Source organism: Carcharhinus amblyrhynchos, chromosome 3 (assembly GCF_965287045.1).
Source record: "Carcharhinus amblyrhynchos chromosome 3, sCarAmb.v2.hapA, whole genome shotgun sequence".
In the NCBI taxonomy this organism is placed as follows: Eukaryota; Metazoa; Chordata; class Chondrichthyes; order Carcharhiniformes; family Carcharhinidae; genus Carcharhinus; species Carcharhinus amblyrhynchos.
The window spans coordinates 13,603,439-14,061,825 of record NC_137326.1 but is presented as its reverse complement, the minus strand read 5'-3'; the positions used below and the strand labels follow the sequence as shown (position 1 = coordinate 14,061,825).

The window sequence follows — 458,387 nt, the reverse complement described above, 5'->3', positions numbered from 1 at the left end:
CGCCCATACCCTATTTTCATAACACTCATAACCCCATGTATTTACCCTGCTGGGGCAACTAAGGGGCAATTTAGCACAGCCAATCAACCCAGCCTGCACATCTTTGGACCGTGGGAGGAAACCAGACCACCTGGAAGAAACCCACACAGACACAGGGAGAATGTGTGGAGTCTCGCACAATCGCCCAAGGCCGGAATTGAACCTGGGTCCCTGATGCTGTGAGGCAGCAGTGCTAACCACTGTGCCACCGCACCACTCATTACCTTCTCAAGCATTTTCCATTTCTTTTTCACATTTCCAGAATTTGCAGTTTTCCTGAAAGAAAATAATTTTGTACATTTATCAAATCCATAAGAATGATCATTTCTGACTGGAAAGTGATGTGCATGCTCCTGATTTATCTTCCCTTTCATCAGTTCTAATCGATGGGGGACATTGGCGTTGGTTTCATCGTCAAGGCAGATGGTGGGAGTTGGGAAAATTCCCTGGCTTTCCCACCAATGGGAGGATGAATTGTAAGAGGCAGGTGCAGGCTGGGGTTGGGCTAGCTGACACGGGGAAAAGGCCAGAGGTACCTATAGTGGCTGCCAGGTGCCGAGGTAGACTGTTTTAAGAAGTCCTGCCTCAGTGCTGTGGGCCTGCATCCCAATCAAAATGGAAACAGGCCCTCCAGCCTTCAAAACCCACACACATCCCATTCATGCCCCCAATGTCAAGGTATGTTCACCACCGCCCCCGCCCCCAGCCAAACACCTTCTATGGCCTCTCATCCCTCCATTCAATGTATGGCCCTCCACCCAGCCCCCCACATCCACTCATGTCCCCTTTACCAAGCTGTAGCACTTCACGTCCGTTGGCCCACTCTGCACAGTATAGGATCAATGAACTCTATAATAACAGAGATGTGTTTTAAAAAGAACATTCATTCATAACTTTCCACAATTTTAAAAGTGTAAATAGTTGAAGTAGCAACAACGTGAAACTTCTTGACCTTAAGTTAATGAGCATTGGTGCAATTGACAGCAGGGATCAGCGACCAGAGCTGTCAAGAAATATTATGGTGCATAGTGAGTGAGTCAATGGGCATAGAAGTACCACTGCTTGGCAAAGGGAATATGAAAGGTGATCAGAGATGGATGGAGGGGCATAGCTTGGCATTGGGGATATTGATCCATGGGATTGGTGGAGGGGCATACTTTGGCATGGAGAACATGAGGAGGACCTTTGGAAACTTGCATTTTAAAAGGTTCCCTCATACCAACAAAGTTCATGACATCTCTGAGGTGCTATGAACCATGACTCATTGAAAACCTGGCCTGAGTCCATCTAAGCTGCGGAGGACTGGGAGATACCTACCTCCGTAATGGACTCAGCCAGTTTGGGAATACCAGGTGCGGGCATCTGACCCAAAGCAGCCCACTCCCATAAAAATAGATCAGAAACCCCAATTCATGAAGGGAGATAAGGTGAATCGCCAATGTCTTTTCTCCAGGATAGGGGAGTCCAAAACTGGATGGCATAGGTTTAATGTGAAAGGGAAGAGATTTAAAAGGGATCTGAGGGGCAATTTCTTCACACAGAGGGTTGTGCATATATGGAATGAGCTATCAGAGGAGGCGGCAGAGGCAGGTACAATTACAACATTTAAAAGACATTTGGACAGGTACGTGGACGGGAAAAGATTTAGAGGGCTATGGACCAAATAGAGGGAATTGGGACTTGTTCAGTTTAGGAGAACTGGTCAGCATGGCCGAGTTGGGCCGAAGGGTCTGTTTACATGCTGTATATCTCTATGACTATGATTCCCATTATCTGGCCCCGTTTGGTGAAAATCTATTGCATTAACTCTGTTTTTTTCTCTCTCTCTCTCTCTCCACAGATGCTGCCAGACTACTGAGTATTTCCAGCATTTTACATCTTTAATTTATGTTGCATTAAGAACTGTGGTAACGGAGCAGACAGAGTAGAAGAGACTCTTCTGAGAAATCCAGAAAATGTGAAGTTGCGAGTACAAATTATGGCTATTAATTAGACTGTAGCAAAAAAATGAATATCAAAGGTATTTTGTTTTGAAGGATTCACGAAAAATTGCAAGCTCATCTTGCATCATCTTTTAGCTTTTCTCTTCCTCTTTTGTCTGCAATTACCGTCTTCTTTCTTCTGGTTTCTATTCTTTGTTGATCTATCATTTTCAATTTTCTTGCCTCTCTGTATTTCTTTTATTTCAAACAGGAACATGCACCACCCCCCCCCCAGCATTCTTCTCCAATTCCTTCTTCTTGTTGTCGCTGTGTTATTGTATTTCTTCTGTTTCGAAGTGAAAAGGCAGCAAAGGAGTTGAGAAAGCAGACCGCTCTTTCGTTTTGCCGGTGGGAGGTGGTTCCTGTGTATTCTGCTAACGGTGACAATAACACTGACTGTAATTCTTTCACTGGCACATTTCCTATTTAATCACTGAATCATTCTGCTATTTCCCAGCTAGGGCTGGTCCTTACCATCTGCCGGGGAGGGCAAGATGGGTTGGTGGCGGGGGGGTGGGGGTGGTAAGAAGGTGAAAATTGCAGATACAGTGAAGGCTGCTGCCATGATTGAAACTGGCACGGATAATAAAAGGAGCTGAAGGTTAACTCTTGCTATGCTGGATGCAAGGGAGATGTCTCTTTATTTAAAGAGGCTGTGCAGTCGGACGCAGATGAACTCCTAACTCGTACAGATCAAGGTTCTCTTGAAACTACGGCAGTTTGTAAGTCTTTGTTCAGACTCCAATGTTTGGACATGAAGTCAGCCATCAAATAGGTATAACGCCAAACGCTGCAAAGCTATAAACTTTATGCAGCAAAAATTGGAATCCAAGTATCTGTTGCTGTTTTTCAGCAATGTGGGCATAGATTATAAGGCCCTCGGGTATTGGTGGGGGCAGTGGCTAAAGGAGATGGATGGGATCCAGAAATACTAGTGCCAGCCATTTAATGGAAGTGCGATTGGGACTGGGAGGATAACCTGCTCTCACACTTGGGGTGGCCTTTTAGGTTTGTTAAAGTCCTTGTCAAGTGCAACTGATGATCTAAATGTCTCTGGCTCAATCCCGCATTTTAACACGAGCCCACTTGCTGGCTTTCTTTGCTACCTAATAATTGGCACTGCTTTTGGGTAGCACGGTGGCACAGTGGTTAGCACTGCTGCCTCACAGCGCCACGGACCTATGTTCAATTCCCGGTTTGGGTCACTGTCTGTGCGGAGTTTGCACATTCTCCCCGTGTCTGCATGGGTTTCCTCCAAGCGTTCCAGTTTTCTCCCTCACTCCAAAGTTGTGTAGGTTAGGTGCATTGGTCATGCTAAATTGCCCCTTAGTGTCCTGGGCTATGTAGGTTAGAGTGAATAGCGGGGTAAATATGTGAGGTTACAGCCTAGGTGGGATTGTTGTCGGTGCAGACTCGATGGGCTGAATGGCCTCCTTCTGCACTGTAGGCATTCTATGTTAAAGAATTTTGCAGGCAGCCTCCAGTTTCCCACACCCGTGTAGGCCAGTTCAGGTGCCTGATTACAGGCCGGGGTTCACTGCTCCAGGAAAGTCTAGAGGCCTACCCTGCCTGCCTGGGTGTGAGAGTATTTACGTGCTGTCCCATGAAGGGAATTTACCACCACCCACTCCGTGCCCCCCTGCTCACCCACCATGCTGACCCCCATGGCAGTGTGGTCAGGTGACTCCGTAATTTGCAAACTGCAGAGCTGGAACAGATGGTTTTCATGCAGTGGGGCCTTAGACGGTCAACTTCCTGTTGAAGCCAGACAGTCCTAGAACTACCTTGTAAGAAGTCTCACAACACCAGGTTAAAGTCTTCTTACTGTGTTTACCCCAGTCCAATGCCAGCATCTCCACATCTAGAACTACCTAGCCAGGTGCTAATGGCCACATTGATTCAGAATGAGCCGTTGTTTGCACCTCCAATGTCTGAAGAATGCTACGCAGGCTTGGTGGCACCCAGCTCAGTGGGAGATCAGAGGCATGGCACAACAAGGATTGCATTTAAAGGTTCAAAACCATGTTCTGTGACTTCCAAATATGAAAAACAGTTACCTCATTGGATTGTCCTACCCTCACTCAATGCTAATATTGAACACAGGCCACAAAAGGGTGCAAAGAGGGGATCAAAGGAGCAACCTGGTGTCCCAGCTCTCTTTACTTTTTTGCACCTTCTTCAATGGTGCCTCCAGAGAGCATCTTCAACTGGCAGCCGAGCAGCACCTTATACCTTGTGGTGAGAATCATCAGAATGACCAAACACAGTGACCCAGCCTAGTGAGACAGCTTGAAGACTGGAACCAGCCCTGGATGAGGGGGAAGCCCAGATTGACAACTGCAGATCCTGAAGCACCAGCCAATCTCAAAGACTGAGCAACAGTCTGTCCCAATCTTATGGAATGGGAATTACCAGTCTTTTCAGATAAAGAGGTCAAATACAACAAAGAGGAAATGTGGATAGGGTGTAGCAAATTCTCGGGAGCATGTGTCAAAAGTAGAAACCTAGTGTAGATTTGACACTGTTTACTTAGAGATTTAATACTGTCTACTGAAGAGTTCTGTGAAGAGATTGAATATTGTTTTTCCATGATAAAGTGTTCAGTAAAGTTGTGTTGGACCTTCACCTGACTTTTGTCCCCTTTGTCTGTCTCCCTGCATACCATTTCCAGCTTAAAATGACAGTTAAGGTTATGGAACTCCAGCTATAATTAGAGAAATGGAGCTACCGCTGGACATGGGTGTTTTGGGCACCCTGTTATGTGTACCCCTTTCAAACAGTGCTACACAATGATATTTTCTCACAAAAGGCTTTACCAGGTTTCATTGTGCAGTCTCACCACTGAGCAGCTGGCCCTCTCGCCAGAGAGAAAATGTCCGCTGAGCTGGTGGCAGGCAGCCTGTGATTGGTTACGTAAACGACTCGGTTGACCCAGCCGATCCAGTAGCTCTTCCGGATTCTTTTCCTCATTGTTCTTCCAACCGTTCTGCCTCTCTTTAGGTGTCCAGATCACCAACGTCTTGTCCTGGTACCCACATGCCAACACCATAGTTAGGAAAGCCCAACAACACCTCTACTTTCTCAGAAGACGAAGGAAATTTGGCATGTCATTTACGACTCTTACCAACTTTTATAGATGCACCACAGAAAGCATTCTTTCTGGTTGTATCACATCTTGGTATGACTCCTGCTCTGCCCAAGACGGCAAGGAACTACAAATATAGTCCAATCCATCACGCAAACCAGCCTCCCATCCATTGATTCTGCCTACACTTCCTGCTGCCTCTGCAAAACAGCCAGCATAATTAAGGACCCCATGCACCATAAATATTCTCTCTTCCACCTTCTTCCATCAGGAAAAAGATACAAAAGTCTGATCGACTCAAGAACAGCTTCTTCCCTGCTGCCATCAGACTTTTGAATGGACCTATCTTGCATTAAGTTGATCTTTCTCTACACCCTAGCTATGACTGTAACACTACATTCTGCACTCTCTTGTTTCCTTCTCTATGAATGGTACGCTTTATCTGTATAACGTGCAAGAAACAATACTTTTCACTGTATACAAATATGTGTGATAATAATAAATCAAATCAAAATCAAAATCCCAACCCTTCAACAAAGGCCACAGAAAATTCCGGCTGTTTATTCTGTTTTTCTCTCTCTCCAGCTGTTGCCTGATCTGCCAAGCATTTTCTGTTCATAATTCCAAGAATTCCGCTGCGTGGAAACACTCCCATGCTCCCCTTTTATCACTTTTACTGATAACTGGTGTTGTGACATTCATGTAGACAGGGGAGGCCCCAAGTGGTGATTCAGGGATTTGCACAGGAGTAGATTGCAGAGCGGTCACCCCGAGCTACCATCACATATGTTACTAATCACAAAGCAGTAGGTCTCTTGCAAGTACTTTTAATCAGAAATTGTGCAATGTTAGGAACAAAGCCTTGTATGTGTGTTGGGCAGCACAGGGGAGCAGATCAACAACATGAATGGAACAGCTGTGTATATTTCTTAAAAATAAGATTCAAATTTGTTCTTATATCGCAGCTCATCCCCTCCAACCAATATTGGCAAAATGTTTTTAAGTTATGAAGCATTTGGAAGCATAGAAACATAGAAACTAAGCAGGAGTAGGCCATTCAGCCCTTTGAGCTTGCTCTGCCATTCATTTTAATCAAAGTTGATCATCAAATTCAATATTCTGATTTCCCCCTTCCCCCATATCCCTTGATCCCTTTAGCCCTAAGAGCTAAACCTAATTTCTTCTTGAAATCAAACAACGTTTTGGTCTCAACTGCTTTCTGTAGTAGTAAATTCCATACATTCTCCATCTTCTGGGTGAAGAAATTTCTCCTGACTTCAGTTCTGAAAGGTTTACCCCTTATCCTCAAACAATGATCTCTAGTTCTGAACTGCCCCACCATTGGGAACATTCTTTCTGAATCTACCCTGTCTAACCCTGTTAGAATTTTATAAGTTTCTATGAGATTCCCTCTCACTTTTCTAAACTCCAGTGAATATAATCCTAACCGACTTAGTCCCTCCTCATATGACAGACCTGCCATCCCAGGAATCAGCCTGGTAAATCTTTGCTGTACTCCCTCTATAGCAAGGACATCCTTCCTCAGTTAAGGACACCAAAACCACACATTCCAGGTATGGTCTCACCAACACCCTATGCAATTGCAGCAAAACATCCCTATTCCTATATTCAAATCCTCTCGCTATGAAGGTCAACATATCATTTGCCTTCTTTACTGCCTGCTGTACCTGTGTGCTTACTTTCAGTGACTGATACACAAGGACTCCCAGGTCCTGCTGAGTGTCCACTCTCCCAATTTACATCCATTCAAGTAATAATCTGTCTTCCTCTTATTGCTATCAAAGTGGATAACCTCAAATTTATCCACATGCAGGTACCCACTCACTCAGCCTGCCCAAATCACTCTGAAGCATCTCTGCATCCTCCTCACAGCTCACTCTCCCATCTACAAATTTGGAGATAATACATTCGGTTCCCTCTTCCAAATCATTAATATATAATGTGAACATTATAATGTGAACCCCTCTACTCACAGACTGCCAATCAGAAAATGATCCATTTATGCCAATGCTTTGCTTCCAATCTGCCAACCGCTTTCTATTCATCTCAAGACATTACCTGCAGTCACATGTACTTTAGCTTTACATAGTAATCTGTTACATAAGACCTTGTCGAAAGCCTTCTGAAAGTCTGAATAAACCAAATCAACTGATTCTCCTTGGTCAACTCTACCAGTTACATCCTCAAAAAATTCCAGTGGATTCGTCAAGCATGATTTGTAAATCCATGCTGACTTTGTTTGATGATATCACTGCTTTCCAAATGCCGAGTTATGAAATCCTTGATAATCGACTCCAGCAACATCCCCAGTACCGATGTTAGGCTCACTGGTCTATAGGTCCCTGTTTTCTCACCACTTGCCTTTTTGAATAGTGACCCTCCAATCTGTAGGAACCATTCCAGAGTCCACAAATTTTTGGAAAATAACCACCAATGGATATATTATTTCCAGGGCTACTTCCTTGAGTTCTCTGGGATGAAGATTATCAGGACCTAGAGATTTATCCATCTTCAATCCCATCAACTTCCCCAAAACCATTTCTCTACTAATGCTGATTTGCTTTAGCTCCTCATTAACTCACATTTCTCCCAGCATATCTGGTACATTATTCATGGTAAGCAGGGTTTAATTAATATTAATTACATTTATATTTTGCTTGATAAATTTCACAGTTAATAACGGTAATCTTAAAAAAAAATCCACCACAGAGAAGAAGGAAGGACAATGAGGATGATGGAGAACAGCAACAGGCAATGGAGTGTCAGGAAGGGTAAGGAAATCGGGAAAGATAAGGAAATATTGGAAGCAACGAGGTTGTATCAGAAATAGGGTCAAAATATGTTAATATCACAGGACAAACCCTCTCCATTGCCTTTTGTCCAGCCCAAACCAGAAAAGACTTTCCCCTACCAGAAAAATTGGATTTTCCCCGTTTCCTGCTGATATCTGAAAATCCAGTGCGGATATTATTGAAACTCTTTGAAGTGAAGCAAGTGCATAAATATGTGATGAACATGTTGAGGAGAAATGTTTTTTTATCAGTTCACTTCATATTCAGTGTAGTTAATGGATATCTAGGAGTGGTTACATGGCAGTAATATAATCACAAACTTATGATCATTTACATATAAAATCAGAGGAGCCCAGTTGATATTAATTGGTTCAAACAGTTTCATATTCCTCCACATCTTCATCTTGCCTATCTTTTTCGCTAGACACTCTCAGGTTCATTAGCTTTGCTTCACAAATACACTTTTTGTGTTTTTTTTTTATTTTTCTTAGTATAACCTGGCACTTATGAGTAATCTATCATTTTTCACAACTTTAAAACTGATTTGAATTCACAAGGAGTTTCTTCTTCACTTGCCTTGCAATTCAATTCCCTTCATTATTCCATCCCATCTGCTTGTAAGATATTCCTCCTGCAATCTATTTTCTATACCTCAGAAAACCTTCCTCACACATTTAAGATTGCCCTACTTCACATGTTGGCAAGGTCTCTCCATCACTGACATGTCTGTGGTGCATTTGGAGATTGACAGTCAGGAACACACTTAATAAACAAACGTAACTTTATTGTGGTGGGTCACCTCTCATACTTGCTGCTTCTGTGTTTCCTCCTTTATGTACCTTGCATACATTACAGTGGCAGGGCTCTATGGTGAGTTTTAGAGTGGCACGGTGGCACAGTGGTTTGCACTGCTGCCTCACAGCAATAGAGACCTGGGTTCAATTCCAGCCTCAGGTCACTGTATGGAATTTGCATTTTCTCCCCATGTCTGAGTGGGTTTCCTCCTGATGCTCTGGTTTCCTCCCACAGTCCAAAGATGTGCGAATTAGATTGATTGGCCATGCTAAATTAACCCTAGTGTCAGGGGATTAGCAGAGTAAATATGTGGGATTACAGGAATGGGGCCTGGGTGGGATTGTGATCGGTGCAGATTCGATGGCTGAATAGTCTCCTTCTGTACTGTAGGGACTCCATGAACCAAAAGGGACAAATATATAACATTTCCTCCTTCCTTAATTTGAATGTTCCCAAGACAAGTTCACCATTGATAATAGTCAACGGGTTAGTTACTACTATAAGTTCAGGCATCCTGGAGGTTGGCACTCTCAGAACCACTGGTGTTTTTATCTTCACACTGACGTCGGTGCTGGTTGTTTTAACCACCGGCATTGACATGGGAACTGGAGATTGTCTCTGCATCTGAGCAAAGGGCAAGGCGTTGACTTCCTCATTTGTGGTATAGGGCTCACAGGAAAGGCCTGATTTGGTAAAGCTGAACCCAAATTCTCAACAGGCTCCAATCTTAGCAGATCTGTTTTTTTCAGCCAGTAATCTGTCTGCATGCCTGCTCCAGATGATTTATCTGTGGCCTGGATAGTGTAAGAGACAGGCCAACTCTGCACAAGGACTATGGAAGGACCACAATCTCCCTGGGGAGTAATTCTGAGCCAAGATTCCTCGTCCCTGGTTGAAAACTCTGTGCTTTGCATTTCTTCCATACTGTTCCACTTGTGCTTGTTGTTGTTGTTATCACACAATCCCCTTGGTTTTTGGAAGTTTTAGAAAATAAAATACAGAATGCATTCATTATGAGTAACGTAGGAGAGGTCTCAGTTGTGGCATGCGTGGTCTTCTGATAGATCAGTAAGAATTTGTTGAGGCATTGGATAAGTGAATCTTGTTCTCTGGTTGTTTTCAAGGCATGATTCATGGTTTGGATGAAGCACAGTAAAAAGTCTGACAACACCAGGTTTTAGTCCAACCGATTTATTTGATAGTAAATGCACAAGCTTTCGAGGTTTCCCTCTTCGTCAGGTGAATGCCTGATGTTGTCAACCTGGTGTTGTCAGACTTTTTACTGTGTTTACCCCAGTCCAACGCCGGCACATCCACATCATGAGTACTATCGACACCACAACATTCACCTGACGAAGAGGGAAACCTCGAAAGCTTGTGCGTTTATTATCAAATAAATCCGTTGGACTAAAACCTGGTGTTGTCAGACTTTTTACTGTGTTTACCCCAGTCCAACGCCAGCACATCCACATCTTGGATGAAGCACTCTGCTAATCCATCAGTTGCAGAGTGGTATGGCGCAAATGTAGTGTGTTGAATGTATTTCCTTTGTTGAAAGTTCTCAAATTCCTGCGAGACAAATTGAGGTCCATTGTCGCTCATAATAGCAATAACAGGAAGACAGATTATTACTTGAATGGATGTAAATTGGGAGAGTGGACACTCAGCAGGACCTGGGAGTCCTCGTGTATCAGTCACTGAAAGTAAGCACACAGGTACAGCCGGCAGTAAAGAAGGCAAATGGTATGTTGGCCTTCATAGCGAGAGGATTTTCTGGAAATTCTGGAAATTCAAGCTTCTTCCAGCTTCTCAATGGTCTTCTTAAATGAGGTGGACATCATCACAGTGATCTCTGGTAATTTGGTGTGTGTCAACAGTTACTAAGTACACGTATACCCTGAAAGGCCCTGCAAAATCCATATGTATTTGTTGCCGAGCCTCTTCAGGTCACAGCCATGGATGCAGGGATTCTAAAGGTGGCAGGTTTCTCACCTTTGCACAGGAAGAACAAGTTCAGCATCAAGTTCAGTCCACCAGAAATAATGTCTTGCAATTTCCTTCATGCATACATCTCTGCAATGGTCCTCATGTAGCTTCTCTAACACCCATTTCCTCAATGGTGGCAGAATAATCACTCTGAACCCCAATAGAAGACATCTCCATTCTCCTGAAGTAATAAGGAGTCAGGCTATGTGTTAGTCCTGAAGTCTTTCTTTGTAAAACCATGTCCATCACTTAACATAAGAACATAAGAAATAGGAGCAGGAGTAGGCCATCTAGCCCCTCGAGCCTGCCCCGCCATTCAATAAGATCATGGCTGATCTGTCGTGTCTCAGTTCCATTTTCCCACCCTCTCCCCATAACCCTTAATCCCCTTGCCTATCAAAAACCTATCAACCCGCGTCTTAAAAATATTTAGCGAGGCAGCCTCCACCACTTCAACGGGCAGAGAATTCCAGAGATTCACCACCCTTTGAGTGAAGAAGTTCCTCCTCAACTCCGTTCTAAACCACCCCCCCTTTATCTTGAGGCTGTGCTCTCTAGTCCTACTGTCCTTTCTGAGCAGGAAGAGCTCACTTCTGAGAGTTCAGGATCATTCCAGATGTGCTTTCTTATTTGCTTAGAAGTGACTGGTTTGTTGTCAATGTGTTTAAAGTAGAAAATATTCCCCTTCAAGCAGCCTGAAGAACTGATGGGTATTGGCAACTTTAAACATCCATCTACATTACACATTAAGTAGTGGTGGTATTTAATTATTTAGGTATATGCAGACAGGAGCAATGTCCATCCTACTTTCAGTGAGTGACAAAATTCCTGTGTGTGGTCCAAAATTGATAGTGAATGGACAATGGTCCACTGTCAGCAATACAAACTTTCCCCCCTATAGGAACTGATGGAATTTCTTGATAAAAGCAAATTACTGCAGATGCTGGAATCTGACAGATAGTCATCTGGACTTGAAACGTCAGCTCTTTTTTCTCTGCTGATAGATGCTGCCAGACCTGCTGAGATTTTCTAGCATTTTCTGTTTTGATGGAATTTCTTGATGCTGGAGATGATCCCCAGCGCTGCTCTTCAATCTGGATATAATTGCACTCAGCTTTGCTTAAAGTTTGAGAAGAAAAGCAATGGGTCTTTCTTTACCCGCTGGCACGATATGGGAGACCACTGCTCCTACACCATAAGGAGATGCATCACAGGCTAATTGTGTGGGTAAAGTAGGATCAAAGTGCATGAGAGTTCAGATTTAAGTGCCTCTTGTTTTGCTTGCATGAAGGCACAGTTGCATTGATTTGACCACTTTCACATCTTGTTCTGGCACAAGAGGTTTCAGAATTGTTGCCAAGTTCGGGACAAATCTTCCAGAATAATTCAACAATTCCAGGAAGGAATGTATCTGGCTAATTATCTGTGGTGCAGGTGCCTCTGTAATGGCCTTAATCTTAGAAGGATCTTTGTGAAAGCCAGGGATATCAAACACATGTCCCGTTACTCAACGGACGACTGAAACAACTCACACTCGTCCTATAGACCCTGGGACCATGATCTTCCAATCTTTGGAAAGTGGCGTCCAAGTTTCAAAGGTGATTCTCTTCATCTCTTCCAGTGACTACGATGTCATCCAGATGGCACTGGACTCCACTCAGCTTGCTTAGGATCTGATCCATTGCCATTTGAAACAATGCAGGAGCAGATGTGATACCAAACGGCAATCTTCAGTACCGGAACAAGCCTTTGTGTTTCTTAATTGTCAGGAGTTCCTGTGACTTCAGTAGGCCTGGCTCAGATCAATTCTATGGAAATTCTAGCCTCCTGCCAATCCTGCAAACAGGTCCCTGGCGTGTGGTAATGGATACTGTTCAGCGCATAAAACTAGAATTATGGAGATCTTGAAGTCCTCACAGAGCCATCTTTCATAATGATTGGAACAATAGACATGGCCCATTCGCTGATACTGACAGTTTCCAAAACTCAAGTCTTCAAAGCCACTCCAAGTAAGCCTCTACCTTCAGCATACAGTACAAGCCATGCCTTCAAACATCTTGCTTGGCTTCTGTATTTCATTTTTAATCTGAATGTAATGTCCTTCTTGCTCCATAATTCTCCATTGAAAACAACTGTGTGCTTTTTAAAATTTTTCATGAGGCCTGAATCTCCATTAGCCATCATGTGGACTTCAGTCAAATCTTCTCCAGCCCTGTCATGATGCATTGGTGCAGGGTAGTTTCCTTTCACGATGTGTAGAGGCAAATCTGCTGTTTGTTCATTGAGCTGCACGGCCACTTCAATGCAGCCTCTACAGGGAAACCATTTCTCCTGCATACCAACTATCCTTGAAGGGAATGTGTTGGAGTTTCTCATTGTAGATAGTCTCTGGCACTAGGGAGATTGTTGTCCCAGTGTCAGATTCCATCCTTGCCCTTCCCACAGTGGAGTGACCTGGTATCAAATCCCACTCACCTGATGAAGGAGCAGTGCTTCGAAAGCTAGTGCCTTTTGCTACCAAATAAACCTGTTGGACTTTAACCTGGTCTTGTGAGACTTCTTGTAGTGTGTAGTGCCAGCAAAGGCTAACACATGTAGTGATAGCTTCTCCTCTAACTGTCCCACCCACTATGGGAATTGTAACGGGCAAGGGGCAGACCATGGAAAGGTCCATTGAGCTCAGGTGGAATTTTACGGTTTTGGGATGAGCGCAGCCATAAAATCCCACCCGTGTGTCACTTTGCACTTCTCGACCCTGTTGTATAGCTTTTTATTTTTATTTATTGTTTGCTTGCCCTGAAAATGGAAAATCCCACTTGAGGTCAACGGGCCTTTCCATAGCCGCCCTTCACCTGCTCTGATTCCCATGGTGGACAGGGTGGGAAAATTCACCCCCCCATGTGCCCTTTTCCTCCCACAGTGCAACATTCCATCTCTTTAATTAGCATTCAGCAGATTCGGCTGAGCGCTGAATTCTCCCTTCTCACTGGCAGCAGTGATGAGGTGCGAACATCCGGAGAATTCCAGCCCAGATCTTTAAAAAGCTCCTGTCTCAATGTCTCATGTTCAAAGTTATCTGCTAAGAGATTGTGGTAGTGTGGCCCCTTTAAGAAGGCATTCCCTGAGGGCCATGTGATTGGGCTGGACAATATGGAGTGTTGAGCCGAGAAGCTAAGCCAATCAAGTGAAAGGGTGTGTATCCCGAATCAGGGAGAATCCTCAGTTGGAGCCAGGGAGGCAGGTTGTACAGGTTGGCATGGTGGCACAGCGGTTAGCACTGCTGCCTCACAGTGCCAGGGTCCCAGGTTCCATTCTAGCTTCAGGTTCCTGTCTGTGTGGAGTTTGCACGTTCTCCCGTGCCTGTATGGGTTTCCTCCAGATGCTCCAGTTTCCTCCCACAGTCCAAAGATGTGCAGGTTAGGTTGATTGGCTGTGCTAAATTGACCCTGGTGTCAGGGCGAATAGCAGGGTAAATATGTGCGGTTGTGGAAATAGAGCATAGAGCCAGAGCAGTTTACAGCATGGAAACGGGCCCTTCGGCCCAACTTGTCCATGCTTTTCTTTAAATCCTTAAGCTCAGGTCCTGGGTCAGATTGTGATCAGTGCAGACTTGATGGGCTGAATGGCCTCCTTCTGCTCTGTGGGGATTCTTTGGATTTTATGTCCAGTTGCAGAATTATTCTGTTTCACCCTATTACTGTAAATGCCTGTTTATACGTTGGCAATAAAGCCTTTTGTTATTTAAATCTTACCAAATCGCCCTCAATTTATTGGCGATACAGGTCATTTATTTAAAAAAACAAAATTCTCCACAGGTTCTTGGCTATGCCTGTTGAACCCTGCCAGTCTGTTAAAGTATTGTGCCATAGGCTAAAATAGGGATTAAAGATCTTAATGACCACTTTGTATTCGGCAGTTCTTCCATCAGCCCTCTGTTTTATTAAAATGTTAGCTAATTGCATAAAGGCGAACAATGACTTGATACTTGTTTGGTTTCTGAGTGAGTCCGGAAGTATTGGTCACATCGGTGACACCAGTTTCTACAGTGCTCAGCTAGGTCGAGATCCTCCACAAGGCCCAGGGGCTTGGGCAGAGTTCAGACATTCTCCATAACTCTGTGCACTTGTAGTCGGCTGTCGAGGGACTCCAGTGTCAATTAATTGCTCCGATTTTTGCTGGGACTGTTTCTCGTGTGTGCTCTGCTGGGCCAACAGCCTGGCCTCTCACACCTTTATCAACGTCAACTGGGATCCTTAATAAGTGGTTCTCAGACCCGCTGCCACTCTGTATTATTGTTAATGACTATTTACAGAGATGGGCTTTGGCAGGACTCCATTAGAACCTTCTTCCCTTAGGTTCCAGTTACATGTGATCTGACACCATCTGACATCACTGATGATGCACTGTTAGGATATTAGCTATTAACCCCTTCTATGGCAAAACTTTACTTAAAATACTTAGAAATCAATCAGGTTCTCTCTTAATTTAGTATCATTATCGTTCTAAATTTCAATGTTTGGTGTAACAAGAGAAAATGGGATTTTTCAAGTAATTTAAAAACATTTGAACAATAGAACAATCAGATTTGAACAAACCAGGAGTCAGAAAACGTGCAGATTTGGTGGATTGTTCATACTAAACTACCCCTTAGTGTCCAAAGAGGTATAGGTTAGATGGATTAATCATCGTAAATGATGGTTACAGGGATAAGGCCTGGGTTGAAGCTCTTTTGGAGAGTCAGTGCAGATTTGATGGACAGAATGGCCTCCTTCTGCACTGTAGGGACTCTATGGTTCTATGGCTAAGCCTATTCTGTACATTGAATCCCTACAGTGCAGAAGGAGGCCATTCGGCCCATTGAGTCTGCACTGACCACAGTCCCATCCAGGCCCTAGCTAGCCCCTTCACACTAAGGGGCAATTTAGCATGGCCAATCCGCCTAACCCATGCACCTTTGAACTGTGGGAGGAAACCGGAGCATCTGGAGGAAACCCACTCACATGTAGTGAATAAAATGTATGTCTTTTATGTAAGATAACATCTGTCCTACATTTTATAAATTATTGGACTTTCATTGTAAAATGATTCAGAAATTCAATATTAGAATGAATGGTAGCAAGGATTTACAGTAAATGCTATAGAGCATGCAGGAATAGATGTAAGTATTACAAGGGAAACATATTGCCTATAGTTTACTGCACTAAATTTGGATAATTTAGCTCTTAAAAAGGTTTCTACTTTGCTTGATGCAGCTCCCTCCTTACTGATGTTATTTCATATTTGTCACTATACTTTGCGCTATGGCTTTTCTGTGCCCAACAGGATACTTCTAAAGAAAAATACATCAAGAAAAATGGTTTGACGTGGTCCATTTCCATTTTGATTTTTCTATTCAAAGGACGTAATAACCTTTATTATGTTTGCAACACGATTGTTTCATTATGTTATTTTATTATGGGTATGCTTCAATTTTAACAAGTTTTGTTAAACTATCATTTCATTCTAACGTTTTATTATACATTGTTTTTGGTAAAAGGGAGCTTTCTTTATATGATATTTTAAAGAGACTTTCATTATAATGTTTCATTATAAGTTTTCATTGTTACAAGGCTTTATTCAAAATGAATTTTGATTTTAAAAAATGGTTTATTGTAAACAGTTTCATTATGAGAGCAATTTTTTTCACAACAGCATGCCGTGATAATTACCTGTGCTATGTTCCACTGCATGCCATTTTTCTTTGGCTTGATTCAAGAAAATTCCCTTTTGAATTAAGTCAGGTATTTGCCAGAGGTTGGCTCAGGTGTAAAGGCAATGACTCCTATGGAAATGAGCTTATATGCAGAAATTTGACCATAATAACTAGCACAATAAATTCACCGAAAATATGAAGGAAAGTTAATTCTGCAAAATTCATATGGGAGCATGTAAAAACCACTGTTGGAAATGTGATTAATTGGTGAAAAAATATCTAAATGCAGATATAGCATGGGGCGGCACAGTGGTTAACACTGCTCCCTCACAGCACTAGGAATCCTGGTTCAATTCCCGCCTTGAGTCTGTGCAGAGACTGCACGTTCTCCCTGTGTCTGCATGGGTTTCCTCTTGTTGCTCCAGTTTCCTCCTACAGTCCAAAAGACGTGCTGTTCAGGTGCATTAGCTGTGCTAAATTCTCCCTCTGTGCACCCGAACAGGTGTTGGAGTGTGGCAACCAGGGGATTTTCACAGTAACTTCATTGCAGTGTCAATGTAAGCCTACTTGTGACACTAACATATAGACTTCCAGCTTTAAAACATGTACCCAGCTCATTAAAGGCATCTTAATCTAAAGCATAAGTAACATAGAGTCATAGAGGTTTACAACAAGGAAACAGACCCTTCAGCTCAATTTGTCCACACCACTCTTTTTTTTGAAACCCCTGAGCTAATCCCAATTGCCCACATTTGGCCCATATCCCTCTATACCCATTGTACCCATCTAACTATCTAAATGCTTTTTAAAAGACAAAATTGTACCCGCCTCTCACCTTAAATCTATGCCCTCTAGTTTTAGACTCCCCTACTTTTGAGAAAAGATATTGACTATCTAGCAGATCTGTGTCCCCCATTATTTTATAGACTTCTATAAGATCACCCCTCTGTCTCCTACGCTCCAGAGAAAAATGTCCCAGTCTATCCAGCCTCTCCATATAACTCAATCCATCAAGTTCCTTAACATCCTAGTAAATCTTTTCTGCACTCTTTCTAGTTTAATAGTATCCTTTCTATAATAGGGTGACCAGAATTGCACACAGTATTCCAAGTGTGGCCTTACCAATGTCTTGTACAACTTCAACAAGACGTCCCAACTCCTGTATTCAATGTTCAGATCGATGAAACCAAGCATGCCGAATGCCTTCTTCACCACTCTGTCCACCTCTGACTCCACTTTCAAGGAGCTATGAACATGTATCCCTAGATCTCTTTGTTCTGTAACTCTCCCCAACGCCCTACCATTAACTGAGTAAGTCCTGCCCTGGTTCGATCTACCAAAATGCAACACCTCACATTTGTCTAAGTTAAACTCCATCTGCCATTTGTGAGCCCATTGGCCCAATTGATCAAGATCCCGTTGCTATTGGAGATAACTTTCTTCACTGTCCACTATGCCACCAATCTTAGTGTCATCTACAAACTTACTAACCATGCCTCCTATTTTCTCATCCAAATCATTAATGTAAGTGACAAATAACATTGGGCCCAACATTGATCCCTGAAGCCTCCAGCTTGAAAAACAATACTCAACAATCACCCTCTGGTTTCTGTCAAGAAGCCAATTTTGCATTCATTTAGATACTTCACCCTGGATCGGGTGAGATTTAACCTTATGCAACAACCTACCATGTGGTACCTTGTCAAAGGCCTTGCTAAAGTCCATGTAGACAACATCAACTGCACTGCCCTCATCTACTTTCTTGGTTATCCCTTCAAAAAACTCAATCAAATTTTTGAGACATGATTTTCCACTCACAAAGCCATGTTGATGATCCTTAATCAGTCCTTGCATCTCTAAATGCCTATAGATCCTATCTCTCAAGATACCTTCCAACAATTTATCCACCACAAATATGAGGCTCACTGACCTGTAGTTCCCAGGCTTTTCCCTGAAGCCCTTTTTACACAAGGCACAACATTTGTCACTCTCCAATCTTCAGGCACCTCACCCGTGACTATCGATAATTCAGATATTTTGACTAGGGGACCCATAATTTCCTCCCTAGCCACCCACAATGTTCTGGGATACACTTCATCAGGTCCCGGGGATTTATCTACCTTGATGCGCTTTATGATTTCCAGCACCCCCTTCTCTGCAATACGTACTCTCTTCAAGACATTACTATTTATTTCCCCAAGTTCCCTAACATCCAGGCTTTTCTCAACAGTAAATATTGATGAGAAATATTCATTTAGATTCTCACCCATCTCTTGTGGATCCACACATAGATGACCTCGTTGATCTTTAACAGGCCGTGCTGTTTCCCTTGTTACTCTTTTGCCCTTTACGTACTTGTAGAAGCTCTTTCGATTCTCCTTTGCCTTATCTGCCAAAACAATCTCATGTCCCCTTTTTGCCTTCCTGATCTCTTTCTTAACCCTACTCCTACATTCTCTATACTCTTCAAGGGATTCACTTGATTCCAGCTGTCTATGCATGTCATGTGCTTCTTTCTTCTTCTTGACCAGGGCCTCAATATCCTGAGACATCCAGGGCTCCCTACTTCTGCCAGCCTTGCCCTTCACTCTAAGAGGAATGTGTTTACTCTGAACCCTGGTTAACACACTTTTGAAAGCCACTTACCAGATGTCCCTTTGCCTTCCCACTTTTGAAAGTTCCTGCCTGATACCATCAAAGTTGGCCTTGCCCCAATTTAGAATTTTAACTTTTGAACCAGACCTATCATTCACCATAGCTATCTTAAAACCAGTAGAATTATTTTCACTGGTCCCAAAGTGATCCTTCACCAACACTTCTGTCACTTGCCCTTCCTTATTTCCCAAAAGGAGGTCAAGTTTTGTTCCCTCTCTAGTCAGGCCATCCACATATTGAATGAGAAATTCCTCTTGAATACACTCAACAAATTTCTCTCCATCCAACCCTCTAATACCATGGCTTCCCTAGTCAATGTTGGGGAAGTTAAAATCTCTGACTATTACCACCCTAATTTTCTTGGCGCTATCTGTAATCGCCTTACATATTTGCTCATCAATTTGGGGGCCTATAGTACAACCCTATCAAAGTGATTTCCCTCTTCTTATTTCTCAATTCTACCCATATAGACGCAGTAGCTGAACCCTCGAATATATCTCCTCTCAGCACGGCCGTGATGCTTTGCCAAATAAAAATTGCAACTCCCCCTCCTCTCTTAACTCCTGTTCTATCTTTCCTGGAGCATCTGTACCCTGGAACATTGAGCTGCCAGTCTGGCCCCTCCTTTAGCCATGTTTCAGTAATTGCTACAATACCCCAGTCCCACACACCCATCCGTGCCCTGAGTTCATCTGCCTTGCCCATGAGGCCTCTTGCATTGCATTTGCATACAAAACTGATCCATACTTATAAATGCAATCTGTTGTAAAAAATGATTCTGAGAACAGGTCCTAGAACTGAACTGAAATTAATGAATTTATAACATTGCAAGTAAATGATATTTAAACCTATATGTAGACAGAATTAGGAAATTATTTCGGAAACACATATTCTACAGTTATGGAACAAACAATTGAACAATTGGTTGTTGGTAGTGTAAAAAAAAGTAATAGTTTATTTATTGTGCAGGGAGAAGTTTTATCTAATTACAACATGTTGCAATGCCTGAGTCATTTATTTGAATTCTATCAAAATTCATCATATGCAATGTTCATTACAGTGAGTTCAGTGCAAGATGACTTCACTCTGACTCATAAGAACATAGAATCTTACAGCATTGAAAGAGGTTATTTGGCCCATAATGCCTGTGCTGAGCTACCCAATTAGTCCCACTCCCATGTTTTCTCCCCATGGCCCTGCAATTTTCTTCCCCTCACATATATATCTAATTATCTATTGAAAGTTTCCATTGAACCTGCTTCAATCTCTCAGACAGTGCATTACAGATCATAGCAACGGTTTCTCGACAATTACTCTATCAAAACCCATCCTGATTTTTAAATACCTATTTCAATGCCTTTAGGCTCGGATTTCATGGTCAGCAGTGAAGTGATGGTGTTTGCCGTTGGCGTCAAACAAAGTTGGCCAGAAAGCTCTCACGGTCTCTGTGGCATGGATTTCCCCTTTCCCCAAGACATTTTGAATCTGCCTCAACAGTTAAGCAGAGTAAGCAGGCAAATACATTGATGTATTCTCACAGACAGCAAAGCAAAAAGCAAAGCATGCTCTGATTGTCTTTCATTTTTAATTCAATTTTACAGACTGTGAGGTAAATGATGTCCAAAGATGTGCAGGTTCGGTGGATTGGCCTGGCTAAATTGCCCCTTCGTGTCAGGGAGACCAGCTAGGGTAGCTAGCTAGCCCCCTTGACACTAAGGGACAATATAGCAAGGCCTGCAGTTATGGGGATAGGGCTTGGTGGGATTGAGGTCGGTGCAGACTCGATGGGCTGAATGGTCTCCTTCTGCATTGTAGGATTCTTTGACTTTATGGGCCTGAGTTTTTCTTGATGGGCCCTCGACAGGCCTGGAAGTGGGTACCAAAGATGCTTTTGGCTGTGATTGGCCCCAGAACACAACTTCACACTGAATAGCCTCTGTGAAATGTACGCCTGGAAAGGATCAGCTCTGCCAGGGAGGATGTGAAGACAATGGGCAAGGATGCAGGCTGGTGCTTCTAATGAGCATCCTCAGAGGGGGCAGAGCTATCTCAGGAATTGCAGATCTGTAAATAATAAATGCAATGGAAAAATCATACAAAGAGTGTCTAGGCAGCACAAACACAAACTTCACTCCCCAGACACTTTTTAATACATTTTATTTCCGCCTGGACAGATAATCTTGCCCTGGACAGAGAATGAAGCTAAAATGTAAAGGCCTTCTGGCTGTTTGGCCCACCCACCAACCATAAACCATAGATAGGCCATGCAGAATTGTGTTCAATTGGTCTCTTGATGGGATAAATTGCCTGCTTGATTGTCAGTGACCGCATTTCCAATTCTTCTGCTGCATATGCCAACCAAGTGTGTAATGGCATTTTTTTGCACAATTTCACATGCTTGTGGATCGGGCACACACCCAGCCGGGCAACATAAAAACCTGGCCACAAAATTAAAGTAGAAGCTGAAATATCATAAAACAGACTTTTCAACAAAATGCTTTTTTAGAATTATAATTGAAGAATTCAACATCTTACAAATGTATAATTAATTTTCAAGGACCAGAAAAATTTCTCAGCAATAATTATCGCATTGAAATCATAGGCACCCTACAGTGCAGACAGACGCCATTTGGCCCATCAAGTCTGCACCGATCACAATCCCACCCATTCCCTACCCCCATACCCCTAGATATTTATCTGCTAACCCGTCTAACCCACACATCTCAGAAGGCTAAGGGGCAATTTTAGCATGGCCAATCAACCTAACCCACACATCTTTGGACTGCAGGAGAAAACCAGAGCACCTGGAGGAAACCCACGCAGACACAAGGAGAATGTGCAAACTCCGCACAGACAGTGACCCAAGCCAGGAATCGAATGCAGGTCCCTGGAACTGTGAAGCAGCAGTGCTAACCACTGTGCTACCGTGCCGCCCATAGTGCACTGTTATGAACCCTGGGCAAAAAGGGCGAGGGCATCTAAATTTGATGTAATGGGAAACATCAGTTTTCTGCTGGTAAGAAATTAGTTTGTTCTCCTGACTCTGTTGGTGGGTTAAAAGCGGGTCAAGTTTCCCACTGATCTATGTAGGGCGCCACACTTGCATTCCTTGCAGGCTTATGAGAAAAGGCTAGGGGTGGGGGTGGGGGTGGGGGGGAGGGGGGGGGGTGGTGGTGCCCAGGGATGGGGGGGTGGGGGAGAGTGTTTTAGAGTTCAGAATCAATGATGTTGACAGTGGATCCTTGGGGGGGAGGACTTAGGGTGCCAGTGATAGAAGGGAACCGTCATAGTTAGATGGGAAAGTAGGACGTGGTGGTAAGTTCAGCAGTGGAGTCTGCTGGGTGAAGGGCTCATCGGGTAGATCAGAAGAGGGAAATGATAGATGGCTTATATAACAGGAGTGGGGAGTGGAGCAGTGTCGGGGGGAGGAGGCAGAGAATCATAGAATCTCACAATCCATACAGGGCCATTCGGCCCATCAAGGCTTCACCGACAACAATCCTACCTAAGCCCTATCCCCATAGCCCCAAGTATTTACCCTGCTAGTCCCCCTGACACTACTGGGCAATTCTGAATGGGCAATCAGCCTAATCTGCACCTCTGATGCTTTCTCCATGGCAATGCCTTGGCCAATCAAAGTCAACTTGTCATCCGCCCAACACCCTTTTACCTTGCGGTATAAATTGTTGTGATTGTTTGAAATTTGACACTCTCATCCTGAAGTGCGCAAGATGAAAAGTTTTGTCAAGATGTTTCTCTTTTTCTAGCAACATTCAATATCACGTTTGGACATCTGGTTGAATATCCTCTTAGCCATTGCTAAAACAACATCACCACATTAAGATCTGAACCCCCAATGCACAAACCATCCTCATAATATGGAGGTTATTACAACGTTATTAAAAAGCACTTGCTGCTGTATTGTTTCTTAGTTGGCAAGGATCAATCATTATTGGGTCAATATGCAGCAACATCTTAAGTGCAACCCAAGAGACAGCCTGATTACAGTATTACCACAAGCTGTGACATTTGTCTTCAAGTGAATAGAAATGTGAATGCCTTACAATGAAATAAGTAACATTTAATCTTTCCTAGGTAGTTTTTAAATTGTTTTTCTCTGTATTGTCAGCAAAACTGGTACAGTCCAGCATCGATACATAAATGAAAGTTAACTGTGCAGTGTGCTTTTTTTAAAAGAGTGTTTAAAAGAAATGGTACAGAGGAGGAAATCTTGTACTTGCAATTGGAAGTCATTAGGGTATATAACTAGAGAGAACTATTTTTCCAAATAGTCATTGGTTTCTAATGTTGGTTTTGCAGAAGGGATTTTCTTTAATTCACACGCAAAGAAAAATATACCACAATATACGATTAACTGTCACACTTAATTAAATTGTTCCAGTATATAATATGACCAGAGCTAGAATTTCAACTATTGCCTCATTAAGACCACTTAATTCATGGCATTTCATTGTTTCATTGGATTTCCTGAACACTATAGTAGCAAATTCCATATAAAAAGGGCCATCTACCTATCCCACTGCATTAAGATTCATGAGCCAGGGCTGAAGGTGGCATTTCCATAAGACCATAAGACATAGGAGCAGAACTAGGCCACTTGGCCCATTGAGTCTGCTCCGCCATTCAATCATGGCTGATAAAGTGCAAGACCTTGTAAATAGGGAGGCTCAGGAGTGAAGTGAATAGGTAGTTAAACATGTAGCTAATGGGTACAGTATTCTATGCCATTAATTAATATAAGTTGCAAAGTAAGCAAATTATCAGACATAATTCAAAGAAAACATTTTTATGTCAATCCATTCTGAGCATTTTCTAAGCTTCTACAGGAATCAGCAGCCTGTATGTTCATGCTGCAGTCCCCAACTCTTTAATCGCCAGATTCCAGCCCATCACATAGACAGAGTTCAGAGGGATGGGAGTAGGGCGGTTATAAAAGAAGAGATCAGTGATACGTACATACAGAAAATGGATATTTGGCCTACTACAAAGAGAAGTGTTGAAGAAAAGGTTGTTGTCAAAATAAATGTTGAATCCATTACATCACATCAGCAATCACAGAAACTTTCATGGTCCTCACTGCTCCGAGAACAAAGGCAAACTGGTCCGGCATCCCAGCATGTTATCAATGTTTTCTTCATTGAGGAGTATTCTAATTTATCAATATGAAAATTGTACTAGTCTGCACACAAATAAATTCATCAGCTGAGCTACTGGACCGTGTCCTGCACTGTTGAGGAGAAACCTTATATTAGCATCTCATATTTCTTAATGATAATTATATGTGGAAAATCTTTGATTATCTGTTTGAAGGATATGAAACACCATTTCAAACATATCCATGGAGATTCCTTTTTTGTTCAAACAGAATGTGTTTATAATTTTGCTAAAAGTAATGTGCAGAGCAATTAATCCCCCTCCTCATTCCAGGATAGTATCAGTGTCTTTAAACATTATTAAACCTAACATGGATATTCTCATGTACTGGGGCGTTTGCCGTATCACATCATTTTTTCCTCCTTATCCACTTCTCAGCTCTCCCTGTATCATACTTCTAATTTCTCCCTTTGCATCAAAGCACCAATTCTTCATTGACTTTGAATTCTCTACAACCTGGGAGCCTCAGCACAAAATATTTCCTATCTGCAATGTATTCTGGTAAGATAATACCATTATAATCAGCTTTGATTCTGTCGCTGAGATACAGAATATTTCCAGATAACTTGGGCTCTTACGAATGTGTGGAAAATGTTATGATGAAGATGTAAAATCATGTAGTACAACTACAGTGTATGTCAACCACAGTGAGATTAATGTTCCAGAAAGCCAGGCGTGAGAAATAGGATTCTTCGTAATGTAGTCGCAGCTTATATGCAGTTAAAATAATCTCATGATTTTCAGAATACACTATATCAAGGAGAAAAATGGCACCCTTAAAATGCAATGCTCCAGACAAGTTTTCTCCACCATAAGGTAACTAGCAGTTCAAAACAATGTAATAAAGATTTCTTTTTCTTCATACCCTCCTTGTCAAATTTATTTCCTGCCCTCCTCTCCCAAAGGGATTGATGGCTCGCTGGGATACAGCTTCATAAGTACGGCTTACCCCCAGCTTTGTACCCAAGTGTCCATTAAGCATGTGTGGGTCATAACATTGAGTATTGGAGGGTGGGATTCTCTGATTTTGTTCATCCTGCCAGTGAGAACGGAGAATTTGGTGCTCAGCCAAAACTCCATTCACTACAGCGGGACTGGAGAATCCCAGCCGTGGGCGTGGTCAGAGAATTCCGGCCAGAATATTATTCAATAGCTGAGAGAACAAACCTGTCTCATCAACCAATGCTCGTACATGTCCAGTGGGGGTTGTTAGTGGTCAGAAGAGAAACACTGTCCAATTTCTTTCTACCTGAAACAGGGAAGTTAAAGCTAATCGTGCCATCTCTCAAGTTGACAGTTGATATCACCACAGATCATAGAATCATACAGCGCAAAAGAGACCCTTTGGCCCATTGAATTTGCATCAATACGTGAGAAATACCTGGGGGGCAGGATTTTACAGCCTCGGTCATCCCAAAACCCCTAAAATCCCATCCGAAGTCAACAGACCTTCCTGTTGTCCACCCTTGCCCACTTTGATTCCTGTGGCGGGCGAGGCGGTGAAATTCCAGTACTGAACTCCCACCTAATCCCATCTACCAGCACTTAGTCCACCACCTTGAATGTTATTATGTGCCAGGCGCTCATCCAGGTGCTTTTTAAAGAGTGTGAGGCAAACTATCTCTACCACTGTCCCAGGCAGCACATTCCAGACCATTACCACCCTCTAAGTAATAAAGGTTTATCCTCACATCCCTCCTAAACCTCTTGTCCCTCACCATGAACCTATGTCCCCTTCAGCTAAGGGAACAGCTGCTCCCTATCCATTCTGTCCACGTCCCTCATCTGGGAACAAACTAGAGATCTTCCTGGTCTGGAGCTGGGAGGACTTGCTTCAGCTACACAATAGATAAGGCTTGCTAAGCCATGTTGGGGTTGAGGGGGTGCATAAGGAAGAGAGAGAAGAAATTGAAAGGATTCATGAATTAATTATTTGATTTTACATTAGATCTAACTGGTTTCAAAATCTAAAATAAATAATGGGTAAAAGCAGCAGGCTGTGGTGTATTGGATTGACAAGCTATCTGAGAGAAGTGCTGAGTAGAGTGTCAAACTTTCCCCCACAGAGGAAAGGAAAGAGGTAGAATCAGCAGGACAACCCCTGTGAGTAGCTCTCACATATTTCCCAGTGACCCAACACACTGGTGTGTCTAGCACACCGCATCACCAAGTGGGAAGATACAGGTTTATTGTGCCAATCTGCATTTATTGCATTCATGACCTTAGCTGGGAAACTTAAAAGATGATTTCATGCTGAGGTGAGGCAATTTCTCAGAAGGGGGAGAGAATAATTGATGGAAGAGTAGTTCTAGTTTGCTTCCCAGTTCCACGGCACTGCTGACAGTGGTCTGGGAGTAGGTTGTTTGCCGTCCTATTTATTATGGGATGCTATATGAGACAAGAAGACATACACAGGAGAAAAGCGTAAATGAAAGAAAAAATGGAAAATAATTATTTTTGCCGACTGGAATATTTTACAGTATCTTATGATGTATTGTACAGTACATCGTTCTACAGTAAATATTTGGTCTCTCTTTCTCTGGAATGACAGCTTGATGGTTAAGTTACCTTTCCCTTGCAGCAGTTTGGAGATAGATTGCGATAAAATAAAATGATGGTATTCAATATAAAAGCCTGGGGCAAAACCGTACAAGCTGTTTTGCCCATGGACACATGATTGATCCAGCTCTTATTATCTAATTCATTTAGACAATAATGCATGCGAAAGTGTGTATATTGAAGATTTTAAATCAAACCTAAATTTGTTTAGGCATGAAGCAAACACAAGTGGACTCTTGTTGTACGCCCACCCTGAGTTCATTAATGCCATAAAATAATGCTGGTGTTTTTCTCTTTAATAGCATGTTAGAATGTACTTTTCATCACTAGCAGTGATTGTCTTGATTCCAAGCAGTGAGAAGCTCTTGAGTGAACACAAGTGCATTCAAAACCATACAAAAATCCCCTCACCCAGTAAAATCACCCTTTTATCTTTGCCTATAATCTAATTAAACATTAACCTATGAATGCTTATTCTGTACCAGGGAATTGAGGTACAGGTCAGCTGATTGAAGAATAAGGACATAGATCAAGCCCTTCAATCGACTGGCCTATTTTCAATCCCCACTATAATATGTACTCTTGAACATTATCCCTGTTCAACCATGCTTTTAAAGTGTGGAAGGAAATGATTTATGTTGCAGAGAAGTTGATCATGATTGCACATTTAATAGCAATGCCTGTGTCAAAACAGCCTGGTAATAGCAGTGTTGAAGGTACAACGGTAAGCTGCCTTAAAAATGTTTTGTTAATCAAGCTTGACAGGAGGGAGGTGGTGGGGTGAGGGGGGTGGGGAGAAGGTGTGGGGGGGGGTGCATGAACGATGCTTGGGGTCAGAATGGGGCTTGTCACTGATGTGGGTGAATGCTTTGTAATATTTATTCCTAAATTATAAAATTACAGATTTCCTTTTGCCCGAAGTGCGTGGACAACAAAATTACCCCAAGTACTCAAAAGGGCAAAAATAAAATATTATTCCATGGTCGGATTTACCGAGACACCCATCGGTTTACTTGTTTAATTGGTATTTCATTGATGTCATAATTTTTCGATGCAGTGACATTTTATCTTCTGAATTGTTTAATATTTTATGCAGAGCTTAGGTAAAGTTCAGAAGATATGCAATTGCAAACCGCTGTTAGTAAAGACAAAACAATCGGAGTTGTTAGTTGGGAGAAAGACAACCTCTGAGAATCAATGATTTGAAGCAATTAGAAGCCCTCTCAATAATCACATTTCCAATCTGCCTGTGCCTCACATTCCCATGTTCTTCTGCATCGTTGCTGCTGTAGTGAAGACCAAATAATAAAAATGAGCAGCTGTAAAAACTAATTGAATATATGTTAACACTTGTGTTCATCTAGGTTTGATTTAAATGTCAGAGCTGATTTAATGAAACAAATGCACTTCGCTTTATGCAAAAGCAGTCTCTCATCAGATAAAATTAACAAAAATGCACAAAAATACACATCTTACTTGTGAACACTAATTCCATATCAACACATTCTGCTCCAACAAGAAATCAGGAAAAGTACTTTGTAGAGTCTATTATGAATAGACTGATGTGTACGTTGTGCCCTCTAAATAAAGCAATAAACTGCCTTTCATTAACTCAGGGCGTTCTACAGCCAGTGAAGTTCTTTTGAAGCATAGTCACCATTGTAATGTAGGAAACACATCAGCCAATTTGCACATAGCAAACCCTTACAGATCAGCAATAGAGTCTGGCATGGTGGTACAGTGGTTAGCACTGCTGTCTCACAATGCCAAGGCCCCAGGTTCAATTCCAGTCTTGGGTCATTCTCTGTGTGGAGTTTGCACATTCTCCCCGTCTGCGTGGGTTTCCTCCTACACTCCAAAGATGCACAGGTTAGGTTGATTGGCCATGCTGAATTGCGTCTTAGTGTCAGGGGGACTAGCTAAGGCAAATGCATGGGGTTATGGGGGGATAGGGCCTGGGTGGGACTGTTGCCAGCACAGGCTCAATGGGTCCAATGGCCTCTTTCTGCACTGTAAGAATTCTATGATTTTATGATAATGACCAGATAATCTGTTTGGGTGATGTGAATTGGACATTATGGGCCAGTTGACTCACTTGCTCAATTCTTAAACGGTGCCACGGGGTTATTTACGCCTACCTTTCAGAGAAGATAGGGCCTCAGGTTAACATCTCATTTGAACCATAACACATGACAGACCAGCACTCCCTCATACTTCAATGAAGTTTCAGCAAAGACTTTTATGCTTAGTTTGCTGGAACACGACTTAAACCCGCAGTCTTCTGACTCTGACAAGTTCGCTAAGAATTGAATTATGACTGGCTGCTAGGTCAAGTATCCCATGTGTGTTATTGTTGATATTTAATGACAATGGTGCTTTTTAAACCTTTACAACCAAATCAAACTTCTAAGGGGCTGGTGCTTCCCTTTTTTGGATATACCAGAAAATAAACATCCAGTGACTTTTGAGCCGGCCTTGTTTTGCATTTGTCTTGTCAATTCAATTCTATTCATAGAACAGAAAAGAGAATGAAAAGAATTGGAAACAGATTCTGTTTCTCTCAAGTTGATTCCCAGAGGCAAATGGATCCTCTCTGCTTTGGAAATGTCATGATGTGGAGATGCCAGCGTTGGACTGGGATAAACACAGTCTCACAACACCAGGTTTAAATCCAACAGGTTTATTTGGTAGCAAAAACTACTAGCTTTCGTGGCTCTGCCCCGAAAGAGCCTTGAAAACTAGTGGCATTTGCTACCAAATAAACTTGTTGGACTTTAACCTGGTATTGTGAGACCTCTTACATGGAAATGTCACCCAGTAACTGCCTTTTAAGAGGTACACAAGGCCTACTCAGGGTGACACCTGCATCCGACTTTTCTTTCTACACTAATTTCCCATTACTATTTGTGAAGACATCTCTGATTTCACTGTCTATGCTTTACTGTAATGGCATAGCTAAAATCTGGATGTCTGGAAAAATATCTCTAAATAGTGCATGATGCAGTATGCTGCTTTAGCAATCCATATATCTTATCATCCAAGGTCTCTTTCCAGCAGCTGTGTGGACCCTAGTTGAAATAATTGACATAATATCAGGCCAATGATCAGTGAGTGCATATGAAGAGCAGAAAACTAAACTTACATTCTTATTCAACAACACTAATTGATGCGAGACATGGTGATAATGCAATACTTTGATGAAGATTATTTTTCTGGAGATAAAGTTCTGATGCCATGATCTGATTGAATGATAGACCGTGCTAATGTGTCAAAGCAAACACATTGTTAAGCTAATTGCCTTATTAAAGACAAGTGTTGTTCACTAGATCAACCTTGAAAAGAGTATAAATGGACACAGCTGAATGGGGAAATTATAAGGAGTTTGTACCTTTACTGAGTTGGATGCAGAATAAACTTGCTGAAGGTAAAAGACATGCTGCTGTATTATTCCTCCATTGTATAATAAAAATTGATAGTAATAGAGCAGGCTTGAGGGACTAAAGGGCTGCCTCCTACTCCTAACTCCTATTTTCATATATTCTTACCAAAACATTCAGAGAATGTTAGCACCATCATAGAAATCTGAGCTGAGTTTGTTATGTTAAATTGGCCCATATTAAATGGGGTCAGAATTTCAAATAAATTTTGGAGCAGCTGACAATTTTCTCATTGTATGAAATCCAAAACAAGGATCAAATTTTTTTCCACTGACTTTCTGTTTCATTTTGTGATCTTCATCCTGCCTTGCCCCGCCTAAGCAATCCCTTCTCCCCATGCATGCCCTATACTTCTTCAACACCACCTTATCATTTGTTTCTCATTGGTGACTACATATTCACCATGATGTCCTTGCCCTCTGGCACAGTGGCTAGCATCACAGCACTAGGTGCCCAGGTTCGATTTCTGGCTTGGGGCACTGTCTGTGTGGAGTTTGCATGTTCTCCCTGTGTCTGCATGGGTTTCCTCTGGGTGCTCTGGTTTCCTCCCACAGTCCAAAGATGTGCCAGTTAGATGGATTGGCTATGCTACATTGCCCCTTAGTGTCAGGGAGAATAGCTAGGGTAATGCATGGGGTTATGGGGACAGAGCCTGGGTGAGACTGCAGTTGGTGCAGACTTGATGGGCCGAATGGCCTCCTTCTGCACTGTAGGATTCTATGATTCTATTACGTTCTCCCTCCTAATATATCTATCTTGTTCCCTTCCTCTCTATCTTGAAAAATCTCCTTAAAATATTTTTGAACAATTTCCAAGGGATTAGAATATTCTTCAGAAACTTTTCATTTGTCACATTTTATTTGGTACATTTTTTTCAGGTTTTTGGGGTAGGTTATTATATATGTTAATTCATGAGATGCAAAAAAATACATCATTTAAAACATGCAAATATTTTTGGGAAATGGGTACGTCCTGTCTACTTCAGACAGTCCAGCAAAGTCAGTCAAGTTATCTAGAATGTAGCAATCCATGCATGACCAGGGGAGCCAAGTAGATCACAGAAGTGAGAGAAAGGGAGTTGCGGGAAGAGGAATGGGAACAGTAGAAAGGAGAACATTAAAGTCACCAGAAGCCTGAAAAAAAAATTGGCAGTAAAACAACCAGCAGGAGTGAGAAGGCTAACAGAAGGAAGGGAAGGAGCATTAGAATCTGCCACTAGCAGCCAGAAGGAGCAACAGATGCTTTGGCAGAAACCACAACCTAGAGCCAGCAGGTGCTGGTCAGCTCATACAATGGAGCAAGAGACTCAAAAGGTCATAATTTTGAGAACAGTGCAATTGAGATGCAGACTTCCACATAAACTAAGAATGTTATACCACAACCAGGGCAAAATAATGCAGATGCTAGAAATCTGAAATAAAATACAAAGTGCAGAAGATATTTGATAAGTGCCACATGTGGAAAATAAACGTTCATGGATTAATGAGTAACATATTGGTATGAATTGAAGACAAGCTGACTAACAAGGAACAGAGAGTTGGCATCTTTTTCTGGTGGGTAGGATGTGATGGGTGGTGTACCACAAAAATAAATTCTGGAGCCTCAACCTTTTACAATTTATATAAATTATTCGAATGAAGGGACTGAATGTATAGTTGCTAAATTTGCTGATGATGCAAAGATAGAAAGGAAAATAAATTGTGAAGAAGACATACAGAGGCTACAAAGGAATACAGGTCAGTTAAGTGAGTGGGTAAAAACCTGGCAAATGGAATACAATGTGGGTAAATGTGAAACTGCATTTTGGCAAGAAAAATAAAAAAAAAAGCTTATTATCTAAACAGTGACAGATTGCAGAGAGATCTGGATGTCCTTGTGCATGCATCACGAAAGGTTAGAATATGAGTACAGCAAGTCATTAGGGAAACGAATAGAATGTTCTTGCTTATTGAGAGGGAAATTGATTACAAAAGTGGGGAGGTTAGTTGCACAGTGCATTGGTGTCACTACATCTGAAGTACTGTACGCAGTATTGGTCTCCTTATTTTAGGAAAGATATAAATGCATTGGAAGCAGTTCAGAGAATATCCACTACACTAATACCAGAAATGGATGGGTTGTCTTATGAGGAAATGTTGGACAGGTTAGTTTTGTATCCAATGGAGTTTAGAAGAGTAAAATGCAACTTGATTGAAACCTTTAAGATCCTGAGGGGTCTTGACAGTGTGTTTTGGAGAGGATGTTTCCTCTTGTGGGGTCACTGTTTAAAAATAAAGGGTGGCTCACTTAAGATGGAGATGAGGACTTTTTTTCTCTTAAAGCATTGTGAGATTCTGGGACTCTCTTAAAAGGTGGTGGAAACAGAATCTTTGAATGTTTTTAAGACAGAACTGGATAGATTCTTAATTGACAAGTGGGTGCAAGTTTATCAGGGGTAGGCAGGAATATGGGGTTGAGGTTACAGTCAGATCAGCCATGATTTTATTGAATGGAGCTGGCTCAAGAGCCATGTGGCTTACATCTGCTTTTAATTTATATATTCATATGTTTGTACGAAACATGCATTGCCATTGACCATCAGGTCATTAGACTGAAACATCAACTTGATTTCTTTCTGTATGGATACTGCCTAGCCTGCTAAGTATTTACAGAGTTACAGTGAAAAACTGACAGCACTGCATCCTTTGCATGCACTCTGAATATTTGAGTGTCTCTTGTTGTTGCTGATGCTCTAGCTGTGATGCTGTATCTCACCTGCAGTAGAGGAAAAAAGGTGGAAACTGAGGCTAACAAATGTTGTTGTTCACATTAAGCATAAACCATTTGATGAAAAGATGTTCATTGTAGAAATGGTTTTCACACATTGTGTCTTGCCTTGGTCATGATATCTTACTGTCACCCATAATTTATCTTTCCTTTTGTCCTCCTAGCCCTCCTTTTCCTCCCCCCTTCCCCCCCCCCTCCCTCCCTCCCCCTATTCTGGGATGTTTCTGACTGAGAGACGTTAGATGAAAATGCAAGTTGTTATTTGTTATGGTGATTACTATGAACTGAAGCACACAGCATTGTAACATGTTAACTGCTAAACACATAGAAAGTAACTTTTCCTGTAAAAGGACCTTCAAGTGAAGCATCCTCAGAGGGGATTAAAATGTGGCAGCCTCATAAGTTGCGGGGGGGGGGGGGGGGGAGTGGTGGCACAGAGAGATGCAAATCTAATGTAATTGGGAAAAGAAGCAAAACCTGTCAGAGAAAAAACAATCTTCAGGCTGCGGGAGGTTAGACTGTATCTGAGTGTTACAGAGGAAGCTCAATTGAGGCATTGAAGCGGGACAAAGACAAAATATTGCAGATGCTGCAATCTGAAATAAAAACAGAAAATGCTGGAAAATCTCAGCTGATCTGATGGCATCTGTGGGGAGAGAATCTGGATGACTCTTGTCACTATGACGAAGAGTTTGTAGTGTTGGCTCTGTTCTCATTCCACAGTTGTCAAATCTGCTGAGATTTTCCAGCATTTTCTGTTTTTGAGAAAGAAGTGCTATTTGAAATGGAAGAATGTGCAAGGGGGGGTGGGGGAGAGAATGCCTCATCCAGAGAGTCAGTGAATCAGTGCAGACACGATGGGCCAAATGACCTCCTGCTGCACTGTGACATGGGGTGACACTGGGCCACAGTTGTTAGCACTGCTGCCTCACAGTGCAGGGATCTGGGTTCGATTCCTGGTTTGCGTCGCTGCCTGTATGGAGTCTGCATGTTCTCCCCATGTCTGTGTGGGTTTTCTCCCACAAGTCTGAAAAACATCTTGGTTAGGTGCAGTGGCCATGATAAATTCTCCCTCAATGTATCCAAACAGACACATGGCAGAATGTGGCGACCAGGGGATTTTCACAGTAACTTCATTGCAGTCTTAATATAAGCCTCCGCATGACACTAGTAAAATTAGCTTGAAACTCAATTCTAAAGTTGCCAGCACATTTGCCAGTATCAATGATGCCTGCTGCGCTGTGACAATTCTGAAGCTGCCAGCACGTCTTGCCAGTATCATAGAAATATGAAACATAAAAGATAGAAGCAGAAGGAAGCCATTTAGCCCTTTGAGCCTGCTCCACCATTCATTACAATCATGGTTGATCATCCAACTCAGTAGCCTAAGCCTGCTTTCTCCCTCTAACCTTTGATCCCATTCGCACCAAGTGCTATATCTAGCTGCCTCTTGAATACATTCAATGTTTTGGCATCAACTACTTCCTGTGGTAATGAATTCTACAGGCTCACCACTCTTTGGGTGAAGAGTGGTAGCAATGATGCCTGCTGCTCTATCTGAAGTGCACAACACCAGGTTAAAGTCCAACAGGTTTATTTGGTAACACAAGTCTTCAGAGAATCGCTCCTCCTCCAGATGAGTGAGGAGTTGTGTTCACAAACGGGGTACATATAGACACAAACTCAATTCACAAGATAATGGTTGGAATGCGAGTCTTTACAGGTAATCAAGTCTTAAAGGTACAGACAATGTGAGTGGCGAGAGGGTTAAGCACAGGTGAAAGAGGTGTGTATTGTCTCCAGTTCCTGGCCTCAACCCAGATCTTGGGTTCATGTCATACTATCTGTAACCCCCACAACTTGCCTGGGTTTGCAAAATCTCACTAACTGTCCTGGCTGAAGACAATACACAGCTCTAACTTGTGCTTAACCCTCTTTCCACTCACATTGTCTGTACCTTTAAGAAATGATTATCTGTAAAGACTTGCATTTCAACCATTACTTTGTAAATTGAGTTTGTGTCTATATATGCCCTGTTTGTGAATACAACTCCCACTCATCTGATGAACGGGCAGTGTTCTGAAGTCTTGCGGCTTGTGCTACTAAATAAACCTATTGGACTTTAATGAGACTTCTTACTGTGCCCACAATGCTGGCATCTCCACATCACATATTGTCTCCAGCCAGGAGACTCTGAATCCTGACTCCGACTCCGACTCCAACTCCGAAGCAGCCAGCGCATCTTGCCAGCATCAATGATGGAGGCGTCTCTAATAGTCACAGCGGCCCGGCTGGGATGTACGATTGAGGATGGGGGTGGGCGGCTGCGGGAGGAGGTGGAGTAGACCACTGGCGGGCGCCGGCTGCCATGTTGGGAGCGAGCGGAGTGGGGATGAGGAGATGTGTCCCGGAGCGGGGAGGGAAGCCTGAGAGAGAGGGAGAGGAAGGGGGACGGCGCTGAGGGCGAGGTGGGCAGGGAGGGAGCCGGAGCTGCGGGGAGGGAGGAAGGGGAGCGCCGGGGTGGATGTTGAGCGGGACTCTGCGGGAGGGCGGTGTCGGGCCCCGGGGCGGCTGAGGGTGCGAGGGCCGCCGAGCAGCCGAGAGCGGCGGCGGGGAAGACGGGGGCTGACTGATGGCGGCGCTGCTGCTGATGGGCCGCTTCCACCATCACCACCACTACCACCACCACCTCCTGCTGCTGCTGCTACTGCTGCCCGTCCTCCTGCTCCCCCTCCCCGGCCCTTTGTTCGCGTTCGGGGCGGGGAGGCCGGTGCCAGAGGCCGGCCCGGAGCTGCTGGGGCCCCGGCCGCCTCTCCTCCTCCTCCTGCTGACCCCCCGGGCCAGCGGCCGGGCACCTTGCCCCGGGGACGACCGGCCGCCGGGCGGCAGGGGACGGGGTCACGGCGGCTGGGCAGCGGCGCCCGGCCAGCGAGGCTGCAGCGGCGGGCAGACCGAGAGGGACGGCGGCCACAAGACAACTGAAAGAAAGACAGCAGCGCCGGGCGGCGCACAATGGGACGCCGGAGAGGATTCGGACAGCGAAGCCCCTCGGAACTGGGGAGCCGGGGTCTTCAGCAGCCCCCCAGCCAGGAAACTCCTGCACAGCCTGCGCCGGTGGGGTTGGAGCTGTGCCTGCTCCCGGAGCCGGGGTCAGCACATTGCGTTGTCCTGTGCCAGCCCCTTCGAGAGGCGAGGGGAAGCTGCGGCTCCCACCCCCGGGGGCTGCCAAGCTCGCCTCCCCGTCCACCAGCCTCTCCTCATCCCCTCGCTGCTGTGCCCGGGGCCGGACAATAGGAAACGGTGCGGGGGCCAGCGTCCAAGCCATCAGAGCCGGCCGGCGGGCCACGGGAGATTGTGGTGGGACTGTGCCCCGGCTCAGCTTGCCTTAAAGAGCCGGGATGTTCGGGGAGGCTGCCAGCACCTGCTGAGAGATGGAGAAGTGGAATTGGAAGTCTGTCTGAAACACCGTCCAGAGCTGCGTGTGAACAGCCTTGTGTCTCATCTCTGTGAGTGCCACGCTTTAAGCACCAATAAAACATGGTCTGAATGTTGCACAAAGCAGGGGAAGAACCTGAACCACACTTCGCTACGCCGACACACGAATCAATGTGCTAACCCATGTTTGAGTCGATGCACGATCTGTGCTTCGTTTAGAAACAGGACAGGCTGCTCTGAAGCGCGTCTCAGTGAAAGTAGATTCAGTTATCGTTTGCTAAATCCACCGGTCTGCAATCTGTGTCTAAAAGCCTGCCTGCTCCTTGTATGTGGGAAGCCGGGACCGCATTGTTTGCAGGAGGAGCTTTCAGCACCACCCGCGGTGTGGACAGCTCCCGCTACTCCCAGGCAAGCAGCTTCTGTCCACAGGCTCTGCAATCCGGACAACAGAACAAAGAGCTCCGGGCCACCCGCACCAACCCTCTGCCCCCCTCCCAGCTGCCAAGTCTGTCTCAGGCTGCGATTTTTAACAACCACCAAAGGTTGTTTGAAAACTCTGCTCTCTGGACCCCGGCCAAGCAGCCATTCAAAAAGCGACCTGCGTATCCTCTTCCAATTAAACTCCAGCAAAGCTATGCAATTTGATACCTTCAACCCCCGATTTGGCAGACGGGGGAAGAGAGCCCTCTTTCCTCTGGCGTTAACCAGGGCTGGTAGATCGGTCAATCGTCGTCCTCATTTCCCGCAGTATAATTACCAGGTTCAGGTGGCGGAGAACCAGCCTCCAGGGACCCCTGTAATCTCCATTACCGCAGTGGACCCTGACTCTGGAGAGGCTGGGAGGCTGTTTTACTCTATGGCTTCATTAATGGACAGCAGGTCCATGGATTATTTCACAATCGACATGGAAAGAGGAGTGCTTTCAACCAGTAAAGTCCTGGACAGGGAAAGCATGGACCTGCACTATTTCCGAGTCACTGCTGTCGACCATGGCATCCCCCGCCTCTCTGCTACCACCATGATTTCGATTACAGTGAGCGACACCAATGACCATGACCCAGTGTTTGAACAAACCGAATACCGGGAAACCATCCGGGAGAACGTCGAGGAGGGTTACCCCATTTTGCAGCTCCGAGCCACAGATATTGACTCTCCTTCCAATGCCAATATCAGGTATCGATTCATGAATCAGCAGGCTGCACGTGCTGTTTTCGATATCGACCCCAGATCGGGGTTAATTACCACCCGTGGATCAGTAGATCGAGAGACCATGGAGAAATATTCCCTAATTGTTGAAGCTAATGACCAAGGTAAAGACCCTGGTCCCAAAAGTGCCACAGTAAAAGTTTACATAACCGTCCTGGATGAAAATGACAATGTGCCACAGTTTAGTGAGAAACGCTACATTGTTCAGGTGAGGGAAGATATTAGGCCGCACACACAGATCCTGCGAGTTACTGCCACAGACCTGGACAAAGACAATAATGCTTTGGTCCATTATAATATAATTAGTGGGAACAGTAGGGGGCAGTTCTCCATTGATAGCATTACTGGTGCCATTGAGGTGGTGACACCTTTAGATTATGAGGTGGAGCGTGAATATGCCTTGCGTGTTCGTGCTCAAGACGCAGGGCGTCCGCCCCTGTCCAACAATACAGGAATGGTCAGTATTCAGTTGGTGGATGTCAATGACCATGTCCCTATTTTTGTGAGTACCCCATTTCAGGTATCGGTTCTTGAAAATGCCCCTCTTGGGCACTCTGTGATCCATATCCAAGCTGTGGATGCTGATTATGGTGAAAATGCCCGGCTGGAGTACAGGCTGACAGACACAGCCCAAGACACGCCTTTTGTGATCAACAGTGGAACTGGCTGGATCACTGTGAGTGCACAATTGGACCGTGAATCTGTTGAATATTATTCCTTTGGAGTAGAAGCTAGGGATCACGGTTCTCCATCTCTGTCTGCTTCAGCAAGTGTCAGTATTACAGTGTTGGATGTTAACGATAATCGACCAGAATTTACTCAGGAAGAGTACTTTATTCGCTTAAATGAAGATGCTGCAGTGGGTACTAGTGTACTGACAGTAACTGCAGTGGATCGAGATGTGAATGGAGTGGTTACATATCAGATTACAGGTGGGAATACAAGGAATCGTTTCAGTATTAGCACCCAGGGTGGCATGGGCCTCATTACACTGGCATTGCCCTTGGATTATAAGCAAGAGCGACGTTACGTCCTAACAATCACAGCTTCTGATCGCACACTTCATGATACATGCCATGTACATGTCAATATCACAGATGCAAACACACACCGGCCAGTGTTTCAAAGTGCACATTATTCAGTAAATGTCAATGAAGATCGTCCAGTGGGGAGCACTGTAGTGGTAATTAGTGCTACAGATGATGATGTTGGGGAGAATGCTAGGATTACGTACTACTTGGAGGATAACATTCCTCAGTTTCGAATTGATCCTGATTCAGGTGCTATCACCCTACAGACAGAGCTTGACTATGAAGATCAGATGACATACACCCTAGCTATCACTGCCAAAGACAATGGGATTCCACAGAAATCTGACACTACCTATGTTGAAATCATGGTTAAGGATGTCAATGACAATTCACCAGTGTTTGTAAATGTTCAATACCAGGGGTCAGTCTCTGAAGATGCACCGCCCTTTACCAGTGTCTTGCAGATATCAGCCACCGATCGCGATGCTCATGCTAATGGAAGGGTTCAGTACACCTTCCAGAATGGAGAGGATGGGGATGGGGATTTCACTATTGAACCAACATCCGGGATTGTCCGAACTGTCCGAAGGCTTGATCGTGAGAGTGTTCCCATATATGACCTCACTGCCTATGCAGTGGATAGGGGGATCCCTGTGCGTAGGACTCCAGTTCACATTCACGTCAATATTTTGGATGTTAATGATAATGCGCCCGTGTTTCCTGCTGATGAATTTGAGGTATTTGTGAAGGAAAACAGCATTGTTGGTTCGGTGGTAGGGCAGATCACAGCAACTGATCCAGATGAGGGGACAAATGCTCAGATCATGTACCAAATTGTGGAAGGCAACATTCCTGAGATCTTCCAGATGGATATCTTTTCTGGAGAACTCACAGCCCTTACTGATCTGGACTATGAAGTAAAATCCGAGTATGTAATTGTAGTGCAAGCTACCTCTGCACCTCTTGTGAGCCGAGCTACTGCGCGCATTCGTCTGATTGATCAGAACGACAATAGTCCTGTCCTGAAGAATTTCCAAATAATCTTTAACAACTATATATCCAACAAGTCAAATACCTTCCCTTCAGGAATCATTGGCAAGATCCCAGCCTACGATCCTGATGTTTCAGATCGACTGTTCTACACGTTTGAGCGAGGGAATGAGCTGAGTTTAATGAACCTCAACCAGACAAGTGGTGAACTGCGGCTGAGTCGAAAGCTTGACAATAATCGTCCCTTAGTAGCATCCATGTTGGTGACAGTCACAGGTAAGCTTGTGAAGTGTTTAATGTGATGTTTACCTGTAGGAGGATTGTCAGGTTGCTTTGTCTTGTTACCAATGACTGTGTCTGGTTGTATAATGGTTATAATATTGGATTAGAAGCCTAAAATGTCATATTCAAATTCCATTATGGCGCATAAGTCTGTGAGAGAGTTCAGAACAAAATTGTCATAAAAGATGCTGGATTAGCATAAAAACGCAACAGAGAAAGTAATCTGCCACCTCTTACCTGGTCTTGCCTGATGCAAATCTAATCCACATTGCATGGACTAATTTCTGTTTTCTGAGGTGAACTGGCAAATCACTCTGTTGTTCACTCACTACGACTCAAGAAAGCCCGCCATCTATTGAGGATAACTAGTGTTGTACAAATTCTGGGAAGTTATGAAAAAGTATCATCACCATTGAATCAGCTGATTTGTTTTCTTGCAATAAAATATATTCCTGATTTTTAAGAGAGCCACATTAGAACTTGTAACATTGTTTGCTAACGAGGTTGTAACGACAATTTTAGGTTTAGGAAAAATGTACAAAGTTCTTCTTAGTTATTATCAAACATAAAAGCAGAAAGTGCTGGAAATATTCAGCAAGGTTTGGTAACAGCGTAAAACGGAGTTAACCATTCAAGTCGATAAACATTGTTGCTGCAGATGCTGCCACACCTGCTGAGTATTTACAGCATTTTCTGTTTTTACTTCAGGTTTGAAGCATCCACGGCATTTTGCTTTCATTTGTCATAATTGTCATAAAAGTTGAAAAGTTCTGCGCTGGTCGTGATTGAAAATTTATTTTGTCTCATGGCTGATCTGGCTTTATGTACTCCTAAAATGCAGATCATTAGTTATCAGTGTTTTAAATCTTAATGCAAGTGTTTCAGGGAAGTGCAATTCAAAGCTAGTAACAAGCAGCACCTTGTAAAAAGTGTTTAAATGATGAAAGATATATTTAATAAACTGTGTTCGTGTGCATGTATTTGCTTCTTTTGACTAATGGTTGCCATACACACGGATCAACTTAAGTATATTTGCTGAACTTTTAGTCTACAGTACATTGAGAAATTTTACAGCAGTGCTTATTTTGCATGTAGACATTGACTTTGCATTTAATTCATAGCAAGTGTCTCTTGTAGTCTGCATTGAAATAGAGATTTGCATTTATAGTGAGAAGTTACGGACAGTTTGAAAAAAGTCAAATCTGACTTGTGATGTGAGTTTCTAATCTTTGTGTTCCACCTAGATTCAATATTCACTTACAGCTCAGGCCTTCTGCTAATGTCATAAACTGTTATTGACAGTAAACAGAGGGTTTATGTAGTTGCTTCCATGAGTAGCTTGTGCTTTGTTTTGGCTACACTGGTTGTCAGTTTTATTGAGAAACATTGATCAAGCACCAAGGGCCAAATTGCAAACACCACAAAGGTTTAAGAGTAGGGATGAAATTTTTTTTTCGTGATACATGGGCATCACTGGCTGGCTAGCCTTATTGCTTATACGTAATTGCCCTTGAGAAGGTGGTTGTGAGCTGTCTCCTTGAAACATTGCAGTCCACATGCTGTGAGTTGACCCACGATGCAGCTAGGAAGGGAATTCCAGAATTTTGACCCAGCGACTACGAAGGAACAGTGATATATTTCCAAGTCAGGAGGGTGAGTGCATTGGAGGGAAACTTCCAGATGGTGGTTTTCCCATGTATCTGCTGCTCTTGCACCTTCCAGATGAGGAAAATCAAGGCATATTGATAAATAACAACAAGCTTGGATTTTTAATGCCTGCATTACGGGTTGGATGAAGACTTGAAGGAACAGATGGAAATGTTCTGATTTGACATCCTTGGGAAAATGTTGGAAGAAAGTGACTGGATGATAAATCTTTAAGTGTAGGGAAGCTGTAAGAAAAAAGAAGTTGGATGGTACATTTGGTGTTTTTATGTAAGTAAAAAGAAAATTCAGTCACCTCAGTAAAATAGTGAAAGCCAAAGATGGCTGCAGTAGAAGTAGTGAAGGTGGAGCCCAGAATGATTCAAAAATTGACCATTAAACAAGCTCTTTCTTGAATCCTGTCCAGGAATGTATTTGAAATTTTAGAACCTGAAACTGTATCCCGATAAACATTGTATGATTTGACAAAATGTCATGTATGAATACAAAACCCAGACAGAAATACCTTCTGAAACAGATGAAATGTTAAACCTGTATCTAGAATCCCTGTTTGTGTTCTCCTAGTGTCCATGTGAGTTTCCTCCCATAGTCCAAAAATGTGCAGGTTAGGTGAATTGACCATGTTAAATTGCCAAAGATGTGAAGATTCAGTAGATTAGTCATGGTAAATGAGCAGAGTTACGGGGGTGGGCCTGGATAAGATGCTTTCAGAGAGTTGGCACAGACTTGATGGGCCAAATGGCCTATTTTTGCACTGCAGGGATTCTATGATTCCATAGCTAGGTATGCTAACTTGAAAAAAGGAAAAACAAATTGAATTCTGTCTGGAAAATATGAGGTAGTGCACTGGGCAGGACAAGCAAAACAAAGGGATACTCAATGATGGGAGGATATTGAGAACGATTAAGGAAGTGAGAGTGAAAATCCAAAGGCTCTTAAAGGACAGGGTGGTCGAGAAAGCATATGGAATGCTTTCCTTTATTGGATGAGGTGTTGAATATGTAATGATGGAACTGTATGAAATGCTGGTTAGGCTAGCACTGGAATTTTATGTATGATTTTGCCCACCACATTATAGGAAGGACATAATTGCTCCTGAGAGAATGCAGAGGAGACTTACAGGAATGTCACCAGGGCTTGAAAATTGCAGCTATGAGGAGAGATCGAACAGGCCACAGTTGTTTCCTTAGAACAGAGGAGGCTGAGGGTGATATGTGTACAAAACATAGGTAGAGCAGACAGAAAAGACTTGTTTCACTTAGAACTGTTAGCACTCCTGCTTCACAACACCAGGGACCAGGATTCGATTCCCAGCTTGGGTCACTGTGTGTGGAGTTTGCACGTTCTCCCCATGTTTCCTCCAAGTGCTCTGGTTTCCTCCCCCAGTCCAAAGATGTGCAGGTTAGCCTGATTGGCCATGCTAAATTGCCCTTAGTGTCAGGGAAATTAGCAGGATGGATACATGAGGTGAGGGAGATAGGGTCTGGGTGGGATTGTGGTCGGTGTAGACTCGATGGGCTGAATTGTCTCCTTCTGCACTGTAGAGATTCTATTAGCTGAGGGCTAAATTACCAGGGGTTATAGATATAAGAAGGTGATTGGTAGAAGGATTAGAGGGGACATGAGGAAAGTCATTTTCACCCAGTGGATGTTGGGCATCTGCAATTTACTGCATAAATTGGTGGTTGAGGCTGAAACATTCAACTCATTGAAAAGGTACCTGGATCTGCTTCTGATCCCCTGCAACCTGCAAGTTAATGGATCACGTGCTGAAAGTGAAATTAAAATAAGCAGCCGGTTTCTTCTTTCTTTGGCTGGCACAGACATGATGGGCTGCTTGGCCTCCCTCTGCACTTATTCTTTCTGCACTGTAACTTTCCTCTAGCTCTATGGAAAGGCATATTTTAAATATTTGAATCCTTCCTGTGCGTCAGCTCTCATCCAAAACTGTGTATGCAAGTAGGTGATCTGTTTCACCTGTTAAACAATACTGTACAAGAGAATGCACAGCTTAACTTACTGCCTTGTTCATTTCTGGTCCTTTTACTCAATTTTGTCGATTTGACACTCGTGGCGTGTATACAGAATCACAGGTGACAGCTCAATTGGAACCTTTTCTCCTGTTTGTTCTCCAAATCCCAAACTTCTATCCTAAATCCCATAGTTTTTTAATACCTTGTGCTATTCTGTCTTCTTCCAATAGGCGGTATGTAGTTGTCTGGTTTTCCACTAGCTTTTGATATTTTGTAGAAAAATTGATCATTCTTAAACAGCTGCCAGTGCACATGAGAAATGGTGACCTTGCTGCAGACAAAACATGGCTGTAACTATTGAGAATATTACTTATGGGCTGAGGTCATTGAAGTGAAAGGGGTTAATGGTAGACTGGGGCATTTTTTGATTTTTCTTTTAATCCAGTGCCAATTTCGTTGGCTACTTGGTCAGCGTGGTCAGATCCAAAGCAACAGTTTTCCTGCTTGTGTTGGCAATATGCCTTAATCATAAAATCAAAAGAGTTGACTGGGCAAGCTTAACATTTTTCATTTCACCCCAACCATTCTCAGTAATAAGTTGGCTTTGTGCTGGGGACTCAAGTGCTAAGAATTAGGTTGAAATTATCAAAGCTCGTTTCACAAACAAAAGGAATTGGGAGGCAGTTATTTGCTATTCTGGACTGCATTGTAGAAGTGAGAGGCTAGTGCCCAGTAAATCATACTAGGGTACTAACTCCAGTAGAAAAGAAAGCTGGTGTTAAGTTCATCAACCCTGTCCCCCCTCCCCCCACCCCCACCCCCACATTCCCCTCTGGTAAATTATACTAGGGTAGTCTGAAGTGAGTTTGAGGTATATGTTTATAGTTCTGAGGTGCACATTGAAGCCTCATATCCTGCAATGGCTTACTGACCCCAAATCCTTGGAGCTTTAAAGTACGTAATATTGAGCTGGGATTGTGGCCAAGCAAGTCTGTCTTTCAATCAGTAAGCTTGCTAAGGTTGATATCAATTCCAAGCAGGTGGAGCAGATAAACACTTTGCAATGCTGGTAAATAACTGCCAATGCAGTAAAACTGCATAGAGTCATAGAAGCAGAATGAAGTACACACATAGAAGATAATTGCACTCAACCACTTCTATCCGCTATCAGGATTTAATGATCAAATGTTTACTTTGGTACATTTTCCACTGATCTGCAAATAATACGGTTAATGTTATTTTAAAAAAAATTTAAAAAGTGTTTTTATTTTAAATGGTTATTTCCTTACAACAGGACATAGCTGTCCCCTTTTTGTGAGTTGTCTTCTGTGAAGACAAAAATGAAGCAGTCTTTTGAAAATGGGAGAGTCAGGCGAATACGTGATTCAAAGCGTGTGAAATAACGTAACATGCTAATCTGAATCCTTGCATGTATTGTAACGGTTGAAAATATTTTATACAAAAATATTCAAGAGCGACCAGGTATTGTACTTAGTGGGTGCAAAAACATTTCAGTCAGTAGAATACGATTAGGCAGCCATCTTGCGTGTGATCACACTGAGGTATTTGACAACCAAGATGACAACCTCAAAAATTTCCACTTGGAATTAAAACAGCATTTGGAGACCTAAAGAACTGCTATAAATATTTTAATTCAGTTACCGCGAATATTTTATAAAAAATGTTTAAAATTATAAATACAATTCACATTAGCTCTTAAAAGGTCCAATTTCTTATCCCTGGAGAGGGAGATTATTTATTCTAGGGATTTATTACCATTTAGTTAAGGGAGAAGATTCATTCCAAGGATTCATTACTGTTTAGTTCACTTGTGAATGGGCTGAGTTTGAAGGTTATTAGAGTGTCGATTCTATACATGCATCACTGCATTGATAGCATCTTGTTGGCTGTGGAGCCTTGCTCCTGTTTGGTCAACTTAATACGATTAGAATACATTTTCAGATTTTGAATTGGTGTCTGCTTAATTGGAATCACTGAACTCATTTGAATTTTCTGTTGGATTTATTTACATTCGTAAAGACCCTGGAGCCCAGCTGCTAGCTGGCTGACCTGATCTGCTCCTAAAAGATAACTCAGAGCACTAACACTGGTTCCATAGACTGCTGCAGGCTTGTGAATGTTTAGTGTTCCTAAAACCTTGCTTACGCTTTAGGGACTGGCCTGCATTTATTACACTTCTGAGCTCTGCCTGATGGCTATGGATCCATGCCCCTGTTTTGCCAGCAACAAAGAATATATACAATCTTAATGTAAATTGACAGCATTATAATTCAAAGGTCAGAATTTATCAAAACTTTTTAAGTTACAATTTGCTTTGAACTGTTTTCCAAATTTTTATCAGGTTCTCATGATGACCATTCTGTTGTGATGTGCTCTATAATTACAGGTTCACGATAAGGCTGTGCTTTCACAATGTTGCATACTCATACAAGTGCAGTTATAGAGGAAGTTAGTTCCCTCTTATGATATTTGCCTCATTTTAGGATTTCTTCAGTCAGACTTGCATGCCAAAGGACAGACGGGTAAACTTCAGCAAGGCCTTTGCTTGTATCTGATATTTTAAAACGGACAGGAAAATTGTGAGAAGATGTTTGGTGTGACTCAACATCTCAGTCATTGTTTTTGTCATTTTGTTTGTGTAAAGTGTACAGATTTTACTAGACAACTTTCCCAAATAAGCTTAGTATGGGCAAGAATAGTGGGGCAAATTAATATTATACTGATCCATGACATAGTACCTTTTAGCCCCATTTACTTATAGACAGGTGGGAGAGGCTGAGACATATGCTTACATGACTTGCATCATTACTAGTGTGTGGTCGATCAATTGGAATTGTTTTTTCTGCCACCTAAGATTCTTTCCTTTTTGTTCTAGTGCTTTGTGCTAACTTCTAAAAGCCCTTCTAAGAGGAACTGATGGTCAGTGACATATACCCTTGTAAGGTAAATGCATGGTTTTGAGATCTTGGCCACCTAGTTCATGATTGCCTGCTGTGCTGCGAGAACTTCTTGGCTTGCAGGTAGAAACACAATCATCTGAATCAAGGGATTTATTTATGCTCATTCCGAATTAGCTGTTGCTAGAAAGGGGATCTTGTCACTTAATGGTTGAGCTCGAGTTTCCAGATGCTTAATGATTCCTCGTTGATGTTTATCATTAAAACTGTATGAATTCCAGCTGCAGTCTTCTTGTGTGAAAGAGTAAAGAGAATGTATTAGGTTTTCTTTTCGGTAAACCATAACAGCCTATCACTTGATGTTGACCTACATTGATGACAGTGATCAAACTTTTTTCAGCACAGGTGAGGCTGGATATATTACAATATCTAAGCAGTAGTTTACAATGTATAATCAAGCGTTATATAATCCTATTTATGCCTTGGTAAGCGTCTGACTAACAAGTACATCCCATGCCTGAAAGCCTGGCTCATCCTCCCAAGCATCTTGGCAGCTATTCCTGTCTTCAATCTCCAGCTTAATCTCCGAGTGTCCCTTGAAGTCTTTTACATCTTCTGTTTGTTTGGACTTCTTTAAAAAAAACAATTTCTATGATACAAAATCCAAGAAACTAATGCAATTCTTTACAAATACACACGTTCACAAATAATTAAAATATATCTTTCTTATGGAATTGGCTGGCAAGCATTTTTGAACTTTTTTTTGTTGAGATTGCAATAACCATCTCCACTAGAACTATTTGATCTTCCGAGCTACAGTTTTGTTCTGCGGGCTCCTCCTTATCTGTAGGTGGAAATTATTATAAGAAGCCTGTAGTTAAAAATTGCAAAACTTTTCAGAAACCTGTTTTCCTGGTTTCCTTGTCTCAAAACAGCAGCCATTATCCTCTGCACAGAAATCACAATCGTAGCAAGATCTGAACCTTGGATTCTAGTTGGTAATGCATAAAATAGGTAGGTTGTTCTGTCAGCTTTGGTTAGGTCAGATAATTTGTAAGAGCAGAATCCCTCCTGGAAATCATAATGTGATTGATACGGATCCTGTATGTTTACACTGTCCTTTGTGTCCTTTGCGTTATTGGCAACACTCCTTTCAAGACCCACTATGCATTCACGTTGCTCCACTAAGCCCCCAGGAGTAGCTTAGTAAAACAAAAGAAAAGCTTTCTAATACATCAATTCAAAGAAATAATGGAAAATGGAAAGGCGGTGAATTCCTGACATTGAAGAGTTGTTATGTGTCATAACAGTATTTTTAACAGCACTATGACTGACGAGATTAAGGATACACTTATCAACAGCAAATCTAAAGAAAATACAGATTTCAGTTTACGTTTTCAGAAGCAGCTTGTGTCTTTTATATTTTCTCAAACAACTAAAAATACCTTTGAGATGTTCAGAACCTGCTTGTTGGCTCTTTTGAAATTGGCATTGAACCAACTAATTAGCTCTTCAGTTTTGTTTTCACGTTTACTGATTGCCTCTACAATACTGTGGTCCCAGAGCCCAATGTGCTCAGTGTTCTACCAAATTCTTTGTGTTTCCCTCACTTCGGATTTTTTTAAAAAATTTTTTTCTCTATTCTTAAAGTTATAAAGCCAATGCTCAGAGTGGACTAGGCAAATCCAAAATCCATTCCTTGTTCCAAAACCAAGTTCCAAATGCAATTGAATCCAATTCATGGTCCTTGTGTGAGAGAGAGAGAGACAAACAAGATCTGAGCTGACAAAATGAGGCATTGTATCCCATCTTGGGCTTGATCTGAAGACTATGAGGGGCATGGACAGAATGGATAGTCAGAAGCTTTTTCCCAGGATGGAAGAATCAATTACTCAGGGGCATAGATTTAAGGTGCAAGGGGCAAGGTTTAAGGAAGATGTACAAGGTAAGTTGTTTACACAGAGGATGCTGGGTGCCTGGAATTCTCTGCGGGGCTGATAGTGGAAGCAAAAACAATAGTGACTTTTAAGGGGCCTCTTGGCAATAGACATAGACATAGAAGATAGGAGCAGGAGAAGACTATTTGGTCTTCAAGAATGCTCTGCCATTTATTATGGTCATGGCTGATCATCCAACACAATAGCCTAATCCTGCATGCTTCCCATAACCTTTGATCCCGTTTGTCCCAAGTGCTGTATCCAGCTGCCTCCTGAATACATTCAATGTTTTGGCATCAACTGCTTCCTGTGGTAATGACATCAACAGGCTCACCATTCTTTGGATGAAGAAATGTCTCCTCATCTCCTCCTAAATGGTCTACCCTGAATCCTCAGACTGTGACCCCTGGTTCTGGACTCTCCATCATTGGGAGTATTCTCCCTCCATCTAGCCATGAATAGGATGACAATAGAGGGATATGGTCCTCGGGAGGGTAGGAGGTTTGAGTTCAGATGGGCAGCGTGGTCAGTGCAGGCTTGGAGGACCGGAGGGCCTGTTCCTGTGCTGTAATTTTCTTTGTTCTTTGCTTGATCTTGCCCAAAAAGCTGAGAAACCCATCTTGCACTTACCAATGTTATCCAGGAGGGTAACTAAGCTAGGTCCGCATTCCCTTCCAGTTTTTCCACATCACTTCGCTGTGGAGAGTGATGCCAGACTCAGTGCAGAAGATTATTGCCAAAGTAATTCCTCACTCATTGGAACATTGTGTGAGACATTAATGAGCTATCCTTTAATTCAGCTGCATGCACTTTGGTGCTTGGCAGCTTGTTAACCTCAACTCTTCAAAGCAGCAGTATTTAAAAACTCTACGACATGTCTCTTCCAAAGCAGTGAAAGTAGTGGGGTGCATTTCCTTATAGAACATAGAACACTACAGCACAAACAGGCCCTTTGGCCCAAACGTTGCGCTGATCACATCTATACCTACCAAGCCATAGAACTATCTAACTTCCAATGCCATTAGATCCCATATACTCATCCAGAAGTCTTTTAAAAGACCCCAGCGAGGTCGCCTCTACCACCACCGACGGCAGCCGATTCCACTCACTCACCACCCCCTGAGTGAAAAACTTTCCCCTGACATCTCCTCTGTACTTGCTTCCCAGCACAAACCTGTGTCCTCTCGTAGTGACCATTTCAGCCCTGGGAAATAGCCTCCAAGAATCCACCCTATCTATTCCTCTCAACATTTTATAAACCTCTATCAGGTCGCCTCTCAACCTTCGTCTCTGCAGGGAGAAGAGACCTAGCTCCTTCAGCCTATCTTCATAAAGCATGCCTCCCACATCCTTCCTGTAGTGAGGCGACCAGAATTGCACACAGTACTCCAAGTGGGGCCTGACAAGGGTCCTATAAAGTTGCAGCATTATCTCCCGACTCCTAAACTCAATCCCTCGATTAATGAAGGCCAGTACACCATATGCCTTCTTGACCACATCCTCCACCTGCGAGGCCGATTTAAGAGTCCTATGGACCCGGACCCCAAGATCCTTCTGCTCTTCAACCCAGCTAAGACTCCTACCCTTGATATTGTACTCCTGCATCCCGTTGGTCAAATGGACCACTCCACATTTATCCGCATTGAAGTCCATCTGCTACTTCTCCGCCCAGTCTTGCATCCTATCTATGTCATGCTGCAACTCCTGACATCCCTCCAGACTATCCACAACACCACCAACCTTCGTATCATCGGTGAACTTACTAACCCATCCCTCCACTTCCTCATCTAGGTCATTTATGAAAATGACAAACAGCAAGGGTCCTAGAACAGATCCCTGGGGCACTCCACTGGTTACCGACCTCCATACAGAAAAAGACCCATCCACAACCACTCTCTGCCTTCTGCAGACAAGCCAGTTCTGGATCCACAAGGCCAAAGCCCCTTGGATCCCATGCCCTCTCACCTTCTCAAGAAGTCTTGCATGGGGGACCTTATCAAACGCCTTGCTGATGCCCATGTAAACCACGTCCACCACTCTTCCTTCATCAATGTGTTCAGTCACATTTTCAAAGAACTCAACTAGGCTCGTAATGCACGACCTGCCCTTGACAAAACCATGTTGACTATTCCTGATCATTCTAAACTTCTAAATGCTCATAAATCTTGTCCCTCAGAATCCTCTCCATCAACTTACCAACCACTGAGGTCAGACTCACCGGTCGGTAATTTCCCAGGCTATCCCTGTTCCCTTTCTTGAAAATAGGAACCACATCCGCAATCCTCCAAAATTATCTTCTAGTTAATGGCTGTGCCTACAGTCAGTTGGGATTTTAGAATGTAAATCAGCTCCCTCATAATGGATAATCTGAAAGTAGAAGGAAAATGCAGTCACAGTTGTGTATATGGAATGGATTATTTGACTCCACCTCATCTCCATATTTCTTACAAGAGTTGGCTGGTATTGCTGTGTTAATGTCAGCACTATTCAAGATCTGATCAGTATCTGTTCCAATCTCTTTCTTTTCGCATCCCATAAAGTTTCTTGCATTACCCTTTAACTGGTTGGCTGTGATGTAAAATCTTTCACTTTGGCCAATTATCTAATTTATATTACAGAGACGCTTCATGTAGACTCTTAGCGCTTATTATTACTGCTAGGAGAACTAGGAGGGAAGTTAGGTATATGTGAAAAGGAGTAACATTAAGGCAGGGAAATTTGATCAGAGTGGACATTTTTCAGAAGAAAAGTCAATATTGGCAGTGTGAAGGACTAAAACATATTTTAAATAGTAGCTTTGATGGTTTTATGAATTGATTCATTATGTGATAAATTTGCTTTGAGGGTGAGACAGATTCAGAGAGAGGAAGTAGAAGTGGAATGACTATGTGTGCCCATGATTTGCTGAGAAGATAAGAATGTATCTTTTGCACTGGTAGCGTTTTGCAAAGGCTAAATTTGCATCTTTAAGTTCATTATTCTGGCAGTGTGCCTTCTCCAGTGCCCCAGCAAGACCTAGGCTTGCAGTGTGTTTTCATGAGCTTATCCTAATCCCAGCTGCACAATTTAAAAAATCAAATGACCCTCACAGCAGCTATTAACCTTTGCAAAGCTAGTACTTCACCCTCTGAGGCATGTACAGTATGCCATTTAGATGGCAATATTGTAATAATGACAATGGTGTATAACTTGTGGCTGCTATGAAGCGATCTTGTTCAAAGTTTTTCTTCCTGTTAATCACTAATGATATTGTAGTACATTTTGCTCAGGCTTTAGTTGTATTTCACCCCTATAACCATTGAATTTCATCTGACTGAAATGTTTAAACCAGAAAAGTAGTAGTGCAAACATGAAATCTAGCTTAATAGCATCTTTAGTGTAGTTTCTTCAAACATAAATATAGGTTTGTGTCAGTGAGAGGGACTGCACCCTCTAATTAAATTCACTCAGCCTTAAGTCATTTGACATTCAGGGTCTGGTTGAACAATCTGTGTCAAAATATATTTAACAGTTCTTTTTGAAGGAAATTGTTGTTCTGATCAGATCCTGCCCTAACGTTGTCAGAACCACTTCCCTTTTTTTGGAAGTAGCTCTTCGAACAGTGAGGAACACGATAAATTTGCTATAGTTTCTCAAGTCATTGTGCTTTCGTTTTATTATTGTAAATGCTTAGTTTTTGGAAATCTTATAATTTGATTTGATTATTAGTTTATTGTGCTAGAATTTTTGCAGCAACCATCAAAAGGCAGTGATTTCTCCCAATTAACACCTTTGATTTTGCTTTGAATGTGCTAACCGGATTGGTGTTTTATGTTAATCACTAGTGACATACTTGTGGGAATTGAGTTTTGTGTTGGTTAAAATCTTAAGAAATTATTCATAAGTGTATTAATAAAGTGCAGGGAATGGTATTTGACATTTAATCTTCTGCAATTTTAGTCAGTTTAGTGCAGTTGGTTGGACAGCTGGTTAGTGATGCAGAGCAATGCCAACAGCACGGGTTCAATTCCCATACCGGCTGAGGTTATTCATGAAGGCACTGCCTTCTCAATCTTGCCCCTCACCTGAGGTGGAGTGACCGCAGGTTAAACCACCACCAGATGGCTCTCCCTTCAAAGGAGAAAACGGCCTATGGTCATCTGGGACAGTGGTTATCTTATCTAGTAGACAGAGTGCAGCAGAGTGCAATCAAATACTTGAAATAAATTTGATGCTTTACAGCAGAGCATTTTCGGCTCAATGGATACTGCATGAAAGTATTAATTTAGTTTTTCAAGATAGGTATGGAAATTGGTTTTGATGGATTTGTATTGAGTAAATGGAGATGAAGCACTTCCTTCACAAAGAGGGAAAGAAACAATTGGGTGGTCATTCTATAGTGTGTCCTATATACCACCTTAAAGTTTTAAAGTTTTATTAGTGTCACAAGTAGGCTTATGTTAGAGGTTTTACAGCATGGAAACCCTTCAGCCCAACTTGTCTATGCTGCCCTTTTTCTTTTGAACCCCTGGGCTCATCCCAATTCCCTGCATTTATCACTGCATTGAAGTTACTGTGAAAATTCCCTAGATACGAACTCTGCCGCTTGTTCGGGTGCACTGCGGGAGAATTTAGCATGGCTAATGCACCTAACCAGCACACCTTTCAGACTAGGAGGAAATCGGAGCACCCGGAAGAAACGTGGGCAGACATATTATAGAAAGAGTGTAGAAAAGATTTATTAGGATGCTACAGGACTTGATGGTTTGAGTTATAAGGAGGGGCTGGATAGATTGGGACTTTTTTCTCTTGACCATAGAAAGCTGAGGGGTAATTTTATAGATATCTATAAAATAATGAGGGGCATAGATCAGCTCGATGGTCAATATTTTTCCCCAAAGGTCGGGGAGTCTAAAACTAGAGGGCATAGGTTTAAGGTGAGAGGGGAGAGATATGAGAGTGTCCAGAGGTGCAATTTTTTCACACAGAGAGTGATGAATGCCTGGAACAAGTTGCCAGAGGTGCGTAGTAGAGGTGGATACAATTTTGTCTTTTAAAAAGCATTTAGACAGTTACGTGGGTAAGAGGTTTAGAGGGATATGGGCCAAATGCGGGCGTTTGGATTAGCTTAGGGGTTTATAAAAATGGTGGCGTGGACAAGTGGGCAAGGGCCTGTTTCCACGCTGTAAACCTCTAACTCTATGACATGGGGAGAACGTGCAGACTCCACCAGACAGTGACCCAAACCAGGAATCAAACCTGGATCCCTGGCGCTGAGAGGAAAAAATGCTAACCATTTAGCCTAGACTGGAGAGAAAGATGCCAGCCACTTGTCAGTTATGATGATGAGTCTTGTGGCAGGTGACATGTGTCATATATTTAAGTGTTGCAGGTTACGTTAAGAGCTGATCACATGACATGACAGTGATGTCATTAGGGTATTGCCACAGGTTGCTGTTTTGCTTTCAGTTTGTATTCTGTGAGGTGTAGAGAATATCTTTTTCAATAAACCTTGTTACTTTGAATTCACACGTGCAAATCACAATCGTTTCTTTCCGTTAAAACTCACAACCCCTAATATAGGACATTACAAAGACAAAATTGGAGGCGAGGATGGGATCTTGTTTCATCGAGCACATTGAAAAAAGATCCTAAAGTAGAACACAAAATCGTTGTGGGTTCTCACACTTTGAATATTAGAAAGCTAGGGAAAAGTTTGGAGTGTCAGTGCAACAAGGCCAAATAAGAAAAAAGCTCTTTGTATCAGGCATATTTGAAAAGAATGAATGCTTTGCTGTACAGCTGAGGTCATTTGAGAAACAAAATATATCAGGTCATTGGTCTCCAGAGAGTACTGGGAAGACAAAAAATTATTGCTGAGCAGCCTTAAGTCGCTTGTGCCTGCAAGAGAAATGGCGAATCAATTAGGATCCATGGGGACTTTGAATGAAGAAAATGAAGCATGGAGTTCCTATGGAGATAGTTCTCAGTACTTTGTGCAAGCAAATAAAATTGCAAACAAGGCGCTTGCACCAGTATTTCGCAGTGCAGTAGGATGTCAAACCTTTAATTTGCTCCAGAACTTGATTAATCCAGCAAAACTAGGAGCCAAACCTTATGATGACTTAACAACAAAGAGCATTACACCAATGATCATTGCAGAATGGTTCTGGTTCCACCAAAGGAATCAAGTGAAAAGCATTGTTCAGTTTGTGGCAGCCTTTAAAAGACATGAGTGACTACTGGAGCAAGGATAGTCATGCAAGGCGTGTGGCAAAATGGGTTATGTTGCAAAAGCTTGTTGAGCTTTCCCTGAGGAGAATATTCAGAAGAAGAATCTGGGTGCCTTCAAGAAGAAGAACAAGTTGAATTGTACAAAAATAATTTTACAACATGGAAGAAAAGAATTACAACTGCGAAGAAGACAGTGTGACACACTGGAAATGTCCTTTCTAGGATTAGTAAATTATTATGGCAAATTTATTCCTAACCTAGCTGCGTTATCGAGGCCATTGTATAATTTACAGTGTGTGAAACAGTCTTGGGACTGGACAACAGAATGTGAGCAAAGCTCTGATGTTTTGGCTCATTATAATCCGAAAATGCCATTACTGTTTGCATGCGACGCTTCCCCTTATAGAGTACGGGCAACAGGTTCACATACTAGGCCTTTGGGAGACGAACAACCAAAATAGCGTTTGCTTTGTATATTTTGACTAGTGCTGAATCTAACTATGCTCAGCTAGCAAAAGAAGAATTGAATATAATAATTGGCATACAAAGGCTTAATCATTATTTATAAGGTTGTCATTTCACATTATTGACTTATTGACCATTTGGGCCATATAAAGGTACACTGTCATTAGCTGCTTACAAAAGTGTCTTATCTGCTACAATATAAACTGTTGTCAATTTAGAGTGCCATGCTAATGTTGATGCGTTATCACACTTGCATCTACCTATTGAGCAGACACCATCAACTAGCTTTGCTAATATTCTTTATTTTTCGCGAGTACATCATTTGCCTGTGACAGCTTCTCAAGTTCAAAGACGTACCAGAAATGATCCAGAGATGGGAAAGATGATGGTTGTGGTAGTGAAAGGAATGACAGCTGAAACAACTCATCCGCATCCTAATTTGAAACATTCAGCTCAAGCTTTCTTGACACAATGTTCAAGGTGGGTGTCTACTATGGGGAATCTGAGTGACAATTTCTCCAAGTCTGTGTGGAAGAGTTCTTGAACAACTGTACAAAGGATATTCTGGTATAATCCAGATAAAGGAGTGAGTATGTAGTTATTTTTGGTGACTGGGTCTGGAAGCTCAGATTGGAGACAAAGAGAAAGTATCAATCCGGTGCATGAATAAGACATATACCACCATTGTCTCCTAATACCCTTGAGAGTAGTCTAAATATTTGCATGTAAATTTTGCTTATCTGTTTGAGTGTTGTATGTTCCTAATCATAATTAATGCACACTCAAAGTGGCCAGCTGTTGTCACATGAGACTTATTAAATGTGAACAAACCATTGAAAAACATGACAAAATATTTGCAAGATTTGGTAAACCAGAACTGATTGCTAATGATAATGGTTCACAGTTTACTTCACAAGAGTTTGAGGATTATCTCAAAGTAAATGATATTCAGCATATGAAATCTGCACCTTATCATTCATCAGCTAATAGATTAGCTTAAAGATTTGTACAATTTTTGAAACATTCTTCAAAAGTTTCAAAAAAGCAAGATTTATTTATCACTTTGTGTACATAAATTTTTGGCATCTTATAGAAACGCTACCCATACGACTGCCCAAAGTTCATTTTCATTACTACTCTTAAAGAGAAAGCTGAGAACTATGATTGATTTATTATCTCCAGAAACTGCAGAGGTAGTAGAACATAAAACCTCAAGTTGCTAGATGAAAAGTGAGGGCAAAACAACTATCATTTTAACAAGGAGATCGAATGTTGGTGTGTAATTATTCCATAAGTGAGAAAGTTTAGCAAAAACAGGTTCAGTTTCTAGATGAACTAGTTTTGCAACACTACACTGACCAGTTGTTATCATCTTGAAAGGATTTCTTGGAATCTTCTCTAAAAATATCAACTTCTTTATTTGCTGGTATTGTGAATAATACTATGGAGGACCTAATTGAATCTGAGTTACCTGATTGTGTCTTCGCTACGATACTGTGTGAGAATGATTCAGAATTAGTTCCAAGAGAAGAAGCTCCAAGATATACTTTGAGGATCAAGGACACTAAATTCCAGAACGTTGTATACACTCAAAGAGAAAAAGGTGTCAGCACTGGTGAAGGGTCATCCAGACTTGAAACATTGGCTCTATTCAGCAGGTCTCACAGTATTGGCTCTATACTGTGAGACCTGCTGAGATTTTCCTCCATTTTTGTTGTGAGGAAAAGGTGTCCTCCTGATCAACTTTCTTATTGACAAGACAATGCACCATTAATCATTATGTGGTGTCTAGAGTATTATTTATTCCATGTATAACATTGTAATCATTTGTCATGATCACAGAAGTCAACGGGAAAGGGATGTTATATTTTTAAGATAATTGTGCAGTTGTTTTAAGAGCTGATCTCATGATTTAAGGGTGATGTCTTTAGCGTGTTGCCACAGGCTGCTGTTTTAGTCTATTTGTATTCTGTGTAGTGCAGAGAACATGTCTTTCAATAAACCTTGTTGTACTTTGAATCCACGTGTGCGAGCCATGTTTTGTTTTCTTTTGTTCAAACCCAGAACCCCTAATACAGGACATTATCGTATGGAAGGAAATTAAGAATATAACGTTGGTAGCAGAAAATTTGTGATACATTAGGTAGAACGCAATCCTTTTAACTTTTGGGAATTTATTTTTAAATATGACCCACCCCGGTGAAAATCTGAATCAAATTCTGAATCAGCATGTGCCAAATTTTGACCATATTTATTCACGTAGGTCGTTGCACAAGGTTAAATCTCACGGGGTCTAGAGTGAGGTACCTACATTGATACAAAATTGGCTTCTTGACAGAAACCAGAAGGTGGTTGTAGAGGATTGTCTTTCAAATTGGAGCCCTGTAACCAGTGATGTGCCTCAGGGATCAGTGCTGAGTCCACTGTTTTATCATTTATGTTAATGATTTGGATGAGAATATAAGAGGCATGGTTAGTAATTTGGCTGATGACACCAAGATTGAAGAGTGGATAATAAAGAAAGTTATCTGCGATTGCAACAGGACCTTGATCAATTGGGCCTGTGGGCTGACAAATGGCAGATGGAACTTAATTTAGATAAATGCGAGGTGATGCATTTTGGTAGATTGAACCAGGGCAGGAGTTACTCAGTTAATGGTAGGTCATTGGGGAGAGTTACAGAACCAAGAGATCTAGGGGTACATGTTCATAGCTCCTTGAAAGTGGAGTTACACGTGGACAGAGTGGTGAGGAAGGCATTCAGCATGCTTGGTTTCATTGGTCAGAACATTGAATACAGGAGTTGTGACGTCTTGTAGAAGGTGTACAAGACATTAGTAAGGCCACACTTGGAATACTGTGTGCAGTTCTGGTCACCCTATTATAGAAAGGATACTATTAAACTAGAAAGAGTGCAGAAAAGACTTACTGGGACGCTGCCAGGATTTGATGGTTTGAGCTATATGGAGAGGCTGGATAGATTGGGACTTTTTTTCTCTGGCGCATAGAAGGCTGAGAGATGATCTTATAGAGGTCTATAAGATAATGAGGGGCATAGATCAGCTAGATAATCAATATCTTTCCCAAAGATAGGGGAGTCTAAAGCTAGAGGGCATAGGTTTAAAGTGAGAGGGGAGAGATATGGAAGTGTCCAGAGGGGCAATTTTTTTCATGCAGAGAGTGATGAGTGTTTGGAGCAAACTGCTAGAGGTAGTAATAGAGACGGGTACAATTTCGTATTTTAAAAAGTGTTTAGACAGTTACATGGGTACAATGGGTATAAAGGGATATGGGCCAAATGTAGGCAATTGGGATTAGTTTAGGGGTTTAAGAAAAAGGGCGGAATGGACAAGTTGGGCCGAAGGGCCTGTTTCCATGCCGCAAACCTCTATGACTCTATGTGCTCATGCCTTTGAAATTCTGAAGTGAAACTAGTCAAATTAATTTTGAGCCAAATTCTTGCAGCTGGCATGAAAGTTTTAGAAGGTTCAGAAGTGTGTTGGTATCTGGTCACTTTTGCTCCTTTGTAGTCTGTGTTGTAAACCACTTGGCTCAATTTTCAAAATATTCTATTTTAACTAATTCAGTTTTAATTTATATGAAAAACTGAAAGATCCTATGATGTGTCTTAACTTTTACATTTAAAAATACAAGTCATAAAATCATGTATAAGAACGGTGAATATGTAATAAAGAATTTTTCACTATGTAATTCTGAAGAATTGCATGCTTCATGATTTTCACTCAAATACTTTAATAGAATTTTGATCTGGTTGTGTAGAGAGTAATTTGATTTGTTCGGAATTTATTGGAAAGAATTAAGACTTTTCTGCATCCTAATGGTGCACACTTTCAGGATTAAATCTTACATGGTACAATCAAAATATAACACGATTAATCCCGTTGAGTGGGACGTGTAAAATCCAAATAGAAGCATTCAGGGTTGCCTTATCCTCCAATTCGTCTGACTCTTGGCAAGGATGTCTTGGCTTGCAAGACAAATTCCAATTTGGGACTATTGTTCAGAAATTTCAGATCAGGTTGAAACTTGTGCAAAATGGAATCAAATAAAGTATGAATTTTAGATGACTTTCAATCACAATTTCACCCTGTTGCAGCGATGTGCTCATAACCTGCAGCTGGAAACGAGCAGAACAGAGTAAGTACCAGGTGTGCTGGTAGTGCTATAGTGAGCTATTATGATGGTTAATAAAGGGTACAGATGGACACTCCCCTGTTGACTGATTGAATTTATTTAATGGCTGTTTGAATAATTAAAACCAGTAAGGTTCCCAATTTGATCCACAGTCTGTGCTGAGTTAGCTGATCTCAACTGGGCTGCAGTTGGCCTGGTTCAGGTCGCGAGAACTTGCCAGAGTTCCTGCTCTTGATTGCTAGCCAATGATACCTGCTGTAATTGTGTGTGTGTGTATGTTTTTTTAGATAATCAACAAAGACAGAATCTGGTTCAACTAGGAAGCCACCAATGATGAAGTGGGTGGCTGACCTTTGCAGTTGAGCCTCAGTTGTGAATAATGTACCTTGGGCAGAGTAACAAAGAGCTCCTGACTTGGAAGAGACTGCAGCCTAACAAGGAGAGCAAGTAGAGAAACTCATTGTGACGAATTTTTATTTCAGCAGAATGGCTTGAATGTCGTAGTGAGGAATGGAGCCTAAAATGTGATAAGCAATAAAAGCAATTGAAAAGCCTATTCTCTGCGGGAATTACAATTGCAAATAGATTGAAGGAACCTTATGAAAACGTAGTAAGAAGAATCCCACATAATCCATTGAAGGATGCTACGTTGGACTTTGTCAGAACTAAAATAATTTAATATGACATCAGCTCGTAGTCACCAGTACAATTGCAGTAAGGTGAAATCTTTGCTGTTATGCTTTCCTGGCAAGTTGATGAGAAAGGACTGCATAATTTTGCACTGGTGGTTTATAGTGAAGGAATAATTTGAAGTCTGTGCAAGCAGGCACAGAACAAAATAACAAGTGTGTTTCAGGTTACAATTAATTCTTAATTATGTTATAACTAGGCTTTACTGCCTTTGGGAGTCTCAAGAAGGAGAATCTGAGTGTAACTATGATTGTAACTGTAAATTTGCTCCAGTGCTGTGTGATGCGCTGGAAGCTCCTTTTCAGATGTACAGATGGGGTTTCCCCTGCGCTTCCGATAAAGATGTGATGGCAAAATGAGAGCAGATCTCAGGTATTTTCCCAGGCCGCGGGTTGGATTGTCACCGAATCATGAGCTCTCCATGGTCTTTTAAAAGTAGTGAGGAGGGACCAATTTCTGACATCCCAGTTTCATTGGTAAGGGAAAGAGGGGAGGGCGTGACTCACGCATGAATGGTGGCACAGTGGTTAGCACTGCTGCCTTACAGCTCCAGGGACCCGGGTTTGATTCCTGGCTTTGGTCACTGTCTGTGTTGAGTTTGCACATTCTCCCCGTGTCCGCATGGCTTTCCTCTAGGTGTTCTGTTTCCTCCCACAGTCCAAAGATGTGCAGGTTAGGTACATTGGACATGCTAAATTATCCCTTAGTGTCCTGGGATCTGAATGTTAGAGAGATTAGCGAGATACATCTGTGGGGTTATGGGGATAGAGCCTAGATGAGAGATTGTTGTCAGTGCAGACTTGAGGAGCCAAATGGCTTCCTTCTGCACTGCAGGGTTTCTATGATTCTATGAAATCAGCAGGGCCATTTGAACTTCATGCTGAGTTGAAACAGAACCCATTTTTGCTGTAGCAAGGGTATTAACCTTCAGTATGGGAGTCACAGATTTTTAGAGTAGGTGTAAATGCTTGTGGTGGGTGGTTAAGGTCCATAAAACTTCAAGTTGTGAAGTTATTTAAATCCCCAGCCTTTTTTTAAAAAATGGCTGCCTGTGTCAGTGGAAGTTAAAATGGTCTGTTTTGGGAGTTATAATAGCTGTTTGTTGACATTTCCCTAAGGATTCACTGTCATCATTAATGCTTGGCTGCTTTCCACAACCTACCGTTATCTCAGTAGAGAATCTTAAATTGACAGTTCAAAATGGTTATGAAAGCATTAGCTGCTTTAATCTGGTGCTATGAATAGAAGTCTGTTTTTACAAGGCACGAAGTACTTAGAGGATTTAAAAGTTTTGAGTTTTCGCGAACGGGAATTTTTTTTAAATGTAGTGAAGTTTGTAATAGATATTTGGACTTTTATTTCATCTCAACATGGCACCCGAGATCTGCCCATGGCAGTTACAGGGTGAGTTGGCATGGATGTGTAAGGACAATGAGTGTTGGCTGAATGATTGTTCCCCGTGGATGGCTAGATGGAAGTAGATATTGGTGTTGGCTTTGGGTTCACCAGGTGGCTTTTAAGCCCGATCTTAATCTTGTAATATACAAATGCAAATTAGTATATTTAAACTCATGGTTTTGTTTTTATCCCTGCTTTCCTCATCTGAACTCTCTTGATATTTTTGGCAATTTTGGTGTGATTATATGCTCAGTTGATACCATTGGTAGATTTGCAGTTCAGACCACTTGTGTTATAACATCACCCCAGCTGATGTTATTCCTAGTTGCCATATTGAGAATGAATATTAAAGCTGTGGGAAAGCCCTGATCAGCAAGGACCCTCAGATGTGAACATGACTATAAGTAAAATTAGTAATAATAAGATTTTATTCTGTTAAAATATGAAATGCAAACAACAGTTTTTGGTTTGGTTGTAGCAGTTCCTTTGAGGTCTTGCAGAAAATTTGTGTAAGTGTAGAATATGTCTCATGACTGATGCCTTGTGAATTATCAAGACATAAAGACAGAAGTTTTATTTTTAATGGGCTAGATTAAGAGGCACTTTTCACTGTGCAGTGGCTCTGCTGTCAAGTCATCGTTGGAAATTAATTGTCTATTTCTGCTGGTTGGTGACTGAAAGATCGTCACTTTCCACTGAGGAAAGATTATTCAAGGAGGGGAGTGCTGACATTCTCCTGCAAAGCCTGTATCTTAATGGATGAAGTCATTCATGTTGTTTTACACAAGTATGCAGTATCATACGTATAGTTACCCAATGAGAGTGAGTTTCTGCAGCGTACGTTCTTTCATTCAATCAGTTGTGTAGTCTTACAGTCTCCATGCAACTGTCTCTTGGCAGGAAAGGTAACTGCTTTGGCCCTGTTTTCTGTATGATTTCTGGTTCTATAGATATTGCTTTCAGAATGATCCCACGCTCTGCAGATACAGCAATGAATGCTGGAAGGGGCATAGCAAAAATCTCTGGGAATCTAACTGTCAAGAAAATAGGTTTTCAGTGCTCTAAATGAGAGTTAACTGCAAACCTATCTTTGTGATTATGCATTCTTCCAGCTCACTTTGGACTGTCCCATTAATCAATAATTCTGCATTGCTAGATTTGCGAAGCCTTCTTAATAGAGTTTGAATGCTCCCACTGTTACACCTCCCACATTGTTTAATTGGCAGCTCAGTGTTTGTCTACAGGCTGCCCTTGACTGTTCTAGTCCTTTGCTGATTGAGTTCTGTGACCCTCTAAATAGAGACATGGTACTGTACTACTGCAACAGCAAAGATCTGGACTTTAGCTGAGCATTGGTTTAGATGTACATGAGTGAACTCTACTTTATAAATAATGAATGCTTATCCTCACCAGCCTGCCTGCTGCAGATTCATCCGTCCATGACAGTATCAATTGGAGTGACTATCTCACAGTCCTTGTGGAGGGAAGGACTTGTCTTCACATTGAGGACACCATCTATCATGTGTGGCACTACAACTGTGCTTAGTAAGATAGATTGCAAACAGATTTCACATCTCAAGACTGGGCACCCAGGAGGCGCTGGGAGCCATCAGGGGCAGCAGAATCATACTTTACCACAATCTGCAACGTCATGGCCTGACATATCCCCCAATTCTACCATTACCACCAAGCCAGGGGATCACCCCTGTTTAAGTGCAGGAGAGCATGCCAGCAGCAACACCAGGTATACTTAAAAATAAGGTGTCAACTGGTGAAGCTACAACACAGGATTACCTGTGTGCCAAACAGCGTGAACAGCAAGTAGTATACAGAGCTAAGCAACCACACACCCAACGGATCAGATTTAGGCTCTGCAGTCCACATTCAGGCATGAGTGGTGGTGGATTATTAAATAACTCACTGGAGGAGGAGGCTGCACAAGTATTTCCATCATCAATGATGGAGGCACCAAGCACATCTGTGCAAAAGAAAAGGTTGCAGTATTCGCAACAGTCTTCAGATAGAAGTGCTGAATGGATGATCTGTCTTAGCCTGCTTCAGAGGTCTTCAACATCACAAGATGTCAGTCTTCAGACAATTCAATTCAGTCCTTGGGGCAGCACAGTGGTTAGCACTGCTGTCTCACAGCACCAGGGTCCTGGCTTTGATCACTGCCTGTGCAGAATCTGCACGTTCTCCTCCTTGTCTGCATGGTTTCCTCTGGGTGCTCTGGTTTCCTCCCACAGTCCGAAAGACATGCTGGTTAGGTGCATTGGCATTGGCCATGTTAAATTCTCTCTGTGTACCCAACAAGTGCCAGACAGTGGCGACTAGGGGATTTTCACAATAATTTTATCGCAGTGTTAATGTAAGCCTATTTGTGACACCAATAAATAAACTTCAAAAAAAAAATCAAGAACCAGCTGAGGGCACTGGGTACTGCAAAGGCTGTGGGCTCCAACAATATTCCGGCAATAGAATTCAAAACCTGTGCTCCAGATCTGGCCGTCTCCCTAGCTAAACTGTTCCACTACAGCTACAACACTGGCGCTCAGGTATGTCCTGTGCACAAAAAGCCCTTGATCATTAGTAAAGTGATGGAAGGGGTCCTCAACAGCGCTATGAAGTGGCACTTTCTCAGCAATAACCTGCTCATGGGTGCTCCGTTTGGGTTCCGCAAGATCACTCAGCTCCTGACCTCATTACAGTCTTGGTTTAAGCCTGAACAAAACAGCTGAATGCCAAAGGTGAGGTACGCTCACCTTGGTGACTAGTGGAGTGCCCCAGGGGTCGGTGCTGGGGCCTCAGCTATTTATCATTTATATAGATGATCTGGAGGAGGGAACCGAGTGTAGGGTGTCGAAATTTGCTGATGACACCAAGATTGGTGGAACGGCAAATTGTGTGGAGGGTGTGGAGAGTCTACAGAAGGATCTAGATAGGCTGAGCGAATGGGCCAGGAAATGGCAAATGGAATTTAATGTTGGCAAGTGCGAGGTGGTCCACTTTGGTAGGAATAATGGTAGGAAGGATTATTACTTACGTGGCGAAAAACTACAGCAGGTGACGATGCAGAGGGACCTTGGGGTCCTTGTGCATGAGTCACAAAAACCCAGCTTGCAGGTGCAGCAGGTGGTCAGGAAGGCGAATGGGATGCTGGCCTTCATAGCGAGGGGGATTGAATATAAAAGTAGGGAGGTCTTGCTGCGGCTGTATAGGGCATTTGTGAGGCCGCAGCTGGAGTACTGTGTGCAGTTTTGGGTGCCGTACTTGCGCAAGGATATTTTGGCCTTGGAGGGAGTGCAGAGGAGGTTTACTAGGCTGATGCCGGAGTTGATGGGGTTGAGCTATGAGGAGAGGCTGAATAAACTAGGCTTGTACTCGTTAGAGTTTAGAAGAATGAGGGGAGATCTCATTGAGACGTATAAGATGATGAATGGGATGGATAGGATAGAGGTGGAGAGGCTCTTCCCGCTCAGAAAGGATAGTAGGACTAGGGGGCACAGCCTCAAGATAAAGGGGGGGCGGTTTAGAACGGAGTTGAGGAGGAACTTCTTCACTCAAAGGGTGGTGAATCTATGGAATTCTCTGCCTGTTGAAGTGGTGGAGGCTGCCTCGCTAAATATTTTTAAGGCGCGGGTTGATGGGTTTTTGATAAGAGAGGGGATTAAGGGTTATGGGGAGAGGGCGGGAATGTGGAACTGAGCCACGATAGATCAGCCATGATCTTATTGAATGGCGGGGCAGGCTTGAAGGGCTAGATGGCCTACTCCTGCTCCTATTTCTTATGTTACGCACGATTGCCCTTGATATCAAGGCAGCATTTGACTGAGTATGGCATCAAGGAGTCCTAGTAAAACTCGAGTCAGTGGGAATCGGGAAATTCCTCCTGGTTGGAATCTTACCTGGCAGAAAGGAAGATAGTTGTGGTGGTTGGAGGTTAATCAACTCAGCTTTAGGATGTCGGTATTGTACATGGGCCAACCATCTTCAAGCGCTTCATCAGTGGCCTTCCTCCCATTATGAAGACAGAAGTGGGGATGTTCAGTAATGACTACTATGCAATGTTCAGTATCCTTCAACCCTTCATACTGAAGCAGTATGTCCAAATGCAGCAAGGCCTGGACAACATTCAGGCTTGGGCTGACAAGTAGTAACTAACATTCGTGCCACATAAGAGCCAAACAATGACCAATTCTAACATTGCATGTTAATTGATATTCAATGGCCTTAACATTGCAGAATCCCCTCTATCAATAGCCTGGGGGTTAAAATTAACCAGAAACTGAATTGGATTAGCCATATAAATACCATGGCGACCAGAACAGATCAAAGTGTAGGAATCCTGCGGTGAGTAACTCACCACCTGACTCTCCAAAGCATGTCCACTATCTACAAGCCACAAGTCAATAGTGTAATAGGATACTCTCTACTTGCCTGGGTAAGTGCAGCTCCAACAACACTCAAGAAGCTCAACACCACCTAGGACAAAGCTTGATTGCTACCCCTTCCACAAAAGATTCACTCCCTACACCACCGATGAACAGTGGCAGCTGTGTGTATCACCTGCATTTTGATTTATTATTGTCACATGTATTAGTGTAAGTGAAAAGTGCTGTTTGTTACAAGATGCACTATAGGCACTCAACCAAGGTTACTTAGGCAGCACCTTTCAAACCCAAACCCAAAACCACTACCGTCTAGAAGGACAAAGGAGCAGATACTTTGGAACATCACCACATGAAAGCACCCCTCCAAGCTACTCACCATCCTGACTTGGAAATATATTGCTATTTTTTCACTGTTTCTGGCTCATGTTTTGGAACTTCCTCCCTATCAGCACTTTGTGTGCACCTACACGACAGTCTACAGTGGTTCAAGAAGGCAGATCATCACCACCTTCTCAAGGTCAACAAGGGGTGGGCAACAAAAATGCTGGCCAGCCAGCAATGCCCACAACCCATAAAATGAATTTTAAAAAAAGAAGCATCCGCATTTTACACACACTCATATTGTAAAATTTCCATTAATATATCTTATGTTTCGCTCTTCTTGGTTTTTTTTGTTAAAACTGAAATTGTTCAAGACATCTATCAGAGAAACTGGCAAGGATGAATTACCTAAGACAGAGAGGATGCTTTATTTTTAACAGTGGCGCATCTGTCACATTCTATTGAATGTAGTAGCTTAGCCAAGTGTTCATTATTCATGTGTGAGACTTAACAATGAATGCCAACCAGCTGTTCAATCACAGGGGTATCATGTCTAAACCCAGTCAGTCCTGCCTTGACTGAACATTCTCTGGTCCTCAATCCATAACACGCAGTACTAGACTCATGATTATCACTACAAGAATGAAAACAGAAGATGAAAATTGTTTTCTTTTCAATCCTACAATTATTAGAAAATTGAATACTTGACCGCAAGTGGTTACTTAGGTAGAGTCTATGTCATTTAAAAGTAAACTCAGTATTTGAAAAGGAAAATGTAAAAGAATAAAGGAAACGGGGATTAGAGAATATTGCACCAGTTGAAGAAGAGGACTATTACAATAGAATGTCTGCCTCTAATGTTGTGAATTCCACAATTTCTGCCATTTGACTCTGCATGATATGTAGTTCCAACATAATGCCACACCTAACAAGTAATGAGGCCATCTGTAAGCTGAACTCAGGTTATTCCATTCTTTTGGCCCTTTTGCATTTGTATGAAAGTTGAAGCAGAGGAATGTATAGATGAGTGATTCCTGTTTACAATCGATGCTGCAGCTTAACCCTGTACCTGCAGTATTAATGCACACTCAGTTTTTAAAGATTTCTTTCATATTTGACTGTGGAGGTTCTTGACTGTCTCCTCCGCCAAGCCCTTCCTTGTGTCCTGCTCTGTAGCATCTTATTAGCTGGAATTTGATGTTCTCACTGCATTTGCTCCTGATTTGGTTGTGTAAGAATATAAGAAATAGGAACAGGCATTGTCCATTCAGTCCTTAACATCATTAACAAAGATCAGTGGTGATCTTCAACCTGTATTGCACCATCCTGCACTATCCCTGAATCCTTTTTGTTTCGGAGGTGGTGGTAGGGGCTGCAGAGGTGTGGGTTGCAGATGAGTCGAAGGCACCCCTGCCAGCAATATGTTGTGGGACTCATCCCTTGCTGTTTTATTTCCAGGTTCTGCATTACACAGTGGATAAAATCACTGCTGCTGTCGGCAGCTTCGATGTTGCTTTTCCTGCCGGTTATCAGCCTTTGCCGATTTCCAGGAATATCTCACTCTCTGATACTTCATAATACACATTGCTATCTCATCACCGTAACAATTAACCCGTTATGCTGTATTAAGTTTTCAGGTCAAGAACCTTCATTGCCCCCAGGTTCCAGTGGCTTCCCAATCTCTGTCCCCTCCGAAGACTCCAGTTGTCACCTTTGCATCTCACCCAGGCCTTCGCTGTGGCCCCGTGAATTTAACTTTGCCTCTGGTGATTGGACTTAGTCTTGGGTGTAATTCTTCTTCTGTACGCTGCAGCTCTTGACGTTGTGAGTGCTGGAGAGCTGCTGGCCAAAGTGCAACTCTGTGTGATGGGTGGAAGTCCAGCCTACGGCCACCTAATGGTCATTCGAGTGTAAAGTTATTGTGGGAGTGCTAGGAGTTGACTCTTCGGGTGGCAGGGAGTGAGACTCCACCATCTGACAAATGGTGTTTAATTTAGACAAATGCGCAGTGATGCATTTTGGTAGATTGAACCAGGGCAGGACTTGCTCAGTTAATGGTAGGGTGAGAGTTACAGAACAACGAGATCTAGGGGTACATGTTCATAGCTCCTTGAAAGTGGAGTCACAGGTGGACAGAGTGGTGAAGAAGGCATTCAGCATGCTTGGTCCATCGGTTAGAACGTTGAATGCAGGAGTTGGGACGTCTTGTTGAAGTTGTACAAGACATTGTTAAGGTCACACTTGGAACACTGTGTGCATTTCTGGTCACCCTATTATAGAAAGGATACTATTAAACTAGAAAGAGTGCAGAAAAGATTTACTAGGATGCTGCTGGGACTTGATGAATTGAGTTATAAGGAGAGGCTAGATAGACTGGGACTTTTTTCTTTGGAGTGTAGAAGGCTGAGGGGTGATTCTATAGAGGTCTATAAAATAATGAGGGGCACAGATCAGTTGGATAGTCAACATCTTTTCCCAGCGGTAGGGGAGTCTGAAACTAGAGGGCATAGGTTTAAGTGAGAGGAGAGAGATACATAATTGTCCAGAGGGTCAATTTTTTTACACACAGGATGGTGAGTGTCTGGAACAAGCTGCCAGAGGTAGTAGTAGAGGCGGGTACAATTTTGTCTTTTAAAAAGCATTTAGATAGTTCTATGGGTACGATGGGTATAGAGGGATGTGGGCCTAATGCGGGCAATTGGGATTAGCTTAGAGGTTTAAAAAAAGGGGCGCAGTAGACAAGTTGGGCCGAAGGCCTGTTTCCATGCTGTTAAACCTCTATGACTCTATGTGCAAAATTGAGGCCGCTGGCTCTATTTCTCTCTCCACAGGTACTGCCAGATCTGCTGAGTATTTGCAGAATTTTCTGTTTTTATTTCTTTTTATTCCTGTGAACGAATGGCACTAGATGCTCCTTCCTCCTTGAACCATTACTGATCTGCATGACTTACTTTCTGGTTTTTTTTTCGGGTGAATCCAGAAGTAGTCCCGTACAATATACACAGGCAACTGATCTGTCACACTGTGACAACCTGTGACAAATCCTGTTGCGTTTAAGCAGCAGTTGAAAAATTTCCCCACAAGTTGTGTGAAATCAGCAAGACCAGTAATAATTGGCTGACTTTTGTCAGAAGTGGAGATTGGCTGACTCTTTCCTTCTAAGCAGCTTTTGCTTTCTTTTTCTTAATTGAGGAAAATCAGTCTTGCATGGTATGATTGCATTGTCAACACAAAGGGACAGATTCTGGATGATTCTGTCATGTGTAACAGCACAGTAGAAGTCTCACAACACCACAGTAGACAGGGGTACGGTTGATTCAATGCTGAAACTTGACCAGTACAGGCCTATTACTGGTCCAGTTATAGTGGAAGAAATGCAGTGGCACAGAGTCTGGATAGTGTGAGGCAGATCCTGTTTATGGTCCATACCTTTAATAGAGTCGCTGCAGACATCTTTCTATTTCCTTAATTCCCTGGACTTGTCCATAATTTTCCCCTCAACTTCTCAGTGACTCTTGTTACAGCAATGACTTCCTTTAGTTAAACCACCATGTTTAGGTGGAATGGAAATGAGTAATGAATTTTTTAATGTTTAAAAATAAATGGAGATTCCAAGTGCTTGTGAGTGTATGAGGATGTTTCTCTGTCAGCTGTTGTAATATTCTGCTTGGTGAGCTGAGTATGACCTGCCATCGTAAATCAACAGATATATTTTCTGACATATTTTAAGTTACTTTTTATTGTCTTTCTTGGAGGCAGCATACATCAAGATGAAAACAGGTAGGCCTTCCACATGAATCAAAAATAAATTATCAGAACATTTTGGGGCAGATCTTTCTTGCCTGCCAGTTGCTCCCTGGCCACATGAGTGTTGAGTCCTTTGGACGCTTTGATGTAACTCCCTACCTGCTTGCCTGGCTGCTATTCTGGGTTGGGCAAATTAGCACATTATAGGCATGTGCCAGATGGGATTTCCGCCTTTGATTCACTGCTTCTCCAAAACTGCGGGCAGGAAATTCTGTAAATTGTTGGGAGTAGAATGGAACCTATTTTTGGCAGCTATTTCTGAGCAGCTGAAACCATCTTCATTCACAAACTTCAGCCCTGGTTCCCTTAATTTCATTAAAAGAAAACCTGTTCAAGCTAAGTAGAATTTGCAGATCTGCCAATTGGAAGGCACAGATTCCGCAACTGCCTAGTGCCAAGTTTAAATTTCTTCACAGACATCTGTCCAGTGTTATCCCTGCAAAATGTTATGGAAGGCTTTGCAGCATCATTCTGTCTTATTTAAATGCTTTTGCTTTGTTTCACCAGAAACTTCCCATCCACAATCTATTGACCCCCTCAGGAATTCATTTATTGTAAAAACAGTGGAGTCCTAGTGTGCCATCCATTCCCTTTGAGGAGGGGGAAGGAGTTGACAGGTGATGATTTTAACCTGGGGATCACCACACCTCAGGCAAGGGGCAAGGTTGAGAAGGCGCAGGGCCTTCATGAATAACTTCATCTGTTACGGGAATTGAACCCACGCTGTTGGCATCGCTCTGCATCATGAAACAGCCACTCAGCTAATTCAGCTAACTGACGCTTGAAAAACACAGCTGAATTGTCAAAAACAGTAAAAAAGAAACCATGTGAAGTCATGCTCAATCTATGTAGTGCTCTGTCTCCATCTTGAGTACTATATTCTGTTTTGGTCTCCAAGACATTTAAATCCTTTCGGTGTGGGTGTGGTATTTCTATTTCATTTTGCAACATGTAGTTATTTTACTATTGATCAGTTAGTATTTGGAAAACCTGAAACTTGAGTCCAGTCGTAATGCATCACAAGTTGAGTGACTTAGTTGCAGTTTTATCCTATTTGATTTGATTGCAGGTAGCACCATCTTTTTTCAGTAATTGGTTTGGACAGTGATGAAATTTGAGAACTATGTTTATTCAAAAATGTCAGTCCGTGTTCTTCTGTCAGATTTAGATCAAATGCAAGAATACAGGGTTTCCACCATATAATGGCATAGCGTGAACATTTATCGACAGTCCCTTAATAATCAACATCGGTATCAATTAAGCAGAGCCAACAAGAGCATAACTGCAGTTTGTTAGATAGAGTTTGTGAGTAGAGATTTAGAGGTGTTAATCTGTTTTAAATCATCAACTCTTTTCATTCAGGATTGGGTTTTAATAAAATGTAAAACAAGCCATGAACACGATAGATGGGTAGATAGTAAATATCAACTCCATCAAGCCTGTCACGTACTGTCATGGTGAAACTCAACACCATGAATCACATTAGGCCCTCACTAGCCAGGGAACCTCTTAAAAGAGTCAAAGAAAGAAAAACTTTACGCCAATTCAGAATCTGGGAAACACTGAAGGTGATAAAAAGGTTTCAGGAGATCACAATGCCACTACACACGTTGCTAAATACCCCACATACATTTTGTGTATTGTGATGTCAGCCACATAGGAATTTGCTTTGAACGTTTGCAGTAAATCTTCCTTCTCTGCAGAAACCAGCAACTTGTTTAAAATTTTGATGAGCCATCCTATGAAGAAAATGAACCTCCTGATGCCTAATCTAGTTCAGTGCTTACATATAGGTTGCCCCTGGTTTTCAGTGATCTGTATAACAGAGCTAAACCTAAACCTTTCATTAGGGCTATCCATTATGGTTATCTTTGCTATCCATAGCTTGATGAAAGATGTCACTTTCAGCTCACTACATGGAGTCAATTAGTGGGTTAAATCTGTGTGCCAAGATCTGGTTCTCTGAATAAAAGAACTTGTATTTGCAGTGGTGCCTTATATACCTTTTGAGGTGCTATCAGGCAAGCAGAGAGTAACATTGTGAAATGAACAAATGATCATGGCATTGATTATTTGTTAGATCAATACACTGAGTTGCTTCCCAAATCTAGAAACCTTTTCATTCATCCCTCCCTCACGTACATCTCAAGGGGAGGTGGTGGTGTAGTGGTAATATCATTGGATGAGTAGTAATTGAGAGGCCCAGCCTAATGTTCAAGTCCCACCATGGTAGCCAGTGGAATTCAAATTCAATTAATAAATCGAATTAAAAGCTAGCTTAGATAATGGTGACCATAAATCTATCATAAATTGTTGTAAAACCCATCTGGTTCTTGAGGGAAGGAAAGCTGCCACCCTTTACCATTCTAACCTACAGTTGACGCCGGATCCACAGCAATCTGGTTGGGTGATAAGGGATGGGCAACAAATATTGACCGCACCTGCGATGATCACATTCCATGAAAGAATAAAGAAGAAGAAGAATCTTTAGGATTCAATAACACAGGCTTGTGGTGGCAGCCAAAATGCAAAAGTTCAAAATATTGTATGTTTTAAATGGGAAGATACATGAGGTGGCCATTATTGCAATGGAAACAGCTCTGCCGTTCGTATTTGATTACTTGACCCAATTGGTCCAGCCTTGCGCTCCTCCCTTGCCTCTTTATTTATCCCCATTAGCAGAGGTTTATATTCCACGTGTATCCTAGCATCTGTGTTTAAGCTGTCCTGAGTTCATGATTCAGCAAATCTAGACCAACACTCCAGTGAAGTATTGAGGGAGTGCTGTATTATCTATCATACTGTTGTTCAGATGTGATGTTAAACTGAAGCCACCCCATCTGGATATGGGCATTTTTTTTGCCCATCTCTAATTGTCCTTGAGAAGGTATTGGAGAGCTACCACCTTGAAGTCCCCGCAATCTATATGGTGTAGGTACACCCACAGTGCTGTAAGGAAGGGAGTCTTTCAATTTTGACCCAAAGGCAGAACCATATTGCTATTCCGTCAGGAAGGTGACTGGCAGGGTACTTGCTGGTGGTGGTGTTCCCATGCATCTGCTGCCCTGGTCCTTCTAGGTGGCAGAGGCTGTGGGTTTGGAAGGTGCTTTTGAAGGAGCCTTGGTAAGTTGCTGCAGTTCATCCTGTAGATGATGTAAGCTGCTGCCACCCAGCGTCAGTGTGGGGGCTGTGAATGTTTAAGGTAGTGGATGAGGTGCCATTCAAGCAGGCTGCTTTGAATGGTGTTCAGATTATTCATTGTTGTTGGAGTGGCACTAATCCAGGCAAGTGCATTCCATCGCATTCCTGATTTATGCCTTGTAGATGGTGGAGAGACTTTGGGGAGATAGCAAATGATATGCTCTTGCAGCCGTGGTATTTATATATGGCTGACTCGGTTCAATTTCTGATCAAATGTAACCCCAGGATTTTGATTGGGATTCGGCGATGGCAATGTCATTGAATGTCAAGGGAGATGGTTGCATTCTGTTGTTGGAAATGGTTAGTACCTGACACTCGTATGGCACAAATGTTACTTGCCATTCATTAGCCCAAGCCTGAATGTTGTCCACGTTTTATTGCATATGGACATGGACTTCAGTATCTGAGGAGCCCCAATGCTGAACATTGCACAATCATCAGCAAATATCCCCACTTTTGACCTCATGATGGAAGGAAGGTCAAAGCAGCTGAAGATGATTGGGCCTGAACACCCCTCTGAGGAAATCCTGCAATGATTTCCTGGGACTGAGATGATTGGTCTCCAACAACCACAACCATCTTCTGTTGTGCTAGGTTTGAATCCAACCTGGTTGATGAAAAAGATCCTATGGCCCCAGTTGAAGAACAACCGAATTCAATAAGCATCCAAACCAAATATTTACTCTTGAACCAAACCACCATAAAACATTATCATTATCTGATTGCTGTTTGTGGAATCCTGCTTTGCACATTGGCTGCTGTGTTGCCCTAGATTTTCAAGAACGACTGCCTTATACTGTGCTTGGGATACCTTGAAGTTGTGAAAGGCATTATGTAAAAACAAAATCTTGACTTTATTTTTCAATTTCAAGATGCTGATTGAAGTAAAACTCTTTTCTGTAGTGCTCCCTTCTTGTTGAATAGTAACTGAAAAGGAATTAGTTCATATTATGTATCATGTGCAAATAGTTTGGTTGAGGAAAAAATGTATTAAATTATCTATTTAATTTACTCTTCTAATTAGCACAATACGTTTGCTGTACAAACGTTTCTGTTCTGCAAGTAGATGTTATATGTGGCCAAGAGAAGCTGAAACAATAATCCTACTTGTTCGTGTTTTTGATTGAGTTATTTTGATCTTTTTCTTTTTTCAGATGGAATTCACAGCGTGACAGCACAGTGTGTGCTGAGAGTAATTGTCATTACAGAGGAGATGCTGTCCAACAGTATCACGGTGCGTCTGGAGAACATGTCACAGGAACGTTTCCTGTCTCCTTTGCTGAATCGCTTTGTGGAGGGTTTGGCGGAAGTCTTGTCAGCCTCCAAGGAGGACATTTTCGTTTTCAACATACAAAATGACACTGATGTTAGTGGCAGCATTCTGAACGTGAGTTTTTCTGCTCTGGTTCCAGGTGGGAGCCAGAGCCAGTTCTTCTCCTCCAAGGAGCTTCAGGAACAGCTGTATATGAGCCGGATGCTGCTAACCTCAGTTTCCATGCTAGAGGTCCTCCCATTTGATGACAACGTCTGCCTGCGGGAGCCTTGTGAAAACTACATGAAATGTATCTCAGTGTTGAAGTTTGACAGCTCTTCTGCATTCATCACTTCGGAGTCCATGCTCTTCCGGCCCATCCATCCCATCACAGGCCTCCGCTGCCGCTGCCCACCAGGGTTTACTGGAGATTACTGTGAAACGGAGATCAACCTTTGCTATTCAAATCCCTGCCAGAATTCTGGGGTGTGTAGTCGCAGAGAGGGCGGGTACACGTGTGTGTGCCGTGAGGAGTTCACAGGTTTGTAAAATTAGATTTTTTTTCCTATAGTGATGGAGTTTAATTTTTTATTTGAGTGGCATCTAACCAGATGGAGGCTTGTGTTGATTTAAAAACCGATTTACTAACAGCAGTACGAAAACAGAACATGCTGGAAAACAGCACCTGTGGAAAGAGAACAGAGCCAATGTTTTGAGTCTGGATGACTCCTCATCAGAGCATCTCTGACAAATGGTCATTCAGACTTGAAATGTTAGCTCTGTTCTCTCTCCACAGGTGCTGTTGGAATTGCTGAGATTTTCCAGCATTTTCTGTTTTATGTTTCTGATTTCAGCATCTGCAGTAACTTGCTTTTATTTACCATGCACAGTGCGCAAGTTCTAATTTCTTTGGAATGTTCCAGAACATATTCCCTTTCAAGTCACCTGGCCTTTAAAGAGGAATTGCCAGTCCTACAAAATGACAGTGGCTTCTCAGCACACAGAAAATAGATCTATAAATTGGCAGTTTCACCACTCCTTGGATTGCCATCAATGCTGCTTTATCTTGGCTGCAAGTGTACTGCCCTTGGCCAATGCATTACAATTCTGATTCTTGTGGTTTGTGGTCATTGAACCACATGAGCAAATGCAACTTCTTAACATCAGAGTGCCCTCCCACCTCTGTCTTAGTTTCTATTGCTGGTGTGTAGTTGGTACTAAATTGAAGGAGTGACTGGCTATCTTGACTGCCCCTTGAGGACCTTGTGCTCCCTAACAGTTCCGTGTATTTATATCCAGAATCATCCACTGGCTTGAGAAGTATTGTTGTCTACCCAAGTGAATAATGCTTGACCCATATCAATTGATGCACAATTAAGATTTTTATCTGTTGGTATTTGGATGTCTGTTATGTTTGAGAGCTGTAGTGGACACCAGCTCGCAGAATGATCTTAAAATAAGCATTCTCATACATCAAACATTGATGTTCCATTATATGTGATATTTCACCAGCATTCATTGGTCTTCACCAGTTTTCTTTTCAATTTAACCATTCTTATGTCAAGATGGCTTGTGTAACTTGCATATTAGTTTGATTTTAGCTTCTTAAAGGGAGAAAAAGTCAAATGCCCCACTGCATGCTTTTCTATTATTCTAATTTTATTTGTATGCAAATGTCCCTGTCCCAGACCTTATATCCTTGGATTTTAATTTATTTTTGAATTAGGTGTTTCGAGCTTCTAATGTTCTGGGCATTTGTTTTTCTGGAGCTGAAATAACTGCAATAGTATTCGCAATTTGTGTGTTTATTGAATGGCTGAATTGCCAATTCCTGCAGCATTCTTGTGATTAAATTCTTTGCTTAATTTGTATGTGTGCAAAGGAAACAAAACACCTCGGGGTCACCTCGATCTTCACCACCGCTGCCTCCTTCCTTTTATTTGGCTGGAAAGGTCTATTATAGATTGGTTCCGGATTACCTGTATTTCATAATGAGGCCTCGAGAGAAATCAACAATTCCACCTCCATCTTAGGCATTTCTTAATTAAATTCTTGGTCTGGCATAATATAGAATTTCTCTGTTGGAAGTAAGAGTTGGAGCTTAGGGCAGTTACCAAAGGAAGCAAATGACAGAGCTGCAGGAGTCATAATTAGGCATTGCCTCAGTTTGGGTACAAGCTAAAGAAGCCTAGGTGCTAGAAAAATAGAGATAGTGCTTTTTTAAAAATAATTAATTTCAGTGTCTGCCCTTTGGATCCCCTCTGTGCTAGGACTCACTCACAAGCCAGGAGGATGGATATGCCATCTGTTCCCAAATGCCTATCAGGATTTATGAGAGACATTCACTGTTTGAGCAGAGTGACATTTGGAGTTATACAAAGTCTATTCTGGGACCCTTGCTCTTCACTAATCATAAGTGGTGTAGGTGGATGGTAAATCATGTAACACTTCTTAATGATACCAAATCATGTGGGAACTTGACAAATAAGCAATTACGCAGCATTTAAAGAAAACGGGCTGTCGAATGGCACATGGATCTTGACACAGTGGTCAGCACTGCTGCTTCACAGCGCCAGAGACCCGGGTTCAATTCTGGCTTGGGTCACTGTCTGTTGGCACAATCTTTCCTTGTCTGTGTGGGTTTCCTCCAGGTGCTCCACAGTCCGAAAGATGTGTGGGTTAAGTGCATTGGCCATGTTAAATTCTCCCTCAGTGTACCCAAACAAGCGCTGAAGTGTGGCGACTTGTGGATTTTCACAGTAACTTCACTGCAGTGTTAATGCAAGCCTACTTGTGACACTAATAAACTTTGAACTTTAATGAGATAGAGGTGACGTAATGTATATGATGGGGATTAGCAGATGTGTGTGCATGTTAACGTGGCTGAATTTTTAAATGGCATTAGTTAGACAAACCCAGTCACCCAGGGATGCATCATCTGATGTTTCTCTTCACCGGGAGGGAGATTGCTAACATTGTGGATCTGACATCAGCAAAGCTATAAACTAACTATAACTGTAAATTTTGAAGAAATCAAAGCAAAGGTTACAGATGATGCTCGCTGCTCTGAGGAGACATCAGAAGGGTCACCAGATGTTAAGTACAGTATAGGTAGAGAGTTCTGATGAATTTTGTGATGGGGTTTGGTCATGGGATAAAACCAACACAGTAGGCTATATTAAGCGCCTCTCGTCAAACTGGTTTTAAACAAAATAAACTGCCAGAAATGTTCATAAAGTAATGAGTTAAAACAAAATGATAAAAAAGTGGTTGAAGCCAAGGTAAAAATTCTGAGTGGTGTTCAGTGGTTAAGCAAGACAGTCAGTGACCACAAAGAATCCTGTTTTGTTGTAGATCAGCAGCACTAAGGATGAAATTAGTGTTTTCAAGACCCAATCAAACTGATATTAAGAAACAAGCAGACCAAGTAATTGACTGGCACAACTTTCTAAACCCATTAGGTGACTGGCAAAATGGAAGTGTTGCAGATTGAGGCATCAGTGAGGAATTGCCCCAGTTGTTTTCAGACACCATCCACACCCACAATAAGGCATGGCTGACAGGAGGTGAAGGGACTGGCCAAAACATTTCAGTTGACCATCAGTCAGCTGCAAGCATACTTTTAACAGATGGCACAGCTATGTATTTTGTTCAATGTTAACCCAGAGGCTGTATAGTCAATTGTGCATTAACATCCTGGCAATGGTTATGTACCTTTTGCTGTAAGTATGGGTGGGAAGTTCCGCAAGGCCGAGCAAAGTTTGCCTTTGGTGCCATCTCACATCCCATTTATTGCTTGTCATCTTTCTCACACTGAAAATAGGAACTCTAAGCCTGACAGACCCGTAGTTTCTGTGCAGACGTAGACTGGAAGTAGGGTGCACATACACAGTTCTGCAATTTTAAGTTCTTTGGACGGAGGACTAGCCTAGCACATCAGTGCATAAAGGAAAACAGAGCAAAAAAATGAGATAGGGAGAAGTCCCAAAACATTCCCAGACTAAGGACAGGAAAAATACAGTTAATTTAAAAGTAGGAAAAGGGCTGAGGAAAGCAGTGAAGAGGACTCAGGAGAAAACCTGGTGATCAAAACTGCCTCAGGAGAAAATGCAAGGAGGCAGCAGAAGGTTGGCAACTGCGCTGTAGGCTGTTGGGCAAAGGTATCTTTTTGGAGCAGGACTGTTCTGCTCAGTGTGGCCGAAAAGCTGAAGTTCTGCATGTGAGTTGGCACTTGAGTTCATACTCTGGAATCCAGACGGACGGAATCCTAGGAGACAGGATTGAAACCCTGAAAGGTGGGCTGTTGTTAATGTCAACTCAGCTGGAGTGATATTTGGAGAGAATCTCAAGGCAAGGGAAGATGAAGACCAGAACCTCTCATGAGAGCGACAAGAGTTTTAGTGAGATTGGTTGACCCACATTCTGCTAATGTTTGAGTAGGCTGTTTAGAAGTCCTTGGTCTCTATCTTTGTCGCATCTACCATTTGTTGTGCAGTGGGGTTTGTTTCACCACAATTTTGCCTATTAAATCAAATGTACCTCACATTTACCCTGAATGTTGGAGCATAAGATAGATATTATAAATTATTTTATCTTTCTGACCTTGTTTAATGTAGTAAGTCTTTGGAGACTGAAGTTCCTTCAACAAAATCCCTTTATTTACAATTCCAACAACAGTACACTGAGAGCTAGCAGTTACCTTTGGGAGTGCCAGAGGAACTGACATTCCCACTTAAATACAAGGAAAAGACTCCCTGATTGGCCCATCAGTTGACTCCTTAATCAGGGAGTTCATATTCCTATAACCTAACCTCAACGGCCTGATTGAAGTAATTACATGTAGTAATGCGTATTTTTGTTTGTCCAAAACCTGCGGAACCTTGTGGCTTTGTTTACTGTGCAAGTCTGTCGAATCTCACACTTTGTCTACTGCAAACAAAATGTTAATGGTCCCTAACTAAATCTTACCTAAAACATGGGGGTCGGATCAAAGATCATAACAACTGTGATAACAATACCAATCATTTAGAATAATTGAGTGTTGCTCGATAATGACTGTTCAAGGACATCAATTAAAAAAGCTCTGTAGTAACAATGGAATACACTTGTATAAAAAGATTCTCAGAAGATCTTTGTTCTGAGTTCATCTGAGGTGCATTTTATATGTGTATGCTATTGCTATAACAGAACTTTTAAAATGCACTTATGTAGACAGCATTCCTGGACAACCAAGTGCGTAGATGGATAGATGACTAATGTTGTGTCAGCGTAATTGAGAAATTACATATGTGGCTAAATGAAGCCATTGGGACCTAAATCTGGTATAATCCATTGCAGACTGACGAGAGATTGTGATACCAGTATAAGATTTGACTGAAACAATAAATAGAAATCTGCTGTATTAGATTTTTCAGACCAAACAGTTTGGAAAATCTATCATTGCATTTTATTACCAAAGGGTGATACATGAAAGTGATCCAAATTAAAGTAATTGGATTTATGAAAGGAGCAAATGTGCGAGTAAAATGGCCTCTTCTCATTCTATGGTCCTTTATGTTTCTTGGTTTAAAAAAAATGTCAAAGTAACCAGGTCTCTCTTTATAATTATCTGTTGGAGGAAAGCAGTGACCTGGAATGCACGCTGGCCATGGAAAGTATCCAGTGGCTGGTAGAATCCATGGTCTGAATTTCCCCCAGGCCTGGGGAGACAGGTTAAGGGATGATGCCAGGAGCAAAGTTGCAAAATAACACATTGGGGTTGCCATCTCCCAATGATTTTTCAGGAGCTAGTGTCAACTTGGTAAAAGCTGCCCTCCAGACAGTGGCAGATGGCCAGTTAGGCCCTTTTGAGCCAATTGAGGAGACGTTGTTAGGATCCTCTGAATGGTGGACAGGCCCATCACTGAGCTTAGTGTGCAAGATAGCTGCAGGTAGCCTCCTGTTGACAGGCAGAAGTGGGGAGGGAGGCACCATTGACTCAATTCTCCTGAGCACAGATATAGTAGGATGCAAGAAGGCCACTATTGTGGAGTTCAGGCCTCTGAACTGATGGCCTGGTGTGTGACCATGCATGGTTTTTAATTGTTCCTTATGTTGAGGTGCAGCTGTATCCCTGTGACGGAGGCAGCTGCTCAGGATAGGGGAATGGTTGGTGAATAAATAAAACAAGCCTTACTGGTCCCTTGGCCTGCTGCCTCCACTGACCTTCAGGACTTCATGAGTAGTGTGGGGCCAATCTACCACTGTTAAGATCCCAATGGCATCCCCAATTTCCCCCCTGGTGGCCAGTTACTTGCCTCTAATTGACTGTAGAGTGGGGAGCTACTTCTGTTGCTTACTCACTCAGCAAGATTGTCCGGAGAAGCAGGAATGTATCAGGTGGCTGAACCAACACACTAATCTCCAAAGTTCCCTGCCTCCCCGCCTGCCTCAGAGCCGCCTCTCTCAACATTTTAAAGATGCAGCAAGGCAAACGTGATGTTTATGTAAGCAGGTAATTCCATTAACCTGTGAAGATGAATTTTAAAATTAATAAGCCTCAAGCAAGATTAGGGATTGAAAGACATTTATTTCCCTCTTGCAGAAAAGTGATTATTTGGACCAGACTCTCTCAGCAGTTGTCAATTAATGTTTTAGAAAGGTGCTTGGTAGATAATCTGGTTGGGGACAGGTCGAGATTGATGATCAAAAAAAGCCACAATGGTTTCACTGGTGCACAAGACAGAATTGCTGTTCAGGTCAATCAGCCAGTCCTGAGTAATAGGATATTAGGGATGGTGTCTATATTGGAGCTTTCCTCAATTATAGGAAACGTCTGTATTCAATTTCCAGAGGCATATTTAGGATCATGATTTCTTCCCTTTGACGGAGCAGACCGTAAAGCTGTCCTTTATTCACAGCTTTTGACTTGGTTGACTATTATTGACCATTTAGGCAGCAAGTGGACTTATGTAAAATGTTATTTGTTGTCCAGTTATTTTCAAGTAACAATTACCATTAGAATGGCAGCTTTTTTTGAGTGCGCACTTACATCACTGGTCTTTACAGAGAACAGAAATCAGTGGCAAGGGATAGAGGCTAGCCTTGTAAATACACAAAATCTAATCCCTGCTGGATAAAAAATAATTCCTTTACAAAACAAATCCTTTGAAGTGCGCTCTGTGAATTTTGACTGCAGCTGTGTTCTTTATGAAAATATATTTCTGAACTTGCAGCCCAGAGACAATCCTCCTCCTACTCTCTTTTACTGGAGTCCCATGGGGAAGCCAATCCATTTAATTCCCCACCAAAACCACAACAAACATTTCCTTAAAACCTGGCAACTTTAACAAATGCAGCACCTTTAATCATACCAAAAAGTTGGAAGCTCATTTGATTTTTATGACAGTGTTATTTCAGTGCATCTTATTCAAGCTGTGGTTTGGAGTCCAAGTAAAGCTCAGAAGTGCAGGCAAAACATGATAATTTAGTTAAATGCAGGTTCATTTCAAATGAATAATCATGTCCATTAGCAGTGATTCACTTTAAAATGAATACTGTCAACTGAATTTGTATGGAGCTGGACCTTTAATATGCCTGAATGTATTGAAAAGAGATTGGTGGGGAGTCTGGCTGTTGATAGGCATCTGTCTGTCTTTCACAAAATGTTGGCAGGTAATTTCACACTTTGGCTTTGGATCTTAAGTCTGTGTGTTATTGTGGTATCTGATAAATTGCCATTTAATATAGGTCTGTTTTTGGGGTCATTTATGATTAACTTTTCAGTATCTAAATATAAGCTCGCTGTGGAGTGTGTTGCAGTATTTTCTGCCTTATTCAATTTTCTTTGACTTCATGCCATCTGTTTGTATTGTGCTCACTCCTTGGAGTGAATGATCCGGTTAGAGTTATGCTACAGACAGTGAGACTTATCCATTCTCCTCAGCATCATAAAATCATGCAGTGCAGAGAGGTCAATTGGGCCATTGAGCCTGCACCGACAGTAACATGACCAATCCACCTAACCTGCACACCTTTGGAGTGAGAGAGGAAACCCATGCAGACATGGAGAGAACGTGCAAGTTCCAAACAGACAAGGCCGGAATCGAATTCGGGTCCCTGGTTCTGTGAGTGAGGCAGCAGTGCTAACTGCTGTGCTACCATGCCATCCTTATTGCAGTTGCAGTTTGTGTATCTATTTAGCAAGCTGTGCAGAGGACTCTAAAAAATTGAATAGGGTTGGAACAGGTGTGTTGTTTGACTGTTTTAGACGTATATGTGTACATATTCAAACTTAATGTGTTAGTGTTTAAGCTTTCAGTATCACAGTGAAATGGTTAGTGTGGTATAAATATACATTGCTCCTGTATCAGTGATTACAAATTGTTAAGATCATTGAGTTTGTGATTTATGTTCTACAGACCCCCCAGTCACACTAGCCATATGCATTTGGGCTAGAAATTGGAAATTTATCACTAATACTAAGGAAAACTGCAGCAAAATACAATTAAGTATTGTTAAACTTAAAGAATTAGTGTGTTAATGCCAAATGCATATCAATATAGATAAATGTGCTGCATTTTGGTTAGGAGGTCACGTATCCTTTGGAAAATATGAGCTTAAATAGTGTGGAGGAACAAAGGAATCTAGGGGGACAAAATCAGAAATTGTTGAAAGTAGGATTGCAAGACATAAATAAAGCACTGGAGTTCATTTCCAAAGGAATAGAGTTGAAAAGAGACATGTTAAACTTGTGTGGAACCCTGGTTAGAAAATATTTTGAAGTACTGTGTACACTTCTGGTCTCCATATCACAGGAAAGATATAGGGCACAAAAGGAAAAGCAAAAATAATTTGCAGGGATGATATCAAATTAATGTAACCATAAAGCTCTTTTTCTAGAAAAGAGGTGACTAGAAAGAGCTGTGATGAAATAGACGTAAAGATGATGTTTCCATTAGTGTAGGGAACAAATTTAGAGGCTGTAAATATCAGATAGTTATGAATTTACATGTTAAGGCATTCAGGAGTTGTATTCACGTAGAGAATGGTTATATTGTGGAAATTTGTTGTGGAAATTTGTGGAACAAATTAGCCAAACTTTGTATCTTTATATTCCCTCCCCAAGTTTGATTTTAATCATGTAAATATGTAGTGGATAAATGTATAGTGGTCCATTTTGGCAGGTCCAATGGGATGAAGGAGTATAATGTCAAGGGTAAGACTCTTAACAGTGTTGAGGAGCAGAAGGACCTTGGGGTCTGGGTCCATAGGACTCTTAAATCGGCCTCGCAGGTGGAGGATGTGGTCAAGAAGGCGTATGGTGTGCTAGCCTGTGCTAGCCTTCATTAATCAAGTTTAGGAGTCGGGAGGTAATGCTGCAACTTTATGAGACCCTTGTCAGACCCCACTTGGAGTACTGTGTGCCGTTCTGGTCGCCTCACTACAAGAAGGATGTGGAAGCTATTGAGAGGGTGCAGAGGAGATTTACAAGGATGTTAGAACATCGAACATTACAGCGCAGTACAGGCCCTTCGGCCCTCGGTGTTGCGCCGACCAGTGGAACCAATCTAATGACCCTCTAACCTAAATGATTCCAATGTTATCCATATGCCTATCCACTGACCATTTGAACGTCCTTAAAGTTGGCGAGTCCACAACTGCTGCAGGCAGGGCATTCCACGCCCTTACTACCCTCTGAGTAAAGAACCTACCTCTGACATCCGTCCTAAACCTACCACCCCTTAATTTAAAGCTATGTCCCCTCATGTTAGCCATCACCATCCGAGGAAAAAGGCTTTCACTGTCCACCCTATCCAATCCTCTGGTCATCTTGTATGCCTCAATTAGGTCACCTCGTAACCTTCTTCTTTCTAATGAAAATAACCTCAAGTCCCTCAGCCTTTCCTCATAAGACCTTCCCACCATACCAGGCAACATCCTGGTAAACCTCCTCTGCACCCTTTCCGATGCCTCCACATCTTTCTTGTAATGCAGCGACCAGAACTGTACGCAATACTCCAAGTGCGGCCGCACCAGAGTTTTGTACAGTTGTAACATGACCTCATGGCTCTGAAATTCAATCCCTCTACCAATAAAAGCTAACACACCGTAAGCCTTCCTAACAACCTTATCAACCTGGGTGCCAACTTTCAGGGAGCTATGCACAAGTACCCCGAGATCTCTCTGCTCGTCAACGCTACTAAGAATCCTTCCATTAGCCCTATATTCTGTACTCCTGTTACTCTTACCAAAGTGAATCACCTCACACTTTTCCGTATTAAACTCCATTTGCCACCTCTCGGCCCAGCTCTGCAGCTTATCTACGTCCCTCTGCAAACTGTAACATCCATCTCACTGTCTACAACTCCTCCGACTTTGGTGTCATCAGCAAATTTACTAATCCATCCTCCTACACCCTCATATAGGTAATTTATAAAAATGACAAACAGCAGTGGCCCCAAAACAGACCCTTGAGGTACACAACTTGTAACTGAACTCCAGGTTAAATATTTCCCATCAACCACCACCCTCTGTTTCCTGTCAGCCAGCCAATTCCTGATCCAAACTGCTAAATCACCCTCAATCCCATGCATCTGCATTTTCTGCAGTAGCCTACCATGGGGAACCTTATCAAACGCTTTGCTAAGATCCATATACACCCCGTCAACTGCCTTACCCTTATCTTTGGTCACCTTTTCAAAAAACTCGATAAGGTTTGTGAGGCACGACCTACCCTTCACAAAACCGTGCTGACTATCCCGAATCAATTTATTTCTCTCTAGATGATTCTAGAGTTGCCTGGGTTGGGAGGCATGCCTTATGAAGATAGGTTGCGGGAGCTAAGTCTCTTCTCCCTGGAGAGACGAAGATTGAGAGGCGACCTGATAGAGGATTGTAAAATGTTGAGAGGTGTAGATAGGGTGGATTCTCGGAGGCTATTTCCCAGGGCTGAAATGGTCACTACGAGAGGACACAGGTTTAAGATGCTGGGGAGCAGGTGCAGAGGAGATGTCAGGGGTAAGTTTTTCACTCAGAGGGTGGTGAGTGAGTGGAATCGGCTGCTGTCGGTGGTCGTAGAGGCAAACTCGCTGGGGTCTTTTAAGAGACTTCTGGATGAGTACATGGGATTTAATGGGATTGAGAGTTATAGATAGGCCTGGTAGGTATGGATATGATCGGTGCAACTTGTGGGCTGAAGGGCCTGTTTGTGCTGTAGTATTCTATGTTAAATCATGTTGTGAGAAAAGCATTGCTCCTTCCAAAATAGATGTTTTTCATGGTGTTAATGGCATTTATGGTGACTTATTTTGTTCATCACAGAATAGACCATTTTATCAAAATTGTGTAACGCTTCAATATAGAGCACAGCTCTGAGGGTTGCCCTAAATCGTGCAAATTTCAGCAACCACTCCTTATCTCACAAGCAGCAACCTTATAATTTTTCAATTAAAATGGCTGGCGAATGGACCCACAGCTATTGGGGATTGAGCATTAAGACTACACAAACTAATTCATATCAAACTTTTAGTGTCTCTCATTTGTCTGGACTGGATTGAGATTTCGATCCAAAAACAAAAGGAATACATTCTGATTTACTGCACCATTTGGTGTCTCAGCTTTTCTGCAGAGTATGTTTCTTTGTTCCTCATTGCAGTGCTTACTTTCTCAAATGATCTAATTTCTAAAATTGATTATGCAGGGTATTAGTGAGATAAAGTTGTATTTGGGAATGCATTGAATGCTACTCAGCAACAGCAGACTTTAAAATCTGGAAAAGGCACTCTTGCTGCTGGTCACCAGCTGGGCAAATCAATACTGGTGAATATAGCCAACGTTAGTGCCTCTTTAGCTGGATGCTGGCCACATGACTCTTTGTATTATTATTGTTAGAGATACTATACCTCTAGGTTTGCGGGGACAGTAGCAGTGCCCGCTACTGTTTTTAAAGATTGGACAGCTAGTGTGGTCAAATTGCTCATTGTGTTTTACATGGTTCAGTTTAGTTCAATAGAAATTCAACTGGAGAACAGTTTTAATCTCCCATAAGCATGTTTATAAGAGAGTTCAAGTCTGTGTTTCTAAGTTGAGACTGCACTGTGTTTATGATTTCAAGCCTGTTTATATGGGCATCCTTTTAATGAAATTGTTTCTTTAAAGAAATCTCCCACAGATAAAGGGAATGTTTTCCTTACTCGGGCAGTTCCCCTTTAAGGAGCCATGGGTATCAGAAAAGGAAAGTATGGCAGATGCTGAAGGGCTGAAATAAAAATGGAAAATGTTGGATAGTTTCAAATCACAGTAAATATTGAGAACTGCTCAAGGAAATACATGGCAGCACTGGGCTCTTCTGGTGGCTCGGAGTTTAAATGAACAGCTTGTTGTAAGGCTGAATCATGCAAGCTGGATTCTATGTTTGATCCCTGTTATCTAATCTTGGTCCAGCTGACTAGAATTAGGCTAATCTGTAAAAGCTTCAATTTTCCTTTATTTGTCAGTTAGCCGAGTGCCCTTGGAGCAAGGAATTGGCTCCTGCTTTCTGCTCTCTTTTGGAAAATGTGAATTGTCTGGGTGTGTATATTACAGACAAATTTATACTTGGTGCTGTTGCACCCTCAAACCAATAACCTGGCAAAACATTTATGTTTTATAAGTTTATGCTCACACAGAAAGATTGATTTGACAAAGTAACAGATGCTTTAAAAAAACATAATCTGTTCTTTTCAGAAGACTAGGAGAAAAAAATAGTCTTTGGCAAAATGTATATTTTATGCTTAATGACTTCCAGATATATAAATGTGTTTCACCCTTGGATTATGGATAACTGGGAATGGTTACACGATGAGTGGATTTTCACTACCCGAAGCAGAGAGTTTGAGTTAGGAAATTTCTTAACTCGACAGCCTACTTCATTTCAAAGGACCTCGTTAGATGTAATTTTCATTCTGGGGCAATACAGCTGGGATAGAGTTGGGCCTACGCCGACCCTGGAAGCAATACTAGTGGCCAAGGGGGGTGGGCGAGTGTCATTGTGGGCTGGTTAGAAAGCCCTCCATGCTTCTCTGGGACTTCATCCAAGTTGTTTTAAACAACGTTACTCTTCACAACCCTCACCCATCACATCCCAAACCACTTATTAACCTCGCACATTGTGTTTAGTCCTTTTAACATTAAAAATGGGATCTGTTTGAAGTAGTACTAAGTTCAAATGGACTCGCTAAGTTCAGCTTGCTTTCTTTTCTTATTTGCTGCTGGCAAAAATTGGATATGTCAGAAGCAGGGAAGGGGGTGGGGGGGACACTTATACATCCGGATCCCACCCACTACTTTTCAAGAATCATCTTGACTCTTCAGAAACCTGATCCTAGGTGTCAGTTTGTTCATTCAGCAACACTATCATTTGTGTGATAGTGATCTAGGGTAGGCTGATATTTGAGTGCAGTACTGGGGGAGTGCTACATTGTTGGTCATTTTGAATGAAATGTTAAATCTGGTGATTGTTCAAGATCCCATTGAATATTTTAAAGACGAGCAGGGAATTCTTCTGGGCGTGCTGCTCTCAACCAACAATACCAGAGCAGATTAACTGGCTGTTTATCTCACTTGCTGTTATGGAAACTTGGCTGTTTGCAAATTGGCTGCAACTTAAGTAACAACTGTGATTATGTATCAAAAGATAACCAATTGTCTATGAACTGCTCTGGAACATCCTGTGGATTTGATATGATTTCAAGTTTTTTTTTGGTCATCGCCATATTACAATGTGATTTCATGTTGCATTGAAGCTTTACGGCATAACTCTGAATTTGGTAACTTCTATTGCCAGTTCACTTCTAATGACTGTGATTGTGAAATAGGTAAGAACTGGAAGCAAATTTGGAAGTGCACTCTGCCTCCTCCACCCTGAATATCAACAGCATATTGCTGCTGTGCTAAATGTCATTCATTAACTTTCAAAAAACAGCTCTTAACATGATGGATTGTATTTGCATGTGACAGCACGGCTTCCAAGACAGCTGCGACAGACTGACAGCCTTATCAAATCGTCGACAGACCTCCATCCTTCATTCAGGATGAAGGGTCCTGGTTCTAAAGGGTTAAGGGTTTAACAGAAGAAATCTGACGATTTCAAAGGTAGAGCTTTGTTTGAAACCCTAAACATCTTTAAACTCTATAATTGTATGTCGGAGATGAGGTTGACAGGCATTAACCTGGAGCATTTGGGGCGCAGAGCGTCTCTGGAATTGTATGGAAAATGCGTGTCGAACATTGTGTTTTTCGATGAATAAAACATACATAGCCAGTTCATCCCCTGCAGTGATGGCTTCGGAGAATAAATTAATAACTGTATCAAAGAGAAGCTAACTCGGATGTTAATGAAGAGGAAACCCCCAGATTCCTTGGGGAGGAACTGAAGAAAAAGAAAAACTCTGAACAAAGCACATGGCTCTCAGCTAAAGATTAAAGAGTTTTTGGGAGGTTATAAGAGAGCCTTAAGCCCCGCCTGTGGTGATACTATATTCTGTCTGTGTCATTACAGTGGGGAACTCATCTTTGAACAGGTTGGGAGACAGATTGTATTTGCTTCTGTTATCAGATTTTATTAATGAACTGGAGAAAAAATAATCCAAGGAGATTGGTCTGAAGAATTTAAATATTCAGTATTGATTTTAAATTCTTTCATAATGAAAATATATTTTATCAGGGATTAGTGGGTATAAAAATGTAGGGATATGGGGGTAGGGCCTGGGTAGCATTGTGTTCGGTGCAGACTTGATGGGCCAAAGGGCCTGTTTCTGCACTGTAGGGTTCTATGATCTATGATCAGCATTTTCCTGCATTCTGAGCCATATGCTGCCCTTCACCTAGGAGGTCAATAACAGTCTTGGGTATTATTGCCACCCACCGCTCCATAATGAGTACACTAAGCAAGCTAGGATGGTCATCCCTATAGACATGTCTCCTTTTGAAATGAATGTTTCCAACATGGTGTTCTCTCCCCAAAAGGGAGATCAAGTGTTAAGGGTAAGCATACAGTTAATGGCAGGACCATAACAGCACTGAGGTACAGAGGGATCTTGAGCTTCAAGTCCATAACTCTGAAAGTGGCCACACGAGTAGATATGGTGGTAAAGAAGGCATATGATATGTTTGCCTTTATTGGTTGGGGCATTGAGTACAAGAGTCAGGGTGTTATGTTGCAGCTTTGTAAAACTTTGGTTAGGCTGCACTCGGAGTTGCTTTCAATTCTGGTTGCACATTATAGGCAGGATGTAGAGGCTTTGGAGAGGGTGCAGAAGAGGTTCACCAGAATGGCTGTCTGGATTAGAGGGTATGAGCTATAAGGAGAGGCGAACTAGGGTTGTTTTCCCTGGAGCGGCTGAGGGGAGACCTGATAGAAATATCTAAAATTATGAGAGGTAAAGATAGGATTGACAGTGAGAATCTTTTTCCCAGAGTTCAAATATTTAATACCAGGGGCTTCACTTAAGGTGAGAGAGGAAAAGTTCAGAGGAGATGTGAGGGACAAGTTTTTTTATACAATGTGGTAGGTGTCTGGAACGCACTGCCAGGGGGATAGTGGAGACAGTTAGGGGCATTTAAGGGGCTTTTAGATAAGTACATGAATATGCAAGGAATAGAAGGATCTGGACCAAGGGCAGGCAAAAGGGATTAGTTTAATTTTGCGTCATGTTCAGCACAACATTGTGGGCTGAAGTGTCTGTTCCTTTGCTGTACTGTTCTATCGTCTATGTGTACATACAGAATAACATAGTATTGACAATTAGAAATGAGACTGTAATTTATTTTTTATTTTTAGGCAAGGTCCCCCCATGAATCACAAAAGAAAAGTTTGTACAGTGTACCGGATATTTTGAACCCTGACATTACATCAGAACTTCTTAGTCTTCCTCCCTGCTGACTATTATTTTCACAATACACACTTTAATCTCAATAACGTGAAAACTGTGCTAATAACTGTTTAAAGTAGTGGAAATAATTGTATGAAGATTGCAAGAGGTACGAGTGTTGTCATCGCAACAGAATAGTAATCGTCCAAATCACAGGAGCGTGTAATGTAGAGAAAAATGGATGGTCAAAAACAAATAACAAGGTTTTAATTCAATTTATAAATCATCCCACCTTTCCTGAACATTAGGAACAGCATCTCAGTCTCAGAAAACAGTCTTGTTGCATAGAGCAATTCCTGAATTGTACATGTTCAGTCAGAGAATGTCTGTTTCCATGCCAACATCCACCGGCAAGCATTTAGGATTGGAATTGAGAGCTTTTTTTTTCTCTTTTGCGTATATTAATTTTGCATGTGGGTTTTTCGTCTTGTTTAAAGTAATGGAGCTATTTGTGTTCCCCACTGGCTTGACGAAGTAAAGATTTGGTTCCAGATTTGTGGCGAGGTAACAGGGCATGTTTATTTGGGGCATAGCAATTAGATTCCGGGCTGTGAGCTAACTGTGGTTTAAAAAGTAAGTCAATTTCAAATTGCATGATGTGGCGTTGCCAGTGTTGGACTGGGGTAGGCACAGTAAGTAGTCTCACAACACCAAGTTACAGTCCAGCCGGTTTATTTGGTAACACAAGCTTTCAGAGCGCTGTTCCTTCGTCCCAGGCACTCACCTGATGAAGGAGCACTGCTCCAAAAGCTCGTGCTACCAAATAAACCTGTTGGATTTTAACCTGGTATTGTGAGACTACTTAATATTTCAAATTGATATTCAGTGATTCCTGTTGGAAACATGTAGAGGTCAGCTAAGAACAGCTTCAGATAAGAAACACACCTGTTCTAGGCACATGTTTGTCTCTCTTTCTTGCCTCAACTCCATTTCCTTTGGTTCTGGAAGACTAACTGTTTTGTCATTCTGGCTCCTAACTTTCACCCTATCACAGAGCTTTCTTTTGATCTCTTCCCAACCACCCCTTTCTCAAAGCCTAGTACACCTCTTAATTTTTCCCAGTTCTCATGAAAAGTCACAGACTTGAAACATTAACTCTGTTTTGTTGTAAAACATGGGCATTCAACCTCTGACCTTTGGGTAAGCATTCTCCAAGGCGGCCTTCACGACAGCGCAGAGTCGCTGAGCAGAGACTGATAGCCAAGTTCTGCACACATGAGGACGGTCTCAACAGGGATCTTGGGTTCATGTTGCACTATCTGTAACCCCCGTGACTTGCCTGGGTTTGCAAAACCTCACTTACTGTACTGTCTGGAGACAATACACATCTCTTTAACCTGGCGGAGGTGATAGTGGATGCCTTGGTGGTTATTTTCCAAACGTCGCTGGATTCCGGGGAAGTGCCGGAAGATTTGAAAACAGCTAATGTTACGCCGTTGTTTAAGAAGGGTGCCAGGCAAAAGGCAGGGAATTATAGGCCGGTTAGTTTAACGTCTGTTGTAGGTAAAATGTTAGAATCCGTCATCGAGGAGGAAATAGCGAGGCATCTTGAGGGGAATTGCTTGATAGAGCAGACGCAGCACGGTTTCGTTAAGGGGAAGTCGTGTCTGACAAATTTACTGGAGTTCTATGAGGATGTGTCTAGGGCGGTGGATAGAGGAGAGCCGGTGGATGTGGTCTTTCTTGATTTTCAGAAGGCGTTTGACAAGGTACCTCACAAGAGGTTATTGCAGAAGGTCAGGGGACATGGAGTTGGGGTTAGGGTGTTAGCGTGGATAGAGGATTGGTTGTCAAATAGGAGGCAGAGAGTGGGGGTCAATGGGTGCTATTCAGATTGGCAGTTGGTGACTAGTGGAGTGCCCCAGGGGTCGGTGCTGGGGCCTCAGCTATTTACCATTTATATAGATGATCTGGAGGAAGGAACCGAGTGTGTGGTGTCGAAATTTGCTGATGACACCAAGATTGGTGGAACGGCAAATTGCGCGGAGGGTGTGGAGAGTCTACAGAGGATCTAGATAGGCTGGGCGAATGGGCCAGGAACTGGCAAATGGAATTTAATGTTGGCAAGTGCGAGGTGGTCCACTTTGGTAGGAATAATGGTAGGAAGGATTATTACTTACGTGGCAGCAGGCGACGGTGCAGAGGGACCTCGGGGTCCTTGTGCATGAGTCGCAAAAACCCAGCCTGCAGGTGCAGCAGGTGGTCAGGAAGGCAAATGGGATGCTGGCCTTCATAGCGAGGGGGATTGAATATAAAAGTAGGGAGGTCTTGCTGCGGCTGTATAGGGCACTGGTGAGGCCGCAGCTGGAGTACTGTGTGCAGTTTTGGGCGCCGTACTTACGCAAGGATATTTTGGCCTTGGAGGGAGTACAGAGGAGGTTTACTAGGCTGATGCCGGAGTTGAAGGGGTTGAGCTATGAGGAGAGGCTGAATAAACTAGGCTTGTACTCGTTAGAGTTTAGAAGAATGAGGGGAGATCTCATTGAGACATATAAGATGATGAATGGGATGGATAGGATAGAGGTGGAGAGACTCTTCCCGCTCAGAAAGGACAGTAGGACTAGGGGGCACAGCCTCAAGATAAAGGGGGTGCGGTTTAGAACGGAGTTGGGGAAGAACTTCTTCACTCAAAGGGTGGTGAATCTCTGGAATTCTCTGCCTGTTGAAGTGGTGGAGGCTACCTCGCTAAATATTTTTAAGACGCGGGTTGATGGGTTTTTGATAAGAGAGGGGATTAAGGGTTATGGGGAGAGGGCGGGAATGTGGAACTGAGCCACGACAGATCAGCCATGATCTTATTGAATGGCGGGGCAGGCTCGAAGGGCTAGATGGCCTACTCCTGCTCCTATTTCTTATGTTCTTATGTTCTGTGATCAGTGCTCCTTCCACTCACATTGTCGGCCACTTTAGGACTTGAACAGCAGGTTAGGTGTAAAGATTCGCATTCTAATCAGTAATCTGTCAACTGTCTGTGCTTTATATGCTCCGTCTGAGGCCACTGTCCATTCACCTGACGAAAAGGGAAACCTCGAAAGCTAGCGAGTTTACTATCAAGTAAGTCAGTTGGACTTAAACCTGGTGTTGTCAGACTTTTTACGTTGTTGCAAAACATGATACAAAATTAAACTAAGCCCTTGCCGTTGGTCCAGATCCTTCTATTCCTTGCATATACAAGGTGTCTTTCCAGTATTTTCTGTTTCATTACTTGAGATTTTCAGCATTCGCAGTATTCTGCTTTTCTGAAGAACAGTTTCAGTTTTGGCTCAGGTACTCTCCACAGTTGAACAATAGGTTTTACTTGAGGAATAAATATTTCGGTGAGCCTGAAATGGGGGATTTTTTCATGGTGGCCTGACTTTTCTTAAAAATTTAAGAATGCTTGAAAATTAAACTCGCAAAGGCAAAGTCTCTGCTTAAGGCATAACTAAAATTTATTTAAAAATATGAAAAATCATACAAGATAAACAAACACTAACCCTACAACTGTGGGAGGCTTTTGGATTGTTGAGTAGCTCTGGGTCAGTGCTATAAGACCTCTCCAAAGATCTGGAACACTGAGCCAAAGTCCAATGCAATTATATTTTTCACTATCTAGGATACACTTTCTAATTAGCTTACATTCAATTGCAATTCATATTAATATGTCAGTCCAAAACATGACAGATTACCTCAGCCAATTGCTATGTGTTACTTTACATAATGGTACTTCATTTGTCTGTCCGAAAACCAGATCTCTTCCTTCTGGCAAGGTTCATTTCCTTGTTGCTGTGAACTAAGGATGCCTCTACCCAAATACCATTCCCATAGGCATACCACCAGAACTTTCTGGGCCAAAGAAATTACCCTTTCTATGCCTTGGACAATAGACAGTTTACAGCTTGGACTCTTAATGTTTCAATAACTGTCCCGGGACTTGAAATTATATTGTATATTCTGTTGACTAATGGATTTAGCTATTGAACTGTTGAACTTCTACCATTAGCTCTGCAGCGCTTGCATTTTGACTGAGGCAAACAAACAAATTAAAAATATACTTAATATGTTAAAATGCATTAATATGCAAATATGTATATACTTAACATCAAAAATAATCTCTGATTTATTTAATTTTGTTATCGCATCCACGTATGAGCAAACTGTTAACATTATCTTGTTAGGTAAAAAATCATCCTAACCCTTTCCCTCCAAGCTATTACTAAAAACTAAAAATCTGCCTGTGGATATGCTAGTGAACTCAAAACCCCCTTCCACAGAGCCAGAAGGCAGAACCATACTTGGCATCTTTGGGGTGGGATACAAGGATGCGAAAACTGGCAAATTTGACATTACGCATGATTTGAAACCTCTTTATAACTACATGAGAACAATAGAGCTAACTGGAGTATTGTCAGGGACTTATGTCTGATTATCACATCAGAATCCCTGAGCCACTTCTTTGCAATTTAGAGAGTGTCTTGATCCACCATCCAGCAGCTGCTTGAGCTGGTTAAGTAACTGCATCAATCCAATATGCTCTTGATATCAAAACTTCTGCAGAATTTGTGGAACTAGTAAAAGGGCATTGCTATCCTAAGTCCTCAGTAATATTGCAAAGCTAGAAATTTAACTCGCCCCAGGAGAGACCATTGTAACCTTTGTAGTAAGGCTGCTTTTTTCAGCGGGACTTTCAAGGCGAATCTCCCGCATTCTATGTTTTACAGAACACCCTAGCATGAATCACACTAAAAATCAGTGGAGGGGGCCTATTCCCGCTGGAGAAGCCGGCAGCTTAGTGCTGAGTGGGCCACCACATGTGCTGATCTGTTAGTATGAGGTCGGCGCATGCACAGTACCACACGCTGCCGGCCTGTTAATTGGTGTCCAGCCCCGCGACCTCGTGCTACTGCCCCCTGACCTTCCCAGATCTCTCTGGGCCAGCCCCCTCCCCCAGCAGTCCTGATCTCCTGAATCCCCCACCCCCTTGCCCAGCCTCACTCCCTCTGTCACTGATCCCAGTGCAGAGTGGCAGTGGGACTCCCCCAAGATGCCCTCCAATCACTCCAGCAGGGTCAGGCTGCCAGCTTTTTGCTACTGGGGAGTTGTTGTAAACCTTGCTGGACTGAAACATTCCTGGCGTGATTGAGGCGGGGTTGGTTGGGTTGAAGATGCTAGTAGGCCTGGGAACTTCAGACCCGGGCCCACTAATGATATTTGAATGAAGATTAACATAATTTATTCAGCTCCACGCCGATTTCTGGCATGGAGCTGATGCTGCCGGAAATCCAGTTGCCGGAGACACATGGAGGTCAAGGCGCCCAGCAGGGAGGACTACTAAATGGCCTCCGCTTAAGTCTTCTGGCCTGCTGCGCTGCTAGAGCAATGCAGCAGGCTGAAAGAATTGCTCTGTTGGTCTTTGAAGATCTGAAGACCTGGGCCAGTGTTACTTTGAGGAATGGTGACTATAAGAATGATTTATTTTGGATGCTGAAACAGAAAAAGACTCATGTAACAAATGCTTTATTCACATGAGCTTTATTGTCTGTGACTGCTTTATTAATAGCAAAACCATTGGAAGAAAAGGGACCTAAATAATTAAACCTCTCAGCATACTGTTCTATTATACTAGATCCCACCTTATTATAATACGTCTTGACTTACCTCAAGGGGAGGTAATGGCGTAGTGGTATTCCTGTTGGACTAGTAATCCAGTGACCCAGCGTAATGCTTTGGGTATTCTGGTTCAAATCCCACCATGGCAGATGGGGAAATTTGAATTCAGTGAAAGTCTAATGACCATGAAACTATTGTTGATTGTCATAAAAACGCATCTGGTTCACTAATATGCTTTAGGGAAGGAAATCTGTCATCTTTACCTAGTCTGGTCTGTGTGACCCCCAGATCCACAGCAATGTGGTTGACTTGCTGAGATATCACTTGAATTTAATGTCGCCAGTGTGAATGTAGAAACCAGGAGAGTGGCTACGAGCAGGCTTTCTGCCTTTCCCTTGGTTGGTTTTAGATGCTTACAAACAGCCACAGTCTATTGACTGAGTTAACCATGTTAGTGAGATTTCAGCTGTGCTGTTCCCTGAAGGAGTGTCTTCGGAAATCATTCAATCCCAGCTCAAGATTTTGTGCCCACAAATGCAAAATTGCAGGCTGGGAATGTGCAAATGTTGATGATTGTTCTTCCAGCATATTCCAGGAATGGTGCAGTGAAACTTGGGTGACATCCAAGTAGTTATAACACTGGTTTATTCTGTAGGTTTGTACCTATTTACAAATGGGTTTAATCCACTCAATTATTTTACCTAGAGCTCTCAAAACCTCCATCCCACTAATGTGGATATGATTTGTGACCAGATTCAAAGTTAACCTCATTGTTCCACTGCCCTTTCCCAATAAAGCTACCTGACATAATGCACTGTTTCTGATTTCATTAAATATTAATAAGCCCCATTGTGCTTCCTCTAATACAATCTATTATAGAATAATGTTATTTAATGTCCCCTTCCTAATAGAAGAAACTAAGTATAACTTCCACTGTCTATAACAGTCACTGATGTACTATAATCTGAGGTATCATACATTATTTACAGCTTACATAGTGCAGCAGGACATGCTTTTTGAACAATAAGGTGTCATTGTGCTCAGACTCCAACTTAACGCTTCATTTATAGCGCTGTCTGTGAAAACACTCTGTACAAGATGGACCTCGCTAGAAAAATCTTAATTGACTCCCAAAGACCATGAACGAAATTTAATTCCCTGACCAGGAGATGTAGAATTGGGAGACAAGACCACGGATAGAATGCTTGTCGCTTTCCTGACTCCTGATTAAATCGGGAATTGCGGCAATTGAGACCCATAACTGGCTACTTAATGACAGCCCATTGTTCTCATCTAGCTGCTGCTTGGGTCATTGCACCTAACCAGCATGTCTGTGGGGCAGCCCTCCTGATCAGCTACCCAGTGGCCCACTGAGAACCCGCTGGCGGCCTGCTCTCCGCAACAACACCCTCACTGCCAACAGAAGGTGCCTGACTATCCTGACGAGCCCAACCAGCCTAGGTGAACTTTGAGGCCAGTTAAGCCCAAATGCTTTGCTTTCCTTGATACAATTGCTCACAGGGAATAAACGCATTAATTAATATGTTAGTACGATATTCATATTTGATGTGTTCCATTCATGTGTTTGCTGTGGTGCTTCATTTTTTTCATTCAAGTTTTAAATATCCCAGAGTTGATTATTTGAGAAATTTGGTGCTATTATTTGAGGAAGATTCTTCACTTTTTCAGAAGAGTTAAAAAGTTAGTTACATTTAAATATGACAGTCTAACTTAGTTAGCAGTGCTGTAATCCACGAGCCAAAAGGCTTTGAACTTTGAGGCCCATGCTTTGGATTCATAGGATCCTAGCATCCCTTTTTCTCTCTTATGGTAGATGTAGAACATTATTACGTTAGATGGTTAAAGCAGATAATAGGGGGTCAACATTGGGCGAGTGGAGTCTATTGCTGTGATGCCTCCTTCACATTTGCAAAGCAGACATTGAATTGTTACATGTCCCCTGGTCTGTTCTGGCTGACCAAGCTCTCACTGGAAAGTTTTTAATTTTCCATTTGTGCTTCAAATTATTAGCATCTTCTATGGTTGGATGTTTGCAGTTTCATGGAAGATCAAAGTCAGTGATTTTCCGCATCAGTTCTCAGGAGGTCATCGTTTGTTACTTCATACCAACTTCATTTAGCTTCCCAAGCTTTGTCAGATTTGAAGCTGCATTGTTGGAGGCGACATATGTAGGCTGGCACAACTTCAAGCAGTGTTGAGTCATGCTGCTGAGGTGTTCATTGATGGGCAGGTGTTCACTAAGCTTGATCCATTGGACTGACTGGAGGGCAGTATTCAGTTGGACTAAAGCCTATTGAGTATGACTATTTTTGGCCCATACCAGTGCACATTTCCTGGCTATAGAGTACACAGGAGTCATTGCTGATGCCCAATATTCCGATGCTCCCAGTTTGTGCTTGCCAGTTTCTGCAACAGTTTAATCCTTGTTGCCATCTTGGCAGCTACCTCCAAGTGGAAGATTAACTTGGGGTCTGGCTTAACTCCAGGATAGCTCAGGTGGGGCCGTGCTGCACAGTATTGTCATAGAAGGTCACTTTCAGGAGGTGTAGTTAGCATTTGTTACCAAGATGGGATTGTGTTGTTTTGGTGGATGTTTTGTTTGACCTTCTATTTCCAAAAATATTCCTTTCTGATGGTTTGGGTCTCCATTCGGGATGGACTTGATGTAGTGGGTGGCATGTCGCTCCTGTAGACATCAGTGCAAGTATTGAGCCATGTGACAATCCGTTGATGAGAAACCAGGGTGAACTAACTTTTCCCAGGTGAATGCGTAGCCACCTATTGCTGATCATCATCCATAGCCGGTTCAGGGACAGGGACGATTCTTGTGATATGTGGAGAAACAATCTGATTTAGAGTCAACCTGAGAAGCAAGAATCTTACAGGTTTGGGGTGAGAAGAAATTTTACTGGGCGTTGATGCGTGGGAAGGAATCTTTCTTGAGATGGTGTGTGGGGACCATCAAGAGCAGAACAAGAGAAGAATTGAAATCCCTGTTTTAATGGAAAACTTAAAATATGCTGGTATGTTTACTGGTATCACAATGTATATTTACTGACAGCATATAAATTAGGAATTAATCATCTGATACAAGACATGTTTCTGTTAACAACAAGTTTAAATTATCTAAGATTAAAATTTTATTCAGAGGCAATTATTTTTTGTTGTTAATGATTATTCCTGTATTTCATCCATGGGGATAAATTGATTTTTAAATTACACATTTCTTTAAGTGGAGAAATAAAAAAAATGCTGACACCATAAATTAAGTTACTATCAGCCCTTGCTTCTTATCTCGTTCTAGATTTTTATTCCAGATCTTCAACAACAATTTGCATACATGATTAACAGTTCACTTGGTTTTAGAATTCATTCTGATTTCAATTGATTCAAGTAAAGGGAAACTTCATTGAGAAAAAACAGTCAAAAGTGAGCTTCCATCAGGTTTGACCCCGTTGGAATTGGAAACTGCTGGGCTCAGTAACTGATGATGGTTAATGTTATGTACTTAGCCTCAAAGATGATCCATGCATTCCACTCCTTTCCAAAAAAATCTATTAGTGTTGCATACACCATGCCCCTTCTTAAAATTTGGAAAAGTTCCAGGTACTTGAGGTCAATTTGTTTACGGTGTTCATTCCATTCAGTTCATTTTTAATACAGTGAGGACTGGCACTGAGAGTGCTTAATGGTTATTGGCATTCCCAGGTAAGAGAGCTAAATTAATTGCCAGTCAATGCTGAATCATTTCTGAAGTTGTTCCATTGGTTAATGATAATTCAGCCCCTTCACAATTAATCTCTGTTTTGGCCAACGGACCGGATTTTCTTGGAGTTGTAAGGATTCCGGAGCCATTTAAAAATGACAAGTTGAACCTGATTTCTATATTACTATGCTCTAAGTGACATGGGACAAGGATACATGTGGCAAGTTCGCACCCTGCACTTCTGACCTGGCTGCCTCCACTGTGGGGGAAAGATAGCGCCACCCCTAATGCAATTTTCGTGCAGTCGGGCTAACCTTTTCATGACTCATGGTTCACTGCCCTCAGGTGTTGTTTGCCATAGTCTCGATTCAGAAATCTTTTGGAAAATGTGATCAAAAGACCTCAGTTCTGCTGACATGGCCCTTCCATCCCAATTCATGCCTCCCCATCCACTCCATGGCCCTTTATACCCTTCATACTAATTCATGGCTCTTCCATGCCTCTTCACCCTGTACATACTCTTTATAGAACCAAGGAACCATATAGTAACAATGACATGTGGAACAGGTTAAAAATCACCCATCATAATTTTCTTTTAAAAAATGCTTTTGCTACAACCCTATAAAAGTGTCAGTCATCCAAACCTTTAAAGTAGCAATAACAGTAGCCATAAGCAATTGCTACTTCTTTATCTTGTTCACATAAAAATTGAGCAACTGCAGAAAAAATGGCTGCAATTGTCCCATCTCGCTGTGCTAATATTTTAGTACAGTTGGCCGGGAGATTGTCACGTGGGTCGATTTGCAGGGTTCAAGTTCGTGTCCGGCGCTGGAATTCTGGTGGCGTCTGCTCTGCACCGGAAATCAGCGAGAAGGTGCAAAAAGACCTTTCAAATGGTCATTTCAATTTAATTTCAATGTGATTAGCAGGCCTGGGACTGGGGTCTGTGGGCTTGCTAGCATCTCCGCCCGCCCCCCATCCCCCTCAGTGGAGTTTACAGTAGCTCCCCACCAACAGGGAACGAGTGGCCTGATCCCGCTCGAATGAAGGGGATGCAGTTGGGGCCACCCAGAGGGTCAGGTGATGAGGAGTGTCCTGTGAGCATTGGCACCCTGGCAGTGCCAGCCTGTGACCCCAGCACTGCCCAAGGGGCACCTTGCTACTGACCACCAGACATGGGTTGGGGCCTGATTGGGGTGGGTCCTGGTGAACAATCCTTGGGGGTGGGGAGGTTCCAGCTGCCATTCTGCATAGGGACCGGCGGGGGAAGAATGGAGGCCTTCAATCAGGGCATGCTGGGGTTAGGGCGGGGGCTGGTAAGTCGGGGTTGGGTGTTGGCACTGTCAGGAGTTGGGGGGGCAATTGGTGGAGGATAGCTGGAGGGTAGCTGGGAGATTGGGGCAGGCCGGGAGTTGGGGTTGGAGTTCAGGGTGGGCTGACGGTGGGGTGTTGGAGCTGGGCTCGGGAATGGTCAGGGACCAGCAATCAGGCCGTGGGGAGATGGAGAGCCAGCATTGCAGGAGTCACGGGGCAAGCCAGCGATTGAGCTGATTTGCGAGCAATCAGCCGGCCATCAGTGCGGGGCCACTGCGCGTGTGCCAATCTTGGTGCTGACAGATCAGTGCATGCACAGTGGCCCGTTCAGCCCATTGATTTCAGCCTCCGCAGCGGGGATAGGCTCTGCCCCCACCCCTCCCCAGCTCCTTAGTTTTTAATGATATTCATGCTGGTGGCCTCTGCAGTGTATAGAGTGTGGGAGATTCTTCTCAGCATTCCCACTGAAAAAACCAACATGAATTCCTCCAGTTTTCACGTGAATTTGACACTTAGAATTTCTTTTGGAGAATCCAGCCAATAGCTTCCTGTAACAACAACAAAGCTGTCAATCAGGTAAAGTTTTCTCTTCTACCCAATTGTGTCAAAGAAGTAAAACCTTTTATGAGCGTCTGGACTCTCAGTCAAGCATATATTATGAGGCTGAGCATTTCCTGTATTAACACAGCTGAGGAGATTGACAGCTTTATGATTTTTTAATAAACTATTTTTATTTTGTGATCTCTTTTTGACAATGGCTCAACATTTCAAGTAAATGTTGGTAAAGAGATGTAAAGAGAAGGTAAAGGTAAAGAGATGTCAGGTGCTTAAAGATGCTTAAAAGTCTGGTTGATGACACTTTTATATGGTTGTAACAACAGCATTTTTTATAAATAAAATATTCAAGCAGTTCCACAATTGCCATTGTTACAATAGAATCCATTGGGTTCTGTACAAAGTTACACTGAGTGAATGGGCACGAAAGCACCAAGTTGGCATAAAGAGAGTGAGGGGTCACAGGTATGCATGAAAGCATGAATTAGCATAGAGATAGTATGGGGAGTGGATGGATATTAGAGGGTATATATGTAAACAGTTGGGACACCAGAGAGCCAGGGCAGACCTTTCAAACAGCTGGCCTCAGCACTGAGCTGCCTGTGTTCACCTTCATTCTGCTTCCAGGCGTGGTGGGCCGCAACTCCACCCTGGCACCGCCCCTACCCTTGGAGTGAAAATTAGATCTGATGGAACACTTTCTACCAAGGAGGATCTGCTGAATCAGGAAATCTTCTGATGTAAGGTAGTCAGCTCGAAAATGTGGTTTAGAATGTCATCAATAGCCACTCCATCGACTGAGTACTTGAAGGGGAAAAGAGCAGGAGAGCAGGACTAATGGCGTCACTCCTTCAAAGAGTTAATACAATGACAATATTATGCTGCAGTGTTCAATAATACATATAATGAAGTTTAAAGAAATAAATGATCAGAAATAGATGCTAATTTAATCATGATCATAGAATCCATTCAGTGCAGAAGGAGGCCACTCGGCCCATTGAGTCGGCACCAACCACAGGCCCTATCCCCATAACCCTTTTACCCTGCTATTCCCCTGACCCTAAGTGGCACTTTAGCATGACCAATCAACCTAACTCGCACATCTTTGAACCATCTTTGTTTGTGGTGTCTCTTCTTGGAGATCCTCTCCACTTGGAGCCAGTGTTGTGAAACTCCCGGTATTGTCAGACCTTTTACCATCTTTGTTTGCCAAATCTTGGTGGTCAGATTCCCTCTTTAAAGACCTGTTAGATCTCCCTTTGTGGGGTGAAACAGCCAATTAGAATCCTCTACAGATGCACTCACCTTTTGGGTATCAATATGGTTTTCTCAGGCTCATATGCAGGTATTTTATTAATTAGTCTCAGCAGTTTTGTTCCCTGTTACTGTGAGAATTTTGCAATATGTCCCAATTTTGTAACATTCTTCTTCACACAGCTGGCATATCATTCTCAAACCGCATTGTGCCACCTTTAATTGGTAATTCTTGGTAGCAAGAGACACTCATTACCAAACATAGTAATGTTCCAAATTTCCCCCCTCCTTTTAAGAGCAGGAAGCTGGCTCTGACTTAGTAGAAGAAATGATATGGATGATATGTTTTCATTGACCTTTTGTATTTTTATCCTGGTTAGGTGATCACTGCGAAGTGGATAGTCAGTCTGGGCACTGCTCTCCTGGTGTGTGTAGAAATGGTGGAACCTGCACGAACCTCCCAGCAGGTGGATTCAAGTGTAATTGCCCCTTGGGAGGATATGAGAAGCCATACTGTGAGGTGACAGCCCGATCCTTCCCACCAAAGTCGTTTGTGATGTTTCATGGCTTGAGACAAAGATTTCACATGACAATATCGCTGTCGTGAGTATTATACACTTCTTCATGCTTTTCTGGTGAGAGATTGCATTTAATTTCTGCAAAACCAAGTAATCTAAAATGCTCGAGGTGGTTTGGGGAACAATCCATTTATTAACTATTCCAGTATAATTTGTGTGCTTTAACAGACATGCTTGGTTTTCCAGGCACCCCATGGGGCCAATTCACCTCAAAGTGAGGGTGGAGTTTGTCAGAAGGGAATAATTTGGAAGTCGCAGTATGGTGCTACTCACGGAGCTTGTGTATTGTGGGAACCTGGCAGGCTTTTGCTACATAGTCAGCAATCATGTTTAAAATAACCACCTGTGGATTTAATTGAAGTGCTTATCCTTATAGGAGTCTCATCAGGACAATCGGATTGTTTATATGTTTTGCTAAATAAACAGAGAAAAAGGAAAATTCACAGAAGCTGCATTTTCATATTTACTCTGCCAGATCTTTGACTCCATGAATCACTCTTGAATACAAATTTCATAGGGGTGCGTCTGTAGTCAGTGGCCATATTATTTACTTTGGTCTGATGGCAGGAGTAGGCGAGGATTGGGCTTAACTGTCAGGAGTGGACACATTTTGCTGTTAAAGGAATAACTGAAGAAGCTGAGAGTGTTGAAGTTGGGGTTTACTGACTGAAGCATGGGCAGTGAGATTTGAAGGTTGGAATGGGCTGGAGTTGCTAACTGTAGTGGGGGGAGGGCGGTTGGTGGTTGGGGAACCATGAAATTTTTAATGGATTTGGTATAGACAAATTTATACAAGGCTCATAGAGGAGGAAAAAACCCAGAATATTTGTGCATGGATCTTATACATGAGATGCAAGGGTTGGCTGCAGTTCTAGAAAACATATACTAAAATGAATTCACCAGCAAAAGTATCTCACAGGAGGCATATGACTATTCTGTATGGTCAGTAAAACTATCTTCTGTGCCACAACAGATAAAATAAAAGTGATGGCCTTTAATCTGCTGTTGTTTGTGATAGAGTTCTATTGGAAACTATAGAACAAAAATAGATTTAACTCACATAAATGAATTGAAAGTAGATTAATATTCCTGCAGACTTATCAGGGCATCATTGTTAAAATGGATAAACTGGGGAAATTGCGGCATTGCATTGCCACCCAACAGACAAGCCAAGCTCTTTTCACAGCGCCAAGAAGTGCTTTTTGTCCTGCACCTGTCTCTTCAGTTCAGTGGCTTGAGAACTGAGCGCCAGTTAGATTTAACCGTCAGGAATAGTGATCTGTTAAACTTGTATTTAAATGAAATTAAATAAAGCACACTATTTATTTTTGTGTCATTATATTTGCCTGCTGCTTTATTATGCAAAGGTTGAGGGAAGTCTTATTAGGTGCCATTCAAATATTTTATCAGCGTTTAGCACAAAAGAAATAAAATGGGAAAGGGTTTACAAAATCAAATAAATTAAAGGTCACATCTGAATTCTCCCAGAAATGCTAAGTTAACTGATCTTCAGAGAAGAAAGAAACAGACTGCCTTTAATATTTATAAATTATAACCTCATTCCCTTTCCGTCACTTTGTTGTAATCCAACTTAATGTTTAAGTGTTTCAAGTTTCATGGATAGGGAAAATTGCATTTTTCTTCTTTTGGCATGTGTGATAAGTTGGAGAGCATAACACAAAGTATAAGTCTTGTTACTGCAACATGTATCGAATGTGACATTTTGTCCCAAAGGAACCAAAATGTCATTACTGCTATGTAGGAGCTAGCTGCTACTGGAATAAAACAAATGAGATATTTTACAAATTCACCCAAAGCAGCCACGTATTTTTGGTGTGAATATACAGTGCAAAAAAAGAGTGATCTGAAGATAGATTTATACCTCTGGTTTCCTGATACATTGAATTTCTAATAGGTGCCCGGCCAAACTGCAGGGAAGGAGGCCGAAATGATTATTAACAGAAAGAAAAGTATTACCTAGCAGTGCTAATGTAGTACCATGTTCGCAGAGTGACATTATGTGAGATGGTTAGGAACAGGTAAACAACTCAACATATTTGCTTAGGCATGGCATGGAATACTGAAGGGGTGGATGCCGAAAAATAAGACAAGAAGAGCAGAAAAATGAGTGTGGAACGGGGACAGTGGTGTAGTTGTATTGTCCCTGGGCTGGTAATGCTCTGGGGACCCGGGTTCAAATCCCACCGTGGCAGATGGTGAAATTTGAATCCAGTAAAAATCTGCAATTTAAAAAGTCCAATGATAATACAAAACCCATCTGTTTGTTCTTTTAGGGAAGGAAATCTGCTGTCTATTTGTGACTCCAGATCTGTAGTAATGCCCTCTGAAATGGCGGAACAAGTCATTCAGTTCAAGGGAATTAAGGGTGGGCAACAAATGCTGGCTCAGCCAATGACACTGTCATTGCATGAATGAATTAGAAAACTAGGTAGAAGCTGGATTTTCACCTCTGGAACTGCTCTTCTGTGAAAGGCAGTTTCAACCTGACTTCTGAATGGTCTGGATCCCAAATTGCAGAACTGCTTCCAACTTGCACTCCTCAGCAATTTCACTCAGTGATACCATTAGGTGACTGAAATAGAAAATAAGTAATGTCTTTCAGGGATCAATACTGGAATGTTAACTTCTCACCATAGATTTTAACGTTTCAAACAAAGGAATAGTGAGGTGTATATCAAGTTTACAGGTAACCCTGATTTAGGAGGTGGTTAATTGTACAGAATTAACCAGAAGAAGTTATGAGAGAAATAGATGAAGTGAATAGGAGAAAACTGTGGCAAATGAAGCTAAATGTGGGGACATGGGAGCTCACCCTCTTTTCATTTAAGAATGTCAAATCAGATTATTTTCTTAACTGTGTGAAAGTAGAAATTATGGAGTAGGAAAGGAAGCTAGGTAAGCAGTCACACGCATCACAGTTAAAAAGTGATCAAAAAGGCTGATGTAATGTTGGTCTTTATTGCAATGGGCTGGAATAGAAAGGGAAGGAGTTTTTTTTTAGTTGCATAAAGCCTTGACTCGGATCCCATTTGGATCGTGTATTCTGTATCCTGTATTTCATTAAGGATACATTGATTTTGGAAGTGAGTTTAGTGCATTTCACCAGGTTGATGCCAGGGATTTAACAAAAAGTTCAGTTTTGAGCGCAGGTTTCATAATCTGTTGTGAAAATCTGGAACTTTCTTCCCCTAAAAGATTATGGTTGCAGAGACAATTGAAATTCTCAAGACAGAGGTGGACAAATGATGGTGAGATAAGGATAAACATTAGTTAAGATTAGCTGAGATCCAAATCTTTGCCCACAGCTTTGTGTCTTGTACCATCACCTTATTCTCACCAGCCTCTGCTGTATTGAATACAAAATCTATGTTCTTTTGGAACACCTCCATGTCCTTACCTTCCATAGCGAATGTCGTTTGAAGGTGGACCCGTATGCCGGCTCCCTTTTGTCTGTTTCACCGCTTATTTGTCATTTTGCTCTCCTCTCTGGAACTCTCTAAATCCATCTATCATTGTTATACTTCGCTGCGCCTCCTCAATAACTAAAAAAGTTAATTAGTCACAAGTAAGGCTTACATTAACATTGCAATGAAGTTACTGTGAAATTTCCCCAGTCGCCATACTCCTGTGCCTGTTCGGGTCAATGTGCCTAACCAGCATGTCTTTCAGAGTGTGGGAAGAAACTGGAGGAAACCCACGCAGGCATGGAGAACATGCAAACTCCACACGGACAGTGACCCAAGACCGGAATCAAACCTGGGTCCCTGGCAGTGTGAGGCAGCAGTGCTGACCACTGTGCCACCATGCTGTCCTATTTCATTAACGTGCTTTCTGCTGTGTCTCCAGAGTCCTTTATTGTTCAAGTCTGTTTCTTCACTGAAGTGCTTTGAGGGACACTTATTATGCGAAAGACATTATATCCATACAAATTGTTATCTTTAGTTAAGTCACTCATTCCATTTATTAACTAAATATTGATAATTCTTCTCTTTTGCTGAAACATTATTTCTAATCCACTATTGCGAACAAATCTCATTGAGGTTCTGAACTACTGATATATTGGTGTTGGCCTTTATTACATTTATCATAGATCCCTACAGTGCAAGAGGAGAATATTTGGTGGATCAAGTCTGCACTGATTCTCTCACAGAGCATTTTACCCAGGCCCATTCCCTATTCCTGTAACCCCACATATATTTGGGGCAGCATGGTGACAGAGTGGTTAGCACTCTGTCTCATGGTGCCAGGGGCCCAGGTTCAATTCCTGGCATGGGTCAGTGTGTGGAATGTGCACGTTCTTCCCATGTCTGCATGGGTTTCCTCCGAGTGCTCCAGTTTCCTCCCACAGTCCAAAGACGTGCTGGTTAGGTGCATTGGCCATGCTAAATTCGCCTTCAGCATTCCAAAACAGGTGCTGGAGTGTGGCGAGTAGGGGATTTTCACCGTAACTTCATTGCAGTGTTAATGTAAACCTACTTGTGACTGATAAATAAACTTGACTTTTATTTACTCCACTGACCATTAAGATTTATTTACACATTCAGAGAAATGCACTGATCATAAATCTAATATATAAAGAGGTTCATCAGGGATTTTATAATCTGCTAAGATTTACTCCACTAACCTACAAATCTTGGGACAATAAGGAACAATTTAACATGGCCAATCAATTTGACCGACGCATCTTTGGACTTTGGGAGGAAACTGGAGTACCTGGAGGAAACCCATGCAAATACTTGGGGAGAACTTGCAGATTCCACACAGTAACCCAAGGCTGAAATTGAACGCGGGTCCCTGGTGCTGTGAAGCCATGACGTGGAGATGCCGGCGTTGGACTGGAGTAAGCACAGCAAGTATGTCGATATGCGCGATCTTCTTGGAGAGAAGATTCTTCTTGCTGTGAGGCAGCAGTGCTAACCACTGTGCATGCTGTCCCATTGAGTGATGGCTAAATCTAGTTTTACTGGCAATGAGAAGCTGTTTTGTTCCTGATTTTTTTTTAATAGGTAACATATTTTACGTGCTTTACCAGTCAGCATATTCGTGCTCTTCCTGCATTTCCCCAGTGTTAAGTCTGACAACACCAGTGTTACCACAGTTGACCCAAATTAGGTGAGTTAGTCATCAATCTGCTGGGTTTCCTGAAGCAGGGATGGTGAATGGTACTGCTAACTGCTTTCCCATTTGATGTAATAGTTTACCTTTTCAACATTCATTACTGCTCACTGGTATTTTGTAGTTTTATTGATATCATCCATGGTTTTTTAAAAAAATTGTGATAGTGTTACAATAGCTCGACAGCTGTAGAAAAGACTGAATATCTCACGACTCGGACCTTAATGGTTGGTAATGGCACAGGCATTGTAGAAATTATATTGATATGTTAATGGCAAAGTCTGAGATTTCCAAAACATGCGCCAACAACCTAGGTTTAGCAAGTGATGGGATAAACCTTTGATACACAACTAATGTTTTATGCCAGCATAGAGAGACAGATCTCCATACTTTGAATGGTATCCTGTGTCACTTTATTACAGATAATGTGAGCTAACAATTCCTGTCATGCTAGGTACCCTCGAACAAACACCTTCAGTGTTGAAGTAAAATCCAAAAAGCTATTATAAAATGAATGAATGATTCTCAAATGCTGATGCGTTGCTGCTTTGTTGTGTTTCATTGTCCGGGCATCTATCCGATTGTTTGACATGTTTTAGGTCTTGAATGGCTGCTTTTTTTGGCCAAGTGAGTTACAATGACTTATATAATGCTATTATTTACTACTAGAGAAAGGGGAAAAGAAATTTAGATGTAAATAAATCTTGTGTAATTTAGTTTGATAATTGTTAGAAATGTACTATACAAATTACACCAATGTAATCTCCACAAATTTTTGCCAGTAAATCTTAGCAGATTATAAAAACCTTGATGAATGCTCAACCTCTTTATATGTCAGATTTAAGATCAGTGCATTTCTCTGAATGTGTAAATAATTCCTAATGTAAACCTTGGGAATGTTGAATGGAACACTATCCCCTCGAGTGATATGGATTGCTATCCTCTGAGTGGGCGACTCAAAGCAAATTGCCTTGACTGATCTTTGCTAATTAAAAGAAAAAACTTTCCTCTCCCTTATAAAATGGACATTTTGAAAAAAGATCATCAACCTGAAATGGTAGCTCTGTTTCTTCTCCTACAGATGCTGCCTGACCTGCTGCATATTTCCCAGATTTTCGAGTTTTATTTTCCACATTCTCTTTAGGGCAGGAGTTCGGCAGTCATGAATTATCTTTGGTGCAACAATCACAGCATAGGGTGGAGTTCTCCTTGGAGCAAAGAAAGTTGAAGGGACATCTGATAGAGTGTACAAAATTATGACAGGTTTAGGTAAGGTAGACGAAGAAGAACTTGTTCCAATTAGCCAACGATACAAAAACGGGGGGGGACACAGATTTAAGGTTTTGGGCAAGAGATGGGGGATGAGAAGAACAACATTTTTTACACAGCAAACGATAATGACCTGGAGCATACTCCCTACAGATGATGGAATTGGAATCGATCAATGATTTTAAACAGGAAGTTGGGATGGCCACTTGAGGGAAATTGTGGGGCTACAGGGATGGAGCAAAAGAATTGGACCAACTGGATTGCTCCACAGAGAGCCAGCATGGATCTGATGGGCTAAATGGCTGTGCCAAATTACAAATTACTCAATTTACCAAAGATGCATTACTATTTTGACTTGTTGGCAAAATGTGAGATTTGCAAAATATCGGATTTTCTAAAATCAAAGAATAGGTGTTGAATTTTATTAGCCTTTCCAAATGTGGAGGATGGTGCTGTGCAGTTTCTTTATCTCCCTTTGTCCTGGTGGAAGAAGAACTGATCAGTGATTTCAAAAGAAAGTTGAAAAGGCACACACAGGAAATCCACTAGTTTGGGTGCAGGGATAGGGCAGAGGTGCTGGCATGGCCTTGATGGCCCAAATTACTTTCTTCTGCGTGGCCTTTAAATCTGTTTTGCTCGAAATGCGGTTTGCTACAGGTATAGCTGCCAGCAATCTACTTCAATCTATGAAATGAAACACTAATACAAAAGAAAAATGCTGCAGCTGGTAGAATGATAACATTCAGAATTGATGAAGGATTATCAACCTGAAACAATAACTCTCTCTCCAGATGTTGCCTGACCTGCTGTGTAATTCCAGCATTTTCAGTTTTTTTTATATTGCATGAAAGAAACATTCTTGAAATCCAGTATTTATATTATGGCGATGATAAAAGAAAGCCTGTGTTTCTTCAAATTTAAAAACTGTGAACGAAAGCAGGGAAAATTGCATGCAACACAATTACAGAATATCTCCTGGTAAAACAATAGATAATGTCATTATCTTTTGAAACACTCAAAGACCAGTGTAAACCATTTATGTGTAAAATTGAAATGCCAGGTTATACGGTAAAAAAGAAAGCAATTTGTAAAACAAATCTTGTAATTTGATAACCATAATGAGGTTTGCTTCATACAATATGTTTTTCTTTTTGTAAGAAAATAAATGCTTAAAACATATTTTCTCTTTGATTCAGACCTTCATATACATATTGTCAAATTAAGTGACAGCTCAAATAGTGCAGATATAAGGAGACATTGTGATATTGTTCACTTTGCCATGTTTGGTTGGAAAAGTGCACATTCTAATTATGTGTTACAATTACAGCAAAATCTTTCTTGATGCAACCTGGCAGGTGAAAGAAAAGGATTGCTGGTAAGCAGATTTCTGTGTGCAGAGGGTACTGTTGTGAGGGATGGCTGTAATCTTGCAGCACTTGCATCAGTCAAATGTTGAACATTTTTGCCACGGAATGTGAACACAAAGGGGAGCGGATGATATTCTACAACATCTGGCTCCCACTATCTCTCCACAGGCCGAAAGGTTAGGAGATCCGAGTAAGCATTGGCTCTCCCTCACTTGTATTCTGTTTAGGATACCAGCACCGCTTTGAAACAGCTCATTTTAAAACCCTGTGGTTGCAGTTGCTTGGGTGGGCTGGTAAGATCAGGAAAAGACATTTACAATTAAAAAGGAAGTGTGAAAAGTGGCCAGTTTTCAATCTGGCTTCCTGTGAAAGATTTGCCTGGAAATATTTTCGTTTTCCTCTGAAAATTTGGACATTTTTATGTTTAGAAAATAGTTGGTTCCATGGCAGCTAATTGTTCGAATGCGATGGCTTTGATCCAGCCTTTACAGCATGATGTGGTAGATTGAAACAAAGTGCAGGTTGAAACGACCTGGTAGTTTGAGCAATAAACCTTGACACTTTGTTAGTTCATGTCCCAATTTTGTCACCCATTCAACTCACTTACTGGGAAGATTACTGATACTTGATGGGGGGTGGGGGGCATAACTAACCATTATTCATCAGGCAGATGCTCCTTCCTGAGTAACAATTGTTGAACAATTCATTGCACCATGTCTGAACGGAATCTTTGGCAGTAGTCCCAAAGCCTTTCTATCACCTACAAAGCACACAGTGGGTGTGTGATGGAATATTTTCCATGCCTGAAAGGATGCTGCTTATCAAACTGAAGGAGTTCAACACCGTTCAGGACAAAGTAGTTTGTTTTATCTGCACTTTATACAGTAGCCTAAATGTCTATTGCTGGTGCACCATGGTACAGTAGGAATTACATGCAGGATGCACTACTGCAAATTACTTGGGCTTTTTCAGCAGCACCTCCCAAACATGTCAACTTCACCATCAACTGCAAGGATAGCAGACTGATGGACACGCCATCACCTCCATGTTCTCCTTCTTCAAAAACAACCCTGACTTGAATGTAAATAGCTAATTCCTTTATTAATGCTTGGGTTAAAATCCTGAAACTTAGTCCGCTACAGCGTTATCTGTCTCAGCTTTATCTCTCAAACTGGAGAAGTTCACGTAGAAAGTTCACCACTTCCTTCTAAGGGGCATCTGGGAATGGACAATAATTACCAGTGATATCTACATCCCAAAAATAAATAATCAGAAAGAAAGTGTCTGCATTTCTCCAACTGTTACTTGTTTGCATTCTAATGAGCAAATGTGTAATCACTTAAAATGACAGTTGTAACCTCGAGGAAAGAAAAATAGTAATTGCAGGTTGAACATGTTAATATGACATAATTGAAGCAGAGCTTTAAGGTGCCTCAGCATAGATCTATGACTCGCACCAGCTGTCTGAATGAACAACCCCCCTAGTTACATTCCCCCACCGTCTCTCTGTTACCCGGCATGTTCTTCCTTTCTGATTTCCATTTGAATGCTTCAATTGAACCTGTCTCCAAAACACTCAGGCAATGCATTCCAAACCCTTAACGGTTCACTGTGTAAAATAAGTTTCTCCTCATATCACTTTTGCTAATTACTTTGAACCTGTGCTCTCCCTTTCTCAATCTGTTCATGAGTGGGAGCAGTTTCCCTCCAACCAAATCAGTCCAGATTTTGAATATCTCTATCAAATCTCCTCTGTTTTTCTTGAAGGGAAATGGTCCTAACTTCTGCACTCTGTCATCATCATAGAATTTCCTCATCCCTGAAATCATTCTTGTGAAACTTATCTGCACCCTCTCTAATGCCTTCACATCCTTCCTGAAGTGAGACATCCAGAACTAGAGACACAATTCCAGCTGAGGCCAAACTAGTGTCTTGCACAAATTCAACATACCTTCCTTGCTCTTGTTCACTTATGTTCATGTTAATAAAATCCAGTATGTTTCATTAACTGTTTTCTGAACCTGTCTTGCCACCTTCAATGATTTATGCACATATGTACCCAGGTGCCTCTGCTTCTCCACCCCCTTTAGAGCTGAACCATTTATTTTGAATGTTTCCTCCATGTTCTGCCTACCAAAATGAATCACCTCACCCTTCTCTGCATTGAACTTCATCTGCCACCTGTCTGCCCATTCCACTAACTTGTCTATGTCCCTTTGAAATCCTGCACTATCCTCCTCACAACTCACAATCCTTTTAGGTTTTGTATCATCCACAAACTTTGAAATTGTGCCCTGTACACCAGTTGGTTAATATATATCAGGAAAAGTAAGGGTCGCAACATAATCAGTTCGAAAATTCCACTACAAACCTTCCTCTAGCAGGAGAAAACATCCATTAGCCATTACCGTCTATCTTCTGTGGTTCTTCATATCCGTGTTGCCACTTTTCGGGTAATTGCTTTGCAACTTTGTTCAGCTACGTCCTTCACACTAATTAGTGACCTGTAGATTACACTAAGCAATGTAACTGCACCTTTTTTATTCCTGAATTCTGGGTGACACTTTTTTTCCAGCGCTATAATTCTTTATCAGTACTCCTTTAAAGCACTGCTACTCCTCTCTATTTTTTTCCCTTCCAAAACACTTTCTATCCAGGAATATTTAACACCCAGTTTTGTCCTCCTTTGAGCCAGGTCTCTGTTAAAGTATGCAACAATATATCTCCATTTAATTATCTACAGTTGTAACTTACTGGTCTTGATTGCTACACTCTGTGCATTCATGTACATGCACATAACTCTGATTTAGAATGTATTACTGTCTCCTTTACTCTGACCACATCTATTAATCTATTTATTATTCCTTATTCTAGTGGTATCTATCTCGTCATGTGTTCTGTGCTCCTTATTACTTCTCTCTATTATCTTCTAGTTCTTAAACCCCTGCTGAGTTAGACTAGGGAGACCGCACATCATCCTGGATTCACATCTGCAATCACAGAAACACCTATCTATCAAGTCACTCATCACTTTTGCTCTTTTAGATTTCTTTTTGCCACCTTGAGCAGCTAAGCCACTCATGATGCCATGAGCTTAGCTCTGGCTGCACTCCTCAGGTGAACCATTAAAGCCATCAGTATTCAGAACTGAATGCTGCTTGGAGAATGGAATGCACTTAGGGGACCCCTGCTCTACTTGCCTGTTCTTTTTTGACTGTTTGGTGGTCACACCTTCACTCCCTCCCTGCATATTCTTAAGCTACCAGGTGACCACATCTATAAATGTGCTATCCACGAAACTCAACTTCATGGATGCTCTGCAGTGACACCAATCAATGCTCAAGTTCTACAACCAGGACTCAAGCTGTTGCAACGGATGATGCTTCCTGAATGGTTACCCAGGACATGGGAGACATCTTGGAGTCCCCACATAGCACAGAATGGGCACTTTTGAGATTGAAGCAGCCCTGCTGCTTCTCTCAACTGATAACCTTATGACTGCAGTGAAACCTTGCTACTAGTATTGAATCTTACTAATGTTAATAAAGTTTTACCAATACCAATAAAATTATTATAGTTAATAGACATTAGCAATGATGATAAACCCTTCCAATACTTAGTACGCCTTACTAGCTAGTGGTAATGAACTGTCTAAACTTGTAAATTGTATGAAACAGTACAATAAACTGTATGAACCAGTACAATTATAATAAATTATCTTAGTTTTGAAAGAAAAATTAGAAAAATAATCATCAGCTTCCTTGTTTCCCTGTGATATCAGATGTTGATGTTTATCAGAATCCAGTCGTTCATCAGAGGGGCCGACTGTCACATCCTTTTTCAACAGAAGGCTGCGTCGCTCTGCACACGCATTTAAACTGAAGTTTCCATCGCTCTCCACATTCTTTATAAACTGAAGTCTATTCTCTCCATGTCCTTTTTAAACTTCATGAAGAAAATGCTACATAACCCACTCCTGGCGGGAGCACGTTGTACCTAATCCTCTGAGGAGAATGTTACTTTTCTCAGATGGGTCTGTCTCCATCCAAGATAGGAGTAAGAGCTTTAACACAATAGAGAATGTTTTGTACCTTGTCAAGAAATACAGTTCTTGACAATTGAACTTCTGTACTCATTGCTAGAAAAGGGAGTCTTTTAAATTTGAGAAATTTCATAATCTGAAAGAGGACCTTGTATATTGGTATATAAACTGTACACCAACATAAACTTCCCAGCCAGAGATGGAAGTTGCTACAGGTATCTGAACTTCATTTCTAGAGAGGAGACTAGTGACTAGTGATTCTTACCTTTGGAAAGGTTACCTTTACCTGTGTGGAATGCACGATACACTAGACTGGCCCTCACTAAAATGAATCCCGTGATTATGGATGATGGATTAAGGTTCATTCATGCAGTCTTAGTTAGTTTGTCTGTTTCAGTCAATTGCTATCATTTGTGTTTAGCTGAAAGATCTTGAATTCAGTTTGCTTTATAGGTTATTGATAAACTGCCCGAATGTGAAGCCTCTGGATCTGTCTGAGTGAGACCATTAGTTCAATGTTGTGACTGTTTGTCAGTAAATGTTACAGCTTAGGGAGAGCTCCTGGCAGAATTTTAGTGATGGACCACAGTCACATGTTCCCTGGCTAAGACAGTGTGAAAGAATGTTCCACATATAGAAATATATTTCCTTACTGAGTCTAATGTCTGTACTTTCAGGTTTGCTACACAGGAAAATAATGGCCTCCTGTTCTACAATGGGCGATTTAATGAAAAACATGATTTTATTGCAGTGGAAATCATTGATGGACAGGTCCAGTTAAAGTACTCAACAGGTTTGTACAAAGCATATTTATGCATTAAAGGTTCAATTCAATTACATCGGCCCTTGATCTGGAAATAAATTCCCATTTGTTTATTGAGTCATGTCCAGTTGATTCTGTGGGATCTCATGGAATGCCATACCCCATGTGAAATTTTAGGTTAAAACTACTATTACAGTTCTTAGGAGATTTCTATTTGAATTTATAAATCATCAAATTATACCATAGCAAAGCTAGTTACCCCTAGCACATACCTGATCAATGAATATACTTTCAGTGATGCAATCCTTCCTTTTCTCCCCATTACAAAGATATCAAATTGATGAAACTAGTTTTCACTCGGTCCAGTTGTGTAGCATTTGAATGGGATACGTCAATTCCTAGTCTTTACAATTCCAGTGAACCATTATATTCAATTCTAATGGATTTATCCATTTCCCAATATATACAGCTCTTGACTCGAGCATAAATTTTAAATGTAAATAGAATCTTAATTTTAACGTACAGCTAACCTATTGTCAACCTTCATCAGATGTTTGTGACATCTTACTAGCACAGCATTATATGCCCATTTGGAGAGTTCTTTAAAGAGGCACAGATGATGCAAGTTACAGTGATTTGACACATATTTCGACACTCAGATTTGTTTTTCTGCTGAATTGTAAGAGAAGTTCAACTAGTTTTCTGACCTTTTGTGAATAGTCCAAACAGGTTCAATTTATTATTTTTGTTTACTTCCCACATTTGGAGAATGGGAAAATAGGAGGTGACAATATTCCTCACATACTGCTGATATTTTTAATAAATGTAGCAGCTCAAGAGTGAAAGATTGAAACTATTTAATTAAAAACAATCTTTGGTCTCCTTTATTGAGATATTCTTTTTTTTGCAGGGGAGTCAATGACAGTGGTAACACCTCATATTCCTGGAGGTGTCAGTGATGGGCAGTGGCACACAGTGCAGGTCCAATATTACAACAAGGTAGTAAGTTAATACCGAGTCTGTATTACTGTGGGTTCTTTTTGAATTTTGAAATTGTATACACTATTTTCTAAGCAGCTAATCTGTGGATAGAACAATGATTGTGTCTAAACCTATGTTAAGAAGTTTATAAGACAGCTTGGGCTGATTCACTGCCTAGAATTCCTCCCCTGCCTTTCTTTGAGAAGTGCTTGACAGCAGCCTGTTCTGGGTAGTGTGGCTAAGATTGGAATTCTTGTCACTATGTTATTGCATCTTACTGCTTTGCGTAATAATATGGAGAAATAAATGCAACAGAGAAAATAAAGAAAATGAAGGAAAATGTAGTGTGAAGATGCAATATTATCAATGAACCCAGTAAGGGTGCTGGTTAGAAGTAATGTTCCCAACCCATTTAAATTGTTCATTAAATGGTCTTTTTAACTTCTGTCTATTCAAATATTCTATTTTTGAATTATCTCCAGGATAAACACAGCAATTCTATCATTGTAAATTATGGCAGAGTTATATACGACCATGTGAATTAGAAGCAGGGGTAGTCCATTCGGACTCCTGTGCCTGTGCCACCATTCAGTAAGATCATGGCTGATCTGATTGTCATCTCTCACATTCCATCTACCCCCGATCACTTTTAATTCTCATGTTAGTCAAGAATCTTATCTACCTCTACCTTTAAAATATCCATTCATCCTGCCTCCATCAATCTCTGGGGAACAGAGTTCCAAAGAGTCACAATCCTCTGAGAGAAAATTTTTCTTCTCTTTTTTGTCTTAAATGGGCAACCTTATTTTTGATCTCCATCCCCTAGTTCTGGTCTCTCCCATAAGGAGAAACATCATTTTGCATCCATCCTGTCGAGTGCCCTCAGGCTGTTATGTGTTTCAATAAGATCGTATCCCAATCTTCTAAACTCCGATGGATACAGGTCCAACGTGTCCGACCTTTCCTCATAAGGTTACCCCCTCCCTCCATCCCAGGTATCAGTTGAGTGAAACTTCCCTGAACTGCTTCTATCACATTTATTTTCCTTTCTTAAATAAGGAGACCAAAACTGTACACAGTACTCTGGATGTGGTCTCACCAGCATCTGTACAATGGTGGCAAAACATTCCTATTTTAATGTTCCATTCTCCTTGCAATAAGCCACAACCTTCCATTTTGTTGCTGAATTGTGTCTCAATCAGGTTCCACCTTGAAAATTCTCCCCTCATCCCTTGTCTTTCTTCCTCGGCTTTGCGACTACAAGGTTGGCGAATACATTAGGTCAGGATCTCCTGCAGATTGAAATTGGAAATATTATTAGTTTGTTCCTTGAGAAGGCATTTCATGTTAAAGGTGCTGTGAATGTTCCACTCTTGTAACCTTTTTTGTCCTTTAACTGTTGCGGACTGGTTTCAAACACTTGGCAGTGACTGAATTAGGACAGTAATGGCCTTACTATGAACTGGAGGGGTGGGGATGGTCACACTCTATTCTGAGTCCTTGTTACCTAAATTGTGCTGCTGAATGGCTCAGTTCTTCCTGTTCCATTAAGTTGCAGGTTCCAGCCTTGTGGTTCTGTGAATGTACTGAGAAGGAGACCATGGCTGGAATTTTACTGCCACAGGAATCAGAGCGGATGAGGGATGGACAATGAAAATGTCTGTTGACCTTAGATGAGATTTTACGGTTTCTGGATGAGTGAGGCCGTAAAATCCCGCCCTGTGTCCTTACACACCAAATGGAGAGAAAAATCAGGGAACGAGGAATGTGCAGCATCACCTTGTGTACCTTTTGCAGCTAGTTCAGAATGGCAATGCTACAAGTTTAAGGGCAAACTCCATCCCTTTTTTTAAGCTGTGATTTGTCCGTGGCCCAGATGATGACAATTGGAAGCAAAATTGAGAAATTTTATAATCTTGAGGAAAATCATGACAATCCTGGAGGCCTACTGCAATGAATCTATTTAGTGGATTATTATTTTTCAGATCTCTTATCACTGTCATCCTTAATCCCTGTTTTCAGTATTGTTTGTTTGCAGCTCAGTAGAACAGATCAATTATGAGCAAGTTCGATTTTGCAAACCATAATGTAGCTTTAATAACACCCACACATTTAATATATGTCACACATTAAGCATACACATGCACACGCACACACATGCACTCACACGCATATACATGCACTCGCACATGCATACACATGCGCATGCACACGTGCATGCACGCACGTATGCATGCACACGCGCACACATTGCTGTGATAAACTCTGATTTTGTTTTTAATGAGTTGATTTGAGCGATAATTTGTGAAACATGCTGTTTCACCTATCTATAAGTGAGCAGCTCACTTGAATGAAGAGACTGTCAGAAAAAGGTCACTTGTTTTCCCACGATACAGTTGGTACTGGTCACTTGCTAATCTGAGAAACCTCTTTCTGATGTAAGGCATTTCATATATTAATGACTCTTTATTAATTACTTTGATCTCAGTGACCTGATTATATCTTGAGGGTGTTAGGCCTAGATTCTTGTAAAGTCTCAGACACTCTGGAGACATTCCATAATGATGAGCATGTCCCAGCGTTTAAGGAAATAATGACAGGGACAAAGTCCTGATGAATTGAGGCAGGTCTTTTTAACCAGCCTGCCTTGGCACTCAGCAGCACTGTGACCACCTCTGATTTGTGTCTGGGGTTGACGGACAGCCTGACTCCATTCTGCACCCAATCCCCTCAGAACAAAGATCCTACCATTCGTGGCACTATTTCCTGAGGTGAATGTGGCGACCCTGGAAATTTCCTGTCTCGTGCTGTTCAACTAGGCAGAGAAAATCCAGGAGTTAGAGTCTGCTCTTTCAAGCTATCATCAGTGCTCCCACTGGTGATCCAGCACCACATTGTGATCTATACAAGATCTCCCTCATATACATTAATGATGTCATTGCTTGTTATATATTAAAAACTTGAATTCATTTTCAGGTTTGAAAATGACATTAAGTTAGGAGGCATAGAGCATCGTATAGATGGAGGCAGGAAGTTAAAAAGAGACATACTTGAGTTAGCAAAGTTGGCAGATGCTGAGGTCAACCGTGGTGCTGCCCTAAAGCACAAATGGGGGACATTTTCCTCATGTTGGAGGAGCAAAGAATTTTACACGTTCTTGTGAACAAATCATTAGAAAGTAGTGCATTAGAATAAAAAGTAATCAAAAAAGCAGATGGAATGTTGGCCCTTTATCTCAATGGATTTAGAATTTAAGTGAGGAAATTATGCTTCAGTTGCATAGAGCTTGCTCAGATCCATCTGGCTTAGTGTCTACTGCTTTGATTACTAAACCACAGGCAAGCGATATTAGCCTTGGAGAGGATTTGGCACAGGTTCACAAGAATTATATCAGGGTTTAAAAAGTTAAACTTATGTGGACTGGTTGCCAAAATGTTGGCTTTATTCATTTGAGTTTAGAAAGTTGAGGAACAACCTACAACATAATGGAATTTAAAAGGACAGGTACAGAGTCTAGGGCAAGGAGATGTTTTCTTGGGAAACGAGACATCGAATGTTTAGCTATGAAATCTGGAAGCGCTCTTCCTCACGCAGCACGGTGGAAATCTGAAAACGGATGAATGGCCAACTGAAATTTTCAATCTTGAGATAGATTTTTATCAGGTAATGGTATCGAGAGATTGGAAATAAAGATAATGGTGCTGAAGTATAATTTGTAATTTGAGAAATCTCTTTCTGATGTAAGACATTTCATATATTAATGACTCTATTAATTACCCTGATTTCAGTGATCTGATGGTATCTTGAGGATGTTGAACCTAGATTCTTGTTAAGTCTCAGAGACTCTGGAGACATTCCATAATGATGGATCTAATTTCATAGAACAGGAGCGAGGTCATTCAGCCCTGTGAGCTTGTTTGCCATTCAGTTAGATTAGAATTGATTCCTGTCTTAACTCTGTGTACCCACCTTGGTTCTGTAATCCTTAACATCCTTGCTAACAAAAATCTGTAAATCTGTTTTGAAATTTTCCATTGCTTTCACTTCAATCGTTTCTTGACGGAGAGAAATACAAATTTCCACTAACCTTTGTGTAGATTCTTAAGGATGACAAACTATTGGCGCTCACTATCTCAAGAGTGGGCGCCTAAAGCACAGCCATTGACTCTCTAACTCCCACTGCCGTTTAACACTCATTTGAGTGTTGATTGGCCATGGACAAGACTTCTGTCTGTCCTTGGAAATAAGTTCCGCCCGTGAGAGCTGACAGCTCTTCAACCCAGCCAGGTACAGTGCTGCAGTGAACAGAAGTGGCACGGCAGTGGCCAGAAGTAGTATTGCAGTGCTCTGTCTGTGACCAAGTCCTGGGACCTTTGAAATGGTAAGTCCTGGGGGGTACCAGGGCAGGGTGTAAAGGATACCCACAAGTTCACAAGGGGGTGGTTGCAGCATCAGGGGGTAGACCAGAGAAGGAAGGGCGTATTTTGGTTGTACTTAGTTGAAATACACAGTGTGTCGCAGGGAGATTCATGCCAGTAAAGGGGGATCGAGGATGGGGTCGGGGTGTGGAGGCGAGGGTGAGGTGCCTGATCCCAGTGGAGCGGCTAGCAGCATAGTGCTGAGTGGGGTACTGCGCATGCACCGATCTGATTTGTCAGTGGGGAGATGGCGCATGCACACTGGCCCCCCCCATTACCAGCTCCCTGACCGCCGATCTTTCGATTGCTTTCCAGGCCCCCAGCTGATCATCGGCCTCCCTGACCGCCCAATGACCAGTCCCAATCACCCTCTTCACATCCTCTCCACCAATCCCTAATGCAGAGTGCACAGCGAGTCCCCTCTGGCCCTGCCCCCCTTGGCACTGCCAGCCAAGGTGTACACCTCCCATTTGTGGTGGGGGGTGGCCTTTGTGGCCTTTATCCCTACCAGCGGGGTGATCATGCCTGGTCCCTGTTGATGGGGACTAGCTTTAATCCCCACTGATGGAAACTTTTCCCGGCCTGGGAGACCTGCAGTCAGCCAGAAGCCAGTCATGAGTCCTACGACAGGTTGATGTCTCCTAGCCCGCTGCCCTTGAGCAGCATGGCAGGCTGGGCAAATCATGCCCGACACCTCTGACAGTGCTGCTCTACTTTAATATTGCACTGGAGCGTCAGCCTTGATTATTATGCTCAGGCCATGGATTGGGTCTAAAATCCAGAATCTTATGATTCACTGGCGAGTGCGTTACCAACTGAGTGACAACTGGTAAAGGAAAGTTATCGTGCTCACGGTTCTCCTCACCTGCTTCAGTTGGACATTCTGGCAGCTTTTACGTTTGTCTTGAACAGCTTATAAACAAGAGGCATTTATTCCTGGGGAGGGGAGATCTAGAATTGTCAGACATAACTTGCTTGAATTACAGCTTCTACCACCTCATTTGCAGATTGTTATCGTTGTCTTAGATGGCCAGGGCACTAAATAAACTCTTGCTCTTTTTCAAATAGGATCCCTTTCATCCACTGGGAACAAGTCAGTGGGGTTTTTTTGAATATAGAGGGTTTCATTTTAAAAGCTTGGGAATTAAGCATTTTATATGTATTGTGTTAAGCTCAGGGTGCACAGTATGTGGTACAATCTGATTTCACTCTTGCGAATGGATCGTAGAATCATCGAATGGTTACAACACAGGAGGAGCCATTCAGAACCTGTTGTGTCTGTGCTGGCCTTCTGCAAGAGTAGCTCAGCTAGCCTCATTTTGGATCAAATCAAAGCAAATTCAAATTAGATTGCTATCCAGTTTTGTACAACATGATATAGATTGCAATTTTTTTCAGATTGGGCCAGAGGCGCGCATGTATTTCTTTGCAAGAGAGTACGCTCAGCAACATAATCATGTGAATAGGGCCATTGCTGCACAGAATGATTGAGCATCTACATTAAATATCCGGGTGACTATATTAATATGAGAGATTGTTCCCTCGAGTTCTGTCAAGGTCAGAACCATCATTATGCAATAAAAACAAAGTAAACATTTGTGTCAATAGATTGAAATAAAAGCAGAAAGTGTCAGAAGTACACAGCAGTTGGAACAGAGTGAATGAGAAAGATGTGTTAATATCTCCGATGTAACCTTGAGTTCCAAATATTAATCTGCTTGTCTCTCAAACTAACCAACATGTTATTTATTTTTATTAAATCATAACATTTTACAGTGCAGGCCATTTGACCCATCCACCAACAATCTACCTACCCCCCGTCCACCATAGGAATCGGAGCGGGCGAGAGGCGGACAGTGGAAAGGTCCGTTGACCTTAGGCGGGATTTTCCAGTTTCGGGTCGAGTGAGGCATAGTGCCTATGCCAATCTTGTGAAAGAGCTATCCAATTAGTTCCACTCCCATGCTGCAATGCTCTTCCCTTCAAATATTCATCCAATGTCCTATTGGAAGTTATTTTCTGAGTCTGTTTACACTACTCTTTCAGACAGTGCATTCCGCACCATCAAAACTTGCTGCATTAAAACAAAATCTCCTTATTTCACCTTTGAGTGTTTTGCCAGTTACCTTAAAGAAGCATCCTCCAATTGCAGAACATTCTGCCAATAGCAGCAGTTTCACTTTAATTACTGTATGAAAAGTCTTTGTGATTTTGAAAACCTCTTTACATCTTCCCTTAACCTTTTTTGCTGTAAGGAGATCAATCCCAGTTTCCCTAGCCTCCCATGTAAATGAAACTTCTCACCCCAGTACCATTTTAGTCAATCCCACGTGCATCTTCTTACTAACGCCTTGATATCCTCCTTAACGTATAGTACCCAGACATGGATACACTACTCCAGCTGAGACCTAACCAGTGATTTATCAAGATTTTTGTCTCAAATTTCCTCTTATTTTTTCTCTGTATTTCTTCTGGTTGATGGTTTGACAATCATTGCACTGCAATTCACTGCGAGGCCCCTTTCTCTGCAGAGTTTGGAGCTAACTCTGCGCATTTATAGGCGGAACAAAATTAACTTAAGCAGTCCTTGAGATTGTTCAGCTATACAGTATTCTCAGCATTACAGTTTTTGATACCCACACTTGCAGCTTGAGCACAGCCTTTGTTTGGGGATTTGTCTAGGGAAGTGTGCAGATAGTGTGAAAGCTGTGCCAATATAACATTATACCAACATGAATCCCTTACCAGCAACTCAAGTCATGAGCTGGGCTAATGATTGCACCCTAGAGCAATGTTTCCATTTCCTGATATGGGAGGTTTATTAACAAGTAAGTTGCAGCAGTTCTAACGGGCTAATGTTTTCAGGCAATGACAGTCCCATCTGGTTGAAATCATTTTGTCTTTCTCGAGTTCTGAAATCAACTTATAGCTTTGTACAAGAATTTGCAGATGATTAGACAATCCATTTGCTAATTTAATTTTCACATGGCGAAAAACATGTCTCTGGTGAGGAAGGAGTTCTCTTTTGCATTCTCAGTCTATGTTGAGGTTGGACAAAGAATAGAGTAAGGGAAAGATAAAACACGGATGAAAGATGTCTACATTAAAATACAGACGCGTACGTAGGAACAGACAGAGATTAAAGGGACAGATCTCTGTGGGTTACCTGGTTTCCAGGGGTAAAACTATTTGCTTGAAAGTTCATATTTACATGTTTGTACAATTTGCAGAAAATTGAATAAGTGACCAGCTTTAACAAAAAAGTACAGAAAATGGAGAAAAAATTGACACTTTGAGGGAAATTGGTAAACAATCATAACCAGCATTAATTTAAACTCTTTAATGTATTGTGCTATATAAATCATGGTGGGAGGTGAGGTAATGTTCCTATTAATGTTTTATGAGTTGTTCAAAAATGTTTCTTTGTAATGCTACCTCTTAACATGAGAAATTGCTGTTGCTTAATTGTAATTGATTTACTACTTCTCTCAATAGAATTGAGCCGTACCCTAGTGTTTTCTGTTAATTTCTATGTATGAAATAATCTGGTAATATTTTATGAATGGTTGCCAAGTTGCAAATTAATACAGCAGCTATTCTTTTGCAACCTAATCCTTAGCCTTTATTTGATTATCTTGTGTGTATTCTTTTAGCCAAAAATTGGGTCATTAGGAGTTGCGCAAGGTCCCTCAGAGCAGAAGGTGGCGATCTTAACAGTTGATGACTGTGACACCTCCATTGCCGTCCGTTTTGGGGATGATATTGGAAACTATTCATGTGCTGCTGAGGGTGTGCAGTCCAGCTCCAAGAAGTAAGTGTGTAAAATATGCCAGCGCACATAGCTGACGTTACATATTGTCTCGTTGGTGTAAATGAGTAATTTATAATTGTGATTTATGCTGCCATTGAAAGTTCTCAGCAAGATGATTGGTCAAATGTTTTTAAACCACCAACTTCTACATTATGTCCTCTTTGAATCTGATTATATTGTTTATTTCTTGCTATGTGGCATCAAACTGTATGTGTCACTACTCCATATCCCTCAAAGAATCTGTACAGAAAACTGTCGCAGAAAAAGAATGAAATTCACAATAGGTTCATTTTGTGCTAAGATGTATTTCCTTTTGAAGTGGTCCAAGTGATTAATTTAATATTAACACTATTCTGGATCTCTCACAATGATTGCTCATGATGAGTTTGGGGATCGACTGTCCTGAAATGGTATCCTCTGGAATTCCAATGACAACCCTGATTCCTGTTGTACCAAAGCTGTGCAAGACCAAATGCTATTAATGGAAAAAACTGTCCCTTCCAGGAAGCTTAGCTGATCTTTCACTGGGGAAGAAAACAAACATCTCTCTGAAGAATCCATGATATTGCAAGTTCACTAAAATCTCTTGCATTTAAATGTATCATTCTGCAATCTAACGCCTGTTTCAGGTTGCTTGGAATTTTTCAGCACTGAGGGCAGTCGAATTCCAAGGAACAAGCTTTACTCACTATTTTTCCAGAAACTTTTCCAAAGAGGATTTTCAAATTTTGCTCTAACCTACATCAAAAAAAATCACATAATCTGCAGCAACTTTCAGGTTCCCTCAGCGAACTAAGGGCAGGTTGGAGCATGTGACCTCCTGCCCTTCAACCTCGCAACTTCTAAACAGCACTCAGGCATTTTTACCTGTCGACCAGAAAATTAAGTTTCTCACATAATGGGTTGAGGGATTTCAAGAGGTTCATCTGAGCCAGCTTTTGGATGGTTTTCATATCAACAAATGAATCCTTCAAGATAGATCAAGCTGCTTAATCCTTTTTCCAAGATAGAATTTCCATTGCCAGAGAAATTGGGTGCATTGTCTAGTGAGCCAAAAACTCTAGGCAGTGCAAAGTTCTCATTTGACTTGAAGTGGCAGTCAGCAAATCCTAATGAAGTAACAGTGTTGATTGCAGGATGAGGTTTGATAAATGTTCAACTTGTGAAATTTTCTTCCATTCCTGTCATGTTTCGTTTCTGTCTGATTTTCTGGAGCAGGACAAGCTTGTGTCCACAACTTTCACTTGCTGTGCTAACAACTCCTGGAATCTAGAAAAAGGCAAACATCGATTGTGAATAATATTTGAACAAAATAATGGATGCATTGAATCAATTACAAGGAGCCTTGTGGGGAGTGATGTAATAGTCTTTTGTTACAGTTTCCCACAAAAGACTGTGGTAGGGGTGGAAGATGGATTCTGGAATTTTTATTGCAATGACACCATTTATACGTAAAATTTAAGGCTCTTTTTAATGCATGAGCTCTCAATTGAAATTCATTGTGAAATAGACTGTGATACTGCTCACAATCAGCTGGGCACCACCCGCAAGGCACTAGTCAGGAGTGTAATGGAATATTCTCCACCTGCCCAGACGAGTGCAGCTCGAACAGCACTAAAGAAGCTTGGCACCATCCTGGATAAAGCAGCCTGCTTGATTGGCACCCTATCCGCCACCTTTAACATTCACTATCTCCACCTCTGACACACAGTGGCAATAGTATGTACCATCTACAAGATGCACTGCTGGAGCTCACCAAGCCTGTTAAGACAGCAGCTTGCACACCCATGACAACTACCACCAAGAAGGACAAGGGCAACAGACACATGAGAACACCACAACTTGGGAGTTCCTCTCCAAGCTACCAACTATTCTGACTTGGAAATAGCACTGTGGTGTATCTACAGAACGGGCACTGTAGTGGTTCAAGAAGGCAGCTCGCTACAAATTTCTCAAGGATAATTAGGGATGGGCTAAATGCTGGTCTAGCCAGCTACACCTGCAATTCCTGGGTGAATGAATAAGAATTTAAACTAATAGGGCTAAAGGCTGATTAGTCCCCTGGATCTGATGGGTTGCAACCTAGGATATTTTCAAAAGTAGCTCCAGAGATAATGAATGCACTGTTACTAATCTCTTAAATTCTGGAAAAATCCCAGAGAATTGGAAAACTGCCAATGTAATGCCTTATTGAAAAAAAGGAGGAAGACAAAGAAAAACGGGTAATTAAGGGCCAGTTAACTTGACAGCTGTCATTGGGAAAATGTTCATTATAAAGGATGTAGTAGTAGAGCATTTAGAAATACATAATATAACCAAGCTGAGTCAGCATAGCTTCATGAAGGAGAAATCATGCCTGACAAATTTATTAGAATTCTTTGAATTGATAATGAGCAGGGTAGATAAAGGGGCATCAGTGGATGTAATATACTTGGTTTTCCAAAAAGGACTCAATAAGGTATTGCACAAAAGGCTACTTATTAAGTTAAGAGCCCATGATGTTCGGGGTCGTATAGAGGACTGGTTATCTAATAGAAGTCAGTTGGGATAAGAGTGGCATTTTCAGAATGGCAACCTGTTATTAGTGGAGTGCCACAGGGATCAATGCCAGGGCCACAATTATTTACAATATGTTTTAGTGACATGGAATAGGAAAGTGAATGTACTATTGCAAAGTTTGCAGATGACACCAAAATAGGTGCGAAGGCAAGTGGTGAGGATGACACAAAGAGTCTGCAGAATGATATAGGCAGGTTAAGTGAGAGGGCAAAAACTTGACTAATGGAATATAGTGCAGGAAAGTGTGAAATTACGCACTTTAGTAGGAAGAATAAATCAGCTGCATATTATTTAAATGAAGAAAGACTGCCAACACAGGGATTTGAGAATTTTCATACGTAAGTCACAAAAAGCTAGCATACAAGTTCAACAGATAATAGGGGAGGCAAATGGAATGATAGCCTTTGTTTCAAAGCAAATGGAGCATAAAAATAGGGAAGTCTTGTTAAAACTTCAGACCGCACCTGGAATTCTGTGAATGGTGTTGGTTCCCTTATCTATGGAAGGACATACTAGCATTGGAGGCAGTCCAGAGAAGGTCCACTAGATTAATCCTGGTATGGAGGGATCTTTTTTATGAGGAGTAGTTTAGAAGAGTGAGGGGTGACCTTATTGAGGTGTAGGACTCTCAGGGGGCTTGACAGGGTAGATGCTGAAAGGTTGTTTCACCTCGTGGGGGAGTCTAGGACCAGAGGGCTTCAGCTCAGAGTAAGGGCCAAGGCAGATAAGGAGGTATTTCTTCACTCATTGGGTAGAGAATCTGTGAAGTTCTTTACTGCGGAGGGTTCTAAAGTCTGGGTCATTAAGATTGTCCAAGGCTGAGATGTACAGATTTTTAATTGGTAAGGAAGTCAAGGGTTATGGGGATAAGGCTGGAAAGTGGAGCTGAAGATTATCGGATCAGTAATGATCACATTGAATGATGGTGGAGAGTTGATGGGCTGAATGGCCTACTTTTGCATCTTATGATCTTCTGGATTCATTGGAAGCCCTCACTGATGACTGGAATGCCCAGGGATGAGCAGCCAGAAAGAGTGTGGAAAAAACAAAGGCCAAAGAGATATCAGTTGATGGAAATGAGAGCCTGCAGAGGAGAAAAATATCAGTCAGTCTTGGCCAATGCCACTCATGAATTGGCCTCTATAGCCACAACAGACGATGTTCAATACAGAAGTGACGTACACCCTGGGTGCATTCCATTCTCCCTTGAGATGGGCTGATGCCTTTTTATAGAGACTCATAAAACAGTTCTTTTTGCAAGTTGTAAATTAGTACCAAACTAGGGAAGAGGTATCTGATATGGGCCCTTTCTCACTGGGAACTAAATGGAGATTGCCTTTACTCATTTAGTCTTGCAGCCAGTTGTCAGTGTTTAATCCATACATGAATTACTTCTCAAGTAATGTATCCAATAACATTATACTTTTGCCATTTGCTAATAGGTCCCTGGATCTCACCGGTCCTTTACTACTTGGGGGTGTCCCAAACCTACCTGAGAACTTCCCAGTGGTTAACACTGAGTTTGTGGGATGTATGAAAGAACTTCACATTGACAACAAACGTATTGACATGGCAGCCTACATTGCCAATAATGGTACCTTTCCAGGTATGGAGTTATGTACTTGTAATCTGGTTGTCAGTACATTGCACATATATACTGTGTATCTCTTTCTCCTTCTCTCTCTATCCGAACCGTCTGCAAAGTCAGTATAAAAAATATGTACTTTCCCCTATAAAAAAGCTTAGCATTGCATGTCGTGACGTATGAAACTCATGTTCATGCATGACAGACATCCATCCATCTGTACTAATGATAAAACAGTAAGATATACAAAATCATGGATCAAATGATATGGACGTGATGTCGGCATATATTTCTGAGATTCTTGTAGCAGTTAAACACTGACAATTTTTATGGCTTCCAGAACAGCTCTTTCTCTCTCTCATCACACTTTTTTTTGGATATAAATATTATACTTGATACCTGAAAGAAATGGGCCTTAATTGAAATTGTTCTTTTGGCACCTAAAATGAGAGATGGAAGCTTAGGTAGTTTTACATAGCATTCAGCCACACCCCTGTCCTCCCCTAGAATAATGCCCGTCGCTAATCCCTTTCAAGTATCTATTTTTCTTTTATACATAGTATAATGAAAGAACCCATTGAATTAAAGCTATTGAGATCAAGTGCATGGAGCCAATATCAGTTTATATAAAAGAGCTGGGAGGAGTTCTATGAAACCTACTACAATTACAATACTGGAGTGTATGTCTACATCAAACAGCAAACATTAAAAAATTCTACAATGAAACTGGAAGTTTAGATGTGCTGTTAGAATAATTAATATTTAATGTCATTTGTTGTAGTGGTGATAGATTAGTAATGCAGAATGTTCAATTGTGAAGTAAAAGCGGAAAATGTTGGAAATTTTCAGCAGGTCAGACAACACCTGTGGCAATAAAAACCGAGTTAATGTTTCAGGTCAATGACCATTCATCAGATCTGGGAAAGTTAGAGTTGTAATTGGTTTCGAGTAAGGAGTGGATAGGAACAAAGCAAATGGAAGGTCATGATATGGTGGAAGCCAGGAGAGAGTCAATGATAAAAGACCACAGTAGAAGCTTGAAGAAAAGCACTTCATCTTTAGATTGAGCATTTTACACCCTCCTGAACTCAACATTGAACTGTGTATGCCCCATTTTGTTCCTTTTTTTCGCATGTCTTGGTTTTTCTCTTATTTTTGTTTTCAGGCAGTAGCCCGCCTGCTGAAGGCACATCCTTTGTTCTTTCTTTGCCTCATCACCGTTCCATTTGGCTTTCTAAGGATGGAGTGTGATTTAGAGGGGAATTTGCAGGTGATGGTATTCCCATGTGACTGCTGCTCGTACCCTTTTAAGCGGTAAAGATCATAGGTTTGGAAGGTGGCGATGAAGGAAGCTTGGCGAATTGCTGCAGTGTATCTGGTGTGCGGTATACTCTACTGCCACTGGGAGGGAGTAACTGTTTAGGGTGGTTGATGGGGTGATGTTCAGGCAGGTTGCTTAGTTCCAAATGGTGTCAAACTACTTGAGTGTGGATCTGCACTCATCCAGGCAAGTGGAAAGTTTCACACTCAGCCCTGACTTATAACTTGTAAACGATGGACTGAAACACACCTTATGGACAGGCACTGGGGGTTTGAAGGGTGTCACGATTTTGTATCCACATTTGCCCTGGGTGCAAAATCTCGTGAGATTCGAAGACGGGATTCTTGTTGACAAGATTACTTTTTCTGATTCTCCCCACCCCTCACTGGTGACATAACAGGTTCCTGTCCGGTAAGGTCGGTAACCTCATTTCAATAATTCGCAGACATCCCCGCCATACCATTCCCCCACATTTGAAATCCCCCCTCCCCCAGCTGTTGAGGTTTATAACTGCTTTTCACAAATGGGAACCAGGCCAAGGGAACCCAATCTACCTCATCTCTCCCCCTACCCCCCTCCCAATGCATAGGTAAATATACACTCCAGGTCTGGATAGTACCCATGGCACTGTTCCCCGATATTGCCCAATGACAACATGGCACGGGCACAGTACAGGGGGGTGGGGGGTGGAGCTTCATTGGGAGGGATTCCCATATTGTTTCGGTTAGGATTCCCCATGTGCATGTGGGGTGTGCCTTGTGTCCTTTGAGGGGGAGAAAGCGGGCCATCGGGATTCTTCATGCAATGGTGATTTGATTTGATTTACTATTGTCACATGTATTAATATACAGTGAAAAGTATTGTTTCTTGCACACTATACAGCCAAAGCATACCATCCATAGAGAAGGAAACAAGAGAGTGCAGAATGTAGTGTTACAGTCATAGGTAGAGTGTCGAGAAAGATCAACTTAATGCAAGGTAATTCCATTCAGAAGTCAAAAGCAGGGAAGAAGCTGTTCTTAAGTCGGTTGGTACTTGACCTCAGACTTTTGTATCTTTTTCCTGAAGGAAGAAGGTGGAAGAGAGAATGTCTGGAGTACGTGGGGCCCTTAATTATGCTGGCTACTTCGCTGGGGCAGCAGGAATTGTAGACAGAGTCAGTGGATGGGAGGCTGGTTTGTATGATGGATTGGGCTACATTTTGTAGTTTCTTGCGGTCTTGGGCGGAACAGGAGCCGTACTGAGCTGTGATGCAACCAGAAAGAATGCTTTCTATGGTGCAACTATAAAGGTTGGTGAGAGTTGTAGCTTAATGAGGGGCTCCTGTGTTATATATTGAAGATTGGGGTGCCCTTTAAAGGATTTCTCACTGCTAGTCTTTTCTGGCCTGGCAATGCCAACATGACGGTATGAACCACACTTCCAGATGTTTTCTGTACAGAATGCTAGATTATCTGGAGAGAAAACCCAGCTGTGCAGTCTGAGAGCTGCACACCAGTGTTCTCATCTCAGCCAGCACTCGGTGCAGAGGATGGAAAATTCCTGCTGGAAGTGTTATTCGCAATTCCCAGCCTCTGAGCTGCTACTCAAACCTTTTCATAAAGTCAAGGATCCCTTAAGCCTTTAGTTGTCTTTTCAACTTGTCCTAAAAATACATGAAGAGGGGGCACTTAAAACTTGGCAGTGTTTGAAGTAGAAAAGTCACCAGCAGAGACATGTGCCTATACTTTCTCAACCTCTTTATTCTTGTACCTGCTTTAAAATTATACCTGTTGTAGGTAAATAATACCTCTGAGACTGTCAGTGAGTCAAAATACAGTGCTTTCTATTTCAAAGTTCTGACGTTTATTCCAGAGCTTTGGGAGAACTGGTTCCAAACAGGGATTACCAGACTTCTCCTAGAACACAAACACAAGTGGGCATTTATACATTATGAGCTCCAGCAGTAATCACGATTCAAAGTTCCAAGTCCAGCCAGAACTCCGGGTCTTCCTTCCCTGGTCACGATTTAGCTTCAGAGTTGACCAGAGATTACTGTCCAGCTGGCAGCTGCAATCATAACACAGGCTTAATCCGGTCATGATTCAAAGCCCCTCTGCAGCAGTACTGGCATCCCTGTCTTTGAAGTTACTTGCACGGTTGCAGCTGTCCCAGCAGGAGTCTTCCTGTTGAGCTGATTTTGCGATTTGCCATCAGCAGCTGTCAAAAGCCGGTATCGTAGACTACCGTCTGTGTAACGATGTCCACCTAACACAAATAGGTAAGATTTGCAAAGTCTACAAAATAACAGCTACAGTAAACTATCTGTCTTTATAAAAACGAGTGTTGAAGTATGTAACACATGAACAACTAACTTATGTTAATGCCAGGAGCAGTATAAGTTTGAGGAGATCAGCCATGATGAAGGGTTATGTTTGTGATATATTCTAGGTACAAAATGCATTCACCCTTTCCCTACTTCAATACCATTTAACTTATATTACCCCTTCTCATTTTTCCTATCAGAATGAATCACTCCACACTTCTATGCATTGAATTTCATCTGCCAAGTGCCTGCTTTATCCAAAATAAAACACAAGAACATCCCCTCTCCTCACAAGGAGACCCCTGATAAATCCCCTCCCCCTTAACTGGTATGGGGACTCCCCCAGAAGCACAAGGGGAACCCTAACCCCAAACGATTTGGGCAACCCCTCCCAATGGACTTCCCTCAGTGTTGGGACCACTGAGCTTTTTGCGGTATATCAGAAAGTTCAGTAGTCCCAAACTGACCCTTTGGGGACACACTGCACATTTTCCTTCAGTCTGAGAAACAACAACTCTTTGCTTCTAATCTCTTAGTCAACTTTCCCTTTGATCCCATGAGTTTCAGTTTTGAAGTCCATATATGCAAAATCAACTGCATTACCCTCGCCCACCCCTCCAGTTGCTTCACCATAGAACCCAACCAAAAATAATTTAATTTGACTCGAATAGGATTTGCCTTTGACAAATCTAAGCTAGCTTTCTTTTATTATCCAAGGTGTTAATTACATTTACCTCATGTCAGTATCTCTAAAAGCTTCTACACCACCAGTGTTAGACCAACTGGCATATAATTACTAAGTTTATATCTCTCCCCCTTTTAGACCAAGGATAATTTGCAATTCTTCAGTCCTCTGACTCATAATTGAAGCAGGACTGTGAGTATTTGATCTGACTCACTAAAATTTCCACCCTTGCTTCTCTTAGCAACCTATAATACATCCCCTTTAGGCTGTTTATTTTTCTACTTTGAACACTGCCAGCTCTGAACAATATTATCACTGATTCCCAAGTACTTTCCAATTGAAACGTGATCCACTTGCGTCACTACATTCCCAGCAGAGCATTGTAACTCTGTATTCTTCCTTTTTAGACAGAAATGTACTGATCAATAAATTTCTCACGTACGCATTTAGGACATTTCTGCCATTTACACTGTTATTTCCTTAATCTATATTAAGATCATTGAAACCCTTCATTATCACTACTCTAAAATTCTTGACTCTTTTGGAATTTGCCCACAGATTTGCTTCTCTTTCTCCTTCCCACTATTTGGTGGCCTGTAGTATTTGGCCAGCAGCTTTTTTGTTGTTCCTTCACTGAACCAAACCAAATAGATTCTGTCTTTGAACCCTCAAGTATATTGTCCCTTCCTGACGTTATGACAGTATATTTGATCAATACTTCCAACTTACCCCAGCCCCACCAATTTCCCTTTCCTAGGTGTATTAGGTGCATTGCAGCCAGGGACATTAAATGCCCATTCCTCTTACTTAAGTCAAGGTGCCACTGTTGCACTATACCATAATTCCTTTGGCTACTTGTACTTGTAGTTTGCCAACCTTTTGTTTAACCATGCTCCAGGCATTTTCACAGACACACAGTAAGCCTACTTTAGTCTATCTTGCATTTCCCCTGTCTGATCTCTTTTTTTTCTGAACTACTCTTTAACTTGACATTATTTATGTCTCCCAGTTCCCTCTGTGTCGTATATCTCCTCCCTAACACTTCACTCTTCTGCTCCTAAGAGCTTTACTTAATTCTTCGACCGCCTCAGAACAACAGAAAACAGCAAAAGCTATTTTTTTAATAGCAGGTTCACAAAAACTTGCATAGTAACACAAATTCTGCATTATGTAACATTCATCACTTGATGTCCTGCAGTGACCTTTCAAGCATAAAACATTTTCAGAAATTCTTCTCAGCTTATATGATGTCCTTTGGAACAGTAACATGAATTATACAGTCAAACTGTGTAAAACGAGCGTCTAACAAAGGACATTGTGACACATGTAACTCCAGTGATGAAGGCATTAAGTGTTTGGCTGTTTTGTGGTAATTAGTTGGGGAATAATAATGCTTCACCTTTCAAACAGCTTTCTTTTTCTCAGACTTTATAAAGATCAGCGTCACCATCACCAAATTCAAAAGTCAGCTTGTAGATGTAACATCCATCACAGAAATGCTTGTGACATTCAGAATGCTGTGCAAAAATAAATGAAATGAATTAAACTTTAATCTTTTCCAATTTGAATTATCTGAATGGAAATGCTATCATAGGGATAACCAACCATTATTATCTGTATTAACATTCAACCACACACACTACTTCAAAAAGGCGATAAGCAGCACAGTTGGGAATTCACTTTCATTTCTAGCTGATCCTGATAATGGCCGTTACGCTCTCGAACACTAACCACAATGACCATTTTATGATTTTTCTAGTCTTGTATCATGCCTGCCCTTTGTGACATTTCCATTTCCTTTTTCAGAGTTATAGGCTATCTACACATATATATATGTGTATGTATATATATATATATATTTCTGACCACATTGTTTTCCAATAGCTTGTTTGTTTCAACTGCCTTCTAATTAATTTTCTAAATTAAAGGTCATTTTTAAATGTCACATATTGGTATCTGTCTTTGATGAGTGAGTACAAGAGCATAATTGAATTATTACAGAGAGAATATTGCTTTGTTAAGCGCCATGTTTTCTCAGTTATATGTATCGTATAGATACTATTGAATGATGAAACAAAGCTCATGCCCTTTTCTCTGACATTCATTAAAGTTAAAAGTTTATTTATTCATCACAAGTAAGGCTTACATTAACACTGCAGTGAAGTTACTGTGAAATTTCCCTAGTCGCCACACTCCAGCTCGTTTTTGGGTCAGTGCACCTAATCAGCATGTCTTTCAGAGGAAGCCGGAATACTCGGAGGAAACCCATGCAGATACAGGGAAAACATGCAAACTCCACACTGACGCCGACCCAAGCCAGGAATCGAACTGGGGTCACCAGCGCTGTGAAGCAGCAATACTAACCCCTGTGCTACCGTGCCACCCATATCAGGTCAATTTTAAATTCCACCACTAAAATTTTTTGTCCCCAGGCAAAAATAAATGATAGACAACTCAAAGCAGGCCCCTTTAATATAGAGGATAAACAGGAAGGAACCCTGGCCTGAGACAGTGGCCAGAATGGAGTCAATGGTGAGCAAGCAGTGGTTGCGGTGCCTCAGGTGTCCCAGTGCTTAACTGATAGAAGTCAAGACTTTCAAGAATGGCTGTTAGACAAGCAGCCTGACAACACAGCGGCAGTACAGAATCAAGAGAATTGATTGAGGGGTAGAAGTGGTTGGCACATGGTTAGCGCTGCTGCCTCACAGTGCCAGGCACCCGGGTTCAATTCCCGGCTTGGGTCACTGTCTGTTTGGAGTTGACACGTTCTCCCTGTGTCTGCATGTGTTTCCTCTGGGTGCTCCAGTTTCCTCCCACAGTCCAAAGATGTGCTTGTTAGGTGAATTGGCCGTGCTAAATGACACCTTAGTGAGAAAGTGACTAGCTCGGGTGAATACATGGGATTATGGGGATAGGGCTTGAGTGGGATTGTGGTTGGTACAGACTTGATGGGCCGAATGGCCTCCTGCGCTGTAGGGATTCTATGATTCTTAGTGTCGTACTGTCTCAGTTGTTGCTAAAAGTCAGCAAGCAGGCAAACAGAAGGGGTGGGATGGGGTTGGTAGTGATGGTGAGCAAGGAGCCTGGTCACAGATGGTAATGGGAGGGTCTCTGGCAATTGAATTCCGCATCTTTTCAGTGCTTCAATTTATATGCTATGCAGAATACACAATTAATTTGGGAAAAGTTAAAATAAATCAGAAAATGTTGGAAACGTTTTGCAGGTATCAGCATCTGAGGGAAAAGACGCTGAAATGTGGCATGTTGACTTCATCTGAGCTGAATGATGAAATGATGAAAGTTGGAAATCATTCTTAGCTTTAAATAATAAATAAACTGATGTACAGAATGTATAATGGCTCTTGCACTGATTCAGTGAAACATTGCATTCCTCGCCATGGTGCGAAAGAATTTTCAGTGTATGTGAAGAATACTTCAGAAATCATAAAGATGAAAGGATGCGATGCAGCGGTTCCATCATCTCTGGATCACATCCCAGATGTTAGAATTTGAATGCTTTGTATTTTGACATAACTTTCATGTAGTTCTGAGCTATCTCTGTAATATTGTGTCACGCTGATTTTTAAACTCTTTGTCTTTCTGATCTGTCCCACAATCTGCCTCAGGTTGCAATATGAAACAGCCGTTCTGCGATTCAAATCCGTGTAAGAACGGAGGCACCTGCATGGTTATCTGGGAGACCTTTCTCTGCGAATGCCCTCTGGGCTTTGGAAGCAAGGACTGTGGACAAGGTAAGTCACGGCTGAAAGGTTGTGGCATTGTATCGGTAAGAAAGGCATAGCCAAATAATCAGCTTTGTGATTTTTTAATTTAAACTTTTATTTTCTAACGAGTCTATTTTCAGGAACCCTAGCTAGTCACACTTGAACTGTGGGTTCCCATGTTTCAAACCAATAACATGCTGCAGACTAAAGTAATCATGTTCGTAGAAGCCACTGTTAGAGTTTAGATATATCCCTGGTGGCACAGTTCATTGAGGCATTAATGCACCGTGGAATAGAGCTGTGAGATGTGACTCATACAAACTGTAATTCCCTAACCTATTGCTGTTGCACATTTCCTGGCAGTCAGTCAGATTAGTATTGACAGGGTGCTGAAAATAGGTCATGCAGCTATCCTGCTAGTGTGACATGGGGAAGGGGTATTGAGGATCAATAGAATTTAGAGAGTTGACACCATTTAATTGGATACCGGTTGAGACTGTATATTTTGAAATACTCTAGGTGCAAAGTTTCTTTTATTGAAAACAAAGGTTGATGCATGTTTGTCAAAGGAATTGTGCAATAACATGCTTAATTCTTGCATTTTATTCAGTTTGGGGATTGTATTTACCTGCGTATTCCAATATTCCTCATACACAAAATGGTATTTAGCGGGGGGGTGGGGGGAGCTGTATTTCAGCGTTTCTCTTTGGATGTCTTTAACATAAACATACAGCTTATTATTTCCATTCCATTGTGGTTATTTTTTGCAGACACAAATATTGGAATATTTCTTGTGACTTCCAGCTCAAAAATGTATGCATCATTGTTGAAGTATTTTCTCGAAAAAAATGTAGTCTATGAAGGCTATCTTCTCAACCTTACTTCTCTTTCCAATGTATTTTTCTTTTGCAGTGATGCACCATCCCTACCATTTCCTTGGAAATAGCTTGCTGTCCTGGGATTTTAAGAATGAGGTGAAGATCTCTATTCCATGGTTCCTTGGGCTTATGTTTCGAACACGTCACACCGAGGCTATACTGGTGCAGGCTCATGCTGGACAGTACACCACCATTGTCTGTCAGGTATTATAATCAATATATGCTTCTATTATTCAACCCTCAGCTCTTTGACTTCATTTACAGTCAGCTTTGGAGAAATTGCCTACAGTGCCAATTTCTAATGACTGGGGCAGGTAGTTTACCAAAGTTTCTGTTGGCCAAATATTCTTATCTACATTTATGTTCAACCACAACCAACATTATTAGTTCTCTCTGACACACACATGCGATCATATCCACACATATACATGTACCTTTATCTATAAAACTGATACTGACCTTTATAAAATTAAAAGTTTAGTGTGAGGATCTCAACCCATTGAAATTTTCCACCTTAAATGCTGACATTTTCAGAATTATGGGAAGACAAAATAGATACAAATTAAATGAACCAGGAATGGTAAATCAGTTGGCATGTTTTTTTCTGCTTGCAGATGTACACTTCCTCTCCATGGAAAAACATTATTAGAAATGTGGGAAGCCTGCCTGTCCTCCTTTCAGGGAACTGTATATGACTTTGATACCCCTGACATGCCATGCAAGCAGACGAGTCCCTCAGATACCTGCCTTCACGCAGGGAAGATGGTTTCAAAGGTTAGGGTTCTTTGTGTGAAGGCCAATAATTGAGGATTAGCTGGCCTGACTGACATTGCTAATTAGGGTAATTTTTGAGCAGATTGCTAAACTCACTCCACTTAGAACCTTGACAGCTGTTATTGAGAGGAAACATCCTTCTCGATAATTTGGATTTGATTCAAACCCACATATCTCAAATAAATAGAAGTGTGTTCAAGCAGTTGATTCTGTAATTTTCCTGCAGATAAATGGTTTTATATTTTATTCTTGCCTGAGGCATTCCCCCTTCTCTGCTTACTGTCCTTGATGACTTTAAATATAAGCTTTACCTTAACATGAGAACATATGGGTCAGACTTTCAAGAGCCAAGGAAAATTTAAAAAGTAGGACCTCTTAAGATACTAAGCTCTAGATTGTTCTGAGTGCACAGTGCCTGGAGAATGGAAATAGAAAGATAGGAGGATCGGTGCATATGCATAAGACATGGATAAGGCATAGTGCAGTAGGGAGTGCATTAGATTCTTAGGGCTTTGGGACCAGATCAGGGCCAGAATGCCCATTCAAAAGGAACAGGTTGCATCACAGAGGACTGGGAGCAATGTTCGCCCAGGGAAGTTTACTAGCATGATTGGGAAGGGTTTAAATAAATTGGGGATTGAGCACCAGCTCATAGATGTAGAAAAGAGGAGTAAAGTACAGAGTGTTGGCTAGTACTAGAGAAGGTAGTTGTGCTATATTGGATAGGAACAGTCTACGATGGACTGAGTGGAATACAAAGACAGGTGTAGAATATGTGTACATTAATGCACAAAATATGGAGCATGTTTGATAAGCTGCAAGTGGAACTTGGTGTTCAGGAAAACTATGTAGTCACAATATCGACAGACTGGAGGGGCTGATTGTGGACAAGTCCCCAGGACCGGATGGAATGCATCCGAGGGTTCTGAAAGAAATGGCGGAGGTTATAGTGGATGCCTTGGTGGTTATTTTCCAGACGTCGCTGGATTCCGGGGAAGTGCCGGAAGATTGGAAAACGGCTAATGTTACGCCGTTGTTTAAGAAGGGTGCCAGGCAAAAGGCAGGGAATTATAGGCCGGTTAGTTTAACGTCTGTGGTAGGTAAAATGTTGGAATCCATCATTAAGGAGGAAATTGCGAGGCATCTTGAAGGGAATTGCTTGATAGGGCAGACGCAACACGGTTTCATTAAAGGGAAGTCGTGTCTGACAAATTTACTGGAGTTCTATGAGGATGTGTCTAGGGCAGTGGATAGAGGAGAGCCGGTGGATGTGGTCTTTCTGGATTTTCAGAAGGCGTTTGACAAGGTACCTCACAAGAGGTTATTGCAGAAGGTCAGGGGACATGGAGTTGGGGGTAGGGTGTTAGCGTGGATAGAGGATTGGTTGTCAAATAGGAGGCAGAGAGTGGGGGTCAATGGGTGCTATTCGGATTGGCGGTTGGTGACTAGTGGGGTGCCCCAGGGGTCGGTGCTGGGGCCTCAGCTATTTACCATTTATATAGATGATCTGGAGGAGGGAACCGAGTGTAGGGTGTCGAAATTTGCTGATGACACCAAGATTGGGGGAAAGGCAAATTGTGCGGAGGGTGTGGAGAGTCTGCAGAAGGATCTAGATAGGCTGGGCGAATGGGCCAGGAAATGGCAAATGGAATTTAATGTTGGCAAGTGTGAGGTGGTCCACTTTGGTAGGAAGAATGGTAGGAAGGACTATTACTTACGTGGCGAAAAACTGCAGCAGGCGACGGTGCAGAGGGACCTCGGGGTCCTTGTGCATGAGTCGCAAAAACCCAGCTTGCAGGTGCAGCAGGTGGTCAGGAAGGCGAATGGGATGCTGGCCTTCATAGCGAGGGGGATTGAATATAAAAGTAGGGAGGTCTTGCTGCAGCTGTATAGGGCATTGGTGAGGCCGCAGCTGGAGTACTGTGTGCAGTTTTGGGCGCCGTACTTACGCAAGGATATTTTGGCCCTGGAGGGAGTGCAAAGGAGGTTTACTAGGCTGATACCGGAGTTGAGGGGATTGAGCTATGAGGAGAGGCTGAATAAACTAGGCTTGTACTCGTTAGAGTTTAGAAGAATGAGGGGAGATCTCATTGAGACGTATAAGATGATGAATGGGATGGATAGGATAGAGGTGGAGAGACTCTTCCCGCTCAAAAAAGACAGTAGGACTAGGGGGCACAGCCTCAAGATAAAGGGGAGGCGGTTTAGAACGGAGTTGAGGAGGAACTTCTTCACTCAAAGGGTGGTGAATCTCTGGAATTCTCTGCCCGTTGAAGTGGTGGAGGCTGCCTCGCTAAATATTTTTAAGAAGCAGGTTGATGGGTTCTTGATAAGAGAGGGGATTAAGGGTTATGGGGAGAGGGCGGGAAAGTGGAACTGAGCCACGACAGATCAGCCATGATCTTATTGAATGGCGGGGCAGGCTCGAAGGGCTAGATGGCCTACTCCTGCTCCTATTTCTTATGTTCTTATGTTCTTATATCAAAAAATGTGGATAAGAAATAGTGAGTTCTGTGTACTTAATGCTCAAAGATGTGAAATATCAAAAAACATGATGAAGGAAGAAAAAGCATTGGGGTGGCTATGTCTGATTAGGAGGAAAAAAAGTGTGTTGGAAAGTGAGGATGTCCTTGTGGGAACAAGGACAGAATCCATTTGGTTAAAGTTGAGGAGCATACTACTGGGGGTAGTCTATAGACTTGCGAATGTGAGCGAGACATAGAGGAGCAAATCCTCAAGGAAATCACATATATGAAATAACAAGTGAGTGGGGGATATTATTGTATTACCCAAATGTTGATCAGGATTATATTGCAGTAAAGGAAAGGGAGTTAGAGAAATTTCTGTAAAGTGTTCAGGACAACTTTCTTGATCAGCATCATCTTGATCTGCTGCTGGGGAATAAGGTAAGCTGAATCTCCCTGGTCCCATTGGGGAATTGGGCTTCAGTATGGGATCAAAAGAAATTTCAAAGAAGAATGTGTCAGGTATGGGGGTCGACATATTCCCATTCTCCTGGTAATATGCCTGGAGACAAATCATCACTCAAAGACTACTTGCCCACCAATGGTGGGTAGTCTTTTGCGCAAGTAATTGCCCGATTATAGGCTGAGTGGGCATGCTGCCGCGATCTTCCTGATGGTGGACAATCCCCAAACCCCCACTGAAGGCCAAGTCCAGCAGGTGCCTGGAGGTGACTTGACATTGGTTGGCTTAGATGGGGTCCCATGGGGCCTCCTACAATTGCTTGTACTGGAGTTAGAGCCCAAAAGCAGGCCATGGCTGCTGCCTTTAGTTATCCTGTCCCCCTTCACAGGGGTGATCCATCAGTTCTGGTTGGAGTTATTTTTTCGAACAGGAGTTATTTGTAATTTTTTTTTGCACTGATCTAAATCTCCTCAGAGGATGCCTCAAGGTGGAGGTACCCTTTCATTTGTCCTCTTGACAGTTGCAGTGCTTACGTTTGGCGGTGGGGCTATCGTCCGATTGGCCTTGCAGCCTCAGACCCACCTTGGGGTGATCCTCCAGTGAGTGCCTGACAGGATGGGGTCAGGATTTGGAAATGATCCAACTCTCCCTTGTGTTCTAAGCACAGAAGATCTCACCCCAAGTGCCTGTGGGAGAACACTTGGGTCGGAGCAATCATCACAGCATATAGTTTAGATTAGTAATGGAGGAGGATAATTGGAGGAAGGCTAATTGCAATGGCTGAGAGGGAATCCATCCAGAGTAAAATGAAGCCAAGTTTACAAGAAAAACAGCAACTGAATAATGGATGATCATCAATGAAGAGACATCCAGATATAGGCTAGGTACATTCCAATATGAGCGAAAGGCAATGGAATCAATGCTAGAGCTCTGGATGATGAGGGAGAGAGAGAATATGATGAAACAAATGCATATCAGGTGAATTCTTCAGGTGAGAACAAGGCCAAATACCACAAATTGAGGGGGCTGGAAGAGGAAAATGAGACTTGCAAAGGGAGAGTATGAGAATGCAGGAGCAGTAACATAAAGGTAAGCTAAAAATCTTCTACTGGCATGTCAGTAGTAAGTGGATAGTAAGAGATGAGGGGGATGGTTCTCCCAAAAAAAATTTAAGTGTCGAATTTGCTTAAAAACTGGATTAAACATCGCTGGTTTTTCAGCAGGAGTTTTAAAATGAATCTCCCGCATTCTGTGCACTATAGAGTGCCACAGCATGAATCATGCTGAAAATCAGTGGGCGGGGCCTTCTTGTTGGAGAGGCTGGCGGCATAGCACTGAACGGACCACTGCGCGTGCGCTGAGATCAGTGCATGCGCAGTGGCCCCACACAGCTGGCCTCCCAGCCAGTTGGCCAGCATAGCAACCCCACCCCCCCAATCGCTGGTCCCCCGACCTCACCACAGCCGATCCCAGCACTGTCGATTTCCACCCCCCCAATCCCCACTGATCTCCCCTCGGAGGCCCCACCCCTTGGCATTGCCTGATGCCCAGTGAGCAGTGCCAAGATGTCCCCTGGGCATTGGCATTTTGCTCCTTGGAACCCAGGCTGGCACTGCAAGGTGGCAATGTCCAGGGAGCAGGCCCCCTGCCCAGTGCTCGACACTCTGGGGGGCCTCAGTTGCCCTGTTTCACTCCAGTGGGGTCTGGCTGCAAATGGGGAGGTATAGTAATCTGCGCTGGAGTGAACCACTCCTGGCGGGGATGGAGACAGTAGCGGGCCTGGAGATTTCAGTCCCGGACCCATTAATAAGATTTAAATTGTAGGGAATTGAATTATGCAGCTCCGAATGGAGCTGATGGCACCAGAAATCCAGCGCTGGAGACTCACGGAGACCATGGTGCCCAGCAGGAAACCCATGAAACAGTCTGTGCTTGAATCTCCCAGTCCGATGCGCTACAAGAGCAGCACAGAGGGTGGGAGAATTGCCCCCAAGGTAGGGGCTGTTTGAGACAAATAAGTTCATGAATATGGAGATTTCGAGCAAAACTAGAATGCTTAGTGGTTACTTTATACTGGTGCTACAATGAAAAGGGATATTGACAAAATACCTTTGGAAGCAGAAATGGTAGAAATCATAGGGTGAAAATTGATCAGCAGGATGTCCACTACTGGAAAGGCTAGCCATGTTTAAAGTGGATAATTTGCCTAGTCCACATGGCTGGCTTTTCAGGTTACTAAGAGAATTGGGGTCGGAGAAAGAGGAGGGCCTTGCCATAAGCTTCTAATCTTCCCTTGATACAGTGGAGATACCAGAGGATTGGCAAGTGGCAACTGTGACACCCATACTCAAGAAAGGATGTAAGGACAATCCTTAAAACTGCAGACCAGTCAGTGTATGTGATGGGTAGTATTTGAGAAACACTGATCAGGGAAAAATGAACAGGCACTTGGAGAAGTGTGAATCAAACAATGCCAGCACGAGATTTGTGAGAGGCAGAGCATATTTGACGAATCTGAATCTTTTGCAGAAGTGGCAGAGAAGATTGATAATGGGAAATTAGCTGTTGTTGTCTGTATGGATTTTATGAAAATCTTTGATAAAGTACCATATAAAAGACTGGTTAACAGAATTGAGGCTCGTGGAATAGGTAGTTCACTGTCAGGTTGGGTGTAAAAAATTGGCTGAAGGACAAAAGTTGTGTGTTAAATGGTTATTTTTAAGACTGAAGGATGGTATGGACTGGTGCTCCTCAAGGGTCAGTGCCAGGGCCACGGCTTTTTTCCGATATGTAAATAGCTGACTTGGATATTGCAATACAGAGGAAAATGTTGAAATTTACTGATATTATCAAACTTGGAGTTGTGACAAACAGTGAAGGCGTTACAAATTGACTATAACTGAATACAGATGGACAAGCAGAATGAGCATCCACGTTGTAGATTAAATTTAATACAGAAGTTTGAAATAAAGCATTTTGATATGAGGAATGAGAACAGGCACAGTTATAAAATCTAAAGGGTATGCAGGGACCAAAGGATCCCGGTGCATTCATCTTTGAAGATGGCATGGCAGATTGAGAGAGTTGTTAGTAAAGCGTAAGGACTTTGGCCTTCATAAGAAGAGGTTCAAAAGCAGCAAACCAATGCTGAATCTTCGTAAAGATTTGGTTAGGCCACAACTGCAGTATAGCATTCCGTTCTGGTCACTACAGTTTGAAGTGGATGTAAAGGTTTTTGTAGAGATTTACGAGAATGGTTGCAAGGGTAAAGGAATTTAACCACGTCATAAGCTGGAGAATCTGGGGTTGTTCTCCTTGGAACAAAGGAGGTTGAAGAGACATTGATAGAGGTGCACAAGACTGCTAGGTTTAGATAAGGTAGACAAGCAAAAGTTGTTCCCATTAGCAAATGGTGGAAGGATTTGGAGTCACAGATTTGAGGTTTTGGGCAAGAGATGTGGGTAGTGCGTGGAGGGGGATGTTGGGTGGGATTGAGGGGAAGGGGGGGATTGGGGTGCAGTGGGGAATATATGCAGGAACTTTTTTTACACTGAGTGATAATGACCTGGAACTTGTTTATAAGGATGGTGAGAGCTGAGATGATGAATGTTTTCAAAAATAAATTGAATAGGCACCTCAAGGAACTTCTTTGCATAACTGAGATTCTGAGATCTGTCTTCTGCAGCCCCTGAGGGATTGACATGCTTCAAAAGTGTGGTGCCCAAAATTAGATGTAGTACTACTGCTTAGGCTTTACCACTGTTTTATAAAGATTTAGCAAACTCCCATGCTACATGTGTACTGTACATCCAAAAAGCCAAGGATCCTCTATGCTTTTTTCAGACTTTAAATTGTGTCCTACATCACTAATATACACCTCACAATGGGGTAAGATTTTCTTTGTTACTATTTCTAATGAAATTGTAAACGCAACCTTTTATAATGCACTGATGAGTTTATTAGAAATAACAAGCGCAAGTACTCAGCAGAGGTAAGGTGAATTTCTTCCAAAAATCGAGTTATTAAGATCAGGAATGCAATGTTCGAAAGAGTAGTAGAAGAGTAATCAGTAGCAACTTTTGAAAGATAAATACTAGAGAGGGTGAAAGACTATGGAGCAAATGCAGGAGGCGGACTAATTGGATAACTGTTTTAAACGGCTGACGCAAGAATGTTGGGGTAATTAGACTCCTTTTATAAAGTAAAGTCCTGTAAAAATAGGTCCCTTTTTTATTTTTCTTTACTAGAATGCATCTCCATGGTGTACAGTTGCGTGGTTATGAACAGCCTGACTGGGTTTCTAGATGCTCTTTCAGACTGGATGCTGTGCTGAGATGTGGGTAGTGTATGTTCTCTGGAAGGATCAGATTATTCAGCTGGGCTGAATCGATCTTGCGATTTGTTTCAGTTAGAGCTAACAAATGAAAATTTGTGAAGATGTCTTTACGATATTGACCAAATAATGCTCTTTTGTTCAGCTGCTTTTCAGCTGGAAGCTGAAAAATAATTTACTTGTTCGAAGAGAATCAGAGCTTCCGATATCCCACAGCTTTCCTCTGCGTCTCCCAGAAGCAGTAGCAGCCACCAGCACAGTGAATTAAGCAAAAGAAAGATAATTAGGCAGTAACATGCTTACATGAGGAGAACTTTTAAACCTTTCATCTCAGAAAACAGCATCATTACGGTTATTAGGATGCCTTTGGAATGTTAATCGGCTGTTGCCTCCATTTGTCACTTATTATTGGAAATTACATCTGCAGTCAATGACACAGATCAAACTGCTTTCCACATTTCTACACATTAACCCGTGATTCTGATTGCCACAGTAGGGTATTTTCTATCCCCAGCAGCTTCAATTCCAAAGGTGATGTGATCAGCAGAAAGAGCGCTGCCACTTTTTGCCAGAAAAATATGTGCGTGTTGTTGTCATGCTTCCACCTGTCACTTTCTCAGCTCCATCCCTATGATACAGCCATTAATCCTTGTCGCCAACAACAGTTTGCATTTATATAGTGACTTTAATGTAGTAACATGTCCCGAGGTGCTACATCAGAGTATTGTCAAATAAAATTTGACATTGAGCCACAAAAGGAGATATTAAGACAAATGACCAGAAACTTGGCCGACGAGAGAATGCTTAATGAGAGCCTTGAAGGAAGAGAGAAACTGAGGGGTTTAGGGCGAGGATATCAGATCTTGGGGCCTTGGCAGCTGAAGGCATGTCTGCCAAAGGTGTAGTAATTAAAATCTGGGCTGCTCAAGAGGCTTGAGTCGGAAGATCTTGGATATTTCAGAGGGTTATGGAAGAGGGAGATTATAGAAATAGAGAGGGGCAAGATCATTGACGGATTTGAAAACAGGGGTGTGAATTTTAAAATGTTGCTGAATTTCCTGCTCCATACTTGAATGTGAACCATGTTATTTAATCACTAGTTAGACCCTGTGTTCGTGATCAGCTAAGTGACTTTGAAATTGTATTTCTCAGATGCTGCACAAACACACAAGGTCCCAAAATTGCAGGCTGGAAGTGCACAGTCCATCATATTAGGTGACAATAACTAAATGAAGTCTTTTACCCTTGCCTGAAGTGAATGTCAGGGCCGTTATTTTTGTATCCACCTACCTGAGTTCCCTCTTCAAGATTAATTTGCCCTGCGGCAGCCAGTGCTGTGGTGTGCTGTGCTGCGTCACTCGCCTTTGGGACTGTCTGCAGCAATGAAAAGGTAAGTAACTTCCCCAAATGTGAAGCCAGGATGGTTTCCACCTCCACCCCACATTTAAATACTCTCCCAGTTGCCACCACACCTGACAATTGTTATTTGCGATTTTGGGCCCCCAATCCTAACCTAACTCCATTATCTGAGGACTGCTGCAACACGCTTTCCCATCAACATTTCCCATTTGCAATAAAGTAAAAAACACAGTATCTGGGCATTTTGAGGCTGAACGTGTTGGCTTTTGACCAATTTCTGGGCCTCTAAGTATTCCATTCACTTTAATGGCCTAAATTTGCTTAAAGGAACAAGTGCACATTTCCTGGAATTGGGAGAATTTACTGTGGTCATAAAGAAGTTGTTAGAGCACAGCATCTTTCCGCACGAGTTAATGCCTTGAATCTTTTTATCGCGGAAGATAATGCATCAATTGTCGAGCCAGTTCTGTTGATGTCTTACAGCAGTAATTCAATTATGGTTTCATTGAGAGAGTTATGATTCTGTAAAGGATGATGTGATCAACAAAAAGAAGTAACACTTTTGATGACATAACTGGTCTTCAATGAAATCCAGTATCAGTCAGATACGTACTTCTGTCAAAGGTTTATTTTTGTAAGCATTGTAATAACCAGACACATTTATTGTCTGCTAGTGTTTGAAGCCTTTGGAGAAGTTATATATTGAGTTGCAGCAGTTCTGATGAAGGCTGATGTCTCAAGGTGGAGATGATGTATAAAACAAAGCTGTGGAAATATTGAGGGGTGTTGGTGTTTCCAGTGCTCGGTATCAATAGAACCATTTAATTCCTAAACAATTTAGGATGAAGTCAGATTGGCAGCTGCTTTTGAGTGGATCAAATCATTTTTAGTCACTTCCTATTTTGGAAATTTCTTTTTATTTAGTATTCTACATTTGTAAATCTCTGACCTTTTAAGCAACAAATAAATATTTTCCTGTTCACTTGATCTTTGGCTTGTGTAACCTGATTGCGTCATCAGTAAATGCTCTTACCTGGTTGCCATCTAAAGACACCCATGCATTTGCACATTTGAATGTGTCACTGTTGGTGTAGTTGTATAAATACATGTTCCCTAAAGAGTAATGAAATAGATGCTAATGATTACTTGAAAGTGATCTTTTTGTGTGTGATGTGATAGAACAAATTCTACTTGATTAGCAGAACGCAATAGTTATCCCCTTTTGGAATGATCTTGCTTTGATTGTCCTACATATTATGGAACTTGCCATTATTCTGGCAATACTTTTCCCAATCTCAATTTGGTGTAACAAACTGTTAAAGTTTAAAGTTGAAGTTTATTTATTAGTCACAAGTAAGGCTTACATTGACACTGCAGTGAAGTTCCTGTCAAATTCCCCGAGTTGCCACACTCCGGCGCCAGTTGGGTCAATGTATCTAACGAGCACGTTTTTCAGACTGTTGGAGGAAACTCACGTAAACAAGAGGAGAACATGCAAACTCCACACAGACAGTGATCCAAGCCTGGAATTGAACCCAGGTCTCTGGCACTGTGAGGCAGCAGTGCTAACAACTGTGCCACTGTGCCACCCACTTGAAAGTGGAGTCATAGGTGGACAGGATGGTGAAGAAGGCATTTAGCATGCTTGGTTTCATTAGTCAGAACATTGAATACTGAAGGTGGGACATCTTGTTGAAGTTATACAAAATATTGGTAAGGCTACACTTGGAATACTGTGCACAGTTCTGGTCATCCTATTATAGAAAGGATATTATTAAATTAGAAGGAGTGCAGAAAGATTTACCAGGATGCTACCAGGATTTGATGGTTTGAGTTATAAGGAGAGGCTGCATAGATTGGATCTTTTTTTCTCTGGAGTCTAGGAGATTTAGGGGTGATCTTATAGAAATCTATAAAATAATGAGGGGCATAGATCACCTAGATAGTCAATATCTTTTCCCAAAGGTAGGGGAGTCTAAAACCAGAGGGCATAGCTTTAAGGTGAGTGGGGAGAGATACAAAAGGGTCCAGAGGGGCATTGTTTTCCACACAGAGGGTGGTGAGTATCTAGAACAAGATAGTAGGTACTGCCAGAGGTAGTAGTAGAGGCGGGTACAATTTTATCTTTTAAAAAGGGTTCAGATAATTACAAGAGTAAAATGGCTATCAAGGGATATGGGCCAAATGTGGGCACTTGGGACTTGCTTAAAAAAAGGCACCATGGACAAGTTGGGCCGAAGGGCCTGTTTCCATGCTGTAAAGCTCTATGACTCTATGACCTCAGTAACAGGAATGGATCTGCAGTAGCTGTTTAAATAACTCAACCTGTAATATGTGGTGTTATATAGATCTTCAGTGCAATATGAACGGAATTGTGACAGCTGTTATTCACGGTGTTACCTTCATCACCAATTTGTGCTGCACTGAAACTTTCATTATGATAATTTTGCAAACTGCATCAATGGGACACATTTGGGCTCTCAACATTCGCAATTCCCCTTTGCTGGAAAATGGTAGTGTCCATTGGGAGATCAATATCACCTTGGAACTGAAACTTGCAAATTAATATGTGACTTGAATGAGATGACTTTTTGAACTAATGATTTGGGAGAACTGATTTTACATAGCATCTTCAGTAACATCACAGTAAGTATTGACGCAGTGTCTGACATTCAACCATAAATATCTAGCACTTAGTACAGTAAATTGCCTCACGGAGTCAAATTCATTTAAAAAGGTGTATTACCATTAAACTATGCCACTTTAACTGGAGTGGGGGTTGGGGGGTGTGGGTGGGTGGTGGGAGGTGTGGGGGCTGGGAACATAGCAGGGTGAAAATGTCAGTATAAATTGTAGTGGAAGAATGTTAATGCGGATTGTGGGGAGAGTTGAGTTTCAACTTTTGACTGAGTCAGAGAGGAGCAGCAGAGTGGCTCGATGATTGGGCAAGGCAGGGAACTAATCATTTTAAAAACACTTTCAATAAAACCAGTCAACAGTTGGATTTTGCAACAGCATGTACCTACACAATTCCACAGCAGCCTGTAATTCCCATGTGAAAGCTGAGAGAAAATGTTAAGAATTTGATACCAGCAGCATACCGTGACAACAGTTTGACCCTAGTGCCCATTAATTTTGCATTGCTGTTGAATACACATAAAATCCTGCTGTGTAACTTTCTCATTTGTCTTCTGCTTATGATGATCCTTATTTTGCATTGTTTTTTGTTATGTATCAACCTTATTTAATTTTCTTTTTCTTTTTCAGCCCATTTGACATGAGTGTCTTTGTACTGCCATCCATTTTAACATCACTCCGCTGTACGTAATCCTGTTGCTGTTCTTTATAATACTGATATTGTTTTATGTTTCATAATTAAGTGTTAGCGAGTGAGATGCATGTTTTATGCTTTTGGTTCTTAGAGAGTAACTGTCCCTGATTTTTGCATTTATTGATGTTGAACACTGTGAAGTAACCTGTGTTTCCCTTTGGAAGCGATTTGTGACTCCCTTTGCGTTACTATGGAAAGAGGAAATTTGGCTTGTACAGTAGCCACTTACAAAAGTAACATCTGCTGATGAGTTACAGTTGTTGAGCAAACCATGTCTTGGCCACATGGCATAGGCTCTCTTTAGGAAATAAACTGTGGATGTAGCATTCAAATGGAGAAAAAGTTGTTTCCAAGGCCAAGCATCCATGTGTCTGGCAGGAAATTGCAACAGGGTGAAAGTTGTATCCCAGCCCCATGCCCTAGACTGTGGAGGACAACTTGAAACTTAACAAGAAGTACAAAAGCGTGAAGGTAAGCTAAATCTATTATGTAAATGAAAGATCATCCATCCAAGATTATTGTAACATAAGCATACTGTGATAGTGTAGTTTAAAGTACTACTGGACAACTGGTTAGTGATGCAGAGCAATAGAGTCAAGACCGGGATTCAGTTCCTGTGCCACTGAGGTTATTCATTAAGGCCTCGCCATCTCAACTTTGCCTCTCACCTGAGCTGTGGTGATCCTCATGTTAAATCACCATAATCAGCTCTCCCCACTCAAAGCCTATGGTCACCTGGGACTAAAGCGACTTTACTTTTACCTTTACTAATTGATTCCAATCAGTGCTTACATTAATACTTGCAGAATAATTTAGATTCCAATCTTTTTAAAAAGAAAAAGACAGGTGATTCTCCATTTCTAGAGAGCAGGGTTAATATAGGAGGTGAGATATTCTCGGGTGAGACCTATTTTCATTCACGTAGTGTTAGTCTCACAGATATGCCGCATTAATGATTTACATAGCAGGGTATAAACTGGCATTCATATGTCAAAGTATAGGCAGTAAAGACAAACATTCAAGCAGTAGACGCTGACATCAATGTGCAATTATAGTAATTATTATTATTGTCTAATGCCCCATTTATTCTCTTCACAGATAAGGACTCTAGCACTCCTGCTACTAGAATCTCTCCAGAACAAAAATACAAGAACAAGAAGGAGCATTGCCCTCCCACTTTTAGCAGCATTGTGCCACTTCCCTCACAGAATAGGGAGATGAAGCCAATGCAACTGATCATGAAAGGCTATTACCCTTGGTAGTCTTCTTGTGTATTTGTGGTGCTTTTTGGAGATCCAAGCACTGTGGACTTTCCCTAATCATATGTCCAAAACTTAGCTTTTCTAAAGAGCCCCTTGAGCAAAGAGTGGTGAACCACCTGTTTGATACGACCATTTTACTTTGCAATGCAGGAAGGGCAGTACGGCAAAATTAGGAAGTTCTGAAGAGATTTTTAACAATATAAGTAGGACTGTTGAGGATGCTTTCTCCCACCTGAGATCCAAGCTGTGGCAAGTGAAGGTCTTTGTGGTGTGTGTCATAACCTCTTTCAGTTATACCTTAACCACAATCTGTGTATCGCGTGACAGATAAATTGCAACTATCAATTAAATGGTGCTTGAGTACCATAGGGGCTCATCCTCCTGTTATGCGAAGGAAAATCATGCAAGAAGTTTGTTAATTGGGTCTGATGCAGACCCTCATGGACACAAATGCAAGAATGAGTGTCTGTAGAACACATCTCTGACTCAACGACACACAACAACATCTCAAAAAGTTCTCGCTACTCATAATGGTGGTTTGGATTGCTTGGGTTGGGTCAGAGCCCCTGCCTGCCTAGAAAGAAATAAAGGTATTCACTGAATGTGGAAATAGATGAAGACTCTCAGTTTTGAGGAGAAGCAGGAGGCCCTCAATTAATCCATCTTACCCATTCATTTGCAGGCATCCTTTTCCTTTGCACACGAATGCAGCTTTTCCCACTTGACATTCTCCACGTACATCCGATTAAAAGCACACAGGGAGACTCAGGCAGCGATTTGTACAGTAACATTTCTTAGTTAAATAAATGTTGCCATTAATTAAAGCCTCATGCTGCCTATGTCAGTTTTGTAAGCATCAGAAGATAGCAGCAGGTGCTCTCCGAGTTATTGTTAAGTGCAGGATAGTAATACGCGGTCCCAGTGCTGCAGCTCAAGGGAAGATGCTATCCGTAACTGCCATCAGTATTCTTAGGCTTCCAGCTGTTCTTGTTTCTCAGGGTGAATGTTACTTGTCCTTGTTCTGCTCTTGCACTGATGCCTATGATCGTTCAAAGCTGCCTTATGTTTATGCCTCACTTTTTTTGAATGTTGCATTTACGTAATTGCCAATTTGGTAACCTTTACAAGGCATGCAGAAGATAACTGCCATAAAATTCCGGGCAGCTGAAGTGCACTTCCAGCGTGCCAGAAGCCTACTCGATTATCCACCAAATCTGGCCATAAAATTCAGTCTGCCACCACTCAGCTGTACTGTGGGTTTATCTAGAGGGATAATAGGGTGTACGTGCTGCAGATCACCCCAGCGCCCAGTCTTCAAACTCGAAGTTGAAATCTCTATTTTTGAACTGGTAGAGGTTGTAGTTATCATAACTAACCTTGGGAAAGTACACTTAACCTGCATTATTGTGAACTGATGGTCACATGCCACAATACACTGAGGGAGCAAAAGACCTTTGCGTACATCATGCCTTATCCAATGATGCCCAGTTAGCTACATGGTAAAATCAACTTTACCTTAACGTCTAAAGATACATACAAGCTGTAGAAGCCTATTATCTTTGGAATTGCAAGAGCTGCTCTGTGCCAAAGTTGATCCATGGTAAAGTAGCACATCAGTTATTTATTTTATAGCTCAGTGGATTTGATAGCAACTCTCCCTTTGATGTTCTGTGTGAACTTCTACAAGCTACCAGTCACATGGGAATTGAGGCTTCTCATTACCGCATTGACTGCAGGGAGGTCACTGTTGACTAAAGGCTGTTCGTTCAACTTTTCCAGGAATTTGATCAAGCATGTAATTACATCCCTAGACAGTACTCATCTTTAAACATACTGCTTCTCTGATAGGGACAAGTAGCACATTCTTATCTTGGTGCAGGTCAGTCTTGTATGTAGCCTTCACTGCTGTTCAGCCTTTCATCTGTGCAGCAGTCAAAGCCCATGTAGATTGCAGCTATATGTTCATTAGTGTATTTCCCCCATCACCGGTATCCACTATTCCTCTGTCCACTCCCAACCCACAACCAAATCTGAATGAATCCTTCCCCACCAGCCGCCCACCCCCATGAGGTTCCCACTGGGGTCTGCCCCTTGGCACAGATTAGCACTTCCGGGGGGCATTGCCAGGCCAGTGCTTGGCCATGTCCCTCTCACCTGAGGGCTATACTTCCTTTTGCCTCAGAGGGAGACCCCCCCCTCAGATGTTTGGGTCACATTGGAACGGTTTGGAGATTTGGCGGGGGGGTCAATATCTGATGAAGGGGTGGGTTAATAATATTAAAATGAATGGAAATATATACAAATAAGCATGAACTTGGTGACGTCTCCAGCAAGGGGTGGCGAACATCCACAGTGATGTTCTCGCCAGTGAGAACTGCGACCTCCGGATTTCAAGGCCTCTTTGGGCACCTCGCAGATGGTGAACGTAAGCTCAAGATACTGCCCCTGTTTATTTCCCTCATGTTTTTTCTGAGCGTTTGTTCAGACAATAATTTCTCGGTTTAATCATTTTGCTGTGGGTGTTAAGCCTTCCCTCTCATTTGCTATGAATGAAATAAGTTTTTCATTCGACTATCTTCTACCCGCCAATGCATTTACTGTGATTGGACATTGGGAGAATATTTTGAATTAATTGCTCCTGTCGCAGAGCTTTAAATGCTGGGAACACATGTCAGAAATTTGGCCATAATACCTGAATTTCTGATGCAAACTTCCATTGTGTGAAATCGTGTCACCTCAGGTGCTAGCATTGGAAATGAGATTGTGTCTTGTATTCCAACTGCAGAAAGATTACTAGGGATAACATCCCTTTGCAATACTATTGGCAACAAGGTGTTGCCCAGTTCACCCCGTGTCTGCATCATTCATTATAAAATGGTCTGCCTTTACATTGAGGCTTTCTTTACGGCATTAGGTATATGTTTACTTTAGCTTAATTATAAAGTTTTTAAAAGGATTGTAAGGACTATTTGCAAGCAATTGTGTTTGTCCGCTCACAGAAACCTTTTCAGCCTTTATTAAACTTTTAATTATTTGCTGCTGATGGAGACTCAAAATACTTCAAGCAGATCAGCTTTAAACACTGTTTTACTATATAAAAAAACGCTCTTGGAATTCCCTACCACTGTCAGATCTCAGGAAAGGCTTTGTTGTCATTCTTCCAATCATGACCTGGTGAACTGTTTAGTTTATCTGGATTTATCAGGCTGCACCAAAGATAACTGTTTCAAAGATCAGCAGCTATTCTGTAGCATACATTTAAAGGAAAAAGATGGCATTTTTACTTCAATACTTTAAAGAAACAAAACATTCCAGGCAGCATACATCTAAAATAAAACAGAAAATGCCAAAAATAGGCAGGACATTAGCCAAGATCATTGGAGAGAACATAATGTTTCATTTAATGTCAATGGAATTAATGCTTCAAGTTCACAGCATTTCGTCAGATTATAAAGAAGTTACAGAAGAATTATTTGTAAAGAAACAGAGTGAAAGGGAGGAGGGTATGAATATCTACAGAGAAGAGAAGTGGAATAGTCAAATGCTTATGTGGAAAATGGGAGATGGTTAAATAATTGAAGAAGTATTAACAAAAAGCAAACTAAAATAAATTTGAGATCTTGAGAATATGAATAAATTAGGCAGTTGAGCTGATCTGAAATAGAAACAAAAGCTAAGCAAAGTGGAAGCTGTAGTTAACATATGTTATTCATTATTAAATCAGTAAGTTCAGAGTACTGCAAATTTCCCAATAGGAAGGTAAGGGCCAGGAGACGGCAGCGGGATCACCAGTTTCCCAAGCACTTTTGTTTAAGAACAATCAGCTCCTTGCTGGAAATCAGCGCAGAGCTGATCATTGTATGGAAATATCATTGAAATTAACATTTCCATATGATTAGCGGGCCCAGGATGGTATCCTCTGGGCCCACCAGTGTCCCCACCGGGCAGTGCAGAGGTGGGGCCAGAAGAAATATACTGGGGCGGGGGCGATTGGTGGGGGGACCCACTGCCACTCTGCAAGTGGGATTGGTGGGAGAGAGAGGGAGGAGGGTATTCAGCACTGGCCATTGGGGCGGGAGAGAGTGGTCGGGGCTGGCCCATGGGGCCAGTGATCTGGGTGAGCAGGACAGGAGGCCACTGCGCATGCACTTATCTCCACTCTGACAGATCGCCACATGCGCAGTGGCCCACTCAGTACAAAGCTGCTGGCCTCTTGGGTGAAAATAAGCCCTGCCCCTGTTTTTCAGAGTAAATCACTGAGGCACTCAGTGACGTTCAGGTCAGTATACCCAAAACTGGGCTGGAAATACTCCTGTTTTCCCACCTAATGGCCACTTAGTTTTGTTTTGGAAGAATCCTGGCCAAGATGTCTATTCTGAAATGTGTATTGAGCTTCGTTGGAACAGTTTAGAAGGTCAAAGATGGAAAGCTCATATGGGGAAGGGAAGTTAAAGTAGCAAGCAAAGAAACATGGGAGTGTGGTTGCAGACAGATCAAAGATACTTAAAAATGCATTTGGCCTTTGAAACATTAGGAGACTGTGCTATGACCATCACACGTTCTATAGCAGGTTGGTGCATGTGCATGTAACCGCTATCCCACATGGAAAGTGTGTTTGGGACATGAAAGGAAGTGAACTTGTTTGAGACAATGTCCTGGGGGAGAAAAAGGATAGATGATATAAGTGGTGCATAAGTGAATCAGGGCGGCACAGTGGCACAATGGTTAGCACTGCTGTGTCACAGTGCCCAGGGACCCAGGTTCAATCCTGGCCTTGGCTCACTGTGTGGAGATTGCATATTCTCCCTGGATCTGCGTGGTTTTCCTCCCACACTCCAAAGAAGTGCGGATTAGGTGGATTGCCCCCTAGTGTCAGGAGGATTAGCAGGGTAAATGTATGGTGTTATGGGGATGGGGTCTGGGTGGGATTGTTGTCAGTGCAGGCTCGATGGGCCAAATGGCGGCTGCCTGCCCCATAGGGATTCTGTGATTCCATGTAATTGGTCCTTTTGAAAAAAGAAAGGGGAAGATGTGTTTCAAAGTATGATTGGAGGTCACAGCAGAAGTAAAACCTGGTGAATGTAGAGACTGAGTGGAAGGCGAAGACAAGAGCATTCCCCAGGTTGTTGGGGGATGGTGTGAGGGAAGAAGTATAGGAAATGATATGGACCCAGTGCAGGGTCTTTCACAGCAGAATTAATTCTGCAATGAGAACATTTCAGTGGTTTGTGTGGAAAATGGCCTAATTTAAGCATAGAGACTGGGAGAAAGGAAGGGAGTGCTTTCAGGAAGTGGTGGAAGAAGTCCAATTTGGTTACTGTTAGAGTGAACGGGCTTGTAATGGGCCTTTGCTGCCACAAGTACAGTTATTTGGGATCGACTTGGGACCAAACCCGTACCACCTCTTCACCTCCAGTATTATGAAGAGAGCCATCTTGAACATAAATTAGTAGGCATTACATTGAAGGTGCCAATTGGCATCAGCTGAGCTCCAGTGCCACCATCTGTTGCACGTCAGTAGAGTATTAATTGATAGTCTGTTGTCTCAACATTGACTGGCACTGAGCCATAACTAAAGAACAAGAGCCATTCTTTGGCACTGCCTGAGGAATGGTCCTACTTGCAAATCAGCATCATATATTTTCTCTCACAATGCATTCTGATTGCTGAGTGTAACAAAAATCATGGGATGGCAGTTTCACTTGGACACTTAACTGGGATTGGCACAACAGCTGGTAGTCAGAGTAAGACCACAGAAGTAGAGAATCCACTGAACATTCTTCAGAATACCTAACATCTCCAGTTGTTGCACTCATTGGACAATTGGGCAATCACTAACTCCTTGTTGACTTGAGGATTGCAAGTGTACATGTTCTAACTGTTTGCCTGATTTCTATTCTCCCCAACATATTTAAGAAGCACTGGGAACCCCAACTTTTTGACACTCATTGAGCACGGTGTGCTGATGCTGCTCTAATGAGAATGACCTTCTGTTTCAGTTGTCATGTGAGAGTTTCCTTGTGAGGATGAATTCTAACAATCCTGATTCTTAAATGTTTTCTCCAGGATTATATTTATAATTGTAAAACTACTTGGACAAAATGTTTTCAATAATATTACACTAAGAGTTCAAATTTAAACTATTATCTTCTCTAATTTAGGTGTATCTTCAACCAAATTAGCATTGTAGATGTATTCAGATAGGAGTAATGAAGGCCTTGGTTAAACTTCTTCTGGTTTTCTTGGGATAATTTCCTCATCCTTTGCTTCATTGAAATCAAAATAGAAATAATGTTTCCTATTCCGTCCTTTAATTCATGTTTAGAACTTTAACACTCTTTGCATTTATTGATTCAGCAGGTTTCTGTCACAGGTTGCCAATCAACTATTTTCAGTGCAAGACACTGGTGGAGTCCTTAGACCTCTTCAAAGGTTTCTGTCCAAAATGGTTTCTCATTCCCATCTGTAGCAACAATAATTATTTCACTCTTGAATCTCCTCAGCTGGTTCGGAATGCCTGTTTTACTCAGGGAAGCATCAAGAACTGTGACATTCTGATGTTAATCTGTAATCTTAAAATTCTGGCTAAGACAAATTAAAGCAAAAATTATCCAAGTTAGTGGCTTGGTTAACTAGCCAAAAATCAGACCAGGAGCTCCGTAAAGAAGTATTTCATTCATTTTGGAGCAAACTTGTGACCTAATCTCAAATTTAATAGGCAGGGAGGACCCTCATTTTAGCAAGTCTGTCAAACAGTGATGCAGCAAATGAACAAAGACAGATTAGCTGTCTTGTTGAGACATCCTGAAGAATTCCTATTTTGATTCCACTTAATATCTTGCAGACAACTTATTTATGTTGGATCAAAACAGAATGGCATTTCTCAGGCAGACCGTGGTTATACACACTTTTGTCATGGGAGGATCCCAGGGGGATATCTACTGTCAATACTAATCTGAAGAACATCTTAAACCAAAAATAAACCAAAAATCAACCTTCATGTTTTTGTCCAGAATGCAAATGCTTATCCCATTAAATCCATCAGCGGGCAGACGAGGTCTGTATTTTGGAAATAAAAAATAACCTATAACCTTCATGTTGTAATCCGGGATGCAACTCACGTCCAATTACACATAGGGGAATAATATTCTTGCTTGCTCTTGAACTCTTCCTTTGTATATTGCGTCTCTCTCTATTGCAGTTGGGAACAAGTTATCTCTTTCGGTTTTGCTTTGTCGCTTTCCCCCTCCTCCTCCTCCATCCACTCCCCATGGTCTACATTTGTTTCTCTGTTTGCCTATCTTCTTAGACTGTCTCTGTTTGACTGCCTCCATCTGTCTTTCTTCTCGGGCAGCCAATTTCATCAAAAGGAGCCAGAATAAATAATCTCTGTATATCTTTCTAATGCTTTTTCATTTCATTTATTTTTCTGTCTTTGGCTTTCAGTATCGTGAGGCTTGTGATATACAGCTGCAATGCTAGATGCAATAACCTGACTCAGATTTGGCCTTGACAGATGGCAAAGAAGGTTTCAGTCTGACTGTTTATTTTTTCCCCTTGTCGCTACCTCTTCAAGTATATAATTCTTCTTCTAATTCCACCTTTTTCTTGCTGTTAACTATTCACAGCTTTACTGACAGAAACGCTTGATAATTGTATTAACTAAGATTCATGTTTATTCTCTAGTTATAATTATTTTTTGTGCACTCAGTAAAATTCTGTAATCATTTGTTACTTAAGCAAAATTGTAGTATATTGCCGTGTATCGGGGGATTTCTTCTAGTTTGGATTCAGATGTAAATTAAATTTGTGTTGCATTGCGATTTGATAGCTCTTCAAGGTATTAATGTGTTTACTTTCATTGAATCTCTGCAAGAAAATTCACAATTTTAATGGATGCTTGAAATTAAAGATAATGTTTTTTAATATTGCGCAATCTTAGTATAATCTTGCTGTAAATATTGATATACGAATCTTCTAACATCTTATTCATGATTTTCCAGCAAAATATCATTTCTCTGCCATATCGTGGCCTTATCAACAGTATTACCCCTTAAAATGTCATTTTGATCTAAATGATCTTATGGTTAATTGCCTTTCCATTACTATAAGTACTTTATTACTTAATTGTGGAAATTGAGGGGTGAGCAGAGATGGTCATGACAGGCCCAGTGTAATTCATAGGATTAGTCAATGTTATATGTTACAGGTAGGTGTCGGAGTGATACAGATACCTTCTCAATTTCAGTATCATCTTGTTTCCTTTGGAACATTACTGCAAAGCTTCAAATTTGCAATTTGGATTAAAAATGATTCAATTTGTGTGACCTCCAGATTAGTGAATGTTGTGAGTGTTGTGTAACCATGTCAGCCTTTACATTAGCAATAGACAGACTGAGGGGACAGTTTTTTGGAACGTTTATATTGATCAGACTAACTTACATTTGCAAGCTTATCACACTGTCAAAAAATAGACAGAGGGTCAGGAGAAAGAAAGTAAGTTCTTTTGGAACAGTGTTGGAATAGAAAAATCAAGTCATATTGGATAGGAAAATGTGTCCGTGATAGGAGCATCAATATAGGAGAGAATGCAGAAAAAGCAGTAATGTAAATAAAGCTAAATGTTCTTACAATTATTTTGATTTGCAATTCTACTTTAATTTTATAGTTAACAATTAATTTACAATAAATTCACTTGAGATATTTGAATGGTTTTATTAAAGAATGTGGTTATTTTCACATTTTAATTTGAGCTGAAGCATTACAGAGTTTGATCCTAAGCCGATTCTCATTCCTAAAAATCTTACAGCAGATTTTTATATGGAACAAAGCATAAAAAGTTTTGCAGCCTAAAATACTCTCAAGATTCTAAGAACTCATGTCCCTATTACCCACGATATCATTGGAACCCAGAAGTACATTGCGGAATCACTGGAGCCTCTTTATCCTCATTCATGACTTGGGTATATTTCATAAATTGCTTAAAGGTTTAGTAAGGTTAAATCTTTTTCATTTGCCTGTGTAGCACGTGTCATTCCCTGGCCAGGTTGATATCAGTTCTCATTGCTAGGAGATGAAGAGATGGCTCTGTGTCAAGCTTTCACTTTTTGCCTCAACTGATTTTAAGTGGGTTAATAGAGGAATCTGGTCATTTTCCATTAAAATCTGCTTTTTTCTGTGTTGTCACATGATTATTGATAAACTAATCCATAATTTCTAATTGTCCTACACTTTCTGCTCTTGAATTGTTTTCAGTTGGACTCAGGCCACTTATCATTTGCTGTCAATCGAGGGACCAGTCGGACTGTAAGGTTACTGCTGAATAGAATGCCATTGAATGATGGGAGGTGGCATGATCTTCAACTAGAGCTACGAGATGTGAGGAATGGGCGTGATATACGATACATAGCAACCATCACTATTGATTTTGGACTTTATCAGGTCAGACTGATTTATTTGTTGCTATTGTGGAGAGTTATATCATGTTGGGGAAATTGTTTAGAAATTAAAAGCTGAGGAGGAGCCCATTCGACTCATCATTACCTGTGCTGGCTCTTAGAAAGAGCAATCATGCTTGGACCCACATCTTAAAGTTTATTTCTTAGTCACAAGTAGACTTACATTAACACTGCAATGAAGTTGCTGTGAAAATCCCTTCGTCACCACTCTGGTGAATGTTATGGTTCAGGTCAGAAACTCCAAAGTGTTTTATGGAACTTGCATGGCTCATAAGTTTTGCACCTTGAATTTGGCTAGGATAAACATGATATGTTTCTCTTCAGGTATGATTCAAATAACCCACTAAGGAGCTTTAATCAAACAAAGTTTAATTAAGACTATAGTTAACTTGTATGGAAAGAAAATTAGCAATAACTTTTATCAACTACAAACAAAAGCAAAACAACTACAATAATCTATAACCCTTAACAAATATCTCTAAGGTGTTCCAATCAAATAAAAAAATCCTTGCCATAGATAAAACCCTTCCCATAGGTTTAACATAGCAAAGACGTGACGTGATACTGGAACCAAGTCCTTTTGGGTTGGAGAAATCTCTCTGTCCTGTATGTCCTAGCAATCCTCTTGATACACCGGGAACAGTTTGAAGTCACAACAGCTTCCCAGAACACCAGCGAGACACTTGGCAAGCAACCAATAGCAGATTCTTTCCTTCAGGAAGGCAAGATGCACTGCTTTCAGCTAACTGGCAGAATTTCCAAAACCAGAGAGAGATAGAGACACTTCTTTTCAGCATGATACCCCTTCTAAAACTAAAGCTTGCAGCTCAAAACTGATAATGAAAGAGCCCCTGTCAACTGACCTGTCAATCGACCTGTCAATCATTCTTCCTCCTAACAATACAGAGTCATGAAAGTTCCCAAAGTAAAAATTAACGGCTCCTATTTAAGTCATTTAAGGAGCAATAAAAGGACTCCTCATTGACAGCTTGGCAACAATGACGTCATCTAAGGCTGTGAGCTGCAGAGAGCGTTGTTTTAAAAAAATCTCTTAAAGGTACACTAATGTCACAATATACTGAGGGAGAATTTAGCATGGCCAGTGCACCTAATCAGCATGTCTTTGGACTGTGAGAGGAAATCCACGCAGACACGGGGAGAACGTGCTGACTCTGCACAGTGACCAAAGCCGGAATCGAACCCAGGTCTCTGGCACTGAGTGGCAGCAGTGCTAAATACTGTGCCACTGTCCCACCCCTTGCTTTCTGTTTGCAACTTTAATTTCTTCATTTCTCAAGCGCTTGTTCAACTCTCTCAAATTATTGTTGAAATCAGCTATGCCACCTTATCAGGTAGAGCTTTCCAGATCCCAACAACTTTGAGTGAAAACTTCTTTCCCCTGTAAATCTGTTGCCAATGATTTTGAATCTAGTTAATGACTGTTATATTTCTGACAGCCAGATTGGTGAAGGATGAATCCAGAGCCAATCTTTACTCTTTTTTAGATTTATTCACAAACATACCCCTCACTCAACCACAGCACAGTGTCAATAAGTGTCCCTTTATATAAGAACATAAGAAATAGGAGCAGGAGTAGGCCATCTGGCCCTTCGAGCCTGCCCCGCCATTCAATAAGATCATGGCTGATCTGTCGTGGCTCAGTTCCACTTTCCCGCCCTCTCCCCATAACCCTTAATCCCCTCTCTTATCAAAAACCTATCAACCCGCTTCTTAAAAATATTTAGCGAGGCAGCCTCCACCACTTCAACGGGCAGAGAATTCCAGAGATTCACCACCCTTTGAGTGAAGAAGTTCCTCCTCAACTCCGTTCTGAACTGCCCCCCCTTTATCTTGAGGCTGTGCCCCCTAGTCCTACTGTCTTTTTTGAGCGGGAAGAGTCTTTCCACCTCTATCCTATCCATCCCATTCATCATCTTATACGTCTCAATGAGATCTCCCCTCATTCTTCTAAACTCTAATGAGTACAAGCCTAGTTTATTCAGCCTCTCCTCATATCTCAACCCCCTCAACTCCGGTATCAGCCTAGTAAACCTCCTCTGCACTCCCTCCAAGGCCAAAATATCCTTGCGCAGGTGCGGCGCCCAAAACTGCACACAGTACTCCAGCTGCGGCCTCACCAATGCCCTATACAGCTGCAGCAAGACCTCCCTACTTTTATATTCAATCCCCCTCGCTATGAAGGCCAGCATCCCATTCGCCTTCCTGACCACCTGCTGCACCTGCAGGCTGGGTTTTTGCGACTCATGCACAAGGACCCCGAGGTCCCTCTGCACCGTCGCCTGCTGCAGTTTTTCGCCACGTAAGTAATAGTCCTTCCTACCATTCTTCCTACCAAAGTGGACCACCTCACACTTGCCAACATTAAATTCCATTTGCCATTTCCTGGCCCATTCGCCCAGCCTATCTAGATCCTTCTGCAGACTCTCCACACCCTCCGCACAATTTGCCTTTCCCCCAAGTGACAACCCAATCAATGCATTCCACCTGCAACTAGTTAACCACAATTGATACACTATTAACATTGCCAGAGGAAATAATTTTTCTCTATTCTATCTAAGCTTCTCTTAGGTTACCTCGTAATCTTCTCTGTTTGAAGGAGAACAATCCTAACTTTCCCAATCCAACCTTTCCCAATCCTACCTGAACTGAACTCCCAGGTTGCAGGTAACATCCAGGTCAGCCTCTTTTATATAATTTCTGAGGCCTTTTGATTTTTCCTTATTTTCTGAGCAAAATTGTCCATGATACTCCAGCTAAGGCCTAACTAGTGATTTATTACACCCCAGCATTATCTGCTCACTATCACATTCCATTTCTCCGCTTAAATATCCAAATAACCCATATGTTTTTTAACCACATCAACTTGGCCTGCCATTGTGAAGGATGTGTGTGCATTGACATCAAGGCTTCTGTACACACTAAACATTTCAAAATTGTCTCATTGCTCATGAATTGTTTTCCCTTATTAGCCCTCCAAAAATGCACATTTAACACAACAATGAATTCCATTTGCCAAGCTCCGTCCATTCCACCATCCTATGTAATCTATCCTGAACTCTCTAACAATCTTTATTACGCCCTTATTCTTTCATGGGATACTGGCAAGGTCAACATTTATTGCCCATACCTAATTGCCCTTGAACTGAATGGCTTGCTAGGCCAATTCAGAATCAACCACATTGCGTTGGATTCAAAGTCACATGTAGGCCATGATGTGGAGTTGCTGGTATTGGACTGGAGTACACACACTAAGTAGTCTCACATTACCAGGTTAAAGTCCAACAGGTTTAATTTGGTAGCACGAGCTTTCGGAGTGCTGCTCCTTCATCAGGTGACACTCACTTGATGAAGGAGTGACACTCCAAAAGCTCATGCTACCAAATAAACCTTTTGGACTTTAACCTGGTGTTGTGAGCATACTTACATGTAGGCCAGACAGGTAAGGATGGCAGATTTCCTTCCCTAAAGGACATTAGTGAACCAACTGAGTTTTTACAACAGCTCGCAGCAGTTACATGGTTATCATTAAACTTTTGATTTCAGATTTTTATAGAATGCAGATTCCATCATCTGGTGGAATTTGAACTCAGGTCTCCAGAGTATTTTGCTGAGTCTCTGGGTTACTAGTCCCACACTATTAATGTTAATAGTGTAGTCTAGACATCACCACACTATCGCCTCCCCTAGAAAATGGATTGTTCTGTCTCATTTGCAAATTCAATTTTGCTGCTTCCTCCACTTGAGTCAAGGCCATTTATAAAAATTGCAGAGTAACGGGCCCAAATCTGACCTCTGGGGAGCACTGCTGCTAAACATCTCCCTGTCTGGAAAAAATACATTCACAACAACCCTTTGCTTTTTTGTCACATTTTTGTATTTATACTGTCACTTTCCTCTTAATTGCATGGGATTTCATCATCTTAATTAACTCTCTGTACACGGTGTCGAATATCTTTCGAAATCTTTATAAATGAAATCTACTTGACAACTTTGATTAACTTTCTCTGTTCCTTCATTAGTGAATTTGATGAAGTTAGCCATAAAGAATGAAAGAAAATCTCCAGTTTGCCTTTAACCAATTCATACTGGTCCTTCCATGCCTTTCCAAGTGAAACTTTGTTTTATCCTTAATTATGATTGCCAGCAATTTCCCCCGTTCACTGATATGAGCTGACTGGCTTGTTGCTTCCTGGTTTATTTCCCTTCCTTTTAACATTATCAACCTTCTGATCCCCAACTCTACTCCTGTATCAAGTGAAGATTGTAATAAGTGCATTTGCTTTTCCCACCGTTGCTTCTTTTAGCAATTTGGGATGTGTTGCGTCTGGATCAGGTGACTTACCAACTTTCAGTGATGTTAATGTTTCTGTTGCTTCACCTTTATTTATTACTATCCTATCCATAATTTCCCTCTTAATATAAACTTCACATCTGTTCCTTGTGTGAAGACAGATGCAACTTACTCATTTAATACTTCAGCCATTCGATCATTAACAGGTATGTAATAACTACAAAGTTCCAAGGCAAACCATCTAGTTTCTCCAGTGCTAAAACCAGGTTGAATTCTGTCTATGTCCAAATTCAAGTCAAGTGCAAGTCAACCAAACTCTGGCTCCAAGTCTAAACAAGCAATTAGCATGCAATTTTATTGTGTACACATCCACAGTGTATTTAAACAATCTATCATGAGATTAAAACAATCATTTACAATAATATTTGTGACCCTTCATCTGCCATTCATCCCTTGGGAACACAGAATGTACCCTAAAAGCTTTTTAACATCTCGTTAGCAGAACAGTTCCCTGGTTATAGCTCAGCCTTATTCATGTAACCTTAACTTTGAAAAGAGGTACTGCATAAAGAAACACTAAAATATACAAGGTGTATAGACCTCCTCACAAGCCTTCAATTTTTGTTCCTTAATCCTGGATATTTAAACAGTCTTTATTTTCCAAAATTACTCTGCAAGGAACCCATTGCAATGATTGACCCAGCCATATCAAACACGCTTGTATGGCCTTATAAGAGGTTGGCTCTGAGTGACTGTTTTAAGCCAACTGTGAAATTCTCTGTGGTTTTGATTATTTTCTTTCTTGTTGCTAGGATACAGTTGTTGTTGGCAATGAGTTACACGGACTGAAGTTGAAGCATCTTCAAGTTGGTGGGATTCTCAGAGCTGGTGAAGTGCAGAATGGATTGGATGGCTGTATCCAGGTATAGGAATTACTGTTTGTTACAGGCTGTTCAGTCTGTAAATTGTAACCACCAGAGATTTTAATCTAGTTGTGACAGACTGATGGATGCAGTACGTGCTTTTGTCGAAAATGTATGTTCTGTTACTGTCCGTATAGAGAAGGTCGGCATTATATTGATTTCAGAGTTAATTCCATTTGCTGTTCTTTGGAGAGTTGATTTCTTCAGTCAATAATGATCTGTCCCTTGGTCAAAAAAAATGACTCTTAGAATCACAGAAGGCAGAAAGATGTCTTGACTGATGGAGATTGCCAAATGTGAAAGGACACTTTCTGATGTATCTGAAAACCAGACCAAAGAATCTACTTTCAATTGCTGACTTACATTAAATGAGGTAATCTCATTCAGGGCAGCTACAATTGGGTTTAGTTTCCTTGAGCAAAGGTATGAGAAAAAAATCCAACCAACTCTCCTCCTAATTATGATCAGTAATTTCTATTTGTAAATGTATGCATGTGGAAGCTTTCAAACAGGTTTTACAACCTGCAGACTTCAGAAAGTGTCCTGTGCGTTGGTCAGAGCTGTCTTCCTGCTATTCACACTCTTTGTGCTACATGTGTTTATGAATTTCTCCGTGATATAATGATTTGGATTTATGCCTTATTCCTACTTTGGAAAAAAGAATCGCTATTTCTTTCTCTGCTGAAAACAGAGATAACAGAAAGAAGTCTCACAACTCCAGCTTAAAGTCCAACAGGTTTATTTGTAGCAAATTCCACAAGCTTTCGTAACATGCTGTTCCTTCAGCAGGTGAGTGGGAGTTCTGATCACAAACAGGGCACAAAGGATGTGAAGATGAAGCTCATCCTTTTAACCTGTGCTTAATGCTCTCTCCACTCACATTGTCTGTACCTTTAAGACTTGATTAGCTGTAAAGACTCACATTCCAATCATTATTTATGTAAATTGAGTTTGTGTCTTTGTGCCCTATTTGTGATCAGAATTTCCACCCACCTGACGAAGGAACAGCATGTTCTGAAAGTTTGTGGCATTTGCTACAAATAAACCTGCTGGACTTTAAGTTGGTGTTGTGAGACTTCTTTCTGTTTTTACCCCAGCCCAAAGCTGGCATCTCCACATCATGAAAACAGTGATATACAGGACAGTATGAACGAGATTTTCGTATCCCGCCGAAATGGAAAATCCCACCAAAAGTCAATGAGCTTTTATTGTCCAATAAATCTTCCATCCCACCTGTGACAACTCCTTGGGTGGTCGAGATTGGAAATTTTAGGCTTTTATTTTCAAAGGTGCTCGCACCTCTTTTATACTTAGCTCAGGTGGCAGTCTTTATTTGTGATCCACAAACATGGTTAGGCTGTTTGTGGCCAATGTTGCTAAGTTCAGGCCCCCTCAGACTTCCCCGCATGCATGTGCTTTCAAGTAGAAACCACAAATGGTGATCATAAGAACAGCTGCTTGACTTTTCTTTTCCCCCACTGCTTATCCAACACCACATCTGCAATTTCTAGCCCAGGGAACCCATTCCTTCCGAATGAGGTTATCTAATTCAGCATTGAAATCATCCTGACTGTGGGACCTTGCAGATTCATTTGATTCTGTTTTATACCTGTCTTCAGTAGTCTATAAGATATAACTTCGGCTCACTTGACTCTAAGTGTGTATAAATGTATGTCCTCCTATGCTTGTCCTGTTTCTTGTTGGATGCATTAATGTAACTTCACATGACATGAAAATAAATGGTATGGGTGAGTATAGATTTATATTTTTGTTCAGTCTGTATGAGGGAGATTTTGTAGCAAATGTAGATGCTGGAGGGTTCCATCTATTGATTACAGTTTTTTTTCCCTACCCTCAGGGTGTGCGTCTTGGTGACACCTCTATCGGAATTGCAATGCCAAAGCCAAGTCACACTATGAACGTGGAACTTGGCTGCACCGTCCCTGATCCATGTGACTCCTCCTCATGCCCACCCAACAGCTACTGCAGCGATGAGTGGCAGAATTACTCTTGTACCTGTGAGCCAGGTACTGTTCGCAAAAATAGCAGTAGTTCCATGTCTTTTACTGGGAAGGGAATAATCTTCTTTGCCTCATTGTCATTGCATTAGCTTATCTATGCCCAAAACCTTTTTTTAAAGAAGGATTAGTTGACAAGCTGCATAGTTCAATGCAGATGAGATTCATTTTAGTCCATTCATCCAGAAAAGCCCTCATATCTGCCCATTGCATCATCTAAGCTTGTGTTAAATGATTCCAGGGTTTCCCCTCCCCTACTCTATCCAAACCTCATTCCAAGTATCGTTCACTGTGAACTTCCAGATGCCAGTCCTGAATTTACCTTTTGTTAATTTGAACCTGCTATGTCCATGTCTTTGTTACTCTGGACTTGACTACTCCAACCCACTTGGGGCAGTCTCTCTTGCTGTACCTCTGCAAACATGAAGTCATTCAAAACTCTGCTACCTGTACCCTAATTCACATCTAGTCCACTTTCCGCTGTGCTCGCTGATCTACGTCATTTTCAAAATTATAATCTTTGTTTTAAAATTATTCCATAATCTTGTTCCTCCCTATCTCTGTGATTTCCACCAGCCTTACTATGCCCGCAGCATCTCTGCTTCCACCAGTTCCTGTGCCTGGCGCATTCCCAATTTTAATCACTCCACCATTAGAGGCTGTGTCTTCAGCTGCCAAGACCCTAAGCTCTGGAATTTCCTCCCTAAATTTCTCTATGTCTCTTTCATCCTTTAAGTTATTCCTTAAAATCTACGTCTTTGAGCAAACATTTTGTCACCTGGTCTAATATCTCCATGTCAGATTTTGTTTGTTATCACCTATGAAGTGCCTTAGGATATTTTGTTATGTTAAAAGTGCTTTACAAATACAAGTAGTTGTTTTTGAACCTCTATCCCCTTGTTCTAAGTGGTGATTTAATTTAAAGCAATGTTCCGGATTTACCTTTTTTGAGTACCTTTATTATTTTGTACATATTTTTTACGATCATTGCACAAATATCTCCAGCATGAAAACCCTAAACCTTTCTCCTGTTTTTTCCTCATATCTCAGACTAGGATAGGAGGCAACATTTTCATGGCTGTTCTCCATACTGCCCCCAGCTTTTGGATATCTCTTTGTGCCTGAACAACTGAAGCAGTGCTCAACGTACAGTCTGGCTAGAGCACTATGCAGTCTGATCACAGTTCCCTTTGCATTATGTTCTGCTAAGCTTGACACAGAAGGGCTTTGTTCACTTTGCTGTTGCCCCTCAGCTGGGTCTCTAGATTAAGAGAGAGTGAAGCTTGGGGAGGTGGGGGTTAGGACGGTTGCGTGTAGTTGCAGCTTTCCCAGATCTCCTCTCCATTCTGGAGGATGCTGCAGCCTGAAAGTGATGCTGAGATTTTATAAAAACATTCCCTGGCCCCTTTAAACAGGAGTCCTTCCTCTGGCAAAATGACCATGTCAACCTGTTCACCCACCCTCCCTAATTGGTCAAGGAGCTTGAAGGCAGGCTCTTAATTGGTGATGAAGAGCAACTGGAAAGCCGCTATTTGGGAGGTTGGGTTTGCGATCTTAAAATGATCCCACTATTGCACGTGGACGAAGGCAGTAAGATTCTGCCCCATCTTTCTATCTCAAACACATGGAGCTGAATTTCAGTACCCCTGCCTAATTAGCTAACTGACGACTGACTGAGGATAGATGCTAAAATGTCCTTTTTTCTCAAGAATCTGTGCCATGTAGAGCCATGCACTTTGAAACTGAACAGGGGAATTCAGCACCGAATTCTTCCAACAATTTTGATAATGTGAAAAGGAGCATTATATCTCACATTCTGGGTGGGGAGAGGTTGATGAGCTTAAAAGTTTTAATTTCATTGCATAGATCGCCTCTAGAAAATGGAAACAGCCAGGGCTCAAATTTACACCTGCTATGTACAATTTGTTCTGGTTGCATCTCCATGGTCACTCGTACTTGTAGACTAATCAAAACTGCTGGACGGAGAATAGACCTGCTGGGAGATATTCTTTTGAACATCACTGCACTCTCCATGCCAGAATAATTAGGTGCTAGGAAGCAGTTGGAGTTTGATCTACTGAAAAACATTTTTAGACCATAGCAACTCCAAAGAGTAGGCATAAATCAAGTATGAATTAACCTGAGATAGCTATCAAATATTGAACCTTACTAAGAGTATTTTGGAATAACCTATTAAGATCCCCCGACTGATCTTTCATGTTACATTGTGCTGCAATGATCGTTTTGCATTCACACCTCTAAGGATCTTAAGATGCAAATATTATTCACGTTCTTCCATTCACGCCAACCAACATCAAGCAGTATTGTACTGGTATGAGGTGTTAAGTGTAGTTATGTTGGTTGCATTAACAAAACAGATTCACACATCAGCATGGCTGTGGAGACATAGAAGTCGTTCGCTGCCACACGGCGTCAGTGCTGGAATATCTCTCAGCTTTTTAGAATGGGACTTACTTAACCTTGTCCAACAGATATTGCTAACTAGCCACAGTGCCACTTTAGTGCCACTTTAAGCCAAAAGCACTCATTTTACTAGAAAATGCCTTGCATACATTAGCACAATATCTGTAAGAATACTTAGGTGTATTTGCCTAAACACCTGCTGTTGTTCAGTAACCAAAGAAATAGAACACTCAGTGATCAAAACACACTTGCATATTTTGGTTTTCACCTTACAAATTTGTCAAGAGAGGCACAGAAAGATTAAAGCACACCTTGTGAATATGAGTACTGAGGTTGCATGTCCAATGTCAATTAAAAAATCAAACCTAATTAGTCACATTTGGATTTTGAATTGGACACATGACAAAATAGCAAATTATTAGTCAAAAGTGACAGAGTGCATCAATTTTGATGGGAAATGTTAAATCCAATCCTAAAAAGAGTTTGTTAGATTAAAAGCCCAGAGTTACCTTTAAGGTTAATGTATTTAAGAATGTTTCATATTTAGGTTACTATGGTGAGTCTTGTGTTGATGCCTGTCAGCTGAATCCATGTGAAAATGAATCTGTCTGCCGCCGCAAACCCAGCTCCTCGCATGGATATACATGTGATTGTGGGGAGAACCATTTCGGCCAATACTGTGAACACAGGTAAAACAAAAATGCCTCTGGATGAAGGAATGTGATATATTTCTGTTAGCGTGTGAAGTTAGAGAGGACAAAATGCTGCTGTTATGAGACAAATTTGGCTGGAAAATATGAAGGATTGCTTAAACATATGTAGGTTCCAGTAAAAGAGCATTGTAATCTCAGGGGACTGTGCCAGGTGACACTAGGTCTCCATTCCTAAGCTCACCCATGAAGAAATTCTATAGCATCTGTGGGTGAGTGCATGATATGTATTTTGTATTCATTCATAAGATGTGACAGTCACTGGCAAGGCCAGTGTTTGTTGTCCATCTTCAGAAAGTGCATGTTAACTGCATGTTAGTTGTATGTGATTGGTGGAAATTAACTTGGGATTTGCATGTTCACAATAAATAGGCAGACTGAAATATAGTTGTCAGGTTAGGAGGTGCTTGCTTGTAATGTGTAACTTGAAAATAAATACTGTATGAACATGTGCAAAGCTTGGTTCCAGTTTTATCCTTTGCTAACTGGCCTTTTTCAATATAACAGTACAGCCAGCCTGCTTAAGACAGTGGTTAAAAAAAACTGTACCAATCATTCACCCTCATTCTGCTGACCACCCCCAACCCAAATAGGACTTGCACCTGCCCAAAGTATATATTATTTTTATGATGCCCCAAACTCTGGAAGGTGATTATGGAGTTGATAATGTGCAGGTAAAACTGCACAGTATCACAAAGGAAACTCAGCACCATGTATTTTAAATAGTCAAAATGTTGTACTCAAAATAACGATGTATCCTTCCATACATGTGCATGAATCCTTGGTCTCTTGTGTTGCCCTCTTTCTCTCTTCCCCTCCACATCTCACTGTGTATATTTACATCTATTCCTATAGTCAAGTAATAGATTTTTTAATTGTAGAAATGATTTAAATTTCATCATTCACAATAGAATAGAATAGAAACAATTTTTGACTCCCATTTCAGTTTAATTTGTAAACATAAAGATCCTGAGGGGGTTTGACAGACAGGATGCTGTGGGAGAGACCAGAACCAGGGGACATGATTTAAAAATAGAGACTCTCCTGTTTCAGACAGGAGAGTTTTTTTTTCTGAGTGTCATGGGTCTGTGGAAGGCAGGGTCATTGAAGATTTTTAAGGCTATGGTAGATTCTTGGCTAACAATAGAACCAAAGTATAGGCAGGAAAGTGGCATTGAGCATGCAATGGAGGAACTAAAAGATCGACGTCTGTTCCTAATTTGTATGTTTGTATAACGTACACAATATCCTTCAATGATTCTGTGCTGAGCAGTAATTTACCTCCAGTGATCCAAAGATGTTGTCTCTGAATCATGCCCAGTTCTGTTTCTATCTCAACGGTACGCTCAAGGCTGGATTTGGAAGTTATCGCGAATCATGGGGGTGGATTGACGTGTTGCCTCGCTCACTGACGTGGTTCTGCATCAGCAACCAGAAAAATGTTAAATGAAAATGAAGAGAAATGTCAGCATATTCTTTGCACAACAGATAGTAAATGCTATCACTTTTTTCTTCTCTTTGTATTTGATCTAGAATTGACCAGCAGTGTCCCAAAGGATGGTGGGGGAACCCAACATGCGGACCCTGCAACTGTGACATCAATAAGGGATTTGACCCCGATTGTAACAAGACTAATGGCCAGTGCCACTGTAAGGTGGGTACATTCCTCTCCTCAGAGACGATGATTTTTACTTTCTTTTCCTCTTTGTTTTGTTGTCTTCCTTGAATCTGCATATTCACCTTTAGGCTTGAATGTTTCCTGTCATGGATTGCAACTGTTTTCTATTTTCAACCTACAGTCAAAAATAGTAAGAAAACAGCTCTTGTTTTTCACGAGATTCCATTATGAGTTGTAAATTTAACATAATTCTTATAATAGAAGCGCTGACGTCGCTGGATTCCGGGGAAGTGCCGGAAGATTGGAAAACGGCTAATGTTACACCGTTGTTTAAGAAGGGTGCCAGGCAAAAGGCGGGGAATTATAGGCCGGTTAGTTTAACGTCTGTGGTAGGTAAAATGTTAGAATCCGTCATTAAGGAGGAAATTGCGAGGCATCTTGAGGGGAATTGCTTGATAGGGCGGACGCAACACGGTTTCATTAAAGGGAAGTCGTGTCTGACAAATTTACTGGAGTTCTATGAGGATGTGTCTAGGGCAGTGGATAGAGGAGAGCCGGTGGATGTGGTCTTTCTGGATTTTCAGAAGGCGTTTGACAAGGTACCTCACAAGAGGTTATTGCAGAAGGTCAGGGGACATGGAGTTGGGGGTAGGGTGTTAGCGTGGATAGAGGATTGGTTGTCAAATAGGAGGCAGAGAGTGGGGGTCAATGGGTGCTATTCGGATTGGCGGTTGGTGACTAGTGGGGTGCCCCAGGGGTCGGTGCTGGGGCCTCAGCTATTTACCATTTATATAGATGATCTGGAGGAGGGAACCGAGTGCAGGGTGTCGAAATTTGCTGATGACACCAAGATTGGGGGAAAGGCAAATTGTGCGGAGGGTGTGGAGAGTCTGCAGAAGGATCTAGATAGGCTGGGCGAATGGGCCAGGAAATGGTAAATGGAATTTAATGTTGGCAAGTGTGAGGTGGTCCACTTTGGTAGGAAGAATGGTAGGAAGGACTATTACTTACGTGGCGAAAAACTGCAGCAGGCGACGGTGCAGAGGGACCTCGGGGTCCTTGTGCATGAGTCGCAAAAACCCAGCTTGCAGGTGCAGCAGGTGGTCAGGAAGGCGAATGGGATGCTGGCCTTCATAGCGAGGGGGATTGAATATAAAAGTAGGGAGGTCTTGCTGCAGCTGTATAGGGCATTGGTGAGGCCGCAGCTGGAGTACTGTGTGCAGTTTTGGGCGCCGCACCTGCGCAAGGATATTTTGGCCCTGGAGGGAGTGCAGAGGAGGTTTACTAGGCTGATACCGGAGTTGAGGGGATTGAGCTATGAGGAGAGGCTGAATAAACTAGGCTTGTACTCGTTAGAGTTTAGAAGAATGAGGGGAGATCTCATTGAGACGTATAAGATGATGAATGGGATGGATAGGATAGAGGTGGAGAGACTCTTCCCGCTCAAAAAAGACAGTAGGACTAGGGGGCACAGCCTCAAGATAAAGGGGCGGCGGTTTAGAACGGAGTTGAGGAGGAACTTCTTCACTCAAAGGGTGGTGAATCTCTGGAATTCTCTGCCCGTTGAAGTGGTGGAGGCTGCCTCGCTAAATATTTTTAAGAAGCGGGTTGATGGGTTCTTGATAAGAGAGGGGATTAAGGGTTATGGGGAGAGGGCGGGAAAGTGGAACTGAGCCACAACAGATCAGCCATGATCTTATTGAATGGCGGGGCAGGCTCGAAGGGCTAGATGGCCTACTCCTGCTCCTATTTCTTATGTTCTTATGTACCTTAAAGAACCTGCTTTGACACTCGCCTGGTACAGATAGCAGTTACCCCAGAGCCTTCCATGTTTTGAGATTCAGCTTGTGCAATCTATTGTTTGTTATAAATGCTTTAATGAATTTGTCTCAGCAATACCTTTCAAACCCATTTACAAAATCACCCACTTGTAAGGTGCATATTGCTCCGTCATAGTGAGCAACGGTATCCTCCACAGACGATTTTCTGTTATGTATAAAATACTTAATCATTCATGGGCATTGGATGTCACTGACATGATGGGCATTTATGCCCATCCCTAACTGACCTGGAGAAGGTGATGGTGAGCATTCTTCTTGTACTGCTGCACCCCTTGTGGTGTCGGTTCACCACAGTGCTGTTTGGAAGGGATCACCAGGATTTGGACCCAGCAACGGTGAAAGAACAATAACATAGTTCCAAGTCAAGACGGTGTGTGTGACTTGGAAGGGAACTGCCAGGCAATGGTACTGCAGGTTTAGTGGGTGCTTTGGACTGATCAGTGATGGGAGGAGTACATGTTTAAGATCATGTTGGGGTGCCAATCAAATGGTCTACCTTGTCCTGAATGGTGATGAACTTGAATGTTTTTGGAGCTTCACTCACCCAGGCAAGTGGAGAAAATTCACTTAAACTCCTAACTTGTGCTTTGCAGATGATAGCCAGGCTTTCTGGAGTCGGGAGTTACTCAACACGGTATTCCTAGCCCCTGATCTGCTCTTAAAGCCACTGTGTTTCCTATGGCTGGTCAATGAAAAACACTCAGAATACTGATGGTTGGGAATTTGGTGATGGTAAAGCTGTTGAAACAGTAAAAAGTCTGACAACACCAGGTTTAAATCCAACCGATTTATTTGATAGTAAGCTCACTAGCTTTTGGGTTAGCCCCTTCATCAGGTGACCTGACGAAGGGGCTAACCCGAAAGCTAGTGAGCTGACTATCAAATAAATTGGTTGGACTTAAACCTGGTGTTGTCAGACATTTTACTGTGTTTACCCCAGTCCAACGCCGGCACATCCACATCAAAGCTGTTGAAAGCCATGGGGAGGTGGTTAGATTTTTCTCTTGTTGAAGATGCCCATTAACTGGCACATGTTTAGAATGAATGTCATTTGCCATATATCAGCCCAATTCTGAATGCTATCCAGAATTTGATGCATGCAGGCTCAGACCGTTCCAGTATCTGAGGGGTTGTTGATGGTGTTGAACACTGTGAAATCATCAGCAAACATCTCCATTTCTGACCTTACAGAGGGAGGTCATTTATTGAAGTAGCTGAAGATGATTAGACCTGGAACATATCTTGGCAAACCCCTGCAGAATGTCCTGTGGCTGAAATGATTGGCTTCCAAAATCCACAGTCACCTTCCCTTGTGATAAGTGTGAGTGTAGCAAGTGAAGCGTTTTTCTCCTAATTTCCATTAACCTCAGTTTTGTTAGGGCTCCTGCATGCCATACTGGTCAAATGCTGCTTTGATATCAAGGGCAGTCACCCCTGTCTCCAGAATTCAGCACTTTTGTCCATTGTTTGGCCAAGGCTGGATTGAATTCTGGAGCCAGATGGTTCTGGCCACCTAAACTAAGCATAGTGAATGGGCCATTGCCCAGTTTGTATTGATCAATAGCACTGTCAAGGACATCTTCCATCTCTTTGCTGATGATTGAGAGTAAGCTGATGAAGCAATAATTGCCTGAATTGGATTTGTCTGGCTTTTTGAGGACAGGACATACCTGAGTAATGTTCCACATTGTTGGGCAGATGCTAGTGCTGTAGCTGTGCTAGAGTAGCTTGGCTATAGGCGAGGCTAGTTCTGGAGCCATGAGTCTTCAGTACTGTAGCTAGGATTTTGTCAGGGCCCATATCTTTGTTATATCCAATGCCATCAGCTATTTCTTGCTGAAGGCACTGGAGTGGATTGTCACATGGAGTGGATTGAATTGACTGACCTCTGGTCTGTATGATGCTGGGAACCTCATGAATAGGCTAAAATGGATTGTCCACTCGGCACTTGTGGCTGGAGATGGTTGCAAAAGCATCAGCCTTGTTTTTTTGCACTAATGTGTTTAGTTCCCCCATTACTGAGGATGGGGATATTTGTGGAGCTGCTTCCTCCAGCTAATTGCCTAATTGTCCACCACCACAAGTGGATGGAAGGACAGTAGAGCTTAGATATGGGATCACTTAACTTTATCTGTCACATGCTGCTTCCATTGTTTAGCATGCGAGTAAATCTTGTATTGGAGCTTCAAAATGCCGGCGTCAGTTTTTTAGATGTACCTGATGCAGCTCCTGGCATGTTCTTCTACACTGCCCATTGAACCAGTGTTGGTCCCCATCTTGAGAATAATAATAGAATGGGGGATATGCTGGGCTATTAGGTTACAGATTGTGTTTGAATACAATTCTGCTGCTGCTGATGAACCACAGTGCCTCGTGGATACTCAGTTTTGAGCTGCTAATCTGTTCGCTTATTTAGCACAGCACTAACACCACACAACACGATGTGTTATGTCCTTAATGTGCAGTCAGAACTTTGTCTCCACAGAATTGTGCTGTTGTCTTTTCTACCAATACTGTCATGGATAGCCTGTGACTGTTAGATCGTTAAAGCTAAAGTCAAGTTGGGTTTTTCCTCATGGGTGGTCTGTAACCACCTGCTGCAGATTCAATCTGGCAGATATGTTGCTAAGGACTTGGTCGGTAATAGCATAAAAACAGAAAATGCTGGAAATACTCATCAGGCCTGGCAGCCTCTGTGAAAATAGAAACAACATTAATGTTTCAGATTGCTGGCCCTTCATCAGAACTTTGGAGAGAGGTGATAGTGAGCAGGAAGTTTTCTTGTCCATCTGATGCTGTAAGACTTTATGGGGTTCAGAGTCAGTATTGAGGACTCCCAGTGTTGCTTCTTCCTGACTGCATATTGTGTTGTACTGCTACCTCTGGTGAGCCTGTCTTGATATTGGAATGATGGAGGAGTCCTGGACATTGGCTGTAAGTTAGAATTCTGGATCAGCTCTGCCAATTTTGGCACAAGTCCCCAGATACTAGGACTTGGGTATGCCTCCGTTATTTCCAATGCTTAGGTTGAGGACATAAGTGAATGAGATGCATTTTTAACAGCAATTAACTAGATTCACATTCATCATTACTGAGACTAACTTTTTATTCCAGATATTAATGAGTTGAATTTAAAGTCTCCAGCTGCTATGATGGGATTTGAACTCAGAATCTGGAGCATTAGTTTAAGCCTCTGGATTACTGATCCACTAACATTGCTGCTATGCTACTGTGAAAGTGTCATATGTAGCTTTCTACATATTCTGTGCACCTGAGTTGATTTTGCATGGTGTCTGGTTCCAGTACTGTACCATTTTGAAATGAATATTCTGTGTCGTCCACTGCTATTCGCAAAACACATGAAGAAAAGATCTGTAAAATATTCATTTATTTGAATTGTAAAAGGAGAGATTTGAAATTGGTTGGACAATAAAAACCCTAAAGTTGGCCATCAGCAAAATATTCATATTGTAATAGAATCCCCAATTTCTTACTTGTGATTTATGGATTGATTAGGTTCTTAATTTTCATAAGCAGTGAGTCCCACTAGTATTTTGGTCACACTAAAGGTCCCTGTTGTCAACTCGATTTAACATGAGTTTATCTTTGTTCTTCCAGGAGTTTCACTATCGTCCTGTTGGAAGCGATGCATGCCTACCTTGTGACTGCTATCCCATTGGCTCGTTTTCCAGGTCATGTGATCAAGAAACCGGCCAATGCCACTGTAGACCAGGAGTGATTGGACGTCAGTGCAACCATTGTGATAATCCCTTTGCGGAGGTCACGCACAGCGGGTGTGAAGGTGAGAAATGTTCCCTAGGTTTTTTTTTTGCTGCTTACCTGCTCTTGGAAACAAATTTAGAATTGAGTTTTACTCTTGGACAGCTGGGACGCTTAAATAACTTGTGTCATAAGTGAAATTCTAAATCTGCACTGATTTGATTTTCACAGCGCTAGCATTATGTTAAAAAAAAATCTTTAAAAAGATGTTTTATTGGCCTGGTCTCTCCCTAACATTGCTAGGGTTTCATTTTGAAATTGACGTTTCAAGCAATGGTGCTCGTCCATTGTGTATTTTTGTGTGGGCATATAAAAATAGTTACTATGAACAATGTAGTATATGCTGAACATGCTCAGACCAAGTCCCAGTGTCTGCTGTTTTAGTAGTGGCATTAACTTGTTTAGAATGAACAGCTTAATGCTTCATTTAAAGGGAAAGGATTGGGAGCAGAATAATGTTTTACTAAGCTGCTGAAGCAATTGATCTTGATGCTGGAAAGCACAGCTGTTTGCTTCTCAGTAATTCCTTCTATTGACAAAGCCTTAATCAACCTCCATTTATGTTTTTAAGAGTATAGCATGTTAATATATTGATCTGACCTGTAAACCTAAAGGGTAGTAAAATGTATTTGATAGAGAAGCCAAAGGAAGATCTTAAAAAGGAATACACTATCAGCTGCTGCAAGCTAATTGTAGAGATGATTCTCATGAAGGACAAGAGCACAGTTGGGTAAAGAACAGTGTGTATAAGGTCAGGGTAAATGTTCTGTTAGATTTGATTTGATTTAATTTGATTTATTATTGTCACATGTATTAGTATACAGAGAAAAGTATTGTTTCCTGCGTGCTAAACAGACAAAGCATACTGTACAAAGAGAAGGAAAGGAGAGAGTGCAGAATGTAGTGTTACAGTCATAGCTAGGGTGTGGGGAAAGATCAACTTAATGCAAGGTAAATCCATTCAAAAATCTGATGACAGCAGGAAAGTGTGGAAGTGTTAGTGTGGAAGCTGTGTGATCAATAGAACAAAAACAGATCACTGTGGATGCTGGAAAATGTAAAATAAACACAGTGAATGCTAGAAATGCTCTGTATGTTGGGCAGTATCTAGAGCGAGAGAACAGAGTCAACATTTCAGTTTGGCAACCTTCCATCAGATCTGGAAGAACTGAGAGAATTAGCAGTTTATAAATACAGTAGAGCTATTGGAAGGAAAGAATAAAAAGGTCCATGATAAGGCAGGAGTGATTAAATGATAAAGACGATGGTGGTACAACAGAAAAGTGGATGTTGATAGGACAATAAAGAGATGGAGGCAGTAGCACCACTGGCAGCCCTTGCTGTGTGAGAAGATGTCAGGGAAAATGGGAGGAAATGTCAGAGAAAAGCCGAGTTTATGATCTCAAGTCCTTAAACTTCGTGTTAAAATTGGGAGGCAGTAAAGTGCCTTGTTGAAAAAATTTGATGCCGTTCCTCAAACTTCCAAAGATTGAAGAATCCCATGATATAAAGGGTCCAAAGAAAAGGAAAATATTATCCCATGACTGCCAATAATATGACATTTCAGAAAAGTATACGGGTTAGGTTATGAAATATTCAGGAAATCTTTATAATTTAACGCTGCTTTCAAAATGCTGAGTCTTAACTTGTAGAAATCATGTCAAATGTGAGCCCTTTGTATTCCACTCCAGCAGGGAGTCCAAAATATATCAACCAATATTCACGATAAGGCCACTGACCTCCACAGTTCCCCCCTCATTCTTATAAAGACTCTCTATTCCATTCTCCTGCTTTATCTGTTGCTTCCATTCTGGCAATGCAACCTTCCATACAAAAATTTCTTAATATGACTTACTTTTCCCTAAACTGAGAACTCTTCTCCCCATCCCTCAACATGATAATCACAGCTCTCAACCATGTCTGTTCCCAAACTTCTGTTCTCATTCATTCATCCCCTCATTGAGAGTTTCCCTTTTCTTCGCTTTCTACCCTGGAACCTCCACATTCAGTGGAATATTTTCTACCACTTGCAGCATGATGCTATCGCCAAATGCATCTTCCCCCTCTCTTCACCTTCCACTCACTCCCGGACAATGCCCACCCCGCCACTCACTCCCTCATAATGCGCAACCCCCTACTCACTCCCTGACAGTGCTGACCCCCCCCCACTCACTCCCTGACAATGCTCACGCACCCCCCCACACCCACTTCCTGATGATGCGCACTCCTCACTCACTCCCTAACAGTGCTCACCTCTCCATTCACTCCCTGACAGTGCTCACCCTCCCACTCACTCCCTGACAGTGCTCACCTCCCCATTCACTCCCTGACAGTGCTCACCTCCCCATTCACTCCCTGACAGTGCTCACCTCCCCATTCACTCCCTGACAGTGCTCACCTCCCCATTCACTCCCTGACAGTGCTCACCTCCCCATTCACTCCCTGACAGTGCTCACCTCCCCATTCACTCCCTGACAGTGCTCACCTCCCCATTCACTCCCTGACAGTGCTCACCTCCCCATTCACTCCCTGACAGTGCTCACCTCCCCATTCACTCCCTGACAGTGCTCACCCTCCCCATTCACTCCCTGACAGTGCTCACCCTCCCCATTCACTCCCTGACAGTGCTCACCTCCCCATTCACTCCCTGACAGTGCTCACCCTCCCACTCACTCCCTGACAGTGCTCACCCTCCCACTCACTCCCTGACAGTGCTCACCCTCCCACTCACTCCCTGACAGTGCTCATTCCCTTCACTCACTCCCTGACCATGCTGACTCCCTCACTACTCACTCTGACAATGCTCATCCCCCTATTCACTCCCTGACAGTGCTCACCTCCCCATTCACTCCCTGACAGTGCTCACCTCCCCATTCACTCCCTGACAGTGCTCACCTCCCCATTCACTCCCTGACAGTGCTCACCTCCCCATTCACTCCCTGACAGTGCTCACCTCCCCATTCACTCCCTGACAGTGCTCACCCTCCCACTCACTCCCTGACAGTGCTCACCCTCCCCATTCACTCCCTGACAGTGCTCACCCTCCCCACTCACTCCCTGACAGTGCTCACCCTCCCACTCACTCCCTGACAGTGCTCACCCTCCCCATTCACTCCCTGACAGTGCTCACCCTCCCCATTCACTCCCTGACAGTGCTCACCTCCCCATTCACTCCCTGACAGTGCTCACCCTCCCCATTTACTCCCTGACAGTGCTCACCTCCCCATTCACTCCCTGACAGTGCTCACCCTCCCCATTCACTCCCTGACAGTGCTCACCTCCCCATTCACTCCCTGACAGTGCTCACCCTCCCCATTTACTCCCTGACAGTGCTCACCTCCCCACTCACTCCCTGACAGTGCTCACCCTCCCCATTCACTCCCTGACAGTGCTCACCCTCCCACTCACTCCCTGACACTGTTCGTTCCCCCCACTCACTCCCTGACCATGCTGACTCCCTCACTCACTCACTCTGACAGTGCTCACCCCCCACTTACCTCTCAATAGTGCTCACTCCCCCCTACTCACCCCTTGATAATGCTCCCCTCCCCCACTCACTCCTTGACAATGTTCATCCCCCCAACCCTGATAATTTTCATCCTCCCCACTGATTCCTTGACAATGCTCACCTCCCCCCCCCCCCAAACTTGCATCTTGATGATGCTCACCCCCCACTCATTCCCTGACAATACTCAGCAGCCCTCACTCTTTGACAATGCTCCCCCATACTCATTCCTTGTCAAGGCTCACTCCTTCCACCATCCCCAATAGAGGTCAACACCCTCATCACACAGCAGTGCTTCCCCTCTCATTCCCCAACATTGTACACCTCACCTCTTTCCCTGGCAATGCTGCATTCATCCCTCCCGCATCCCCCAGCAGTGCATGCTTCCTGATTGCTGGGCTGTTGTAGGGTGGTTGACCACTATCGGGGTGGGTCAACACTTGGGTTTGCAGGGGTGGAATGAATACTGTCAACGGGTATGGGGGTGGTGAGCACTATCGGAGGCTGAACATTGTCAGGAGAGGGAGGGTGTGAACAAGTTTGGGCACTGTTGGAGGTGGCTGATTTGCATTGGGGTTGAGCGATGTTGGAGATCCCAGTTGCTGCCATGCTTTACGCTGTTCAGTGGGCTTCACACCTGCTGTGAAAAGCTCAAAGTATAACCAGGGCAAGTATAGAGCAAACATCCCAAGTCACTACCTCCCTTTGTTGTAGGGAAGTGTGCAGCAACCTTGGCCAAGTAAAACCGACTTTTGGAAGTTTAAACTTCCTGTATAAGTTTGTGCATGTGTGCTCATTGGGACTTTCTCAGAGTCCGAAGGTGCATCAGCAATTTGAGTTGCTTGTCACTCCCCCACCGGATGTTTTATACCAACGTACGTTACGTTCTTAGAATAAATCCTCATCATAACCCTGAAACTCACATTATGTGTGTGGTCCATTATCTTTAATAGGTCCACTATGTGCAGTTATTATGTGCTATATTTGACGAGCTAGTGCTGCAACAAATCCCCATTATATCTGAAGATCAATGATTGGATCAATTGAAGAGATTCTTACAGTTTCACTGCAGCTTTTAGTGTTTTAGATGGTGCATTTACATTTATGCAGCATATTTCACTCAGGTACTTGAACCCTGTCGAGTCTTAAAATGCTGTGTAGCAAAATAAGAGGTGAAATCTAAGATTAACTGCTGTAATGTGATTATAATTTGTTCCACAATGATTGAATTGTAAATACATCACGCAGCAATAAATATTATTCTAAATTGTCACGAAGCTGCAATAAAACTTAAGGGTTGTAAAAAAAAATAGAATCTGAGCTGAATCGTGAGTCCCAGTAGTGTGAAGGCAGCATGGGCATTGAGCATTAAGCAGCCAGAGCTGGGCTAAGACCTCTGCTTCTATGAATGTTGCTGTGGAATGAGATACTGGGAGGCTTGTGAAATTTCTCTTCCCGCTTTGTGAAACAGTGAACTCTGTATCAACGGAAGTCCTGAAAATTAGCAATAGATGGTGCACAGAATAGTGGACCAGTCATCCTATCACACTATGTGGTGTTAACATTCCATTTAACGAGCTGAGAAATATTTGTATAGTGCCTTAAATGTCCCTTAACATTTTATGTGAGTTAAGCACCTTCAGTGTATGATGTGGGGCATAGAATATAGAACACTACAGCACAAACAGGCCCTTCGGCCCACGAGTTGTGCCGATCACATCAACACCTATCTATAACCCCCAATCCCATAAAACCCCATATACTCATCCAGAAGTCTTTTAAAAGACCCCAGCGAGTTCGCCTCCACCACCACTGACGGCAGCCGATTCCACTCACTCACCACCCTCTGAGTGAAAAACTTACCCCTAACATCACTTCTGTACGTTCCTCCCTGCACCTTAAATCTGTGTCCTCTCGTAGCGACCATTTCAACCCGGGGAAATAGCCTCTGAGAATCCACCCTATCCATTCCTCTCAACATTTTATAAACCTCTATCAGGTCGCCTCTCAACCTTCGTCTCTCCAGGGAAAAGAGACCCAGCTCCCTCAACCTAACTTCATAAGGCATGCCTCCCAGTCCAGGCAACATCCTTGTAAATCTCCTCTGTACCCTTTCAATAGCTTCTACGTCTTTCCTATAGTGAGGCGACCAGAACTGCGCACAGTACTCCAAATGAGGCCTGACAAGGGTCTTATAAAGTTGCAGCATTACCTCCCGACTCCTAAACTCAATCCCTCGATTAATGAAGGCCAGTAAGCCATAGATCAGCTAAATAGTCAATATCTTTTCCCAAAGGAAAGGGAGTCTAAACTAGAGCGCATAGGTTTAAGGTGAGAGGGGTGAGATACAAAAATGTCCAGAGGGACAATTTTTTCACATAGAGTCTGGTGAATGTCTGGAACAAGCTGCCAGAGGTAATAGTAGAAGCGGGTACAATTATGCCTTTTAAAAAGCATTTAGACAGTTACGTGAATAAGATGGCTGTTGAGCGATATGGGCCAAACATGGGCAATTGGGACTAGCTTAGTCATTTAAAAAAAAGGGCAGCATGGACAAATTGGGCTGAAGGGCCTGTTTCCATGCTCTAAACCTCTATGACTCTCTGTAGGGAAATCCAGAGTCAATATTCATACAGTCAGGTTCTACAGGTGTTAATGAAATAAATGACCAATGGTGTTGGTTGATGGATAAATATTAGCTGTAGTGCCGGAAACCTGTCTTTGTTCTTGTCTAAGTAGAACCATAGAACATAGAACATTACAGTGCAGAACAGGCCCTTCGGCCCACGATGTTGTGCCGACCAGTTAAAAAGCAATGACCCTCTAACCTAAACCAAACCCTTTCCATCCATAAACCTATCCACGGATCTCTTAAACGCCCCCAAACTAGGCGCATTTACAACTGCAGCAGGCAGGGCACTCCAATCCCTCACCACCCTCTGGGTAAATCCCTCAGTCTCTCCTCACAGGACCTCCCCTCCATACCAGGCAACATCCTGGTAAACCTCCTCTGCACCCTCTCCAATGCCTCCACATCCTTCCTATAATGTGGGGACCAGAACTGCACACAATACTCCAAGTGCGGCCGCACCAGAGTTTTGTACAGTTGCAACATGACGCTGCGGCTCCTAAATTCAATCCCCCTACCAATAAACACCAAGACACCGTATGCCGTCCTAACAACCCTATCTAACAACCCATGGGATCTTTTATCTGCACTTGAGAGGCAGATATGGTTTAACATCTCATTGAAAAGATGCCACTGACAGTACAGCATTCCTCCAGAGTTGCACCGAAATGCTAGCCTACATTATGCATCCAAGTATCCGGACTGGATCTTACATAGTGGGCATGGTGGCACAGCGGTTAGCACTGCTGTCTCACAGTACCAGGGACCTTGGTTCAGTTCCCAACTTAGGTGACTGTCTGTGTGGAGTGTGCACATTTTCCTTGTGTCTGCGTGGGTTTCCTCGGGTGAACAAAGATCAAAGAAAATTACAGCACAGGAACAGGCCCGATAAGCAGCAATCAAAAATCAGTAGAATGATGAGCCGTAGAACAATAACAGTAGTATACAGGCTGGAGGAAGAATTGGTCAAACTGTACAATGCTCAGGTCTAACTACACCATGAGTATTGTGTCCATTTACTGTGTCTTGTTTCCTGATCTTTAGTATAAAAGTTGAGGGTTGGAGGAAGAAATGTGAGTTTTTCTGCTTGGAAATGAGGCATTTGGGAGGTAATCTTTTAAAGTCTTTGATAGTTAAAGAATATTAAATTTACATCAATAACTTTAAACTAAATTGAGAGAAGACAGGGGGAGATGGGTTCAAATTAGGGCTGATGTTAGAAAGTACATCACACAAAGTGTTATCATAGAGGAAATGGGCATTCAAATACTGTGTTGGAAGTGGAAAACCCTGGACTTGTTTAAGAAAAAGAGTGGCTTGATGTAGTTGCATTGCTGCCAGAGCTGTGCAGGTGCAGCTGTGCTGTTATGATCTGTGACATTATTGCGAGCAACCAAGTAGGCAGCAACCAGGTGCAGAGGTACTTAATAAGCTGCCATTCAATACTTGGCGTGGACGTGGGAAGAGTCAGTCAGAATCCATGGAATCAGATTTAGTGGCACCTACAGTTTATTTTGTATTTTGGTATGTTTGATCACAGTTGGCATGTTAATTCACATGCATCTCATACCTAGCCTGGATGTTAGAGTATAAGATAGATATTGTAAATTGTTTTACCTTGGGGAAATAGTGAGAAACCAGGAAATGGCAAAGAAGTTAAATAAGTTGCATCAGTCTTCATTGTAAAAATACTAAATTATCCAGGGGCAAAAGCGGTGGGGAAAACAAATACAATGGCTATCACTAGAGAATATTTACTAGGGAAAGTAAAGGGCTAAAGGCTGATAATTCCCCTGGGCCTGATCAGTTGCAGCATAGGATATTAAAAGAAGTAGCTACAGAGAGTGGATACACAGGTAGTAATCTTCCAACACTCTTTAAATTCTGGAAAAGTCCCAGAGAATTGGTAAACTGCTAATGTAACACCCTTATTCAAAATGGGAGGTCGCAAAATTCAGGTAACTGAAGGCCAGTTAGTTTCATGTCTGTCATTGGGAAAATGTTAGACTCCATTCGGAAGGATGAAATGGTAGGGTATTCATAAATACATAATATAATCAAGCAGAGTCAGGGTGGCTTCAAGAAGGGGAAATAATGCCCAACCAATTAATTAGAATTCTCTGAAGTGATAAGGTGCAATATATAAGTAAAGGGGAACCAGTAGATGTAATATGCTTGGATTTACAAAGAGATCAATAACGTACCACACAAAATGCTACTAATTAAGACAAGAGCCCGTGGCGTTGGGGATTGTAATTAACATGGATAGAGGATTGGCTCACTGGTAGAACAGTAAGAAGTCTCACAACACCAGGTTAAAGTCCAACAGCTTTCAGAGTGTCGCTCTTCCTTCAGGTGAATGAGGAGTTGTGTTCACAAACAGGGCATATATAGACACAAACTTACAAGATAATGGTTGGAATGTGAGTCTCTACAGGTAATTAAAGGTACAGACAGTGTGGGTGGAGAGAGGGTTAAGCACAGGTTAAAGAGGTATATATTGTCTCCAGCCAGGACAGTTTGTGAGATTTTGCAAGCCCAGGTAAGTTGTGGGGGTTGCAGATAGTGTGACATGAACCCAAGATCCCAGTTGAGGCCGTCTTCACGTGTGCGGAACTTCGTTATCAGTTTCTGTTCAGCGATTCTGCGTTGTCGTGTGTCATGAAGGCCACCTTGGAGGACGTTTATCTGACAATCAGAGGCTGAATGCCCGTGACTGCTGAAGTGTTCCTCGACAGGAGGAGAACATTCCTACCTGGTGATTGTCAAGCATTGTTCATTCATCCATTGTCATAGTGTCTGCATGGTCTCCCCAGTGTACCATGCCTTGGAATATCCTTTCCTGCAGCGTATCAAGTAGACAGTGTTGGCCGAGTCGCAAGAGTATGTACTGTGTACCTGGTGGATGGTGTTCTCATGTGAGATGATGGCATCCATGTCGATGGTCGGGCACATCTTGCAGAGGTTGCTGTGGCAGGTTTGTGTAGTGTCGTGGTCACTGTTCTCCTGAAGGCTGAGTAGTTTGCTGACAAACAGACCAATGTCTGCAGCAAACTACCTGCGAGCTTGACAATCACCAGGCAAGAATGTTCTCTTCCTGTTGGGGAACACTTCAGCAGTCATGGGCATTCAGTCTCTGATCTTCGGGTAAGCGTTCTCCAAGGCAGCCTTCACGACACACGACAACAATAATCCCTCAGCAGAAACTGATAGCCAAGTTTCGCACACATGAGGACAGCCTCAACTGGGATCTTGGGTTCATGTCACACTATCTGCAGCCCCCACAACTTTCCTGGGTTTGCAAAATCTCACTAACTGTCCTGTCTGGAGACAATACACATCTCCTTAGCCTGTACTTAACCCTCTTTCCAATCACATTGTCTGTACCTTTAAGACTTGATTACTTGTAAAGACTTGCATTCCAACCATTATCTTGTAAATTGAGTTTCTGTCTATTTGTGCTCTGTTTGTGAACACAACTCCTCACTCACCTGAAGAAGGAGTGACACTTTGAAAGCTTGTGCTACCAAATAAACCTGTTAGACTTTAACCTGGTGTTGTGAGACTTCTTACTGTGCTTACCCCAGTCTAACGCTGGCATCTCCACATCATCACTGATCGAATTAGGAAAACGGTGGGCATTTTCAGGATGGCAACCCAATGCTTAATGGGAGAGGGGGGAAGCTTAGCTCACCAGGGAAGCTGGCTGCTGTGCTCTTTGAGCACCATTGCACAAGCATCCCGATCTCCCACTGTACATGGAGCTCTCTTGCCGTTCCTGCCCGCCCCATGGTCATTGGGACACCAGCTCCCCCCCGCCTCTGCCCCCGAACCAATTGCCCCCGTACTGGTTTACACCTCCACCCACCTCCCTGTCAATCATCCCAATCTGCAGAGTTTCCTTCCCTTCCTGATCACCACCTCTGTGGAGCTTCCCCACAACCTCCTCCAGCCATTGCTCCACTCCCGTTCAAACTATGCCTCATTCGGGCCCCACCCCCTTTGCACTGCCACTAGCACAGTTATGGTATTGTTCTGAATCTAACTCTAGTATGGATCTGTAATTTTATCTCTTCCAAAGTATAATTGTTATTAACATAATGATCACTTACAATTATACTTAAACTCCATTCTTGAATATAGTAAACAGGAACACTGGGTTGCCCTATAATGGCGTTTGGTGAATTTAGATAGAAGAGCGTAGGAATGTAGGTGGGAAATCATATTAAGGGCAGAAGAAAACAACTGTGAAATGAGAAAAAAAAATGCAACAGCACTGAAGAACAGCGGATGATTCACCGCTCACCCTATCCTACAACTACAACAAATGGCATCCATATACAAGCTATTTCATCATAGACTCTTGCTCATCTATTTCATCTTCTAATCAACAATGCCACACAAGTATATTAATCTCAAAGCATTCTCAGACTGGGTTAAAAAAATACTGCAAATGCTAGAAATAACTGCCAGTCAAACAGAGTCTGAAGAATAAAAATAGATGTGCATTTCAGCTAAAGCTCACAACGCAGTTAACTGGGATGTTAACTGAATGTTCACATTCACATTCTGATTAAGCTGCTGAATCCCCAGAATAGCTATCTATTCTTAAGTCTCCCCAGTGAAATAAAGTCTCTGTAGCAACAGAATGATTTTGTCCTGTGGGGTATAAACTTCAATCCTTTTCTCAATCGGCTATTTGTACTTCAATATTTCTACAAAATTAATCAACACATTATCTGCTGCTTTTTATGGCAGTCAGTTTCTTGAATCCACTATACTTTTAGTCTCCCAACTCATTTGAGACTCTGTCAATTTGACCCTGTGCTGTCTTGTTTTCTATTGAATATCAAAGCTAAAAATCCTGTTCACAGCTGCATTTTGTATGCATCGCAGCATTTTATAAAGTCCCTTTCAACTTTCTTACAGAAACCCAGTGAATCTGTCTTTATAAATCCAGAGCTATAAGCTGAGAATTGTTCTTGCAGTTCTTCTCTAAACGCTTCCAATATATCAAAGGGGGTAAAATTTTCCGGTGGTTCCACCAAAACACCAGTAGTTTTGAACTGTTGTAAACATTGCTGCACATTGCTTGTGCCTACTTTCAGCAAGGGACGCTGTTTCCAGGATGGCCTTGTGAGGATGTAACCTCCATCACCCTGAGAAAATCCTAGGTGTAGGAGGAACCTGGATTGCCCACAGCTCTACAGAGCTCAATAGAAGTTTGGAGGTCCGCACATTGAGGGTAAAAAGATGTATCAGCCTTGTAATGAAAGGATAAGTCTCTGGAGCAGGGAGGGGGAGGGGTAGTTCACAACAGAGAAACAGTCTGGATTCCCAAAGGTCGTAAGTTATTTTATCTTTTAACTTTTTTGTGACTACAACCTCCTTAAAAGGGAGAGTTGACAGCTAATTTCTGTGTTGATGTGGAAGAGTGCAGACCAACCCATCCATATGCCCATCTGCCCCCTTCAAATGTGGTGCCTTTATTTAATTCATAATCCAGCAGGGTCAAAAGGGCACAGGTGAGTGCATACTTGAACTTTGACCCCCATTTATCTTTACAATTTGGATGCACAGAATTATATACAGCACATATGGGGCCTCCCCAGGTTCCAAAAATGACATAATCAGTGGTCCTTGAGATTAATTCTTGTGTTTCATTATCTATATTGCTAATAGCTTACATTAACTAGAAACTATTAGTGAGTGATGATAATTGCACTCAAATTATTTTCCTTTTCATCTTTGCTGATGCGTGTTCCTATATTTTTTACACATTTGCTGTTTTCTACTCCCATGTGCATTACCCTGCATCTATCTACATTAAAATCCACCTCCGCTTCGTGGCTAATCTACAAAATTGGCATACGTTTCTTCTAACTGCTGCTTCCTCCAGACCCAAGAGATCCAGGATCAGGCTGTGAAATAGATTAATTGCAAATAGGGAAATGGGATAAGGGATTGTGGCCTGCACAATCCTGTCACAGAATACCTCTTTGCCAAACCTCTTCATGTGAGGGCCTAAGATATGGGCTCCAAAACTGTAGGAGGTGCGCATTAATGTCTGAAGAGATATGTTCTCTGAACCTGCTGCCAGAGGGAATTCCTTCTCTTACCCCCTCCTCCACCGATGTTCTTTTTGCACTGGATGTCATCTCTCATCCAAGCAAGAAACTTCTGTTGCAGACCAGGAGCTTAAATAACTGATTTTAAAAATGTGTGGCTCTCCTGCTGTAGTTAGTGTCAGGGTATGGAAGGCATTTTGGCTTTTTTGCAAGGTATGCCGTGGTCAGGAAATTGACTGCGTTTCTGTGCTACGGGCACCCTCTTGAGCAGTGCTGCTTACACTGCTTAGTAGAAGCTTCTGATACCTGCTATATATCTAGCAAAGACTCAATTTCCCAGTTGCCTAATGACCAGCTTGTGACTGACTTCTGGATGAGAAGCTAATTGTCACTGAGACAATGACGCATCATGAAGTAACGTCAACTTGCAGTAACAGATTCAATAATAAGTCCACAGTACTCTAGGTCACTTGATTAGCCAGCTAGTCTGGTTCTGTAATGGGATCTGGAGGGAAGGGTGTCATCTGGAGCTTGCATTCTTCTCAGCTGGCTCTAAACAACTTTGCAAACCAATGGTTTAATGAATACACTGGTGCTTGTTAGGCAAGTGGCAGAAAATGTACAAGTGCTTTCTGTGGGTAGGATCCTCTTTTCTATTAGTTAAACTCTACTTGTATTGTAGATCACTGATAAGTAATAGTAATAGTTAACAAGTACAAAATGTTAGTTTGATCCATGAGGTCATCTGAGGAAGTCTGTAGCTTATTATCTACTTGTATATGGTTTTTAAGTAAAACTATTTTTATGGTTCATTTTGTGAAATTTGCTCTGAAAAGAGCGGTTGTTACTTTAAAAGATTCTTTAGAACTGTTTGGCCTCGATGGTTCGGGCAGCGTACTATGCCTGTGGTCTGAAGGAATGAGTGGCACAGGTGGCAGAGCTAGCAAAAACAGAACTGATGAAGGGTCATCCAGACTCAAAACTTTGGCTTGGTTCTCTCTCCACAGATGTTGTAAAGACCTGCTTAGATTTTCCAGCATTTTCGGTTTTTGTTTCAGATTTCAACATCCGCAATATTTTGCCTTCATCTTAGGTGACAGAAGTAGTTTGTAGAATGGTACATGTCAACATGTTTGCTGCTCATAGCATACTATGCGATTGAAGACTCATGTACATTGGGGAAACAGCTGCAACCTGAACATCGGACTTACAGACCATCAAACCTGCTTCAAACGTAGTCAATGGGACAAGTTAATTATCATCTAACACACTCAGCTTAAGAACTATTACATCCAATGGTCCAACTCTAGATTTATCACGTCCATCTCGCACTGCCTTATAAGACATGTCAGGGAGGCCATGGAGATCTGCTAACAGCACAGAGTGCCCCAAGACAGTGGCCTTCACATTAGTGACATCTGACAACCCTTAATGTGTAGAATGGATGGCAATCAGCAGCAAGACTGTTAACATATACTAACCTGTTTCAAATACGATAGCTTGACCTATCAGCAATGACATCCCATTCATATTCCCATCTTCCACTAAATAGCACTACCTATTGCAGTCATTCCTTTAGGTGACAGACAGAATACACTGCCTAAAACACCCAAGGCCTACCAGTTCTTCTAAAGAGCTCTTTTAAAGTAACAACTGCTCTTTTCAAAGCAAATTACATGTGGTTTAGCTGTAAAAATCATAATACTCAATGTGACTGCTCTCAACATGAAAACTTGCCAGCACCTTTTATACGATTTTGCTTTTAAGCTGTACTAAATGGGGGGTCCGTAACACATGCTGCAGACACATGCTCAAACAACATTAAATATTGATTATCCAAGTGAACTGTAGAATAATTCTAACATCATCATGGACAGCAGCCCTCAGGGAGAGGACAAAACCAAGGAAATGTATTTCAGGAGCTTTTACAGATGTGAGCTGGTGATCTTGATAATGTGACAAACATAGCAGTTCTAGTTTCTCCAGTACTTATTGATTAGAGATGTCCTGGGAAAGCGGAATTTGGGGAGATGGAACACAAGGGCATGATTGACTTTGAAAGATTTTCTCTGGAGAAAGAGCTGCAAACCTCACTTGGTCTCAAATCTACGGAGAATCTAGAAGCAGGAGTAGGCCATTCAGCCCCTTCAGCCATTCAGTTAGATCATGGCTGATCTGTATGTGAACACTTGGTTCTATCTAACCCACATCTAACAAAAAATCTATCAGTCTCGGGTTTGAAGTTTTCAATTGACCTCACCCCTAGAGCCTTTTAGTAGGAGAGCTTCCGATTTCCACTACTGTTGTGTGAAGAAGTACTTCCTTTCATTATCCCCGGGTGATATAATTTTAATGTTAAGGTCATGCATTTTTGTTCTAGACTCTCCCACCAGAGGAGATAGAATAATTAGATGGAAGCTATGAAAGCCTTCCGTCATCTTAAACATCTCAATCACTTGAATCAAATATCATGGAATATTTTTTAAAGAGGGGAGGAGAAGGGTTCAAAATCTAAAGTTGTCGAACTCAACGTTGAGTCCAGAGGACTGCAATGTGCCGAACCATCTTTATCCCCAGACGCACAATTCACAGGTCTCTGGTTTCTCTGGCCCTTGTTCTTAGCTGCCTGAGCTTCTTGTCTTTCTCCCTGCATCCTTGCACACAGTCAGCCTGCAGAGGCCATGTTCATCACCAATTGTTTCCTGGTTGTCAGTGTCAGCATCTGCCAGCTTCATATCTTACCTTGTATTAAAGGTGTGAACACCCAGAAGGTTGTAACCCAGTGTTAGGGTCCCAGACCAGAACCCTAACATATATTATGAAACCAGACTGGACCCCAACAATTTTTCTATTTTGGCATTAATGTGAGGAAACGATGCTTTGCACCAGGAGTAATTTCACCAACAAATTAGGGATATTTTATCAAAACAAGCTTTTTTCACAACACAGTTTAAGCATAACTCTAACAAAAGGAAGCAGTTTAACACTTAACAGTTGAACAATCTTTAAACATGAAATGAAACAACTCCAATTTCTAACTTAAATACTATTTCAGTTCCAAATAAACAAAATTCTTCCTATAGGCTCAAAACCCACTTGAAATAGAGTTAGCAATCACAGATATACTTGCTGTAACTTGGACTAATGGTCCTGGAGCTTCCAGAGAGATCTTGTGGTGAGAGAGGGAGCAGATGTCTGTCTTTAAACAGCTCCCGTCAGAAACCTGTTTTTCTCTGCTACAAACCTAGCTCCTTCTATTAGTCACATGAGCATATGACCCTTTATACCTAAACTCACCTTCCATTCCTTTAATCAAAAAAAGTCAGAGGGCCTTACCCATTTATGAACAAAAGCCCATTAGTTTTCTGCTAAGTAAACACTACATTGCTAAAATGAATAATTATCCTGCTTTCCAGCATCTGAGCTATTGTTTTCCAGACACACTGAGTCCTTGCAAAAAAAACTTTAAAACGTTCTGCAGATCCATAAAATATATAAATAGCACAGTATCATCACAGCCAGTTGCAGGTTACTGTATCTTTGGATATGCAGCTATCATCATCTGATGAATGTGGCCAAGAGAGTACATACATTGCTAACTTAATAAGGAGTGTTATGCTAATGTAAGTTCACACCTCTGTGTTGGTGACCTTGTCTTGTGAAGGAATACCGACAATCAGACTGAGAAGTTGAAATTTTTTCACCTTTTTTCCTGCCTAGCATATATTGAGACTTCTTACTAGCATATATTGTCCAGACCTCTCTGCTGTGGAGGAGTGCACCGAAGACACAGGTTTTGTAAGCTCCAGTTTGGTGTTCTCGGCCAGGTTGATTTTGCTCCACACTCTCTTACTCAGCTTGGCCATAACAGCTACACCTTTTGCAAAGGGTGTGTTGATTTCAGCACCAAGTCACAAATTGCTGGTGATTGTCAAGCTTTAGATATGTGAAACTCCCAACAACCTCCAGCACCACAACAATATAAAAGCAAAATACTGCACCATGTTGCCCATGTCGATAGATGGTATTATGGCAACATCCTGTACCATGATATTTGCCTTCCTGAGGCCAATGGTCAAACTTTACAGATAGTGTCTGTCCAATTTCTACTGAAGGTGTTGCTCTGTATGGATCATCAGCATAAACCTCCGATGGAGACTTGACGCACCTTTATCTTGGATCTCAGGCAAGCAAGGCTGAACAGCTATCAATCAGTTCTGATATGTGAATAGGCACCCTCTATAGATGATACCTGAAAGCATATGACAAAAGCAAAATGACAAAAATGCCAGAGCACAACTCTGTTTGACCCCAGCAGCTCTCAAAGCCTTCCAGTGTTATCCCATTGTAGTTGACCTTTCCCATCATGTTGTATTGGAAAGAGGAGATCACTTTGAACAGCTTCGGCAGGCAGCCAATTTTCTGCAGCAGAAATTGAACACCTGTGCTTCTGTGCCTGGTGAGATCAATAAAGGCAATATTTGTTCACAGCAGTTCTCTGCTCACACAGCGGCTGGACTGAGAAAATCATGCCAGTAGTAGATCTTCTAGTTCTGAACCCACATTGGGATTCAGGATAGATGTGTTCAACCATGATCGGCTGTCTGACTAGGGCAACTACTTTTCCAATGATGCTCTGCAGAGATGCCTTGATAGTTGTACAGTTGCCTTCATAGAAATCATAGAAACCGTACAGTGCAAAAGGAGGCCATTTGACCTATCGTGTCTGTACCGACAACAATCCCACCCATGCCCCATCACTTTAATCCCACCTATTTACCCTGCTAATCCCTCTAATCTAAGCATCCCAGGACAATAAGGGGCAATTTAGCCTGACCAATCTAGCTAACCCGCACATCTTTGGACTGTGGGAGAAAACCCGCACCTGGAGGAAACCCGTGGAGGCGCAGAGAGAATGTGCAAACTCCACACAGAGACTAACACAAGCCGGGAATCAAATCCAGCTCCCTGGGGCTATGAGACAGCAGTTCTTATCACTGTGCCATCCTTGTTCTTGTACACTGTTGCAGTCTTTGCAACTTTGCAATGTTCAAGGTGTATCTTGATAGACACATAAGCGGGAGGCGAACAGAGGGATAGAAACCTTGTATCGGTGCAGGCTTGGTAGGCTGAAGGAGTTGTTCTGTGCTGTATTGTTCTTTGTATGTATCCTGGGGCACTGACCCCTTCTTCCAGCAGAGTCGGAGGTGCTACCTACGTGGGCTTCCAGTGTTTGACGAATTTGGACAGCATAGCATCAGCACCAGGAGTTTTGCTGATGACAAGCAAATCACTAGCTTTGCTAAGCTTTTCCACTGTGTTTACATGACAGGCAGTCCTCGATGTCAGGAACTTCATCTATGACAGTGAATACGAAGTACTGTTCCGCCCATCTCTTCAACTGTTGATTGCAGTCAGTAACAACCTCCCTTCCCTTTGCTTCCAAAGGAACTGTTTGCTGATGGACCTGTTGCCTTTTTGATCTCTTCATACACGCCCTTAGCGTTCCCTGTGTTGAAGGGCATATGGACATTCTGGCAAAGTTGTAAATGGTAACAGTGCAGCAAAGGATTCTGTTACTTCTTGTATCCAGTGTTGCAAAAGATGGCTAAAGGATATTTAAAAGATGGTTTTCAGCCATATGCCTTGGCTGCAGCTGTAGTAGAGGCCTCAGTGAAGGTCAGGAATTCTTCCAGTGTAATGCAAAAGGCACCAAGGCTGTGCTTCTGGATGCATCTTTTTTTACAGCTACCATTTAAAAATCCAGCCCAGTTCTGCTAAATCACAATATCTAGGTTATTTCATCTCAATTTAAAATACCATTTTAATGTTTTTCTATTGAAAATTAATATTATGATTAAAATAAAAGAAAATTATCAGTGCCAAATTCAGCTTTTTTTTGCCTTTAGCAGTTTCTGTAATTCAGAAACAATAAAATTCTTCCAAGTTACATCTTAATTTTCCACTAGTGGTAACACAGTGGTTAACATTGTTGTCTCACAGTGCCAGGGACCCAGGTTCAATTCCCAGCTTGTGTCTCTGTATGTTCTCCCTGTGTTTGCGTGGGTTTCCTCTGAGTTCTTCGGTTTCCTCCCACAGTCTGAAAGACATGCTGGTTACATGCATTGACTCGAACAGGTGCCAGAGAATGGTGACTAGGGGATTTTCACAGTACCTTCATTGTAGTGTTAATGTAAGCCTTTCTTGTGACCAATAAATAAACTTTAAACAACCTAATAAACAAATTCCTGGTCGATTGTACAATGACTGACTTCTAACATAAAACAGATACTGTTCTGGAAATCCTCTGAAATGGCTCAGGAAGCTACTGAGTTGAAGGGCAATTAGGGATGGGCAATAAACGCTTGCCTTGCCAGTGACACCCACATCCCATGAAAGAATGAATAAAACTAGTGGGCAGGAACTGAAGCAAGAAATCAAACGTGGGAGTTTTTGGCCTTACCAAGAAACCAAGACATCTTGCTGTAAATTCTGCTGTTTGTGCATGAGGAAAATATTTTTCATCATTATTTTTCACAGCGCTACTGAAAATTACACACTTCTCCTCACATCCCTGTAGATTTATTTAATCTGCTTGGATGCATTTTAATGAGACCATTTCAGTGAAATCTAAGTTTGCCACTGAAGGGGAGTACTGTCCGTCTCTAAGGCAGTGAAAAATTTCCACTTCCATTCTTAGACTAATGCTTAAGATTTCTGAGAGATCTTTGCATCTTCAAAATACTATTAATGTGTACAATTTTTATTCTATTAAAATGCAATTTTGCTAATCATTCGAAGGCTTTGGTGGCAATATAGGGATTGTGGGCTGTAACAAAGGGTATCATGGACTGATTTTTGGTCATTATCTGATACCTCATTACCTTACTCATTGTGAAAGACACCCATTTATATTCATTCTGGTTGACATGACTGATTCCAGGAAAACCCTGCACAAATTCAATTATTCCTGCTCTTGGAGATAATTGTGGGCTGTATGAAGTGATTTTAACTGCAGCAGCATGTAACAAATGAATTGATTTAAAGGAAAAAAAAGCGACTGTATTATTTTGCTGATTTGACATCTTCTGTTGTCTTCTTCTTCCGTAGTGATATATGATGGGTGTCCCAAATCGCTCAAGGCTGGTGTTTGGTGGCCACGAACAAAGTTTGGACTCCCAGCAGCTGTCCTGTGTCCAAAAGGTTCCCTTGGTGAGCAAATAATCTATTTTATTGTATTCTCAAAATAGATTTCTCTCTCTCCTTACAAGTTGGTGCTGTGATCTGTTCAGTCATACACTGTCAGAAAATGATCTGATTGGCTGAACAATGTGCATGCATACTTAATGGTGGATGGGCAACTTGTTATCCTCTTCAATGGAAGTGAGAATGGAGACTTCCATCACGGGTTGAACCCAAGGGCAGCAATTTTTGAAAGAGAAATGAATGGAAATATAGGTCATGCCTCTGACAACTGCAACAGGATCTGACTGGAAAGTAACAGTACACGTGTGCTTCAATAAAGAATTGAATGCTTCTGGATAAATTTAAGATCTTCTCTCTTAGTAACATCCCTCGGATTTTGTCCATACTGTATTAAGCCACCACGCTATAATAGTTGATTTATTAGTCACAAGTAAGGCTTACAATAAACTGCAATGAAGTTACTGTGAAATTCCTCTAGTCGCCACAATTTGGCGCCTGTTTGGGTCAATGCACCTACCCAGTATATCTTTCAGACTGTGGGAGGAAATGCACGCAGGTGTGGGGAGAACGTGCAAGCTCCACACAGACAGTGACCCAAGCTGGGAATCGAACTGGGTCCCTGGAGCTGTGAGGCAGCAGTGCTAACCACTGTGTCATTGTGCCGCAAATATAGTCTCTAGCTGAGCTTTCCTGTCCTAATAATGTGTAGGTTAACAGTGCCATTAAACATTTCAAGGCATATCATAGAAATATTATATAAAAACAGTGACACTGATATACATATGGAGATGTTAGATCAGGTGACAAAAAAGCTTGGTAAAGAGGTTGGTCTTAATAGTGTCGTAGAGGAGGAAAATGAGATGGAAAGGGAGAGAAATCCAGAGCTTAGGGCGTACGCAGCTCAAGATAAAAATAATGATATTTTGACCCCAGTGGCTGAATCCGAGGTGTGGTTATCCACAACTTCTACTGCTCATGCTCAAGGTACAGGAGATATCTACTTTGGGAAAGGGTTTTTAGTAATTTGGGAAGAGCTAAAGTCTAACATTCACCATTGGTGGGGTGTTTGAGCAGAAGTACTGAAGAAGGAAGAATTAGATCACTGTAGCCATCTTGGAGGATTGTGGGGATAGAGGAGATTACAGAGATGGGGAGGAATGAGGCCACAGAACAATTTGAAAACGAGGGTGAAAATTTTAAAATCGACACTTCGCTGGACCAGGGGCCAGCATGAACAGGGATTACAGGGGAACGGGACTATATATGAGTTACGACTTCAGCAGGAGAATTTTGGATCATTTCAAATTTAAAGAAGACAGAATGTGGGGCATGCTGGAATAGTCAAATCTAGAATTATCAGTAGCTGGGCTGAGGGTTTCAGGAGTGAAGTTGAAGGATGTTAGGTTGGTACAATGTACAAATTAGTGAATATCTGGCAATATTTATATCTCCGCTTCATTGTCTTTTCCTGCATTCACATGAAGATTCTTGAGAGCTACGGGGGACCTTGATCTACTGTAAACCAAACTGCAGCCTTTGAGGTGAAAATTGAACCCAAACAGCAAAATGAAAGATAGAACCAGTCAATCCAGCTGCAAAGAAAAATGGATATTTATATTTCAAAATCAGTGGCTAGCATAGAATGTGTACAACCCAGACACAGAGAATTTCACACAGCCACACAAGGTCCCCTGTCACAGTTATTTTAGGATATACTTGTGGGAATACATTCAAAAGCAATACAAGGTTTTCAAAATCAGGAAGAGAGAGTTACTGCAAACTGTTCCCAAAGGTGGAATGATTGAGAACCAGAAGACATTGATTTAAGGTGGTTGGCAAAATAATTAATGGCGACAGGAGGAAAATTGCAGCGAGTGGTTAGGATCTGGACAGCACTGTCTGAGTGCACTGGAGGTGGATACAACTGGGGCATTTAAAAGGAAATTGAATAAGCACCTGCAAAAAAAGGGTGGGTGAGTGGGACAAGCTGATTCGATCTTGCAAACAGTCGGCACAGACACAATGGACTAAATGTTCTCCTCCTGTGCTGTAACCATTCTGTGATTCCATGATATGATCTTGGGAAATTGGCAGCCTAATTTCCGCTATTTTCAATTTATATTGAGGCACTGCTGCCCAAGATGAACTTTATACCCCTTAGGATTCTCCAAATCCTAAATTCCTATTAATGAGTACAGTATCTTACAGGTAGTGGTGAGCAAAAAGCAATCTTAGTTCATTGCGGGTGACTACCACAACTGACCTCTTGCAATGCAAATTAATTATTTTGGAGCTTTAGTTTGTACTGAAGATGTTATAATTTGCTTCTGCAGTTCAGACTTCAGATTTAAGGTATTGATAGGTCAAAAGGATATAGATGAGTTAAGTGAGTGGACAAGAACATTGGTAGCTGGAACATAATGTGGGAAAACGTGTGGTTGCTCAATTCCAGAGTGGCAGATTTCTCAGGGCTGGAAGTTGCTTTGGCTGGAGGTTTGACCCAGAGCCACATTTTTCAGCCAACTGTTGGCTGCACAGGATGGCGACCTGCCCCACGAACTGCAGGCACAATTAAAGACTCCGGTGCTTGTTAGTTAGACAGGCAGGAGACCTGGGGCCTACAACAGGTTGGCAGAAAATATCTGCTCTGGAGGAGAAACCCCACCAAGAAGATCATTGGAGCTCTGCCTCTCCTTCCCATCCCATGGCGCCATCTTTGTCTCACAAAAGCTTCTCCCCTGAGCTGCTGCTGGGACAGTGCCTCCATTTTGCTGGTTGCTTCATCATGTGGTGGAGCAAGGGTCAGCCATTATCGGCAGACTGTCGATGGTACCATTTAAGTGGCCTATAATTTGGTATTCAGTGATTGAAATTGGCCGCCTGCCTCCTTGACTGTATCACCTATTGAATTGCTGTCAGTAGTCTCCTGATGGCGGTATCTCGCTGGGATGTCGAACCGACTTGACTCCCTGTGATTTTACCAGCTTTCCCTTCAAAACCACCCCCTGGGGGCCTGTAAAACTCCAGCCAACAAACAAGATGGTCCTGTTGTAAGGCAGTAATTTTATGGCCAGTCTGCAGTAATTAAAATGTTTTTGTGTACATATGGAGACAATTAACAGTAAAATCTTGTGTAAAAATTAGGACTTCATCCAGCACAATTTGGCCTGTTTAATTTGCATCCGTACTGGTTTCAAAATCAGTTTGGAAAGACCTTTGCTACGTATGACTCATTTTTATTTCCTACACACACTTGCTTATTCCCCTCTTATTCTCTTTTTCACCATCTATCTCTTAACAATTCTTTGCCTCTCTCTTCCTCCCACTTGCTTTTTGCATGTGTCCTGACATATTTGCCCGCTGTTCTTCCTCTCTGAAAATGGAAGCCTCAGTATTGGGTGGTCTTATCACCGTCTTTTACATCTTTGATTCATTTCCCCTGATTCTGTGGCATGTAAACACTTTGGTCAGAGCAAGGCCAATCCCGCCCAGTGTTAACACATCCTTGAGCTCAGTATTTCGCGCTTACTGTGTAAACAAAGAAAATTTCAAGAACAAAATGATGTTTAGAAGACATACCAATGGCAATTCCTTCTTTAACCTCTCTCAGTGCACAGTTCTGATGTGCAGCTTCCTTTCACACTTTCCTTCTGCCACCTTGACTCTTGTATTTTTTTTCCCTCTTCTCCCTTGCTTTGCAGAGATGCGGGCTGATGGTAAGTTGTTCCGCTCACAGCTGGATTGTGTCATGCTCTGCTTCGCTTGATGTGGAAGTTACTTTTATAAAATAATAGCAAAATACTGCAGATGCTGGGTCTGGTGGCATCGGCGATGAGAGAAACCAAGTCAACGGGCGGGAGCTTTCTCCCTCTCCATGCCTTGCTTCATGGCAGCGGGAGCCAGCATGCCGCTCGCTGGTGGCGGGATCTTGTGGTCCTGCCATTGTCAACAGGGTTTCCCATTGAATGCACCCCTCACCGCTGGGAAAACGCTGTGGCGGAGGCTCGCTGTTGGGATGGTAAGATTCAGGTGGCGTGAACACCAGCGAGATGTCACCGAATGTTTCGAGTCCACAAGCGGTTATTGGATAGGCACATGGAGGGGATAGCTTGATCTTGAGATTGGACATAGCTCAGCACAACATTGAGGGCCGAAGGGCCTGTACTGTTCTATGTTCTATTGTTCCACATGACTGTTCTTCAGAACTCTGTGGACTCTCTGCAAATGCTGCCAGACACACCTGCTAACTGTTTCCAGCATTTTCTGTTTTTATTTCTTATTCTGGTAGCCCCCTCTCAGATGGCTCTCTTATACTGTAACCCACCTATTTCAGGCACTGTCATTCGACACTGTGGGGAGGAGCTTGGCTGGTTGGAACCTGATCTCTTCAACTGTACCTCTCCACCATTCACACAGCTGGCAGCCACTGTAAGTACTGATTTGGAAAAACCTACGGCGGCTTTCAGAGCTTAATGTGCTTTGAACCAAAGATAATCAATTATAAATAACTTCCAGCGAAAATTTCAGCCGCAGTGCTACATAACCCCGTACTGCAAAATGTGGGCATTGTGGTAGTTAATAAGATATTAACGGTAGGATTTTTAACCAATCCCCATCAGAATATGGCAGGGATATCTTGAGGAGCTGCTGTCCATTGTCCTGTGCCACTTCCCGATTTTCTGCTGAAAGACTGTTGCTTGGGAATTAATCATTCCCAAATATGTTGGTATCCCCTCAGATAAGTTGCTAAATAATACCACTTATTTATCTGTAAATAGATGGTACAAAAGTGGGAGAGAGCTGGCTAGGTGGCAAGTCGATGGATCAGCTTGTCCCTAACGAGACAGGATTCAGTCACTGTTCCAACTGAGGCAGACTCGAGGGTCTGCATGTACACATTACGCCGTAATAAAAATTAAAGCCCTTTTCCCTGGTTTGGCAAATAACCACCAGGTGACCTGTCTTTGGACAGAGAAGTAGATGGTATTTCTTGGCTTAGATATCAAAGTTCACTAGTGACCTCTGTTGACAGACACAGGTTATGCTCCTTCCTAACTGAGGTACATTTTTAAAAAGCACTTTCATCTATCTGTAGCACTTTTTAAATCTTAAAGACTAGGATTCGCTGTCAGAAAAAATAAACAAATGTGAGGCGAGGATATGAAGAGATTTCTTTTCATGCAGAGGCTTGTTAGAAAATGCAGTGATTTACCACAAGGAGTGATTGAGTCGAATGTAGCATCTTTCAGACAACCCTGAATAGTCAGCTGAAGCAAAGGAAGAAAACAGCTTCTGGAAAGTGGGTGGAGTGTGTGATTAATTTTGGTTCATTGTAATAAGGAGCCAACACACAGAAGATTAACTGGTTTACCTTCTTTTCTATGTTGAAAGCTTCCATGATTTAATCTTTTATATGTGATTTTTAATGCAGCTACATAATGCTTGCAATGATGTACAAACAATGACAAATCGCAAAAAAACTCTCTCATCTAAGCAGCCCACATCACATTACGTGACACAGTGTGTCTGGCACAATATGTTAACCGCCACCCACCCAAAAAACTGTGAGCCCCTGGGAAAGGCAAAAAAACAATCCATAAAATCTAGACAGCTTGAGGGAAGGAATTTTAAATTCTAACCCCTCGTGATGAAAACTAGTCCAAGAAATCACTGACCCTGAATTCCTTGTAGTACCCCAGTCAGAAACAGTTCCAGCTCTCACTTGGTTTATATTTGTTGTATCTTTCTGATGATTTATAATCTGCTGCATCCTTTCTTTCCTGTGAGATATTGTTGGTTGACATGAATCATCCAGGAGCTCTGGAGGGGCAATGAGTTTAAACACTAGATGAATTTGGCATTTGACCCAACTTTGAATGGTCTACCACTATTTTCATATAGTTTACGCCACACGTACCACTGTGACTTCTTTGACGTAAGTTTACCTTTGTCCCTTTGTCTCTGGTGAAAGCTGGAAAGGCTGGAGAGGAATGAAACTGAACTAAATACCATTGAGGCAAAGAAACTGGCTCGACGTATGCGAACAGTCACAGAGGAGATGGACCAATACTTCGGAAATGATATCCACATCACATATCGCCTTCTCTTGAAGATGCTGGAATTTGAGTGCAGACAGCGTGGATTTAACCTTACAGCAACACAAGATGTACATTTTACAGAGGTAAAAAAAACTGTTAGAAACTTGATAAAATAGTGGGCACAAAGCAACCATTCATTTAAGCCTCAGTGCCAACTCCTGTTCAGGTGTAGTAAACACGAGGTAAAGGGAACAATTTACTCCCATCTGGTGCTACACAACTTTTGTGTGGCTCAGTGTCAATTCCTATATATGCACACAGCATGTAAGAGGAACAGTTTACTACCATCTGGTGTTGTGCAGATCTGACAGCAGAAGGGAATTGCCAGTAATATTTTGCTCATTGAACTGAAGACAAGATGGTGAAACAGTAAAATAGAGAAAGCAAACTTTATGGACAAGTACCAACGTTACTCAATTAGGAGTAGGATTGATATAGATAAGATAAACATTTCGACCTTCTAGACTGAGAATGTTTATGGATTCAATGAACATAATGGTGGAAAAATTAATTTCCAACATAAATGATAATTGCCGCATGAATAGAACTGACTACCTTGGCAGTGGAGTCATTGCCAGATTCATTTTTCTTTCTTCCTTTGCCTCCTGGTAAATAACATTCAGAAGGAGCACAGAGAATAACCCTTTCTGGATTTGTCCTTCCTGGCACAAGTGTCACTTTTGTTCATGGGAGTCGAAGAAGACCAACGTGATTTCCTGTGTTTGTTCCAAAGACACAGAGAGAGAATGTAAAAGCAGATTTCACTGTGGGGTCACAATGGCTCAGCCGGCTGCCAGTCATAACTGAGGCTCGTGTCCAGCTTGTTAGACTCGGAGAATTTAGAAATGGGACCCACAAAGAACATTTTCATCTTGGATTGGCTTTCTTCTTAGATTGTCTGAACATAAATAGGAGCAGTATAGACAAGGCTCACTTAAACTAGTTGCCGTTGTATAGCACTATCAAATTAACTTGCTTCTAATGGAAATACATATTTCGAAACCTTAAAAAGCGCAATGTACAGCAACAGTGCATATTCCCAATCAGCTATAAGACTTCAACATCTTGCACACCAGTGTACAAAGCTGTTGTGGCGATTTGTGCCAAAACCGTGTGATGGCTGATGAAGTGTGAACAGACATGCAGGGCTATTGTCATTATGCCTTCATTGATATTGGGGAAAGCCCATCAAATGGCCTGACTGAGGTTAGCTCCATGAAAAGAGCAAGGTGTCACACAGAGAAGCAGAATAGCGCAGCGGCTACCCACGAAGATAATTGTTGAATTCATCAAATCTGTAAGCAGAACCTTTTGCTCCTGTTACACTTCATAACAGGAGACTTGGAATTATGAAGCATCAATTACTTATTTATGAAGAGATATTTATTCCCCGTGCAACCTATTAAAACAAAGCTTATTTACAGAGAAATCCATTGTAAAAGGTCATAAATAGAGATTATACTAACCATGTCGCATATGCTTCAGGATTATTTAAATTTTATTAAATGCTGGAGATTTGTTTTTCAAATATTTGCAATTTTAATTATTAATCTGAAATAAGCATACCAAGTTTGTAATATTTCATTGATCTGTGGAATCAAATTTGGAGGAGCCCATTAATCTGGAGCTATGGCCGTAACAAGCAAGATAAATCAAATAGGCCTTAATTTGGATTACATTAGTTTAAATAAGATTTCAGACCAATTATAATTAATATTTTAATAATGAGTCAAAGGTGCACACAGGCCCTAGATTTGAATTAATGTTCGTTTTTTTTTTACAGATCTGTGCCGAAGTAAAGAAAATAAATCAAATGACTTTTTTTATACTTTTGAATTGATAGAGTATATTTTACTCCCAAGTTAAGCATGTGCAGTAGTGCAGTGCCTCACTGCAACAGACTGTGGACTAACATTTTCACAGTGTGCTAGCTATGGTAAAGCATTTTTTGTTCTCTCTCACTTAATCTAATCTATCATTCTCTCCTTGAGCTCGAGTTGATGTCAAAAGAAGGCAAATGATATGTTGGCCTTCATTGCAAGAGGTTTCGAGTACAGAAGCAGGGATATATTGTAATTATACAGGGCCTTGATGAGGCCACATGTAGAGTATTGTGTGCAATTTTGGCCTCCTTTTCTGAGGAAGAATGTTCTTGCTCTCAAGGGGATGCAGCGAAGGTTTACCAGGCTGATTCCAGGGATGGCAGGACTGATGTACGAAGAGCAATTGACTGGGTTAGGATTGTTTTCCCTGAAGTTCAGATGAATGAGGGGGGATCTCATAGAGACTTGTAAAATTCTAACAGAACTAGACAGGCTAGATGCAGGAAGCATGTTCCCGATGGTGGAGGTGTCCAGAACCAGAAGTCACAATCTGAGGATATAGGTTAGACCATTTCAGATGGAGATGAGGAGTCATTTCTTCACCTAAGGAGCGGTGAGCCTATGGAATTCATTTCCACAGCAAGTAATTGATGCCAAAACATTAAATGTGTTCAAGAGGCAGCTGGGTATAGCACTTGAGGCGAATGGGATCAAAGGTTATGAGGAGAAAGCAGAATAAGGCTATTGAGTTGGACAATCATCCATGATCATGATGAATGGCAGAGCAGGCTCGATGAGCCGAATGGCCTCTTCCTGCTCCGCCCTTCTATATTTCTGTGAATTCACTCACTCAAAATCACCCTCCTCCTCAGCTCTTCCTCTGTTTTCCAATCCAATGAGGTTTCCTGATGTCCATTTGTTCACTCAGATACCAAATATCCTGTTGCCCTCACTGTTGTTAACAGTGTATGCTACCACCCGTTCTCTGGGCAAAACTCTTTTAAATCTATCAGGCATCCCTTAAGAACTGCTGTGATAAAATCTGTCCCAAAGTAATTTGATTGGAAGTGTTTTAGAAAACACTTCTATTGTCCTAATTCTCTAGAAGCTTGTTTTGTTATCGCCTTAATATAACTGTGGTTTTGCAGACAGTGATTAGGATAAGTGTGCAACACTCAACTTAAATTTTTGTCTTAAGAAGTGCTGACTGCATTGTCAATATTGGAGTTGAGGCTATCTTACTGTAAAATTAAATCATGTCAGATTTGTTTTTTTTAAAGTTAACACACATGAATGCAAGATTCAAGCAAATAGCAAAACAGCAAGCTGTTATAAGTTGCTATAAGATATGCCAGGTTACAGCGCTGATGTACCAGCTCTTGTGTACAATTTTTAGAACCTCCTCAGAACAGGAAGTGCGGCTCTGGATCTAGAAAATGCAGAACACTGGAGTACACTTCAGCAGACAGAGCGAGGAGCAGCACATTTGATGGGACAACTTGAGGAATACATGAGGACACTGGCACAAAACATGAAGCTTACCTACCTCAATCCAGTTGCTATTGTAACCCCCAATATAAGTGAGTACCTCTTTCAAAATGTCCGAGAGTATAGTAGGAGGTTCATGATGTTCTCTTCAATTTCCATGCAAATTAGCCTATCGCTGCAGCATGTTGTGTGCTAACATGTTTTGTCACAAAGTAGTAGCTTATTGTAGTGTGTCCTACCAATGTTAAGGATTGTAGATTTTAACAAATAAAACGTAATTTGCACATATAAATTCAAACTAACACAGCAGGTTTTATTGAGATGTTTTCTGTACGTACAAGGTGCAAATTGAAAGTAAAACAGCAGCCTCTGCAAATGCTGTAATGACATCATCATCAAATCATGTGATCGTTTCTTAAAGAAACCTGCAACCCTTTTAAATATGTAACAGTTATGTTTCCCTTCCTTTAGTTGTTGAACATGAAAAAAAGTGTAAAATAAAATAAAACTTTGCCCTAAGCTAATAATGATTATTTGGTTCTTTTTATGGGCATACAGGAAGGAAAAAAATGTTGATATATCTTTGCTAATACTGAAAATTCAAAAGCTAAAGCATTGTTCTGTTTTTGCATATTTTTCACCGCTGAGAAATCTTGACTCTGCGCTCCATTAATTCTCATTTGTGGTGTTCTGTTTCAGTCCTAACTATTGATCATGTAGAGAACAGCACTAAAACAAGGAAACGTTTTCCCCGCTATCACAGTGGACTCTTCCGTGGCCAGTCTACGTGGGATGCACAGACGCACATCGTACTGCCAACATCTGTTTTATTTCCATCAAAAGTTAAAGGTAAGCAGAAAACAGCTGCAGGTGTCACAGCTAGTGTTATTCCAATGAAGTTGCTTATCAATGATTGTGGGTGGATTTTCAGAGAATGTACATCAATCAATGTTGGTAGGATTTCATAAATGAGAGATAATAATAAATGGATGGGATTTCATAAACAATGCTTGCCACTGAGACCGTGGATTTTGATGAAAGAAGTATTTGTGTGTTGTAGAACCCATGAGGACTTAAAGTTTTCTGCCTTTGCAACCTCTAGTAATGTTGTATATGCCTCTCATTTCATCCTGTGCCTGTGCAGCTGTACCCACCTCCAAAACAGAGAACTCTATCCAAGTGCGGAATGAAACTAGTAAAGTTTTACATCAACGGATTTTACCAGAGCCGGAGCCCACCATGACCATCCTGATCCTCCTCATTTATCGGACACTAGGTAGTTTATTACCCGCGCGATTCAACACAGATCGCCGTAACCTAAGGTATGGGTTCAGCATTGGAGTGTGACATGCGGTTTTCGCAGTGCTGAGGGTATTCAAGTATCATTAGTAAACAAACTATTTAATATGCTAATTTGCAGATTCCTAATGAATTTAATGAAATGTAGCTACCTAATGTTCATGATACGTTCTACAGAATCTCCACTGGCATTGCTCATGAAAAATACCGTTGTCTCTTGTCTTCAAACTTCCAGTTCTTTCTGACTTACGAGGAGAAATTTTCCCATTCAGACCGCCATGGGAATCGTAACGGGCAGACCATGCAAAGGTCCTTTGACCTCGGACAGGATTTTCCGGTTTATGGACGAGGGCAGCCAGAAAATCCTGCCCTTGGTCTGATTTGTGCTCATTACTTTTTTTGTGTTCTGCTTTCTTTCCTCCCATTTTTCTTTCTCTTGCTTTCTCAAGCTTTATAATTTGTGCTCATGTTCAACTCTTTCCTTATTTTCTATTTATGTGTCTCCTGCTGTCCCCTGTCTGTCTATGCTTTGCTCAGTTTCTCTTTTTCTTTTTTCCTCTCTTCCCATATTTCAGGTACTTTATATGCCTTTGAACTTGATCTTGTCCACCTGCCTGTTCATTCATGCGATGTATCAATGGCAAGACTGCATTTATTGCCCATCCCTAGTTATCCTAAAATATTTTTGAAATGTACTAAAAGTAAAGACCAGAATTTTCCTGAATATCGGCAAAGGCCAATAGCAGGTGGGAAAAGCAGCATTGAAGCCACTGGCACCAATGGCGGTGAAGGTGCTCCTTACAACACTGCCAGGTTGGGCATTTGGCCAGTGTCGATATGGGTGCAGCTATATATCCAATTCTGAATGTGTGTGACTTAGAGGTAATGGGGTTCCCATGCACCTTTGATCGTCAAGGTAGAGGAAACTGCGGATTTGGTAAATGCTACCGAAGAAACCTTGGCAAGTTGATACAAGACACCTTGTAGATAGAATGTATGGCGGCCATGGTGATGGCATAGATGTCTAAACTAGTGACTGAGATTCCAGGCAAATGGATTACTTTGCCCTCGATTGTTTGGGGCTTCTTGCATATTGCACCTACGTGTATATGGGCAAGTTCAACGTATTCCATCATAATCCTGCCTTGTGCCTTGAAGGCAATAGGGAGGCTTTGGCAGGCTAACGAATGCCCAACTTCTGACAAGCTGTAATAACCATGGCATCTCTATGGCTAGTTCAGTTTCTAATTAATGGTGACCACTTCCAGCATCTTGCCCCACCCTCACTACACCTCACATATATAGTGGGGACTCTGTATTACAAATGAAATTGAATACTCTGCAATCATCAGCAAAGTAAGTCTCCATTTGACTTCACAATAGAGAGAAAGTCATTGCTGTGGAGCTGAATGTTGTTGGATCTGGGACACTGCCCTGAGGAACTCCTGTAGTTTTCCTGGGGTTGAAATAACTGGCTTCCAACCATCATTGATGCTGGTTATGATTCTTGCCACTGGAGAATTTCCCCGATGCCCATTGGCACTGCTTTTTATCAGGCACCTTGATGGCGCTTAGATTCACACTCGCCTTATCTCAACAATTCAGCTCTCATATCTGTTTTTAGTCTATGTGATTTGAAGCCAGGTGGTCTTGATGGAACTCTAAATGAGCATTGATAAGAAAGTTATTGCAAGTAAATGCTGCTTGTTACTGGTATTGACCACTCTTTCCATCACTTTACTGATAGTTGAGAGAAGCTGCTAGAATGGTAATTGGCACTGATGTGAATGAGTTGTTAACCTATTTGTTAAAAGTGGTTGGGCTGTAAATATTGGTCAGAATACTCAGCAAATTACCCTGACCGCCTTCAAATAATGCCTAGGAATCTTTGACATCTACTTTAATTGATAGAAGAAACCTTTGCTTAACATCTGATCTGAAAGCTGACTCTTCTAGCAATGCAGCACTTGTTCAGTTCTGAACTGAAATGTCAGGCTGGATTGTGTGCTCAAGTGGCTAATTCAGTACTGAATTGTTCCTTGTCTTTGCTGGGAAGGTTTGGCCAACCATTGGTTTCCCGTTAATGATTACGGCTGAGGTTGTAAACCTGTTTTAAGGGATTATGATCTTTCAGTGTACCATATTTTCTTTATTTTAGAACCAGAATTTGTGCAATAATCTGAAATTGGTTGAAGCGACCTTCCAATCTCTCCCGCTCCTTTCTGTCTCAGGATTATTGAACACCTTCATTTATTTTAAAATAATTGCAGACTTCCGAAGCATCCTGTAATGAACTCTCCAATCGTGACCATCTCTATCTTCAACAACAACACCTTTGTCCATGGAACTTTGAACACACCACTGACACTGGAGTTCCGTCTACTAGAGACCGCCAATCGCAGCAAGCCTGTATGTGTCCAATGGAATCATTCCAGTCTGTAAGTACATTGAGCTATCCATGTCAGGTTGGTTTTGTGGAGCCCAAAAACCAAGTAACCATGGGTGTGTTACTAAGTAAGTTTCCTTCTATACTGTAGTGTCTGAGCTTCAGAAACTGACCTTTATCACATATTTGCCACAAGCTCAGAGCCATGTGGGAGGGATGGCAAATTGTCAATGAAGACGTCTAGAATACAGACTGTTGTTGGTCTTTAGACTCTAGAGCAGTTGCAACATAGTGTACCTGATGTCAGACGCATGATTGAAAATGCAATGAAGTGTCAAGCGTGTGCGAAAGCAGAAACCCAAAAGGTGGGGTTGATCACTCCCACTTTTATCTGTTGATCCCACAGTATTTCCAGGGTCATGGCTCTTCCTCATAATCCAAATGGAGGTAAATAAACTGGAGAAACTCTGAAAATTGCTCCTGACCACCAAGGTTTATGGGGCAAAGTTTTCAGCATATCAATTCAACATTATATTTTCATCTAGCAATACAACATAGGCTGTTCGGCTTGACTGGCTGCCTGTGACAGATGAGAATTCCATTAGTTGCACAGGTGAAGATTCAATTTTCCCCCAGGGGTTGAGCTGTCTTTTTTTATTTCTGTCTTTTTTATTTCTGTAAGAAAATATCTTGCCTTTAAACCGCACCTGCTGAATGCAAAGCCAAAATAAACAATTTTTATCTCTCTTGCTGCTGCCAACATTTCAACCTTATAGTGTTTTCTTGCCTTGTCTAATTCATCAATTTATAAGTGCGTTCGGAATTGAAAGAGTGTACTGTGCAGAATATTGTAGTCTTTCCTTCTCCATTGAGCTTCACTTCTGAATTATAATGCAGCCAGCCTGCCAAAATACAGTTAGTGCATTTCGCTTTAATACTGTTTTATTGAGATTTCCTTTCGTGTAAGAGAGAGGAATCTGTAGTCAGTAATTTGCTGGATGTTTACAGTTTAGTTACAGGGTGTAAAGTATTGCTGGCTGGGAGCACCCTCACCTATTTTGGGGACAGAGAAATGTTGCTACTCCATCTCTCCTCATGGCACATTCTAGATTGGATATTTTTGATGCTGGATTCAGTTTGGTGAGGCTGCCTTCAAAATGTGGGCACAACTGAAATAAAATATTTTTTGTTAAATAAAAAAGATATCTGTATAAGTTGCTGTCAAGGATAGCAATATGAAACTATTGCTCCTAAGCTTCTAATCTTGGTCCTTCATTATTCTTGCTGCATGGGCTATGAACAATGTAGGAAAAGGAAATACATTTTCTGGGTTTGGATGTAAAATGGAAATGTTCCAGATGATTGGAATCTGGGCAGTTCTCATATCCAAGTATGAAATTTTATCATTAACTTTTGATTGCTATGTTAATTTCATATTGTATCAATTGTGTTTGGAATCAAATAAGGATTTAAATCTACTGTTCTTTAATATCTACCCTTTGTATGCTGTGTGAGTGGGGAGGATGTGTGTACATTTATACTGCTTTGCCTATTAAAGGTAAACTAAATCAAAATTAACCATGGCAACTCATTTGCCTACAATGGCAGCAAGCCGTTCTGGAATTTGTACCCAGTCATATGAGCATTTTTATTCTAACTCTAACCATGTCCCATTGGTATGAATGTCCTGTGTCTGCATCTGTTGGATCTGACACTCCCACAATCAATCTAAATGTCATAAGGCTTTGGAGGAACATATTACGGCTCATAAAATCTGGCTCATTTTGGGGGAAAACTGAGTGAATGCTTATGATGTACAAAGGCTTTTTATGTTTTGACTACTACTATGGAACTCTGACAAACTTTCTGTGAACATAAGAAATAGGAGCAGGAGTAGGCCATCTGGCCCTTCGAGCCTGCCCCGCCATTCAATAAGATCATGGCTGATCTGTCGTGGCTCAGTTCCACATTCCCGCCCTCTCCCCATAACCCTTAATCCCCTCTCTTATCAAAAGCCCATCAAGCCGCGTCTTAAAAATATTTAGTGAGGTAGCCTCCACCACTTCAATGGGCAGAGAATTCCAGAGATTCACCACCCTTTGAGTGAAGAAGTTCTTCCTCAACTCCGTTCTAAACCGGCCCCCCTTTATCTTGGGGCTGTGCCCCCTAGTCCTACTGTCCTTTCTGAGCGGGAAGAGTCTCTCCACCTCTATCCTATCCATCCCATTCATCATCTTATACATCTCAATGAGATCTCCCCTCATTCTTCTAAACTCTAACGAGTACAAGCCTAGTTTATTCAGCCTCTCCTCATAGCTCAACCCCCTCAACTCCGGCATCAGCCTAGTAAACCTCCTCTGCACTCCCTCCAAGGCCAAAATATCCTTGCGTAAGTACGGTGCCCAAAACTGCACACAGTACTCCAGCTGCGGCCTCACCAATGCCCTATATAGCCGCAGCAAGACCTCCCTACTTTTATATTCAATCCCCCTCGCTATGAAGGCCAGCATCCCATTCGCCTTCCTGACCACCTGCTGTACCTGCAAGCTGGGTTTTTGCGACTGGCCTGTTGAACTTCTTGTGTTCCTTGGCAGTAGCTAATTAATTAATGAGCAACAGAAAATTGCAGACTACAGCTATAAATGACCCAGGACAGGAACATCAGCACTCCTGTCTCCTCCCAGACATGGTGCAGCACCTGTTGGGTCCCCAAGGTGACTCCAGGAGGAAAATCTCCCCACTAGTTTTCTCAGCAATGTTAATAGATAACCTACTCAACTTATTGACCCCTGTCATTTGTTTGGGGTTAAAGAAATATTCCAACAGCAACTTCCTCATTGTTCCTTGGAGAAGTTGTTATAGGAGAATGGAAATGAGAAAAATATCAGCCATGATTGAATGGCGGAGCAGACTCAATGGGCCGAGTGGCCTAATTCTGCTCCTATGTCATATGGTTCTTATGGTTCCTGCCACAAACTGTAAATGTATATATTTGAGAGAAGTCTAGTAATCCAATACCAATAATTCCATACATTAAAACAGCCCTGGGCATGATCTCCTCTTATACCTGCCCTCCTCCCCACTCCCTCCAGAACTAATCATGAATATGCATGGAATTTAAGTCAATCGTAAATTTACAGAATAAGTGATGCAGGCCAGATCCATTTCCAGTCATTTGTTTAATGGCATGTGGCCTGGTATCATTTGGAGGCTTAAGCCTGACACGGCTGCAAAATGTAATTATTTTCTGTTTAATAGCTCGTAGATGCCCAATGCAAAATCGATGACTGTCGAGTAGGATGGGTGGTAAATATTTTGACATCAATTGGAGAAGAGGAAGGATTAGTGTTGGCAAACTCTATTTGACCCTGGTCCAACTGTAATCAGACTCTGTAGTTTCATGATCTCTTGACCTCCAGCAGTCTATAGCTATTAAGTGCAGATGGCAAGTGCAAGTGAGGTGCAAGGCAGTAATTGAGTTAAGGGAATGTGGCAATGCCTTAAAATGCAAGGGCAAAGCAGAGCTGTTCCCTGCGATATGCAGTTACTATCTCCTATCTCTTATAGTTGTACCTTGTTCTTTAGAATACATACGAAGTAATGTTTCATTTATTTTCAGAGCACATTTCATTTGTTGCCTGTGTGTTATTTTTGTTGTGGTAAAGCAACACTCAGTGGTATGATTCATGTCATATTTTATCTTTGAAAGTAAGTGAAAAATGGTTTGCAGAATACTTTTGCCTTTTCAGATTTTTTTAGAAGTGGGAAATTCAAATCAAGGGGTGGATCTTACCCCCAATCCCCAGCAAAACAGCACCCAAAGCCCAAACAACTCAGCCCTAAATCTGGCATATTGGAATTCTGTTTGACCTTGGTTTTTGCAAAAGGTCGTTTCAGTGTCATCGCTGTGTGCGTGTGTGTGTGTGTGTGTGTGTGTGCGTGCGCGCACATGCATGTACACAAAACGGTATTTGTGCCTTGCATGCACATTTCTGGTACAGACCATGCTAGATGACATTTTGGTGGCTACTTTGATGCAGTTGTTAAGAGTGCGTGCTGCAAGTGTACAGAGAAGGGGATGCCAGTCAGTGTGTCATTCTGATTTGACTGTAGCAATGCCATTTGCAAATTCAAATCTCCAACACATGACCTGTCATAACTTCACTTAGCTGATTGAACATGCATTCAGCAGGAAGGATACCCTATCAGTGCTAGGTAAGAGAATCATCAAATACATTCAGTTTAGTTGCTGATTAATTTTGACTGCCTGCTGCTTGGTTTGTAGAAAGTGAGTTTTCTATTGTTATTTAAAAGTTGGTGAAATCTACAGGATGTAGTGCAGTATGAGGGCCTTAGTTCTTATTCTAAGGGTTTTGTTCCCAATCATAGTGCTGTAATTTCTTTCCCCATTGATCTGCAGCATGTCAGGGAGAATGAGGTGAGGCCACTCAGAGGATTACAAGCTGCGCAAGGAGGGGGAGAAACGTTCTGAGCATTAATCCAGTGCCCTTAGGGAGTGAGTTCTCTGTTTTACTAAGGCAAGGCTAATCAAAGGTACTACCTGCAGCCCATGAGCCAGGAGGAACAGCAATGCCACTCACTGGTGACCGTGGCCATGAACTTCACACCAGACTTCTTCCAGGCTGGAGCAGGTACTGTCCTAATGTTTCATAGTTCAGTGTCCACTGCTGCTTGAAGTAGGACGTTGACGCATTGTAAGCCATGAAGGAGAATACCAGTATTCTCTCTTTTCAGAGAAAAGTAGACAGAATGAGCTTGCAGCTTCAGCAGACTAGCAGGCTTCCCAGTAATAGAGGATGCCTCGACTGCACACACATTGATTCGCAGACAATGCATCTCAATGCAATGACATTCTGCAACCACAAAAGGTTCCACTCCCTGAATGAGCAGTTGGTTTTTATCCGTGCTCAGTACACCCCGCAGGTCAATGCCCAGCACCCTGGCAACAGTCACGGAGCCTTCATTCTGCATCAGTGCAATCTACCGTTAGTATTTTAGCCACAATATCAACTGATGATTCCCAAAGGGTGATAAAGGCTTTCAACTGACCATCTGGCACATGACTCTAGCGTATAACTCATGTACACGTGAGCAGCCTCCACATAGTGAGAACCATACTATCAGATGAATTGCAATCAGGCAGACCACCGGCCAGTTTAAGAAATGCTTCAGTTGCCTGGTCCACTCGCTGGTGTTTCTATTAGGTTTTGCCTTGTTCTACTACATCCTGCAGAATCTTACCATCATGTGGGCATGTCACTTGCCACCTGGTACATGTGAGCAGCAGATGAGGAGGAGAAGGAAGGGAGGAGACAGCCCCTTTCTAGCTGTGCTATCTATGGTCGACTCATCTGACTGCAATACTGGTGACCTCAACCCCAATTCCATATAAAGCAACAGTGCCTCACATTGCTTTTCTTTTCTTACTGACCATTACCGTGTCCTCTTGGTTACAATGCTGAAGTAAAACCCACTGTTAACGAAACGTCCCAGAGCAATTTTATTTAACAAACCACATATCGCATATAAAAGTCAACATCTCAGCCTTGTACATACTTTTAATGCCTATCTTCTGTGTATTTTTTGCTACCCTAGAAGCTACAGCATGCTGGTGGAAGGGATCTGACCTTTCCCAGGCAACACTGCAGATGACCATGTAGACCTGCCTTTGCACTGCCCAACTTTGACACAGGCAGCAGCAGTCTGCATTGATTGGCTGCCTTGCAAGCAATAGCAAGGATACTAACAGAGTGACTAGTGATGGGAGTAATCAGTGGCTGAACCCTGCATGCCTCTTAATGCACTGGTAGCATAGCCATGAATGAAGTCAACATTCTGAGCCTGCATGGCAGTAAGTTGCACCAGCACGACTTCAGTCATTATGTGGCTTCTGCTTGTGCTGCAGTGGAAGCTGAGACGTCAGCCGTTGGTTGGGTCCACAAGAATTCTCATGCTATGGATGGGCTCCAGTGTCAAGTTGATGTTGGAATCCTCCAGTGTCCTCAACAATGACTCCAGACTTTCTGGTAAGTCTCTCAATGCACCAAACATTTACAGGCTCTTTTCTCCTTGCTGCCCATTGGCTTTCTTAACTGAGGTTTTCGCAGCAAAGCTGATGTGTGACTTACCGTTTGGCAAGCTGACACTTGCTGACCGTTTCCACCTCCCTACCTCACTCCCCACCTCCCCCTCACCCCACTCCTCCCCCAAACCAGTCTGCCCAGTTTCTCAGCACATGCAGATCCCACCTCTAATCCAATCTCTAAAATACAGTGTCCATATCTGAGTTGCGATTGTCAGATTATGGTGCTGCATTATCATCAGTCTCTTTAACCTCCTGCACCTTACGCTGTTATTCCACTGCCTGAGCAGCTTGCATTTCTTGGGTATCTGAAAGGAGAAAGGCACTGGGGTAGAGTTATGATGAGGGGAAACTGGAGAAGCAAGAGATGCATGCGAGATGTGCAATGAAGCCAAGTGGAACATGAGAAGGATTAGGCAGGAGCATACCGTGATTCTTAATGGTTTTTGCCTCACTGATAGTGATAGCCTTAGTCACAGCCATACTGATGATTACAAACACAGTCTCCTTCGTTGCGGGGAGGAGTCCTTTGTCGTTAGTGGCTGCTGCCTTTGGTGGTGTCCTGCTTGAGAGAAGGAAGTGTGTAAGTGAGTGTAGTGCAATTGTCGCTGTCAGAAGTGTGAAATGTGCGTGTGAGACTTGATGGAGAATGTTTGGTCAATGAGAAATGGGAGATTGGTGCATTGAGCAGTGTGTAAGGCTACTGGTGCAGTTGATAGAATGTGAGATTTGACAATGCATTCACTGTGCAAGGTCAGTGAACTTCTTCTGGTACTACACCTAGGTTGTGAGACTATCATGAGCTTGCCATGGCATCCTCCTAATCAATGCTGTGCACTGTTACCAAAGACCAAAATGCTTGGACATCTGAGCGTAGAATTCCCACTGTGTTCCCCGATCTCCTATCGTGTGATTGCTGCAAGCCCCAGGGAAATGGCATGATAGACCAGTTACACTTTCTCCAGCAGTTTCACTGATTTGCCAAAGTACCAATGAAATCAGATGAGCAGTAGATGTTCCAAGTGTGCTTATTTAGTGAAAGTCACAAGATCCAATTAGAAAGTTCACACTTAATGGAAACCAGGAAGAGAAAAGGAAGCTCAACACATTGGTTTGTCAGAATGCTGTCTGTGCTGCCGACTCAAGTAGTGGGATAATTTTGCACCCACAGGACCTTGTGCTTGATTTCAGTTATGCTGTCAGATGTATAGTGAAGGTCAGGAAATCATTCCTGGGAAATGAGGGTAAAGACGGCCAGTCACTCAGGCTGCTGTCCGTCCTACCAGTTGGTTAAGGACTCACGTTGACAAAAACCTAGACTGACGACAATCTCACCACCTGGTATGTTATGGGACTTTAAAGGCAAAGGTCTAAATTTGCACGAATTTAAAACAAAACCTTTCTCTGTGAGTAAATGACTTCATTTTCAATTTTCCAGCCCTTCACTTTGCATTACCAGATGGAAGAGAAACAAAAAGGACTATTGCACTCTCTCTCTACTTAGTTCGATCTTTTAAATACCAATGTTGACAACAACCATCAAAGACTTGCCTAACTAATAGTCACATTGTCTTGCAGATCTGAACCAGCCGGCACCTGGACAGCAAAGGACTGTGACCTTGTTCACCGAAACACCACACACGTTCGATGTCAGTGTTCACAGCTTGGTATCTTTGGGGTTCTAATGGATATTTCACATCGCGAAGTAAGCATTATCAAAATGTTGAATATTAATTCAAGCCACTTTGCTCCAGCGATGTAGCATGTTCTGTCGATGTACTGATCTTCCAAGTTCTTCTTCAATGGGGCGGTAATTGTAAGAACACAAACTTCCAGCTACAGATATCAACCCCACTCTCCAGGATTTCAAAAAAAAACTGGTCTCTGACTTGGGTTTTAGGTTTTAGAAATCTATAAGGTAAATGAGAAAGCTCAGAGCAAGGAAGACATTATTAAAGATTTGCAAGTATAAATATTTTCTAAAGCTGCTGAGCCCCAGGATAAGACTTTGTAATGTTATTATCCATGATGTGGAGTTCATGTTTTAAAGATAGTGCATTTTAGATTCAGCGAGCTTGAAAGAATGATTAATGCTGCCTACTTTGCTATCAGCAGCCAGAGACTTTGATAGCATTGCCGTTTTTAAACAACATAAACACTTACCTTCAGACAAAGTTGTTATAATGGCCAAGGAATTGGAATATCTGAACCATTTGTTCATTGTAAATCGAAAGGCAGTTTCGCTTATTCTGCCTCATACCTTGGTTTGCCTGGCCACCCACAAACAATGATAAAAGTGTATATGTACGCTGCATTATAATTTGTTTATTAGTGTCACAAGTAAGCTTACATTAATACTTCAATGAAGTTAGTAAAAATCTTCTAGTGGCCACATTCCAGTGCCTGTTCAGGTACGTGAAGGGAGAATTCAGCGTGACCAATGCACCTAACCAGTACATCTTTCAGACTGTGGGAGGAAACCGGAACACCCAGAGGAAACCCACGCAGACATGGGAAGAATGTGCAGACTCCACACAGGCAGTGACCAAGCTGGGTGTCGAACCCGAGTCCCAGGCGCTGTGCCATTCTGCCGTGCGTTATCTGGAATGGTCTGAGATAGAATGGAGGAAAATAATCAGTGCCCAGTCAACCACACACTTGGGTGAAAAATAACTTTTGCTCTCCAAGTGGTGTATCTCAGTCTTAAATGCATTCAACAATGGGCAGACAATTCCAAAGTTCCAGAATTCTGAGTTAAGTAATTTCTCCTTATCCCACTTGTAAATTATCAGCCCCTTATCCCAAAACTGTTCTCCTGTGTCTTAGATTCCTCAACCAGCGGGAGCAATCTCTCAGCATCTACCCTATTAAGACCCTTTAGAATCTTGTATGTTTCAGTGAGACCATCTCTCATCCTCCTCAGCTCCAGAGAATAGAGTTCTAATTTACTAATGCCTTCATATCATTCCTAGTGAGCAAATGGACAGGATGATATGGCCTTAGTGCACACAAACAAGATAAGTCCCAAGATTTTCTAAGTGAGCCGATTTCAGTTAAGGTGTGAGCACTCTTCTATCTCATTCGAGAGATTAAATAAATTAGGAAGACTGAGTACGAAATGAGTGAGCTTCTTTGGAAAGAACAATCAAGATAACAACAGAAGGTATTTTTATAAACTGTACTACCTTATGTTCTTGCATTGGGTAAGCATCCTTTTTGTAAATGTTCCCCTGTAGCAACTGGAAGGAGACCTTGAGACCTTGGCAATTGTTACCTACTCTACTATCAGTGTGTCTCTTGTGGCCCTGCTTCTCACTTTCTTCATCCTGACCTGTCTAAATGGACTGAAATCTAACACTCGTGGTATCCATTGCAACATTGTCGCAGCCATCTTCTGCGCAGAGCTTGTCTTTCTTTTGGGAATTAATCAAACAGAAAATCAGGTAAGAAAAGAAGCCTTTAATACTAATTATTTCCCACAGCCACTGCCCTTCACCTGGCACAGTAGGAAGTCTCACAACACCAGGTTAAAGTCCAAAAAGTTTATTTGATAGTAAACCCATTAGCTTTTGAGGTTTGCCCTGTCATCAGGTGAGCCACTCACCTGACAAAGGGGCAAACCCTGAAAGCTGGTGGGTTTACTATCAAATAAACTTGTTGGACTTTAACCTGGTGTTGTGAGACTTCTTACTGTGTTTACCCCAGTTCAATGCAGGCATCTCCACATCTTCACCTGGCAAACAGAGATATTGATGCTTTGGAGTTATGTAGATGTATATGTCTCAAGCCTGTATAAAACTGCTTAGTTTCCTGTGACATTACTTGAGGACAATTTTTAAAATTGTTTTTCTTCCTGTAATTGTCAATCTGCTTTGTCTCTGATTCCCATTCTTTCTCTTTCATTCTGACATTGTCTGTGCTCCATTCTTTTTCTCTTTTCTTTCCTCTCGTACATTCTCTTGGCTACAGCCTTTTATCTCACATTTGCCCCCTTTTATTTCACATTTGGCCCCTTTTCAAAATCTCACCATCTCCTCTGTTCTTTGCATATTCCCCAGTTGCCTCCTAGACCATTTTTGTCTTTCTGAATATGTCCCTTCCTTTGTCTTTTTCTCTTTACCTTTATCACCTTGTACCAGATTTCAAAGGAAACAGTTGAAATGAAGCACGGTACTTGGATTTAGAGGAGCAGGTCAACCAGGACATGCCTGGGAAGTAGAGAAGAAACTAGTGGGAGGCTACATCAGCAGGAGAGTTGCATTAGTTCCTGAGAACTACATAAAAAATATTACACAAACCCACCAGATCTGTGGCCACACTGGACATTATGAACATCCTTTTCTGTATAAAAAAAACTAACCAGAGTGACCAAACATGTTGTTAACATCAGGAGAATTAAATAATGCTGCTATTTTACTAGCATTTAATTAGTGCCCAAATGTCATTTTTTATTACTTATTATCAGAATTTGGCAGGAACAGGAAGGTTAGTTGTGCTGAATGTTGCGTTGAATTGGATTAGGTATGAGTCAGGAAATTGTTGTTCTCGTGGTTTGGCTGTTTAGGGTGCTGCCTGTTGCTCCTCTGTCCGACTATACAGCAAGCTACCTACTAAAATTGTGCCGTGACATTTAATCTTGTCACTCGGAGGGGGCTTAGAGGATAAGGGGACATCATTAAAATTGGGTGGGAATACAGGGGTTAGGGGTGATATCCTTAGAATTGGATATGAAACGGGGGGGGTGGGGGCGGGGTGGTGATATCCTTAGGATTGGGTGTGAAGGCGAGGGGATTGAGTGCCCCTGACCTTCCCAACCCCTTGTGATTCAGTCAGCGAAGGAAAGGTCAAGGACAGGCTTCTGCCCAGAGGCCAATTAGAACCCAAGTGTAGATTGTGTTGTGAATCTGTAGAAGGATCTGGCCATTTTGCAGCTGATCCTGAACTTAAGCAGCTTCTCACTTTCCTGATCCTCAGCATGCTCCAGCTCAGCTACTCTAATCAAAAGCATCAATGTGCGAGCAAGAGTATCAGCTGTGTCCATGCTGCCATTACAGCCAATGCAGTCAGTTAACTTCAGCCAATGCCTTTGTCAACTTGAATTGCTCCGAGTGTCCACATTTAATTTTCTGTTGTGTTCACTGTGTTTTGAGAAACAAATTGGACAGCTGCTTATAATGCTAAAAATAGCCATGATTCATCTATTATAGTGTTTACCTTGTATACGGAAATTCTGATTATTCAACAGAATCAGGCTTACATTGTTCTTGTATGAAGCTCTGTTCGTTCAGCAATGCAAAACCACTTACTCTCACAGGGCCCTCCCAATGTGTATTTTAGTTCCAATATCTGCCGTAATTAATTGATTCATTCCATTCGATTGCACGCTCGTTGTTGCAGCACTGGTGTATTGTGGCTGTTAGCACAAATCACAGTAATGCTGTGATGCAAACTTCACATAATCAGGTTGGCACAGCATTGTCAGATGTTGTCTTTCAATTGGGCCACTACACTGAGATTCCAACTGTGTAGATAGATGTAAATTTGTAAAGAAAAACATTGAATTCTGTCAATGTCTTATCATTCCTTAACCAACACCAGCACAAAGCCTTTCTGGTCACTTATTGATTTGCTCTTTGTGAGAGCTAACTATACGTCAGTTGTCTTCAACATTTACCTGCATAACAGCATTTTAAAAGTAAACTCTTGTTTACTTTTGCATCAGTGGGTCCTGAAAGGATGATGAAGCCCACATTCCACAGATGAATTTTTTTGAGAATCTCTGAGTTACAGAGCAGCAACTCAGCTGAGCAATGATGGTATCACATGCTCTCCTGAGCAATATTTGAGTGTCAGCAGAGCCTCACAAGATTGAATCACTGCCTTCAACCAACTGCCAGACATTTGCTCCATGTAATTGAAACTTTTATTATAAGAAGGAACGTCAGTTTTTAGTGGAAGTTTTCCCACTGTTAAGCAGTTGGAATCTTGGGCACATAGGAAGAAACGTGATAGAAATACAACAAGCACGGGTTTGTAGTGTGCATTTATAGGTTGCTCCTCCAACTTTTACATCGATCCATTGAGTGTTTCTAAAAAAAAGCACTGCAGCTTGATTTATGTCCTACCTTCGTGAGTAATAGAAGTCCATAAAAAAGGTGGCACATCTTTATTGATTCATACAGTGCAAAGTTATCATTTTTTTTTGACCAAAATTTGACACTTTAATAGAGGATCTATATCAACTATCTGAGTTTCTTTCCAACAGTTTCTCTGCACAGTGATTGCCATCTTGCTGCACTACTTTTTCATGGCAACCTTTGCTTGGATCTTTGTGGAGGGACTTCACATCTACCGGATGCAAACTGAAGCAAGAAACATCAACTATGGTGCCATGAGATTCTACTACGCCATTGGTTGGGGAGTGCCCGCTATCATCACAGGTTTGCATTGGCAGGCTCGTATAAGTGTACACACAAACAGCTGAAAGTAGGCAGTCCAGACCAGGATAATACTATGCATAATTTTTGTGCCTATTTCTGTAAATGTAGAATGCACCACCAGCAAAAGGGAGAAATTCACTCACTTCACAAGTATTGTATCCTTGATTGGACAACTCTAGTGCTACATGTTTTGACATGATATACCCCAATAACAAGTTTTTAGATAGCCTTGCTTTATATTTATAAAGCACACTGTTGTGACGGATTGTTTTTGTAAAATGGCACAAGGACCCACTGGGAATACATAAGTTGAGAACTCCCTCCATCCCTTGACTAAATATCATCTACCAAGGTTCATGATGGAGGTTCCCAAAGTGCAGCTATCCCACTGGTTGAAATCCAGGCAATGTCTGGTCAATCCAGTGAGCTAATTACAGTGGAAAGGCTAACTCACTGAAAGCTAAACAATGCAACGCCGTGTCAGTAAGGTTGCACTCGGTTCATGAGAGAGTACAGGCTCATAGACAACCAAGATCTTTAATGGTAGGTGTTCTGGTAAAAAAAAAGCAAATGCAGTTGGGACGTCTTGTTGAAGTTGTACAAGACATTGGTAAGGCCACACTTGGAATACTGTATACAGTTCTGGTCACCCTATTATAGAAAGGATATTATTCCACTAAAAAGAGTGCAGAAAAGATTTATTAGAAAGCTACTGGGACTTGTTATAAGAAGAGATTGGATAGACTGGGAAGTTTTTCTCTGGAGCGTAGGAGGCTTAGGGGTGATCTTATAGAGATCTGTGAAATAATGAGGGGCATAGATCAGCTAGATAGTCAATATATTTTCCCAAAGGTAGGGGAGTCTAAAACTAGAGGGCAAATGTTTAAGGTGAGAGGGGAAAGATACAGAAGGGCAGTTTTTTCACACAGAGGATGGTGAGTGACTGGAACAAGCTGCCAGAGGTAATAGTAGAGGCAGGTACAATTTTGTCTTTTAAAAAACATTTAGATAGTTACATGGATAAGATGGATATAGAGGGATATGGGCCAAATGCAGACAATCGTGACTAGCTTAGGGCTGTTAGAAAAAAGGGGCAGCACGGATAAGTTGGGCCAAAGGGCCTGTTTCTATGCTGTAAACCTCTATGACTCTATAATTGTGGGAGTTATACTTCGAGTTATTGAATACAAAATGGGGTAGTGATGCAAGATTTGTATGATACATTGGTTAGCCCCACAGTTGGGAGTATTGTGTGCTGTTTTGGTACCTCATTATAAAAATATTTGAGCTGTACTGCTATGATTTTCTTGAATTGCACCAGGAATGAGAGGTTATGATTATGAAGGAAGGATTAAAACATTGGAGCTTCTTTTGCTAACAGAGAATAAAGGGAGGTTTGAGTGTTTTCAAAATTGTGAAAAGCTTCAGGCGGATCATTTTCTCCTTAAATTCTTTGCACCGGATTGTGAAATTGATCAAAGGGAGCATAGACCAAGGATTATCACCAGAAGACAGGGTGGGATTTAAGAACCCCTTTCACAAAGATGGTTGGGAGAGCATATTTGAGACAAATGCACTAACGTCATTTTTCAAAGGGATAAATATTTGAAAACTAATACTTGAAAAGACAGGAGGAAAGAAGTTTAGAACATACACCTGTTGTTGAGATAGGAGCAGCACAAACATGGTGGACTGAATGACCTTGTTAGGTGATGTAACTTCTGTGACCTTTATCCCCCAACCTTGCGACTGAATTTGCATCCTCAGGGCCAAGACTTAGACTTAGGTTAGTAACATTCATTTTAGTTTGTATTTCACAATGTGGAAATTAAATCTTGCTCAAAAGATTCAAGTAAATGTGCATTGTGTTCTCACACTTCAATTCAGTTGTTTATTTCTTGCCACCGATCTCCAAATTTCTTCTTGCAACTAATGGTTGTTGACTCGACAGTCATCATCTTTGCTCAGTGACACCCCAGTCAGTTTTATGTATGCCTGTCTTTTCACCTACCTCCTTCCTTGGGAGTACAAATAGGAAACAATGTTTCTGTGCAGTAATGCATCTCGAGGCATTGTGGAAAGCTGACAAAACTCATCAACTGGCGCAAGCAAGTTTAAGTCTTTTGGGACTTGCTCTGCGGCTTTGTTTGAGTCGAGTAGTTATGTGCTACACAGCTGCCACAATATTCTGCTTCATTGTTTTTCTCATGAAATTAAGATTGAACCAAGCACCTGAATTCTCCCACCTCATAACTGCTTGTTTTTCCAAATCATTAATGATTCATCTCTTCAATCCCCAGAGGGCAAACTGTCAAAATATTGAACTCTTTCATTACTAAAGGTAGTTTTGCCATTTTGAGTATCATTTTTCACCCGGTGATATCTTCACAGCTTTCATTGCCTTTGAACATTCGCAGAACACAAGCTCAGAGTTCAAGGCCTTTCTATAAACCAGGCTTCCCTAAATTCGGGAATCATAGACTTACTCTTTATGAATTTTTATTTTCCCATGGCAGGTTTTCGAATACCTGGATTATCTTGCTCTATCGTGAGCATCTCTAGTTTTTGAGAATCCCAGATATGGTTTGGTTTGTATTTCAAATTTTAATTACAAAGAGGGAACATTTTTCTCCTTAGTTTCTCCATTTTATAGTAATTTCTTCTCCCAAATCACCCCATTTCCCAATTGAAAGGCAGACAAATTACTCTTAAATATCCGTCTATGTATCTAATCTCTAGGAGGCACATAAGAATAATCTAGTTTGACCTTGTTTTCATTTCTCTCTCACCTCTCCATCAGGGGATTTTATGGACTTCTGCCTGTGAAAACTTGATGCTCAGTAATTTTTATTTTTTAATATCTATTGCTATTATGTTTTCCAGGACTTGCAGTTGGCCTGGACCCAGAGGGTTATGGAAATCCTGATTTCTGCTGGATCTCGGTACATGATAAGCTGATCTGGAGCTTTGCTGGACCAATTGCTGTTGTTATTTTGGTAAGTATTACTCCTTATTTATTGAAATGAGTACGTGGAGTTATGTGCCTTCCTTGACTGAGCTGGTCAAGTGCTAAGGGACATAACCGCTAGGCTGAGCCATTGATAGGTGGTGAGGGAACAAAAGGGAAAAAATACTATTTGATTCCACTCTCACCAGTTTACTAGTGTGCCTGAGAATGATAGCATTGGTTGGAGTAACTATTGCACAGTCCTTGTAGAGAAAGAGGCCGGAGTTTTACTGGCACGCCTGCTCCAATTCTGGGGGCGAGCGAGGCTCTAAGAACAGCATTCGCTGTTGGCCTCGAGCGGGATCGTACGAACCTTGGGCGGACATGCTGGTAAAATTCCAGCCAGAATCTCAGCTTCGTGCTGAGGATTCCGTCCAGTTTGTTGTGTGACTCCATTACCTTGCTGAATTGGATAGATTCAAACCAAACGTGGCAACTCAAAACTGTGTGTCCATGGCATGCACTGGGCCATCAGCAGCATTAGAATTCTATTCAGCAATAACGTGTAATCTAATGGCCCTGCATAGCCCTCACTCTACCACTAACATATAGCCAAGGGATCCATTCAGTTAGGCATGGCAGAGAGCAATAGGTGTACCTAAAAATGAGATGTCTCACAACACCAGGTTAAAGTCCAACAGGTTTATTTGGTATCACGAGCTTTCAGAGCACTGCTCCTTCATCAGGTATTATGTGTCTTTCGGAGCAGGGCTTTGAAAGCTTGTAATACCAGATAAACCTGTTGGACTTTAACCTAGTGTTGTGAGACTTCTTACTGTGCCCACCCCAGTCCAACACCTGCATCTCCACATCATAAAAATATGTTAAACTTGTGAAGCTACAACACAGGATCACTTGCATGCTAAATAGCAGAAGCAGTATGTGATACATAGATCTAAGCGACCTTTGCGGCCCTGAATGGTGATGGACAATTAATCACTAACCACAGGAGGAGACTTCACAACTATCACAACTATACCGAAAGTATCGAGTGGATGATTCATCTCCAATGCCTCTTTTAGTCCTCAATGTCACAGATGCCAGCCTTCAACGATTCGATTCACTCCACATCTTGTTAGGAAGTAGCTATGGAAAGGCTTTGGGCCTTGACATCATCCTAGCATTGCTGCTGAAAATTTGTGCTATAGACTTAGCAACACCCCAAGCCAAGCTTTTCCAGTACAGCTACAGCAGTGGCATCTATCCAAAAGCAGGTCAGTTATTATCCAGCAAATTACTGCCCATCATTCTATTCTCTATCATCAGCAAAGTGATGGAAGGTGTCGTCAACATTGCTATCAACCGGAGTTTCACAGCAATACCCAGCTCCTTGACGCTCAGCTTAGGTTATGCCAGGACCTCTCAGCTCCTGACCTTATTACAGCCTTGGTCCAAACATGGACAAGAGTATTGAATTTAAAGTTGAGAATGACTGCTCTTGACATCAAGGGCAATTGACCGAGTATGTCGTCAAGGGGCACTAGGAAAATGAAAGTCAGTGGGAATTGGGGGCAAACCCACTCCTGATTGGTATCATACCTCACAAAGAGGAAGATACCTGCAATCTCAGCCTCGCCACTGCAAATGTCCCTCAGGGCAGTGTCCTAGGCCTACCTATTTTTAGCTGCTTCATTAATGACCTTCTTTCCATTATAAGGTCGGAGGTCAGGATGTTCGCTGATGATTGCACAACATTCTTTCACTAATTCACCTTTCCTTCAATGTCACTCAGTCAAAATCCTGGAATTTCATTCCTACAGCACTTTGGGTGCACTTACACTAGATGGACTGTAGTGGCCCAAGAAGGTAGCTTTTCAAAGGCAACTAGGAATGGGCAAAAATTGCTGGCCTTGCCAAGTTTGCTCACATTCTATGAACAAGTGAAAATGAGCTACTGAGGACTGCCATATTCCATAAGGCCACGTTGTGGAGATGCTGCTGTTGGGCTGGGGTGGGCACAGTAAGAAGCATCACAACACCAGGTTAAAGTCCAACAGGTCTATTTGGAATCATGAGCTTTCAGAGTGCTGCCCCTCCATCAGGTGAGTGACCATTCATCTGATGAAGTAGCAGTGTTCCAAAAGCTCATGATTCCAGATAAACCTGTTGGACTTTAACCTGGTGTTGTGAGATTTCTTACCGTGCACATTCTGTAAGATGCTTTAGATGATCTTGCCATTGATACGATCCAAACACTAGGAAAAAAATTACCACTCAGTTTCTCTGATGAACTGAAAATGGCTTTTAAGATTCTCTGTGAATAATATTTTTTGAAAGACCTCTGCTTCTGTACATTATTTCAGAGTCTGAATGCAAGGAAAGTCTAACTCCCTCATTCCCACCCCACATTTTTTCTCCTGTTAATTTTTTGCCCTAACTCCAATGCTTTCCCCGTTGAGGTCATCATTGCCGTTTTCTACATTTCATCGAATGGATGTATGGATTCCTTTTTGACGCATGAGCTTCGTTGAAAGTTTCACTTCAGCTATTTATTGTTTTTAGATGAACATTGTGATCTCCTTGTTGGTAGCAAGAATGTCCTGTGCCCCAACGCAGAAGGAAGCCAAGAAAAGATCAATCCTGTGAGTAGTAAATTAAACACAGTAAACTAAAACGACTAACACTTGGCCATTTTAGTAGTGCTTTAAGATTTACTGTAGATGTTCCCATTGGATGGCATCAGGTCAGCACATTGGCACAGTGGTTAGCACTGCTGCCTCACAGCGCCAGGGACCTGGGTTCAATTCCCAGTTTGGGTCACTGTCTGTGTGGAATTTGCATATTCTCCCCATGTCTGTGTGGGTTTCCTCCCATAATCCAAAGATGTGCAGGTTAGGTGAATTGGCCATATTAAATTCTCCCTCAGTGTACCCCAACAGGCACTGGAGTGTGGCGACTAGGGGATTTTCACAGTAACTTCATTGCAGTGTTAATGTAAGCCAACTTATGATTAATAAACTTTAACTTTATTTTCTCAAAATGGCTTTTATTCATTTGCCTTGAATTTTCTTCCATGCTGAAGTAAGTGGGCTGTTCAAATGCACATACTCCACCCTGAGTACTTATAAATGTGCATATTACTCGTAGGTCCAAAAAAAGAATTTAGGAATTGCAGACTTCATCAGTGATGTACCTTCCAGCACCAGATAATGGTGTTACTGAAAATGATGATTTTTTTGCTGTCATTCGAAACAAAAGTATGTGGATAGCTTTGTAATAGTCCCATCCTGCAGTCACTTTCAAATTTCTTGAGCTATGTAAAGGCTTTCAATTGAGCTGAAAGGGTATAACAGCAAGAAAAGATGAGTAGATCAATGCTGATGAGATAATAGTTGTTAAGGGACGTATTTCTGGTTTGTGAATTTCATTCCAACATTTAGGGAGTAAGTTTGAATGATTAGAACAGTGATAAATACATCAGTGCTTATATTTTACTCACTCAGCACAATGAGTAACATTTTCTTAACTGGGAAAGATGATTTCAAATAGGATGAGAGACAATTCAACAAGTCTTGCCTTCAATTTAGTGAAATATAAGGAGGAGTTATGACGAAGAACAACTGGGAGAGAAAAGATCAGGAGAACAATGACAATAATGCTGATGAAATTGAAAGAAATTAGAAGTTATAATGTAGGGAAAGACTGAACCACAAATGAGAGATGATGAGAACCCTCAGGCAGACTACTTCCCTTTGTGATATCGCAAAGAGACAAGATAAAGTACCAGATCTACCTGTCCTATCTAGGAGGGAAATATTAAACAGATTACCCGAGATATGAGAATACTTTTTAATCGGGCAGATTGAGCTTTGACTGACTCCACTCTTGCAATTTAAATCATAGAGAACTTTCTATAATGTCTTGTCTTCCAGCCCTGCTTGTTACCTCTAAAGCCTTCCAAAATCTATCTCTGTACTGTTTCATGCTACCCATCTGAGGACTTGGTGTCAGATGAATGGGATGGATAGGATAGAGGTGGAGAGACTCTTCCTGCTCAAAAAAGACAGTAGGACTAGGGGGCACAGCCTCAAGATAAAGGGGGGGCGGTTTAGAACGGAGTTGAGGAGGAACTTCTTCACTCAAAGGGTGGTGAATCTCTGGAATTCTCTGCCCATTGAAGTGGTGGAGGCTGCCTCGCTAAATATTTTTAAGACGCGGGTTGATGGGTTTTTGATAAGAGAGGGGATTAAGGGTTATGGGGAGAGGCCGGGAAAGTGGAACTGAGCCACGACAGATCAGCCATGATCTTATTGAATGGCGGGGCAGGCTCGAAGGGCTAGATGGCCTACTCCTGCTCCTATTTCTTATGTTCTTATTTCCCATGAAAGCCTCACCTCCATCTCCTTCAACCTCTGCACTTCTCTATGTTGCCAGCTTCCTTGTCTGGTATTGGATCTGGGACATGCTGCAGTTTTCTCCCATTGATTGTCAAGTAGACCACTGCATTTGTCATCCACCACAATTTCCATTCCCTCTCCACCTCTCTGACCACTGCATCAAACTTCATGTTTCCGCTCTAACAACTGCCATATCCACCCTTGCTCAGTTCACCTGTTGCTGAAGTCATCATGCATGCTTTTGTTAGCTCCAGACTTAAGGCGGCACAGTGGTTAGCACTGCTACCTCACAGCTCCAAGGACCCCAGGTTTGATTCCGGCCTTGGGTTACTGTCTGTCTGGAGTTTGCACATTCTCCCTGTGCCTGTATGGGTTTCCTGTAGGTGTTCTGGTTTCCTCCCACAGTCCAAACAGGCATTGAGCAGGGAGAGTATCTGGGTAGGATGCCCTGTCAGAGAGTCAGTGTAGACCTGGTGGGTCCAGTGGCCTCTCCTGCACTGCAGGGATTCGATGATTTTTCTACTAATTATTCTACGAATTATGTCCTGGCTGACCTCTCATCTTCCGCCCTTTGTAAACTCAGCAGAAACTCTGTCATTAAAATCCTAACTCACGCCAAGACCTGCTCATCCATTACTGCTGTGTTTGCTGACCCAATCTGGCTCCCAGTCCAACAAAGCTGAGAGGCGACAGCTGTCAAGTTAGACTTGAGAGGCTTCAAGAAAACTATGCAAGCAATTTTCTACTTCCAACACAGAAATTACCTACTGAAAGTGTGCATTGAAAAGAAGATTATAGAGGACAGTGTGCCGACTATGCAACCCATTGAGCTTTCCATCTGTTCATTTTAATGGACAGAAAATTGGGTGAATTATATATTGGGTGTGCTGCTCTCCGTGGTATTCTGATATATGCCGTACTCTGCACTGGGATCACACGATCAACAAATGACCTCCTTTTTCTTGAGAATCAAAAGAAAACCAGCTTTCACAGACAGCCTCTGTGAAATTCTGTTCCTTTGCCCCTCTCCTAATCACTGTTGCATATTTATTTTTCCTTTAAAAATTAAATTATGTTTGACACGCTACAAATAGAATACACAGACGTCAGAAACAGCTCATCGGGGATTCCGACCAAGTCATTAAATAATTATCAGGCAGGAAAATACATTTTCAGCTTTCATTTCCCAATAGCTGTGACTTGAGCCTTCAACGTTGTAGTGTTGGGGGGGAGAACAATATTTCAAACGCATGGGCTGCCAAATCACTTCTTGTTCAAACCAAGTTATCTGTGTCATTCAGAGCAACAGAAGGAAGAAAATACAAAAGATTATTCAATCATATGATCACTCACTCAAAGTACAAATTTTCAGCTGTCTTCCTCTATTGATGTCATATGAGTTTTGTATTGATTTGATTATTTCTTTCATTGAGTTTAGTTCAGTGTGATTGTGTTTGTCTGCTATTCTTCCTGTATTAACTCGTAGCTTACGTTCCCGTCCTTCATCATTATTTTTGCTCATTTTCTTACATTTCTAACAACCTTTGTTCTCCTGTTGTTCTAATTTGCTAATCGATTTGTTGTGGAAGTGATGGCTTATTGGTAGAAATGGACAAACCAAGGTCTAAAAATCTCAGTAACTCACAAACGGTTTGCTGACTTTTATGTATATTTTATTATGGCCAATATCTTTCGCTGGCCTCACTGCAGTTGGAGAGTTTGAGGATGTGATCTTTGTTTCAGCAGTGCCTTGTATGTGATTTGTCTCCTTGGTCACATCTAGCTATCACACGCTGCATTGTGTCCAGAATGGCTTCTGCATACACTATGTTGACAATCCAACCAGGGAAGAGGCCATACTGGATTTGGTATTGGGGAATGAGTCAGACCAGGTGATTGATATTTTCAGTGGGGGAGCATTTTGGGTTTAGCAACCATAATTCCATGAGATTTCCGGTAGTCATGGATAAGGAAAAGAATGGCCCTCGGGTGAGGGTGCTTAATTGGGCAAAGGACAATTACATCCAGATTAGATAGTAACTGGGGAATGTGGATTGGGAGCGGCTATTTGAGGCAAATCCATCATTGATGTATGGGAGCCTTTAAAGGCCAGTTGATTAAAGTGCAGGATTCGGGAACCATGGGTGACAAGGGAAATTGTAAACTTAGTCAGAAGGAAAAAAGAAGCATACGATAGGTCTAGGCATCTAAAAACTGAAAACTCTTGAGGGCTACAGTGAAAGTAGGAAGGAACTTAAACATGGAATTAGGAGGGCTAAAAGAGACAATGAAATGTTTTCAGCAAACAGGGTCCAGGAGAATCCCAAGGCTTTTTACGCATATATTAGGAGCTAGAGGAAGAGTAGGCCTATTCAAGGTCAATGGAGGAAAGTTATGCGTGGAACCTCAGGAAGTGGTTCCTTAATGAGTACTTTGTATTGGTATTTATCAAGGAGAGGGACATGATGGATGTTGAGGTCAGGGATAGGTATGTGAACGCTCTTAAGAACGTCAGTATAAAAGGAGGAAGTGTTGAGTATCCTAAATTGCATTAAGGTAGACAAGTCCCCACGACCGGATGGATCTTAGCCCAGGTTACTGCGAGGCAAAAGGGGAAAATCCCTGGAGCCTTAACAGATAGCTTCATGCCCTCTTTGACCACAGGTGAGGTTCCAGAGGACTGGAGAATAGCCAATATTGTTCCCTTGTTTAAGAAAGGAAGCAGGGATAATCCAGCAAGTTATAGGTCGGTGAGCCTGACATCAGTGATGGGGAAGCTTTTGGAGAAAATACTGAGGGACAGGATATATGCACATTTGGAAGAAAATGGGACTAGTTAGTGACAGGCAGCATACTTTTGTATGGGGAAGGTCATGTCTCACCAACTTGATTGAGTTTTTTGAAAAGATGACAAAGATAATTAATGAGGGAAGGGCTATTAATGTACTTTATATGGACATTAGTAAGGCGTTTAACAGGGCCTCATGGCAGACTGGTACAAAAACTAAAATCACATGGGATTAAGGGTGGACTGGCTAGATGGCTTGGTTATAGAAGACAGAGAGTACGGTGGAAGGGTGTTTTTCAGATTGGAGATTTGTAGCTAGTGATGTTCTGCAGGGACCACTACTGGAGTCTCTATTGTTTGTAGTATATATAAATGACCTGGAGGAAAATGTGGGTGGTCTGAATAGTAAGTTTGCGGATGACATGAAGATTGGTGGAGCTGCTGATAGTGCTGAGGATTGTCAGAGGATACAACAGGATATAGACAGATTGGTGACTTGGGCACAGAAATGGCAAATAGTGTTTAATCAGGACAAATGCGAGGTGATGCATTTTGGAAGATCAATTTAGGTGTGAATTGTACTGTAAATAGCAGTACCCTTAGGAACATTAACATATAGACTGATCTGGCTGTGCAGGTCCACAGTTCCCTAAAAGTGGCAACACAGGTGACCAAGGTGATTAGGAAGGCATAAAGCATGCTTGCCTTCATCAGCCGGGGCATTGAGTACAAGAGTTGGCAATTCATGTCGCAGTTATATAAAACCTTGGTTAGGCCACATTTGGAGTTTTGCATGCAATTCTGGTCACTACATTATCAGAAGGACGTGAATGCTTTGCAGAGCGTGTGTAAAAGGTTCACCAGGATGTTGCCTGGTCTCAAGGGTGTTGGCTATGAGGACAGCCATAGAGGTTTATGGCATGGAAACAGTCCTTTCGGCCCAACTTGTCCATGCCGCCCTTTATTTTTAAGACCCCTAAGCCAATCCCAATTGCCCGCATTTGGCCCATATCCCTCTATACTCATCCTACCCATGCTATCTAAATGCTTTTTAAAAGATAAAATTGTACCCACCTCCACTACTACCTCTGGCAGTTTGTTCCAAACACTCACCATCCTCTGTCTGAAAAAATTGTCCCTCTGGACACTTTTGTATCTCTCCCCTCTCACCTTAAACCTATGCCCTCTAGTTTTAGACTCCCCTACCTTTGGGAAAAGATATTGACTATCTTGTCTATGCCCCTCATTATTTTATAGACTTCTATAAGATCACCCATCAGCCTCCTACACTCCAGAGAAAGAAGTCCCAGTCTATTCAGCTTCTCCTTATAACTCAATCCATCAAATCCCAGTAGCATCCTAGTAAATCTTTTCTGCACTGTTTCTAGTTTAATAATATCCTTTCTACAGTAGGGTGACCAGAATTGCACACAGTATTCCAAGTGTGCCCTTACTAATGTTTTGTACAACTTCAACAAGACATCCCAACTCCTGTATTCAGTGTTCTGACTGATGAAACCAAGCATGCCGAATGCCGCCTTCACCACTCTGTCCACCTGTGACTCCACTTTCAAGGAGCTATGAACATGTACACCTAGATCTCTTTGTTCTGTAACTTATCTTGATGCCCTACCATTAACTGAGTAAGTCCTGCCCTGGTTCAGTCTACCAAGATGCATCCCCTCACATTTGTCTACATTAAACTCCATGTGCCATTCATCAGCCCACTGGCCCAATTGATCAAGATCCCGTTGCAATTGGCGATAACTTTCCAAGGCTGAATAAACTTGAATTTTTTTCACTGGAAAGACAGAGGCTGAGGGGAGACCTGATAGAGGTCTACAAAATTATGAGGGGCTTAGACAGGATGGATAGTCAGAGGCTTTTTCCCAGGGTGGAATTACAAGGGGGCGAAGGTTCAAGGTGAAAGGCGAAAAGTTTATGGGAGATGTGTAGGGGTAGTTTTTCATGCAGAGAGTGGTGGGTGCCTGGAATGCGCTGCCAGAGGAGGTGTGGAAGCAGGTACATTAGCAACATTTAAGAAGCATCTGGATGGATCATGAATAGGGAGGAAATAGAGGGAAACGGACCAGGCTAGGGTGGAAGATTTTTCTTTTAGTTAGTGAATCATGATCAGCACAGGCTTGGACGGCCTGTGCTGTACTTTATTCCTTTATAGTCACGGTGTGCACTCAAATCTTGTTCAACCTGAGTCCATGAGAGACTGATAATCACTGATAATGAATAGATGCTGCAGCTTCACACTCTGAGCTTTCCAGCTGCCACTTTAGAATCTGTTTTTTCCTTGCTGCCGTGGACTGGGCTATAGAAACAAATAAAATAGGAGAAGTAGGCCATTCGGCCCTTTGAGCCTGCTGCACCATTCATTTTGATCATGGCTGAACATCAAATTCAATATCTTGATTCCCGCCCCCCCCCCCCATATCCCTTGATCCCTTTAGCCCCAAGAGCTGTATCTAATCCCTTCTTGAAATCACACAAAGTTTTGGCCTCAACTACTTTCTGTGGTAGTTAATTCCACACATTCACCACTCTCTGGCTGAAGAAAGTTCTCCTCACCTCAGTCCTAAAAGGTTTACTCCTTATCCTCAAACTACGACTCCTGGTTCTGGGTTCCCCCACCATCAGGAACATTCTTTCTGAATCAATCCTATGTAATCCTATCAGAATTTTATAACTTTCTCTACCTGTTGACCATCCAAAATTTTACAACAATGCATTTCTGATTATTTTAACTTGCTAATTGTAAAAACGTTTTCTGAGTCCATTGTTCTCTGTTTTCGAATGTCCAAACTATCACTCCCTGACATTTCAAACCTCAAGGCCCACACAACTCAATCTTTTCTACCCTTATCTTTCATGTGTTCTGATTTGTTCTGTTTTAATTTTATGGGTCCGTGGAGTTATTTTTAACACTTACCTCAGTAGTAGATAAATCAAGACCTGTTAGTATCAGCAATTATAAGATGTATGCAAATTAATGGTAAATGGATTTATAGTTTGATTTGGCTCATGAAAAGGCCTGATCTCCAAGACACCTACCGATTCATAGAATCCTGCAGTGCAGAAGGAGCCATTCAGCCCATCGAGTCTGCACCTACAACAATCCCACCCAGGCCCTACATATTTGCCCGCTAATCCCTCTAACCTATGCACCCTGGGACACTGAAAGGAAATTTAGCATGGCCAATCAACCTAACTCGCACATCTTTGGACTGTGAAGACTCTGTTCCTCAATACAATGAGTCTGTGACAACAGAGAGAGAGCAATGGAGATGGGGTCTGAGGAGTAATCACTTCAGAAATGCAGTGCCATTTTCATGATGGAAGATCATAAATGCCATTGCTTGGCTTTGTACAGTATAATAGCGCCACCTGGTACAAAAAAGCAGTACTACATGAACAGAAAATACTCTTTGTTTTGCAGTTCACCATTATCACCTTGTCCAAAAACCAGAGGTTCTTTCAATCCTTTATTCTGTTCCCAACAGAACACAGATTGATTTCAGCAAATTCTTGGCTTGGGCCTATCAGTTCTGCTAAAATAGTAGACAAAGAAATTTCAGGTGAACACACACACATTTGTCAGCTATTATGCAATGGCATAATTACATTATCTGTTCGTATTAATTGTTTAGTAGCTCTGAAGGTTACTGACTAATTTTTCACAGGACCAATTGAGGTCTTCTGTTGATATCCCATTATCCGCAATGAGGCTGCTTAATCAGTGAAGGTAGACTATTGTGTGATTGTGTTTATGGAGGTTATTGCTCATTCCTAATTTTCCATTTTTAAACTAGTATTGTAATTTATGTTATATAGGCCTTTTAGTTTCTTTCCTATCTTTCAAGTTAGCTGGAGTAATATAGCCACAACAGTACAGAGGCAGATCATTCTGTGCAGCATATCCATGCTGGCTTTCTGTAGTAAAAAGTCTGATAACACCAGGTTTAAGTCCAACCGATTTATTTGATAGTACACTCACTAGCTTTCGGGTTAGTCCCTTCGTCAGGTGAATGGAGAGTTCTGGCTTCAGACAGAGCATATAAAGCACAGACAGTTTAGAGATTACTGATTAGAATGCGAGTCTTTACACCTAACCTGCTGTTCAAGTCCTAAAGTGGCCGACAATGTGAGTGGAAGGAGCACTGATCACATAAGAACATAAGAACATAAGAAATAGGAGCAGGAGTAGGCCATCTGGCCCTTCGAGCCTGCCCCGCCATTCAATAAGATCATGGCTGATCTGTCGTGGCTCAGTTCCACTTTCCCACCCTCTCCCCATAACCCTTAATCCCCTCTCTTATCAAAAACCCATCAACCCGCTTCTTAAAAATATTTAGCGAGGTTACAGAGGTTAATCACAGGTTAAAGAGATGTGTATTGTCTCCAGACAGTACAGTAAGTGAGGTTTTGCAAACCCAGGCAAGTCACGGGGGTTACAGATAGTGCGACATGAACCCAAGATCCTTGTTGAGACCGTCCTCGTGTGCGGAATTTTGGATGGTCAACTTGGAAAGTTGCGCACACATGAGGACGGTCTCAACAAGGATCTTGGGTTCATGTCGCACTATCTGTAACCCCCGTGACTTGCCTGGGTTTGCAAAACCTCACTTACTGTACTGTCTGGAGACAATACACATCTCTTTAACCTGTGATCAGTGCTCCTTCCACTCACATTGTTGGCCACTTTAAGACTTGAACAGCAGGTTAGGTGTAAAGACTCACATTCTAATCAGTAATCTGTAAACTGTCTATGCTTTATATGCTCTGTCTGAGGCCAGAACTCTCCATTCACCTGACGAAGGGACTAACCTGAAAGCTAGTGAGTGTACTATCAAATAAGTCGGTTGGACTTAAACCTGGTGTTGTCAGACTTTTTGCTGTGTTCACCCCAGTCCAACGCTGGCACATCCACATGCTGGCTTTCTGTAGTCCAGTCAATCCCATTTCCCTGCTATGTGCCTGTAACCCTGCAAGCTTATTTCTCTCAAGTGCCCATCCAATTTCTTTTTGCAATCATACATCATCTCTCTCCCCTCCTGCTCCTAGGCAGCAGGTTCAAGGTCATCACCACTTGCGGCATTACAACTTTCTTTCTCACGTCAGCCCGACATTCCTTGCCCAAGACCTAAAATCTGTCTTTATTCTATCAGCTAATAAGAACAACTTTGTGTTCTTTATCTCAAAGCTCCATCAGACCTCCCCTTTGTTCTGAGGAGTCGTTTATTCAGGGAAGCAATCAGCAAATGAACCCATTTCTTTCTTTTTAAATGTACCCAAACCCTGTTGAAATGTTATTCAACAGTTTTTGTGCCTGAATATCATTAGCAGCAATTTAACATGTTCAAACCACTTGGCTGCCAACATCAAAAGTAAGGAGTGATGGAGAAGTCACTATTCCCAACAGGTTTTAAAACATTGGCCCGAATCCTCTGATTTCTGAATCATCCCTGACTTGCATGAAAATTGTCCGGGAGGTAGCAGCTTCTCATGGATAATTCCCCCACTGAACGACTCTTGGTTCCAAATTAAAATTATCTGGATAGTTGCTTGGAAAAGATTAAAACCTATCTTCCCAACTACTACCCAGGGACAGAGTCCTATTTTCCACCTGACTCCACTCTGCTACAACAGAGCTCTCTGAGCGGTGCTGTGTTCTGTATTTCTGGGGGGGGGGGGGGGTGGAAACGGGCTCAGTATGTCCAAAAGAAACGCAGAGCACCGTTAAGTTAAATGTCCGAATGGAGCCGCAATCCACCATCAGAAGATCTGGGCCATTGTAACTAACCACACGTTCAAACTTTTTTAGTCTCGGCTGTTTTTACTGGACCTTCACTCTGGTTTGACTGGTTTATTGTTGACTGATCATGCCATGATTGGCCCTCTGCCACGCCCTGCATCTTGCCTGCAGCAACAATCAGTAGAACAAATTGGGTGAAAAGAGCAATGCTGTGTAACCTACAGCAAAAACTTGGGGTTTAATCAAAGCCCACAACAACTACGTTCTGGATTTTGATAAGAGGCTTGTTAGGCAAAGTGAAATTGTGTTTTAGGAATTAATGCCTCTTTGCTATGTCTTATTTGTTTATCTTAAATCAGATTTCATTAGCTACTGCATTTCAAGCAGCTTTCCTTTGATTTTATTTTCCTCCCGAGGTCTGGCCTTGTGGTCTGGAGGACAAAGCAGAAAGATAAAAATTAAAAGAAATGCAAGCAGTAAAATCAGTGTTAATTTCTTGCAGTAAATTATTATAACCATGCGGGATACTTAAATATAATTACTGGGAGAAAAAAAGTAGGAATACGGTAAAGGAAACAAGCAGCAGTAATTTGAAGAGTAGCTGAGTATTAAGACTGAATTTTGCATCCAGAGTTTCCAAGTTAAAAACAATATTGTAAAACATATTTTACATTTACCATAATTTGTAATGTGCTGGAATTGAGCATATCTGAACTCTTAAGTTTGAATTCTATGACAGTTCACGTCTTTCCAGCCAAAATGTGTGATTTATCTTGTGTCAACTTGAGCAGTGCTCCCCCTACAAAAGCTCCTGGAAAGCTGAGTGTTCTCTGATGTCTGTCCAGGCCTTATTTTTATTTACGTGCTTAGGGCTGCCAAGAGACGTGTGAGGAACTGGGACACCGGGATTAAGCCTGGGCCCTACACAAACTTCAATCCTATCAGTTCTCTGTGAGTAAATGCAGTTCCCCCCAGGGTCCCCCCCTCCCCAACCATCCATACCCTTTTTCTCCCCCCCTCCAAAAATAACCTCTCTGTATCTTCTTCCTGTTTGTCTCCCCATATTGTCTCTTCACCAGCAGACGTCTTCCAGCCAGGAGGATGAGTCAATTTGCCGTATGTAATTTTCCACATCTATGCAGTATTCTTATCAAGAAGCACAATTCAGATGATGTGATTCATTTCCATATCTTAAAGTTAGAATGTACCGATATCTTGTGGAATTCCATCCAGTGATAATTTCTCTTCTCACCATATAAAACCTGGAGTAGCCATCTTGACTAAGCTGAGATGCATCATTGAGTGTCAGGCAACCTCACAACTGAACCTGTGAATTCCTGGTCAGGAGACATACAGCTTGTTGCTGCCTTTAACCAAACTGCACCATTCCTTTTCACTTATAACACATATAATTTTTTTAACAACTGGTTAAGTTCCCTTATGCCCCCAACAATTGCATTTTTCCAAAGGGCTTACATTTGTCGAGTTTGCTTGTCCGTTATTTAAACAGTTGGTACCTTTTCTCCTGTACTGAGCCCTTCTGTTCACCCCTCGCCAGCACCATTCTTTGTTTTAAACTTTGACAGGTATGCTGTTTCTGCCAATGTGCTGTGTTGTTCCCCTGCTCTGTCTCATACGTAGGTTATTCTCCTGTCTCTCTAGTACCACAATTCGAAGCGCCTTTATTCTGCTACTAATCGTTAGTGCCACCTGGCTTTTTGGGCTGATGGCCGTCAACAACAGCATCCTTGCTTTTCACTACCTCTACACTGTTCTCTGCTGCTTTCAGGTAACCGCTTACTCTTGCTAACAGTCTGCATGGGAGCGTGTACTAAGATGTCCTGTCAACCCATTGTTTCCCACTGGATTATTTATTGAAAACTGTTATAACATTTGCAGCTAGTGCATAGCTTTGGCTTATCTCAAATTCCATGACTTCTATGAAATGCTCATTAACATTTGTACATCTGTGTCAGTGTCTTCTATTACAGAATCAGCATTATCCACGCAGGTTTCCACAATAGGCAAATGTTGAACATGTGTTGTGCTAACATGTAAAGTATAAATTTTGTAACGTTATATTTATTTACAGTCCTGAATGATTTGCAACTCAAAGCTATACCTGTGCTATATATGGTAAGTCTTATGTCACCTGTAGTAGAAAGGAGTTGACATCCAAAAGCTGAGTGGAATCCAGTGTTATTTGCCTTGCATCAGATGAATACAACTATATAAATGCATATCTGTTTTTACAAATCATGCACTGTTCTAATATATACATATAATCCATTTGGGAGCATGGCTTTACACACACTGCGCTGTACCTGTGTCATTTGAAGTACCACTGGGTACCCACTATATCTTAGTGGGTACCTAATGGTATCTCAGGTGACCCACTAGGGTGGAATATCTATTTTTCACTTGGTTTTAATATTTAATCCTCCTGCAATTTTGTTATTAATGTTTCAGCAATCTTTATATTTTATCTCTAAGAAATATAATTTCTCTGTCTCCTCCATAGTCCACATCAAATTAATTTTACTATAAATTTCTTTTCACTTTTAGCAATCCTCTGCTTGTTTCTTACCATTGGATGGATTTTAGAATCATGTTAACTTAGGCCTCTTTAAGTTTTATCACAAATTGAACATTTGAAATTTAACTCTTCTATGTCTAATACCTCTGTTGTTTTCCCACCACCACACTTAGGGTAGTGGCATTCTAGAGAGTGAAACTCACCTTCTTTGTTGCATTTAGGACAAATAACTGTTAGCCTATCTTGTTTATGGGTTAACCTATTGTGTTTCCTAAGCTGCATAATTGAATTATAAACTCATTCACATAAGGAACAGTTATATAAATTGCTTGGATAGACAATTTTTAAAGATAACCTACTTTCCCTAAAGTTATTTTCCTTATTATTACTCTTATTAGTTAAATTGCTAAAAATTTTCAACATTCGACAGTTTGAATGTCACTCCAATTGTTTTAATATTCTCCTTTACTAAAAACCATCATAAGGGCAGAATCAAATCAATGCTACTATTAAAAATGGTTAATCCTGTAGGGTTATTGTTAAAATAGTTAAAACCAATAGAAAAAAACCCTGTTATGTCTCAGTTCCATTTGTAGCTGAAGAAAAAGTAAGCATTGGTTTCACATCAATTTTAGATCTCTCTTCAGACTCAAAAGTTGCACTATGGCTCCAAAACCGTCTACATTTTGATTAAACTGGAACAAATCCAATATCTCATCAACCACTCTCACTTTCCTCAATGGACTAATAGTATCTCCCTCAAGGGTCTGAATAGAAGCTGTTTTAAATGTCAGAGAGTCTTCAGGTTTTAGCCTCCTGTCCATTTTTAGTTATTAGCCAGCACGGGCCAATTGACTAAAACTTCATGGATCTGTAGACATTCGTTCCAAGGTCCCTTGCCTCCTCTGCACCTCTTAGCAGTCCCCCATCAATTGTATATTCCTTTGATTTACTTGATCTCCTCATTAAATAGCAAAAGTAACTACACTTCAGAATGACTTAATTGATCCTTGAAGTGCTTTGGTGAGGCCATGAAAAGCACAATACAAATGCAAGTTCTTTATCTAGCGAGATAGTCATTGGTGAAGTAATAAAAGGCTGCCATCCCACTCCTGACACATGCTGGAAATGCATGTCTGGGAATTGAACCATTCCCAGCACATGATTCTGTTCTTTATTAACTTCAATGATTAGAAGATTGAAGGCTTGTCCCAATATTCCTGTCAGGTATGCACCAGGTGGGGAGTATTGGAATCTTTATTTTCTACCTGGCTTCTATGTCTTCAAAAACCTGATTTTAAGACCATAAGAAATAGGAACAAGTGTAGGTCATATGGAGATGTTAGGGGTAAGTTTTTCACTCAAAGGGTGGTGAGTGAATGGAATCGCCTGCCGTCAGTGATGGTGGAGGTGAAGTCGCTGGGGTCTTTTAAAAGACTTCTGGATGAATATATGGGATCTAATGGGATTGGGGGTTATAGATAGGTCTATGGTTTAGTAGGTATAGAAGTGATCGGTGCAACTAGTGGGCCGAAGGGCCTGTTTGTGCTGTAGTGTTCTATGTTCTATATGGCCCCTGAAGGCTGATTCACCATTTAATAGAAGTATGACTGATTTTCTAGATCATCTCCAGTTTCCTGACCTATGATCATATCCCTCAATTCCCTTAGTATCTAAAATCTGTTTACCTCATCCTGAAATTTTGTTCTAACTTAAACATAAGAAACATAAGAAATAGGAGCAGGAGTAGGCCATCTAGCCCCTCGAGCCTGCCCCGCCATTCAATAAGATCATGGCTGACCTGTCGTGGCTCAGTTCCACCTTCCCAGTAGGGTCAGTGGGCTCTTAGCATCTACCCTGTCAGGCCATGTAGGAATTTTAAACATTTCAATGAGATCATCACATTTTTCCAAACTGCAGAATATGCTGGCCCATTCTACTGAACAATAGAATCCGTACAGTGTAGAAGGAAACTGCGCTGAAGACAATCCCACCCAGGCCCTATCCCTGTACCCCCATAAATTTACCCTACTAATCCCCTGAAACTAAGGGGCAATTTAGCATGGCTAGTCGACCTAACTCTCATATCTTTGGACTTGGGAGGAAACCAGAGCACCCAGAGGAAACCCACGCGGACACAGGGAGAAAGTGCAAATTCCACACAGACAGCTACCCAAGGTCGAAGTTGAACCCTGATCCCTGGCGCAGTGAGGCAGCCGTGCTGACTACAGTGCTACCGTGCCACCCACAGTAATGACGCATGCAAACATTTGGACATGATTTTGAGTTCTTTGCAGAACATGCCACTACTAAAAGAAAGCAGGTTATGCCTGTTTAACACTGGACTTCAATAAAGGAGCATTCCTTGAAAAAAAAAGCACAGTTAGCTTAAATTCCACAGATTGTTTCATTTATCTACCAATCTGTACAGATTTGATGTTAGTTGAGTGAGGCTGTACACCATCAAGTTTCTCCGTTCTTCTTTCAAACCTGTTCTCTCTCTACTTAAAAATGTGTCTGATCATTCCAGTTTGCTCTTTTCTTCCTGGCGTATTTGACTTCTATGTCTTCTCTCTCCATTTCCCAAGATGTGCTTTTGTGGCTAACAATTGAGCTACATATTTCTGACAAAGGCATGTAGTAAATTTGAAGCATATCTGAAATGGTTTGAAAGGACAGCTTGCAATGCCAGATTTATTCTAAGCTGACTTCAGAATGAACCCGAGTAGAAATAAATAAAAATTCGGCTGACCTTATAATTTCACAGTGCATCGCACTCATCACCAAGGCCTTGTTGTACATACTCCATGCATTTAGGATTTCAGTTTAAGCTTTAAAGGTAGTTCTGATATCAGACTGGCACCTGAATAAATGGAATTTTGTGTTTACAGTGCCTATTGCTTTCTAATCTCCTGCAGGGATTGGCTGTTCTGGTGCTGTTCTGTATACTGAGTGAAGAAGTGCAAGAAGCTTGGAAATTGACTTGCCTTGGAAAAAGAAACCAGGGTGACGATGCAACGCGAGCACCTCAACTCTCGGTAAAAAAAAACTTAACTGTTAAATAATGAGTCTATTCCAGTAAATGGAAAGAGCGTTAAACCTCTGAAGTACTTTTAATTTTTTATTGGTGCACATTGGGTGTGTCTTATTTACTTTCAGTTTGGCAGTAATTATCCTTGAGACCACATACCCCCTTCCCCATTTTCTCCCTTCTCATGTATCAATCTGTAATAAGGTGAATGTAATAAGCTGTAACAAAACCATTCTCAGTTTCACTGTTAAACCACATCTAGAAGACTGATGGCAGTGGCCCAGATTTTCCCTTCCTCCGTTTGCTGTTTCCATATACAATATTGCTGGGGAAAGTATACCACATGAGTGAGGCTTTAAACCTAAAATTAGTCTTTATTATTTCCTGTATTTGTTACACTCAAATGAAACATGATTAGCCAGAGAGATTGCACGAATGAATAAGCAATTTTCTCTTGCAAGCTAATAATATCAGTGGGTAAATAACACTCAATTAAGATGTTACAAGGTCTACACTAAAAGGGCATATGTTGTCATTCCTTCATTATTATATTTCACATCTCCACTTTTATTGCTTCTGCTAGTCAATTGGGAAATATAATGACATCATATAAATCTGACATGATGTCTCTGGGGAAACAACTCGACTGGGAGCTGACTGCAGTAATAATAAAATCCATATTCTGTGGTGCCGTTGCCTTGTGTATAAGAATACAAACACACCAGGCTTGTAGATAAGAGTAACCCTAGCATTGTTGTCAAATTGCTTGTCCAACATCCAGTTCTGGATCAGTCACAGGGCTTCCAGCAAAAATTTGAAAAGTTCAAGGTCACTTTGACTTCCGTCTTCACCCCAAGCTCCAATTTTTCTCCCCAGACCCCAATTTCCTCAGGGGTCCCAGCTGAATCAGATAGTCAGTGGCTTTGATTGCTCTGTCGTCTCGTTGACAAAAAAAATTTTGGAATGTGGTCAGCATTTATTGCCCATCCCTAATTGCCCTTGAGATGGTGGAGGTGAGCTGCCACCTTGAACTGCGCAGTCCATTTTGTGTAGGTATCCTCTCCCGCAGAAGGACTATCTGCTTCCAGCTTTGTAACATCATCTGCCACCATTAACCCATCCATTGCCAAAACCATCAGATACACCTCCATCACCTCTGGAGTCAGTTACTCCAATGCTGTTCTTCCTGGCCTCCTTCCATCCACGCTTCATGAACTAATGTTTGACCATAATCTTGTATTTCATAAATTCCACTGACTGACATTGACTCCAGTCGCTTTGGGTCAGAGTCATTAGCCTCATTGTTAATTCCTTCGATGGCCACAACCCTTCTTATTTCTGTAACCTGCTTCCCTTTGATCTCCCAAACCCAGCCCAAAACTCCGTCCTATCTCTTGTACATCATCACTTCCTCCACCCTGCCATAACCTTCAGCTGCTTGGGTCAAACTTTCTGGATTTCCCTTCCGAAACTCTGCCACCTCTTTCATGTTTCTCTCCCACTTCTTTCCCCAACCCCACCTGCTTTAAACTTATTTTTTGACCTAACCTCCCTCCCTCCAAATACCTCTGCATCCATCCTCCAAATACCTATCTATGAAATATCTCTAGCTGTTTTCTATGTTAAAGGTGCATGTGCTTATTCTATTAAGAAATAAGTATTGGATGCAGTAGAATATAATTTGAAGTATACTACTCATGTGATATAACCTGGATATGTGATATATGTCAGGGATTTATTCTCTCTCCTTGGCAACACAGAACAATATTTTGTTGATTTGACAATTGAAATGATGTTGCAAGTCACCCCTTCCCCAGTAACCAGTTCCAATTCAACCGCATGTTATTTGCGACATTGATGTAGCTGCAGGATACAAGCAAAAAGTTGCAAATTGTAAGTTGCTCTGAATTCTGGAGATAGGCATTGCAAGTGGCTGCAACTTTTAGGGAATTTTTTTGTCTCAAATATATATTTGGAAGTCATGAAGTAAGGAAGATAAGTATTTGTATTAAAATGAACCAGCTTCCTTGATTTCAGTTCTGTGGGTGTAAGTGGATTGTGTAAGCATTGGCAAGTATTGCAAGGGCAGTAATGGAGATCAGCATCACACCGAAAATGTAATTGGTTTCTATGTTTGTGTAACACTTCTGGGTGACAAGCATTTTATTCATAAAAACCAAGGGATGCCTATCCCTTAACACAGTACTCAGTGTATAAAACAGAGTGGGACTATTAGACTGAAGTTTAATAATGCAGATGGATTGTATAACAGACTTAAATTGGCATTTTACCTGAGTTTGTCACAACATTCTAAGGATTCTGGGTGTTTCATTTGTGTTCCCCTGTTTACCGGTGATTTCAATTTTTTTTATTCATTTGTGGGACATGGGCATCACTGGCTGGCCAGCATTTATTGCCCAACCCTTGTTGCCCAAGGGCAGTTGAGAGTCAACCACATTGCTGTGGGTCTGGAGTCACCTGAAGGCCAGACCAGGTAAGGATGGTAGATTTCCTTCCCTATAGGACATTAGTGAACCAAATAAGTTTTCCTGACAATCAACAGTAGTTTCATAGTCATCAGTAGATTCTTAATTCCAGATTTTTTTATGGAATTCAAATTCCACCATCTGATGTGGCAGAATTTGAGCCTGGGTCCCCAGAACATTAGCTGAGTTTATGGGTTAATAGTCTGGCGATAATACCACTAGGCTATCGCCTCCTCTTAGACACATTAAATTTCTGCCTATGAGACATTAATATGTGAATGATATTTTTCATATATTCTTAGGGCTCCCACCCGTACAATAACACATCACTGTTTGAGGAGAGTGGGCTGCATCGAATAACACTTGGAACATCAACAATCTCATCAGTAAGCACTGCTCGATCTGCACGGACCCACTCCAGCCAGCCTGGATATCTCAGGTATTCTACCAAGAACTGGCCATTAGGAAAAGCTACATCATGCTTTTACACTAGGGTACAAAGAAGCCTTTAAGTAGAATTCTATTATGGAAAGAATTAAGTGAGTAGAAATATAAATTGCACTTGTCTGACAATTTCAAAATGAAAAGAATTGTCTCCATGTTCAGATTGGCGGTACTGTGACCGTCAAGTGGAAATTGCACATTGGGTATTAGGGTACTTGTAGCTGCCACTCCTTATTTTAATAATGCCCTGGCAGAAGAAGCACAAGCAAAGGCAGCCATGTGATTGAGATATCCGAGACATAACTTCCTCACTTCCTTTATCCAGTACAACGAGAGAGCCCAGAAGAAACAAATTTTGCACCCTGCATTTAGTCCCCCTCCAGTTTCTACAGAGAGAAGCAAGCAGTAGAGTTTCAGAGGTGTGCCAGGTTGGAGATGGAGGCATCTGGCCACTGTTTGAAGTGGACCACAGTGAGAAGGTCTAAATTTGAGGGCCTTATCCATTTCCAGGAGCAGTGTCGAAGTGGGGAGTGTCATCCAAATCCTTCTTTGTTATTTTGCAATGCATTCCACCTGGTTTGGGCAACATGGTGGCACAATGGTTAGCACTGCTGCCTCAGAGCCCCAGGCATTCCTGGGGCTTCAGATCATTATGTGGAGTTTGCATGTTTTCCCTGTGTCTGTGTGGGTTTCCTCCGGGTGCTCTGGTTTCCCATCTCACTCCAAGAATGTGCAGGTTAGGTTGATTGGCCATGATAAATTGCCCCTTAGTGTCGGGGGACTAAGAGGGTAAATATATAGGGTTATGGAGATAGGACCTTGGTGGGATTGTTGTCAGTGCAGGCTCGATGGGCCAGATGGCCTCCTTTTGCACTGTAGATTTCATGATTCTATAAGTGCTTGTTTTCTCCTTAAGGAGTTAATGCCTTTTTCCAAGTACAGTTCTGCAGGTGCTCTGGTACTTCACCCTGTGGTTAGTTTGCCAAGTTGCTTCACCACGGTGTCCAATCCTGTCCTCATCCAATGGTCATGTGCTCACTTCTAGCACTAGAAAATGGATTACTTTCCCATTTTGAACCAGTGATCAAATTGTGAAGCAGAGGCACAACGTAATTTCAAGCTCCCAAAAAATATACAGATGCTAAGCTTAAGGAAAATTGTCTTTCACGGTGCCATTTTTGATTCGAATTTCAATTTTAGGTTCCAGATGTGAAAGTTCAGTTCGCCTGCCAGCCGTTTGCTGTTTCAAAAAGATATGCTAAAACTTATTTTCATTGTGCTTTCCTCAGAGAAAATTTGTTGGCACGACAGGGTTCAGCCTTGGATCAAACCTTATTGGGTCACACTGGACCCACTGACATAGACGTTGCGATGTTTCATCGACCACAAGATGCAGCCGGAGGAGGAGGTGAGGTTATTACCAAATGTCACTTACGTATCGATGGAAACTTTCAATTTATTCTCCACATTGACACTAGTTTGATTCATTGCATTCATGCCAGCTGAAAAGGAGCTATCCTATTTACTTCCACTTCCCAGTTGTTGGTCCAAAGTCTTCCGAGTTACGGGACTTCAGCTGCATTTCCAACACTTTTTTAAATGTAAAATGGCTATTAGTGAATGAGTAGCTGACTCTTTCACATCATTGGGAGTGGCATGGTGGCACAGTGGTTAGCACTGCTGCCTCACAGTGCCAGGGACCCGGGTTCGATTCACAGCTTGGGTCAGTGCCTGTGTGGAGTTTGCGCATTCTCCCTGTGTTTGCGTGGGTTTCCTCTGGGAGCTCTGGTTTCCTCCCACAGTCTGAAAGATGTGTGGGTTAGGTAGATTGGCTGTGCTAAATTGCCCCTTAGTGTCAGGGGAGCTAGCTAGGGTAAATGCATGGGGTTATGGAGATGGGGCCTGGGTGGGACTGTGTTCGGTGCAGACTTGATGGGCCACATGGCCTCCTTCTGCTCTGTAGGATTCTATGAATATATTAGTATGATGGCAAAGTAAATGATCCCTGTCAGTATTAAAATAGCAGACAAGAAATGGCGCATGAATATGTCTGTTCAGAATTCATCGCCTTATATTGCCAGCAATAATTTCTAGGTTATGGGGCTAAGGAATCTGAGGCTAATCTTGCCATTTGTGACACTTGGAATAGTCCACAACAGCATACCGCTCAGCTTACTGGTGAGCTAAAAGGAACTGTCCTGTCTAATCTTTAATCTTAAATGAATTTTATCATTCCTGTGCACAGACAATGATTCCGACACTGATAGTGATCTGTCACTGGATGAGGAGCGTAGTCTTTCTTTAGCGTCATCAGAGAGCGAGGAGAATGAACGCTATCGAGGACGGTTTCCACGGCGATTTAAGCGAGCGGCAAACAGTGAACGGCTGCTTACTGACCCCCTGCATACAACCCCTAAAGGTGAGTAGAAAATGGCAAATGGAAGTCCAATGCTTGGTTGGATTTAACACGAAAAACCCAGCCTGCAGGTGCAGCAGGTGGTCAGGAAGGCGAATGGGATGCTGGCCTTCATAGCGAGGGGGATTGAATATAAAAGTAGGGAGGTCTTGCTGCGGCTGTATAGGGCATTGGTGAGGCCGCAGCTGGAGTACTGTGTGCAGTTTTGGTCGCCGCACTTACGCAAGGATATTTTGGCCTTGGAGGGAGTGCAGAGGAGGTTTACTAGGCTGATACCGGAGTTGAGGGGGTTGAGCTATGAGGAGAGGCTGAATAAACTAGGCTTGTACTCGTTAGAGTTTAGAAGAATGAGGGGAGATCTCACTGAGACATATAAGATGATGAATGGGATGGATAGGATAGAGGTGGAGAGGCTCTTCCCGCTCAGAAAGGACAGTAGGACTAGGGGACACAGCCTCAAGATAAAGGAGGAGGGGGGCGGTTTAGAACGGAGTTGAGGAGGAACTTCTTCACTCAAAGGGTGGTGAATCTCTGGAATTCTCTGCCCGTTGAAGTGGTGGAGGCTGCCTCGCTAAATATTTTTAAGACGCGGGTTGATGGGTTTTTGATAAGCGAGGGGATTAAGGGTTATGGGGAGAGGGCGGGAATGTGGAACTGAGACACGACAGATCAGCCATGATCTTATTGAATGGCGGGGCAGGCTTGAAGGGCTAGATGGCCTACTCCTGCTCCTATTTCTTATGTTCTTATGATTAAAAGCCAAACATTCCCCTTTGATAGAGGAGATAATAGAGGACAGTTTTCCCCTGTCTCTCATGGGCATTTTTATCACCGCAATGTCCTTTAACCTCTGGGGTTTGCATTCAGATTCAGCTCCAACAGATGAAATCTATATGCTGCTTCTGTGTAAAATTGGGTGAGGAAACAACCTTTTTAACTTTGACGCTAATGTTTGAATCAATGCAACTCTTACACAAGAGCATTTTACTCTGTGTGTTGATGTCCATAAAAGTGACTTTAGTCTTGCACTGAAACTGAATTAGAAAAGCTGATTCTGAATGAAATTGGAGTGACACTTCCTTGAGTGTGTTGATTCGCACCACTTTGGTTTGACATACTGTCAAGTGTGAATCCAATGCAGCATCAAATCTGCATTACTTCCTTTGGACTTTGGGCCCTTGCAAACTGACCAACCCTCATTGCAGAGCACAAGGCTGTTCTCCTTCCGACGTCCTAAATATTTAAGTGTTTAACTGTTGGGATCAAACTATACATCAACTATATCCAGGCAGGAATACATTCTAAAACAAGGCTTGCCATTCCATCTGGGTAGCCACAATAAATCCAGGTCTTCCAGACTGAATCTCAACTGCTGTCTGTTGTCAAGGTCTGGATCTGTAGTTTATTATTAATTGTATTGTTTCACAGATAGGTTACAATCAAGTTTGGTTTCAGGAACAGATATGTCACAATGGGATTTATGGGGGATATGAATAGTTCTGCATTAACAAGAATGGAAAGGAATTTGGACAAAAGATACATACTCCAAGTATACTTATTGAAAACTTGATTAATACAGTGCTAGATAGATTATAAAAATGAGACCCAGCCCTCTTCACCTCCCCAACTGAAATCATAACCTTTAATCTCAGTTATGTCATGAATAATAGCCCCAATTAAAGTTAGCAGTGCAAGTCTGGGACAGCACTAAATTCTCCTTAAAGCATCTGCTAGGCTGCGTCTGACTAGCAGTTCAAATGATGTGGAGATGCTGGCGTTGGACTGGGGTAAACGCAGTAAGAAGTCTCACAACACCATGTTAAAGTCCAACAAGTTTATTTAATAGTAAAGCCACAAGCTTTGGGAAATGCTGTTCCTTCGTCAGGTGAGTGGAAACTCCTTCTCTGATCAGAACTTTCCACTCACCTGACGAAGGCACAGCGTTCCGAAAGCTTGTGGCTTTACTATCAGATAAACTAGCAGTCCTAATTGTGAAACATCAGTAATAGTACAGATACAGCAGTTCATGTGACCTGTGCTTAATGTGTTGCCTAGGTGTGATACAAGGAGGGAAACTGCAAAAGGAGAAACATAACCACCCCCTTAATGGAGCCTCTTTAATTTTCCATTAGCTAAATGAATTAGTGCAGAATTGGGCGGTTTCCCCCTTACTGTAAGTTCCTATCCACCCAGTTGCCTTGCTTTCAGTGCGCCCACACCACATATGGGCAGCACGGTGGCACAGTGTTTAGCACTGCTGCCTCACAGCACCAGGGACCAGGATTTGATCCCCAGCTTGTGTTACTGTTTGTGTGGATTTTTCACATTCTCCCTGTGTCTGCGTGGGTTTCCTCCCACAATCCAAAAGACGTGCTGGTTAGGTGGAGTGGCAGCGCTAAATTCTCCCTCAGTGGAAACTCAGTGGTAGGAAGAACTATTACTTACGTGGCGAAAAACTGCAGCAGGCGACGGTGCAGAGGGACCTCGGGGTCCTTGTGCATGAGTCGCAAAAACCCAGCCTGCAAGTGCAGCAGGTGGTCAGGAAGGCGAATGGGATGCTGGCCTTCATAGCGAGGGGGATTGAATATAAAAGTAGGGAGGTCTTGCTGCAGCTGTATAGGGCATTGGTGAGGCCGCAGCTGGAGTACTGTGTGCAGTTTTGGGCGCCGCACCTGCGCAAGGATATTTTGGCCCTGGAGGGAGTGCAGAGGAGGTTTACTAGGCTGATACCGGAGTTGAGGGGGTTGAGCTATGAGGAGAGGCTGAATAAACTAGGCTTGTACTCGTTAGAGTTTAGAAGAATGAGGGGAGATCTCATTGAGACGTATAAGATGATGAATGGGATGGATAGGATAGAGGTGGAAAGACTCTTCCCGCTCAAAAAAGACAGTAGGACTAGGGGGCACAGCCTCAAGATAAAGGGGGGGCGGTTCAGAACGGAGTTGAGGAGGAACTTCTTCACTCAAAGGGTGGTGAATCTCTGGAATTCTCTGCCCGTTGAAGTGGTGGAGGCTGCCTCGCTAAATATTTTTAAGAAGCGGGTTGATGGGTTTTTGATAAGAGAGGGGATTAAGGGTTATGGGGAGAGGGCGGGAAAGTGGAACTGAGCCACGACAGATCAGCCATGATCTTATTGAATGGCGGGGCAGGCTCGAAGGGCCAGATGGCCTACTCCTGCTCCTATTTCTTATGTTCTTATGTTCTTATGTTCTTAAACGAACAGGCGCCAGAGTGTGGTGACTCGGGGATTTTCATAGTAACTTCTTTGCCGTGTTAATGTAACCCTAATGTAACACTAATAAATAAACTACTTCACTGAGGTTAAAATTAGCATTGTTGCTATCTGATAGAATGTGTGGAGCAACAGTTTGCTGCTCCCTGCTTCTGCAGGAAGTAATTGCTTATTGTCATTTCTTTGGTTTCAGTAGTAGCTCAATACATTAGGTGTATAATAATGAATATAATTTTCTAAATACACATGAGCAGCTGATTAATCACTCATATCCTCCCTTTGTAAATGCTATAATCTGTTAATTGTTCATCTGAGTAGATGCATTTAGCACGTCATTATTCACTCACTAGTGTACATCGTGTTTTGAATATTTTGACACCTTCGTAAACACTCCTCTTAGCAGAATGTAAAACAGCTCTTGTAAGTAAATTATGGTAAACTGTATGAGGCCTCTTGAGACCAAAAATTACACTCTGCGAGTGTTATTGTACAAACATTTAATATGTTTGGATCAAATTCATATGTGGATATTAGTCCAGTACAGGATTCGGTTCCATGGCCTAATAGCTACCGAGACGAACTGAGCTTATGCATGAAGAATAGCTACTTGGACTAACTACTGGAACTGGTGCTGCAGTTGGAGCATTTGGTAGAGTTGGATAAATCAAAGGCAACAAAAAAAAATATAGGCTGCTGGATTACAGCCAGTTTGGCAGCATGGAAAAGCCCATTGGCTGGTGGATTCAGGCTACTCAAATCTATTTCATTTTGTTACCGTGCAACCAACAGAGAAATAACAATTCTATTGTCTGTGCTGGCTTCAAATCTTGGCTAATGCAAGATAGAGCAGGAACTTCTATACAAAGAGAATTTTAAGTATAGTTATATTAAGCTTAGCTCGTAATATCGCAATCTGAAATTATTCATAGTTTGATATAAATTATGCATTTGTGCAAGTTCCGGATCTGGTTCTGGGCAATTAAGTAGAGCAGGTGCAGTGATTTCCACTAGGAGAACGTCAGGGGAATAGTGATTCATGAAATAGTTAGGTTAAAAGTAGCAATGAAAGGAGACAAAAAAAAATCAAAGATGTAAATATGTGAGTGAGAGGTTGTTTCCCCTGGCTGGGGAATCTAGAACATGGCACAGCTTCAGTTCAAAGTGTTAAAAGTGGAATGGGAGGAATTCTCTAGCCCCACTAATTCCACAGGTCACACCACAGATGTAAATGTTTTATTCATTCACCAGAATGGCCAAATGTTTACTTTCACAATTATTAGAACCAGGATAAAAGAGGCTTTAACCAGGCTTCTTACAATAAACTCAGAATGAATATTAATATGAAACAAAACCCATTTTTGAAAGCAAGTTACAAAAACTGATTAACGCTCAACTTGTAATGCAGAAATGTAACCATAAAACTCTTTTAAATCCAAACACACACATCAAATGGTGGGAAACAGATTAATGTTGAGGACATTCTCTCATTTTGAGAAGCATATGGGTTAACGAGGCATAGCCAGCACAGATTGTGAAAGGCAAATCGTATCTGACTAACCTAATTCACTTCCCTGATGACATAGAAGATATGTTTGATGAGGGGTAGTGCAATAGATTACACACAGACTTAGGTGAGATTGGAAAAACTGGGATTGTTCACCTTAGAAGAGGTAAGGTTAAGTAGAGGTATTCAAAATAACGAGGGGTTTTGAGGCAGACAGAAGGAGGTGTGGTTGAGTAACCAGAGGTCATAGATTTAAAAATAATGGAATTTCTTCTCACAAGATTGCTAAAAGTATGGTGGAATCAGATTCTGTCAGAACTTTTAATAATTGGACATGTACTTGAAAAGAACTAGTTTGTAGGGAATGGCAAAAATTTGGAGTGTGGGACTAAATTGGAAATTTCCTCAAAAAAGTAGGCACTGGCATAATGGGCTGAATGGCATCCTTCTGAACTCTTAAACTTTGATTGTAAGTTCATAACATTCATTATCCTCATTTCCTTTCCTCCTCCTCCCCTATTTTAATAACATTTCTTCCTTTTTTAGGTATTCTATCTCACACACTCTCTGAGATTGTTAGAAAACATGGACAAGCTAATGAAGTTTCTTGGCCTCAGATTTCTGGCTTTCTACTTGTGGAGAAATCCTTTGCATTTGCTCATGTTTCTGCCAATTCCCCTCAAAATATATTCCTTTCTATGTAGATACCTTATATAGGGTGCTCATTGTGAGCAGCTGCGAAGACTATTTTGCAAATTGGAACAGCACAATGTTTGTTTGTTCATGGAGTGTAGGCATGGCAGGCAAGGCCAGATGTTGCTCATCTCTAATTGCTCTCAAAAAGATGGTTCCCAATTGTTGTCTTTAGTCCCCTGTGGTGAAAATACACCTACAGTGTTGATAGGTGGCAGTTCAGGTATATTGATCTAGTAACCCTGGAGGAACAGCAATACGTTACCAAGCCAGGGAAACTTGGAAGTGATGTTGTTCCCATGTACCCATGGCTGTTATCCTTCCTAGTAGTAAATGTCACAACTTTGGGAGATGCTACCAAAGAAACCTTGGTAAGTTGCTGCAATATAATCTTGTAAAAAGTACACCTTGTAAGCACTGTACTGATGACTGTTTAATTGATGAATGAGGCAACAATCAAATGTACTTCTTTAGTTCTTTATCCAGGATAGTGTTGGTTTAAGTATCGCTAAAGTGGCACTTACCCAGGTAAGTGGAGACTATTCTATCACACTCCCATCTTGTGCTTTGTAGATGGTGGGAAAATTTTGGAAAATCAAAAGGTAAGTCACTTTTCACAGAATACTTGGGCTCAACCTGCTTCCCTAACTACACTATTAATGTGGCTGGCCCAATTACATTTCTGGTCAGTGGTGACTCCAGGATATTAATGGTGGAGGCTTTGGAAAAGAAGTGCAGTTGAATATCATGGGGTAGTGGTTAGACTCTCTCTTGCTATAGATGGTAATTGCTATGCACTTTTGTGATGTGAATGTCTTATCAGCTAAGCCTCAGTGTTGTCCGGGTTTTGCTGCATGCGAACACAGATTGCTTGAGTATCTGAGAAGTTGTGAATGGAGCTGGGCACTGTGCAATCAAAAAGTAAGGTGATGGTAAAGATGGTTGGTCCTAGATACTCCCCTGAGTAACTCCTGCAAGAACATCTTGAGGGGGTGGGCCTGCAATAATTGGCCTCCAACAACACAACCATCTTCCTTTGAGATGCATGCGACTCCAGCCAATGCTGAATTCTCCCACGGTTCCCATTGACTTCCATTTTGCTCAGGCTCCTTGATGCTATACTCAGCCAAATGCTGCCTTGTAAAGGGCAGCCACTTTCACCTCACCAATGGAAGTGAATTCTTTTGTCCATATTTGGGTCAAGGCGATACTGAGGTCTGGAACCGCGTGGTCTTCGTGAACCAAATTGAGTATAACTGAGCAGGTTATTGCTGAGTAAGCGCTATAGCTTACAGCTTCCTTCACTTTGCGGATGATTAAGAGTACATAATTGTCCAAATTGGCTTTGTCCAACTGTTTATGGACAAGATGTAACTGGTCTTTGACAAAGGGTCGTCCGGACTTGAAATATTGGCTCTACTCTCTCTCCACAGATTTTCCAGCGTTTTCTGTTTTTGTTTCAGATTCCAGCATGCGCCGTAATTTGATTTTATTTTAATGTTCTACTTTGTTGTATAGTTGCCAGTGTTGTATTTGAACGGGAACAACTTGGTTTTGAGGTGCAGCTGGTTCGGGAGAATGAGTCTTCAGTGTTGTAACTGAGATGTCCGTACGGCCTAAAGCCTTTGCTGTGTCCAATGGACTCAGCCATTTCTTGATATCACATGGAGTAACCAATTTGGCTGAAGACAGACTTCTAGTATGAGTGAGGACCTTAGAAAGAGGCAGAGATGAATTTAGCACTTGTGGCTAATTAGGTTTGCAATGTGTTAGCCTGGAAGGGCAGCAGTATCAACCTTTGCAATAATCCAACAGGTTTGAGGTTCTTGTTTGAATGAGAATGGGGCTGCAGGGTGGATGAGCTGACTGGCCATGGCACTGTGGTACAGGAAACCATTCAACTGGGGGGAGGGGGTGTACATATGAATGTAGTGGTAGTAGGGGATGGTATGGTGAGGGGGATTGGCATTACCCTCTGCAGCAAAGAGAGTCCAAACAGCTGTGTTGCTTGCCCATTTCTTGGGTTCAAGACATCTGTTCTGGGCTGGAAAGGAACTTGCAGTGGGAAGGGGAATAGCCTGCTGTTGTGGCCCAAGTGGGAGCCAATGACATAGGTAGAACCAGAAGGAAGTTCTGCATGGCATTTGAAAAGCTAAGCACTAAATTAAACAACAAAACCTCCAATGTTATAATCCCTGGATTATTACCTGAGTTGCGTGCAGTAGGTTGGGCCTCATCAGAGCTTAGAAGAATGAGAAGTGATCTTATTGAGATAAATAGGATTCTCAGGTGGCTTGACAGGGTAGATGTTGAGAAGTCATTTCTGCTTGTGGGAGAACTTAGGATCTTGATTAATTGGGCCAGTGGGCTGATGAATGGCAAATGGAGTTTAATTTAGAGAAATGCGAGGTGGTGCATTTTAGTAGATTGAACCAGGGCAGGACTTACTCAGTTAATGGTGGGGCACTGGGGAGAGTTACAGAACAAAGAGATCTAGGGGTAAATGTTCATAGCTCCCTGAAAGTGGAGGCACAGAGGACAGAGTGGTGAAGAAGCCATTCAGTATACTTGGTTTCATTGGTCAGAACATTGAATACAGGAGTTGAGACATCTTGTTGAAGTTGTACAAGATAGTGGTAAGGCCACACTTAGAATACTGTATACAATTCTAGTCACCCTATTTTAGGAAGGATATTATTAAACTAGAAAGAGTGCAGAAAAGATTTACTAGGATGCTATTGGGACTTAATGCTTTGAGTTATAAGGAGAGACTGAGTAGACTGGGACTTTTTTCTCTGGAATATAGATGGCTATGGGGTGATTTTATAGAAGTCTACAAAATAATGAGGGGCACAAATCAGCTGGATAGTCAATATCTTTTCCTAAAGGTAGGGGAGTCTAAAACTAAAGGGCATAGATTTATGGGGAGAGATACAAAAGTGTCCAGAGGGGCATTTTTTCTCACACAGAGGGTGGTGAATGTCTGGAACAAGCTGCCAGAGATAGCAGTCGAGGCGGTTACAATTTTGTCTTTTAAAAAGCATTTAGGCAGTTACATGAGTAAGATGGTTATAGAGGGATATGGGTCAAATGCAGACAATTGGGACTTGCTTAGGGGTTTAAAAAAAAATGGACAAGTTGGGCCAAAAGGCCTGGTTCTGTGCTGTAAACCTCTGACTCCATGATTCTATGACTAGAAGGACTCAGTAAGGGGTGACCCATTTAAGAGATGAGGAGGAATCTCTTCTCTCTAAGGGTAGTGAATCTGTGGAATTCTTTACTACAGAGGGCGGTAGAGGCTGGGTCATTAAATATGTTCAAGGCTGAGATAGATGGAGTTTTAATCAATGAAGGTCTCGAGGGTTATGGGGTTGAGGCAGGAAAGTGGAGTAGAGGATTATCACATCACATCAGATCAGTCATGATATTGAATGGGAAAACAGACTCAGTGGGCTGAATGGCCTCCCCCTGCTCTTACATCTTATGGATTTATGGAGGTTCTCCAACTAGAGAGCATTTTGTGTCCTTGTTTTGTCCATCTGGTATTCAACATGGCATACTGATTCATAAACTGAGGGACGTCACTGGTTGAGTAATCAGGGAGTTTCCTTGTTCATATTTGGCCTAATGTCATTGAGACTTTCTAGTGTTTGGAGTCAGAGTTGAGGATGTCCATGTTGACTCCCTCCCCATTGTGCCACTGCCTCTGGGAGAGGCAGGAAGGGGATTAGTATTGCTGGTGGGACACAACATACCCAGGGATGCTGATGGAAACTAATGTGCTTTGTCACTTGTTCACCTATTGAATAGCATCTTACGTTTAACATAAGAACATAAGAAATAGGAGCAGGAGTAGGCCATCTAGCCCCTCGAGCCTGCCCCGCCATTCAATAAGATCATGGCTGATCTGTCGTGGCCCAGTTCCACATTCCCGCCCTCTCCCCATAACCCTTAATCCCCTTGCCTATCAAAAACCTATGAACCCGCGTCTTAAAAATATTGAGCGAGGCAGCCTCCACCACTTCAACGGGCAGAGAATTCTAGAGATTCACCACCCTCTAAGTGAAGAAGTTCCTCCTCAACTCCGTTCTAAACCGCGCCCCCTTTATCCTGAGGCTGTGCCCTCTAGTCCTACTGTCCTTTCTGAGCGGGAAGAGCCTGTCCACCTCTATCCTATCCATCCCATTCATCATCTTATACATCTCAATGGGATCTCCCCTCGTTCTTCTAAACTCTAACGAGTACAAGCCTAGTTTATTCAGCCTCTCCTCATAGTTCAACCCCCTCAACTCCGGAATCAGCCTAGTAAACCTCCTCTGCACTCCCTCCAAGGCCAAAATATCCTTGCGTAAGTGCGGCGACCAAAACTGCACACAGTACTCCAGCTGCGGCCTCACCAGTGCCCTGCACAGCTGCAGCAAGACCTCCCTACTTTTATATTCAATCCCCCTCGCTATGAAGGCCAGCATCCCATTAGCCTTCCTGACCACCTGCTGCACCTGCAGGCTGGGTTTTTGCGACTCACGCACAAGGACCCCGAGGTCCCTCTGCACCGTCGCATGCTGCAGTTTTTCGCCCCGTTAGTAATAGTCCTTCCTACCATTATTCCTACCAAAGTGGACAACCTCACATTTGCCAACATTAAATTCCATTTGCCAGTTCCTGGCCCATTCGCCCAGCCTATATAGATCCTTCTGCAGACTCTCCACACCCTCCGCACAATTTGCCGTTCCACCAATCTTGGTGTCATCAGCAAATTTCGACACCATACACTCGGTTCCCTCCTCCAGATCATCTATATAAATGGTGAATAGCTGAGGCCCCAGCACCGACCCCTGGGGCACTCCACTAGTCACCAAGTTTGTTTTGGTGTTTTGTACTCATCAGACTCTTGCCTTTTACCTTTTAAAATATGTGGGGCAAGAAAATTCTGTAATATTGTAAAATGTCCAAGTAAAAGTAATTATTCAGTTTATTGGCCTGGGATCAGTCATTTCACTGAGCAGTGTTCCATTTGATAACTCGTTAACAAATTTGTGAATTCTTAATTGGCTTCTCAAGTGAAGCTTTCTGTAGTTTGTGTCTCTGGTAGAAGATTAATTACATTTATTTATCAGACAAGTGTGTGTATGAAGAAGAGTAAGGAACCTCCTTTGGTGAATTGAAGAGTAGGGAGGATTAGGTTGAAAAATATTTCAGCAGTTTAAAGATATGCTTTATGTTGGGGTGACAATGCTGTCTTTGTCAAACTTGCAGTTTTTCAGGTTTTCTGTTTAACCCTTTATTAGACTTAAGTCGTGCTCTGAGAATACTGCAGCTAACTGCCACGAACAATACAAAAAATTATTTGCTCTGAATATAAATGATACAAATTATCATTGGTGATTGGGAAATTCCTGTCACATTACCAAATGATTGATTAAAGAGCAGAGTTTAAAGGACACATTTTATCCCTCATTTTGCAAAGTCTGGTAAAACCTGATAGAGTTAATCAGCAGCACATTGAGGTGACAGGACACTTATGATTAGTTAGTGTAACGTGTCAACACAGCTCTGACATTGAACCAGCTAACCCAACAGACCGTATCCCATACACAGATTTGACCAGAACCCCAAATGTGAAAAGATGTGCATACAAAAGACTGCAAAAGTTGTTTCAGTCTTTACTGTGCTTCTGGATGTATCTGAAATTTTTGTGAGCCCTTGCCAAGCTGCAGGTTGTGCTCGGGGGAGAAAATATATCAGACAGAAATGGATTGAACAGGTATCCAATGCGGAGGCAATGGGGCAGCACGGTGGCACAGTGGTTAGCACTGCTGCCTCACAGCGCCAGTGACCCGGGTTTGATTCCTGGTTTGGGTCACTGTCTGTGTAGAGTTTGCATGTTCTCCCTGCGTGGATTTTCTCTGGGTGCTCCGGTTTCCTCCCGCAGTCCAACGATGGGTAGGTTAGGTGGATTGGCCATGTCAAATTGCCCCTTAGGGTCCCAAGATGTGTAAATGAAAACAGAATCTGGGCAAGTTTCAGAGTGGTTCAGAGATTGGCCCCTGGTGGATGGCAGAGTACATATGTTGCTGTTCCCTGATGGAATGGATGCAAAGCAAGCCTTATTTGAGGCTGAAAGGTTGTCTTTCCACAAGACAGCATTGCCTCTTACTGTCAGAGCTGGCAGCATAGTTCAGTAATCTGCACAATTCTAGGGTGCTACTTTTTGCACCCTACGCATGCAGAGACACTGACATCCAGCAGTGTTATGCTGGTTGAGTTGATGCATCTCCCGAAGGGAAAATGAACGTTGTTGCTTCTGCCAAACACAACCACTCACTTGTTCTTTCAGTGGAAAGATGAATCATTGATTTGCAACAGTCACCAATGGTGGATCCAGAGGCATAACTATCTACATCGCCATTTAAAGAGTATTTCTCTGGGTCAGGCAATCTGCATGATATCATGGTCTGTAAATGTGGGCGTGCACCTACATTTATTACCCTGGCAAACTCACCTTTCTCAAGCAAATGGCATCACAAGGCCTCAAACAAATTCCCATCTGCACTATTGTGCCTACAGCTATTTCAGTGCGGAATAAGAAAACTGTGGAAAATTATTCCCAAAACAAGCATCAGAAAATGCAAAACTATTGCACTCAATGACAAACAATAGTGTAGGGACCAAAGCACTAATGAATATCAATGCTAAATGAGAAGAAAGAATCTTGCTGTGAGCATTGGCTTCAGCTAAATAGGCCACAGGGATTGTTGTGAGTCCATTTTACATGGACAAGCCTCCATAGAGTTGGAAAAGGCCAAAAGCCACGAAGGAATTTCATCTGCATGATGTTTGAGGATTAAACTCACCCACATCACGCAGCCTTTCCCAAAACCTGAAATTCCTTTTCCATACAAAATGTGGCATTTAGTGCCATGGACAAAAAGGTCCACTGTTTCAATTTTACATTCTCATCTCCACCGAACAGAGGCTCTGCATTCAGAGCAGATACTCCAAAAATCAGCCTGTGTGAGAGTTAATTCTTTGCTGTGATAAAATGTTTACAGAACTTGCACTTTCTTTTGTTTGACGCAGGCAGAGCCTGTAAAATGCTTCATTTTATTTTACAGATTGTGATGGCAATGATTTAATATCCTATTGGCCAGCACTGGGTGAGTGTGAAGTTCATGCCTGCTCACTGCAGAAGTGGGGCTCAGAAAGGAAGCTGGGCCTTGATTTCAACAAGGACGCCACCAACAACAACCAACCTGACATGTCCATTACAAGTGGTGATGAGAATGCATCAACACATCTGTTCAAACAAGAGCGACAGAGGAAAGGTAAACAGTCACAAAGAAAAGCTTGCAAAAAGACTCCTCAGCATTCATGTAGGATTGGTCCAATGATATTGTAAACGCGGGATCCATTAAAGGGACCAGTTGAGAAGATCCACAGGATAGCTAACTGAGAGCTCTAGGAGCTATAATGAGGAATGACTGTTAAAAATCAAGATGCAAAGTACAAAGCAATAGGAGATGCCAGAAATAGAAAAAGCTTGTCCCTGTATAATGTCTTTTGTGCACTTAGGACATTCCAAAGCATATCACCGAAGCACTTTGAAATATAGTCGATCTTATAAGGAAATTTAGCAACTAATTTGTACACAGTAAGATTCCACATATGCCAATATGATAACCAAATAATAGGTTTTACTGGTATTGCTGAATAAATATTGGACCGTGACATGCACAATAAACAGTGGCATACATTAAGGGTAACATAACGGCTCAAAAGTGTGTTTTGGATTTGAGTTAATCACTACTATAAATGCAAGTGTATGAACTGGGGAAGTTTATTTCATTTCTGTTCTGCTCATGCCAGTAGACAGGCTCACATTGAATCCCAAGGCTTGAACAGACAAACATTTTACAGGTTTATTGGACTCCTGCATATGTGAGGCTGTGATGCAGTGCAAGTTTGAATAACATCAGCCCTGGAACTGTGATAATCTTGTAACAAAGCTTTTCTTTGATGAAGTGTTCAGGGTAAATCTAGAAGTGAAAGCTCTAAGCTTTACATTAATGGTAAATGATGTTAATATAATGGACCAGAATGTTATGGTTGCTACGTTCCATGATACCAAATAACACTTTCTGATATGTAATTGTCATACTGCAAAGCAATCTCTGATATGAAAGTGTCATAATGAGCCCAGTTAATTTTTAATTAAAATATATCAAAGCAACTCAGCACCATCTTCTCAAGGGCAGTTAGGGATTGGGAATGAATGCTGCTCTCTCCAGCGACACCCATATTCCATGAATGAATATTACATGGACATCAACATTAGCAATGTTAAAAGTGTTATCTCCATGCTCAATTCTTTGATCTTCACCCTTTGAATGAGAGATTGCTATGTAAGGAATAGAGTGTCTCTTTTTTGGGCCTAATTTTTTAGCACTGAAAGTTATGATATATCTGGGTGCCATCAGCCATCTGTTTGGTGAAGAATTACAAGTGTGATTCCAGAGAGAAAATACTGGCAGACGATTTGTCTTTGAGAACAAAATGTGATCATGTTGTTTTGAATACTCTTACATTGTACGGTCCAGATTTTGTGGTCAACAATGAAGTAACGGTGCTGACTGCAAAGACAACTACCCAAAAAACATGTAGTGAGTTCTGCGACATGGATTTCACCTTTCTGACATTTATTTCTTTCTGGCCCCAGCTTTAGGGATCTTTGAGATCCAGCAGGTAGGTGCAGTAGTCAATTCTCTCAGATGGCAAACAACAAGCAGGTTTTAATTCACTTTTTACAACTATACAGAAAGTGAAATAAAGTTGGGACATACCCAGTGGATTACGGTAGATCCTGTAATATCATAAATGGTAACTTTTTTATTATAAAAAATTCAATGGAATTTTTGTCACAGCATGGCAAAATGTGACATTCCATACATATAAAATCAGTTTTTCAGTGCCAGAAAGGTTGTTCATCAATAACTGTGACATAATACAGTGAAAATCCCAGTTACATGTCATTAGCAAAATTTAAAAAGGTTTTTATATTGCAAATAATGGCATAAAGTGTGGACGTTCATATCAGTTCAGTGATTCCTAATTGATTTCCCTCTGCAAGGACTTTGCACCCTGTGGAAGAACAGGGAATTGCATGTGCGGACACCATTGCTGGAATTTTACCACCTTGTCTGCCTGAGGCCAATAGAGAATGTCATTCTGCGAGCCTCACCTGCCCTGGAATCAGGGCAGACAAGGCGGTAAAATTCCAGCGCATAAATTGCTGTCAGTTTCAATATGGTAAACTCTGATAGTTTCCTGTCATTACAACTGCAAAATCCAGGCTATGCTCTTTAGATTAGAGGTGATCAGATAGCAATCAGTAGTGAGTATCCTGAGACACTGAATTCAATTATTGGCACTCTACAGTTGCCTGACTTGCAGTTGAGGCAATTGCAAAATGGGATTAATTTAATTAGCCTGCATTATGAACTCTCACCTTGTGCATTCACTATGTTTGCATGTTTTCTCTAGGTATCCTGAAAAACAGGATGCAGTACCCATCGGCAACACTGAAGAACGAAAGCTCAACATCCATCAACAGAATGCAGATGGAATTGCCATGGTACAATACTTCAACGCTAGGTCCCAGGGTCGTTCCGGCAGCCTCCTATGGCCGTATGTACTCAGGCGCTGGAAGTCTGTCTCAACCGGCCAGCCGATATTCATCCCGTGAACAGTTGGACATGCTAGTTAGGAGGCAAATGTCCAAGGAGCAGCTGGATGCACTCTCCAGCAGGCATGCATCTCGTGAACGACTAGAAACTGTTCCCAGCCGACACGGATCCAGAGAACAGCTAGACACAATCCCAAGTAGGCATGCTTCCAGAGAACATCAGGACAGATTACCCAGTCGACATGGGTCCAGAGAACAGCTAGACTCAATACCAAGGAAGCATGGTTCCAGGGAACATCTAGATGCATTACCTGTGAGACAAATGTCCAGGGAGTTGCTAAACACAGTACCCAATAGACAAATGTCTAGAGAGCAGATGGACACTGTTCCCAGTCGGCATGCATCCAGGGAACATTTGGAGGCACTGTCAAATAGACAACCCTCCAGAGAACATCTAGATTCACTGTCTAGAAGACAACTATCTAGGGAGCAACTAGGTCTAACATCAAGTCGGCAGTCTTCACGAGAGCAACTCGACTCAATGTCTCGCAGGTACTTGTCCAGAGAGCATTTGGAGGCAGTGCCTAGCAGGCACCCTTCCAGAGAACAACTAAACACTCTTCCCAGAAGACAGCCTTCCAGAGAGCAATTAGGCTCCTTGCCTAGCCGACAGCCTTCTACAGAGCAGTTGGATATTCTGTCCTCCATTCTTGCTTCTTTTAATTCTTCTGCCCTTTCTTCTGCTCCCTCTACCACCACTCCTTCTGCCCCACAGACTACTTTCACCCCTTCTGGGGCACAGACTTCCTCAATGACATCTGCCCCATGCCCTTCAACCCCACACTCTGCAACATCACATAGCATCTCGGAGATTTCGCCAGATTCAGAGTAAGTACAGACTTGGAGTGCAAATTGTTATGACTAATGGACCAGTGTAGCAATATATATGTAATCTGAGTTGCAGGTTCAAATGCTTTTAATTGTAAACGACAATCTCAGTATACTAATGATCTGCAATGAGGGCAGTAACAACACCACAAAATTATGGAACCTCTCAGTATTTCTTTTTCCAGACTTTTAAAATCTAAGTTTGGCATTGATTAATTACTTCTTCCTAATTTACTTCTAGCCATTTAACATCAGACATTCCCTTTACTCTGGCTTTCACCTTAGTGTGAGACAGAATGATAAAGGGCTAAGGCCCGTGGTAAAACACACTGACGAGACTGAAGCCAGTAAAAGTCAGTAAAAAAAATTAAGACGTAGCCATTAGCCATGCTTGAATTTTAAAAGCCTGTTGATTGCAGAAGGGAGAGGAAGACTGAAGGATGTGAGGGTTGATTTGATTTATTATTGCCACATGTATTAACATACAGTGAAAAGTATTTTTTCTTGCACGCTATATGGACAAAACATACCATTCATAGAGAAGATAAGGAAAGAGTGCAGAATGTAGTGTTACAGTCATAGGGTGTAAGGAAAGATCAACTTAATGCGAGCTAGGTCCATTCAAAAGTCTGATGGCAGCAGGGAAGAAGCTGTTCTTGAGTTGGTTGGTATGTGACCTCAGACTTTTGTATCTTTTCCCCTCTGGAAAAAGATGGAAGAGAGAATGTCCAGGGTATGTGGGGTCCTTAATTATGCTGGCTGCTTTGCCAAGGCAGTGGAAAGTGTAGACAGAGTCAATGGATGGGAGGCTGGTTTGCGTGATGGATGGGCTACATTCACAACCTTTTGTAGGTGTTCCAAAGGTTTGAGGGTCTGCGAGACAGTACAATATGTCTTTCTTCTTCTGTAGAATTTAAATTTCATTTCATGATCTTGGATCAAATCCTACCCATGCAGAAACATAGGTTTACAATTCCAAGATCAAGAAGCTTGTTTGAGAAGGTAAGCGATAATTGAGGACAGTCAAACACTTTGAGGCATCTGAAAAGTAAGCTTTTAGTTACTTTAGATGAAGGGAGCTGGAAGGAGATTTGTGTGGAGCATAAAGAGCAGCATGGACCCGCTGAGACAAATGGATGCTTTCTTTGTTGTTAATTCTATGTAATACATGTAACCAATAATACAACATAAGGAGCGATGTATGAACAGGTCTGTGTTGAAGTATAAAGATGTGGTTCCCACGTAGAGAGTTTCTTGTTTTACCTGAGGTATTATATATCTATCAAATGTAAAAGAACTGATTAAAATTAGATCCGGCATTTTAACCCCACTTAACTGAATTGGTTATAAACATGTTGACTATTCTGTTAATAATTCTGAAAACACTACTTCTGATTACAGAAAAAAAAATCCTTGGATTTTAAGGAAATGATTCCTTAAAGTCATAAGATGGCATTTGGCATTTATGAAAAGAAAAAGATGTGCAAGGAAAGAGAAATTATGGCCAGAATTCTCTAGCTGTTCATGCCCCACTGTCAGCGAGAACAGAGACTTTGGCACTCCAGTCAAATCTCCGTTGACTGCTGCAGGACTGGAGAATCTGGCCTACGTTGGGTTGGAGAGCGAAAGAATGAATCACTAGATTGAATGCTGCCCTTTCATCTCTGGGATCTGCGTTGAATCAGCCTTTGGTTAAATTAAGTTGTATACCTCCCAAGTATAATGAGTTTTGGTATCTCAAACTTGGTTCCCACTGTGAACAAAAAGTGTGCACATTTTTAGTAGTTACACTTAAAAAGGTAAGTACCATATTTAAGCAGTATCTTTCTGCAGTTGCTATGCGTTTGGCCCCCACTATGTCTAAAAAAAAATGTTTGATGTGAATACTAAAACATTCATTTTTAACATTACTATTGCTCAAATAACTATGATTCACAACAAATTTCAAGATTGTTATGGTTCAGCTTAGAAACTCTAAAGTACTTTACAGAAACTGTCCAAATCATAAATTTTACATCTTGAATTTGGCTAGGATGAGCATATGTTTCACTTCAAGTATGATTCAGCAACCCATTAGGGAGCTCTTATCAAACAAAGTTTATTTAAGAATATCGTTAACATATACAGAACGGAAATTAGCAATAAATTTTACCAATTACAAGTGAAAGTGAAACAATCTCAATAATGTATAACCCTTAACCAATATATCTATCAGATGTTACAATCCAAACCAATATCCAATAAACAAAACCCTTTAAACAGATTTATCACTGCAGAAGCTATAGCTCACATGATACTGGAATTCAGTTCCTTGGGTTGAATGCTGATGTCAAATGATCTTGAAAACTCAGATCAGTTTGTAGTGACATCAGCTCCCCAAAACACCAAAGCACAGATTCTTTTTTTATAGCATGGCAGCAAGCATTTCTTTCGTGTAACTGGTAAAATTTTCAGAGAAAGAGACGTCTTTTCCAGCTTGCTTCTAAGACTGCTTCTAACACTGTAGCCCAAAATGAAACTGAAAGGTGAAAAACTTATGTCACCTGACTTGCCCACAATTTTTCTCTCCTCCCAAAATGGTATCACCTAAGGCTGTGATCATGATTTTAAAAAACTTAAAGGTACACTAATGTCACAAGACATTAATGTTAAAACATGTTTCCTTGGAATGAAGGTTTTTCAGTTTGGTTGTGAATCTGTTTTGGGCATGAGATCAATAATTAGCAGCCTGTTCCAAGTAATGTTATAGTGAAGTTTGAACTTTGTAGTCTTTTTTGGATTTTTCACCTGGGATTAAGCTCTGTGCACTGTTGTGGTTGTATCTAATTTCGTTATGATGAGGGTTGACTTTCAGTTTGCACTCCCAAAGTTGCATTGTTTCATGGCTGTGAAAATGAAATCAATGTATATTGTTAATTAGGGGTGTGCAATAGTTCAAAATGAGGTCTTGTGGTGCAGTGGGTAATGTTCCTGCCTCTGAGCCAGAAGGTCCAGGTTCCACCTCCATTCTAGGACCTGATGGCCAAGAAAGGTGAGTTCATAACATGGCTAAACAGATTGTGTATCAACCTATAAATCCTTTCAACACACACTGGTGGCAGGTGGTAAGAGCAGGAGATATTCTTGGACAGTCACATGATGGAAAGAATGTTGAAGCCTCTACCCATCACTATCCATAGCTCCAGGGTATGACGTGCATGGAAACATGTATGTTGCCATAACATCTCCAATTCTTTGGTGGAAACTGGTTGGCTTAACTGCCAACATGAGTCAAATTGTGCCAGCAGCATAGGGTTTGATCCCCGAACTAGCTCGGGTGGATTTGGGATCTGTCTCCTTGCCTTATCCATCATGGCGACCATGGTGTGCTGGGTCAGACCTGCCTTCGTGAGTTTTCTGCCAGAAGAAAAGGAAATAATTCAATAAAAGCCATCCAATTGGAATCCTGCTGCCTTCAATAGGATCAAACACCTCTCATTCACTTCCAGTGCCTATAATTTTAATTCATCCTATTTGATCTGATTGACATAGAATCCTAATAGGTAAATCTTGTAGTTACAGAGTATTGCTGAGCATCTATGCAAAGAAACCAGCCATTTGCCCCAGCTGCCCCACTCTGATATTTATGATCCACACAGAGCTTCCTCTTAGCCTTCACATGCAATCCAATTGCTTTACAGCTATGTAAATCTCTGTTGGATCGTATTCCCTCCGATTAAATGGGATTCAAATGAATGAAATTATATTCACTCTATTACATGGAATTCAATGTTTGAATCTCATGGCATTCTCCATATTGAATATTAAAATACAGGGTAACTATTGCATTGGTTCTTAGATTATTGGCCCTTTTTTATATTCCTATTGTATTGCATTTCAATAAACCAGTTCATTTGGATTATAAGTGTAATTCCAAAATAACAAACTCAATTTGAATGGATCATGTTACTTTCCTATCTTAGATATTTATAATAGACCACATTTCCTCTCATTCATCCTCATTCTATATGATTCTAATGGATTAATTAACTCCTATTTTCTGTAGTATTAATTCATTCTTTTGTGCAATACCAGTGCAATTCTCTAACTTTCTGTAGACTGGTAGTTCAGTCTGGGAGATGCATAGAGCAAGGCCCAATGATCACTTCTCCATGTTTCTCCTTTTGAGGAAAGCAACTGGCCTTCACTCCTCACAGTGCCATTACTGAGAAGACTAAAACTAACTTCAAGTTTAACTTTCTGTACTGACTTTCAGGAGGCTTTACCCAGTTCTACTCTCCTAACTAGTGTTTTGCAATGACATGTTTGATATAATAAACTTCAAATGTATTTCACGAGTTGGATTTTTATTTCTCATTTCTGATTCTTGGGCAAAAATGCACAGCCTGGTTCTCCAACCAAATGTCTATCTTCACTTATGATTACACTATTGCTGTTCAGTCCCACTTTACAGAATATTATTGTAGGAATTAGGAGCAAGAGTAGACAATTCAGCCCTTTGAGCTCATTCTGCCATTCTAAATGATCATAGCTGATCCCCATCTCATCCTAACTCCACTTCCCTGCCTTTTCCCCATAGCCCTTTATCCCACTTCTGATCAAATATTTATTTATCTCTTTCTTGAATCAGTTGATTGACCCTGCATCCACTGCACGCTTGGGCAGTGAGTTCCATAGATTCACAACCCTCTCTGAGAAGTGGCATTCTCCTTTTCTTTGTCTTGAACCTCCCCCCTCTTACTGTACAATTATGACCTCTTCGAGACTGTTCTAGAAGGGGGCACGTTTGATTAACATTTACTTTATCAATCCTGTTGAGTATTTTATATACCTCAATAAAATTCCCCCTCATTCTTCTGTACTCCAGCGAGTACAAGCCCAAGCCATTCAACTGCCCCTCATACTACAGCCCCTTCAAACCTGGAATCAATCTAGTGAACCTCTTCTGAACCGCTTCCAGTGCCACCATGTCCTTCCTCAGAGAGGGTGACCAAAACTGAATACAGTACTCTAAGTGTGGTCTCACTAATGCCTTATACAACAATAAAACCACTTCTCTACTTTTATACTCTAGACCCTTTGCAATAAATGCCTAGATTCCATTTGCCTTCCTTATAACATTCTGCATCTGTACATCCACTTTCTGAGACTCATTCACAAGGACACCCAGATCCCTCTGCACAGACGCCTTTTGAAACTGTGTCCCATTTAAGTAGTAATTTGTCCTTTTTTCCACAGCCAAAATGGATAACCTCGCATTTACCTGCATTAAACTCCATCTGCCAGATTCTGGCCCATTCCCCTAGCCTGTCAATATCCATTTGTAAATTCTTTATCTCCTCAAGACAGCTTGCTTTCCCATGTATTTTTGCATCATCAGCAAATTTTGCTGTGTTTACACTCTGTCCTTGCTTGTAGATCATTGATATAGATTGTAAATTGTTGTGGTCCAAGAACTGAACCCTGTGGTACCCCAGTTGTTACAGATGGCCAACTGGAGAAGGACCCATTTTATCTCATGCTTTCTATAGTCCTAGGATATTGATTCTACAAGTTAACCATCACTCACCAAAACATCTGGAGTTGAATACAATATGGTTCTATTGTAACTTTATGCATGGGGTAGCTCAGTGGTTAGCACTGCTGCCTCATAGCACGAGTGACCCAGGTTTGATTCTGGTCTTGGGTGACTGTATGGCATTTGCACGTTCTCCCTGTGGATTTCCTCTGGGAGCCCTGGTTTTCTCCCACAGTCCAAAGTGCAGGTTAGGTGGATTTTGCCACGCTTAGTTGCCCCTCAGTGTCCAAAAATGTGTAGGTTCGGTGATTCAGTAAATGCATAGGGTTACAGGGATAAGGCGAGGTTTGGGCATTGGTAAGATGCTCTTATGGAGAATCAGTGCAGACTCAATGGGCCGAATGGCCCCCTTCTGCGCTGTAGAGATTCTATGGTATCCTCAATTTAACTGCGGTCCTTCAATTAAAATTGTAAAGCTGAAAAAGAAAATATTGGGTACACAAACAATGTGTAATAAAATTAAGTCATGATCTGTTAAGTACTCTGGCATTATGTCTGAATCTGCTTTGAGTTCATTGAGCTTGGTTCAGTGTCCTGACGCAATGAAGCATATGTTATTGTTGAACATTGCTGAATTCTGACATGTACTGTTGCCCACTCTTGGGATTAAAGTGAAAATAAGTTTGTTCTGAATTTTCTTCTATTTAAACAGAATGGCGAGAGTTGACGCACAGTCTTGAGGCAATATCCCTTTGCTGTGTCTGAGGTTTGTCTCTGGATACTTAAAGGCCAAAGTGGCACGAAGACTGACTGTGACTGAGAAATGGGAGCCTAAAATCGAGGGATCAGAGGACAAAGTCAGCCACAGCCTACAGAGTCATCGGGTCAAGAGTTGAAAGGTCACAATCGCTATGGAAAATGGATACGACACAATTCTCAAAATCGTTCCTACCAGAGAGCAGAACAACTCTGAAATCGCACTGATTTGGGCACCATTGCAAGTGCCAAAAAAAACAAAGAATACTGAGCATTCCAGATTAAGAGAGTATTTAATTTTCACACCCACTTGAAAGAGATATGATCTCCTCTATAATCAGAAACTTCCATTTTACTCTGTAGAGTTTTAAGAACAGGGTAGACAGGTTAGATAAGGAAGAAAACTACTGCCATCCTCTAGTGTTCAAGCTCAAGTCTTGCAACAGCCTGTGTTTTTTTCAAATCCTCACTTATCATTGTGTTGGATTAATTACTCGTGTTATCAAATGGAAGTGGAAAATTTTAATAAGGTGATAATTGCATTCAGGACTAATTGAGAGTTTTCTTTACTCCAGTTGTATGATAAGCAACAACATGTGGTTAACTCTTTCAATGTAGCCAGGAGGGGAACTGGCAAACTGATTTGTTGAGCCTTGCAATCTCATTATTCAGGAGCAGATGATGCAATGGGTGGGTTTGGAGTTGCCCAGTTTATGCCAATCTGCACCATATGAATCATGTTGCTGAATATCCTGCAGTTGTGAGTGAATTCCCTCCTCCCAGTTGCACAAATAAACACTGTACTGCCATGCTAATGTGTGTACTCATAGATGACTGGTAAATCTGAAGTGTGTTGAGAAGATGGCACAGTTTTCCATAAGATCTCCTTGAAGAAAACATACAAATCACTCTGGTTATCAAACCTTAAAAAAAAGGAACTATTATTTTTATAAGGTGTGTTTCTAATTCTAGGTACTTTGACATGTCTGCACTATTACAGCACATATATCAGTTATGCATCCTCCATTATGACAGATAATTGGCCTAGAACTTGGCTCAGAAATAAGTTAGAGGGGCCTCTCAGCAGAAGCCGTCATTACATAGTATCTGGAGACTTTACCTACTAAATCCTTGGTAGGATTTTTTTTCCATATGCACAATACATACTAGCTAAATTTATTCATGTGAGGTGTTTCAAGGCTTATGTATGTCTCTGTGCATTCCCGCTCATATGTATTAAGCCTACGCACACCACAGCAAAGGAAGACTACTTGTGCTGAGAATCTCAGATGACTATCATCCACAAAATCCTGTTTTGGTATGCAATTCCTGTGATTCCACTGAGATGATTGCTTACCACTACTCGCCATTTGCACTGTATGCGGTTTCCACTTTCAATATCAAGTGGAACTCTGATCTGAAAGTATTCTTTCCTTTGCAGTCCTGTTTTAAGTACAGTTTTCCCAATTATTCCTTGAAATACCCTCTTCCAAACCTCTGATTCATGTTATCCTTGACGTTATATCCACAGTAAACATTTTTTTTCACCAAGACCTTTGATACGATAATGTGTTCTAACAGTTTGTAATGAATTATATGTTTTAGCTAGCCAAAAATTAGTTCAAATATGCAAAATTCAACTCATGCTGCAACATATAAAAGGATCAGACCTCCCCTGGTGGTCAATATTGTGGTATTTCAATTGACTGTTCTTATTTAAACACCAATGGAAACTCCCCAAAGTAAGAAGACTGTCCATCTAAAATTAAGTATGCTCCGCATTAACTTTCTGATGTGTTATACGTGTAAGTTAATATTATAAATACATTAACCATTCAGCAGACATGACACACTTGAGAACCTGTTGGTGTGACTAAATAGAAGCAGATCCTAAACTCATTTAAACTCATGAAATTGTTATCTGCCCCATGTGGAGTCCTCTTCCCCTGATGATAAATACCTTCTTGCACTATATTCCTCCAGGGGCAAAAACAAATGGCCATTGGGTGAGGTAAATGAAGAAGTCTGCTTTCTGTGCTTTGAATGTCTTGATTCAAATTTATATTTGTTTTTAAAATAGTTATTTCCACGGCCAGTTGTAATTGTTAGGATTAAGATAATTAAATCTTGTCTCTTACCATATCACCTTTCCACATTGGCATTGTAAAGCAGTTTGCAAAGCTACTTACAATGGGGATAGTGATCCTATAAAAGCACGGCATTGCTATGTCCAGAATTGTCCTTTTGAGCAGGGCAAACGCAGAATCCCCATCTTTGATTTACTATACGGAACTCTAATTCAATCTCTACAGCCATTCACGCCCTGCTGCAGTTACCAGAGAGGAAGGAGAATTTGGTACTTGTCCAAATTGCCGTTCACTGTAGTGGGACAGGAGAATCCCACGAGCGTGAATGGCTGGAGAATTTGCCTAATTATGGAATGGGTGATCAGTCGGACGTAAGTCAAGATATTGCACATCATCCGCCCACAGCATAGGAACACTGACCTCAGCAGCTTCTTCGAGAATTAGTTACGTATTTAACACAACTCTGCTCCCAAAATGAACAATCCTTGCTTAATAACAGAGGAAACAGCCCTATAAAAAAAAACAATGTTCCTTCATTTTAATGGTGACATTTGAAGAATGTGTCGTATGGTTTCACGCATGGCCTACTGACTCCGAATGATTTGTGAACAGAAATTCGCCAGGCAGTCCAGATGCAGCTGTAGGAGCTTCCCTAACGTTGAGTCTTTGGCTGCCTGGAAATCATTCATTTTACAGAAGAACTTTGGTTATAAACTGAGAAACTCCCCTCCTCACTGTCTCTTCATTGTTTCCTGTTGGAGACGGAAGCAGTAGAAAGTCTTGGGCGTTGTGACGCTTTAGCTTTTATTTTCTTTCAGAACACCAGTGGCCGGTGAGTGATGGTTTTCTTCCTTGCTTTTAAAAACAAACAAATGAAAGCTTCCCTTCAAACACATCCAACATCTTTGGGGTGGGGTGGTGGTGAATCAGAGAAGAAGAAAAGCAACTTTTTTATACATTTTTGTATCTTTGTAATTCAGAGATGAAATTTTTATCTTATTATTTTTTACTGATTTATGTTGTTGTGATAAAGAGCTTTTTTTCCTTAATTTATTAATGCAACAAAAATACTTGAATCCGTCTTGTGTTGCTGAAGCTTGAAAATTTGATGTGTATATTGAGTACAGCAAGGTAGAACCTGAGAAAGTTCCAGATTTTTTAATATCCATTTACAGTTCATTAAGATGAAGCATCGTTTGGTCGAGTCTGGGTGAAGGCAGCGCATTGTTCCTTCAATGCTCCAAGGACTGTGATGGCCTTTTTTTTCATCAAATAAAGGTAGCCCACCTTTGATTGTACAATTAGTACTTATTGATCAGGGAAGGGGATGGACACTGTTAATGAGAGCACCATCATCTTTCTCATTGTCAAGTGATACAACCCAGCCCAGGCTGAAAAAAGGTGGGGAAAGGTTCGGGGTGGTCCTTTGTGCAGGAACACTCTTGTTTCCACACTGAGACCTGGGTTCAAATCCAGTCGAGGGTGGATATGATGCAAGTGTCTTCTCTGACAGTTCTAATTTAATGCATCTGAATAATTTTGAACCCAGTCCCCTGTTTGGACCCCACAGCGTGGAGGTGCTCAGAATTGAAATCCAATTGTGCAATCTGTTGCAGATTACTAACAAGATGGATGGTGTAATGAAATTGAAAGCACTGTGTGGGATGTTTGTAAAAAATGTGGTTAAAGCCTACCTGTTGGAAGAGCATTGATGCTGACTTTGGATGTAAGAAGTGGGGGAAAAGAAGTCAATAAATGGATAAATACGAAGAAATGTGGTTCCTTACATGCAGTCATTTATTTCATAATTTTTTTAAAAAAGTGATACACTCCGAACATTGCAGATCTAAATGATTAGATTTAATGTCATTGTTTAAGCCTTGGTATGACATTAATTTAAAATGTTGTTGTCTAATGTCACTTGCTGCCTTTATCAACCCTTCTGCACAGCTGCGATAATGCAACCATCCGATGTCTTCCTAGGAGCAGAAAATTGCAGGTGACACCATCCATCCAGTGGCTCAAATAGTTTTGTGTTTAGTGTATCGTAAGCTACTGGAAGTGCCAATTTTCCAAATCTCTTGCTTGAGAAAAAGGCCCATAGGCTTCGACCTGACTGGTGCCATAGTGTTACAGCAGGAGGAGGAATATATGACATTACCCATCTACTACTAGAATCACAATCCTGATTCCCGCCCCTCCCCGCTTTCCCCTGACATCAGAATAAATTATTTCCCCCATCCCTGCCATTCACAGAATCCTTGCAAATTAACTGGATAAAATTGGGAAGAACTATTCTCAAGGCCAACAGTAAATTTCGCTTAATGTGCAAGTGAAAGTTGTTTGAACATTGGAGTTCAGAGCAGAAGTAAGCAATTCAGCCCTTCGAGCCTGCTCTGCCATTCAATCAGATCATGGCTGATCGCTCCTTGGCCTTAAATCCATCTCCCTCCCTCCCTGTTCCCCATATCCCTTTAATACATTTCTTAGCAGAAATATACCTATCTCCTTCTTGAAGCCACTTAACGATTCAGACTCCACCATGCTATGTGGCAGCGAGTTCCACAAATTTAACACCCTCTGCGAGAAGTAGTTTTTCATCTCAGCCTATGCCTGTGACCTCTTATTCTAGATTGTCCCACAGGGGGAATCATTTGGTTTACATTTACTTTATCAATCCCTTTAAGTATTTTATAAACCTCGATCAGATCCCCTCTCATCCTTCTAAACTCCAGTGAGTACAAGCCCAAACTCTTTAATCTCTCCTCATACGTCAACTCGTTCATCCTCAGAATCAATCGGTGAACCTCCTCTGAATTGCCACAAGTGTCACTACATCCTTCCTCAAGTAAGGAGACCAAAACCAAGCACAAAAATCCAGACCTTTACAGATTCACGTTAGTGAGATGGGTGTTGTCAGTTTTCCCTCTCCATTCCTTTCCCACCCCCTCCTACTTCCAAGATGGAGCATTTTACTATCTGGACAACATTCCAGCTGTAAGCTTGACTGATTGTCTGAAAATGGAGTAGTCATGATTGCCAACTTATTTCCATTGGAGTCTTAAAAACTGTGTAATGTCTTTATCATTGTATTAAGTTATAGTAACATTATCATTTGAAATGTACAAGAACCATATTTCTGAATTTATAAGACTAAATAAACAAAATAAAAAAAATAAAAATGTGCTTTGGTTTTAACTTTTTATTTTGATTTTTAAATTGTTCCTGTGAGCCTCGCATTCATTGTCAGTGCAATTGTTTCTAACTGATACGATTGTGTCCCGGAGAAGCTTGAACCATCCCGGATATTTCCTTTCAAGTATTGCGGGTTTTAGCATACATGGTCACATTCGGACTATTCAGATAGAAAAGCAAACTCGAAGGATGCTAACCAAATTTGACTATATATTGTATCTTCAGTGGAATGTAGGCCATCAGAGCATTGATCTCTCAGCATTTCAGTACAGGTTTGGAGTGAAAGTATGGCAATAAATTCATCAATCCCTTAAACACCTTGCTGCTGTCAACTCACTGATTCCATTTTGTTGAGCACTTGGTATCTTCAATTCCTATCCAGCAGGAATTCGATTACTTCCCCACTTGATGACCACCTTGACAGGTGAGGCAAACACAGTGCCAGGAGAAGCCAGCTTCTGATCATGTCAAAGGTCCCTTCACAAATGTGCCTCCTACCCTGTACATTTGAGGAGATAACCCAGTAATCTGCCTCCAACTCACAGAATGGTTACAGAACTGAAGCAGACCATTGGATCCTTGTTGGCTGTCTCCAACAGCAAGTAACCGAGTGGTGGCCCTGCAATTTGTTTCTATCTGGGCAATTATCCTGTCTTCATTTGAAAGCTGTGATTAAAGCTGCCATCCCCAAACACCCAGAAAGGGTCTTTCTGATGCAAACCATTCAAGCTATTCCCTCTGGTTGTTTCGTCAATTACTTGAAATGAGTGTCCTCTTGTTCACTCCCCTTCAGCCAACAAGAACAGCTATTTCCCCATATTTACTGTGTCCCGATCAGTCATGATTTTGAACACTTCTCAAATTTCCCCAGCCCCAGTTAAATCAATCTGTCCATGTAACTGAAGCCTCTTATTCCCAAAACCGATTTTCATAAATCTTTCCTAGTCCCCTCCTCACATCCTTCCTAAAGTGTGGTTCCCAGAACAGGACACAATTCTCCAGTTGAAGTTAAGTTCACCATAACTTGTGCATGAGTCGCAAAAACCCAGCTTGCAGGTGCAGCAGGTGGTCAGGAAGGTGAATGGGATGCTGGCCTTCATAGCGAGGGGGATTGAATATAAAAGTAGGGAGGTCTTGCTGCAGCTGTATAGGGCATTGGTGAGGCCGCAGCTGGAGTACTGTGTGCAGTTTTGGGCGCCGCACCTGCGCAAAGATATTTTGGCCTTGGAGGGAGTGCAGAGGAGGTTTACTAGGCTGATACCGGAGTTGAGGGGGTTGAGCTATGAGGAGAGGCTGAATAAACTGGGCTTGTACTCGTTAGAGTTTAGAAGAATGAGGGGAGATCTCATTGAGACGTATAAGATGATGAATGGGATGGATAGGATCGAGGTGGAGAGACTCTTCCCGCTCAAAAAAGACAGTAGGACTAGGGGGCACAGCCTCAAGATAAAAGGGGGGCGGTTTAGAACGGAGTTGAGGAGGAACTTCTTCACTCAAAGGGTGGTGAATCTCTGGAATTCTCTGCCCGTTGAAGTGGTGGAGGCTGCCTCGCTAAATATTTTTAAGACGTGGGTTGATGGGTTTTTGATAAGAGAGGGGATTAAGGGTTATGGGGAGAGGGCGGGAAAGTGGAACTGAGCAGCGACAGATCAGCCATGATCTTATTGAATGGCGGGGCAGGCTCGAAGGGCTAGATGGCCTACTCCTGCTCCTATTTCTTATGTTCTTATAACTTCCTTATCTCTATGCCTCAATAGAGGGCCAAGATTCAGTATACCTTATTAATGGTTTTCTCAAGCTATCCTGACACTTTTGACAATTTGTACATATTTCTCTGCTCCTGCATCCCATTTAGAATTGTATACTTTATGTTGTCTCTCCTTGTTCCCCAACACCTGTGATAGAAACGTGTAATGACACAATGAATGGCAGTGTCTCATTTGTCTTACCTAGTTGTGCAGAATGCAGCAAACTGCAATGAATAGAAGAGGATTGGAGAATAGCCAATGTTGTTTAAGAAGGTTAGCAAGGATAATCCAGGTAATTACAGACCAGTGAGCCTTACATCAGTGATAGAGATTCAAGGTTTATTCTTACTTGGAAATAAGTGGATGTATTAGTGAGAGGCAACATGGTTTTCTGAATAGGAGGTCGTGTCTCACAAACTTGATCAAGTTTTTCAAGTAAGTGATGAAGATGATTGATGAGGCTAGGGCAGTGGATGTTGTCTACATGGACTTGAATAAGGCCTTTGACAAGATCCCTCATGGCAGACTGGTGCAGAAGGTGAAGTTGCATGGGATCAGTGGTGAGTTAGCAAGGTGGATACAAAACTGGCTCGGTCAAAGAAAATAGAGGGTAGCAGTGGAAGGGTGTGTTTCTGAATGGAGGGCTGTGACGAGTGGTGTTCCTCAAGGATCAGTGCTGGGACCTTTGCTGTCTGTAATATATGTAAATGATTTGGAGGAAAATGTAACTGGATTGATTGGTAAGTTTTCAGACAACACAAAGATTGCTATCCACAAATCCACCAATGAGGACTATCAGAGGGTACAGCAGGATATAGATCAGTTGGAGACTTGGGCGGAGAGATGGCCAATGGAGTTTAATCCGGACAAATGTGAGGTAATGCATTTTGGAAGTCTAATACAGATAGGAAATATACAGTAAGTGGCAGCACCCTTAAGAGTATTGATAGGCAAAGGGATCTGGGTGCACAGATACACAGGTCACTGAATGTGGGTGGAGAAAGTAGTCAAGAAGGCATACAGCATGCTTGCTGTCAGCAGCTGGGCTGACAGTTTAAAAATTGAGTTTAAAAATTGGCAAATCATGTTGCAGCTTTATAGAACCTTAGTTAGGCCGCCCTTGTAATATACTGTTGAATTTTGGTCGCCACACTACCAGAAGGATGTGGAGGCTTTGGAGAGGATACAGAAAAGATTTACCAGGATGTTGCCTGGTGTGGAGGGCATTAGCTATGAGGAGAGATTGGAGAAACTTGGTTTGTTGTCACTGGAGCAACGGAGGTTGAAGGGAGATCTGATAGAAGTCTACAAGATTATGAGAAGCATGGATTGAGTGGATAGAAGCTTTTTCGCAGGGTGGAAGAGTCAATTACTAGGGGGCACAGGTTTAAGGTGCGAGGGGCAAAGTTTAAAGGAGGTGTATGAAGCAGGTTTTTTACACAGAGAGTAGTGGGTGCCTGGAACTCGTTGCCAGTGTGGAAGCGGATACAGTAGTGACTTTTAAGGGGTGTCTTGACATGTACATGAATAGCATGAGAATAGAGGGATATGGTTTCCGGAAGGGGAGGTGGTTTTAGTTAAGTCAGGCAGCATGGCCAGTGCAAGCTTGAAGAGCCAAAGGGCCTGTTCCTGTACTGTAATTGTCCTCTGTTCTTTTAATTTTGAGATATTGCTGTAGTGAGTACTGCAGCACTCCTTCAGAATGGCCCAATGACAATAGAGCGTTGCATATTCATCCCAAGGATCTTCTCAGTGACATTTTACACGGCTCTTGTTATATGCATTCTGTATGGGTTTCACACCAGAGCTTTGAGCCAGATGGATAGCCCTCATAGCTCAATAACAACCCTTTACTTTCTCATATTTAAAATGTGGACTGCTACATAACAAAGGCAGCATGATTGCTGCAAGATACCAAGCAAGGGCAGCACAGTGGTTAGCGCTGCTGCCTCACAACACGAGGGACACTGATTCGATTGCTGGCTTGGGCCACTTTCTGTGTGGAGTCTGTATGTTCTCCCCGTGTCTGCGTGGAATTCCTTCAGGAGCTCTGATTTCCTCCCGGAGTCTGAAAGATGTACTGGTTAGGTGGCTTAGCCTAACTAAATTCTCCCTCAGTATACCTGAACAGGTGCCGGAGTGTAGCAACGAGGGGATTTTCACAGCAACTTCATTGCAGTGTTAATGTCAGCCTACTTGCTACACTGTTGAATTAAGGCCCTGTTGTACAAGACGTAATCAGACAGCATGTCAAAGCAAGCGTTTTTATAGCTTGAAATTCTCTGTGAATAGGGTTTGGAGACACATTAGCAAAAAAGGTTTCTCAATGTATTGGACATATGGCTTTGCAAAAACAAAAACTGAGGGCATTCCCTGCAAAAGCAACTTCCATGGCTGCTCAGATTTTGGCAAGGTGTGAAAGTAATAAGGTTGTTATGCTGGGAGATTTTAACTTCCCCTATATTGGCTGGGACTTACTTAGTGCTACAAGCGTGGATGGGGCAGAGCTTGTAAGGAGCATTCAGGAGGGTTTCTTGAAACAGTATGTAGATAGTCCACTAGGGAAGGGGCCATACTGGACCTGGTATTGGGGAATAAGCCTGGCCAGGTGGTCGATGTTTCGGTAGGGGAGCAGTTCGGGAACAGTGACCACAATTCAATAAGTTTTAAGGTACTGATGGATAAAAATATGTGTAGTCCTCAAGTTAAGGTGCTAAACTGGGGGGAAAGCTAATTACGACAATATTAGGCAGGAAGTGAAGAATGTTGATTGGGGCAGACGTTTGAGGGCAAATCAACATCTGACAAGTGGGAGGCTTTCAAGTGTAAGTTGATAGGGATTCAGGACTGGCACATTCCTGTAAAGATAAAGGGTAAGTATGGCAAGTTTTGAGAACCTTGGATAATGAGAGATATTGTTAGTCAAAGAGAAAAAGGAAGCATTGTCAAAACTAGGAAGCTGGGAACATGAAGCAAGTGTGGAATACAAGGAAAGTAGAAAGAAACTTCAGCAGGGAGTAAGGAAGACTAAAAGAGGTTACAAAAAAGTCTTGGCCAGCAGGATTAATGGAAAATCCCAAGGCTTTTTAGACATATATAAAGAGCAAGAGGGTAGCCGGAGAGAGGGTTGGCCCACTCAAAGACAAGGGAGGGAATCTATGTGTGGAGCCAGAGGAAATGGGCGAAGTATTAAATGAATACTTTGCTTCAGTATTCACCAAAGAGAAGGACTTGGTGGATGATGAGTCTGGGAAAGGGTGTGTAGATAGTTTGGATCATGTTGAGATCAAAAAGGAGGAGGTATTGGGGTTTTTGAGAAACATTAAGGTAGACAAGTCCCCCAGGACCTGATGGGATATACCCCAGGATACTGAGAAAGACAAGGAAGAGAAATCTTTGTATCCTCACTGGCTACAGGGGAGGTCCCAGAGGATTGGCGCATAGCCGATGTTGTTCCTTTGTTTAAGAAGGATAGCAAGAATAATCCAGGTAATTACAGGCCGGTGAGCCTTACATCAGCGGTAGGGAAATTATTGGAGAGGATTCTTCAAGACAGGATTTATTCCCACTTGGAAATCAGTGGACGTATTCGTGGGAGACAACACAATTTTGTGAAGGGGAGGTCATGGAAGCGGTGAAGATCATTGATGAGGGTAGGGCAGTGGATATTGTCTACGTGGACTTCACAATCTGCACCAGTCTGCTATGAGGGGCCTTGTCAAAGGCCTTACTGAAGTCCAATGGAATCAGAGGTGAGTTGGCAAGGTGGATACAAAACTGGCTTGGACAAAGAAGTAAGAAGTCTCACAACACCAGGTTAAAGTCCAACCAGTTAATTTGATAGTAAACCCATAAGCTTTCATGGTTTGCCGTTTCATCAGGTGAGTGGAGAGCCCTGGTCTCAAACAGAGCATATAAAAGGCACACACAGTTTACAGAATACTGATTCGAATGTGAGTCTTTACAGCTAACCTGCTATTCAAGTCTTAAAGATGCAGACAATGTGAATGGAGGAAGCATCAGGTGCAGGCTAAAGAGATGTGTATTGTCTCCAGACAGGAGAGTAAGTGAGATTTTACAAGTTCAGGCAGGTCATGGGGGTTACAGTGTGACATGAACCCAAGATCCCGGTTAAGGCCATCCTCATGTGTGCAGAACTTGGCTATCAGTCTCTGCTCAGCGACTCTGCGCTGTCATGTGTCATGAAGGTCACCTTGGAAAACGCTTAGCCAAAGATCAGAGGCCAAATGCCCATGACCGCTGAAATGTTCGCCAACAGGAAGGGAACAGTCTTGCCTGGTGATTGCTGAGCGATGTTCATTCATCCATTGTCCTAGCGCCTGCATGGTCTCCCCAATGTACCATGCTTCGGGACATCCTTTCCTGCAGCGTATCAGGTAGACAATGTTGGCCAAGTTGCAAGAGTATGTACCTGTACCTGGTGGATGGTATTCTCACGTGAGATGATGTCATCCATGTTGATGATCCAGCATGTCTTGCAGAGGTTGCCGTGGCAGGGTTGTGTGGTGTTGTGGTCACTGTTCTCCTGAAGGCTGGGTAGTTTGCTGCGAACAATGGTCTGTTTGAGGTTGTGTGGTTGTTTGAAGGCAAGAAGTGGGGGTGTGGGGATGGCCCTGGCGAGATGTTCATCTTCATCAATGATATGTTGAAGACTCCAGAGAAGGTGTCGTAGCTTCGCTCCGGGGAAGTACTGGACAACGAAGGGTACTCTGTCCACCGTGTCCCGTATTTGCCTTCTGAGGAGGTCGGTCTTATGTTCTTAATCCTCATAAGAACAGGATATGGCGCTCAACTCATTGATCGACAGTTCTGACGCGCCACAGTGAAAAACTGCACCAACCTCCTTAATGAAATGCTGAGGAACAGAATCACAGAATGTCTCATTAGTTTTACAACAAGAAAATAATTATTAACCATGTAAAAGTTGGATTCAAATTCAATATTCCTTTCACTCCCCTCTAGAGTTAGTGAGATTGTACAAGCCCAGGCAAGTCATGGGGGTTACAGATAGTGTGACATGAACCCAAGATCCCGGTTCAGGCCCTCATACGTGCAGAATTTGGCTGTCAGTTTCTGCTCAGCGACTCTGCGTCCTGCCTGGAGACAATACACATCTCTTTAGCCTGTGCCTGATGCTATCTCCATTCACATTGTCAGCAACTTTAAGACTTGAATAGCAGGTTAGCTGTAAAGACTCGCATTCTAATCAGTATTCTGTAAATAGTGTGTGCCTTGCATATGCTCTGTTTGAGACCAGAGCTCTCCATTCACCTGACGAAGGGGCAAACCCTGAAAGCTGTGAGTTTACTATCAAATAAACTGGTTGGACTTTAATCTGGTGATGTGAGACTTCTTACTATGTTTACCCCAGTCACCGCCGGCATCTCCATATCTTCGTCAAAGAAAACAGAGGTTGGTAGTGGAAGGGACATTTCAGAATTGAGGGCTATGACAAGGGGTGTTACTTAAGGATCTGTGCTGCGATCTTTGCTGTTTGTAATATATATAAATGATTTGGAGGGAAATGTAATTAGATTGATTAGTAATTTTGCAGACGACACAGGTTGGTGGATTTGCAGATAGGGTGAGGACCATCAGAGGGTAAAACAGGATATAGACCAGTTGGAGACTTGGGCGGAAAGGTGGCAGATGGAGTTTAATCTGGACAAATGTGAGATAATGCATTTTGGAAAGTCTAATACAAATAGGAAATATATAGTAAATTTCAGAACCATTTACTGTATAATAAATGCAGTATTGATTTATCATATGCATAAATCAATATTTATGTATTGATAGGCAAAGGGATCTGGGTGCACAGATACACAGGTCACTGACAGTGGCAATGCAGGTAGAGAAGGTAGTTAAAAAGGCATACAGCATTGGCCAGGGCATTGAGTTTAAAAATTGGCAAGTCATGTTGCAGCGTTATAGAACCTTATTTAGGCCACACTTGGAATGTAGTGTTCAATTCTGGTTGCCACACTACCAGAAGAATGTGGAGGCTTTGGAGGGAGTACAGAAAAGATTTACCAGGATGTTGCCTGGTCTTCAGGGCATCAGCTGTGAGGGGAGGTTGGAGAAACTTGGTTTGTTCTCACTGGAACGACAGAGTTCGAGGGGTGACCTGATAGAAGTCTGCAAAGTTATGACAGGCATGGACAGAGTGGATAGTCAGAAGCTTCTCCCCAGGGTGGAAGAGTCAATTACTAGGGGGCAAAAGTTTAAGGTGCGAGGGGCAAAGTTTAAAGGAGGTGTACGAGGCAGATTTTTTACACAGAGGGGGACGGGTGCCTGGAACTCATTGCCGGGGGAGGTAGTGGAAGCGGATATGGTAGTGACTTTTAAGGGGCGTCTTGGCAAGTACATGAATGAATAGGATGTGAATAGAGAGATTTGGTTCCTGGAACAGTACGGGGTTTTAGCCAAGTTGGGTAGCGTGGTCGGTGCAGGCTTGGAGGGCCGAAGGGCCTGTTCCTGTGCTGTAATGTTCTTTGCTCTTTGTTTGGAGTTTGTGTTAAGATGTAGCAAAAATGCATTGTTTAACGATTACCAACTTTCACTTGTCATTCTACCCTGCCAGCAGCAGAGAAAGGTACAAAGGGTTTATAAAAACAGGGCACACTGATATTCGACCAGTTAATGTATGTGAATTGTCCGAAGTAAACACTGGATAAAAGCAAATTACTGCAAATGCTGGAATCTTTTGATTTGATTTATTATTGTTATATGTATTAACATACAGTGAAAAATATTGTATACAGACAAAGCATACCATTCATAGAGAAGGAAACAAGAGAGTGCAGAATGTAGAGTCATAACTAGGGTGTAGAGAAAGGTCAACTTAATGCAAGGTAAGTCCATTCAAAAGTCTGACAGCAGCAGGGACGAAGTCGTCAAAGCTATGAACATCATCCCGGTCACAGTAGTAGGACGTAGACAGGTAGACATAAGATGCTCCTGGTTAATCTGCTGGGATTGTACTGCAGGGATTCTATGATTCTGTGATGGAGTTCAGATGGCGCCTCTGGGGTAGATCAAGGCTTTTGGAAGGGAAAAAGGAGAATGGGGAATTTTCCTGTCCCACCTGCCACGGGAATCGTAGCGAGTAGGGGAACCATGCAAAGGTCCATTGATCTCAGGCAGGATTTTCTGGTTTTGGGGCCTAGAAAATCCTGCTCGTAGAAATGATATTGTTCGCATCAATCAGCCTATTGATCACCTCAGAACACCTTTCTCCTTTCAGGGTTTGCTTTAATATCTCCCTGTCCAGTGGAATAACACTGGGTCCAAACATCGTAACATCATAGTAACCACTGGTCTGCAGATATCAAGTGGATAGACGCTTTCTAAGTGGTATGTATGCTACTGTATGCAAATATTGTGCATTTATTTACCTTGCACTTTAAAAGCACCATCTATCAATAGATTTATCAATACAAATATGCCAAACTATTACAGTGCTAGCCAGATATATTGCATATACCTGTCCTGGTACAGTTATGGTACATGGTGAGCAGTGCCAGGGTACCCGGTGGGCAGTGTCAGGCCATGCCCCTGACTACCTAGGGCCTCCGATCCCCCCCCCGCCCCAGGGATTTAAATTATTCATACTTAAATCAGCTTTGGCCACCTGAAGCCGATCACGCTGGCAAAACACTACTGGGTAGATTGTGTTTTTTGTGCAAGACCAGTTTGCACACAGCATAAAAGCCTCATGCACTGTCTAAGATCACACCCACCTTCCAAAAAGCAGCAAACCTCATCACCACATCAAAAATCTGAACCCGCCCCCCGCATTGGTCATGAAGAAGCCATCATTGATTGCAGAAGTTACTTTGTTTTTTTCTTAATCTTTGTTGTCATTTTTATCCTTATTTGAGTTAAGAATGCGATTTCCAGCAAAGTACTAGGCTTTGGCTCGTAATACCCACTTATAATGTTCAGAACAGTATTTGGAAGCTGTTTTAAGAAACCAAAACCTGCAAGTTCCTCTCCAAGCTCCTTGCCATCCTGGCTTGGAAATGTATCACCGTTCTTTCAGTCACTGGGTCAACATCGTGGAACTCTCTCCCTAACAGCACTGTGGGTATATCTAGAACCATAGAATCCCTCATACAGAAGGAGGCCATTCAGCCAATCGAGTCTGTACTGACTCTCCACAAGAGCATCTTATCCAGGCCCACTCCAACCCCTATCCAATCACTGCAACCTTGTGCATTGACCGTGGTTAATCCACCTAACCTACACATCCAAGGACACTAAGGGGCAAGTTAACTCGGCCAATTCAGCTAACCCGTACATCTTTGAACTGTGGGAGGAAATTAGAGTACTCAGAGGAGACCCACACAGACACGGGGATAACGTACAAATTCCAAGACAGTCACCCAAGGCTGGAATTGAACCTGGGTCTCTGGAGCTGTGAGACAGCAGTGCTAACCACCGTGCCACTGCTATACACCATGGGACTGCAGCAGTTCAAAAAGGCAGCTCACCACCACCTTCCCAAGGGCAATTAGGGATGGGTAACAAAGCAAGGATAACATTCCTCAAATTAATGAAAAATAAACAAGGGCACTATTTTCTGAAGTTGCACACCTCTCAAAAGCTTTCAAAGCAGCAAGTGACATCTGGCTAAATTATGGACCACAGGTCTGTGACTTTTCATCAACTGAAATCAACAGATGGAAAAACACAGGCTGGACTCCCACAAGCTAGTGCAAAATTACGCAATGTATTGCAAAGCCACACTAGTGACTCAGCGCATCTGAAATGTTCTCCCAGCGTTAAAAGTGACTCAACCACTGAAGCAAGCCTGTGTCATCCTCAATGAATTCTTTTGAGAGCACACTTTACAATTTGTTCCACATTTAAAGAGATATGAGGTTGACTTGCATCTTTTTCCATGTCTTGTTTCTCCCAGAACAAGTTGCTTGCCTGAAACCATACCTAGCGGGGGCACCACTCCACATGAAATATAGCTGACCAGCAGACATAGGTGGATGAGAAGGACTTTCAGGTTGGTAATTGACCTGTTTGGGCTGTGGTCTGAACATACATCGCGTTGCCCTCAAGTTGTGGGTGGGACTCGACCCCAGAGCTTCTGACCCAGAGGGTGGGATATTAACTACAAGAACACCTCTTTACCTGTTCTTCCAATGGTTTTGATTGTTTTACTAGCACCAATAATCTATCTAAAAAAAGCCTTTTAGCATCACTATCAAAAACAGAGGACAGAGAAATTTGGTTCAAATGCACTGAGCATTCGTAACATAACCCAGTCATTGGCCTTATTTCCGCTGACAATAAACTAACTTGGACTTTGTAACTGCTCCTAATCTAATAGTCCAGTTGACTAATGCACTTCAGCTCCTATTAATAATTAGCTAAAATGGATTGGTGTTAATTGGGATTGGGACCGTATGAAGGACCTGTGTCATTACTGCTATCCTTTCATCCTGTAATTACAGCTGAGTTAGTGCATTATCTATACTGTAGAAAAGACTGATTATGTAGACAAGATCTCAATGTCTAAACATAGAACATGGAACATTACAGTGCAGAACAGGCCCTTCAGCCCACGATGTTGCGCCGACCAGTTAAAAAAAAATGACCCTCTAACCTAAACCAAACCCTTTCCATCCATAAACCTATCCACGGATCTCTTAAACGCCCCCAAACTAGGCTCATTTACAACTGCAGCAGGCAGGGCATTCCAATCCCTCACCACCCTCTGGGTAAAGAACCTACCCCTGACATCCATCCTATAACTACCACCCCTTAATTTAAAGCCATGCCCCCTCGTGCTAGCTTTCTCCATCCGAGGAAAAAGGCTATCACTGTTCACCCTATCCAAACCTCTAATCATCTTATATGTTTCAATAAGGTCCCCTCGCAGCCGCCTTCTTTCTAACAAAAACAACCTCAAATCCCTCAGTCTCTCCTCATAGGACCTCCCCTCCCTACCAGGCAACATCCTGGTAAACCTCCTCTGCACCCTCTCCAAAGCCTCCACATCCTTCCTATAATGTGGGGACCAGAACTGCGCACAATACTCCAAGTGCGGCCGCACCAGAGTTTTGTACAGTTGCAACATGACGCTGTGACTCCTAAATTCAATCCCCCTACCAATAAACGCCAAGACACCGTATGCCTTCCTAACAACCCTATCTACTTGATTCCTAACTTTCAGGGATCTATGTACACATACACCTAGATCCCTCTGTTCATCCACACTATTCAGAGTCCTACCGTTAGCCCTATACTCCACACATCCATTATTCCTGCCAAAGTGAATTACCTCACACTTTTCCGCATTAAACTCCATCCTCCACCTCTCGGCCCAGCTCTGCAACTTGTCCAAGTCTCCCTGTAGACTAAGACACCCTTCCTCACTATCAACCACACCTCCGACTTTGGTGTCATCAGCAAATTTACTAATCCACCCAGCTATACCCTCATCCAGATCATTTATAAAAATTACAAACAGCAGTGGCCCCAAAACAGATCCTTGAGGCACACCACTCGTAACTGAACTCCATGTCGAATACTTACCATCAACCACCACCCTCTGTCTCCTATCCGCCAGCCAATTCCTAATCCAATTTCCTAAATCACCCTCAATCCCATACATCTGCAATTTCTGCAGAAGGCTTCCATGGTGAACCTTATCAAATGCCTTACTAAAGTCCATATATACCACGTCAACTGCCTTACCCCCATCCACCTCTTTGGTCACTTTCTCAAAAAACTCAATAAGGTTAGTAAGGCACGACCTACCCTCCACAAAACCATGCTGACTATCTCTAATCATTTCATTACTCTCCAAATAACTATAAATCCTATCCCTAATAATTTTTCCTAAAACCTTGCCCACAAGTAAGACTCACCGGTCTATAATTCCCGGGGAAGTCTCTGTTCCCCTTCTTAAACAATGGGACAACATTCGCTAACCTCCAATCTTCTGGCACTATACCGGTGACCAACGACGACCTGAAGATCAGAGCCAGAGGCTCTGCAATCTCCTCCCTTGCCTCCCAGAGAATCCTAGGGTAAATCCCATCCGGCCCAGGGGACTTATCTATTTTCAAACCCTCAAGAATAACTAGCACATCCTCCTTATCAACTGCAATACTGTCCAGTTTACAACCCTGTAACCCAGTGTTCTCCACAGCTACATTTATGTCCCCCCTGCGTGAACACCGAAGAGAAATATTGGTTCAATGCCTCTCCAATCTCTTCCAGTTCCACACATAAATTCCCACTGCTGTCTCTAACTGGCCCTAATCTTGCCCTAACCAACCTTTTGTTCTTAACATATCTATAAAACGCCTTAGGATTCTCCTTAATCCTATCAGCCAAAGTCTTCTCATGTCCTCTTTTAGCCCTTCTTAACTCTCTCTTTAACTCCCTCCTAGCCAATCTAAAGCTCTCTAGTGCACTACCTGAGCCCTCAAGTCTCATCCGGACATAAGCCTCCTTTTTCTTTTTAACCAGCGAATCAACTTTCCTAGTGCACCACGGTTCCCTAGCTCGACCAATTCCCTAGCTCGACCAAGGATATAAGAATGATATACTGAGCTGCTGTCCATGCTCTTGAGCTGTATATTTATAATCTACTGTGCGCACATTAAAAGACTCTAAAATTATCCAGTTTGTTAATGTTCTGGGGACCCAGGTTCGAATCCCATCACGGCAGATGGTGGAATTTGAATTCAATAAAAAAGATCTGGAATTAAGAATCTATTGATGACCGTGAAACCATTGTCGATTGTCGGAAAAACCCATCTGGTTCACTGATGTCCTTTAGGGAAGGAAATCTGTTGTCCTTACCTGGTCTGGCCTACGTGTGACTCCAGAGCCCCAGCAATGTGGTTGACTCTCAAGTGCCCTCTGGCAACTAGGGGTGGGCAATAAATGCTGGCCAGCCAGTGACGCCCGTGTCCCATAAATGAATTAAAAAAATGATAGCGATGATACAAAGGAATCAACTAAGATGTTGACTGTTGGGGGGTGGGGGTGGGGTTGGTGTGGGGGGGTGGGTGGGAGGCGGGGCTTGGTTTCAAGATCAAGTTTCAGTTGGTTTCCTTTAACGTGTTTGCTTGGTTGGCATCGGGCTGCGAAGTGAATGGCAAACAAACGGCAATACATTGAAATGTGAGATGGATTATTGTGGTGGGCAGAATAAGGAGGTCAGGTGTTGCTCAGAAAGTAAGAAGCTAAATGAGGAAGAACAGCAGAGATGCTTGTGATTTAGACGTATAAAGATCACCAAAGGTTAAAAACATGAAGTGATAAGGTCATGAAGAGTTAATCTTTGGAAGATTCAAATATTGAAGTAGGAAAATTTAATCAAATTTGCAAAACACTTTGGTTAGGCCACAGTTGTAATTATGTGTGCAGTTCTGGCATCCATAATCTGAAAAGATAGTGAGGTGTGAAGGAGCATGCCAAAAAAGGAGCGACAAAATTTTCTTTACTGGAAAAATTCTGGTGTGAAGACTAACAGGAATTGAGGTCTTTAAAATTATAAAGTGGTTTGGTATTGTGGATGTGAAGAAAATGTTTCTGCTCAGGAGTGGATCCAAGACAAGGTGGGTGTATGAATGTGAGATAAGCACAAACTGGTCAAATACAGAATTTGGGACTGCATTCTTCACACACAGAACTGGCTTTTCCCACTTGGGTCATGATCCTGCCGTCAGCCCCAATTCTGGGCTGCGAACCCAGGATGTTGCTGGCGACCTTCCTGAAAGCAGCTAAATAAGAAGCTGCCTCCAGGAATCCACGATGTGGAGATGCCGGCCTTGGACTGGGGTAAACACAGTGAGAAGTCTCAGAGGAGAGCCGGTGGATGTGGTCTTTCTTGATTTTCAGAAGGCGTTTGACAAGGTACCTCACAAGAGGTTTTTGCATAAGGTCAGGGGGCATGGAGTTGGGGGTAGGGTGTTAGCGTGGATAGAGGACTGGTTGTCAAATAGGAGGCAGAGAGTGGGGGTCAATGGGTGCTATTCGGATTGGCGGATGGTGACTAGTGGACTGCCCCAGGGGTCGGTGCTGGGGCCTCAGCTTTTTACCATTTATATAGATGATCTGGAGGAGAGAACCGAGTGTAGGGTGTTGAAATTTGCTGATGACACCAAAATTGGTGGAAAGGCAAATTGTGCGGAGGGTGGGGAGAGTCTACAGAAGGATCTAGATAGGCTGGGCGAATGGGCCAAGAAATGGCAAATGGAATTTAATGTTGGCAAGTGTGAGGTGGTCCACTTTGGTAGGAATAATGGTAGGAAGGATTATTACTTACGTGGAGAAAAACTGCAGCAGGCGACGGTGCAGAGGGACCTTGGGGTCCTTGTGCATGAGTCGCAAAAACCCAGCTTGCAGGTGCAGCAGGTGGTCAGGAAGGCGAATGGGATGCTGGCCTTCATCGCGAGGGGGATTGAATATAAAAGTAAGGAGGTCTTGCTGCAGCTGTATAGGGCATTGGTGAGGCCGCAGCTGGAGTACTGTGTGCAGTTTTGGTCGCCGTACTTACGCAAGGATATTTTGGCCTTGGAGGGAGTGCAGAGGAGGTTTACTAGGCTGATACCGGAGTTGAGGGGGTTGAGCTATGAGGAGAGGCTGAATAAATTAGGCTTGTACTCGTTAGAGTTTAGAAGAATGAGGGGAGATCTCATTGAGACGTATAAGATGATGAATGGGATGGATAGGATAGAGGTGGAGAGACTCTTCCCGCTCAGAAAGGATAGTAGGACTAGGGGGCACAGCCTCAAGATAAAGGGGGGGTGGTTTAGAACGGAGTTGAGGAGGAACTTCTTCACTCAAAGGGTGGTGAATCTCTGGAATTCTCTGCTCGTTGAAGTGGTGGAGGCTGCCTCGCTAAATATTTTTTTAAGAAGCGGGTTGATGGGTTTTTGATAAGAGAGGGGATTAAGGGTTATGGGGAGAGGGCGGGAATGTGGAACTGAGCCACGTCAGACCAGCCATGATCTTATTGAATGGCAGGGCAGGCTCGAAGGGCTAGTTGGCCTACTCCTGCTCCTATTTCTTACGTTCTTATGTAACACCAGGTTAGAATCCGACAGATTTATTTGGTAGCACAAGCCACAAGCTTCGGAGCGCTGTCTCTTCAGGGACATGTGAGGTCATTAAGAATGGGAAGAAATTCCTGCAAATATAAACACCACATTGTCCAAATGGATCGAATTGCATTCTGCAGCAGTTGTATACAACTTAGTTGTTGAAGAAATGATCATTGCACATTTCCTGAACTGGCTGTGGTGTGATTTTAAGAAGTAGTCTTCATGGCTGGGGTGGGGTCTTGGGATTTGTCAGGAGGTGGAAGGGGGAGCGGAGAGGAGATGGGGTGGCATTTGTAAAATGTGCACAAAGTAATTATAATGGTTTAAAACCAGCATTTTCGTACAATGTGCATTAATATTCAGAGCAAAGCTGCCAGACAATATTCTGATACACTGAGTGATACAAAGTGCTTCCACTGCCAGGAAGGAAGGGAATGGCCCACAGCCCCCAATGAGCTTGTTAGGCCCATGAGTTACAGAGCAGAAGAAAGCAGCATTCAAAAAGACCTGGGAGCGAGTTTCATAAATAAAGAGAAGGGAAACAAGGCAAGTCCTTTGGGCATCTATGTGATCATAACCAAGATCTATCAAGGAGCATTCCCCCAGTTAGACAATAAACCGGCTTATTTACACATTTCAATGTTCCAAGTTTACTCCAAAGATGTGCGGGTTAGATTGATTGGCCATGGTAAATTGACACTTAGTATCGGGGGATTAGCGGCATAAATACATGGGGTTATGGGAATAGGGCCTGGGTGGGATCGTGGTCAGTGCAGCCTTGATGGACTGAATGGCCTCCTTCTGCACTGTCGGGATTCTATGATTATTATGCATGTCTAGTCTGTGATACAATGATGTTAAGATCCTGAGGCCGGAACAGGCTAACATTATAAAACAGTGTATCTGTACCTTTTATACATTTCATTCAGGGAATAGTCAAGGGTAGGTTTGTTATTGATCTAACCCTGATGTTCTATCATGACAGTCAGAATGTTCTTTCATATCAACATGACGGGGGCAGGAGAAGCACGAGGAAGGGAATTTGCCTATTACCTGGGAACAATGACTTATTGACCACCATTTGTTAATGGTAAACAGATGACTATTGTGTCACTCATTCATTCACTCTCTATTTCCATAGAGAGTATTAACTGGGGCTGCCTAATTGTCTGCAGATGGTAATTTAGGATAATTAATGACCTTGATATTCCTTTGGAATCCTGCACTATTCCTTGGAGATAAGTATGCACATGTGGCTGTGTTTTCCTGCTTTCCGTTTGAGTCCCAAGTTAGTTAGAATTAGCAATGTGGCACAGCTGATGCACAGGCCTATGGGAGGTGCCATGTCTTGCTTCATTGCAATGGTTTGTTCCATTGCTTGGGGACGAGTGCCACAGAGAGAATCTGTCAAACCCGGCATGTACGCAGTTTCAAAGTACACTGATGTTCCCATCACCAGAGTGTGATTTCTGAAAGCCTAACAACATGTTTCTCTCTGTTCTGAATTTAAATTCACTGCTGGATCATATTAGAATGAAAGGTATTGTGCATTAGCAGTAGAGACATCCAACTGGTCAGATCTATCCCCCGTAAGTGTATTAAACAATTATACAAACAGTCACAACTCAATTGACCACTTTGCTCCATTCCCACCTCTTAGTTGCTCATCCATCTCCGTGTGGATTTTCCCAACAATTATTCCAATCACTTCATCAATAACGGTCTTACTGAATCTGATTTAAATTGATCTGGATTGGATTTTTTACATTCATTCATGGGACATGGGTGTCACTGGCTGGCCAGCATTTATTGTCCATCCAGATGGGTTTTTCCGACAATCGACAATGGTTTCAGGGTCACCATTAATTCTTAATTCCAGACTTTTTAAAATTGGATTCAAATTCCGCCATCTGCCATAACGGGATTCAAATGCAGTTCCCTGACCACTAACTAAGTTTTTGGATTAATAGTCTTGCGATAATACCACTAGACCATCACCTCCACCACTGTCGCAAGATATGTATACTTTAATGCGAGGAGTGTATACTTTAATGCGAGGAGTATTCGCAATAAAGTGGATGAACTTGCAGCGTGGACCAGTACCTGGGACTTTGATGTTGTGGCCATTTCAGACACTTGGATAGAGCAGGGTCAGGAATGGATGTTGCAGTTCCCGGGGTACAAATGCTTTAGTCGGAGTAGAGAAGGAGGTAGAAGGGGGGGTGGGGTAGCATTATTGGTCAAGGACTGTATCACAGTGTCAGAGAGGAACTTTGATGAGGACTTGTCTGTTGAGGTAGTATGGGCGGAGATTAGAAATAGGAGAGGAGAGGTCACCCTGTTGGGAGTCTTTTATAGACCTCCAAAAAGTTCTAGAGAGGTTGAGGAAAGGATTGCGGAGACGATCCTTGTTAGGAGTGAAAGTAATAGGGTAATTGTTATGGGGGACTTTAACTTTACTCATGTTGATTGGAATTGCTATAGCTCTAGCTCGTTAGAGGGGTCAGTTTTTGTTCAAAGTGTGCAGGAAGGTTTTTTGACTCAGTATGTAGATAGGCCGACTAGAGGTGAGGCTATATTGGATTTGCTGCTGGGTAATGAGCCAGACCAGGTGCTAGACTTGGAAGTTGGTGTGCATTTTGGGGATAGTGACCACAATTCGATTACGTTCACCTTAGTGATGGAAAGGGATAGGCATGAACCTCGGGTCAGTAGTTTCAGCTGGGGGAAGGGTAATTATGAGGCTATTAGGAGAGAATTAGGAAGCATTGGTTGGACTAGGAGATTACAGGGACTGGGAACGTCCGAGATGTGGAGATTTTTCAAGGAGCAGCTACTGCGGGTCTGTGATAGGTATATCCCTGTCAGGCAAGGAGGATTTGGTAGGCCCAGGGAACCGTGGTGCACTAAAAAAGTTGATTCGTTGGTTAGGAAGAAAAAGGAGGCTTATGTTCGGATGAGGCTTGAGGGCTCAGGTAGTGCATTAGAAAGTTTTAGATTGGCTAGGAGGGAGTTGAAGAGGGAGTTAAGAAGGGCTAAAAGAGGACATGAGATGACTTTGGCTGATAGGATTAAGGAGAACCCTAAGGCGTTTTACAGGTATGTCAAGAACAGAAGGTTGGTTAGGGCAAGATTAGGGCCAGTTACAGACAGTAGAGGGAAGTTGTGTGTGGAACCGGAGGAGATTGGAGAGGCGTTGAACCAATATTTCTCTTTGGTGTTCACGCAAGGGGACATGAATGTAGCTGAGGAGGACACTGGGGTGCAGGGGTGTAAAATAGATAGTATTGCAGTTGATACGGGGGATGTGCTGGATATTCTAGAGGGTTTGAAAATAGATAAGTCTCCTGGTCCGGATGGGATTTACCCTAGGATTCTCTGGGAGGCAAGAGAGGTGATTGCGGAGCCTCTGGCTCTGATCTTCAGGTCGTCGTTGGTCTCTGGTATAGTACCGGAAGATTGGAGGACAGCAAATGTTGTCCCATTGTTTAAGAAGGGGAGCAGAGACTTCCCTGGGAATTATAGACCGGTGAGTCTTACTTCTGTGGTGGGTAAGGTTTTGGAAAGGATTATTAGAGACAGGATTTATAGTTATTTGGAGAGTAATGAATTGATTAGAGACAGTCAGCATGGTTTTGTAGCGGGTAGGTCGTGCCTTACTAACCTTATCGAGTTTTTTGAGAAAGTGACCAAAGAGGTGGATAGGGGTAAGGCAGTTGACGTGGTGTATATGGATTTTAGTAAGGCGTTTGATAAGGTTCACCATGGTAGTCTTCTGCAGAAAATGCAGATGTATGGGATTGGGGGTGATCTAGGTAATTGGATCAGGAATTGGCTAGCAGATAGGAGACAGAGGGTGGTGGTTGATGGTAAATATTCGTCATGGAGTTCGGTTACGAGTGGTGTGCCTCAGGGATCTGTTTTGGGGCCACTGCTGTTTGTAATTTTTATTAATGATCTGGATGAGGGTATAGTTGGGTGGATTAGTAAGTTTGCTGATGACACCAAAGTCGGAGGTGTGGTAGATTGTGAGGAAGGGTGTCATAGTTTGCAGGGTGACTTAGAAAGGCTGCAGAGCTGGGCCGCGAGGTGGCGGATGGAGTTTAATGTGGAGAAGTGTGAGGTAATTCACTTTGGTAGGAATAACAGATGTGTTGAGTATAGGGCTAACGGGAGGACTTTGAATAGTGTGGAGGAGCAGAGGGATCTAGGTGTATGTGTACATAGATCCCTGAAAGTTGGGAATCAAGTAGATAAGGTTGTTAAGAAGGCATACGGTGTCTTGGCGTTTATTGGTAGGGGGATTGAATTTAGGAGTCGCAGCGTTATGTTGCAACTGTACACAACTCTGGTGCGGCCGCACTTGGAGTATTGTGTGCAGTTCTGGTCCCCACATTACAGGAAGGATGTAGAGGCTTTGGAGAGGGTGCAGAGGAGGTTTACCAGGATGTTGCCTGGTATGGAGGGGAGATCCTATGAGGAGAGACTGAGGGATTTGGGGTTGTTTTCGCTGGAAAGAAGGCGGCTAAGAGGGGACCTTATTGAAACATATAAGATGATTAGAGGTTTAGACAGGGTGGATAGTGATAGCCTTTTTCCTAGGATGGAGAAAGCTAGCACGAGGGGGCACGGCTTTAAATTAAGGGGGGGTAGTTATAGGACTGATGTCAGGGGTAGGTTCTTTACCCAGAGGGTGGTGAGGGACTGGAATGCCCTGCCAGCTGCAGTTGTAAATGCGCCTAGTTTGGGGGCATTTAAGAGATCTGTGGATAGGTTTATGGACGAAATGGGATTGGTTTAGATTAGTGGGTTAGTGTTGTTTTTTTTTAAAAGCTGGTCGGCGCAACATCGTGGGCCGAAGGTCCTGTTCTGCGCTGTAATGTTCTATGTTCTATGTTCTATGACCTGACTCCCAGAAGCCAGTCCACTATCTGTAAGGTAGAAGTCAGGAGTGTACTGGAATAGTCTCCACTTGCTTGCATGGGTGCAGCTCCAACAACACTCAAGAAGCTTAACACCATCCAGGACAAAGCAGCCTGCTTGACTGACACCCCATCCAGAAACAGTCACTCCTGAGGTCATGAGGTCCTTCTCCTCCAGCCCATGCTTCCTGCACCAAGAATTGCAAGCAACTGATCTGAATTGTAAAATGCTCGGCCAAGTTTATTGATGAAGCAATATTTTGGCAACTACAATCATTTAGTTGTCAAAGTGTCTGGTTTTCAGCAAAGGGTTGATGCATATTATCTGTGCATCGCATGGAACTAATTTTCATTAATTTGGGGAACCTGGAAGAGAGAATTGCATGATTTTTGCTGTCTGGTTAGCTTGATTCATGAAAAGATCTATTACTCTCCCTGTCCACAGCTTGGCCACTGGAGCTGCCAGTTAAATTGGCTGCCATCCATCTGCCTGTCCTCCTTATTCCCAGCACTAGATGAAGGTTCCAGTCAGGCAACTTCTGCAAAATACACAAATCCAGTTCTCAATAATTAAAATGTGAGTGTCTATGGGAATTATCTATAAATGAACCATCTATTTGTTCAAGGTGGTGGAGGATATCAATGGAATTGTCTCACCAGTGTCATGATGTGGGGATGCTCGTGTTGGACTAGGGTAAACACAGTAAGAAGTCCCGCAACACCAGGTTAAAGTCTAACAAGTTTATTTGGTGGTAAACGCCACTAGCTTTCGGAGCGCTGTTCCTTCGTCAGGTGAGAGGAGAGCTCTGATCACAAACAGGCCATATAAAGGCACACACAGTTTACAGAATAATGATTAGAATGCGAGTCTTTACAGCTAATCTGCTATTCAAGTCTTAAAGGTGCGGACAATGTGAGTGGAGATAGCATTAAGCATAGGTTAAAGAGATGTGTATTGTCTCCGGACAGGACGCAGAGTCGCTGAGCAGAAACTGATAGCCAAGTTCCGCACACATCAAGCCTGCCTCAACCGGGATCTTACGTTCATGTCACACTATCTGTAACCCCCACGACTTGCCTGGGCTTGCAAGTCTCACTAATTGTCCTGTCTGGAGGGAAGTGAAAGGAATATTGAATTTGAATTCAACTTTTACATGGTTAATAATTATTTTCTTGCTGTTAAAACTAATTAGACATTCTGTGAATCTGTTCCTCCGTATTTCATTAAAAAAAGGAAATGTTATGGTCTTTTGAGGCAGGCTTCTATTCTGGGATCTTTCTGTCCAGTTATAACAATAACTGTGATTGGAATAGAAGGGAATTCCAGGATGTAGGCAGGCCTAGGCAGCCAAAGCACAGCTAATAATGTGGAGCGTATAAATTGGCGATGCAAAAGTAGACTAGAATTAGAGGAGCACAGATAAAGGAGGGTTGTGGAGAGTACACAGATAGGGAGGGCTGGTGCCATGGGGCGATTTAAAAAGAAGGATGACAATTTCAAAATCAAGATGTTTGACTGGGAGGCTTTGTAGATTGATTTGTGTTACGATAGGAGCATCAAAGAGTTCCAGATAGATCCATAGAATGCCCTCAGTACAGAAGGAGGCCATTCGGCCCATCGAGTCTGCACTGACTTTCCAAAAGAACATCTTGAAGTTGCAAGCAAGACCACTCCCCTGCCCCCCACCGCCAACCTGGTCCTATCCTCATAATCCTGCCCATTTACTATGGCCAATCCACCTAACCTACACAGCTTTCAGACTGTGGAGGAAACTGGAACATCCGGAGGAAACCCACGCAGACATGGGGAGAATGTGCAAACTCCACACAGACAGTGACCCAAGGCTGGAATCGAACTCAGGTACCCTGCTGCTGTGAGGCAGCAGTGCTAACCACTGTGCCACCGTACCAATGATCAGCTATTTCAAAAATACATTCACAGCTTTGTAATTGAAATGTTTAAAATAGTTATAGGATTTGATAGGGTAAAGACAAACTATTTCCAATGCTGGGGAGTCCAGAGGAACTCCTCAATTTGGAGGTAGGCTGTTCAGGGGAGGCGGCAGGAAGAACTTCCTCACACGAAAGCTGTCAAATCCAACACTGTCAGCTTAAAACAACTTGCTGAGTCTCGGGGGTTAATTGGAAATTTCCAGTCTGGCATCGATAGATGTTTGTTATGCGAGGATGTTGAGGAATATGGAACCAAGTTGATTAAATGGTAAAATGCACAATAGCTATGATCTAATTGAATCAAGGGACTAAATGCTCTTCTTAGTCCATCAGATCAAAAGTGAAAGGAGTTAATATGTTCTAATACACATGAAAAAAATACTTCAACGATTGTGCACTTTAATATATTGTGGTGCACTGCCAAATTGATAACTTTGGGCCGCACGGTGGCACAGTGATTAGCACTGCTGCCTCACAGTGCCAGGCACCCAGGTTCGATTCCTGGGCGGGGTCACAGTTTGTGCGGAATTTGCACATTCTCTCGATGTCTGCATGGGTTTCCTCCAGTTTCTTCACACAGTCTGAACTAAATTCTCCCTCAATCTACCCAAACAGCTGCCAGAGTGTGGCGACTAGGGGATTTTCACAGTAACTTCACTGCAGTGTTAATGTAAGCCTACTTGTGACAATAAAAATAAGCTTTAAAGTTTAAAACTTAAAACCATGGGTTGCCTGCATTGAACACATGTTGAATACAGAATTCCTGGTTTAGTCCTAAAACTGGTCTTTGTCACCCATTTCTCCCAGGCTTGCATAAGTTACTTGAATCACCAACTACGCATCCTTATAAACTGACAGCTCAAAGGTTAGCACTTATCTTTAATACAGGGGAATAAATTAGCCTGAAGTGCAATCCAATGTGTGTGGGAGAGAACATAAACGTTAGCGCAAGACAAACTGGAGCTAATCTCTTCCAACACAGCAAGAGGAAAGAGGCTGGTTCTAACAACTTAATTCAAGACCCCTAACCCAAGGTAGATTTCTTAATTTAATCATTTTTTTTCACCTTAATCTCAGTGGAATTCATTAGCTTCAGCTCTCACCTGGATTAACTGACAACATCTCGGAACATCGCAGACAGGACTGGAGTAAAATTGTGAAGTAATTCGCTGCGGCATTATCACATTTCTGCTTTGCAAAGGTCAGGGAATTGTAAATTATCGAGCAGGTGAAAGAAAGGGGGAAAATGGTTTTGTGGGTCAGCATTTGCTGTGGCTCAAGATTCTTCGAACAATCTCCTCAATATCTCAAAGGAGTGCACGCTACGTTTCAAACCTGTAATTCACATTTCCTTCAATGTGTCTCAGACCGAATTTCACTCTATTTTTACACTGAGGAACAATAGGGGGCGGCACGGTGGTTAGCACTGCTCCCTCATAGTGCCAGGGAGCCGGGCTCAATTCGCGGCCTGGGTCACTGTCTATACGGAGACTGCACATTCTTCCTATGTCTGCATGGGTTTCCTCCAGTTTCCTCCCACAGTACGAAAGTTGTGCTGGTTAGGTGCAATGGCCATGCTAAATTCTCCCTCAGGGTACCCAAACAGGCACCAGAGCGTGGCGACAAGGGAATTTTCACTGTAAATTCATTGCTGTGTTAATGTAAGCCTACTGGTGACACTTATAAATAAACGTTTTTTTTAATGAAGACAGACATAGGACAAATAAATTACTGTCTAAAACTACCAATTTTTCTTTGATACTCAAAATAATTCTGGGGTAAACTAGTTAAGCCACGTGTTCTTTTAACTGTGTACAATCCTGTCACTGTGTTACAGGAAAGGGGTGATCATGCTGCAGAAGGTACTTAACATACTGAGTATGCTGGCAGGAATGTAGACTTTAGCAATGAGGAAATATTGGAAAAGCCAAAGTTGTTTTCATTAGAAGAGAGGAGGCATAAATTGAGCTGCGTAAGATTAAGAGGGACCAAGATATAGTGGACAGAAAATCCCTTAACAGTAAGGCCAGGTGGAAGAAACTTAAAGAAATTGGCAGAAAGATTAAAGGGGCATTCAGAAAAGATTATGACTAGAATTCTCCTACCATTCACACTGGTGGGATTTTCCAGTCCCGTCGGTAATGCCACCTCCTGTCCCTGGGTTTCCCGCCAGCATGGGGTGACATCAATGGGAATTCCCATTGACAGCAGCAGGACCAAAGAATCCCGCTGTTGGCAATCAATGTGCACCTCCCGTCACGCTAGTGGGAGGCCGGAGAATCCCACCCAATTTTTCCCTCAAAGGATGGAGCGGGTCTGGAATTCACTGCCTGAAATAAGGCAGAAACCATCAATACACTTAAAAAGTATGTGTACTTACACTGAACCGCTCGTCCCTAAGGGGCTACAGACTAAGAACTTCGAATCCTGCCACAGCAGATGGTGGAATTTGATTTGATTTTGATTTATTATTGTCACATCTATTATGCAGTATACAGACAAAACATACCGTTCATAGAGAAGGAAATGAGACAGTGCAGAATGTAGTGTTACAGTCACAGATAGGGTGTAGAGAAAGATCAACCTAATGCAAGATAAGTCCATTCAAAAGTCTGATGGCAGCAGGGAAGAAGCTGCTCTTGAGTCAGTTGATACATGACTTCAGACTTTTGCATCTTCTTCCCAAGGAAGAAACTGGAAGACAGAATGTCCGGGGTGCATGGGGTCCTTAATTGTTCTGGTTGCTTTGCCAAGGCAACGGGAAGTGTAAACTGAATCAATGGATGGGAGGCAGATTTGCGTGATGGACTGGGCTACACTCACAACCTTTTGTAGTTCCTTGCTTGCCGTCACTCCTGTGGCAGATATGGGTCGTGCCATACCAGAGCAGGAGCCATACCTGTTCTGCCCAGGTATGGGTCCTGGGCAGAGCAGGAGCCACACCAAGATGTGATACAATCAGAAAGATTCCTCTCATTGAGTCTAAAAAGTAAGTTTGGTGTCAAATAGGACCAGGAAATTTTGAACAGTTTGATTTAACTTGAGACAATAGCCTAAATTCTCCTGTCTTGTAAGCCCCGCTACTGCTGCCAGTGGGAATGAAGAATTTGGCCAAATCTGCATCAACTGCCATGGGGCCGGAGTACCCCAACCGTGGGTGAGGTCAGGGAGTTCCAGCCAATAGCTGAAGGGCAGAATGTCATCACCATTCATGCCGAAGGGATCTTTGCATCCTGCTGCTATGAAGAGATTTATGAAGAGAGAGCGGCACGGTGGCACAGTGGTTAGCATTGCTGCCTCACAGCGCCAGGGACACAGGGTCGATTCCCGGCTTGGGTCACTGTGGAGCCTGCACATTCTCTCCGTGTCTGCATGGGTTTCCTCTGGGTGCTCTGGTTTCATTCATTCCAAAGATATGCTGATTAGTTGCTTTGGTCATGTTAAATTCTCCCTCAGTGTACCCGAACAGGCGCCGGAGTGTGGCGGCTAGGGGATTTTCACAGTAACTTCATTACAGTGTTAATGTAAGCCTACTTGTGACTAATAAATACTAAATAAGCTTTAAATTCTCTGACCTCGTGCTGGTAAGAGTGGGATGAAACGAGAAGCAAGGTGACAGAGTTTGTGGCAGTGACTCAAGGGGTTAAATGAAGTGATGGTGCTGGGAAGCTGTTCAACAACGTGGCATCAGTTTGCAGCAGGGAAGTGTCATTCCTCTAGGTCACCTGAACTGGTCTGACCAGCCACTGCGTTATGCAAAAGTTAGAAGGTGGGTCAGAGAATCAAGGGCTTGAATAACAAATGCAACCATTTTAACATGTCACTTCCTAGGAACAATAAGTTGTTAAGAATTTAAATAGCAATCATTTTTCACTCGTTAAACTGCACGCAGTTGATTCTTATCCAATTATATTTTAATTAATATTGTTTGGATTAAATCTAATTTATAAAATCTCTCAGAGGGTGAAATTGCCTTTTTGGCAGTTGCAACTGAAAACTGGCAGCTTTACACCTCTGTCTGATTCATCAAAGGCCATTTTCACTTCACTCATGTCATTTCTAATTATCAGGTCACTACATGCTGTGGTGTTTGTGTGTGTGCGAAGATTTCCCTGCTTGGTATTTCCATTGTTACTTCTACAACATACTGGGAATCTTAATAGAAATATAACAGCGACAATTTTAACTAATATATTCACTGCTGTTATGCACGGTGACCAGAAAAATCTGCACCCCCTCCCAGCCCTCCCCACCTGGGGACATAGGAGCAGGAGTAGGCCATTTAGTCAATTAGATTATGGTTAATGTGCGACTTAAGTCCATATGGTCACCTTTGCCCTCTCATCCCTTAATATATTTGGATGACAAAAATCGATCAATCTTAATTTTAAAAATTATTATTGATCCAGCATTAATTACTGTTCGTGGAAGAGAATTCCAAACTCTAACCACCCTTTATGTGTAAGGTGTGCCACTAAAAATGTCTGCCCCTACTTCTTAGACTTTGCCCCCAAGTGTTCGATACTTAGCAATATTTTGCCTCTAATCTAGCAATGTGTTTTCCTTAATATCTTGAAAATACCAATTACAACACCTTCTAAACTCCAGGCATTGTAAACCTAGCATGTGTAGCTCTCGAGGCAGCAAAGGTTTACCAGACTGATTCCCGGGATGGCGGGACTGATGTGTGAGGACAGATTGATTAGGTTAGGATTGTTTTCTCTGGAGTTCAGATGAAAGAGGGAGATCTCACAGGGACTTATAAAATCCTGGGACTAGACAGGATAGATGCAGGGAGGATATTCCTGATGGTGGGGGATTCCAGAACTAGGGGTCACAGTCTGAGATTCAGGGTAGACCATTTAGGATGCAGGTGAGGAGACATTTCTTCACCCGAAGAGTGGTTCACCTGTGGAAGTCATTACCACAGGAAATAGTTGATGCCAAAACATTGAAAGTATTCAAGAGACAGCTAGATATATGGGGCGAATGGGATCAAAGGTTATGGGGAGAATGCAGGATTAGGCTATTGAGTTGGATGATCAGCCATGATCGTGATGAACAGTGGAGCAGGCTCGAAGGACCAAATGTCCTCCTCCTGCTCCGCCCTTCTATGTTTTATGTTTCTACAAAGTAACCCTTGGAGTCCAGATATTATTCTGGCAACCCCAAGCTATATTCCCTCCAAAACCAATAAATATTTCCTAAGATATGGTGCCCAGAACTGCTCACAGTACAACAGCTGTTGCCTAATCAGAGCTTTGAATTGCTGAGGTATGACTTGTAACAGTTTGCATTTTAATCTTATAGATACTTAGAGCTGCATTCCATTAGCCTTTTTGAATAGTTTCAATATCTGTTAATTATTCATGTTCCTGGTCTCCTAAATCTCTGTGGACCTCCACTTTTTCCAGCTTTTCATCAATTAGAATATATCCTGCTTTATCCTTTATGAGGTCAAAGTGTATAATCTCACATTTGCCAACGTAGAAATCCATTTGCCATACTTTTGCTCATTTATTTAATGTATTGAAATTGCTTTGTAATTTCGTACTGCTATTTGTGTGGCTTACAATGCCACCAATGTTTGTGCCATTGGAAAATGTGGATATGTGGCATTGTATCCCATCATCCATGTCCTTATTTGATTTGATTTATTATTGTCACATGTATTAGTATACAGTGAAAAGCATTGTCTTTTGCACACTATACAGATAAGAATATACCATTCATAGAGAAGGAAAGGAGAGAGTGCAGAATGTAGAATAGCTAAAGAAAGATCAACTTAACACAAGATAGGTCCCTTTAAAAGTCTGATGGTAGCAGAGGAGAAACTGTTCTTGAGTCAGCTGGTATGTAACCTCAGACTCTTGCATCTTTTTCCAGACGGAAGAAAGTGGAAGAGAAACGTGGGGTCCTTAATTATGATGGCTGCTTTGCTGAGACAGCAGGAAGTGTAGATAGAGTCAATGGATGGGAGGCTGGTTTGCGTGATGGATTGGGCTACATTCATGATCTTTTGTAGTTCCTTACAGTCTTGGGCAGAGCAGGAGCTGCACCAAGCTGTGGTACAACTGGAAAGAATGCTTTCTATGACCTCAACACAGATCCTTGCAGGAAAGCATTAGTCATATCCTGCCATTGTACTTACCCATTTTCCACACTCTTCATCTCCTACCAATCAAACAATTTCCCAATCAGTTCAATAGTTTGCCTTCAAATCCATCAGTCTCAAATATAGCTAAATGTCCCTTTTGAAGGCCTTTATCAAGTGCCTTCTGGAAGTCCCGATAAAAAACATCCGCGACGTGCCCTGGTCCACTACATCAGTCACCTTTTCAAAAAGTTTAATTAGGTTTGTCAGAATGGCTTCTACTTTATAAATCCATGCTAGCTCTCTTTAATCAACTCAAAATTCAATGAATCTGGTCTACAATTATTGAGTTTGGTAATTTACAGATAATTGAAATCAGACTATAATCTGGCTTGAATTGTTAAACTGTTTTTCCAGGCTTCTTTCTCATTGATAAATTGAATGTAGCCTACCTCCTTCTCGATTCTAGCACATGTTGTTGCAGAAGTCTCTCTGAGACTCACTCAAGAAATTTACCACCTTCCTGCAATGTGCTACTCTGCTGGTCCCACTCTGTATGAAAGTCTGCCTTCATGACACGCTTGTCAGATTACTACTTTTATAAAATCTACTACTTTATGACTCCACCAAGGGGGTGCTTTACAGAACTCCTATTACAGTCTTAAATCTATTCCTTAATTCTACCCATAAAGTTTCCGCTGACTGTTTACTTCTCATTATATCCCCTCTTATAATGGAAGCAATTTCATCCTTCAGCTGGCTGGAGACTAGATTTGTAGGCCTCAGGTTTCACTTGGAACTGATGTTGCAAGATGGCACGCAGAGATTGAGTCAATTCTGTAAGCGATGGTACAAAATTTTCCAGCAAAGTCAGGTTAATGGATAGGTTGGAGGAACCTGCTTCTTTGGCTCTTAAAACACCAGGATAAAGTCCAACATGTTTATTTGGTAGCAACAGTCACTAGCTTTCAAAACACTGCCCCTTCATCAGGTGAGTGGGATTTCAGTTCACAAGCAGGTATAAAAAGACACAACTCAATTTACAAAATAATGTTTAGAATGTGAGTCTTTACAGGTAATCAAGTCTTAAAGGTACAGACAATGTGAGTGGAGAGAGGGTTAAGCACAGATTAAACAGATGTTTAACCCTCCGGAGATGAGGGGGTTGGACTATGAAGAGAGGCTAAATAAACTGGGTCTGTACTCGTCGGAATTTAGAAGGATGAGGAGGGATCTTATAGAGACATATAAGATAATGAATGGGATGGATAGGATAGAGGTAGAGAGATTCTTCCAGCTCAGAAAGGATAGCAGGGCTAGAGGGCACAGCCTCAAGATAAGGAGGGGGGGGTGCAGTTTAGATCAGAGTTGAGGAGGAACTTCTTCACTCAAAGGGTGGTGAATCTCTGGAATTCTCTGCCCGTTGAAGTGGTGGAGACTACCTTGCTAAATATATTTAAGTCACGGGTAGATAGGTTTTTGACAGACAAGGGAATTAAGGGTTATGGGGAGAAAGCGGGAAAGTGGAACTGATCCACTTCAGATCCGCCATGATCTTATTGAATGGCGGGGCAGGCTTGAACGGCTAGATGGCCTACTCCTGCTCCTATTTCTTATGTTATGTTCTTACGTGTATTGTCTCCAGCTGGGACAGTTAGTGAGATTTTGCAAGCCCAGGCACGTCGTGGGGAATACAGGCAGTGTGACATGAACCCACAATCCTGGTTGAGGCCATCCTCAAGTGTGTGGAACTTGGCTATCAGTCTCTGCTCAGTGACTCTGCGCTGTGGTGTGTCCTGAAGGCCGCCTTAGAGAACGCTTACCTGAAGATCAGAGGCCAAATGCCTGTGACTGCTGAAGTGTTCCCCAGAATGAAGGGAACAGCCTTGCTTGGTGATTGTCGAGCAGTGATCATTCATCTGTTGTCTCCCCAATATACCATGCCTTAGGACATCCTTTCCTGCAGCGTATCAGGTAGACAACATTGGCCGAGTTGCAAGTGTATGTACCGTGTACCTGAATGTATGTACCGAAAGCTAGTGGCTTTTGCTACCAAATAAACCTGTTGGACTTTACCCTGGTGTTGTGAGACTTCTTACTGTGTTTACTCCAGTCCAACGCCAGCATCTCCACATCTTTGTGCCTTACCAGTGGGATAGTAAGCAACAGATTAGTTGTGAAGAGCAGAGATGACTGTTCAGAAGCTTGGGTTATCTAACTTTCCTTCTCCACAATGACTTCAAAAGGGATTTCACCCAGACTTGAAAACTGACTTTGGTTTTAGGACTAATAATGTCTAAGTTATTAGTGATTGAAAGGGGTGCCATCTATGTTGGGGGTCTGGCAATGGGAAATCATTGTCTCAGCGGATCCACAGACTCTGCTAGCAAGGTTACCTTAACAAATGTAAACTATCTCCCTGCAATTTCCTTTCTAATTGGTCTGAACAGTCCCAGGTATGATGGGAGTCTGTTAATGGCTTTCTATGGTTAACAAGGTATGCCATTCCAAAAACTGAAAAAATAATTACTCTGTCCTTGAAACTCTTTGGGAATAGCCCCCAGACAGAAGGCCAACTCTGTGATCAGGTGACTTATGGCAACCATCTTAATCTTCTACATTCAGCAGAAAAAGACCAGTTTTAAAAAGAAATAAGGATAACGTTTTTAATTTCTCCATGTCACAAGAACCCAACAATCACTAAAGGTGCTTCTATGATTTTCCCTATTATTTTGTAGACCTTATAAACTGTAACGTTTAGTTCCAAGTTCTAACAATTTTCCTACCCCAGTGCTTGATGGCCAAATAAAGTACGTTCATAATGTGGCCAAAAAGATTGATTATGAAGCAGCAACTTCTTCCAATGTATGACTATGGCAGGCATAGTAAGTAGTGTCACAACACTAGGTTAAAGTCCAACAGGTTTATTTGGCAGCACGAGCTTTTGGAGTGCTGCTCCTTCATCCCATTGAAGTCCCTACCATTATTATCTAAAGTTCCAGACTACAACTCGCATGTAAAAGTGTCCATGTGGGACTTTCCGGCTGCGCTCACCCCCAGGCTGGAAATTCCAGCCTGAAGTCCATGGATCTTTGCACGGTCAGTCCCGGCCCATTATGATTCCCCTGACAGGTGGGATGGGAAAATTCTGTCCTACGTTTACACAGCAACGCAGACTTCCTGAGTGAACTATGACACAATTCTTTTTTTACTTTTCTCTTTATCTGCTGCAATCTTTTCTCTTTCATTTGTTTTTGAACTATTATTAATACTGCCTTTTCCACCTGAACTTTCCACCCTATCGTTTAAAATTGTTAGTAAACTGTTGTATGTATCCTTTCCACGAGGACTCTGATCCCAGCTTGCTTCAGGTGAAGTCATTCCAAAGATTTTCTTCCGACCTGTCCCAATCCTGGTGCTGGTGTCCCATGAATTGGATCCCAATTTCACACCTGCAGGCAGGTGTTTGCCGAGTTAACCTGCATATCCAGAAGCCAATTTCCACATGGATTGTGAAATGATCCAGAGATTCTAACCTTTGAGATTCCTGATCTTTAATTTAGCCCCTAGTTCTTGTTGCTCTCCAGACAGAATCCTGACCAACCCCACGTTGCTGTTCTCAACATGGGTCACAAGTGGAACGTTCCCCCTGTCTCTCCCATATCTTGTCAAACAGTTTTGAGATGTTTTTCACTCTGGAACCAATCAGACACTACACCACATGGACATTTAGAGTCAGCTTAAAAGCTGTTGAATGTCTCTCTTAGGATCAAATTCCCTACAACGACCCCACATTACCCTCCCTCTCCTCCTGCTGGCTTTGAACAGCTTCTTGCTCTCTGGTACATTGGTCACATTCAGGCTGTCATAGAAATGTAGAAAATAGAAACATGAGTAGGCTATTTGAGCCTGCTCTGCCATTCATTTTGATCATGGCTGATCATCAAATTCAAAATCCTAATCCTGGCTTCCCTCCACATACGAAGTTCATTTATTGGTCACAAGTAGGCTTACATTAACACTGTAGTGAAGTTACTGTGAAAATCTGTTGGTGCCACACTCCGGTGCTTGTTCAGGTACACTGAGGGAGAACTTAGCATGGCCAGTGTACCTAACCCACTCACCTTTGGAGTGTGGGAGGAACTGGAGCACCCGGAGGAAACCCACACAGACACAGGGAGAACATGCAAACTCCACACAGACAGTGGCCCAAGCCATGAATCGAACTCAGGTCCTTGGAGTTGTGAGGCAGTAGTGCTAACCACTGTGCCACCATGCTGCCTCTTGATATCCTTTGATCCCTTTAGCCCCAAGACTTATATCTAATTTAATAATCTTTTGCTTTGTCCTCTCAGGTAGCAAATTTTTTTTTCCAAAAATATACCTTATTCGTAAAAATCTCAAATAAACTATTGCAAATGTACAGGGCTTTGAGCTGCAGACAATGCAGAATCAAGACATTTTTACAGAACTGTACAAATTACACTGACTACATTTCAATACTTAAAACTATAACCATGCCTCAATATTTACAGACTTGTACTAATTACAATGATTACGTTTCAATACTTAAAACTATATACATGCCTCAATAAATTACTGTGTGCCGTTATTGCTCAGATTGGCACACAGTTACGCAGGTCGAGGGTATTCTGCAGTTCCCGGGCCCTCGGTCTGCCTCCGTTAAAAGGCCTTACAGCGTGGCCTTTCCCCATTGTGCCATTGCGGCGGCTGCCCCAAGCTTCAGCGCGTCCCTCAGCACGTAGTCCTGGACCTTGGAATGTGCCAGTCTGCAACGCTCGGTCGAGAACAGTTCTTTCAGCTGGAAGATCAGCAAGTTTCGGGCGGACCAAAGTGCGTCCTTCACCGAGTTGATGACCCGCCAGCAGCAGTTGATATTTGTCTCGATGTGCGTCCCCGGAAACAGCCCGTAGAGCACAGAGTCCTGCGTCACCGAGCTGCTCGGGACGAACCTCGACAAATACCACTGCATCTCACTCCAGACCTTCTTTGCAAAGGCACATTCCACAAGGAGGTGTGCGACCGTCTCATCAGCCCCGCAGCCACTTCGAGGGCAGCAGATAGCAAATACTGCACCTGTTAAAAAGGATCAATTTTTGCAGATCCTTAGTCCTCGTCTTACTGCATTCCCCTTATGTTGCACAATGTCACGTTAACCTGAATCTGTACCTTGCTATGACATCTGATCACAGTCTGGCGCAAACAGGGTATAGATACTGCTATCCCTGTTTTTATGACGGAGTCTCTCCAACTCCAGCTCAATGATTCTGAGCTGGAGAGATTTGAAATGGAGGCAGATCCTGTTCACTTTGGACAGTCTCGCTGCCCACAGGCTGCCACCAACTAGAATCCAGACACACAAACTGCTCTAACATAAAAGCAAAAATACTGCAGATGTTGGAACCTGAAACAAAAACAGAAAATGCTGGGAAATCTCAGCAGCTCCGACAGCATCTGTGGGGAGAAAATAGAGCCAATGTTTTGAGTCAGGAGATCCTTCCTCAGGACAGCTCTGACAAAGGGTCACCCAGACGCAAAATGTTAATGCTGTTCTCCCTCCACAGAAGCTGTCAGCCACACTAGCTGCTCTGTCAGTTTGCAGACTGTATCATTTACATCTACTTCTTAGTTTCTGAAGTCTCTGTTTCTTTTTTCTGCACATTAACTTGCACTGAAAACTAAAGCACCGTACAAAGACTTTAAGAATTTACTGCCTCAAGCTATCAAGAACCATCACAACTGTTGGAGACAAACACATTCTTCCCCCGCTGCAATAGATTCTGAATTGCACCAAATATTTGTGACGTGCTGTGTTCTGCAGTCACTTTTCTCACTACTCCAGTCACCTACAGTGAACAGAAGAAGATTTTTCTGGAAACTGCAAACAGTGGAAAACTTCCTCCTGGGTTCACGAGGTCACTCGTGTCTGATCAGACACGCTGACCGGTATTTTACTATCTCGGTCAGGTGAGGCTTGTAAAATCCAACCCGAAACAGAGAATTCCATCCTGCGAACTTCGCCCACCCTGATTCCAGGGCCGGCGAGGTGGTAAAATTCTGGCCACTGTGTGTGACACTTTGTGGTGACGTAGAGCGGTATATGGGGGGGCGACAAGCACCCCAATGCCAGTCGCCTCGATCATGCATCGACTGCCTTTGAATAATGGACACCCCTCTTTCTCTGCCACCCTCCCAACCCAGAAGCAATTCTGGGCTTCTCACGTGACGAGTGTCCTGGGCGAATAGCACCTGTGATGGGATGGGGCAATTTAAGTGGCCATCAGTTGCCAACTTAAGGGCCTCAGTTTGTGGTGTGGCTTACACAAGCCTTCTGAGGGCAGAGGAGGCCAGATGGTGAGGAACTCACTCTCTACCCTACTGTCCAATCTATTGTCTGCCCACCATCAGACCCACTTTGGAAGAAGGCACTAAATTCGGCCTACAATCACCAACAATCAATCCAAACCAGAAATAGCTCTTCTTGGCATCATAGAAAGTCACTTAGAAGAATTTTCTTTCCACCGCAGTGGATGATTTAACAAGAATGAATTTGTGCCAGGAAATAAACAATGACAGGAATGTTTGTATGAGGTAAGAGGTAAACACTGCCATTTTCATTACAGCATTTGGTTTGCTGAGTGTGCTGTTTACTTTATCTTTTGGGTTTTATTTGTCCCAGTTTTTATTCTGCTCTTTCATATCTTCTCGGTTAAGGTCAGACCAGGAAATTTCAATGATTACCACTCTGGAAGATGAAGCAGATTCCAAGCCCCGACTGCGGAAACCTGACTATCATGTGGACCGGCCGATTATGGATGAGGACTGTTTGGAGACGGTGGCAGGAAGGACTGAAAAGAACGAGGTTTCATTAAAAGATAAAGTGAAGGAAAGTCTGAGGTAAGCAGTTGGATTTTTACTGTTAAGAGCATGTCCAATTGTAGTTGGTTGAGAAAACTGAGCTGAACAATCCTTTCTGAATTAAAAGTTCCACAGAGCAGACAACTCACTACGAGTCATCACTTTGTAGACATTCCCACGACTAGGCAGCAATGGCACAGTGGTTAGCACTGCTGCCTCATAGCACCAGTGACCCAGGTTCAATTCTAGCCTCAGGTCCCTGCCTGTTTGAACGTTCTCCCTGTGTCTGTATGGGTTTCCTCCGGGTGCTCTGGTTTCCTCCCACAGTAAAAAGTCTGACAACACCAGGTTTTAGTCCAACCGATTTATTTGATAGTAACGCACAAGCTTTCGGGTTAGTCCCTTCGTCAGGTGAATGGAGAGTTCTGGCCTCAGACAGAGCATATAAAGCACAGACTGTTTACAGATTACTGATTAGAATGCGAATCTTTACACCTAACCTGCTGTTCAAGTCTTGAAGTGGCCGACAATGTGAGCGGAAGGAGCACTGATCACAGGTTAAAGAGATGTGTATTGTCTCCAGACAGTACAGTGAGTGAGGTTTTGCAAACCCAGGCAAGTGTTGGGGGTTACAGATAGTGCGACATGAACCCAAGATCCTTGTTGAGACCGTCCTCATGTGTGTGGAACTTGGCTATCAGTCTCTGCTCAGCGACTCTGCGCTGTCGTGTGCCGTGAAGGCCGCCTTGGAGAATGCTTACCCGAAGGTCAGAGGCTGAATGCCCGTGACCACTGAAGTGTTCGCCAACAGGAAGGGACTGAGCAGAGACTGATAGCCAAGTTCCACACACATGAGGGCGGTCTCAACAGGGATCTTGGGTTCATGTCGCACTATCTGTAACCCCCAACACTTGCCTGGGTTTGCAAAACCTCACTCACTGTACTGTCTGGAGACAATACACATCCCTTTAACCTGTGATCAGTGCTCCTTCCACTCACATTGTTGGCCACTTCAAGACTTGAACAGCAGGTTAGGTGTAAAGATTCGCATTCTAATCAGTAATCTGTAAACAGTCTGTGCTTTATATGCTCTGTCTGAGGCCAGAACTCTCCATTCACCTGACAAAGGGACTAACCCGAAAGCTTGTGCTTTTACTATCAAATAAATCGGTTGGACTAAAACCTGGTGTTGTCAGACTTTTTACTGTGTTTACCCTAGTCCAACGCCGGCACATCCACATCATTCCTCCCACAGTCCAAAGACGCAGGTTAGGTTGATTGGCTATGTTAAATTGCCCCTTAGTGTTAGGGGGAAAAGCAGTTGTAATGTGGGGTTATGGGGATAGGACCTATGTTAGGTTTGCAGTTGGTGCAAGCTTGATGGGCCAAATGGTCTGTAGGGATCTTGCACTGTAGGGATTCTTCTACGATTTCTTTGGCAGGTCCTTGTTTTTAAAGAAAGAGTGAATTTCACTGAATGAAATGTAGTATTTCATTCTACAACATGAATATTCCTCAGCCTCATTGAGCATAATTAAAAAGGATGAAAGACCTGCATTAATCTAGAGACTTTCACAATGCCGGGAGTTCTTAAAGCACTTTGTAACCAATGAAATACTCTTTGAAGTGTAGTTACAGTTGTAATGTAGGAAACGCAGCAGTCAATTTACACACAGCAGACTCCCACAAATGCAATGTGATCATGTCGTATATCTCAGTCATGTTGGTTGAGCATAGAAACATAGAACATTACAGCTCATTACAGGCCCTTCGGCCCTCAATGTTGTGCCGAGCTATATCCAATCCCAAGATAAAACTGTCCCACTCCCTATAATTCTGGTGTGCTCCATGTGTCTATCCAATAACCGCTTGAAAGTTCCTAAAATGTTCGACTCCACTATCACAGCAGGCAGTCTATTCCGCACCCCAACCACTCTCTGAGCGAAGAACCTATCTTGGACATCCCAGCTATATCTCCCACCGTGAACCTTACAGTTTTACCCCCGAGTAACAGCTGCATCCACCTGAGGAAATAGTCTCTGCACATCCACTCTATCAATCCCCCTCATCATCTTATAAACCTCTATTAAGTCACCTCTCATCCTCGTCCACTCTAAAGAGAAAAGCCCCAGCTCCCTCAACCTTTTCTCATAAGACCTACCCTCCAAACCAGGCAGCATCCTGGCAAATCTCCTCTGCACTCTCTCCAATGCTTTCACATTCTTCTTATAGTGAGGTGACCAGAACAGAACACAATATTCCAAATGTGGTCTCACCAATGTCCAGTATAGCTGTAGCATAACCCCATGGCTCTTAAACTCAAACCCCCTGTTAATAAACGCTAACACACTATAAGCCTTCTTGACGGCTGTATCCATTTGAGTGGCAACCTTCAGAGATCTATAGATATGAACCTCAAGATCTCTCTGTTCCTCCACATTCCTCAGAACCCTGCCGTTGACCCTGTAATCCACATTCAAGTTTGTCCTACCAAAATGAATCACCTCGCACTTGCCAGGGTTAAACTCCATCTGCCACTTTTCGGCCCAGCTCTGCATCCTATCAATGTCTCTTTGCAGCCTGCAAGAGCCCTCCTCCTCATCCACTACTCCACCAATCTTGGTGTCATCAGTAAATTTACTAATCCACCCTTCAGCCCCCTCTTCCAAGTCATTGATAAAAATTACAAATAGCAGAGGACCCAGCACTGACCCCTGTTGTACACCGCTGGTAACTGGCCTCCAGTCTAAAAATTTTCCTTCCACAACCACCCTCTGCCTTCTATGAGATAGCCAGTTATTTATCCAATCAGCCAAATTTCCTTCTATTCCACACCTCCTTATCTTCTTCATGACCCTACCATGGGGAACCTTATCAAACGCCTTACTAAAATCCATGTATTTTAGTCAACTGCTCTACCTTCGTCCACACACTTAGTTACCTCCTCAAAGAATTCAATCAAATTTGTGAGGCAAGAAATAATTTGTTGAGGAATAAATATTGTCCTAAGGGGGTCAGTTACCGTCCCTAATTGGATGGTAACCCTGGCAACCACCTCTTGATTGGCTGCCACCAGCAATATGTCGTCTTGGATCGTGTTGGCAACTAAAGCATGTTTGGTTTATAGAATCATAGAATCCTACAGTGCAGAAGGAGGCCATTCGGCCCATCAAATCTGCATCAACCACAATCCCACCCAGGCGCTATCCCTATAACCCCATGCACTTACCTTAGCCAATCCCCCTGACACTAAGGAGCAATTTAGCATGGCCAATCCACCAAACCTGCACATCTTTGGATTGTGGGAGAAAACTAGAGCACTGGAGGAAACCCACGCAAACATGGGGAGAATGTACAAACCCCCACACAGACACCCAGTGCTGGAATTGAACTCGGGTCTCTGGCACCATGAGGCAGTCATACTAACCATTGTACCATCGTGCCATGCGTAATGAGGGTTGTCAGACACATTGCTATTTAGGGAAGACAGTCAACTAAGGATCGTTCGGGTAAAGATCTCATTACACTATTATGAGAGGTTGGAATGTTACCAGTGTTCCACTCAGATTTCATCCTCATCAGCACCACAAAAACAGATTAATCAGTTATTTATCTTATTGCTCTTTGTGAAATCTTGGATGTGCATGTGATGCATGTCTATAAAACGGTGATTACACTTTAAAACACTGTCATTAGTTGGCAGCGGAGTGCTCCAGGACTTCTTGAGGAAGTGAACAGTGCTTTATAAATGGGTGTGCTTTTTTTTCTTTGAGACAGTAAAACACAAATGCTGGAAAACTGTCTGTTGTGGGAATGTACAGGAGATTGACTGATTAACTCCCTCTGCATCTCAAGCATTTCTGCTTTAATTGTAGAAAAATCCACTTCAGTTTGAGTGAATACAGTTGTGGAATCAGTCTGGACTGTATCTGAATCTGTACCTGCACAAGATCTGTGTTTGGTATTGCATGAAACCAATGAAAACAGATTACTTTTTTTAAAAAAAATCTCGCTGCTAAGTAATTATCAGAGTTGCAAGTCCAAAGTGACTGAGAAGAATGTAAAAACAATAAGCAATAGGTTAGGTTCCTGGCTCCAGCCTCAAGAATATTTCAAGTACTAAAGCTCTTTTGTGAACCAGTGATTCTTTCTTGTGATTTATGGATCAGTTTCTGAATGCAACCCTGCTGCCTTTTCAATAGGGAATGTTTGACGGGACAGGGAACTAAAAAAATAAATTATTTCCTTTTCAAAGGTTAGTTCCACTGAGGCAAACTGAGCACCATGTGAAAATATTTTGCATTCCTAAGGGTTAATGTGCCCATAATTCATCACACTGGCACAGTGGGCATGTCACTGCCTCTAATAATTCAGAGGTGCAGGCTAATGCTTGGGAGACATGGGTTCAAGTCCCATCATGGCAATTTAACTTCAAATAAAATCTGGAATTGGAAGTTAATATCAGTAATGCAGGCTGTAAAACTATCAGTGGTTGCTGTAAAAGCTCATTGGGTTCACTAAAGTTCTTTAGGGAAGGAAAGCCACAATGTTGGCCTGGTCTGAATGTTCATGTTGGTTAATCTTGCATTATAATTTTCAGTCGGTTCTATGGAATTGTTAAAAAGGATATAGTAACATTGTATTCCTTGGAGTTTGGAAGAGTGAGCATGATCTTATTCAAACATATAAATATGTTTAGATATAAACATATTTAGATAAATGCGAGGTGATGCATTTTGGTAGATTGAACCAGGGCAGGACTTGCTCAGTTCATGATAGGGCGTTGGGGAGAGTTACAGAGCAAAGAGATCTAGGGGTACAGGTTCATAGCTCCTTGAAAGTGGAATCACAGGTGGACAGAGTGGTGAAGAAGGCATTCAGCATGCTTGGTTTCATTGGTCAAGAAAATGAATACAGGAGTTGGGATGGTTGTTGAAGTTGTACAAGACATTGGTAAGGTCATACTTGTGTACAGTTCTGGTCATCCTATTATAGAAAGGATGTTATTAAACTAGAAAGAGTGCAGAAGAGATTTAATGGAATGCTACCGGGGACTTGATGGTTTGGCTTATAAGGAGAGGTTGGTAAGACTCGGACTTTTTTCTGCGCAAAGATATTTTGGCCTTGGAGGGAGTGCAGAGGAGGTTTACTAGGCTGATACCGGAGTTGAGGGGGTTGAGCTATGGGGAGAGGCTGAATAAACTGGGCTTGTACTCGTTAGAGTTTAGAAGAATGAGGGGAGATCTCATTGAGACTTATAAGATGATGAATGGGATGGATAGGATAGAGGTGGAGAGACTCTTCCCGCTCAAAAAAGACAGTAGGACTAGGGGGCACAGCCTCAAGACAAAAGGGGGGCGGTTTAGAACGGAGTTGAGGAGGAACTTCTTCACTCAAAGGGTGGTGAATCTCTGGAATTCTCTGCCCGTTGAAGTGGTGGAGGCTGCCTCGCTAAATATTTTTAAGACGCGGGTTGATGGGTTTTTGATAAGAGAGGGGATTAAGGGTTATGGGGAGAGGGCGGGAAAGTGGAACTGAGCAGCGACAGATCAGCCATGATCTTATTGAATGGCGGGGCAGGCTCGAAGGACTGGATGGCCTACTCCTGCTCCTATTTCTTATGTTCTTATGTTCTTATGTAGACCCTTATACGACACCTATTTCCAATACAACCAATGTGGACAAGTTACAAATGACAACACACATGCCTATAAAGAAAAGGAGTGAGATCGTTTTTAGCTCTGAACAAATTAAAAGGTCAAGGATATGATGGCTAATTTTAAACCAGAGGGTGCAAAGGTACTGCCTGCTATCTCCAATGGATAATATAGATGAAATTAAATAAGTGGTTATCAAAAGGTTGCCATACAAACTGATTTTTAGTGTTATAAACTTGAATGACTAATCAGATATATTTCTCACTTGGCAGCAGAGAAGTAAAATCAAATTAATAATTGATTACTCAGGTCTTTATATCTTTTCTTCCCCATTTTTGGCATTGCAGCCTCTCATTCAATCAGTTTTATCCTTGCCTTATTGAAATAAGCCAGCACTAACTTTTAACATCAAAGAACAAAGAACAAAGAAAGGTACAGCTCAGGAAGAGGCCCTTCAATCTCCAAGTTCGTGCCCATCATGATGCCCTAATAATCTACAAATAAATCCTTCTGCTCTTACTCAGTCCGTATCCCTCCATTCCCTCCCTATTCATGTACCCATCCAGATGCCTCTTAAATGTTAATGTATTGCCTCCACCGCCTCCTTTGGCAGCACGTTCCAAGCACCCACCACTCTCTGCGTGAAAAACCTCCCACGCACATCTCCCTTAAACTTTCTTCCCTCTCACCTTAAACCTGTGCCCCCTTCTCACAGTTAAATTTTCAACACATGTGCCTGAGATCATCGGGAAAAGGGTCCAGTCCAGTGAAAGATTAATTGAAAAAAAAACAAAGGCGTCGTTTATCTCGTTGTCATTTGTTGGGGATTTTTTTGGCCGGTATAGATGTCATGTTTGTCCACATAACAATAATTATTGTGCTTCACAAAGTACTTTTTAAATATATAGTTAAGAGGGGAATAAGAAGAAACAAATAGTGCAAGTGTGGAATTGTGAATTATGTCAAATAGAAAAAGATAATTTAGGGAATCCAGTGACCAAAGCACAAGACAATGATCACTGTTCTCAGCTTAAATGCTAAACCTAAATGCTAGAATTTTTCCAAAGGATTAAATTCATCTTTTACATAAGAACATATGAACTAGGAGCAGGAGTAGGCAATTTAGCCCCTTGCACTTGTTCTGCCATATAACATGATCATGGCTTTTCTCATATTAATGTTTGGTTGCATTTTCATGTCAATATCTAACATTGCAAATATTCGCAGAAACATTTAGGAAATCCTACTTGTCTGTCACAATCTTTGGCCAGTATTTGGTGCCTCGAAGCAGAATTTTTAAAGTGTTCTCCTAATTCTGTTACCATTTCATATTTTAGAATCATACAATCCCTACAGTGCAGAAGGAGGCTGTTCAGCTCATCGAGCCTGCGCTGATAACAATCCCACCCAGACTCTATCCCTATAACCCCACATATTTACACTGCCAGCCCCTCTGACATTAAGGGGCAATTTAGCATGGCCAATCAACCTAACCCACACATCTTTGGGCTGTGGGAGGAAACCAGAGCACCCGGGGGAAACCCATGCAGACACTGGGAGGACGTGCAAACTCCACAGAGACAGTGACCCGAGCCAGGAATTGGACCCAGGTTCCTAGCACTGTGAGGCAACAGTGCTAGCCAGTGGCCACTGTGCTGCCCCACTTAATTTTGTTAACAGATTGAGGGACAATGATAGGGCACATTTTTTTTAAAACTTCTGTTGTTACGTTTTATTAATGATTCTCTCAAATGGGTAGTAAAGTATTCACTTTTTCCCCCTCATCTCATTGCACACAATTGAAGATATCCCAGAGGGACAGAATGTAAATGGTAGAAATCCTTGCCAGGAACATAGACTAAACATTTTCACTCAGTCTCAGACAATACCACTTTCTAACTGACTGTTTGAACCTCCACCACAAGAGCAAGGAGTAACTTTTCCTTCATCTTTTGTTAATAATTACTGACTCAATCCTCCTCATAGAATTCCCTAAGTGATTAATGGAGGCCTCAACCTTTTGTACGTCATTCTGTATTGTGAAAGCTGCCATGCACGTGTCCTTACCTGACATCAGAATTCACCATGCAGAGAATCACCATGGAGAATTCTAACTGGTAGAGAAGTTATATAGGACTATATGTCCTATAGCTGCTTAGAATTCAATAACGATGTTAAGGAGGAAGAACACGGTTTTGAATATGCTGCCATCACTGAGGTCTCAAACAAATATCAAAGATAGAACTTCACAAGTTACTGCTCCAACAGCAAATAATCAGTAACAATGCAATGTCAACAATTCATGTTATCATGAGGTAGGAATTTATTTCAGTTGGTTTGACATTCTACACTGGTCACTCAGTAAGATGTAGAATTGACGTATTGGATCAAATGCCACTGACCGAGACATAATCTATTTCTGTTCTTAACTGTTTAGGGGTTAAATCATCTATCTGGATATCCCATTAACTTAGAACACTGCACAAGCACCCAGGGATAAATGGATCATTTTGTCACATATATTAGTATACAATGAAAAGTATTGTTTCTTGTGTGCTAAGGAAAGGCATACTGTTCATAGAGAAGGAAGCGTGACAGTGCAGAATGTAGTGTTACAGTCATATCAAGGGCGTAGAGAAAGATCAACTTAGTGTGACACAGGTGCATTTAAAAGTCTGATGGCAGCAGGGAAGAAGCTGTTCGTGAGTTAGTTGGTATGTGACGTGATTTTCAGGTTGGACAACTGTAACTAATAGACTGCCACAGGGATCACTGTGGGCTTCAACTATTTAAATCTGTATTAATGATTTGAGTGAAGAGATAGAGCTAAACTTTCTTTCAAAAGCAAAAGTGGACAGGAACTCAAATTGTGAGGAGGACACCAAGGGCTGGATTTTCATCTTAAACTCAGGAAACTCAGAACTCAGGTTGGGCCTTTTACAATATTTCCTTCATTTATAGGAACAGAGGAGTTAGAGACAGAAGTAGGCAAATTCAGCACTTCGATCCTACTCTGCCATTCAATCTGATTTGATTTGATTTATCATTGTCATGGGTATTTGTGTATAGTGAAAAGTGTTGCTTCTTGTGCGCTATACAGATAAAGCATACTGTACATAGAGAAGGAAAGGAGACAGTGCAGAACATAGTGTTACAATCATAGCTAAGGTGTATAGAAAGATCAACTTAGTGCAACGTAAGTCCATTCCAAAGTCCGATGGCAGCAGGAAGAAGCTGTACTTGAATCGGTTGGTACATGACCTCAGACTTTTGTACCTTTTTCCCAATGGAAGAAGGTGTAAGAGAAAATGTCCGGGGTGCATGGGATCCTTAATTATGCTGGCTGCTTTTCCAGGAAGTTTAGACAAAGTCAATGGATGGGAGGTTGGTTTGCGTGATGGATTGGGCTACGTTCATGTCCTTTTATAATTTCTTGATCATGGCTAATCTCACTCTGGTCTCAAATCTACCTCCCCATCTGTTCCCCACATCCCTTATCCTTTTCTTTATTAGAAATATATCTATCTCCTTCTTGAAACCATTCAATGGTTCAGACTCCACTGTGCTATGGGGCATGAGTTCCACATGTTCACCACCCTCTGCAAGAAGTAGTTCCTCCTCATCTCAGTTTTAAATCTACCGTCTCTCAACCAATACCTACGGCCTCTTGTTCTAGACTTCCTGGTGTTGGGTGGCTAAATTCTGAATGAACTCATACGCATGCATTATTTTCCCCCCAGAGAGTCAAGGGTGGGCTGGATTGGGGCCACCACCACCTGAAGCAGGCCCAAGGTGGGAATGAATGCAAGCCATGCTGGGGCAAGTATGTTAGTAGGCATGGCTCCATTCAGTTGCGCGTTAGTACTTTTTTGGGGATGACTATTAGGCCCAGTAACCCTCAGCTTTCACTCACCATCCCCCTCCGCCCCACCCACCCGTCGTGCACCCTTCATGGCCTCACATATTTCCCTTGTCCTTTCCATGCTCACATGCCCTCTATCCTTTCCTAATGCTCATTATCCCTCTCCATGCTTCCAGGCACCCCGCACCCCCCCCATACCCATTCATCCAGTAACCATTATGAATAGAACCCAAGTCCTATAATAACACTGGGAAATCTTTGAAATACTCTGAAATAAATAAATAAATCATCCATTTAAACTTCACTTGTAAAAATGCTCCTATTTTGAAGCTCATAAAACCTGTCAAACAAACACAGCCTACTCACGAAAACCTCATTCCTTCCAAGTGCTCATTAATTTGCTGACATAAGGAGCCTTTCAAATGCTTGTTCAAAATGCTTCAATCCTAATAACTGATCATAAAAATGTGAATCAAACACAGTGCACAGTCCCCTTCAATGCTGTGTAAGGGAATCTTGAAGAGCAATTTGTAGGGCTTGGAGCACAGCCAAACATTAATTTTTTAGAGTCAATTGCACAACTGAATAAACAAACCCTCCAAAGGTCAAAGCAATGGTGCTTTTAAAGTATACAGAACAGATGGGCATCTGTCCATATCTGTTTAATTTTTCAAAGGCTTTCAATCAAATAAGTCAGATATCTATTTTTTGCTACATTTCAACTAATGCTTTCACTTTAAATCAATGTAAAAATCAAAGCATGGGGTCCTGATGACACATTCATACTGGATTCTCAGGACTGCTACATGCAAAAGAGCATTTTTTCGATCGGAGAAGGTATTCATACACATCTGAATGCTGACACAATGCTGCTCAATTTAATGACCACTAAACTTTTAAGGACAGCGCCCTTTGATGAATCATTGCATTAACTTAATCTAATAATGACATCCTGGAGTTGGCAAGAACGTTTAAACTTACACATCAAATAATTTTTGAACTCCACAGTGAACTCCAACATTCATAAATTGACAGGTCAAAAATGTTTCACACTTGCCTTCAGGAATCTACTTGCCTCACCGAACAAATTCTTCATGGAATTAGGAAGCCCCATCACATTTTTGACAGAGATTTATTTATTTATGTATGTGTATGTACCTTGAGCTTGGTACTCCTTCTCAAACCAGTGGGTTCCAATCTACCATCCTTTCGATCTATCTGAACTGGGAACCGTGAATCACTCATGAACTTCTGAGGAATCAGAGCATCCTCTTTCTCTAGCCATGAGCAACTCTGAAGTATCAACACCAGACCCAGGAGCCTCTCGAGATACTAGGCTGGATTTCCATCTTAGAGGCAGATAGCAAGAGTTGGAAAATACCCTGGTTTGGTGCAACCACCTCAGGAACAAGTGCCCCGTATCTGCGTGGGTTTCCTTTGGGTATTCCAGTTTCTTCCCAAAGTCCAAAGATGTACAGGTTAGGCTGATTGGCCGTGCTAAAATGCCCTTTGGTCTCAGAGGAATTAACAGGATAAATATATGGGCTTACGGGAATGGGGATTCTGAGTGAGCTTGTTGTCAATGCAGGCTCAATGGGCCGAATGACCTCTTTCTGCACTGTAGAGATTCTATGATTCTATGAACCGAGTGATTACAAGGGGCAATCTTCAACCTGGGAGTCAAGAGGCGTAACAACACAAGAGGTTATAGAGCAGTTCAGCTGCATGCTTTGCAATGGATGAAATGTTCTTCCAATGTCTTAATATTCACCCCCAATGGGTGAAACCTCGTACTGACAGATGGATTTTGTAAAATGATTTCTGTAATTGCATTCAGTTAGGCAGAGGCCAAAAAGTCTATTGTCATGGTAACATAGTTAGACATCACTAGCTGTGCCTTACCTGTCAATACAGAGACCAGACACCACAGATACTTGGTGTACTTCAGATCTCAAGCTAGGGCATCCTCCAGAGATGACCTTGAACATGTCATACAGGCTGCTCAAGTTAATGGACACATTGAAGCCTCCAAAACATCCAAGCCCTTGTTGAATAAAGCTTTCCATGGAGCCAAATGAAGCAAACTCACTATGTATATATTGTTTTCATCCAAAACAGTCTGTAAATCTTTCTTCAATAGCTCCGAACCTCTCTGAGGACTGATTCAGTAACAATACCTCAGGAATGGCAATAATAATTCAGAAACAATGATAACACCTCAGGAACAGTAATAATACCTCAGGAATGGTGATAATACCTCAGGAATGGTGATAATAACTCAGGAATGGTGATAATACCTCAGGAATGGTGATAATAACTCAGGAACAGTGATAATAGCTTGGGAATGGTGATAATAACTCAGGAATGGTGATAATAGCTCAGGAACGATGATAATACCTCAGGAATGGTGATAATACCTTGGGAATGGTGAAAATAACTCAGGAACGATGATAATACCTCAGGAATGGTGATAATACCTTGGGAATGGTGAAAATAACTCAGGAATGGTGATAATACCTCGGGAATGGTGAAAATAACTCAGGAACAATGATAATACCTCAGGAATGGTGATAATACCTCGGGAATGGCGATAATACCTCGGGAATGGTGATAATACCTCGGGAATGGTGATAATATCTCACGAATGGTGACAATAACTCAGGAACGATGATAATACCTCAGGAATGGTGAAAATAACTCAGGAATGGTGAAAATAACTCAGGAACAATGATAATACCTCAGGAATGGTGATAATACCTCGGGAATGGCGATAATACCTCGGGAATGGTGATAATACCTCGGGAATGGTGATAATACCTCAGGAATGGTGATAATATGTCAGGAATGGTGAGAATAACTCAGGAACGATGATAATACCTCAGGAATGGTGAAAATAACTCAGGAATGGTGATAATACCTCAGCAACAGTGTTCCTGAGTTATTATCACCTCAGGAATGGTGAAAATAATTGCACAAAGGCACGTCAGACCTCCAATTTTGTACTACCTGAGCAACCACAACTACTCAGGTAGTACAAAAAAAATCAGAGGTCTCACATGCCTTTGTGCAATTAGTTACAGGAAGCATCATGATAATATCTCGGGAATGGTGATAATAATTCAGGAATGGTGATAATAACTCAGGAACAGGGATAATAGCTTGGAAATGGTGAAAATAACTCAGGAATGGTGATATTACCTCAGGAATGGTGATAATACCTCAGGAACAGTGATAATACCTCAGGAACAGTGATAATACCTCAGGAATGGTGAAAATAACTCAGGAATGGTGATAATACCTCAGGAATGGTGATAATACCTCAGGAACAGTGATAATACCTCAGGAATGGTGAAAATAACTCAGGAATGGTGATAATACCTCAGGAACAGTGATAATACCTCAGGAACAGTGATAATATCTCAGGAACGGTGATAATACCTCAGGAATGGTGATGACACTGTCACTGAATTATATGATTCCTTGCACTAAACTATATGCAAAGGGAACTCTCCTCCTGCTGCTTTTTCTGTTGCATGATATTGAAGTGAATAGATGAAATGATGAAGAGTGTGTTGATTTTACAATGCAGTCACAATAAAGCAGTTGTGTGCTCTCTCTTTGCTGTTTGGATTGCTGCAACCCACACATGGCAAACAATACAAACCTCGTCAACCTTCTCAGGAATGTAGGTCCTCACCTCGTCAAGAAAGGCTGAGGAATGGGGCCTCCCAGGGCAGAGGTTGTCTTCTCCTTGAACTGTTTTCCTCTGGTGCAGCTTCTGGCTCTGCTATTGTAAATCAGCATTGCCCAGAAGGAGTAAAACATTTTGCTTTAAAGTGCAGTGTTGATCAGTTAGGATCCTTCGACATAGCGGATTAGCTGGGTGAGTGAGTTAGGTGTATTATTTGATTTGATTTATTATTGTCACATGTGTTAACATACATTGAAAAGTATTGTTTCTTGCGCACTATACAGACAGAACATACCATTTATAGAGAAGGAAATCAGAGAGTGCAGAAGGTAGTGTTACAGTCATAGCTAGGGTGTACAGAAAGATCAACTTAATGCAAGTAAGTCCATTCAAAAGTCTGACAGCAGCAGGGAAGAAGCTGTTCTTGTGTCAGTTGGTACGTGACCTCAGACTTCTGTATCTTTTCCCTGATGGAAGAAGGTGGAAGAGAGAATGTTCGGGGTGCATGGGGTCCTTAATTATGCTGACTGCTTTGTCGAGGCACTGGGAAGTGTAGACAGAGTCAATGAATGGGAGGCTGGTTTGTGTGATGGAGTGGACTACATTCATGACCTTTTGTAATTTCTTGTGGTCTTGGCAGAGCAGAAGCCATATCAAGCTGCGATATGACCAGAAAGAATGTTTTCTATGGTGCATCCGTAAAAGTTGGTGAGAGTCCTAGCTGACATGCCAGATTTCTTTAGTCTTCTGAGAATCTAGAGGTGTTGGTGGGCTTTCTTAACTATAGTGTCAGCATGGAGGGACCACATCAGGTTGTTGATGATCTGGACACTTAAAAACTTGAAGCTCTCCACCCTTTCTACTTCGCTCCCATTGACGTAGACAGGGTCATGTTCTCCACTACGCTTCCTGAAGTCGATAACAATCTCTTTCGTTTTGTTGACATTGAGGGAGGGATCACTGTTGCCGCACCAGTTCACCAGATTCTCTGTCTCATTCCTGTACTCCATCTCGTCATTGTTTGAGATCCGACCCACTATGGTGGTGTCGTCAGCAAACGTGAAAATCGAATTGGAAGGGAATTTGGCCACACAGTTACAGGTGTATAAGGAGTAAAGTAGGAGGCTGAGAGCACAGCCTTGTGGAGCACTGGCGTTGGGGATCACTTTCAAAAATAATGAGTGGAACTCTGTATCGGAGGATTTACCGATTCATTCGCACTGCTTGAAACAGTTTGGGAATGAGTGTAAAAAACTAATCCACTCTGCATTTGCAGGAAGCACCTGCCTTTGGTAAGAAATATATACTTTTCCTATAAATAACAACTCTGAATGACAGTTAAGAATTATCTAAGTTAAAATTCTGGAGATCCAGATTTTTTGAGGGTCTAAATTTATACTTTGCTTTTAAACATATTATCAACAGGATACTTCAACAACAATAGCGCACCATGGCTGACTTTACAATCCATGCCTGTGTTTTGACTGTTCCTCTAAAAACTGTGGATCATGGTGTATAAGTCAACCTTTGAGGCTTCAAAACTCCTCTTGCAAATGTGGGCTGTCTTATACACCAAATAAGTTTAAAATGTATTTATCAGTGTCAAAAGTAGGCTTACATTAACACTGCAATGAAGTTATTGTGAATGTCCCTTAGTTGCCACACTCTGGTGCCTGCTTGGATACACTGAGGGAAAACTTAGCATGGCCAATGCACCTAACTGGCACATCTTTCCAACTGTGGGAGGAAACTGGAGCACCCAGAGGAAACCCACGCAAACACGAAGAGAACACACAAACTTTGCGCAGGGAGTGACCCAAGCCAGGAACCGAACCCGGGTCCCTGGTGCTATGTGGCAGCTGTGCCATCCTGCCGTCCTGTATAAGATGTGTTAATTCAAGCAGCAAGAAGGAATGCAGGAACTCTGAGTTCTGTCCATTGGGAAGCACTGGAAAAATGTACACTGTTCGTGCGGGAAGATGGCAAAACCAAACTCGTCTCTTTTTGGAAGGGAGAATACTTTCAATAATTGACTTGTTAAGTCCAATTTGTTGCCATAGACATTTGTGCCAAAAGTGAAGAAAATGGTCTGAATACTTTGAATGGCAAGGTCTTCCTTCCCTCCATCTGAAGAGTCAATGAGGAAACACATCGCTGATGATTCTGAATGCCCCGCAGCCTTTACACATTCATATTAGTGTTCAACGGCTGAAGGCGGGACTTCTGCCTTGCACCCAGGAGTGAGTCATAGAATCCTACACTGCAAAATGAGGTATTCAGCCCATCGAGTCTGCACTGACAACAATCCCACCCAGGTCCTAACCCCTCATACACATGCCACTAATCCTCTGACCTATGCATCTTGGGACACTAAGGGGCAATTTAGCATGCCCACTTCACCTAACCCGCACATCTTTGGAGTGTGAGAGAAAACTGGAACATCCGGAGGAAACCCATGCGGACATGGGGAGAACGTGCAAACTCCATGCAGCCAGTGACCCAAGCTGGGAATCGAACCCAGGTCCCTGGTAGTGTGAGGCAGCAGTGCCAACCGCTGTGCCACCCTGCCATCTGTGCCAAGTCCTGCCTTAGAGAGCTGCCAGCCAGATTGGCCGTGCTGCAGTGGACTGAAGAGCAAGTGCATCAATATGCTTGAGCCTATGTCCTGGGATCAGAGGATAAGGGGCTCCAGAGCAAAGAGAGGAGGGAAGGTGCAGGAGAGGCACAACAAGAGTGACTGGGGTGTTGGGAGAAAGGCCAGAAGGGGACAGCAGGCCAGCGGTCTCTGGGCCTTAAGGGGGCGACATCCATTGTCAGAAGGTGGCTTCTGATGGAGGCACTCCCATCCCCCCAACCTCATTTCCATCTGAGGTCTAGCCCTGTGCTTTTTCAGGCTTCTTCTGCACCGGTAAAATCCTCCTGCCAGCCTCAGAATTGAGGGAAATGGCCTTTAAGTGGTCAATAACTGGTCAGTTAAGGCTTGAGTTGGGGCAAGGGTTCTGTGTGAGGTCATGCCCATCCCAGTGTAAAATGACCGGATGGGAATGGGCGGAAACCTGGAGGAATTCCTGTTCCTTTAATTTCACACTCCCCAACCACCTAGAAACCCATCGGTCATGGAATTCTGGCCATTAACTGACTTTCTGCTCATCTAACTACACCCAGCAAAGCAAACAAGGAATGTACTGAATATATGTTCAATTCTGTGGCAGAATTCAAGCTTTTCCCTCATTATAATTGTTTGCTGGAGCAGGCGAGTGAAGGAGCAGAGAGACAGATAAGAAATTACCTGTTAAAAACCTGTTTAAATAAGTTTAAAGCACTTTCATAGTAAGAACTTACCTTGTAGAACTGTTTAAATCATTTAAAAGCATTTTTGCGGGCTTTTTGTATCTACCGCTTTAAGAATTCTAAGGGAGTGGATAGCAGGGAGTTGTGGGGGAGCAGGCTTTAAAACAGCGCCAGGTTTAAAAGGAGGCCTGGTGTAGACAGCGGGCAGCATCGGAGCGGGCAGCAGAGTGAGAGGGAAGCAGAGTGAGATACTAGGGCTTAGGAGCAAAAGGGCTGGGGAGAAAAAGGGCCAGGTAAGTTCGTGTTGAAATTTTCAATATTACTACAGTGAATAATGGAAGGGCATGTGATGTGTTGTTTCTGTATGATGTGGGAACTGGCGGACCCCAGGGTCCTTCCCAGTGACCATGTCTGCAGTAAGTGCAGGTTGCTGGAGGAGCTCCAGCTCAAGGTAGATGAGCTGGCCTCTGAGCTACAGACGCTGAGGCTCATCAGGGGGAGAGAGGGTGCCATTGTCAATGGGGTGCAAGTGACATCCACCCCCCCTAGACTGGCTAACTCTAAGGGTCAGGAACAAGAGGGTGTTGCTGAGAGGAGGAAGGAGGGTGGGAAGCGGAGGAAGGAGGGTGGGGAGCGGAGGAAGGAGGGTGGGGAGCGGATGCCTCAGCCTCTCAATCTGCATAACAGGTTTGAGGTTCTTGTTTCCAGTCTGGACGAGAACGAGGGAGGTGAGGTCGGTGAGCAAACTGCACACAGTACAGTGATGCAGCAGGGCATAGGCAAAGAGAGGGGGAAAAGGAACGTAGTAGTAATTGGGGATAGTGGGGTTAAGGGTATTGACACTGTCCTTTGTCACAATGACAAAGTGCACAGAAGAGTGTGTTGTCTGCCTGGTGCTCGGGTACGGGATGTCGCATCTGGGCTGCAGAGGAACCTGGAATGGGAGCGTGAGAATCCGGTCGTTGTAGTACATGTGGGTGCCAATGACGTAGGCAAAATGCAAACTGAGGATCTGGGGAGGGAGTATGAAAAGCTGGGAATGGAATTAAAAAGTACAACCGACAAGGTGGTTATCTCTGGGCTACTGCCTGAACCGAGTGCAGACGGGCGTAGGGTTGATAAGATTAAGGAAGTGAATGGGTGGCTCAGGGATTGGTGTGGGAGGAATGGGTTTGAATTTATGGGGCATTGGCATCAGTATTGGGGTAGGTGGGACCTGTTCAGGTGGGATGGGGTTGGTCTGAACCGTGCTGGGACCAGAGTCCTGGCAAATCGTGTAAATAGGACTGTAGGCAGGGCTTTAAACTAATTGGGGGGGGAGGGTGCGAGGGTAGGTGACATTACGGGGTCTAAAGTTAAGGAGAGGGTACAGGTAAGGGAAGAGGCCGAGGATGTCCCAATAATAAAGGGAGTAGGGGGCGTGAGTATGGTTGGTGGCGTTCTGGCAAATAGGGTCCAGGTGAAGGCTGGGATGAAGGCACTTTATCTGAATGCACGAAGCATTCGGAATAAAGTGGATGAGCTGGTGGCGCAGATCAGCACAAATGGATATGATCTGGTGGCCATTACAGAGACGTGGCTGCAAGGTGACAGGGACTGGGAGCTGAATGTCCAGGGGTATCAAGTGTTTAGGAAGGATAGGCAGGAGGAAAAAGCGGGGGGGGCGTAGCTCTGCTGATTAAGGATAGCATCAGGTGGTAGCAAGGGATGATATAGGAACCAAAGAGCAGAAAGTGGAATCGTTGTGGGTGGAGATTAGGAACAGCAAAGGGAGGAAGACGCTGGTGGGTGTCGTCTATAGGCCCCCGAATAATGATCTGGAGGTGGGGCGGGCTGTTAATGCACAAATAAGTGCGGCGTGCAGGAATGGGACGGCCATAATTATGGGAGATTTCAATCTACATATTGATTGGTCGACCCATGTTGGACGTGATGGGCTCGAGGAGGAGTTCTTGGAATGCTGCCGGGATAGTTTCCTTGAACAGTGTGTGTTGGAGCCGACAAGGGAGCGAGCTATCTTGGATCTGGTGTTATGTAATGAGGCGGATAGAATTAGGGACCTTGCGGTGAAGGATCCTCTTGGGGAGAGTGATCATTGTATGGTGGAGTTTCTGGTGCAGATGGAGGAGGAGAAAGTGGGTTCCCGGACATGCGTCCTTTGTTTGAACAGAGGGGAGTACGGTAGGATGAGAGAAGAATTGGCGAATGTTGACTGGGGGAGTGCGTTGGAAGGTAGGTCTGCTGAGGAGCAGTGGAGGATCTTTAAGGAGATCTTTCTTGGTGCTCAGCAGAAATTTATTCCGATGGGTAAAAAGGACCGTAGGAGGAGAGGTAATAAGCCGTGGATAACGAAGGAGGTGAAGGAAAGTGTTAAATTAAAAGTGGAGGCGTTTAGAGTAGCTAAGAGCAGTGGGCGAGAAGAGGATTGGGAAAGGTTTAAATGTCAACAGAGATTGACAAAGAAGTTGATAAAGAAGGGTAGGAGAAACTATGAAGCTGGGCTAGCGCTTAATATAAAAAAAGGATAGCAAGAGTTTTTATAAATATATAAAAAGGAAGAGGCTGGCTAGGGTGAACGTTGGTCCCTTAGAGGATGAGAAGGGGGACTTAGTGGTAGGGGATGGGGAAATGGCTGAGGTCTTGAATAACTTTTTGTTTCAGTCTTCATGGAGGAGGACGTGAATAATTTGCCGGGTGTTAGCGATGGAAAGGTGGTAGGACTGGAGGGTCTCAATGACATTATTGTTACTAGAGAGGCAGTGCTCGACAGACTGGAGGGACTGATTGTGGACAAGTCCCCAGGACCGGATGGAATGCATCCGAGGGTTCTGAAAGAAATGGCGGAGGTGATAGTGGGCGCCTTGGTGGTTATTTTCCAAACGCCGCTGGATTCCGGGGAAGTGCCGGAAGATTGGAAAACGGCTAATGTTACACCGTTGTTTAAGAAGGGTGGCAGGCAAAAGAGAGGGAATTATAGGCCGGTTAGTTTAACGTCTGTTGTAGGTAAAATGTTAGAGTCCGTCATCAAGGAGGAAATAGCGAGGCATCTTGAGGGGAATTGCTTGATAGAGCAGATGCAGCATGGTTTCATTAAGGGGAAGTCGTGTCTGACAAATTTATTGGAGTTCTATGAGGATGTGTCTAGGGCGGTGGATAGAGGAGAGCCGGTGGATGTGGTCTTTCTTGATTTTCAGAAGGCGTTTGACAAGGTACCTCACAAGAGGTTATTGCAGAAGGTAAGGGGTCATGGAGTTGGGGGTAGGGTGTTAGCGTGGAAAGAGGATTGGTTGTCAAATAGGAGGCAGGGAGTGGGGGTTAATGGGTGCTATTCGGATTGGCAGTTGGTGACTAGTGGAGTGCCCCAGGGGTCGGTGCTGGGGCCTCAGCTTTTTACCATTTATATAGATGATCTGGAAGAGGGAACCGAGTGTATGGTGTCGAAATTTGCTGATGACACCAAGATTGGTGGAACGGCAAATTGCGCGGAGGGTGTGGAGAGTCTGCAGAAGGATCTAGATAGGCTGGGCGAATGGGCCAGGAACTGGCAAATGGAATTTAATGTTGGCAAGTGCGAGGTGGTCCACTTTGGTAGGAATAATGGTAGGAAGGACTATTACTTACATGGCGAAAAACTGCAGCAGGCAACGGTGCAGAGGGACCTCGGGGTCCTTGTGCATGAGTTGCAAAAACCCAGCCTGCAGGTGCAGCAGGTGGTCAGGAAGGCGAATGGGATGCTGGCCTTCATAGCGAGGGGGATTGAATATAAAAGTAAGGAGGTCTTGCTGCAGCTGTATAGGGCATTGGTGAGGCCGCAGCTGGAGTACTGTGTGCAGTTTTGGTCGCCGCACTTACGCAAGGATATTTTGGCCTTGGAAGCAGTGCAGAGGAGGTTTACTAGGCTGATACCGGAGTTGAGGGGGTTGAGCTAAGAGGAGAGGCTGAATAAACTAGGCTTGTACTCGTTAGAGTTTAGAAGAATGAGGGGAGATCTCATTGAGACATATAAGATGATGAATGGGATGGATAGGATAGAGGTGAAGAGACTCTTCCCGCTCAGAAAGGACAGTAGGACTAGGGGGCACAGCCTCAAGATAAAAGGGGGGCGGTTTAGAACGGAGTTGAGGAGGAACTTCTTCACTCAAAGGGCGGTGCATCTCTGGAATTCTCTGCCCGTTGAAGTGGTGGAGGCTACCTCGCTAAATATTTTTAAGCCGCGGGTTGATGGGTTTTTGATAAGCGAGGGGATTAAGGGTTATGGGGAGAGGGCAGGAATATGGAACTGAGCCACGACAGATCAGCCACGATCTTATTGAATGGCGGGGCAGGCTCGAAGGGCTAGATGGCCTACTCCTGCTCCTATTTCTTATGTTCTTATGTTCTTATAATCTGGAAAAACTATGTGGGGACTCGATCTGTATTTGATTAACTTGGGGCAGCACGGTGGCACAGTGGGTTAGCACTGCTGCCTCATAGCACCAGGGACCCGGGTTCAATTCTGGCCTCGGGTCACTGTCTGTGTGGAGTTTGCACATTCTCCCAGTGTCTGTGTGGGTTTCCTCTGGGTGTTCTGGTTTCCTCCCACAGTCCAAAAATGTGTGGGTTAGGTTGATTAGCCATGATAAATTGGCCCTAGTGTCTGGGAGATTGGCAGGGTAAATATGTGGGGTTATGAGGATAGTGCTTGGGTGGGTCAGTGCAGACTCGATGGACCAAATGGCCTCCGTCTGCACTGTAGGGTTTCTATGATAATTGATGCTCATGCAACTCCATTAAAATTAATGCTCCTGCGTTGATATAATCAAAACCATGCAACTAATGTTAGAACTATTCATTTATTGATATGACACAAAGACTCTTTTCAGATATACACCCAACTCCAATCACCTTTAAAACATTGCCAGTGTCTCTGTCTCGAGTTTCGGCCAACAGCGGAACTGCTGCCTGTCACGGTGACCTAATAAAATGTACACAAACCACCCATAGCGTTTAGCCTACTGGGTGGCTTTACGGTTCATAAAGATGATAAGAAAAATGCTCATAACACAGGCAAAAAAAAGCTAACGTACATTTTATTATAAATTCTCAACGTGGTTTCAGTAAATGACGCCTATTAAACATTTTAAATCATCATTTTTATTGTAACTATAAAGCTCAGTGATGTTTCCTGGTGGTACAATTGGCTCCGTACAATCATCCTGCATTTCAGCAAAACTTCTATTAAGCTGAGATAATTTGTTAGCTGAAGAGGGTAGGGATGCGTGCTGGGTTGACTTATATGGCGTGACCTTTGGTATTTGTGTCAGTTTAATTTTATGTTGAATTCCTGTTTGACATTTGCTATAGAGGGTCAGGAACATGTTGTTCTTTGTTCTCCTGTCTTGTGATATGGAGATGCAGGGTTGGATTGGGGTAAACACAGTAAGAAGTCTCACAACACCAGGTTAAAAGTCCAACAGGTTTACTTGTTAAACGCCACTAGTTTTCAGGATTTGCCCTTTCGTCAGGTGAGTGCCCCAAAAACTAGTGGTGTTTACTACCAAATAAACCTGTTGAACTTTTAACCTGGTGTTGCGAGACTTCTTATTGTGTTTACCCCAGTCCAACGCTGCATCTCCACATCACAAGACAGGAGAACAAAGAACAACATGTTCCTGACCCTCTATAGCAAATGTCAAACAGGAATTCAATATAAAACTAAACTGACATAAATACCATAGGTCACGGCATATAAGTCAACCCAGCACGCATCCCTACCCTCTTCAGCTAACAAATTATCTCAGCTTAATAGAAGTTTTGCTGAAATGCAGGATGGTTGTAAGGGGCCAATTGTACCACCAGGAAACATCACTGAACTTTATAGTTACAATAAAAATGATGATTTAAAATGTTTAAAAGGAGTCATTTACTGAAACCACGTTGAGAATTTACAATAAAATCTATGTTAGTTTTTTTTGCCTACCTTGTGTCAGACATGCCTTCACAGAACGATAGCATCTTCATAAACCTATCAATGAGGCATCAGCTTCTTTTTGTGAGGTCACAGAAATGCATGGTCCACATCTGATTTAATACCATTGTACATAAATACTCATTTAGTGGCAATTAAATCCTTTCTGATGTTTGAAGCAGGCATAGTGGAGAACCAATGAAGATCTATCTCATTATTAACATAGACATCAACATAGAGAAGGAATGTTCCCAATAGAAAATAGGGAGGAATGTTGGTGTTAGTGAACCCAAAATATAGGAATAATAATCCATATTTCTGACATTCTCTATTCTTTTCTAACCACTGGTACAGAGCGAGCAACATCCAGATTTTGTTGGTTCAAATCCCACCATAATAAGTTGTTCAAATGAATTCAATAAATCTGGTAAACTGCTGCCAGATTGTTGTAAGTATACAACTGGGTCACTAATATCCCACAGAAAACATGCCAGAGCCCTCTGTGACTGATCAGCAGTCAGAGTCAGCAATTTTAATATCCTTTCTAGTAGATACTAACATGATAAATAGATATACTAACAACCATTATCAAGCAGATGCCAATTAGAATCTCTTGTAATGGTTTCTCTTCCCATACTTACACCACTTCCTTTGATGTCCCTCAAGGATCTATTCTTGGCCCCCCCCTCCTATTTCTTACCCATATCCTGCCTCGTGGTGACATCAACCTGAAACATGGCATTTTTTTTCACACTGGTTTTGATGACAACCAGCACTACCTCACTCTTACTTCTCTGGACTTCTCCACAATCAGTGCTGGAGGGAGTGAACATTGAATGTGGCGGATGGGGTATAGATCAAGCAGGCTGCTCTAACCTGAATGGTGTTGAATTACTTGTTGGAGCTGCACTCATCCAAGGAAGTGGGGAACATTCCATCACACTGCTGACCTGTGTGTTATGGATGGTGGACAGGCTTTGGGGAGTCAGAAGGTGAGCTCCCAACCTCTGATTTTAAAGGCATAGTATTTATATGGGTGGTCCAGTTTAGATTATGTTCAATGGTAATCCCCAGCATGTTGACAGAAAGGGGTTCAGTGATAGTAATGCCATTGAATGCCAGTGGGAGATGACTGGATTCTATCTTATTGGAAATGGTCATTGCCTGGTATTTGAGGTGGTGTGAATGCTACTTGCCATTTAACAGCCCAAGCCTGAATATTGGCCAAGTCTTGCTGCATATGGACACAGATTGCTTCAATATCTGAGGAGTCATGAATGATTGTCAGTGAACATCCCCACTTCTGAGCTGACGTTGGAGAGAAGGTCATTTATGAAGCAGCTGAAGACAGTTGGGCCTAGGACACTACCTGGAGGAACTCCTACAGCCATGTCCTGGGATTGAGATAATTGGCTGACATCTGAATATATCTGGAACTGATGCCATTTGCAATACCGAATATTGGCCCAGAGTGATAACTATTCTCTCTCTTGACAGAGATAGTTATCATTGGAGGTAGTTATCACTGCTGGGGTATATCTGGTGGGATTCTCTGGATTGCCACGTGGGTGCAAAAATTACCCACTGCCCTCAGTCAGAATTTGATGCTGCTGACCTGAAGGGTCAAACATCCAATAAATCCCAAGTTCTTCACACTGAATGGTTACTCCATTCAGCTGCACCAGAACTGTACCCTGAGAAGATGTGGAATTTCTGGGCAGAATATGCTAGACCTGTTGAAATGACCCAGAGCAACAGCATGAAGTTGGTACTTCACCGCCAGATCAGTACAAGTTTGCTTCCAAATATGAGTTTGTACAATCGATATGACAGAATACTGAGAGGGTCGGCACTTACAGAATACTGGGAGGCCTGGATACTTACAGAATACTGGGAGGCCTGGATACTTACAGAATACTGGGAGGCCTGGATACTTACAGAACACTGAGAGGCCTGGATACTTACAGAATACTGGGAGGGTCGGCACTTACAGAATACTGAGAGGCCTGGATACTTACAGAATACTGAGAGGGTCGGCACTTACAGAATACTGGGAGGCCTGGATACTTACAGAATACTGGGAGGCCTGGATACTTACAGAATACTGGGAGGCCTGGATACTTACAGAACACTGAGAGGCCTGGATACTTACAGAACACTGAGAGGCCTGGATACTTACAGAATACTGAGAGGCCTGGATACTTACAGAATACTGAGAGGCCTGGATACTTACGGAATACTGAGAGGCCTGGATACTTACAGAATACTGAGAGGCCTGGATACTTACAGAATACTGAGAGGCCTGGATACTTACAGAATACTGGGAGGCCTGGATACTTACAGAACACTGAGAGGCCTGGATACTTACAGAATACTGAGAGGCCTGGATACTTACGGAATACTGAGAGGCCTGGATACTTACAGAATACTGAGAGGCCTGGATACTTACAGAATACTGAGAGGCCTGGATACTTACAGAATACTGAGAGGCCTGGATACTTACAGAATACTGAGAGGCCTGGATACTTACAGAATACTGAGAGGCCTGGATACTTACAGAATACTGGGAGGCCTGGATACTTACAGAATACTGGGAGGCCTGGATACTTACAGAATACTGAGAGGCCTGGGTACTTACAGAATACTGGGAGGCCTGGATACTTACAGAATACTGGGAGGCCTGGATACTTACAGAATACTGAGAGGCCTGGGTACTTACAGAATACTGAGAGGCCTGGATACTTACAGAATACTGAGAGGCCTGGATACTTACAGAATACTGAGAGGCCTGGATACTTACAGAACACTGAGAGGCCTGGATACTTACAGAATACTGAGAGGCCTGGATACTTACAGAACACTGAGAGGCCTGGATACTTACAGAACACTGAGAGGCCTGGATACTTACAGAACACTGAGAGGCCTGGATACTTACAGAATACTGAGAGGCCTGGATACTTACAGAATACTGGGAGGCCTGGATACTTACAGAATACTGGGAGGCCTGGATACTTACAGAACACTGAGAGGCCTGGATACTTACAGAACACTGAGAGGCCTGGATACTTACAGAATACTGGGAGGCCTGGATACTTACAGAATACTGGGAGGCCTGGATACTTACAGAATACTGGGAGGCCTGGATACTTACAGAACACTGAGAGGCCTGGATACTTACAGAACACTGAGAGGCCTGGATACTTACAGAATACTGAGAGGCCTGGATACTTACAGAATACTGGGAGGCCTGGATACTTACAGATTACTAAGAAGCCTGGATACTTACAGAACACTGAGAGGCCTAGATAGAGTGGATTTGGGGAGGATGTTTCCACTAGTGAGAGAGTCTAGAACTTGAGGGCACAACATCGGAGTGAAGGGTTAAAACTGAGATGAGGCGGAATTTCTTCAGCCAAAGGGTGGTGATTCTGTGGAACTCATTGCCGCAGAGGACTGTGGAGGCCAGGTTATTGAGTGTCTTTAAGACAGAGCTAGATAGGTTCTTGATCAATTAGGAGATCAAGGATTACGGGGAGAAGGCAGGAGAATGGGGATGAGAACCATATCAAGCAGGATCAAATGGCAGAGCAGATTCAATGGGCTGAATGGCCTAATTCTGCTCCTACATCTTATGGTCTTATAGAGTCAATCAGCTTAAATACTAATTAAGAGAAAATGATTTATGATTAGGGGCAAGAGGTGAAATCACAAAGTTATGTCAGTATTTTACTTCCAAAATTGCAAACAAGAAAATAACTGATTTAGAAGCAAGAACAGTTGACTGTTGACATTTATTTTTAATACTGCATTGTTCAAGTTCAAGTTTTAAATGCCATGCTGAGGTAACAATCAATACACTCTGCAAAGTCATTTAGATTATTATCAACTGTATACTCCTTGACTACAGTGCAATAGTTCACTGTACCACTGAGAACAGTATAAGGGATTATTAATTAACCAAATATCAGTCTATTCATAGGCAACGCTATAACAAACTTAACATGGTTCAACTTTAAAGGCTTTCCTCGGAGGGTCACAAAGGTCTCCATGTTCAAACAGATTCATACTTAGGTCTTCAAGGGTATTTTTCAAAACTGTTTTATTTTTAACTTTATCCTTCGTTTCTATTTTTCCTTCCTGTATATCATTCCTCAAGGTAAAAGAGCAAACAATCTTCTTGTTGCAAAGTTCCTCTCAATGCCACTCTCAAAACTCTTAAAAGGAGGGCATGACAATAATGTAAACTGGTTATTTTTTCTGTTTCTTTTTCCCTCTTATGAGAGCCAATTAATTTCATTTGGCATCTTCATTGATGGTTCAGGTGAGATTTAGGGCTGATTCTGAAAAGAATGATGGATTAAGAAGGACTTACATTTATGTAACACATTTCACAACCTCAATACATCCCAAAAATCTTTACAGTCAACAAAATGCTTTATGGACCAGAATCACCATTGCAATGTTGCATCTAATGTAATGTCGATTACAGGTGGCACGGTGGCACAGTGGTTAGCATTGCTGCCTCACAGCACCAGGAACCCAGATTCAATTCCTGGCTTGGGTCACTGCTTGTGAGGAGTCTGCACATTCTCCCTGTGTCTGTGTGGGTTTCCTCCGGGTGCTCCGGTTTCCTCCCACAATCCGAAAGATGTGTTGGTTAGCTGCATTAGCCATGCTAAATTCTCTCTCAGTGTACCTGAACAGGCACCAGAGTGTGGCAACTAGGGGATTTTCACAGCAACTTCATTGCAGTGTTAACGTAAGCCTATTTGTGACACTATTAAAGAAACTTTAAACTTAAACCACGCACAAACTTGTTCTGTCATACTTCCATTATCCATCAGAGCTTAATATAAATCATCAGACTACTGTAAGTACATTATGGCAGTAATTCATTGAGTAAATAAGCAATTATTGAAGTTACTGTTAACATCCTGTATTTATGCTCCAATGGTTTCATGATTAAAATTTACAGAGGTGGTGCACAAATTGCCCTTTGCATTATTCATTCATCTTGCAATTACACTTCACATGTAGCCAATGTAATAATGGCAATGTTGCAACTTCTAACAGCTTAATTGAAACAGCAGGCAATACATAAAGATCAGGACCTGAGGCAGCTATGGACATCTATCAGTCACTGGGAACCCAAACCCAAATGACAATTTGATATGAATCAACGTAAGCAGAATTTAACTGCAACAACAGAGGAATATATTTCCACTGAAATTCCTTTCACTTATACAACTTCTTTCATTCGCACCGTTGACTTGACAATAGCTTGTCCAACGTTTCAATGGACTTTGAATTTTGAAATATTCTGATCTTGACACATGCTAATTGACAGTAATTACAAAGTCACATTATATTTACTTTATCATTTGAGGATGAGTGATATACTCCAGTCACATAATAATTACCAGCTTGACACACAGCCTGCAATCTGCTACTAGGAATAATAGCACATTAACACAGCAATTCATCACACCTTTAAGATGTGTTAATGCCTTGGGATACACGACATAGTGTAATAGTAATCTTCCTCTGTTGAAAATTTGGTGTTTTGTTTAGCTATAATGGAAAGGTGACTTGAATGGCAATAAATGGCAGCCGTCTCTTTTTTTAATTCAGTAACTTGAACAGAAATGATGCTGTTCAACAAAAGGGGACAATTTGTTCTATATTGTGCACAACAGTGATATGGGGAATTATTTAATTATGTTTGTGTAGAAATAATTGAGCTTACATGTATTGAATTACAGTAACACTGGATGTATAATTGTACGGAATGTACAGCAAACCTTTCAATTTCCAAAGCCCTTGATAATGTTGTTGCTGCCAAACCTATTGTAAAAGTTTGTTCATGTGTAAAAGACCTGAAAGTATGTGGTTGAACTGCAATGTATATTGGTAAGACCTAACTATATACATCTCCAAACATGGCCTTGAGTAGATATTATCTCCATGCTGGCTTCAGATAGACTCCCACGGTACTCAACCCCCTATCAAGTGACTCTCTACATAATTCTGCAAGTGGTGCTGTTTCTCAGCCCCACATTAACCCTTGCTATTCCAAATACCCGTATACTATGTAGTCCATGCCATCTTTCCCTGAACTCCAGATCTGCGTCCCTCTAATTAGATTTCTGCCCCTGCCCCAAATCCGAGTGCCTCTTATCAAAGTCATAACTAAACATTCCGGGTGAGATTGTCCGGCTGGGCTTGCCGCAAGACCAGAAAATTCCGCCTGGAGTCGATGGATCTTTGTCTGGTCTGCCCGCACCCACTATGATTCCCGTGGTGGGCGGGATGGGAAAATTCCACCCCACCCCTCCAGTTGACTGTGACATAGGTAAACTATTCCAACTTGTCCTTCTCAGCTTGGCTGTAGCCTATGTCACACTCTTCCTCCAACACCTCTCCACTTTTGTCCGGCTAGCCGAGTCTGCACCTGCCTTTTTCCATTCTTATCTATTGAATCAGAGTCAGAGAATCACGTGCAATGATTTCTCCTCCCATTCTCACACCATTAATCTTGGTTATTCCACCAAGAATCTATCCTTGGCCCTCTCTTATTTCCGATCTACATGCTGCCTCTTGACATCATCATCAGAAAGCCCAGCATCAGTTCCAATGTGTAGATTGGTGACACCCACCAACTTTCTCGATCCCTCCACTATCCATTATCTGACAGTTTGTCTGATAATGAGTACCGGGTGAACAGAAATTTCCTGCAACAAAATATGAGGAAGACTTGTCTCCCTTCCCTAGCCTCCGAATCCATCCCTCTCGTTGGCAACTCTCTAAGGCTGACCAAGACTCCTTCCAGTCTGTTGACGGTTTACAGTTTACAGCCCGGACGGATCCCTGCATGGATCAGCTGGCAGGGATATTTGCAGATACCTTCAACCTCTCTTTACAACAATTTGAAGTCCCTATCTACTTCAAGAAGATGACCACCATCCCAGAACCAAAGAAAAGCCAAGAAGCATGTCTTAGTCACTATTGCCTGGTGACTCTGACATCCATTATTATGAAGTGCTTTGAAAGGTTAATCGTGGCACAAATCAATTCCAGCCTCCCAGACTGCCTGGATCCACTACAGTTTGCCTACCGCCGCAACAAGTCTATAGCAGACACCATCTCCCTGGCCCTGCACTCAATCCCGGAACACCTAGACAACAAAGACACCCATGTCAGACTCCTTTTTACTGATTACAGCTCAGCCTTCAACATCATTATTCCTACAAAACTCATTTCCAAATTCCATGGCCTGGGCCTTGGCTCCTCCCTCTGCGATTGAATCCTGAACTTCCTAACCCATAGGCTACAATCAGTAAGGATAGGCAACAACACCTCCTCCACGATCATCCTCAACACTGGTGCCCCACCAGTCTGTCTTCTCAGTCCCCTACTATACTCCTTATACACTTATGATTGATTTTCAAGTTTGCTGATGACACCACTGTAGTGGATTGGATCTCAAACAATGACGAGACAGAGCACAGGAATGAGATAGAGAATCTGGTGAACTGGTGTGGTGACAATAATCTCTCTCTCAATGTCAACAAAATGAAGGAGATTATCACCGACAGCTTCAAGTTTTTAGGCGTCCAGATCACCAACAACCTGTCCTGATCCCCCTGTGCTGACAGTATAGTTAAGTGGATGGCACGGTAGCGCAGTGGTTAGCACTGCTGCTTCACAGCTCCAGGGACCTGGGTTCGATTCCTGGCTTGGGTCACTGTCTGTGTGGAGTTTGCACATTCTCCCCGTGTCTGCGTGGGTTTCCTCTGGGTACTCCAGTTTCCTCCCACAGTCCAAAGATGTACGGGTTACGTTGATTGGCTATGCTAAAATTGCCCCATAGTGTCCTGAGATGTGTAGGTTAGAAGGGTTAGTGGTGAAAATGTGTCGGGATACGGGAGTAGGGCGTGGGTGGAATTGTGGTCAGTGCAGACTCAATGGGCCAAATGGCCTCTTTCTGCACTATAGGCTTTCTATGATTCTATGAAGAAAGCCCACCGACGCCTCTACTTTCTCAGAAGACTTAGAAAATTTGGCATGTCAGCTATGACTCTCACCAGCTTTTACAGATACACCAAAAATGGCTCCTACTCTACCCAAGATTGCAAGAAACTACAAAAGGTCATGAATGTAGCCCAATCCATCATGCAAACCAGCCTCTCATCCATTGACTTTGTCTACACTTCCCAATGCCTTGGCAAAGCAGCCAGCATAATTAAGGATCCCAAGCATCCCAGACATTCTCTCTCCCATCTTCTTCCTTCAGGAAAAAGAATCAAAAGCCTGAGGTCACGTACCGACCAACTCAAGAACAGCTTCTTCCCTGCTGCTGTTAGACTTTTGAATGGATTTACTTTGCATTAAGTTGATCTTTCTCCACACCCTAGCTATGACTGTAACATTACATCCTGTACTCTCTCATTTCCTTCTCTATGAATGGTATGTTTTGTCTGCATAGCGCACAAGAAACAATACCTTTCGTTATATGTTAATACATATGAACAATAATAAATCATATCAAATCAAATCAAAATCTGGTGTCAAATTCCACCCCAAGCTGAGCTTCCGACTACATATCCATGCCATTGCTATGACTACTTATTTCCATCTCTGGCAATCACCTGACTGTGGCTCTACCTTAGTTCAAAAGCTGATGAAACCCTCATTAATGCGTTTGTCACTGACTATTCCTTTGCATTCCTGGCCAGTCTTCCATACTCTACCCTCTGTGAACTTCACTGTCCTGCCCATATAGCTGACACCAGATTTTGTTCACCATCACCTCTGTGCTCGCTGGCCTACATTGGTGCCCAGTTAGGCAATGTCACAATTCCGATCATTCTTTCCTTGGCCCTTCTCCTGCCTATGGCCTCCTTCAGCCCCATAGCTTTCCAGGTTATCCTTGCTGCTCCAATTCCTAATGATAATCATACTGCCATTAGTGCCTTCTTTTGAAAAAGCCTTAGAGTCTGGGGTTTCCTTGCTACACCTGTTTGTGTTTCTATCTCTCTTTGATCCATTCAGAACCTAAGGGGTAAGTTTTCCAGTCCCGCCCATTGCGAGAATCACTGCAGGTGGAATGGAAAATATACATAGTATCTACAGTTCAGGACCAGGCGCGGCTGGAAAATCCTGCAGTGAGTGGGATTTTCCTGCCCCGCTCACTGCAGTCAATGGACCTTTTATTGTTGTATCGGACTTTCTGTCCCACCTGTGACAATTCACGCAGCAGGCGAGATCTGAAAATCGAGGTCTTTGGTCATCTGCTGTAATATCTCATGATGTGACTTTTTGTCTGAGAATGCTCTGTGAAACACTTTGTGCTGTTTTATTATGCCAAAGATATGAGATAAGTATAAGTTGTTGCAATGAAGAGGGTATTGCTCTGTAATAAAGTGGATCTTTATCTAACATGGAGCAGTGTAGGTTGATTTAAAATGAACTTGCAATTCTGTTGTGTCTTTAACATAGGACATAGAATATGGAACACTACAGCACAAACAGGCCCTTCGGCCCAAAAATTGCACCGATCATATCCCTACCTACCAGGCCTATCTATAACCCTCAATTCCATTAAATCCCATGTACTCATCCAGAAGTCTCTAAAAAGACCCCAACGAGTTTTTCCTCTACCACCAATGACGGCAGCCTATTCCACTCACTCATCACCCTCTGAGTGAAAAACTTACCCCTGACATCTCCTCTGTACCTGCTCCCCAGCACCTTAAACCTGTGTCCTCTCACAGTGACCATTTCAGCCCTGGGAAATAGCCTCCGAGAATCCACCCTATCTATACCTTTCAACATTTTATAAACTTCTATCAGGTTGCCTTTCAACCTTTGTCTCTCCAGGGAGAAAAGACCTAGCTCCCTCAACCTATAAACTTTTATAAATTAAAAGGCAGAGTTTTTCCATTCTCTGTGCAGAGAACTGGCTGAGATGAGAAAATCAGCATGCAGCTCTCTGGCTATACGGCCCACTTTCCTCTCCAGATAGCCCAGCACTCTGGGCCGAAAAATATCTAACACACCGTCATGTTGGCAAAAGAGGCCAGAGGGAAACAGCTCCTGGAAATCTTGGGAAAGGGTGCCCCGATCTCTGATATGACAACACAGTAAAAGCAACCCCCCGACCAACCACACAGACATGAGACCCACAGACACAAAGAATCCTGCGGACATGAAGACCCCCGATGGACACAAGGACCTCCCCCCCCCCCCACTTCATAGGCACAGAGAATCCTCCCCACAGACACAGGGGACTCCCACCATGGACATGGAGGCCCCTCCATGGACACAGAGACCACCCCTCCCCCCACAGGTACACAGAACTACCCCCCCCCCACCCCGGACACAGGAGATCCCCACCATGAACATGGAGATCCCTCCATGGACATAGAGACACCCTTCCCTCACAGACACAGAGAACTGTGGACACCCACCATGGACATGGAAATCCCCCCCCACTCCATGCACACAGAAACCCATCTCACCCACAGACATAGGGGATCCCCCACCATGGACATGGGGAATCCCCCCCCCTAAAAAAATAAGGGGAAACTCCCCAATGGAGCTACCCAGAGGGGATACATGGCACTGCCCCTGGCACTGCTGCAATGCCAGGGCACTTCCTGAGCATGTCAACTCTCTCTCTCTATCTCACTCTCCCCAACACCCACCCACCCCGGCGGGTTTCCTCCACCTGGTTCCCATTTTTAAAAAGCTGATGAAAAACTCACCCACGTCATGTCGGAGAGGAGGGGGGCATTCCAAATGTGGAGGGACAATATGATGGGGAAGCCGTCTAACAATATTAACATTTATTGAAATGAGGTTCTCAACTTTCCTGGGTTGGAACCTCGTTGCACCACTGACAGGAGATGGGGTAAAGTGGAAAACCAGATCTCACCAACGAGATTTTTATTTTCCTAGTCTTATGGTATTTTGCCCCAACTTCGCTCTTTGTGTCCGTGGCAAAGGCAGGCACAGAATCACAGCAACTGTACACCATCTTTCAATAAATATTCTTCCCCTTGTCAGAACTGGCCCAGTATCTTCTAGCCTCACACCCAAGTCACGTTTGCCCACCAACCTGTGCCTGCTGACTACACCAGCTCCTGGTTCAGAAATGCCTCATATTTAATCTTCTTGCATTAGCATTCAAGCCTCTCCATGGTCTTACTGCTCTCTATCTCTGTAAACTTCTCCAGCTCTTACAATGCTCTGACATCTCTGTGAACTTCACACTTTGACTCTCTCTTTCTCTCACTATTTTCTATTGTACCAATATTCATGGCCATGGCTTCAGTTGCCCAAGCCTGAATCACTGGAATCCAATCCCTAAAAACCCTCTGCGTCTCTCTCTACCCCTCTTCCCTCCTTTAAGACACACCTTAAAATTTACCCGTTTGACCAGCTTTTGGTTAACTGCTCCTTCTGTGTCAGGTTTAGTTTGATGGCATTTCTGTAAAGCACATTGGAAGGTTTTCTCTGTTAAGGGTGCAATACCAATGCAAGTTGTTGTTGCTGTAGTGACATTCCCTCTTCCTGTTCTATAATGTGAAAAAAAGGGCTAAAATTCAACTGTTAAGACTCAAACTGGGAAGTTCACGATGCATCACAAGACTGAAAATTATCAGTTAGCAAAAATGAAAGAGTCTGTTTGAGATCTGACTGGAGATGTTTGCAGTTTGGGTGACATTAAAATCCACCCACATTACACTCTTATTTTCTAAGATAACTCCTAACCTCAGGTCTGCTACAGTTTTGCAATAAAGCTAACCTCTGCTGCTTGCAATTACAAAGCTACAAACAGCAAATTCACCAAAGTACATCTTTGAAGAGATGATTAATGAGCCAGCAAACAGAATAGATTACCATCATTCCTTCTGCATTGTGGTTGTAATTATCCTTGATTTGATATACAAACTGACTTCAATAGGGGCAATTTAAATTAATGTACAATTCAGTTAATCTCTTACAGAATCACAGAATTCACAATGCAGAAGTGGGCTATTCAGCCCATCATATCTACACAGGCTCTCTAAAGGAGCATCATGACTTAGTGCCATCTCCCTGCCTTTTCCCCACACCCCTGCACATTGTTTCTATTCAAATACTCATCTAACAGCCTCTTGAATGCCTCAATTGAAGCTGCCTCCTCCACACTTCCAGGCAGCGCATTCCAGACCCCAACCACTCGCTGTGTGAAAATTTTTTTTCTTACATCGCATTTGCTTCTTTTGCAAATAACTTTAAATCTGTGTGCCCTCTCGTTCTTGATTCTTTTTAATCGGGAATAATGTCTCTATTCTGTCCCGCCTCATGATTTTGAACAGCTTTATTGAATCTCCTCTCAACCTTTTCTCTCCAAGAAAACAGTTCCAACTTCTCCAATCTATCATTATAACTGAAGTTTCTCATCCCTGGGACTATTCTTGTGAACCTCTTCTGCACTCTCTCCAATGCATTCATATCCTTCCTATAGTGATGCTCAGAAGTGTACATAATATTCCAGCTGAGGTATAGCCAGTGTCTTATACAAGTTCAGAATAACCTCTTTGCTTTTGTACTTTATGCCCCTATTAATAAAGCCTAGGAAACTTATACTTTATTGACTGCTCTCTCCAGCTATCCTGCACCTTCAGTGATCTATGAACATATACACCCAGATCCCTCTGCTCCTGCACCCCGTAAAGCATTTTATTCCTTATTTTGTATTGTCCCTCCATGTTCTTCCTGCCAAAATGCATCACCTCACAATTCTCTGCATTGAACTTCATCTGCTACCTATCTACCCACTCCACCAACTTGCCTATGTCCTTTTAAAAGTTCTACACACTTCATAAGGCTTCCAAGCTTTGTATTATCTGCAAAATTTAAAATTGTCCCCGGTACAGGTGACATGGTGGCACAGTGGTTAGCACTGCTGCCTCACAGCTCCAAGGACCTGAGTTCGATTCTCAGCCTGGGTCACTGAGTGTGCGGAGTTTGCATGTTCTCACCGTGTCAGCGTGGATTTCCTCCAGGTGTTCTGGTTTCCTCCCGCAGTCCAAAGATGTGCTGGCTAGGTTGATTGGCTATGTTAAATTGACCCTTAGTGTCAGGGGGACGAGCAGAGTAAATAGGCCCTGGGTGGGATTGTGGTTAGTGCAGACTTGATGGGCCGAGTGGCCTCCTTCTGCACTGCAGGATTCTATGATTCTATATAAATCCAGGTCTAAATTATGATATTCCAGGAAAAGAAAGTGTCCCAATACTGACTTCTGGGAAATTCCACGAAACTTCCTCCAGCCTAAACTATTACAGATGAATTTATTATGTTTGACCGTTTTCTTTAGAAAACTTTAGAAGCTTAGAAGTGTCGTTAACAGAGGCCCCAATGGATTTTAAACAAATCTTTAGCTTAGCAGCAAATGGTTCAATGATGTCCACTTGAAGAAAAACATATCTACACTAGGTTAACATTGACTGATTGGCTTTTTTTAGATGTTCAGGCCCTAAAGCCAAGGCCCTCCTTTTCAAGTTAATCCCGATCCTCCGATGGTTGCCCAAGTATCCCTTCCGAGAATGGCTGCTGGGAGACATCTGCGCCGGATTCAGCGTTGGAGTCGTCCAGTTACCACAGAGTGAGCACTTCCTCTTTCACAAATACCACACGATGGCAATAACGTTTCTGAAAGTTTATTTATTAGTGTCACAAGTCGGCTGACATTAACACTGCAATGGAGTTACTGTGGAACTCCCCTCATTGCCACACTCTGCCGCCTGTTTGACCAATGCGTCAAACCAGCACGGCTTTCAGACAGTTGGGGGGATTCTGGAGCAATCGGAGAATGTTTAGACTCCACACGCACAGTGACCCAAGCTGGGAATCAAATCCGGGTCTCTGGCGCTGTGAGGCAGCAGTGCTAACTACTGTGCCACCCTGCCACCCAAGCGATTGCTGCATGAGCACCACTAACAGTTTAAACCAGAAGTTTTAGGACAATAAGGAGGAGTGGATTCTCACTGCAGAGTAAGCAGAACGTTAAACAAGCAGTATCACAATAGCTGACCATTACACAGTTAGCCACATATTCAGGTTCATTGAAATTGATGGACCTGAATATAGAAATGTGGAGCACAACCAGAATGATACCAACTATAACTGCGGAAAGCAAGCAGCCTATTATGTGGAGTCCATGGGGAAAGGGGGATGAATACAATAAGTCATTGCCAGACATAATACATCAATGATAATCCCCAAGGGACCTGATAAGTGGTTCTCACCATAGTCAGGCCCTCCTACTGGTAAGAGGCTCTAGGGTGGAGATACATTACAGATACAAAATGGGCAGTGGTCAGTTATTTTAGATTACCAGTAATGTAATACTTTCTAAGCATCTTAATTTACGCAAGGAAATAAAATGATCTGGTGTAAGTGTTCACTGAATTCTGTTTTGCAGGTATGGCATATGCCCTTTTGGCAGCTGTTCCTCCTGTGTTTGGACTCTATACATCCTTTTTCCCTGTTCTCGTATACTTCATATTTGGAACATCCAGGCATGTTTCAGTAGGTAAGTTCTGCAGTCTTCTTCTTTGAAGAATATCTTCCCCGCAAGGTCCTCTAATTTTACCGAGCCGGGCTACCCTCGCTTTCTTCATTAGGGAGAGTGGTCTGCAGGAGAACACCCTGTCTCAGTCTTTCCCACTTCTGAGAGTAATTCTCCTAATGGTATATTTCCTTATGGAATCCAGTTTTACAGTTGCTATATATTGGCTAATATTTGTAACTGGTTCAATATGTAACTGTTAAATATGTAACCGAGGGGCGGCAACAACCGAGTGGTATTATTGCTAGACTATTCATCCAGAAACTCAACTAATGTTCTGAGGACCCGGGTTCGAATCCTGCCATGGCAGATGGTGGAATTTGAGTTCAATTACAAAGAAGTATCAGGAATTAAGAATCTACTGATGACTATGAAACTACTGTCAATTGTCAGATTCACTAATATCCTTTAGGGAAGGAAATCTGCCAACCTTACCTGGTCTGACCTACATGTGACTCCAAAGCCACAGCAATGTGATTGATTCCATGGGCAACTAGGGATCTTGGGTTCATGTCGCACTATCTGTAACCCCCGTGACTTGCCTGGGTTTGCAAAACCTCACTTACTGTACTGTCTGGAGACAATACACATCTCTTTAAACTGTGATCAGTGCTCCTTCCACTCACATTATCAGCCACTTCAGGTCTTGAACAGCAGGTTCGGTGTAAGGATTCGCGTTCTAATCAGTAATCTCTAAACTGTCTGTGCTTTATATGCTCTGTCTGAGGCCAGAACTCTCCATTCACCTGACGAAGGGGCTAACCCGAAAGCTTGCGAGTATATTAACAAATAAATAGGTTGGACTAAAACCTGGTGTTGTCAGACTTTTTACTGTGTTTACGCCAGTCCAACGCCGGCATACCCACATCATGGGCAATAAATGCCAGTGATGCCCATGTCCCATGAATGAATTTTTTAAAAAATGTAGCCATTGGAAACATTTTATTTAGTGGTTCAAAAGAATCACCATTTTTTGAGTTTTTTTCAGAGGCCCAGTTTAATGATGTTTGCACATCTCTCAAACCCGCTCCAGGTGGGCCACCTGCTGCTGCTTCTTAAGGTCACAGAGACATAAAACGGGGTTTTCCGCACAACCTGCCAAGCATTTTGTGGCAGCAGAGGGTACTCACCACTGGCCAGCAGCAGGAGCGTCTGGTTCCATCATTGTCCACAGGGTTTCCCATTGAAAGGACCCCTTGCCGCTGTTAAACTGGGGTCATGCCGTTATATATACAATCTTCCTCAGGTACACTGCATGAAGGTTGGTTCTTTACCATTGTACACACGGCGATGCCCCAATACACTGTGAAGGATAATGCCCTGGGCAAGTTCATGCTACAGTACGGTGATGTTTCTGGTGCTTTTGATAGACAAAAGTAAAAAGAAAACTAATGGCCTATAATCTAATTTAAAATATTTTCCGTAGACCAATATTTAGATTTTGCACTATCGTTGTCCGATTCTGTTCTTCTGCAGGTTCCTTCGCTGTACTGAGTGTTATGGTGGGGACCATAACTGAGAGGATGGCCCCAGATGAGAACTTTTTGATCTATTCTCAGAATGATACAAATGCAACAGCAACAATTGACACTGAGGCACGGGATTTGATGAGAGTGAAAGCGGCAGCAATGGTTACCTTCATCTGTGGGGTCTTTCAAGTGAGTTAACTTTTTGGGGTCTATAACACATGGAGTCTATAACAGGCAGGGTCCATAACAGGTGGAGTCCTTAACAGGCAGGGTCCATAACAGGCAGAGTCCCTAACAGAGAGGATCCATAACAGGCGGAGTCCATAACAGGCAGAGTATATAACAGACAGATCCATAACAGGCGGAGTCCATAACAGGCAGAGTCCATAACAGGCAGAGTCCCTAACAGAGAGGATCCATAACAGGCAGAGTCCATAACAGGCAGAGTATATAACAGACAGATCCATAACAGGCGGAGTCCATAACAGGCAGAGTCCATAACAGACAGGGTCCTTTACAGGTGGAGTCAATAACAGACAAAGTCCATAACAGACAAAGTCCATAACAGACAGAGTCCATAACAGGTGGAATCCATAACAGAGAGGATCCATCTCAGGCAGGGTCCATAACAGGCAGGGTCCATAACAGGCAGTGTCTATAACAGGTGGAGTCCATAACAGACAGGATCCATCTCAGGCAGGGTCCATCTCAGGCAGGGTCCATAACAGGCAGGGTCCATAACAGGCAGTGTCTATAACAGGTGGAGTCCATAACTGGTTGAATCCATAACAGGCAGAGTCTGTAACAGGCAAGGTCTATAACAGATGGAGTCCATAACAGATGGAATCCATGACAAGTAGAGTCTATAACAGGCAGAATCTATAACAGGTGGAGTCCATAACAGTTGGAATCCATAACGGGCAGGGTTTATAACAGATGGAGTCCATAACAGGTGGAATCTATAACAGGTGGAGTCCAAAACAGGTGGTGTCCATAACAGACGCAGTCCATAATAGGTGGAGTCCATAACAGGTAGAGTTCAAAACAGGTGGTGTCCTTAACAGGCGGAGTCCATAACAGGCAGGGTCTATCACCGGCTGTTTGTCTTATCATAGACTTTAGCTAATCCATTCAGTATCACAAGGGATCTGGGACCATAGGTAAGATCTACAGGAAAATAAGTTACATTAAATACTTGAGCTCTTTCAGTTGCCTGTACTTACAATGGACCTGCCACACAGCTCAGAGTTATAACAGTGAAAACTGCTCATCCAGACAAGTTCACCAGTACAGATACATCCAGCTCTGTCCAAATCCGCAGGATAATTGGAGACAAGCCACAAAATGGGTCCTGGGTTGCATCATGATCATCATCCGGATGGGAACAAGGTTATTGTATCAGTAGCTTGTTTTTTTCTTCAATCCATGCAGATCCTGTTGGGAATGATAAAATTTGGATTTGTTGTCACATATCTGTCTGACCCCCTGGTCCGAGGTTACACAACTGGAGCAGCAGTCCATGTGCTGATATCACAGCTGAAGTATGTGTTTGGCATCGCTGTTCCCAGGAAGAATGGACCCCTTTCTCTAATCTATGTGAGTAGCAGGTGGCTTTGTGCTGTGTGAGATTCAAATTTATGCATCCAATTATTGTCAGATGTTACTTTGCATTCTAATCTCCAATGTTAGGGGAAAATAATAGCACATTGCATTGATAATGTTGTAAAGAATCCCAAAGTAATTTGCGGGATGGTAAGTGAACAAACGTAGAATTTGAGTCAAAGAACATTGGGACAAATGACCAAATTCTTGGTCAAACAGGAAAGGTCTCAGTTGCACCTTATAGGAGGAGAGCGATCATAGAGTCATAGAGCTTTACAACATGGAAACAGGGCCTTCGACCAAACTTGTCCATACTGCCCAGTGGAGAGGTTCAGAGAGGAAATTCCAGAGTTTTCCACCTGGATAACTGAAGACAGGTCCGGTGGGGAAAAGAAAGTGGAAGATATTCAAGAGGCAAGAGTCGGAGGATTGCTGAGTTCTGGAGAATTGGAGGAGATTACCGAGAGAGGGAGGGGTGAGACAGGGAAGGATTTGGACATGAGGAAGTGAATTATAAATTTGAGACATTGTTAATCAGCAAGCAGAGAAGTGAATGGGATAATTAGACAACAAATCAAACAAATAAAAGGAGGAAGGACAAAGGTGCTGTACAAATTGAATATATATTTGCTTGATTAGCCAAAATGCCTCAGTATGATTGTAAAGGACTTGATTTATTCAATACATACATTCTGGTCGATCTGGACATAGAATCATAGAAACCCTACAGTGCAGAAGGAGGCCATTCAGCCCATCAAGTCTGCACTGACAACAAACCCACCCAGGCCCAAACCACATAACCCCACATATTTACCCCAGTAATCCCTCTAACATACGCATCCTGGGACACTAAGGGACAATCTATCATGGCCAATGCACCTAACCCGCACATCTTTGGACTGTGGGAGGAAACCGGAGCACCTGGAGGAAACCCACGCAAACATGGGGAGGATGTGCAAACTCCACACTGGCAGTGACCCAAGCTGGGAATCGAACCTGGTTCTCTTGCACTGTGAGGTAGCACCACTGTGCCACCGTGTCACCCTAAGAAAATATGAAGAAGAAAATGTCATTCAAGCCATCAAAGTAATCACATGTTGTGTAATTACTGTTGATTGCATCTTTTAATGGTGGAACAATCTAGATGGTAATGAATTGGTCAGTAGATGCCCTATTCTGTAATTCAATGAGATTATTGCTGTAGATTTTCGATGTTCTATGTTCTAATTAACAAACATTTATTGATTTCAGGTTGAAATTATTAATTAAGCTAATAGCTTCTTGTGCAGCAAAGGTTCTACACCTTTTATATGTGAAGAAATGTTTCCTATCTTATCTCCTGAATGGCCTTGCTCCAACAAGTCTGGTTTATGTGTCAATAGCCTATAAATAACCCATTCCTGCTTTAGACTGATAAAAGCGGCAAAATTCCAAAGGGTAACTGATTGCTATTTTTGAATTCTGGAAGCATTGAAGGTTTTATGCTGGAATTCAGGGGGTGACTTTGAGGTAATTGAAGCACATATCTCACATCTATCCTGCTTGAAGAGGAGATAGGAAGGATACTTTCCTGTTGGGGTGGTTCCAAGATGAGAGATCAGGCAATGAATCAATACAAGTCTCTCCAATCATCCCATATCTAAGCTAGGCAGGCCAACAGTACAAGGCATGGTTAATATTGTGAATGATCAAACAGCCAGACTGACTCACTAATGAGATCTGGAGGGATGAATCTAGCATTAGGGCTCCTGAGTTTCCACACTCCAGTCCAAAAAAATCCTTCAGTATCATTTGGAGATGCTTAGGTTGGGTTCAAATACCATCTACAAGTAAGTAGTCTCACAGTACCAGGTTAAAGTCCAGTCGGTTTATTTGGTAGCACGAGCTTTCGGAGCGCTGCTCCTTCATCAGGTGAGTGATGGAGAGGCGCTCCGAAAGCTCGTGTTACCAGATAAGCCTATTGGACTTTAACCTGATGTTGTGAGACTACTTACTATGTATACCCCAGTCCAAAGCTGGCAACTCCACATCATGGCTATCATTTACAAGTACCTGGTAATGCTGTCAAACCTCCATAATAACCCGTAGAAGTGGAGAACAAATTATAAATACCATCATAAGTAACCATGCTTGTTTGGATTATTGTTAAAGTAAACTGTTGATCTTTTAAAAATTCAATCAGGGATGTGGGTGCCATTGGCTGGTCTGGCATTTCTAAGAACATAAGAACTAGGAGCAGGAGTAGGCCAGCTGGCCCCTCAAACCTTCTCTGCCATTCAGTAAGATCATGGCTAATCTTTGTGTGGACTCAGCTCCACTTACCTGCCTGCTCACCATAACCCTTAATTCCTTTACTGTTCAAAATTTATCTATCCTTGCCTTAAAAACATTCAATGAGGGAGGCTCAACTGCTTCACTGGTCAGGGAATTCCACAGATTCTCAACCCTTTGTGTGAAGAAGTTCCTCCTCAACTCAGTCCTAAATCTGCTTCCCCTTATTTTGAGGGCATGCCCCTTAGTTCTAGTTTTACCCGTCAGTGGAAACAACTTCCCTGCTTCCATCGTATCTATTCCGTTCATAATCTTATATGTTTCTGTGAGACCTCCCCTCATTCTTCTGAATTCCAATGAGTGTAGTCCCAGTCTACTCAGTCTCTCCTCATAAGCCAACCCTCTCAATTCCAGAATCAACCTAGCAAATTTCCTATGCACCCCCTCCAGTGCCAGTATATCCTTTCTCAAGTAAGGGGACCAAAATTGTACACAGTACTCCGGGTGTGGCCTCACCAGCACCTTATACAGCTATAAAATAATCTTGCTGTTTTTAAACTCCATCCCTCTAGCAATGAAGGACAAAATTCCACTTGCCTTCTTAATTACCTGCTGCACCTGCAAACCAAATCCTTGAGTTTCCTGCACAAGGACACCTAGGTCCCTCTGCGCAGCAGGATGCTGCAATTTTTTACTATTTAAATAATAGCCCATTCTACTGTTATTCCAACCAAAATTGATGACCTCACATTTACCAACATTGTACTCTATCTGCCAGACACTCGCCCACTCACTTAGATTATCTATATCCCTTTGCAGGCTTTCAGCATCCTCTGCACACCTTGTTCTTCCACCCATCTTAGTGTCATCTGCGAATTTTGACTTGGTCCCCAATTCCAAATCATCTATGTAAATCGTAACAATTTTAGACCCAACACTGATCCCTGAGACACACCACTAGTCACTGATCGCCAACCAGAAAAACACCCATTTGCACCCACTCCTTGCTTTCTGTAGTTAACCAATTCTCTATCCATGCTAATACATTACCCATAACACTGTGCATCTTTATCTTGTGTAGCAGTCTTTGGTGTGGCACTTTGTCAAACGCCTTCTGGAAATCCAGATTCACTACATCCGCAGGCTCCTGATTGTCCACTGCACATGTAATGTTCTCAAAGAATTCCACCAAATTAGTCAAACATGACCTGCCCTTTATGAACCCATGCTGCGTCTTACCAATGGGACAATTTATATCCAGATGTCTCGCTATTTCTTCCTTGATAATAGATTCAAGCATTTTCCCTACTACAGAAATTAAGCTAACCGGCCTATAGATACCTGCCTTTTGTCTACCTCCTTTTTTAAACAGTGGCGTCACATTTGCTGTTTTCCACTGGTCTCCTTGAATGTCCTCCATTTCAAAGGGCATTTAAGAGTCAAGCACATTGCTGTGGATCTGGAGTGACATGTAGACCAGACCAAGTTAGGATAATTTTCTTGCTTTCAGGAAGAAGTTCACATTCTGAGGGTATAGCTGGGTGGATTAGTAAATTTGCTGATGACACCAAAGTCGGAGGTGTGATTGATAGTGAGGAAGGGTGTCTTAGTCTACAAGGAGACTTGGACAAGTTGCAGAGCTGGGCCAAGAGGTGGAGGATGGAGTTTAATGCGGAAAAGTGTGAGGTAATTCACTTTGGCAGGAATAACGGATGTGTAGAGTATAGGGCTAACGGTAGGACTCTGAATAGTGTGGATGAACAGAGGGATCTAGGTGTATGTGTACATAGATCCCTGAAAGTTGGGAATCAAGTAGATAGGGTTGTTAGGAAGGCATACGGTGTCTTGGCGTTTATTGGTAGGGGGATTGAATTTAGGAGTCACAGCGTCATGTTGCAACTGTACAAAACTCTGGTGTGGCTGCACTTGGAGTATTGTGTGCAGTTCTGGTCCCCACATTATAGGAAGGATGTGGAGGCTTTGGAGAGGGTGCAGAGGAGGTTTACCAGGATGTTGCCTGGTATGGAGGGGAGGTCCTATGAGGAGAGACTGAGGGATTTGAGGTTGTTTTCGTTAGAAAGAAGGCGGCTGCGAGGGGACCTTATTGAAACATATAAGACGATTAGAGGTTTGGATAGGGTGGACAGTGATAGCCTTTTTCCTCGGATGGAGAAAGCTAGCACGAGGGGGCATAGCTTTAAATTAAGGGGTGGTAGTTATAGGACGGATGTCAGGGGTAGGTTCTTTACCCAGAGGGTGGTGAGGGATTGGAATGCCCTGCCTGCTGCAGTTGTAAATGAGCCTAGCTTGGGGGCGTTTAAGAGATCCGTGGATAGGTTTATGGATGGTAAGGGTTTGGTTTAGGTTAGAGGGTCATCAGGTGATCAAGAAGGCAAATGGCCTTTATAGCGAGAGGGATAGAATATAAAAGCAGGGAGGTCTTGCTGCAACTGTACAGGGCACTGGTGAGGCTGCAGCTGGAGTACTGTGTGCAGTTTTGGTTGCCGCACTTGCGCAAGGATACTTTGGCCTTGGAGGGAGTGCAGAGGAGGTTCACTGGGCTGATACCGGAGATGAGGGGGTTGGACTATGAAGAGAGACTAAATAGAGTAAATAGACTAAATGCTAAATAGACTAAATGTACTCGTTGGAGTTTAGAAGGATGAGGGGGGATCTTATAGAGACGTATAAGATAATAAAGGGATGGATAGGGTAGAGGCAGAGAGATTCTTCCCGCTTAGAAAGGAAAGCAGGACTAGAGGGCACAGCCTCAAGATAAGAGGGGGGCAGTTTAGATCGGAGTTGAGGAGGAACTTCTTCACTGAAAGGGTGGTGAATCTCTGGAATTCTTTGCCCGTTGAAGTGGTGGAGGCTACCTCGCTAAATATATTTAAGTCACGGGTAGATAGGTTTTTGATAGACAAGGGAATTAAGGGTTAGGGGGAGAGAGCGGGAAAGTGGAACTGATCCACTTCAGATCAGCCATGATCTTATTGAATGGCGGGGCAGACTCGAAGGGCTAGATGGCCTACTCCTGTTCCTATTTCTTATGTTCTTATGTTCTTCTGTTTTTTAACTGGTCGGTGCAACATCGTGGGCCGAAGGGCTTGTTCTGCACTGTAATGTTCTATGTTCTATGTTCTATTCAATGACAGAAAATTCCATGAATCCATGAATTATGAATCCATCATCAATTGTCGGAAAAACCCATCTAATGACTGTAATATCCTTTAGGGAAGGAAATCTGCTGTCCTTATCTGGTCTGGCTTACATGTGACTCCAGAGCCATAGCAATGCAATTGACTCTCAACTGCCCTCCAAGGGCAACTGGGGATGGACAATCAATGCTGGCCAGCCAGCAATGCCCACGTCCCACAAATGAATAAAAAAAAAACTACACGTACAGTTTCAAAGGCCCATTTACTGCCTTACTCATGTAGACATTTTTCATTTCCCTACAGATGAGAGAGGAGGAAACATTACTTAGTGAGCGAGGTCTTATGATATTGAATGTGTTGCCTGAAAGGGTGATCGAAGCAAATTCAATAACTTTCAAAAAGAAATGGGATAAACATTGAAAAACAAATAATTTGCAGAGGGTTGAGGAAAGAGCAAGGGAGTTGGGAATAACTCGATATCTCTTTTGTGAGCTGGCATAAGTATGATGGGCCAAAAGGCCTCCCACCGTGCTGTATGATTCGACTGGGAACTTTGACAGTGAGTATAGAGAGGATGTTCTAACCTGGCATCTTACTAAGCCCAACCATATGCTAATATCATTCACATATGGGTGACAAAGCATCAACAAGAGCAGATATTGATTCTCCCCTCCCAAGTTCATGGCACTGAGGTCAATTATTGGATCTCTGTTTCTCTCACTGAGAATGCTAACTCAACCCAGATCAACACTCGAGCCTGGAACCATGGGTTCTGTTGGCCTTATTTTCTTTCAACAGCTGAACCATTGGAATTGGCCCTGTTTCTGTGCTTCTATGTTGACGTTAGCTGATATAACTCCACCTGCACGAGGTGCTAATGAAGAGAAATAAGAGAAGCAACTTTGAAAAAAGTGCACTCAGTATTAACAGACTCTGATTAATTACGGTGCAACAGATGGGAGTTTTATTCTCCATTCAACCTATTTTGGTCTTGAAGAGTGGGAAACTCCATTTCTTTATCCGCCATCCATATATGAAACAAAACTGTAAATTTATTTTAAAAAATTGTTAAAATATTGGGCTTCAAGCGGGAGGATTTACTTCAGATTAAAGCACTGAGAATTTTGTTCCCTGTCAGCAGCTTGTGAACTCAAGTCCATCAGTTTGTTTAATTGGTGTATTCATATTTTTCATCTGTCCCTTACAGACTTTAATCGATGTGATCAAAGCATTGCACTTGACGAATATTGGCACTCTTGTTGTCAGTATTATTGCTATGTCCACAATGCTTGCCGTGAAGATCGTAAATGGCCGTTGCAGGGATAAGTTACCAATACCAATTCCTATTGAACTCATTGAGGTAAGTACAATAGTTTTCTCTTGGATTAATTAGGAGGATTTTCTTGGCTGTAATCCAAACCAATTTTGTCAGGACACCTGGGTTTAACACAATGGTTATCTTTCCCTCCTCCTTTTCATTTTCCCTCCCTTAAAGAAAGGAAGAACATAAGGTGCTACAGTTTTTAACGCCAATAGTATTGTTAAAAATATCAAAGTCGAATTTGAGTTTTCAGATCGTTTTTGAACTGCCTTCTTCCGTCTTTTCATTCCCTCCTTTCCTTTTCCCTCCCTACTTTCAAAACAATAGACCTCATTGTTGACAATGCAATTCAGCTAAGCTGGGCTCGTGGGAAAGAACAGACTCTTTGAGCCGAATATTCAGGCATGTTGGCACGACTTCATCAGTAGACGCAGGGAGGATTTATGACTAAGAATTGTTTAGCAGCCACATGGCTGCTGCTGTTTGCCCCCTACATGTCTCTGCACCCCACTGTGCTCCACCAATGGGGTGATTCCATGCTAAACGGTTCTAAATGGTTGCCAAGTTACTCTTGTCTGCTGTGTTGCCTTAAAAGGGGCAATCATCACAGTTGGTTTCCCAACACCGTTCCAGGTGACGGCCATTTTGTCAGAAATGGGGTTGGCATCAGTAGGATCAGCAGGGCTACTCAGTCTAATGAGGTGGATAGCCAATTAAACTTGTTGTTGGGCCTTGTTGAAGCAAGTTAAAGTAGGACAACTGGGAGCTTGTTGGCCCCCAGTTTCCTGCATCGGCAGGGGCTAGTTTAATTCCCTGGAATTGGGCATGCAGCGATGGGCCTGGCGGACAATGCTCCAGGCAGACCTACGCAGCCTGCATAGCTGCATGGGTCTGAATTTGCCCAAAGGTTTCCCTTTACAGGGATTCCACCCCCCAATATTGCAGCATAGCTACTGCCTTGATTTTCAAATATAAGATTGAAAATGTTGCCTCCATGCTGAAGCATCCTGTTGGTTACATATCCTCTACTGTAGCCTCCTGGTCCTCTCAAGCCAGAAGACCTCTGATTGACCCTTCCTGCTATAGGAGCCCACCCATCATCCTTTGTTGAAAAGGGAACTGTGCCACTGCCAAACAAGGGAAAGCCCCTGTAAAAATCCAATGAAGTAACTTTACCCTCTCCCACCCTTCCTCCCCCGCCCCCAAAGGTGAGTTGGGGACACAGAAACAATCCCAAGCTTCTACTTCCCTTCCTTGCAGGGAAATCCCATTCCTCTCAGTGAGTTAGAAATCCCTAACATTGCTAACATTCTGTTTTCCACCCAAATAGGTAATAATTGCCACGGTGATTGCGTCAAATGTTGATCTAGTCGGAAAATATGGAATACAAGTCGTGGGACATATTCCTAAAGGGTCAGTTGAGTGCGAGATATTTTCTGAACTCATTTCTTCGGCTAAATTATTTCCTCCCTGGTTAATTATTGCATCTTGCAACTCTTCAGAGAGTGGATTTGCAAATCCTGCTCCAAATGTAAGGACTGGCGCTAAAGAGAGCATTAATTAGAGAAAAGGGAGGGTGCTCTGACTGCAGCCCTTCATTGAGAACACAGATTGCATCTCATTTATACCCCATGGGCTGACATTGGTGGAGAGGACAGAGGTCCCTCAATCCTTAGGGCTGTCATTTAATTAAGGATGGCAGCCTGTCCCCAATCATAGAGCCGTTTCAGCATAGCCGTTGCCCATGATGGCCAGTTGCTGCTCCACGGAGAGGGACCCTCAATGGAGGGGCACCCCCCAAAGAGGAGTATGTACATTCGGAAAGCCAGGGCCAGACTGGAGGCCCTGGCAATTGGTGGAGCCCTTTGCTGGTGGCAGGAATAAGGTGCGGGGGCATCCATTGCCAGCAAGGAGCTCCCTCCATGGAGCATGGAGTGCATATAGTGCCTATACATGAGGGCAACCTCCCCCCCCACCCCTTTTAGCTCCCCAACACCACAACACGCCCCCTCTCCTAACCCAAGCCTACTGGGAAGCCATCAGATTTGACTGAGGGTGCCACAACTGGACATCACAGCAGACCCTCAGATTGGGCCTCTCACTTCAGTGCTCATTTTTAATTGGACAGTGTTCCTGGAGATGGCTTCTTACTTGGCCATTCCTTGATGAACCACCCAAGACGGGATTCCCACCACAACTACATTCAGGTTCCAATCTAGAAATCAGGTGAGCATCACGATCGTGACCCAACGAGGACAGTTTAGCCCACAGTCTGTTATAGAGGTCATTACCTTTTTGGATACTAAGGGAATTAAGAGATCCGCGGATAGTGCAGGACCATGGAGTTGAGGCAGAGGATCAGTCACAATGATGGGAAACATTCAAAAGACAAAATGGCCTATTCCAGTGCCTTTTTCGTCTGTTCTGTAAGTGACAACAGGTGAAACTTTGAGAAGTTATTTGACCTCAGTGCTTTCTCTTTTATTTTACAATGTGCAGCCTGCAGGCTCCAGATCCACCTGACTTCAATATGGCCTCCAGTCTCATAGGAGACGCCTTCGCTTTGGCCATTGTGGGATATGGCATTACAATATCTCTGGGCAAAATCTTTGCACTTAAGCATGGCTACCAGGTGGACAGCAATCAGGTAATACAGCATTCTTTCATACAGGTATACCATCTTGGATATTGTTGGGGGGGTGGATAGCCTTTCATGGAAAGATATTAGCAGCAGCCAGGCCTGTGGTACCACAACTGGTTGTGCTCTAGAGCAGGACCGGGCTAAGTCCAAGCGATTGATTGTAGTAGGAGACTCAATAGTCAGGGGCACACATAAGCATTTCTATTGTTGCAAATAAGACTCTGGGATGGTGAAAGTGATTATTTTAGATTTCTCTTAGTCTAGACTGAACACAGACACTGCCAGAGATAACAGTAGGAAGAGGAATGATAACTTACCCAGATGTGAATGCAGTGCAGCTGTATAGGGCATTGGTGAGGCCGCAGCTGGAGTACTGTGTGCAGTTTTGGGCGCCGCACCTGCGCAAAGATATTTTGGCCTTGGAGGGAGTGCAGAGGAGGTTTACTAGGCTGATACCGGAGTTCAGGGGGTTGAGCTATGAGGAGAGGCTGAATAAACTGGGCTTGTACTCATTAGAGTTTAGAAGAATGAGGGGAGATCTCATTGAGACGTATAAGATGATGAATGGGATGGACAGGATAGAGGTGGAAAGACTCTTCCCGCTCAAAAAAGACAGTAGGACTAGGGGGCACAGCCTCAAGATAAAAGGGGGGCGGTTTAGAACGGATTTGAGGAGGAACTTCTTCACTCAAAGGGTGGTGAATCTCTGGAATTCTCTGCCCGTTGAAGTGGTGGAGGCTGCCTTGCTAAATATTTTTAAGACGCGGGTTGATGGGTTTTTGATAGGAGAGGGGATTAAGGGTTATGGGAAGAGGGCAGGAAAGTGGAACTGAGCAGCGACAGATCAGCCATGATCTTATTGAATGGCGGGGCAGGCTCGAAGGGCTGGATGGCCTACTCCTGCTCCTATTTCTTATGTTCTTATGTTCTTATGTTCTAAGCGAAATAAAACAAGTAATTATGAATTTAAGACATATAAGTTGATACTTTAAATGCATTTCAAAGTATTTTACTGTGATTATATGTTTAGCCAATGCAAGGTACCGAAAGGCATAATGGGAAAGTTTAGTAATTTAGAGCCAGAGGCCTGGGAACCCATTAGTTAGCAAATTCATATCTGGGAGATTTTTAGGAAGGAACCTACTTTGTAACAACATGAATAGGTCGATTCACAGCCCAGACATAGAGTTGGTACGTCTCTGGACACAGGAACACATGTCTATTAAGCTTGGCAGTGAGCCAGTGGGAACTTCCACTTTGACCTTTTGCATCTACCGTATCCAGGCAACAAGGAAGTAACTTTTACCAAGGTGGGAGTAACGTCCAGCTTGTATTGGACAAATGAGAAACCATTATGCTGGAAAGTACTAAGCAATTGGCTGAAGTAGCTCACAAAGATATATATTGATGTATGGACATTAAATGATATTACTTTTAAGGTAATGTAAGGCAGAGAATCAGATTAAGCAAATGTATAACAGGTGTTATGTTGCCTCCCTGATGCCAGGGCCCTCGACGTCTCTAAGTGGGTACAGGGCATCCTGAGATGGGAGGGTAAACAGACAGATGTCGTTGTCCACATTGGCACTAATGACATAGGCAGGAAGAGGGAAGAGGTTCTACAAAGACAATTCAGGGAATTAGGTCGGGAGCTAAACAGCAGGACCTCGAGGGTAGCAATCTCAAGATTACTCCCTGTGCCACGTGCTATTGAGGCTTGAAACAGGGAGATAGTACAGTTGAACATGTGGTTAAAGAGCTGGTGTAGGAGGGAGGACTTTATATATATGGATCATTGGGATGTCTTCTGGGGAATGTGGGATCTGTGCATGAAGGACGGGCTGCACCTGAACTGGAGGGGGTGGGGAAAGTTACCTTGGCATTGGGGGCATGAGGAGGGCTTTTTGAAATCACCTTTAAAATGGTTTCCTCGTGCATATTAAACTCCCTTGAAGGACTGTGAACCTCTACTTATTAAAAACCAGGCCCAACTCCATGAAAATTGCCAAGGAGCCCTAAGATGTGCGGGTTAGGTGGATTGGCCATGCTAAATTGCCCCTTGGAGTCCCAAGATGTGTAGCTGAGATAGATTAACCAGGGGAAATGTGTGGTTACGGGTTGGGGAGGAGAATGGCCTGTGTCTCTGTCAAAGAGTTGGTGCAGTCTTGATGGGCTGAATGGCCTCCTTCTGCACTGTAGGGATTCTGTCTATCAGCCTTGGGTTAACCATCATAATGCTTTCTTTACAGGGATAGGGTAAAGGAGAGGGCCTGGGTAAGATACTCTGTCAGAGAACCGGTGCAGACACAATTGGCAGAATGGCCTCTTCTGCACTTTTTGCAGGATTTTGTGATTCTATGATTCTAAGTAGGGCATGCCTATCTCTGTAATGGGGTCAGCCTGGGAATAGGGTGAGGAATCCCAGAATTGGGACACACCTGCCATTTTTAAAGGGCTCTAAGTTATCCTGATTTGGTGAAAATTCAGCCCTTCATGTTCCTTATACAATTTGACCATCTGTGTCGAATGTCATCTTTATATCTTCAGCATTGTTACATCGCATCAATTTTTTTTCGCATCTTTTTTCCACAAAGAACATGAGTGGATGAAACTTCAGCCCTGCTAAATGACAAATCATCCTTGGCCTTCTTTGAGAAATGCAAACTTTGCATCCAAAAATCAATCAAAGTTTAATAACCCACTCTATATTTGCTTATCCATGTATCTGAAAGATTTGCTCTTGAGGGATGAATGTTTGGGGGGACTCCTCCAACCAGCCGCTGCAACTCAGTTAACTCTGTTTCTCTGGGGTTTCCATGCATTTTCTACCAAATCTACAGGCGAGTGGGATAACCCCTGTGAACATTCAACCTTACGTCTTGTTAATTAAGGACCAATTGATGTTAGTTGGCAAGTTGGACAAGTGCCAGATTGTGGCGACTAGGGGATTTTCACAGTAACTTCAGTGCAGTGTCAATGTAAGCTTACTTGTGACACTGATAAATAAACTTTAAAAAGTCTACTTCTTTCTGAAGAGGGCATCAGTCCTTACAGAGGAATTAATAGATGTTAGGCTCACATGATTATAGTGACCGAGGTAGGATTGAAGATGACATTTATAATTCGATGTTGGAAAGTTTGGAATGACAGAAGCTGTCAAATATAGGCTATAATAAACTGGCTGGTTGAACCAAATGGCATTATTCTCATTTCAAGAATTTTATGGTTTTAATCGGGTTTCAAAGAGTCCAAAGAGTGCAGATTAGGGTGATTGGCCATGCTAAATTAACCCTAGTCTCAGGGGGATTAGCAGGGTAAATATGAGGAGTCACGGGGATAGAGTCTGAGTGGGATTGTTGTCAGTGCAGTCTTGATAGGCCGAATGGCCTCCTTCTACACTGTAAGCATTCAATGATTCTGCTCAGCATAATCCTGCCTCTCAGAGCAAGCTAGTGACTGACAAATGTCAGTGTTGTGTATCTGCAAGATAAGCTGGGTATGGTTCAATAGCAATTCTTTTCTTTTTGGACGCATAATTTTATGTTGGTGTTTACATGCCTCCTAATTGACGTTGAATAACAAAATTTATTGTTATATATCCACAGCTGTGCAGCTGTTTCCAAGTTATCACTGATAATATTCATTTGCTATAGAACATTAATGAAACCACAATTAGGAAATAAATATTGTTTTAGGTCATTTATATTTATATTTCTGTGTGTTGAGTATACGCTACTGCTTTAAGTTTAAGTCTTGGCTTTAGCTTTAAGCTTAATTTATATTCCTGTAATTGTGTGTTATGCAAACTTGAATTTTGGTTTCATTTTTTAATAAAAAAGTCACCTACAAGTCTGTGGATTTGTTTGTATACCTGCACCTTAATGAGGTTTTACGACTTTCAAAGTAAGGGGGGAAAGCTATGCAATTGCCTGGCAACAAGGGACCTGCAGGGACAGAAGAAGCCAAGGTGACCCAGAAGGAAACATTGGTTCACATGGCAATGTGGAGTGGCACACAGCACGAGCCAAACTAAAGGACAGGAAGGTCGCAAAACCCGAAAGAGAGACGGAAGGAAGTCCCAAGAAGTCTATTGCATCAAAGGGAAAGAACAAAAATCTGGGAAAGAGTCCCGTTAAGAGTGAGGAGCAGAGGCTCCAAGTTAAAAGCCAGAGGTGAAGATTGCAGTCCTAGGATAATGTGGGCGTGTGAAAACCCATAAATCCAAGGAGATCCAAAAGTTGGTGACTCCTTACTATGAGCCTGTGAAGCAGTGGTATTTTACAACTGGGGATCCATGCGATTGTGTGGAAAGTGAATCTTGAATGCACCTGGTAATTCAGGGGAGAGAAACAGCAGAGGGAGAGCTTGAAACCATGGAAGTTGATCCTTGGTGAAGACATCTGAGAGAAAACATTGGTTGGGAGAAGGTTCCAAGGCATGTTCTTCGAGAGCAGAGATTGGAAACCCTTGCGTAAAAGATAGATTCCAGTGACGCCAGTTGGCACACAGAGTGACAAGCATCTGGGGGAGAATTGATGAGAGATCCATAGCATCTGTTTGGTTGGCATTTCTTACCTGGTTTCAGATCATGGGTTGTCTGACCACAGTGTGCCTCTTAGACTGTGTGTTTGCTGCGAAGATTAGAATGTAAGATAAATTTTGTAACTTGTGTTATTCTTACAAATCTAAATGTATTTGGAAAGGTATAATTGTGGGTAGAGTAGTATATTATAGTTCACATTTTCCTGTTTACTCAATGTTTTATTATGTCGTTAAAAGTTCAGCAGCAGTCTCTATGATGTAGCCATCCTCCATGTTCATAGAGCCCCACAGTTCAGAAAGAGGCCATTCAGCCCATCGAGGCTACACAAATCACAATCCCACCCAGGCCCTATCCCAATAACCCCATGCATTTACCATAGCTAGCCCCCAACACTCAGGGGCAATTTAGCATGGCCAATGCACCTAACCCGCACATCTTTGGACCGTGGGAGGAAAGCGGAGCACCTCGAGGAAACCCACACAGATATGGGGAGAATGCGCAAACTCCACATAGACAGCGACTCAAGCTGGGAATTGAACCGATCTCCCTGCGCTGTGAGGCAGCAGCACTAACCACTGTGCCACCATACCGTGTTACTAAACAATACAATAAAAGTTAGGATCTATCAAACCAGGTTCCACACTGGGATGTGACTTGTCCCGTAGTAACATCAGCTGGGATCATAACAACGCATAATTGGAAATGGATGTTTCCATTAGATTTGTATTTAATGGGGGTGAATGAGAAATGGTTTAATACACTAGTGATCTCTGCAGTAAGAGTAAACAAGGAAGCACACTGGAATTCTCTTTCATAAAATCCCTACAGTACAGAAGGAGGCCGTTTAGTCCATCAAGTCAGTATTGACCACAATCCCACCCAGGTCCTATTCTCGTGACCCCACACATTTACTCTGCAAATCTTCTGAGACTACGGTCAATTTAGCATGGCCAAGCCACCTAACCAGCATGTCTTTGGACTGCAGGTGGAAACCAGAGCATCCAGAGGAAACCCACACAGACACAGGGAGAAGGTGCAAACTCCACACAGACAGTAACCCGAGGCCAGAATTGAACTTGAGGCCCTAGCACTATGAAGCAACAGTGCTAACCATTGTGTCACCACACCACCCAAAGTTCGGCAGCACTCTCTGGGACTCTGTTCATCGGCCACTCTCCATGTTTATAGTTTCATGCAATGCAGAAGGAGACCATTCAGCCCATTGAATCTGCACCAACCACGATCCCACCCAGGCCGTATCCTCATAAACCCATGCATATATCAGATGATGGAGTGGGATGTGCTATGATCCATTTGAATTCTATACCCAAGCCTCATAGACGTTTGCCAGAAACGAATTGGATTATTATCTGAAAAGGAAGAATGTACAGGGTTATGTGAAAAAGGCGGGGGATTTCATTTCTCTTTTGGAAAAGCACTGTAGACCTGGCAGGATGAAAGACCTGCTTGGACGCTGGAACAATTCTGTAATTCTGTGAAATTGCCTGCAGCAAAAAAAATTGGCGCTGTATTGTGGAAACTATCCTGCATGTTAAAGGCAACACGCTTCACTGTGCGATCTGTTTATTGCAGGAACTGATAGCACTGGGTCTCAGCAACTTTGTGGGAGGATTTTTCCGATGCTTTACTGTGAGCTGTTCCATGTCCAGGAGCCTGGTTCAGGAAACCACAGGAGGAAACACACAGGTAAGGAAGGAGTTTTGTTGTCTAGGCCCCCATGACCCAGGTACCTCAGGTCTTATTACGTTGCCCTTTAAGAAGTATTCCCAATGCTCCTGTTGAGAAACCAAGGGAAGAAGACGAAGGCAGTGATTTATTATTTCTATCGTGGCAGCAAGCGGCTGCCAGCTTCAGTATCAGCTGCTCAAAGGTGAAAGGGTATGGAATATAGATGGGACATAGAAACTAGGAACAGGAGTAGGCCATTCAGCCCTTCAGGCTGCTGTGCCATTCAGTATAATCATGGCAGATCATCCAACTCAGTGATCTGTTCCCATTCCCCCCACCCAATATCCTTTAATCCCTTTAACCCCAAGATCTATATATAACTCCTTCTTAAAAACACACAATAACATGGCCTCAATTGCTTTTTGTGGTAGTGGATTCTACAGGCTTGCCACTCTCTGGGTGAAGAAACTTCTCCCCATCTCATCCTAGGGTTGGAATAGTGGCGCAGTGGTTAGCACTGCTGCCTCACTACACCAGGGATCTGGGTTCGGTTCCTGGCTTGGGTCACTATCTGCGTGGAGTTGCATGTTCTCCCTGTGTCTGCATGGGTTTCTTTCAAGGATGGCAGTTTCTTCCCACAGTCCAAAACTGTGCAGGTTAGCTGCACTGGCCATGCTAAATTGTCCCTTAGTATCAGGGGGAGTAGCTGGGGTAAATGCATGAGGTTATAGGGTGGGATTGTGGTAGTTGCAGACTTCATGGACCAAGGGGTTTCCTTCTGCCCTGTAGGATTTTATGATTTTAAATTACTTATCCTGTATCCTTAGACTATAACCCTGCTTCCTCCCATACCTTGACACTGTCCATCTACACTTCCTGTGCCTTGGCAAAGCAACCAGCATAATTAAGGACCCCACACACCCCAAACATTCTCTCTTCCACCTTCTTCCATTGGGAAAAAGATACAAAGGTCTGAGGTCACGTACTAACCGACTCAAGAACAGCTTCTTCCCTGCTGCCATCAGACCTTTGAATGGACCTACCTCGCATTAAGTTGATCTTTCTCTGCACCCTAGCTATGACTGTAACACTACATTCTGCATTCTCTCATTTCCTTCTCTATGAAGACATGCTCTGTGTAGCACACAAGAAACAATATTTTTCACTATATGCTAATGGATGTAACAATAATAAATCAAATCAAATCAAATGTTTCTGGACTCCCCTGCTGTCGGGAGCATCCTTCCCTCATCTACCCTGACTAGTCTTGTTGTAATTTTGTAGATCTCTATGAAATCCCCCCCTCAATCTTCTAAGCTCCAGCAAATATGATCCTAATTGACTCAATCGGTAAGGGGACAAAGGGTTATGGGGAGTGGGCAGAAAGGTGGAGACGGGGCCAAGATGAGATCAGCCATGATTATACTGAATGGCGGAGCAGGCTTCTGCTCCTAGTTCTTATGTTATATTTTGTAATGTTATGTTAATCATTTTCTGAATGTCGGTGATCTTTGTCTTGAAGGAAATCAGTGTCTTTTTGGCTGGCCATGAATGTGTTTGTTACTCAATCCTCTTCTTGATCCAATCATTCACAGTTGGCTGCTGCAGTGTCTAGCATCGTTATCCTGGTGATTATTCTGGAAGTTGGAGCTCTGTTTAGCCAACTACCTAAGGTATGTCACCTTGTTCATTCCCACTGGTGCTACATTCAATAAAGTATATAGATGTCCTCGCAGCTGTGTTGAGTGGGGGAATTTAATAATGATACTGGATATTGTCAAATTGATTATCATTGTGCTTAATGAATATTCAGTCCTGGGTGAGGAGCATATGTACACCCACACACTCACATACACATGCACACACAAATTAACCAATGACGCACCACACAAGTAGTGTTAACGTCTGTGTTTCCTACATTCAGGCTGTCTTAGCCTCAATTGTCATCGTCAATCTCAAGGGGATGTTTGAGCAAGTGACCGACATCTGCCACTTCTGGAGGACAAACAAAATTGATCTGGTAAGGGTTCAGATATAGAGTCATAGAAGTTTACAGCTTGGAAACAGACCCTTTGGCCCAACTTTGTCCATGCTGCCTTTTTTTTAACCATCAAGTTAGTCTCAATTGCCCACATTTGGCCCATAACCCTCTCTGCCCATCTTACCCATGTAACTGTCTAAAAGTTTTTTAAAAGACAAAATTGTACCCGCTTCTACTACTATCTATGGTGGCTCATTCCAGACACTCACCATCCTCTGTGTGAAAATATTGTCCGCCTGGACCATTTTCTAGGATGGCACTACTGCTTCACAGCACCAGGGACCTGATTCTGAGCTTGGGTCACTGTCTGTGTGGAGTTTGAATGTTTTCCCCTTGTCTGCGTGGGTTTCCTCTGAGTGCTCTGGTTTCCTCCCACAGTCTGAACGCAGTGCTGGTTAGGTACATTGACCCGAACAGGCACCAGACTGTGGCGACTAGGGGAATTTCACAGTAACTTCATTGCAGTGTTAATGTCAGCCTTACTTGTGACTAATAAATAAACTTTTAACATTAACTTTTTATATCTCTCTCCGCTCACCTTAAACCTATGCCCTCTAGTTTTAGACTTGCCTACTTTTGGGAAAAGATCTTGACTATCGAGCTGATCTATGCCCTTATTATCTTACAGACCTCAATAAGATCACCCCTAAGTCTCCTATGCTCCAGGGAAAACAATTTCACTGTATTCAGCCTGTCCTTATAACTCAAAACATCAAGTCCTGGTAGTACCTGAGAAAATCTGCTAAATGTAGTATCTATTCACACTGAGAGAAAATATATTCGCTGGTTATCTTTATCATGTGAGCTTTGCTGTTGCTAGTGCCACTATTTTGATGCAGTGCAGTCCCCCTTATGATTCAACAATGTCTATTAATGCTGAGGAAGCTCAGGGTGCATGAATCAATGATGCAACAGGACTAAGGGAAAGTCCTCCTAGACTGTGACTTCCAGCTCTTAGATCTTCTGCTGGAATATTGTATAATACTGGGAGTGCTATGTCCTGTCTCACCAGGTGTATCTGGCATGAAGAGATAGGTGAGGCTTACTGTAACAGGCCTTGGATTCCCAAAGATGAAAAGTTCAGTATTTTGTTTAAAGTTTTTGAAGTGAACCCTGAACAAGCCAGCTTCTTGACTCATTTCTCAGTTCTTCACAAGAGGGCGAGGATGAGAGGTAGGAGAAATCATAGAAAATCATAGAATCATAGAAACCCTACTGTGCAGAAAGAAGCCATTCGGCCCATCAAGTCTGCACTGACCACAATCCCACCCAGGCCCTACCCCCATTCCTACATATTTACCCACTGATCCCTCAACCCTACACATCTCAGGACACTAAGGGGCAATTTTAGCATGGCCAATCAACCTAACCCACATATCTTTGGACTGTGGGAGGAAACCGGAGCACCTGGAGGAAACCCACACAGACACAAGGAGAATGTGCAAACTCCACACAGACAGGTCCCTGGAGCTGTGAAGCAGCAGTGCTAACCACTGTGCTATCAGGCCACCCAAAGCTGCAGACAGATCTCCAAATGGCTAAAAACCCAAGTAAGCAAGGTTTTCTCTCTCACTTTGTGGCCTAGAGAAGGATCATTGCCGAATGGCTTGCATTCAAGCAGTTAGCAGAGACACACTCCCCTCATGGCTAATATTTCATTTGATGGAATCTGGCATGTTTCAGTTACTTGTTTTTATTCTAACTGTCATGCCTCTTGTCCATACTTAAATGATTCCATTTTGAATTTGTTTCATCCATTAAAGCCATTGGATAGAATTTTCCCATCCCACCTGCCACAGGAATTGTAGCAGGCGAATGTAGCAGGAATCGCTATTGATGGCCCTCTAAGTCAGCTAAGAGATCATGGCATTGACCATCCCTGCCATGCTTCTTCCTAACCTGTTGACCATGTTTGAGAAAGCAGGAGCCTTCACACTCACAAGACTGAGCAGGAATTCCAGTACAAGGCTCCAATACATCTGGATGCCAACCTGATTTCCAGCCCTTTTGATATACTCTTGTTGAAGGTATGGTAGGGATGAGTCATGGAGTTTTGACGTCAGCATAACTCAATAAACTGAAGGTTTGCCCCTTTTTAGCACTGCTACATCATTTACAATATTAAGCCTAATCCAAACAATAACTTCCTGGTTCAAGTTCCACTCCAGGACTCAAGCATAAGAAACGTAGGCCAACACTCAGGTGCAGTACTGCAGTGCGACCGGTACATTGTCAGAAGTATCAGCTTTCAGGTCCCATCGCCCCTCTCAAATGGATATAAAACATTTCGTGGAACAATTTAAAAGTAGAGCGAGGGGAATTATCCCTGGCGTCCTTGTCAAAATATAACAGCTTGCCTTGAGCAGTCAGAATGTTGTGCTTTCTATATCTTTCTACATCAGGGTGACACAGCGATTAGCACTGCTGCCTCACAGCACCAGGGACCTAGGTTTGATTCCCAGCTTGGGTCACTGTCTGTGTGGAGTCTGTGTTTTCTCCCCGTGTCTGCGTCGGTTTCCTGCAGGTACTCCAGTTTCCTCCCACAGTCTGACAGACATGCTGGCTAGATGCATTGGCCATGCGAAATTCTCCCTCAGTGTACCTAATCAGGTGCTGGAGTATGGCGACTTGGGGATTTTCACAGTAACTTCATTGCAGTGTTAATATACGCCTACTTGTGACACTAATAAATAAATTGTAACAATGACTATACACTTCAAAAAATACTTCATTGGCTATGAAATGCTTTGGCCTAAGGAAAGTTACCATACAAATGAAAGCATTTCTTTATTGCCTTTGTCTAATACTTTCCCTACTGCATCATAGGTTGTTTGGATCGTCACTGTCATTTTCACAGTGTTATTAGGGATGGATTTTGGATTGGCTGCCTCCATTGCATTTGCATTGCTTACCGTGATCTTCCAGACACAACTGTGAGTAATCTAGCCACATGTCCTTTCCCATGCATTGTACTTCTCTTTGTTTCATTATGGCTTTTATTAGGATGTAATAACATGTAAGGGTAAATTAAAGTAGGGCTCAGACTAATAGTAATTGTTTCCATTTATTTTCAGCCATCTCCAGCTGTATTTGGGGGGAGGCAGTGGTGTAATGGTATTCTCACTGAACTAGTAATCCAGTAGACCCAGGTTCGAATCCCATCATGGCAGATGGTGAAATTTGAATTCAATAAAAATCTGGATTTACAGTCTATGATGACCATAAAACCCGTTGTCAATTGTGGTTTAAAAAAAACCATCTGGTTCACTAATGTTCTTTAGGAAAGGAAATCTGGTACCTGGTCTGGCCTGCAAGTGACTCCAGACCCAGAGTGATGCCTTCCGAAATGACCTAACACTCAGTTCAGAGGCAATTAGGGATAGGCAGAAAAAATGCTGACCCAGTCAGCGATGCCCAAATCCCCTGAACAAATTCAAAAAACAAATTAAGAAACCCCTCTAGCAGTCAGTAATAATTCTATTAAAAGATTGAGTTAATTTTGTGTAACATCACACTCTTCTTTTGCAGAACAGTGTGAAGTGGTGAAGGAGTTTAACAGTCTGACGGGCCATAACTTTAACACTTCTTTCAAGGCAATTACTATAGGGTGGTTAGTTCTATGCAATGAGAAGGTATTATCCCCAGCCTTTGTGATGTGCTGTGGATGTCAGTCCAGCATTCAGAGCTGGAAATGTTTGAGATAGCATTCGCGCCCTATACCTTTTGACTTAGTAGTAGGAATCCAAAGGCTTGCACCTCTGACATTGCAACACTCCTCAAGCACTGCATCTAAGTGTCAACATAAATGAACTTCTTAAGTATCTGGAGTGGATTTTGAACCTACTGCCTCAGTGGTAAACCAGCCATTGAATGTGAGGTGAGATTACACCAGTAAATTATGTCAGCAATATAATAAATAACATTGCACTTAATATATCAAGGTCAACTTGGATGGAATTAGTACTTCCTTAACTATTAGCACTAGTTTTACTTACCGTGTACTTGGGCAACTTATTGTTGCCATTGTTGCTTCAAGACCTCTGCTACGATGTGTGATAGTAATTTGAGAAAATGTGGTGCTAGCCAAGCTTTGAGTCCAGAACCCACAATATACTAGCACAGTTTCAGAGAACAAAGGCAACTCAGGAAATTCTGGTGATTTCAGTAAGAGATCTGACAATCCCCAGATCCAACTGAGCTGATTAAAACAGAAGGAATATCCTTGTTATCCTATTTAGTTACTTTAACATTTTCCAAATTTGTATGTAACTTCTCACAGATCCAACTTTCTTTTTCAGACCCAAATATTCAATTCTGGGACAGGTTCCACAGACCGATATCTACAGGGACGTCAAACACTTTGATGAGGTAGTGTGAAGATCAGTATTGGCAATAACAATTTGGATGTTTGTTTGAGGGAAGAATGATTAAAAGATAGGAAGCATAAGAATTGAGGAAATGCTCACCAAAGGCAATGAGTGAGGAATCATAGAATCATATCCCTATAGTGCAGAAGGAGTCCATTTAGCCCATTGAATCTGCACCAACAACAAACCCACCCAAGCCCTATCTCCGTAACCCCACGCATTTACCCCACTAACCCCCCTGACACTAAGGGGCAATTTAGCATGGCCAATCCACCTGACCTGCACATCTTTGGACTACAGAAGGAAACTGGAGCACCCAGAGGAAATCCACGCAGACACAGGGAGAACGTGCAAACTCCACACAAGTAGTCACCCAAGGCCAGAATCGAACCCGGGTCCCTAGCACTGTGAGGCAGCAATCACTTTGCCACCATGCCGCCCATATGGAAAAATTGCAAAAGTCTGTAGCACATTAGAAAATATTTTCTGGTTCATAAATGGGGACTTAGAGCTGGAGAATTGGGTGGCACTGACAGCTTGAACAATTCTTTTCATGCTGAGGTATACAGAGTAAAGGTTACGTCTAACAGATAGGCAGAAAGTTCCTGAGAGGAGTAAAGTAAAGTTGCCATAGTCCCAGATGACTATAGACCGCTTTTCCTGGTGATGACTTAACCTGAGGATCACAACACCTCAGGTGAGGTGTATGGTTGAGAATGCAGGCCCTTTGTGTATAACCTCAGCAGGTATGGGAATTGAACCTGTACTATTGGCATCACTCACCATCTGTCCAGCCACTGAGATAAATCCTGTGCCCCACAGCCCCTTGAAAGTAGTACCAACCTTGGAGCAGTGGAAAATAGTATCAGGAATGCAGGACCATGTTTTTGGGCAGAGACATGAGGAGTTGGAATTTTGTTTCTCAGAGTAGAGAACATTCGTGGGTGATCTGTTTGAGGTGTTCAAAGGTTGATTGAACAGGTAAGGAGAAGTTGATCCCACTGGCTGGAGAATCAGTAATGAGAGGGCACAGATTTCAGATAATTGACAAAAATCCAAGTTGTCCTAATCTGGAATGCACCCACCTGAAAACGTAATAATAATTTTCCAAAGGAAATTGGATAAATACTTAAAAGGGAGGAATTTGCAGTTACAGAGTCATTGAGTCATAGAGATTTACACTATGGAAACAGGCCCTTTGGCCCAACTTATCATGCCGCCATTTTTTAAAACCCTTAAGCTAATCAATGGGGGAAAAGCAAGTGAAATGGGACTAAATGGATAGCTCCATCGAATATCCACCGCAGGAATACAACTAGATGGCACTGAATATGATGGCCAGAATTTTACCACCCCACCCGCCACAGGAAGCGGAGCAGGCGAGAGCTGCCAATGGGAAGGTCCGTTGACCTTGGGCGGGATTTTACACTTTCAGGATGAGCAAGGCTATAAAATCCTGCTCTGTAATTTTTGTGGTCTAATCCACAGGTCCGTACTATCACCCAATTTCACTGATGTTAACTTGTGCCTGTTTCAGTTTTTCAACTAAAATTAATGTTTAACTGAGTTAGTTTGGAGATATGTCGATTGGATTGTGCCATTACCTTGTGCTCAGTCGAGTCGAGACTGACAGGATACAAATTTCATACTGCCGGCTCATATCAATGATTATAGCCATGCAGCCTAGGAGGAAGCATAAGGACATAAGAACATAAGAACATAAGAAATAGGAGCAGGAGTAGGCCATCCAGCCCTTCGAGCCTGCCCCGCCATTCAATAAGATCATGGCTGCTCAGTTCCACTTTCCCGCCCTCTCCCCATAACCCTTAATCCCCTCTCCTATCAAAAACCCATCAACCCGCGTCTTAAAAATATTTAGCGAGGCAGCCTCCACCACTTCAACAGGCAGAGAATTCCAGAGATTCACCACCCTTTGAGTGAAGAAGTTCCTCCTCAACTCCGTTCTAAACCGCCCCCCTTTTATCTTGAGGCTGTGCCCCCTAGTCCTACTGTCTTTTTTGAGCGGGAAGAGTCTTTCCACCTCTATCCTATCCATCCCATTCATCATCTTATACGTCTCAATGAGATCTCCCCTCATTCTTCTAAACTCTAACGAGTACAAGCCCAGTTTATTCAGCCTCTCCTCATAGCTCAACCCCCTCAACTCCGGTATCAGCCTAGGAAACCTCCTCTGCACTCCCTCCAAGGCCAAAATATCTTTGCGCAGGTGCGGCGCCCAAAAATGCACACAGTACTCCAGTTGCGGCCTCACCAATGCCCTATACAGCTGCAGCAAGACCTCCCTACTTTTATATTCAATCCCCTTCGCTATGAAGGCCAGCATCCCATTCGCCTTCCTGACCACCTGTTGCACCTGCAAGCTGGGTTTTTGCGACTCATGCACAAGGACCCCGAGGTCCCTCTGCACCGTCGCCTGCTGCAGTTTTTTGCCCCGTAAGTAATAGTCCTTCCTACCATTCTTCCTACCAAAGTGGACCACCTCACACTTGCCAACATTAAATTCCATTTGCCATTTCCTGGCCCATTCGCCCAGCCTATCTAGATCCTTCTGCAGACTCTCCACACCCTCCGCACAATTTGCCGTTCCCCCAATCTTGGTGTCATCAGCAAATTTTGACACTCTACACTCGGTTCCCTCCTCCAGATCATCTATATAAATGGTAAAAAGCTGAGGCGCCAGCACCGACCCCTGGGGCACACAGTAACACAGTCAGCAGAGGGGCAAGGTTTGTGCATGGCTAGCATCTAGGAAGGTCTCATTCCCATTTGAGATTCAGATCAAGGGGGCATCGTTATACCAGATCCCAAGGCCACAATCGCCAGTCCCTGTTCCATCCTCCTTCGTATTCTAAGAGAAGCCAGTCTCTCACTCCAATGAGGTCCAAGTCCAGATTTCCAATTAAACAGGAAAGTTGTTTGCTTCAAAACATTCTCGGAAGGGCCCGAGTCTTTGAAAAGACAATTGAAATGGAAAGGCTTTGTGAATAGCAAAGCAACGGGGTCCTTATCATCTGACCACCTTTTAACCATGATGTGGAGATGCTGGTGTTGGACTGGGGTGGGCACAGTAAAAAGTCTCACAACATCAGGTTAAAGGCCAACAGGTTTATTTGGTAGCACGAGCCTTCAGAACATTGCCCCTTGACTCACCTGATGAAGAGGCATTGCTCCAAAAGTTTGTGTTACCAAATAAACCTGTTGGACTTTATCCTGGTGTTGCGAGACTTCTTATTGTGCCCACCTTTTAACAAACCCAGATGTTTCAGTGCCTTTTTGCATGCATGCATTCCACAGAAATGTATTACCGCTGTTCACTTAGCTCAAGTAAATGTTATTAATTGAATGTTGTGAAACAAACTGTACAGCTTAATATAAAGGAAAATTACTGTGGATGCTGGCATTAGAAATAAAAACAGAAAATGATGGAAAATCTCAATAGATCTGACAACCTCTATGAAGAGGGAATAGAGCTAATGTTCCACATGTGGATGGCCAACGGCTTCAATTCTTGGTAACCTGGTTTGGATTCCTTTTTAGGCAAAAGAAATTCCAGGAATCAAAATCTTCCAGTCATCTGCGACCGTGTACTTTGCCAATGCTGAGCTGTATGAAGAAGCGCTGAAGCAGATGGTAAGGAAATCGATTTGAAGACCCACTTTCATTCATATTGTAGTCACGGGCAGAGACAAGCTTCTGACTTCCATTAAAACCAGGACAAATCTCTATTGTAGTGCAATCTCTAGACAGACATCTGTCTGCAAACTCTCAACTAAAACAGAAGTGAGTCAAAATATGCCCACTTTGAAGTGACATTGGTTCATTGGAGAGCTTTCTGAAAATTGCAACAAGAATGATCCTTTGGGTTATTTCTTCTAAAGAAAGGCTTGCAGGACTAAGACTAAGACAAGGAGGAGTTGTGATGCAGGATGTAAATGCTGAGAAAAATGAATAAGGTTGGTGTAGTGTGGGAATGTGGCAGCACATTGGTTATGTTATTTAGTAATACAGAGGCCTGAACCAATGATCCGGAGCCATGAGGCTGTCAAAACCTGACCCGGGATCCCAGTGTTGTGCTTAAACTGCATCCCTCCCTTTAGATGTAATTGGCCCATGATTAGAAGCACCTAGCACCGCCAGGACGTTGGAGCTTCTGCCTGGCACCAGTAACAATAGCAAACAGCTGTAATGTTGGGAGCTATTTACAGCAGGCAGCATCTGGGAAAGCTAAGGCAGTGGAACAAAGCAGACAGCAGCTTTGCATGATAAGATCAGAATCAGCCTTAATGCCAGAGAAAGTTGACCCTGCAGATTTGTTTCCTAGACAATTGAGAATTTTATCTGGACCCCCATGGCGCACTCGATAGCTGCGTATTATTGTGCACAAGGCTATTTGAGCTCGCCAGAAAACAGCACTGAGGATTGCGTTTGGGAACAGACCTTTGATATTTCAAACTGTTCCTGAGGCAACAAGATCCCATGATGACGGGTGGGACTTCCCGCACACTCTGCAGCATGTTTCACAGTGGTGGAAGCAGCCTGCCACTGGCCGGTGGCAGGATCTTGTGATCCCGCTGCTGTTAATGGGATTGTCCATCGAATGCACCCCTTCACTACCTGCCGCTAGGAAACCTGCAGCGGGAGGTCTGCCACTGGTGGGACAGTAGATCCTGCTGATGGAATGAAGGTGATCTCTGGGATCATGATTTTCAAAGCCTGCCCGCCTCATATCCCATCCCTGTGACCCTTTAAAAATCCAGATCCTGAATTCAAATCTCACCACGGCAGCTGGAATGAAAGAAAGGCTATCATCGGTAATGGAGACCATGTACCTACCAGAGTGTCATTAACAACCCATCTCATCCTATAATGTTCTTTAGGCAAAAAATGTGCTAATGATTCCCTGGGCTATGTGACTCCAGATTCAAAGAAATGTGGTTGACTGCCTCTGAAATCGCTTAGCTACCTTTTAGTTGTATTATTCAAGAAGGCAGCGGTTTAAGAGCAAGTAAAGATGGGCAAAAATGCTGGCTTTACCAGCAATACAAGCGTCCTTTGAATGAAAATTTTACAGTCTGCATGCATATTATTTAATCTGGACTATGGATGCCACAAATTAGAAATTAGAAAAATTTGCATGGTTCAGACATGAGTTAATGACTCGAGCCACACCATCCTCTTACTGAGCAAATGAGTTAATTTAATCCCCTTAATGTGGTGTTTGTTATTTTAATTTGTAACAACTTTACAAAAAATGAACTTCAAAGTGCTTTCAGCGGTCACCTTGTTCATTATTGGAAACGTTTCCAAGTTAAGAAAAATAGCTGGGGAATTAATTACAGTTACAAAAGGTGGAATTTTCCCAACCAGTGCCAGTGGGTTTGATGGCGGGCATTGGGGGAGAATATGATGGTAGGTCCAGGAATCAGTGACATACCAAAGTGAATTTGGTGTCCTTATCTGAGGAAGGATGTCCTTGCTATAGAGGGAGTACAGCGAAGGTTTACCAGGCTGATTCCTGGAATGGCCGGTCTGTGATATGAGGAGAGACTAAATCAGTTAGGATTATATTCAGTGGAGTTTAGAAGAATGAGAGGGGATCTCATAGAAACTTATAAAACTTTAACAGGGGTTGATAGGGTAGATTCAGAAGAATGTCCCCAATTGTGGCCGTTGTCCAGAACTACGGGTCATAGCTTGAGGATAAGGAGTAAACCTTTTAGGATTGAGATGAGGAGAAATTTCTTCACCCAGAGGGTGGTGAATGTGTAGGATTCACTACCACAGAAAGCAGTTGAGGCCAAAACGTTGTCTGATTTCAAGAAGAAATTAGATATATCTCTTGGGGCTAAAAGGATCAAGGGGTTCTGGGGGGAAGGCAGGATCAGGATATTGAATTCGATCATCAGCCATGATCAAAATGAATGGTGGGGCAGGCACAAAGGGGCAGAATGGCTTACTCCTGCTTCTAGTTTCTGTGCGTCTAATTTATAGAGACAGTGTGTATTGCCTGAAATTTCTGATGGTAGGTGGCCACCTCACAAACTGCACCAACAGCGTGTCCAGAGATTATATTAAGAAAAAGATCTGTGCAGCAGGTTAACAATTTCTTCTGTAAATACCATACTTGCTAACTTTAACAGGTTACGGTCTGTGTTAACATCCCTTGTCAACAATGTAACTTTTTTTCCAACGATTTGCCTGCAGTCTGGTGTTAATATCGGCAAGTTAATTCTGAAAAAAAAGAAAAGAATCACAAAACTCAAGCAACAGCTGAAAAAACAGGAGAAGCGAGACAAGAAAAAAGCCAAGAAAGAGCAAAAGGTAAAGATATTCCGGGGACAAACAGATGCTTCTCTCAATTCCTCTGCGCTGCTTTTCAGATTGATTTTCTTTAAATAATGTTTAATTATCTTCTCTGCAGTGCTCCATTCTTAAATACCCATGAGAAACATACACATTTTTATTATTGTGTTCTTCATAGGTAAGATTGGTTTGTGACTGCCTCCACCCAAACTAAGAAATCACATTCACTGTTCCTCAAATGGGAACATTGCTATTATAGATCCAAAGATGTTTACTAAGCAGCTGGTAGAATCTTCTTAGAATCTTACAGCACAGGAGAAAGTGATACAGCCAATCAGTACGCCTTGTTGTCCAACAAGGGGCATACACGCGGTGGGTCGTGCGAGAGCTGCTCTTGGACGTTGCTTCGAGAGTTGCCTAGTGCTTCATGTCATTAGTGTACGCTTAACCTGGACCACCTGACGGGCAACATGACAGCTCAGTGACTATCACTGTTTGCTGTGCAGATACATGGATTTGAGCCAGTGTCTGCGGGAGTTTGCACATTCTCCCCGTGGGTTTTCTCCGGGTGCTCCGGTTTCCTCCCACACCCCAAAAACGTATCCGAAAGACCACCCCCCCGCCCCAAAAAAAATGTGCTCTTAGGCTGATTGGTGTAACAAATTGTCCCTAAATTAGTCTTCCCTCAATCTTCCCCAATAGGCGTAGACAAAGGTCATAGGTAGAGGAGGGCACTCATAATGTTAGTAAGTAATTCAGGCAATGATCCATTGTCATGGCATTAATTAGAAAGACTAATGATTCTATTGAATGAAGTCAGGTTTATTTTGTTTATTTTTTTTTTTGTTCAGCTTGTTTAGTGACACAATGGTTAGCACTGCTGCCTCACAGCACCAGGGACCCAGGTTCAATTCCGGCCTAGGGTCACTGTCTGTGTGGAGTTTGCACATTCTCCCTGTGCCTGCATGGGTTTCCCCCGGATGCTCCAGTTTTGTCCCACAGTCCAAAGATGTGCGGGTTAGGTTGATTGGCCACGCTAAATTGACCCTAATGTCAGAGGGATTAGCGGGGTAAATGTGTGGGATTACGGGAGTGGGGCCTGGATGGGATTGTGGTTGGTGCAGACTTGATGGGCCAAATGGTCTCCTCCTGCACTGTAGGGGTTCTATGATTCTATTCGAAAGATTAAAGACAAATTTGGTCATCACAAGGCAGAAAGGGTCTGTGGTTTGTGTGTATGTGGATGCAATGAAATGATCAGATATGCTGAAGCTCTTTTATCTTCCTATCACCATGTGTTATTATCCCTTTGGAATAGTGAATGTTCTATTATATGCTGCATGTTATTACAATGGTGGTAAATCCAAACAAATCTAATCTCTCTAGATGCAAAAAGGCTTGGAATCAGGAACAGATGGCCCAGCCGTCGTCATCGAGAACGTCGGCAATGACAGCTTAGAAATGGCTTCAGGCCCTGAGTCGTCACCTAAAGTCAACAAGCCAGAGGAGCTCAGTCTGGAGTCCCTTGGTCTTCAAAAACCAGATATTCACTCCCTCATTCTTGACTTTAGCCCGGTCAACTTCGTGGATAGCGTCTGCATCAAAATCTTGAGAAATGTAAGGCGGGCCTTGGCTTCATCCTATTTTGATTTTTATTGTTATCTTTGTGCTCATCAAAGTAAGAGGTGTCGGAAGGAATTATATTCTTCTTCACTCTTGCTGCCAATCGCTTCACCAAGCACTCATGCCCAGTGTAGCAAGATAAATATAGTCTAAATTTTCTACCACAGAGAAGCTAACCCCTACAGGTTAACTTCCTTTACTTTGTCTCAGTAATGTGCTTCCACCTTGTCTCACAATAGAACACCCTACTGCAACACAGTGACATTTAATTTTCTGCTCCAAGTGTCTTTGACAATATTAAAAATTAAGGTCAGATATGGTGCTGTAGAACTGAACCCAGTAGAAATTGGATTCAAGGAAATGCCACAAGTTTAGTTCATGTTAGGTGAGCACAGCTGTCGGACTGAGGAAACTTCCGTCACTGGGCCAGGTATAAACCTAAGTCTCCAATGTAACCCATGGTACTGAACACTTCCTGTCAGCATTTAGACCGTGTTGAAAGTCATCCCCACCAAGTATGTCTCACTCTGATAAGACTGACAATGGAGCAATCGGCTGCCTGGTACAGTGTCTGAATTGGCCACAAGTCAAACAAAGGGAGACTGAGAGGAGGTCAGGTGCTTTTCCAGAGGTAGGCTGGTGGACATTACACGCTGAATCATTAACTTCTTGTGTTGTTGAGCCATGTTCAAATCAGTTTGGACCTGCAATCCCCACATTCAGTCCCTGCTTGTCATGTCAAACAGCTTCTTCGCTGCTGCTTCCAGACTTTTGAATGGACCTACCTCGCATTAAGCTAATCTTTCCCTACACCCTAGCTATGACTGTAACACTCCATTCTGCACTCTCTTCTTTCCTTCTCTATGAATAGTATGCTTTTTCTGTATAGTGCATTGTTTCTGTAAGAAACAATACTTTTCACTGAATACTAACGTATGTGATACTAATAAATCAAATCAAATCAAGTGATGGATCAGCTTGTAGTTTCTTGGTGAACTGCAAAGATGCATAGGTTAGGCGGATTGGCCATGCTAAAATGCCCTTAGTGTCAGGGGGAGTAGCTAGGGTAAATGCAGGAGGATATGGGGATAAGGCTTGGGTGGGATTGTGGTCAGTGTAGGCTCGATGGGACAGATGGCCTCCTTCTGCGCTGTAGAGTTGGATGATTCTATGCATGAAGTGATGAACGAGAACCCTAATCTCTCCCATTAGGGTTTCTTTTCCAAAATCCAAGGATTGTAGAAGCTTCATAACACAAGAAAAATAAAGTTGGAGCAGGTCACAATGTAGAATCTGATCTGACAAGATCATTTTATTTTAACTATTGGATTTTGAGGAGAGAACGACTTTGTCAAATAAATTGTTTCTCAGGTAGAGTGAGATAGCTCTTTGGAACAACAAAGAGCTAAGATGACAGGATGTTGACGCGTGTCATGATTGCCCATTGAGTGAGTACAAATCTCACCTGAACTAGTATGGGAGACAATCTGAGACTCCAGTAGAAAGAGCCAAGATTTTTGAAAGATTACATTTATTTATTAGTGTCACAAATAGGCTTACATTAAAACTGCAATGAAGTTACTGTGAAAATCCCCTGGTCGCCATACTTTGGTGCCTGTTCAGACACCCTCAGGTAGAATTTAGCATGGCCAATTCACCTAACCTACACACCTTTGGACTGTGGGAGGAAACCAGAGCACCTGGAGGAAACCCACAGGGAGAACATGCAAACTCCACACAGTGACCCAAGCCAGGAATCAATCCTGGGTCCCTGGCGGTGTGAGAGCAGCAGTGCTAACCACTGTGCCGTCAGGAAAGAATATGAAAATAACTTCTAAAAAGATCTCTCCAGAAAGAAAATTTAATAAAGTACATTGACGAGGGTGCTTGATATCTAGCAGGGTTTTTTCACAGGACATGTCATACATCTGTAGTTGTGCTTCTTCTGTAAGGTGATTTTCAAGTATTAATCTTTTGGGAGCGTGTGCTTTCAACTTGTGAGGCAGACAGGTTGATTAACTGAGATCCCTCAATTCAGATATCTCTGATCCCTTAAATAAACAGAACAATTCCACAGGAATGCAGAACAGAAAGGGGCCTTTGGTTGGATAGAATGTTCACTGGTTCGTCAAAGAGCAATCGAGTTAATCTCACTCCTAGTTCTTTCCTCCTAATCCCTGCAATGATTCTTCTCTTCACTTATCCAATTTCCTTTTGAAAGCTAACTAACAGATCTGTTTCTGGCCTCCTATCAGACAGTGCCATCCAGATCCTAAACACTCATCATGTAATGTAGTTTTCCTGATGTCACCCCTGATTCTACTTTGCCAGTGATCTTAAATTGATGCCATCTGGTTATTGGCGCTTCAGCCATGGAATGAATTCCTCTTTATTTACTCTATCTAAAACCTTCATGATTTTGAGTACCTCTGTGTGGCACAGTGGTTAGCACTGCTGCCTCATAGTACCAGGGACCTGGGTTCAATTCCAGCCTTGGGTAACTATCTATGCGGAGTTTGCACATTCTCCATGGTTCTGCGTGTGTTTCCTCTGGGTGCTCCAATTTTCTCCCACTGTCCAAAGATGTGCAGGTTAGGTGGATTGGCCATGCGGAATTGTCCAAGATGCATAGATTAGAGGGATAAATATGTGGGGCTGTGGGGATAGGACCTGGAAGGGATGCTCTGTCGGAGAGTCAGTGCAAACTCGACGGACCAAATGACCTTCTTCTGCACTGTAGGGATTCTATGATTCTATTAGGAGAGGAGAGAAAAGGGAGAGTGTTCCATCTCCTGTGTGCATGGGGCGGTCTTTTATAACTTTAGCATAACTTCCTGGCCTCTACATTTTGCATCTCTGTTGACAGGATCCTGTATCCTTTACTGAGCAGTTCATAAACCTGTCTTGCAACTTTATTGCTTTTATATTCCAGATTTTCCGGGATTTTAAGGAGATTGAGGTTGATGTGTACCTATCAGGCTGTCACTGTAAGTACAAAATGGATCATTTTAAATGCTTGTTTTTCTAACACGATATTGTGGTCCTATTACTGTGTGACCTACTGCCTATAACATTACAGATAAATGTGATGATAGACAGTATGAATAAATTACCTACCCACACTGCCCGTTTGCATGTTGGCTTAGCTGGCAGGCTGAATGTGGAAAGAAGAGATGGGATAACCTAACTCTCCCATTAGGAAACTGATGAAGTCAGAATGGCGCAATGCCATTTTACAACCTTTCCAATATAACTGCACTGACTTCGCTGGAGAGTAAAATTGAGCAGGTAGTAAAAACAAGTTGCACCCAATCCCATCAGTTTCCCGATAGAACAGAAATTAACTCCACAGATTCCAGGAAAATCCTGGGTTCAATCGCTGCTAAGTTTGTGGATCTCAGCCAGCCAGCACTCGAAGCTGTCACAGTTATTATGGTTTGTAGGAGTTTACCTTTATATTGGCACGTGGGATGACAGGATCGCACCACCATGGACCTGATTTTGTGGAGTCTGTGGGAGGGCATCTAACTAAGAAGTTGCTTGCCACCACAAGTCCAAATCTCTGCAGCATGGGTGGGGGTGCCCAGACTCATGTGTAGCGGGCAGATCCAGAATGTTTTTGTTTGGGGATGCAGATCATATCTAACCTGCTCTCTCTGTAATCTGACCTCCAGCATGAGAGCAGGTTCCTTCTGGGAGAAGGTAGCAAGAATTCCCAATGTGAATTCTTTTCTGTATTCATTGATGGGACATGGGTATCACTGGCTGGCCAGCATTTATTGCCCATCCCTAGTCACCCTTGAGATGAGTGGCTTGCTAAGCCATTTCAGGTCACAGTTGAGAGTCAACCACATTGCTGTGGGTCTGTAGCAACATGTAGGCCAAACAGGGTAAGGACAGCAGATTTCCTTTCCTAAAGGACATCAGTGAACCAAATGGGTTTTTCTGACAATCAACAATGGTTTCATAGTAATCAGTCGATTTCTAATTCCAGGTTTTTTTTATTGAATTCAAGTTCCACCATCTGCCATGATGGGATTCGAACCCGGGTCCCCAGAACATGAGTTTCTGGATTAATAATCTAGCAATAATACCACTAGACCGTCACCTCCCTATTCGATATCCATTCCTGCTCAGGCCAAGCCTCCTTACAAGGATGCCTACTGAGGCCCAAAATAAATGGGGACCCAAGATCCAGTTCTTTGCCGAAGTCCTGCAGAATTGCAACAGAAGTCAACTGAATGCATGAGCAAATTTATAAGATCATAAAATATAGGAGCAGAATTAAGCCATTTGGCCCATTGAGTCTGCCCTGCCATTCAATCATGGCTGATATAATTCTCATCCCCATTCTCCTGCCTTCTCCGCGTAACTTTTGATCCCCTTTTTGATCAAGAATCTTTCTTTCTCTGTCTTAAAGACACTGAATGACCTGGTCTCCACAGCACTCTGTGGCAATGAGTTCCACAGATTCACCACCCTCTGGCAGAAGAAATTCTCCCTCATCTCAGTTTTAAAGGAGATCTGAGGTTGTGCCCTCGAGTTCTAGTCTGTCTCACTAGTGGAAACATCCTCTCCTCGTCTCCTCTATCGAGGCCTCTGTAAGTTTCAATTAGATCCCCACCTCGTCCTTCCAAACTCCAGACTCCTCAAACACTCCTCATATGACAAACATTTCATTCCTGGGATCATTCTTGCGAACCTCCTCTAGACCTCCTCCAAGGCCAATGTCATCGAATTGTATCTATACATATATGCATGTACGTAGACTCATTGCAGGGTCAACAGTTGGTCACATCTGAATTTTAATTCTTTCAGGGGCTATTATTCAACAGTTTGAACAAGGAGGATTCTTTGGAAAAAACATCAGCAAATCCCAACTTTTTACCACTGTGCACGATGCTGTCATGTACTGCATGACGAAAAATAATCCATCCACCGATCAGCCACTCTACATGGTCAGTCACCTTTGTATTTTGTCGCTATGTGGTTCTACTTTTTTGTTCATAAGGGACTCTTTTACCAGGATTTAAATACGTTTATGCTGGATAATCTTGTGTACAATGAACAAACTGTAGGCAAATCTTATAGTGAGAGGGAACCTTGTGTCCTACCCCTCACCACCAACCCCCCCCCCCCCCCACCCCCACCCCCACCCTCACAGAGTATTAAACTAGGGCTGCCAGCAATGAATAAGTATATTCCTGAAGACTTCATCAGATGACTTATACCCAAGCTCTAGATGTTTGTTGGCCAACACATCCATCTTTGTGGTGTACTGCCTTCCCATGTCAATTGGAAAGCAAAAAGACACATTGTGGACAAGTAACACATCAGTTCCACCTCACACCTACCCTCTACAAATACCACCACTATGGTTAAGTATTGATTCAAAAACAGTAAAGGCCTTCGGTCTTCACTGGTAAACTGGTGAAGCGGATTATCTACCCATTGTAGGGTCAGACCGATCTTTAGTTTATTGAAGGGAATGGACAGTAAATCCAGCGCTGAGACAATGGGCAATTTCTCCACGCTGCCAATTACTGTCCTTTTAATGAAATTTAAAATGTACCTCACTAACGTTGCACCCCCATCACAACTACAATGACGGTGCAAAGCAGTTTCCCTCATTAAAGCAATCTCTCTCCAATAGAACATGTGTCTGATCACAAGGCCAGGCTAAAAGATGAGCTGTCCTACCTTCATGGGAGAGGTGCTAAGCCAAAGTCAGTCCATGGGAAGCAATGGTTTAAGAAAGGGTAACCCATGATTCACTCTGTCAGCTTGGTCCAGCTCAGTTCATAGAATTCCTACAGCGCAGAATGAGGCCATTCAGCCCATCACATCTGCACTGACCACAATCCCACCCAACCCATATTCCCATAACCTCACATATTTACCTCTGCTAATCCCCCGACACTAAGATCAATTTAGCACGGCCAATCAACCTAACCCACACATCTTTGGATTGTGGGAGGAAACCGGAGCACCCGGAGGAAACCCATGCAGACACGGGGAGAACGTGCAAACTCCACACAAACAGTGACCCAAGGCTGGAATTGAATAGCAGATGATTTTGGAGTCAAGTCCCACATCAGTGCATAACCCTGCCTGGCTCTTCAGTGCATTGCTGAGGCGATACTGCACTGTTGTGGGGGGGGTGGGGGGGGTACCGTCTTTTAAATGTTCAGGTGTGTTCTTGTCTGGTGGTGGCAGTGGTTTAAATGGATAGGAAAGATCCCATGGAATAGCAAAGAAGAGCAAGGAGTTGTTCAGTGGTCAGATTAATATTCCTCCATCAACCATCATCACCAAGCATAAATTGATTGGTTATTGCTGCTGGATGTGAGGACTTTGTACATTGAAATTGATGTTGTGTTTACCTAACAATCCAGTGACTGTACTTCAAAAGCAATTCATTTGGCTGTGAAGATGACCTGAGAACACGGTTAATCTTTGCATGAATGGAAAAATCGTTCTTTTTCTCTTTCTCTTTATTTAGCCGTCATGTATTCCCAGAAAGTTGGCTCGACAGGGATCTGGCAGAAACCCGGGAGCAGGTTTACTGCTGTTCTGTTGGCCGCGGGATTGGAGGAAGGAGGAAGGAAAATGCTTTTGAAAATCTGCTGCGTTGGAAGGGCTGACAGTGTTCCCAACTCCTGAGATTTTACCATAACAATCTGACCCTTTCTTCACAGAATGGAACCCCTGCACTGCCTCCCTCACACGACCCAGAGGAAGGAGCCACCCCTGCCAGTGTAAGCAACCCTTTTTATCTCATGTTTCCAATGCTAAACGTCAATTAATCTGAACTATATTTAGGAAAGGCAGGCCAAATCATTCCGCACCACCAGATTCTTGGCCAGCACTGCAAAGTTTGCCATGGATACGAAAGAGAAAAACCCGTTTAAATAAAACAGTCCAGATTTTACACTTCAGTGCTGCTGGCGTACGCTGTGAATAAGTCAGAAAGCGTCAGACTCCTGACTTGTTGTCAGGTTGAAGATGATAGGCCGCGTCATGTTGAATCTCCCCATTATCGAGCCGAGATTATCCCAGTTCAAGGTGAACCAGCAGGCCAGCAAAGAAATCCCTGCCATTAACTCTGGTATTTTACATCATCCAAATTGCCTGTTTGCAAAAATAGGAAGAGGCAATAATATTGACCTTTTGACCCCATAGGAGAAGGCGGGGCCCAGGAGCACAAGGGAAATCCGTGAGCCTGTGTCGGGTTTTCGTGATGTGGAGATGCCAGCTTGGACTGGGGTAAACACAGTGAAAAGTCTCACAACACCACGTTAAAGTCCAACAAGTTTATTTAGTAGCAAATGCCACGAGCTTTCGGAATGCTGCTCCCCCACTCACCTGACGAAGGAATAGAACTCCAAAGGCTAATGGCGTTTGCTACCAAATAAACCTGTTGGTCTTTAACCTGGTGTTGTGAGATTTCTTACTTGGGTTTTAATCCCACAGGGTGCACGTAACGTCACTGACAGGCTCCCCACTCAAAGACAGTCTGATCAACAGGCTTGCTTGGCCTATAGTCTGGTGGGGGAACACTGAAGAAAAGGTCATAGGAGCGGCTAGGTCTGATCCCTGAATCAAGGCTGCAGGAGGAGGGAGAGGGTCTGATCTCAGGGGAAGGACCTCCAGTCCCCGGATGGGCTGGTGGTACCCTGTCGCAGTGGGACTGGTCCGATCCAATCCTGAGGTAAGACTGGGGCGGGGTACTTAGAGATTATAGGTCAGAAGGATCAGAGATTCAAACAACACCTTTTTCTCATGCATTCTTGCATTTATCCTGATGATTTGGTGTGATTTCATTTGATTTATTATTGTCACATGTATTGGGATACAGTGAAAAGTATTGTTTTTTTGTGCACTATACAGCCAGGGTGGCACAATGGTTAGCACTGCTGCCTCACAGCACCAGGGACCCCGGTTCAATTCCAGCCTCGGGTCACTGTCTATGTGGAGTTTGCACATTCTCCCTGTGTCAATGTGGATTTCCTCCAAGTGCTCTGGTTTCCACCCACAGTCCAAATACGTGTGGGTTAGGTTGATTGGTCATGCTAAATTGCCCATTAATATCAGGGGGATTGGGCAGGTAAATATACAGGGTCACGGAAATAGGAGAGGCCCTGGGTGGGATTGTTGTCGGTGAAGCCTCGATGGGCTAAATGGCCTCCTTCTGCACTGTATTCTATGAAAACTTACCGATCATAGAGTACGTGGGGGAGAAGGAAAGGAGAGTGTGGGGAATTTAGTGCTACTGTCATAGCTAGAACGTAGAGAAAGATTAACTTAATGCCACGTAAATTAATTTACAAGTCTGATGGCAGCCGGGTGCTAAATCTGTAAAAGATTGAAATAGAATATTATTAGAGAATTTATAAGAGTTAGAGAACAGTTTTAAAAGCATAGAATGAGAATAGAAGGTAGAATCAGAGGGTATACTGGGGACAACTTGTAGGAAGTCACCTCGCTCTGGCGCCATCTCGAATGAAGTGAGTGCAAGATGAAAAGTTTCAGCATCATGTTCAAGCAATATACTTTCAATTATTAGTTATACAAATATTCAATTTGAGGTGGGGGACGTGGTGTGGGGTGGGTGGGGTGGCAGGGTGGAGCTGAGGGCTGATTCATGAACAGCCAAGGTTAATCCATCAAAGTAACTAGCTTTCTAATTGGGTTGAGGATGCACAGGTACATAGCAGGGATGTCAGAGTGGTTCAACTCAGGCGATCACATGATGAAGCCCCCCATGATGAGGAATACACCCAACCAGAGTTGGCAATCCTAAAATACACCAACTAAATCCTTGCCCCCCGGAGGTAAAAAGAAAATGTTCTAAAATAATTTTGAATCTGAGCTAAAATCAAAAGTAACCAAGAAATAAGCAGCACCCAAAGGATCTGGGGGAAGGTCTTTCTTCCTGGATACTGCAGTAAGCTGAGTCTCAACAATGGGGTCATTGACTTCTCTGGAGAGTCCTTAGAAATGTAGCAGATCCCTCAGAACGGTATTCTGCTTACTTTCCCTGCCTATCATTTTAGCATTTTTTTTTGAAATGTTTAAAGTTAATTAGTGTCACAAGTAGGTTTACATTAACACTGCAATGAACTTACTGTGAAAATCCCCTAGGCGCTACACTCTGGCACCTGTTCAGGTACAATGATGGAGAATTTAGCATGGCCAATGCGCCTAGCCAGCACGTCTTTCAGACTGTGGGAGGAAACCAGGGCACCCAGAGGAAACCCACGCAGACACGGGGAGAACATGCAGACTCTGCGCAGACAGTGACCCAAGCCAGGAATCGAACTCAGATCTCGGGTGCTGTGAGGCCACAGTGCTAAGCACTGTGCCACTGTGTCTCCCTTCTACTGTTCTGCTGTGTATCTAGCTTTTGAGAAAGAGTGACTATACTTTGATGATCTGCTTATTTTCCCTCAATAAAGTCCTTACACCGTTTAGTACATGCAATACTGTCACCTACTGGTACCTTTGATAGTAGCACTGATTAATTCAGTATTACCCAATCTTAAGATCAGAATAAATACCTATGTAAATGGTCCACACCTGAAACGATTTCGAAAAAGGACTTGGGGTAAAATGAAACAAAAACAGGAAATGATGGGGAAACTCAACAGATCTGACAGTGTCTGTGGAGAGAGAATAGAGCCAACGTTTTGAGTCTGAATGACCCTTTGTCAGCTTTTTGCCATTATCTATGGGGTGAACTGAATGCTGATGAAACCTCATTTGTCAACCCAGACACTACTTGCCCAATAATCCCCTGGAAAACCTCCTCCCCATGTATTCAAAGCACTGCAGCCTATACATTCTCCTACAGAAGACCCATTCCGGCACAGTGGCACAGTGGTTAGCACTGCTGCCTCACGGCACAAGGGACCCAGATTTGATTCCCAGCTTGGGTCACGGTCCAAGTGGAGTCTGCCTGTTTCTCCGTGCCTGCGTGGGTTTCCTCCGGGTGCTCCGGTTTCCTCCCAAAGTCTCAAAGACGTGCTGGTTAGGTGCACTGGCCGTGCTAAATTCTCCCTCAGTGTACCCGAACAGGCGCCGGAGTGTGGTGACTAAGGGATTTTCCCAGTAACTTCATTGCAGTGTTAATGTAAGCCGACTTGTGACACTAATAAATAAACTTCTAACATTGAAAAAAAATCACCCATGACCCTGCCTTGCTGACATACTTTGGCTCCTGGTTCTTCAAACCTCAAATACTGTTATTTCCTTCAACCCTATAACACTTCCCCACCTCTCCCAACACTCTCTCATTCCTGCACCGCCACCTCCACCCACCCCCTGCCCACCCACAGCACCCCCACCATTGTCTTCTCTCTTTATCAGAATCTAACCTCACCTTTATTCTCCCTTCCCATCAATGGCAATTGTGCCTTTGGCTATTCTCAGGTTACCTCATAGAATATAGAGCCTTTACAGTACAAAAGAGACCATTTGACCCATAGAATCTGCGCTGACAACAATTCCTCCCAGACCTTATCTCTCTAATCCCACAGATGGGATTTTATGGCCTCGCTCATACCAAGAGCATAAAATCCCATCCGAGGTCAACCCATCTTTCCATGCTCTGCCCCTCACCCACTCCGCTTCCCATGGCAGGCGGGATGTTAAAATTCCGACCCACGTATTTACCCTATTAATCCCCTTGACACTAAGGGGCAATTTAGGTGGCCAATTCACCTAGCCTGCACATCCTTGGACTGTGAGAGGAAGCGGGAGCATCTGGTTTCCTCCCACACTCCAAAGATGAGTGGGTTAGTTTGACTGGCCAATGTTAACTTGACCGTAGTGTCAGGGAGATTAATAGGATAAATACATGGGGCTATGGGAATAGGGCCTGGGTGGGCTTGTGGTTGGTACAGACTTGATGGGTTGAATGGCCTCCTCTGCACTGTCGGGTTTCTATGATTCTATTTAATAAATATTATTGGATGCAAAATGTGGCAGCCAATGCAGATCTGGGTATTAAAAGAAAAAAGATGGAAATTAGAAATTACAGGTCGATTTTCTTTTTTTTATCCCTTTTAGGCAGAGGCCACCAACTTTTAATTCTGGACAATGGTGCTGGGATATAAAATCGTTATCACTGCGAAGGAAGTCAGGAAAAAACAACGCATTTAAGAACATTTTTGACCTCTTCTTGTGTCCTGCATTGAAGAACGATGAGGCAAGACATGAAGGAAACTATTAAAAAAACAACTTTCTCAACACAAATATTAACTAATTCCAGCCTGTGTGTAAAACTATGAGGTGTGGAAGTTTCAAACACTTTATCCCTGGCAGTCACGACCGAGAGGATAACGTTCCGTTTCTCCTTCGTTCTTCTACCCACCATTTCATTTCCTTTCCCTTTAAATCTTTCACCCAAATAAAATTGAATTGATTAGTCCTCTAGACAAGGTCTGAAAGAAGGTTCTCTTTCTATCTTTGATTGACCTTTTTCAGTCAGTATCTGTCTCACTCCAGTTCCCTCCCCACTCACACTGGGTAATGTGCTCTGGAGGGGGCAATATGGAAGCGGAGACGGGATTAAGGAGTATGATACTACCCAGTGTCTTTGGAATAAGCTTAAGAAACTATGGAAGGCCACTGTATAAGACAGAGGTCTTCCTGGAGCAGTCACTTTTCTTTGTCTGAGGCTACGATCCCTAAGCTTCCTTACAGCAGGGAAGAGAAACCTGAGGCGAAATTCTCCCAAAAAGGATTAAGTGCCATAATGACAAGAAATCAGGAGCTCTCCGTGCCGGTCTCTCAGGCATACTTCACACCGCACTCCTCCCACACTCAGTCACTTTTTTGGAGAGTTGGGAGTTCCACTCCAGTACTGAGGGGGTCCCAGCTTCAGAACTCTCAGGAGCCATTTCAAAAGGGTGCCCCAACACTCCCCCCATCATGACCTCCAACATGTCTGCTCTTTCATGACCCCTCCCCACCAGATCCCCTCTTCCTGCATAGACTCCTCCCCTGTGCTCTCTGCAGAGCCTTTCCCCTTCAAACCCCCCCCCCCACCCACCTCCCTCGTCATGGCTCCCACTTGGACCCCACCCCCTCGGCATTGTTGCGCCACACTGGTGGTGCCCAACCAGCAGCGCTGGGCTGTCCAGCGGCCACTGCTGGAGTGCCAGGTGGCCACTGTGGAGTGTGCTGAGGGCACTTCCAGGCTGATAATGCCCAATGAGTACCAGCCGACTATGCCCTTCTGAGACCTCTGGCATGACTATGGTGCTAGGTCTCCGCTAGCGGAGACCAGTGGTGATTCTCAATGGTCTCACAATGAGCCCAAAGGCCGGAGAATTCCTTGTGCAGGGATTCAAAGGAACTATGTATATTCAAAAGCTACTTCCTGGGTGCAATCCAGTTTGCGCCATTAGAAAGAGACTGGGAAAATCACAAATTGTTTGGCATTAGGTTTGATCTGCGCCAGGCGTGGTGAGGTCGGAAAATCGGCCCTGCGGTTTCTGACTGACTTGATTTACTGTCATTGGGGACTGGTCCTGCAAGCCCCATCCACAGGTCAGTAAATGCAGGAGATGGCTAAGATTAGATCAATGAGAAAAGGCAACATTACATTGGCCGGAGCTCTATCACCTTGCCCGCCATGGAATTGGTGTGGGTGAGGGTCCGACAATGGAAATCTCCGTTGACCCCGGGTGAGAATTCCCAGTCTCTCCCGAGTGAGCCTGGAAAATCCTTCCCAGTATGTGAGACATCAACAAAACAACTGATACAATATTCAGACAGCTGACAGTATAGCAGATGACATCGCCAATAGTTCAGAGCAGACAATGTGTAGCTACAAAATTAATCCGCTCATTAATAACCCTATAATATTCTTCACCAATGCCAAAAGGAAAACAAAAAGGCATTTGACTGTCTTATAGTCCCCAGTATTTGATAGTCATTAATACTGAACAACTAAAATCTACAGATTGTTTTTTTTTAAATACATTTGTTTTCCTTGCATTTTGTACACACTTCAGCAATGTACTGAGCCTTTCTTTTGTGAGAGTTTTAAGAAATATGCTACAAAAGTGTATATTTCTAAATTAGCTAAGTCCCTTCAACTTCTGAATTTCCAACACATCGACCGGAATTTTACTGTCCCACCCACCACAGGAATCGGAGCGGGCAAGGGCCGGACCATGGAAAGGTCCAATGACCCCAGGTGGGATTTTACAGTTTCAGGATGAGAGAGGCCGTAAAATCCCATCTATCATTATTTAATTGCTTGATAGTACAGAATGAGAGTATTGCTGAAAAAAAAAGGCATGCTGTCAAAGCTTTTCATCTTGCACTCATCAGGACAGCTTCATGATTGCCTAATCTCAAAAAGAACAATAATTTATACTGCATGAAAAGAAGTGCCGGTTGGTTGGCAAATGGACTCTGATTGGTTGAGGCATTGCCATGGAGAATTCACCAGGGAACAATTATCCCCCACAGGTTGGTTTAGATTTGAAAAGGACAAGTCAACTCTGATTGGTCAAAGCATTGCCATGGGGAATGCACCAGGTAACACTTGCCCCCATACTTTTGTTAAAATGAAAAAGTTACAATGTCTGGACATGTTCTTTCTTTTTGCAGAGAGCAGGGCCCTACATATGAATGTATCTAGCTTCTAGCCATCATAATTGAGCGAGCTGGGCTAATAATCTTAACTTGGTTGTCTGTATAATTCTCAGCACAGAAGGGATTATTCAGTAAGTGCTATCCAAACACAGAATTACATCTAATATTGGACAATAAGGGCCTGCTAGCTTCGATTGCAAATCACGATGGTCCAGAGAATCGGGAGTCAGTGCAAAAACAGGTTTTGCACGGGGCGACAAACCCAAGGCAACCCTCCCAGGCCATGCAGCCAGCACTGATCGGGTTCCCACCTGTAGCCCAATGAACAACTTTAAATACAATTAGCGGGCTTGTAGCCCAAGTCAAATGGCTCTTGCTATTCACACATGAAGGCTTGGCATGTTGGGCCCCAAGGGTCCAGGAAGCACCACCAGCCCCTCAGCAATGAGAGGCATCCTCCCTCTAATACCAAGCAGGCATTAGGTTTATCAGACCTGACCTTTGTAAATAGGGCCCCTACCATTGCAACTGTGTAAACTTGATACTGGAATTGGATGCATAATCGGTATCCTGTGAGTTAATAGCTATCCCAATCAGATCATTGTTCACTTTATATCATGTAAACTCATGAATGGGCCTAAGGTCACCACTTGCAGTCCTGAAAAGTGCCCCATTTACCTGGAAGAGTGGATGCTGCCATTAAGCCAGAAAGACATTCTGCCTAACACACTGATGAATAATGTGATACATGAGTTTCAATGCCAGATATGTAGCTCATACATCTCAATGATCATATCAAACAATATATCCCTTCACAACAGGCAGAGAGTACTCAACCAGTCAGTGCTTGTAAAACTCAGGACATCGTGTCCAACATTCGAACTATTTCTGAAATTGGATGTCAGGAGTTGAATAATCCTGAGTGTGCTAAGAATGTACCCATAACCAACTTAAATTTATCAGTGGGGCTTGCAATGTCTTATGATTGCTAAAATCACTTATGATTGCTAAAAGTCATGTAATTCTTCATATATATACTGTCCATTGCAAACAGAAAGAATATGTCACAGCAATACATCTTTTTCAATTAAACAAAAGAATGGCATATCTCAACCAATTGGAGTTGATTTTTTTTTAATTTACAAAGTTTGGGGAACAACTGTTCCCTGGTGAATTCTCCATGGCGATAGCTCAATGAATCAGAATCCACCTACCAACCTACCTTTTGTCATGCAATATACACTGTTGTTCCCTTTGAAATTTGGTTCCCTTGCATCTGTCCTGATGAGTGCATGACAAAAAGCTTCAACAGCATGGTTCTTTTTTCAGAATATAATTATTTGGTAAGTTAAATTATAAATGTATATTGTGAATTTTATGTTCAAATTTGCTGATTATAAATGTATGCCACATAATTATTTTCCCCTTAACCTATTAAAAATATCTGAGATGTACAACATTTGAAAACAGTACTTAACTGATATGTATTCCCTAAATAAATGTTTTTATTGTTGTATTGCATTATATTTTGATATTCACATAAAACTGCTGCTACTGTCAAATGGTGTTTAATGGAGTCAAAAGTTTGCATTCAGGATTCCCTATTGGTAACCAAATCATTTAGAAGAAGAATTTAATAGTGTGCTCCATTCATTATTGTTTATGTATTCAAGTGCACACCAGAACAGTGCAAAATCAGGTTGTTACTGAGGTGGAGGTGGTGGCAGGTTAGTTAGAGTAAAGCAGTCAATGGTTAACCCAATTCATTTCCCAGTTGCTTCAGCCGCAATGAGCTGATTTTAATGTAGCCAATTGCAAAGAAAAATTTGGTGGTCAGTCCCACTTAGTGGGAGAGAACTTGTGTCAGTCCCCCCTGCTGTGGTAAAACCGCCCCAATTAAATTGGAGGACGGAAGGGGTTGGACCAGAATTTCTTCCCACCGGAGGCAGAATTTCAATTAGGTTCACTGAAGAGACAATTGACACCAAGGCCGGAATTTTACCGTCTCGCCTACCTGAGGCCAATGGAGGATGCCATTCTGCGAGCCTTTCCTGCCCTGATTCTGGGGTGGGTGAGGGTCACAGAACGGCATTCTCCGTTGGCATTGGGCAGGATCATGCAAGCCTTGGGTGGGTGAGGCAGTAAAATTCCAGCCTAGTTATCCCTGAGCCCACTGCAAATTAGTGGCAGCTCAAAGGATTAAATCACAACTTTCCCACACTCTTGAAATGCCACCTAGCCAACACTGACATGTTTACCAATGGCCTCCTGGGAGGGAGTCCCTTCTAATGGAGAACTTGGCATAAGGATGGGGTGGCGCGGAAAGTCGTTCTCCTGTCCTGGCCCCCGACACTTCCTCCCAGCTCTCTTGCAATTTATACCCTACAATCCCCATCCTGCCCTCACTCACCTTAGGGCTGGCGTCTCTCAGCAATCTAAAGTCTCTGCTCTGTGTATTGCTGTCAGCCATCACAGCTCCCATGGCACCAGCAGCATAGGGAGCTGCCGGTCTTTGATTTGATGTCAGCTCTCGGAGAGCAGGAATTCTGTCTCTGGGATTCTCAGTGGTGGGAAATACCTGACACTCATCCCACAGAATTCCATCAGGCCTCCATCCAGAACTGATGGAGCTTCCCTTCTCCAAATAGTGGTGAGGCCCCACCCTCCATCTGTGCAACAGCATTCTAGCCATTGTCATTTGAATGGCCTCCTCAGCAAAACAAAATTAACATTTATACAGAAATATTTAACATCAAAATAAAGAAGACAGTGTAACAAACTGAAGAATCAAAAGGCCTTTTTCACAGAGTCCCTAGTGCAGAAGGAGGCCATTCAGTCTGCAGTGACAATAATCCCACTGGGACCTTATACCTACAACCCCACGGTTTTACCCTTCTAATCCCCCTAACTCTAAGGGGCAATGTAGCATAGCTGATCCAGCTAGCCTGCATATCTTTGGACTGTGGGAGGAAACCAGAGCACCCGGAGGGAATCCATGCAGACATGCAGAGAACATGCAAACTCCGCACAGTCAGTGACCCAAGCCAGGAATTGAACCCGGGTCCTTGGCGCCATGGGGCAACAGTGCTACCACTTTGCCACTGTGCCACCTTCTTCTGTACCATAATGAATTTACAAAGATGAAAATAAACCAATTGCTTTCAAAGTTAATGATATTCTTTTACTTTGTAAGATTATTCATCACTTATTTTTCTTATTTTTTCTTATTTTTCTTATTTCTCTATTGCAATGTATAATAATAAAACAAAAGAAAATTACTGCAGATGCTGGAATCTGAAATAAAAACAGAAAATGCTGGAAAATCTCAGCGGGTCTGACAGCATCTGCAGGGAGAGAATAGATTCATCTTTTCGAGTCTGGACAGCCCTTCATCAGAGCTGAGATGTATTATGTGTTTAAAATGATGTATTATGACTTCTTATTAATTCTTTCATGAGATTTGGGTGTCTCTGGCTAGACCAGCATTTATTGACCAACATAATTGCCAAGACAGTATTGATGAGCTGCCCTCTTAGACCATGCTGACACTGTGGCTAAGAAAGCCCACCAACGCCTCTACTTTCTCAGGAGACTAAGGAAATTTGGCATGTCAGCTATGACTCTCACCAACCTTTATACATGCACCATAGAAAGCATTCTTTCTGTTTGTATCACAGCTTGGTATGGCTCCTGCTGTGTTGAAGATCACAAGAAACTACAAAAGATCGTGAATGTAGCCCAATCCATCACACAAACCAGCCTCCCATCCATTGACTCTGTCTACACTTACTGCTGCCTCGGCAAAGCAGCCAGCATAATTAAGGATTCCACGCACCCCAGACATTCTCTATTCCATCATCTTCTTTCGGGAAAAAGATACAAAAGTTTGAGGTCACTTACCAACTGACTCAAGACAGCTTCTTCCCTGCTGCTGTCAGATTTTTGAATGGACTTACCTTGCATTAAGTTGATCTTTCTCTACACACTAGCTATGACTGTAACACTACATTCTGCACTCTCTCGTTTCCTTCTCTTTGAATGGTATGTTTTGTCTGTATAGCATGCAAGAAACAATACTTTTCACTATATGTTAATACATACAGTGATACATAAATCAAACCAAATCAAAAAATCAAATCACTATAGTCCATGCCATGTAGGTAACTCACAGTGCTATTGGGGAGGGACTTACAGGATTCTGACCCAGTGGCAGTGAAAACTCAGCGATGTAGTACCGTTGTTTAAGAAGGGTCAGAGGGATAACCCAGGGAATTATAGGCCGGTGAGCTTGACTTCAGTTATAGGCAAGCTAATGGAGAGGATCCTCAAGGATAGGATGTATGAACATCTGGAGCACTGCAATCTGATCAGGGATACGCAGCATGGCTTCGTTACAGGGAGGTCATGCCTTACGAATCTAGTGGAATTTTTTGAAGAGGTGACAAAAACGGTTGACGAAGGACAAGCCGTTGATGTTGTCTATATGGATTTCAGTAAGGCGTTTGACAAGGTCCCTCATGGTAGGCTGATAGAAAAGGTGAAGGCTCATGGGATACAAGGCCAGGTATGTAGATGGGTGGAGAACTGGCTTGGGAGGAGGAGACAGTGAGTAGTAGTGGAAGGCTCCTTTTCCAATTGGAGGCCTGTCACCAGTGGTGTGCTGCAGGGCTCGGTACTTGGACCTCTTCTATTTGTGGTATATATTAATGACTTGGAAGAGGGGGTAGGTGGTGTGATCAGCAAATTTGCTGATGACACCAAGATGGTTGGATTGGCGGGTACTGAGGAGCAGTGCCTGGCAATGCAACAGGACATAGACAGGCTGGTAGATTGGGCAGATAGATGGCAAATGGAATTTAATCCGGAGAAATGCGAGGTGATGCACTTTGGCCGGAATAATGTGGAGGGGAGTTATACGATAAAAGGTAGAACTATCCGGAGTATAGATACGCAGAGAGACCTGGGGGTGCAAGTGCATAAGTCCCTGAAGGTGTCGGTACAGGTGCAGAATGTGATGAGGAAAGCGTATGGTATGTTAGCCTTCATAGGAAGAGGTATAGAATATAAGAGTAGGAGTCTGATGTTGCAGTTGTATAGAACGTTGGTTAGGCCTCACTTGGAGTACTGCGTCCAGTTCTGGTCGCCGTACTACCGGAAGGATGTAGAGATCCTGGAGAGAGTGCAGAGGAGATTTACCAGGATGTTGCCTGGTATGGAAGGGCTGTCTTACGAGGAAAGATTGGATGAACTTGGGCTGTTTTCCCTTGAGAGACGTCGGCTGAGGGGGGATCTAATAGAGGTTTATAAGATTATGAAGGGGATAGATAGAGTAAATGGTGGTAAGCTTTTTCCGCTACAAGAAATGGATAGAACGAGGGGTCACGGGCTTAGGGTGAGGGGGGCTAGGTATAAGACAAATATTAGAGGGCAGTTTTTCACGCAAAGGGTAGTGGGGGTGTGGAATGCACTGCCGAGTAAGGTGGTGGAAGCAGGCACGCTAGGGTTGTTTAAGAGTCACTTAGACAGCCATATGAGCGGGCTACATATAGGGGGATATAGTAGGCCTTACTGAACATTGTAGGCTTGGGAATACGTTTTGCCTCGAATGTTAGTCTTTGCCTGTTTAATAATGAATTTTTTTGTCTCCACAGGCATTTAAGTCCAGCAAGGGGCATGCAGGCGGCATGTTGTAGTGGGCTGCTCTTGGATGTTGCTTCGGGAGTTGCCTATTGCTTCATGTCGTTAGTGTGCTTAAACTGGACCATCTCGAGGGCAACATGACAGCTCAGAGACTATCTCTGTTGCTGTGCGGACACATGGATTTGGGCCTGTGTCTGTGGGAGTTTGCACGTTCTCCCCGTGGTTGCGTGGGTTTCCTCCGGGTGCTCCGGTTTCCTCCCACATCCCCCAAAGATGTGCTTTTAGGCTGATTGATTGGGTACTAAAATTGTCCCTAAATTGGACCTCCCTGATCCTCGCACGTTAGGCGTAGACTAAAATCATGAATAGGTCACTGAGATAGTAGGACGGCGGCGCGGGCTCGTTGGGCCGAAGGGCCTGTTTCCCGTGCTGTGTTGTTCTTTGTTCTTTGTATATATTGCCAAGTCAGGATGGTGTGTGAATCAGAGAGGAAATTGCAGGAGATGGTGTTCCCGTGCATCAGCTGCCCTGTGTTCACCAAGGCAGTAGAAGTTGTGGGTTTGGAAAGTGTTGTTGAGGGAACCTAGATGTGCATCTTGCAGGTGGTTCTCACTGGTGGAATGATTCTCCCCATGTTTGCGTGGGTTTCCTCGGGTGCTCTGGTTTCCTCCCACAATCCAAAGATGTTCAGGTTAGGTGGATTGGCCATGCTGAATTGACCCTCGTGTCCCAAGATGTGTAGGTTAAATGGATTAGCCATGGAAAAATGGGTTACAGGGATAGGGTGATGTAGAAGGCCTGGGTAAGACAATAAGATCATAAGGCATAGGAGCAGAATTAGGCCACTTGGCCCATCAAGTCTGTTCCGACACTCAATCAACTCCGTTCCCCTGACCTTTCTCCATAACTCCTGATCCCCTTATTAATCAAGAACATAGCTATCTTTATCTTAAAGACACTCAATGATCTGGCCTCCACAGCCTTCTGCAGCAAAGAGTTCCACAGATTCACCACTCTCTGGCTGAAGAAATTCCTCCTCATCTCTGTTTTAAAGAATTGTCCCTTTAGCCTGAGGTAGTGCCCTCTGGTTCCAATTTTTCCTACTGGTGGAAACATCCTCTCGACGTCCACTCTATCCAGGTCTCGCAGTATCCTGTAAGTTTCAATAAAATCCCCCCTCATCCTTTTAAACTCCAATGAATACAGACCCAGAGTCCTCAGCCATTCGTAATACGACAAGCTCTTCATTCCAGGGATCACTCTTGTGAGCCTCCTCTGGACCCTTTCCAACGCCAGTACATTCTTCCTTAGATATGAGGCCCGAAACTGCTCACAATACTCCAAATGGGGTCTGAACAGAGCCTTATACAGCATCAGAGGTACATCCTTGCTCTTGTATTCTAACCCTCTCAACATGAATGTTAACGTTGCACTTGCCTTCCTAACTGCCAACTGAACCTGCACGTTAACCTTAAGTGATTCTTGAACAAGGACTGCCAAGTCCCTTTGTGTTTCTGATTTCCTAAGCATTTTCCCATTTAGAAAATAGTCTGTGCCTCCATTCCTCCTTCCAGAGTGCATAACCTCACATTTTTCCACATTGTAATCCATCTGCCATCTCTTTGCCCACTCTCCTAACCTGTCCAAGTCCTTCTGCAGCTCTCCGCTTCCTCAATAATAACTGGCCCTCTACACATTTTTGTATCATCTGCAAACTTAGCAACAGTGCTTTCAGTTCCTTCCTCCAAATCGTTAACATATATCGTGAAAAGTTATGGTCCCGGCACTGACCCCTGAGACACACCACCAGCCACCGGCTATCATTCTGAAAAAGACCCCTTTATCCCCACTCTCTGCCTTCTGCCAGTCAGCCAATCCTCTATCCGTGCCAGGATCTCACCCTTAACACCATAGGCATTTAATTTATTAAGTCTCCTATGCAGCACCTTGTCAAAAGCCTTCTGGAAATCTAAATAAATCACGACCATTCATTCTCCTTTATCTAACTTCCTCATTACCACCTCAAAGAACTCTTAACAGATTTGTCAGACATGACCTCAACTTGACTAAGCCGTGGTGACTCAGTCTTGCTTGATCACGCAGTTCCAAGTATTCTGCAATCTCATCTTTAATAATGGACTCTAAAGTCTTGTCAAAGACCGAAGTCAGGCTAACTGGCCATAATTTCCCATCTGCTGCCTCCCTCCTTCTTAAACAATGGTCTTACATAGAACATAGAACATAGAACATTACAGCGCAGAACAGGCCCTTCGGCCCACGATGTTGCGCCGACCAGTTACAAAACAATGACCCACTAACCTAAACCAATCCCTTCTCGTCCATAAACCTATCCACGGATCTCTTAAACGCCCCCAAACTAGGCGCATTTACAACTGCAGCAGGCAGGGCATTCCAATCCCTCACCACCCTCTGGGTAAAGAACCTACCCCTGACATCCGTCCTATAACTACCACCCCTTAATTTAAAGCCATGCCCCCTCATGCTAGATTACATTAGCTACTTTCCAGTCCTCTGGTACCCTCCCTGCCAAATGCCTCCAAAATTTCCTTAGCTATCTCTTTTAGAACCCTGGCGTGTAGTCCAACCAGTCCAGGTGATTTATCCACCTCCAGACCTTTCAATTTCCCCAGAACCTTCTCCTTAGTGATGGCCACTACACTCGCCTGTGCTCCCTGGACCCTCCTAGAGCTCTGACTCTCAACTGCCCTCAGGAATGAGGGATGGACAATGAATGCTGGCCAGCCAGCGATGCCCCCACATCCCATGAATGAATAAATGTGCTGCCAGACCTGCTGAGACTTTCCAGCATTTTCTGTTTTTGTTTCAGATTCCAGCATCCGCAGTGCTTTCCCTTTTATAAGTCCATAAGATATAGGAGTGGAATTAGGCCATTCGGCCCATCGAATCTGCTCTGCCATGGATCATGGCTGTTATGCTCCTCATCCCCATTTTCCTGCCTTCTCCCCTTCAACCAATTATAAATCTGGCTTAAGTACTTTATGATTATGTTAATGAAATAATGGCTGGTATTTTTTTCATACGTGCCACGGATTTTGAGGGCTGCATTAGAAACAAATTGCAGCAATTCATTTCTCAATGTGTCCTGCACATATTCAAGGCTTCTCCGGAGCAGTTATTCAAGCGATTAAATCAGCTGACTTGGCTTGTGGCCAAGTGTTGGCCGCTTTGCTGCTGTTTCTCTCTCTCTCTCTCTCGGGGGGGAACAGTCGCAACCATTCATAATCCCGAGTAACCCCGCCTTTGTATCTGTGTCACTTTCACTCTCGCTGGGAACAGGCAGCGTCTCAGTGAGTGGGTAAAGTGAACGCAGACAGACCCGGAAAAACCCTTAGGAGCTGGTATAGCGGAACTTAGAAGGTAAGGAAGCATCGTCCTGTCCCTACAGCTTATCCAAGGGTAACTTAAAAACTCAAAACTTTTAACCAAACCATTCGGCTTCGATAACCAAAAGTTTGGTCAAAGTGAGAGAGGGAGGTTCCAGAGGTTAAGACCGAGGTGGCTAAAAAGCAAGGCCACCAATGGGCAAAATTGTACAGAATCCCTACAGTGCAGGAGGCCATTCAGCCCATCGAGTCTTCACCAACCACCTATCCCCATAACCCTGCCTACTTTCTCCTGACAGTCCCCCTAACACTAAGAGGCAATTTAGCATGGCCCAGCCACTGAACCCACACACCTTCGGAATGTGAGAGGAGTCCGCAGCACCCGGAGGAAACCCATGCAGACACGGGGAGAATGTGCAAACCCCACACAGACAGTGGCCCGAGGCCGGAATTGAACATGGGTCCCCGGCGCTGTGAGGCAGCAGTGCTAACCCAAAATAATACACAGGAAGTGACAGCTCATTAAAAAAAACTTCTTTTTGTGCTTTACAATAATTGGCAGAAAAAACACAGACAAAGTAAAGGTTTGTTTTCACGTGGACTTGTTCCGTTCCAGTACTGGCTGGCGGAAAGTCTGGTGGAAGTAGATTCGATCCTTGAAATATTTTGCAGGAAAGAGAGAGGAGGCAGAAATATTTAGAGAGCTCTTTCAAAGATCAGGCATAGATCAGGCACTGAGAGACCTCTTTCTGTGCTGTAAGGTACTGATCTAATTCAGTTTCACCCCTGGGTCTCTTCTCTACAGCCTGTGCCTGTGTGTTGCTCATTTTAGTCCAAAAGTATTGTACTTATAGAGTCATAGAGGTTTACAGCATGGAAACAGGCCCTTCGGCCCGACTTGTCCATTCCGCTCCTCGTTTTAACGACTAGGGTAGTCCCAATTGCCCACATTTGGCCCTTATCCCTCTATACCCACCTTACTCAAGTAACTGTCCAAATGCATTTTAAAAGACAAAATTGTACCCGCCTCTACTGCTACTTCTAGCAGCTTGTTCCAGACACTCACCACCCTCTTATTTTGATTTATGATTCCCGTTTTAAAAAGTGATTCACCTAACCTGCACGTCTTGGGGCTGCGAGAGGAAACCAGAGCACCTGGAGAAAACCCATGCAGACACGGGGAGAATGTGTAAACTCCACACAGATCGTGACCCAGGGCTGAAATCGAACCCAAGTCTCTGGCGCTGTGAGGCAGCAGTGCCAACCCACTGTGTCACCGTGCCACTGCACAGGGAGATATCAGGGCAGATAACCGGAAGTTTAGTCAAAGATTTGAAATGGGGTAGGGAGGTGGAGAGGTTTTGGGAGGGGAGGGGGGGATTTCTAGAAATTAAATCCTAGGTAGCTGAAAGCGTGCCCACCAGTGGGGGAAGTGGTTAAAATAAAGGAATTCTCAAGTGGCCAGAATTAGAGCAGCATGTATAGTTCAGGGGGTTATGGGACTGATGGAGGGTACAGATATGGGGGAGGGACAAGGCCACAAAGGGTTTAAAAACAAGGGGAGGTGATGGCCGAATGGTATCATCACTAGACTATTAATCCAGAAGCTCAGCTAATGTTCTGGGGACATTGAATCCTGCCAAGGCAGATGGTGGAATTTGAATTCAATAAAAAATATCTGGAATTAAGAATCTACTGATGACCATGAAAGCATTGTCGACTGCTGGAAAAAGCCATCTGGTTCACTTTAGGGAAGGAAATCTGCCATCTTTACCTGGTCTGGTCTACATGTGACTCCAGCGCCAAAGCAATGTGGTTGACTCTCAACTACCATCCAGGGGCAACTTGGGATGGATTATAAATGCTGGCCCAGCCAGCAACGCCCATGTCCCAGGAATGAATAAAAAAAGATAAGAGTGAGATTTCTTTTTTAAGTGGAGGTGTAACCAGGAGTAGAAATGATGGTTGAATAGGACTTGGGGCAAGTTTGGGACACAGTCAGCAGAGTTGAAAATAGCCCCAGTTTTGCAGAGTTTATAGGAAGCTTTAAGTACTCCTCCAGTTTTAGTGTGCAGAAGCTGACGATCAGATTTCAACAGGTTAGATTTACAAACATACCTGCTGAAACGGTGAGCTGAGCTGAGTAACAGTGAAGCAGAACTATGTCAGAAACAGATGGTGTGGTGTTCGTAACAGACAAATGGTACCTCCTTCTATTGAAACCAATGAATCTGTGTTTACTTCATACATCAAGTTACTTCCTCGCAATTGACAAACTTACACAGTCTCACTTTTAATGTGACAAATCTGTTGCCTTTTCCATAATTCTTTTTTCTTTCTTCTGTTCAAACAGTACGAGGTTTAATTAGATGCAGAACATGAAGAGATTGATTCACTGAAGAATGAGACGTTAATAAGTGTAACAGCCATGATCCTGATTAAAGCACTAACTGTTCTGCTGTGTGCGTGCACCTTGACTCTGGGACAACCACCGAAACAGGCAAAATCTCCAATTAAATCCAATAAGCCATTTATCACAGTGTGGAATGCTCCAACCGCAGCATGCCAGTCCTTGTTTGGTGTTGATCTCAATTTGAGAATCTTTGACATAATTGCAAACCAAAATGAATCATTTATTGGGCAAGATGTCACCATTTTTTACAGCGATAAATTGGGTTCTTATCCCTACTACACCAAAAGTGGCCTTCCCGTAAATGGAGGTGTCCCACAGAACGCCAGCTTGAACGATCATCTTGCAAAAGCCCAAACAGATGTGGAAAATCTGATACCGCTGCGGGATTTTGATGGGTTGTCTGTCATCGACTGGGAGGCCTGGAGACCCTCCTGGATGAGGGACTGGGATCAGAAAGATATTTACCGTAAGAAATCGAAAGAGCTGGTCCGAAGGAGGCATCCTGATTGGCCCGAGAGTCAGGTGGCTAAGCAAGCACAAAGCGAATACGAACGAGCTGCCTGCAATTTCATGGCACAGACATTGAAGTTGGCAAAAGGCCTTAGGCCTCAGGGTTTGTGGGGCTATTATGGCTTTCCCTGTTGCTACAACAGTGTTATTTCCAAAAACTACACCGGCCAATGTCCTGATGTTGAGCTGCAGAGGAATGATCATCTGATGTGGCTCTGGAGGGAAAGTACAGCCTTATATCCAAGCATATACCTGGATCTTAAGCTTCAGTCAACGGAGAATGCACTCAAGTTTGTTCATTATCGAATCAAAGAGGGCCTCCGTCTTTCTCAACTGGGAACGAATTACAGCTTGCCTGTCTTGCCATATTCTCGGATTGTGTATGCCAACACCACGGTTTTCCTGACTGAGGTAACTGTGGGGTTTTTAACCCTCTAGTAATGCGATGCGATTCCATGCCCCAAGCCCCTCAGTGGAGAACTGCACTTGCAGGTTGGCGGATTGGTTTGTTAACGCTGTAACCTGTTGTCCAGCCCACACACGGGGGTGCACCAATAACCCAATGAATGTAGGGTCTGAAAGTCAAGCAGGGAGATGGATTAGTGGCTTGTCTTGTCCCCTCTACACATTGGCTTTGTAACTGTGAGAAAAGAATGAGATTTTGTTAAAGGGAGCTTGTTTGTGATGTCCTGTGAGATGAGGAATCTACCCAAACTCACTGACTAAATTGGGTATGAAAATGTTTTCCATATTGAAAAATATACATATTTAATGTGCTAAAATATGTAAAAGACTACGGGTGCTGTGAAGTAGAAACTGGGGGCATAAAGCTGGGAGAGGGCCGAGGTAAATAAATATTAAGATGTTTATTTTAAACTCTACGTTCAGTTTCAGTACAAAAACCCAAACAAATCACCATGGGAGAAATGATATTCCAGACAAACTGTTGGGTTGTGGAGACCCCAGTGAGATCCAATTCACTATACTATGATGGACATGTGACCAGAGACACAAACAGTAACACCAAAGTTTTGTTTGTTCTTGGATCTTTCAGATTGACTTGGTCCACACAATTGGAGAGAGTGTAGCAATGGGAGCTGCCGGGATTGTACTTTGGGGGAACTCAGATTATGCCCAGTCGCAGGTAAAATATGTCGTTTGATCATTTTGTAAGAACCATGATGAAATATTAAAGTACCTACATTTTAGTGACTGCCTGTACTGTGCAGATTTAATTTGCCTGATAACTATTGGATTACTTCCTTTTTTCTATTTTCTTTTGTTGCTTTGAAGAGTTGTAACAATCATATTTTTGCCTTTAATGAGCTCATGTTGCACAATTCTCAGTTGGGTATTCCATTAAATCAGAGATGTAATCAAAGACCCCACGTACCCCGGACATTCTCTCTTCCACCTTCTTCCGTCAGGAAAAGGATACAAAAGTCTGAGATGACTGACTCAAAAACAGCTTCTTCCCTGCTGATATTACAGACTTTTGAATGGACCTACCTTGCACTAACTTGATCTTTCTCTGCACTGTAGCTACGTTTGTAACACTACATTCTGCACTCTCTCCTTTCCTTCTCTATGAATGGTTTGCTTTGTCTGTATAGTGCGCAAGAAACAATACTTTTCACTGTACACTAATACATGTGACAATAATAAATCAAATCAAATCAAACCAAAAAATCATACAATTCCATACAATTATTTGATTCTTTATTATTGAGTTTGCAATTCACTGTAAGAACTCAGACACCAAGTTACACAATTCCACCCTGAATGCAGTGGTTTGTTCAAATAGCAGACCACTTCTACCTCTAATCTCTATATTCCATGCAGGCTAACAGCAAATTACAACACATCAAAAGACGCACAATGCAAGCTTCAGATAACACAGAGACCAAAAGATACATTTGTGTATATCAATCTCTCCCAATGATTTGCTATCATGGTTATTTGGCCATCCTCTTAAGAAGGAGAAGTTTTTGGTCCGCTTAAGCCAGCAGTGGGTAACCTGCAAACCAGGGGCCACATGCGGCCCATCAGGTTCTGAGTGCGGCCCCATGAGACATTCAGTTGACTGTTGCCCCCGTGCAGAGTTGCCACATTCTGCTGGTTTTCATCTGCGTTGCATTTTTCCTGTCAGTTTGACTGAAGTGGATTGCATGTAAAGCAAGAGCGAGTGAAGTGAGGTGCGTGCTGACTGTTCACAACATTGACCATGAGAGCCATGCATTCCTCTGTGTCCAATATTTCTTTTGGTTTTACCATTTGTAATTGACGACAGTTCTATTAATATATTTCTATTAATATATGATTAAACATTTTCTATAGCTGTTATAAAATATTTGGCATGCATTAAATTTATTCAATCTTTTTCAAGCGAACAAACCCACTTTCAATCTTGTGGTCCACTCACTAGCCAAGGTTGCTGATCACTTTAAGCTCTTCAAACACTTTAGTGCTATAAACAGCGGCCATGTAACATGTCCCAGACCTGCAAGATATTGATGAGTGACTTACATATTCCTACAGATTGTTATCCTTTACAAAGTGTCCTAGTCCAGCAGAACTGAAAACTGCTTGAACTCATTCTGTGCCGATCCCACAAAACAACAAGATCCGTTGAAATATTTGGGAAGTACGAACACACATACCGCAATGGCCACCCATCCCGCACCTTCATCTCGGTTCACCATTGCCCCAAGTTTTCAAAAACTTTCTGGCCCCATCCTGAGCCAGGTTCCACGTTGCTAATACGTTTATTATTGAAAAAGAAAAGTGAAGGCCCAAGGCTCACAGGACAGAACATCAGAATTGTAGAAAAACAAGAGAAGTTCACTTGGGTGTCAAAACCTTAGTTACACTGCCTACCTTTTCGACAAAATAATGCACATAGTAGCTAAATCCATTGATAATTGTCTAAATCCACGGATAATTGAGCAGGAAATATCATTACTTGGTACAGACGTGACTTCCATCCCCACCTCCCCACTCCCCAACCCTTAATATCCAATCACAGCTACAGGAGCTGTCACCAGCGTACCCTCTGATACGGGGTAGCAAACTTAAGACAGAGTTGAGGAGAAACTACTTCTCCCAAAGGGATGTGAATCTGTGGAACTCACTATCCCAAAGTGTGGTGGACGCTGGGACAGTGAGTAAATTTAAGGAGGAGTTAGACAGATTTGTAATTGATAATGGGTTACAGGGTTATGAGGAGAAGGCAGGAAAATGGGGATGGGGAGCATATCAGCATGGCAGAGCAGACTTGATGGGCCGAATGGCCTAATTCTGTTCCTATATCTTATGAACTTATTAACTTATAATACCATCTTTTACTCTTGTTCTATGCTCTTAAAACTGTACTCAAACTCTTCACGACATTTTGCACCTGACCCTTCTTTCTTCCCATGTACTCTATGAACGGTATGTTTTGTCTGTATAGCGTGCAAGACACATTCTGTGTATCCCTGTACATGTGACAATAATACGTCAATTCAATTAAAAAGCATTAAATCCTAATGGTAAGTTGGTGTGCTATCATGGTATGGAATGTAACGATTCTGAATTTAAGCTGCTGCCTACAGAACGATTTTTTAATCTCTATGTCACCATTGGACCATATGAAGGTGAAGAAAATGCATTTTAAAAGCAAGAAATATCATTAACAAAGTGTTCTATTTCTCATTTAGGGTTCTTGCCTTGCTTTGAAAGCATACATCAGTGGAATATTGGGCAACTACATTGTTAATGTGACATATGCTGCCAGGATCTGCAGTCGGTTGCTGTGCACAAACCATGGCCGGTGTGTGCGAACAAACAAAGATAGCCATGCCTATCTGCACCTAAACCCAGACTCCTTCACCGTGAAGGTGAACCCTTCAGATAAAGGCCTGGCCTTCTTCCTGAAGGGACAGACAGCTGAGAAGGACGTGAGGGAAATGGCGACCAGATTTCAGTGCCAGTGTTACAGTGGATGGACGGGAGCCCATTGCGAGCTCTCAAACGGATAGACTGGCGACTCTTTTGGGTGGGATTTTCCAGGCACGCTCACCTCGAAACCGGAAAATCCCACTCCAGGTTGATGGACCGTTATGAGTATTAGTATTGATGAATTTGCCATGGTATTATTAACGCCGCGAATATCCAATAAAGCATTTTGCACACGGGTCACTGTCAGCCCCTCGCCCGTTATGATTTCTGTGGCGGGTGGGACGGGAGAATTCAGCCCCTTTGTTGCCTGAGGATAAAGCGAACAAACACTAACCTGTGGTCATTGTTTACTTCATGTTTCATTGACTGGTTCACTTTTCATTGAACCAAAACAGAAAATGCTGTTTTAAAAAAAAGCCTCAGCAGGTCTGGCGGCAACTGTGGAGAGAGGAACAAGAGTTAACAATCTTTCTTCAGAATGAGGGACCTGAAACGTTAACTCTTCTTCGTTTCTCAACAGATGCTGCCTGATTTGTTGAATATTTCCAACATTTTCCATTTTAATTTCCAGCATTTGCAGTATTTTGCTTTGGTATTAATATTGATGAATTTGCTCTGGTATTATTAACGCCGTGAATATCCAATAAAGCATTTTGCACACAGGTCACTGTCAGTTTCAATCTGGTCGATGAAATGGAATATATTTTTAGTTGTTCTCTCTGAAGCAGACTGAATTCATTTCCTCTCTGGAAAGTGGTGACTTTTTTTTTCAACCGTAGGAAATGAGTGGTGCTCGCTGGGCCAGCATTTATTGCCCGTCCCTAGTTGCCCGAGGGCAGTTGAGAGCCAACCACGTTGCTGTGACTCTGGAGTCACACTTAGGCTAGACCAGGTAAGGATGGCAGATTTTCTTCCCTAAAGGATATTAGTGAACTAGGTGAGTTTTTCCAACAATCGACAATGGTTTCACAGTCATCAGTAGATTCTTAATTCCAGATTTTTTAAATTGAATTCAAATTCCACCATCTGCTGCAGTGGGATTCATACCCGGGTCCCTAGAATATTAGCTGAGTTTCTGGATTAATAGCCTAGCGATAATACCATAGACCATCACCTCCTCGGTGACTTGAGCTCGTCCAGCTACATTACCTAAATGTGAGACTCTTCTACTGATTTTCCAATCAATGTCAACATAGTGTTAACTCCTATCATTAGATATAGGGTTTAAACAACAATGGATTATTCTTTGAGCCTGATTCTGTCTTCATCAAACAGTCCTTATACATGCAGAGTGTCCAGGACAATTCCCTCTAACCTGTGCACATGTGCGGCCATCGTGAATGTACTGCCCATAAGCTACCATGCGTACACCTCCAAAGGGTAGCATGGTGTTCCAGTGGTTAGCACTGCAGCTTCACAGCACCAGGGATCCTGGATTGGTTCACTGTCTGTGTGGAGTCTGCATGTTCTCCCCATGTTTTCATGGGATTCCTCCGGATGCTCTGGTTCTCTCTCACAGTCTGAAAAATGTGCTGGATAGGTGCATTGGCCGTGCTAAATTCTCCCTCAGTGTACCTGAATAGGCGACTAGGGGATTTTCACAGTAACTTCATTGCCATAATGTAAACCTCCTTATGACACGAATAAATAGTTTAAAAGTTTGATATAAACAGGACACGCAAAACAGAGAAAATTTAGAGGGATCTTACTAATTTAAAAAATATATATAATGCACCTATCCTGATCATTGCAACATCCAAGAGCCACACCTGAAACCTATCTCGTCTGTATCACTCAGTAGCACAGAAGATGCATTCATCACAAGTAAGCAGCAACCTGTCTTTCTTGCATTTTAGCACATTTAGGGAAGTAGAGCATGAATTTTAGAAATATATGTAGCAAATAACTACCTAATAAAGTAGATGGAATTAAAAAAACGTTTTTAGTCACTGCCCCTGACATTAATTTCTGTAGGAGGAGGAATCCCATTGTTTCCGTCTCTCTTGACCTGCCTGGGCTTTCCTCCCTGTAATCCATGGGCAGCCAGGATATCTAATTCCAGACCCTCTGCCAGTGCTGCAAACTGCTCACACTGTTAGCAGCTCGGACCTGCTAGGCTTGTATCAAGAATGGTGTTGAGATCGTCAGGGCCAAATCATTCCACGGTGAAGATCAGTTAAAGTTAGAATCTGAGTATGGCTCACAGAGTAGGAAGGGAGCTTCAGAAGTTACAACCTATTTAAAATAACAATGTGCCTCTTTGTCCACGGGCGGATCAAATTTAATTGAGCGGCTTTCTTTCGCTCTTCCTTCCATTTGGTGGCGCTGTCTGCAGCAGATTCACTGCGCTCTTCCTTCCAGTTGGTGGCGCTGTCTGCAGCAGATTCACTGCGCTCTTCCTTCCATTTGGTGGCGCTGTCTGCAGCAGATTCACTGCGCTCTTCCTTCCAGTTGGTGGCGCTGTCTTGAGCAGATTCACTGCGCTCTTCCTCCCAGTTGGTGGCGCTGTCTGTGGCGGAACAGCTGCACTCTTCCTCCCAATTGGGGGCGCTGTCTGCGGCGGAAGCGATATGCTGGTCCCCGCCAAAAAAAAGCAAATTACTGCGGATGCTGGAATCTGAAACAAAACCAGAAAAGCTAGAACATCTTAGCAGGTCTGACAGAATCTGTGGAGAAAGGATAGAGCCAATGTTTTGAGTCTCAGTGACCCTTCCTCAGAGCTCTTTGCTGCTTTTCCTCTCCAATTGGCAGCGCTGTTTCCGGTGGACCTGCTCCGCTCATCCCCTCTGGTTGGCGGCACTGCATCTCTACCTTGGGCACGGTCTTTCCTTTGACCGTTGCCAGATCAGCCTAGGGAGAGCAGTAACGAAATGAACACATTAGTATCTGCTGGAAATCACTGCAAATAATTTGTGGTGCCAGCAGAGTGGGAGGTTGAGGCTTCAGCATGGAGTCAGGCCTCTTCTGTGGGAAATGGCCTCCGGTTTTCCTGAAGGGGTTTGGGAGGAAGCCGTGCTCTTAGGATTCGGAACATAAGCCAGCCGGGATCACACTGAGGATCTGTGAGGAATAAAGTGAGAACATTCTGTGATTTGGTCAACTGGAGACTCATGTGGGCTATGGGTGACCAAAATTTACCCTAGTTGTTGTGTGGCACTTTACCAAATGCCTTTTGGAAGTCCACATATACCACGTCAACAACAATGCCCTCATCAGGCTTCTCTGTTACCTCATGAAAAAATTCAAAGTGGTTAGGTAAACACGATTTCCCATAACAATTCTGATGGCTTTCATAATTGACCCACCTTTATCCAAGTGACTGATAATTTTTTCCCAAATGATCATTTCTAGAACCTTCCCAACACCAGGGTTAAACAGATTGAACTGTATTTGCTGGGCTTATATTTACATCGCTTTTGGAACAAGAGTATGACATTAGCAATTCTCCAGCCCTCTGGCATCACCTCTGAGTTTTGGGAAGACTGGAAAGTCATGGCCGTGCTGCCACAATGCCCACTCTTGCATCCCGCAGTATCCTTGGATGTATTGCATCAACTTTTAAGTATAGACAACCCATCCAGTACCTCTTCCATATCTCTTAAACTCTTCAAACTTGTGAACAACTTTTTCTTTCACAATGACCTCAACTATCCCCTTTTTGGTCCCTAATTGGCCCCATACCTCCTTTTACTACCCTCTTATTATTTGTATACCCATAGAAGACTTTTGGACTCCCTTTTCTTTTAGCTGCCAATCTCATCTTATTCTCTCTCTTTGCTTCTCTGATTTGTTTTTTCGATTCCCCTCTGAATTTTCTATATTCAGCCTGGTTCTGAGTTGTGACCCAGCTGACATTTGTCATAGGCACAGTCCCTCTTCTTCATCTTAATCTCAATCCCTTTTGGCATCCACTGCAATCTGCATTTGTTTGCTGTACCTTTCCCCGTTGTGGAAATATACCTTGGCTGTGCCTGAACTATCTCTTTTAAAGGTAGAGCATTATTCAGTTACAAGCTTGCCTGCCAACATTTGATTCCAATTTGTCTTGGTCACATTCATTCTTACCCCATTGAAATCAGCATTCTTCCAGTTAATTCTTAAACTGGATTGTTTATTGTCTTTTTTCATTTCCAAATTAAATCTATGAAACAGCTACCCTAGTCTACCTCATTCCCAAGTACTAGGTTCAGCAATTCCACCTTTCCTGCTTGACTGGAAACAGACTGCTGTTAAAAAAAATTCCTGAACATACTTTAGGAACTCTTGTCCTCTCTGCCCTTTATATTACTGCTATCCCAGTCTATATTTAGATAACTAAAGGCTTAAGCTCTAATTCTATGATTAGTTGTTAGGTAGTTCGAGGACTGCTGAGAAAAGAGACACTGATCAGTACACAAGATAAATCAACAGTAAAGGGAACAATTTATACGAAAAGAGAATGCTCCTTATTTGGGAAGTGGATCCCGATTAGTAGAGGCATTGCCATGGAGAATGCAACAGAGAACAGTTAACTGTTAACTGCCAAGCTTTCGTTTCAAATTCAAACCAGATAGGTTTGATCAAGGAATTGCCATTTGGACTAAACTAGAGAACGGCTGTCCCCTGAGTTGTTGTTTATTTGGAAAAGGCACGGTGCATGGGCATTCCTCTTCTGTCTACAAATGACTGGGCATCGTTTGTGAATATATGTAGTTGCAAGGATGTGTAAGCCCCACTGCTGATCTTAAATTGTTTTTTGGTGTAATTCGTAGCATAATCAGGATTGTTTAGCAAGTGTTATCCAATACTAAAATGACATCTAATGTTGAACACTATATTTTGAGTTCTGCAGGCTCAAGCTGGTTAGGTATGCTCAGTACTTCCTGCTGCAAACAGCTGAAGGGATATGCTCTGAAAAAGAGTCATAGGAGTTAGGAGTAAGAATAGGCAATTCAACTCTTCGAACCCAGTCCACCATTCTGTATGATCATGGCTGATTTCCATCTCATCCTAACTCCACTTCCCTCTCTCTTCCCCATTGCTCTTTGTCCCACTTGTGATCAAATATTTATTTATCTCTTTCTTGAATATATTGATAGATTCTGTATCCATTGCATACTGGGGCAGTGAGTTCCATAGATTCACAACCCTCTGTGAGAACTAGCTTTTTCTTATCTCTGTCTTGAACATCCCCCCTCTGACTCTGCCTGTTGTCCTAGACTGTTCTAGAAGGGGGAACATTTGATTAACATTTACTTTATCAATTCCGTTGGGTATTTTATATACCTTGATCAATTCCCCCTTTATTCTTCTGTACTCCAGCGAGTACAAGCCCAAGTTACTCAACTGCTCCTCATACCACAGCCCCTTCAAACCTGGAATCAATCTAGTGAACCTTTTGAACAGTGTCTAGTGCCACTATATCTTTTCTCAAAGAAGGTGATCAAAACTGAACACAATGAACATAAATATGAAGGAGAGCTCTTTATATTACAGTCTTATATAGTAGAGTTCTGGCCAATATTTAATCCTCAACCATCATCATTAAAACAGATGAGTTCATCAGTGCAGTTTATGAGAGCTTGCTGGGCATAAATTGGCCATCCATGTTTTATTACATCAGTGACCACATTTCAAAGGCTTTAAAATACTTTGGGAGGTCCAGAAGCCATGAAAGGTGCTACATAAATGCAAGTTCTCCTTTTTTCTTTACTATGCAATTTACACCTGAAGGACTGCACTGTGGGGGTCCCTAGTCATGTGTTTATCAATGCACCTCAACAGCAATCAGCCGTGGCACAGTGGTTAGCACTGCTGACTCACAGCACCTGGGACCCGAGTTTGATTCCCGGCCTTGTCTGTGCAGATTTCATTTGATTTATTATTGTTACATGTATTAACATACAGTGAAAAGTATTGTTTCTTGCGCGCTGTACAGACAAAGCATACCATTCGTAGAGAAGGAAACGAGAAAGTGCAGAATGTAGTGTTACAGTCATAGCTAGGGTGTAGAGAAAGGTCACCTTAATGCAAAGTCCATTCAAAAGTCTGACAGCAGCAGGGAAGAAGCTGTTCTTGAGTTGGTTAGTACATGACCTCAGACTTTTGCATCTTTTTCCCAAAGGAAGAAGGTGGAAGAGAGAATGTCCGGGGTGCGTGGGGTCCTTAATTATGCTGGCTGCTTTGCCAAGTCAGCGGAAAGCGTAGACAATTAATGGATGGGAGGCTGGTATGCGTGATGGATTGGGCTACTTTCACGGCCTTTTGTAGTTTCTTGCAGTCTTGGGCAGAGCAGGGGCCATACCAAGCTGTAATACAACCAGAAAGAATCTTTCTATGGTGCATCTGTAAAAGCTGGTGAGAGTTGTAGTGGACATGCCAAATTTCCTTAGCCTTCTGAGAAAGTAGAAGTCTGCTAGGTTTCCTCTGGGTACTCCGATTTCCTCCCACAGTCCGAAAGACATGCTGGTTAAGTGCATTGACCATGCTAAGTTCTCCCTCAGTGTACCCAAACAGGCACCAGAGTGTGGCAACTAGGGGATTTTCACAGTAATTTCATTATAATGTTGATGTAAGCCTACCTGTGATACTAATAAATATTCCTTAATAGAGTGGCTTGAATAGAGAGGAGGAGAGGTGAAGTAGAGGAAAAGATAGCTAATATTCAAAAACTAGCTAGTTCACAGCCTAATATTTGGGATAATGCGTTATTCCAAAAAGACTTATAATTGGACCAAGCATTTTCATATGTAACATTCATCAGGCCAAACCAAAACAACTTTTGATTTTATAAAAATTAAACCTAATTATTGATGCCTCGCTTTAAAAGTCAGGTTCTGAACACCGATTATGAACACCATATACAAAAGAATCCCTTTAAAGAATTCTTTAGAGCCAGTTAGCACAGAAACCAAAAATGCTTATGTAGGGACTAGATTTCCAACCTTTTGACACTTCTGGAGAGTAATCCAGACAGATACCTGTCTTCCAATTCTCATGTAGCAACTTCCAGAGAAAGCTTCACCACCAAACAGTGGAATCGCAAAGAAAAAGGCTTTTTTTTTTGGCAGATTCCAGTCTCCACTTCAGACAGAGCAAGATACAGAGAAAGCAAACTCCCTCCAAAAATCTCAAAAGCAGACAGTTTTGAGTTCTCTGTGAAAGCCTAGCTGTACCCAGTAATAGAATCATTGAATCCTTACAGTGCAGAATGAGGCCATTTGGCCTATTGAATCTGCATTGACCACAATCCCACCCAGGCCCTATTCCTGTAACCCCACATATTTACCCTCTATCCCCTGACACTAGGGTCAGTTTAGCATAGCCAATCAATCAAACCTGCACATCTTTAAACGGTCATACAGTCATATGACCTTACCTGTCAATCGACCTAATCAAATTCCACTCTGCAATATCCCAGGGGAAAACACAAAACAACAGAACCCTGCATTGATCCAGGTCAAGACAAATAGTGTGTCGTTTAAGATATTGTTGTTGCAATATGGTGCTGCTGGAGCCAGACAAAATGGCTCCAACAAAATAAAAAGGACTAACACATTCATCATGGAAACATGACTAAAATACATTTCTTTAAGGCACAGTATAGTCTCCGTTCAATGAACACAGATTCAGCCACTGGTGATGCATCTAGATCGCCATGATATAAAGATGTGGTGCAGATGTTTAGTCTTCCTAAGTGGAACATTGGTGAATAGGCCAACAATGTTGAATGAACACATGGACACTGCATTTCTATCAATAGGCAAGTTCTGTATGATCTTTGCAAAGTCAAAGGAATCCTTCACCATATGTGGAAAACCTGCTCAGAATTGGTTGTAGCAACTCACCCAACCATTTGGTCAATTTATGTTGCGGGCAACCGATCATGGATAAGATGCGGCATAAAGGGAAATCACTTTTGTGTGTGTCATGCATCATTGCAGACCTAGGAACCCAAATGAGACGTTACTACTTTCCACCTTAGGCTGATTCCACCTAAAGCCTTACTATTTCCTACTCTGTTGCTATCTATCTCTCCCTGTGCATATTGACGTTGCATTCTAATATTCCCTCCTCATTCCCGCCCCCCTGCCAAGCTAATTAAAACCTTTCCCAACAGCCGTAGCAAATCACCTCACAAGGAATTTGATCCCAACTCTGTTTAGGTGCAATCAGTCCTGCAGCATTCCACAGCACCCTCCCTGCCCATTGAAATCAACTGTAATTCTGCTTGGAAGAACAGCATGGCTGAAACAGGGGCCATACAATTGGAGTGAGCTGCTTACCAACCCTGTGAGATGGTCTTTGTTTTATCTGTTATCCCGTGTGTGATTTATAGCTTGTACCAACCGTGACTCATGTTTAATTTAGGTTGGTTCTGATTTCTGTTGAAGCAAAACTTTAATTTCTTCATCTGGGAGTCATTCGGTAAATTTGACTCTTTTGCTTTATGGATTTCCAGAGGGATCGTAACAACATGAACACTTTCAGTTTGTTCCTGCATTGTCACTATTATTAAGGTTCCTGAAAGGGTCTTTAATAAATGTAAAATAGCACAGATTAATAGGAACAATCTCAGTTGTGAGGCAGTATTTATGTGGCTGCCATCATGAACAAAAAGCAGTTCGTGTTTGGTAGGTCTTTGTTCGCTGCTTATTATGACATGATTGAGGTAATGTGACATATGGAAAGAAAATATCATGTATTGTCCTTGTGCTTTATGTATGATCTCCTTGATGACAGCAGTAATGAGCAGAGATTAGTGACCTCAAATCCAGAGGGGAATATCATATACAAGCACAAAGAGAACCCAGTGTCATTGACTGGAGTCAAATTGGGGGAGAGGTGATGGCCTAGTGGTTTTAGCTCGAGACTAATATTCCAGAAGCTCAGTGAATGTTCTGGGGACCTGGGTTCAAATCTCGCCACGGCAGAAGGTGGAATTTGAATTCAATAAAAAATATCTGGAATTAAGAATCTACTGATGACCAGCAAACCATTGTCGATTGTCAGAAAAACTCATCTGATTTAGGGAAGGAAATCTGCCGTCCTTACCTGCCTACATGTGACTCCAGAGCGAAGCAATGTGGTTGGCTCTCAATTGCCCTCCGAGGGTAACTAAGGATGAGCAATAAATGCTGGCCAGCTAGCAATGTTCCATGTCCTGTGAATGAATAAAAAAACAAAGAAGTCTAAGGAAAAATAAGTTAGCATTGGTAAAATGAGTCAATTGTCAATCAGCAATTACCAAGAGATTTTATTGACCTTCTCTATTTGCATGATATGCACTGTAACTAATATAGGAAAAACATTGTGTTCTGTACTGAACAGAAGTTTTGTAAAAATACAATTAACCTTCAGAGATGGATGGGATTTTGATTAACTTTCTTATCAATGTTGAAGATCTGTATAGCAGACATTTTATTAGCAAGGGGAAAAGTCACAAAAGGTCTGACTTTTTAAAGTTATTTTTCAATTTTGTTTTTTACAGGCCTTAATTCTTCCTATTCTCAAATGACCTGGTGCAACTCATGCATGGAAAACAGCTTGTTGTGTTGTACCCCAGTAGGAGTAAGCACCTCCAAGGGAGGAGGAGATCGGAGGAAAAATTGACAAAATCAGAATAACCTTACCTGCTACCTTCCATTCATTAATGTTCAAGCTATCAACCTGCAAACTTCCTTGCTCATTCTTACCTTGACCTGATGCAACCATTCCTCCCAGTGGCTGATTCAAGTTTTGGTTGTGGTGGTTATGTCTAAGACCAGGGCCAGCCCACCCATTGGGGCCAATGGAAGATGTGTGGCGTCAGGTGTAACAATCCCAGTTGATGTTATAACTGGATGGCAAGATCCCAGAATGGAGCATTGGCTCAAAAAACTGTAACATTTACTTGTTTTTTCAGAAAACGTGGAGGAACAGAGTCGTAGGACTCTCAATTAGCTTTTAACAACAAGAAAAAACCTTTAATAAACAGGAAACTTTTGACTTAAAACTACCTGTGTTTTCTGATTCCAGGTATAGGAAAGATTAAGGTAAGCTCATTACTAAAATAATAGCGTATGTCAGTCTCAGCAAATACTTTTTTCAGCAATAAGTCAACGTCTTTAAAATAAAAGGTGTGATTCATAAGTCTCTCCAGTTGCAGCCCTCTGTTTAAGCCACTTGTTGAAACCCACATTTTTGACCAAGCTTTTAGCCTTGTGTCCAAATGTCTTTGGCTCTGTGTCATTTGTCTGATTGTGCTCCTGTGAAATGTCTTTGTTCATTTTACATTCATGTCTTTATGTTAATATTGCACCTCCTCTTGTCTTTCTTGGACACATTAAACTATCCTCTACACTAATCCGTCAGTTGGAGCACTGCATGGCAATCACTCTATCTCATTTCATCTATTTCTTGTGATTGAATCAATTATCTCAAATAAGAATGCCTCTTCTCCCTTCCTGATGACCTGTTGACAGCAGCTTCTATAGGCTTCACAGCTTAAGATAACCCAGAGACTATGCTCAGTATTAATGCCTCCTCTCCCAGAAAGTAAGATGACCAGTGTAAATGAAATGACCAAATACGCTTTAGAAAACTTACAGGATATTGGCACCGCTGGAAAGACCAACAATTATTGCCAATTCCCTTGAACCATTGCAGTCCCAGTATGGCACTGCATGCTTTTAGGTAAGCAACGCTAGAATTTTGACCTAGTGACAATGAAGGACAGCAATGTAGTTCCAAAGTCAAAATCCCAGCTGAAGAAGATCCAAGGTGGAATGCAGAAAAGAGTGAAAGCTAGAGAGAACGAAAGAAGCAATACAAGTATTTGTAAATGAAGCAAATAAAGCTCAAGCAAAGAAAGAGAAGTATAACATCAGTGCAAATAAAGAGATTGAAGAATCGGCCAAGGATGGAAGGGCAAGCAGCATTGGGTTTTTAAGAGGGGAAAGGCTCAAGAATCCTTGGGTTATGATTTCAATGTTGCAGAAGATGGTAGAAAGAAGAAAATGGAAGAATATCAATACTTACTGAAGAAAGTAAATTCAACTACAGTCACTTGAGTAATGAATTAAGAAGAGAAATGGGAAAGGCACAAGAACAATAATGGTCAAAAGAGCAGTGTGATAGACTTCAAGAATTGCATCAACTCAGAGAGCCAGGAATTCCCATCCAAGGTCAATGGATTTTTAATGGTTTGTAGCATTTTCTATGCTACAATTCCCCCTGCAGATGGGTCAGGAAATTTTTGGCCCTTATGTATGCAGAAGCAAAGGATATTAGTTGCATGATCCCAGCAGAAAGGACTGAATCTGCATTTGAGTGTAAGTAAGGAATTTTATGAGCAAACCCTGATGAAATAAGAAAAAGGGAATGGAAGAACTATGTGCAAAAAATGAAAAAACTGAAAAGCCTGAGCTTGAAGAAAAGAGTAATGTTGATACGAATTCCATTGAACCAGAAATACTCTGGACTAAGAATAGCAATAAGTCAGATAAAACTGGCTGGACCAGATAAAATACCTACAGAGTTGATTAAAAACATGGAAAAGAGCTTCATATCAATATTTAATTAACTTTACAAAGACATTTACTTATCAAGAAAATGGCCAGAGGATTTCTTGCAGACACTGATGCAGTGGAAAGTTTCCCCCCTCTCCCCCCACCCTGATCCCTTTGCCTACAGATTTACTAAGCCTCCTTAGTACATCATTCAGTCGATTGCTGCCTTAATGACAAAGTCAGTCACTCTCACCTCACCTCCGGAATGCAACACTTTGGTCCACTTTTTCTATGTCTGGACTTAGGCTTGAGTTAGAATATATCCAACAAGCCACACAAGGAGATTAGTGGGTGGCACTTTGGCACAGTGGTTAGCACTGCTGCCTCACAGGGCCAGGGATCCGAGTTTGATTCTGGCTTGGGTCATTGTCTGTGTGGAGTTTGCATGTTCTCCCAGTGTCTGCGTCAGTTTCCTCCGGGTGCTCCAGTTTCCTCCCACAGTCCAAAGATGTGTGGATTAGGTTGATTGGCCATACTAAATTCTTCCTCAGTGTCAGGGGATTAGTAGGGTTAGTATGTGGGGTTGTGTGGGTAATATGGGGTTATGTGGGACTGTGATTGGTGCATATCTGATGGGCCAAATGGCCTTTTTCTGCACTGTAGAAATCCTATGATTCCATGAAAAAGGCGCTGATTGGTTGGCAAGTTGACATTGATTGGGTGAGATGTTGCCATGGAGAAAGGAACTAGCAGCTCCCCCAGCTCCCAAGTAATTCAAAAAAGGCACAAGTTCTGAAATCATATTCCTTTTTTTTGCAGAGAATGGGCCTGTGCCAATGAATGTATGTCACTTCCAACAAGCATAAATTTTCAATCAATAGAATCTCACATTTACCACTTGGAGGGCATGGCTAGATTGTGGACCTGATTCAGAAAAACTGAAACTTGAGCCAATGTAGAAAATCACAGAAAAAACAAATGCAAATGTTCAAAATTGCACGATCCTTTATTTGTGGTTCAGCTGATTGAGGTGGAACTTGGCGCAAAGCAAATGGAAGCTCGACCTTGTGGTCTGGATCTGGTACTCAGCTCTGGATTGAACAGAGCATTAAAGATGTCAATAGCTTCAGCAGTCAAGATGGCTCAAGATGGAGGGCAATGTGCAAACTCCACACAGACAAAAGGTCATGAAAGTAGCCCAATCCATCAGCAATCAGCCTCCCATCCATTGACTCTGTCTACACTTGCTGCTGCCCCAGCAAAGCAGCCAGCATTATCAAGGACCCCACACACTCCCGACATTCTCTCTTCCATCTTCTCCCTTCGGGAAAAAGATAAAAAGTCTGAGGTCATGTACCAGCTGGCTCCAGAACAGCTTCTTCTCTACTGCTGTCAGACTTTTGAATGGACTTACCTTGCATTAAGTTGATCTTTCTCTACACTCTAACTATGACTGTAACACTACATTCTGCACTCCCTTGTTTCCTTCTCTATGAACAGTATGCTTTGTCTGTATAGTGCACAAGAAACAATACATTTCACTGTATGTTAATACATGTGACAATAATAAATCAAATCAAATCAGTCACCCAAGTCTGGAACTACATCAGTTTTATGGATGTCGTGATGTGGGAATTGTTGGTGCCACCAGACCTTGATGCAGGAGTGCCTTGAAACTTGAACTAGAACTTGAATAAAAGTGGTTCCATGTTCTGGACAATCTAGTTGAACTTCAAGTCCAGTAATCTTTTCAATGCCAGAAGCACCTGTTGCAAAACTGGCGATACGTGCAAATAATAAAAATAATTTTCTCTCAGTAATTATTTGATCCTGTAATCTCTCCATTGTTTGTGGCACCAGCTGTTTAATTAAACATGGCTGGGTACAGAACAAAACTAACCATATCTCTGAGCAACTATTTGATTTGTAATCATTTGTAACCATGATGAATGGGACCGAGTCTTTAAATGATGTTTTAATTTTATTACTATAAACAAACCTTTTTAAACAAGAACAAGTTAAATAAAATTCATTTCAACTTCTCTGTGCTTGAATAGTTATCTTCCTGATCATGAGTTTACATTTTGGAACATTAAGCTTAACTGTGACCCAAAGAAATGGCACTTGTGTGTGTTTATTTTGTCGATATCAGAAAAGTTGGTGATAGTCCCAACTCGATTGGCATGGGTGCTGTGCACTGTCTTCTGTGGTGGAAGGGACCATTATGTCCCTCTGGACAACCACTGCCCACCTCAAGTCAATCAGTCCCAACTTGTCAGGTGCTGACCCTTCTGCTTCAATGGTGCTCGGAGCACAGTGGCACAGTGGTTAGCACTGCTGCCTCAAAGTGTTAGGGACCTGGATTCAATTCCAGCCTTGCATGACTGTGTGCAGTTTGTACACTTTCCCCAGTGCTCTGGTTTCCTCCAGCAGTCCAAAAATGTGCAGGTTCGGTGGATTGGCCATGGTAAATTGCTTCTTAGTCCCAAGATGTGGAGGTTAGATGAATTGGCCATGGCAAATGTGTAGAGTTACAAGATAAGGTGGGGGAGAGGTCCCGCGTAAGATACTGTGTCAGAGAGGTGGTGAGGATTCAATGCGCGAATGGCCTCCTTCTGCACCATAGGGACTCTATGATTCTATGAGCTTAGAGTCTCTGCTCAATGAGTGAATGAAATCTATTGCACAAGGCAAACAAACAACTGGAATAGAGTTGCTGACAGCTATGGAGGCTGACTGGAAAAGCCAAGGAATGACCAGTAAAGAGGTGGTACAGACAAAGCAGAGGCCTGCGAAACATGCACCGTCTCAGCCCATTGACTTCCTCTGCAGCAGATGTAACACAGACTATTGACCACAACTGGCTGTTTCACAAGTCTCAATTTTATTAACCTGCCTTTCCTGTGTTGGCCATTTTATTTTTTAATTGTTCTTCCTCAGGCCTACCACAGTAGTAACTTGTTTACAGGTGTTCTTAGCACCCATTTGCATTTTCACTCCAACCTGCACCCCTAAAATGTCCCAAGAGACAAAGGGAGTAAAACCCTAATGTAAAATCTGAAGTGGAGTCTATAGGCAGAGTTATGTAGCAATAAAGCATCTTTCTGGCACCTCCTACACAGTGGCACAGTGACTAGCACTGCTGTCTCAAAGTACCAGGAACCCGTGTTCAATTCTAGCCTCGGGTCACTGTCTGCGTGGAGTTTTCACGTTCTCTCCATGTCTGTATGGGTTTCCTCCAGCTGCTCTAGTTTTCTCACAGTCCAAAGATGTGCAGGTTAGGTTGATTGGCCATGTTAACCCTGACCCTAGTGTCAGAGAGACTAGCAGGGGAAGTATGTGGGTCTATGGGAATAGGGTTTGGTAGGGATTGTGATTGATGCAGACTCATTGGGGCAAATGGCCTCCTTCTGCACTGTAGGGATTCCAAGATTCAAACATAGTGCCTGTCATTCCATTGGACTGAGTCTGGGAGGGCAAGACAAAGTCTCTGACAAAAGATAGACAAGACAAAAAAAAGGAAACCTTAAGGCAGATGTTAGTCAAACAATTAAGGTTTAAGAATTGTTCTAAAGATGGAAATTCATCAACCCATGAAATAGTAACCTCAAAATGTAAGTTTGGTCTTTATTGCTGTTAAATTGTGTAGAACAACAAAGCCACTTCAGATTCATCAGTTCAGCAAAGACCAATAGCTGCAGGGTTTGCCAACATGAAGCTACCATTAGCTGCAAAGTGCTTTGACGTCCTCAGAACAAGATGAGGCAATATATAAACGTAAAATCGTTCTTTTCCTTCAGTCTTTCTACCGGAGAAACACGGAGGCACCAACCTGGGCATTGGTGAGTAAGCAAGCCACCTTACATATGTTGACAGCGCATGAAATACTTACAACACTGAATATTTTTACAAAATAAGGATAATAGCACCTTGTAAAACTGAGCAGCATTCCCATCAAATTTGTCAAAACAATATAAATATATTTTTAAGAACAAGAGTAATAGCTCTGTGAGGTTTACTGAAGTGTAATTATTTTTAAGCTCTTAGAATAATCAGAGTACTTATGTCAGTACAGTCAATAAAAAGAAAGTTACCTGACTGCAACAAGAATTTTAGTCAGAGTATCACTAACGAAGGTGTAAAAATAAGCTGGAGAAAACAGACACTTACGGCATCAAGAAAGTAGCCAATTTTTCATGAGGTGTGGACTTCAGTGCCAGAGCCACTATTTGCTTTTCACCATTGATTGCCCCTGAGAAGATGGTGGTGAACCACCAGGATGCTGTGGCAATGAAGGAACAGAGATTGTAATTCCAAGGCAGGAAGGTGTGTCACTTGGCGGGGAACTTGCAGTGATACCATACATCTGCTGCCTTTGTCCTCAGTGTTAGGGGTCACGGGTGGAATTTTATGAGATTTTTTTCTAAACGTTCAGCTGACATGAAAACGGGAGAGTTCCTGATCCATTTTTCGGGTGAATTTTCATGCCTAATCATATATACTCAGTCTTTGAAAATATGGGCTGGACTGTTTCTAGCCAAAAGAGGCAGTGGATGGGGCCCTGATTCACCAGACAGCCAGCAGCTCAGATTGGAGCCACAAACCACATGCGCAGGAAAAGTTCAACCTGGTGCTGAGCGCAAATTTAATGGTACAAGAGGATAAAACTGAGTTCTTTGCTGAGTACAGATCATTCAGCATCAGAGAACAGAAGGCCACAGGGTATAGTGAATACGTGGCAAGTGCTGGGATCAGAAGAATAGATTGGGTCAGAGGGAAGTGAAGGGAGGAATGATCCAGAGGGGCATTGGTACAAATATGTTGATGGAATTGTGTTCCTTAATACCTAAAAGGTAGAGAAAAGGTTTATTGTTATTACACAATGGGTTTAGAGTGTTTGCATGCCTAACAATTATACAATGGACCTAGAATGTTTGATTACTTGGTATGGCATTTCTTTGGTTTCCAAATGAACTTTTTTCTGGTTCATATCTTACAGAGTGACCTAATTGGGAAATCTTCACCAGCTACTGGGGAACGAGCCACAGTCATGTTATCAGGTCTCACACTGCTCACATTCACTTTGTTTTACCTCTCCACCCATCTAGCCATCATATGGGGGGCAGAATTGAAGCCAGCACCGGCCTCACCAATGATCTACAATAAACCATTTACTGTGGTTTGGAACACACCGGCTGCAAACTGTAAAACTAAATTTGGAGTCGATTTGGATCTGAGTGCCTTTGACATTGTTGAAAATGAAAATGGGCACCTTATTGGGAAGAAGATCACCATTTTCTATGAGGGCAAACTGGGACTTTACCCATACTATACTGAAGGGGGGATCCCAATGAACGGTGGTCTTGTCCAGAACGCCAGTCTACTCAAACACCTTGAAGTAGCAATGGTTAACATTACTAGTTTGATGGATCAAGACTTCAGAGGTCTTGCAGTGGTGGATTGGGAAAAGTGGCGACCACTTTGGGTCCGCAACTGGGGCAAACTGGATATCTACAGGAAAAAATCTGCAGAGCTAGAAAGAAGCAAGAATCCCAATTTACCTGAGAGTGAGATTCTCCAGATTGCCAAAAAGAAATTTGAAACTGCTGCACAGAATTTTATGAGGCAAACACTAAAACTAGGGCAGATGCTGAGACCAGAGGGCTGCTGGGGCTTTTATAAATTTCCAGACTGCTATAATTACTTTCAGGAAAACACAGGAACCGATTATACAGGTCATTGCGCGACAGAAGATATCCCGAGAAATAATCAGTTAGCATGGCTCTGGAAGGTGTCGCAATGCCTGTATCCCAGTATCTACATCCCTAAGGAGCTACAATCCTCAAATAATGTTCCAAAGTTTGTTCACCACAAGATTAAAGAGGCTCTCCGCGTTGCTACCCTTGATCCAGACAGTGATGCCCTGCCTGTTTTGGTCTATTCCAAATATTCGTACAGAAAAACACTTGACTTCCTCACTGAGGTAAGCAACACATTGCTCCAAAATATGTCAGATGGAATAAATGGCAAGCAGTAAACCAATTAGTGTTGTTGATAGCATGGATTCTGAGACTTGGATTTCAATCCCAGTTTTAGCTGGTTTTGTATTTCGGCTTTCTTGCTGCTGAAGGCAGATGAAGAACAGAACCTAGCAGAGATGTATTATCTAACTAACGAAAAGCGCAAGCTCAAGACTCCCATGAGTTGGCCGAGATATTTGATCTCTTCAAGGATGCTTTGAGGACATCCCTAAAGCATTTCCCCTGTCCTCCTCAGAGTCTCCTGCCGTGACTGAGTTCCAGGTTGAGCAGTCTCTTTGGAAGCCTAATCTTGGGCATATGAATGGCATGTCCCCACCAACGGATCAGGTCTTGCTTGGTTAGCACATCGGTGCTGGGCAAATTGTTTTGGGAGAGGGGTGCTGCTCTTGTACAGTCTTTCTTTCTACCAGATTAGGAAGAACTTGCGAAGGCTTCACACATGGTATTTCTTCAGTGTTTTGAGGTTCCTGCTGTAGGTTGCCCAAGTCTCCGAAGCGGTTGACTGCTCAGGAATAAACTGTGCCCAGTAAACCATGACTTTATGTTTGAGATCTTGATCCTCAAATATTTATCTTCCTCAGTTGGCTGAGCAGACACGTTGGAGGTAATGATGAATTGCGACCATGAAAGAGTGGGAAACCTGGTGGGCAATTGGTTTAACTATTCAGGAAGTGAAATTTCTCTTTCTTGATGGTGGGCTTGAATGAATTGATGAAGCTAATAGTATGTTTATGGCAGGTCAAACCTCACAGTCCTCTGGCAAGTTTATTTTCTTATTAATTTTGGTTGGTCAATTATTTTATAATTAATTAGAACTAAGGCCTAAATTTCAGGTTAAGTCAGTACTTAACTGGGCACCCAGTTCGTGTGTGTTTAAAGGTGAAATGCTCAAGTTGGTTTTGTGCAGTTGTGCCTGAGCTGGGCATATTTTGGCAGAAGGGAGCAAAAATGTGGAATGGATGTTCAGGTCCATGCGTGCTAACTGCAATGAGTGAATCAAGGCTCAGTGGAGACAGGAGCAGAGGTTAGAAAATTGGGGTTTGTCTGCGTGGATGTGAGGAGGAGGAAAGGGTCAAATGCCCTGAATATCTTCCATCTCTTTCACAAGCTGGTATCAAGACAATATTCACAGGCACTGGGATTGATGTCACTGCCCACTTTCTGTTAGGCAATGGATATGGTACAATAATAATGTTTTTTTTTCCTTTTCATTCACAGGTTTTAAGTCGGTCCACCTTGTGTCCAACGAGAGGCATACACGCAATGGGTCGTACTGGGGCTGCTCTTGGTTGTTCAAGATTGGCCTAGTGCTTCATGTCGTTAGTGTTTGCCTAAACTGGACCAGATACTGGGCAAGATGACAGCTCAGTGACTATCGCTGATTGCTGTGCAGACACATGGATTTGGGCCGGTGTCTGTGGGAGTTTGCGCATTCTCCCCGTGCTTGCGTGGGTTTTCTCCGGGTGCTCCGGTTTCCTCCCACACCCCAATTGTCCCTAAATCAGTTTCCCTCAATCTGGATGGCCATAAAACATTAGACAAGGGTCGTGGGTGGAGAGGGGGACTGGTGGTGTTGAGATAGCGGCGTGGGCTTGTTGGGCTGAAGGGCCTGTTTCCCGGGCTGTTTTTGTTCTTTGTTCTTTGCAATGGTGTGTGGCAAACTAAAAGCCGAGAAAGGGGAAAGGATGTTAAAGGAATCAGAAAGGGTGGGCTTGCAGGAGGTGGCAGTATCCCAACCTTGGGACATGCACTCACACCTAGACATGCACTCACTGTGAGCTTTTTCTTTTAATATAGAATGTATTTGAGGCATTGGGAGACAAAAAGACAAGATAACTAATCTTGCGGCGCTTTCGAGCACAATCTATCAGTTAGCTCAAGATTACTGATAGTCAGCGTGAGGGAGCTTCACTGTTTTGCTTTTCGTTATCATGTGTTACTCCAAAGTAACTTGAAAAGTATATTGATTTTCTAATGACTTGAAAGCTGTCTCTACCCAGAGTACCTGGTGTTTCCAGTATGTACTTCACATCTTTATTCATCTTTTGTCAGATTGATTTGGTACACACCATTGGAGAGAGTGCAGCCATGGGAGCCGCTGGAGTGGTTCTATGGGGAAATATGGACTTTGCACGTACCAAGGTAAGTATTTCATTCCCAGACATGTAAATACATTCATTTCAGGACATATGACAAGTGGCTGTGGGCTGGAGACAGCATTCATTGATCATCCACACAAGCATTCACCCCCTCCACCAGTGACACACAATGGCAGCAGTGTGTATCATCCACAAGATGCACTGCAGGAACCCACTGAGGCTCCTTCAACAACACCTTCTGAACCCACTACCACCAGAAGGAGAAAGGCATCAGATACATGGGAATACCACCACCTGGAAGTTGCTGTCCAAGTCAGTCACCATCCTGACTTGTAAATATATCACTGTCCCTTCACTGTCACTGGGTCAACGTCTGGGAACTCCCTCCCTAACAGCACTGTGGATAAAGCTACATCACATGGATTGCAGTGGTTCAAGAAGTCAGCTTACCACCATCTTCTGACAGACAATTGAGGATGGAAAATAAATGCTGTCCTAGCTAGGGACTCCCACATCCCATAAATGAATTTTTTTAAATTCCAACCATGTAGCCCATTGGATTTGGATTGAGTTATCCCCACTTTTTGACATCTCTATCAGATAATGCACTGGGAGCTGATAATATATGATGGGACCCATTAGTGTGCCTAAGTCAATAGAACTGCCAAAGCCAGTTCAATCTGCCCCACATTCAAGAATATTGAAAATGCTGAATCAATTCTTAACCTTCTCAGTGGATGTTTGTGTTTTTGAGTACTGGTGTTTTTCTGTTAGGAGCGCTGTGAGACATTGAAGGATTACATTGACAGGCGGCTTGGAAGGTACATTCTAAATGTTACTGCAGCTACCACGTTGTGCAGCACCATTTTATGCAATGGCCGGGGACGATGTGTGCGGAAGGACCTTGAATCCAGAACTTACCTACACCTTGATGCCAAAGCATATAAATTTATCCCGGTTCGTAATTCAACTGGTTCTCGATGGGAAGCTCATGGAGAATTCAGTTCTGAAACCCTGAACAGCTTGAAGAGTCAGTTCAAATGCCAGTGCACCAAGGCCTGGACAGGGCGCCACTGTGACATTGGATCAAATCTATAGATTTATAGATTATTCCTTTCAATCCCTTTATATTTCAAATTGAGGTGGTGATTCACATTTACAATTCTCAGGTACTTCTTCGTAGAAATGTAAGAAATAGGAGCAGGAGTAGACCATTTGGCCCTTCAAGCCTACTCTGCCATTCATAATGACTATAGCTGATCATCCAACTCAGCGACCTGTTTCTGCTTCCCCCCCTCCCACCCCCATATCTTTTGATCCTTTTAGCCCCAAGTGCTATATCTGGTTGCTTCTTGAAAAGATACTCACTGAAAACTCCACTCGCCTTCGCAGCTGAGATTCTCAGCTTAAAGTGAATGGGGTTTTGGCTGGATACCAAATTCTCCACTCTCACGTGCAGTATGGTGGCCAAGGATGAGATCACCAGATCCCATCCAATTGTTTTGGCCTCAACTGCTTTCTGAAGAATTTCACAGGCTTACCACTCTCTGGGTGTCCTAAATAGTTTACCCCATATCGTAAAACTGTGACCCCTGTTCCTGGACACCTTCACCAACAGGAACATCTTTCTTCCATCTCCCCTGTACAGTCCTGGTAGAATTTTATAGGTTTCTTTGAGATTTCCCCCCACAACTTCATTTTCGAAACTCCAGTAAATATAATCCTAATCAACTCAATCTCTCCTCATGCGTCAGTCCCACCATCCCAGGAATCGGTCTGGTAAACCTTGACTGCACTCCCTCCATAGTAAGGGCATTCATTCTCAGATAAGGAGACCAAAACTGCACACAATGTTCCAGATGTGGTCTCAGCAAAGCCCTGTATAATTTCAGCAAGATACCCCTGCTTCTGTACACATATCCTCTCACTATGAAGGCCAAAGATGACGTGGTGGCACAGTGGTTAGCACTGCTGCCTCACAGCACCAGGGACTCGGGTTTGATTTCCAACTTGGGTCACTGTCTGTGTGAAGTCTGCACATTCTCCCTGTGTCTGCGTGGGTTTCCTCTGGGTTCTCCGGTTTCTTCCCACAGTCTGAAAGACGTGCTGGTTGATGCATTGGTCATGCTAAATTCTCCCTCAGTATACCCGAACAGGCGCCGGAGTGTGGTGTCTAGGGGATTTTCACAGTAACTTCATTGCAGTATTAATGTGACATGAATAAATTAACAATATACCATATGCTGCACCTGCATACTTACTGGTGTACAAGGATATTCACATCTCTTTGCACATTCCCCTCTGGTAATCTGCTTTCTGGTTTTGCTACCAAAGTGGATAGCCTCAATTTATCTACTTCTTAGTACATCTTCCATGCATTTGCCACTCACTCAACTTGGCCAAATCACACTGCAGCGTCTCTGCAGCATCTTTACAACTTGTCCTCCCACACAGCTTTGTGTGATCTGTAAATTTGGAGATATTACAATTACTTCCCTCATCTAAATCGTTAATATACATTATGAATTGCTGGGGCCTAGCACTGATCCCTGTGGTACTCCATTAGTCACTGCCTGCCATTTGGAAAAATACCTGTTTATTCCTATCCTTGGCTTCCTGTCCACCAACCAGTTTTCTATGCATCTCAATGCACTACTCCCAATCCCATGCGCTTTAACTTTACATGCTAAGCTCTTATGTGGGACCTTGTTGAAAGCCTTCTGAAAGTCCAAATAAATCACATTCACTGGTTCCTGCTCATCAACTTTGAAAAATTTCAGTAGATTTGTCAAGCACTTCCCTTTGTAAATCCATGGAGTGCCGCAGGGATCAGTGCTGGGGCCTCAGCTATTTACCATTTACATAGATGATCTGGAGGAGGGGGCTGAGTGTAGGGTAACGAAATTTGCTGATAACACAAAGATGAGTGGAAAAGCAAATTGTGTGGAGGGTGTGGAAAGTCTGCAGAGGGATCTGGATAGGCTGAGCGAGTGGGCAAGGACCTGGCAGATGGAGTACAATGTTAGCAAGTGTGAGGTTATCCACTTTGGCAGAAATAATAGTAGGAGGGATGACTATTTAAAGGGCAAAAAGCTGCAGCATGCTACGGTGCAGAGGGACCTGGGGGTCCTTGTGCATGAGCCGCAAAAACCCAGCCTGCAGGTGCAGCAGGTGATCAAGAAGGCGAATGGGATGCTGGCCTTTATAGCAAGGGGAATAGAATATAAAAGCAGGGAGGTCTTGCTGCAACTGTACAGGGCACTGGTGAGGCCGCAGCTGGAGTATTGTGTGCAGTTTTGATCGCCGCACTTGCGCAAGGATATTTTGGCCTTGGAGGGAGTGCAGAGGAGGTTCACTAGGCTGATATCGGAGATGAGGGGGTTAGACTATGAAGAGAGACTGAATAGACTGGGTCTGTACTCGTTGGAGTTTAGAAGGATGAGGGGGGATCTTATAGAGACGTATAAGATAATGAAAGGGATGGATAGGGTAGAGGTAGACAGATTCTTCCCGCTCAGAAAGGATAGCAGGACTAGATGGCACAGCCTCAAGATAAGGGGGGGGGGACAGTTTAGAACAGAGTTGAGGAGGAACTTCTTCACTCAAAGGGTGGTGAATCTCTGGAATTCTCTGCCCGTTGAAGTGGTGGAGGCTGCCTCGCTAAATATTTTTAAGACGCGGGTTGATGGGTTTTTGATAAGAGAGGGGATTAAGGGTTATGGGGAGAAAGCGGGAAAGTGGAACTGATCCACTTCAGATCAGCCATGATCTTATTGAATGGCGGGGCAGGCTCGAGGGGCTAGATGGCCTACTCCTGCTCCTATTTCTTATGTTCTTATGCTGACTCTGTCCGATTCTGCAACTGTTTTCCAAGTGCTCTGTTATTAAGTCTTTTATAATAGATCAGCATTACCCCCACTACTGACATCAGGTTGACTGGTCTATACCTCTGTTTTCTCTCCATCTCCCTTTTTTCAATTGTGGGGTTACATTAGCTACTCTCCAATCCATAGGAACTGTTTCAGAGTTTATAGAACCTTGGAAGATGGTGACCAATACATTGACTATTTCAATGGTCACTTTCTTAGGTGTAGTGGGGTGTAGATTATCAGGTCCTAGGGATTTATCAGCCTTTAATCCCATCAATTTCCCCTATACAATTTCTCTACGAGTACTAATTTCCTTCAGTTCCTCCCTCTCACTAAAGCCTGTGTTGTCCAATATTTCTGGTGCATTGTTTGTGAACTCCTTTGTAAAGACAGAGGCAAAGTATGTATTTAGCCATTCCTTTGTTCCCCATTACAAATTTCCCTGTTTCAGGCTGTAAGGGACCTACATTTGTCTTCACCATTATTTTTTTCTCCACATACCTATAGAAGCTTTTACAGTCAGCTTTTACTTTCCCCGCAAGCTTACTCTTGTACTTTATTTTCCTCTCCTTTGCTAAATTCTAAACTGTTCCCACTCCTTAAGTCTGCTGTTTTTTTGAGTCAATTTGTATGACTTTTCCTTGTATCTAATACTGTCTCTAATTTTCCTTGCAAGCCATGGTTTGACCACCTTTCCCATTTTATTTTTGCACCAGGCAGGAATGAACAATTGATGCAATTCACCTATGTGCTTTTAAGTAACATTCCCCAATCCATTATAGCCAACTCGTCCCTCATACCATTGTAGTTTCTTTTGTTAGATTCAAGATCTTAGTCTTGGAATCAACTACAGCACTCTCCATCTTGGTGAAGAATTCTATGATATTATGATCGCTTACCCTCAAGGGGTCCGGCACAACTAGATTGTCAATTATTCCTTTCTAATTACACAATACGCAGTTTAGGATGGCCTGTTCTCTAGCTGGTCGCTAATTTTCTGTTTAATGCCATTCTCAATAGCACCACTACAGTTTGCTGTTTGATGTACAATCCCCGCTGATTTGTTTTTGTCTCTTGCAATTTTGTGGCTCTACTCCTACACATTCTGTACGGTTGAAGTTAATATTCTTCCTCACCATTGCATTAATTTCCTCTTTAACCAGCAATGCAATCCCACCGCCTTTTACTTTTTGTCTGTCCTTCCAAAATACTGAATACCCCTGAATGATCAGTTTCCATCCCTGATCACCCTGCAGCCATGTCTCCATAATCCCAACTGTGTCATACCTGTTTACATCTATTTGCATGATTAATTCATCTACTTTATTATGAATGTTCCGAGCCTTAAGCCACAAAGCCTTAAGACATATCTTTTTTAAATTCTTATCCAATTCCCATTATTTTTCACTGTGGCCCTGTTGGATTCTGGCCCTTGATTTCTCTGCCTATCATTTTTCTTATTCCCGTTTCTGTCTTTTGTTCTTATTCTTGGTTTCTTCTTTCTCTGATGCCTTGTATATGTTCCAATTGCCCTGCTATTTTAGTTGAAATCTTCCCCAACCACTCTAGAAAACACTTCCCTAGGACATAAGTCCTTGTCCTGCCCAGGTGCAGCCCATCCAATTTGTATTGGTTCCACCTCTCCCAAATCAGTCCCAATGTTCCACAAATCTGAACCCCCCACCACCCCCACCCCTCCCCCCACCTCTTGCACCATCTCTTCAGCCACATATTAGGCTTGATTATAGAAGACAAGAGTAGCAGGGGAAGGCTGTTTTTCAGATTGGAGATCTGTAACTAGTGGTGTTCTGCAGGGATCAGTGTTGGGATCTTTGTTGTTTGTAATATGGAAAAATAATCTGGAGGAAAATATGGGGGAGTCTGATTATTAAATTTGTAGATGACACGAAAATCGGTGGAGTTGCAGATGGTGCCGGGGATTGTCAAAGGATACAGCAGGATATAGATAGATTGGAGACTTGGACACAGAAATGGCAGATGGAGTTTAATGCTGACAAGTGATGCATTTTGGAGGACCAAATTTAGGTGTGAATTATTCTGTAAATGGCAGAACCCTTAGGAACTTTAACATAGAGAAGGATCTGGGCATGCAGGTCCATAGTTCTCTAAAAGTGGTAACACAGGTGGCCAAGGTGATTCAGAAAGCATATGGCATGCTTGCCTTCATCAGCCAGGGTATTGAGTACAAGAGTTGGGAAATCATGCTGCAGCTGTATAAAACCTTGGTTAGGCCGCATTTGGAGTATTGTGTGCGGTTGTGGTGTCACCACATTACCAAAAGGACATAGAAGCTTTGGAGAAAGTGCAAAGAATGTTCACCAGAATATTGCCTGGTCTTGAGGGTGTTGGCTATGAGGAGAGGTTGATTAAACTAGGATTAGGTTTTCACTAGAAAGACCGAGGCTGAGGAGAGACCTGATAGAGGTCTACAAAATTATGAGAGACGCAGACAGAGTGGATAGCCAGAGGCTTTTTCTCAGGGTGGAGGTGTCAATTACAAGGGGGCACAGGTTCAAAGTGATAGGGGGAAACTTTAAGGGAGATATGCGGAGTGAGCTTTTTACGCAGAGTATGGTGGGTGCCTGGAGCGCGCTGCCAGAGGGGCTGGTGAAAGCAGGCACATTAGTAATATGTAAGAGGCATCTGGATGGGTACATGAATAGGGAGGGAATAGAGGGATATGGACTCAGTAAGCAGAATGTATTCTGCTCAGTAACAGCAGAAGAATTTTTAAAGTTTAGTTAGGGTATCACGATCGGTGCAGGTTTGGAGGGCTGAAGGGCCAGTTCCTGTGCTGTACTTTTCTTTGTTCTTCGTTCTTTATATTCACCTGATTCATCCTGCTATTTCTGCTCTGACTAGCACGTGGCACTAGTAGTAATCCTAAGATCACTACCTTTGAGGTCCTACTTTTCAGCTTGCTTCCTAGCTCCCTACATTCTGCTTTTTGGGCCTCATCCTTTTTTTTTAACATATGTCGTTTGTACCAACATGTACTATGACCACTGGCTGTTCGCTCTCCCTCTTCAGAATGTCCTGCAGCTGCGCTGAGATATCTTTGATCCTAGCACCAGTGAGGCAACATATCATCCTGGAGTCTTGTTTGTGGCCACAGAAACACCTATCCATTACACTTACAATTGAATCTCCTATAATTATTGCATTTCCACACTCTTTACTCTTCCGCTCTGCAATAGAACTAACCCTGGTGCAACAGATTTGGCGACTGCTGCCTTCCCCTGAAAGGCCAGTCCCCTCTTTAGGATCCAAAATCATATATCTGTCTTGCAGGGGAATGGCCATAGGAGATTCCTGCACTACCTCCCCAGTCCTCTTGCCCTCCCTGGTGATCACCCATTCCCTGTGGAGTCTTAGCCTATGGTGTGACCACCTCTCTATATGTACTATGCATGATACTCTCAGCTTCACAGATACTTGACAGTTGTCCCCAGTCATCGCTGCAGCTTTGAAACCTGGGTTTCCAGAGGCTGCAGTTGGACACATGTCTTGCACATGTGTTAGCTCCAGAAACTGGAAATGTTCCCGACTTCCTATATAGAGCAGCAGGAGCACATCATGTTTTTGAGCTCTCCAGCCATGACTTACACCTTTAAATTAAACCTTTTGAAAGATACTTAAAATCAAATAATAAGAATGACTCCAGGGCCCTTCTTCCCTGGTCCTTGTTACTACAGAATTTCGCCCTTACAAACTATAAACCACAAAGTAAAGACCTCTCAAGAAATAAGCAATAAAAGTAGTAAATATTTATCTGACTATGTTCATCCATTCAGCTGCTTCCATTCTGCCCGTGTCACTTTGAATCATGACATCACCTCAGGAGTTCCAAACTCCAAGCTGGCACTCAGGTTTTTCGCTGTACCCTCGAGCTGTTTTCAATCTCCTTCCGGCCTGGCAAAATGGACATTCTTATGTGAGGCTAGAATGATAATGTCAGCAGCAGCGCAATATCTATACTTATATGCCGTTCAGCAGGCAACTACAAAACCTCAATCAGGAGCTCAAATCGTGGAGTTGATGATGATCTATGGATGTCAACCAACAGATCACACTGGTTGGCCAGCCTCTAGGCTGCCATGATTTCAAGGCCTCGGCCTTATTTGTATTTAGCAGGCACGTTGTAGATGTCAAATTGGGGTCCTGATGCATGTCATTGCTCTTTGGCCTCTGGAATGTTGGCCAACCAGGATATCAGCAGAGACCCACCGATAAGAGCTCAAACAGGAGGGAGAGGTTCAAAGCTAGTAAGCGATGAGGGTAGCTGAGCAGCACACTGTAATATTTCAGCGCACAGAACATAGAACATAGAACACTACAGCACAAACAGGCCCTTCGGCCCACGAGTTGCGCCGATCACATCAACACCTACCAACCTACAGACCTATCTATAACCCTCAATCTCATTAAACCCCATATACTCATCCAGAAGTCTTTTAAAAGACCCCAGCGAGTTTGCCTCCACCTGGGTTCAATTCAATTCAATTCTGGCCACAGGTCACTGATTGTGTGGAGTTTGCATGTTCTCCCCGAGTCTGTGCGGGTTTCCTCCGGGTACTCCGGTTTCCTCCCATAGTCCAAAAATGTGCGGGTTAGGTTGATTGGCCATGCTAAATTGTCCATTAGTGTCAGGGGGATTAGCAGGGTAAATATGAAGGGTTAGGGGAATAAGGTCTGGGTGGGATTGTGTTCGGTGCAGACTCAACGGGCCGAATGGCCTTCTTCTGTAGTGTACGGACTCTATGACCACTGACGGCAGCCGATTCCATTCACTCACCACCCTCTGAGTGAAAAACTTACCCCTAACATCACTTCTGAACTTCCCTCCCTGCACCTTAAATTTGTGTCCTCTCGTAGCAACCACTTCAACCCGGGGAAATAGCCTCTGAGAGTTCACCCTATCTATTCCTCTCAACATTTTGTAAACTTCTATCAGGTCGCCTCTCAACCTTCGTCTCTCCAGGGAAAAGAGTCCCAGCTCCCTCAACCTAACTTCATAAGGCATGCCTCCCAGTCCAGGCAACATCCTTGTAAATCTAAAGAAGAGGAACAGTCCTGTTCTTCCTGACTCCACTAGTAAAACCAATGGGTGCGATCTTACCTGCTGTTTACACCATGCTCCCATGGGAAAATCCCACCGGCGTGAACAGCCACAACATTCCGGCCAATATCTTTAAGCCTTGAGCGCCAGTACCCAGGGCGGAGAATTTTCGTTGTACTTTCCAACTGTCTGTTTCATAAAATTATAATCGCGATTCTGACCATGTGATTTGACTCCCAATTTGCATGGGGAGAAGGTCTTTCTCTGTTTTAGCCGGACTCATCACCACCCCAATGGTAAGGGTACCAATCCATATCCTTCCTATCTTAATAATACCACTTGTCCCCATGTGAAAACTGGTCCTTGTAGATGACTTTTCTGCCCATGTCCAGTTGTAACCCGATCACCATCATCCCAAGCAACTCAACTGAGACAGCTCCAGGCATAGAAACCTGTAGCAGAAACATTGCCATGCCTCGGCCAGATATTTACAGTATACCACTAAGGGTATTGTTGCTTACAGCATTTCTCCTTGCTCACCAGCAAATACTTAATTCCCTGTTATAGCATTTACAATCACAAAACCTAACAATTAAATCACAACTGCAAGTCTGGGATCTGCATGCAAGTGCAGAAAGTAATAGGAAAGGCAAATCATAGAATCCTACAGTGCAGAAGGAGGCCATTTGACCCATTGAGTCTGCACCAACCACTATCCCACCAAGGCTCTATCCCCATACATTTACCGTAGCTAGTCCCCCTGACACTTGGGGGCAATTCAGCATGGTCAATCCATCCAACCCACACATCTTTGGACTGTGAGAGGAAACTGGAGCACTGGAGGAAACACACAGACACGGAGAGAACTTGCAGACTCCGCACAGACAGTGATCCAAGTCTGGAATCGACCCGGGTCCCTGGCGCTGTGAGGCAGCAGTGCTAACCACTGTGCCACCATGCCGCCCTATGGAATGCTGTCTTTTATTTCAAGGAGTCCGAAGTATAAAAGTGAAGAGGTGTTGATTCAGCCGTACGATAATGTGTCTACATTAAGAATACAGTGCACACTTTTGGTTTTCTTATTAAAGGAAAGATATTTGATCATTGCAGGCAGTACAGAGGAAGTTTACTAGGATAATCTCAGGAATGGAGGGACTGCCATATGAAAAAAGATCGGACAGGTTGGGTCTTTATTCCTTGGAGTTTAGAAATATGAAAGGTGGATGTGAGTAAAATATATAACATTCTTAGAGGGTTAATTAGGGTAATGTTGGAAGGATATTTCCACTCTTGGGGAGTGGAAGACCAGAGGGCATAGTCTCAGAATAAAGAAGTGCTCACTTAAGATGAACTTGAGGAAGAATTTCTTCTCTCAAGGAGTGGGGAATCTTTGGAATTCTTTATCCCAGGAAGCTGTGAAGGCCAAGCCCTAGAACATTTTCAAGGCTGAGATCAATAGGTTTTCAATCATTTGGAGAATTAAGGATTACGGATAGAAGGCAAGAAGTGAACTTAGGTTAGATCAGCCATGATCTTATTAAGTTGAAGAATAAGCTCGAAGGCTGAATGGCTTGTTCCTCTTCCTTTTTCTTATGGTCTTTTAGCTTGCAACTTGGAATTGCACAAGGAGAAGTCCAAGAAGAAACCCTCAAATATTCTCCCCCTTCCTTCCTATGTACATCTTCTCACACACTCAGCCAATGCAGGGAGCAGGGAGAACAAATAGGAGAAAAATGATAAAATACCACCGACGGTATTACAAATACAATCCAAAGTGACCAGATGTTTCCTTAACTTACCAAAAAAAATGTCAGATGTTGTGAAGTATTTTTTTCAATTGTGGGCACCGCTGATTAGGCCCGCATTTGTCACTCAACTTTAATTGCCTTTGAGAAGGTGCTGGTGAGAAACCTTCATGAATACAACTGAGTGGGCCGTTTCAGTGCTGTGACTGTAAAAGACACACTGAGACAGTCTCCTTGTAAGTTTTTCAAAAAGAATAAAGAATAATATTTATTGTAATTAAACCCAGTATAAATAAAAATAATAAAATGCTCTGATTTTCACATACACACTCATTCATGGGTTCATACACACCAGGGAGTTACAAAGTGAGGGAGGATAGATTAACCAGATTCTTCAAAGTCCAATAAAAATTATTAGTAAATGGACCTTGGAGATCAATACCTTGGATGGTTTCAGGCAGAGCTCAATCATCCCTCAGGATTCAGTATCGAGATGATTTAAAGTGAGTTTACTGAAGCACCTTAGGACAATGACTTTTAGAGCTTCAGACAGTTGTATGCTTCAGTGAAGTGTAGGTCACAGGAATCACCCTCTTAGGTCTTCGGTCTGGTCTCGAACCCACTTGACCAGTTTGGTTCAAACTACCTGAGTCTTCAAAGGTAGACGGCTAGCAACAAAACCTCAAAATTTTACACCTACATAACTTTCAGAGCATGTTAGATTCAGAGTATTATTGAATTAAAGTTTATTTATTAGTCACAAGTAGGCTTACATTAACACTGCAATGAAGTTACTGTGAAAATCCCCATGTCACCACACTCTGGCGCCTGTTCGGATACACTGAGGGAGAATTTAGCAATGTACCTAACCAGCACATCATTTGGACTGTGGGAGGAAACTGGAGCACCTGGAGGAAAGCCACGCAGACAAAGGGAGAACGTGCAGACTCCACACAGACAGTGACCCCAGCCGGGAATCAAACCTGGGTCCCCGGCACTGTGAAGCAGCAGTGCTAAACACTGTGCCACCCATCTAGCTGTTGCTAAATAAATTTAGCTGGTTTTCACTTCCCTCAGGAGACCATCTGACCTCTGTAACTCTGACAGCAATGCAATGGGGTTAACTCTCAGCGCTCCTCAATATGGTTTAGAGTAAGGCCATGGTGTACTGTTTCACAAACAGATTCCAAAGGATTTTTCTCTTTCTGCAGCTTTAGTTGCAACTGCATTTTCTCAAAAGACAGAGAGACTCAACACTTATACAATGAATATATTTAAATGAAAAGTCAGTCTAATATGATTATTGATTATGTTGATCTATTGATTAAAAATCAAGGTTCATTACTTTTACAATTATCAGTTATTTCATGACTGATCGCTTAATCGATGCAATACTTTTTTTTCATACATGGGCAGACTTCTCCTAACCCGGCTGCAGCAGGATTGGTGGCAGGCATGGAGGGTCATAGAATCCCTACAGTGCACAAGGAGGCCATTCGGCCTATTGAGTCTGCACCGATCACAATCCCACCCAGGCCCTATTCCATATTTACCCTGCTAATCCCCCTGTGTTGTAGGCAAAATAATACCTCAGACTGTTAGTGAGTCAAAATACTGCGGTTTTTATTTCAAAACTCTGGGGTTTGTTCCAGAATTTAGGGAGAAGTAGGACTACAGACTTCTCGTAGAACACAAACACAAGTGGGCATTTATACATCATGAGTCTTAGTGTCAATCACAATTCCAAGTTTCCCATTCCGGCCAGAACTCCGGACCTTCCTTCCTTGGTCATGATACAGCCCCAGATTTAATCACGATTCACAGTCCAGCTGGCAACTGCAGTGATGACGCAGGGTCACGATTCAAAATCTTTCTGCAGCAGTACCAGCATCCCTGTCTTTGAAGTTACTTGTGCGATCGCGGCTGTCCCAGCAGGACTCTTCCTGTTAAAAGCCGGTATCGTGATCTGCCATCAGCAGCTTTCAAAAGCCGCTATCGTAAACTACCATCTCTGTAACGATGTCTAACTAACACAAATAGGTAAGATTTGCAAAGTATGCAAAATAACGGCCACATTAAACTATCTGTCTTTATAAAAATGAGAGTTAAAGCATGTAAGACATGAACGAATAACTTATATTAATGCCAGGAACAGTATAAGCTGAAGGAGAGCAGTCATGATGAAGGGTTATGTTTGTGACTTATTCTAGGTACAAAATCCATTAACCCTTTCCCTTCAGATACAAAATACATTCACCTTTTCCCTACTTCACCCTGACACTAAGGGACAATTTAGCATAGCAAATCAACCTAACCCGCACAGCTTTGGGCAGTGGGAAGAAACCAGGTCACCCAGAGAAAACCCACGCAGACACAGGGAGAACATGTAAGCTCCATACAGACAGTGACCCGAGGCCAGAATCGAATCCGGGTCCCCGGCGCTGTGAGGCAACCATGCTAACCACTGTGCCAAAAAGTTTAGCAGGAGCAACAAAGTCAGAAGCTCACAGGTCTAAAATGATGTGGTATTTCTCCCAATGGCAGGTTAATGATAGGTTGGTCTTCTCGCTGGCTGGTGGCGTGAATGCCATTTGCATTCACTTGCATCTCATGAATTCTCATTAAAACAGCTGCCCACCAGCATCCCATCATTCCAATCTTGTGTCATGCAGTGGGAAATCACGTCACATCAAACCTGATTACAAAAGAACGGTATACTCAAAGCAGTCCTCAGTCCGCCAGAGACTTCAAGGCAAGTACAAAGCCTTCCTGCAATGGTGCTCTGCCACTCCTGATTTACTCTTCACCACTCTACCAGAGCAGACCGATTCCTACCTTCTATCTCTGTGCCAATCTGATCTTCATGGACATCACCATGCTGCTGGACCCATGGATCTTCCTGTGTCACTCCCTTGGATTGGTACTGCTCCCGAGATTGGGAGTACAGGACGGCCACCTTTCCCCAGATTCACACATCAATTTCTGTCTGGACAGCATTGTGCTGTGGGATTCACACAATCGCTGCAACAAAGGTCCAGAGTTTGACTAAGGCTGGAGTGTGATGTGAGGCCTTGGTAGGGGTGTGCAGCATGATAAAGACCAGTAAAGAAAAGGGGGAGAGGAATGCTCTGTAAGAAGCAGATGTGGAATGGGCAGCTAATAATGGCAGGCAGAGGGAAAAGGAGGTAATTGAAGGAGTTGAATAATGGAAGGCAGAGGGAAGACCGAGAGCAGGGAAGCTGGACCCCAACAAAGTTGCAAGAAACACATGAACAGTCAAACAGATAGTGCATGTGTTACTGGAAGAGGGCGCATGCAGGCTGCAGATTATGAGATAGGGGCCTGTTAGTGTGACACAATGGGGAAGGTCCACAATAATATTAAACAGGTTGGGGCTATGGTTTGTGAAGGTTACTCGAGTCCATAGTCCTCTTTAGAAATAGGAAGAATAATATTCTAATTATATTTTTGAAGCGTTGGGGACATGGGAGACGTCATTAAAGCAATGGACAGAGTGACTATGTGAATCTAAACTGTGGGTTTGATATAGTAATGAGCCAAATGATACTCCCTTAGGTTATTTGGACCAATGATTACAGAACAGGAATAAGATTTGAATGGGTTGTGGTGATTCAAAGGAGAAGATATGCAAGTTATGGAAGGAAGGTGTCATAGGTAGAGTACAGACAGACTCAGGTTACTTTTCTTTTAAGCTCTAAAAGCTGTATAGAATCATAGAGTCCCTACAGTGCAGAAGGAGGCCATTTGGGCCCATCGAGTCTGCACCAACCACAATCCCACCCAGGCCCTATTCCAGTAACCCCACATATTTACCCTGCTAATCCCCCTGACACAATGGGCAATTTAACATAGCCAGTCAACCTAACCCACACATCTTTGGACTGTGGGAGTAAACCGGAGCATCCGGAGGAAACCCATGCAGACACGGGGAGAATGTGCAGACTCCACACAGACAGTGACCCAAGCCAGGAATCGAACCCCCAGAGTCCCTGGCACTGTGAGGCAGCAATACTAACCACTGTGCCACCGTGCTGTCCCAACCACTGTGCCACCGTGCCATAAAGGAATGAAATTAATCAAATCTGGGAGAGAGGAGTTGTGAAGAGACTGGGTGAGACAATGTAGAGATCAAAGGAAAGAACGTATTTAAGGACATATTGAAACCTCTGGGGAGGGAGCTATTTTGAATTCAACAGGTAGCAGGAATTACTGGGCAAACTCCCAGCAAGGAGTGCGAAAGAACCAGGATCTGAAAAGCAAACTGCTGTTAACCTCAGAGGGTATAACCAAGAGAGAATTAAGGGGAGACAATGGCCTAGTGGTATTGCTAGGCTATTAATCTAGAGACTCAGCTAATGCTCTGGGTTCCTGGGTTCAAATTCTGCCAGATGGTAAAATTTGAGCTCAATAAAGAAATCTGGAATTAAGAATCTACTGATGACCATGAAACCATTGTTGATTGTTGGAAAAACCCATCTGGTTCACTAATGTCCTTTAGGGAAGGAAACCTGCTGTAATTACACAGTCTTGCCAACATGTGACTCCTGAGCCACAGCAATATGGTTGACTCAAAACTGCCCTCTGAACAAGGGCAACTAGGGATGGGCAATAAATGCTGGCCAGCCAGCCATGTCCCATGAATGAATAAAAAAAATTAAAAGCACTATGTGGTAAAAATTGCTGGACTTTTATAGATCTTAAAATATATAAGGCTGAACAGATGGGGAAGGTTAGCTCTGAAGGCAGTTAAATGAATATTGTTCGAAACTGCTTTAAAATATTGCTGCTGTGTAAAGCCATTGTCTTATTTGAGTGTAATCCTATTTTATTACTTTTTCCTATTTCTTAATAAACATTTACTTTACTATGAAATTGTTACAAGTAGTTAGGGATATCATTTCTGGATTTCAAAATGTCTCCTCATACAATACAAATTGCAAACACAAACTTGAGGGCAGTTGTTCCCTTCTGGGATTTGAACAGCTTAGTATTTACCATCAGTTGTGCCTGCAACAGTGGTAATTAGTTGAATGAGTTGATTGGTCCTACTTCTTGTGTTCAGGAGAGACCTGGGCATTTTCCACATTGTCAGGTATTAACTTAAGATACAAAAGAAATGAACGTCACTTGATTGTGGAAACCCTGATCTCCCCTTTACAGTGACTATAAACTCTTTTACAAACTACTAACTTTTTAACATATAGGCTGGAATTTTACCACCCCGCCCGCCACAGGACTTGTAGCAAGGGATGGACCATGTTGACCTCCAGTGAGACTTTATGGTTTCGGGATAAGCCAGGCTGTAAACTCCCACCCATACTGTCATTCCTTTCCATTTACCCCATCACAAAGCAGCATTGTCTTGAATAACCACGTTTCACTGAATTGTTTAAAAATGGTTATTTTCCAGACACAATGGACTGGATTCTTAGACCTTGCTCGCAGCTGGGATTCTCTGATCCCGCTGCTGTGAATGAAGATTTGGCTGAGCGCCAGATTCTCCGTTCTCACTGGCAGCAACAGCCGGGCGTGCAAGACTGGCGAATTCCAGCCAATACATATCCCGATGTAGTATGTTTTTCTTCTGAAAAATATTTTATACACTCAGCACTGCATCACAATAGGATCAAAAGCTTGTAGAACTTGTTGTGAATTTCAGATCTTTCTAATTATTTGTGGGCTATATGCAAACACTAGCATGGTTAATAATTGAACAGAAAGCAATTGCAGTACATTGTAGAAAGCAAATATACTTGGAAAGTAAGCTTTAAAAATTCTTTCATGGGACATGAGCATCGCTGTCAAGGTCAGCAATTGTTGCCCATCCTTAATTGCCCTTGAACTAAGTGACGTGCTAGGTCATTTCAGAGGGCAGTTCAGAATCAACCCCATTGCTGTGGTTCCAGAGTCACATGTAGGCTAAGCCAGGTAAGGACAGCAGACTTCCTTCCCTAAAGGGCATTACTGAACCAGCTGAGTTTTTGCAACAATCGGTGACAGTTTCATGGTCACCATTACTGAGACTGGCTTTCAATTCCAAATTTCATCCATCGAATTTCACCAGCTACCGTGATAGAATTTGAACCCAAATCTCCAGAACATTAGTACAGATCTCTGGATTAGCAGACCTGTGGCATCACTGAGAACATTACCACTACACCACCATCTCTCAGCGGCATAATCACTGTGAGTTGACACTGCAGTATACTTTAGTTAAACACTATTACACCCGTTATGAGTTCAATTTCTTCTGTATTGTCAGCTGTGTTGTACTCTTTGGATTTACTGACTTTTCTAAATGGATCGACTAATGATCATAACCTGAAAACATAACCCAACAACAAGGTAGACACAAAAGTTTATGTTAGTTGTTAATGACAAGATGGTGACCCATGCAGTTTCTCTGATAAAGCAACTAATTACATAAATACAAATACACACAATGCTGCAGATGCTGGGATTGGCAAAGGAAGCAATAGCCATGTGCGAAAACAATTTTTCACAAAGTGAGGGGTTAGGATTTGGAATATAGTGGAGGCAGTTTCAATGATAGTGGCCAAAGGAGAATTGGATCATCATCTGAAGGGGAACATCTTTCAGATATACAGGGATATTAAGGATATTATTAAATTGGAAAGAGTGCGGAAATGATTTACTAGAATGCTGCCAGGACTTGATGGTTTGAGCTATGAGAAGTCGATAGACTGGAACTTTTTAGTGTAGGAGGCTTAGGATTGATCTTATAGAGATCTATAAAATAATGAGGTGCAGAGATCAGCTACATAGTCAACATCTATTCCCAAAGGTAGGGAAGTCTAAAACTGGAGGGCATAGGTCTAAGGTGAGAGAGGAGAGATACAAAAGCGTTCAGAGGGTCAATTTTTTCACTCAGAGGGTGGTTGTAGAAGTGGTTTCCTTTTTCTGATATGGTGGTGGTGTCAGAGAGGTAGACTTCACTGTTGATAACAGAGGCCATCAGCAATTAATGTTAGTCAACCCTGACTCCTCAACTATCATCATCGACCCCATGAAAGGATACAACCCAGGTGATAATCCTGAGGTACAGGCAAATTATCACGTCTGTCCCGGGTGTATTCGTAACCATAATTTAACCATGGAAACATGACCAAACCCAAAGATATTAGCAGACATGCTCCATGAATCATAGAATCCCTACAGTGCAGAAGGAGGCCATTCCACCATTGACATAAGAACATAAGAAATAGGAGCAGGAGTAGGCCATCTAGCCCCTCGAGCCTGCCCCGCCATTCAATAAGATCATGGCTGATCTGAAGTGCATCAGTTCCACTTTCCCGCTTTCTCCCCATAACCTTTAATTCCCTTACCTACCAAAAACCTATCCACCCTTGACTTAAATATATTTAGCGAGGTAGCCTCCACCACTTCAATGGGCAGAGAATTCCAGAGATTCACCACCCTTTGAATGAAGAAGTTCCTCCTCAACTCTGATCTAAACTGCAACCCCCCCCCCTTATCTTGAGGCTGTGTCCTCTAGTCCTGCTATCCTTCTAAGTGGGAAGAATCTCTCTACGTCGAGACATTGAGTCTGCCTGACCACAATCCTATCCAGCCCCTATCCCTGTAGCCCTACATATTCACCCTGCTAAGTCCCCTGACACTAGGTGGCAATTTAGTATGGCCAATCAACCTGACCCACATATCTTTGGACTGCAGTACTCTTACTCAGTGCAGTAACTGGAAAGATTGGCGATCACCAGAACTATAGCGGTTTATTTGCAAACAGATAAATATACAGAGTACTTTCACAATGTTAACATTTGTAGCCCTCAGATTTACTCTGATTGACAAAGCCTGCACTCAGCACCAAGATTACCCTTGCTCATTTCCCATTGAGCAATCAGATCTCATGACTCTCCCAGTGCATGCCCTTATATGAACCAGCGACTACACCAGCTGACACTGTATCACACATTGCAAACACCATCAAGTTATTGTTAAAGAAGGATGTTATTTGGAAACATTAGAAATTCAAAACAGATCAGTTTGAAGGAGAAGATAAGAAGCTTGATGTTCAATCCAAAATGCTGTGATTCTCCATGCTGAGAAAAATTAAAATAAATCTTTTAGTGAAATGGAAAAAAATTGAAAAAGTATTTCAAAAACCAAATAACATTTTGAATTAAGATTGTCAGTGTGGATTTATTTGGGTAAAATATACTGGTACAATTTGAAGGACACCAAAGATGCCTCCCAAATGATAAATTTGATGTCTTGAAATTCAACGCAAACTTTTGAAGATACTTGTGACAGAGTTTTTAAAAAACTGCTAAAATAAATCAAAGTCACATTTCACAGTTTCCTTCATATGAGGAGAAGTAGCAAACATCAGAAGTTGGTATTAAAGGAGAAAAAGGATAAATGAAAGGGATATGGGAGTTAAGAGCCCATGATGTTAAGGGTAGATCCTGGCATGGATAGAGGATTGGCTGACTGGCAGAAGGCAGAGAATGGGGATAAAGTGATCTTTTTCAGGATGGCAGTCGGTGACTAGTGGTGTGTCTCAGGGATCAGTGCTGGGACCACAATTTTTCACAATATACATTAACGATTTGGAGGAAGGAACTGAAGGCACTGTTGCTATGTTTGCAGATGATACAAAGATACGTAGAGGGACAGGTAGTATTGAGGAAGCAGTGGGACTGCAGAAGGACTTGGACAGGTTAGGAGAGTGGGCAAAGAAGTGGCAGATGGAATACAATGTGGAAAAGTGTAAGATACGCACTTTCGAAGAAGGAATGGAGGTATAGATTATTTTCTAAATGGGAAAATGCTTAAGAAATCAGAAACACAAAGGGCCTTGGGAGTCACTGTTCAAGATTCTCTTAAGGTTAATATGCAGGTTCAATCAGCAGTTAGGAAGGCAAATGCAATGTTAGCATTCATGTCGGGAGGGCTAGAATACATGAGAAGGGATGTATTTCTGAGGCTGTATAAGGCTTTGGTCAGACCCCATTTGGAGTATTGTGAGCAGTTTTGGGCCTCATAGCAAAGGAAGGATGTGTTGGCCTTGGAAAGGGTCCAGAGGAGGTTCACAAGAATGATCCCTGGAATGAAGAGCTTGTCATATGAGGAACAGTTGTGGGCTCTGGGTCTGTACTCTTTGGAGCTATGAAGGATGAGGAGGGATCTTATTGAAACTTATAGGGTAGTGCAAGGCCTGGGTAGAGTGGATGTGGAGAGGATGTTTCCACCAGTAGGAAAAACTTCAACCAGTGGGCACAACTTCAGGGTAAAAGGACGCTTCTTTAAAACAAAGATGAGGAGGAATTTCTTCAGCCAGACAGTGGTGAATCTGTGAAACTCTTTGCCGCAGAAGGTTGTGGACGCCAAGTCATTGAGTGTCTTTAAGACAGAGATAGATAGGTTTTTGATTGATAAGGGGATCAGGGGTTATGGGGACAAGGATGAAAAAAATATTAGCCATGATTGAAGAGTTGATGGGCTGAGTGGCCTAATTCTACACCTGTGTTCTATGGTCTTATATCCTGTCCCCTTTGCTACAGTTAAAATATGTAAGGTTGAAGGTTTTGCATTTAATTTTATGCTTAAAAACTCCCTGATCCTTTGCACTGACTGAATTCCAACTGTGTGCAAAACAAATGGAAACTCTACCTTGTGTGATGGGATCTAGCAATCAGCTCTGGACGGAACAGAGCATTAGGGATGTCAATAGATCACCTTGGAGAGGCCTTTTGGTATTATTGCTAGGCTATTAATCCAGAAACTCAGCTAATGTTCTGGGGACCTAGACTGGAATACTGCCATGAGAAATGGTGGAATTTGAATTCAATAAAAATATCTGGAATTAAGAATCTATTAATGAAACCATTGTCAGAAAAGCCCAACTGGTTCACTACTGTCATTTAGGGAAGGAACTCTGCTGTCCTTACCTGGTCTGACCCACATGTTACTCCAGAACCACAGTAATGTGGTTGACTTTCAACTGCCTCCGGGCAGCTTGAGGTGGGCAATAAATGCTGGCCAGCCAGCACTGCCCATATCCCACAAATACATTTTAAAAAAATTAAAGCTTTCTGCAAACGAGGTGTTTGTTGGAGACAAACCAAATTGCCTCAATTTTGTGGCTATTGAGATGTGGAGATCTACGGGTCATGCAAGAAAGCTTTGAAAATTAAACTTGAAATTCAATAAAAATAGGGCAGTGCAGTTGATGTTGTCTACGTGGACTTTAGCAAGGTCCTTGACAAGGTACTGCATGGTAGGTTGTTGCATAAGGTTAAATCTCACGGGATTCAGGGGTGAGGTATCTAAATGGATACAAAATTGGCTTCTTGAACGGATGCCAGAGACTGGTTGTACAAGGTTGTTTTTCAAACTGAAGGCCTGTGACCAGCGATGTGCCTCAGGGATCAGTGCTGGGTCCACTGTTAATTGTCATTTATATTAATGATTTAGATGAGAACATAGGAAGCATGGTTAGTAAGTTTGCAGATGACACTAAGATTGGTGGCATAGTGGACAGAGAAAGTTATCTCCAACTGCAAGGGGATCTTGATCAGTTGAGCCAGTGGGCTGACAAATGGCAGATGGAGTTTAATTTAGACAAATGCAAGGTGATGCATTTTGGTAGATTGAAACAGGGCAGGACTTAATCAGTTAATGGTAGGGCACTGGGGAGAGTTACAGGATAAAGAGATCTAGGGATACATGTTCATAGCTCCTTGAGAGTGGAGTCACAGGTGGACAGAGCAGTGAAGAAGGCATTTGGCATGCTTGGTTTCATCAATCAGAACATTGAATACAGGAATTGGAATGTTTTGTTGAAGTTGTACAAGACATTGGTAAGGCCACACTTGGAATACTGTGTGCAATTTTGGTCCCCCTATTATAGAAAGGATATTATTAAACTAGACAGAGTGCAGAAAAGATTTACTAGGATGCTACTGGGACTTGATGGTTTGAGTTATAGGAGAGGTTGGATAGACTGGGACATTTTTCTCTGGAGCGTAGGAGGCTGAGTGGTGATCTTATAGAGGTCTATAAAGTAATGAGAGGCATAGATCAACTAGATCGTCAATATCTTTTCCCAAAGGTAGGGGAGTCTAACACTAGAGGGCATAGGTTGGAGGTGAGGGGGGAGATATACAGAAGTGTCCAGAGGGACAATTCTTTCACACAGAGGGTGGTGAGTGTCTGGAACAAGCTGCCAGAGCTAGTAGTAGAAGCAGGTACAATTTTGTGTTTTAAAAAGCATTTAGATAGTTGCATGCGTATAGAGAGATACGGGCCAAATGCGGGCAATTGGGATTAGCTTAGGGGTTTAATAAAAAGGGCAGCATGGACAAGTTGGGCCGAAGGGCTTCCTTCCCTGCTGTAAACCTCTATGACTCTATGGTTCCATAGAAGCTGTATTTGAATTCCAAATGCAGGAATCCTTTCAATGTCAGTAGCACCTGCTGTTTAAATCAAAATTGGATATGTGTACATAACAAAACTAATCATAGCTCTTTGTAATTATTTAATGCAATAATCATTCCATTGTCTCTGGCACTTGTTCAAATATCTATTGAGTGTGTACAGAATAAAAATAATCATAGTGCTTTGTAACTATTTGCAATGATTTATCACGATAATGGGATGGAACTTGATTATTAAATGATATTTTAGTTCTACATTCACCGTAAACAAGTCTTTGAAATGAAAACCAGATAAAGCGCAGCCTTGATTTGCCCTTGATTTCATTAAGTTTCTGATTGTGAGTTTACATTTCTGAATATGGAGCTGAACTCTGACCACATAAAGTCATTTGTGTGTGTTTATTCTTCTGATACCTGTAATATTGAAATAGAAAATTGCTCAGGAATCTTTTTTGTACGTGTGTCACAAGACACTGAGCAATATTTAGCAGGTTAGGTGCTGCCAAAACCCTTTCCTTCTATAAATGCTCCTGTTTCTCTTGCATCTTTTCAATTGATTCCTGAAGCTCGTTGCCAGCTTCACTCTTCCACTCAGTGGCATCTCACCATTTGGTAAGTGGAACTCTGCCTAAGATAAGATGATTCATCCTTATGTTTTCAGGTATAATTTTGGGGTTTAAGACTGTATCTCTTTCACACACCTAGTTGTTATCTGGCTTTGCATCTATTGCTGATCATCAATGGAAATTTGTTCCATGTGAGACTGATGTTTCCTTTTCAATATCTCTGGTCCTATCTTATCGTGTACGTGTGCAAGCAAGTTGCAAGCTAAGATAATAAATGCAGTGCTTTTTACCTGCAATTCTCATGGCATATAGGTTTGCTTTTCTTGTTCTCCGTAGAGTGACTGATGGAACCCTTCTTCAATGCATCATGTCCGTCCTTGTGGGATCACTCACATGTATCACATTGGCCATTCACATAGCAATTAAATCTGCATCGTTGTAATCTTAAACATAATAACAGAGAGTGCAACCCTGTTGGTCAATCGCAAGGTAATAGGATACAGGCATCACACTGTTATCACACGGATGTCAGTGGGAAACCAATGGTGGGTATGTGTCATTTCTGTGGTTTATGTATCTGTTAAAGACCGGTGAAAATAACTAGGAACACAAATCTAGATTTTATCTTACAGTCTTCATGGTCACGGGTTGTGTCTGAATAGAGCACCTCGAACATTTTAACACTTGATAAAATGTCAGCGTTCACAGGCCACTCAGTGATGTTACAGGAACAACTGGCAATGATGAATTGAGACAGAAACAAAAAATGCTGGAAAATCTCCACAGGTTTGATGGCATCTGTGGAGAGAGAGTAGAGCTAACATTTCAAGTCCGGATCATCCAAACTTGAAACATTGTCTCTATTCTCCCTCGGTTTAAGTCCAACCGATTTATTTGATAGTATACTCACTAGCTTTCAAGGTTACCCCCTTCGTCAGGTGAACACCGGCATATCCACATCATGTCTACTCTCCCTCCACAGAGACTGTCAGACCGGCTGAGATTTTCCAGCATTTTCTGTTTTTGTTTCAGATTCCAGTATCTGGAGTAACTTGCTTCTAAGTGATTAATTAAGGATCACTGAAGAATTATATCTAAATCCAGCTAGAGTCAGCTTCCATTGCTGAATGTCTCTTAATTTTGCAACAGAAGATTATGGTTGTCTCTTTATCTCCAACAAGCAATATTTATTGAATTATCCTCCACTCCATCCTTCAGGTTACTATCCCTTTTGTGCAGTGTGAACCATATCTGCATTTCAAGAGCAGCACGGTGGTGCACTGGTTAGTACTGCTGCCTCACAGCGCCAGGGACCCGGGTTCAATTCCAGACTCGGGTCACTGTCTGTGTGGAGTTTGCACATTCTCCCTGTGTTTGTGTGGCATTCTTCTGGATGCTCCGGTTTCCTCTCACAGTCCAAAGGTGTGCAAGTTAAATTGATTAGCAATGCTAAATTGGCAGTAGTGTCAGGAGGATCAGCAGGGTGAATATATGGGTTTATAGGGATAGGGATTGTGGTCAGTGCAGACTCGATGGGCTGAATGGCTTCCTTCTGCACTGTAATGATTCTAAGAGTAGAGTACAAGACTGATTCACGTGGTTACGCTCTTTGATCTGAATCAAAAGGTTGGGGGTGCAATCCCTCCCCCATCACTGGAGCTGATTGGCAGTCAAGCCTGTGAAGTATTGAGAGAAAGTATAATGGTGTCATCTTTTAGGTCAGATTTTAAACCAAGGTTCTGTCAACATGTTCAAGAACAGCAATGACTTCTAGTGGCACAGTGGCTCTCACTGCTGCCTCACAGCGCTAGGGACCTGGGTTCCACTCCCAGCTTGGGTGCAGATTTGTGCAGAGTCTGCACATTCTCCCCATGTCTGTGTGGGTTTCCTCCAGGTGCTCCAGTTTCCTCCCACAGTCCAAAAAAATGATGGTTCGGGCATTTGCCGTGCTAAGTTCTCCCTCAGTGTACCCGAACAGGTGCTGGAATGTGGGATTTTCACACGATAACTTCATTGCAGCGTTAATGTACGTGTGACTAATAAATAAACAAACTTTAACACTCATTGGCCACACTGCTATTTTATTATTATTCACTCGCTCAGTGAAGAACTTTGATTTCTTTAAGTCAGAAAAATTCTGAAGAATTTCACTGAATAGACCATACAGAAATCATAAGCTTAAACATATGGGCTGACCTGCATTCTCTAGTACAAAGCATTAATGAATTTCTTGCACAG

At 42.6% G+C, this 458,387-nt stretch overlaps 4 protein-coding genes across 4 annotated transcripts; all 4 read left to right on the top strand.

The window, feature by feature from the left end:
* Positions 1 to 35,242: 35,242 nt before the first annotated feature.
* On the top strand, positions 35,243 to 276,907 carry celsr3 (cadherin, EGF LAG seven-pass G-type receptor 3). Its single transcript, XM_080186571.1, has 38 exons — positions 35,243 to 35,325; positions 35,829 to 39,922; positions 74,217 to 74,855; positions 103,024 to 103,246; positions 115,713 to 115,828; positions 116,709 to 116,797; positions 124,851 to 125,008; positions 129,010 to 129,173; positions 137,090 to 137,215; positions 138,101 to 138,270; positions 161,309 to 161,494; positions 166,636 to 166,746; positions 168,605 to 168,773; positions 171,736 to 171,877; positions 173,432 to 173,552; positions 178,976 to 179,159; positions 198,450 to 198,551; positions 202,247 to 202,261; positions 202,879 to 202,973; positions 204,517 to 204,726; positions 207,863 to 208,046; positions 208,654 to 208,803; positions 209,099 to 209,276; positions 211,524 to 211,691; positions 219,321 to 219,447; positions 220,979 to 221,185; positions 224,008 to 224,182; positions 227,066 to 227,178; positions 229,692 to 229,771; positions 241,741 to 241,867; positions 245,533 to 245,652; positions 248,434 to 248,570; positions 249,865 to 249,983; positions 250,821 to 250,994; positions 263,536 to 263,745; positions 265,961 to 266,990; positions 273,221 to 275,275; positions 276,527 to 276,907. Exons 1-37 carry the CDS (start codon positions 35,243 to 35,245, stop codon positions 273,246 to 273,248), a joined length of 10,524 nt encoding a protein of 3,507 aa, XP_080042697.1. The 3' UTR covers positions 273,249 to 275,275; positions 276,527 to 276,907.
* Positions 275,283 to 396,407, top strand: LOC145335827 (solute carrier family 26 member 6-like). Its single transcript, XM_080181556.1, is given in 22 exon segments — positions 275,283 to 276,063; positions 276,066 to 276,183; positions 314,101 to 314,283; positions 350,208 to 350,347; positions 351,167 to 351,277; positions 352,790 to 352,971; positions 354,214 to 354,378; positions 361,021 to 361,173; positions 362,465 to 362,547; positions 363,634 to 363,781; positions 369,912 to 370,025; positions 371,603 to 371,680; positions 371,932 to 372,027; positions 374,875 to 374,981; positions 376,347 to 376,416; positions 379,974 to 380,066; positions 382,641 to 382,757; positions 384,126 to 384,356; positions 387,295 to 387,349; positions 389,181 to 389,320; positions 391,061 to 391,120; positions 395,433 to 396,407. Coding segments are annotated over 22 exon segments (2,580 nt in total). The 5' UTR covers positions 275,283 to 275,948; the 3' UTR covers positions 395,454 to 396,407.
* A 10,496-nt stretch (positions 396,408 to 406,903) lies between these two features.
* Positions 406,904 to 414,501, top strand: LOC145341339 (hyaluronidase-like). The gene is made up of 4 exons (XM_080186254.1): positions 406,904 to 407,012; positions 409,332 to 410,312; positions 410,956 to 411,045; positions 413,600 to 414,501. The coding sequence occupies exons 2-4, from the start codon at positions 409,407 to 409,409 to the stop codon at positions 413,918 to 413,920; spliced, it is 1,317 nt and encodes a 438-aa protein (XP_080042380.1). The 5' UTR covers positions 406,904 to 407,012; positions 409,332 to 409,406; the 3' UTR covers positions 413,921 to 414,501.
* Positions 414,502 to 423,572: 9,071 nt separating this feature from the next.
* LOC145341602 (hyaluronidase-1-like) lies at positions 423,573 to 434,546 on the top strand. Its single transcript, XM_080186570.1, has 5 exons — positions 423,573 to 423,630; positions 423,837 to 423,853; positions 430,308 to 431,291; positions 433,402 to 433,491; positions 434,223 to 434,546. Exons 1-5 carry the CDS (start codon positions 423,573 to 423,575, stop codon positions 434,544 to 434,546), a joined length of 1,473 nt encoding a protein of 490 aa, XP_080042696.1.
* The last annotated feature ends 23,841 nt before the right edge of the window (positions 434,547 to 458,387 follow it).

Excerpts from the sequence above, each read along its gene's own strand:
- celsr3 (XM_080186571.1), top strand. The coding sequence starts at position 35,243 with ATGGAGGCGTCTCTAATAGTCACAGCGGCCCGGCTGGGATGTACGATT. Across the intron at positions 209,277-211,523 it reads ACAGATCGCCGTAACCTAAG|ACTTCCGAAGCATCCTGTAA; the intron begins GTATGGGTTCAG and ends AAATAATTGCAG. Across the intron at positions 219,448-220,978 it reads TGGATATTTCACATCGCGAA|CAACTGGAAGGAGACCTTGA; the intron begins GTAAGCATTATC and ends GTTCCCCTGTAG.
- LOC145341339 (XM_080186254.1), top strand. The coding sequence starts at position 409,407 with ATGATCCTGATTAAAGCACTAACTGTTCTGCTGTGTGCGTGCACCTTG. Across the intron at positions 410,313-410,955 it reads CCACGGTTTTCCTGACTGAG|ATTGACTTGGTCCACACAAT; the intron begins GTAACTGTGGGG and ends TGGATCTTTCAG. Across the intron at positions 411,046-413,599 it reads CAGATTATGCCCAGTCGCAG|GGTTCTTGCCTTGCTTTGAA; the intron begins GTAAAATATGTC and ends TTTCTCATTTAG.
- LOC145341602 (XM_080186570.1), top strand. The coding sequence starts at position 423,573 with ATGTCTAAGACCAGGGCCAGCCCACCCATTGGGGCCAATGGAAGATGT. Across the intron at positions 431,292-433,401 it reads CACTTGACTTCCTCACTGAG|ATTGATTTGGTACACACCAT; the intron begins GTAAGCAACACA and ends ATCTTTTGTCAG. Across the intron at positions 433,492-434,222 it reads TGGACTTTGCACGTACCAAG|GAGCGCTGTGAGACATTGAA; the intron begins GTAAGTATTTCA and ends TTTTTCTGTTAG.